Source organism: Rissa tridactyla, chromosome 2, assembly GCF_028500815.1.
Source record: "Rissa tridactyla isolate bRisTri1 chromosome 2, bRisTri1.patW.cur.20221130, whole genome shotgun sequence".
NCBI lineage: Eukaryota > Metazoa > Chordata > Aves > Charadriiformes > Laridae > Rissa > Rissa tridactyla.
Genome location: NC_071467.1, coordinates 63,150,785 through 63,727,500, shown reverse-complemented (window position 1 = coordinate 63,727,500; position 576,716 = coordinate 63,150,785). Strand labels below are relative to the sequence as shown.

The 576,716-nt window shown below is 40.1% G+C and overlaps 8 protein-coding genes and 3 long non-coding RNA genes across 36 annotated transcripts in view; 6 read left to right on the top strand and 5 right to left on the bottom strand.

Annotated features, from left to right (window-relative positions):
• The window catches only part of ZNF407 (zinc finger protein 407), a 350,778-nt gene extending 343,059 nt beyond the window's left edge, over positions 1-7,719 (bottom strand). Inside the window, exon 1 of the mRNA XM_054191717.1 lies at positions 7,586-7,719. The gene's annotated coding sequence lies outside the window, so the exon portion shown is untranslated. The remainder of the gene's footprint in view (positions 1-7,585) is intronic.
• Positions 7,720-11,377: 3,658 nt separating this feature from the next.
• On the bottom strand, positions 11,378-38,559 carry CNDP1 (carnosine dipeptidase 1). The gene is made up of 15 exons (XM_054192412.1): positions 38,134-38,559; positions 37,621-37,820; positions 34,703-34,775; positions 32,647-32,765; positions 32,036-32,179; positions 30,314-30,476; positions 29,070-29,158; positions 26,914-27,111; positions 25,343-25,427; positions 24,618-24,778; positions 22,993-23,157; positions 22,675-22,816; positions 22,132-22,279; positions 19,108-21,271; positions 11,378-12,201 (listed from the first exon to the last, which is right to left on the bottom strand). Exons 4-14 carry the CDS (start codon positions 32,722-32,724, stop codon positions 21,166-21,168), a joined length of 1,479 nt encoding a protein of 492 aa, XP_054048387.1. The 5' UTR covers positions 32,725-32,765; positions 34,703-34,775; positions 37,621-37,820; positions 38,134-38,559; the 3' UTR covers positions 11,378-12,201; positions 19,108-21,165.
• Positions 38,560-53,700: 15,141 nt separating this feature from the next.
• Positions 53,701-69,170, bottom strand: CNDP2 (carnosine dipeptidase 2). 3 transcript variants are annotated; one of them, XM_054192980.1, is made up of 12 exons: positions 69,147-69,162; positions 66,850-66,939; positions 65,748-65,891; positions 63,058-63,220; positions 61,370-61,458; positions 59,970-60,170; positions 59,350-59,434; positions 58,621-58,781; positions 56,481-56,645; positions 55,824-55,965; positions 55,036-55,183; positions 53,701-54,598 (listed from the first exon to the last, which is right to left on the bottom strand). In XM_054192980.1, the coding sequence occupies exons 2-12, from the start codon at positions 66,907-66,909 to the stop codon at positions 54,529-54,531; spliced, it is 1,428 nt and encodes a 475-aa protein (XP_054048955.1). In that variant the 5' UTR covers positions 66,910-66,939; positions 69,147-69,162; the 3' UTR covers positions 53,701-54,528. The 3 variants fall into 3 exon arrangements, with proteins under 3 accessions (XP_054048955.1, XP_054048954.1, XP_054048952.1); XM_054192979.1 differs by having other exon boundaries at positions 69,152-69,162; XM_054192977.1 differs by having other exon boundaries at positions 53,702-54,598; positions 69,137-69,170.
• Positions 69,171-77,179: 8,009 nt separating this feature from the next.
• Positions 77,180-81,460, top strand: LOC128905741 (uncharacterized). The gene is made up of 3 exons (XR_008464959.1): positions 77,180-77,291; positions 77,506-77,633; positions 79,657-81,460. It is a non-coding gene; the product is annotated as an uncharacterized LOC128905741 (long non-coding RNA).
• A 5,579-nt stretch (positions 81,461-87,039) lies between these two features.
• Positions 87,040-100,234, top strand: DIPK1C (divergent protein kinase domain 1C). 2 transcript variants are annotated; one of them, XR_008465108.1, is made up of 5 exons: positions 87,040-87,334; positions 92,664-93,341; positions 97,160-97,324; positions 98,031-98,649; positions 99,305-100,234. XR_008465108.1 is itself a non-coding variant. In XM_054193325.1 (4 exons), the coding sequence occupies exons 1-4, from the start codon at positions 87,152-87,154 to the stop codon at positions 98,244-98,246; spliced, it is 1,242 nt and encodes a 413-aa protein (XP_054049300.1). In that variant the 5' UTR covers positions 87,040-87,151; the 3' UTR covers positions 98,247-100,234. The 2 variants fall into 2 exon arrangements, 1 of the variants encoding a protein (XP_054049300.1); XM_054193325.1 differs by having other exon boundaries at positions 98,031-100,234.
• A 29,079-nt stretch (positions 100,235-129,313) lies between these two features.
• On the bottom strand, positions 129,314-149,916 carry C2H18orf63 (chromosome 2 C18orf63 homolog). The gene is made up of 14 exons (XM_054193324.1): positions 149,783-149,916; positions 149,028-149,106; positions 147,559-147,615; positions 146,036-146,147; positions 143,543-143,584; positions 142,515-142,591; positions 141,015-141,124; positions 140,258-140,354; positions 140,057-140,163; positions 139,345-139,522; positions 137,168-138,232; positions 136,024-136,140; positions 133,562-133,648; positions 129,314-129,665 (listed from the first exon to the last, which is right to left on the bottom strand). The coding sequence occupies exons 1-13, from the start codon at positions 149,914-149,916 to the stop codon at positions 133,592-133,594; spliced, it is 2,232 nt and encodes a 743-aa protein (XP_054049299.1). The 3' UTR covers positions 129,314-129,665; positions 133,562-133,591.
• Positions 149,917-153,291: 3,375 nt separating this feature from the next.
• On the top strand, positions 153,292-167,163 carry LOC128905260 (cytochrome b5). Its single transcript, XM_054191077.1, has 5 exons — positions 153,292-153,492; positions 160,805-160,933; positions 162,589-162,618; positions 165,154-165,188; positions 166,033-167,163. The coding sequence occupies exons 1-5, from the start codon at positions 153,349-153,351 to the stop codon at positions 166,109-166,111; spliced, it is 417 nt and encodes a 138-aa protein (XP_054047052.1). The 5' UTR covers positions 153,292-153,348; the 3' UTR covers positions 166,112-167,163.
• Positions 167,164-184,089: 16,926 nt separating this feature from the next.
• Positions 184,090-191,220, top strand: LOC128906059 (uncharacterized). The gene is made up of 2 exons (XR_008465060.1): positions 184,090-189,726; positions 190,745-191,220. It is a non-coding gene; the product is annotated as an uncharacterized LOC128906059 (long non-coding RNA).
• Positions 191,221-212,518: 21,298 nt separating this feature from the next.
• TIMM21 (translocase of inner mitochondrial membrane 21) lies at positions 212,519-218,574 on the bottom strand. Its single transcript, XM_054190740.1, has 6 exons — positions 218,116-218,574; positions 216,770-216,832; positions 216,573-216,670; positions 215,206-215,279; positions 213,119-213,224; positions 212,519-213,019 (listed from the first exon to the last, which is right to left on the bottom strand). Exons 1-6 carry the CDS (start codon positions 218,363-218,365, stop codon positions 212,927-212,929), a joined length of 684 nt encoding a protein of 227 aa, XP_054046715.1. The 5' UTR covers positions 218,366-218,574; the 3' UTR covers positions 212,519-212,926.
• FBXO15 (F-box protein 15) lies at positions 215,767-400,347 on the top strand. Of its 23 annotated transcripts, XM_054190728.1 has the most exons (27): positions 218,756-219,503; positions 222,465-222,584; positions 224,494-224,598; positions 228,937-229,179; positions 229,455-229,664; positions 231,585-231,714; positions 234,063-234,145; positions 235,320-235,465; positions 239,579-239,644; positions 241,123-241,247; positions 244,630-244,869; positions 247,161-247,270; positions 250,969-251,032; positions 256,515-258,526; positions 279,010-279,043; positions 279,212-279,336; positions 279,419-279,490; positions 281,312-281,430; positions 282,732-282,925; positions 283,156-283,352; positions 330,385-330,478; positions 331,069-331,188; positions 332,164-332,233; positions 386,115-386,170; positions 398,605-398,709; positions 399,744-399,943; positions 400,036-400,347. In XM_054190728.1, the coding sequence occupies exons 1-14, from the start codon at positions 219,355-219,357 to the stop codon at positions 256,563-256,565; spliced, it is 1,842 nt and encodes a 613-aa protein (XP_054046703.1). In that variant the 5' UTR covers positions 218,756-219,354; the 3' UTR covers positions 256,566-258,526; positions 279,010-279,043; positions 279,212-279,336; positions 279,419-279,490; positions 281,312-281,430; positions 282,732-282,925; positions 283,156-283,352; positions 330,385-330,478; positions 331,069-331,188; positions 332,164-332,233; positions 386,115-386,170; positions 398,605-398,709; positions 399,744-399,943; positions 400,036-400,347. The 23 variants fall into 23 exon arrangements, with proteins under 23 accessions (XP_054046711.1, XP_054046691.1, XP_054046701.1 ...); XM_054190716.1 differs by lacking the exon at positions 256,515-258,526 and adding an exon at positions 290,996-291,084 and having other exon boundaries at positions 218,755-219,503; positions 279,010-279,336; XM_054190727.1 differs by lacking the exon at positions 256,515-258,526.
• Positions 400,348-456,298: 55,951 nt separating this feature from the next.
• Positions 456,299-464,765, top strand: LOC128905978 (uncharacterized). The gene is made up of 4 exons (XR_008465037.1): positions 456,299-456,436; positions 457,147-457,254; positions 463,538-463,667; positions 464,283-464,765. It is a non-coding gene; the product is annotated as an uncharacterized LOC128905978 (long non-coding RNA).
• Positions 464,766-576,716: the final 111,951 nt, after the last annotated feature.

Below are 576,716 nucleotides of genomic sequence, written 5' to 3'. Positions count from 1 at the left end.
AACAAGAACAGTTCTTTTCATTTAAGGTAAACAGGAATTATCTTTCCATTGTATAGGTAAAACTTAGAATTTATGAGCTGTCCTATTTACAAGATGAGAGAAACTAGGAAACGATTCATTAAGACTTGGGTTATAAATTCAAAACATGAAGCATAACGTGCTTAAAGAAGAAGGTTTTATTTTTAAAAGCATTCATTAGGCTCTCATCTCCAAGCTTCAGACTGGTAAATAATTTAAAATGAAAATGCAAACAACAGGAAGAAAAAAAACCAAATGCAATTCAAATCATTCCATTGTTGTACCAATAAAACTGAAAACAATAGAAAAGAAGTTGGCAGATTTTGAAGACAACATCCAGAAAACATTTTTATGTACTGTATCTTTGAACTTAGATATTATGCTAGCACTGGATCCCATCCAAAAAAAATTAGCTCTGACTTACAACAATCAGGCTGTGCCCAGTAAAGGATACAGATGCTAAACTAGTAATTTTTAGTATTCATTGCACTTTATTCTCCAGCTGCCAAAACAAACAAACAAGCTGCAGCTTATGGGTGCTTTTAGATTTTTTTATTTTTCCATTTTGACTTTTCAAAAATGTATATCTTATTAACAATTCATATGACATAAGGCGAGAACCCCCTTCCCTTTAAAGAGTAAGATAAATCCAGGTTTGCCTCACATGGGGAGCATGAAAAGAAACAGCCTTTACTTCACTGGCATCGAAAAGGGGAAGTGAAGAAGACAAAAGTAACAAATCCAACAGAAAACAAAACACAAGGATCACTGCTATCCTTGCTGCACATCCAGTGTCCCAAATCCAGTGTCAACACACCCCTGCAGAAGATGTGTTAAAAAGCAAGAAATCAGGAGAGAGCAACATTTTGCCTTTATTGGATTTCTGGAGTTTGCTATCCTTTCCCCAAGTACTGGGAACAATCCAACTTAAAATAACATATGATTTCACTTAAACATTCCATGGAAGACAAGCATGCAGCAGGCATTTCTTTCTCCTTGCTAACAGGCCACGCGGGACTGCAAAATGCAAAAGTGCTCTATTTCTATGCCATGGTTCTCGGGGAGAAAGATGGGCACATATGCTGGGCATCACGTGAACGTCAAGACGTGCTCCTCAGAAGCTGTGAGCTTACCGCCCACACCCCACATGCCAGGAAATCTGACGCTTTTTGGCCACATGGGACTTCCCAGAAGGCCAGCAGGAAACCTGGCGCTTCCAGCGAGCCCTGGGCACACCTTACAGCCAGCGCGGTGCTTCCCAGAGGCACCAAACCCCCTGAGCAGCGAGTCTGATGCTTCCTCACATGAACCGAGACCGCTAGGTCACCCTTGTTCACGCTCTTCCCTCAAGCACGCAAGTGGGGGGTCCCAACATGCTACGTCCCACGGGTACAGGTCAAGTACGCAAGTGTCCTCCTGCTAAGGCTTGTCTTAAAACCAGCTCTGGTTTTAACTATCTCATACATTTATGGCAAATCTGTTCTACTAACTTACCAAAAGCAAACAAACCAACCACTAACCCACCAAATGGAAAAAGGGCGCAGGCCACAGGCTCTCCAAAGCAAGCCCAAGCTTGAAAACCTGCCTTAAGAGAGAACTCACGCATCCAGAAGCATAAAGCCATACCGGAGCTCTTAAGGGCATCCAAATGACACCAGAACAGTTTGTTTCTGTCTTTGCTTAAATTAGAATTGTCAAGATCTCCACACTTTTCAAACTTCTTGCTGGAATGTTTCCTACAGAAATATTTGTATAACACATAACTGTATGGATTCCATACTAAAAATATCACATGAAACAATGATTTATATATAAAATGATGAGTTAATAATACTATTTGGATGAGTTTTGTTACACTTCGTAATTACAGTGATTTTTAACATTGTCCTGGTTTGAGCAACACAGGACTAATTTCTTTTCTAATGCTTGGGGAAACTGCACTTTTAGAAGACTCCAGTGTCTGAATTTGTGAAAATGTTTACTTTATAGCCAGCTGTGGTATGCGGGGTTTCAAGGTCTCAGTGTTTTCGAGCCTTGCCAGGTGCAGGGATGAGGAGGAGCGAGACCTGGGCACTTGACGCAAGCTGGCCAGCAGAATTATTTCATACCATGAACAACACATTCAATATAAATTAGAACACTCTCTCTCTCTCTCTCTCGGTCCAGAGAACTCCTTGCCCTGGTGCCGGACCCCTGATCCCTTCCCTTCCTCCCAAAGCCGTTGCGCTTGCAGTGTCCTGCATTTGCTGTCCTCTCCTGGGAGTGCACAGCTTCCTACTCATAGAATTGACTGAGTATAATCCTGTATATTTTATATTGATATCAAGATCAATACTGCTTCATTAGTACTATTAATGTTAATTATTTAGTCTTATCCTATTAAATCTATTTATATTTGAACCCTCATGTTTCCTTGTTTTTCCCCAATTCCCCTTCCTGGGTGGGAAGGGTTCACTGGGTGATAGAATAATTGTCTAAACTACAATAAGTTGTTGTGGGTTTCTCAAGCCATAACATTTATATGTATTTCTTAAACCTTTGTACCTATATTTTGCAAGAGACTTTTGAAATACCAAAGATGGGGCTAAGGACAGCAAGAAACTTTCTTTTTAACTACAATGAGACAATACCAGACAGGAAAGCATCTATATATATGTTTGTAGCAAACCAGTAAGCTATAGAGATGCGGACATCTAGATCCAGACATTGAAATACTGTATACTCTAACTACTCTGCATGCCTCCTCCTTGGCCATTGCATATGCCACACACACATACAACAGCTTGTATTTTTAGACTCAGAAGGGCAGAGGCAATTAAAATTTATGCCTGTACCACTAAGGACCAAAGGAAAATAAGAACATTCACAGCCCAGTTAAATATAACCCATAATGTTACAGACAGTAGTTCAGCAGCAGGCCAGACTACTCAGAAAAAAGGTCAGCCTGCTGTAGAACAAACAAACAAACCAAAACAAAGCAAAAAAGCAGCAATCAACAACTCTGCTAATGCAGGACTGGAAAGCAGTCATGAGTCACGCAAACAAGCATTTTACTTTTGGAACATCATTACTGCTTGTTTCTAAATGGCACTTGGGTTATTTCTTTGTAAAGAAACGTGAATTGACTAGCACTTCATGCAGTTTTCCTTCTCATATTGAGGAAAGAAGGTAACTAGACTTCTTTCTGCTCTAAAGCTATAAATTGCTGATGTTTGTAAGTTTAGGACACAACCTTTTTTCATCTTCATATGTTGAAGAACTGATATTAAATAAAATAAGAACATTTCCACACTTCTATTTAACATAAACACCTAGAATGGGCTACAGACTCGTCTGTAACTACAGACCCTTTGCTGGCAGAAGGCAGAAACAGGGTAACCAGAATTCACAGTTGCAGAGCAACAAGGCGGGTGCGGTTCCCCTCTTTTAAGCATACAACTTCTTTCTGCGAAGCAAAAGACACCTTTGGAATTTCTGCAGGTGAGAAATTACAGATTACAAGAACAGCATCTTTACACATTTTTGCTTCTTCACTAGTTTTATACATACGGGCTAAAAAGGACTTTGAGCTTATGTCTTAGCATAGGCCAAAATGACAAAAATTTAAAAAGTACCCAGTTTAGAAGACAAGTAGGTGTAGGTATATTTCATTCAAACTTCCATATACTTTCGTGTAACGCTGTAAGAATGTCGAATGCAAAGGCAGGCAGACCAAAGATTAAACCATGCTGATGTTATCAGACAGATCTCATGAGAACTTTTGACATGCTGGGCCAAGCAACATTTCAGTGGTTTGCAATGCCACCTCCCGTGCGGCCCTTCTAATTCATTCTCTCGAAGACATCCACAGTTAATCCTATGCTGCTTATTAGCACTAAGCATCAGCAGCGAGGTGACGTACTGCTCATTTCCTACACGCATCTGCCTCCACCAAGAACCGCTGTTTTTTGTTCTGCTCATTCCACTCCTGTCGGTTCCTGGGGGAGCTCCCACGCCTGCGCTGCCGCTGGCCAGGCACTGTATGCAGCTGTACCTCAGGCGGCTGCGCTACCACGAGCTGGCAAGGCCAACAGAAAACAATACCTTTCTGGGGTAGAAGCATAGCCAAGAGTGCTCTGCTGGCCAGCTGCCGAGTATCCATCTACCAAAATGAAAGTACAGAACAGAGACGGCTATGCCTAGTGGCTATTCTTTCTCCGCCACCACAACCCTCGTAAAAAAAAAAAGTCACTGAAAGAATAGCAGACGCTACATCTGTTGAATCATGTCATCTTGTCTTCCCTCCGCCGCTCCCCAAGCCCTATTTTTGGTGATATGCTCACTTCAAAAGAGTAACTAAACCTATACTCCAGCATGTGCAATCTAAAAAGCGAACGCAGTGATTTTAACATGCACCAGAATACCGCGGCATTAATTTGAATGAATGACTAGACCAGACATATCTTAAACCAACATTTTTATTTGAGTGATGGATCATCCATCCAGTGCAGCCTTTTTGTTTCCCAAGAAAGAGAACATGTAAATTCTAAACCATCTTAGTATAGGAGCCGCTCAATAATTCCAGTTCAAGCCCACTTCATAAGCCAACCTGTCTGTATATTTTAGCACATGCACAAAACCACAAGTGTATACACACACAAAAGATAAAACAACAATTGGGTAAACCAAAGCTACGTTTTTCTTAATGTTGTGCACACTAATACAAAACTGCTGTTCTTCATTACAAAAGGTTGATTTTAATGGACTATTGTGACTGACATCTGCTTCACACACATTCTCTCCAAGTAATGTTTTTCTATAAAAGGAAACAACAGAGCTTAAGTTCTAAAAAAGTTTCTAACAAAGAAAACTTTCATGCAAATAAATTAGAAATTTTTGATGCTGTTACTATACAATAGTTCCCACAGAAGAATGATAGTAAAGGATTGGCTCAATGTTTTTAACTCAGGTCGTTTGAATTACATTTCCCAAAATGCTAATAAAACTGACAAGTTTGAACATACTGAAGAAGTCACAGTCCATCATCATGCTGTCACATCAGTGCATTTGACTTTTTAAAAATGTATGGATTATACAATTACTGCCAGGCTCCATATTTTATATATAAAAGCTACAATCTGATTATATGTCCATGCTGAAATAATTTATGAAATAAGGGTGGAATGACTGTAATGTTACTTCTATGATGAATGTAACTTGCTGTGAATAGTCTAAGAGATTGCAGGAGAGACCAAACCAAAGCCTGTAATTGTCTTCATCTTTCATGAAGAGGTGTGACCTGGGGAAAATATAGATCCCAACATCCAAAGCTCCAGCCTCATGCAAGCATCTTGATTACTCATGTTCTGATATAGGAATGGAAAAAGAAAATTTACAGTCTTCACAGGCCACACCTTTAGATTATTAAGGTAAGGATCACAGCAAATTACACACAATGTTTAAATTATATGTTAGTCTATTATTGTTTTGCACCATCAGCAAATCATTCCTGCCACTATTACCCTTGCACTTGTGGATTTCCATTATTTACTACTCCCTAGGTGTTACCATCATGCTTACTATGATATAGATGAATATGAATACATGACAAACCCAAGGTCTTCCAAGTCTGCATCAGGACGACTACACAAACAAAAGAGGGTACAGGAAAACAAGAATTAAAACTACAACTATACAAATTCTGCGACCACCAACAGCTACAGCATACAGATTGCAAATTAAATGCTTTTTCCTTTTCTTTCTCCTCAGCTAACACTACATTTAAGATTAACATTGCAGTTCACAAGTCACGCTAATTATTTGAAGAAGCAATAGGAAACCTGTCGTAACAAGTAAAATTAAACGAAATTATAACCTATCCCTCAAACGCCACCTAAAACAGTTAGTTTTGGTTTAATGATCTTTTCCACAGAAGATGCACAACTCTTTAGAAACCTATTAGAATCACAGAATCATAGAACAGTTAGAGTTGGAAGGGACCTTAAAGATCACCTAGTTCCAACCCCCCTGCCCTGGGCAGGGACACCTCCCACTAGACCAGGCTGCTCAAAGCCCCATCCAGCCTGGCCTTGAACACCTCCAGGGATGGGGCATCCACAGCTTCCCTGGGCAACCTGTTCCAGTGTCTCACCACCCTCACAGCAAAGAGTTTCTTCCTAATATCTAATCTAAATCTACCCTCTTTCAGTTTAAAACCGTTACCCCTCTTCCTATCACTACACTCCCTGATAAAGACTCCCTCCTCATCTTTCCTGTAGGCCCCCTTGAAGTACTGGAAGAAAACTATAAGGTCTCCCTGGAGCCTTCTCTTCTCCAGGCTGAACAACCCCAACTCTCTCAGCCTGTCTTCATAGCATAGGTGCTCCAGCCCTCTGATCACCTTTGTGGCTATTTATGGGAACTCGCTTTCCTGAGTGCAATCTCGCAGGTCCCCTTCAAGTCCGCTAACACCCTAGCGACAACAAAACCATGCTGAAAATCAGAAGATCATGAGTGCAGGAAGTGATTGTGACTCAGAAACTGCTCTGTTTGGTGAATTAAGCAGAGTAAAGGGAAAACGGCCACAACTGGTCTTTTACCACTAGTAAGAACTGCTTACAAAGCTCTGGCAGTCAGACGCTTTGTCGCTCACTACCAGCTGCACAACTTCTCAAGCTCATCCACACTTAAGCTAACACAACTGTGGGGAAAGGAGAAAGACTAAGGAAAAATGGGGGTTTTGAGCAGCAAAAACGCATTCGAGGCAGAGCTGAACCCAAGCCAAAAGTCACGTCTTCCTGCCCGTGCTGGGGGCCTGACCAAGCCACGGCCCCGGCGGAGTATGGCACCGTGACGCGACGGTACCACAGCTCAGATCGTAACCGGGCCGGGGCTGCAGGAGCCCCGACTCCCCCCCGCCGCGCTGAGGGCGATGGGGCCGTCGGCCGCCCCAACGGGGACGGTACGGTGCGGCCCCGCCGGTATCCCCTCATTTTCCCGCCCGCTAAGGGAGGTGCCGGGACTCGGCGGCCGCCACCGCCCCGCCCGGCCTCACGGCCCGCGCATGCGCGGCGGCCCCAGTGAACGGGAGGGGCAGCCCCCACAGCACCCGCTTGCCGGAGCCGCAACGGAGCCGGCCTGGGTGCGCGCCCCCGCTCCGCCCCGTTCCCCTCCGTTCCCCCCGCCGCCCCCGCCCGCCCCGCTGCTCTCCTCCTCCCCCCCCAGCAGGCCGCCTGAGGCAGAGCGGAAGGGAAGTGCCGCGGACCGGGCCGCTGAGGCAGCCAATAGGGACGCGGGGCGTTCTTCCCGCCCTCGGCAGCCCAGCCACTCGACGTGCGGCGGGGGCGAGACAATGGACGGGATTGGCTGGGCTAAGCGCCGCTGGCCGCCCGCCCACCGGGAACCTGGGAAAAAAAACGACGGTAGCGCAGAGGCCCAAAAAGCCCGAGGGGAGACGCCAGCCCGGCCGCTAGCCCCAACGCCGCCCCGCCACCCCATCTGCCCCCCCCGCCGAGGCCCTCCGCGGAGGCCCGACCCGCCCCGCCGAGCGGGAGGGCGAAGCGGCGGCGGCCCGTCCGGCGGCGCTTACCGGGCGGGGGGAGCCGTCCGCCTCCGCTTGTGAGGATCTTGGTCACAAGTGGCGCGCCGTAGATTCGGCGTCTTGCGTCACCGCCCCGCGCCGGGCGCGCGGCGCGGGGAGGGAGGGGAGGCGGGCGAGGCCCACTCACGTGACCGCGGGCGGGAGGCGGCGTGGGGCCGCGCCGCTCGAGCGCCCAACGGCCGTCTCGCGTGCCGCCGCCGGGCGCGAGGGGCTGCGCACAACGGCCGCCGCGCGGGGCGGGCGCCGCCGCCATCTTCCCCTGCCCGGGCCTGGTGGGGGCGCTGGAGCTCGGGTGCTCAGCGGTGTCCTCCTCCTGCTGCCCCGCTCACTCGCCGGGAAGGGCCCGGGAGCCCCGGAGGGTTGCCCGGGGAGTCTGCGTGCCGAGGAGGCAGCAGGTGCGGCCTTGGGAGTGCTCGAAACTGCGCCTTTCTTCGCGCCTGGCAAAGCCTTGTGTACGTGCGGCCTGTGCCACGGCCGCTCCTGGCGCCGGATTGCACGGTTGTGAACTTGTGCCGTGCAGGGGTGTACGTAGGATAAACTTGTCTCGCTCGGCGTGGGGCGTGCTGTGAGAATTGGTGCTAATCCACGGCACGGGTGTTTGGAAGGAGTGGGAAAGAACTAAGTAGATGAGACAGTGTACAGCAGTTGTTCACTAAGGCTATCATCTGAAGGTCATATAAACTCGTAAGCGGTACTTTATTTTTCAGAGGGTGCAGTTCAGAGGAGAAACTGAATAAGACTGAAGAGAAACTGAATAAGGGAGGGAGGCAATTTGTAAAACATGTTTTGTAAGCTCACGGAGACACCATAATATTGACACGCTTATGTTCTTACTGGCTTTCTTAAGCCAAGTCACATGAGTAGTATAATATCAAAATTAAAGAAGTATGAGCTAAAGAGTCTTTTGACATCTGTGGTGGAATGCAGTTCCTTTTTTTTTTGCAGTCACTTGTGAACATGCAGGCTTACCGTTTATGTTCTTATTGCACGGTATTTTTCAGTAGATAAGAGTATCTTGATTAAACAGCATTTGGCACTCTTCAGGGCCATTGCAGTGGGGTGGCAGGAGGAGAGAACACGCCATTGTGAATATGTTTGGAGTTCACTGACTTTTTCCAGTCATACAGTGTACATAAGGCACAGTCAGGCGTACTAATTAGGCCTAACAACTTACAGTTTCATTAAGCCAATTAGTCATTGGCTAACTTGTTAGCCTTATGACACAGCATTGCCAATTCTAGAGTGGGTTGCAAAGACTGCAAGAATAGTTATAGTACATATTTTAATTGTTCTCTATATAATAACAAATCTACACAGAGGAAGCCTCTTTAATTTGTAGTAAAAATATCTTTGTTTATGCTCACCTTTATGAGGACATTTAAGAACTTCAGTAGCGTATCAAGACACAAAAGAAATCATTGGCAATTTTAAGAATGATCTGATTAAGAACAGTCTAATTGTTCTTGATATTTTTCAGCGTGAGAAGATAGGTAAAACAACCATTTGATGTCCCTCAAGCTCACTTTTTCTGTGGTTTACAAATTTCTTTTACGTGCGTAAGAATTTTTGCAGGTCTGGGCCTCAAGTAAGGCCCATACTTAAATATTTGTAGTATCCAGGTCAGCATGCGTGGTCCATCAGTTATTTCATCATCTCTTTACTGAGGGGGAACATAGTGGAGGAGAAGGCATGATCATGATGATGGATTTTTGTAAATTGAAATATTTCTAACAGAAAGTGAAGAGAGGCAACATTTTTTAGGAATAGCCTGAAGAGGGAGCCATTGGCATAGTGCAAGCAACAATTAAGGCAGAATCGCTATTAATAAAAGAAAAATTCTATCTGTAACCAAAATAACTAATTGTGGTAATTTTAAGCTCTACTTATTAAATGTATACAGACATATCTACATTTAATGTTCTGGTACATAATTTTAAAGTCATGCTGAAAATTTAAATGCTTTTTCTTTGTTCTGAAATCTTTATACTGATTAAAATATATTAAAATGCAACCTAAATAAGTCAATGATGAATTAGCATTACTTACTTAATAGGTTAGTTTATAAATGGATTGTAAACATAGAATGTATTTATTTTCTAACAGGATATGACACTAGGAATGATTCTGCGGTTGCTGTATTTCTTTCACGCCAAAATACTGATTTCACTAGAAATGTTGCTTATTTAAGGCTCAATACCACCTCCTTACTTAGCTGTGTAACTTACAGCTCTGTCTGCCGTTCTTACTTAATATTCCATGTTTGTTCATGTACAGGAAACACACGCAGCTTTGTGATTATTATTACTAGAAATGAGTAATGTAGCGGGATAAAGGCAGTCGCAATAATCATCCGAATTATGGGGTTTTTTTTGCACATCAAATTTGTTTAGCAAAATAACCCTGTGACTTGACGATGCTTGGGTAGTTAACGTCTCTGACAGGCCCTGCGAAGGACACTGCATAGTGTCTGTGGGATAGTCAAATGATCGACAGTATTGTCCATAAGGGTTTCCTAACCACCATTGTTTTTTCCCAGAGCAGCAAGTTTTTAAAGAAAATCTGCATGTATCTTTATTCTGACAATGCAATTATACCCACAAGAAAACATGAAACAGAATAATCAGGATGTAAACACCAGGAGCTTTTTTAATATCAATTACCTACGTATACATATGCATGTATACCTTCCCTTTTTTAATGCAAAACACTTTTCTCCCCCATAGAAAAGACAATATTTGAAAAGCCTTATCAAGCGGTGGCTTTTCCTTCAGTTGAAAAGTGGGACTAAATGTTTTTCTCATTGTTAAAAAACAAAAGTTTTGGTTCGGGGATTTTTTTATTCAGTGCGTGAATTATTGGGTGAAATCTTATTTCGTGTATATTGGTGACTGAAGAAAAGGACCTCGCTGTTCCCTTCTGGTTCTCTTTAAGTGATAAATAAGTTAATGAGATAAACATATGTGCTCTTAGATATTCAAACTGAAAGAAGTGCTAGTCTACTACTGTGTTGCACAAAAAAAATTCACAGATAGGCCTTGAAAAAGAGAACACTGTGCTTAAGATTTTTTAAGGTGCTTGGGCAGCGACTGCTGGAAGTGTCAAAGTATGTTTCAGTTTGACTGGTCTGCTGCCGCATGCTGGTCAAGCGGATGCAATTTGCCATAATTGTGTGATCCTGCTCCCTCGCTTACCACTGGTGCAGCACTGGTGTGACAGATTCCTAGGTGAGCTGGTTCTGGGTGACGCAGCAAAAAGCCGGGTAGCTTTCTGGCTGGCTCGGCAGATTCCCAAAGAGGCCAGTGTTGTGCTTTAGCTGGGGCTGGCTGAGGCGAGATCTGACATGGGTTCATCAGAAACTGCCACGGGGCAAGTGACCTGGTGGTCACGCTGGCTCTGGAAACCAGAGGAGGTGTGGCTGCATCAGGGCATAACCGCACCTCTGCGCTGTGACATGCCAGCGAGGTCACACCGCCTGTGGCACCCACGCTTACCCTTTCATTACAGGTTGCAGCTTCTTACTCACTTCATGTTATCCTGTGGTTTCGCAGCCCGTCTGCTGAGTAACTTGTTTGAAGTACAAATAGTTACCCATTTTCACATAAACAAAATGCTCACCTGCTGTTAGGTACCTTTTGTTATGCGTTTCTGTTTTCATCTAGAGAACCTTATGCAAACAAGTAAAAATGTGATAAAAATGATGTGCTTTCCCAACTTTTCCTGGTGTTATAACTGCAATATAAATGTTCAGGAAAAATCAGAAAGAATGCACGCAGGCTTTAATGAATGCTTAGAAAGTATCTGTTTAAATTTCTTATCATTTCACAAAATCTAGAAAAAGGAAACTTTTAAGCAGCTTCAAAAGAAGAAAACAGGTTTTTTCAATGAAAAATACTGTTCATTGCAGTTTAAGTTTGCATGTAGAAGTTACAAGAATTTGAAAAAAAAGAGGATAATGCGTGCAGTTCTCCCCCTTATCTTAAGGCTAATACTTAGAGTCACAAATTGTGACAAAAGAGAGTAACAGTGCCTGCAAATCCTTTGTTCAGCCCACGAGATACATCATCAGGGGCTGTTGTTGCCAGTAACACTAAAGGCTTTCTGTTCAGCTCTTGAAGACATGAACAACTGGACTTGTTCCACCTTCGTGGATCGTGCCAACCTGTTTTCCAAATGCAAAAAGCAAAATGTGTGCCTTACAAGTGAAGCTGAATTATTACAGGCTTAACATTAATCCTTTCTGCTTTTATATTTGGAGGACTGAAGTCATAACTGTAGCTAAGAAGAACTTTCCTATTGCAAAGGAAAGGCAATATTTAGGTGGACTTTTCAAGATTGTTTTTTTCTAGCAAAATTATGATCTGATGTTACGAAGGTTGGACTGACAGCTTAAGAAGATACCACTAGAGTGTATTTATAGTGCTGATACTGCAAATGGCTGCCCAACAGATCCCTGCAGCCAGCACACAGAAGGGCAGGAGCCATGGATCTTCACGGGTGCGCTGAGAGGTGTCTTCACAGAGGCACTCGAGGAGTCAGACATGTCTCTTTAATCAGATACTGAATAATCTTGAGTTACGTCGCTCTAAGGCCAGGTTACAGTACCCCTGAGAAGTGTGTGACAATTGGGAGATGTAAAGGTCTGGAACAGTAGTCAGCTGGCTATCTGCTCAATATCACAGTAGTCACTATCACAAAAATAAATAGTAATAAATGGTCGTATAAAGCAATTGTATATAAGCAGAAAAAAAAAAATTTCTGCATACACAATATAAAACATGAAAATGTTTTGTAACTTATGTTTCTGTGTATATGGCTTTCTAGATACAAATATCAATATGAGTGTACGAGTAAATCGGATCTTTTTGGTTTTTTCGCTGCTGCCAAACACTGAGGTTACTTGAATAAGGCAACTGGATTTTTGACCCACGGATGCTGCCTTTGAGTCTTCAGGCTGTTCCATTCAGAAAATTTCATTTTAAGATAGCCCACCACCTGGAGAGAATTGCAGGAGAAGATTAATTTCTTTTTTCAGTGGTGACTTGGTAAAGGCACCACAGGCTGTCATTGCTGGCTTGTTCACCAGTAATGAAGCTAGCACATCTTTTCATCATGGTTTTGCTTAAAACATATTTTCTTTCATTCCACTGTTTTTCAATAAAAAGTGGACTATATAGCTAACTTTTGGTATCCAGAACCTCCCAAAAATGGTTTGAGAAAGGCTGTACTTGCCAGGTCTTATTGATCCTTCCACTGTGATTAAATGGCACTGTCATCTGAAGCGGTCACTGGAATGTCAGGGTTGCTGCCAAATTCATGATGTTAGCCCTACCTATGGAATTTGCTGTCTTGTCAGGAAGACAACAATGCCCAGGAAGAGACTGAAGCAGTACTAACTCTTGACTTTCTAAGTGTAAAAAACAAAAAAAAAAAAAGGAGTGGCACAGTGTGGCATAGAGTGCACCCTCAGCAAGTTGCCGATGACACCAAGCCGTGTGGGATGGCTGACACGCTGGAGGGAAGAGATGCCACACAGAGGGACCTTGACAGGCTGGAGAGGTGGGCCCATGTCAACCTTATGAAGTTCGACAAGCCCAAGTACAAGGTCCTCCATCTGGGTCGGGGCAATCCCAAGCACCGATATAGGCTGGGCAGTGACTGGCTTGAGAGCAGCCCTGAAGGAAAGGACTTGGGGGTGCTGGTGGATGAGAGGCTCAACATGAGCCATCAGTGTGCACTAGCAGCCCAGAAAGCCAATCGTATCCTGGGCTGCATCAGGAGAAGCGTGGCCAGCAGGTCAAGGGAGGTGATTCTCCCCCTCTACTCCACTCTCGCGAGACCCCACCTGGAGTACTGCGTCCAATTCTGGAGCCCCTACTACAAGAAAGATATGGCCCAGAGAAGGGCCACGAGGATGATCAGAGGGTGGAGCACCTCTCCTATGAGGACAGGCTGAGAGAGCTGGGGTTGTTCAGTCTGGAGAGGAGAAGGCTCTGAGGAGACCTTATAGTGGCCTACCAGTATCTTAAGGGGGCCTACAAGAAAGCTGGCAAGGGACTTTTTAGGATGTCAGGTAATGGTAGGACTAGAGGGAATGGATTAAAACTAGGGATGGGTCGATTCAGACTGGACGTTAGGAAGAAGTTCTTCACCATGAGGGTGGTGAGACACTGGAACAGGTTGCCCAGAGAGGCGGTGGAAGCCCCATCCCTGGAAGTTTTTAAGGCCAGGCTGGATGGGGCTCTGAGCAACCTGATCTAGTGGGAGGTGTCCCTGCCCATGGCAGGGGGGTTGGAACTAGGTGATCTTTAAGGTCCCTTCCAACTCTAACCATTCTATGATTCTATACAAACTTAAATGAAATTCATATGATGGCTCTGACACCACTTGTTTCTTCACACCAGAAGGCTGCATGTCGGGAGCCTGTCATGTTGAATATTTTCCAGTTTCTATTACAGAGATTACAGTTTCAATTCTGAGTTGAGGAAAAAAAAAAAAGGAAAAAAATCCCTTTCAACTCCACAAAGAAAAAGCATATAATGACTAGCATAATCTTTGAATTATTCTTAGAGATATAAAAAAAAAAAAACCCACAAAATTGTAACTGCATCTAAAGGACAGGGAATGTGCAATTGGCTGGCAGTTCATGTTATTTCACAGTGAGAGATCACTGAAATGATTTTAAGACAGGTAGCAACATCAGTATTATTCACACAAACATACACAATGTCTGGTTTCTTTTAAGTACGGCTATATATAAGTCTGTCTGGAGGCTGACAATGCCAAACCTCCAAGGATTTGTTTTTGTTGTACTGCGGTGTTTTTTTTTTAATAAAAAGGTAATTCATTGCAGTAAAATGAGAGAGATTAATTTATTACCCTGTGTTATCTGTTATGTGTGAAGATGTCCAGCTTGCCAGTATTTACAGCTCTGCCACTGTGTAATTCATCTCCCTCAAACCCATGCAGCAAGTTTGTGAAAGACAAATATCTCAAATATAAACATCAAGTCTGGTACATTATGCGTCAATACATTAAGATTTAATGTGGTATCAGATCAGATCAGAAAAGAATTTGCAGAGATAGTCACGCGACATGAAATACAGATTTAATCCTTATTTTTCATCTTTACGAAGTCGGCATCTTACCCACCTGGCACCTGCATCCAAGCCCTGTTAGAGCTACATCCGCTGAAATTAGAACGTCTGTAAACTGTCAGCTGTATGGGAAGCATTTCCTAGTTACACACTGACGTTCTCAAATGCTCATCAGGCAAGGAACACCACCGTTGTTCTTTGCTGTCAGAGGGCACCTCGTGCAGTGTGTACTTGGAAGCTTAAGCAAGGTTTTGTTGGCTTCTTTCCCTTCCCAAGGGTGAAGTTTCTTAGCAAATGGAACCCAATGCCAAGTTATGTTTTTGCAAGCGCTGCTACACACCTATTTAATTTCAGTCTGTAAAGAAACACAGCCATCATTCCTGCCTTGAGGATTAAGTGAACGTGGCAAGTGTCACACAGAGAGAGGAATTACACAACAAATCGCAAGCCTGCTTTCAGGCAATATTCGCAGTTTTTAAAACCGTGCGAGAGCAAAGTAACTATGAACCTGCTCTGTCACCCTCCATCTCAAACAACTCATCCTGTGTGGGCTGCAGAATCAGCTGAAAAGCTTTGCGGGAGCTGGTGTTCCTCAGGCAGGGCTGGGAAGCCCCGTTACAACACTTGGTGGCTCTTTCACCTACCTCCTTAGAAACCAGTGGAAATGATGTCCCAGTGTCTTGAGTTCAGTTCAAGCTCAGGCTTCAGTTTTAAAAAAACGTCTGCAAAGAACTTGCAAAATTGTATACCGCCATGTTTGCATTGTTAGCAGGTCAGTTTGAATTTCCCAGTCTATTTTCCTGTAACGCAGTGTAGCAGTATCCCAGGAAAACCATTTAGTGCACATTTATCAAAATGCCCTCCAATGTGAAGCTGTTCTTCATACGTGTTTCCAAAGAACACAAGTGAGAGGATCACTAAATATTTGGCAGTAGAGCTAAGTAGACAAAAATGCACTCTGATCACAAGGAACTGATCGTATTTTTCTATTCATATATTTCTCTTAAAAATATTTATATAATGATTTTTCTCTTAAAGGACATGATGTGTCTGCAGCTTAAAATACAGACACGTATGGAGTTGGATTTGATGATCCATATGGGTACCTTCCAACTAGAGATACTCTATGATTCTACAATACAAGGTATAGATTTGAAAATCAATGAAGTTTCACCTTGGGGCAATAAGTATTAGCAAAACACTGCGCTTTCTCCCTGTCAGAGCACAACTTGCACCAAAACTATGGTAGTGTGTGCAGTTCTGACCAATTCCAGAGTCAGCGTCTTTCTAGAGGAGAAGTCTAAGATGTGATGCATTTGAGAAAGCAAGTGAAAAGGAAAAGGGAAAAGAAACTGCAAATGTTTTTAGGATCCTAGAAAATCCCGTGGTAGAAATAGCTGTCAGGAAGTGTTTCTGTGAGCAGACGGGACAGACCCTGGAGGTGGGTGGGAACAAGGGGATCTCATCAATGTTTGCAACTATCTAAAGGATGTGTGTCAGGAGGATGGGGCCAGACCCTTTTCAGTGGTACCCTGCGACAGGACAAGAGGTAACAGGCACAAACTGGGACAGGAAATTCCGTCTCAACATGAGGAAAAACTTCTTTACTTTGAGGGTGGCAGAGCACTGGAACACGCTGCCCAGAAAGGTGGTGGAGTCTCCTTCTCTAGAGACGTTCAAAACCCGCCTGGATGTGTTCCTGTCCAGCCTGCTCTAGGTGAACCTGCTTTGGCACCCTTCACACCCTGGTGATGACCAACATGGAGATGAGCCAGTGAGATTAAATGGGGTATATAAAGCGAGAAGATTGTGTTCAGGAGTTTTTTCATGTATCAGTATTTTAACTTTACCTGTTAACTTGCAGGTGGAAGTTTCCAGCAGGAGCAAGGGGACTGTGGCTCCTTACCGTCACCGGCCACTGTGTCACCAGTAAAGGCACAGTCCGCAATCTTCCCTGTCCAAACATGGACTGTGGACATCCTTAACTAGCAAGGCACTGTATAACGTTTTGTCAAACAAGATAAATGCCGTATTCTGAGAGGAATAACTAGCAGGAGTTAAAGTCAAGCTTCCTGGGAGGGATGTTACTGAAAAGGAAAACCATAACTGCATGGCTAAGCCTAATCTTCCACAGGCTAAGCAGATGGTGACCTGATTAGTTCAGTCCCAGGAGATTGCTCATCTGTCTGCTCCTTCAGCTCCTATTGTCAGCATCTTATTATTTTACTCATTCTCCTTGATTTTAGCTGACTGCTGCATTTTTAGTCTTCTCTTTTGAGACATTACTTAAGGATTAAAAACTGTATTTATCTAATACAAAAAAGCAACTTAAGCCCACTGAGTTTAAATGAAAATTAAAATGTTCCAATTTCTTCTTTCACGTTAATTATCAGCAGGAAAATATGATCCCATCCTTAAGAGTTTGATTCCATACAACAGGGATGTACAGCCTACAGGAAGAAAGACTTAGAATGACATACCAGGGAGACAGACAGACCTTGACCTGCTATGTGTAGCCACCCAATGCTATTAGAGGTGCTCTGGGGTGCTGCATTCAGCCAGCTGCCACTCCACTGGCAGCATTTGTAGAATCATCTAGGTTGGAAGGGACCTTTAAAATCATCAAATCCAACCACCAACCTGACACTGCCAAAGCCACCACTAAGCCATGTCCCTAAGCACCACATCTACCCATCTTTGAAATACCTCCAGGGATGGCAATTCCACCACTTCCCTGGGCAGCCTCTTCCAATGCTTGACAACCCTTTTGATGAAGAAATTTTTTTCCTAATATCCAATCTAAACCTCCCCTGGCACAACTTGAGGCCTTTTCATCTTGTCCTATTGCCTATCACTTGGGAAAAGAGACTGACCCCCACCTTGCTACAGCTTTCTTTCAGGTAGCTGTAGAGAGCGACAAGGTCTCCCCTCAGCCTCCTTTTCCCCCGGCTGAACAACCCCAGCTCCCTCAGCCGCTCTTCATAAGACTTGTTCTCTAGACCTTTCACCAGCTTTGCTACCCTTCTCGGGCCTCACTCCAGAATCTCCATGTCTTTCTCATAGTGAGGGGCCCCAAAACTTGACACAGCACTTGTGGTGGGACTTCACCAGTGCTGAGTGCAGGGGGACAATCACTTCCCTAGTCCTGCTGGCCACACTGTAGCTGTGTCTGCCACCCACGGGGCATATTTCTCAGGTATGGTAGGACATCCCCAGTGGCACTAGGAATCCAAATCTTGAGCTTAATCAGGCTCTCAAAGGTATAGATGCTGCTGTTGGACATCCCTGCAAAGTTGTTTTCTTACTACCTGGGTAGGTTTAATCAGCAAAGCCTCCTCTTATATGATTATACGAATATGATATGTGAAACAAACGGTACTTACGTTTCACTGTGAGGAGGCACCCTGAACTAAACACAAATTAATACTAGACCTTTATCACTGTAAAAAATTAGTCTAGAATAACATCTAACCAGCACAATTTACACTGAAAAGTCACCTCTTCTTGGTGTCCCTTTTCTGTGACTTTGTGTAAACTGTGCTAATAAACATATTGTAGCATTTGTAGTTTTGCACATAAATTGGCCAAAATCAAAAGTCATTATTCAACCCTTAATAAGAAAAACCTGAATCAGTATGAACAAGATTTTTTTTTTAATAACAATGTCAGGGTTAGGTCTTGTGAGTGTATGAATATATACATATACATACACACACCACTACATACATGTGCAAGTATATGTACACACACAAAGTGTACCCGTGATTTCTGTAGTTAGTTGGTCAGGATTTGAGAATATCTAATATGCTCTGAGATGGGATATGGCATATCTAGAGTAAGGCTCACAAATAGAACCAAACTTGAATCCTATTTCTAACACTATCATTTTAGAGTTACCTTTAACTTACTGTGGCAACAAATAGCTGCTAAGGCAACGAAGAAGTAACATTGCTAGCAACGGTGTGTAACAGTACAGACCTTCGAAAAATGCACATCATTTTTTAATCTGTTTTTTCAAAAGACTGATGACATGCTGCACACCAGAAAGAAAAGAAAAAGGCAGGATGACTGGTGGATGCCCTGTCTTGATCTCAGAGGGAAAGAGTAGCTCTGGATAACCCCGTGGGCAGGAGTGGCTTCCCCAGTGCTTTCTTTCATGGTCAGGAGAATCTGAAATTGAAGTTTTCTGCTCTTTCTCTCTTCTGGGACTGAAGGAGGCATGAAGATGCTCTGCATAATTCATTTGTTTCACACACACGGTTTTAACTTGACAGTAAGTGGGTATTTCAGAGCAGAACCTTACTTCAGTGCACTGCTCTGATAGTGCCTGTGCTTATAAAATGGTTCTTTGTTGACTGTTTTTTATTTGGTGTCCCAAAGAGCAATGGAAAAAAAAGGTGTGTAGCATAAGCTTACCTTCAGTTGCACTTCTTCATGTTGTAGAGCCCATAGACAGCATGGATTGTACTGTTTTCCAAAGCAGTTATAGTCCTAGAAACACAACCTTCATACTTCTTTCATACACCACCTCCAACATCTCACCCAGCTTTCTACTCTTCTCTTCTGCCAGAAGGGTCATATTTATGAACAGCCGTTCCTCCAACGGTGGTTGAAGTCACTTTCTGAAGTCACTTTCTGAAGTCACTGTAAAATAAAAGATTACAAATAATGTTTTATTTCAATTGTATGGCCTTAAATACTTCAGCAAATTTCAATCATTTACCTTTATGGAGCAATAGCTTTTAAGCACGGACCCATCTGCCCCGAGTCCTGTGCGGGCACTGGAGTGCTCTCCCCTACAGCGTTGCCTGTTGTGCTGGTTCCTAAATGGTTTCATCAGGCGAAGGGAGCTGAGAGGCTGCAGAGGACCTGTCTGCGAGTTGGTGGTATGCAAACTGGAGTCTTCTGATCTCGGAGGGTCGGTCCTTGCCTTGTCTTGGGGTCCCCTCTCTTGACACAGGCACCAAAAAGAGACTGAGCTGGGTCCTCCTTTTCCTCTTGAATGCTGTCAGCAGCCAGTGTCCTTACTTGGCTCTTACCAGCTGAACTGTGAGCCTCACAGCCCCAGGGACAGCTGAAAATAGGTGTTTATTGAAAACCTGATTTGAAACCTAAGTATCCTGGATTATTATTGCTCCCAGTCCTTTTAAAAGGCCAGCTACCTTTATGTCCAGCTCCCAGGAATTTCAGGGGAGCTACTAAAAATCAGAGGCTTGTTTATTTATGCCTTTTAAATTCAGCTCAGGCTTTTATCCTGATAACTTTCCGCATCAGCTGTTCATACACATAATCTTTGGCACAGTATCCCCTTCTGTGAACTCCACATCCACACCTTATGCCCTTAATCACCTATATTCTTGCAGGCTGTTGCAGAAGAGGGAGCGGGAGAGAAAGGAAAGATAACAGCTACTTTCTGTAATTTAATTAATATAATTTGTTTTAACAGTAGGGATAACACTAGTATTTTTTTTTTTTAAATATGATTCAGTCACTTTGGTTGTGCATGAAATAACTACATGTTATAATAAAAAAAAAACACATTTTGAAAAAAATAGAGAAGTGAATTATGTAATTTATACTAGATGTTTTGTCTAAACAGCAAACAGAACTCTCAACTATTGCTTTAATTTCAAAGTATATCATTTGCCTTTAATTTAATTATTAATGCAAACTGATGCTTTAAAAGTAAGTAAAAATAAATTGGGTGGAAAAATACCCTTCTGATGACAGATTTTGGCTAGAACAGATGTTTACAGAAACTTTTTTCTGTTGTACAAAAAGAAAGTCACATTATGGAAACATATTATGTAGTGATTCTTAATACTTCACTCACAGCACAATAAGAGGAGATTTAGACTAACTGCAGGGGGAAGGCAGAATCCAGACCTGGAAATGTTTATTTACTATTGCAGTTCTGTTCACCTCAGCAATTATTCCTGCAAGTAAATGTTCATAGGCAAGTCTTTGCATCAAATTCAGTAAGCCAATTGTATTGCATTCCCCATATACAGCTTTCAGTGAAGGACAGCGAAGAGACTAACATGATAGTGGATCTTTCTTCAAATAATGAAATAATAGTGAAACTTTGTATAAAGTAGGGAGGAAACGACAGAGTTGAGAATCGCTCATATGCAGAAACTGGCATATGAGCTAGGCAGCAGAAACATAGGCATACTAAAAACCAGAAATAAAGTAGTTTTAATAAAATAAATGTCAAAATTCCTTCTTCTCCTATATTCCCCTCAGCAAGAATGAATTATCCCTAACCCTATTTTATGGCATTAGGGATAAGTTCACTTGATTGACTGGATCACAAACGCATACCATTTAGTAGTATGGCAAGTAATAGCATGGCATTTATTTTTTCCACCAATTCAGACCCACTGAGTATGTGATTTGTATGTTTTTCCGGATCAGGAAGTTGGAAAGCTTAAGACTAAAAAAGTGCTTTTCTGATTTTCTCACAATGGTCTGTCAGTTGTTAGTTTCCATGTTGGAAGTTTGACACAATTGCCGATGTAGCTTTGATATCTCCAGGAAAAAGGCTGCAAACACTTTGGTTCCTTCGATGTAGTTGTGTCTATGAAGAAGGAAAGAAAGAGAATGAAGCCCTGTCAGGCTGTTCTGCTCTTCAAATTCGCAGCATATAGTCCGGTGAAGTTTTCAGTCTTCCGAGGAATTTGCAAGATCTGTCACCCAAAAAAAGGACCAAGTGCACAGAAATTGTGGACATCCTGCAATTGTCATTCCTCTAAAGGATTCACTGAGGAGACTTTTTCAAGTGTTATATCTCCTAATTGCTATTGCCTGTAGCCACAAGGGTTAAAGATATACTGAGGGACAACAAAAACCAAAACTGAGAAATATTGTAGGATTCTCCAGTTGCTCAAGCTTGGTGTGACTTGACTCAGAAGCTGCACAAATGTTCAGGCAACACGCTGAACATCTTACCATGGCTCCTCAAAGAATGAACACAAGTGGCAAGTTTAAGCTAGTTTTGATATAATTACACTAGTTTTTCTCCCTGTAATATAAATAGACCTTTATATCCATTTCTACCGAGAACCATTAAAATCTTTACGTAACTATTAGCCTGAGTATGTCCAACTGTAATATGTTGAAATTAATGCTGTGACGGGAAGGTGCCTGTCTACATCATCGTCTTTCAGACCAGAGCAATTTAACTGGCAGTGAAATGAAAGCTGGCAGTGCAATCTATTTAAAGGCTGAGTAAACATTTCATAAAAAGTATATAGCGGTATGCATTAGATTGGGAATTTTGCTCTACGCTTGGCACAGCAATGAGTTTGCAAGAGACAGTAGTGTGGGACTGTCCAGTGGAGAGCAAAGCTTCCTATCTGGCAAGTGCTCATGCGTGGGTAGGCGGGGACTTTGGCTCTCCCCTCTTTTCTTATAGCGCAAATAGACAATAAAAGAAACCTGCTTATCTTCTCGTTCTGGGAGTGCTCCCCGTCATCGGCTGCTCCAATCGGAAACATCATCACGCTTTTCTGCGTTATAGTCTGAAACATTCTGGCAACAGGAATTGTTGAACCATCCCGAATAAAATCTGGATCTTCTCCAAAAACTGAAATACATGGAAAGAATTAATTCATTAAGTGAAATAAAGGTGCTGTCTTCAGCTACCAACTATTGGCTATGTGCTCAAACACGGAGCTTCTGAGTAGGAATTGTTTTGAGCGTGTAGCCAATTGATTTCATGAATCAGTTGCCCTCTACAAACCTCTGGCTTTGTATCAGTACACAAAAGAACTAAATGAGGTCTTCTGGCTACTCCTATATACCCCAATTCAGCAAGAGTTGGAAGCCTCAGTGGCTGAGTTGCTCTATCAAAATCAATAAGATGCGTACATCCATGAGATGTGACTGTAGCACTGAATCAGGAAATCCCTTTTGCTCGATGGATGAGCATAATTCCCCTGCATACTTGCAGACATATTAAGGGCTGAAAAAAGAACATACCTCTTTTTATCGCCCTTCTTGCTGCTTTATATAGTGGACCATTAATATCAGCGAGCCAGGGCTTCGCACCCAAAGGCATAGACACTTTCAGTTTGTTTGGACTGTTCCTCTTGGAGAAGACACCCTCCAAGTGCTCCACCACCTGCACGGAAAACACTTCGTGGTCAGGACTGTTCAGCTTCTTGCAACTCAAGCTTACACCCACGTTCCCACTTCTGCTCTCAGAAACAAATAAACATTAGAAACATAGAGTTTACTACTTTGGGTGTAAATTTGTGAGGTTCTAAGAAGGACTTAGTTTACACAGTAGAGTCTTACCTGTTGTTTCACAACCGAAAGGTCCATGTGGGGGACCTGACGGATTGAGAATTTGCCAATGACTTTTGCCGGAATGACAGTTTTAATTCCTGGTTCGTGAAAAGCTCCTTCAATCCCATGAATAGAAAGAGAAGGGTAACGCCACAGGTGTAGAAGTATTTCTTCCTTCAAAAAAAAAAACATTGAAAATATAAGGGATAACAGCAGAGCCATTCACAACTGATATAAATTGATGCAAAGAAACAACCTTTTTCCATCCTAAAATTTGTATCTGGAGACCTCTGTATTTTAAAGATATTTGATTTGGAATTTAAACCCACGCTCATGTCTTTTCATTTTTTAAAAAATACTATTTCTTTCAGTAAAAAAATTGTTTACTTTTAGACATATTTGGATGAGAACAGCTTTTCATGGACAGCAAGAAAAGTGGAGCATTATTTTAAAATATCTTGAAAGCAAATTTTTCTTGTACAAAGAGAAATCAGAACAACTTCTGATCTGACCATCTGTTGATCTCAGAACCTCTCTCGGGAGAAACCTGTGACCAGTTTAGCCAGACCCCTCCCAGGTGATACCAGGGAAGAAATTCTACTATTGAGCATTAAATAATACAAGAGGTAAGATGATAATGTTCAGTAACCAAGTTGATCTATTTTTCTGGAGAAGATAAGGGGGAGGAAAAAAAGTAAGAAAAAAAAGAAAATGCTTTTTTCTAAGGAAGAAAGGAGAAATATATAAGTTACAAATTGAACTTCATGCAGAACCCCAGGACATGGCTCCTTTCCTTCTACTCCAGTTTCATGAGACTAGAGCTTTATGTACACATAAAATTTGCACAACTTCATCCTCAGATAGGTAAAGCATCAAAACTTATTTAGTGTAGTTACATGATACTTCCGTATTACTGATTATTACAGTCCAGCTTAGACTAATTCAGAAGCTTTTTCATGGAAACAAAAGCATCCATATTACAGCTTAAATCAGTATAATTAGATTAGTGGTAAAAAAACAAACAAACAAACAAACAAACCAACCACGAGTCACTTCTTCCCTTTCTCCCAGATGCCACTCTTGTGCAGAGACATCTTTCTGAGCCAGCCCTGACCCGCTCTTTTTTTATTTAGAATATAATTTTTAAATGCTGGCAAAGAGAGGCTTATAGCTTTGGGTGCTTTTTTGGCATGCTTGGCAGACATCAAAATCTGAATTAAACACATAAAAACCACCCCAAAACACATCTGCCTAAAACTGCCTCCCCATTTCTTCAGAGCTAAATACAACTTCTTTTCTACTGTGTAACCCATGTGCAGGGGTTTTAACGCTTATTTTCTTTGGCTGGTTACGTGATGGGGAGAGGACCTGCAGTGCAAGAGAGGGGGAGTAACTCTTAAATTTGCATTATTCCTTTTCATCGATTGTTCATATTTTGGGTCATTTGCCCCAGTTGCAGTAGCTTGCAGTTTCAGCAGATTAATTTTATTTACCTTTTAATGCTCTGCACTCCTTTATTTTATTTTGAGTTTGCCATTGACTGAAAACATCTTTCAGTTTGGCTCTATACATAAATGCTATGAATGGGTGATTTAAATTCTTTCTGCTGACCATTTATACAGATTTTATGTTACCTTGGTGCCATAAAGGAATTTTTTCACGCCACCATTATTTTTATGTTCCTCTAGATCAAACTCAATCGATTCATACAATTTCCTCTCTTCCTCTGTCAGGGCAGCAACGCTGTCGTAGATTCCAGGGATCTGAATCCGACCTGTGGGATCCACAAGGCTGTCTACAAAATAAGATAGAGAGATCAGGACAAGCTGGACCTGTTTCTTCCCACTCAGCAATCACACCTTTTCTCTTCTACTTAATTCTTTACTGAATGAGTAAGCCTAACAGCTAACCACTAGCAACTGCTTGCATCCATGAAGTTGTGGCACCTACATTGATGTATTTTCATATTTATTAAGAGAACCACCGAGCTGCTGCTTGTGTGTAGTGGGTCAGCACAGCTGCTGACGTGAAAACATCATCCTACCAAGATACAAATCAGCATTAAAAAGTCAAGTTTCATTACATGTGTATGTATTCGAGTTGCCAGCAATCCTTCAATGTTCTTGATTGACCTACTGACACCAGCGTAACGGGCACATGTCTGAGGTCCTGGCCTTACTGGGGACATTCCCCTCCTCAGCTGCTGCCACCGTAGCTGTGCTGAGACTTAGAAACCTGGGAATCTTGCGTCAATTAGACTTGTCTTACTCAGGTCAATTAAACATGGCACTGATCTTCATTAGGCTGATTGCTAGCCGTTGTTCCCCAGTTACTCCTGAGCAATGGCGCATGTTATTACCCAGCAGAGCTATCAGGTCCGTCAGCGGCTCATGAATGATGCCTCCAAAAGTTCCAGAGTGAAGGTCCTTGTTGCCGCATTCAACCTGCGCCAAAAACACTGGTTACATATAAACACTCCCTACCTTATTCTTCTGCGAGTGTGTTTTTTGGTTTGGTTTGGGTTTTTTGTTTGGTTGGTTGGTTTTTTTTCCCCACAGCAGCTGGTGGCTTTGGTTTTTTAAATGATGCCACAAATGAATAGAAAATTATTATGTGTTTATTTCTAAAACGGAAAACATCATGTTGGGAACAATCTGCTTCTGGTAAAGAGAAGATAGCACTCTTTTGTTAATCACTAGAGAGAGAGAGAGAAATTCAGCTGTCTGTCTTAGCACACATAGGCATTTGAAAGCAAGAGTCCCTCTCCCTTGCCTCCTTTGCTCCAGTAAGACTAAATACACCGTAAGTGAAACACTTGCATATTACTGTTTCTATCATTGCAGAATAAATTCTTCAAGTTCTCTATCTTTTTCTTTTAATGCAAAATCTTCATAACAAAAGCAAGAAAGAACCTTACTTGTTTTGCATTAAGAAAAATATATGTCCAAGCTTAATTCCAGAATGCAACAAATAAGAATTTAGAGGTCTCTTGAATCATATGGCTTTAGAATAGAGAGAGGCATTTGGTTTATTAAATGGGTTCTTTTTCCAGACACATTTTCATATGCAAGTTTATCATAAACTATTTCCCTGCAACAAACTTGTTTATTCTTCTCAAAACCTCATTACAGCCCACTGTCTGGTAGCAGGCAGAGATCATTTTTGATGTTTTAATAGCGTCATTTTTCTCAACCAAGACCTAGAGGAATTGAATCAAGGCTGCTGAGGCTCTTTTGGTTAAAAACAAATTTCATTCTATTTCAGACATAAAGGTTAATGCAGATTTTTCTTCAGTTCTCTAGTTCTTTAATCTTCTGAGTTCCTTTTATGCTTCATCAGGAAGTTTCCAGATGAGAAATTTCTGCTCTTCATTTCACAGTAGCTCATGTTGGCTGCTAAATATACTACAGTGCACTCTTATTTGCTTCTGCCAATGGTTACAAAAATTTTGTGCGTCTTTTAAACCCAGGCATCCAACTAAATTGAGCCCCTTGAGGCAGATACATTGCAGCAAGCAGTATCTGCTGCAAAAAGGGCAGAGCTGCAGAAGAAATGGTTTTGGAGTGAGAATGAGAGTCAGGGGGGGTAGGGATGATGCTGCAAGAGAAGAGAGTTGATGTGCAGCGAGGGTGATGAGAATAGACTGGGAGAGCAGCAGGAGAGTAATGGGATAGGAAAGGGATCAAGGAGAGAGAGCCTAAGTGGAGAAACGATGACTGAAGAAAAGTTAATGGAAGTAAAGAAGGCTAACTGAACTGAAACGAGGGGGGAAATCTCCACAAGCGAAAAAGGGTAGGGAAGAAAGGTCTGTATTGGTAAATATCAAGCTTGCTCTCAGTCTTGCTCTACATGCAGATATAGATGTGGCTACAGGTACACCTCGCTGCTCTCTGGCCAGGGGCCCAGTTCAAATCAACCTGCGTCCTTTACCTCCACGCAGAAGCAGGCATTTCCCCGACTCCCATACGTAAGGGCAGGCTTCCTGTTGCTGAGCCAGAGGTTGTCCGAAATCACAATATAATCAACGTCAGAGAAAAAGCACTGTTTTTCTTCAAGTAATTTTTCTAGCCCCAAGGACCCTGCTTCTTCCATGCCTTCAATTACAAACTTGAAGTTTACTGGCATAGCCTAAATGAACATTAAAGAAGCCTAGGTAAGGAACAAGCATTTTCAAAAGTAAAAAATCTTAAAAAAAAATAAAAAAAATCAAAAGCAGACTGGCTTGCAGTACATGTTGTGTTAGGAAAAGAAGGACATAGGATATATAGCTTGCTTCAGTCAAAAGGGCATTGATAAATATACATGTGTAGTTTCCCAGAAATACTTGTTCATCTTCATGTTTTTCTGTACGTTTCTTTTTTGAAGGAAACCCTAAGTGCTATCTTTTTTCCTTGTGTTTCCAGAAAACTTGCTGGCCTGTCTCATAAAATGGGATTTCTCTCAGTACTATTAAATATTCTAATTGCTTTGGAAAGCCTGCCTAATAACAGTTGCATTTTCACAGAAAATTTCCTGCCTCATATTCCCGCTGTTAGGGGCCATGGGGGAACCACTGGCAGAGGTCTACTGCTGCGGTTTTCCCAACATGTTATCTATCTCCAGAGTTAGTCACACAGCGGTAAAAATGCTGCTGGTGATTCTGCTATAATTGTCCTTTTAGCAGTCACGAATCCATTTGCCTGCTAGTTCATAAGGATGTATTTCCAAGGGTAATTAAGAGAACTTTTATTATGGAATAGTGCAAGTTAGAAATGCTGACACATCCCATAGGAGAAATAAATTTGAGCTTAGTTTCCCATTCCAATTCATTTTCTCATTACAGCTTTTAAGATGTTTTATCTTTTGATTGAATGCTCAGATTAAATGCAGGAACAAATGTGTAGAATTAAATGAACTTGTGTTATGGATGGGCTTACCGATGGTTCATCGAACAACCACAAAAAAAATTTAGAAACAAACTGTTCATGAATATTGTTTGATGGTCTGTGCTGTCTTCTGGGGAAGGGCTTCAAATAACAAATATTTCTTTCTGCTTGCTTGTTAAAATGCTGAAGTAGTTATTAGTGATTTGAAAAACTGAAGAGACACAGAAGGACAGCCCCATAGCCATATCCGCTTGTACCAGCTAATCTGTATGCAAATAAGGTGTAGGTTTGCTAGCACTTAAGAGACGCTGAGGTCAATTCAGTACTATTGATGCAAGGAAAATGATCGGTTTTCCAGAAGGTTGCAAAAGGACTTTAAAAGTCAAGACTTCAACTCAGTTTGTGCCATAATGTCATAACAGAGGAACAAAACTGTTTCTCAACAATCGAACAAATTGTGTCATGCAAATTCACCTTAAAGGATGCTCACTAACCAAGTTTAAGCTTAGACCATATGTTGCTTTAGCTTTGCATTGGGGATACAACTAGCCTCAAATTGTTAAATATGCAGACTGATTTAAAAATAACTGCATTGGTCACTGTAACAATTTAGGCAAAAGTTTGATTCTTAGAGATATGTCACACTACAAATGCATATATTTGTACTTGGTTAATGCACGCGGTCAAAGCTTTTGCTTTGATAACTTTAATACATCATTGAAAGAACAGCCCATTCTGTGTAGCATTTTTTCCATACTTGTTCTCTTCATGCACACACATAAATTGAAAGTGACTTGTAGGTAGACAAAATCAAAGACTGGCAGAATGTGACAGCCGAGATGAGTCTTCATGACCCATCTGTGCTGTACGGTATTTTACCATTTTAAAAGCTTTCAAGAGAATAGGGTATCAAAGCTGTTTAATGTATGTAATATACATATAGAATGCTTCCCCCAGTGTGTTTTCCTCCACAGGGCAATGACAGCAATACCACATTTACACTGCATACAGACTGTTCAAAACAGAAATGCTCAAGGACAGATTCTTACTGGGGTGGGACCGGTGCCCTGGATATAGCATTAGAAATAAGCTAATATTTCAAAACGCGCGTAGTCTGTTGGTACAGAGACATATCATCTAACTCACAGGAAGGTAAATGCATCCCTCCAGAGAGATTTTATAAAGCAACAACAACAATAATAATTCCTCATTAATACCTACTAATTTCAAGGCTCTAAATGTTTCCACTGCATTTATCCAAGCTAAGACAGGTCCTTTATTATCTGTTGCTCCGCGCCCATAAAGATTTCCTTAAAAAGGAAAGAGGAAAGTTTTTAAGCAATCTTTGAAACCTCTCTCATCACTTCAATGTAATCAGCAAATTCCTATTGCCCCAGAAGCTGTAGTGGCGTGTCAAGTGAAGTGTCAAAAGAATCAGGATTTCATTGACCTGTTTTAAATAAGGTGATGGGTGTTTTCCAGAGAACACTTCCCCCTCTCCCTCTCCCATCCCCTTTTATATACATCATACTGTAGTTTCTGCTACATGCCAATTTCTGAGCTTCACTTTTGTTCTTAGAAGCTGTTTCTTCACACCAGACATGCCTGGAGAGTTTCCACAATATGCAGCTTCTGCGCACATCAGCCAGCCCAGGTAACAAGCAGCAAAAACCCCACAGACAAATACCCCAGTACAAGTATAAAGCACAAATCTAGACACATTTTTTTTTTTTTTAAGCATTTGACTGTACAGTTACATGTAGGGACAGATTTCAGTTTCATATACAGATAAATCTTTTTTCATATACAGGTAAATCTGTGGGTTGACACTACCAGATTTATCTGTGGCAGTCCCCACTGGAGGCAGAAGAGTTAACCCAGTAGGCATATTTCAAACTGGTCCCAAGAGATGGGAAAGGGCAATTTAACAGGTATAGGACAGGACTGGGAATCAGTATTCCTGGGTTCTTGGTCTTACTCCCTGCGGACCCTCCATCCTTAATTTTGGTCCTTCAAGTGAATGGAGCTTTTCACGCTCAGCTGGCTGTAGTGGAAGGATGAGTACATTAAGGGGGGGACTCTCATTCTTCTACCACTAGCGCTCCTTAGCTCCAGCATGGCAGGCTTCATAAAGGATTATGAAGCAAGAACAGGAAGTGCTAGGGGGTTTAATAGCTGATCCAACAGCCCAACGAGAATTTTAAAGCAGAACTGGATCCTCTATTCAATATAAAGCGGAATTAACCTCATGTGGCTCTTCCACACCAAATGTTAAGCAACCACTGATGGGTCTCATTATTCACAGCATGGTCATCAAGACTCAAAGCCACTGGATTTGTCTCACAGATGTCCATGGGAGAAGTCCTCATCCTGTGGTTAAACATATAGGGAGCCTCTTTCTACTCAAAAAAATCTGAGAGTCATGTATTCAAATAACAATAGAAAAAATATGACCAGATACATACCATTGATTTCTGTCAGCATGTAAGGGTCAGTTTTCCAGCCATCTTCTTTTCTGGCAGGCTGCACATCTACATGACCATAGAAACATACAGTGGGGTTTTGTGGATCCTTCCCCAGTTCCCCGAGAATCACAGGAGGTAGTGGGAGGTCCTTGCCATCAGGCAACTGCAGAGAAATATTTTTTTTTTTTTTAGAAAAAAAACCCAAATCAAAACACAAAGGAACACCAAACCCTTGAAAACTTGCAAATGTTATGTAAAAACCACCCTGGCATTCTCAGTATTGAAAATACTTCTACATGCTCAGTTGGCTCTGATTTGATCAGGTCCACAAATCTGACTTTGAATTCAGCTCTAACCTACCCAGAGAAATTAAGATTTCTCCCCATCTATTTAGGTTCTGTAGAGACTTTATGGAGCTCTTCTAGCATTTTACTGTCATAAATGCCCTCGTTACTAAACTCTTACTTCCCAGCACCGGAGAAGACAAAGCTGACTGTTCTGGAGTGGCAATAGCATATGTTGTGACACTGAAATAGTCCAAAGCCACACAAACTAATTTGGGGTTTGATTTTGCCATGGGCAGTTCATGGAGGACAGTTACAGGAGGCCTGTAATACAGAAATAAAATAATAAATAAATACAGAAAATAAATACAGAAACAAAATAAAGTTTTGCTGGCAGGAGGCAGCAGCAGCTATTTCAGACTGTTTTCAAAACAGGTGAAGGCTCTGAACTAATCCTGTAACTTACTGCTGTGCAGAACAGATCTCCACATTGGCCAAGAGAGGCTGGGTGTCTCACAGGAGAGAGAAATAAGACGTGAAGGCATGTGTGTAATCCCTTTTATTCACCACTAATATCAGTCTGTTGCAAAGCAAAAGCACAGCTTTGACACGGGCTGTTGCTATATATTTTGGCAATCATAACTGCATGCTAAGGTTTTAATTTTAAAGGCGTTCATTACAACTATTAAATGACATAACCTGAAATATGAAAGTATTGCAGTGCTGCAAGGTCCTTGGGCTAAGACTCTTGGGATCCTCCTCAGAAGCCTCAGAGGAAGGAAAAAAGGAATCGCTATTACTGAACATTTGGATTCCTGTTAGAATAGGAATCTAACAGCCCGGGGCAGGAAAGAGCCCCCAGCTACAGTAAAGGTAAGTGAACTAGAGACAAAGATTTCTCAGATATTGACTCTTGCCTGTTGCTTTCCAACTGTCATTGGGAAAACGGCTTGGAGCATTTGTCAGAAGCTCCCAAAACCAAAGACGATGCTGAAGATAGCCAGTCCTTTCTGTCTGGGAGTTTTACACTCCTCGCAAAAGCTACCTCCTTCACACAGAGACTTCGTTGATGAACTGACGCATTAACTATCATGCTTCGTTACTCAGAAGAAGGTAAAAACAAGCGCTGGTAAAAGACTCAGACCTTTTACATTTGCAAGCTGCTTCCCTCCAGTTAAATGTCAAACTGTCCCTGCTATGCAGGGAACGTCTGTTTGTATTTGGATTGTCTGTGCGGTCTCCCCCAAGTCTGTTCTCAGACAGTCTGAGGAGGGACTGATTTCAGCAGGTATCACGTAGCTATGGGACTATTGAGAAATTGTTATTGAGCTACCAAAAAATATCAGTAAGTCATAACATACTTTCAGTGCCATGTATATGTAATAGGTAAACCACATGTGCAAATATGATGTTTTAAATGCAAGAATCAGACAAGCACCTGATGTGACCCCACGTTTACTGAATTAACAGTGGCTCCCAGCGCTGAAAGTCTGTCTGCTGCCAATGCCATCATTCGTATTACTTCTTTCCTCAGATCTGGTTGAACAGAATCGCTTTCCACAGCCACCCATTCCTTGAGATCCTGCACAGGAAGGAAAGCAGCACAGTTAAATCACCCAGGATGCTGCGGTGTTTGGCCTTTGAAACAAGAAGTGTCACACTGAAGGATGGTTTCATTTCCATCCCATCACAGAAATATCATGGGTGGTTGGTGTTTTTTTGTTTGGTTGGGTTTTTTGTTTGATTTGTTTCACTAGTGAGGATTTGCCAGTTCTCCCGTGTGGGTGCATTTGGCTCAGTGCAGCCTATCTGCGCACGCTCGAAGGATGCCCACAGCCACCTGGTCCATGGAGCTCCATGTAGATCCCTCTTCTGCCCAGAGGGTCCCCAGCACAGACTTGCGACCTTGGTTTTTGGAGATCACGTGACACACCTGACCTGGAGCCCTGCTCGTTACCTTATTGGCAAACACTCATTTTGCACATAGAGCACGGGACTCCGGGATACCAGTTCCGTGCTCCAGTCATTTCACTGCAATGTAGTTCTTACCTCGATGAAATCACTTTGATGTGCATCAATGTACTGGAAAATCTCCATCTCCAACACAGAAGAGGATGAGGAGGACATTCCTGCCTTAAAGAGTGGTGCAAGGCTGAGACAGATGCTATCTGAAAGTTAAGGATAAAATTCCAGATGTTAGAGACATCCTGCAATAGGCCCTTCCTTTCAGTGCTAGAAAGCATAAACTGCAAAGTGCTGAGCCTATTTAAGTCTCATTTAAGTCCTTCAAGCCAGGAGAAAGTATACCTTAATTATTTTAATCGCATAGAACCTGCAGTCAACTCATGGTCAAGTTTCTAGAAGAAACTGGAAAAAATGACCACAGACTCATTGACCAAACATCAAACTGTATGTTCTGGGGAAACAACCCCAGGGGAAGACTTGCAAACACCAACACACAACAGTGGCCCAGGAGATTCATCCTTCTTTTCCTTGGTTTCTAGAAGAAGGGAGAATGGATTCACTGACACACGCTGCGTATTCTACATGAATAAGGAATAACAATCCTGACACTGGAAAGTATTGGACAACAAATAGCTTCTGTTCTTGAATAAAAGCTGTCAATATGGAAACACTTGGTAAGTGTAGAATTCATTTAGTACTTGCAAACCTCTCTGCCGTCTTGTTTTTGACAAGATGAGTGAAGATTTGAAAAACGTAAGATTTTAAAAAGTGTTTTTCTTCCTTCCTGCAGTTTTCCCTTTCTGTTTCCTTGAAGTTTCTCCTGCAGTACCTCGAATCAGTGTTAGCAGAGTACTACTTGGAGAGCTCAGTACTTGGCTGGACTGAATTCAGAATAGCTGCTCTATTGAGTTGTGCAGCGGGATGGACTCCAAGGTCAAACACCAACACTTTGTTTCTAAAAATATTCTATACTGGTAACTAAACGTGCAGTTGCACATCCATCCATAATTCCTTAACTGTGATGTGTTGCTAAGCCGATAGGCTATGGTAATATTAATCATTTCAATTATGTTTCTTTGACAGAGAAGAAAGATTGAAAATCCCAGTGTGATGAACAAGAGGAGGGAAACGTTGTTTGTTTTGGCTGGAGATCCTGGCTGTATGAAGGATGGGCCCCATTTTCCATGTTCCCAAACCAAGTGTCATGGTTTGGGCCGGGTTGGCCAATGACAAGACGACAGATGCTCTCCCTCACCTCTCACTCCAAGAAGAAAAAGAGAGATAAAGAGATTTATGAGTTTAGAGAATCTAAAGAAGAAAATAATGAAATAGATACGATATATACAAATATGTACAAAATATGTACATGTCACCAGCAGGCACTGGGCAAGTTCCAGACTGGACTCAGTGACAAATGGGAACTGGATTCCCGAACACGCTCATGGGGATGAAAGGTAAACAAACTGACAGGGTCCTCTCCTCAGACATCAGTCATTGAAGAAAGAGCTATTGAAGCAGCAGCTAACCTGACCCCCTTGATCCCTCAGCTTTTATACTGAACATGGCAGATGGCATACAACACCCTATTGGTCAGTTCTGAGTCACTTGCCTACTCCTCTCCACAGGTACAACCCCTCCATGGGGCAAACAACCAACTCAACTGACCCTGGTTGCCACAACAACAGGGATAAGCAAGAGCCTCTCTCACTGGACAGAGAGTTGGCTCTGCTCCACCCCAAACCAGGATGGCAAGATGGCACCCACATCGCCTGTGACATAGGTCACTCTCGGAAGTAACTCTTTCAGAAGGTCTGTGACACTAGATGTAATCCCCAGTGTCCAGTTCCTGACATCTGCTGGCACCAGCAACACCGCTATTGAAAGAGACCAAATGCCAATTTTGCAGGACAGCGAAGCTGCAAAGCACTGCTACAGAGATGACTTGTTCGCTGGAGACAAGAAAATCCAGATTTAGGTGGGACTTTTAGGGTGGAGAGATTAAATCTAGGCATACTATTTAAACATACGAATATTATCTAAATGCCAGTACTTGCTGGGAAAAAATAACAAAACCCTGAAGTGTTGATCAAAGTACCATTTTCTTCTCGCATTGTTTTCTCCACAGAAAGCTAAACCCTACCTCCAAAAGGTGGATCTGATCAACCATCCCTTTCAGAGATTCCCATCACCAGTCACAGCAGCAGCAATCTGGCCTAAACCAAAAGGGATTACTACAGGAATTTTTGAAGCAAGCATAAAAAAAAAAAATCATGACATTTCTGAAGAGACAAAGCAGCTCCAGGGATTTAGCAACAAAGATGTGGTGGAGAATGAGGTTTTGGAGTTTGGTAGCTTAGGTTATAGATTAGTTATATATATAGATTAGGTTATATATTGGATAGAGCTTCAGCAGGTAAGGAATAAAAACAGGAACTTTGCAACAAGCACCCCAAACTTAAAATCCCCAGTCTGGCTATTTCTTCCAGCCTCAGACTGTGCAAGTGGCTGCAAATATTTGGCAACCAAAGTCCATTTTAGAGAGGGCAGTAGCAGGTAGGAGTGCAGTCACAGGCATGGTCAGGAGGACTCCCCAGGCTGCACAGGGCAGACAAGACCAGGCGTCCCAGGCTGGGGTGGTGGTAACTGTTCCCTGATGAGCAGAGTTTCCTGACAAAGGCAAGAGGCTGGCGCTTGCTGGGGTGGTGCCCGGGTGGATACAGGAGGGCCTCTGGGCTGAGACACTGCAGGTCATATCTGAAAGGGGCCCCAGGTACAGGGAGATGATCAGTATTAGGCAAAAGGCAAGCATGGAGGCCATTTATGTCATTTGCTTCTCCTTTCGTTGCTGCGTCCTTTTGCAGGACCAGGCAATGGCTCCACGTGAATGATGTTGCTCGGTCTTGCTTTAGCCAGCAGCAGGTCCCAGGAGGGCAAAGTTAACCTTCAGGCCAGTCCTTATTAGAGACATAGTGTCTTCCACCTCCAAGCTGGGTCTCACAGAGGGAAGCTGGTTTTTCCGCAGGCTGAGGAGAGGACAGGACCTCCAACAGGTACATTTGTGAGGGGCTCCAAAAAAGTGGACGGCACTGCAGCCCCAGAAGAGAGTGATAGAACAGGCATTGTGCAGTGTCATCATTCATCCAAAAGCAGGATAAATCCTAGTCTTGACACGGGTATTGCTAACCGATTGGTTGAGAGATCCCAGCACGTGAGGATTTTAATCAGACATTCACCTAGAGAGACTTTAGGGCTGTTACCTTCATTTACCACAAAGCCTGCTAGATGCCTCAGTTTCACACGTATTTCACTCATTCTTTCTACCTTGTTTCCAAACCTTGATTTGGAAAACATTTGTAGAAGCCACTGAATGGGCCCTCATCTAACCTTACCATAGAAAATCAGACAGACTACTTCAGGATCATTTACTTATAAAAAAAAAATACCTTTTGGGTATGCCACACTTGAACAAGGAGGATCATAAACACAGCTCAGATTATGGCTGCTAGAGTAACAAAGCTCATGCAATGGCTAAGTATCAGTGTCTCCATCATATGTGATTTTCCCTCTTTCTGTTCAGATATTCAATGTTGCTGAATTCTGTATAACTTCACTCTAAAAAAGAATGAGTATGTGTATATATATATAGTTGGCACCTTATGGTGACTTGAAGAAACACATATCTTTTAGTACTACATGAAGGACAGAATCACAAAAGGGCTGCTTGTACAGGGGATGTGTGCTGTGGTGGTATCTTCCCCTTTTTACCTGCGTTACATGCAAATGACCTGGAAAGATGCGGACAAGAGACATATGTCTTCTAGTTGTGTTTCATTAGCTTTTAACTGTTTAAGAAAATGAAAGGAGGAAACAAAAATGCTGTGGAGGGAAAAAACCAAACATTCAAACAAGCGAAACATCCCAGGAATATTTGAAATAATTCTGCAATATTTTCAAAGCGGAAACAGGCTTCAGCAAAACCTTATAGATAGTCACAAAAAAAAGCTTAAAGAACACCACAAAAAAAGTTGCTTTCCTAAGCAAAAATAAGCATGAGCAATGGCAAAGTTGAGAAAATGAACATCAGGAGATACTTACGCAGTCCTCCAGAGTAGCAGAGTGCACCAAATACTAATAATTCAAACAAGAAATGAGGTAGCAACTATGTTGTGCTGTGCTTGAGGGAGGGAGGACAGTAGCAGATGGAACTTCACGTTAATGTACTAACACACAGACAGCGCTGCTAGAAAGCATTTGGATCACAACTGGGAAAGCTTGTGTGAAAAGGGGAGCTTGATTAATAAAACAGTAGAAAGATTTCAGGCTAAAATAGCTCAGTGTTACAAGGAAGGGAAAAATGATTTGAAAGGATGATAAAGCCTGGGGGGAAAGAAATATCAAACAAAGAGTTCAGTGTTCAGTTTCAAGTGTATTTTATTTGATCTCATTTAAGAGAGCAGTTGCTGCTTTATAGAAAAATGTAGTATGACTATTTTTAGAAATGATGCATGACAGTCACACAGTTTCTCTTCCTTCGTTCTGTAGTAGTAAGAACATTTTGTGTCTCACTTCCTCCCATCTTGTTAAGTACTGTTAAAAGAAAACTTAGCATTCTTGGGGGGTAATTTAACAAGAAATCCAAGTTGATTCTTTAACTAGGATGAGCCTTTGATGTAATATCAACTAAACTTAAAACAATTTGAGAAGTGGCTCCTGAACGCGCTTTGCTGCCCTCCTCGCTGTCCCTGAAGCACAGGCCTCACGTGTTTTCCTCCTTGCGATGCAGCGTTTGAGGCGTGTGCGTGGCAGGGGACACGCCAACGAAAACTGAATATTTTGCAAACAACCCAGAGAAAAACAAAGTCGGAAGTTTCCTGGTTTGTGAATAATATAAAGAACATTTGACACAAAAGGAGGTAAAGAAGTATATGGTGGAGCTAATTTACCAAACAGTGGGCTCCATCAAAAGGAACATTCCCTCTAAGCAATCAAGGAAGATAAATAATAGCCTCATTATCTCAATTAACTTCCTTTAACAACGTGCACTGATAAATGGCCTACCTTTGGTGGAAGCAGGCAATCAAGCCTCAGTCACCTCTCCGCTGACTAGGTGAGACCCTTGGAGGAGGAGGATGAGGACGGACTCTTCACGTGGCAGTTCTCCAGCAAAGCCCTGACCACGTGCAGCCACTGCCGTCGTAACAACCAGGAGCTGCGGAGATCCAGACACGTGCGAGGGGATGAACGCCTGCTCACAAAGCCTGACAGCGTTTGAAGATGGTTAAAGAAACGGCATTAAATCCAACCAACCATGTAACAGCAATAAGAACTCATTGCTGCAATCACTGCGGCAATCTGGCACTCGTGGGCAGGTGACACTGCAATGCCGGCTGCCGTTTCCAGCAGTCAGCTCTTAAGAAATGTTGCAATACGAGCTGCCTTAAGGCCGTTTCGGTGAATAACAATGGCTGGCCCTGCCCTTCTTGCTCAAGCCTTAGAGGAAAAAAAATGAGACCCTTTCTGCCAGCTCTGCTTTGCTATGTTACAGATGGTACTAGAAAAGGAAATCCTTACCTCTTTGTGCTCTTGTTTTGCAGCTGCCTTTGTAGCCGTAGGTGATGAGAGTTTGAACTGGAGAGATCTCCTCTTCCACCTGCAGAACAGAGACATTTTATCTCAGTTCACTGATACGTTCTGCAGTTATGAAGGGTTACCTTTAAGTTAAAGATTAACTTTTGGTTTAGATGCTTAAGTCTGCTTCTCTATCATATAATAATCCAAGCAGGATGGCCAAATCACTACCACATCAAGCCATGAGAAATTTTGCCATCTCCTTTTCCTCCTCCTTTTCTCCCTGGGAGTCCCAGACCCCAGCAGGAACCCCAGCATTAGAAAACACTTGACAATGGCTGATAAGCATTACTGCTTTACAGTCGTGTTTTGGAGGACTTTGAGGACAGACGTGGCTTTGTTTGTTGCTTTGGTTTGAAAACTGGAAAAGAAAAGATACATTTCTGTTAAGGAGAAGAATTTCTCCCAGGAAGTAGTATTTCAGTGTGCCCACTAAGGAGGAGTGATCCACTATTTATCTAAGAAAATTTTCTGAGCTTGAGTGCTCGTTGGTTTGCAGTCACTGGTATAAAAAGATCCATCTTGGAGAGACAGCTGCTCTGCCTTTTGCTCTTTTCATAGCAAGAAGGTTAACAGGAAAGAACTGTGGGAGGTACAGCTAAGTACCAAATGTAAGCATATGCACTGGTATGTAAGGCTGAGCTACAAACCTGGTTCCTCATGCCCTTAAAATGCAGTAAGCACCAAAAGGAAGACTATTTACTGTGTTCTGACTTTCTGAGATGTGGATGTCAAATGCCATCCAAGTGTGTTGGCCTCGCTTAGAAGTGGATAGCCTCACCATCTTCTTGCTGCCAGTTCTTCCATACCAAAAGGCCTCTGAACTTGTAACAAGTTTCAGGTACTTGTGTTTGCGTACAAGTTTCTACCCTTATGGTCCTCTGTCCATTTTGAAAGAACCGCTATTCATGCGATCAGATTCAGTAATGGGCATCAGTCTTCAAAGGGAAGTCAAGGTCCTGTCTCAGAGTCTTACGAAGACCTTTTCTTTTAAGTACTTGTTCTTCATTCGATTTAATATATAAAAACTCATTTGCAAATGAAATGCAAAAGTTAGAAGGGGAATTAAATGTTTATTTGCATTTATTTAAAATAATTCTATTTTTACATGCATCCTACCTTTCTTTATCCTGACTTTAGAGGTTTCACACTGGAATTACTCCTGAATTATGATAGTACAAGTGAGATTAGAAATAGGTCTACTAAATTTAGTCATTCAACTATTTGCTTATTTATCACTTTATACTACTGAGAAACTATACTACTGTGGGGGGAAAGGAGCAATGATTACTTTGTAGCTTATTATTTCATTGCTAATTGCTCTTTAGTTTTATAACCTATAACTTGGAACAAGGTTTAGAGTCCACAGTGTAAGAGATTTATTTTTTTATGGTCATTATTCCATTTATGGAGTATCATAAACATTACCAACATTGTTTAGAAGTGTTTTTAAATGCAGGCAGCTTTATTTCCTTAATAAAAACACTCTTTGATGGTAGCTTATTAACTATGAGAAATTAAACAATTTTAATAGTTTGTGTGAGTGCTGGCATAGACGACTACTCTTTGGAATACAATAAGTGTTTAAGCAGGAGGAAACAGATTAATTACAGGAAAATAGGAGCAGAACTAAAATAGGATAAAGAACAAGAAAGCCTCAATGTCTTTGTTTCTCTTGTCCTTTGAAAACGTAAACTATCTGGGGCATAGATGGTCTCCTGCTTTGTATTCCTGTTACTACATCATGGCAGCAGCCTCAGCTGGTCACAAAGTGATGGTACAAACATGAGTAACTTAATTTCATTGGCATTTTAGCAGAATTAGCATGCCTTAATTGTTACCTTAATTGAAAAGGTATTTTAAGTAATTAAGATATTAAGTTTGAGTGACCAAATACATAAGAAATATGCTGTTAGGAGCAATTTTCATTGACAGAGAAATGATATGATGGTCTTCAATGCTACCTGTCACTTTATAAGCAACTACCTCTAGCTCAAGCCAGCTATTTTTCATTTCTTCAAGGTGTATTGCAGGAAAATGGGAATGGTATTGCAGTGTCATAACCAGTGGTACCTGGTTACTATTGCAGCTTACTGTCATTTCTCAATATACTGCCTTCATATAACTTCAGTTATCGTTGTCTCCTAGAACTATAAGTGTGGGATGGAGAGGCCCCTTCACACAATTCCCAAAAATCTCTCTCCCCAACAAGGATTTCTACTTCTTCTCCCTGTGCAGCAGCAGCCAGCCCTTCCACGTCCTCACTCCTTCCTGCTTCACACTGCAGCTTGAAGAGTATGTCCCAGCCATCCTCTTTCGAGATAGTCATAACCGATGCCAAAAACTGGGACCACAAGTTACACAGTATTGGCTGCTGCAAGAACTTGTCAGACAGTGGAGCAAGATTGCACTGGTAGAGAGGTAAAGACCCCCAAGACAATGAATTAGTAGTTGTTACCTGAATGTCGATAATCGCATCTGGGTATGTCAGCGGAAGGTGATTAATTTAGAAAAGGCTTACCCAGGCAAGAGGTTGCACAGTCCTTCACGAGGTTTGATGGCCACAGATTGTCCTCTGTATGGAGCAATGGTGCTCAGCACCTTGCAGGAGCAGGGCCGCAAAGATTCAAGATGCTCTGTAAAGGAAGAGCAGTAACACGAAGCCTTTTCACCGCTCTGTGGCTAATTCAGCAGCTCTTTGCACACAGACCTCCAAGCAAGCAGCCTTTAAGCAATATACCCTGGAGAGGAACGAACAAGTTTTTCTTGTCCAGTGCCTTTTCTAGTACACTGCGCTGAACGCTGATAGGAGACTGTCCTATTTTTCCAATAGCAAGACTGTAAATTCATTTTGCTTAACGATTAAGCAACAGTATTTTCAGTTATTAATCATACTGAAGCGACGGCAAGAGGTTATTCCCATCTTGTTATCCTTCAGGCAGCTTTGCTCAGCCAAACAGCAGCAGTGTTCTTAGGGGTGACTAATGCTCTTCACGCAGGTGAGACTTTTTTTATCCAGCCAATAACTCACAGGCATTCCCAAACAGACACCGGAGGCTGGCTTTATGAGTTCATGGCGTGAAGTTGATACTCACCATGCAGCGCTTTGTTTATGCAGCTCTTCACGCTGCCTCCTCCCAGCTTTCTGTGAGGTCCAGGAATTGGCAGAGGCAGGGCACGAGTCACCGAGGTGGTGGTGTGCACGGTGTCCCTCAAGGCACACGTCTGGAGTACACAAAGTTAGCTCAGTTTGACACTTCGCTGACTTCTGCATCTTGGCTGGGTGTCCTAGGAGCAGTAGCCCCTGAAGAACGGCTTATGAGTATTTTTCCATTGCAGCCCTCCTGTCGTTAAAGCGTATTTGGGAGAAGGCCAAAGCAAGCAGAGAGGTTCTTCTCTTGACAACTATAAATCGCTCTTAAATAGCTTAAAAATGAAAGAACCCACTGTTTATACATATATGAATATATATACATGTATAAACTATATATATACACACACAATACTGTTGCATCTCATGGCAACAGACATTACCAGTGCAAGGTCTTTGTGACTGTGACCTCCTTAAGGAGGAGTGTGAGATATTTCGTAGCCCGTCTCTTCTCTCAAAGTGCCACTGACTGTATCAAGGGTGAAGCACGAGCTTCGAGAGCCCAGAGCAGATGCTCATTAAGCAGAGGCTCTGCACCAAGTCACACCATCAGTGGGCTGTTTTGTGAAAGACGCAGTAACATCTCAACAAAAACAGAGAGGCGGGTAATTACAAGACTGGCACCTTTGGTTAGAAAACTAATTCATATCTGGACATCTTATTAAACATCTGCACATGGGCTCTGAGCCTCCTACCAACTGAAGGGGATCCATGACTAGTGGATCAGGCTCTTTGGCTAAGGTGCTATAAACTTAATTATAACTTCTGTGGAAAAGAGTTCCCTACTCATTCCAGGAAGGTTTAGACTTAAAATACTTTCCCTACAGACAAGTATTTTTGCTCTCTTCATTACAGTCTTTCCAAGCAGAGAATTTTCTCATATGTCAAAGACCTTTCAACAAAAGCATAGCATGTGCCTTGACACAGCTTAAAAGGCAATGGCGGCTTTGCATTTTTTGTACTATAGGAACCCAAATGTTTAGAGCTAATATTTTTATATCTCAACTTCTAAGCAAATGACAGATCTGAAAAATCGCTGTTTTGGATATAAGTCATTAATCCCACACTCCAAGTGCCTAAACCCTTCTGTAAATTATGAAATTTTGATTGAAATATTTGAGATAATTCATGAAGATGCATAAAGTTTGTATGTATCCCCTCACTCACTGCATTTCAGAGGGAATTAAGTTTTAGGGTGAACTAAAAAAGAGAAAGAGAGGAAATCCTGTGATGATGATAATATTTAAGAAAGCATTTAAGCCATCAGCTATGAAAGATCAAACGCACAAACAGTTCTATGAGGAACAGCTCCATCCTGTGTTCGTCTCCTCTCGCCTGGAAGCCAATCTTTAAGGGGGACACGGCTTGACCGGGCAGAAAAGTGTCTTCTCCCCATTTGCAATAAACTATATACCCTTTCTTGCAAGCTGGGAAATGGGAAAGGATTCACATCTTGGATACAACTTGCCTGGGCACAGTCTTGAGCCACCAGACTCTTGTGCCCCAGATGAGCTACACTATCACTGGCTTTGCGTTTCATCTGATTTTAATGAAGGTTTTCCTGCTCAGGCCCTTGAGTACAAGGTTTTATGGTCACCTACCTTTGACAGAAGGTGCTGGGCTGTCCCTGCCACCCTGAGTTGAATGTTAGGGCAGCCCTTACTTTGCTCCCCCAGCTTCCAGGGCCACCGGACAGCAAGGATCCATGTCCTATGCATTACTACAGGTACTACTTCCCACCACAGGGCTCCGGACTCCCCTCCAAGGCTCACCCCAAACTGGTCATCATCCAAATCCCTCCCTAGGAGCAGAAGGCTACTGGGCAGCCCCACCAAACAACTCCAGCTCATCAAAATCTGACTCGTAACCACAAACCACACCAGTCTGACACACCGATAACTTTTGGTTTGCATTTATTTGCATGACCATATGGTATTCTTTGGTTTTTTCCTACATGCCAAGACATATCGTTGATGGTGCAGCTGGATATCCTTTAACTCAATCCACGACATGCACTTACATAAACTTCCCATAACAAGACATTGAAAATTTAGAGGTAGCATTTTTCTTCACTTTCTATGTGGAAAACCCACAATACCTGACTTTTGCTACACTTCTGTCAGAATACAAACTTTTTGTTTAGAAGGTTATTTGTATTTCTTATGTCACAGGTCAAGGTCTTAGATTACAGAAAAGCACACACAGATCAAAAAACATGTTCTGATGACCCCTCACTTTCCCATGGTGCTTTCCCTCATTAAGGCTGCAAAGATTAGGATAGTTTGTTTTTGTGTTGATACCTACAGGGAAACTGGCCAGGCAAGTAGATTTCCACAACAAAAACCTACCTGAGGAGTACACATAACTTATGCAGGCAATTTAGCACAAAAAAACCCAAACAACCTCCAGGACTAAAGATAATGGCATAATGAAGTGGACCCAGTTTTCCTATCACATTTGGCATGGTACAAATATATTTGTCAGCCTCAGTTTCTCCACTTGCAACAGGTCTGCTTTCATCTACCTGATCATTCACTATTGGGGTAAAGGAAAAGTGATTATTAAAAATAGTGCTAGAGACAGCACATACCTGTATTTCCAAAACAGTAATTACATGAAGAACTCATATGGAAGAATCTAACTCTGGAACATTATGGACTTAAGGAGTCCAAACTGTCCATTTAGTACCTTGTGAATGATTTCAGCTGAATGTAAAGGTGTCAGATCCTTCATTGGTGTGCAGCCTCCCAGCCATGTATAAACACACCTTTTATCTGCCTAGACTTGCTCTTTCTTAGCTGGGAAGTGAGGAGATTCTCTGTAGAGATATTAGAAAGATTATGCTACTCACACAGCTGAGGCTTTAGGTGAATCCTGCAAGCAAAGGAAAAAATAAAAGTCCTTTTTTTCTCATAAACAGTTTTCACAGCACCACATTTCTAGCAAAAAAAAAAAAAGTGTCAGCCTGAAGTAGTGTGACCGATTCCTTTTGAATTATCTCAGCATGGTGGCACCTTATCTGAAGATTTCATTCGTTCCTGTGACTAGTAATGGGGCTTTAAAGCCGCTAATGGATTCAGCTGGATCAAGCTCTCAAATTCAGAGCACTGTGAAAACATGCAGAGAGGTTTTGGTCTTTAAACTGAAAGATAAGTGGATGTTGTTGATTTGACATGTGCCACTAAGTACTGAAATCAGGGGTTTACAGAGTGGGGGTTTTGTCATGCGGTGTGTTCTTTTGCTAATAGTAAGATATAAGTCACTGTTCCTGCCAATCTTAAAAGTCTCTGAATATTGATAAATCGGTAAAAAATGAGTGACAGACCAAGCTTATATGTTTATGCATCATTTGCCAATATACCTTGGCTTACCCGAAGTAACCAATTCTCCCCAATTGCAGACTACAAAAAACAGGCCTTTATACTATTTTGCCGTTAGTTTTAAGTTGTAGAATAAGTTGGGAGGTTTAAAGGGCTCAGAATGACACATTAGTTTCTATCAACACAAGTAAAATATTTAGAACAGATTAAAATCTGTATTTTTTCATTATACTCTCATGCAAATTGTCTGAAATTAAGATTTACTGTCTTGCTCTGTTATAAAGCAGACAAGCTCCTGAACATCGCACAGTTTGAAATCATATCCTCTACTTCCAATTTAGATCCAAACTAAAAGCAGGCTTTCAGATTCATAGACCACTTTGGCATTTTATCCCCCCAAAATCCTTACATTCAGTAGTGGAAAAAGTCTAATAAACAGTGTGCCAGAACGTTAATTATGTTTGATGGACACAGCCTCTAGTCATTCAAATTCTAAAGCAAACAGGTGCCTATATCGCAGTTTAGGAACAGGTTACCAGGCACTTCTGGATATATTAGCCACACTTCTGTATTGATGCCTACGAATATAAATTGGATGAAAAGACTGTTGTATTGCAGATTGTACGCTATTGAAAATAATAACATTTTCCTATTCCAGCCTCCTTTTTAGTTTTAGCGCTAAGTCTAATTATTTTCAGAATCTCTCTTCTACGTCCTTAAGGACTGCTGGTCTGTTAGTGGCAGGGATTGTGTCATTAAAACTTTTTTTCCTTATAAATCAAATTATTGGAAGGAGCTAGAGGAGCATTTATTACTGAAGCTCTCTCAGCTCCCTCTAATGAGGTCAGAGAAGCTGAACTTGTTTTACATTTGGAACAGATAATGCTAATCAGCCGTTACTGAGCACAGCTTCAAGGTGACTGCTGTGTCCCAGTAAGTCTGTGTCATATTTGCACAGAGATAGATGTGGAACTACAACGCATTAAGAAAATGGAATGTATCATCCTAAATATTAATATTTTATGTTGATGACTCAATTACCTGTCATATCCTATAGGAACACTTTCACAAAGCAGACAATGTGATACAGCATAGTTTTCTATTCACTTCATACTCAGTAGGTCTGGGGCTCCTGTTTTCCATGGAAAAAACACTCAGACATGTTTGATACTTTTTAGTATATTTCTATTTTAAACCTATCAATGCATGACCTTATCTGCAGTTAAAGACAGCATTTTATTCCCCCATTTCTCAATTCCCTTCCACAAACTCTTATTAACTTCAAAAAATAAGGACCTTCTAAACTGGTCTCAAGGTATTTAAATTCCATCTATGACTGTCAGTTGACTGCAAGTAAAGCTTCCAAAAATTATATGCAGCTTTATAAACGTACAGAAGTTCCAAATTCCATTAAACATCATTTCCAGAGCAGTGCAAAGGAATATGATCAGACTAAAGCCTAGAAGCTAAGAGACTCTAGCTGTCCATAACTCTAGCAACATGTATTTATACACTCACATATACCTTTCTCATAGAGCCTTTTACTTGATTTCTGAAACCTGCTCTCTACTTGTCTTTCTCCCCAGTTTCTCCACATTCAATTTACCTTTATTCAGATCTCTATATTGCGATTCTGTTGCCAGACAACAGAATTGGTAACCAACACGTGCCTGAGCTCGTGGTGCAGTCTTCCCCCTTCTTGATTCATACTTCTGAATCCATCCGGTCAGAATTAAAACTGCCTTAAAATAATCAGTGCTGTGCCTCCTTCTGCAAAAGTTTAGGATGTGGCTGACAACGCATTACAGGATATTTCTGGAATACAAACAAGATTCAAAGCTGAGCAGAATTAAATCTTTTGCTTTCTTTCTATTAATTCTCTTTGACAACCAATTCCTGAAAATGATGACATGTGGCCTATACCGTATTTTGAATTTATATTGTATTCTTACAGCTTTGAACTTGAGTCCTCCAGCTAAGCGTTCAACTCACACAATAGAAAAACCTAAAGAGATTTGCCTAGGAGCATTTCTGAGCATCTTTTGTCTGATGCCTTTAACTTCTGGCATTTCCACAAATTTAAAAGTATGTTCCAGTGGACTTGCAGAAACAGCTGCTCTCCTGCCAGAATTTTTATAGGTTGCTATTCACTCAAAGAGTAAAAAGGTTAATGGAGAAGAATTTGGAAACAAAGAAGTTACCTTCTCCCACTCCATTTAGTGTTATTATACTGTTGTGCCAACTTCCAAGAACTGAGGACTATTGCAGTGACAACTACAGAGCAAAGCTGAAGATCGTTGGCTGCTAGCATCATTAGATGAACTACAGTCTTAATATGAGAAGTAGAAGAGACTTTGTCTAGTCAACATATACATATATCACATTATAAAGTGAAAGCCTGGTCATACCCTTAGGAAAGTGGGTCCGCTTTGCAGGATTAGCTCCCCTTGTGTGAATGATTGGGAAAAATAGCAGGAGAAGGGGAGCAGGAAGAGCAGCAGGAGAGAACATGGGAGGCAGCAAAGGCCAGATACTCTGTACTCTACACGTACTACTAAAAACCCAAAAGAAATAGAATTTTTGCACTTAAAAGGCCTCTAATGATGCAGCAGTACACTGCTGATAATGCAAGAAAAATGTTGACCCATTTTTGGGTTGTTGACCCAAAATGTTGACCCATACAGCAAGACAGTCTAAACCAACATCCTATCAAAGGCATTTTCATGAACAAATACTATTCAGTGTTCTAGCTTGAAAAAGTTCTCTGCAGCTGTACTACTACTGTAACACTTCAGCTAGTTCAGTTTTATTGTTGCTTTCCAAGCTGCCGCAAGTCTAAGGAAGAGTTTAATAGGTTCTCTTGAAGTTAAGCAGCAGCATCTCAGAATTCTCCCTACTAGCATTTAAAACAGTCCAAGAAAAGACAGCATTTATTCTCAAGTCTCTAACGTTGACTCCACTATTCACTATATGGACATTAAATCCATTAAGTAGTTCAGAAACATGACATCTAATTTCACCATATATCTTAGCAGCTATCTAGAAATTCAGGAATTGGCTATAATTTTGCCTGTATTAACAGCTCAGCTTCGCAATGCCATTTACTTACTCTGTCTGAAAGAGCTGGAAAACAGTCCTCCAAAGACACCTTTACATCAAATCATTTAGCATTCTTATATATGTTTTTGTTTATATAGAGAGACAGTAATAGCAGCCTTCAAAGGATCCTTCCTTAATTGCTGTAGGCACATGTATTCACAGGCAACAGCTAACAGAGAAATGTCTCTACACAAAGACTTTCTTGGGTGTCTAATAACTGAACATATTTCATTTTCAAATAGTAGTTGACACTTTGTGCTGTGGGTCCAATTTATTGCTATAGTTTGTGACTTTAAGAGTAACTATGTTAGTTTTCTTCTTGGTGGAGTTATCTTTTCCTGTTTGTGAAGAGACCACACATGGTCTGAGGATGCCAAGGGTCTCACAGTCAAAACACACTGCATACAGGGCTGCTGCTTTTCCAAAGCACAGCACAATAACCATGAGAAAAGAAGCTGCTCAGCTGTATTTGTTACCTCATTTTTCAGTCTAAAGGGCAGAAATGCAGGAGGTCCGTGGGCTGTCTCCATGATGAAGAACTTAAGCCTGCCCAGACAGAAGGCGGACGCTGCATACCGATGTGTCGGCATCAGCTGGCATGTTTCACTGACATGCCTTTTAAGCAGTCCTCAAGAAACCTCAGAATCACTTAGGATATGCAAAATTAATAGAAAGATGAATATTTAAAAGGACTGGAAAAACGTGTTTTAGCATTCAGGGTTTGTCATAACCTAACATCATGATGCAGAATGGTATGATGAAGCTAGCAAGGGACTAGAATCAAAATCATCCGCTATTAAGCTTTCCTCCGTAGCCTAAGAAGATTCTCTAAAGAGTGATTTAAATCCCCTGCATAACTTTATTAATTATCAGGAAGGTGATTTATTCAGATTGACTCCTCACTGTAAAAACGTATTTAACACATGAATCTATTCTATTTTAATTGAATGAGTTCGGTTGACACTGAAAAAAAAGGGTAATGTTTTTAAGCTAGTACTTTAACAGAATGAATAAACTCCCATACTCTGTCTAGCTTAGCTCTACCTTATCTCCACTCTTCACATTGCTTCAAGGTCAAGATCACAAAGCTGAAGTTCTTGAAGTCAAGACAGTCTATCACGCAACCTTGTGGAAAAGTAAGTTTTGCTTTAGTTAGTACATCCAAAACTCATTATGCTAAAACCAAAGTCCATTTTGCAAGTTAAAAAGCAGTTTCAAATTAGGAAACATTGTGCTCAATAAGCCTAAAATGGATTGCCACATTGCTGAAAAATCAGGAGCGTGTTTTTAATGTGCATGCTATTGTTTCCCAGTGCAGCAAAAATAAAGAAAAGTGACATTTTTAAAAGGCAGTTAGGGCTTATTCATTTAGGGATAATAGCTTGTAATAACTCCAGCTGCTCTTCTAAGTGCACATTCCATATCAAGATGCACTGTCCTGGATTTTGCTAAAACACAAGAAATCTAGTGAAGAACGAGGTATTATGAGCCAGAATTCTGCATTCTCAATTTTGCAGTAGTTTCACCCTGTGGACAAGTCATTGTAAAATGCATGTTGTAGATCTCCCTCTGTTCTTGGGGTGGGAGAACTGGAAGCATAAGCCATCTAGACTTGGTAACAGCAGCAAGCCACCAACTGAGGTATTTCCCAGTTTCCAGTCAGGAATCAAGCTATTATTCCACAATAGGAAACAGGACAGAAAAACATGTTTTGCTTTTGTGGCATATAGATATTCCTTTTTTTTTCCCAGATGCCTATTTATGAAGTCACCTTTCCTTCTGCAGGTAGTCCTGCCAGGTCCCCAGAATTAGTTTCCAGGAAACTGCTGGTGCTGACTTAAGTTACTTAAGCAAGGGAAAAGATAGCTAAGTCAGGGTATACAAACCTTCTCACCATCTTTAATAAAACTCCAGCTTTCAAATAAAGCTGAGTTGTGCAGTTCCATCGAGTTTGACTGCAAGGGAGTCTGGACAAGAAAAGCAAAATTGTCTTGGGGTTGGGGGGTACAGGGAAGGTATAAAGCTGATCCAACTACTTTTACTTTAGTATTGGAAGGGCTTTAGCATACTTTTGAGATAACTTAGCTAGACAGAAGCTTGCAAAAAAAGAAGTCTCACCAATTTACAACCAGATGCCATTTGGTTCACCTGGCAGTAAGCTGGGCTCCTACCTGGTTTACTCCTAAGAGGCAAGTGGTGGACAAGTGACAGAAAAGAGCACCTTGAAGCAGTAGAATCATAGAATGGCTTGGGTTGGAAGGGACCTTAAAGATCACCCAGTTCCAACCTCCCTGCCCTGGGCAGGGACACCTCCCACTAGACCAGGCTGCTCAAAGCCTCATCCAGCCTGGCCTTGAACACCTCCAGGGATGGGGCATCCACAGCTTTCCTGGGCAACCTGTTCCAGTGCCTCACCACCCTCACAGCAAGGAGTTTCTTCCTAATATCTAATCTAAATCTACCCTCTTTCAGTTTAAAACCGTTACCCCTCTTCCTATCACTACACTCCCTGATAAAGACTCCCTCCTCATCTTTCCTGTAGGCCCCCTTGAAGTACTGGAAGGCTGCTATAAGGTCTCCCTGGAGCCTTCTCTTGTCCAGGCTGAACAACCCCAACTCTCTCAGCTTACCCTCATCACTAAGTAAGTTTAAGGCAAGCAGGCATGTGTTGGTACCTCTGATAGGCCCAGCCAAGATTCAGACACTTCTCAGATTAGAGAGGTTCGGAACCGCATTCCTTTGGATAGCCTTCCTTATGGCTGCTTGTAAATAGAGCTGGCACACCTCTACTCAGGAAGATGGGGAGACTGTAGCTGTTCACGTTTGTAAAGCTGTTCCATGCACAACTTCACCCCAGAGAAACTAAGGTGACTGTAGGCAAAGACCATGAGGAAGAAACTGCAAAACCAGCCGGAATGTTTTTCCGGTGCTTACCATTGCATAGGAGCTACTTAGCACCATAAAAATACACAGCAGCTACCCAGGCTAAGCAAAGCCCTCTGAAACATCTGCAGTCTTGCCCTCCTCCTGGCCTAACCAGAGGTTGGTCTGGCAGCAAAGTCAGTTCACTTAGGAGTCTTTCAATGAGCATCAATTGAGGGATATTAATTATACAAGCTTTCAGGTTCTATGTTAACTGGAGCCAGCCAAGCCTTTCAGCAAACTGTAACAGGTGAGAAGTTCTGTGTGGAAAATGCCAAGCAGCTTTGAACACCCAGCAGATGGTGCTGTGAGGTTCTCCGCTTCACTCATTGCATTTTGGTTTTCATGTTTAGCTCACACTTTACATCATGTCAGACACGTCTGTATCGTGTGATAGCGCTGTTACTCAAACAAATAGGGCTGACCAAACTGTTGGTACAATGCACAAGCATTCAAAGATGCAGCAAAGCCAGATCCCTGCACCAGATAGTAGTTTTCTAGAAGTCTTCATGGAGTTAGGTCTGAAGCAGGCAGGCTACAGAAATAAGCTGTCACCACCGGTCCTTTTGCACTGTTCATCCAGGCTAAGTACTATTGCTTTTGTGGTCACCTTAGGCAGGGACAAAGAAAGGTTACAGCTAGAGCAAGCTCTACTGTAGCAAGGTAACATACGATGATTTCCAACTTTAAAATTATACATCTAAACAAATCTGACATCCCATTAAGTCTCATAAAGGACCCATTACTTTAGCAACTTACTCCTGTGTGCTTAAACAGGCCCCAGCATTTTGCTTAGGCCAAAGTTTCATTTTAGTCTCCTTTTCACAGGGTTCTGGCACGCACCCCCTGCCGAAATATTTCTGCTGTCTGTCCAATAGGACCTGCTTCCCAGCCTCTTCTACAAACCCCTTGACACACTTGCTTCTGTTTTGGGCATCCTTCACAACTCTGCCTACTAAAGAAGTGAAGGATCTGACGCAGTCTCTCAGTGCAGAACTTGGACAATTAAGTGTTTCCCAAGAAATTAGTTACAAATTAAATAGGACAACTACAAACATGCTCACTTTCTGAACATAGTTCATGACATCACTTTCCCCACTGCCCAAATAAGCTTTCTTTACATTGTTAGAAACTACTATTACCTGAGTCCAGGAACCAGGGGTTTTTTTAAGTTTTGACGCTTTTCAAATTGATAAGTAGAAAATAACCAATATGAATTCACCAACAGCCAGGGAATTGTCTTTTTGTGTAAGTTACCCCATTTAGAGAAGCCTGAGGCGTCAATTCAGTAACTGAGGAAGCTGCTTTAAACATGTCAACTGCTAGGACTAGTTATCCTGAATAACTAGTTGATCTCAGCATACAGATTACCCTCAAGTATTCAGGCATGCCAGTCTTGCCCTTTGTACTGTTAAAGGAGAAGCTGCTACCCGAGTGTTTACACACCATTCAAGGAGTTGCACACACACCATCCCAGACCAGCATCCCTCCACAGCAGGTGACCCCAGGGAGCCCATAAGTGCCCCTTCCCACCCCTCACACACATTTACTCTCAGGTGCACTCCCTCCTCCTTCAAGGAGGCTCGAGGTTTCCCACAGTAGAGTCTCAGGCATCAGATTTTATAAAAATAAGTAATTTAACTGAAAGAAAGGTACAGCAACAAGGTCAGCCCAGGCTGAGTGCCTCCGAAAGGGAGAGACCTCGAACAAAGAAATCCCTGGGGAACTATACTCTTGTGATCTATACACCCACCCCTCACACACTGCTCATGTGTCTTTTACTCCAACAGTGATTTTTGGTCTGGGGTCTTCTAACACCTTATTGGATTCCTCTTCTGTGTCCATGCAGACCGTTGACTGCTCTTATCTTGCTGGTTCGCAGTCTCTGATGACAGTTGTAGCCTCCTTATCTTCTGGTTTACAATTCTTGTGCACCTGCATTCACTGGCAGAACATGGGGAACTGAAAAGTCCCAGACTTAGGGAAAACATGACCAAAACATCAGCATTACTGACATTTTCCTCATACTAAAAGATTAAACAGAGAACTGTACCAGCTGCCAGGAAAATTACTACGAAGATTAACTCTATTGCAGCCTAAAGGCTTCAGCAAAAAATCTAGCTACTCATGCTAAGTAAAGCTAAGCAAACAGCATAAATCACACCATATTATAACCCTAAGTAATTTATTCTAATTAAAACTTAAGCTAAACAACTAGTATCTCCCAACAGTACAGACTGCATGTTGTATCAGAGTAGTTCCACTGTGACCAAGAGGTGACAGCCTAGCAGCCTGCTACCCACTGTTTGTAGAGATGCTTGGGGCAGCAAGTACTGACAGAGGAACATGACATGGGTCTCAGCTGCAAGTGCAAAGTTTAATGGTACCAGATTATCTCCAGCCATCAACTCCCACAACAAACCAAACAGAACCAACCAAACAAGGCACAGAAGCTTTAGAAGCTTCACAGCAAGAACAGAAGGTTCCTCCCTGCCCCAAGAGCCATCTGCTATTAAGACTCCAGATCAAGCACAGTGAAAGGCAGAGAGACAAGACATTCCTGCCTTCTGTCACCCAACAGAGGAAACCTCACATGCTGTTCAACTGCTTGTCAGGATACAGGACCACAGTACCTCACCATGCTCTCAGGCAGTGCTCAGAGCAAAGCACCATCACTTGAAATACTTACCCAGCTTAGCCTGCTAGCACTGGTCAGGCAATTCAGAAACAGTGAGCCAAACCCAGTTCAGATTAGCACACATTTAAGAGGGTTTGTTTTTTTGACATAATACCAGAAGTGTTGAATTTCCAAAAGACAGCTGGAAGTCGGATGTCAGTCACCAATTGCAATGAGTGATGCTCTTCTCTCCTCACTTATGCCTACAAATTCCACCTGCTCCCTTGCAGTACCATCATACCCATACCATACCATCATACACAACATACCGTTGTGCTACAGTTGTGATGACCTGGCTTACAGAGCCAAAATGGAACATTTTCTGAGCTTGTTCTCTCTCAGGAGAGCAGGATTTAGCAATATCTGCTTTCAAGTCAACATGCCGACATGGAGCCAGAGCCTAAGGAATAAAAATTTGAATGCCCAGGAAGTACAGCCTGTGTAGCCATGTTGCTCACCTGCCTCTATAGCCATAGAGGCGTTCCTCCCGAGTCCCCTGAAGTTACTTTCCCTCCCACATTATTATTTAATCCTTAGAAACCAAGAGCCAAACTCTAGAGCATCACTATTTATTGTTTTTTAGGGAGTACGAAGGCAGCTTTACAAAAAGATGGCCAGTAGTCATTATCACGGTGAATTTTGTTATAACTTAAATGCAGGCAGGTATAAACTGTAAGAGACAAAATGCTCTTCCAAATCACTCAGCAAGAGATGCCTCACTACAGCTTGAACACATTCCAGTATAGCCCTATAATCTGTCACTTTGACTACTTCCAGGACATATCCAGGAATAAGAACCTTAAGCCTCGTTCAGCAGTTCTGCAACTGATGTGGCTGCTTAAACAGTTGAGAACAAACCTGTTCTTCCTGCTTTACAGGAAAAGTGGATGAATACAGCAAACCACAACTCTGAAGTGATACAGAAGGGACAAAGATGCAGTTGAGGACTGCTGGCCAGATAAAGAATAGTCTGTGTCATTTGAAGTAAGCATTTAAAGTATTTTTGGTATACAGTGTTCTTTGTCAAGTGGAACCGCATGCTTCCCTCTTCCCCACCAAAGGGGTGGAGTGTTGGTGGAAAAGGGGAGCCACGTAAGACTTGGTAATTGGTGACATTTTATAAGAAAATTAGACTTCTGATATGTAAGCCAGAAGGTAAGGTGTCTAAATTAGTCCTTCAGCTGGGAGACTTCATAGAGGTATGCACCAAGCATCTTCACTCCCTGGATGTAGTTGTACCTGGAAAGAAGATAGCTTCCGTTAGCATGGTCTTAGTTTGAGCTGTTATTCCTAGCAGCCCCGCTTTCTGCAGTATCACTCCTATGCACAGAACAGACACTACAGGCATTACTGCTGCAGGCAACAGCCACCACTCCAAAGCTCCCTGCGTCCCCCTGAGCAAGAGAGAAATGCTGCCCTTAGGGTAGGGGGTAGCCAAGCTTGGCTATAAGAAGTATAAAAACTGCTTCTGGTTTCAAGTGTACAAAACCAGCAGCAGTAATGAGATCAAGATCCAGCTACAGACTAGTTACCCAACCAGTCAGTTCTCTGCTAGGGAGAAGTGGCACTTTGCCTTCTAGAGAAAAAAAGAGACCTGAATTCTTCTTGGTCCTTTTCATAATACATGCCAAGACCCACAGTATAGCTCAGCCTGGCACAGGGATAAATATTCTTACCTATTTAGCTTCTCATTTTGAGAGTGGGCGCCATCATCTGCAGCTCCAACAGGAAGCAGCATGACATTCTTGCCTGTTGCTTCTTGAAAAGTAAGGGTAACAGGAATGCTTCCTCCCTCCCTCGTCAGGTCTGGTTCAACTCCAAAAACTAGAACAAAGTGATACTCTGGTCAGTTTGGGACTGCATTTGTTTTCTTTCCAAGACAGATCCCTACTGCTGCTTAAGCAATCAAGTACCAACCACTTCTGTACCCTGTGCTGACCAAGCCTTGCTCTGTTTTAATCAGGCTGACTGCAGAGGTTGTAGAATTGTGGCATTTGCCCCCCAGACAGAGTACCGGAGTACCATCACTTTCAGAGTTCAGTTACACAAATAACACTTCTGAAAGCCTGTTTGTACTCCAACACAGAAGTTCAATTTGCCATAGTTGCCCTGTGCAATCTAGTTGCCCTAGCATAACTGATGAAGTATGCTAGGATGACTAAGCCTTGAGGGCTTTGGCTAAGCAAGTTATTTGAACTGACAGTCTCATCCTTGTGCAAAAGCAACACCATACCAATGAACTTGTTCCAATATAATAGGAATTGAGCTTGACATCAACATTTTCCCTCCTGTACCTCAGACTCAAGTTTAAGGACTGCACTCGACATGCTTCATTACTTAGGCAAATTTATTACATCAGTGCAGAACATTAAATACTCTGCACACTTGACCTCCTCATTATTTCTTGAGGTGCTGGAACAAGAGCTCTTTAGTCCTCCCAAAGCCAAGTGGAAAACTCACTGACCTGTCTTCATGGCCCTCCTACCAGCCAGGTAGTGGGGATGGTTGAAGTCTGACACCCAGGGTTTTCCACCATGGCCTAAGTATACTCTGAATTTGTTGGGGCTCTGCAGCTCTGCAAACTTTTTGCTCACATAGTCTTCAACCTATAAGAAAGATTAAACAGTCTTATCTACTGTTAGCAATTGTATGAACACTGATAAAGACAGTGTACTAAAAGCATCTTAAGGATTTGCAGGTCACTACTACTGTGCAGCAACTTTTCCTATTACTATTATTTCATATTATTTCTATGTAACTCTGCTCCAAAGTCAGAATATCTCCTCTAAGCAAGTTAACAGTATACTGTAGAACTGTTAGCCAATATATCAAACACTTATGCTTTTGAATATGCACTTCTAGTAATCCAAGTGCCCTACAACTAAATTAGCATTTAGAGTTAATTAAGAGAAACTGAATAACCAGGACACAACAGTCCAGTGTGGAACCATACAGCAATTCCCTAAGTTATCTGAGTTGAGGTGCAGAACAGGGAAGATGGTAGCAAAGTAAATAAACAGAACTGCTTTAGAAACCAGATATACTCTTCCCCCAGGCACAGAGAAAAGGAGAAGCTTAGAGACACTGGTTGGTTTAAGACTACCAACCCATCTCAACATACATGCTTTGTGACTTCTTCAGGAATCATGTTTGGCACAAGCCTGATTGAGAACTTGCCAATCACTTTCCTAGGAATCACAGTCTTGGCTCCAGAGGCTGAGAAGGCTCCTTCAATTCCATGGAGAGACAGGGAAGGATATCTCCACCTATGCATAAGGATATCTCTCTGGAGAAGCAAAGGGAAAGATGCAAGATTACATAAAGTTTGACAGAGTTCCCCCAAAGTAATGATTTATTCAATTTAATAAAGAGTTTGCAAGAAACAGTGCTTTCTCCCATGGACAAATGCAGCTCATTCAAGACCATTCAGTTATAAACAGAAGCTTTACTCCCATTAAGCACACGTTTTGATAGAAAAGCTGGGTTTTCAGCACCTTAAGAGATTCAGTAGCTCTACTTTGGGTTTCTCCTAGTCCTAGGGAACTTACAGGACACAAGTCTGCTTCTGACAAGGACACAAATACCACTTATAAGATACTCAAGCACAGTTTGTAGGGAGCGTATTGGAAGCTGTAGTCCCCATTGCCTCAAGTCAGGCAGGTGCCTCCATCACTGAGTCACATACTTATGAAGCTCCCAAGTTTTCTAAAAGCCTCACCGCTGTGCAGACCCAGGCACACAGTGTGCTCCTGCCATTTATATCAGTCACATTAAACTGGCTGAACATTGGGTTCATTAAAGTGAGTCCTATTGCTTACCATTACTAGGGCATTTCAGATACACTTCTACATTTCCTCCTTGCTGCCTTGGACGCAGCTGTTTGCTACACTGGATACTGTGAATTCAACATATTTGTGCCCTGCATAGACAGCTACAGTACCTCAAACCTGAACTTCACCACACAGGTTCAGGAGGCTTAGAAATGTTGTGGGCTTTAGTGTTAAGTTTGTTTTGCTCCAGGTACAACCAATCTTCTCTCAAAGAGTTTAACTGTCCCTGTTCAAAGCTTTCAAGCACATTGTTTCTCACCTGGAGATTACAGCCTTCTTCCCCATATCTCTTTAGTCCTAAGATCCTTCTTGCATACATGCAGCTTAGTTAGAACTCCCTTGGTGAGTTAAGCTAGAATTTCAGTCTATTTCAGTCTATTTCTAGACTGGAAGCTGAGTGAACAGCTTTAGTTCAGTATCATACAAAGAGCATCCTGCCAGCTCCTTCTTGTAAACAAAGTATATTTCATCTATTACTTTACAGGACAAGGCTGAACAAGGAAGCCTGCGTGCCCTCAGTTGATATAAACCTGAGCATGTAAAGACAAGGTTGATGACATAAAATTGTTACTTATGCCTATTTTAGTTGAGTCCGACGCCTTCTCCTGACAGTACTAGGACAGAAGACAGACCTACACATGTAGACTTGTCTTTTACAACACTTGTTTCTGCTTTTTATGATAGATGCATTTACATCTAGGGTGTAATGCTTTAAAATTAGTAGTACCTCTACCTTGTAAGACTCATTGCTGTTAAAAAGCATTTATTTGGAGAGCTCCCAGCATTAAGATCTGAGAAGTTCAGACATGAGTTTATTCAACTTGAGCCTGTTCAAAGATCTGGACTGCTGCCTAGTGCATGGCTACAAAACAGTCCTTGCTTGTCAGGTCTAGGAAGATGTTCAGTATGCCAACATTAAGTTCATCACAGCTAGATCTCAAACTGTTTTCACACCTTAGGAGAAGTGACCTCTGAGTAACTACTTTATTTCTGATAACCCACTGAACTTCCCACAGATGTAGGAGATCTGATGCTTTGTGTAGATGTGGTATCTGACCTCTGGAAAAGTCCTAGCAGTTCTTATCTAGCATTAAGAGAACAGCACTAGAGAAAGTTCTGTACAAGTTTAAAATGCTACTTATAGACTTAGGACCAAATCTGAAGTTGCCTAGACTGCTTGCCTTAAACATAGGATAACCTAGATTAAGCATCTAATGCTTTGCAGAGGAACTGCTAGTGTTAAGTATAAAGTCAATGGTACAGTAGGTGAAATTAGCTTCAAGGCCTTCTCCACGTTTTAAAGATGTCAAATGAATGCCTACTAAATTACTTGGTAACTACACAAGTATGCACAGAAGCTTCTTTCTGTCTTCTACTAATATAGATAGCTTTAACACAGCTAAGCAGGGTAGAGAGAGGAGTATAGCATACCTTTGTATCATGCAATAGTTTTGTTGCTCCTACATCTTTTGCATATTCTTGCAGGTCAAAATCGATCTTCTCATACAGTGCCAGCTCCTCATCAGTAACAGGTGCCACTGCTTCATTAACACCTGGTATGAGGATTTTCCCTTTCTTGTCTACAAGAGAACCTGTAAACAAACACCTAATATCAGAATTCAACCAGAACAAACAAGATGTCATTGCTGAGAGCACTTTCCACCAGAAAGAGAAGTCTTTGCCTTCTGAAAACTCTGTAAAGGTAATGAAATTCCAACCTCCCAGAGGCCATTTCACTAGGCATGGAAGGCACTTATGGAATTTGCAGTAATCTAAAATGCACTTCTTTGCAACTGTATTTAATTCTACTGCTACATGTTTAGCTGGCTGTTTGAAGTCAGGATTCCTAAGGAGTTCAATAGGGCATCCATAGAAGAGATTGCAGAAAAAAGCTGATTTAATTAACATACAAGTTTGCAGCAGGATTTTAAGGGAAGCTTAAGTAGATAGAAAACTTCTTGGCAAGACCTTCATCATGTTTCTGTATCTAGTGCATCAGCCTGTTTTATGCATACCTGGCAAGCACCATTTCACTGGTCATTGCTTTGCTCAGTGTAAGCAGCCCTTAGGAACACCACCACCCCACCCAGCAAACTCACTCGTGCTTTGATGGCTCTTACTCCCATTTAGATGCATTCAGTGAAACCTGCTTTTTCTTACCCATTAGAGTAATGAGATCTGTCATGGCCTCATGTACTGAACCACCATAAACTCCAGAGTGAAGGTCTTTGTCACTACATTCCACCTGGTTTGAAGTGAATTAAGATTCAGGTTAATTTTTAGCATGACCATACTGTCAAATGCACAGACTTTTACCCTAGCTTTCTGCTGCATGTACGTTAAGAATGCATCATTTTTGAAACCAGGCCCCTCAACTGTAGCACATGAAAGCAGATATGCTTTTTATTGCTCTTTTATTGCTCTGTGGCATACAAGCCCCCCCAGTACTGACTGTCCCAGCCTTGGGGACTTCAGTAGTGACATCTCTCCCTGCACTCAAGGAAATATCTGGATGAAGGTATCTGTGCCATAACATAATCCTCCACTGAAGGTGCTGGCTTATTTTGCTTCATACAGCTGAAAGCTATCCCTCCCACCCAAGTACCATACAGCATAGTAAAAGGAAGATATTTACACAATTAGTAGACACTGTTCCACTTAAGTAGTCACTTCCACCTTTTCTGAATAGAAGGTACTGGCATGAAAGACTTTGAGCTACCACTCTTCTCCAGCAGAAAATTCATGTTAATGCTGGTTTTGCAATGTATTTCAGCACTTACCTCTATGAAGTAGTAGCAGATACCCCTCAAGCCATAGGTGATACAAGGCTTCTTCTTGCCTAGCCAGTAGTTGTCAGAAATGCAAACATAATCCACATCTTTGAAGAAGGTGTTTTGCTGAGCAAAAATCAGTTCATCAAGGCCTTCAGATCCTGATTCTTCCATACCCTCTAGGCAGAACTTAACATTTACTGGAAACTCCTTCGAAAGCAGAGAACAAGAACCGATTAAGTATGTGAAAACATTGGACTCCTTCAGCAATCAGTAATTTTCATCTGTCATATGCAAAGCAGAAAAATGGAGATGGGTAAACTAGTTCCGTGACAGCAGAATTTGTTAATTATACACACAGTATTCGAAAGTTTGGACTGCACTTACATTGAGGGCACTTACACCACCCTTCATTTGATGGAATTCAAATTTTTAACTAAGCTCTAGAACAACTTGTTCCCAATCCTCTTAACTGTGGGAAGGCAGCAGAAATTTGTTGCCAATGGTAAGTCACAGGGCTAGGAAAACTAACATTAACCACAGAAATTGCATGCCACAGTACAAGAGTCAGAGCTACCCTGTCTATCCAGTCTACCATACTCTATGCCTAGACAGCACTTGAGAAGTATTAATTCTTCTCACAAGTAATAGCAACTTGTCTTGCAATGTAAAGTGACAATGTTAGTGATAGGACGAGAGGAAACAGGTTCCAGTTACATCAGGGGAGGTTTAGATTGGATGTTAGGAAACATTTTTTCACTGAAAGGGTTATTAAACATTGGAATAGGCTGCCCAGGGAGGTGGTGGATTCACCATCCCTGGAGGTGTTTAAAAAAAGGGTAGATGGGGCACTTAGGGACATGGTTTAGAAGTGGCTTTTGTCAGGGTAGGTTAAAAGTTGGACTTGATGATCTTAAAGGTCCCTTCCAACCTCAGCAATTCCATGATTCTATGATTCTAAAGCAGACATTCTGAGCTATTTCTGATTGGACTTCTTCTTGAAGAAACACTGCAGAGCTCCAAGTTTGGTGTTACTAAGGTAATCTCTTCTTGAGCTCAGTGGCAGTGAGACACTAAGCTTTGTTAAAGGCCAAACCAATTTGACATCCTGACATGAAAGTGATCATACTTGATTATTCCTGCTGCTCGAGATGCCTGTATATGCATTTTCCTTCCTACATATCACATTAAAGCAAAAATGTCTAGGGTGCTATCTAAACATCTACAAGACTAACTTGTCAGCAAGTCAACTCAACCCTACTGGGACAACAGGGAACTTGCAGGACTACTGCATAGTTCCTCCAATCAGCTGAATAAGCAGGCTTGCCTCAAAGGTTTGTGGCTTGGATAACATTTATTGCTATACTCAGCTGTATGTAAAAAAAGAAGGATAGATTTTGGGCACATACCTGGTTAGTTTGTTGATAAGCTTCCAAGGCATTCAGCCAGGCAAGGACTGGACCTTTGTCATCTGTTGATCCTCGCCCATACAGCTTTCCTGTAGAAACAAGATACAAATTAATCACTGTGGAGAAAAATTAGGATGAAGCTTCAGTCATCTCTTGCCTTCAGGAGAAAACATCCTTTTGGATGAGCTTTTTAGCCCTGCTTATATTAACTTTCATCTCTGATTCTTCTGAAGTAGCAGTTTTACATCCCACTTCATACACCCATGCAAGTGGGATAGGTACAGGACTGCAATAGTTCTCCCACTTAGAGCTAAGCCACCTCTTCCCTCACCTGCTCCCTGGATAGGAGTTGAACACAAGCCTGGAAAAGACGTAACTGCCTTGGGCTAAGTTGTTCCTATTCTTTCACAATGACATCACTTTCTACAAACACAGCAGAAGAGGTATAGGAACAAGCTACTTCCTTTTAACAGAAACCTATCCAATATTAGCTTCAATTCAATAATTCTTTGTTTGAAGAGTAAGACTTTAGTAGCTAATGAGCAATCACTTCTCTGGATTCTCCAGATAAATGTGAACGTCCCCAGTAAGGCCTTTAGTCAAAGGCAAGTTTTATAGGCTACAAGGAAGTCCCAGGAAAGGTAGCACATGGGATCACAGTAGAGGCAGATATTGCTGCAACTCAGAGCAGTGGCTACCACCCCATAGCATTAGGTGTAACCACAGTGACAGAACAAAACAGACAGCTTGCAAGGTAAGGAGCCATTGATAAATATGCTTTTTATGCTGCCAGGCTGCAAAGAGATAAGACAGAGTCTAAGGCAAGTCTAGCTCTTGCTATCAGGTGAGATAATCCAACTTAGTAACATGGACTCTGATGCCTATGACCAAATGTCCAAGTCGAAATACTAGTTACCACAGATACTTCTTTTCTTGGCAATGATTAACAGTTATGCAACAAGAATGGTTAATGTCCTTCTATTTGTATGACCTTTGACACTAAACACTGAGCAAATGAAACAAGGAAGAGGCTGTTGGTAGCACCAGCTTTAAATAGAAAAGAAAGTTTTAGTCTCCCCTTGGCTACTGGGAATGTGTTGTTTCAACAGGAGTTACTGCACAATTTCTTCATCCCCATTTATAGGAGAAGGATATTTGTCTGGGCACTAGCTCTGTAAAACACAATTTCTGCAGTACTCATTGTAGCATTGTATGCAAAACCACAGCAGCAATTCAGGGAGGCTGCTGCACCACTCCTGTCTCCAGGCATAAAGAGGCCGTGTTGTGTTTGTCCCTCACAGTGGTTCAGAATCCCTGCAGTCTGACATGACCTTACAGACTGCAAGTTGTGAACAGCACAAGAAACTAGTTTTAGAAAGCTTTCTGGCAACAAACTGCTACCATGGAAGGCAGCAGTTAAGACTTTGCTGTAGCTACACGGAAGATAACATGCAAGTACAGTCTAGACTATCAGACAAGGAAACAAATCCTGACAGCAGCTGAAATTTTGCAGCTCTACTTGTTTACCATTTCCCCTCCTGCATCTTTTATGTCAACAGTATTAAATAAACACCCGTGTCCATTCTTACTGTCCTTCCCCTGTTCAATCAAGGGTACAACTGCAGAGCAGTTGAGAAATACGACACTTAAGGAAGTGCTCATCAGTTTGCGAAGTCCACAGCTCTTACCTTCTCTTTCTACCAGCGTGAAGGGCTCGCTATCCCAGCCATCCTCTAGTGCTGCTGGCTGAACATCCAGGTGACCATATACACACACCGTCTTTTTCTGTGGATCTGAGCCAAGTGTTCCCAACACAATTGGCGGTAGAGGAATCTCTGATCCATCAGACAGCTAGAAATAGGAGGCAAGAAGTTTTATTCAAATGTAGAACATCAGAGTGGGCATTCTTATCAGATGAATTAATTACTTTAACATTACAGAGGTTCTGCAGTTAGGGGCATAGACAGCTAACAAAACTAAGCTACTTAAACTGATTACCAGAAGCAATGTGCCAATGAAGGCATGACAGCACCATGCCAATAAGTTCCCTGACAAGTCCCAGTAATAGTCAAAATGTTCCAAGCCACTCAGAACTATTAGCTTTAAACTGGCAATCCTACATCAGATTTTAGCAGAGCAAGCTGTCTGCATGCCAAACTGCCATATCCAATGCTGACCTAAGCAGAAGTGATAAACTCCATTCAATATTGCATTCTGCATTGCTTGTCACTGCACTTTCATCCTGTCCATAGCATAGTGCTCTAGTCAAGAGTTTCCTGACAGTGGTATCACTGAATATAACACGTGCCTACACCCAAATAAGATCAGCATAACAGCTGTATTTCTCTGTACCAGCCTATGCTGTAAAGCAAAGGGCAGGGTAGTGCTGATGAACCTAGTTCAAGAGTTGAACTTTTCTTAGTCCTTTGGAATACCCCATAAGCAATTATCACACAGTATTCTCTGTCAGCATGTATTCCCCTTCCAGTGAATACATACTCCTAGACACTGATCAGCAGATCAAGATCAGCTTTGATTTTTGCTCATATGGGCTCCAAGCTCCAATTTCTTATCAACAGGTTACATGGTCCTTGGCCAGCTGCAGCTCTAAGCTATTAAAGCATTATTGCAACAATTTACACTTACAGTAATCAGTACACAGTACAAACTGCTGTGCAGCAGTAAACTAAGATCAGACAAGTTTGCCAGTTGCTTTACATTATCTTTCACTGATATAGCAGCAATGTACATAATACAGACTACTTTTGTCTATACTTAATATAAAACTCAATACTAAAATTAATTTCAATCCAGTGCAAGAGTTTCCTAAATAGAAATGTTACTTGTAATAAACTCTGTAAAATGTGTCCTTGCCCCCCAAAAGTTACACTGATGAAAGGAAAATTTTGTCTCTGAATTAACTGAAACACTTCTGATGGAATTTTAGGCTGTAGGTAGTAGCACAACTAGAATTATCCTACAGGTTCCCTCCCAAGAGGGCACACGAAGTCAGCTGCTTCCCTACTGGGACCTCTAGCACTACAAACAAGTGTATTCCAGTTGCCAGAAGCAAGAACAGCTCAGAGGGTCCCAATACACACAGATTTCACTCTGCAATCATTAGCACAAATTACAATGACAATCTTCTAAAGCCAGCAAACAGTCCAGTACAACAGAATTTCAAATCCCACTATCCAAATGCTAGTCTAACTATTTTGGTATGGGCCTTATTCCGTGACATGTGGTGACTAGGCACTTCAAAGGAGAAGCATATCAAGTGGATGCTTCCCTAGGATAGGGTTATTGTCGTAAGGACACTCATTTCTCAGGTGAGGAAAAGCAGTCCAGACAGCTGAAAATAAGGAGGGGACTCATCCTATAAAGGATCCTTCTGTATCTGGTAAGGGAGCAGTGCAATCTTGTGACAAATGTAGCACTTCTGGAAGAGCCTAACAGTCTTTTGGAACACTTATTGAAACTTCAGTAAGTATCTTAACAGTCCATGGGGTCTAAGATCCAACACCAACCTGCTGTTGGAAGTGTCTAACATTTTTATTTGCAGGTGCTCTGTTCATGTTCAGTTAGAAGAGTATTTAAAATACATGTAATATACAGTCCAAAGTGTAATGCAACATGCTTAAAAGATCTGGACCCCAAGGTTTGCTATAAACAAAAGTTTTAACAGGAAGTTCAGACTGTGTGACAGGAAAGACATTATCCTACACCCCAACCGGCTACTGCCTTTCTAAACCACTACCCACAAGACCCTTGTGTGGTGATCCTGACCAGAAGACCATCAGACATCAAGGAATTAGTGGTCCACATAGTTAGCCTGAGTACACCCAAGCCCGTGCTGTGCTATGCTGTGCACACAGCTTTGCCTTCCTGCCTGTATTGTGCTGTACAAATCCTTGGGCTGCAGCATAAACTTAGCCAGTTGACTGTAGTTTGCAGGCAGCTCCCACTTGGTACTGATGATTACACCACCTGCACGTCCTTGTCTTTATCTAAAAAAGTGCAGCAAGAAGTTCTCATGTAAAAAATTCCTTTTGTTTGGCAGCAGAATTGAACAGCTTGAATAAATGAAATGGAATAACATTTCCACGAGTAGGATCTGCACAGCATGCTGCACACTGATTGGATGCCCACTAGATGCCACATAGCTTGGGGTTCCAGCATCTGAAGGGACATAGGATTATCTATACTATCCTCTTCCTTTATAGTGGTAGCTCCAATAAGCAGCATTTTAAAATTATACTTTATGGAATCTAAGTGCCTTTCTTACTAGGATCATAAGAAGCCAACACCTCCTAGTGCAAAACACCTTGTCTTCTAAAGAGACTTTTTCTACTAAGCTGAAACAGAGATGCTCACATACCTTTTGTTTCCCAATATCCATAAGTTGGGTTGTGCCTCCCAGTCGCTCAATATCCTTCGCAGCAACCTCCATCATGCGTCTGATTTCAGCCCTCTTCTCTGGCCACGCTGACACACTCTGGATTGCCACCCATTCAGCCAGCCGCTACAGAAAGACAGAAGTGTTGGAGGTTTTCCTACAAATTAATTATGGCATGGGAGGCCCTATACAAATACAATACCTTGCATTTCAACTAATACCATTTTAGTCAAGCTTAAACTCAAGGCAAATCAGCTCTGTCCTCTGTTCAAAGGTGTACTCTAACCATTAATGTTACACTCAAAAGCTCTCTAAAACCTCACTTTCCTACAGGTGCCCCTGCAGTGTAGCACAAAGTCTAGAGATGCATAAGGTAAGCTCAAGAGTACAACAGCTTGTGCATATTGTGCCTTTCTGATTGCTGTTCTTTAAGTATCCAGAACCAGCTAATGTCCCTCAGGCTTCTCAGAAAGGCCGCCTTAGCTTTTTTCCCCGCATGTGAGATCAGTGAGAGCAACTGGCAGAAGTCAAGCTGAACACTTGGCATAGTTCTTCCCTAGGAGTTTACGGTGCTATACCACTGATTCCTTCACAGGTGAAAGGGACTGGAATACAAGGTGCAATTAAATAGCAGGTTAAACAGCAAAGTATAGAGGTAACTCTCCCTCTGTATCCCAACACGAATAGTTTCATATGAGAAAGCTTTATTCCAGTATTGTTCATACCTTTCTTTTCCAATCTCAGAAGGGGAAAGACAGTATAAACCTAGTCTGGCATTCAGGAAACAGTGTCAAACTTCTTGTGCCTCTAAATAAGGCACTGCTTGCACTATACGGTAATAGAGCTTTTGCTAATAAATCTACCATGAAGATTTACCTCTTTGCCTAAACTTAAGAAACAAAGTTTTCTGACTTGACTCAAAGCAGTCATACCTGATGCCTGCTCCCCTCTCTCCCCAGTTACTTGGCATTACTCTGTTATTGGGCCTGTTATATAGGTGTAACAAGCAGCTTGAAGGGGACCACCTAACTTTTCATATCCCATAGCTGTCTGTGCTGCAGGACAAAACTCAATGAAAACTTACCTGAATATAGAGCTCCTGGTGTTCATCAATGTACTTAAAGAGGGTTTCGAGAGCCGACATTTTCTGACCAGAATGGTGTTGCTGAAGATTCTGTGACAGAAAAATAATTTAGTCCTCACAGGTTTAAGGAGCAATGGTCAGTTGTAGTGTGCTATAGGCCTGAATGATATTAGCTAGGTCCAAGCAAGCAGCACACTTTTGAGTTCTACAAAGCAGGCAGCTTAAAAACCTGTGTTTTCTTCAGCTTTAAGGTCCTAACCTGCCACTCAGCCTTCCCAAAGAAGGTTGGAGTGAAGCCACAGGAACAGACACCAGCCCCAGCAGGCCATGAGCAAGTGGTCAGTGACTAGTTCAGTGCTAACACTTCCTTTTTTTCAGTTTCAACTGAAATTCACATGAGAAAATCTAAGACCTCTCTTCTCCTCAGTTTTCTGTCTTCCTTACCAGTCCAAAGTCCATATTTAAAAGACATACTGTCCATTCAATCAACAATCCCAACCAAGTTTAAACCTAGTTCTCAAGTTAGAACTAAAGAAACAGCACCTCCTCTAAGCCACGAAAATAATGAGCTCTACAAATATACCTCTGAAATCCAACTGCCTGGACCATGAGGAAAAACTCCAGTGTCTGTGTAATAGACTGAACAAGCATGTTCAGCAGCTGCTGTGATTCAGTATTTTGTTCAGTCAGCGTTATGCCAGATCCTTTAAGCCTTTCTTCCCCTTCTATGCAGAAGTCACAAGACAAGTATGATAGTTGTTAAAACATTTGATTATTTGTCTTGGGATTTCTTGAACAGCTGACTACTCCACAGAGCTGAAATTAATACTTCAAAGTTGCAGGTTGTCCCACACAACATACTGCAATATAGGGACATCCTGCCACCCTAAATCTACAAGAGACTTACAGAACGCATTTTCTTTCAAGCACAGTTGTACTTACACAGATCACTGAAGTTTGACTTTCACTCACTGGAGATGGCTTGTATTTAATTTACAGCATCCATCATTTGGATAATGAGTTTTAAGCACCGATTAGAACAACAGGAAATTACCAGACAGTTCAAGTATTCTCCAATAGTCATGAATGGTGAAAAGTTAACATCTTCAAAAGGACTATACAGACATAACCAAGTTAAAGCAATGCTTCTCACTGAAGCCTGGTTTTCCTAGAGAAGCCACCATCCTCACATGCAGTTAGAGCTTAGGCATGATTCATCTGGAGCTTCTCAGAGAAGCCAGCACACAGGGCATCTGACCCTTCCCTTCACTCAACCAGTTCCTACAGCAACATCAGGGCTTTAGCTTCACATCACAGGCACAAAATACAACGTATTACATGGAGGATAATATTCTGTCCAATACAAACAAGATCTGAACTACTTGCTAAGTCAGGGACTACTTTAAGTATTGCCTTAAACATAGTTAAATATTCTTAAAAATTAGAGAGGCATTGAATCACTCAAGTCTCACCATGGAGCTGCAAAAAAAGTGTGCTCCAGAGAGCATCAAACTTGGAAAAGCAAGTGTTGCTTACTGCATAGGGCTGGATAATACTTCCCCTTCCCCCTTAAAAACCAGAGCTAGAACTCCCTGCAGGTACTCCATACTGGAGAACTGAATCGTTCCTAGCCGTGTGGAAAAGGCTCCACGGTTCTAGCTTTTCCCAGCCCTAGAGCAGCTGCACTATGAAATAAAATAACCCAAGGAGCAAAGTACTTTGTGCACTATGACCACTCTGCCCCCCTTACCCGCAGGGAGGACAAGCGCCCCCGAGGACATTTCAGCAGGCCAGGAGAGGTCTGCAGCCACCACAGAGCGCTCACCGCCCCCCCGCAAGCCCCTACAAGCGGCACCACCCAGCCCCCTGCCCGCAGCGCAGGCCCTGCCCTTCGGGCTGAGGCGGACTCAAAGGCCAGATTCGGGACTTTAGAAGGTTTTGCAGCAGAAGGGAACGTTCACCGCGGCTCCCCAGCCCTCAGGCCGGGAGGAGGCTGACAGGGAGAGGCGTGGGTCAGGGGCTGGGGAGCAGCGGCAGGTTCCCTCCGAGGAGGGGCCACGGCTGGAAGAGCCGGCCGGGCCGCCACACGAGCCGCTTCCTACGGCGGGACACCGGGCAAGGCCCGGCACCCTCCGACGCCTTCCCGCAAGGCCGCGCCGCGGAGGCAGCCGCCGGCGAGGGCCAGGGCGGGCCAAGCGCGGCCCTGCGCGACGGGCCACGGCGCCACATCGCGAAGGAGACCCGGCTCGGCGCCCCCCAACCCCTCCGCGCCGGCGCCGCCACTCACCCACACACACCCTACACGTTCCCGGCTCCCAGGCACAGGCAGTGGAGAGGGCCGCCGCTGCGCCTTAAATAGCATCGCGCCGGCCCCGCCCCCTCTGCGCCGCGGTGGCCAATCAGCGGGCAAGGAGAGGGCGGGCCGGCGCGTAGGGGCGTGGCTTACCGCGAGGAGGGGCGGGGCCGTCCTGCCCCGGGGCGGGGCGCGGGGGTGAGCGTGGGTCCGTCGTGCGTGGGGCGTCAGCGCGGGGTGGCCGGGGGGGTAACGGCCTTCCCGCTCTGCAGTGAAACGTGGGGAGTGAGGGGCGTTAAACGGTGTGAGAGAAATATGATAAATAGCAATGATAATGGGGGTGAATGTAATAGGGGAGAATATGATGCGAGAGAAATTCGGGAGATCTTGGACAGAGCCTGTCTGGGCAACTGGTTAGAATCATAGAATCGTCTGGGTTGGAAAAGACCTTTAAGGTCATCGAGTCCAACCATCAACCTGACACTGCCAAAACCACCACTCAACCACGTCCTTCGGCACCACATCTATCTGTCTTTTAAATACCTCCAGGGATGGTGACTCAACCACTTCCCTGGGCAGCCTCTTCCAATGCTTGATAACCCTTTTGGTGAAGAAATTTTTCATAATATCCAATCTAAACCGCCCCTGGTGCAACTTCAGGCCGTTTCCGCTTGGCCTATCACTTGTTACTTGGGAGAAGAGACCAACACCCACCTCGCTACACCCTCCTTTCAGGTAGCTGTAGAGAGCGACAAGGTCTCCCCTCAGCCCCCTTTTCTCCAGGCTGAACAACCCCAGCTCCCTCAGCTGCTCCTCATAAGACTTGCTCTCCAGACCCCTCACCAGCTTCGTTGCCCTTCTCTGGACCCCCTCCAGCACCTCCATGTCCTTCTTGTAGTGAGGGGCCCAAAACTGGACACAGTGCTCGAGGTGGGGCCTCACCAGGGCTGAGTACAGAGGCACAATCACTTCCCTAGTCCTGCTGGCCACACTATTCCTGATACAAGCCAGGATGCTGGGATGCCGTCAGCCTCCTTGGCCACCTGGGCACACTGCTGGCTCATGTTCAGCCAGAATTCAATCAACACCCCCAGGTCCTTTTTTGCCAGGCAGCTCTCCAGCCACTCTTCCCCAATCCTGTAGTGCTGCATGGGGTTGTTGTGACCCAAGTGCAGGACCCGGCACTTGGCCTTGTTGAACCTCACACCATTGGCCTCAACCCATTGATCCGGCCTGTCCAGGTCCCTCCGTAGAGACAAACCAAATTATTCCAACCAAAGATGGGAGTATCCTTTCAACCTTCCTACATTTGTGGTTTAGATAGATTAAATAGATTTGGGTAGATTTTAGATGTGGTTTAGATAGATTAGAAAAGGAAAGTGTAGTATGAGCAGTAAGATGCAAAAGTGAAGAGTTTTCTCAGCTTCTAATAATGGCAGAAAGGCATCAGGTCATTCCACATGCAGAAACATAAAAGTGCAGTTGAGGCTTGCTATTACCCTGAGCCTGACCTAAGTGAAACAAGGCCTTATAAGATGGAAACTGCTGATGCTGCCCCTGATCATGAGTAACTGAATAGCTACGTATAGCTGTTAGCCATGTATGGATATAATAATTTGGAAATTCACATCGTTTCATAGACATTCTTAAAAGAACTGTAGAAATGATGGTTGGCACCCGGCTGTAGTAAAAGTATTTGTTAGCTGAGTTACTGAGGGAGTAACCACTCAGTCACATCTGTTGGGCAGTGTGGTCCTCACTGCCACAAATATTAGGAAATGTGCCAATAAAATCTGCTGAAGGTGTAAAGCCGGGATGTGGAGTCAGGGCAGAGGAGAAAAATGATGACCCTGAGGATTGCAGAAATTTAGTAGCTGGGAACTCCTGATTTGGAAATGAGAGAGAAGGAGCAGGACATACTAACTGGTCACAGGAGGTCCATCAGCTAGCAGGAGTTGCCATGGGAAAGAACAACATAATTTGGGAGTTCAGAGGGTGGTGGCTGGGCGTGAGGTATGTGCTAGGACCTTGAACAGGGCTGTGGTGAGTATTGTCCCACGTGGGCTGCTGGGTACAGCTCCAGCCACCCATGGACGATGAGCTGGAACCACAACAGAAGGTCTCTGGGGGGCTGCTCGGGTGGTCAGAGAAACAAAGAGTCTCTGAGCTTGTGGAACGACGTGGTTGCAAGCGCTCTTTATGCTGGGGTTAATGCACAAGAAGGAGGAAATTAGTTACCGATAGTGGCTGTAAGGGCCTGAGGATGTCTGTTCCCCCTGCAGGTCTGGCTGCCTGGGTCAGGGGCCAGACGGGGATGGGGCAGCGAGGGCTGCCCCGTCCAACTGATGTTGGTGGGGAGTGGCTCCAAGGGCTGCCCCCAGCTCCCACCCGATCATCACAGCCCTGCCTGGCCTGGCCATGGGCCATGTTGAGCTGGGGATTCACGGGCTGACCCAGCCTTAGCCCATCCCCAGGGAGGTGTCCCATGCCCAAGGCTGGAGCTGCTCCGGTGCCCCCCAGCTGCCCTGCTCCTGGCTGGGGTGGTGGGATGGGCCTGACAGACCCCCATGGGGACCCACCACCACTCCTGGGCCTGGCACCAGGACACCCGGCACTGCCCTGTATTGGTGGAAGAGCAGATGGCAATATCAACTGCACATGGACAAATGTAGCTTAGAAACACGAATAAAGTTTCTATCCCCACTTACATTAGGGAAAACCCTGTGCAGGAGCAATAGGAAAGAAAAAGATAAAAAAAGAAGAAGAAACTGCTTCTAAAAAGTAGTTTGTTGCACTTATGAAAGGTATTAGCAACATGACAAGCGATTATTCCTGGTGAGCTCTTTCCATTCCCATGTTCCTACATGGAAGTAATTTTTGGTACTTTTTTCCCACACCCAAAATAAACACCACAAACCGAAAATACAAATCAAGGACACAAGCTAAAAACAAAACCAAAAAAACCCCAACAAAACACATTAGGGAAACATACAGTGAAAATATTGTGTACTGTATTATCAGAGTTTTCTACAAGACTGTATTAATCTAAAATCCACAAAGGATCATGTGAAGAACAAACACGAAAACCACACAGCGGCTTACCAAAGTGAAAACAACAAAAACTTTTTTGAAGGATAACAGGCGCAATTATCAGCTTTGAGGGCCTTGTAAATGGTCTTTAAATTTTGTTTCACAAGGCTGGTAATTTGGAGGTGAAAAGAATATGAGCATACATAAAAGTCGTCTGAGAACTGAGGAGAAAAGAAGGGTAGGAAAAGACATATTTATCAGGAATGATTTAAAGACAGAAGGTGACAAAGCAAGATACTTTATAAAGAAAATATAAGGATTCTCGGCCTTTCCTGGTCTAGGCGAAGCTATCTAAACATCTAAGATGCTCTATTTCGTTTTTTAAATATGTTCTCTATTAAGTAGTTTTGTTTAAAGAAACCATTCGTAGATTGCTTTTGAATGATGGGGGTGTAGCACGTACGAGGCAGCAGAAGCAACAGCAGCTGAGTAGGTGAGGAACCTGAAACCGGAGCAGTGGTCTGAGGAGAGGACAACTGTGTGAATCCTTTTTGTGGGATGGCAGCGGACTGAGAGCCACAGGCTGTGAGAGGCCGACAGAGATACCATTGCCTTTGTACCTATGTCCATCCTTGATGAAAAATTGCATGCGAAATGATGGAACGGACCAGAAAGCTTCTATAGGTGCCACAGTAAACGTGTGAAACGTCACTGTCATTTCTTTTTTCAAGTGGTGGTCGTGTCCCTATATGCAGGTGTATGGCATCTAAAAATCTCACATTGCTCAACTTCTTTGTCCTTTTTTCTAAGTCAGATGAATATGCAACAGTTACTTTACTGCACTTTTGAGGGGAAAAAAATAAAAAACACGAAAAGCTGTAAATTAGTTGTCTTCAGCCTCTTTAATTTATCTTGCTGTTTCCTGCTCTGTCTTCCCCTTTTCCTCTTTATTTGTATGGTTCTGCTTAGGTGAGTCGCAAGCCCAACTTTCTAAACATCAGGCGCTCACACTACGTTAGACTGAAAGGAAAGATCATGTATATGGACTTGCAGAGCAATGCAGCTTTTTTGGGTTTATTCGCTTCCCTGCACACAGCAGTTTTTGGACTAGTGGCAGTAAATTTAAATAGGCAGGTCACAACCGATGTTTAAGGAGTTCCTCACTGATTGCTTTAACCCCTTCTAAACTTAAGCGTGTCCTATTTATATCACCCCCATGTACATCCACCTATACGGACTTTTGACTCCATTAACGTTGCTTATCTTAAATACACTGACATGGGTAATGACTTGAAAACTTCAAGATAGCAATTTTTGCAGGGTCTTCCTTCCTTTCATACTTTCAAATGCACAAGAATTCTTCTTGTGGGCCTTCTCTTAGGCCCATGATCCTTGGGAATACCACATTACCGCTGTGTTAAAAAATGTGCTTCCACTCTTCTGGAGTCTGAAAGTCATTAAGATGCCACCAGATGTTCTTACTGAAAGGACATAACTAGCTTGATGTAGCTATAAGATTTATGTATGTCAACATCTTATACCAGCCCTTCTTGGGTTTTGTACCCTCTCTGCAGATGTGCCTATTAACATAGAGACTCTCTGGGATGAAGTCCATATCCCTCTGAGACACATCAGATTTTCTTCCAAATCAATTTCTGCTCTCAGAGCAGAAGATAAGATACAAGAAAGAGATTAGAGATACTGACAAACTGGAACAAATTAGATATGGACAAACTGGATTGACTGGTAGCAGCAGGCCGCCAAGGTCATTAACTGGGCTGGAGAACATGATATATGGAAATGACTAAGAGAGCTGGGGTTGTTCAACCTGAAGATGGGAAGGCCAAGTGGTATCAAATGGCTCTCTACTGCTAACTAAAGGAAGAGTGTAGAGAAGGAGAGAAATCATGCTCAGAGGTACACAGCAAAATGGCAAGAAGCAACAGTCACAAGTTGCAGCAAGAGAAATGCTGAGTAGATATAAGGAAAAAAAAATTGTCAGGGTGGAAGTGGCTGAGCCCTGGAACAAGTTGTCCAAGGGGCTGTGGAGTTTCCAGCCATGGAGACATTTGCCAGGGAGCAGCAGGGCCTGGCCGAGGTGACCCAGCGAGGGTGACCCAGCACAGGGGAGCAGTCCCACAGCATCTGATCACAGCAGGCGGAGCCAGGGGCTGATGACAGGGTCCATCGATAGCCCTCGACATGGCAAGCGATGAGCCAGGTCCAGGGTCCAGCCAGAGAGTCCCATCAGGAGCAAAAGGAGATGGGGCTGGAGATCAGCCTGGAGGCAAGGGTGCAACATATGTCCCAAGCCCACCCAGGGGACAGGGACAGGACTGGAAACAAACAACAGCTCCCTGAAGCACTGCCAGCCCTGCCTGTCCCTGCCCAGCCCCAGGGGTCCCCTGCCACCCATGGACAGGACCCCATCTCAGACCCCCAGAGCCATCGGCTGCTGCCCCAGCAGGACTGGTCTTCAGCTCCCCAAAGCCCTGCCCTTCCCAGCCATGGGTACCCCAAGCCCAGACCACCCCTGGGGCAGAGGGATGGTGGGACAGGCCTTGACTGGAGAGGACATGCCCTGACAGACCACCTGGGGAGTCGTCACTGCTACTGGCCCCAGGCCCACAGGGAGCCCCTGTCCCACCCTGTGCCCTGGCAGTGGGGTCACCAAGAGACAACCTATCTACAAACAAAAGTCTAGGGTCTGCCCAGGAAGCAGGGCCAGAGCTTTGGGCAGGGTGCTGGACGGGGTGATCTCCAAAAATTCTTTCCAACCAAAACTAATCTGTTATGCCAGGAATCTAGAGTCTGACCAGACTTGAACAGAGTCTTAGAAGTCTTAGAAGAGATATCAGTCAACATTTGTTTCTTCAGCTTGGGTAAAGATAGAATCCCATGTGAAAGCATGAGACTAAATTAATTTTTTTTTTAAATTTAAAGGTAATTCATTTGAAATGTTTAAAGAGCTGCTGCAGTAAAAAAAAAAGAGATCCCCAAACTCCTGGCCCAGTCGTTGATGCATTGAACCTTTCTGCAATTCTGGTAGCCCCTATATCAATAAGGTTGTGATTTTCCTGGTAAAAAAACCACACTTAAAAGCTTGTTGCGACTTCACATCCTCCAGAGTCTTCTCAAAATACCAAAACTTGATTACTCTAAGTCTTCAGTAGTCACTAGCTGCTTAACTAAGCCAATTCAGGACACCATAGACCTTGAAATCTCTCATCTCAGGCACTAGATTTACCTGCAAACCACGAGAGCATAAGTAGAATACAAGGGTCTTGCTGTGCACTCCTGGATAACTCTTCACTCCTTTTTTCCTGGATTTATACGAGGTGGCTTTGCCCATCCCTGTAAGTGCTATTTTGCTGAGTCTGTACACTATATTGCAATCTGTGTTTTCCGTGTACTATTGTCAGGATGCAGCAGTGACCTGTTGGAAATGTCACTGTTAAGAACCCAGATTAAACCTGAAGACTGGCTAACCTGTCTGGAGGGCTGGAGAGACTGTCTCAAATTATAGAGAGTGGCAGAGAGCCAGACAAAAAGAAACTCCTCTAAATTTAATGTGCAGATTGCCCAAATATTAATGCGCTTTTGGCAGCATGCTCCACGTTGCACTGCCCCAACGTTGCCCAGGAACAGGCAGTCTTTCTGTTTTGGGGAACTTAGGCTCAGAGAGGGCAGGTGCTGCTCCCTCTTCTGATTTTGAGGCACAGATGAAAGAACAGTGGCAGAGGCTGTTAGTAAATTGTTCTTCCGCAGCACCTTGGAGGACTGGCTCTGCATATCTTGGAAAGTCATTGAATAGGCCAGATTCCTTTGCTGAAGTGTCAGGCCACCTGTGCCACTGCTCTAAAAAGAGTGAAAAAAGCACCTACGTCCCTTTGCTCAATGTCTGTTCTGCTGCCTAAGCATCACCAATGCCCTCTGTTCTTCTGCCTGCTTGTCCTGATACTCTGCATTAATATCACAGAATCACAGAATGGTCAGGGTTGGAGGGGACCTCTGGAGATCATCTAGTCCAACCCCCCTGCCAGAGCAGGGTCACCTAGAGCAGGTTGCACAGGAACACGTCCAGGTGGGTTTTGAATGTCTCCAGAGACGGAGACTCCACCACCTCTCTGGGCAGCCTCAAAGTAAAGAAGTTCCTCCTCATGTTGAGATGGAACTTCCTATGTTTAAGTTTGTGCCCATTACCTCTTCTCCTGTCACTGGGCACCACTGAAAGGAGCCTGGCCCCATTCTCCTGACACCCACCCTTTAAGTATTTATAAGCGTTGATAAGGTACCCCCCCAGTCTTCTTTTTTCTGGACTAAAAAGACCAAAGTCCCTCAGCCTTTCTTCATAAGAGAGATGCTCTAGTCCCCTGATCACCTTTGTAGCTCTCTGCTGCACCCTCTCCAGCAGTTCCCTGTCCTTCTCGAACCGGGGAGCCCAGAACTGGACACAGTACTCCAGAATATAACAAGTCAGTGGCTCAAATGGGGACGGTGGGACTCATGTCACGCAACAAGCAAGTGTAAGGAACAGGCAAGCAAAGGGTCAATAGCCCGGCTAGGTGCGGCCTGACTGCAAATGAGAACCACAGCCCTTGGAGACTGCTTCAGTCCAGCACTCCTCTTTGGAATGACCACAGAGCCCGAATGCCAAAACATTTACCCTTTTGCAACTTAATCTCCACTACGCTGTATTTCATCCAAACTTTTCATCCCAACACCATGCCCATTGTATCCATGCTGAAAGCGCACGGAATGTGCCGTGTGTGAGAGCAGATGTCATTTTCAATTTCTCTTTGAATGTATTTTGGAGTGTTGGGAGCCTTTATTTCAGTCTTTTATAAGTTGTTGATTTGCCAAAGTGAAAGAGAAATATTAGAGAGACTTGGCCAGCACCACGCTCTCCTCAAGGAAATGGAGCTTAAGTGCTTCCCCAGCTGCAATTTTCCTCCCGGGCTGCAGCTTTGCAGGACTGCTCTTCAGTGTCTGCTGCGGTCTCACCGTGGTTCCTTTCCCCATCCTTTGGTGGATCTCCCCTCTTCCCAGGCTGAGGATCACATCCAGAATAATGCAATCCCTCTTCATCGTTTTGAGAGACTTGCAACGCGTTCTTTTGGTAAGAACACGTGTGTGTGCATCTGTGCAGCATGGCTGAGAGCGCAGTTTACTTACAGTTAGGAAACAGGGAGTCGCGAAAACAAGGCATGTTAAATATTGTTGGGTAATGGGCATCTCTGTGTATTCCTCCTTTTATGTACCTTAGTATAAATCCAAAGTAATTCCACTGATATTGGGTCAGAATTAAGGCCTCATTTTTTTTTTTTTTTCAGAAGAAGCCTCTTGCTAAAGATGTGGAAGAGGGGCTTCCTTCTTCAACACACAATGTCCTCTGAGGAGAGAGATGATGGACAAGTGCTGGTGGTGGTAGATAACTAAAGGGCTAAGAAGGATAGAAAGAGTAAGTCATTGAAAAATAAGAAGAACCGAAAGAATGTAAGTAGAGGAGAAAATGGGATTGTGCTGAAGAAAAATGTCAGAAAACAGAAGACAGGAAAAGGACGACAGCACATCACTGCAGAAAAAAATAAGAAAAGTAATGCCAATTTAATTATAAGAAGTTCTGGAGCAAAAGCTTCATTACAGGAGGGCATTTTCCAAGCTTTTATGAAGTTCTGCTTTTAAGAAAAAGGACAAAACTTTGATAATCCATTGCACAAGTGTAGATAGGGGCAACTGGGTAGCTAACTTAAGCAGAGATTTCTGCAATCACACATCCTAAAAGCTGAAAGATACTTGTACTGCCCAAGCCAACTGAAAACCGTGGGATGACGCCTGCTAACTGCCGTGGCCTGTGGCTCCAACCCATAACAAATTAAGTTTGTTCAAAAGATACCTTATTGCCTTATAAAGTATTTCTCAGTCAATTTAATTTCTCATCAAAAGACAGCTTGTGGCTTGGTAGGAAGAGCTGACTCAATGCCAGATTTTAAAACATCACAGAAAGTGACGGAGAGGAATGTTGCATCTCCTGAAAGACCCATCTAACGAGTAAACCATACACACCAACTTGGCTTTGATGAGAAACAAATTCTCCTCTCTTTCTCTGTTCTTTTTTTGTGTGAGGAGGCGCATTGCAAATAGGGTACAAAGATCGTGCCTGCGGAAGAAGCTATGGAAATTCACTTCTGAGGCTTCTCAGGCACAGACAGCTCTGCTCGAAGTAGGAGGCAGCGCCGTGGCACTCTGTTAGGGTTTGAAGAACTCACGACAATTTATTGTCATTTAGACAATTATTGTATCACCCGATGACCCCTCCCCACCCAGGAAGGGGAATCGGGAAAAAACAAGAAAGCCTGAGGGTTGAAATATAAATAGATTTATTAGAATAATACTAAATAACTAACATTAATAGTATTAAAGAAACAATATTGATCCCGATACCAATATAAAATATACAGGATTATACTCAGCCAAAGCTATCAGCAGGAAGCTGTGCACTCCCAGCAGGGACAGCAAATGTCGGACACTGAGCACTACGGCTTCGGGAGGAAGGGAAGAGATCAGGGGTCTGTCACTGGAGCAAGGAGTTCTCAGGATGGCTGCCATCACAGAAGAGAGAGACTCCTCAGCAAACTTTCTAATTTATATTGAATGTGTTGTTCATGGTATGAAATAATTCTGCTGGCCAGCTTGTGTCAAGTGCCCGGGTCTCGCTCCTCCTCATCCCTGCACCTGGCCAGGCTGGAAAACAGCGAGACTTTGAAACCCTCATACCACAGCTGGCTATAAAGTAAATATTTTCACAAATTCAGACACTTGAGTCTTCTAAAAATGCAATTTTCACAAGCATTAGAACAGACCTCACTGAAAAGTAAAATTACTGAAAGAGAAATTGATCCTGTGTCGCTCAAACCAGGACACGGTCCTTGTTTATTATACAGGGTATTGATGACTTTGTACCAATGACCCCTCCGCCCCCAGAAATAGGCCTGGCCACCAGAACCACTCAGGTTCCTGGAGGATGCTTCTGTGTAACAGGAGGAACATCATACAGCAGTGGCACCGCCGTGGCTCAGGCAGCTGGACGGGGTCCCGCACGCAGATTTCTTGCTCAGGAGTAACACGGGGGAGTCACTCGCGCTAATGGTATTTAACCTTGGTGTAATTATGAGCGATCTGTTGTAAGCAGTACAGCAACTAAATCGTCTACTCTTCCCTAAACAAATGTCATACCACACTGGATGCGCGCAAACTAACAATACATTACCTAAAGAAAACCTCATTACTTGCAAAGACTGATAGAAAATTGAATTTCCCTAATGGATTGTTTTGCAGTTTGCTCCGTGCCCGGCCATCCGTCGTTCACAAAGAAACTGCAAAGTACACCTTCAAGGAAACAGTTGAAAGCAATTTTTTGCAGAACCGATACTGAAAGTCTCCCATGATCTTGCTAAATCTTCATTATTTTTTTTCTATTTCAGATTTGGATTTTTAGAAGAGAAATCAAGAAATCAAGAATACCCACTTGTAAATGAGCTATGATCTATCATACATGATAGCTACATTTAATTTGACTTTTAAACGTAGAATACTATAGTACACAGCCCCTGAGCCAAAGAAAAAAACAAAACAATTAGAAAAATGCTATAAATTCTGATTTGCTTACGTGAATGGAGAAAAGCAACAGAGTTTCTCTCTGGAAGATCTGTTTAGAGTTTACAAAACCTTTCATGTGCAATATCGAAAGTATCCACTTGGTGGTCACTTGTGCCTGCAATGAAGATGCTTTTTTCCATCTCCAGGAATCGGTTATTTGCTTTCCATTTCTCTTCTAGCAACAGGGAGCGTGCAGGCCTCTGGAAACAGCTGGGCTGCATTTTAAAATCTCCGGCGTAACAAGATGCAAGTGTGTGGGCCTTGGCTATCCTAGATTGCTCTTGACAATGAAACAAATTTAAAATCAGCCTGGTGCGAATTCCTAACTTTAACACACTTCAGAGTCTGCAGCCATAAAGCTGGGCTAATCTTATTCTGTATGACAACATGGTAACTTTTCGGACTCTATCAGCTGTAGAAACGTCATCTTAATCAATACACTGCAATGTATAATCTAGTCATTGGACTAAAAAAGATGACACTGAACTCTCTTATTCTTTCGAGCTTCCACATGTCTAAATGATCACAGCCTTTTGAATGCCATACATATATTGTGTAAAATAATCTGCCTGTTTAAATGACTTCAGATCAGTCATGTAAATAACTGCACAATGCAAGAAGCCGCAGGGAATTAGCTTGTTAGATGGTGGGGTTTTTTCCTTTCTACGTAACCCTAGTGCGACTTCAAAATATTTCTGGAATTGCTTCAGGCTTCTCATAAAGGGAAGCTACAAGGAGCCAGATCCAGTATTGGTATAATGAGATCACTTGGCCTGAACTTGGTGCAAAGAATAGAAACTGCGTATAGAAAGACTGGAAAAGGATTGCAGCATTTTGCCGTCTTTGTTTCACACGCTATGGGTAGACATTTCTCCCTTTCACACCCTGTGGACGGGCATACAACGCGCCACACAGTAGCAGATTCCATTGGGGAGCATCCTCTTAGGCTAGAAAAACTGCTCTCAAGGCACTGACTCCAATCCCAGGCAAAGACAATTCCACTTGTAATTCCACTTACAAACTGATTAAGCTTCATCTTACAGCTAATTAAGCTGTTTTTCCTGATGGTGACTGGTAGCATGAACAGACAAAGAATGTAGCAGGGAAGCAATAGGTGATGCTGTGTTTGGCATCATTGTTGATACGTGGACAAAAATTCCTGAATATTTTTACATCTTCATTGTTCCATCTAATCTGAAGAATTACAAGCAAACTGCAGTCTGCCACAGCCACTGCCAAGGCATCTCACTGGCTTCTCCAGGTGATGCTGTTTCCAAATGAGAGGGAAAAGTTGACATGCGGTTAATAAAGAGATTAATTGGAAGGGAATATATGAGAAGTGCAGGTCAATTAAAATTTGCGGTGTAGAATCCAGAAAGTGGTAAAAGGGAAGAAGAAAATAAATATCTTTGGCTTTTGTGGGCAACTCTGCCTAAGGAATATCTGATGGAAGTACAAAGCAAACAAAACATAGAACAAAATACATCATTACAAATTCTTTATTCTATATACACACGGGAAAGCTTTTCCTGTCTAAACACTTCCCCTTGTTTAAGTCGGTGAATTAGTCTAGACTTTTCCCTTGTCCACAAAGCTACACTCTGTATTTTATATTGTGCCATTTTTCTACTTCTGGTGTGCAATGTGACCCAATAAACTCGCTGCACGCTGATGCAGTAAAACTTCTGCGAGTAGTTTGCAACGTATTCTTTTTGATTAATGGCATAAATGCGAAAATACGTTTGGATTCCTCTGGTAGACTCCGTACTCTGCAGGGGAATTTCGCTGCCTAAAGGACGTGTTCAAACGTATGTCAAACCTTGTGATGTTTTTCAGGAACTCAGCTTCGCCACGGGAAATCAGAAAGAAATATTTATACGTTAAAATATATTTTCAAGGTAGATTTGAGCAGCCCTTGAAAGTTTCCTGAGCTTGCAGTGGGAGAATGGGAGATTCATTTGTGCCCTGAAAAAGATTAACAGAAACACCCTGTTCCCATAGACAGCCTAGTGCTAACGACAGAGGGTGATGAAATCAATCAAACAGAACAATGATTCCTAATGAGCCAGTTTTACATTTCATTAACTTGAGTGCCAAGGTAGTCCTTAATGTCTGATTTTTTTTTTTCTTTTAAACTCTCATAAAGAATTAAGTAATTAGGAAAACAAGGACTAACAGCCTAAGGCAGCTTGAGCCTGCGCAACCCAGTTTGTTTCTGAAGGCCATGAGGAACGTGTGGGCTCCGCAGCTCCGCAGGCTGAGGACTCCTCACATCCCAATTTTGGGATGTGCCCAACACAGCGATGAAGAGGAGACCAACTTGATGTCGGCATCGTGCTCTAAGAAGTAATTCAAACGCTTCAGCAATTTAATTGGGTAGGATTATAGTACAGTTAGTCCAGGATTATTTTTACCCCTCTTGACGTCGCTTGCTGTAATTCAACTCCTACTAATTAATTTCCATCAAGCTTAATTCTCAGTTAAAATGAGGACAGGGATATAGCTTCCTTTAGGAATACAGGAATGCGACGTGAAACAGTCGCATTTTAATACATACAGGAAGCAAAGTTTCTCTGAAGCAAAGGGTTTTTTTCAAGGGAAAATTGCTATGGGACAGAGAGACACTTAGATATGTATTTCACAGAGGATGGACTAGAATTAACTTTGTTAGTCTGAAGAACCTTGAAGTTTAGGGAAATCTAAAACTAGCTTTGAATTTTGCAGCTAGCAAAAGATTGTTATTAAAGGCTAAGTCCCCTGATCCTAAAGCAGCCAGGCTTTTGTCTTTTACTGAATCCAGGCTTTCTGGGTCAATTCTTGATCTGTTCTGAAGATGTCTATGTATACATATGTATGGGTACAGGTGTACGTGTACACACATGGGTATGTGTATATGTACACACAGAGTATGTGTACACACACACATATTTTTACCAGAATTGTCCAACTTTTCACTCTCACTAAAGTCAGTGTGATATTTGAAAGTTCAGAGACTGAATAACTCGATACAAACCCTTTCCCCTGTCTGAATGCTGGATCAAAACCTTTTGGGAAGACTGGGCTTTATTCCCTGCAAATGCCTCCTGTGGGATTTACCATAAAATGAAACCTGTGAACAGTCTAGTGCGAGGGACATGGAACTTGCATTTGCTGCATCAGATTCCTTTCACCTTGTACTCTTATTTTTTATTAAAACTATAAAAAACTTTATTAAAGCGATATTAAAAACTTTTTCAGTCTATTCCTTCTTATTCCGTAATTTCAAAGCAGCACACACCTGTATGTTAAAGATAGAATTGCACTTGGTATGTGTTAACAGCTCTTCCTAACCCAAAGATAAGGATGCGGGCTCCTTACCTGCCCCAAAATCCAGCGAATTTTAGCTGGTATCTTGGCAGGAAATGCAAAGCACACTCAGAAACCTACAGGTGCTGCCCGCTGGGCTAACTACCCTCATCCAGCTGCCAAGGAAGCAGTGGAAGCATATGGCTGTGGTGAAAATGGGGACAGGACTGGCCTGTTCAACAACCATTTCCCTTTAGACCCCCTTATCCGTGATACCACATTGCATCCGTAAGATGCAGCCATGTGATACAGCTGAGCCAGCAGGGCAGTTCTGCATCCAGCATCCCAGAGCGCCTGGCCCTGGGATGCACCTTCCTGCAACAGCTCTACCACTGCGTGCCTGGTGGCATCCTCAGGACTTTCATAATCACAGAATCATTTTGGTTGGAAAAGACCTTTAAGATCATCAAGTGCAACTGTTAACCTAGTACTGCCAAGTTACCACTAAACCATGTCCCTCAGCACTGTATCTACACATCTTTAAATACCTCCAGGGATGGTGACTCAACCGCTTCCCTGGGCAGCCTCTTCCAATGCTTGATAACCTTTTTGGTGAAGAAATTTTTCCTAATTTCCAACATAAACCTTCGCTGGTGCAACTTGAGGCCATTTCCTCTTGTCCCATCACTTGTTACTTGGGAGAAAAGAACGACCCCCACCTCACTACACCCTCCTTTCAGGTAGCTGTAGAGAGCGATAAGGTCTCCCCTCAGCCTTCTTTTCTCCAGGCTGAACAACCCCAGCTCCCTCAGCCGCTCTTCATAAGACTTGTTCTCCAGACCCCTCACCAGCTTCATTGCCCTTCTCTGGACCCGCTCCAGCACCTCCATGTCCTTCTTGTAGTGAGGGGCCCAAAACTGGACACAGTGCTCGAGGTGGGGCCTCACCAGTGCCCAGTACAGGGGGACGATCACCTCCCTAGTCCTGCTGGCCACACTATTGCTGATACAGGCCAGGATGCTGTTGGCCTCCTTGGCCACCTGGGCACACTGCTGGCTCATGTTCAGCCAGAATTCAATCAACACCCCCAGGCCCTTTTCTGCCAGGCAGCTCTCCAGCCACTCCTCCCCAAGCCTGTAGTGCTGCATGAGGTTGTTGTGACCCAAGTGTGGGACCCGGCACTTGGCCTTGTTGTTTCTAACCTGTCTGAAAATAATCTCAGCAAAGAACATCTTTTCAGTTTTCTGCTCTGTTAGTGAGTTGAGTAAACTCACCAGGCAGCGAGACACGTCTTTCACTGCAGGAAGGGACGGGACCAGGCAGGCAAGACCAAGAGGAAAACTGGGAGGTGATGGTGGAGGAGGAGGAGAGAACATCCTTGTTTCTTTCAGTAGCAATTAGAGCAGCTCAGTCACGCCACCTAACCAGATCTGAAGTCTCCATACTTTGTTCCTAGCTCAAAGTCAGGAGTAATTAAGATTTTTTTTTCAGAACTATTGTTAAAACACAGATGATACACAGGCAAAATTTCACAGACATGAAATAATAATGCATAATATCCTTTGGGGAATGCTGACACGCAGAGAAGTCAAGATCCACACTTTAAAAAATAAAGTGTAAAGTATATATAGTTTTGGTAGCATCTAAACTATTACACAAGGAGGGAGATATTCTGATGCCTGAGTTTCCCCTACCATCTGTGTCCCTCTTCCATGTGGGACACATCTCCTGCCATCTTGAGATTGTACCAGGCATTGCTATGGCAGATGGGCATTTTTTCCTCCTCGGTGGCCGCGGCAGCTGGTGATGGTTGGCTGTGTTCAAGCCGAGCTGGTTCTCCCTACAGAGGAATGGCTAAGTAGCTCTCCCTCTTGTCCTTCCTCTCTTATTGTCCTTTGAATTTCAAGAAGAACACCCAAAACTGATCAGAGACAGCTTCTGAGAGACAGTCTTTGCGGCTCGCTACATTCCCAAGAAACAGACTGTATCACCAGTGCCTCCAAAGGAAGGTTCCTCTTGGTAAAAGGATCAGGGGGAATAAAAGCAAATATAAAAAGGCTGGCCATAGACAGTCTCTGCAGGTGAAGAAATGAGATAGTGGAGAGAGAGAGAGCAGAACACTGTAACGACAGAAGATGTGGCTAGCGATAACGATTCTGCCTCCGAGACTCTTTGGAGATGAAATTGGTTTTGCTCTTCTTTCAACCCCCTCCCCACTGCCGGTCTCTAGAAAGCTGTAGTATTTTCAGCAATGTTTTTATTTTTCCTTTTTCCTTTCTGCCATACTCTGCCATCTACTCAGAAACTGTATTTCAAGCCCTGCTCCACCATGTAGGGCAGAATTGTCCTGGCCATGCAAAAGGTGTGAATAGCAGCAAGTGTGCTGCACCTGTGCTCACCCCCTCGCTCTTCTGAGAGGTAGAATTCCATCATGTCAATAGGCACATCTTCCTTTTTAACAACTTGGACAGGGAGATATTTTTCATTAAGCTGGACGTGATGGTACAGAACACATATCCCTGCACCCAGCTCTCCAACAGTGAACTCTCCCCTTATCACATTAAATTAATTTACTAACAAAGTGCACACCAAAACAACTTACACAAGAGGCACATTAAAATATGTCTATTGAATTTTTCATCAGTTCTCCATTCGTGGGCCAGATTCTGCTATTCTTACTCATTTGGGTAAATAATTTACCCTCTGAGTGGTTTCATTAACTGCAATTCATCTTCCTGCTATGAGATTGCAAGTAGCCTGAGGTAACCATCCACATAAGGGAAAGAAAATGAATCTGGTCCTTTTTCATCATATCTGACAGTAAAGTTGAATCAGATACCCTTATTACATTGGGCTGTACTTTAGAATATGAATTTTCCCTTTGAAAACTGTGATGGCGAGATGCTATCCAGTGGGAGCCAAGGGACAAAAAAGTGAATGTGGTGGTCTAAACAGAGACAGGGAACATGTGCACCTGGACTGAGGAAAGGATGCCAGGATCTTGTTTGCCTCATTGGAACAAACATCTGGGTCTTTGACCCTTTGGAAATGTTAACAAAAATATATGAGAGACTCGCATGGAGCTGACCCCTCCTCAAAGAGGGATGTAGCCGCTGATATTCTCTCTGACGGAGGGCAGGGAGACAATTTATTGTCCCCAACACCCTCAGATCCAGTAGACCCTGGTTTGACAGGATGTTCAGTGGGGCTGCTCCGCTGGCTTTCTCCCCCGGCGGCCGAGGGATCCCGGCCATGGGGTGCCGGGCAGGAGCCAGCCCCCATCCCCGCGGCCGGCACTGGGGCGAGCAGGGGATGCTGTGGAAGCTGCTGGAGAGTCAAGGGGTGACCCACCATGAGGGGACCTGGGGGGTGTGTTAGTGAATGGGCACCTGAGTTGGTTCTCTCTTCCTCCTTTAGCCCAGGGCGGATAGAACCGGAGAAATTACTCCAGAATAAAAAAAAAAATATTTTTTTTTAATATTTTTTTCCCCCCCATTTGACAGTAGGTGAAGTTTTCACCAGAAGGAACCGTCCGTCTCCAGGCTGCCTGGATGGGGAAGGGCTGGTTCCCAGGGCAGCCTCCATCACCCTTCAAAACCCCTTTTATTCTCGGGTGAGAAACTCAGAGGGGGAAGGACGCGGCGGGGGCGGGGGCGGGGGGGGGGGCGCGGGCAGGAGCCGCTTGGCACCGGGGAGAGCAGACAAAAGCCGGCGGAACTACGTGGCTTAAATTCAAAAAGGGGCGCTCCGGGCTCCGTAAGGGCAGAACCGGCCCGGGGAGGCGCGGGGGGAGCCCTCCGCAAGGGGGAGAGTCCCCACGCCCCGGGGCCCGGAGCGGCGGGGAGGGGGATGAGGGGGGCGGGGGGGGGACACGACAGGACGGCAGCAGCGGGGCGGGGGAAATTGGGCGATGGGCTCCGGCGGGGAGCGGGACAAGCCTGCGAGGGGGGAAACGCGGCGCCCCCGGCCGCCGCCGCCGCTCGCTCGGGGCCGCAGCGGCTGAAGAGTCCGCCCGAACCCGGGCCGGGCGCCACGATGAGGGGCATCCCGGGCTTGAAGCGGCTGCGGCTCAAAATCTGGCGGCGATGCACCCTGGTGCTCCTCCTCCTCTGGGCTGCCTGCTGGATGCTGGTGAGCGCCTTGCTCTTCCTCCTCCACAGGAGCGTCTTCTCCGAGCGCTGCACGGACGAGAAAAGCCGCCGCATCCTGGCGAGGCTGGTACGTGCCCCGGCGGGACAAGGGGCATCCCCCGGCAGGGGGACAGGGGGGAGTGTGTGGGGGGGTGTGCATCCCCGACAGGATAAAGCGCCGGGAGTCCGATGCGATGAGCCGAGCACCCGCTTTCGGCCGCCCCGCCGGGGCGCTCCTGCCCGGCTCCGTCCCGCCGGAGGTGCCGCATCACCGGCGGGGACACGGGGCCACCGGGCGGCGGGGGCGGGGGGGCGGCTGCTTCCCTCCTTCCTTCCTCCCTCCCTTCCCGGGGCAGGTGCAGGCAGCGGGCCGGGGTGCGGGTGCGCTTCCCGGGCGCTTTGAGAAGGGCAGCTCGGCATCCCGCACGCTGCGGAGCGGGACGAAACGTCCGTCCGGGTTTTTGTTTTGTTTTGTTCTGGTTTGTTTGTTTGTTTCGTTTTTGTTGTTGTTGTTGGGGGTTTTTTTTGTTGGTTTTTTTTTTGTTTTTGGTTTTGGTTTTTTTTTTAAGTAGCCGAAAAGGTGTTTGTACAAAAGTCGTTTTTTCAGAAGCCCCACACAGCTCGTAACGCCTCCTTTACGCCTAGCAGGGGCTGGCATTTAAGATGTAGTTACTCGACATTCAAGAAAGGATTTGCGAGTATTCATTAAAATCTCCCTTAAAAAAAAAAAAAAAAAAAAAAGCTGGTTTAGAATTGTGTAGAAAACACTTAGAAAAGAGGAGCAGCGTGGGTTAATGACTTCAGTTCAATTTTGTTTCTTAATTAAGGTATTTGTAGTGCCAAGGGAGGAATCCTAATGGAAATTAGATAATCTGTTACTGCAGCAAGCAAAACCTGATCATAGTTTTTCTGAATTCTGTGTAATGAAGGAAGAGGAACTATAGGCATTGGTCCTGACAGCGTGTTTTTAGTGGCAGTGGGATTCAGTTTCTTTACCCCAGCAGTCAGCTTGAAGTACAGCTGAGCTCGGGATTGCAGCTGAAGGGATGAATCCTGCCCTCTCCTTACGTGGCTGGGAAGAGCAGGGAGGCGAGGAGCTGCAAGGGGCCGCCGAGCTCAGGGAGGTCCAGGCCTTTGCCATCACACTTGCCCGTGAACTGATGGACACAGACTTGTTGCTGTTCTTCAGTTTGGAGAGCGTTAGGCATGTCTTCAAAAGCCCAGGCAGGGATAAGAATTCAGGCGCAAGCTTGGAAAGTTTTCTCCATCGCCGTGTGATAGCTCAGTTTTGGACCCTCCTTCCAGAGGAAGAGCAGCTGAGATTGCTGCGCTCATCTGTTTCCACAGGTGCGTCTTCAGTAGTATCGTTCAGCTGTGTAAGCAACAGTTTTCCCAGATGACGTTAGAAAGGAATTGTCCTTCTAAGTGGAACAATTAGAACATGAGCTCATCTTCCTCAGTCCTGAAACAAGTCTTTATACATCTTCTGAAGATGACATGAGTTTTGCAAGAACAGAAAATGCAACTGATCTATGAAACAAATAATCTGATAGCTTGAGTCTCACGCCTTTTATTAAGCAAAATTCGTCTTCCAAGAAAAACTATTTTACTAGTCACCTGTCGTATTTCCAGTGGGAGATAAGATGAGCTATTTTAAGCAAGTGGGTGAAAATTGCATGGTCATATACCCTTGCAAGTGGTATTTCTGAAGGTTTATTTCCTTCTGTTGAGTAAAATGTACGTCTGTGCAGCTGTGCACTGCACTGGGAAGGCTGAAGGAGCATTGGGGATTTTGCAGATACCAACTCTAACTCTCCAAAAACCCACTTACTCTTTCCTAACACGGGTCTCATCTTCATTTACACTGAACGCACTACATCACAGTGATCAATTTCTGTTTTCTCTGGATAAATTAAATAGGTTTGATGCCTTCCAAAACCTTGCTCAGTATTGCATTTACACGGGAGAAGTACTTGATATAAAGGCAGGACTCAGTCTCAGGCCAGACCTACACAAAAGTGATGGTGGTACTGTAAGTTATGTAAATTTATATAAATCCTGAGTGGGGTTTACATTAATTTAAACATTTACATTAATTTAAACACAGCTTTTTTAATTTCTCTTGAGAAGTGTACGAAGGATATTAAAAATTATGTAGCCAATTTTAAGCAGAAACAGATGAGCGAGTCCAAACCATGCTTGTGTTTGCATTTTTGTGTAGTAGAGCTGCTTTTCTGTAAGGCTTTTGGCTTAGTATCACTTTCATATTTTAGTTTGAAAAATCTGGCACTTGGTGGCATTCAAAGGGCACTCATTAGGTAAATTTAAAACTGTCTTATCGACAGATCTCAAAATGCAGTCATTAGGACAGGGATGGCAGCGTGGAGGACCACTTCTGGAAGATTTCTTTGGGGAATCAATTATTCTCTTTATCAGCAGTCATCATGATGATATAAAATATTGCACGGTAACGTTTGCAATTAGTGCAAAAGTTCCTGGGTTGGTAAATAAGAAAGAGGCCATCTTTTCATTGCAGGGTAATCCGAATCGCCTGGTCAAATGTTTCCACTTCCCCAAAATGTGTTTTAATACAGTAAAATGCAAGCTAGTGCACCGGGGAGCACAAGAGTACGAGCTATGCCTATAGGATGGAAGACTGTGTTGTAAAACCATATGACTTTGGAAAGGACACAGGGGTCAAATAATTGCTTCAACTTGAACTACCAGTGCAGTCTGTGCCTAAATGGCTGATATGATCGCCAAATGTCCCCAGAAAAGGAGCACTGGGGAAGGGCTGTTGGCTGTCTTTGTGGCACTGGACAACAGCATTCAGTTCTGTCTGTGCTGCTAAGGTCGGTGGAGGGAAAAATAGAGAGAGGAAACAGGGAGGGAATAAAAAGCACAAAAGTCATCTGAGGGCTGAAAAAATAACCATTGTAGTGCTGGGGAGCTAAGCTTGCTCAGTGTATTGTGTTTATGGAAAAACATAAAACACCAGAAGTTGTAATAACATGAGTTATGGAGGACGTGAAGGGTGCAGCCAGTCTTTGCTGGCCTTTTGGGTTGTAATGACAGGAAACCGAGGAGATTTTTAAAGCCCTTAAGCAACTCACAACTCCCTACATTCTGTGAGTAGAGCTCTTCCTGCTCCAGTCGTCTTTCACAGATCCTAGTTTGCAACACACTGTGCAAGTTCAGTGTAAGAACAATCCAACTCAGAGAGTGTCAGATACCACGTTAATAGACAAAGATTTATGGGTTCAAATGGAACAGCGGACAAGTCCTAAACAGCAGCCAGGTTCAAAAATGACTCATCTCCTATGTCTGGGAAATGTAAGTGAGACTATTTTTTCCACAACTACTTTTTCTCATTAATGCCATTAAGAATGACGTGATGGCAACACGAGAAAATAAGCTGCACGTTCACATGTTTGACTGCAGGTCTTCTGGGCATGTGTTCTTCTAGAAGCAAGGGCTCCACGTGTATGGACAGGACCCACTAAGAGTGAACTTGAGGGACCACAGTAAAATTGTCCACAGGGGAAGTATTCACCCATGTGGACCCAATTACAGGACTAGGTCCTGTATTCTCTCACTGTAGCAGAAGAAGAGTTAGGTTGTGGTCTTCTCAATAGGAGGGCAGTGATTTTAAATGTGATTATACTTATGCTCCAAACAAAACCCCCCAAATTCCTTCTGTTTGTAATCTTTCTAAAATTGCTCAGAGTTCCAGATGGAAAGAACTGCTAAACCACTTCCGTTGAGAAAAATTACATTTCCTACTTAAAAGGAGAAAATAAATTCGTCTTACATTCATAGGAGCGGATTTGCAAAAGCAAGGAGGTTGGCCTGCGTGCTCTGAAGGCTGTGGACAGCCCAGGGAGTCTGCCTGACCATCCCCTGCTGTGGCTGTGGAGGCAGATGTGTGTGTTTCACACGTGCACACCACCCTGGACTCGGGGGCAGGACATTCATGCCAGAGGTTGCCTACCTGACTCTCCTTGCTGGCACTGCATGTTCTCATTTGGAGTGTGAGAACATCAGGGTATACATAAATTTTATGCCTGTCTGAACTGCCCTCGGTGAGCTGTTTAGTCAATTTATCACCATCCCTGGATTTTGGACTTAATCCTCCACCCATTCCCCAGTGTGTTGTTTAAGGTTGGACTCTGAACGTTGCCTGGCATCCAGAACGTATTCCTCTGGTGCACACCTCAGAGACTGTCCGAAGAAAATACATCACTTGAATTTTATGATCGTATTTTCTGTGTGTGTAACAGCAAGTCATAAATGAGGTGGGGGTCAGGCTGCCGTTGCAAGTACTCCACATGCAGGGGGAGCTGCCAACTGGTTTGAATGAAGGTTCAAATGCCAGAAAGCAATGAAGAAGGCTGACGCTGTCAAGCCGCCTCCCAGGTGTTTGGCTTTCTACACCACCACAGTCTATTCCCCTTTCACCAGAGACCTCTGATCATCCCCTCTACTGATTCACCCAAAGGAGTCCCTGCAGCTGCACTTTTGAATGCCCGTAGGAATATATCGACTGCCTACACTTTTGGAAACGATGGTATGGAAACAATTATGGGTTGAAGGAAGGGCTGGTGAGGGAATCCTTGCAGTTCTTGTACGAATTTGCAGTGACCACGTGACTATCAAACAGTAGTTCCCATGTTTCCATGGGCTGATTTTTTTCCAGTTAAGAAAAAACAAAGTATTTAAGCAATTCATATTAAATATGTCACTTCTGATAATTACATATGAAAACTGGAAAAGTAATCTTGTCCTACAGCATTTACATATTTAAAAATTCCAAAAAGTTCTTGTCCCACGAGGCGTTGGGTGCAAACTCTGTGTTTCCTGGTAGTGCAGAAGGAGGTTCTTGCAGCTTCATTCAGGGCATGTTGAGTGCAAGTTTGAAACACTGTGGGCTGTGGAAGGTCCCAGCAATCCAGCTACCTATGGATTTTCCTGTAAGTTAAGTGGCGATGTCTCAGTTACGCTGCGCTGAACCTTCCAGAGAAGTCCTGAATTACACTGGAAGTTATCTCTTGTGCCTTAAAGTGTTGCAGCCCAGAATGTCACATAGCACAGCCACGTGTGTTCAAAGCTAGTCTCACTGAATTCATACGTGGCAAGAACTTTAGAGTAACAGGTCATCTAATCCATTTCCTTGCCCCAAAAAAGCCTGTCCTTTACCACCTCAAGAATCCCTGTTTTGAAGCAAGATTCCCCCTGGTAAAAGGTCTCTAGAGACTTCTGAAAAACCATTGAATAACGCGATGGCTGTAGGAGGTGTGTACTTGCGGTACAACCACTGCTGCAAGACTCTTGAGCTTAGGACTATTGCTGATTCTTTTTCTTCTAAGTGGTCCACAGGTGTATGGTCCTGCTATGAATATTCTGCTCTTTCACTCCAGTGTCTTGACTACAGCAGTGGAGCCCTGACTGGTGACCTCTGTGAAGACCTGTGTGTGGCACAGAAGCTGGTATACAAACACTGCCTTTACTATGACAGAGGTAAGAAGGTCATCCAGGCTGACTGGAGAGGCCAGCCCATCATCCTGAAATCCAAAAAGGAAATCTTCTCCAGCTACCAGCATCTCAGTATGCTAGAGGAGGTGGAAACACAGGATATTCCTGAAACGGAGCTTCTGCTGATGGTAGCCCTGGAGGTCAAAAATGTCCTGGGGCTAGAACTGTCTAACAATACCATGGGGCCCCTGTGGACAAGGAAAAAGGGACCACGTTGGAAAGCACAGGTGGCCAGCATGTGGTCCTTGCTCCAGCAGGAAGAATATATCTACTTCAGTTTGCTGCAGGACTTCAGCAAACACGTACTACGAATTATTGGCTCTTGTGGACACTTTTATGCTGTGGAGTATCTCACAGCTGGACATGCCTGGCACAAAACTCTTTTTCCCTTGGAAAACGTGGTCGGTCCCTCCCTTGCTGGCCACAGCAGCAGGGTGAGAGCCATCATTGACATTGCACTCAGCTTTCTGGACATGGTGCAGCATTTTGATAATGATTTCTCTCACCGACTTCACCTGTGTGACATCAAACCAGAAAACTTCGCTATCAGGCACGATCTCACGGTAAGCTGGGTCTTAGGGGTGGGGTGGCGTTGCGGCAATTTGAGGTCAAATTCTAGTCTGAAGGTCGCTGTGTAAAATTGACGCTTCCCTCCTTGTACAACTTTTGGCCACGTTTTTGCAAAACAAATGCATTTACGAGCGACAGGGGAGCTTCTCTGCTGCTTTTCCTCTTTGTAATATGTGCAGCCACTTTTCAGAGCGCTAAGTCCATCTACTTGTTTTGAGAATTGCTTTCTCAGTTCTGGTTTGTTTCACCTCCAAAAAGGCACCACCACCGAGAGAGTCCCTCGGATGTTCTGAGGGATGCCTCATGAAAGCAAGGAGATCTCAAAAGATGTAAATGAAGCTGTAATTTGAGTCACTGTAACTATTTCTGGTAGCGATGCTGAAAGGAAAAACTGAATTTGAAAGCTAAGGCTGAATTCTGTAGCCTGACACAAGGGGAACTCCCCCCATCCAAACACATCTTTGTGCTTTAGTCTTCAGCTTATCTGGTCTGGAAGTGATCCAAGGACAGTGACACGAAACTCCCTGGTACTTTTACTGTTTGACTTTTCTTTGTACAGCTGTAACTCAGACCTGAATAGCTGTGTGTGTTTCCTAAGTAGTGATGTAGCTCAGCACCAACTTGCCCAATGTATCTCCCATTCATTCTGCCAGCAGAAATCCCGCTGGATTCGGTGGGAATTGTGTGTAGGGACTGGAGGCACTGCGCAGTAAGTAAGTGTTTGAAGCAGGCTCACAATTTGCAGAGGCATCGGTGGAGTTTCTGCACTGAGTGAACATAAAGCATTTTCAGAGGCTTGAATCAGTGCTCGCTGAGTGCTAATGTAACCCTCACATCTTCAGAGTGCTAGACAAACATTGCCTAAACATATAGCCATTAAGACCAATTAGTGTGCTTCCCCTTCACCCTTCCTTTCCCTCCCACTGTTTATTCAGGTGCAATAGAGCAGCTGAACTGGGAACGGGTGAGGAGCTACAGCGAGATGCTGGAAAGCATACCAGTATTTAGGCGGTGAGGTAGGGCAGGGATTCCTCAAGGCAGGCTTTGCCTGCCTTTTTCAGTCAGTCACACTGACTGTGACTGCCGGTGGCTGGGCACACACCAGAGCATCTGTTTTACAGCCTACTTACAGGAAAAGAGATTTCATTTAGAGAAAGAGAAAGAATATTTCTTGAGTCTTTCCTTACGAGTCCTTTTGATGAGGCTTGCTTGTCTAGGACCCTCTCATGACTTCTGGGGTCCAAAGAGACAGCAATCACCTTCAGGTATAGGAAAGTACTCTAATTTAGTCTTTTCTAGGATAATTAATTTTAAAAAAAAGTGAGTTGCCGCTCACGCATGGCTTTCCCAGTTGTACAATACTGATACAACAGCCTGTTGGTACCATCTGTTACCGCCCCACTGGGCTGGGGGATGAGAGATACACACAGTCAGAAAGCTGCAGCGGGGGAACAGACAGAGCTTCTGATAGTGAAGAAGGAAGGAGAGTGAGAAGTAGAAACTCTAGGTGCTTTTATCAACCAGTTCTAGAACAGGGACACAGCAAGGTGGCCTCTTTTTTGTCCCTCATGTTTGCTTTAAGCAATTTTTTCACTTGCTTGTTTCTTGTCCTCTGCCTAGGATAATAACTAACACCCATAATAGTAGCGCTATTCCTCGTCTCAGACTGCTAATGCCCAAAGAAATGTGCCTGGAGTGCAATAGTTTCACTTTGAGGATTATTTTCAAATGGTGGGGATAAGCTTCCAGCCCTCACTCTGGCCTTGGCAGGCTGTTCCTGCAGCACAGAGAGGAGAGATCCCTGCCTGGTAGATCATCCAGGGGAATTTTAAGCTGCCATGGAGCTGCATAAGGGGCAGAGTTGGAAGGAGGTCTGGCTGAATATACAGTGCTCTGGGAGAGCTTCCTCTTTTACCAGCACCTCAGAGACAATTAGAAAGATTACAGCACCTTAAACATGACTTTAAATCAGGTCAGGAGCCAAGCTGGGTCCTTGCTACATTTCCTTCAGCACCTTCATCATCAATTACAATCATAACAACCCCCACCAAAATGTAGCTGTTTATAGGTGGAGCGTCACCCAGATCTATCTTCCCAGGGTCTGGCTGGATGCCCACACATTTTTGTAACAGATGAACTTCAGTGAAACCACCGAACCCTTTGGCAGCCGCATGTTTGGGATCCAGGGCTGTTTTTTCTTAGCGAGCAATTGATCAGATGATTGTCAAAGGTGCTTGGTGCTGGCAGAGACCCCACCAGGGAGCTGATGCAGTGGCCCTAGGACAGGGGGGAAGCCCTGCACCGCTTCTGCTGTCTCTTCTCCAAAGAAATGAGCAGCAAAACTGCAGAAAGCTTAAGGAAGTAAAGAAGAAAAGGAAAAAAAAAAAGTTGCCTGTCCAAACGTGTGAAATTCCTTAGGCTACGTCATCATTATCAAGCTCTCCAAGAAGCTTAAAAATACTTGAGTTTTTAAGCTATGCCTCATCTCTTTAAGACTTCTTCCCTGGGGAAAAAGGAGTAGAATAAAATGAAGATTAGACCATGTTCTTTCTTTTGCCTGTGGAAGGTTTATTTGGCCTTCTACCAGACCAGACATCTTTAGATCCTGGGGTTGATCCAGCCGCTGCTCCAGCCACACAGCTCAGCTTCCCCTCTTATTTGGGAGGTCAGATCTTAAAAACAGGACTATCCTTTGAGCCCAAGTAACTCTGCTTTGTCCAGTTCCCAGGCATTTCCCTCCATGAAAACGTGTGTCAGCTGCTGCAAGGGAGCGTCCCTGACCCCGACTGTCCAGTGTTAAGCGCAGCTTGGAACGTCCACTGGGTGCTGCATCCATGGCGCTGACGGCAGGCTGCCTTCACTGTGGTCACCCACAGCTTGTCGCACATCAGCCAGCTGCCAGCCCACTAGTGGCATCCTTTCTTTCCCTCTTTATTGCTGTGATTTTTTAGAGTGAGTATTCACGGGTGGAGTGGCGCTGGCAGAAACTGAGACTACAGCCCTCCGGTCCCAGAATGGTCTCAAACCTAGCACGGGCAGCAGCTCCGCAGACATCTTTGTGCTGCTTATTCACTTGTGTCAGGGTGAGAAAATGGATTGATCCCTTCAGTCCTTGCTTTTTCTGCTGAGACCACCTGCTGGCTGGACTCTGTTATGGAGCATATGTCTGGACAAGTGGAACAAGAACCATGCACAGTAAATGAGTCGAACCACGGCGAACAGGACCGGGCAAAGCCAGTCCTGACTTTTCAGCAACCTCAGGGATCTCTTTCTACAGCTGAACAGACGCAAACCCACTGAATGCAACGGCAGGTTTGCAGGGGCTGTAGCAGGTGCGGGTACTTCTGCCCATCCCACTGCTCCTCTCCACAATGATAAAGTCAGGGGTTCACTCTGAATGGTGAATTTGAAATTACACTGTCTGGGCTGTGGATAATTTGGCACCATAATGTAATTAAAAGGTGGAGGTGCTATCTGCATAAGCTGCAATAACAAGTAGATCAATCTTCAAGTTGGATTGTCGCGGTGTAAGGCAAATGAATCCAGTTGACCCCAGGGACACATATTGTCCACAGATAATTTTCCCTTTCCTGGTGTTGTAAGCATTAGCTGGTTTTGTTTAAGAAGTGGTATTCATAAAACTAGCGCAGCTCAGTTAAGCGAAATAAAGCCCTTTCATTGTGATCCCAGTTCCCCACTGGCAGATACTCTCAGCACAGCATTTCCAAAAGCAAGCAGCACAGGAATGCTTCCTCAGCCCTGTCCCACAGGCTGTGCCGTGCCAGATCTGATGGCTTGTTTTGATCTACAGGTGGTGGCCATTGATGTGGATATGGCCTTTTTTGAACCCAAAATGAGGGACATCCTCGAACAGAACTGCACACGAGATGAAGATTGTAATTTTTTTGATTGCTTTTCAAAATGCAACCTGAAAATCAGAAAATGTGGAGCACAGAGAGCCAATAACAACTTGCAAGTGAGTAGACACAGCTGCTTTATGCATCCATTTCTTTTAAAATCCCATCGACTATAAAATGCATGGTATGTACTAGCAGACTGTGAGATGAAGACAGTCGGGTTTTTAAACGTGGCCACGTAAGTGCCAGTTCCATTCGGAAATCCCACCTTAGAGCATGCAAACGGACCGTTGTATTCAGTAGTGTTTATCTGCCACGTTTTCATGTAGCTGTTAGCCCAGTGCCTCAGACAGGAGAGTGGAGGAACCAGGAGCAGGGGACTGTCATTACTGTCTCCACTGATGGCAAAGCTGTGGCTGTCCACCGGTAAGCAGTGGGGGGTTATGGCTGCGATTCTCCACTCTGCAGGTGTAGGATCTGGATGTAGTGGAGAGAGGAGTCTGGGCCCTGGGATGGGTGTCTTATGGCTCACCCTACTTGTGCTGGTGGGTGGTATTAATGCAGCGGAGAGGTGGCCTTTTGGCTGCTTCTCCCTCCCCCTCCCCCTCACCATTTGTTATGCAGAAGTGCAAGAGCAGTCTGAGAAGAAGCGGGGTTCTGCAGCTGGAGTATAGCCTTTGTGGATGCTCCTGTTCCATACCTTCCTCTTGGAATGGCTGGTGGCATTTTGGATTCAGGCGACATTTTGCTACAGCCCCAGAGGAGCAGCAGGGCATTAGTTGTAGCTCCTGAAAGACGAAAATCTGCTCTTTTCCCTTTCCTCAGGTAATTTGTGACAAAATATTCCGTCGCTGGTTTTCCCCACATCTCAGAGGACCGTTGGTTTCCTTCCCCCTGCAGCTGCAGCTGCAGAAGGCAGTGCAGGAGTGTGCCGAGCCGCGGCACGTGGACACTGCCGGGCACCAGAGGACTCTGAAATCTCTCTCCGAGTTATACCACCTGCTTCGGGTCACTCGGCGAGAACTGCAAAGGGCAGAGTAGACACAAAAGGCAGAACTGCAAAGGCCACGTCCCAGACACTGCTAAGGGAGGCTGTATGTGAGGCAGCCTGTGCTCGGCTTTCTCTCTCCCTCTCTCTCCTCCCTCCCACCCATTGTATTACATTCACAGCGCAGAGATTGTTTTTCCCCCATGCAAATGAAATTCATGGCTGCAGGTGCAGCACGTCCTGGTAATATCCTTTCAAGTGTAAAAATTGTTTCACATTTTACCTGGATTCTCTCCTTGCTTATTTTCCTGAGCGGGCGCCAGCCCTCTCCATCAGCATTCAGCACATCGTTTGCTCACCAAGAGCTGTAGTCACTGCTCAGATAGCATCTGTCGGAGTGCTGTGGTCAGGGTGAGGAGGCATTTACGTACGGATGGTGCTCTGAAGAAGAAAAGGGTAAATGCAGTAAAATTAATATCAGTAGTTAAAATAACAGGGGGGGTGGGTGCGGCTAAGTATGTGCATGGTGTTTGTTTTCGTTTCTCCGTAGAATGAGTTTTTTTTAAAAGTAGGGACAGAGTGTTCTGTGTGAAAAAAAAACCAACCTCAAATAGGGAAATGTATTGCCACATGAGCGAAGAGTTGTTTTTGTAGAAAGCAGTCCTTTCTGGTGTCCCCAAATGCATTTTCTTTGGTGTGTTGCATTACCTGTGCCATAGCTAACTTTCTGCAGAGAAATTATATGAAGGTACTTAGGACTTTTCTAGAGCAAAATAATTACACCCTTGTTGAGTTCCCATGTGGGTACTCATATTCTGCAGCTGAGAGGTATGAATAATGCCACTGAATTTTCCCATGTGAACAAGCCCTCAGGCACTTGAACATCAGAGCCCTTGATAAGAAGCACTCCTTTGCCAGAGAGCAGATTTACCCAGGAATGCCAACAATCTGTCCTTTGCACTGAAGAGAACAATATCCAGACACAGAGTTTTCCTACACGGTATTTTTTAATGAACAAAACGAAAATTTTCATAAGAATTCATTATCTTGTAATCAGTTACATGAATAAAGATGCCTAGATTAACTTAAAATCATTAACTTTGCTTTTCAGACGTGTGTAGCTGTGGCTGGAGAATCTTAACACGTGGGTTCAGAAGACATTGCATATATTTAGGCCGAATACTGGGCAATATACCCATCAGCTGGTTTTGAAATGAAGACATTAAAAACTCCACAAACAAAAAATAAACCAACACCCTGTGACAGCCCTCAGCTCAGAAGGACTCTTCAATATTAAGACTAACAATACTGGTTTGTGGAAGTGAGACACATAACAGCACTTAATCTTTTTCGTCTTTATATCCCTCAGCCTTATGACAGCCCTGAAGGCTGTGCGCACTAATTATACTTAAACTTCCAATTTCTGGAGTGATTCTTTAAAGTGATGTTAAAGACTGCCTGTGACTAGAAAAATGTGAGCTGCTTAGGAGACCTTGACAGTTATCCAAAACTAGCTCAAATTTTCAAACTAGTGCTAGTTTTTTTCTGTTTCTTGCCATAAACCACTGTAATTTTAAAAATCACCCAAGCCCTCAAGAAGCTCAAAGGGAGGGAAAGGTCGGCTGCCGTGCCTGAGGCTGTGCCGAAGACAAGCTGCTGCTAAACTAGAGCTACAGCTTAGGAGCTCCTGACTGGTAAAGTTGTGCTCAGTCCCCTCTTCTCCTCTAACCAGGGAGACAGACAATGTTTCAATGCTTTAAGATCATCCTTTGCAAAAGCAGGAAGGAAAATCAGAATAAGAAACCCAAATTCCAGAACAAGACCTGTTACAAAGTCGTGAAATTGATAGAGGAGAAAATAATTAAGGATAGAATCAGATTACGGTAAAGAGTTGGAGGCAGGTAAAGTATCAGAGTGAAGATGAGGAAAAAAGTGATGAAGGAGAAATAGCAAAAATGAAGTAAAAAATATGGCCCACTTTTTGAAAACTTGATTTATGATTGGATAAACTGTCATTTAGTCTGAGGAAGAAGAGACTGAAGAGAGGCACAGTAACATTCTTTAGAAACAGAAAGTGGCTGGTAACAAGAGAGTAGGAGCGAACTGCCCTGTCCAGATTTCCTTGGTGGATGTGACAAGCAATGAGCTTAAATTGTAGCAAGGAAAATTCAGGTTAGACATTTGTTACAGGCTTTCTAATAGTAAGGAACAGTGGAGCTATGGAATAGATCATTTGGGAAAACTTCAGACTTCATAAGTTGTGATTTTTGACTACAGGCAAGAGTGAGTGCCTGTCAGGAATGATGTACATGCAGTTATGTCGATGATCCTGCCTTGAGGTAGCCTTTTATCCCCAAGTCCTGTGATTTTGTTCTTACCAGCTTATGTCTGTGCTCTTGCCGCTCCCTCACAACAAAATCCACCCTTCCGAGACACAGAGATTGGTAACTCTCCTTTACTTTATATGTGCAAATCTGTGGGGTCCCTGGGGAGGGGAAGGCACAGAGATCTCCAATTGCGCAAATGATGCGGCAGATCCTGGTGGTGTGATCAGGGTTTGCGTGTTCCCCACACGGCCTCCCTACTGAAGGCACTCATCTTTGCTAGGTCAGGAGCAACTCAGTATATACCCCAAATGCTCCTGGGGATCCTGGAGATCTTATATATTATCTCTCTCCTGTTTCCCTGCTGCCTTTCATTCTTTCCTCCTTCCCAAGCCCAGAGGGTACCATCAGGGAAAGGCCAGCATCACGTAGACACTCAGTGCTTTGCCACAGTGTCCACCATGTCCATGCTCCACCACGGCAGGATCCCCCCGCCCAGTTTCAGATTTGCATTTCAAAGAGTCAGGTGAAATTTCTGTTGGAAGTGATGTTTCAGTTTTAAAACAGGTGTGAAAAAAGATAGCAAAATGAAGCCCAGTGGCAGCTTAAACGTGGGTGGAATGTCACTCTGCTCAGAATGTCCTTCTCCTTGGCAGGATTTAGGAAGGGAAGCTGCCTTTGACAGATTTCTCCAAACCCCGAGGGCCTGGCTGCAGCCACCTCCACCTGGCAGGGAGCTCCATCCCCCATGCCACACACTTTCCCAGGTCATTAAGTTTCACTTCTTCTTTTCAGAATAGACAATAATCCTCAGAAACCTCTCAAGAGCGGCACAAATGGGTTATTTGTACTTGGCTGGGCTGTGAGATTGCGTATCACTGATGCAGCCAGTTCCGTCTGGCTTTGGTACACCTTCACCGTGGGTGGAAAGACAAGGAGAATCTGACAGGCTGTGTGAACACAGGGCTTGATTCTTCACTGCCCCCCGTGCACCTGGTAAAGTCACTAAAACCTGGGAAATGGGAGAAAAAATACCACCAGTGAAGCAAGTGAAATATTTCAACTTACTTAGCACAGGTACCAATGATCAAACCAGGAACAAAACAGTAGTCATGCCTTTATCTCCCTGGGACAGAAAGAAAAGAAAATGAAGACACTGGTTTAGTCGTCACCTTAAGGAGGCAAGTACACACCACAGTCATTTAAGACTGGTATTATTTTACACCCATGTTTCATGGTGGAAATGTCTATACAGGTGTTTGAGGAGAAGAACTGGGCTCACAGGGCCCGGTGCCCCCTTCCGACAGAGCCCTCTTCATACCGCCTTGGCAGCGCTGCCCACCAAAAATAGCCCTGGCATGAAGAGACACCCAGCTGGCTCCTGCTTCGGAGGCCACGGCCAGGTCAGGATGGTGTTGAATGAGAGTCCTGTGTGCTGCCGAACCCGGGCTGCTGGCACCGTGTGTTGCAATACCACTGCCAGCAGCGGTCGCTGGGAAATTCTGCAGTGAGGCATTCCTGGGCTATGGTCAGAAAATAAAAAGTTGTCCAAGATGATATCATGCACTACAAGAGTCTAATTAAAAGAAACAAGACACTGAAACCCTCAGTTTAAAATGCTTTTGAAGTCAGTTTTGAAAATGTCTAACATATTCAGTTTTGGCAGTTTCTATATTGAAGAGTCTGCAAGTTATTTCCCTAATTTTAGTTAATTCAAACTGAAAAGGTTTGCAAAGTAAAAAGATGAGGATTGAAATTAAAATTTAAAAAACAATGTTTTGTCTGACCTACGCAGTAAAGCTTGTTAGCGCGCTCATCACTTTCTGGTGTTTACTTTTCATCCCAATTAAGACAAGAAATTTTATGAAAGCTCAAAATCTTTTGCAGAGACTTTTTCACCTAGCCCCATTGGTCAGATCCAGAAAAGAGAAGGTCCCCATATAGTTTTTGAAGTCACCTTTGCTTCCCACTTCATTCCTGTGTACTGCTTGTGCTGTGAACTTTGGCCGCAATGGTTTCTGCTTCATTTCTCTCACTATCAGGTATCTTCAAAGCTCCTGCCTACTGGCATCCCTGTTTGGTATCTAGTTCATCACAGCTTTGTGAAATCATAGACTACATAAGATTCTTCACGCTGTTCATCCCCTCCATATAAAAAGATGATGCCTCTCATACAGGTTCATTAACAGCATTTGCCTGCACTGGGAATGGCCACTTAGTCCTAGAAGTCTGTTCCCGTTCAATTGATCTCAGCCCCATTTCTTTGCTCGGTCGGTCTGTTCCTGAATCCTTTTCACCCTATAAAAGTGACACTACCTCTTGATTCATTTCTACCACTTGCTGCGTTAGTGCCTTACTCAGCAACTTGCTCCCCGTATTTATGGCTCTCTGTGAAACAGGAATGGCATTAAGTCATTGTTTATTCCTTCTTTGCATCTTGGTTAGCAGCACGTGCTTCAGCTCTGCAATAATCTAAATACACTGTCTGTTCCCACATTTTACAAGAGGTGAGTCCAGTCGGAGGTCTACTTCATCATCTTTAGGAGAAAGAAATTCAGCCCTTTGCTCAAGATTTTCACAGAACATCTACTTCTTAAATGCAGATTTTTCTCCAATTGGCATTGCGTGCTCTGCAAAAACATCTGCAAGCAATAGTCCTGCACTAGGGCAATGATGTGAGACAGAGCAAAACTCCTTGCCCCACAGGATTTACGTGGTCTCCCTTGTGTTTTGAGGTTGACTTCATGGTGACTAACCCAGAACAGCAGGTCATTGCTATAGACACAGCTTTTCATATAGAGACTACTGCTCCCTAGCGTCGATTCACGGACCACCCCACCACCGAGAGCATTCAGATTCATTGCTGGAGGCAGCACTACAGATAACAACAGATATTTGGGACTGGGGGAGAAGAGAGGGAAGGGTTTGGTGTAGTTTGATTAGAAACATTGTCTGAATGAAATGCTTCCTACAGGTGAAAAATGGGATCATGAACTTGAAGGAGTTAGGGACTCCTCACTGATTTTTTTTCCTTTGTTAAAAAGAGGACCAAGCTGCCCTATTTATTTTTCATGTAGTTTAAAAAAAAAAAAAAGAAAAAAAAGCAATAAAGAAGCCACGTACCATGTTGCCTATCTTTCAGCAGATCATATTGTTGTATGTAATGGGCAGGAAGGTGATAAATTGCAGCTTTTAATGAGTATCAGGCTGTAACATTGGAGCCTTGCGGTTGTAATATCAGTTTACACATCTGGCCAACCAACTGTAAAAAAAGCCTCATAACCAGTATCGGTGGAAGCATACAATCAGATTAGCCATTTTGGCAGATGCTGTCGGAAGCCTAGTAGGACTGAACAGTGAAAACCCTCTGTGGGGGCTGACCTGCAGTGTGTCCAAGCAATAAGCAGAGTCACTCTGCAGGAGCCTCAGTCGCTGCCGCTTTCCTGGATCCTCCTCAGTGAAATCAGGAGAAAGGCTGCTAGGCTTTCAGTAGCAGAAAAAGGCAGCAACATGGAGCAAGGCAAAGAATGAGTTGCTTGGAAGAATGAAAATCCAGGACAACTGAACTCAGAACTGAAGCTAATAAGAGACCCCATACTGAAAAATCAGAGAACCTCAATAAATTGATTGGGAAAAAAATCCCAAACACTCCTACTGTAGTTCTTTAAAATAATAATAATAAAAAGAACAGCAGCACAGGGGAATATAGTGCAGGCATCTCCAAAGCCATTTGTTGTATGTGTCTAAGGATCTGTCAAGTAGACAGTGGAGCTGTATAATGACGCCTGCAGCCTAAAGGCTAGACAGAATAAAATAACTTAGCAAGAGCTTTCAGAACTACTATTTACATAAATGCAGAAAACTGCCCTAATTAGTAACAGCCTGTGTCAGCCAAAAAAGGGAGAAAGCAGGGCTTTCCTCAATAAAAGTGCTATTATGTGTATAAACTGAAGTATGGCAAGATGTTGAAACCCCTGAAAGGCTATGATCTATAATCCTGTGGTTTGTATAAAGTTTTGATCCTGCCGGCTTGGGCCCATAAGCAGCAGAGCGATTGCTTGAGCTCCTCTAAACTCCATGATTATTAGTGCCTTCTGCAATATACTTTGGAGATCCTTTTTTTTTTTCTTTCGTAAACTTGAGGGGCTTTTTCCTGCACTACAAATGTGCCTAAGTGGTGATGGCAGCCAGAAGGACGTGCATACGATCCAGTGCATAATCACTTCCACAAGCATCAGCTGCTCGTGCTTTCAAGATACATGTAATCCAAGCTGGAGACTGTTGTGAATACCTCTCATTTTCCCTTGCTGGTTCCTTAGCGGTTTGCTTGTAGCTAGTTAGAAACAGAATCCCCCCGCCCGTCCTGCTTAAATTGGTTATAATCTCTCCAAGATTCGTGCTACAGCAGGAAAAGACCCAACTATTGAGTTCAGGATGGGTTCATTCTCTTAAAGGTACGACGTTCAAAGCTGCAGGAAAGAGCAGAGGTTCATTTTTGTTTCTAAAGAAGAGGTTCTCTGGCTAAATGTAAGTAGCTGAAAAAACCAGACATTTCAACCGATATCCCATGTACATTTATGAGTTGACATTTGCCTGTATTTGCATAATTTATAGCCCTCTGCTTCTTTCCCATTCAAAAGAAAATTAAAAAAGAAGAACGTGTTTACTACTCCAAATTTCACACGTACGCCAATTACTTCTTTTCCATTTCTGTGTCGGACATTTCAGGTTGTATCACCATCCTTAGGAAATAGATTTTTTTCCATTATCTCAAGTTAGTGAATATCTGGAAAAATACAGTTCTCCATTTTTCTGTCGTTCAAGGGTTATTAAGCAGCATTCTAATCTCACAGAGAGTTATCAGTGGCTAAATATTTATTACAGGAACCAGGGCCTGATTAATGGACTCAATGTCTAACAATGACTAAATAAATATCCATGTAGTTACTCCAGTGAATTTCGCTTTTAATGTAATGATACCAGTATTATAGAATCATAGAATGTGTTGGGTTGGAAGGGATCTTTAAAGGTCATCTAGTCCAACCCCCTTGCAGTAAGCAGGGACATCTTCAACTAGATCAGGTTGCTCAGAGCCTCATCAAGCCTGGCCTTGAATGTCTCCAGGGATGGGGCATCTACCACCTCTCTGGGCAACCTGTGCCAGTGTCTCACCACCCTTGTTGTAAAGAATTCTTTCTAATGTCTCATCTAAACCTACCCTGCTCGAGTTTAAAACCGTTGTCCCTCGTCCTATCGCTACACGCCCTTGCAAACAGCCCCTCCCCAGCTTTTCTGTAGGCCCCCTTCAGGTACTGGAAGGCCACTATAAGGTCTCCCCGGAGCCTTCTCCTCTCCGGGCTGAACAACCCCAACTATCTCAGCCTGTCTTCATAGCAGAGGTGCCCCAGCCCTCTGATCATCTTCGTGGCCCTCCTCTGGACCTGCTCCAACAGGTCCGTGTCCTTCTTGTGCTGACAGTTCCAGAGCTGGATACAGTACTCCAGGTGGGGTCTCACAAGAGCAGAGTAGATGGGCGGAATCATCTCTCTCAAACTGATTCTAGATTACATATGTACAAGTAAGTGCTTTGCCAATGTTTTGTTCAGATATGTTTTCCTGTGGATTGAGACTACAGCTGACTCTTGGCAAAACGGCATATCCAGACTGGAACACAGAGGAACAAAAAATAACCTTTATAAACTTATATCCATGGCCTTTTTTCTAGTCGTCATATTCAATTCTTTGTGGAGTAAAGGCAGGGTGTGTGCACACAGATACTCATGCAGCTATTTGTTGAACTGTAACTTCATGTAACAAATGCCGAGTGAATGGTCTACAAAGGCCCAGTATTTTTATTTTTCCTATTATATTCTGTATAAACTGGGAAAATGCAAAGTAATTAGCAATATGAATGAACACCACGCAGCATACAGAAATAATGAAAAGTTAATGGAATGCTTAATGAAATTCTGCATTTTTACCCGTTGATTTCACTGAGCTTTCTTAAGTGATTAAAGAGTTAAATTTGTTGGATCAGATTCTAGTCTCCAACTCTTAGAAAATATCGGATGAACAGCATTACATTAGCCAAAGCAATATCACCGAAGAGGCATTAGATAATGCAAGCATACTGCATGAATTTCCATTGCCATTTCATTAGATATCTCTCAAAAGCTAAGAAATGAAGCCAAGAACTGGACAGGACAGTGGTAACACCACCGAAATGCCTGCAAATGGACTCTACATTAAATAGCAGGGACACATCTTCGGTCCTACCTCATTCTTTTTGCATTTGTTTTCCCTTGCATATGTTCTCAGATGAATTCACATGTGATACTAGTGTGTTTTAAGGCTCAAGTTGGATTTACACCAGCATAACTCACTGGCATATTGGTGTGTGCTCTTGATTCATGTCAGTGGGAGACCAGGAGCTCCTTGCATTTTAAATGGGCAGAGGTAGGAGTATATGAGCAATAAACTCATTTAATTAATGTAAGAATACAGAATTCTCACTATAGTCCAGTGCTTTTTCTTCTTTCCCCAGCTGAAATCTCTGTGGAAAGGGCGATGCGTGGCTATGCCATCTCAGAAGCGACTCCGGGATGTCCTCAAGGACCATGGCAGAGTCTATCACGATCGCGCCACAGATGCTGGCTCAGCAATGGTGCCTGGCACGCTGGCGATGGGGACATGGCTTAGCTCACATGTCAGCCGCCTCCTCTCGGCTCTAGGGCAGGGCAGGGAGCTCAGGGGCACGGGGTCTTCTGTCCTCCACCTGGATGATGAGCAGATAGATCAAGACAACCTGCTGGTTGAAGGCTGTAGCTCAGCCCCTCTCCTCTGACAGTGCTGATCATTAGGGCAATGAGTTACCAGCATTCGTTCTCCCAGTCCTGGAGTGTGAGCTCACTGGGAAGTAAAAGCCACTTCTCTAATGGGGTGCTGGAGGGCGAGTCTCTAGCACTGTTCCCAGTGCTGTGGTGTCTCCTCTGGGAAAGTCACTCTCATAACTGGGGCCCTTCCTAGTCCCAGGGGCACAACGTGGGGAGCTGACCCCACTGCTCGCCATCCTGCTCCTCCGGCACGGGCTGCAAGAGCCTTTCCCATGCCGAGACTGATGCCTCAGAGAAATGCCGCATTCATGTCAAGAAGGGCGGTGAAAGAAAACAAAACAAATGCGGCACCATGGAAGTTCCTCGTCTATTGATTTCACCCTGTTCCCACAGCTCCAGGGCTTTGACAGCCTCACGCAAACTTTGCTGAGAAAGACCTACTCTCATAATGTAGCCTGCTGCAAAAAGATTGCAGGGCTGAATTTAACACTATCTGCTTTTCCATGTGGGAAACAGATAAGAAGTGTTTGAATAACTGCTGCAAAATAAGGCAGCTTTTCTGGAAAGCGTAAAGGAAGAGAACGAATTTGTTAGGCTCCCTCCTTTCCTATTATTGACAGCAAAGCACAGCAAGGCTGTGTCTAATTTGTAGTCCAGGAGTTCACAAAGCTGTCAGCCAGGTCAGATGCCGCCTCTGGAAGCAACAGGGATTTCAGTGCAGGCACACACACCTGCTAGGGCATTTGAATAAAAGTCTGGTAGCCGGAGCGTGCAACTACACAGCTATAAATATTTAAACTATCTGCTCTGAGTGTGTGTTCTCAAGCTGTGACGATGCTGCAGTGTGCAGAGCAGAGCTGGAGCAACGCCAAAGCAATAGCTAGGGGTTTTTAAAGGGTGTTTGCATGTATCTCTGTGGACACTTCTGCTAATATGAAGGGCTATTAAAAGCAGAAGATAACGGTGTCTTTTTGTTCACAGAAGAAAGCCATACCAAATGAATACAGCGTCTCTCTTGCATAAGAATAGGGAATATTATTATGAGAAGAGGCTGAGAGAACTGGGCTTCTTTGCTTTAAGAAGTGACTGCTGTCTACAGCTAATGGGAGCATGTAAAGATGATGGAGCCAAACTCTTCTCAGGGTGGCAGGATCAGATGCAACAGACACAAGCTGGAACATAGGAAAATCCAACTCAACATTTAAAAAAACCCTTTTATACTGTGAAGAGGGTCAAACGCTAAAACAGGGTCCCAGAGAGGTTGTGGTGTCTCCATCCTTGGAGATACTGAAGCTTGACACGACAAGGTCCTGAGAAATCTGGTGTAACTGGGCCTGTTTTGAGCAGGAGGTTGGACTAGGTGACCTCCATGTCTCAATGCCAGCATGCAGCCTTTCAAAAATGTCAACCACAGTTTAAAAATCAGAGAAACATAATGGTCTTTCTTAACTACTATTACTCAAAATACCCAAATGTTTCTTGTAACTGTGGCTATTCTTTTTGTGAAGGAGCCAAAAGCATATATTTGGTCTCTGTCTAACAAGTGCCCAATGCAGTTGTTTGCAGGCATCTTCTACTCTAAGCTGAAGCACAGATTTCTCACTCTGGCCTAGCCAAAGACAACTCAGGCTCTGAGGAAGCTGAGGAATGGGGAAAACAAGAGTTTCACGAATGACAAGGAACCACAGAGTTGCGTTACCAACAGGATGAATCTTCTGCAAAATTCTTGAATCCCAAGACTTAATCTTCATCTGAACTTCTAGTACAATATGATCATGGTTTAAATATTTTGTTGTCTCTATTAGGCTAAGTGGACAAGGGCCTTATTGTGCCAGGTACTGGACAGGACCAGAGTAACAAACAACACCTCAGTTTGTATTCACATTTGGACCCCTCTGTCCAGGCCTAGAAAAGACCTTCAGGGGCAAGACTGGATGCCAGTAAAATCTATGTCCACTGCAAGACCTCAATATGAAAAAAAAATCGGAATCAAGCCCAATGTTTGGGTGCCCTTTGGTGGGACTCAGATTCTCCCTCCCAAACAGAACCTCAGAGCTGAGAAAATCCCACCGTTCCTCCTTTCCCTTAGACACAATTGCAAGATTACGGACAAAAAGAGACCAGCCAAACCCTGGAGCTACAAAGATTTTAAAAGGTAGCTGTCGTGTAACTAGCAGAGAATTATAAAATAAATTCTGCAGAAATATGAAAATAAATGCCTTTTAGTTCCTCAGATGAATAAGAAAATAGCAAGATTCTAAATAATGTGTCACTATTGGTAGAAGCTTGAATATTATTGCTTTTTCTCCCCAAAGAAGTAGTATATGTGGCAGATACAAAGGCGCTGTTGTTTTGCGTTTTGTTGGGAGGTTTTTTTGTGTATTTTTTTTTTCCTAAAGCATTATGCCAAGTTGCTGTTTTCAAACACATGTTGATGCTGGGAAGAAATGGGCACGTATCCATCTTGCCTTCAGGCAAAGCCATTTAACCAGAACTGGGAATACTGACAAACTTTCTCAACCTCATTCTCTCCAATGGAATTGTACAAAGCAGCCCTTTGCAGATCTCTCTATGAAAATGACCAGTAAAAGCATCATGCTGCGTGCTTCCATTTGTCAAGCAGAAAATTATTTTTAATGTACTTCTGAACAAAGGTAACAGGTAAGCAGCAAACATTCTCACGGTCATTATAAAGGGGCATGTGTCCGTCTATAAATCAATAGCTGGCTCGATGCCATTCGCTTCGGAATGGAAACCGACTATTTCTGCAGAGTTGTGCTTCCAGCAGCTGAGCATCAATGCTAAGCAGTGTGCAGCTATTAGGGAAAAACCGAGCATGACAACACAAATCATGGAGCCCCCGATGAACATCTCTGCACATGGCTGCTTCTTCTAATCACCAGCAAAATTTAATGAGACACCTGCAGTTTATAGACACTTTTGTTCCAACATAAATTCCCCAGAGAGCACAAAGTCTTCTTTTAAAAAATATTCTTCAGTAAGCCATAAACCACAAAGAGTTCATTGTTACTAATAACATACTCCTCATTAATTTATAATTGTATGAAACCATGTTCCCCCCATACATGACCTACAACAGATCTGAAGATTAAGTCAAAGGCCGTTAAGATCTCCTAATTAGCACAGCTTTCAACCATTTTAGTTTTCAGTAATAAAACAGTGCTGGAGATCTTGAAATTGGCCCCTTGCAATGATGCAAAAATAGTAATTCTTCATAAATCTGACCCATATCAGGTGAAGGAGAGAACTGAATGCATCCTGTGAGTCTCTAGGTGGGAAGAAGCTCAGGCAGGTTGGGATTCCTCCTCTGCTTGAAGCTGCAATGGCATCAAGCTGATTGCAGCCACGGATGCTCCTGCCTCACCTTCCCCTTCCACTGCAGTGAGATGGCAGCTTGAACTGCCAAAGAACATAGAGGCCGTTCATTAGAATGCCAGAAAGGATAAAGTTAACATATAACTTGCCATATCTTACTAAATTTGCAGACAGGAGGCAATAAAAGCCTTTATGTTCTAATCAGCAATGTGTTCTTTGCTGTATGGCAGAACAAACAGAGAATGGCATCTGCTAAAAAGAAAACAAAACTGGCTCCTCAGAATCAGTGAGCTTAGGGAGAGAGAAAAGGCTTGGTGCTGAGAATTAGGGATATTGTCACCCACCAAGCAAGCAGCTGGAAATCACTGTCATCAATTGCTGCATCTATGGTGTGCCCCGGGGCTTTGTTGTCTTGGACCAGAACATGGTGTGGCCACAGCAAAGAAGCCTATCAAACTCTCTTCAGTAGGCATGCAGACTTCCCAGGAATTTGGCTACGAGCTGTTTTTTTACCACTGACAACAACATTTTGACTTTTTAACATCTGGGATGAATACTTGAGGATCTTGGGTCTAATTTTGTGGCAACCTGCAAATATCTGGAGAGTTACGTTAAGGCTTTCCTTAGAAGGGTCCTCAAGAAATTGTTAGCGTGTTACAAATTGTGATCTGTGCTAACACAAGCCTGCTGCTCGTAGGAGGAAAAAGACGCTTTGTGGCATTAGTTAGTGGAAGAGCATTGAAAAAAAAAGTAATGGAGATTTCATTCTGCTCCTCTTTTGTTGTCAAATATAATCTATTTGCCAGTGCCTGCCTCTCCGACATTTCATATCCTCTTCCCTCCACAGACAATAGCTGCGTTTCACACTATGCCAGCTGGTGTAAATAGACACATCTCCAGTGGAGTTAATGGAGCCGGTGCTTTTTACACAGTCTGAGGACCTGGCGCTGAACATTTTAAGCTGGCTGTGCAGTCTCATCAGTTATCAAATGGGACATGTCAGAGAGCCACTCCGAGTCAGACAAAATAGTTGTCTAACAGCCCTGCTATCAGGAAAGCCACAAATGCTCTCACAAAAGCAGTTCTGGTGGAGCTGGCAAGTATCTTTTACAATATATTCCTTATGGAAAGAAGAAAAAAAGAGCAGCACATTTTTATTCCTCTCACATTGTTTAGAGATTTTGTCATCATCAGAACAAGAAAATGTCAGAATAAGTTTATTTGAAAAATGATTTTTTAATAAAGAAAATTCTCAGCTAACGGTAGTGAAAGAGAATGACATTAATGGAATTTTCATTAAAGAAAACTTCTTTTCAAAACAGCACAGACCATTGGAAGAGAAAAATTAGCAGTCAGATCCTCACTGGCTGCAATCTGGCGTCCTTCTAGTGACAGACTAACATCTCGCCTAGCGTCGCCAGTGAAATTACAGAGTCAAGTTGTGCTCTGACATATGCATTTGTTAGGCACTACCTGATATTTGTTACTTGTTACCTCAGGGCAGACAAGTAAATTTGTTTTTAATAACGAGGAATAAGCAGGTGACATCTAACAGCAAACTTCTTGAGCTTTTGGCCTTCCTTAAAAAAACAAAACCAAAATAGCTTACAAAAAAACACAGTTCAGGCTTTAATCAAGCTTCAGTGGCTGATAACCTCATTCCTATGGCCTAGGGGAGTTTTTACGTGCTCAGTTCTTACTAAGCACAGGGTCATTTCTGTATCACCTACACCCCAGGGGCCAACCCACGGGATCCCCTTTACCACCACAACTGAGCCAACAGCTGTACAAAGGGTTAGTTGTGTTACAAGCCGGGCTATCTTGATAAACAAGTTCACACTCAACTTCTAAAAGATGCAACAAACATCCTACCTCCAAATTACATAAAGGTAACCTATCGATTTGGATTTTTTCAACATTTTAGTATTTTCCCTTGCTTGAATTGCCTGTCACTGTTGCAGCCCCCAGGACACAGAGGCTGAGAACCCCACAAACATTAACGCATTTATCCTTGAGCAGTACCTCTACAAATCAGAGCTTTGCTACTGGTTTTTTTCCATGTATTTCAAACAGCTCTAATTTATAGTGATTTTTAGAGACAAAAAGGAGTAGTTAGTTAGTTCCTAGTAGTTAGTTTCTCTTATGAGGAAAGGCTGAGAGACCTGGGTCTGTTTAGCCTGGAGAAGAGAAGACTGAGAGGGGATCTCATCAATGCTTATCAATATCTAAGGGGTGGGTGTCAAGAGGATGGGGCCAGGCTCTTCTCAGTGGTGCCTGGTGACAGGAGAAGGGGCAATGGGCACAAGCTGGAGCACAGGAAATTCTGTCTCAACATGAGGAAAAAACTTCTTTCCTTTGAGTGTGGCAGAGCACTGGAACAGGCTGCCCAGAGAGGCTGTGGAGTCTTCTGCTCTGGAGACATTCAAAACCTGCCTGGACGTGTTCCTGTGCAACCTGCTCTAGGTGACCCTGCTCTGGCAGGAGGGTTGGACTAGATGATCTCCAGAGGTCCCTTCCAACCCCTGTCCTTCTGTGATTCTGTGATTCTGTTACACTGTTATTTGTCATGGGGAGTCACAGCGAGGAAGGTACATTGCAGGTGGATACTACAGCTAAGTACTTACATGCCTCTCCCGGCACAAGCATCTTTTAAACCTAGCCTGAACTGACATGCTGAAGAACACAAGATGCTTTGGAGGAAAGGGAAGAGTGAAACCCTGACCTCTGGGCTGGTATTTTCATCCCAAAGCCTCCAGCCCCTCTGCATGCCTTGCATTACCACCCTGGGCTGGCATCCTGCCTGCCCGGCAAAGCACCCTGAAGCCCAACATAGTGCTGGGGTTGGTGGCTCTAAAGCACCAACCATCTCCCTAGTCTGCAGTGCTGTAAAAAAAAAAATAAATCAGGTGGTGGGATCTCCGTGGAGATCTCTGTGCCTCTCTCCTTCTAGTCCTTTCAGAAGGGAGGAGTTGCAGCAGTGCCTGCGCTGCAGCTGCAGAGGCTGGAGGTAAGGTAAACGTGGGAGCTCAGGCACTGAAGTCAGCCTCCCTGGGGTCAGGAGCAAGATTGGTGCAAGTTCATCGACTTTACGGTGCAGGCTATAAAGGTGAGGTGGCATTTGGCAGTGTTTCAGAGGAAAGCAGGTGGTTAAATGTGTTGAAAAGTATATGCAGAGGGCACGAACGGAGAATCAGGTGAATAAACATCAAACGGAGTCCAGGGAACAGAAACCCTTTTTCCTACCAGTTGAATCCCAGCCATGGGGCCCAAGCTAATTCTGTTAGGAAACCCGGAATACCTGTGGGGCACAGGAAAAATCTGAAACTTTGCAGGAAATCTGTTCACGGTTGAAGCCACGGAGTGAGCTAGTGAGATAAATTACTCAAAGGCATGGAGCAGAGCCAGGGAAAACAGACAACAATCGACCACACATTATAGAAGATTCTGAGGATAAATTGCTCTAGATAAGTGCAGAGCTTCTTAGGACTGGATTCAAGGGTCCTGAAGTATTTTTTCTTGTGTAAAGCCACCACAGACAGCTGCTTTTGATTTTTTTTTAAGCAACTTTTTAAAGACTGAGAAATACCAATTAATCAAAGCAAATCTTTTTTGGGGAAAAAAAAAAGTATCTGCTTTGAGAAATACCCACAGGAACACAAAAACGACACTGAACTAGCATAATTTTTTGCCAAGTTACCTACTAGGCTTAATGCCTGTTGTTCTGTGGCTGCTCAGCAAAAGGGGTGGTCCTGCAGATGCCAAAATTTTCAAACCTAGGAGTAGCCCTAATTTGTGTGCTGCCTCAAAGCATACGACCCCACAGTTTGCAGAACCCTTTTGCAACACCAGCATTGTAGAAGCCCCAGCTCAAATGCTGATTTTCAGAGAACACTCACCATTTGGGAACCAGGGACTTTGAGCAAAAGGCGACTTTGAGATGCAGAACTCCCCGTAACAGTCGTGATAGCTCCATTGCTGTGAGTGATGCTCACTATGCTGCATAAAACAAAATTCCAATGTTAGTGTCACTCTTTGTAGTATTTATAAATATGGTTATACCCTCCATTAACAGAGAGTTTAATAGCTTTGAACTATTTTTTAATAAACAAAATCTTCACATTTTTCAGTACTGAGATCAAAGCATAAGCAATTCTTATAAACATTTTATTTGAACCAGCATTAGAAATCAGTTTCACATTTGTTGTATCATTTGGTCCATTCTTATGTAAAAGCTTCCTATTCTGTTTTGTATATAATTTTATTTCAATTACTGTAATTTCAGTTTCTAAACACACACATTAAAAATCAGCTAGCCTGGAATATGTCTCTATAAAAAGCTCGCCGCTCTGTGCTGCTCGTTCTTGTTAATTGATGCATTAATGCACACCTGATTTAAAATGCATAGTACAAACACGAAGTGCAAATTACAGCGAACCAAGCTGCAATCAAGCTTTTCATGGCTCTGCAGTGCGTGGCGTGGTATTCACCAGCTGTAGCCTAGGGACCAGCAGGCTATGTTTAAGCCCTCATGCCTTAATGTATTCCCAATGACCAGCTTCCCTGGGAGCAGTGCAGAAGGCTTAGCATGTTCACTGGAAGCAAGCAGTGCTACAAGACCATATGAACTCAAAAAGACCCAAATCTTCAGGTCTAATTTCTTACTAGCCTGATTCACAAACAGCCCCTCGAGGCAAGTACATCCAAAAACTCATCAGGCCATTTTATTGTTAAATGATGTGGGGTTTTTTTCTAAAATTGAGGCAGCAACAATTTTATTCTTTTTTTTAGCAGTTGCAATTAGATATGGGCCGCATTTGCAGATTCAGAGCCTTTTTATTTCTGTGAGATTTTTGATCCCCAGCATACTAGGGAAGCGCTCTGCAGGCTTCGAATCAAGCCCGCGTGGCTCTGTAAGACTACGTTCAAAAGCAATTGCTAGATCAGATCCTTAATTTGTACTTGACAACGTTCACCTCATACACACAGTAGGTGGGCGGGGGAATTTGATGGCTTTCAGATTGTGTGGCGGAAAGGAAAAAACAGACTTTGTTCTGTACTTGGCGTGAAAATGATTAATCTGTTTTATATTCTTCTAAGTTACAACATGGATGTGGAGCGAGAGAGACTTAGATTTTTAATCTTTTCACTGAAGTAAAATAATTAAAAGGGTTTCACAACCTCATTTATTTCCACATGAAATATTATATTTCAGGCATGTTTGAAAAAGTGTTTCAGAAGCTAGTGATTTAAAGCAAGCAGCTGCATACTGATAGCAGGGGAAATATCTCACTGCGGCTTTAGATCACAGGAATCCACTCAGCAAAGGAACCAATTTTCCTTTCTAATTTAAAAAAAAAAAAACCCACTGGTTAGAGTGCTAGCCTGAAACTAAAACACGTGTCTGGTTATTTTGCAAGAGAAACATTATAAAAATGGGTTGAAAAAGCTGCAGCTCTTTTAATATCTCACAAACAATAATTTACCATGAAGAGAAAAGCTACTAAATTCTTCTTCCTCTAATTACTATTCATTTGTTATGTACGGACAGGAGATGTGCCACTGTTCATGTCGCTATTTTAAATACTAACTGATTATGAACTCTGTGCTTGCTGTTGAAGTTATTGTCACATAGGGGTGATGGCAGTGGGTTACATGTGCTCCCAGTGCTCGCTGCAGCGTGTCTCGAGCAGTGTCTGTCTGCTGGTCTCAGAGCAGAGGCTCTGTCACCACAAACATCTAATGCACTAAGTGCTTGTAATGATTTCTTTCCCATGTAATAGCCTGCTCTTGCACCTTAACCCCTAACAGCTCAGTTTTATCAAATGATAAAATGCTTTATCACACGAGTCAATGCTGAGATAGCAAATGTGTTTTGGGAGAACTGGTGATGACCTGCAACCTGCTCTAGGTGACCCTGCTCTGGCAGGGGGGTTGGACTAGATGATCTCCAGAGGTCCCTTCCAACCCCTACCATTTTGTGATTCTGTGCTTCTGTGATTCTGCGACTTACAAGTTGGTTTGCTCAGTCCGTTTTTCTGTCCTTGGACTTGTCAAGCATGGAGACAATCACATCCCGGCAGCGTTTACATTTGATGTCCATCTAGAATAATTTACTGGGTGAAAGAATTATCTCAGTCTGACACTTGGGGTCCCCAAGGGTGACAAAAGAGTGGGCCAAAGAGTGCCAGTGGTGCAGCAGACCATCTCTCAGTCGGGCTCCTTGATGGCCCATCAGGATAAAAACAGCTTCTCTCCGCTGGGAGAAGTTTTCACCTACAGATGTCTACAGTAACATGTGGGCCCATGATTTTCTTGGCAACTTTTCAAAACTGAGCTTTTTCAAAATTATTTCCATACTCACTCAATAGTTGGACATTTGGAGCTTGGCAGACTTGGAGAAAAAGATCTGCAAGGGAATTCAGGGTTCAGAAAGTCATATTCATGTTATCAGTATTTTAATTTGCCCTGAACTCAGACTTAAGCCCAGAAGGAATCATTACATATTGTAATGTTCTGTAGATCACAGGCTTTCAGACAGTTACCCTTTGTTGAGGCCCCAAAAATGTTTGTTTGATTACTCATTTCTTCCATGTGAGATTTGATTGTTGATTTGAAGACATCCAGACATGGGAAGCCCTCCACTTCTTTTCATGGTTTGTTCCAATGGCTAATCGCTCTCACTTGTTTCTCAATTAACTCTGCCTGATGCTGGCTTCCAGCCGTCTATTCTTACAATGTCTTTCTCATGAAGTAAGGCAGCTTTGGGTAAGTCAGGGTCCGGCACTGGCAAGCTACATCCACTCAAGCAAAATGCTCTGCAACAATAGTTGTTAGCATTTTTAATTATAAACTCTTTATATATTTATCTAAATGAGTTGAGGTAAAAAACCCACAGTGAATTAGTGTTTTATACAGCATTTTAAAAGACTTTGAGCACTATATGAGCATGTGGTTTTATGTGAATATTTCTCTAGGTGGGTATTATTGAGAATTGTCAAAATAAAAAACCCTACGTATTTGTTCTTCTGCTTTGTGTAACAAACATCTGTATTCTTTTCTACCTCAAATGTCTGTTTATGAAGTTAGAGAAATCCACTGTCTAAGGAGTACGCCAGAACAGCACTGGAAACTGAAAAGAAATACCAGCTGATGGTCTGGCTGACTAAAGAGAATGAAATAAAACTCAAAGCTTCACCTGTCTCTAATGGAACCCATAGGGAAAACCCTTAGAAGACCCAACTATGGCATTCAGTAGCTGTATTTTCATTAGAAAGCTGTTTCTTCTCTGCCAACTCTGTCATGAAATCAGGATGGACAGAGAAACTGAGGCCTTAGATGCTCAGAAGAAACAGGAACTACTCAAAAACACAGAAAACAGCAGAGAGAAGACAAAAAAAATCTGTGCCTGCATTCATTGAAACCTATGGAAGTTTTGCTCTCAATGCTAACACATGCTTTACTGCTTTGACTGAAATATTTCTGCTACACAGTCCCCTCAGATTCAAGAACTGTTAATATCATCCCCCCATGTTAATGCCACTGCACTGGGGTGGGTCCATCTGCCATCTGTTTACAGGCTGGGTTCGGAAGGATGGCACCATGAGGACATACTGAAAACCTGAGACAAGCACAAGAATGGTTTGGAAATCCACCGACCTCAAAGCCCACAGAGATGTAAAATCAGGCAGAGAGCCCAGGGGCAAGGGCAAGTAATATAAAAATATTTTTTAAAAACCCCAAACAGCCTGCAAAGTACTACTCTAGAAAGTTACTGTCATCTTTCTAATACAAGTTTCAAAGACCCCTACAAAACAAACTAGCCAAACTTGAGATAATGGTCTAACTTCTTGTTGTTCTCCACCATGGAAGAATGACACTGCACTTAACTAATCATTGTGAATGAATCGATTACACAATTACCATTAGTGCAGTTATCTGATTATGCCCTTTCACACAGCTAAAGGAAATCAAAGGCAATCCACGTACATTAATGTGCTGCACCTTTTCTGCAGGGTATTCTGGCATTGCATTAAGTGCTATTTCTAGAAACTGCCTGCAGCGGATTTAAATTCTGCTCGGGTTGAATAAAGGAAAGATAATGTTACTTCAGTCTCTTCGAGTCATCTGGGTTTTGTTTTGATCATATTTCAGGAATATTCACATGCTTCCCATACATACTGTAAGAGTATTTTTGTAACTTAAAGTTCTCCTTTCCAAGGTCATTTATTTTAGTTTCAACGCATCTCTGCTGATAAACGGGAGATGAAGGGGCATGAGAACTTACTTCCCCATTTAATCACAAACTCTAAGCAATAAAGCGTACTCCCTAAGTACTAAGAATAGTTTTGGGCCAAATCTTACATATGGGAAACTCCCATGGCTTTTAATTAGAGGAGTCAAGAACTACAGGACTCTGCACCCCTTTGCTAGGTTAATCTTGAGGGTAGCTGAGGCTGAAGCACTGCTGTGGTATGGGTATGGTACCTATCCTACATATCCCCTTTGGGGTATCCAAAGGTATCCTATCCCCTTTGGGGCACCTGAGCATGGGGTCTGCCCCCAAGTCCTTGCAGGTCTCTTCCAGCTTTTTTATACTACACACATCCAGGGCCCAAACTATCTGGCGCCACATAAATAGCTCTGCTTGGCTTATGTTACTATTTACCACTGCCACTTAACACAAAAAGGGGAAACCCAGTCCTGAGCTCCTTGCACTGGCCACCCGCGGCCAGAAGCTGGCATTGAATGGAGCCATCAGCATTGGCACCCTCAGGTTTCCCTGAGCACCTGCACACATGTAGACTTTATTCCATTGCAAAGGTCAAAGTCCATTGGTATTGCCTCAGTCAAAAGCACCTTTGCTTTCCTCATTCTCATGCTTTGTTCAGACCTAGGCAAGAGGGCTACAAAGAAGTGCACTCTCATGGCCTCAATGCCCTGTGAAATCTTAGTCCAGTGTGGGATGTCCTGGAAGCCACTATGGACACAGGCCCTCCATGAAGGCTGTGATAGGCCATGAAGGCTGCTTCTCCATGGCAGGAGAAGCACCAACAAGGCTATCTGCTTTTCTAAAAAAGCGAAAGAAACCATGCTGAGCCCAAGGAAACCCATTTTGTGATTGCGTGTATCACTAAGAGTAAGTTTGAAGGATGGGCCCTTTCAGAAGGCAAGGAAGAAAGGAGTAAAAACTTGAAAACAGAGAAACTAGCTGCACAGGGCTACTGATTAGTGTCAGTCATGGATCCACCTCCTCTGTGTTTTCTTAGTCTTCATATTCTCCATACACTACTCATTGGGTAGTTCTGATAGTGCCTAATGGGAACCAAGCTGTGCAGTAGGCACAGCCATCACAAACTTTCTTTTTAATGGCTTCTGTGTCAACACTAGCTCTGGCAGAGATGGGGCACTTTTGCTGGTATATCCATCACCCCAACTTGTGATGCTACAGGATCACTTTCCAGATATCTATATACACACCTGGAGGAATATACTTCTTGGCAATGATCACTGTTCATTTGGCATGAAAGGATGTAGAAGCTAGAAGCAAGATGGTGGTGCAGTCAGGGGAAGAGCATCATCCATCCAAAATCAGCGACATGTTCCCTCACCCTGGCACCCTGGAAAAGCCGCTGCTCTAAAAGATCAGTATCAAGGTCTCTTTCTCAAAGGTCCCTTCAAAGCAAATCTTGGAAGAGTAGACAACTGGCAAACCTCTTGGTCCTCCCTGGAGCTTTGCTTGGGCTGATACAAGTGTGGAAGCCAAGGCAGGGGTAAGAAAACACTGACTAGTGACAGAGATGTCTGGCTGGGAAACAAAGACAACATGGGACTGTGGGAGGGTAAGACTGTGGGAGAGAGCGAGCCTTGTGGGAGAGGCTGGCACTGCCTGGTTTTCTGGGGCATGCCAGGCTGCTCAGAAATAGGTTTCTGGCATGTACTCACAGACAGAATTAGTTTGTGCCTAGCCCAGGAGGGAATCAGCTCCATGAGCCTCACGTATCTCCATCAACCAACCTGGATAAACACTGCAAGCCTGGGATGGGAAAATGGAGAGGTGGACGTTGGGGTGTCAAGGGAGGCAGCCAGCTGGCCAGGGCCTCGGTACTAAGCGGGATCATAACCTTAGAGCAAACAGTTTGCATTCAAAGATCTGTTAAGATCTTTTCTGACATTGTATAGGGTGGCTGTGGGAAGCACCAGCTTACTCAGAAATGACATAGAGGCTGAGAGGATGGGACCATGGCAGGAGCCTTCTGCAGCTGCAGGCGCAGGAGCACTGGGCACAGACAAGCCACATCACCCTGCCACCCACTTCTCCTGCTGCTGCTGACGGGGGAGATCCGGGTTCAGTGGCCATCTCACCACCAGTGCAGGAATGGAGAATCATGAGGGGGTAGGCCGAGGGATAGGCGACAGTGTCCTGCTGTCTGAGCACGGCACCCTGACCAGGGCCACAGCCATATTGTCCCGCCTGGGAGCCCTGCCACTACAAGGACACCTGGCCAGGAAGATGACAGGGACAGAGACACCCTGGGGCATAGATAACCCAAGGGTGTGTCCGTGGGTGACCCACTTGGGAAGACAGCAGGAGGAAAAGCAGTAAGTGGCAAAGAGCAGGAAAACATCGTCACAAACGGGAGCGTGTAGCTTTGTGACAACACACTGTAAGCACAAGCAAGGAGCAATGGAAGCTGATGCAGAAAGGACAAAGGTAAAAAAGACACAAGCGAGTACACGACTAGAATAACTATGCTCACAGTTTTATTCTAAGTCAAAATATTTTTTTCCCCAAGAATGAAAGTTAGAAGGAAGAGGTAAGAGAAACCTAATGTGTACGGCTATGAATGAAATAACTCAATCTCAAAAGAACAAAATGGGAAAAATGAAGCTTATTTCAATTCTAGTTAGATTCCCTTTTCAAAAGACACCTGGCTCTGACACTCTGGTTGCATTTAATCACATCTGTCCTATTAAGCAAGAGTGAATGACCTAAACTGTATGAAAATTGTTGCTGGCCCAAACATGACTCACCAGGAATGAAAGCCAGCCCCATTAATTACTTTCTGTGAAGGATTCCCAAAAGTGCATTATTCACCCTGAAGTTCTAAGCACTTTGTAGTTCATGAGGCAAAGGTGGGAAGACTCTCGTTCGGATGCAGGCAGAGAGCTACGCCTTTGGACTCAGCATGCACAAACTTGTGGGAAAGGGGAGTGACAAAAATGACACAGGATTCAAGATGATTAATTAACTATCTGTAACAGAAGTGCTGCCATAATCATAAAGGGAGACATGATTAAATGTACAAAGAACTTGATGGGAATCAGGTGACCTATAATCAGTTATAAATTTTGATACTTACCAGATCTCTGTTCCTATCCATAGTCTGTGCCCCCAACCAGGTGTCTCTCCTGTCTGGTTGAGTATAAGCTCATCAGAACAGCAAGTGTCATACCCGGTGATGCTTTGCAACTTCCAAGTTTTTACAGACCTTCTGAGCTTACGTGACTCTCATATCTAAAAGTGATAATAAAACATATTATGTCTTAATGAAATAGTGAGTTACTGCATAAATATCCTATCTTCACAAAAATATAAAAAAACTCCACTCTGCATTATATGCTAAACTTTTTTTTTTTTGTAATGAACGTGTTAAAAGGCTGCTGTGTTATTATTCTGAATTATTCTGAAAATACTTGCCCTGATAATGCAGCAATAGGCATGTGCAGTTGATTCGAAGGAGCTAAACTTTGCATCAAATTTCCCCTGGGTACTGTGTGAAACTGCACAATAAATGAGTATTGCTGTAACTTAAACAGATACCGACTCTTCAGAGACATGAAAATAAAAATGTTGTGGTGTTAAAATGTAGTCCTGACAGGTCTATTACACTCTTCACAAAGTCTGTTAGTTTTCTTCTAACAGTAGCTGTCTTAAAAATTAATGACGCATACTTTCAATGTTATCTCATTACTGATGTACAAGTCAGTAGGTTCAGATGAGATTCCATCTAGATGGGTACGTCCTCCATGTATCGGGGAATGGGCTCAGTTCACCAGAAAGCTTTCCTTCTGTGTATCTCCATTTTTCTACTTAATCCACAGCGACTTCCTGTGAGATCTTCCTCTCTCTGCTCTCCTTTCCAGTTACCAATAAGACTGTTTTAGATCTCCGTCTTGGGTTAAAATTTCCATATGATAGCATAAAAATTGAGGGGTTTTTGACTGAAGTTTGTGAAAAAAACCCAAATATTTTAAGCTGTGAAGCAGAAAAAAATCTTCTTCTATAGCACCTGTTAAACTTTCCAGTAATATTTGAAAAGATCCAAGCAGATGAGAACTTTCCTCCATAAAGATGTATACAGCATTCAGAGTATTGAAACTCCCAGCGTAATTGTTATGATAAATTTCCCACTGGCTTATTATCACCAACTAATAATGCAGAAAGTAAGTAGCTTTTAGCCTTTTAATTTGGACTCATTTAAAATTAATTAATCTCTGTAGTCATATGTCAAACATGCAAACCAGCTTTCTAAAGGAGTGTCTCTGTGATTTAACAGAACTTCTTATAGAATCATGGAATTGTCTGGGTTGGAAGGGACCTTTCAGATCATTGAGTCCAACCATCAACCTAACTCTGACAAAAACTACCACTAAACCACGTTGCAAAGCACCACATCTCCCCGTCTTTTAAATACCTCCAGGGATGATGATTCCACCACTTCCCTGGGCAGCCTCTTCCAATGCTTGATAACCCTTTCGGTGATGACATTTTTCCTAATATCTAATCTAAACCTCCGCCGGCACAACTTGAGGCCGTTTCCTCTTGTCCTATCGCCTGTTGCTTGGGAGAAGAAACTGCCCCCCACCTCTCTACACCCTCCTTTCAGGTAGCTGTAGAGAGCGATAAGGTCTCCCCTCAGCCTCCTTTTCTCCAGGCTGAACAACCCAGCTCCCTCAGCTGCTCCTCTTAAGACTTGTGCCCAATCCCACCCAGTTGGCTCCCTCCAGCCCAGAAAAAGCCTGGGAAAGTAGGTAAAATCAGCATTCTGACCCAAAGGCCAGCAGATGTGGCTCTGCCAGGGGTGCACAGGACACGAGGGAGTGCAGTCCAGCATCCCTCACCCAGCTGGGGCCTTAGATTTCACTGGACACGTACATGCTGATAGCCAACAGATATACGCACATCCAATATTCCCAGTACGGGCGAAATCCTGAAACTGATGTTGTTTTTTTCTTTTACATCTGAATGGTGGTTTACACTGCTTGAGCTTATGCTGCTAACATCAATCAATTAATCTCTAAAAGAGAATTAATGAAGATGTATGCTTAATACCAAGCTGGTCTGGCCGGGTGCCCAGGTACTGGGAGCGATGTGTTTTCCATTACTGGAATGCATTTACTCTCACTGCTGTGCAGAACTCTGATTTTATTGTTATTCTTTCCAAATTTAAGACAAAACAAAACAAAACAAAACAAAAACCAAACTGCAGAGGCAGAATATCTAATTAGTACTATAAGACTGAAAAATAATAACCCAAGTGCGGTCAGTAGAACAAAGTGCTCACTTCAGGTCGCATTTTAGTGAGGACATTCTGAAAGGAGCTGTGAGTTTTGGTATGCAATGAAATGCTTTCCTCAGCCTTCAAAGCATCTGATCTCCCAGGAAATAAAAACTTAGGGAATTGAGTCTTACTTAAGTCCTTCTTTCAATAGAAAGAGCACTACGGAAATTTCCTGGTTAATAAATGTTTGAATTTATGTAAATTCCAGTTCCGTAAAATGCTGGTCACATATGTTAAAAGATGCACAGAACGTTGCAGAATGATATTCGCTTTACAGAGGGTTTTTCTATTTTCCATATTATTTTCCACTATGTGAATGGTACAAAAAGGAATGAAGTTAATTTTCTGATAAATTTTTCTTCTGAAGACTGAAAACCACACATTATCATTTGGAATTAGGACTTATCGTCCTTCTTCCCCCATTTCAGCAGAGGTTGAATTTTGTTTCATCTACCCCATCTGCTTTGAAATAACCCAGAGTCACGCAGCTCCGGTCGCAATAAAAATATTTCTGCTGCATAATATAATGAAAAACGTAACATAAAAAGGTAAATAGGTATCTGCAACTATTTTAGATGTGTAGGCATAGGTAGCTTTTGCTAGCACCTCCCAGTGGAATAAACCTCTTCATTTTTATTCTGGAAAGCTCTTCAGCACTGAGCAGTCTTAACTGCTTTCCCCGGTGCTCTTCTCTGGCTGAACCGAGAGTGGTGGCCAGCTGCTTTGTAAGATGAATGTTTATTCTTGCTAAAATCTGTGCTGCGACAGCATGCATAATTAAGGGAAATGCATTTTACGGGACTGTGGAAGCTGAAAAGCACATAATCACTTGCTTTATCTTTATGCTAAGGTTCAACTTTGCATCATCTGCCCAGGTGACCACTTTGACTCCCAGGCAGCCTGCAGTGGGCACACCAACGCACCGCAACAGGTAGGTCCTGGCACATAGAAGATCTGCTTGAGGGTAGGAAGGCTCTACAGAGGGATCTGGACCAGCTGGATTGATGGGCCAAGGCCAATGGTATGAGATTCAACAAGGCCAAGTGCTGGGTCCTGCACCTGGGTCACAATAATCCCACACAGCGTTACAAGCCTGAGGAGGAATGGCTGGAGAGCTGCCTGGCAGAAAAAGACCTGGGGGTGTTGGTCGACTGCTGGCTGAATATGAGCCAGCAGTGTGCCCAGGTGGCCAAGAAGGCCAACAGCATCCTGGCCTGTATCAGCAATAGTGTGGCCAGCAGGACTAGGGAAGTGATCGTCCCCCTGTACTGGGCACTGGTGAGGCCCCACCTCGAGTATTGTGTCCAGTTTTGGGCCCCTCACTACAAGAGAGACACTGAGGTGCTGGAGCGGGTCCAGAGAAGGGCAATGAAGCTGGTGAGGGGTCTGGAGAACAAGTCTTATGAAGAGCTGCTGAGGGAGCTGGAGTTGCTTAGCCTGGAGAAAGGAAGGCTGAGGGGAGACCTTATCACTCTTTACAGCTACCTGAAAGGAGGGTGTAGCAAGATGGGGGTCATTCTTTTCTCCCAAGTAACAGGTGATAGAACAAGAGGAAACGGCCTGAAGTTGCACCAGGGGAGGTTTAGATTGGATATTATGAAAAATTTCTTCACCAAAAGGCTTATCAAGCATTGGAAGAGGCTGCCCAGGGAAGTGGTTGAGTCACCATCCCTGGAGGTATTTAAGAGACAGATAGATGTGGTGCCGAGGGACATGGTTCAATGGTAACTTGGCAGTGTCGGGTTGATGGTTGGACTCAATGATCTGAAAGGTCCCTTCCAACCTAGATGATTCTATGATTCTAAGAGTGAAAGTTTTACCTTCATTACTAAGTTGGCATCTCGCAAGATTTCATACCACAGGCACACTGCAAGCTGCAACTCTTAGCGCTGTTGATTTATTTAAATACGAGTTGATGGTTTAATAGTATTTACCTAAACTCATGTACTGATAGAGACAGCATAGTTGAAACCCGCTAAGCTTTGGCAGTCTCTTCTCATCAATGTAAATGGCGTTTTGTGTCCTGGATGGTGACAAGGGAACCAGGATGACAAAATGAAAATTATCCCTCACACGTCACCCCCTGGTACCTGGCAACAGGGAACGACCAAATGCTCCTGCCCAATCTGAACTGCCTGTACTAGAACATTTCCCACATTACGCATACTTTGTATATTTTCTACACATCTGCAACAAAACACGTGTATATATGTGTGTATACACACACATGCTCTAACACATATACATATGTGTATATCTATTTTTTTATATATATTTATTTACACACATATTGGGCTGCTCTCACACTGGGACAAAGCTGTATCTGTTCCTGAAAGTGATTATTTGATCCCAGCTTCATCCTGCAAGAAGATCAGACATATTAACTCCCAATACTTTTGAACTTTTCTCACTGGAGCAAGCTGAAATCCCTTTTACATATTGGGTTTATTAAGAAATTTGTTTTCACTGCTTCAAACAATATAAAAATCATTGCAAGAAGCTATGTGTGTTCCTGGTGGAATTGTAAGCTCTTTGGGAACAATTTTCACATATTTTCCAGCGAAGTTAGACGGCTTTGTCCCAGATTCTAATGCTACCCTGGGGGGATTAAGCTGTTCAGAGGTTGCATCCAGTTCTGCACAGATCCCAGGAAAAACATACTTGCTCATCCTGGCTGCAAATTTTTAGGTGAGAGGTTGAGCTGGTGCTCTGTGCTGCCCATGGGCCAGCAGAACCACACGGTTTTGCCAAGAGACAGAACACTACATTGTTTTCAGGGCTGGGATGAATAATTTTCCTGAGGTGCCACAGAATTCTTCAATTAACAGTTTTCCATGAAGCTAGGATGAGCATGTTCATGCAAATCAGCATGCAGACCAAAGTCCTTAAATCGCTGTCTTTACTAAATTACTTTGTGATACACTGACATAGTACTTTCAGAGGTCTTAATCTGCCTGTTTTTAAACGAACCATTAACCACAACCTAGTATGGCACTGGCACCAAAAGAACTAAACAGCAAGCTTCCCTGTGATTATAAGCATCTATAAAATAATTTGTAAACTTCTAAATTCAGATTTGACAGAGTGCTTGAGCATATGCCAATTTACGGTATGTAAGTAGTCCCTCCGGCTTACATCTGTGAAGACAAGGGAGGAGAAGAACGCTGTCAATTTATGAAAATATTTGAGAAAAGATCACTCTCCAGAAGTGCATATGTACTAAATAATGTGAACTTATTATGAGTACTTCAACTTAATGAACGCTTTCTGAATCCTCTAATAGAGTGGCCAAAGTAAATCTGGCCAAAGTAAATCTGAATCGATTTAGACATAGAATCAGATGATTTGAAAACTGGTGAAAAAGCTATAAAACGCTATAAAACCCAACAGGTTCAAAGGGCAGGTGGTATCTTCTGCCAGCTGACCTCTTACCAGCTTCTCACACCTGGGGATTGTTTTAACTTTTTACATTTCCACTTGTTCCTGATGTCCATGTATATCTTCCAGGGCAGCTGGCTGGGTCTGTTCCTTTAATCTTGAGAAATCAAGCCTGCAGACATCACATGTGGAGGCTCCAGGTAATCCTAGAGGTCGCGGGCTTCTGTGCTTTGACAGCTTTGTGTACCTGCCAGAAGTGAGGGTATTCTGCCCAATTAGTAAGAACTGATTAAAAGGAGAAACTGAGGCGGCCTCTTACAACCCCTCCATATAAACAGCAAAGAGTAAGGCAGCAGCGAAGGTCCCTTCAGCGTCGCCAAATCCTCCAAAGGCAGCCACAGCACTAATCCTTCTTCCCCGTTAGGGGCATTTCCAGCACTGCTCCTGCACCCAGCATGTTTCCACTCGGTATCAACACCTTCCTACAGATTTACAAGGAGCAGATAGGTGGGGTAGAATAACAGGATCCTCCCCCACAGCATAGACTAGGAAGTATTCAGCAATTTAGCATGAATGAATAACTCAATGGTTTATTTTAAATGGAAGAAATTGGATCTGCAATAATTGCATTTTCGGTATTTTGAGTACTATAATAGACAACACCAAATGATGCAAACATTTTAAAATGCAAGAATAATGCAAAATGACTTCTGCTATAATACAAAGCAAATGTTGGCAACAACAGGAAATAGATCAGATGAAGTACTAATTTATGTAGCACAGGAGAAATGCAACTGCTGTACAGAGTTTTGCATATTGTAAGAAAAGAAAAAGATCAGTTACATGTAGCCAAGCCTATGGAAGAATAACTAATCCACAGCATTTGAAAAGTAGCTTTGTATATAAATTTCCAGGCAAAATGTAAATATGATTTGATTTCTTGCTGAGCATATTGCTCTAATTTTTGTAATACTTGGTTTGTATTTTCTGTATTATGTATGAGAAAATTACATGTTGTTGAAGTGCCCGCTTCCATTTAAACACTGGCACCATTAAATTAGAGCTATGTTAACAGTCACCATTTGAGAAAAAAGCAAATACAAAAGTTATCATTGTAGTAGGGCAAAATCCCACTTTGAAAAATTAGATAAATAAAAATAAAACTATGGGAATATAAACCTAAAAGGGTTTTCATAAAGTGCATAAAGTTCCATTGTATCAATTCCTTTAGGAAAAAGATTTTGCAAACGTATATCCAAAGCAAGTGTTAAACTACAGTCCTATATTGTTTAAGTTTAGGAGCTAGTGTTGTGACATCTGATTCTTATTTTCCAGGTAACACAAAAATATTCACTTAAAAGCAGTAACTATGGGGCGGCAAACATATATATGTATCTTTTTGTAACTATACCTTCAAGTAGGGCATTTAAGATATAATTATTTTGATAAAATTACTCAAAGGGCTACTATACATATTTTGCATGAATTGCTGAAGAACGGCGTTATCAATTAATTACTTAAAAAAATCTTTTACACAGCAGTTCCATTTCTGAAAACGGAAATTCATTAAAAATTGTAATAAGAATTAAAGAAGCTGGAATTAAATCCATCCTTCAGATTATTCCCCTAAGAAAAATTGTACTGCTTATTTTTTAACCATTTGACTCAAAAAGAACTTATTTCGGAATGTTTTGCTGATGAAACAGAGACCCAGACATTGTAGCAAATAATTAAATATATCATAAAAAGACAGACTTGAAACTTCAAAATAACTTGGAAGAGTGGTTAAGCGTGTAAGCAAGTACTAGGACAGACAAAATGTGGCTCAAAAACTCTAAGCAACCAGATAAATTTTTAAATTCATTTGAGGCTTATTAACCTAAACTGTCTGGAGAAGTTGTTGACTCATGAATTCAGTTGACTGTACGTATTCAAACCTCAGTTTTTCATCCAAAACCAGGTACCAATGATGTGAAATAAACGGAGCAAAATTCACAGAGCTCAGAGATCCTCAAGTATGTTAATGCCCTCCTGGGAACCTGAATGGAGGAAAACATGGAAAAAGTTTAGATCATAAAAGAAACCAAAAGACAACTCAGAACTGTATGGTTAATATGCAAACCAAAGTTGCTGTATTTCCACATTTGTATTTGCATTCTGCTTACAAAGTTCGGATTTAGGGATTTCAAGTTAAATGTTTGCATTTTTATACAGAACAAGAAAGAATTCTCTCCTTGATAAATCTATGGTACTATGCAGAGCTTTATCCTTCCTCTTAGGCCTGGCTTTTAAAACTTAAAGCCCTCAAAACATGACAATCAGTTGTGGTGCTGGAAGAAGGAACTTCGATTGCAGAAGTCTATTCACTTGTTCTTAACGAGCTGAGATCAGGTAGCCAAACCACGTTCTTAACTCTACAAGCAAGTAAGAGACAGAATCTTAAGAAACTATTCTTTAGCATTTTTAAATGGTCAACCATGTGGTAAATTAGATTATCCCTAACCTGGAACATTCTTGTACCAATGAAAAATGGACAGGATAATAGAAATGTTACGATAGCATCTATTTTTTGTAGTATGTCTCAAGTATTTAGGTACCAACAACCTACTAATGTACACAGTCCAAAGGTTATTTCTGCTACTAGATTTTATTAGGAAAATAATTTTCCCCCATCATAAAAGAAATTGCTTTTTCATTGAAAGACTAAACATTTTCAGAATCTTTTTTCAATGAAATCCAAAATATTTTCACCACATAAAATTTCCATGCAAATATTTTCAAATTTAAGTTAAAACTGGTTCTTCATAAAACTAGCTCAAGCTATTATATTTATATGATACCTTAAAGGGTACTATTGTAGCCTGATATTTCACATCAAGAATGCATTTGAAAGATGGCTTTCTTGAAATTTCTGTACTTTCTGCCTTCTAATTAGAAGAGGAATTCCTAAATGCTGGCTTGGGGCAATCCACCTTTTAGAATAAACACTCCAATAGATCGCGAGCCCTAATATACAAAACTGCTGAGAATTTTTACTTAATTCCAGTTGTGGGGATCCCCTGCCTTCATCTTGTGTTCATACTATATCCCTACAGTAATGGCAGCAATTACTTTCATGTAAAATAATACTATTATTACTATATGCAATGAATTTGTAGCTTGTCATTTGCTAAATAAAATTTGGCAACTAAAACCAAATGTCAGTATCATATGACAACACAGGAGCAGAGCAACAGGAAGAGTTCTGCAGAACAGTGGAAAAGGCTTGAGAACTTCAGCGCTGCTATTTTAAATATGTCTGTTCTAGTACCAATCTTTGTTCTTTTAACATTTTTCTGTACTAGTATATACTCTCCTTTGGAAGCTCTGCTCTTCTGATTGGTCTTAGAAGGCAAACTTCCCTTTCACGGTAGTTTTTGACCTTTAAAAATGATAGAATGACTTTCATTAATAAAAGATAAAGTGAAATAGTAAACTTCAGACTTATTTTTTACTTCATAGTAAATATAAAATAGCTTAAAAAGAATCTACAGACCTCATCTGAAAACTCTGATCACATAGGTCTTTATTTAAACTATAAGAAGGCTACCTGAATAACTATTCAAGTCTGACTCTTGAGATGGCTTTGAGCTCTAGCTTTAGACCACCTACATTTAGCTGTCTATATATGTGTTACATCTATACATGTGTTATGTCAAAACTCCTATTAAATTCAATGGAAATCTAGTAGACATGCCTAACAGACTCTACAGAGCTCATTCAGCAGCAGATATCGTACCTCCACCCCATGGGCTGGGTACCCCAGCATTCCACTGGCCCAATCTGTATGGCCTTGAAAAAGAACTATGTACCCAGCATAGTCCTGACTTCTAAATATGGGGACAGGAGAGGGTATCTCAAACTCATGCTACTCCTTTTATGCCAAAGAAAGACCTGAGTCCTTCCCAAAAGAGTGGGGGATTGTGTACATATGGGTAAAAACAGAATTAATGAGAATGATTTAAGAATCAAATGTACAACTTCTGCAAATGTTAAATACTTCTCTCACCCTGCTTCATGTCATTGATTTTATTAACATACCCACTGTTTTCATGAGCAAAACAAAGAAGAAAATTAGGATTATGCTGTTATTTCTTGGACAAGTTAAGAGGCTGTGCAACTTGGCACACGTTAGTCATAAAACATGACCTTTTTTGCAAGATAGTTGTAAAAAAAATGTTTTATTGTCATGAATTATAGATCCAAGTCCTTCCTGTTGACTACATCATTGAATTCCATTCTACGACCTTCTCACCCATAAATCTTGCCACACAGTAAATTTGAAAACTTACAAGTAATTCTCAAGTGTTCCAATGAAAACATGCACTCTGAATGCATGTGTAATAATACATAATGAAGAAATTCAGAGCAAAACTTTTCAGAATCAAAATTGTGGGCACTGATCCAATAGCAGAAGTTATTTTAGCTCTAGTTTTCTTTTTAAGTCATCAACATCAATGAAGAACCCAAACCAATGGGATTCTTAGAAATCGTATTATAAGCACTTTATGGAAGACACTATTTCCTGTCCAGGGTTTAAGCATTGCCTACCACGATCAACTCGATCCTGTGGCATCTAACTCATAAATAAGAAAAAAGTTAGATTTTTTTACTTAAGTAAAAAAAGTAAAGTTCTGACCATTCTCAGAGACACCATTTCTATTTATAAGTCCTCAGTGAAAGTTACAGACTTTGGACCTACAGATATCCATGCTGAATCACCAAAACAGACCGCCTCTGAAGAAGGACGATGCCTGACTTGCCTGGCTTGAAGCAGAAGAGATAATGGGAAATTATGGGAAAGCATTCACTTGCTTTTTGAGAGATTTGGGAACAGGATATGCTGAATACTGAAGTATCAAGGTCCTATATGGAAAGGACATCCATTCATACAACAGACTTTCTTCAGGGAAAGTAGACAACCAATATATATATGTTCACCGCAGGAAACTGATCCGTGCAAAGAAAGGAAGGACATAAAGTGCACCTCTGAGATAAAATTCACATTTGGCTACTTGTTAGCACTTATGTTGAAGCCAAAAGTCAGATTAAAAGACACACAGTTTATATTTTGCTTCTTTATTGCTATGGTTTTCTATCTTTTTTTTATAATATAAGTTTTTGTGCTGTTGTGTCTGTGTGACCACCTTGCTTACATCAATACTTTCTTTTGAATAAATATACTTCTATTTCTCTCAGAAACAGTGAACTGTATAGGTTACTCCTTCCTGCCTGTTTTACTTCTGATGACTTGTGATGGGCCAATGGGTCAATAAAACTGGTGGATTTCATATGCTATATGTATCCTTAATATTCAAAGGAATACTCAAAGGAAAAGCTTGTTCTATCCTGCAAGACTATTATCGACAACCATCCATGATGTAGGTTGAAATATCAGGTCACAAAACTAAATTTACTCATTTTGTGTGACCATTTTGTCCTTGAATTAGATCTTAGCACCACAAAAGCATTTAGCCATCCCGTTTCATGTATTATTATTAAATAATATACATAGCTTCACTTTAGTGGTTTATGGTTTTAACTTCAGCTCAGATTCAAATGAAATCTGGCAGCACAAAAACCAGGTTTAAATGAGCCAATGAAAATACAAATTTAAGCCAAATTCTAAGTTCAACTAAGTACAAGATGTCGTTGCATTTAACATTGCTTGTTTCACACACACAAAAAAAACCCCACAGCTTTATTTGCTAGTGTCCAATAAAACCAAGAATCTTAGCTTCTGTTACCTCATTATTTTGCTCTAGAAACTGTTTAGTAAAGTGATTCCTTTGGAGACAGCTGATATCATTATCACAATCCAAAAGAGTAGGAACTATTACAGATATTTGATACTATTTTAATAAAGAAAAATATTTAAAATTTGTAATGACCATACCCAGAGTTTTCTTCAGTACTCCAGAACATCCTAAATAGAAGGGTTACTTCTTTTGGCTCTCTTTAACTTTGAACAACCTTCTTCTTTCTGTTAACAAAAAACAAAAAAAAAGGCAAAAAACAGTAAAGCAAACGAAGCAGTAATACTAAGCTAACAGCTCAACTGAAAAATTGTTTCTGGGTGAAATGCTTAGTTGAATGGTATGAGAAGTAATTAATGAAAGTTTTTATTTTCCAAGGTAAATATAAAGTACGTTTCTATGTATAGTAGGTATATAATTAAAACCAGAGCTATTTTGAAAATACCCTTTTGCATGCTGGCAGCCAAGACTTTCAAACCGAAATGATTATTTTTGGTGTCCAAACTTGAGATAATGACAAAGGCTTACTCTTCAGAGAAGTGTTTAGCTGTGTCCCCAGTCAGCACCATTGTATTTTAATCTGGAGAGAGGAGTCAGACTAACGAGCACTGGAGTCCATCCCTACCCCAGTTAATAGACAAGTCCACCTCCTATTCCTGAGACTCCAGCTGAAGCTTCCCTAGAGCTGTACATCTGCCTCACTTGGCTCCAGCAGTGGCAGTGCTGCACTGTCAGCGTGTCAGGCAGACTGGGAGACTTTGCTGTGTCCTGCCGCTTCCCAAAAGTAGCTTGCAGGGCTCAGGCTGGTACCCGTGCTACTCACAGCCTGCCTGGAGAGAGAGGAATGGCATGGGGCACTTGTGACTCATGACTAGGACAGGACAGTGCCCCTTCCCCATCCCAGCAGTGCTACCAGACCAGCTACAAGCTCTCTACTTGCCCAGTCTGCCCAAACTGCAGAGCTAGCTCCATGCTTACAAGCCCTAGTGTGGCCGAGTCATTCCCAGTGGCAGGCAAAGGACTTCAGCACTTAATTCATATTATGGTGGAAGTCTCCCTCCAGTACTCAGACCCCTGGGGTTTTTATTCATATAACCACAGTTATTTTTAGTTGCTGTTTTTTTTCTTCTTCATGAGACAGACTCCTGACTCTACTGCTGTAGCATCGCAGTGCTGGGCCTGTAACTAGTGACTCAGTTGTGGCCTTGCAGAAGGGCCTTTCCCAGCTGCAGCTGGATGGGGCCAGCTCAGAGCAGCTGGGCTGGCGTTTCCCACACCAACTCCTCTCTTCCCTGCTGCAGCCTGAGCTCCAGGGTATGAGTGCATTCCTGCAGCAGGCCCCTGAGGCTCCTCTACTGGCCCTTTCTGAACTGCACAGATAGCACAGACTGTGCTTTTTTAATTACCATTAAAAACTGCAGAATTGTCTTGCATTTGGCTTTAAAGGCATAACAAAACAAAAAGATTGACACATAAAATTTAATGTTAACAAATGCAAATTAAGTGGAAGAACGTGAATTATGGATACATACTCTTAAGTTCTTAATCAACAGTAAATGAGAATGTTGACAAGGTAAGTTCATATAGCGCAACATGCGAGTAGGCGAAGGCACTTCAGATCAAGTATGGGTAATGAGACCTCAAATGGTCACACTTGAAATGAAATAGAAAACACAAGGGAACCTGGATGAAAAGGGAGTTAAGTGTGCACAACTTTTCCTCCTGGCTTATTTTGTAGAGTTATTGCACAGAGTTTTCAGTTGGCTATTAGCAGAAATAATACACACATTATGAAGTAAGAAAATAAAATTGTACTGAGCAATGGAGACTTGGGACCGGCTCCTTCTAATGGGCCTAATTTGTAGGTAGCAAAACCACAGAGAATGTGGTTGTAAGAAGAAGGATATGGAAGATACAACCAAGTTTTAAAGAACTGATATTTAGAAGCAGAAGTGTATCCCAGTGGTAGGTAAACGCAATATTTAAGAATCACGAAAAAATATTTTGAAGAGGAATTTAAAAGTAAACATTATTATCATTACAGCAGCATCCAAAGGAAAAAGTATTAAAAAATAAATAAATTCATATTGGGAACCTATCTAATTGCTGCTGCTGACCCCATCTAGTAATAGAATAACAACTTAAATATATTTAAGTAATTCAGAGAATACAACTTTTAAAAAACCCAGAATGAATTACAAATGGCCTTTTGGAACTCATCTCTATAGAACATGCTGAATTTAAGCACTTAAGATGGGATGCTTACAGAGGCAGTGAGAATGCTCATATATTGGGCAAACCATATATTGGTTTTCTGTAGAAACAGAAAATCTGCTTCAGAAACATATTTACTTTAAGTAACATCATTAAAGGTTTTTATTTCAGTAGGATCTTTTGCAGGAGACAAAATACATGCTTGAAGTAACAATAATATAACCAACAGTTAAAGTTAATTTTATCCGAAGCAGGCTCGATAAGATTTCTTGGTTTCCGTGTTTTAACTTTAATATGCTAAAATGAAAAAAATAATATTTTCCTTTTTATCTATTAATTCAGGTCCCTGTAGACTGGATCAAGGTGTGTATGTGTGGGGTTTTTTTACCTGTCTTCTTCTGGCACAACCTTTCTTTACAGATGCTTCTGTGTTGCTCTCCTTGACCAAGGAAGTTGGTTTTGAAGTCAGTGTTTCACATGTCAGATACTCATTCCCTGTAATCATCTTAAAATACAGACATTTATACCTTCATTAGCAAAAAAACTCCAGTATTTTTCTACTTGTTAATATGACCTACTTTTTCAAAAGGAGTCCTCATAACACAAAGTTGAAATAACCTACCAAATTACTTTTTATAGGTGAAAAAAATGATAAGCACAACACAGTTCATCTGTGTGCCCGATATGTGAGATATCATCCTCATAAAAATTGCACTGAAATCAGCTCAGCTATTTATCTTATTGAAATGCAGACAGAATCATAGAAAATTTAGCTTGTAAAATACCTGTAGTGTTCATCTAACCATAACTTTTACTCAAAACAGAGATAACTTCAAAGTTCGATCACATTGCTTTGGGCCCCATCCAATCAAGTTTTGAGAATCTGAAAGGATAACAACTCTACAACCTCTCTGCGCAATTTGTTCCAGTACTTAACCACTCTGAAGATTTATTTTTTTTCCCTTATGCCCAGGAGGAATTTTTCCTGTTGCAAATTGTGCTTTTAGTGAAATTGTAATTAAAACTTTTGCCCTGGTTTGAGGCCAGCCCAGCCCAAACCACGACGCTTTTATTTGCAAACCTTCCATGTTTGTCTAACAGCACAATGCCTTACACACACTGCAGTCACCACTGCACAATTGATGAGGTTTGAGTTTCCTTCCAGGAGCTGTTCGTTAATGTGGTTTCATATGAAGACAGACTGCACACTGAAAATTTCACCACGTTAACCTCACACAATTCTTGATAAACTGATAAACTGTCTTAAAGAAAAGAAAACTAATTATCCCACCTTAAAAGTCCCAAATAAAAAGTGTATCTCTGACAACACAGTAAATCATCTTCCCTTTCAGAAAATTCCCTGTCAGCAGCAGCGGCTGAAAACATTAACTTATATTGTAGAGATTTTAGAAAACTACATTGAGAATGATGATAGAAAATTACGAAAGCCATGCTCTTTATTGCTTCCTGTTTTTTTAGAATATACTGAATTTGTGAGAACCAGTGAGAATGAGCCCTGTTATCTACCATACCTGTCCAAAGTTAGATTTGGAAAGATGACTGCTTGTCTTAGCGATAGTGTCCTTAGAATGGCATGCTGCTTTATTGTCTTCATTTTTGGCGATGCACATCATATCATTTAAGACAGATTCATGAATATTTAACCCTGCTCCTTCATTTGATTTCTTTGTTTGCTGCTGTGATAAACCACAATTTGTCATTTCATTGTCTAATTTACAAATCTGTAAAGGTACTTTACTTGACTGGTGATGTTTCTCAAGAACTTGCGTGGTATTTTGACTTGCAAACTTTTTTCCCCTTCTTGCACTAGAAGATGCATATGTATTTGAACTCAGATTGATGTTTGATTTCTGAAGGACTGATCCAACATTCTTAAGAAAGGAAGGAGAATCTGCCTTTTTGTGATTGACTTCACTTGAATTCCCACCTGAGTTACCAGAAAAATCAGAATTAGTCAGTTGTCCACAAGATACTGTTTTCCATCGAAACATAGGTGTACCAGGTTTTGCCTTTGTTTTTGTGTTCATTACCTCAAGTATGCTGCTATGAGTAGGATTTTTGACTGACACATTTTGAACGGGTTTGTAAACATGACTTGTGCTGGATTTGCACATGGTCAACATGGAAGATGAAACAGCCATAATTTTTACTGCTGAATGTCTTTCAGCATTTTCTCTTTTCTTCCCATCCATTTGATTTGTGGTTTTTCCGTTCATTTGCATCAACTTGCCTTTGAAAATTGGTATAATTTTGTTGACTTTTGAGGGAGGGAGTTCAAAGGCTGAATTAACAGGCATTCCCAAAGACTTCACAACTGGTAACTCCAGTACTCCTGGTATTTCTCTATTATTCATTGATTTCTCTCTTGCTTCAATGCTAACCTTTTCTGTCCCCTTACAGCTACTCGAAAAAGTGTGTGTTTCTGGCTCTTTGATCAAACGCTCCATCCAGTGGCTGTTTTCCATACTGCATGGTGAAGAAATTCTAGGCAAAGTCTGTTTTCTTGGAGGAGCCTGCGTTAGAGATACTACACAAACCATCTCACCATCCAATTTCATATGCTTAGATTTTATTTCCTGCAATACAATAAGAGTTGCTAAATTGAATGAGCCGGATTTAAAAATCTGACAGTGACACCTAATGCATCACTATATGATATCTACCTAATATATTCTACTTTATATATAACACAATATACAACCATACATTTTCCTGTTTTGAATTAGAATGAACTTTTTTTTTTAAACAATATTTTGTTGTCACTATAAATGAAGATTTTTTTTCTCATCCACCCACTTCTTTGTTTATAAACTATGCTGGAATATGGTATTTCTCGGAAGGAAAGACTTAAATTACAGTCATTATCTTGGTTTAGTGCTTTCCAACTGGGTAATGCCTACCCCTTTTGTGGGGGTCTGCAGAGACTGCCTGACAGGGCTCCTCATCTCTTAAGACTTCTAAGGGCATCTGTATTCTGAGCAAAAGACAGTTTGGATGTCTATAAAAACTGCAGATGACAAAGAGGAGCCATTCTAGCTTTGATCACTGAAGAGACATAAACAAGAACTGCTTTCTGAAAGAGGATTATAGTATTTTAGGATCTCTGCAATTTCTGTCACCATTCTTTGTTCAGAATTAATTACTTCATTTCTTCTTTCACACACTACTACCAAAGAAATTTGAGTCTCCGCCTTTGTCACAAGCTCAAATTGAAGTTTTGCTTGCTTGCCTCCTTTCCATCACCAGTCGTGGAGTGAAACTTACAGCTTGAGTGTTTTAAAATGTGTAAGTCCACAGAACTTTACATATTTCTCAGCTTGCTTTTTAAAAAATAAATTGTAATAATAATAATAATGTTATTATTGTTGTTATTGTTATTATGGAAGAGGTGTGAGAATGTTCTGGATACCCAACTGTACAATAAGGTGTATAGAACTGCAAATATTGATAGCAACTAATTAACACTAAGTCCAATTTTTTAATGTATTTGTGATGTGAACAACAACATAACAGTGACAAATAGCAATACATTTAATTACACATTTAATTAAAATTTACGATTGATAGTAGTTTGTTGTGAAAAGCATAGTTTTATGCTCTTACTGTGTTCTGAATATAAAAAAGACCACTTTGTACCATGAACAAAGTACATGCCATTACCGTGTTTATAAAAAAACCTTATACGCACCGGAGCTCTGGAGAGTTCCTGTGTAGCATAAAGTGCTTTACTTGTCATCTTTACTGGAAATCCACATAGATGTGAAAAATTATGCTTCATGTCAGAAAGAAAAGATTTCAACACAGTTTCTGAATCTGTTCTAGGGAAATATCGCACTGGCTGACTTCGAATGCAACTTAAAGGGTACCTGAATAAGTGTTCAGGGATACGTAACAAGTTTCTCTACTTTTTCATAATTATGGATCATCTTCATTGAGAAGAGAGCATGAACATCTCTGAAGATTTTTCAAAAGGATGAACAAAAGCACTTACTTTCTTAAGGGACTAAAGCTTATAAAGTTGACTTCAACACGATTATACCACACTAATCTACCATAGTAACGATTACTCAATATAAGTAATCCTTAGTCTAGTCTTTCCTAGCAGGAAAATTCTCTTTAAAAAAAATCGTTGTTGGCCATATTTTTACGGTAACTTCATCGTTCCTTTTACATCACCATTTAAAATGGCATTATGTTTACAGAAGCTGTGAAGCAAACTGATCTATTTGACTTGCTATTATTCAATATTAGGACAAAGAGATTTGACTAAATATTTTGTTCAAATTTGTCTAGTGAAAAAATGCTCCACCGACTTCTATGAAATTATGGAAGAAGAAAATGTGGCACATTCAAAAATAAAAATTAGAACTTCACCAGAAGTGTAGTACAGAAAATGTAACAAAAATATTGTGAAAGGATATGTAAAGAACCTTTCCCCTATTGGTTTGAAGTAAACACTGAAGTATATTTTCTTCTCTTCAAGATCCTCTGGAAGAATATATCCATACTTTAAAAAAAACCACAAATGTGTATTACAAATACAAATTCAATACGTACAAAAAAGGTAGGGAAAAATGAAAACAGTGTATATTGTTTCTTACCAGATTCTTCCAGTGCAGCTGAAATTCTTCATACGAATGGAAGGGAGATCCTGGAGGAATTATGTGGCTGATGTTTATGATTTGACCCATTTTCATGCTATGCACAGGTAAAGAAGGGATGCTTAGAAATGATGTCATAAAACTCGGATGAAAATATACTGGGCTTTTTGGAAAAAAAGGTAAATCTTATTTTTGGCATTGAAAGTATTTATGGATTATTTTTACGTTTTAAGGACTAATACCCTTAGCTCATAAGTTTATGACAGAACAATAGCAATATTTCCTGGAGTATGGAAAACAAGTTGTCACGTACAAGTCAAATTTCTCTTGTCTGTAATACTCACTACCAGTGAATGTAGAACATAAGCATATATATCATTACTTCTCGTATTTTTAGGATGAAAATCATAGGTGAAAATAAAGATGGTTTGTGGCAAAGGTAGAAATATGTTTTTTATTTAAATTGACACTTTCTGCTAAAATTGTATTTGAGAAAAATTAATGCCCTTGCATATCACAGAAGCAGCAGAGAGACTGGTGAAATTGAAATAATACTTAAATGTGTATTTTTTGATTCACTGATTAATTTTTCTCATTTTCTATTACTTTGAGACTATAAAAGTAAAAAAGAAAGATTCCTGAATGGAAAACAGACTGTAAAACAGAAGTGTTCTTACCACTATTGTCAAATTCACAATTTATATGGCAAACATTCCAGGAAATGTTTGTTTCTGCTGAAACGTAAACAGAGTCCTACCTTGGCAAAACATAGCACCAGTTACTTAATATGGAATGTTGGTGAATAACTGCATCTTCATGGCTGTCAAACAGCTTTACGGTGTTTGCTGAAATATCAAAATCTCCCACCTTAAAAGTGGAAAAAAAAAAGTTATTTGCAAATCTTTCTACAGCAATACAAAATTAAAATTTCCAAAAATAGTTGTGTAGCAAAATACACTGAAGCTTATGCATTGTTATTCTTTTATCAGCTCTCACAAACTGATCATTTCAGAAGATATTCCTATTATCAAACTGCACACTATCTTACGTTAGAGCCTACACTTCCAAAAGTTATGCAAGTGCAAGGTTTAAAGGTTATTTAAATCAGTGAGATTCAAACTTTATTTGAAGTGTTTTAATAAATAAGAGTACAGAAGGAATTTCTCAAACTAAGAACTAAAGTCCAAACCAGAGACACACGTTTGACCATCTAGTAATTGTGTATGCCACATTGCCTAATTAAGTGTAAAGATCCAAGCAACAGAACAAATGGGACACACCGTTTCACCCTGTGAGAAGTCAAAAAACACCACACATTTTCACAATGTAAAAATATTTGACTGTAGGGGCTAATCGAACACTTAGAACTGAGAAACATTTTCTTTCTTTATGGTCTACCAGGGTTTGCATTTATTCACTGACAAGAAAATCTGCCCATTTCTGTTTTAGAAACATATTAAAATGATGAAACTGATAATGAAGCCATGTCATGATTGCTTACATTATTGCTTTGTGTCATTTTGGAATTGGATTCCTATAGATAGTTTTAATTTTTAGGCTGTCCAACTAGGTCACGGAAGAAATCCTATTCTTCTATTCTAAGAAAGAAGAGTTTGGATCAGAAATACTTGTTTTGGAAGAAAACAGCAAGCCTGACAAATATGCCCTTGTATGTATGGACATATTCAACAAAAGTGATATGGCTATCAGAAAGGATGGTAACTTTTCAACTTCAATCATGGTTTCTTAATCAGTGTATTAATTACGCTTACAAGCAGCATCATCCAGGCTGCTCCAGTATTTTGGAAGCTGCATAGAAAATGAAGCAAATTCCAGAATAATTATATACAGGAACCTTAAACATAGTGCTGACAACTTACCTGTAGCTTCACTTTTAAGATGTTACTCAAAACTGTCTGTATATTACAGTGAATGCCTTCTATAAAACACTGCTAGTAGTAAATCTAGAATCATAAGGACACTTCACTACTATATTCTGTTAGCAGTTTTTGAAAAGTCTCTTAATTAATCTAGAATCTCAATTTTACAATGCTTGCTAGAATGCATCAATATAGATGCAATACGGATGCTATGCACTTATAACAGATGCAGATAGTCAACGAATATGATTACTGTCTTAATGCTACTAGAAATAAGCACTTCTATCCCCATCATTCTAATTGCAAGTCACCTAATGGAAAATAACATAAAGATTAATAAGACAAACACAGGCATAGAAAGTAAAACTATTTTATACCTCAGGGGGTGGCAACCGAATTGAGAAAGCCTCCACACTGATGCAAAGCTGTCTCTCTGATACATTGAGGTCTAGAACTAGAATAAAAACAAAGCGCGAATCTCTGTTTTTAACTACAGTTCATCTGTTAGAAAGCTAAACCAAATGTTTATTTAAAGTAATTGTTAGTCAAAATGCTGCATTTGAAAATCAAAAGGCTAGACTTCCTCAGCATGAAAATTAAAGTTAACTGCATTTTAACTGAGAAAAATAATAATAATGAATTACTATCCATACAGTACACCTCCTTAGGAGCTCATGGCTGTCCATGCAACCGGATGCTTGAGACTCATGTCCTTGAAACGCAAACACCCGTTTTCAAAGCAAATGTAGTTCTTGTAACCATTGGCTGTTCTGAGTCATCTAGCCCAGTTCCGCATCCAGAAAGACTATATGAGCAAGGCAAGCATTTATTGACACATCTCCAGAACATCCACACTGTTCTGAGCAAGCTCTAGCACACAGACTAAATGTATTATGTTCCTCAACATATGTCCCTGTTACAAATTTAGGCTTCAATATGCACAAATGAAAACTAACTTTTATACTGGGATAAAAACATTACTTTGTAATTTCTGCAATAGCTAAGCAGCATGTTTGTGACTTAACTTTTGTGAACAGCAAACACAGTACGTACAGGACAGTCACTTTACTATGGACAGTCACATGCTATTATGGAACTTTCACATCACTTGCAAGACTCATAATTTGAGGCAAATGCATTTAATTGTAATAATCATAACTTTAAAACGGTAAAATTCAATCTATGGCTGTAAAAAAATTACCTTTTTTGTGGGTAATTTTTCAAAGGTGCAGTTGAGCTGACAACTATTACATAAAGAGCATCATCTGCCATCAAGTGTATTTTGACAGAGGTTATTTCAGAATGAAAAACAAAAAGACATTGTGTTGGCAATACCAAGATCATGGCGATATGAAAGCACATAACTATACCTTGCTCTTACAAGTTAACAGAATATTGTACTTACCAACAGCATTTTGCCTTCCTGAACAAGACAAAAAATCTTTTCCTTAATAAATAAAATAGATAGACATTATTTTCTAAATCATATGCCTAATGTCTATGCAAAAAAAATTAGAAGAAATCACACAGTTTCATTTGTGTGTGTCATGAATGCTGAAAGGTTCATTCCTTTTAAGGACAGAAAAAACCCTCTCTCAATTAACTTTCTATGGATTCATTAACACCTTATATAAAAGATATATGAAAGTATATTAGCGGACAGCCATTTATACATTGTTTTTTCCTCCCAGTAAGGAAATTATACATGGAATTATTTTTAATTGACTAACGGTTAATAAATTTCTCAGGTTCAAAAGCAAATCTGGATACTATTACTACATATTTTACCATATATCATCAGTTTTGCCCAGCTTTAGTAACACATATAGTTAGACAAGCTGCATGTACCAGGTCACATCGCTAGTAGTCAATGTCTTTCGTTGAAGTCAGTTTTATAGCACCTACCATCTAGCCCTCTACTTCTCTCTGCTATTCCTAAATAAGTTGATTTCATTCAGAGAGCTATAAATTTTGAAAATATTGAAAACAAGATACTGTTAATATTGTGGCTGGAAATAAAACAATAACATATACACTTTTTGCATCGTATATTTGGAATGATCTATACAATTGCTCTACTTAATAACAGCACACCACAGTATCTGAAACACATCTGTTTTTCTATACTTTGGTAATTCACATTTATCCTACACGGGAGTTAGTAGGGAGATGTCAGGCAAAGGAACTACCATCTAAAAAGACAGAGCTTGGTAGAAGATGACCTGACAGAAAAACACTCTGTATTAGAAAAGCATGTGCAGAAGTGCCACTGATGAAAGCACGAATCTGAAAAACAAGCCAAATTTTTAGAAGACGTTTGCTGACCAAGAATATTTGGGTCGGAAGTTATTAATCTGGTATGTTGCATTCACTTGAAATATTTTTCTATTGATTATTTGAGCTGAGGAGGGATCTCTGCTAAGGCACATGGAAAATAAGGAGGTGACTGGTGACAGCCAACACGGCTTCAGCAAGGGCAAGTCATGCCTGACAAATCTAGTGGCCTTCTACAATCGTGTTACAGCGTTGGTAGATAAAGGAGAGCAACAGACATCATTTGACCGTTTGACGCTGCCTCGCATGACATCCTGGTCTCTAAATTGGAAAGGCATGGATTTGATGGGTGGACCACTCAGTGGATAAGAAACTGGCTAGATGGCCACGCTCAAAGGGTTGCAGTCAACAGCTCAATGTCCAAGTGGCAACCAGTGATGAGTGGCATTCCTCAGGGATCAGTACTAGGACCAGTGCTATTTAACATCTTTGTCGGCGACACGGACAGTGGGATTGAGTGCATCCTCAGCAAGTTTGCCAATGACACCAAGCTGTGTGGCACAGCTGACACATTGGAAGGAAGGGATGCCATCCAGAGGGACCTGGACAGGCTTGAGACACGGGCCCGTGCAAATCTCATGAAGTTAAACCAGGCCAAGTGCAAGGTCCTGCACCTGGGTCATGGCAATCCCAAGCACAAATACAGGTTGGGCAGAGAATGGCTTGAGAGAAGCCCTGAGGTGAAGGACTTGCAGGTGTTGGTGAGTGAGAAGCTCAACATGAGCTAGCAATGTGTGCTTGCAGCCCAGAAAGCCAACCGCATCCTGGGCTGCATCAAAAGAAGCGTGGCCAGCAGGTCGAGGGAGGTGATTCTCCCCCTCTACTCTGCTCTGGTGAGACACCACCTGGAGTATTGTGTCCAGCTCTGGAGTCCCCAACATGAGGACATGGACCTGTTGGAATGGGTCCAGTGGAGGGCCACAAAGACGATCAGATGGCTGGAGCACTTCTATGAAGACAGGCAGCTGAGAGAGTTTGGCGTTGTTCAGCCTGGAGAAGAGAAGGCTCTGGGAGACCTTATAGCTAAAGGGGGCCTACTGGAGAGATGAGGGAGTGTAGTGATAGGAAGAGGGGTAACGGTTTTAAACTGAAAGAGGGGAGATTTAGATTAGATATTAGGAAGAAATTTTTTACTGTGAGGGTGGTGAGACACTGGAACAGGTTGCCCAGAGAAGTTGTGGATGCCCCATCCCTGGAAGTGTTCAAGACCAGGCTGGATGAGCAACCTGGTCCAGTGGGAGGTGTCCCTGCCCATAGCAGGGGGGTTGGAACTAGACGATCTTTAAGGTCCCTTACTATCCAAACCATTCTATGATAAGATGAAAAAGTGAATGATATGTCCATTCAGATTGTTAACTTGAATCACTGAGCTTGGATAAAGGAACAACAAAAATGCAATCTAAGAAAAAAAAAATCATAGGATAAATGAATGAAATAATTGAACGTAATGAATGAAATAATGATGGAAATGAAATAATTGTGGAAATTAAATTATGGAAAACAAATACAACAATAAAGAACTGAAAATTAAATGCTTGATCCCTGACCCAGGCAAATCAAATACCTTGCACCAAGAGATGACCAGCCTTGTTCCATCTGGGTGCAAGTCTTGCTGTAAGTGTGTAGGAGAGACAGGTCTGGAGAATGCCTGGACTAACTGTTTGTGGTGCTTCCAGCTAATAACATCAGTGAGAAAAGACAAAAACATTATTAATAATTTAACTGATTTTTTTTTAAAGGCTTCAGTCAAAATTTTATCAAAGATACTGCTACTACATCTTGAAACCAAATCTTAGTATATATTACACATCTTTACTTTTCATCTACTTAGCTACAGGAGGGAGTTAACACAATATTTGATGTAGGCATTTAGATTATATGTGTCATCAAAGTAAGTTGCACTACAATTCACTTAATATTTTCACGAAGCTGATAACAGACTTGGGGAAAAGATTAATTGAACTATATGGAGTACTTTACCAGATCCACATCTCTTTCCAGACAATGAGCACAACATCCAAAATTTACATATATTAACCCTGCTGTTAAACTCAAGACCAGAGATATTTTCTTGCAATCTCAAGAACAAGAGAGAAATGTAGCTTTGTTCACCCAGCAGTACTACTTGCCTGACTGCTTGCCTGTCCTGCATAGCTTTCTATTGACAGCATTAGTCAAGAAAAATAAAAAAATTACAATGGGTTAAAAAGAGTTAACTAATACACCTCCAAGAGGATTTTTCTAATGAGATCCTGCAAGGATCTACTTGCAGATCATTGCTATTAAATATGCTTCACACTACTAACCTGCTGGTGTTGGAAAATCTACTGATGACAGGTCAGTAACACATATCAACATAAAGCAGTTTTGTAAGGTAAGCTTATTTGAACAGTATATGTCATACTAATCCAAGAAGTGTAACAAAGACAAATACACCCAACTGCCTGTGCAAATGAATTACGAGCACTACTGGCTTTGATTACAATCAGTCTTTTGACTCAGCAATTTTAGTGCATCCACACATATATTCATAAAACCCACAAACATTGCATACTAGAAGATAGTAAAGCCTACGCATAATGGTCTAAAAATATATCAGCTGTTAAGCTCACAGGTTCCATTTCTTCTCTATGTTTTTCTTTTGTTTCTCTAAGACTGTCCTATACAGTCTGGATAAACCCAAAACATGAATGTGGAGACAGTTCAGCTGTCTGAACACCCCCGCCTGTGGAACCTACAGGGCACACGCAGGGGGGTTACACCAACACGGGAGCTGCAGGTCTTTGGCCTGAAGGGCAGGTCTGTTGTTGCCTCGAGGTCACCCCTGAACAGGATCAGGATCCCATTACAGCAGAGAAATCTAGTGAAATTGCTCAGGAGCTTCTTAAAACTTCTGACCCTGACAAAGTATGCTTACTATCCCCAGATGCATAAGAGACATTTTGTCTATGGGACAGACTTTTTTTAGCCTGAAACTTGGCTTCTGTAGTGCCAGCTGCATGCCCTACAAAAAATAATAATCTCTGGCAACAGCAATTGCAGACAAGCATAACAATCTTAAGAAGTGTGACATCTTTCAGCACTCACAGTAGCTCCTTGTTTCTCTATGTAGGCTTGACATATTCCTGATTTGTAAAATGAAATCTAAAAATAAAAAAAAATAATAATCAAGTGTCTGAAGTTAACGGGTATTTTAGCAAATCATAAATTCTGGTCCATCAGTGACTTTGCCTAGGAAAAACATGCTAAGAAGCAGTTACAGCAAACATCATATCCTATATTTTCAAGGAGAATGATAACCGAAATTAGTTCAGGCATTTGTCATAGTGTAATCTCATTTCCAGGTAAAGATATATTAACAAGCAAGCAAAAGACTGCCCAAAACAAAAATCGCAGAACTCTGCTCCTCCTACTCTCATTGTGAATTGGGTGGCATCTTACCAATTGAGTCCATTCTGTTACACAAAATGTTCACCATTTGAAAAGCCATTTCATCAAAAGAGTAGAAGACATAAGCTGTCACCTACATTACTAATGCACAAAAATAAAAGTTTGCTTTAAATGTCATAATTTTACTTATCCTTGATCCTCAAACAAAACACTTCTTAGAGAAACATGCATGTATGTGTGACAAATACACTTGACTCCTAGCTGTACTTTAGTTCAGGCTGACAAAGAAGCAACAGGCCTCACGTTCTTGGCGTGAACTTGCGAGCTGGAAAGCCCCTGGCTCATGTACAAGGGTGTGAAGGTGTCTTGAAAAATATTTTGAAAGGTGGTTTTGAAACCCAAAAGTACAAGATAACCAAAGCACAGAACAAGGTATCAGAGCTAAACCAAACAAGATATCAGAGCTAAACCGAAGACATCTGTCTTGTCTATACTGTTGAATAGCAGCCAACTACTTCACCCTATAAATATTAAAATCAGGATGGGCCCAGTGTGAGCTCTCCCTGAAGAGCAGCTGGCCTGCACACCAGGCGACTCTACCCTTGAGTAGGGATGCCTCTGAAGGTTAGAGATTCTTTACCTGAGGCTAAGAAATCCTTCCTTGCCCAAGGTGGAGAGATCCCTTACTGCAACAGATCCTATGTAAGTGACTGACAACATGCTGAATTAATACTATGAAATGTTACTAATCCATGCAGCTACTCAGATATTATAAACTTTGTATGGATAATTCCATTAAAGAGGAACCATTGACCAAGTCTGAAACTAAGATTGGATCCAGCCACACCTAGGCTCCAAAATGGAGTTTAGAAAGCAAGGGGGTCCACTCTGAACCTCATGACACAACGGGAGCATCCTCTTTACTCTTTGTGCCTCCTTTGTATGTTTCTTCCAGGCAGTAATTAATAAGGTGAACCTTGCCATCAAACTTCTTGAACCTTGTCAAACCATTAAAAATTCATTAAATTCCATCAAACTTATTAAACTCAATCAAATTATTTTACCTCAGTAAAACATATTGCTGCTTCTCTCTTTTGAGTGAGGTGCATTCTGCTCATCTGCAACAGTATGTAACTACAAATAGTTATTTACACAGTGATACTGACCGCCATTACAACTGAAATTTGATTTAGTGTTCCAATAACAGGTGCAGAAAGGATGTCTTGATACAGGAATAATAACTGTCTGTAAGAAAAAATCAAAAATAATTTTCAGTACTTGATTTTCTGAGCTTAAATTTATCTTCCTGACCTTCTGCAAACATAATACATTTCACTTTTAATCGATTTCCAGTGGTTCAGTATAATATATTAGACTAGTCCAAGTTACTTGCTCTTAACCCACCCACAGTGGTCTAAGACCGCTACAGGCCTTTGGCACATGAACAGAACTCTCCAGAAGTGTTCCTTTTGGCAGAATTTCCCATTTCTTCCCTTTCCTATTAAAGGGAATGATATAATTCTTGGTGAACACTGAGGAGCGTACATATACTTTCTGAGTATTCTTTTTTTTCATTCAGTCTCAACATAAATAAAGCAATACAATAATTCAAAAGATGTACCTAAAACATCCCAACTTTGCATGTGAATACAGACTGATTTTAAATGTTTATTAATTCAAAGCAGGTGGCCTTGTTAGTTTTAGCAATGACATTTAAAACATAATAGAAATGTGGGGTTTTTCCCCCAATAGCCAGCAAGTCCCCTACCAAAAAAAACCCCCTATTTTAAACAATTTTATACTGTTTGCTGCTGATATGAATTTTGATGACTTTATTGCAGGTAATTCTAGTACTGCTAATAAAATCCTTGAATAACAACACCAACAGCTTCTGAAAATAATAACCCTCAGAATTCTTTACCTGCAAATCTTTATCTGTGTATTCCTCGTCTCAGTTTCTGGTATCTGAGAACTCAGTGTTACTGTAGTGGCACAGAGTTTTTGTAGCTCCGGCAGACTGACAAAGAATAGAGACTGGTGCCTGCTGTCATTCATGTTGTATTGTTGATTGCCCCAAAGCAGCACCTGGGTCTTAAAAGAAAAAATTAAATTCATTTTTATAAGGCAGATATTTGTTTACAGAACTTTGTAAGCATGCGGTATCAGGTAAATGAATAATCAATTATCTTCTGATTAAGATTAGGTAGGCAATATAACATAATTTGGCCAACTAACACAGACAGCTCAATATACTTTTGCTATAAATAATGCATTATACTTGAAAAACCAATTATTTACAAAAGTCAAAATATTCAGAGTAAAGACAGCCTTTCAACTTTCTCAGTCTGCGCTGGGGCTGGAATCTATCTGGGATCCGAGAGCTGAGGAATCCCTCTGTGATGTTGGTGCCCTCCTGTCTGGCAAGAAAGTTTAATTCCCAGGAGCTCAAGAGAGATCTCCTAAGTCATACAAGAACCGTGGCCAGCCTGTCAGAGAGAATGTAAACCACAGAAACACGGAGGCACACTGGAAATTCTTTTATTTTTTCCCCACACCAGGCGCCCTTTCTAGTGCTCCCTGCTTAAACCCACCTCTCTTCTCAAGTGGCAGGTGAAGACTGTATCCTAACCTATGCAGAACTGAGTACAGTCTTACACTGGACTGATAGCTGTACTAATCCATAATTGCATTCAGCTATACGAATAATAACGAACACAATTTGTTCTCCCATTCTTGCTCTCAAAGGAGAAATGAAGAACTGCATTTTGTCTTGGAGGGATTTTTTAATAGGTACACTCCTAGGTATTTATCAAAAGATGAAGAAAACAGTTGGTATTTGGAGTGGAATGTGATTAGATATATAGTGGTTCTACCAAAGCTGTCTCTCACATCCTAAGCTTTGCCTTATAACAGAAATTAGTGACTATATTTTGTGTTCAAGAGTATGAGGCAGTTTTGGGCTCAGGCCACAATCATTATCTTGATATTTCACTTAAAATTCGAATACAGAGTACATGTATGTTCACCACCATACTACTGAGCAGATGTGCTGCAACTCCATCACTTTTGGAACTTCCTATAAAGCACCAAAATGAAGAACCAAAAGAACCAGAATTTCAGACTGAGAATGTGATCCTTTGATGCAGTACTAACAAATGTCATGTGAGTGGGAGTAATACGAAGTTACAGCTATTACCTTGCCTGTTGGATGCCTTTCATACCCTATCACGTATTGCAGCACAGATCAGGCTAAGTGTAAAGGAACTAGAATATTTATGGCAAAAAAAAGAACACCTAACATTTCATTAGAAGTGAAAATACACCTTTTAACTATAGCACCTTTCTCAAAGCGTTTCAAAGAAAAAGAGGCAGGGAGAAAGTCTGCTTGTTATGAGAAGCCGGGAACACTGCACTCCAGAAAAAGCTGTTTTAATAGTTCTCTCCCCTTCAAACCCTAAAAACTTTTTGGTAAATGGTCTTACCAGCACAGTGAATATAGCAATAAGTATTGTGTTTCCAAATTTTATGAAGTCACCGGGTATTCACCTGAAAACCAATTTGCAAATCATGATCAAAAAATTATGAACTGGAAACATTTTTCGAGGAACGATGTCAAAGATAACTTTGCTGTTCTGATTTTGCTTTGCCTTGCTTACAGTGTAACACGTTAAAAAGATTAACCTCAGTCATATCCTAGAAAAATCAGAAGATCAATGTTTTACAACTGTAATTTTAAAGAAAACATTTCCTTGGTTTCCTTGAAGGAAAACACATATCAAGTTTTTTCTAGCAATCATGAAAAGCAGATTCTTTTAAAATGCCAGTCAAGACTATCAGTTTATCAGAGAATTCCAAAAGCTTAAGGAAAAGGACATTTTAAACAAATGAGAAAAAAAATCTTGTCTGTTTGCAAACACAGAAAAGAAAGGCTGGGTCCTCGGTTTTCATAATGTTTAAAAGAATCCTAAAAGGCCAACTGGGGATTTTTGTGGCAAAGATGTAAAATCCATGCTGCAACATTCAAGCGATCTGCTTGCTGTTTGAGGCCAACTACCTGCGGGAACCACTCGCTGTATTCAGCGTAAGTTAAATCCTCCCAGTCATCTTAAAAGCTAATGGGACAAAGTGCTTGCAAATGGTTTCTCCCTTCAGGGGAGAAGCTAAAGAGAGAAGTACCAGTTAATAGAACTACCAGCTATAAATCATAGGAAATAAACCCAACTGCCTTCTGTAGAATGTGTGTGGGAGAAATTGCATCTTTAGAGGCTGATAATCACAACACATGAACTTGAAACAACCACAGAGCTCCTGTAGGCTGAACAGGACATCTGTTGGAGAACTGCTACTGCAGGTTTTCTGTCAGAACAGACAGGTAAACCACAGATCTTGGTGTGGATATTTGTTATTTTCAGTAACGACTTGGAAGATGGAATGACGAGCCTCCTTATTAAAGCTGAGAATGACACCAAGCTGTGAGGGACAGTAGCTACTCTTCCCATTAGGCTGACTGCAGTGAACTAGAGACAGGATCTGAAGATTGTGGTGGCATTCAGCGAGGAAGTACGAAGCCGTCCTGCACACTAACAACCAACAGCCCATGCAGGGGGTACAAAACACCTACCTAAGTGCCAGCTTAGAGGAGCAATGCCTCAACAGGTCACACAGGGTAAATTTTTTGTCACTGAAGTTATGCTGTAAACAAAAAAAAAATAACAACACGGCCTGTTATCAAGCTAGAGCACGTACATGGGACTATTGCTGCTGAAGCACCCAAGCAGCATTCAGGTGTGACCCGGAGCAGGGAGCTTCCCTAAGGGGTAAGGCGGGAACCCATTGTGGCCCCGTAAGCAAAGCCACCAAACACATCAGAGGCCAGAGCAAAGGAAACGGGTTTCCTCTTAAACAAAACTGAAGGAAACCAGGGTGATGGCTGAGCGAAAGGGCAAGCGCCGCTCCCCGTGCCCTCAACCCACCCGGCAGCACGGTAGGGGGGGTGTCACAGGGAAGCCTGTGCTCAGAGCCGCCGGCAGAGCGCTCCCAAGGCAGGGCGAGGGGCTCCTGAGCCAAGTTCCGTCTGGGAAGCACCTCTGCCAGCGGCGCTCCTCAGTCCGCCTCCGCCGGCCTTCCTCACGGGCCCCGCGCGCCGCGCGCCTCCCGCCTTCGCCGCGAGCAACGGCCGCGCGCACGGGGCGGGAAGGGCAAAGGAGGGGCGAGCGGCACGTGACCGCCGTGACGGGCTGCGGGGGGGAGGGGCGGCCTCGTGCCCGGCCCTCCCCGCCCACCCAAGCTCCACCCCCGCGGCCACCTCGATGGCCAGCCTAACGCCTTCTTTTGAAAGGCATTTGGCTTCACCAATGAGAAGCCGGCAGGGAGGGGGCGGGCGGGCGCTGATAGGCTGGTGGCTGGGCTCTGATCGGCGTGCGCGTGGGGGAGCGGGGCTATAGCCGGGGGCGGCGGCGGTGGTTGTCGGCAGTGCCGTGAGGGGAGATGGTGGGTTCCAGCGAGGCCGGTAACGAGTCGTGGCGGGGCCGGTACTACCGGTTGGAGGAGGTGCAGAAGCACAACAACAGCCAGAGCACCTGGATCATCCTGCACCACCGTATCTACGATGTCACCAAATTCCTGGACGAGGTGGGTATCCTGGGGAGGGCGAAGTAGAAGCCGGGGACGGAGTGTGGGGGGGAAACCGGGCTGTTTTCGGCCTCCCGCGGAGCGGGGACGGGTGCGGCGCAGGAGAGTGCCGCTTTCGGCCTGTCCCGGTAGCGCCCTGGAGAAACCACCGTGTGGCGGCCCCAGGGCCGTTGGGGTGAGGGCGGCTCTAACGGCGGAGGGGGAGCGGCCGCCCCTCGGGCTGGGAAAAGGACGACTGTACCGAGCCCGGCGGGCTCCGCTGGCCTATGATCCGCTGCTAGGGAGCTGCTTTCGCCCCACACCCCCTTCTCCTGCCTCTAAACTCTCCCGGGCTTTGTAGGAAGGCCGGTTCCCCACGGGCTCTGTGCTCCCGCTGCTGTCCTGAGGCGCTCGGCGCCGGCATGCAGCGAAGCTGCAGAAGTTCAAACTCTAGTAAGAGTCCAGCGGTCAAATTCAACGCCTTTGGCTTGTTTTTTTGCCCCCATCCCCAGTTAACGATTGATGTTCTTGATCACTTGCTGATAGTGAGCAATTGCTGTAATCATTGATGGGCATAGTTAATAAAGAAGCAGTTTAGTTACTGGACTAAACCAATGGAAATGTTTTCTGTGAAAGTGTAGAAACACAAACACTGAGCAATCTTTTTCAGTATTAACTGTAGCTAGGATTTATCAATGATATTTTGAACTTTCTCACTCCTATCATTCCCAATCTGCAAAAACCTGGCATCCAACTAAAAAGTATTATTGCAGATTTAAATTAATTTCTTTGAGAATACAGTTCAGATTGGTAGTGACATGATGGAATTCAAGCCTCAGTAGTTCTGGAGCCCATCTTGATTTTTGTGGTTGTAAACACTGGAAATTCAGGGTATAAACTGAGCATTTTGCAAATAACATGTCGACAAGCGATTTTTTTTTTTTTTTTTTTTTTTTTTTTTTTTCCAAAGGCAGCATTCCCACAAGTAGTATTTGGTTCTTAAGCTGTGTGCCAGCACAAATTGTTTGGCTTTTCAGCAAGGCAGATTGTGAAACTGATCTACTGACTCTTTCTTGATTACTTTTCATCTAGCTCTGTCTCTGGTCTGGTCCATCCTTTAGTTATGGAAATGTTTTTTAGGTTATGCAGGCATGGACGATTTAATTATAGAAGCCCTGGAGGAGAATGCAGTTTTTCATGCAGCCTAAGAAATTGATGTAGCTGTTTTTGGAAACTTGATCAGTTTTGGTTGACGCATAATTGTGTAAGTGCTTCCAGACTGGAGAAGGGAAACCCACGCCAACCACACCAAACTCCCCTTCCCCCTCTCCTAAGCCCTCCCCCCCAAAAAAACCCAAAAACCCCAAACAAACCATCCCCCCAAAAAAAACCCAACCAAAACCTAACACAACACAAGAAAAAAACACACTTGACAGAAAATCCCAGATCTAATGAGCTTTTGGATTTAAGTAGTTGCACAAATAAGCCAACAATCTCTTGCTTCATGACATCATTACCAATGTGATGAAATTGGTAAATATTAAGAGGCACTACCTTGTGCAAATTTCTCCAAAAAAGTCTTCATTTCAGCCTTCAAGACAGCATTGCTAATTCAGCAGCATATCAAAAGAATTCAGTTTGTCTGTAGGCAGTTAAATAGTTGTGTTTCAGACAATTGTGGGATGTCTGATGCTCGTTCTGAAGCTGAAATTGCTGGCTCATATTCTGAGATAATAAATGAATGAGACTGGATAGCTGTTTTCAACAAAGTATCTAAATGAGGAAAGCTCTTGCGTATTGTCATCGTCATTGTGTTGGTGATTTTTGGGGTGGAACCCTTGTATTAAGGTATTTCATAGGACACATTATTTACTGCTTTTGGATACTTTTGATTCCTGGTTAATTTATCAAGTGGTATGTTAATTCTTTTGACACTGTTAGACACCCTGAGGCATTTAGATGTGACAGATGAGAAGTTGGAGCTAGCTTATTGCTGGTGCATTCTGGAGTATGGTAAATGCTTCTCAGTGAAGTGGGGATTATGTTAGCTGTTTCCATAGCATTATTGGTCAAACTCTGGTTTATTTCTTGAAGTTCTTTGCAGGTGTAGAAAAGCTTAAAATATTTCAAGAATTAAATATAGACTACTTAATGAAGTCTGGTAATACTTCAGAGGGAGCACTGCTAAGGCATCACCTCACTCCTGGTCTTCCCAAATAGTAAGTAAGTAAGAGTATCAATTTACTAAGGAGTGAAGAACTAGGAACAGAAGCAGACTTCACCAGTCCTATTTCTTTATTCAACAAACAATCCTTCCAGCCACTGCATTAGCCTGTGGAAGTATTTTCTTATTGATTATGAAGTTGAAAACTCTACAGTCCTTCAGTGTTAAAGATATCCTGGATGCTCTCATGCCTAGTAAGTGAAAGTATGCTGCTGCCCTTCATTACAATACTTAAATGGTGTTTTTCCTCTTTCCAGCTGTTTTTCTCTTCATAAAGCTTGTAGATCTCCAGTGAAACTTGTTTGGTTTTGGGAACCATCAGCCTCTGTGAACACTTGATTGAGGTTAAATAGTAAGTGTACTGGAGGCAGTGATGTATATGTTTTGGGAGTGGTGAGGCTGAATAGGAGCGGAGACCTCACATAGCATGACCATATTAGCTTGGTTTCCTAAGGACAAGGCTTAAAAAAAAAAAATCCTTTGAAATACGGATAAGTGCTGAAGGAGAGAAGGATTGTGCACTTTGACACTTTATCCTAGGGCTTACTGGAGATGAAAATTCCAGCTTTTTAAATTTTTTTTCCTAAATGACAGATCTCAGTAAAACTTTAACTTGAATATATATCTCTGAATTTTCTTTAATTATCAAAGTATATCCTCTAGTAGATGAAATCCAGAGACCTCAGCTCTTGGAGTGCAGTATCTAAAAGCTTTTGGAATGAAAAACTATTCTGGCAACCAGAAACTTCTGTATGTTTGGGAAAGTTTTCTTTCATAGTTTCAGGTCCTACATCATTTAAGGTAAAATAGCTACTAGAAATGCGTGTGTAGTCACAGCAGGATCTTGTGGCAATATCTTTACAGATTATTACATATCTGAATAATATTAAATGTCAATTAATGGATTAAGTATGTTGGTAATGCTTATAGTATTTCTCCATAGTTTAATAAAACAATCCCACTAGTCAGGCTTTGACATCAATCTGATGAGCTAAACAAGAGTAGCTGGGCCTATAAAAATAAGGATTAAACGGTCGGTGTCCTGATCTGCTTCCATTGTGGTGAGGATCGTCCCGATGGCTTTTGTGGGAACTGGGTTAGATTCCTTAAGCTAAGCAGGGAAGCTAACAAGAATAAGAACATCTCTACCTGAGAGAATTTCCTTGTTCTGGAAGCTAACTAGGATATGTATTTAATATTAATCTTGTACGGACTCTATTTAGGTTACTTGAATTGGTGGTGGTCTCAAAATTCAGCGAAAATATTAATGGCCAATGAAAAAGGTTTTTTTTTGTAAGGTGTGAAACTGTGCTTTCAGAGCACTGTTTATAAACAGAATGGACAGCTCCCACAAAATGTGTTTTGGAATGCTGATCGAATAAAGTGCAGAAAAACAAATATTGTTTTATTCTGTCAGAATGAAAAAAGTTTTCTCCACTATGTGGTGACAAGTTATATTCATCCAGTATGATGATATTGTGGAGGAGTAGCGTAATACCTTCCATGTTTAAGGTAATGAATAGCTTACATTGAAAGGTGCCAGTGCTAGTACATTTTGAATGTGAATTTTTATTGCAGAACCTTGCAGTCTAAGGATTAAAACCAATGCTATCATTTCCTTAAGCTCTGAAGATTTGAAAATGCTGTGAGAAATAGCACTTCTTAACACTCTTATGCAAAACACTGCAAACTGTAATTGTTTTCTAAGTGGGGAAATGGGGATCCAGCTACTGGGCATTTCTTTTGCAGTTCATCTAAAACCCTAATGATGGTTTTCAAAAATACACTCTCATAAAGAGATCTACTCTCCTGGGCTCCTAAAATTTTACATATGTACAGAATTTCTGTCCTGCAACTTAAATAGGTGATAGAAATTATTTGGAGGACTTTTCAGACTATGTGAAAGTGCCCTTAAAACAAACAAGTATTAGTCTGTCTGTCTTGCACAATAAAGCTGAAGTTCTCCAAGTCTTTCTGTCTCTGTCACTGCCCCTTTCTGCTTCTCATTCTCTGTAGTGCAGAAAGGAAATCTTGAATATAAGACTGCCGCTGTTGGAGACCTTTGTGAATCTCCCCAAAAGTTAAATTGGAGCCTAGATTTGATTCTCCCAGTATGCAAAGGGGCGGGAGGCAGGAACTGTGAATTAAGACAGCTATGCTTTAATAGAGTCTTGGACTATGATACTGAGAAAGTTGCATGACTGTAGTGAGGGGGGGAGAAAAGGTGATAGGAGTTCAGGATGAAGTAATCACAGGCTTCTGACCCAGATGAGAGCAGCGAGTTTAACTGCTCATTTGCTTTATCTGAAACTTTCTGATGTGCTGCTGTTAGGAATTAGTCTATGCTATGTACTAGTGCTGGCTCTGTACAGATTTCTGTTACACTTGTAACTTTAACATTTATGTTAGTGTATTGGGGATGTCCTAGGAATGGGCTGGACCAGCATAACTTATCAGCAAAAGCTTTTTCATTTCCCTTGAACCATTGCCTGTGAAAACACTTTAGTTATTTGTATCAGCAAGATTTCAGTTTAGGAGTCATTATCTATACAGTCTTGCTGGCTTCCAGTTACAGGGTCTATCCAGAGGCTCTTCATTAAAGTAGAAATTCTGGTAGCAGGCTTTGTTTACCATGCATAAATGTGAACAAAGGCCCTATATAAACAAACTTGGAGAAACACATTGAAACATGCTAAATGCTCAGCTTTTGATAGAAAAGTCACTTGCCCTTAGTGGGACACTGCCCTTTCATTAGAGGAGGCAAAGTCTTTTCATTAGTTGCTTGTATTGTGTGCTAGTTGTTTTCCGAGGGCTTGCAAGTTTGCATCTTTAAGCAGAGGTGCCATCTAAAAAAACAAAAAGTGTTCAGCTTTAAGTACTTTTATGTATGTATAGTAGGTTACTAGTAACATCTGTTAGATGGCTTAAGTTAGGAATTCTGTGTGTGATTCTCTCTGCTTTAATCTTGTTGATGTGAGGAAAAAGTACTATCAGTTGTCCAGCTATGGTAAGAGAGGTCAGGGTGAGTTTGTCCCCTTCAGCTGATGTGTGATAGCCACTGAGGGGTTGGTCATGGTCACTGTGGTGAGGCTAATATTGTGGTTTTGTAGACAGAGGGATCAGTTACTAATTAGACCAAAACCTTCTCCTATAGAGAAAAGCTGGAGTGCCTTAGTGAAACTGCCCAGATAGCTCCATTAAAAAAACAAAACAAACCCCACATTGCTGAAGGAATTATTTGAAGACTTAGTTGTGGCAATATCTGTGAGAACCTGTTAGACCCAAGTTCAGCTTCTTAAATGTACTATACATTTCAAGGCACTGAACTTGAGTGATCTCTCAACTTTTGTCCAGTCCTTTCCCTGAATACTTACCAGAATGGATTCAAGGGCAGGATTTTGGTGAGCATGTCATATTTGCATGTCTGCTTGCGTAATCTTTACTCTGCATGCACTCTTTTAACCTTTTTTGGCTCAGCTGCTGTGCCTAATCTCTCTATCAATTGCTTAATCTTGCTTTTGCTTAGTCATGGTAGGGATCCCTTACCCTTGTAGCTGTGGTATCTTGGCCCATGTAAAAAAAGGTGTTGGGTTGGTTTGTTTTTTTCTAAAGAAAGCAACTTCCTTAATCTAGCAAAATAAGTGCCTGCCTTTAATGCAAAAATTCAAGCTTTGGAGTTCTAGTACTGCTGGAAACTGGTAGTAATAGTGTCTTCTGGATCTGTATTACCAAGTCTTATTTTTGTTGTAAGTGAAGGATTGATAGGAGGTTAATATGGTAGATTTGAAGTAAATGCCAATCTGAATTCCCTAGACTAGCAGAAATGTTAATGCCATCTCTTTTATCTACTGTCTAAGCATAGCCTTTCTGTTCAGCTATACTCCAGGCAAGGTGACCCTAAATAGTAGCAATTTTGCCTGGTTTTGTCATTTTTAGATCCTGTAGTCAGAAGCATAAAAATGGAATTGAGGCTCCAAAGCCTTATTTCCTCTGTCACTGGTAAAGTTATAGAACTTACTTCATGGTTGCCTTAATTCAAGGCAGCAGTAATAAAGTGTTTTCAACTTGCTTACCTAATCACTCCTGGTGTTTACGTGGTAGTTTCCTACTTCAAAGTGGTGAATTTTTATGGCATGTTACTTATCTGTTACATGAATGAGTAACTTGAAGCTGAGAACTTTCACTGAACTAGATATTGTATCTTGCAATATGTACAGAATTATTTGATGGATGGAGATCTAGAACTGCATGCAATCCTAAAAGTGGATCCTGAGAAAGAATAACAGTCAGTGGAGAACAGGGATTTAGAATAAGGAAATGGTGATGGGTTGAGGTATTAGAAGATACTGGCAGATGACTTAAGCATCTCAAGGGTTTTATCAGCAATGTGGGTTTGGGATTCCATAGTCTGCTAAAACTGAATTGCTATTCTAGCATGTTGTATGAGCTTTCCATTGTGGTTGAACAGTTCCAAAGTAGCTGGCTTACTAGATAATCATACCTTATTTTGGAAAGGACCCTTGAGGGTTATTGCATCTGTTCCATCCCCCAGCTCAAACTAGGATTAACTTGAAGGCCAGGTTTCTTGTTGCCTAGACAAGACAAGCCGCTCCCGAAGGATAGAGATTCTGTGCGCTCCCTTGCCAACTTGTTTCTGTGCTTGATTGCTCTTTGAATTAATACCTTTTTGTTATATCTACCTGGAATATTCTTGCTGCAACTTAACACCTTTTGGCTTTTATCCTTTTGCTGTATAAAGCATTGTTTGGATAAAAATATACATTTCCTGCAGAAGTGAGAACATGGAATGTAGCTTTAGATAATAGTTGGGCTATTAAAAGGCTAACTGATTCCTACAACATTCTAAATGCTTTAGTTGCTAGGGGTAATGCCTCTTACTGCTCCATTGCGGATGGAGTAGAAACTTGGCTTCCTTGGTTTTGGCTTCAGAGAGTACATAAAGCTCTCTAGTTATTCAGAGAGGTTTGCTCTAAGTCTAGCAGCTGATTCTGCAAGGACAATATTTTTTATTTTTAGAAATGAAGAATTTCCATTTTTAGAATGTGGAATGGTTTTCAGTAACAAATTCAAACTCATTAAAAATTGCAGCACCCGGGTGGTGAAGAGGTCCTCAGGGAGCAAGCTGGAGGAGATGCTACTGAGAACTTTGAAGATGTTGGCCATTCCACAGATGCAAGGACGCTGTCAGAAAGCTTTATTATTGGGGAACTTCATCCGGTGAGTATGTGAGAGTACCACTACTTGCTGTTTACTGTAGTGTGTTTGTGTCTAGTTATTTCTCTGGTAATTTACTTCAAAATAAAGGAGAGCTGCTAGTTCGCTTGGATGCCAGTGTTGCAGCTGGTTTTAGGTGGACCTGGACTGGAGATAGGTTCCCCCAGCGTGAAGGGATTTGATTAGTGTAGCATAAGGATGGTCACATCTAAAATTTTGCTGCTTTGAAACACTTTACAGCCTAGTTCTTGAATAAACTGAATATGGAGTCATGCCATTTCTGGTGTACCCTGTGAGCTTTTTAATGACACTCTGTAACCCCTGAAGGCGGTATGTCAGAATCTCTAGACCTTTTCTTATGTCAATATGCAGTTTTCATTCACAGCTGCTTTCATTATTCATCATTGTAAATATATATGCCAGGCTTCTGTCTGGATCTAAAAGTACAATCCTGGCTCTTCGTATGTATGTTTAGAAAGCAGCTGCTGTAAGCATCTTCTAGTTTGGTGCTCTGTCTTCTCACTCTCTGGCTTCTCTGTTTTGTGCTGTATCCATGTTCCCTACTTGTAGTTGTCTGGGTTGTTTATGACCAGTTCCCATTGGATCATCTGTCGTGTCTTTTTTATGCTGTTATTACTATTTCCTGTGCTTTTAACAAGCACCGTTCTGCTGCGTCAAGCTTTGAAGGCTTTATTTTTAGCTACAGAGATGCTGCCTTGGCTTCCTTCAGATAGACTTTTTTTTAAGCTCTCCTGCATCTTAACAGTTGAAAACCACTTGTTAGAGACTTAGGCTGCTAGTGTGCCCATCTGCTCTGCTTTTCTGCCCATCCCTGCCTCTTTTCCTGTATCTGTTTTGTCTTGAATTTGGGGTAAATATCACTGTCTTGAGTAGCATACTTCACAGTAAAATTCTTGATCTTATATCTGTCTTAGGTGCTGTGTTGATAAATATTAATAGTGTAGCTTCTCCTAATACAAAACAACTCAGTCTGATGCACACTTGAACCTCGCAGGCTTGCCATCTATTTCAGATGGCAGTTGATGCCAGTGAAGTTGTTCTTAACCTGGCTGCCAGTCCAGTTCTTCCTTGTTTGACAAGTGCCTGTTTTCATTTGATATGAAAGAAACAGCTTGACATTTTAATATACAAATACAGCACTGTCAAGATTATATGCTGTTGGGCTTTTTTGTAATGAACGTGACTATTTCAAGGAAAACTTCATGAGTTTATGAAAGCTTCATGGAGCTTTGGACCTTTGTACAGGATGTTGGACCAAAACTAGTTAGATGATATAGCCTGGTAATATGAGCAGACTAGCTGAAAGTAAACTAATAAGACTGTAAGCAGTGTATAACCAAAGGTTATGTGTACTGTTTAGGGACAAAAGAAATGCAAAAACATGGGCACAAGAAATAATGAAATATGTTGGGAGACCATGTTTTGTTTCTTTATTACATACTAGGAAGTATTATTTAAGGAAGCAATCTTGTTCATGGTAGCTCAAAAGCATACACTGACATCTGCTCTCTTGCAAGTCTGTTTCCTAGGTGAAAACAGATATGTGTCAACAGAATAGAATTGCAAACTGAATTTAGTGATAAATGTTACTTGAATGCTTTGGGTTTTTGTCTAAATGGTTTTTTGTTTTCTTGCAGGATGATAGAGGGAAGCTTCAGAAACCAACAGTAAGTGTGTTTCTTGAAATGCCACATTGTTTCTTTTAGGCTTTAGGAGCAGTGTCTCTAAGTGGCATACCCCCGGAGGCAAAAATAATTCAGCTTGATTTAAGCATAGCGTTTCAGGTCATAAGTATCTTAAACATGTTGATCTGGCTTCAATTTAGCCTTCCTGTTAGCTATTATTTTCTTTAGCTTGTGTGGTTTCGAACCAAGAGGTTACTAAGTGAGGTAGCATTACAACATAGCAAAAAGGTGAGTCTAGGGTCAGTCAAGGGTTTTCTAGTATTCAGTTTAAGAAAGAAAATCAGTTTATGGACAGAATGGATCAAACTAGTATGTGTTTGTGGGGAAAAAATGTGGTGCTTAACAATATACTGGTAACACTAGTAGATCTAAAATATAGAGGCATTTGATTGCTGTATCATGGATCAGTTAATTTGCAATTGTGAAACATTTCCAAGGTGAAAATACTGTTTGCTTCCTGTCTGTTTCAGTAGACTTTGATAAGTGTCCTGTCAATGCAGTATTGCACTTATTTTTCTAGGGGTGTTTTCTATCTTTAGTAAAATAAAGTTGTGTTGCACTAAACTATCAAACTCATAAAGTTCAGATGTCCCTTTAAGGAGCAAGCGCATCAGGGATTAATCTGTACAGTTGCTGCCGCTATGTGTATAGAGGATGTTTGCTCAGGGCTGGCTTAATAGTACAGCAGTGCACTTGGGAAATAGTCAAAGATTATTTTAAATGAAGTGTAGTAGGAATAGGATATTACTCTTGCTGTTCGAGAGATTACTTTTAAGAAACAAATCACTTTTGTAAGGTCTTCCAATAATATGAATAACTTGAAAGAAAGAAAATATAAACGGAAATATTTGCTATAGTGATTATTAAGGACTGGAACTAGTATACTAATAAAAATATGAAATGGAGCGGTGACTGGAATTCGGAGCTTCTTCCCACCAAGAATAACATCTGCTATTCAGACTTCTTTTGAAATTCAGGGCAATTCACACTTCAGCTGTAGGAGCACCAATCATAAACCCAACTGAGAAAAATACTGCCCAGTGCAAGCTGTAGTAATACAATCCTTTGATTAAGCTCACAAACTTACTAAACTGAAGTACTTAAATTATTACTTCAGTCAAAGTGTGGTCAGTTGGGAGTTAAGATGGAGCCAAATTACTTTTCACTACACTCCTGTTTGGTTTATTCAGTTGTTTTAGTGATGGTCATAGTTACCTACGCTACATGTCTATTTTCTGTCATTCCAGAAGGAAGCTGGAGCGCTTTCCTCCAGCAGGATGCATGGGCTTAGCTGATAAGGCAGTTTCACTTTGCACTGTGCTCTCAGTGTGTAATGTGACAGGTTAGGCCTTGTGTGCCCTGGCTCTCTAGGAGCTGTCGGAAGGCCTTGTGCTTTCAAATGTCCTTTTTGTCCTTGCACTGTATTTAAAGTACCCTCAGTGTATACATCCAGTGTCATACTGTTTAAAAACAGGCTTTTGATGAGCTGGGCCATGTTCCTCTTACTGTCTTGATGTGGGGAGGGCTATGCCCCAGCCCTGGAGGAGGCAAAGCAGTTGTAGAAGGTGTTAGTCTTGATAGTGCAGGCACAGGCTGTTCCATACTGTTTGGCTTTGGGATTAGTTTTTCATGGAGGTGTTCACAAAACCAGTATAGATGTAATCACTGAGTATTATTCTTTAAAACATGGTATTTATCACGTATTAACCTGTGATTGTTTGGGTGCTTGAAAAAATAGCCTGTTTGCACCTGTGAGAGGATGTTAAGAATCTTTCACTCTTTAAATGAATTGCAAATATCATGATACTAAAACGATTCATTTTTCAGTGATGGATCTTGTACCACTGAATTTAAGTACAGTTTTAATCCATGGATCTTTTAAACGCACTTAAGGCCATGTACAATTAGTAGTATTCAAATTAGTAAGTCTTCATATAAATTGTGCCCATGTACCCAACTGGGATTTGATCTTGTAGTGCTTCTTTCTTTGGAAACTGAACAAGAAGTCCAAATTAGTATCAGAAACAACTATAACAATTCGATTGATTCTTAGGCAATCTGAAACACCACACTAAAAAATGATGTTTATTAAGCCCTGTGGATGTAAATTAGTAACTTGCTTCATGTAGGTTCCATATAAGAAATACTTGTGTGTTAATTCAGTGTCTTTTCAGTTAGATTTTAGGCAAGTAAGGGATCTTAGTCTTTGAGGTGACTAAAACTCTTCAAATGTAACCTGAGATTGAAGTTGGCTTCATGGAAAACTGGCAGTAAAATTCTTTGTGATAACATTTTTTTAATAACTTTTGATGCAATATTGACTACAGCAACTGCTGCTAGCTAGCTTCTAACACAACGGTCTGTTATAGGAATTCAGAGAAAATGCTTTCCAAATGCAATGCACTGAGTTGTTTTTAAATTAGTTCCACTTAAAGAATTTTGAGAAATTGAGGGGCTAGTTAAGATGGAGTAGGGTGTCTGCCTGAGGTAAATATCTCTCTATGTTTTGCTTTGCAGGAAACTCTTATTACCACCACTCAGTCTAATTCCAGGTATAGTATGACATCTGATGGCAACTGAAATTCCTTATGATTATGTTTCTGAAGCTTAGAAAGTTGAATAGTTTCTGTCTGCTAGAAGCTTAGATGTCAGGATGAAAACAACTGTTCTACATAAAGTCCAGGTTGACATTCCATGTGCCACTGTACAAGCATGTTAGCTTACTGTCTATAATTTTTTTCTCACATTGATATGTATCAGCCTCTACTAAATGGCTTATGTTGCACAAGCCTTCATTTCTGGAGGCTATCAGGTGAACAGAAGACACTTGTTGATATAAGTGACTTTTGCACTGACGTGGATGCCTCACCTTTAAAATTTGCTCCAACTGTTGCATCTAAGGGAAATATGAGGATTGTTCCTATAAGAAGGAAAATCTGTCAGGATTGGGAGCGGGCAAAACCACTTTGGAACACCACTGAAACAAACTTTATAAAGTTATATCCTGCTGACAGTTGCCTACTGCTGAAACCCCAGGGGACTGTTCCATGCCCCTCTGAGTGGTGGGGAGCTTGGGTGCTTGAAACTGTCAAGTGATGCTGCTGCTTCCATGGCTTTTGAATGAATGATATTCTGGGCAGTGTGCCATGACTTTAAATGTGTCTAGAGTCTTACTCTTCTCTAGTAAGCAAACTTCTTGTAAGCTGTAGTACAAAGCCTTAAAAGGACAAGTTTTTTTACTTAGCTAGAGTATTACTGGCCAGCCCAGGTGTTCTGTTGCCCTGACTTTGAAGTATTTGTTGGAGTGGGGAGGAAGGATTTTCTAATTTATTTGTTTTTTTAAAAAACTTGCTGGTTGTCACTTCCTAAACTGCTGTTTCAAAAACTTCCTTCCAGTTCATGGTCCAACTGGGTGATCCCTGCAATAGCAGCAATTATTGTGGCCCTGATGTATCGTTCCTACATGTCAGAGTAAGCGCCTTACTGAGAACTAATGCAAGAAGACACTGATCTGGGAAAGAATATAAGCAATCCTAACCCAATATGTTTCTGGACAAAAGCCTGATGTCTGAAGAAAAATTCAACTTTTTCAGAAAACTGAACAATTCTTTTCTGCTGTGCACTTTTCTTAATGTTGCCTTCTTATTTGCTGCTCTGAAGTGATAAAAAGGCAGGGTTTCTCTTTTTGTATAACAATTTTATTCTGTAATGAATTATTTGATAACTGTATTGGTTTCTATGTTAGAATATTATTTTGTATGTAACAAAGATTCTGGTTATTTCACTTTAACCTGTAATGGGGTCCATAGGGCTCTCTTTACATATAAATTTTACAGCTTTAAATGACTACCAAAACTGTGTACATGTATTGGTCCATGTACACAACTTCACTTAACTTAAAAAATCATGTTGTCTTCTTAAATGTAGTATGTTTGAATGAAATGCTAATAAAATGTAATGGAAAAAGCTGGCTGGAGTAGTGGGCATAGGTGCCTCGAAGCAGTTGGGCCATACCAATCGGGCCACAATGATCTGATTATTTTTTTTTCTCCTTTCCTCTTGGTATTTGCTCATATAATTATTTTAGATACTCCTACTAGCAAACTGTTCTGTTTGGCTCCCATTGAAAAATTCAGGTGAAATATGAAACTCCGTGTTTGGCCCAATTAGGTCTGTCTCAGTTTTGTGAAAAGTAGCTCTTTTTTTGCGAAAAAAAGCAGGAAAAAGTGCTGTGTAAATACCACTACAGGTAATGTAACTGCTACTAAATAATACTGTTCCTGCCAAGCACTCAGGTGACTCTAGAATTTATTCTGGAATTTTTAGACTTTTTATAAAATCTTTGTCATGTACATTGTGAGGGGAAAAGCTGGTGCATGGAATCTGTTTCTGACTCTTCTGTGATGTGCTCCTTGGTGCTTTACTATGAAGAGATGACTCTTTTCACAAGATAACTGAAAGTTTGCATTTTGTGGTGAACATTTTTAGTCATATATAAGTGATCATGAATAAAAGTTCAATTGCTTACTCTTGATGGCTCAAATGCATTAATTTCAAACTTTGCTCTTGCATATTGGGACACTTATCAGAAGTACCTGTTTGATGGTGCATCTTGAAAGTCAAGATACTTCCTTATGCAGGGAGGTTGCATATGAAAAGTGTGTAATGGAGCAGTTATGCTGATGAAAACATTTATCTATCACTTAACAGTGGTTTGGCCCTGCAAGCTCTGCCTCCCTTGACATTCATCAGGACTTGAAATGCTATTCCAAGGGCTGCCTCTTGGCAGCACCAGGGAAGATGCATGCAGTTTACAAAAAAAAAATAAAAGATAGGGGAAGGGAAAGGCTGTGACTTAAGATTGTCTTGTGCATATGTAGGAATATGTCAATACAGGAATCTTTTAAGAATTCCTTATTGTGGGATTCCTGTTGTGGGAATTCCTTTACTTGTTTAGTTATAGTAAATAAGGAAATCTTGTACAGCTTCAACTGTGAAAGTGTTTAGGATCTCTTAATGCTTGTACTCGTGTGTTCTGGCAGACTTGGCTTACAGATAAAGCTATGTGTATGCTCACAGTAGAGCCCATCAACTTCTTTACCTTGGAGATTTTAACCTGCAGTACAAATGGCAGTGTTTAGGATTGTGTCTAGCAAACTTATTTTGTCCAGTTCTTGCCCTAGCTTTTCCTTTGAATGTGGTGGAGCTGAGTTTAAAAATTCAGGCTTTATTGACTCTTTACAGTTAACTTTTAAAAAGTGTATATTAACTGAGTTGGTATTTAGACTCAAATCAAGTTTGAAGTACTGAATTTTCTGTTTGTTTTTAAACTAACATTGAAGTTTGTATGCCTAGGTGAGGCAAAAAAAAAACCAACACAACTTTAGAAAGTGTAACCTTTCGTATCTTTTTTTTTTTTTTTTGCAAGAATTTCAGACTGGGATTATTATGTCCACATCACCAGACAGGGTAGTGCAATCAAAGTGGGTCCACAGAGCAAACCACTTCTTGCAAAAAGCCTTTTTTCCATGCTGTGTATGTTTTGGGAGTTCTAGTATAATACAGCTCTGCTTGGGTCCCGTAAGCTGGCTGGCCATTTATGCAGTCCCCTGGAGAATTTATGCAGGCTCAGTTCCATCTGAGCCACCAAAAGCTGGGTGAGTGGAGACAAGTAGGCAACGCTTCAAAAACTGATACAAGTTCAAATGCTAACGTAGATGCACACAGCTCCTTCCCTGTAGTTGGTCTGTTCATATTCCCTTCTGCCACGGCTGGTGTAAGTTTTTCTTCAGAGGTGGATGTGACTAGTTGAGGTTTTTGAATGTAAACTGATAAATTTGTAAACTCAAAAAATAATCCGGCTTATAATTTTCCTTTTTAATACCCTAAGGTTAGAGCTGCTTTCCACAGGGGGTCATACAGATTTCTTATGTGACTTTAGCTTTTGGTTATGAATATGAGAGGAAGAGAAAAGGTGTATGGGTGTGGTGAGGGCTGAGTGACTATGCTATTGAAAAACTAGTCAAGTGAATTGGGGATAGTCAATGTTTTTATGGTCTGACAGCAAAAAGAAAAGAACGGACAGTCTGCTTTCTTCTCAGAACAAAATCCTTTGTCCCTAGATCTGAACTGAAGGTACTTGGTCTAGTTGTTTGGCAATTAGCTTTAATACTAATTTTTGTTTGGAGAGGCCGTTTTTGGTGGTCGATGCTCTAAATCAGATGCCATCTCATATTGTTTACTTGTACAGCTTCACAATGTTGATACTGCCCTTGTATCCTGAAATAAATTATTTGGGCATTGCATTTTTGGCCTTCGTTTGCCTCTCCTCTCTTGTTCACAAGAATGCGCAGTGGCAGAGAGCTCCTTTAAATGGAGACGGCCTTGGCTTCCTCTCGGTGTCTGTGGAGTAAAGCCAGCACAACTTGTTCGCTTGCTCCCTCTGCTATGACGAGAAAAAAACAGTACACTGGCCCTTTCTCCGACTGACTTGCTTCTGCGACAGTGGTCCAATGCCTTTCTCTAGCGCTGAATGTGGTGCTGCAGTTAGGATTTTGCAAAATGCTGGAGAGGAACTGGCAAGGGGGTAAAAGCTAGGCAAAATGGAAGCTGATCACAAATTTTAAGTCATAATATATCTTTCTTCAGAGGCAAAAAAATTGGAAGGTGCTATTGGTTTTATTTTCTGAATGTTTGACTACTGAGGGTAAATGAATGCTTCTCAGTTCTTGGCCATTTTGAGCAAAACTAGCTGTATTTTCCGCAAGGCTGGCAATGAAGATTATTAACTAAAACTCAGTGAGAATGAATGAGCTGTATTGAAGTATCATACAAAACATATAGAACATTAATAGTATTACAGCGTTTTCTCCTAGATATAGAAAAGGATTTCAGAAACAGTATAGAAAGAACAAGGAAGGGAAGGAAGCTCCTACTCCTGTATGCTTAGCTCTAATACCTGGCAAGATCTTACGTGAAACTAGTAACTGATCATAAATTTGAATTTTACTTTCCTCATTTTACTTTTGTACTACGTTAAATTCCTTCTCGTGATTAATTCATTATGTGTTGAAATATTTAGAGTTTTGAATGACCTGGCTTATAAGTAGGTGGACAGACAAGTGCATAAATTCATGAGAAATGTTGGAACATTGGATCTCGGTAGATTATTAATGCTGGATTTCTCTTCTTTCTGAAAATTAGTTAGACTTGTTCTTAATCTTCTTACATGTACAAGTGTGCATAAAACAATCCCTGACATTTTCTTTGCCAGCTTTCTAAAACCAGGAACATACAATGCAACCACTGCTCTGTCTTTGATAGCTGCTAAAACAGAGCTCAGAAGGGACTCAGTTAAACTGCAGAGTCTCATGTATAAGGAGTAAATTTTGACTTTTATCCTGCGTGGTATAACATCCGTGTCTGCGTCTTACAGTTTACTGCACTTAGCCAGGCAGCGTACTGCCAAGAGCTGTCAGTTCTGTTCACCGAGAGAAAAGTAGCACCGCCAGGCAAGAAGAGTTATGCACAGGAAAACCTTAGGGAAGGATTTTTTGGTATCTTTGGGCAGAACGCCACAGAACTCACATGGACACCCAGCGGCCGGGAACTGTACCCAGTAGCACAATTAACACCTAAATCTTGTCTTTTTCCATAGAGCCTCATCTATGGATAAAGCTGATTGATCCTATTGCAGGGTGAGAGCACTCCATGGTATCTCTCGAGTTCCACCTACTTAGGTCCTGGATAAATGCGGCTTTTAATTTGAAATTGTTTGAAATTACAATGTTTTCACCTGTCAGCTGTGGGAAAATGTCTCTTTAAATAGAATGTGTTCTGGAAACTGCTTCAAGGTCTACGAGGGGCTGGTTAGAGAGAAAAAGGTAAGCCAAGCAAGGGGAGTGCTTTCCTAAATGTCTTCTTGAAAATAAGGAAAGGTCACTCGCTTGTCGCATTCAGTTCTCACAGATTTCTGAAGCCAGTTGGTGCTTTTAGTGTCACTCATCTGGTCTTAATATGGCTTGCAGGGATGTCTATAACGATGGGTGTGTTGTCTACATAGGTGTTGAGGATGGACATGAAAGAAGAGCTTAGCCTGCTGCTTAGAAGCCCGCAGAGTGGTGGGCTGGTGACTGGAAACAAGCGAATCTGTCCTTTCATTTGTAAACTGAATGGATTCCCAGCTTGTATTTATTTGGATCCATTTTCAGAGTAGTGTTGCAGTGGATAACATTCTTTGTGTTGGTCTGAGGAGGACAAGCAATTTATGAATTATAAAGGAAAGTTGGTATTTGAACAGTCGCAGCTTCTGGGATTAGAATGAGAAAACCTTGTTTTATTTTTAGGTGATTCTGTAGAACTACTTCTTGGCCCTATTGAAGTAACAAAGACATTTGAGTAATACAGGTTATTATATACTTTGTTGTCACAGCTTCAGAGCTGAGGGTATGGGTGAACAAGCTAGGGTGTGTGGATTTAAAGCTAACCAGCTACTCCCAGGCAGCTCCTGGTCGTGGGCTGCTCTTAGTCTCAGTTGCATACGCAAGGTAATTTATTGCTCACTTGCTGAAGGATATATGGTCATGTGCTTGAGAAGCTCAACATCTAGTAGATGTGCAAGTCTGACCAAACAAGACCTTCCTGCTTGAGGTCCCACGAGAGTCTTGATCCAGGGTGGTGTCTCAGATCATGTATAACACGCATCAACAGGATCAGACTCTTCACAACACATTATGCTTTTTCCTCCAGTAAGCTGGTGTCTGCAAATAAGTGTCAGCAGGTGAGAAAGAGCAGGAACAGTTGCTAGAGAAAAGAGAAATAGCCTGTGAAGCAAGGACTATCATCTGGGATTTTCTTTTGGAGCTCTGTGCCCTAACTGCTAAGCTACAGAGAGTCTGACTCTCTTCTCTCCACTATGAATCCAGTGTTGTTTTTTCTGCTGCAACAGATGAACTGCTTGAATATTTACCCTGGTTCTTGGACAAAGTTTTACAGCCCGGGCGAACTCTGGCCTAGTTTACAGCGAGCTGGGATGTGTCCGTGTCATTCCTGTAGGCGTGACCTTACTGGTTTCTGCTGGGCCTTGCTTCTGGTTTGCATGAAACATGAAAATACAGCTCCAGACTTGTTGCACACTTCCACGTGGGAACGGTTTGTTCTTGAAATCGGCAGGAGCTCGTTATGAATCCCTTAAAAATAGATGGCCTTCTTACTTCCAACTGCTAATTCAAATTTTATTTTTTTTTTTTAAAGTATAGGGTTAGTATTAATAACAAATCACTAAACTACGTTCTTTTTGTGCTTTAAAAATCCACATATTTTAAATCCATCGGTGCAGGGACTTCACTCTTGTGTGTAAAATACCTAGTACGAATAGACTTTTGGAGTTTGGACTGTTTGGAGTGCTCAGTAGTTCTAATAACGCTGCTGAAAAGGCTATCAGTAACAGGGCTTGCAGCCAAGCCGATGAGTCTAAATTCCCTTGTAAATACAAATTTATACATGTCAGTGTTAGGGGTTTTTTTTTTTTTGTTTACTGTGTAAACTACCAGAACAATTAAAAATCTGAAGTATGCAATGAATTAAGACTGCGAACTTTGTCTTGAAACTGAGCACAAAATGAGACACCGTGCGTTGAATGTTGTGCTGAACTGCGGTTGTGTGACATGTTGTGGAGTGTTATTTGAAAATAAGCAAGGGGAGTACGTATGTCACTCGGCATGCCATTCTTCTGGCATACTGCACTCTAGTCATTCTGTCTTTTGCGTAAACCTTCCCTTAATAATCTCATTTTGAATCCACTCATGCAATCCTATCAGAAGAAGGCTAAATTTACTTTAATGCTTGTTTTAGTAACACAATAAAAAAAAGGACTTAAAGGTTTTTAAAGCCTCATATAAGCGTTACGAGTTCTAGGATTCATTGATCATATCCTGGCCGTGAAATCTTTGGAATTTCCAAAGGTTTCCAAAACCTTTGGAAATCAGTGACCAGGAACGTCATGAAGAAAACAGGATTTCCACAGAAATTAGATTGCTATATCTTAAAAATCCTTTGTTTTTTTAACTTAAAACTTTAAGTAAACTTTAAACTGAGGCAACAGTGTCCCTTTTAGAGGGATCAACCCAGTCTATGCAACAAAGTGCTGTCAAAATGCTCAGGAATAAGGATAGCCTTCTGCCAGAAACATGTTTGCTTAGGTATACGTATTGACGTATTGTTTAGCATCTTGTTGCATAAATTGGCTCTGTGTAGACCACAAATCCATTCAAGCAGCTGCTCAGCATAAGAAAATTTTTGTCTCCTACGAGTATAACAAGATAGGCATTATCTTTATCAATGTGTTGCATTATAAAGACTATAAATAGAAAGTAGTATCAAAACAAGCTTTAGTGGTCTCTTGTTTAAGTGGCTAAGACATTAGCAAAAGAGGTACCGTATACCCTGGTTATCATCCTCCCCCTGATTTCTCCATTTCATGAAATAGTCTGACTCTTCTTATTACAATTTAACGTGTCCAGGCCAGAGTGCAGGCATTTCATCTCTCTCCCCTAGTAATAAGCATTTCATAGGGTACATTCAATGACTTCACAAGGTCAGAACTTGATTTGATTTCCACTCCAACAGACAAATGAGAGGTTCACCAACGTATTACATTACTCTTTCTTTTTAAACTGTAGTATTCCCAATATTGAAGCCTGCATCCAGAAGTTCCTCCAGTATCTAATGATATTGTGAGTTACTACATCACCAAGCAGTTCAGAGATTAGAAGTATGATAGTAAAATAGAAATAGCGTACGGAACTCATCAGGGCTTTTTAAATTAAAAGAATAAGGAAGGTAATTGCAAGTTTAAGAAGTTTTAATTGGTAAAATAAAAGTATGGTTTGCTCCAGGCAGTGAGCATCAAAGACAGAGCACATGGATTTGAAAACTCCAAGAAGCTCTTCTCAATAAGTAAGAGTTGCTTTCTTATGTCACCTTCTGAGTGTCCTGCAACACTTCGCTGGTGCCAATCTTCAAACCCAAAGGATTTCTAGAATTATCTTTGGGTAGTGACAGCCTTCCAGCCCTGCTCCTTGCACGTTGCAGCTCCGGTACTCCACTATGCCACTGCATCCCATCTGCCGAAGCTTCCTCAGGTGTCAGAGGGTATCCATGCTCCAGGGCACTTCAGCTGTGCCTTGTTGCACGGACCAGGCTGATCCAGCTGAAACAGGGACCATTGCCTCAGTTTAAAGATGCTTTGTAGCGGTGAAGCTGCCTTCACGAAAGACCTTGTGCTGATAAAACAAGGCCACCTTCACCCACTTGTTCCATCCACACTCCAAGCCTCTTGCAACCTAGTGCCAAGGTAGCTTCCCTTCTCAGAGGCGCAACCATGATGGAGACACAGTATTTATTAGAAACACTTGAGCAAAGCAAACAGATCTACTGAGCCACAGTAAATCTTAAGGTTGCTTGATGCCAAAAAACTAGTTGGATTATTGTTCTGTGCTGCTGAAATGACCTAGATATCTTCCTAATTGTTTATCTAGCTGCACACATGTAGATATATGTTAACAACTGAAAAAGGGAAAGCTCTCATAAAAAAGAAAAAAATCAATTCTCAGGCTTACCTACTCATCAGTGAGAACCGTAATCCTTTTCTTTTTGAAAACTTCTGTTTGAATTTTTACCTAAGAATGAACAGCTCCCTTCCACCTTCTCCCTGGAGTCCTTAATGCCTTCTTCTGTAAGACAAAACCTGTGTATTGCTTTTGTAATGGTGCCAAAATGTAGCTGAAACACGGGTCTCGGCCCAAACAGAGCTGCAACGTTGCCAGACAACATGACCAGTGAGGAACAAAAGGTCTACTAAAAGGTTGAGGTGATCTATTAATTTTTTTCCTTGTCAAGATAAAATTACAGAAATATGTACCACATGGGGTTGGTTACCTGGGTTTTGTAAGAGCTGCTGCTGTGTTTTGTTCTTTCAAAGCTTTTCCCTTCCCAGCCTGGGTGATGCAGAGCGTGCCACAGGCAGGGGCAGTTGGGGGATCGGTATAAATACCCCGCTCAGTCCCGCTCCCACAGATTTACTATGCCTTTAATTGAAAGTTAGGCAGAGGCAGAAGAAAACTCAGTGCCTTTAAAAAAATGTTGGGCCAAATTCTGCTTGACCGTAAATTCAGGCTAACTCCCACTGGCCTTGTTGAAATAACAGGGCTCTGAGTCGTGGAGGGGCTTTGTCTGTGCCCAGGGGAGGTTTTGGATGATTTCCTCATTCTTAGTGGATTTTCTTTATTTTATTTAAGTACTGAGGGTTCGGAGGGGGAAGAAATGCTGCACATCCACCACGGAAGAGCAGATTTTGTATTCGTGTGTGTTTTCCCAATACTTGCCAGTGCTGGCTTGTTGGCTGAAGGCGCTTGCTGACTCCCTCTGTGGCCAAGGGTTTAATTAGCTACAGCTGAGGGGTTTTAAACAAATGTAGCAGATTGGGTTATAACGGTGATGTTTTAAGCCTGCTTATTGTGTTTCCATAATTCTTTCTTTTCTGATAGTATGGCTTTATTTGCAAGACCCCTTTCACAGGCACCTCTGAAGGCTGCCGAGCTCTCGGAGCAAACACTTCTCAGGGGGGTTGTGAAGGGCACTTGAGGAGTTTCTTCTGAAGGTGTGCCAGGATCAGCTGTGCCACGCAAGGGCACGTTAATGAAAACGAATTCAGTGACCTTAGAAGCGAGGCGTCATAAAGTTGCACTGAGGGAAGAGCATATGCTGGGATCTTGTTAAGTTGATGAACTGTCAAAAAGCTTTTCTACGGTGATGAGGAATATAGTTATGTGAGGCTTAACTGGAGACACGTAATGAAGCTGACATCTTGAATGGTGGTAGTGTTGTGTTTTCTTCTGTAAAAATTGCCATTTACTAAGACATCCAAAAATGAAAGAAGATGGAAAAAAACCCCTGAAATCTTTTTTTTCTTTTCAGTGTAATGATAGGTCAAAATATTTTTTAGCCTTAGTAAATTATCTGTAAATATGAAGTGTATAAACAGAAAAGAATATAAGGTGATTAATTTATTTTTAAAGTAAGCAAGATGTTTATATCTGGTTTTGATTCCTTTTAAAAAAGAGAAGAAATAATAAAAAGCTTTTCCTTCCTACTTATTCAGTAAATTTTTTAATTCAGTGTCTTTGTGTAGAATAATTTTCATATAAATATGAGTGGGAAAGTCTTTGTTCTGATGTTTTTTCTCTTTTGTCCCTGCAAAACTGGATAAACCTCTTATCCTCTCTCTGTTGTCGCCCTACACTAGTAACAACAATCAATCTTTTTATGATCATCCAGGCAGTTTAATTTATCTTTCTTCTTCTTCCCAGTTGCCCAAGCAGACTAATAATCTTTTGTTTACTTGAACTTTAACTGCGTCCTTCTGGACCGTGTGGAGGCAACAGTCCCGGGCCAGAGTCCAAGGCAAAAGAGTTAAATCGACCCTGTTGCATGACAACTCCATTCAGAGGTTCTCTGCTTAATTAACTATTTCTGTCGCCTAAGAGCCATTGTCATGGTCCCGTATCCAAACTGTAAGGAAAAACATGCAGAGTCATGCATTCCCCGAGACCTAAGCCAAGTCCAGAGACACCAGACAGCAGGAAGCCCAAGGGAAAGGTGGGACTGTCTTGGGGACAGTGAAGTGACTGGGGCACTCCCTGGGCAGCCCATCTCCTTCTCCCCTCCTGCTGGCACAGCACAACCCTCTGCCGAGCTTCAGGCCCCCCAGATTTGTCCAGCAGCAGCAGCAGAGGAGGCAGAAAGCTGCTGGAGTGGTGGTGATACCAGCCAGGCTCACCTCCAGCCTACTCCTGCTCACGGGTGTATGCAAATCTGAGCCGTCACCCATCCATGCCCACAAACCTGGCCCCAGCTGGGACTTGGGATACACCAAGGCAACTGGTAGGTTAAAAAAGGTGGTGGCAGGTTAAGCTGTCAGCTGATGCCTGCATGGGTCATTGACCTCTGCCTCTGCTCAGGGTCACTCAACAAGGGTTGATGTGTTAGAGTTAGGGACGCCTGCGAAAATGTAGCTGCAGATGTGAAGGGATCACAGTGAATGGCATTGGTTTAGCTCAGCCACACCTGACAGACCTTTTGGAGCCCAAGCTCTATGCGTTCTGGAAGAGGCCTTCAAACCCGAGCTATGAACCCAACCTTAAACCAAACTCTTGACTCCAGCCTTAGCCACAGTCTAGCAAACCTTGCCACTTTTCGCCTAAATACATTAGTGCTTATACAAGCCTTGTGACATTCAAAATCTTCTTGTTGGGGGGTGGCAGGGGAGACCAAGAATTTACTGTTTGTATAACTGAAGTCTTAGCAGTCTAATTAAAAAATTGTTATTATGCAGATCGACTTTTTTGTTGTTTGTAAATAGGAATATTATTATTTATGGAAAGCCCCAGTAATAATAATGATAATACAGTCAAAACTGTTATGCACGCACTGTCTAGGCGCCCTTTCCCCTGGTGTCCTGCTCACCCTTCCACTGCTCCTCTGGGTCAATGGCTTCAGCCTGGGGGAAGTGGGTATTGCAAGGCAACAGCATCCTGAGTGAGTCCTTCGCTGGGAGGAGTACAGTGGTGGTGGTTTCTTCCTCCTCCTCTTGGATCCACTTGAGTTCATATTAATGTTTCCCAGTGCCTTTTGTGCTTTTTTCTTTCTTCATCGGTCTGCAATTCTGCATTACAGGTGAATTTACTATATATGGTGCATTTCACCTGTGTTATAAACTTATTCTTTATTCTTTTTCTTACTTTTTCTTCCTCCTAAGATGGGTTTTGTTCAGCTCCCAGGTTTGTACTTCTCTAGCTGACCACTGGTGCATGGGTTATAGCCCTGCAGCCCTCAGCATTATCCCACGCTCCGTCTCCCGTCATCCTGTGCCTGTGCTCCTCTACCACCACCTCTTGCAAGCCCATCTTCGGGGCCTCCTTTCTCATACCAGGCCTGCATTGCCTCATTCTGCTAAGGTCATAAATATTTCATGCTACACAGAACAGCTGCGTGTTACTACTACCTGTATAAAAGCTATGGTATTGCTGCATGAAGAAAAGCAAAGCAAGTTAGGTGTAACTGCCTGGTCATTAGAAAAATGGCTGTTACAGCAACAAATCAAACTAAATAAAAGGAGAGCTCTGGGCAGGTCTAGACAAATTCAGGCAAAGCTAACCTGATAAACCCCTGTCCCGAGGCTCTGCAAAGTCAAAGCAAAGCCTGTGCCCTGCTACCTGTAACAGCTGTGCTGTCTTTACAAGGCTGTAGCCTGCCATGTGTCCTGGGGAACCCATTTTTTAAACCAGGGTACTCATGCTCTTCTGAAAATTTATCCCAAACCTAATCCTGGTCTAGGCATCCCGTGTAGCCTCAAGTGCTGAAATGTGGTGCTGAACATGGAGAGTAGCCTTCAGTTCGGCCCAGCAAGACCTTGCCAGTTCAGTGACCTTCCTGCATTGGGCTTCACAGGGTCTGAAACCCCACCTTGATCCCATGGCCCCACATGCATGTGGCCTTGAAATTTGTCCTGGGCCTCCACCTTGTTCTTTGAACGAGCCTGTGACCCAGCATGGCCATCCCCCATGGGACAGGGTGCTGGTGCAGGAGTCCTCACAAGAAAGCAACTTCAGGCTTGTCCAGAGACCCATGTAGGCATCAGCCTGATGGTTGACCCCTGGTTCGACCCCTTCTCAACCCCCTTGGGTTATGGCACTGTACCCTCATCCCTTGGCCTGTTCTTGCTCCTGGGACAGTGGCCTCCCATGGTGGTGGGGACCTTGCCTGAAGCCAGACCTTTGCCTTGGCTTTCCTGCACCAGGAGAAACCAACTCATGGTGGCCTCAAAGAAAGGCATACAGGGCTGGAGGTGTTTGGAAAAAAAATGGTCTCTGCCAGAGGTGGCAAGGTGAATTTTGGTTTGGCAATATCACAGGCAGCTCTTTTTTCTCTGTTTTGGCCTAAGTTCAACAGGGGTCATGTGCTGGGATCCCTTTGCCATGTCAGCTTTGCAAAGAAGCATCAGATCCTTTATGGGTTTGGTGGCTCAGTTTTTGCAGATGCTAATTTTTAATCCTGCTGGGCGGGAGGAGAGGATTAATTTATTTCATAATGAGCATATAACAATCTTGGCTACTGTTTCAGTAACTTGTATTCCCAACTTGATCCCCAGATTCATTCCTTGATCAGCCTGATTTCTAAAGAGGGGCTATTTTGGAGGGAATTTATGTTTCGGAGCTGTTTAGAACAAATAAGACTAATTTGGGGGTTTGTTTTGGATTTTGACAGTTTTGCGGGGGTGGTGGTGGTGATGCAGGTAGAAATAGTTTTTATGTTAGGGCTCTGGGTTGAGGTCTGAGGAAATTTTGAATTTATTGCTGTATTTTTCAGACTCTGGGTTTTCTGAAATTAGGTTTGATAGGGTGCTTCTGACAAACGTTGGTTGCTTTTAAAAAAACGTCTCTCTTGGGCTACAGTGAGTTCAGGCTAACTCATGCGAGTGCTCCTCTGCGTGTATTCTAGAAGGATCACCCTTTTCTCCAGTGGAGCAGGTTGGCGTAAAGGGCGGCTACACCAAGCTATGGATGTGCACTGGCATGGTCTGAGGGCGTTTTTTTAAGTCTCCACCTTCAAAAGGCCCTTCATCCAGGACTCAGGTTAGCATTTGTGCATTTTGGGCTTGCAAAGCACCTTTTTTCCTAGTAATAGGTATAGACTGATTGGGCTTTGCAAGAGTAGGCTTTTTTCAATGGTTTAAGTGTAGAGGTAAGTCTCGCATTCATAAAAAATGCCCAGTTTTGTTGAAGGTGTCCTAGTTTGATTTTCCTCTTGAGCTGATAGGAGGTCCCTTGGATAATTTGTAGTTAGAGTTAATTACAGGTTTCAGTTAAAGAAATGGGGAATTAGGGAAATAAAACAAATATTTAAGACATAATTTTCTAATTTCTGTTGAGCTATATTGGTCATTTATTTTTCACTTGTAAGTCTGGAGTCTCAGAATATCTTGAGTGAAATGTGTCAAGGAAGACAGCTAGACAGGTTTGCCTTTTTAAGCATGTGTAAAGGATTAGGGTTGTGGTTTAGATGCATTTGGTTTGTTGGAAGTTGATGTGAACAGGTAACATTTTGTTTTGGAGGGAACTGCATCTTTCTGCTTTTGGGCTGCAATGATGGGACATTTGATGGGAATAAGGGACAGACAAGGAGCTGATTTGTAAATCAGCATAGGTCATTGTGAAGGGGGGCCAGGGTGTAAGATGTGTGCTTGAGTTCACTGAGCGAGAATAAGGCTTCAGTTAGAAGAAGCCCTGAGGGATCAAATTTGGGCAAGAACATCTTGCCACGTTCTGTCCTACAGCCCACAGGGTATGATTATGGCCAATGCTGCAGCTGGGATTTTAGTTTTTGGAGGCTGGAGACCAAGCACAGGACAAGTGTCCTGGTGGTGGTGACAGCCTTCTGATGTCCAAACAGGCAAATGGCATGCAAACAACTTGGGGACTTGTCACAGGCTGCGCAAAGGCTTGGGTTAGGCTCCCAGTAAAGGCTGCCTTTGCTCAGGCAATGAGAAATGAGGCCTTGTTAAAAGATGGATTTAGGATCACACTTCTCAACCTACTGAAAGGTTGATGTGCTGGTTGCTCTGCCTGGAAGTGAGAACAAGAGGAGCCGATGGCAACACCAATTTACAAGAGTCCCAGAGAGAAGTCAGCTGGGGTTACAGCAAATGACTTTCCTGGTTTGTGGTCATCTCTGCGTGATGCTATCTATCTATCTCACTTGCCTACTGCTACGTGGAGCAATGGCGCTACTTCAGCAAGCAGCGATCAGCCTCCTCGGACATGCTGATCCTCTGCGGTAGTACACTTGCTGCTGTGCATGTTGTGTCACCCACAACCCCTTAGCTGTGGAGGGCTGCCTGGGCGAGGTCTATGCAGTGGGGACCTCTGCCTTGATCCTGTTTTATTTCCTGCTGCTGATGTACTGTAGCTGATGGTGTCAGAAGCCAGATGAATGTATCGCCCAATGTCCAAAACTAAAGGTCCTGAAAACCATGCCTGGGTGTTGCTCAACCCTGGAGTCGCTTAGTATCCAGAGAAAAATCTTTCTGTCTGGCTTAAGTTTCCCCAATGACTACAGTATCATCTGTATGTGTATCCAGAGATGTCCCAGTATTAACCAGTCTGACCAAACTGATGCCTTGATCATGTGAACCATAAAATGGATGTCCTTCTGCTTAAAGTCCCTGAGGGTTTGATCTAGGAGGAATGGCTTTGGTATCCTCTGAGAACATGGACAGGCTGAGGCTTAGCATGCCACACAGGTAGGGCTAAACTTTTCTTCTAAGAGATAAGGGTCAGTTAAAGGGAAAAGGAATCTGGAGTCTCTTCCTCATTTGAGGACAAATGCTCTAATGTTGTGTGCTGCTGAGCCTAATAGCTCTGACAGACATGTACCGGTGGATTTAGCAGAACAGATGTTCTGCTGGAGGTGTCAGCTCTGTGCCAGTGGCAGATGGTGTAAACCCAGTCTACAAATCAGCATATTAGTACAAGTTCGTCTTCATAAATGAGAGGTTTGCAATGGCCATGACTGTGACGGATGAAGAGTGGAGACAGGGATGGGCTCAGCAACCCTCAGCGGTGAAGAGAGACCTTCAGCAAGGTCAAGAACATCTGAAATGACTTTGGCTTAAGCTACAGCAGCCCTTGTTTTCTAGACTGGTCCTGTATTTCACCTGGGTTCTACCTAACTGAAAAATTTCATCTATCTATTCAATGTTTTGTGTATTTAAAACATTGTCTGTGTGAGCTTTTTCCAAAACAATTCATATTTTTAACTAATTGTATTTTATAATGCAAAATATCAACACTTTGCATAGCCTTTCAAAATAATGTGGAACACATCAAATGCCACAACATTTTGAAACTTATCTTGAAACAAACCCATGTTTTTGCCAATTGACTTATTATTTTGCTTACTGACAACTCTGAAATGATGAAAAGGAATTATTTTCCTCCAAGTAATTTATTAAAAAGCCTAACTAATTACTTTTACAGCTCTTTGAAAAGGTTCATCGTCGATAAAGAGCAAAAGAGTTCAGTCCTGCCAGTAAAATTTTGGACTGTTTGATTGCCAGAAGTCTATTAATCAGTAAAGGAAGTTTTTCAGAATCTGTGTGTGAGAGAACCTAAAAGGAAACATCTTGATACAATTTTAATTTTAGCCCTTAAATTGCATGCCTGTATATAATGTAATTAATTTTTTCCCCTAAGGGAAAAAATACCCGTGATTTTTGTCATAGCAGGGTGAGAGTAAAACGCCAGGAACAGAAAAGTAAAATCACAGAGCAGTAGATTATAATCCAAGCCCAGATCTGAGTCTAGTGAATGGGATGAAGTGTCTTTGCTTTCACATGATCCCTTCCATTTTAGTGTTCTTAATTTATTTTGGAGATAAACTCCGAAAGGTTAAGTCCTTGAGCTGCCTGTGCTCTGGATCTAAGCCACTTGTTTATTATGGAAAGAGCATACGTCTCCATCCTTGGAGATGATCAGAACTTGACTAGACATGACCCTGAGCAATCCAATCTAATTTTAACATTGAATCTAACTTCAAGGTTGGTGCCTACTTTGAGCAGGGATCAGACTAGATGAGATCAGGAGGAAGGATCCTTCTGACCGAGATTTTTCTGCAAGTTTCTTTATATGTGCCATAAGGCATTCTGGCTAAAGCAGTGAGTAAAGAAATTGATTGACATTTTTCTTGCTATTCTACAGCATGTCAGTATGGAAAATCAGCTATAGGAAAACCAACCCATGAGAGTAAGGGGTTGCTATTTAGGGATTCTGCAAGTTAAATTTCTTTTTCCCCAATATATTTGTTTCCTGCAGAAAAAAAATTACAGAAACAGGCTTCAATCCTGTGTGTTTTGGCATTTCTAGCTCCAAAACAGGCAAATCTAGAAGTCTTGTCTGTCTGCACAGCAAAAAGTGACCTACAGCAACTGGACGGAGGTGGTGGCCTGAGAGTTTGGTGGAGGCAGGTTGTTGGTGTCTCCAGCAGCCTGTCTTGGTCAGCCTTTGCTGATAACTTGTTTGCAATTTCCCTAGTTTTTTCCTGCCTCCACTCCCGCTCTCCTTCATCTCCTTCTTTTCTCTACCAGTTGCTATTAGCTAGGAATAGCACTTAAATCCCACATAAATCCTTTTTAAATGGCCATAATATGCGTGCTAAAATATATGTTCATAGGAGAAGAAAATACTCTTAGGAAAAAAAGCCTCCTAGAACACAAGATGTATTATCGTGTCTTTGTTCAATATGCAAACACAGAGTTACTCCAGTTTTTGGAACAGAATAAGAAACTTTGAAAGTTAAATGGCTTTTGACAGCTATTCAAATTGAGAATTACAGCAAGTATTTCTTCAGTCTGATCTCTGAGGGCTTGATGATCCCTAGGTTCAGGCATTCATCTGTGAAGCCTGAAAATCTTGTAATCTAATGCTCAGCTGCATTCAAAGAAAGTTGTGTAAGAAGCTGAAAATCGCTTTGCAGGGGGTGAAAGGAATATAATTAGGAAATTATACAGAAGGCTGATCAGAGCTTAGGACATTGCCGGTATAAGTCAGTGTAACCCTCTGTCAATCCAAAGATTTATTCCATCTTCCATCATCTGTATGTAGGACGCAAGAGCAGCAAAGTACTTACTAGTGTATACCACTGCAGTGGAGAGAAAAACAGAAAACCAGAAAGCATGGATGGCAAAGTGAGGATCTGTCTATCTAGAAATCACTCAGAAATCTCTTTATTATTTCCTTCATTCATACCGTGAAGTTCAGGGTTTAGAATGTGCTGAATGTGCTGATATTTAGATGCAATATTTGAATGGTAAGGAGCATAACACTATTTAAAAAGGAAAATAAAAGCAGTCAGAATTGAATTGTGGGAACTATGTTTCATTAAAAATGAGGTTTTGGTTAAAAGGAGCATAATTAATGACAGCCACACACGTAATACCAATTTCTGTAGTGCTTCGCCACAGAAGGTCACTGTACAAACAGCATGAAATGGTACTTCTGGAGACAAATACAATTTATTATCTTGAAATGAAACATTTAAACTAGAAATGGACAAACTGTCATGCAAAATGCCAGTGCTCATGCAATCCTCTTCTGTTCTCTCTTTGACTTGCTTTCACTCCTACTAAATGAGGTCAAAGATAAGATGTACTATAAAATCCCTAAGAGCCATCACGGAAAAGCAGGTTTGCTCCCTCGTTAGCATGTCTCTCTCATCTCTTTCTTTCTCTTAGCGACGCGCATCACCCTCAACGATTTGAGGGCCGGAGCAGCGCCGGGGGCAGGTGCAGGCTGGGAATGTCCCCGTGGGGAGGGGGGTGAGGGTGGGTGCTGCGAGCTGCCCCAGGAAGCCGTGCTGGCAGCCAGCGGGCTCGGGGACAGCGAGGCCAGGACGCACGCATCCAGCCTGCCCATGTCCCAAAAGCTCCCAGTGCGTGGTGCAGGCAGGGAGCGAGTACAGGAATAGGTAAGGTGAGATCAAGGCTACGAGTGCATGAAATGCTCCTTGGCAGCACCCCAGCTCTCCGCTTGTCGTGCTTTTCATTTATGACCGTTACTTTCCAGATTGGCTTTTTGGTCCCAGGCCTTTAAAACGGGACAAAACAGGGCGTCTTCAGTATCTTGTTTGATGGTCAGCAGCAACGTGAACTCTGGTGTAAGATGGAGACTAACTAGGGTAAGAGCAGCTGGAAGTGGTTTTTACAAGTGTCTCAAATGCTGCCATTTCTTCCAAATGTCTGTGGTTTGAGGGCTGGTGATGCAAACAGGCTTCACCGACTCCTTTCCTATGCTATCATAGGAGTGATAGCTTTCTCTTCTATTTTTAGCTTGGAGACACTGCGGCAGGACAATTGGACTGCTAAGGTCGGCCCAGTCTGGGGTTTTCTCTTTCCTGGGAATACTTGTCCTCCAGCCTCTTCCTTCTTATTTTCTGGTGTGATGTGATGAGACTAGGGAAAATTCCCCTGGGCACCCTTCTGAGAAAGTCTTCCCTATGTCATACTCGGTTCCTACAACTTTTGCATCCAAATGCAAGCCTGTTACACAATTTACAGCTCTGGAGGATAGTGTGCCTACCAGCATTGCTGAGAAGAGCACTGTAATGGATTTCCCTCTAGTGATGAAATATATCAACTACAGAGTATTCTACATATCTAAAGTACTGGCACAGTAAGAGTAGGTCTTTTTCCCCCTTCCTTTCAAACAGCCACTTTGAGAGGGGAAGAAAAGAGAATCAGAAGCTTATTGGATCTGGAATACTATGAAATCAAAGTGTAAATAATAGGACTCTTTACGATAAAAAAACCAAACACCAAATCCACAAAAAAAACCCAACCCCAAACAAAAGCAACTTGTTCAAATTAGAAACGAAGTTTTGCACTAAATAAACCTTCGCATCAGGATGTTATTCTGGAAAAAAAGCCACTAGCTTGCAAAGCAAGATGAGTATCATCATGTGTTTTCTGGTGAAACAGGTAACCCTTTCAATAGTTCTTTTCTCAGTGTTTAGAAAATATTTCATCTTCTCCAGGCCTGAGACTGTCACTGTTTTCAGAGCTGTTGTCCTGCGCCAGGATTTAAAAATTATAGCAGAAATAGGTGCTCCAGGGCTGAAAATCATGTTAGATTCAGGTGTGGATTCATCTGATTTTGCTCCGCCGTTAATGCATGGGCATGCCCTGAAGGACAGCAGCGTAGGAGCAGAGTCCGTGTGGACGCGGTGTGCTGGTGGGAGGCTGGTGTGGAGAGCTGCCAGCCACACCTTCACTAGCAGCTCATGCCTGGTTAGGGAGCAGGTAATTTACACCTTGCTCAAGGTGTCTCTTGCGCAGATTTCCTTGGATCCAAGAAGGTGTGAACACAGGGGAACATGATTAGAATTCAAAAGCGTTGAGAAACTGGAGATATGGATTACTTTTATCATGGAGATAAAAGAAAGGTGGGGCAGGAGTCGCTGTGTACTGTCACTGCACAGGGAACAGATGTTTCGCTTCTGCAGGAAAAGATCAAAGGACATTTGGGGATTGCAGGTCCAACAGTGCTGCAATAACATACTATTATGGTTTGAGGAACCCACAAGAATTTATTGATGTTTAGAGAACTATTCTATCACCCGATGACCCCTCCCCACCTGGGAAGGAGAATCAGGAAAAAACAAGAAAGCCTGAGGGTTGAAATATAAATAGATTTATTAGAATAATACTAAATAATTAAAACTAATAGTATTAAAGAAACAATATTGATCCCGATAGCAATATAAAATATACAGGATTATACTCAGCCAAAGCTATCAGCAGGAAGCTGTGCACTCCCAGCAGGGACAGCAAATGTCAGACACCGCAAGAGCTACGGCTTCGGGAGTAAGGGAAGGGATCAGGGGTCTGTCACTGGGGCACGGAGTTCTCAGGATGGCTGCCATCAAGTAAGAGGAGAGAACTCCTCAGTAAACTTTCTAATTTATATTGAGTGTGTCATTCATGGTATGAAATAATCCTGTTGACCAGCCTGGGTCAAGTGCCCAGGTCTCGCTCCTTCTCATCTCTGCACCTGGCAAGGCTCAAAAAGACTGAGACCTTGAAACCCACATACCATAACTGGCTATAAAGTAAATATTCTCACAAATTCAGACACTCGAGTCTTCTAGAAATGCTATTTTCCCAAGCATTAGAACAGACCTCACTGAAAAGTAAAATTACTGAAAGAGAAATTCTGTGTTGCTCAAACCAGGACACATACCAAGGATAGGAAGCAATGGAAGAGGCTGCATGGTATGTTGTGGAGCTGCCACAGCCAGAGCTCTTTAGGTTAGACAGTTTATTTTTCGCTGTAATTTTCCCTTGCCTTGAAGCTGGGCTTAGACTAGCTGAGCTCTTGTTGTCCTTTACTGCCTTATGGCTACATGAATGATGTTTCCTGTGGTTAAATCATAATGTCTGATGCCTGAGGAAGAGGTGCTGGCACCACAGTCCTAGAATGATTCATGTAAAGAGACAATCAAAGATGAAATATAAGGCAATGCGGCAGTTCTAGTCCTGGTTAATTTGATGACTGCAGAGGACTGAGTGATTAAATGATTAGGTACCAAGATTTTTAATGAGTTAAGAATCAAATCACGAGTTACTAAATGTTGAAACACTAGATAGGCAGCCTGGTTTGCATAAATGGCTTGTATCCTGATTAAAAACACTTTTTTGTATACTGTCCTTAGTTCTGTAGAAAAGACTTGATGCAAAGTGCTAAAGCTAAAGCTGTGAACAAATTTTTGGTTGACCCCGACTTGTACATTCTGGCTAAATCCTGCCCTCTGTCTGTGTCCATCTCCAATCACCTCCTCCTCCTCGGACTTTACTGAGGTGGATCCCCAGTCGTTGTTGGCCTTGCAGGGTACAAAATTCCCCCGCTCAACCTTCAGCCGTCACGTCTGGCCCTTTCTCACACACCTCCTCCTTAGACCCCTGTAAAATCCAGCCATCCCTCCTGGCTCTTCTAACTTCTGGCCCCCTAACTTCTGCCAGTTTCTCCCATTGTCATTTGTCACCTCCAGCAATTTCTTATGTCCCTGCCAGCAATACCTCCACGTCCTGCTGAGACAGCATCAGCGCAGGCCAGGGACCAGCTGTCTACCTGCAGCCATGATATCTCATCTCGTTTCTTCCTTACAGCTCGCTCCTTCAGTGATCTGCCTCTCCTCCAGCCCCCATCTCTCTCCACACACACTATACATTATATTATTTAATATGGTTTCATCCACAAAATACTAAGCATGTGCAGAAAAACAGGCTTAACAAATAAAAATCTAAAGAGCTCCCACTGATTTCTTTATGCATTTTGAAAAGCAGTATTTTCTGCAAACCCACCAAGGGGAGGTGGGAGAAGGAGGGCCATTATAGCTGCCAGATGATGCTATGCACGTCCTGTGCACTGTGGTCATTACGATCATAAAAAAAATCCACCAGCCTGATAATTTTAAATTTCAGGCTTAGTGGTCATGAGATATTTGTGCAAACACATAACACTCAGCAAAAACAGCTGTAAGGGTGCAGAATCGGAAAAATAATCAGCATCACTTTAGCAAGACCTGAAATCATTAAATATTTAAACTTCTCTCTCTGAGGATTTTAATTCTATTTAAAGAGCAATGCTTCTCTTGCACATGACAACAAGAATGGTGTTTTCTGTGTCAGTAAATTTACATCCACGCTGTCTGTAAAGTCAATTATGCATATTTTAGAAATTAAAATAAATTATTTCTGTCTTTTAGAGTTGTTAGCATCACAATACCGATGTAAAAAGACCCATCTGTAATTAGAGCTTTTTCATTCCCTCTGATGAGATCACATCTTCAAATGTTAATTTTGGATATATTACCATGCAAAACTTCAGGGCAGCTCGCATTTTTTTGCAGCAGCACATTAAGCGTGTATCTTCTCAGCTTCGCTTGCAGTAACTGGGAATTTTTCTGTAAAAAATTCCTAATGTAGGCAAGACCCATAAGCTAAGAGCTCAGTACAAATTATTTTTCTCCTGCAAGTGCACTCGGGACCAGAATTGTTGTTACATTGCAATCAGGAAGCCAGTCAAAAACTCTCCAGCTGCTTCACAGCATAGTTTAAATAGCTTAATGAAGAGTAGGATGCAATTGCTGCTGCTGGAACACAGAAACTTTCTCTCCCGTGAGACCTTAATTAACGAAGATGCAAAAAAAAAAAAGAAAACGCCCTAATTTGACATCCCTCTGGCAGGCTTTGCAGGACTGACTGTGTAAGAACTGTTTGACCTTGTAAACTCAGCAGATTTAAAATGCATCTAAGAGGCAGCGTAAGTACCCAACCTTATTCCCATACTTGCTTAAAACCTGTTTGTTTAAAAAAAACTTGCATCTTCAGGTATATATAAACCTTCATTAAAAACTCTATCAGAGGTTATATTTGATTTTTATCAAATTAATTGCTTTTCTGAATTGTATCCAAAATAACTGGTTTATGTCTAGACCTTTTTTTTTTTAAGTACTTCTATGCAGTGCTGTATGATTTTGGTTTCTTTAAGACAAGAACTGTTCTCTTGTAACCGTTTTGACTTAAGACACACAGTAGCATTGCTTAAATCAGGAAACTCAAACTTCTAAGTGTTTTACAGCTTTATACTTTAGCAGCAAGATGCCAAGGCAGCTTGTCTTGCTTTGTCGAGAACTCCCATGTTAGGGACCAGCGTAAAGGACAGACCACAAAAGACATAGATACGAGGAGAGGAAAGCTGTTAAACGCATTTCAGTGGATATTCGCGTGTGCCAGAGGGCTATAAGGCAAGGCACACAAAACTGGCTGTAAAAATAAGCAGCTCCCAGAGGTGAGTGCTGTGTCACTGCATGTGTTTTGGAGAAGGGTGTAAAACGCAACCGGGCTGAAATGTCCCAAAAGAATTAATCGTGATTTAGTCAGCTAAAGAATAGGATACAAAATGCTCCTCATCTGAACTCATTCCTGATAAACAAACTGAGAAATGGCTTCAGAAATAAATAAACTGTCTGAGAAACAGACTCTGCTAGGAAAGCAGCTATCGCTGTTTTTTTTTGTAGCAAAGGAAAGGGGCTGTTAACTTGCCCTAGTAACATCCAAAGGAATAACATGTTTCTGTGTCCCCAACTACTGAATCAATCGCATATAAAAACAGGCCAGAAACTCTTTTTCTTTGGGATTTATTCTCTTCTGTTATTTGCAGGTGGCAAACTGCCGTCCCAGGTCTCGGTGGGATCTAGGAGAGAACCAGGGCAACCCATCACCTCCAAGGGACGCGGCCGAGATAAATGCTATCAAACTTTCTTTGCAGTGTGCCAGTAGATAACGGCAGCAGCTCAGCCTCACGAGTGGCCCACCTATAAGCTGTTGATCAATATGAATTAATGGCGAATTTGAGAGAGTGTTTTCTCTCAAACACAGGGAGAAAAAAAGTCCATACCTGCAGCTGAAAAATATTTCAGGTAACAGCAATGTAAATACATGGATTTTGCAGCCGGAATGAGTTACCCTAACTACAGGGACTTGATTTTCATAAATAAGAAGCATTTTTGTAAGCGGTTTTTACTAGATCAGGAGCTGATATCCTCCATGAAACTAAAGCAAGCAAAGTGAGCTTGTTCACGTTTGCACAAGGCGGATTCTGAGATGTCTGTTCCACACTGCGTATGTCCTAGAGAAGGTACTGAACAGCACAGTTGTTGTACGGTTCCCTTCAGGTTTCTGGGCGGACCTCTTTTGTGGCCTTCAAAAGTACTTGTTTTACAACATTACTAGGGGCCTTTGCTATAGCAGTGATTAACTTTAAATTAGTAGCATTTTTAAGCTAGAATGCTCCCTTTTCCTATTCAACATGGCAGTTTAGATTCTTCTGGAAGACAAATTTAGTATAAAATCACGTAACGTTTCTGTAGTATGAACATATATTCATTCCTAGAATTTTATCTTTTGGAAAAAAAAAAAAATTGATGCTTTCTTTTCGTGCAAACATCTTGCCCAGAAGGTCATACAAGAAGCTGTATTTTGCTAGACCTGTGTTTTTTTCTGTTAGGCAATGATTTGGCCGTTATTAATCCAGTCACGTTTGAATATATCCTTTCTGTCACATATGAAATCTAAAAGCTCAGGCACTGGGTACTGTTGGTCTATAGGCTTCAGTGTACATTTTCTCATTAAACAAAAGAAGAAATGGAACAATCCAGGAAAGGAAAGAAGGAATTTCTGGTGTTGTAGCTCCTTAGCGGTATAAAATTGTGGTTGGCGTGACTAGGTTAGAGAGAGACTGACCACCCTCCCTCCCAGTACAGCACTGGGGCTTTGGGTGAAGCTGCCTGGAACCATGTGGGAAGGACATGAACATGGGCAGCTCTTGATGCCCCAGCTGGTGGAAGACCACTGGAGATGAGATCCTGGCCTAGGCAGTTCCTCGGTTTGAATCAGTACAGCTCCTTCTCATATTTTTCTCTTTTCTTTGCTTGGAAGGGGAAAAAAATCCATTGTGGTAAGAAGCGGATGAAGTGGACAAAGCCCTGAGCAACCTGGTCTGACCTGAGAGCTGGCCCAGCTGTGAGCAGGAGGTTGGATGGAGTTTCCCTGAGCTCCCGTCCAGCTGGAATTATCCTGTAATCCCAAAGGGCAATTTTTTTCATGTGAAAGTAGTGGCCGGGTCAGCCATTTATTCAAAGTTATGCTATGTGATGCAAAATGTTGTAAGGGTAACTTACAGTCACCTGTATTCGGTGTTTTTTTAAGAACTTTCCCACTGTTTATGAAAGTTAATTTTTCTTTGTATTTTAATTAAATAACTTTTGGTGACCTTCTAGTGTATCTTGGGTATAAGAATCCCCTAACCTTTATCTGTCCTTGTTTATCAGTTTCTTCGTGGAAAAGATGATCCTGTTTTACATTTCTGGAAAGTCCCTAAGCTGTCGTTGATAAACATGCTGAGAATATTATAACTTAGTTTCTGTTTCATTTATTTCCATTTACCATTTTTTTGGATATTGGCAGTGCTGGCTGTGGGTTTGGGATATGTTAGCTCCAGATTACTTTCATAAGAGTAGTCTGGCTCTTCCGTGACTTCCCAGGTCTAAAACCAGCATGCAATTTTCAGTTGAAGCTGAGACGGCGGGAGTGCGCGTGCACTGGCTTTCTGCAACAAACACTCCGTTGTGCGAGTACAGTGAAAAGTCTTTGGATTTTAAATTCTTGGCAACCTGTGAAGCTAAACACACACTGAGAACAGCTGCTCAGAAGAGCCCGAGTAATTGCCTTAATCAGACTTGAGAGGAGCGGTGGCTGGTGCCTGCAAAGCAGAGGGGAAGCATTAGCGAGAGGGCAGGGGCAAGGCCGTCACTGCTACCTTCCCGAGGCACCGAGCAGTGTATGGCAACCAATGTCCACATGGGTAGGACCCGTGTGTTTCCAAGTCTTGTTGTGGGGCTACGCATCCTGGTGAGTGCGAAGATGCGACAGGTGGTTTTGCATACATTGTTCTGACACAGCTTGGTTGCACTGGCCTTGTGGTGTCCCAGGGGTGCTTTACCCATAACGACGAGTTTAGTACATGGGGGTCTAAGCAGTAAGGTCAAAGACAGTGTGAGCAGCAGAGCCCAGCAAAGGTCTTCGATGAAACAGAGCCAGGTTGTAGCCGTGGGGTATTTGAATGGCGGATGTGCAGGTCGTGTGGCCTGTGGATTCAGAAAACGTTGCCGAGTGTCCTCCCTGCCCCGTGCAAAAGTGACAGATGGCACACAGGGTCTGCACGGGCTTTTGGGCAAAGGTAGAGGAAAGCTGTTGAGCATAGTTTTTGTGGGTGCTGATGACTTCTTAAACTGAAGTCCATTTTGATTTTTTCTGAGCTTTTGTCTACACAGTACTGTTTGTGGTCTGAGAGAACGTGATATCTGGCCTGAGCCACAGTACGATCAACAGCGGCATGGCATGATGCTAACATGCTGTTTCAACCATCTCAGCTATTGCAGGTATCTCACCGGTACTGTGTTGTACAGTGAAGACACATCGTTACTTTCACACGCTGCCACAATACTCCTGGAGGTGTATGCCTTCAGCATATAGGTGCCTCGTGTTCTTTTTAACCCCTTTTGGGTGTACAGAAGTGGGGCTGGCTGGTTTCGGTACTTGCTTGTTGCAACTTTCTGCACAAATCTGTTTCAGTGAAACACCAGTTTAGATTTGTTAAACACTCCACTCCCGTGTTCTAGTAGCAAAGCTAAGCAATTCTTGCAAGCGTTTAATCATAAATGGGTAGGGCGCTGCTTTGGAAGCGTCCAAAGCTACTGCTTTGGAAAACAGGCATAACACATCAGCCACAGCTGTAAATAAAACATCCAACCATGGTATAAAAGTAATCAGATGCCTGTTCAGTAACTGATAGTGCAGAGTTTTTCATTTATTATGACTGCCAGGGTTAGTTCAGCTAAGGCAGGAGGAGTTTTTCTGTTGACTGACTTACTGACTCTAAGGTACTACCTGTGGACTTTGAAAGACATTTCTTCAGTTCTCAGAAACTGTTAGGCACATCCAACCCATAGCTCATTCCTTTGCCCACTACGGCCCCTTCATCGCTATGTTAATCTCAGTCATAACAGAAGATTTGTGCTGAATCTGTTTCCTGTTCACACACAAAAACTTTGAGTTATTTGGCTTTAGCCAGAGTTAATATTATCCTCTTAGGGGCTATGTAAAATTGGTATGAGTCGCAGTTTGTTGACATACAGCATGGAAAGAAAAATAGCCTAGCCAAGTCTGCTGGTCATCAGGAAAAGTTTGTAAACTCGTGAGCCTTGTTTGGAAGCTGTTTTCCCATTTTATAGTATGTCTCCGTAGCTATGTAAGAAGTGATGCATGATGTAGACAAAAGCACTATGAAATCCTATACTTGCCTTTTGTAAAGATCAACTGAAGAAGTTAGGTTAGGAATAGAGAAAAAAATATTGGTTTTATTCAGAAAAACAACAAAGAAACTGCATTTCCAGCTACCTTTCATCTATTTGTCATTCAGGATAAAATGCCTGTCATTGCAACACTGCAATGTAGTGTGAAACATTAGATAACCACAGAACAGTTTAGAAGCAAAGACATAATTCACAAGTCTGATTTTTATGTGGTGATGAATCCCAAAGAAAATGGAGCATCAGCAGATCTGAGGCAGCAGGCTTCACCGTGCAGTCAGTTGATGTGAACCCTCCGGATGTCAATAAACTTCAAGCCGCCTTCTGCACGTCATAAATTCTAAAGAAACCACCAAAGGGAAGATATTTTTCTAGAGAAGAAATGAACTTAGATATTTTCTGTACTTCTGTACTTCTGTAAGAGAGAAGCAGCCTAGCTCCGCTCCAATTCTTAGGAATTGCCATATGATCTCCATTGTTTTGTGCAGCCGTAAAGACACCTGTTCCATGGCCAACATGTGAGTACGCGCTCTCAGTAGAACCAAAACAATGAAGATTAAACAATTTAATTATACTTTAAGTTATAAATAATCCTCATCTTGTCTACCAAGTGTTCTTATATCAAAAAGAAAGACTTAAAGTATCTAATCTACTTTTCCTATTTTATTTTCTTGTCTACTCCTTGAATTTGATTAAACTTGGGTAATAAAAATGAACTTCTCTTTCCCTTTTATTTATCAACTTTTACTTGCAGTGCTACTAGACTTGCAGTGCTACTCTTTTTTTGAAAAGATGTGTATAAATCTTCTGTTTCTGCAGTAGAGTGATTTATCCAAGATTCCCAGTCTACATGGTTATAGGCTCTGTGACTATGATGAAAATCAGAGCATATTAAAATTTAATTCAAAATCTAAGATTCTAAATAAGGAAAATAAAAGGATAAGAAATTTGTGAAGAGGTAGTGTTAGTGTCACAGTTTGTGACAAATTAAAACAATCACTTCATCAAAAAAAAATTTTTTAGGGTTGATAAAACTCCGTTTTCTTAAAAGGGTATTATTTTTTTCAAAGTCTTAAATTCTGGGCTTGCAAAATCTAGAAATGTCCTTTGGAAATTCCTTATGGAAATTCTTCTTTTCCAAAGTTTTCAGTTGTTTGACTGAAACATGTGGATCATGAGGAACCCAAAGAGAGATCAAGACCACCAAGTAAGACAGTCCTACAGAGACACATGGATATTTGGAATAGATGAGGTTGGACCTAAGAATTCTACTGACACTTTCAAAGTCTGAAGATAGCAGATAACAAGAGATCCTGAAACCATTTACCTTTTCAAATAGGCTACTCAATCAATGATATTTCAGAGTAGATAGATGAGAGAAAGGTTTAGAAGTGTTGTGTTTTACAGCTCTTCACTGAGCCCTGGAGTGCTAGCGAGAACTGTAAACATAATAATGTAATGATTAATAACGTTAGTAACTACTAAAATATTATTTACAGAAGTCTGAAAATCAGTTGCTGTAAGCCACAGTAGTTCAGGTAGTAGCAGAGAGACAGACAGCCGTATCACTGAAACAATCAATCAACACACGTGTGAGTACATCAGGTGCTGAATATTGCCATTGACTAGCCAGGCAGGGAAACCTGGCTCCTTCCAGTTCTGCATGGACGCGGTAACAGGGCAAGTCGAAGCAGAAGACAGAGAAGAGCAGGAAAAACAGTTCCTCAGGCTGTGTGATAGTGTATTTCAAATTTACAGTGAAAAACATTCCCTGTTTTCAGCATTGGTAGGTGAAGAAATCAGTAATACGACTGCTGCTGCTCATGAGGGATAAATGCTGAATACGACTGGAGTTTTTTCCAGTAAAGCAATTATTTGTATTTTTTGTTCATCGCTCAAATGCAGACTGGCATCGGGAGGACCAAAAAGACATAGAGGCTGACAGAATATAACATATGGGATAAAAAATCCCGTTCTGGTGCATCTCACCGCTACTGGCTCTTCTCTGATGGATGTCATTTTCTGATGCTTGCTTTATAGCTGTTCAGCACTTTTATTGCCCTGCCATCTGTTCTAAACTGTTAAAGACGCTTTTATTCTCAATCTTTCTTCAGGGATGTAGAAGAGGCATCTGCCTCCAACCGTTTAAAATTTCCTAATACACATTTACAAATTATTTATGCAAAATAACTCAGATAGATAGATACATTTTCAGTAGGTTTTACAGATGTCTGACAAAAATGTAATTTGCTTACACCGTTAAATAAAACATTGTTGAAATCTGGCATGCATGCCAACATGGAAAGCTGCTCATTTTATATATGAAATTAATAAAGTTAGGCTTGAAATTTGTGGAGTTCTTAACCCAAATCATTAATTTTAAACATGCTCTGAAGTATTTTGCTGAATGAGAACCCTTAACTAACTTCATATTGCAATTTTTTGAATCTGTAGTCCTAACAGTTCTAAATATAGAGAACACATTTTACTAAGCCTTTCCATCACAAAGCTCTGTGTAAACACCGGTTAATCCAGTTACCACACTGGGAACTCTGAAGTGGAAAAAGAGACTTGTTAAAGGAATCAGAGTGGATTTAATGAGTCTGAGCTGGGCTTAAAACTCAGGAGTTTTCCAAGAAAGCTATTCCTTGCTGCTTGCCATAAATCCAGTGGGGAAAGGATGTTTGCAAGGCTCCGGGGCATTTCCTGCTGTCCAGTGGGATATCCACATGGATACGACGCAGCAGCCAGGGCAGGGTGGAGTATGGTCACCCTGGGGTGCCTGGGCTTGGATGCCCTAAGGCATTTGATGGTGGCATGACCCAGGAAAGGCTGCCAGTCATTGTTACTGGGGGATAACCCCAGGCACAGGCCATTGGCATTGGTCTGTGGGAAGCAAGCGAGGGTAAGTATCACTTTTTGGTGTATTGGCAAAATTTGCCTGGATTTTTATGGGGCCATGTTTCTGCAGCAGAAGCTGGCTGCAGGCAAATCCGAAATCCCTGCTTCAAAAAGGAGATTGCTGGAGCTGCCAGAAGGGGGTCTTGCTATTTTACTTCGGGCAGAGGAGAAATGGAGACACATATTTTGTTCAGCCTTTGCCCCAGAAATGGGCAAACTATCTTGGCTGAAGCTTTTGGTGACGGAATGTAGGGGAAAATCAACGGATAACAGATGTTCATTGTGTAAAATTTAATTCCAAGTTGTTAAACAACTGTAAGCAGGACTTTTCTAGCTTTTATACTTGGCGCTATCACTTTGTATTCATCAAACAATAATTGTTAATACTGTGTGCCTTCTGTTCTCTCTGTACGCCCTTCGTTCTGTTCAAATGTCTAACAACAGAGCAATGCTGTCAAATTTGAAGTGCAGCAGCTGGAAGACAAAGAGAGTATCCTTAATGGGACAATTTTCATGCAAATACCATGCTTAGGGAGCTAATTGCAAAATTCACCTACCTGAAAGACAGAAAACCGCTTGGCAAACAAATGTCTTCACCAGGCCAGTACATTCGAGGTAGAAATATCTTACTGCCCACAATACTTTACTTACTTATCAGTTGTTCATGAGGGAAGATGGATTACACTGAAGAAAAGCATTAAATCAAATTGACTCAGTCATAGAATCATAGAATCATGTAGGTTGGAAAAGACCTTTAAGACCATCAAGTCCAACCCTTAACCTAACCCTGCCAAGTCCACCACTAAACCATGTCCCTCAGCACTGTATCTACACATCTTTAAATACCTCCAGGGATGGTGACTCAACCACTTCCCTGGGCAGCCTCTTCCAATGCTTGATAACCCTTTTCACTGAAGACATTTTTCCTAATATCCATCCTAAATCTTCCCTGGTGCAACTTGAGGCCATTTCCTCTTGTCCTATTCGCCTGTTACTTGGGAGAAGAGGCCAACACCCACCTCGCTACACCCTCCTTTCAGGTAGCTGTGGAGAGCAATAAGGTCTCCCCTCAGCCTCCTTTTCTCCAGGCTGAACAACCCCAGCTCCCTCAGCCGCTCCTCATGAGACTTGTGCTTTAGACCCTTCACCGGCTTCGTTGCTCTTCTCTGGACCCGCTCCAGCACCTCAATGTCTTTCTTGTAGTGAGGGGCCCAAAACTGGACACAGTACTCGAGGTGCAGCTTTCACCAGTGCCCAGTACAGGGGGACGATCACTTCCCTACTCCTGCTGGCCACACTATTTCTGATACGGGCCAGGATGCTGTTGGCCTCCTTGGCCACCTGGGCCTGCAAGTCCGTAACTCCTCCTTGCAGGCATCCCACAGACCCTTCTCCAGACCCATCTTTCACAAGGACCAAAAGTCCCTGGGTGCTGCTTTCCCCTTTGTGTGGACAGCCAGGCAGTGGCCTCTGCCACCACGAGCAATGCCGAGGGTGATGGAGAGGAAGATGGAGAATTACCACCAGCCCAGGGCAGCCACATGCTCTGCAGGCTGTGCTTTCCAGGACCATGGCTTTTGATGGACTGGAGCTGTAAAGCGCTTGCTATCCAGTGTTTACACCTCTGAGATACCTGCTGGCTCAGCTACAGTGCTAGTGTTTTACAAAGGGAATTCAGAGCCTGGCAAAATTAATTTAATGAACCAGGGTTATAAACATTATGACCTTGAGTCCTCCTCATGGGCTTTCCCTACTGAGCTAACTGTCCCTCACTGTGGCTGGTCTGGATCTGATACTGAGGAATTTGAGAAGGGTTTTAGAGATAACGATTGGTGTCTGAGAAGTTCTGGAGATCCAAAGGAAGTACAGACATCTAAAAATAGTTTTCCTGCTAAGCAGGAGTTGATCTTTTTAAACTGGGCATGTCTGTATGAAAAAGAGCATTTCTGCAAGTGTAAATATCATATACAGTCGAAAGTACTCTCCGGTATAATACATTTTCTATGCAAACTCCAGGTGCAATTAAAGTAAATTCAAATTTTAACAGAAGCATCAAAAGTACGTGCCATGTGAGCATGCAGATCTGTTTATGCAGTTGTCTCTATTGAGGAGCAACGTCTATGAAAATATTTATACACTCCATTAATTGGGACAAGAAAATCATACATATCTGTTGGGCATTGCACACTATCGTGACATTCTTCGAACAGGTATTTGCCTTCTCATGGGCAGGCTGGAAATGCAGTCCAAACGAACTAAAGATGTGAACTGAAAGGGCAAGAACTAAACTGCATTACACAGTATTATGTGAACACTGTTAGCCAGACTTACAGTGTCCTTAACTCAATCTCCTTTGGTTCTCCTTGGAAATTCAGTAAATGAAATTAAGGCCACTTTAGGTTTTTTAATTCTGAATGAGAATATCCACACAAAAGTGTAAAGGAATTAAACTAACCCACCTTAAAAAACTCGTTCACATGAATTTTCTTGACAGTGCCTCCAGAAACCATACCTGATTCACATGTGGAGTTTGGGAAAGAACTTAAAGGCTGATACCTACAGCTGCTCCCTTCTCATTTATCATCTTCTCTCTGTGTTTTTGCCCAGAGTCAGCAGACACCGATGTGTGTCCACTCCTTACCTCACTGCCATAGCTAAAACCACTCTTGGTTGCCACTGGGGTTCTGATTTTGGTAAATTAAGTAAGTGACAGAAGGGTGGAGATCTAGCAGAGAAAGTGTGATGATTGATTGCTTAATATGGAATATCACTGTTTTTTTCTTCCCCCAAAGAGACAAAAATGAGGGGTTGCTTTATATTCACAATCAGATTATGCTTGAGTAACCGCACAGGTAAAGAAACTAAGACAGAAAATGCCTAAGAGGCTTCCCTCATATTAAAAGTGTATTCTAGGTGGAGAATAATTTTACAACCAGAGAGGGAAGCAAAGGCTTCAGAGGGGATGCAGCTTCAGCACCCAACAGGGCAGCGAGCGGCTCAGCCTTCGGGCTGTCCCGAGAAACACAGGCAGGACCGCCATAACGTGCCACCCAGAATTTTGTGACCACACATTGGGGAGCGCCTCCTGTGAGTCTCTGGTAGAGCGCTGAAGTGAAGCACCAAGGCAAGCAAAAGTACGCAGACCTTTCTGGGTCTTTGGAGTATCAACACGTGCAACTTCTGTAAAACAGGTCATGTCATGGAGGGGTATATGCAGCTTCTGGGTCACAAGATAAGGAGCTCAGCCTAGAAGAAGGTTTTGCAGAGGGTGACTGTAAGGTAATTTTGTGATTAAGCTTATTCTTGGTTAGCTGATCCTGGACATGCCCCATGCAAGTGAGAGCATGCTGGGGAACATGTAGAAGGGGAAAACTGAACAGCGCATTAAAAAAAACATCTAGATGTTTCACTTGAATTTTCTTTGAGGTATGGGCTTGTCTTTTACGCTAACGTAGGTCAGTTATCCCTACCTCTGTCACCTTTATTTTTCTTATCGTCTCCTTGCATTATGGAAGAAAATATTTATACTATGGGCTATGAGGCTGCCAACTACCACTGGCAATTCTGTTTCTTTTTCAAGGAATCTTTGAAACTCTTTCCATAACAGCTGTTTATGATGAAGCGTAGAAAACAGGTTGAAACTTATTGCCTAGAATGTTGAGCAAATGTACCGTGTTCAGATCAAGCACTTCCAATCTCCTTTTTAATACTAAAATACGCTATACTCAGCATAAACTATTCAGCATAAACTACAGTTTGCATTAGAAACCTCAGTTTTCATGACTTGGAAACGTAAGCCATGGGCCTTGAAACTAGCTATCGATAGACCTACCGTAACTGAAGCACTACAGAGAGCATTAGTGTGCGGGATAGTTTCTACAAACTGCTGAGGCCTAAAAATTGCTGAGGGCAGGGAACTCCATCTCATTGCTAAAAACGTCTAGTCATTAAAACAGATCAGAAAATAACCACCCTTCATTGTACTTTCCTTTTTTTCTTGTTGTTTTTTGGTTTTGCTTTTGTGTAAAGGCTTCAAGGCAAAAGATCTGGCAGTGCAAAGCTGTCATTCTTCGGTATTGGGGAAGGTGGTGCTAAACTACAAATTATGGCAAAAGCCGAGGGAGTGTGCATTCTTTGCAGATAAATAAGGATTTACTGATGGTAGACACTGTTTCTTGAAATCTGGAAAGAGGTTGTAGAGGGAATGTTGTAGGTAGTCGAAAAGAACGGTGAATGGGCTTAGGGTAATATTATTTATTGGCTCCTAATAAAGTTGCGAGTTCAGTGGTAGGAGCTCAGTCCTTTCTGCAGCATCTGTTACTTTTGTCGTGTGAGAAGAATCAAGATCTGCTCTCAACTTTGGCTTTTTTCCGTATCAGTGAGAATCTATTATGAAAACTCCTAGAAAGCTTAACTAATGTGGATGGGCATGAAATCATGTAAAATTTGGAAGTGTTGACTAAAATGATATTTGAAGTCGTAAGCATTCCCACTTACTTCCACCACCTTTTAAGCAAATGTTCACTGAGAGCCACGTATGATGTGGCTGGACCTCCTATTTACAGTGCAGAGATATTAATCAATTATTGCTGTCCTGCTAGTGAACTGCAGATGGGCACATTATTGTTTTATTGTTCCCATAAATTTGTTCACTTTTACAAATAATTTGCTCATTGCCAAGACATCTGAGTATGTGGACTGTTTCCCAGCTGTTTGTTGCAATGTGCTGGTTAGTTTGGAGGCACGGGCTGTCAGCAGAGGCAGCAGTTCCTCAACAGGGATCATCTGCATCAGCATCATCCTGGCTCCAAAACAGATGTAGATTAAGGTCTGTGAGAAGCACATCCGAGACACAAACCTGCAAATTTCTCTTTGCAAATGTTTCACAATATCCACTAAATGTCAGCTGAGGGAGAAAATTCTTGACCAGTCTACTTGTTAGACCACTTGCAGTGTAAGATGACAGGCTCTGCACCCTGTCCCTGTGCCTGGAGACAAGGAGCTGTGAAAACAACCTTTCTGAGGGGTTACACTATAAAGGGGCAAAAAGAAAACCCCGCAGTACCACGCGATGCTTAGACTGAAAATGATCTTCCAGATCACATTTTGTAAATTGCAGCATTGTCATTTACAGTAGGTGGCAGTTCAATGCCTTCTAATTGCTATTATTCACCCAGCCCGCTATATCGTGGAGCGACGTGTGTGCTCCCACCCACGGCACACAGTGCTGTGGCTCCCGTTCGCATCAGAACAAAGCTGCATCCAGCTCAGAAAAAATGTATCTTATTCTTTATATGCATGAAGAAGTTCACGCTGCCCTTGAGTGATGGGTTTAGTTCTGTTATGCATTTTTTGTTTGCTCTGTTTTTTCTAACCTGAGCTTGAAAGTGAGCTTCTGCTTCTTGTCACATTCTTTTTCAAGTCCAAAGAGCTTTTCACTAAAACCAGCGAAGAATCACAGCACAGGGATGTGGAATATCCAGGAATACCAGGGTTGGGCTACTGGACACTTTGGCCCTTCATTATCAGCACTAATATTATCAGTTTCCTATGAAACTTCCTTCCTAATCATGGGTTTCTTGAGGTACAGCCTGAGAGAAAGGTTGATGTCGTGGGTTTTTTTTCCTATGTCATGACGTATTACGTAATAATTTCTTTACTCAACACTTTCATAGGCAGAAGTGATGAGACCTTCTTCCTGCAAAAATGCTTTTGAGTACCTGACCTGAAATGTGTTTAAGAAATGTGCTCAAGAGTTTCTGTAAACACGTCCCTCTGGGTTTCTCAGGAAACTCATGGTTTTGTTCCGAGGGCTCCTGCCAACCCGCCCAGGCTTTCTGCAGCTTCAGTTCGTTACCTGATTCTCGCAATGCTCATTTGGGACAGGTGATTATTACAGCAGAGAGAAAGACTAAAATACTCACTCCAGGCCCACAGAAGAGACGAATGACAGAATTTAGTTTAGAACCAGTATTTCCTGCAGAAAATACCTGTATCATTACTGACAAGTCCTTGTTTCTACCAAGTAAATTATTTCTGTGTGAAACTGTGCTTCACATGTAATCCTGTACGTTGCAGCAGTGATGTATAGGCAGTTCCAAAAATATCCACAGTATTTCTTGTCTTTAAAATCCCAGTGAGATCTGCACGGAGTCACTGCAGAAAGCATGACCTGAAGAATGTGCATGGTACGCAGAGGTCTGAAAGACCGGCCTGCAGCTGGCCTCCAGCAAACCACCTCTTATTCCCAAGGAAGAGATGAATGACCCTTGAATTACAAACAGGAAACTTCCCTGGGGCTCCAAGACTGAACAGAATATAGTTTTTAGAAAGCCATCAAATGTCAGCCATTTGAAAGACGGAGACTCCCATGAGTATGACAACAGTGGGCACAGCAGCAAAACCCTTTATAAGCCATCAGACTGACCTCATCATGGGTATGCGTATGGTGCTGGTTGCTCCTGAACTCTATCGCAAGGTACAACAATGAAACTGCATCAGATTGAGCATACAGCAAAAGTATATCTCATACAGCAAGATTGCACACTGATTATAGCATTCCCTGACAATGTTTCAAGAAGTGTGTTGAATCTAAAAACACAGCCTTCACTCCATGGCATACACACGCATTTTCTTGACATGATCATGGTTTCATTTTTTAGAATGTTACTTTTTCTTTGATCTGTGCATGTATGTGTTGACATTTACGTTGTGTTTGATAACTATTTTGGAGACGTCACGTGAGAACACTTTGCTTAGGAAGCACAGGGCCAGTCCTCCATGAAAGGGAAGTCACTGTGTCACATCCCTCGTGTGGGTGGTGCAGCACGATGGCTAGCCCGTGCGTAAATGGGGCTGACTGTGACATCGGCAATTGGTTTAGAATTAATACTTACAACATGAAAAATGGATGTCTTTACAAATCCACAAAAACCAAATCCATATACTTTCATTTTGGTATTCCGTCCCAAAGGCTGACAACCACCAGCAAATGCAGCACTATTTGTCCAGCCTTTACCATTACAAAGCAGGATGGAGTAAGGGATTATCAAGGAGAAACTGCCACCATGATTCAGTCAGTGCAGGAGAGATTAGAGTTGACCGGCTCTAATGGTGGCACAATTCACATCCTTGTGCTTATCTGATTTCTTCTTTTTAAGTCCTCTTGAAGTATTTACCGCTGAGAGATGTCTGGAGCTTTTGTAGATGTGAGTCGTTGACGGTCTGGACGGGGTGCTGGACATCAGTTAAAAAATGAAGGGGTTGATCTGACCCACCATCCAGAATTCACCACTTGAGTTGTGCGTGGCTTACGCGATCACAGGGATCTCAGGGACATCACTGGAGACCTGCTCTTCGATATGACTTGTCAGTAATGGTAGGTGTCTGGTTTTGAGTGGCCTCAGAAACTGGTTTACTTTGATGTTACATGAAAAGCTTACCAAGGTGAGGTGAAGAACATATATACGTACATATATGTGGGTAGGTAGGAAGTAGGCAGGTATTTCTATTACATATACATAATATACATTATATAACATATACACTCTACATTATATATTTATATATGTTTATATGTATATGCATATATATGTATTTAAGTACAGACATGGTCCCGCATTAAAATGCAAATAGTTGCAGAACGTAGCAGAGGGCTGGTTTGGATGACATTGTGCTTTGGGGTTAATTGTTCAGTTCTTGATGGGCCAGGGATGAATTCCTTCACTTTTCCTTTGGATATAAATCACCGTGTATCATACGGTATATTGATCTAATCATACCTCTAGATTTTCATAGGCAATACATTGAATGTTATACTGCCGCTGTTTCATGTAGAGATCAGGCACTCAATAAAATTAAAAGGATTTCCCTGAAATAATTTCACTCTATTTACCTTAACATATGGCAAAATATTTGGTAGCTATAGGATTACTTATCATCCAGATGATGCTGAATTGTAGGCTGTAGACATTGATTTCATACCACCTTTTAAGTGAGTCAGCATGATGGAAAAGTTGGAGAAAGCCACGGGAGAAAAGCTGCCAGCTCTAGAAACCTTGGAAACTGAAGGTGTAATATTTCTTCCTCAGCTTTCATTCTGCTAAATTAAATATAGGTAAAGAAGAGAAATGCAGATATGGAAGTTAGGCATAACATTTTGAAAGAAAAAAGAAATATATGTAGAGGCTGGCAGGACTCCCAAAAAAAGTGTTAAAAGAGAAATTCAGGGAAAAGAAGTGGGGAGAATACAAAAAATTAGTAAAGTAGGGCATCTTTCACGGATGTTTTCAGGGAAAAATAGTTGTGGCTTATTATGAGGCTTTTATGCTCAAGACAGTTGATAGAAAGCTTCTTTCTGTTTTAAATCTGGAGATGTCTCAGCTATTTTTCTCCACCACTTTTATCCTTACCAGTGTCACGCACCTGAACACAGTGACTTTGCAGCCACACAGAGGAGGAGAGGGTGCCTGGACCTCACCAGGTATCACGCCAAAAAGTAACTGGTGGCATTCTGCAAATCTGCGCTCTGTCATTGGGACTGGGCTTTGTGTTATTAAACACAGGGTAACTCATGGCCCCAGAGGGCATACAAAATAGCAATTCACTTCCAGCTCCTCTACAGGTGTTGTAGCGCTAATGAAGCAAATCAGATCTTGGGAAACATAGCCATGTATTTAGTATGTGTATAAAAACAGCTGTAATAAGACATAGTTATGGCTGAGACTGTTATGTTTTTAGTGGGAAAAAAAGAATTAGGATTGAAATTGCAAAACAACCCTGTTCCTATAAAAAGTGCAAATGCGCTTGGATAAACGAAGGTTAATAGAGTTAATCACGGGGAATAATACAAGAAGGCAACTCATGCTAGTGAACATAACTGTGATTCAGATAAAGGGGAAGTGTAATTAAATGGAGGTTGGATAAACGAGATTATCATGGAAAGGTTTCCCAGCACAGTACTGGGAGGTTTTAAGATGTGGAGGCAGACGCGTGTACATGATCTGGAAGTCGAGACGGCACCGCCGCTAGATCCCCTGGGTGCTCCACCATTATGGAAGGTTGTCCACGCTGCCATGCCATGTGGCAACACGGGCAACAACAACAGGCAATAAATTGAGTTAATTTTGAAGTCTATTTTGCTGGCAACTGTAATTGGCAAGTGATCTCCCTGTCTGCATCCCAAACCCCAAGATTTCTCATTCCTGCTGTTCCCTATTTTCCCTGCTGTGGCGGGGAGCAGCTGGGGGGGAGCTTGGGTGCTGGCCAAGGCTAACCTGCTGCAGTACAGCTCTGGGATGGAGAAAGTGAGGGCATCCCGCCCCCAGCCAGAGGGACAAGGGTACGTGTGCTCTCCCCACACCGCCACCTCGGGCAAAAGCTTGTATCAAAGCATATACAGCAAACTTTTATATAGATAGGTAAGTATTTGTACTTGCCATATATGACAACTAAACTTGACATTTTCTATTAATTTAAAATCCCTGATACTTTCTTTTAGATGTCCTGTGTCATCTCCTTTATGTAGATAATTATAAGCTTACTTACTAGTTTTTTTCCATAACTGGTATTATTTTTTATGTGGATATTTAAAATGAAATGCAGTAGTTTGATTCTGAACATTGAGAGGAAAACAGAGGCTTCCCAAACTGAACTGCTTTGCTGAAACAGGTGCCTGTGCTTATTTCTTTTATTTGTTGAGTTAAAAATGTCCCTTGATGACCCATGTGAGATGAAAGGAATCAAATGTATTCCTCCTAGGACAACCAAAAGGCTTAGAAACAAGCTTTTCAAATTTCTTTTTCTTTCCTTTACTTGCAAAATATTTTTGCTAGATTTTTAACTTTTAACTATATATCATTATTAAGAACATCTAAATATACTGAATTTGAATACAGGATGGTATTAATTCACATTCTTCTATAATTTGCATAGATTATTTTATATAGAACAAAAACCTGAGAATTTACTAAGAAAAACTATCAAATACTTCTGCTGTTCAATTATTTACAGTAGAGTTTGGAATCATTGTTTCATAATCTTTGGTATAGTATATCATAATGATATATATTCCCAGCTGCCTAAGGAATGTAGTGCATTCCTTAGTGAATGCTACATTCACTACAGTGAATGTACAGTGCACTGTAGTTTTATTATTCTCTATTCTGAGCAAGTGAACATCTCTCTGGGGACTAAGCCTTTTTTTCCCACCCCAAAAAACAGAGAGGAACTTTTTGCTTTCAAATTTCTCTGTTTTTCCACTGCCAACTGTATTCTAGATCTTCAAGCAGACTTCATAACCCCATATATAGAGGCCAATTTTGAGTCTTTACTGTCATCTTTAAACTTGCTCCTTGAAATATTTTATCCTTTAAATTTTCTATATATTTTTTTTAAAAAACTTTGTGCTTTCCTTATGTATTTCCATCAGTTTGCAGGCTATAATGAATCCTAAAAGTGGGCTTTGACTCCAAATGTGCCCCAAATGTTTTTTGGACCTAATCTTAAGTTAGGTTGCTGATAATTTACACATTGGAATAATCCGACGAGTATCAGGATGGATGTCATCCCTTGTGACAGTAAGATGAGGCTGAGTACAAAATGAACTGAAATTAGTTATGGAAACCCCCAGCACATCTCCTTTGTCTTTTCATTTCTGCAGTTGGCATGTGATACAATAATTGCCTTGTTGACATTCCTGTCTTCTCTGCTTGCTAAGTGCGTTTGTTGAAGTTTCTTGTACCAGACATGCATTTATTTGCAACTATTCCCAAGATCATGACTCCATTGCCTAAGTTGGTGGTTGCTGCAACTTGATTTCCATACTGGAATTATTTATGGATCAAGGTCATTTTTAAACTCAATCGGTCATGCACGACAACATTTTTCTTTTCCAGTCTAAAATCCTATTTTCTTTGCATGACCTTCTGTTTACTGAAGCTTAGTAAAAGAGTCATCATTTTTTGATATTTTAAAGTTTTCACAAAATTAATTTCCTGAAGGTATATTTCTTTTTGTCACGATGCAGCAAGCATACACAGGACCTAGACTCAAATAGAGGTCTTACAGATGAAATAGAGGTCTTGTAGATGACAGAGCAACATTATTATTCCCACAAACCAGCTCAAAGGATGCTGGCTGCCTATAGTATAAACACAAGTTTTGGCATCCACAAAAATTAAGGCAGAGATGGGAAAGTTAAGACCAAGTTGCACACCTACCTCAAGTACATTTTGAGTAGCCTGCCATAAAATGTTTCTGGAAAAAACAGCATTTCACTGGTGACTGACATATTTTCATTTCCTAAAGGAGATGGGGTTTTATATATATATGTGTATATATATATATATTTATTAATTCTGCAATGATCAAGACTTAACTCTGGAAAATGTGTTTAATTTCCAGGAAACTGTCATTGTTTTAGCTCTGACTCCCTGGCGGTTATTTTTTTCCACAGGTTTAGTAAAAATAACATGACAGTTTTACATCGGAAAGTAGAGCATACGCTATAATTTTGTGCTTTCCCAGAGAAAAAAAGAGAAAGCAGCTTGAAAAAGGAAACACTAAAATATTTATTGCTTGTATTTACCAAAAAGTGAATCCCAGCAACTTTGTTTTCTCCCCAGATGAGCACCCTCCGGTGAGAGGACGGAGCACTCTGCGCTGCTTGCCATGCAGAAGGAGCTCTGCACGGCTTACTGAGAGCACAATCATCTGGTGAAGCAGGGACAACTTTTTAAGGAACAATCTAGGCTAACAGCCTTCACAATTACAACTGGGCATTCTAAAACACTACGGTTAAACTCCGTGAACGCAGCTGTTCTCCTACAGTGCAAAACTACCACCGGGTAAAGCAGTACTGCAGAAGAGATCGATGTTCTCTAAAAGACATGTCTTGCTGGACTAACCTTCTTCATCTAATTTTGATGGCGTCCCCATATATTTGCTTGCTTTAAACAGGATTTGAGAAAATAATTTTTTAAACATGGATTCCAGCTTGGTCCATAGGGACAAACGGAACCTCAGCCTCATGAGGAATATGGAAAGAAGTAACTAGTTCCCACAAGACTTTTATGTTAGCAAGAGCCATTTAACTTCTTTTTCTGCAGCCAAACTACTTACACATAAAACTAATAGCCTTGAAATCTCATGGGGCTTAAATAATCTGGCTGGTGATAAGCATCTGGCTAGGAGGAGGATGATAAATCAAGCTATGAAGTTCCTTTCTTTTTTTCTTCACTGAAGAGATTTTATTAGAAAAAGGATTCCCAAAAGCTTTCCTCCACTGAGACTGGAAAGCACTTGAGCTTTGTATTTGTCATTTCTCCAAATTAAGAAGACTACTATATCTAAGTCCAGGTAAAGGTGGCTTTCTTCTGCTGCTTCTTTTATTTTGTCTTCATTTTATCAAGCATAGTGCCAGCTTTTTCACAAAGCAGCAAAAGTTATCTCCTTTAGAGTTGTGTCCCCCTGTGCGAAACAGATAAAGAAGCATACTCTTGTATATCTATCTATTTAGCTAGTGAGGTGATGCAGGCAGTAAAAAAAAAATCATGAGGAGCACTTTATGAACTGGGGACACATCCTGATAAATACTACTTCTAGACATGGACAAGATAGGAAGGAGAGAAGTTTAAATGGAATATTGTGTTTTTCAGAACACTGTGAAGGTAATCATATTTAAGGCTAGTTTTCTTAAAGACACACCAGTGAAGATCTCACTGCCATTTGCCTTCCTCAACATTTTGTAGGTGTATGCTCATGCCTCTTACTGCTGCATTTAGCTAGCATTTTGGTAACTTGAAAGCAAGTATATACTGATGGAGTACACTACTTATTGGGCTTTCCATAGAAAATTTGGTTATTCCATAGAAAAGGCGGCTTGAATGAAAATACCAAATGTTCTCCTGAAATTACAGGAGAACATTTCTAGAGCTAAAAATCCCTCCATTAACGTGGCCAACAGGAGAGTAATTAGGACTGGGTGGTAAAAAGACCACCTGTGTTACACAATTCATGCAGGGGCACAATCCTGGAGATAATTAAGAAATTAATATTTCCTGGAGATAATTACAACTTTACATTTATAATGGCAATTTTATTTTCCCCCTTTTTAGAAGCAAAATATTGTCCTGCCTCTCTAGTATTCCGCTATTTACGTAGCCGGATGATATACAAAGATGATTCACACATGGTGTATACTTCCACTGCAGCTTCTTCCCAGCCTGTGAGAAGTTTTGTTTCTTATGAAGGGTACGGAGGGTGCCACTATGGCCGTGTATCCTGCCGCTTTGAGCCAGTGTGCTCACCCACCTGCTGCCTCGCAACTCCACAGGAGAAAGATGAATTGTGAAAACGACAACGGCACATTCCATGTAAGTATAGGATTAGAAAAATTTTATTTATTACCCTGTCATATTGGGCCTACCCTAACCAAAAATAAACTTGAAAGTAATCCCCTGACTTGTTTCTCTGGATTCTCCAGTTTCTTGAAATGCAGTGAATAAACCAGAGGTTCATACTTTGCATTCAGACACTCAGAGCTGCATGGAAAAATCGCGAAGGTCCCTTGCACTGTGGACAACCCCACATCCACCTGTGCCTTTTAAATTATACTCCTGTCTCTTCCTTAGTACTAGTTCTGGTCTGTCTCCATTTTTCTCATACAGGTCTGGACTGGTTGCCAAAGGGCCAGACAGAATCATTATGTTGACTTTGCCAAGACTTCTTCTAACACCAGTAACTGTAGCATTTATTCCCAGCTAGGGAAATGGGAAATGACAAGGGCCCTTAGTGCAAGAACTAGAGTACTGACAGCTTTACAGACAACTTTAAGAACTTCTGTTCTGATGTCTCAAAGGGACCAAAGAACCAGGGATCCGATTTCCAAATAGACAGTTCTTTCACACAATCCTTGAAGTACATTATATTTCTATGTATGCCAGGAAGTCCTTGCTACCTACAAATAAATCTCATCTCAAATAATCAAATTCTTATTCTGTTTTCTCAAGCTGAAGCCAAACACACACATTAACCACAATGGCCAATTCTTGCTGTTTTACCACAAGCCTGATGTAGAATTTCACCTACCTGCACTGTTGGAAAAACATCATTATATGAGGCCAGCATCTTTTCCTTCCCAGAAAGTCTCTGGTCCTGACAGTTTCTTCAGTGCAAACAAGGCTCTAAAACAAGACAAAAGAAAACCTATCGGCTGGCCTATGTTTGCTATAACTGTACCATTTACTATAAATAATGCTTTTTACATCTTGCTTTAGGAAGCAGTCCTTTCTCCAGCAGTGAAGCCCACTGAAAACAAGCCACAGCTGGATTAATAAAAAAGCAAAGCTGGGACGCAGACTTACAGGGAAAAACATAGCCTGTCAGTTCTGTCGTTGATGTGGAGGTTTACAATGGCTTTCAGGCAGCTTGATATGGTAGAAACTCATAAAGGAAGGGCAAAAATAGTATTACATTTTCTAGTTTAAACTGTGTATTTTTATATAGTCTTGCTTTGTAAAAGATGAAGAATGATAACATTTTTATCAAGGTATAGTATGGCCTTAAGGCTAGTAATCTTAGTAACAGATTATAAACTTATATAGCTTGCACTATTTCTGACGTGCTCTGACAAACCTGCCCCATCTCGCATTCATGACAAAACTCTTGCAGAGGTGGTTTTCGGTAACCACCGTGGTACGACACATAGCTACTGGACATAACCCACGGCAGGTAAATGTCACATGTAAATGCTCTCAGTCTGTACGGCAGCGGGTTGCAATGAAACAATGAGAGCCTCAGATACTTTCCTTTTAATGGATTATAAATCAATTAATTAGGTTGGTTTGAAAATTTCTTCTGGAACAGAAGTTTTGGCAAGCGTAATGCTAAGAATTAGGAAGTCCTAAGTCAAAAGGTACTACTGAAGCTGTGGATGCCCCATCCCTGGAGGTTTTCAAGGACAGGCTGGATGAGGCTTTAAACAACCCGGTCTAGTGGGAGGTGTCCCTGCCCAAAGCAGGGGATCTTCAAGGTCCCTTCCAACCCAAATCATTCTATGATTCTATGACTCTACTGCTTTCAAGAAAATAACATGAAGAACAATGGGAGTCAATTGCTTTCATTATTTTATGGCCTTTCCAGATGGCCATTAATGATGTCAATAACTATAGGTAAAAATTGAAGTTTACTTGATGGTGACATATCAAGCACCACAATTTCTCACACTTACAATAGGCAGCCACCAACACAGACTTCCATAGCTTTTGACTATGTGTAAAATTGTGGGATGTCAGTCTTGATAAGCATCCACTGAGGGATGAAAGGAAGCACACAAATTTATAACTCTGCTGAAACTAATGGATACGGTATCACTTTTGTCAGTCTCAACTGATGTTCGAAATTTTATAAGAATCCCTTTGGCCTGCACAGTGTAAGTCGGTTATACTGTATACAGTGTAGAAACTCCAAAATGCCTTGCAGTTTAACGCGGATGGACATTGGTGGCTGCCCTGCTCACAAACTGGGATGAATGCATGATTCCTCTTCATTGAATACTTTCAAACAATACGAGGATCTGACTGAAGTCGAGGTTGTAGGGCTTAATATAAAGCAAAGTTGTCCAGGTTCAATGAAGTATTATGTTTAGTTGTTACGATTATGCAAATGAGATTACTGGGAGACAGATGGACAGGATGGCTAAAATCCAGTAAAGTATTACCAAAGGTCTATATATGATATTTGTGGCACTTTACACTCTATGAGGGAACATTGTATGAACTTTAGAACAGTCCAAATGTACCATTAAAGGAACTTGTAATAAGGACTGATAACTGAACATCAGTGTATGCTTAATGGCAGGATAATTCAATAGTGAACTAAAAAGCTCGTAACATATGATAGGTAGCTACAGAAAAATGCATTAGTTGGTGTTTCAGAAAGTGGTTAAATGTGAGAAGCTAGAGCTTGAAATTTTTTGGTTGGTGCTGCTTGACAAATAGGCACAACTGAGTCTGATTATTAATACACAGGGTCATGCCTGCTATCTGCCACGTCACACTAAGGAAGAAACCCAGGTGAGGTATTTGCTCATAAGTTAAGCTTTTTGGTTTGGGTAAACCTATATGAATCTGGATCTCAGGAGATTTAGATTAGTTAAGTTAATGGAAAAACTGTGGGCAGTGCTGAGCAGTTACAATACTGTCATTAGTTAGCAGAGCAGCATGGGAAACACTGGAAGGAGCAGACAGTACTGCTGTTCTGTATGCTGTTCATCTATTTAGAAGATACCAATATTGAAGTCTTTATCTTCAGTCATTTGCCAAGAATCTGTGTCTCCGCAGTCCATATTCTTACAGTCTTTGGGGCAGATCCCCTTTGCATCACTAACATTCTTATTTTACCTTCTTATCTACACAAAGATATTCAGAATGAAAACAGTGAGTTTGTCTACACTTACAATATCACTTTCTTTATTGCAGTGCTAGTAGGAAATCCAAGCAAAGGAAGACAAAAAGCTCCCCATCCAAACCTAAAATCTAGGAAGACTCAGTTTTTGGGTGTGAAGAAGTATTATCCAGCATTAAACTGTTTATTATGAGCCATTATTTTCCTATGTCAAAAGTATTTGCCGTAAGTGATGGCTTGGCTCTACTATTTTTCATTGGCTTCACTTCAAAACCTGTATCGGTTCTTACAAAAGACCTTAATGGAGGCCCTGAGAGGCTATGTCCTGTAACACAGCCCCAAAGCTGCAAGATACAATTGAGAACACCGAACAATTCACGTGTAGACTGGCTACACCAGTATCATCCAGTACTCAATGAGATGAGGCAGCAACTTTGATTGTTGGCTATCTGTTGTCTTCTACGACAATGGTTCTTCTAGGATAGGTGTCAACATCCACAAATATGTAGCGGACCTCAAATCTCCCTTTCTCAGGATTCTGCAAGGAAAACAATTTAAGGCTTGGTTGGTTTTTTTCCTCTTTGGTAGTTTAAATTCAGGATTAAGCTTATCAGCTATATCAAGCAATTATACATACCTCTTTGACTTCCACATGGACTGTTCCCCGCTTCCCTGATTCAAAGCCCTCAATATAGAACTTCAAACGCATATATTTCAGTCCATCCTTTACGTATTCAATGTGACTAAAAACAGCAAAACAAAACAAAAACCCAACCCACACAGCAAGGATACATATTATATACTAGTTAAACTTCAAATTTAAACTTCTTATTTAGAGAAGCTGCGTAACTATTTTTTGAGAAAGTGTGTTCCGATGCAGTCCTTATGCTACCATGGGTTCCTTCTCTACTGCTCTTCCCAAGCTTTACAGTGAACATGTAAGGACTAGTGCAGTTAGAGGAACTAGTCAGAAGCTGAGGATTAACAGATGAAGTTCTTAAACATCCTCACCCTAGTCCTCCCCTCAAAAATCAACAGCAATCCAATGCCTGAAGATTCTGTAATTTCCTTGTATTTATTCTGAAGAACCCCCAGATTCAGAGCCTAGAAAGGAACACCCATATCACCAAGACTGCAAGGTGTTTTCTTAGGCAATTAAAACTAAGTTACCAAGCCAAATCAGACAGAATGCTTTATCAACTTAATTATCAGGTTGGTTAAATCACATCAAAACAGTTTACTATATGCTTTACTTATTTTGGCAATAATTTTGTTCTACTGAAGTTGCATAACTTTGGCACTGGTATATCTCCAACCTAAATGCTGATATTTAGTCTGGAGTTAGGTTGTGCTCAAATATTAGATAAACAGAAAGGTCACATCATTTTTGAGGCGACCACTTTCAGAAACTAACGGTCAAACTAGAGTTCTGGTGCCAATTCCTGTTTCCTACTGAAATTACTAACTGCTGCATACTACCAAGCTCTTATTTCCATCAATCATGCCCAGATACACACTGTGTGAATTAAACTTCTAATATAGTTTAAAATGACATGATGGGTTACACAGAACAAAGATGAATGAAGGGCCTTACTGCAGTACATTCACATTCAGTGTTCATACACATAACATCTGTACATTTTTGAGACATTTAAGGTCATCCTTACACCGCAGACACAAACGCTATAATCTTACAAAATCCTCAGCTCAACAATTTATTTGAAATACTAGACTTTCAAAATAACAGAAATGAAACAGTACGAAAGCTGACAGTACATTCACTTATTTACCTAGTTTATTTTACAGACAGATATTTAGAACATTTGTGCATATCCTTTTTGTTTAGCAGCTCCACTCTAAACACTTTTTCACAGAGTCTAGTCAAAAGATAAACTTCCACCAGTAAAATTCACCTTCCTCGAGAAAAAAAAATAAATTTCACTTTCATGGTTCAAGTTCTGTACCTGGGCTTATGTGTCATCCTACACGAAACCTCCTTGAATAAACTCAAGTCAAAGAACCCAATAAAGACAAAGCCCCTATTGGGTTATAGTGCAGGGAGGATTTACATTTTGTAATAATCAGTTCTGTTGCTTTCCTCAAAAGAAGAATAACAGACATGCTCATGAATGGTTCAGGTGAGAGATGTTCTGTTAAATACATGGTAGAGATGTGGCCTCAAGTACCAAAAAGCAATATAATAAATAGGCCGCAAATACTGCAGATCAGCTCGGCATAATATAATCACTGCAGTGACTACAACCTGTACAGTCAGACCTGCTCTTTCTGGCCTGATAAGGATTACTGCTTTGAAAGGAGAAAAACTCTCAAAAAACCAATTTTTCACAGAAAAATTTCACTCTATTTGAGGGTTTCAGACTGTACACTTCAGTCAGATCCCTGCTCCACAGATGCACGCCTACGCCTCTGTACTACTCTCTTCAGACTCATCCTATTTTTTTGGAGAGATCAGCTCTATGCTTTCTGTGCTGACCTTTGCTTGTTTTGAGGCACTCAGAATTGCTGTTTTATATTGCATATGCACTGTATTTAGTGGTATGTGCCATGCAAGAGGTTCTACAAAAACCTGCTTTCATTTGCACTCAAAAGTGACAGTACATCACATACAGTTCATTAATCTAGACCTAACTTGCTTTGATGTGACCCAAAATGTTTTTGCTGTGCAAAAACTACTGTCTGTACGGGGCAAACACCAAAGGGTACCTGACAAGCTGTCGTCTTCCTCTTCTTGTTGCCTCCCCATAACCTTTAATAGATTCACCAAAAACACCAATTATCTACAAGAGAGAAGAGGTTTGAGTTGTCAGAAGGTATCACATTCAAACAGATATTCCAGTATCAGCTCACACCCCTGCTGTGAATGTGTTTTCTTTCAACAAAATGCCCCTTGTAAGTCTGATGTGTCAAGAATAGAAGAGTTTATGAAAGAAGATAGTGTAAGGAAAATTCCTGTTTTTCAGTGCTTTTTTTACTGTCACATATTAAATGTCTGAAATAAATCCTACTAGTATCTTCCATTTGTACCGTCCTCTGAGATTATGACATTTTAATCTCCCTTCTTACTGTGTATTTTATACTTTACTGACATTTTGTGTAAAAAGGGAAAAAAGCATTAAATACTTGCTCATATCTCCTCCAAGAGAATATGTTCCAAAGTTTAAAATGCAAATGCGTTCCCCTTCATGTTATCTAAAAACCACTACCACTTAAGAAACTCAATTATTTTTCTGTTTGGGTTTTTTTTTTTTTTTCAGATCTGTAATGCCAGACCAAATTAACCTAGTTTTAAACTGTGTAAATACTGGACAGTTGTTTTAATTCCACAAATTTGCTCCAAAGCAATCTTCGTGACGACTTGTCACTTCATTTCTAGGTTATCCTCAGTGGCATCTGTGGCAATCTTGTTTGAAAGCTATTCCATGCACTTCTTGTTTTGCCTGAAGTAGTAGTTTTTAGAATTTAGTTTTAGATGGATTGTTGTTTACATCTAGCTATCTCATGCGACTGTGTGATCACATGACTGTTCTCTTTCTCTTTTCCCCGTCAGCCACAGAAATGCTAATCGTGTTTCAAAGGAAGAGTTTAAATTCCTGAATACTTATGCAGTGCTTCGCAGAATGACAGAACCTTGACAGAAGAACTGAGTAAAAGCAGCCGGGCTAGACCTACAAAACTTAAGTGAGACCAGTTGTCTCCCTGGACTGCAGAACTCTAAGTACTACATTTAGTAGCCACTCAGGTATGTCTATAAGACTTTCTTTATGCTCCAAAGGGGCAGACACTCTATTTGCATCAGTTGTGCTGTGGTACACTCCTTTAACTTGGTTTTTAGCAGGCTAATTTACTCAGGCTCAGTGCTTGCATTAACTTGTCCTAATTTAGGCTCCAAATTGGAGCTGACCCACCTCTGACCAGCTAAAAGCATCAGCAGATCTGCTGGTGTTTGCCTGCTGAGCACCATGTGCTTCCTTCTGTAGCTTTGCTTGTGAGATTCCTTGTGCAAACTTTTGACTCAAAGAGAGACAGGAACCACTGGGAAACAAACTCATGACTAAGGTTCAAAAACCAACCTCAGGGTGAGATCTGCATTTCTCCAAGGCATCTCCATAGATCTTACTCGGACTAGAAGAAGAGAATAGCTCTTTAAAAATCACATAGAACAAACCACCTGTAACAGAAACAACAGCAAATGGAATGACAACTAATCAAACCAGATGGAATTAATGAAAAGCGCCTTCTGATAAAGAATACAATTTTCAAAAATAACCTGTAACACCAATTCCAACAAGCACCACAATAAAGTAGGTAAAGTCTCTTCCAGCTTCTTTCACTGAAATAGACAGAAAACAATGCAGAAGTTACAACCTTGGATAGTTAAGACTTGCATAGCTTATATTAATGCTCTTATATTAGTCTACAGCTCAAGTAGCATTTTGGCGGAAGAAAAAATTCCAAAAACAGCTTCCATAATGCCTCATCACTAAAAGAAAGAGACCACAGAATGTCTTTTATGTTGTGCGGGGCATATTTATCTCTCTACTAAGCCTTATTACTCTCTATTTTCCTACTAGGTATTTTCAAGACCCAGAAGAGCACTAATTATTACTTTTCATGTAGCATAAGAGCTAGTTTCTTTAAGAAATAATGAGGTATTTAGCACTGCAGTATTCGAGCTACCATATAAACGCTATCATTGCAAGTCTCATGCAAAGAAAGAAAAAGTAAAAATAAAAAAGCGTAAGCTTATAAATTGCACACAGGGAAAATGACTGATTTTATTTATTCTCAATCAAACGAACAATAAAAAGGAGGGACATTAGACCAAAGTATGTACTTGATTTATTGAGACCACCAACTGCAGTTTATCTGATTAGGTTTTATCTATTAGTTTTGACCTAATGTACTAGTAAAAGCGTCAGCACATACTGCAAAAAAAAAGTCATATGAGATTCTCTGTTGCAAAATATTTTTGAGAACTTGGAAAGAGACTACTGACTTGTTTCACTGATAAAGCATGCCTTTCAGTGAAGTACAAGTTACCAAGGAAACGTCAATAACCACTTTTCCTGCCGCCTTCTAATCGGCAAGGATGTTTTTCATAAACCTTTTCAAAGCACTTCGAATTTCTGAGGCTAATTACTTTTCAGTGAAATGAATGAGAGCAACCGAAGCGACAGCCATCCTATGGCGAAACTAGTACCACGTGCAGAGCTTTGACAATTTTGCGGGAAGTAAACTTGTTTTAACAGCATCGAGGCAGGCTGCGTGTGATGGGTTTTCCTTTTGGAAACAGAAATGAGAAATTACTACATCTTACTACATCTTACCCCTGATGTGACCTAAACGCTAGGTCAACGAGCTGTCTGCAAGAAGCCACATAACTTTGTTCTGCTTGTGCAATACATACACTGAAACGCATCGATTGCTGCGAACACCATGGGAAAAGAAAAGGGGTTGTGGTTTTTCTGAGAATTGTGGGTTGGGGTTCTTTTCTTTTTTTTTTGATGTAGAGTATTGGAGATCTAAAAATCTCATAGCAGTAATTTTCCCCGTGCCAGCCCCTTTGAGCAGCGCCCGGTGTTCCCCCTCAGGAGGGACCACAGCCCGCCTTACCTTTCTGAGCCGCCGACAGCACGGTTTCTTCTTTCCGACCCCTTTGCACCGACACGTATTTGCTATTATCGCCAGGTTTTTCACCCCTCAGCCCCCCGCCTTGTGTCCCGATACTCCGCCGGGCGGAGCGGAGCGGCGGGGCGGGCTGGGGCCGCCACCTCAGGCAGGGCCCCGGCCCCAACAGGGCCCAGCCGGGGGTGGCGAGTAGCCACCTCCCCAAGGAGGCCCGCAGCCGCCCGCAGCCCTGCATGCCGGGGCACGGCTCCCCAGCACCCTCGCCGAGCTACGGCGGAGCTCAGCCGAGATACACGCAAAGTTCGGACCCCTCGGGGAAGAGTCAGGGCAGCCGAGCGCGACTCCGCGGCCGGCGCTCCAGGTCAGGGTCCCCCATTACCCTTTGCCCGCCGACGGCCGCCCCTCGTCGTCGCCCCGGCGGAACTCTCGGCGGCGGAGGGGAGGGGAAGAGGCGGTGGCGGCAGCGACGGGCCCTGGGAGCGGTAGTTTGAGCAGGCTCCCTCTTGCGCCCGCCGCTGGGAACGGCTCCCGGCAAGATCACTACAGCGACCGCCATGCCGAGCGCTGCCACCCGCCCTCACAGGGCGGGAGCCTGCAGGCCGTTAAACGGCAGCGGGGAAACGGGGGGGCTGCCCGTGGCACCGTGCGACTGCCATCCCGGTCACTCTTTTTTTTTAAGCTGTTTTTTATTTTTTTCCATTTTTTCTTTTTTTTTTTAACTGAGAAGACCGCGCTCCGTTGCGGAGCGGGAGGCTGGCGGGACGCCTTGTCGCAGCTCCCGACAGCGGCTCACGGCCGGAGTTGCCGCCGTCCCCCGGTGTATTAACGCTCTGCGTGCCCCCCGCACCGGAGCTCTCGGGAAGCCGGCGCCGCGCCGCGGCGGGCAGGGCGAAGTGCGGCGCTCATCCTTCCCCCGCGGGCAACCGGTCACGGCCGTCCCAACCCGGGTTCGCTCCGCCGGTGCGTTCGGCGCTTGCTCCGGCGGCTGTTGCAGCCGCTGAGGGGAGGCGGGGTCCCTTCTCTCCAGTTAAAAATAAACTTCCTCTTAGGGGCGAACGCCAATTCTTGCGGGGAGGCGGGCACCCGCAGGCTCCCCCTGGGCAGCGCTCCCAGACGCCAACCCCTCCCGGGCTGGGCGCTGCCGCGCCAGGTGGGAGGCGGCGCTGCCTCCTTCCTCCCTCCCCGCTCCGGGCGCGAAGTCGGTGTCCCGCCGCGGAGCTGGCCATGGCGACGGGCCGCGGCCGGGCCCTGCGGTTGTACGGCAACCGCCAGGCCCCGGCAGCCGAGGTGGCGGCTCCCTCCGCTGCCGCCGAGGTCGGGCCTTTTACCCCCGCTGCTGCAGCCGTCGCCGCCCCTCGGGCCGGCGGGCCAAGGTAACGGGTCTCCCTGCGCGGCCTGAGGAGAGGCTGCCGGGGGGGACGTCGAGTGGGGAGCGGGGCTGTGCCGCCCCGGAGCGGCCTGCTCGCCTTTTCCACCTTGTCCGTGTGGGGTGCTTTGTTCTTTTTCCTTCACTCCCGTTGCTCCTCTAGGAAACCCCTTCCACCTGCCTCATGGGTCTGGTTTCTAGCTGGGCCCTTCTCCATCATGGCCATTGGCGCTCCTCTCCCTCCCCTGGCCTTGTGGAGGAGAATGGCTTTGTAGAGGTGATGTGCCTTGCGATAGGAAACACAGGTGCTTCCAGGTGTACGGAAGGCCTAGGTTTAATGCACTGGTTACAGTTTGAGTAGTGGGACTTAAACTTGGGTATGTGCTTGAGCTTAGAGGAGGTCATAAGGTCTATTAAGCAGTAGGCTGTCTACAAAGTACTAGTTAGCTTAGTGGCTAATGTGTATATATATATATGTATACATGATCAGGGTAGCTAGGCCTTTGTAATAAATCGGACGATTTCATTGTGGAGGGTGTGATTAGCTTAATTCTTACAGTACAGGTTCGGCTTCCAAAAATGTAAAGCACCAATCTTAGAAGCAAAGTTGAGAAAGCAGGGTTTTTTTCTGCTACCCCATTTGTACAACCCTGGGTTTCATAGCTTTTTCATTTTCCCCCTTTTTTTTAGCCTCTAAATGGAATGGATAATACCTTTTTAAAAGACTTTGGAATTGTTAGCTAAGGAAAAAAAAAAACAGATGTGAAAACAATACTGTCATTTCTGTTTATCCCCAGATGCACTTTAACATTTGGAGAAGCAGACAGGTTTTGTCATTACTTACAACTTTCTATACGTTCTTTGAAATAGATTTGTTCCCTGACCAGCAAAAAACCAATAGTTGCGTTGCAAGTACTACAGGGTATGAAAGTGAAAATACCGGTAAAAAAATGACTCTCACAAATTGAAAGCTAATGAAATAGCAATTGAGGTTGTTGTGCCTCTAAGCCAGTGCATCTCAGACTAGAAGTCTCTAAAGAGGAAGAGTAACAGCTGTCATCAATTTTTAACTTGGGCAGGCAAGCTTTGTCAATGTGGTGTAAAAGCACTTTGTTAATACTAATTTCAAATCTTAGCACACACAATACTTGGAAAATAGTTTTTGCAATAGATTTAGTGTTGTTTCTTCATACCTTGAGAATGTTTTTGTTTTGGAAGATGCAAAAATCCAGTACTGTTTTTGAAGTGAAGCTTACAAAAGTGGTAGATACTATGTCAAAGTTTTCAAGGCATGTGTAGGCAACATTTTTCTTCAGAAATTCCTTCCTGGAGTGAAGAAGAGGGGGGTGCAAGGAGTGGTTAAAAAGAGAGCAAGAAGGACTGAACACAGGCAATGCAGGTTATGCTTGTACCAGGTAAAGTGTGTTGCAAAATGCAGGATCCAGCTCCTGATCTGAATTACTCCTGTACCTGGAGCCCGTGTAGGTATGCCCAAACTAGGTATCTTTGTGTGCTTTTGGCATAGATAGAGCGCATAATAGCCTGGTACATGCTTCCCACAAAGGTACAGAAGTGGTAGTTCTGCTGCTGTTGAACGGGACTTGTATCTCTAAGTCCCTTTAATGGCTTTTGAAAAATGCAGTTTATTACAGGCTCATCTCCTCATCTAAGCGTACTACTTGATAATAATACACGAGTAAAACGTTTGCTTGACCTTCGGGGCGTATTCGATACACAGTTACTTTTTTGTAGTTGTTAATTTTGTTAGTCTATCCTGCGTGTGTTTTTGTGTTATGGTTTTAACAATTCCCGGTTACTTACAGGATTTTTTTTTTTTTCCACGTAACACAGTTGACAATGTAGGGCAGAGTTGTTCTTTTCTTCTGACTTTTAGTTTTCTTTGAGCGTAAACCAATCTTAATCAAGAACAGCGTGCATTAAGTGTATGGCCTACCCGTGTACTTTGAAATCAGATGTTATTTTTTTTTCCCCAACATCGATTGGTTGCTTAGAAACCCAGAGTTGGATTGAAAAGGTGTTAGGAAGTCAGCTGGCAATACAAACCATCACTAACAGAGTGTATGGGGAGCTCTGCCTGCTCTGTGGCATCAGTGGCTATGAAGTGTAAGGTTTTGATTAAGACTGAAATTCCATCTGAATATTTCTATGTGGTTTAATGATAGTATTTGTAATTACAACTTACAAAGCTCTTACTATGAGGAAACTTCGAAAAAAATGCGTGGACAGTTGGATTGGAAGAATTTGAGTTACAAATATGCAAAATTGCTTTTTTTAGGAAGAGAAAGTAATTTGTGTCCAAATTGTTACATGTTAATGAGCAATAAAAACATTTATACCCATCTTGCCTGTTGAACTAACACTGATCTGCAGAGTTGCTAGTATTTTATCAGGGGAAAATCTGAAATGAGACTCCAAGTTGGTTTCAAATATGATTTTGTTGCATAGTCAAGGGAATTCTTTTTGAGCCTTGTCAGTTTTTGACCTTAAAACTGCAAGGTATTGTTTTATTTGCTATTTTTTAATAGCTTAGCAAAGTTGGATGGCTCAAAAATGCCTCTGGAGTAATGTTGCAAAACAGAAGATTAATCAGTGAGTTTGACTTACTACAGGGGCCTATCTGGTGCTGATTATGGTGGCCAAAGTGATGCAGCTGTCTAATATTAATAGATCTCTACTGGATTGAAACTGATTTGGTGGTGTGGCACTATATTCCTTCTGACTATTGTGAGAAATTAATCATAGGAGAGACAGCTGTGAGTTTAAATCTGATATTCTTCCTGGTGTCAGGTATTTTAACTTGACAATAATTGTTCAGATTTGTGAACTGATAATAATGAGTTACCATGTGATATATTCCCTGAAACCTGTCTCAGTTGAGACGTGGTGTCTAGTTGTGCACAATATGCATTTTGTGATGATGTGACTCCTAACAACTTTTCCTTTTTAGGAATAGGTCAAGGAGCTTTGCTGCCAGGCCTGGGGAATGTTCTGAAGCTGTAAATGCTAGAATTAAAAGTCTGTGTTTGACGCCTTCCATGAAACCAAAGCCTAGATTGTGTATTGAGAGGTGAGTATGTCTTCAGTTTAGGAGTAAGAGTGCACACTGTAAGCCATCATTTTACTGTTTACAGTTATGTTCATACCTTGGAGATTTCCACGTCAGGTGTTCTGAGTTGAAAATTTTCCTTTCCTGGCCTACTTTGTGGTCCTATGTTGACCTTCTAATGTTTTCAAGCATGGTTTTCCCTCACCTCCTTTTTGAAGTTCATGTGAAGTGTGTAGGTTTTCCAAATAATATGAAGTGTTCAGCAACTCCTTTGCAAATCACGGTCTGTGATGTTCCTTGAGAATAAAAATTGCTACTCTGTTACTTCAAAAAAAGCCAGTTTGGAATTAAATTTATGATGTTTCTCTTGATGCTTATTGCTTTGTACAGAGAGGCTTAGGATGGTGGGAGTGGGATGGGGGAAGGAATAAAGTCGCTGCTGCGTATTTGTTGCAAGGTAAATGTTTCCCTCCATGTTTGACAATGAAAGGGCCCTTTCAATATAACTGTGAGTTGTTTTCTTTTTGCAAAATCTGTTTTGTTTCTACAAAACACATCTAAGAACATGTTACATGAAAGATTAATTAGGGGTTTTTTTTTATACATTTTGTAACTTCCTGTGTAGTCATTTCTTTGTTTTTCATTGTATGGCCAGTTCAGTCCCATATGCTGTTAGTTTGGTGTGAAAGACAAGAGAAAAAAGAAAAAAACAATTAATTTCTATCATCAGCTTCCTTCAAAGAAAAAATAATATGATTGTAAAAACTACTGTTGAGAATTCTAGATCAAGCATATTATTTTAGCTGATTTGCAGCTTCTTAAAGGATCATTTCTAAATTCTCTCTCGAATAAATGCACTAACTGCTTTTGGCTTAAACTGTGAGTTAGTTCCCATAATAACTGCAAGTTTTGTCATGGTTGCCCCTGTTAGTGCAACTAAGATTCTGAGTTTTAATGCAAAACTTGGAGAATTGGCATTATTATCATTCTATGCTTGAAAGCTGTACGCCTCTGGAATCAAGTATTATAAATCAGCAAGTGTTGTAAATGACACTGTAGTATATCGACAAGAGACACAGCTGAGGTGTTGACTTTCAGAGCAGCTTGTATTTTCAGTGGTGATTTTGATGTTACCATACTATCATGCTCCAAAAAATTAGAGTATAAAATACATCTTTAAAAAAAAACCTCTGCGCAGTTCCAGATACTACTTGAAGGGTATGAGGTTTCTGTCTTTTAATACAAAAATCATGGTGGCTCATCTCCACGTTATGTTGTGCTTGTTGTACTTAGGCTGACACCTGCATTTCAGACAGCCTTACAGATGCACACGAACATTAATGTTCTCAAGATGCCACTCAGCCTTATTTTGAAGTTCACATCTTTCTGTTGACATAAATTAAAACTGTATGAGACCCCTGAGCACACATGGTTTGAAGATTTGCAGAGGTAGAGCATGATCTCACTGTTTCACTCAGACATTTCTGTCATGGTACATCCTGAGACCTGACAGCACGTACAGTCAGGAGTAGAGCAAGTATTCGCAGTTCTGGCAGTTGCTGGTGGTTATGGACTAAGTGTTAAAATCATGGTATAAGCAGCGAAAAACTGAAGTTGAATGAGGTACTTCTATGTCAAACAGGGTTAAAGATAACTACTGAAAATAGAAACCTGTAACTTTTCACGTAATTGTGTAGTGCCACTTGAATAGGTTGTGGTGAATTGTTTTAAGCAAATGTTTTCAATCAGAGAGACAAATGAGAACTCAAACTGCACATTAACTCTTCAGGTGAGTTTTGATTTGTGTATTTACAAGCTTGTAGTTTCCATCTCTTGTTTTGCTCTGGTTTGGGATTAAAATTCTTTGCCATTGTCATTTCTGGAGTTTGCAGGCAAGTCTAATGGTATTTCTCTTTCTCTTGTTTTCCAGCATGCCATCAGAAATGCTGATGAAGATATTTTCTTATTTGGATGCTGTGTCCCTACTGTGTGTTGGTTGTGTGAATAAGCACTTCTATCATCTGGCCAATGACAAGTAAGGAAGAGGGAAGCATAAGTGCTAGTCTTAATTGTGCAGCAGTTGAGTTTATCTGAGTTATGAGTCTTTCTGATTTAGTTTCACTGATGCCAGAGCACTGATGCATGTACCTACTGGCAATTACTCTGCTGAAAATGTACTGCATAGCTCACAGTACAACGTGTTGTATGGAATTCTAGCTGTGCAAGCCCTGTTAAGTTTAATGGAAGTTATGAGGTGAAAGTGAAATACAGTGTTTTGAAATGTTGCTATTAGCATTTATTTTTTTGTAAAATTTGCATGTATTTGTTTGTATTCACATGCACCTGCACAGGCTTTTTGGTTCAGGCAATCCTTAGTGATGTGTAGCCAGTAGCTTTGTAGAATTGTCATAGCTTTCATAGTTTTGAAGTTCTACTTATTTAGCTCTTTCATGAGGTTTTTGCAGAGGGCTTGATTTAGTCAAGTGATTCACTAGTGGGTTTTATCTGTTACTCTTTCTGTCAAATTTTGGTGCCTTCTGAATAAAAACAAAAGGGGCAAAGATAAATATTGACACATTTTTTGTAAGTGGTTGCTTATACAGAGTTCGCAAATTGCTTCTACCAGTATCACGATAATTTTGTGCAAGGATCAAGGGGAGAAGCTGTAGTTGGTACATGATAAATAGGATGTCTGGGTATCATTTTTTTTCTAGGATTCTGCTGCATTAGTGTTGTTTAAATGAGAAAGTTTCTTCCTATATTGGAAGTTGCTGCATCTGGTATTCATAGATTTCTCACTTATTTGCCAAAACTTGTGCAGTGAATTAGTTAACATTGGCATTGACACCTTTAGAACTAATGAATTTAAAGGGAAGGCCATAATCCGGATTTATGTTTTGAGGCTGTTAGCAGGTGTGTGTAGATAAAAATTGCGTAGTTGGCACAAGTTATATATCTTAATATGCATTTTCCACTTCAGGATAGTAAGGTAGGATAGAATCATTGTGACTCTTCAGGGGAAGCTGATTCATCTGTCTTCATCTCAACAATGTGTCTTTCCATTTTCTAATCTTGACAGAGATTACTATGGGCATACAAATGGGATTCGAGGAGGAGTTACTTTCCCCTTATCTAGGAGACTGACTGGTTCAATGGGACTAGGTCACTTCTTCCCACTGGATTTTAATGCACCTTCTTGAGTCCCTGAATCTTTTGGTGAATTAACATAAGTTTTAATTGAAGTCCCTGCATATCTCTGTGACAAATCTGATCTTGGTTTTTAGGCAGAGTATTTTTTTGAGGATATTTCTGCTGTCCCAGTTGTAGAGGATGCTGTCCTTGGTGCAACAGAACCATCAGTCTTTCATTATGATATATCTGTGCTGCCTAATGCTGTGCTTTGTCTTTGGGCTCTTCAGATAATGTCTGCGCTTTAACAGTTCCTTGACACTGATGTCTTCAATGTAACTGCTGAAGGCAGGAAAATGTTTCTGACCCTCCTTTCTGTACCTCCTCCACCCCAGCATGTGGCATTATTCCAGCCTTCCTGTCATGTAGTGTGAGAAGCTTGTATAGATGGTCTGGCTGAAAGCCTGAGGGTTTTGATCACCAGCAGAAAGTGCTTTTATGAGAGGAAGTGAGAAGCAAAAGCACAGGGGAAGATCTTTTTGCCTTGCTGAGATCTTTTTGCTATTGTGGTGAAGTGATGACTGACAATGGCGCGTGTCTGATTCTGGCATTTGAGTTAGCAGTAAGAAGTTGGGTTGGCTTGTAACAACATCCAATAAGAGGCCTTAAGATGAATATTATACTTAATACTTTGAGGCAAAAGTGGCACGTATTCTGCTGTGAAAGAGACGAATTCATACTTCCCTGTTGGATGCCTTTTTGATTTGTCTACCCTGAATTCTTAAGTTGAAGATGAAGGGACAGTGATACTTGCGTAAAAGCTTGTGATTCCAAGTCCCCCTTTTTCTCTCCTCCTCCTCCCTGCACTGACTGAATTTTTGACCTTTTTGAACTGATTTCTCATCTGCTTGCACAATGCTGCTTTGGGAAAGGAAGAAGCAATATGTAACTGAGGAGAAAGGGCGGTAGGTGTTGGTGGCAAGACTGTCTTCATTCAACTTACATTGCCTGAGACTGTACCTTCGGAATGCAGAAAATGCCTACTACTACCCCTGTCTTTTCAGCATTGTGCAACCAGATGCTGACTATCTCTCCCCATAAAAGAAAAGATGTCTGTCTTGGGAAGGGGTTTCTAACTATCAGGAGAGGGTTATAGGAAGATATCTTACTGGACTTTTTCGGTTGATTAAGATCAGTTGGATGAAACATGGCTCAATTTCCCCCAATGATGGTGTGTCAAGGACATCTCTCCTCTGTTTTCATCATCCCACAACTCTGAGCTGCTTTGGAGTTAAATAAGAATTTCCTCCCACCATCAGAAATGTTTTATACTATCTGATAACTGGGTTGTCTTGTCTTTTCTGGTCTCAAAATTAAATCTTAAATCTTTGTTTTACTTATGGGATTGTTCTTCCTGTTGTGCCTCCCCCTACCCCCATCCCATTTTGGTGAAAGGAAAGTTGGAAGCTCATGTTGACTGTGAACCCCCCTTTAACCAGTCATAGAAGCTTATGGGTCTGTGTGTTTTTAACAGCTTTGAGTCAAAAAATGGCTGTGGGAAATTGTACATATATCTGCAGAGCAGCAGGCTGGATGGTTTGTGCAAAATTCCTGAGTATGTTTGCATCAGTAACAAAGAGCCTGGCTCCGGGCGTGTGGGGACTTATTCTCAGCAGGTGATGAAGTGAGAGTGGTTTTCATGGGTAGAAGGCAGCGTGGGATGGATTCAGTCCTTGAATACTTTAGTGCTTTAAGGAGGTAAGAAATGCATTACAAAGCACGTTAGTGTAAGTTTGCCTGGGGATAAGTGAGGAGTGGTAACGGTAATCTTGCTGATAAATGGTAGAGACTTTCTCTTGAGAATTTGTTTCTGTTGCTGTTAATTTTCTTTAGTGCAGTTGTGTAGACTGTCTGGCTAGCACTTTAAAATTAGAAAACTTATTGGAAACCTTTATTCACAATTTGTTGCTTGTATTCTTGTAACTTCTTGTACTCAATATTCCCTGAACTGTCCTAGAGATACTGGGGTGTTGGGGGTGGAAATGTGACCTCATATTTTTCCTAACAGGAAAGAGATGAACCTATCACTCCTGTTTCATGTTTCTTTGATCTCTTCAAAAAGACATGTCTTCTCTGAGCTTTTCAAAAGATAGTGCAGAAGGGATTGATATGACAGTGGTACTACCACCAAACGTAGGTGATTCTAATTCTCCTCTTCCACCCCACTTTCAGCTGGATCTGTGTGAGAAACTTGAGAGGTCCAGATTGTCTTTGCTGAGTAAGAGGTATTAAAACACTTTTTCCACTAGCTGATTTTGTGTGAGGAGGATTCGTCATTGTTTTTGGGGTGGAATCTTCAAAAGTAACTGCTTAACCTTAATCAGTTTTCATTTAAGTCGGTGAGTATGGCTATGCTGTCTCTGAGCTTCATCCTGGATGCTATATTTTCAGGCAGACAGACAAGACTTACCTTTTCTTTGTTTCCTCATGGTAGCTTTCTCTGAGATATGTACTGTTTTGTTTTGTTGTTGGGTTTTGTTTTGTATTTTTTTTTTTTAAATCTGCTTCAGATTTTAAAATCTGTGAAAGAAGTAGCAGCATAAAGGGAAGGGAGGCCTTTAAAAAACACATACTCTAGTGTGCTCTTGAGAGGCGTAAAACAGCATGAGGTTCCCAATATCTGATGATCCTACTTTCTAGAGCACTAGTCAACCATTTTGTGTATATGTAGTTGAGATGTTTATCAACCTTACTGACATATTGTAAGAATTAACTGAATAACTCCCCCCCCGCCTTTTTTTTCCCCCTGTAGTAGAGCAGAAAGTTGTAAGTAGATCTCATTTGGTATGTGTAATCCAGAACAAGAAATGTGTTCAGAGATTCCATATTCCTTGAGATAACCTAGTAAGCCCGTGACAAATGCTGACATCTAGCATCTTTTGGTTCCTGAGCCTTCGTGTTTGCACCAGGGCAACTGACCTCACATGAGCTGTTGGAAGATCAAAATGGGGGAAAGGTGTAAAACTGTGCCTTTGAATTTTCTTGACTAGTATGTAGGAGGCTACAGTTTCTGGTCTTCTGTAAAATTAGATTTAGATTAAACCCAGTTTGATGATAATCTAGGACTTTATGTTTTTCTGCTAACATTATGCTCAGTGGTAGCTGAGACATGTGTATAAGAATAATTAAGTAATTATTCTTGAAATTCATGTGGTTTTCCTGTTTATTCTGTTTTTGTTTTCAGTGGAATCTGGCTGAGAATCTATTCCAGTTGTTTTCGACCAAAAAGGACAATTTGGAAAATGATGTCTGAACAAACAGAGACTGTTTCCTTGGACTGTGCTGCTCTACATGATAGAAAGCCTGGGTACTGGAAGAAAGAATACATCTTCAAACAAATAGCTGCTGTCAAAACTAGAGTAATGCGACTTGTTAAACCCGTAGATCCTTATACAGGTCTTCCATGTAAAAACAAAGAAGCTATCAAGTAAGCAATGCCTTGTCACAAAAAAATGTTTACTTGAGAACAATGTAAGGAATATTAATGGCTTTGGAAATGCTGGGGGGATATGGAAATGGAGCTACAAAATATATATTATAATGGAAATATACAATGATGGCCTCTAAATGACCTAGCCTGAGAAACATAAGTACCGGTTAGTAGAAATTTAAGAATTCTGTTGGAAGCATAGTTTAGGTTTTGTCACTTTGGGAATCTCTTTTTTTTAACACCCCTCTTCCCTCTCAATTCCTAAATAACAGAGCCTCTGGCTTGAGTTGGATAATTGTTCTAAAGGACAAAAATGGAAAGGAGCATATAATGGAGAAGGCAAACCTGTCATTTAAGGACACATCTGTTACTATACTATGGTATAGTACAAATTGGCCATGCTTAGACATCCTGTCAGCCTTAAAACTATTTGGAGTTACGCCATTGCTTCCTGACCAAAGCAGAGATCCCAGCAAGAATGGGTGAGTTTTAACATAGGATTTTTGAGGGGTTTCTGGTGTAGCTGGTTGATAATGTGTCTGTAGGAGTAATCTGACCTTGGTTTGACTTAACTTGTTAATTCTTTCTTAGAAAGCCTCTCTGTAGTATCTTTTTCAAAGCCTATGTCCTTCTTTTCACTGGTAGAGCTTTTTAGCAAGGAACGGATATAATCCAGCAAGCTATGGCATTAATTCATAGGTTAATGTAGCTACTGGCATGCAAGATACAGACTGGTAGGTCCTGCCTTGGAAAGCTGAACTAAGGCATAGATAGAAATGACCATGCAACAAGCATGCAAATCTAGGAAAATTTAATGAGAGACATTTGGATTGGAACAGTTGATAAATGTTTACGTAGCTACAATCAGGTAATCTGTGTTATTAACATTTTACTTTTTTTTTCTGTTTGTTAGATGTGTATGTGAATTTAGGGAACTTGGGGTTTGGCAGCAAGTACAGTATAAGTACATTCATATAAAAAAAGTAGTTTACAGCACAATGTGGGATAGCTGTTATTTTGTAACTTAAGCGTGTACAATATTTTTCTGGCATTATATTCTCAGAAAAGATGTTTAAATTAAATGTGTGTATTTGAGGTATGTATGTATTTGGTTGCTGTCAAGGAGTTTTCAACATGTCTCTCTTATGTGTTGTTTTACTATATGCAGTATAATCTGTATCCTTCTTACACAAAACCCCTAGCAGTAGAGCTCTGAAAAAGAGAGAATTGTTCACCTACAGAAAACATGGTTCCTCAAGCAGAAGCAAAGTACTCACCTAAAAAAAAAATAATAAAGAGAAGCCTTTTGTGTAAAGTCAGCTAAACAATCTTGCAGTCAAATTGTGTGGGAAATGTAGTTGTTTCACCAAGATGATGACTCATATGTAGAAAATAGTAAAAATTTGCAGGCAGTTAGTGTATTTATTTCACAGAATCATAAGTTGTTAGAGCTTGTGAATATACATGAAGGTAATGATTTCACAAATATCAGTATGTTACTCAGAATGTTAAGAATATAAGGACCTAGTGCCAGGGACTTTAGGAAAGTCTCTGTATTTATACCAGCCTGACTGACTTAGAGGGAGAGGGTTGATGTCCCATCCCTGCCCCAAATCTTACAGTTGAAGGTAACGTGACGAAGTTCTTGTCAGTTGCTGCCTCCCTAGCAGTGTGCGGTGGTAGGTGATACTACTGTGATGCTATTGGCAAATCTAGGAACAATTTTGAATATAATAAGAGCCTAAGTCTATGAAGGGTTTTAGAAAGAGTTATTTCTCCATTCTGAATAGGCAACACAGACTCCGCTTTCTGCTCTTTTTTATGCATCGTTAGCCAATAAGAACGCTTACGAAGTATGAACTTTAGTTAAAGGGTATCATGGAGCTAAATTGCTTCAATTACAGGCAAAATCTAGAAATTATTTTCTAAAAAGGGAAAGCTTCCTTTAACAGAAGCTTTTAACTTATTATATGTACAGTTTGATCTTTTTCTTGGAATTTTGTTTCCGTGGAAGAAGAATTTAGCTTTTTAGTAGCTTGCTTCATACTGAAAAATGTTCAGTGATTCCATCTAGTACCAACATAGTATTAAAAACAAATTATAAAGTAATTCTGTAGCTGTTTTGAAATATTGGGTAAACATACATGTTCTTCTTCTTTTTTAAGTAGTATCCTATAGCCATCCTATGGTGGCTTTTGTTTCTTTTCTTGTTGGGTTTTGAGATCCTGCTAGTATGCTGTAGTTGTTCAGAAGTTTATGGCTATGCATGCTGAATGCTTTTAAAACCGTTTTCATCCTGTGCTGTTGGTCAGACTTCAGAGTTAAAAGTGGAATTAGGCTGAACTTTTACACAAATAAGGAGACACAGTCTTGTTGCTACATTGTTTATGTTCTTTTCAAAGACCTCGTCGACGTTCCTTAATTGCTGAATACCATCTTGTTAACCTGACTGAAAGCAGTGTAGCACTTGGTGCCGATAAACTCGTCCAGCTCTTTGGTCTCAATCCAGGACTTTTAGTAGGACTTTGGAAGGTAAGATAACATTTTGTTTCAATGTTTTATTATGACTTGAAGAAACAGATTATTTTGCCTTGTAGTTTGGGATTTTGGGAGTTTTTGGGGTTTCTCTTTTTTTTTTTTTGTCTTCCTTTTTTTTTTTCTTTGGGTTTTGAAAGATCTTGTCTAAACAAACAACAAGAAAATAAAAGTAGGGACAGCTAGTCAATGATTTATTGTATTCTAAAGAGCTGTTGCAGAAGTATCTAATTTTCAAAAAAAATCCACTTCTAATTAAGAGAACAGTTATGTATCGTAGTGTATTAGATACTGTACTGATCTTATTTCTGTGTTTTATTGTATTTATTTTGCAGTCTTCACATGCCAAAGTTTGATATCCTAAAGACATTTTAAATAGAACGTTTTGAGGAGAGATGTGCTTCTTCCCCTGACTTATGCCTTGCCCTGTCCCCATCACTCAAAGTGATGAATTCCCACAAGGCAACTTTGCTAGTTGTTTCCTTTAATCTACATCACCAGGTAGTTGTATCGTGCTCTAGCAGGAGGAACACTGTAAATCGTGCCCTTTTGGGAATATTCAGTTTTTGGTTTTAAGTGTCTAAGTTAAAGGGTTAGTCTCTGTAGGCTGTGTGTGGAGATGGATGTCTTTAGAAGGCAGTACAAAACGTCTGAAGTGGACTTCTCTAAAGGAATTTGCATCCTTGCACTGAATGCGCTGGCACCCAGGTGTCTGCCTGAAGCTGTGTACGGTTGGGTGGTATGGAAGTCTGTCTCAGGTGTTCTGCTCTTGGACTGAATTCAGAGGTGGCAGCCCTCCCCGAGCCATGTTAATGAGTTAGACTTACAGTATTTGGCACTGGCAAAGAACTTGCCTCAGGGAGCCTGTGAACAGTTGCTCTAAGTTGTGTCTCATTTCCAGCTGAAAACTCTTGCTACCTCAAATGCACACAATCACCAGAGGAATTGTTTAAAACTGCAGAAGGAATATTTGTTTCACTCTTCCTTAGAGGCGTCCATTTCTTAGAAAACCTGAGGCTGGCTGACATGCATGAGCCTATTACAGGTTGTCTCTATGAAAAACTCCGATAAGCGAACAGACGTTTCTTTTGTATCTTCAGAAGTTTAGCAGTTTGGTGTCCCTGTGGTGGTGTCCCTGTGGTCTTGCTAGCATGTTACCCCTTCCCGTGCTTGGAAAGAGAACCCTTTCAGCACCTGGAAATGGTTCAACCATAACTAAGTTCCACAAAGTTGTTAAGCATGGAGTGCCTCACTCTAGTATATTTTTCCTGCTTACTTTTCTGAACAGCTGTTATTATTCCCTGTGTGGGCAGAGTAGCATTAGGCAGTTAACTGTAGATGGGTGTAATAATTTTAAATGCCACATGTCTTAGCTTAGCTATGTAACAGAAATTGATGATGCTAGTAGTTTCGACAACTAAGGACAGGTTATGTGGGCTTTCTGGTATTTGGACAGAGAAAGACTGAGAGATTCTATGTGCGTGATAAATCTCTGTCATATCTTTTTTTAGCTGTAATTTTGCATTGTATCTCTTGCAGGAGTATCTAAAAAAAAAAAAAAAAAAAGTTTAAGTAGGGCATGTCACTTTCTGTTTGGTAACCCAGAGATGAAAACAATAGTTGCCCACTTTTCAGGACAGTAATAGGCTGCTGGCTGTGAATAATTTTGCTATTGACTTGTGTGTTTGTGAATGTAGGACTTAGAAATGCATTTTTCTTTAAAAAAAAAAAAAAGAGTTGAAATCCTAGTATTCTGTGTTCTTGAAGTAGATAGATACCTTTGGCTCTGTTTAGTTGTCACATTGAGCTCTGAAGTTTTCTTTGAGCTATAGAGGGCCTGTACAAGGTATGTCTTTTCTCAAGGGTATGTCATCTGGTGAAGACATCTGGGGTTTTATTTGAAAGTCACTGTTTCTATTGAATAGCTCTGTATTCCTCAGTGATGATTCCCTCTTTGCAAATAGTTCCTTACATATGAAAATAAGCTTGATGCTTAGGTATTTAGTAGCTGGGTGTAAGGCCTGTTGGACTCTTTTTAGGTGTCCATTTTTAAAGTGGTAAGTAGAAGCTAGAGAAGTACAATTCATGGAATGCTGTTGATAACTTTTGCCCTTCCCCCATAATACAGAAATGCTGCGATCTTTTACATATATTCTGTATTATTGTGAAAATACAGTAGTAGTTAGAGGAGTCCACGTGTTAAAGCAAGTCATTATCAACATTATTACAGTAACTGGCAGAGTAATAAGCAGCAGCATTTATCTATGAATTTTAATGCTCAGGAAGACCTTGTGAAAAAAAAGTATTTCCATATGAAAATAAATTTACTTTAATTAACTTTTCAGGAGAAAAATGAAATTGCTTTTGTTATGGTGAGTCTTCATTATCATCAACTTCTTGAGAGAAGCACTTTGGGTTCTGCTACTGTGTAAGTTTTGGTTTCTCCTTTGTGGGTAATAAAGATAACCTTTTGAATAAAGCTTTGAGTTTTACAGTTAAAATTGGCTGCTGGTAAGAGGTTTATATGTAGGCAGTAATTAAGTATTCTTGCTTAATATAAACAACAGTTATGGTAACTATATACAAAGCTGTGTAAGTATTTTCATATTAAAATGTTGCCATTGTTATGCTATTAAGGAGATAATTTAGTCATACAAGTGTACTGGTGCTTGCTGTATTGACAAAGTTAGAAATACACTGCCCATATTTTCTCCCTTTTCATAAGCAGTCTTTTTATTCCCTCTTCCTATCTGAAAGACCTAGAAAAGAGGGAGACGTTTTAGGAAGTAGGAAAATAATCTTTATCTGTGTAAGAGGGAAGAAAAAATTCTAGTAAACTGGTAAGGTGCCTGCATTTATCATACAGTCCTGTTGGAAAAAATAGCTGGATTTCCTATGAAGTATTTGTGTATATGTGTATATTGCAGTGTATAATATAGTATCTGTTTATACACTGTAAACCGTTTAAAAAGATGGAGGTTTTTAGCTTTAGAGGATGATTTTTGGGTATTTGTTTTCTCCTCAATGTACCCCCTCAGCTCTCTGCTCCGATACTGTTGTATCTACTGGTAATCTCATGTGTCCGCTGTAACATAGCGTGGCTCTTTTCACACAGAATGTAAAATTTAACACTGTCTCCCTTACTACCAAATAGGATCCTATCTAGGAGCTGCTCAGTTGCCTCTGGGATTTGGGCTCTTCTTGTCATTTATGTACAGTAGTTTCTCTTTTAGGTTAGTACACACAAAATTATTCAATAACTGCTCTTCCAGAGAAACCTGTAGCTAGTTGGCTTTTTTTTTTTTCTTTTTAGCATGCGTAAACAAGTCTGTATTTTGGAGTTTAATGAATGTACCTTTTAAAGTACCTTTGGCTAGGCTGGACAGCTAATTAGAAGTATTAGACAGCTTAAAAGAAGTATGATGAACTAGAGATGCTTGGTTATCAAAAGCATTAATAAAGAAGAAAAGTTGTATCTTCTAATAATTTTTTTTCCCCTCTTATAACCTCTCCTAAGATGATAGGAGAGTGTAGGGCTATTTACTATATCTCTTTCTATTAAGTCATTCCCCCTTTGCTTAATTCTATTATTATTTTTAAAGTCAATATGCACTTCCACCTAATAAACCCGTGTTGGATGATGTTGACCCAGAATATGGACTGCATGATTACAGTCTACATCTTGATATCCACGGTGGAAGCTTCACCTACCTGTGTGGTACATTCAAGAGCCTCTTCTGCAGAAAAGGTAGAGTTGACAGCACAGTAATGTCTGATTTTAAAATGATCTCTGCTGTTATGTTTTCCCTCTTATATCCAATATCTCTGTTTTAAGGGGAGAAATTGAAATGGATATTTAAGAGTAAGCTATCTTTTTGTTTATTGTGTGATTTCTTTATATTTGCATGTTGCATTGTGTGGTGGTGTAAGCTTGCTCTATATGAAGTCTGCCTGCTGTTACATTGACATAGTGACAGGCCCGAGATACAAGTTCTGCAGATTGTCAGGATATTTTCATTTGGTTCGGTGATGAGTTAATAATGCAGTGGCACAGCTTTTGGTGCAGGTTGATGTTCCTTCTACTTGTATACTATAAGGGAGAGTGAGTTTATCCCCATACATTTTGTAGACCTGTTTCCATAGAATTCTTCTCAAGTATACTTAAAGTGTATTGACAGATTGAATATTTAAATATATTTGTAGAAGATAGTGTGAACTTTACAATTTATAGCTTTTGTTTAGGTCAGCTTAAGGTTGCCTATTCTGACATCCTTTCATTGTGTAATAAACAATTTCAGTGATTGTTTTTGACTGTGCTTTTTTCAATTATTAGAATTTCTTTTAATGATACATGATTGGCTATTCTTGTTGTTCCAGTACAGCCCAACTTAATAATTCCAGTAGGGTTTTGCAAAATATATTGGGTGGACTTCAACACAACCCTGCCTGCAGCTACACACCTGACTTTTCATCAGTAGAGACAGATTAAAATATTAAACTTAAAATTAAAAAATTAAACACTGTAAATTAATTCTTGCTCCCCAGTATTTATCTGATAACAGTACTAATGAGCCTTCTGTCGATTTGAGAAAATACTGTTTTTAATGAAGACAGTAGAGGGCACTGTTATCAGGCTTGAGTGCTTTTACGGTGTTAGAACAAACTTCCTCATGACGTTTGTTTTTTTTTTTTTTTTTTTTTTAAAATGTGTATTTGATGACTCCAAGGACTGTCATTTAGACTGTAGTCTTGTGCACAGTGTGGAGTGTTGTAATCCTTTGAATTTGAAACATACGTGTTTTCAGATTCCCAAAAAGCTGTAAGCTTGAAATAAAGGAATACTTAAAAGGGTAAAACTTCAGTGAAATTCTATCCATGTAGCAATAGAAATCTCTCCTGAGGTGCTGTTCAATACAGAAGTCTTCTTTATACCCTCAAAAACCCCACAAAATATTCTTCTGTAAATTGACCAGAGGGTTGGCTTTTTGGTTTAGGGTTTGTTTTTCTTTTTCTAGGTGAATGTCATGTTTTGTTTTCTCAAATGAAAATTTTATGCTCCTAGCAATACAGTTGTACAAGAGAAAGCAGTATGTAGCATGCTTTCTTTGTTGGTATCACTTTTTTGACGCTTAGAAGCTACTTCTGTTAAAGATTAAGCTGATGTTTATGCAAATTTTAGCAAATGTCCAGGAGCTACAGTTGTGATGCCATCTCACTTTGCTAGTTAGAGAATCTGTTTTATGATCACGATTGTTTTCTGAACTGCTTCAGCTTTGTGTCCTTTAGCTGTGTGACAGCCGCCTGATTCTTCCCTCACAGGACACCAGCCAGCTGAAGCTGTGGTTCTGCAGGCAATAAGCTCATTTCTCATTACTCCCTTCCATGTACTTGCACAGTAATTCCTTTTGGAAAATGCTTGCTTTCCTCCATAATGTGTGTTCAAAAATGATATAGTGAGGCAGCTTATGGCTGTCTGCTGTTACATATCTTCACGGTAATTTGTTGTTCACTTTGGTCTTTCTGGTAAACATGGTGTTCCTGAATGTGGCCAGGAGTATAGGTTTGTCCAAGCTGGTTGTATTTGATGGTTTGCAGTTTTTTGTTTAGACTCCATTCTAATGGCACTCTTTGTCCCATTTTCTGGGAGCGCGCTGAAGCATGGAGTTCTCCAACATCATGAGAAGGCTTTCTATTTCTTAAGATTTTCTACTCAATCCAGAATTATTTTAAATCATTGATGTGACATGCCAATGGCAGTTTCCACAACCTGAGACACAGATCAGTTGTCAGCTATTATACTGGGGTTTTACTTATTTATTTGTTTCCATTAGGAAGCGGTAGACACTCCTGGGTTACCAGGGAATGTCCATTTCTTATTCTGCAGAGTAACTGATTTGTTAACATTTAGTTTTGTATTTGTCTGCTTTTTGTTAGTGTTCATTAATGTTGTTCTTCATTTTATTGCTCTATTTTCAATTCTTTCTGCAAAATTCTTAACATTAAATTAAGAAAGTTATATCACACTTCATTGAACCAAGTGGATGGAGAATATATGGCTTCAGATCTTTTTTTTTTTCTGTTGTTAATACTTGCAGTGCAGTAACTAGCTGTTTTGCCACTGTGTTTTGTCTGTCTTTTAGCATTTTATTTTATGCTCCTTCCATTTAAAAAGAATTGGTAATATGGTCTTGTTGACAGATACTCTAGGGTGAATATGCTAAATACTTTCAAATTGAATTGAAGGTACTAGAAAACTTTTCTTGTTTTCAAGAAGCTGTGACAGGCTTTTCATATGACTCATAGAAGCCATGAATACTCCATCTAGCTTTTTAATAAACTTTCTTGAAATGTATTTACCTAGGTTTTCCACTTTTTAAGCATAGCTTTGTAGCCATATGGTAGTCTAAGCTTGGCTTTTCAGAGTTAGTCCGTGTTGATGTAAGTAAATGTGTTCTGCCTGCAAAACGTAATGGGGTGATTTTTGTGTGTTTAGAGAGCTCTTAAGATTTGTTTGTAAAATATCACATCATGTATTTGAAATGTTTTTGCTTGACCTTGAAGGTTGATTTGTAGTTTAAATGACCGTTTCAGCATGATGAGGCTGGTTATTGCCACCAGAACTAGCGTTAAACACAGCCTTCCTGTGAAAATAATGATCAAATTACAACTTGCAACAAAGGCTTGGTTAGCAAAACAAACTCGCTTGCCTTTTAGCTAAAATAAGTGCCTTTGAATTGCAGGGCTATTTGTTTCTTTCCTCTGAGGTTTGTCTACATGATGTATGTTCTCTATATTGGTATTCCCTTTATTTGGAAATATTTGTTCGCTATAACCTACAGTGATTAAAGGGCTTCTTTGCTGTTATACATGTCTTGCATAAACTCTGGACTATAGATATTATAAGGGGGCAAAGAAATAAATTCTAGATTAGGCTGAAGAAAGCTCTGTCCAATTTGTTTCCTCTGTGTTTCCCTTGGTATGTTTAACATAGCTTGCTCTGCTTTTAATTTCCTTTTATCATCTGGCTGGGATGAGGAAGGGGGGATTTCAGTACTTAGCACTTCAGGTTCTTGCTGATTTCTAGGCATACTTTTTCTTTCTTCTGGCTATAAGGACTGCAATGGATCTTTTATATTTTAAAAAAATAATTATAAAGACTGGATTAACTAATGCATGAATAATTAGCCTTCAGGTTCCTGACCTGTGTCTCTTATTTCCATTCTGGCTTAAAGTTAAGATGTAACTGCAACACGGGATTTATAACTTGCACCTGAGCCAGGTGACCTATCTAGCAATGCAGCAGTTTGTGTTATTAATGCCATGCAATAGTAGTGATAGCTTAGGCTTCATTAATTTGTTAGTAGTATGGGTTTTTTAATCTGGTTTTATTCCAATAAAACTTCCATTTGTTTTGAACGAGTGAGAGCAATAGCTGCTTCCATTCAAACCTGAATTGCAGGTAACTGAATAGTCCTTTGGAAAAAGTGGTTGTTGACTGGTGTTGTTTAAAGTGTCTTGTATAAAAGCTCAACTTTAAATGAGGGCTTTCAATGTTAACTCAGTAAAGCTTGACTATTTATCTGAAATATTTTTATCTTGAATGAAATCTTGTCATTGGATTTGATTTACTGAGGTTTGGAACTGAACCATTTGGGTAGGTATCAACCTAATAGCCTTTTTTGCACTTTGAGCTGGATCCTGAAAGTGAATTCTGCTTACGTTTTCTTCACTGAGTTCTCTGGGACTTCACTGCAAGGACAGTGGGTATCACTGTCTGGAGTGACACATTTTCCTTCAACCATACAAAAAAATTCCTGAGCAAAGCCGTGTTGGTTTCACTGTATTCACACTCCTGTTCCAGACAGTGTCTGTCCTGAAACCTGCCGCTTCTGTCCTCTGTCATGCATTGGGCTGCTTCCTCCACACAGTAAGTATTCTTTGAACTCCCTGCTTGTGAGTGATGTCTTCCCAGCGTTGGTTTGTGGCCAAGCATCTCTTGGGAGTTGCTTGGCCCCGCAGTACCAATTCAGAGAAGTTTTCTGGCTTCTGTGGTAAACTGCGGGCTCTCTTTCTCTGTCACTGCGCCTCCAGCTGTCTGCCTTCAGCAGCCACCAAGCAAAGGCTTTTGCTGCTCCTGCACACAGGATTCAGCTTTTTAACTCAAAGCCAGCCTTTCTGATATTGCTGCTTCTGTCTTCAGCCTCATGCTGATACTTGGGCTTGATTGAAGGAGAAGCACAAGCAAAACACTTCTCTCTTTTTTCACTTTTGCCACTTGCGTCTAAAACCTCTACAAGCCCCTTCAGTTATCATCTTACCATCCAGGGCCTGCTGCTGGATCCTGGCAAGCAGTATTTTCCTGGGTATTCCTTCTCTCTCTTCCTCTCTGTCTCTTGCAAGTGCTAGATGCTTAGCTCCATTCCTTTCTTTTTTTTTTAATTTTTTTTTTCTTTGAGGTCTCTAGGGCTTTCACTTGCTCTTTTAAGAGACTATCTTTTGTTCAAGGAAATTTGTTTAAGGAATATCCTACTAAGAAGTCTGCTTGTGTCACAATGTGATGCCTTTTTTTTTTTCTTCTAGTCAGAGATCTTGCTTGTTATGATGTACCCCAAATTATAATTAGACTGTTGGACTCCTTGGTTAACTTTCCTCCTACAATAGCAAGGGAAAAAAGAACAATTTAAAAAAGTTGATCTCTTCTGGGGGGAGAGGAAGACATACCAAAGAAATATGGTTATGTGTAGTAATAAAATAATAAAAAAAAAAAAAAGCCACAAAAAAATCTTAATAATTCTGTCAAAAAATGAAAGTGGGCCTTTGGAAAGCTATTTAAAAAATGAACAAATCCATAATTTAAAACCTTGATATAGGCATACTGCTTGTCAGTTTAAATGATGCAATATCCTTTCCAGGGAGGACTGATAGTTATCCTTATACCCTGTTGTATAGGGTTATTTGAGTTACCAGACAGAGCAGAGAGACTTAAAAAAAAGAAAGGGGGGTAGGTATCTCGTATTTTATTTCATATGTTATGTGTTGAGCTTGTCTCTTGGGGAGTGGGCACTGACGAAGGCACTGGTGGCATGAAATTTAAAATACAGAACATGGAATTTGCTGCTTGCATCTTGCATAAATCATTTAGGTGGCATTCGGATTTTTATACTCAAATATACCAAATATTTTTAGCTGCTGCTTCTACTATGTATCACAGAACTAAAGCCCTGAACTGCAACTTAAATTCCCTATAATGTGCTTGATATCTAGATATTGTTGTATGTCAGGGTTCCTTATTGGTGAGTGGGAGGAAATTAAATACATGGAGAAAAGCAGAAGGAACATTTACAGTGTACTTGGGCTTAGTTTGATTTGTAGTAGTATAATGTTATATATTGTTAATATTTTCAGGTGACATTGCAAATGGATATTTGAGGCTCACAGTTGTAAGCTTAAAGGATAATACGAAGCACTTGCCTCTTATTGGGACACTTGGCTTATCCTGGGAAACAGAGGCGTTTAAAGGCAATGTAAAGGTCAGTCAGAAATATTTTTTGTTTTTGTAAATGCTTATCTCAAAACAGAATTATGTTTATACATCCTAAATATGCCAGTTTAAAAAAAAAAAAGTTTTTATTTGTGGGAGGTGTCTGTAACTAGTGAAAAGTCTCAATTCAAATATTGCAAAAATGATGTGAATTTTGAGGGGGGGGAAAAGTTTTATCCTTTCTGTTTTATAGTCTAGATTGCATGATAGACTCAGTATGCATGTGTGATGACTCCGGTGCTTTCCGCTCAGCAAAGATGCTGTGACTGACCAACACTGCTTGGAACTGATGGATAAAAAAGTGTACTGCAGATGTGCCTTTTGTGGGGGTTTTTGTTTGGTTTGTTGTTTTCCCTTCCCCCCCTCCCCACCCCGACATTAAGTCTTGAACTCCCGGGGAAATGCGCTGCAGTTCTGTTATAGCATGTATGTGCAATGAAAGTTATAAACTGTTGAAAAGTCGATTCTGATGGATACAGGCAGAAACGACAGTCCACATTCATGCAGTCAGCACCTAGCTCTTGAGTCACGTACATGGGTCAGCTGGATTAACTGTTTGTATTTTAGAGGAATTTTCACTTATTCTCCTGTATAAAATTCCTAAAATAGTTATTTTAAATAAAGTTTGAGATGAGTTCTCAAGTAGTGATTACTTGAGATTACTTGAGATTCTCAATTAGTGGTGAAGGCACATATTTTCAACGTATCTCAGCTTCGTGAATATTTCAGAAGTAACAAAAATTCTGATAAATGTAACATAAGCACTACTGAAAAATGATATGGTTCAATACTTGATTTCAATTTTGGCGTGTACTTTGAAAAAAGTAAAAATTAATAAAACTGTCATTTCTGTTAATCCTGCATAACTGTGTTTGATAACCTAATATGTTGCTCATAGACAGTCACATACTTGTTTATAGTTTATACCGTCAGCCAGCTTTCCTATGGAATAAGGACTATAAAATTTATCTTCAAAATTAGTAATCTGCTAGTATCTGTTGGGAACATCAACTACAGTTGACCTTAGATTACAGTTTCCATTCAGTTCTCCCTCTCTAATTGCTCATAGCAATTTTTTTTCCCCTCACATTCCTTGTTTGCATAGTAACAAGTGTGTTCACTTGCATTTTTTTCTCAGTTTGTACTAAACTTTTTTGAGTTGGATGTTTGTTTTCAAAAGAACAATAAATCCTTCCCCTATGTGTGTTAATAAAAATATTGTATGTTGGTAATTACAAGAAATTCAAGCTAACAAGAAAACACTTCTATGGCAATTGTTTGCTGTCTTTCTTTAATTGCCATAAATGTTCATTAAGAACCATAGTGCAGGCTCGAATTAGTTTATTTTAATTTATTTTTTATTTTAATTTATTTTTTTATTTTTACCAAGGCCTGTAGTGACAAGTCAAGGGACAATGGTTTCTAACGGAAAGAGGGTAAATTTGAATTGGACATTAGGAAGAATTTTTTTTTTATGATGAGGGTGGTGAGGCACTGGACTATGTTGCCCAAGGAAGTTGTGGATGTCCCATCCCTGGAAATGTTCAAGGTCAGGTGGGAGGGGGCTTTGAGCAACGTGGTCTAGAAGAAGATGTCCCTGTCCATGGCAGGGGGGTTGGACTAGATGATCTTTAAAGGTCCCTTCCAACCCAAATCATTCTATGATTCTATATGATTTACGGCTGCTTGGCAGAATTTTTTCTTCCATGAAAATAATCATGAGTAGCACATAAAAATCTGGGAAATTAACTGTCAGAGGAAACAGAGAGCTATGGCTGTAGTCTTCACTTTAGCTCTGTCCTTTGTGCTTACAGCATAAGTCATACTGAATATTTGTTTCTAGGAAAAAAAAAACAACAACAAACTGTTTTTTTTTTTTAAACCCCTCTTTTTGTGGTGAGAGATTGTGCATGTCAATATATAGCTGTAGGTAGAATTCAATTTTGCTTTTAACATAAATCTCAAACTCTTAAAACGTGTGAAGGCCAAATCAAATCAGCCATGGCAGCAGAACATGCCACTGCCTTTATTTTATTGGAATTTTTTTTTCTTTTAATTTGAATTTTTTACAATAATCTAAGAAAAAAAAAAAAGCTTTTTTAGGCACTTCTGGGTATTTTTTGTAAAAAAAAAAAAAAAAAAAAATTGCTGAAGTACAGATAGTTGGAAATACATGGGAAGAAAAAAACCCCAACACTCAAGGCCACCCTGCTTTAGTCTTCATAACTGGTATTTGATATGCAAGATGTCAGACCAAGAAATACTAATTCTTTCTTGTTTCAAGTAAATTTGTACTTCATATAAGTTATTAAATGATCATCAGATTTGGTTTGAATTTTGTAGTTTCAGCATAGTCTACAGTAACAAACTTAAGAAAACTATGTTTCACATTAACTCTTATGTATGTGCCATCTGCTCTGTATTGTTTGATTGAAGTACAGTAATAGTGAAAATAAAACGTTAAAGCAATGGAAGCACAACTATGTAGTACAGTGAAATAAAGCATTCCAAATTAATTTTTTGGCATGGAGTATGTGATGTTGGTTTGTTTATGTTCTTGGAGCATATGATACTCTTGTAATTAATGCAGATATACAGCATAATTAAGATAATCTGATTCATTTAGTGATTCAGAACTCATGAGAATAGGTAACAGCTGATATTAACAATGACACACAACCCATATGCTTTTAAGGCACGCGTGAAACCATCAGTTTGCAAGTGCTGAAGAATTGTCATCCTGACTTTAGCATTATAAAATGGTATAGTTGTGTAGTGTTGTGAAGAAATATTTTCAAGAATTTTTAAAAGGAAGAATTATTTGGAAGGTGGAAAGATATATTAATCTTAACTTTTTGGGATCTGAAGCTTGCAGCCATTCAAAAAATGATGTTTACCTTTCATTTATAGCTGGCATGTAAAGGTAATTGTCATATGTGTACACTGACTTGGGAGTGGTCTCCTTGAGTACCTTTTGCAAACATTGCCGCATTCATGCAAGTTTAGCACCTGAGTTTAAACTTAGGTTTATTTCTCATATTGAAAGGACTTATCATTATTTGAATGAAACACAGATGTTAAAGGCTTAAAAAATGTTCAAGAAATAATGTCTGATTTAGGTTGGCAGTGCTACCTTCTGTAGCGCAGTTTTTGATGTCTGTAGATTGCAATCTTGATTTCTGCAGGAAACCTCTAAATAAGTATTTGTTGCTTTGCAACAGTCAGTGGAGCACTGTCAATTATATTTTAAATTTTTAGCCTTCATACCAAAAATTGCTCTTTGAACCCTTGATATTTCTCCTAAAATCATGGACAGATCTACTTACTGTGCCACAGCATAGGGAAATAATGTCTTCTGCTTGTGTTTGTAGGACTGCTGTGTGATGGATGTTACTCTCTTGGATGAAGCTGGAAAACCATTCTGGTGTTTCAGTGCCCCAGTCTACATGGAACTATCTTCCAAGGCATCCAGCTTTTATGACTACATGGGTCATATCTATACCACAGACTATGCAGATTCAGAGGGTAAAGTCTGTGTTGAGTTGGTATGGTTGGAAGAAACCAAGGAGTATTTTATAGTCAACTTGGTGCTTTATATAAGCACCAGAAAGGTAAATAACTGGTATGGAACAAATTACTGACTTAATTCGGTCACTAATTTCCTTGCTTTAAAAAAAACCCACAAAACCAACAACAAAAAAAACCCAACAGAAAACACATTAAACTTTTGATGCTTAAAATTCATACCAATGAGCACATCTGTTCCTGTAAATTTTTCAGTAACAAGTGCAATTGCATAATTTGTTTAATTGGTATTGGAGGGATTGAAGAGACACGTTGATATAAATGAATGTTTTTCTTCTCTGTTGATAGTCTGTTTCTGATACTTGGTATATTGAAATTATTTTTAGGAATATTTTTCTTTATAGATAATTGTTACTATGGTTAAGACATTGGTTCTTGTGAGAGACATACTGTGAAGATGCCTTACCTTATGTAAGCTACACTGTTTTTGAGAATATTGACTTTTATGCCCAGTAGTAAAACAGCATGTGTGCTGTTCCCTTCAGATTCATTAGTGTTGTTGGTAAATAACAGGTTTTGTTAGGTTTTGTTAAATGCATAAATACTTTTTTTCAGAAAATACTTCACTTAAATGTATTCTAGTAGGTAACAGATAGTAGGAAGTCACAGATATGAACAATATGCCAGTTAAGGCATTTGTTAAGAAAATCACATACAATATCTATTATGAAATTTTTTAAATTCCTCATTGTTCTGTTTTCCCATGTTCTAGCCTTCTGATTTGAGCCTAGATACTCATGTCATATCTTGCCTGATGAATAAGTGTCCCAATTATCAGCACAGCTGAGCCGATGTCTGCTCTTACTGAATGCACGTAACATTCAGTTGTTTTGGAAACGATGCATATCTGGTACCGTTTATCTAGCAATAAGTATTCATATAAAAATTAAATGTATGTGCCTGATCTTTCAGGTTCCTTGAAGTAACTTTAGGACCAAATCTACTCCTTGCATAAAAAAAATAAAATGACACGGTACTGGGACTCTAGTGCCATTACATAGCGTGTTACAAACCACAGCAAATTTGTGCAGTTTCACAGTACTCCATTAAGAAAGAAACACAATGTCTGTTTACTTCTGTGACTTTATTATAGTAGCGATTTCCTTAAACAAATAAAGAAAAGAGAGAAATTATTTTTAAGTACATTAACTGGTTCATGCAAGCAATGTTTATGTATAAGCATTTGTGCTCTATATTACAGAGACAGTAGGAGATCTACACTACAGCAATAGGGTTGTTTCTTAATGTAACTTTTAAAGATAATAAAGTTAAGGCTGATTGAGTTCTAGTTTGACTTGTATAACCTTGCCTAAGGAAGAAACATTTCTGTGTTTGGTTGTTTGCCAGTGTAACAAGCATGATCAGTTCTGTCTCTTTTCTTATTGACTGCTGATGGTGACTGTGGTCCCTTGAAGTAATGTAAATGTTTTAACAAGTGGACTGGGTGTGATGAATGCCAGAACAACATACTAAAATTCATGCTTCACAGACAAGTGTCTAGTCAAGATTTTCTTTTGCCTGAAGTTAGACTTTGAGACACTATCTTTAGTAAGGAAATGATAGCTCAGTCCCAAAGTCATCCTGGTTATTGGCTTCACTGCTAAGCCTGTAAACGAAGATGTAGAATTATTCTGGCTACGTTGATCCTTTGAGATGTGCAAGTCTGTTCTCTGACCTGCTGTGAAGCTACCAAAGTCAGTGGGCACTCAGCAGCCATAAAATGGCAAGAATTCTGTCACTGCTCATTCTAGTTGAATTTTTGTTGCATTTTCAATATTTGTGTTTGTGTTTTGTTTTTTTTTTTTTTAAAAAAGTACTTAATTTTCTTTAAAGAGCAATCAATTTCTAAAGCATTTGACTGTTTTGTTCAATCAAATGTTTTAAGTATGGTGTCACTACTGGAAATGAACCAAGAGAGTATGCTGTCCCTTCCCCCAATACTCTAATCTAGTAGCCTGAAAGTTTACTAAGTGAATTAACTGTCAACCTAAAAAGTCGTACAAGGCATAGCAGAGTTTCCTCAGCCTACTTATTGCTAACTTATTTCTGCTGTTCATAAACGAGAATGTGTACATGCAGCAGACCCAAGCAAATGGTGGTTCTGAGATCTTCAAAAATGGACATAACTGTTGCAGAGCTGTTCTTGTGCATCTTCACTGAAGTTACAGGACAATAATCTTGTCCTTTCTGAAGATATGAAGACTAAGAATCCATTTTTACCTCTTCAGATAGGCCTGACATGGAACTAAACCTGCTGTAGTAGTATGCCATGTGCACACTACTTTAATTTCAGCTAACAGTTGCTTTTAACTTGCAGAGCAGAAGCAAATTCCGTAGTTACCACCTGTATGATCAAACCTGGAAAGTTACATGTGGCTTCACTCAAACTTCCATTTCTTCGGCTCCCATCTTCCTTTCTTTGTATAGGTGAGGACACACACTGAACCTCCACAAAGAAACAGGATGACATTAGGTAACTGCACTGGCTCTTTTCATGAAGGAAAACATAATCTGTTCCAAAAACCTGCATGTTTTTATAAAATCTTTGGCTAATCTTCTGCTAAGTCCTTTTTTATATACCTGGTGCAAAAGGTGGTAGGATAAGTCGCAGATATAAGTCGCGATAAAAGATTCTTGCTGTATAAAAGACAATTGTTAGAACAAACATGAAAAATGGAGGCACCAGTTGAAATCTGATCCTCAAAGCACACAGCTGGTCATGACACTAAACCTTGTATCTCTTTTTTTCCCTTAATGCCTCAGGATTCTTGCAGCAGCTTTTAATGATTTTGTTAGTGTTCCATGCTGAAGACAGGACAATGTCTTTGTTGTAATTGCATCATTTATCCAAGTAGTAGGACAATTTCTGTGAGAGAAAGTATAAGCACTTACAAGTAGAAAAACATCAAAAAGCTAAAGATTTTACTTGTATTTGTGTGCTGTTCAGGGACCAACTCATCCAACTAAAAAGAGAGTAACTACCACCAGCTTCTAAATGTGTATGTTTAAGTACTCTGCAACAGATAGAACTGTAATATTTTTAAAAGCGTGATTTACCTGGTAGGCAAGCATAAAAACAGTACTTATGTTTATTTTATTGCAAATATAATAGTGCTCATTTAACATAATGAGTTTAAATTGCATTGAAAAGGAATCAGTTAGTATAAAAGAGTGATTTAATGAAAGGGCTTTTATGAGATTATTCCAACAGTGGAGGAGTTGTCTTTTTAATAGAACTACATCTAAATGTTAATCCTGCCATTTGTCATTGTTTTGCCAGATGTCTGCTGTGTACCTAAATGCTTCCATGTTCTGTGTTCTTGATTTTTTTTTTTTATTTTTTTTTTTGAGAGAGGGGTACTTGTAAATGGAAGATGTCTTCCATGAACCATTCATTAATATTCTTGGGCACTTAATGTGATCTTCCATTGATACAAGCTAGAACTGCGTTGGTTTATATCATCTGAAGAATTGTCCTTAGTTTTAATGCTGCCACTCTGCAATCATTGCTCTTTACTACAGTTGGCTTCCTTTAGTGGGGAACTAATAGCAGCTATGTATTTCTGAAGTCTTTTTAGCGTAAGGTAGTAATCAAACTGTCCTTTCAGTTGTTTTGGGTTTTCTTCCTATCTTTTTGCAATTGCTATTAGAGAACCGTCTCTGCTTTCATAATGCATTTCTGTTCCAATGTGCTTTTGATACGTGTGATTGAATACAGAAAGCAGTTGTATGGTGGATAGCCTCATCACAGATATTTTTTTTTTTCTCTGCCTGGTCTCCATCTCCCTATTTAGTAGGCATGTTTTGATTTGCATTCATCCATTACATATTTAGGTATGGTCTTGATATTGTTGAAACTGTTCTCACTGTCATATGCTTGCCTTTTGAGACAAGCACCGTCCTTTCCACCCTTTCCTCCCCCCCATCATGTACTCAGCTATATGGCTATCTGATGTTAGTGATTGAGTACTTAGCAAAAATATATTTACAGTATAATAAGGTGTCCTGGTTTGAGATAGAACAGAACCAATTTTCTTTTCAGTAATTTTACTTTTCAGTTAAGTCTCTTCTAACTAACTGTACTTTTTGAAATTAATGGCGTATTTTTCAGACAGTGTCTGCTTCTGGCAGTGATAAGGCCTGATGTTTATAGTTAATGCCAAGTACCGGTATGCAGAGAGGCTCTTGCTTGTGCTTTTTGCTGTAACAACCAAGGTCAGCTAAGTTTGTTGCGTGCCCCACTGGAGGGCTGGAGGCAGAAGAGTGTGAAGTGGTCGCACCTGCGGGGAGGAGCAGACAGGACAGGTGACCCAAAACTGATCAACAGGCTGTTCCATCCCATCTTCATTGTGCTCAGCATAAAAGCTGAGGCATTAAAGGGGTTAGCTGTCTTCTTCAGTGGCTGGCATCCGAGGAGGACTCTGTCTGTTCTTCTGCCTTTTGACTTCGATCTGTGTGTTCCTGGATCCAGTTCCTGTTCATTGCTGAGTCCGTCTAGGACTTTACCAGTGCCTGATGGTGACATGATTCTCATCCTGGGAGCTTGATACTGGTTTTATATGTATATCTCTTATATATTTCATTATTTTATTATTGATGTGATTATCTTTTCTTTTATTATTAATCTTTCATTAAAGTAGTTTTAGTTTTCTTTTCAACCCACGAGTCTCTCTCCCTTCTCTTCTGGGAAGGGAGAGAGAGGTTAAAGAGAGCATCTGTCGATTGTTTAGTGGCCAGTCCAGCCTAAACCGCGACATAAGGATACCATGAGCTGAAATGCGTTAATACTGTTTCAGAATCTAGACAAGTGATCAAGTTGTATATCTTTAGTATATCTTAATGAGTTACTGTCTAGCAACAGTCATGTAGTAGTCTACCATGTATTTACCAGGTGTTCCAACACATTGAAATGATTAGGAGGAGATTTAGGTAAAAGCATTTGCTCTGCCTGTCTGGCATATTACTACAGCTCATCAGATATGCAGCGACTCACTAAGTTGTGATAACCAAATCTGAGTTCAAATATAACCTTAGTAGAAACTGCACAGATAAAACAGTGTTTCGAGAAATCAAAATAAGAACAAGTGATGGGTTTTAATTTCTGCTTGTGTGTAGTGGGTTAGAAGGACACTAATATAAAAAGTTAAATTCTGTCATTGTTTCCTGTCTCCTGCTTCTACCTTAAATCGGGATGGGAAATGGTGGCAACGAGGATAACTAGTGAGTTGTGTGCGGTGAGGAAAAAATAATTGTACTGAATATCAAAGCATTGCTTATTCTATTCTTACTTCAAATTTTAAACCATCTAGGAGTCTTTCTCATGCTGTGCCTCTTTTGAAATGTCCATGGGAAAGGACTAATATTGCTATGTATTAATGCTGTTTCAGTTGTAGAAGTGTTTATTATAAAGTTGAAAACTGTAAGGCTTTTAAACACACCAAAGAAAACTGAAATGTGAGTTATTCTTTCTGGGCTTAAGTTGTTTATCTCATTTTGAAGAGAGATGAACCTTTTGGAGCAAAATGCGTTTGAGTCATACTGATCGTATATTAGTAGGTAGGATTACTTTTGTTCTGCACATGGACCCCTTGGAATGCATGTTAATATTTTTTTCTCTCCTGAATCCGTCATGCAAAAAGTTAAATTCAGCTGTCTTGATGAAATCTTATCCAAAAAAATGCAAGGTAGGGAAGACTCTGTAATGGCTAAGTAATGTCCTGTTTATTCACTGAAATGCCAGAAATCAGCTTAGTCTGCAGGGATTAGAAGGCATTTATGATTAAACAAAAAACCACCACCACCGAACCCCTCAAACTAAGGCAAATGCTTAGCTTATCAGAGTTCAGTATCATCAATATTTCCTCCTTACCAAAGATTAAAAACAATTTTTTTACAAATATGCTGAAAAAAAACCCTCTTGATGTTCAGAAAAATCTGGAAATAATGAGTAAAGATAAAAAAATATATGTTTAGAAATACACTGAAAACTTTCAGTATTTGGAAAAATCTGGGAATAACAAATAAAGTCAGTATTCTTATTAATGATTATCAGTGGTTCTTTGTTGATTATCTCATTGGTTTTATAATGCCTTGATTTACAACTTTCCCTTATTTTTTTCCAGTAGAAATATGCAAAGAGGTGTCCATGTGTATCTAGTGAAAACGTTTAACAAAATCCTTAAAAGAGAGGTAAGATACTCTGAAACTAAATCATTCTATTCCAAGTTTGCTACCTGTATGATATGGTAAGTAAAAGAATGTTTTTGAGAAAAGACACCCCCGTCATAGTAATTATACCACATGTTTTGTTCTAATTTTTACACACGTCTATAAGGATCTTAAAATTTCAGTTTTAATTCTGTTGTAGAGTAGATTTGCAAGAGTGGAATATTTGTGCATGAGGAAAGCATGAACTTGGTAACACTAGTGTTATGCTATCCTGAAAAGACATTTAATGAATAAATAATGGAATAATACAATTACTTGGGAATGTTTTTATTTCAAGTTTTGCATCTGCTTTCACATGTTGTAGGACACATGGTGAAGACTAAGTTGGAAATACACTGTCTTTAGCAAGTAGTAGAAGTAATTGACGTCCTGCTCCTTTTTTTTTTTTTTTTTTTTAATCTTAGCATTTCAGCTAAGCATTTTACAGCTTTTATACATTCTTTAGAAAAAATGATGGTACAAATGTGCTTGCATGGAAAAGCCATTAAGTTACGGTACGTGATCTGTGTTTTGCTCTGGGACCAGCAGATTTATGTCTGAATCCTACCTTCTGTTGTGTGTTAAACAGGTGATATTCTAGTGTTAACAGTCCATTTTCTGCTTCACTTCTTCCTCCATGGTATCCTGAAGAAGTCAATTATATGCATATTTTCAAAGTCCCAAACCCAATCAAAGATTTGCAACGTTACTGAATAAAAATTCATCTGATGTGAAATGATTGGGTCAGCTAATTGGAAATGACACATGTGACCATTCTGAAACTGCTAGAAGTGAAGCTCGAAGCCAGGATACTATAACAAATCTAGAAAGGTGTGGAACTGGGGATGAGTGACATAGTAGTAGTTAGTTTCCCACAGATAAATTTATGCAAACAGACTTTGATATGTACAAAGTGTGAGCAGAAGGCAGTTATTTTGGCCTTCAGTTTTCACTAATTTCTTTATCTGTCTAGGAGTTTGTGGAGCACAAGAACTCTTGCCCAATTTACTCGGTATTCCTGAGGGATCAAAACTCAAGTATTGGACTCCAGTTTTATGCAGCTGGAGACCTCTACATGTGCGTTGGTTTAGGATTCTCGTTGGAATTGAAGTGGTAGTTAACCTGTCTGTTGTTGAACTGTATATCAGAAAGTTTGCATTGTTTTATGCAGTTCTATTCCATTAAAAGCCAGGCTGCAACAATGGCTTCTCTCTCAAAAACATGAATTCAAAAATTTATCTGTTACTGATGAGTACATTCATACAGTGCCTTATTCTCATTAACCAGCAAACAAGACTGGAAAAAACCCAGTGCCACAAAGTTTATCACTTCTGAGAGACATGAGGCTTTTTTCATGGCATCTCCCTGCAATGAGTGTTTGCAAGTACAGTGTAATCTCTAATGTACTAGGGGCCTTCCATTTAAGTTACTAGATATGCTTATATGTGGAATTTTAATTTACTGTCGCAGAGCATGCTCTTAGACTCTTCTGCTGTGCCTTGGTCTCTCATTTGACACCTGCAGTAACTCTGTGCAAATTGTGTACAGTAATACTTCGGTGCAAAGAGGAAGATGTCTGCAAATTTTAAAGTCCGAAGAGAGGCCCATCTGCACATCCATATTTGTGTTACATGGGACATTTATTCCAGGATTTATTAAAATTGGAATTTCAGTTGGTGCTTTAGCTCAGCTCTCTGTTTATTCCTACTAATTCAGCAGTAAGGATTTCCAGTGTAGATGTCCTTTATAATCTTATATCTCTATGAGAGCTGAAATAAATTATCTAGCAGTGAAACTGAGCAGAATTACATTCAGTAAGAGGAAGATGATTTACATTTTCTGATTTGTGTTGATAGTTTCACCTTGACTATTAAAAATCTGATTTAAGCAAATTACCTGTTTCCAACTAATACTTGGGTATTAGCATAAACCCAGTCTTGATTCTCGCTTTTTTTGTCAGAAGTTTTATAGAAGCTCCAAATTTACGACTGCTTGATCCAACTGAAAATAATGCACGCCATTTGACTGTTCGAGCAGCTCCTTGTTCCTCTAAGATTCTTCTCTGAAAAAGTAATTTCATCTCTTTTAGATATAAGAATAATGGAAGTTGATTTACCCCCTTTTGTCCGGCATTAGTAATTTTTGCTGAGGAGTTTTCATTACATTTAGGTTCTTACGGTGTAGACATACTTACCTAGGTAGAGAGTATGTGTGTATCTGTGTGTGAAAACTTATTTATAACTCCAGGTAACCATAATACATTTTCTAGCTGTGAATAATTTGCTACCTCCTTTAAATTTGCAATTTGAATCTTTTTCCAAGGACTGAGTTTTTGGAAAGTTGTTTTTCAAGACCCAAAGACGATCTTAAGACACTGGATCTTTTGCCACCTTGCGCCTCTCCCCCTTCCCTCCCCCCCTCCCCCCTTTTTTTTTTTCTCTCTAGAGGCCTATGCCACATCATCGCAGCAAATTTCAGACAGGGCACTTTCTCATTTTACTCCTTTTACTGCTTCCCGCCCCCAGCCCTCTGGAAGCACCCACCGCCTTTGACTAACCTTGTTGTGCATTTGGCATTCCAGGCAGCTTCTATGTAGGGCAATCTCATTCCTTTCATTTCCTTTTCTTGTTTCAATGTGATATATAAAATAACACACACTAACTTGCGCACAAAGTCTTGTTGATAGAGAATGGCCTATGACAGTTCACGCTGTTTTTCACATGTGTAGCAGCTGGCATCTGTGCAAGGTCACCTGCAGTTAAGCGTTCATCTTTTATACTGTTAGGGTGCTTCTTCTCAAGGCACCAAAATAGCTTGTAATCTGGCTGTCCTTGTAATCTATTTTCATTGAATGATCCTGTCTTGTATATGCTTACCCACTCTCTCCTTCCCTCTCCTGCTGTATGTATTTCTTGTAGAGGTGTTTATATGAGGAAGCAAAGAACCTCTTTACTACTAAGAGGGTATAGGATAGGCAACAACCGATAACTTTCAGGCACTGGTCACTACCAGCATTTCCTATGTAGCAGGCAAAGACTTGAGCTGGAGAGCAGCACCAAGTTCTGCTGTCTTAGAGGAAAATGAATACTTCCTCCCTCAGCTTCCCCCATGTACCCCTTTCTTTCCCGTGAAGGTAGTGAAAGACTGTAGTAACAGGGTTCCTACCCTAGGTAACTCACTAAGGTGGATAGAGACAGCTAAATCTAAGGCCTTTGAGTCCACAAACTTTCTTGCACCAAGGAAGAGATAAGAGCTTGTCATGAGATGAGTCCCAAAAGAGAGATGGAGGTTGGGTGGAAGCAGAAAGATGCGTATGGCCCATGGAACCCATTGGTTTGTTGTAATCCTTACAGAGACATGAATTTCTTTTATTTCCAGGACATGTCTCAAAATGCAAAGTTTGCCCGTGAGCTGGGAGATTTACTGAGCAGTAGTTTACTTGAGTTTTGGACTAGGCCTTCTGTGATTTAATTGTGTTACTGACAATACCAGTCTCCTGTGCTATGGGCCCCTCTTGAGGGTTCAGGAAATGCGATGTAAGACTGGTAAAACAAATGTAGCCAACAAATGGTAATATTTACAGCTCCTCCTTAGAAACTACAACAGGAGACTGCAAAAAAAAATGTCAGTGTATGTAACAACACATACAAGGGTTGCAGCTGAAGGTGGAAGAAAGTTCTGTACTCTGACTTCAACCTCTACCTCTTTTTCTTATTTTTTTCCTATTGCTTTTCCTTCTTTACCTGTTTCTTCCCACCCACACTTTTTTACATTAGATACTGCTTCTGTCTTATCTTAATCCAAGTGGTATCCATAGAGGGGATCAGGGAGATGTCCTTTGTTCATTTATCTGCTGAATATTTGGTGGGTTTACTGCTGGGAGCTGCCAGGACCTTTTTTAGATTCATCAGTATCAGAAAAATGGTCTGGCCACATCGTGACTACAAGAAATTTTGTTTGATGTCTTCCCGCGAGTATGGAACTGAATATCTTATAAAGCTGCAAGGCGATTCCTGATGTCCTTGATGAAAACAACAGTAGCTGCCCAGTGGATTAAAGCAACTGAGAGACAGAAGATTCCAGTACAATGTAAACTTGTAAAACAGCAAAGTTCATACAGAACATGTCACACTGGTAGCATCTGCTTACTACTGGCAGAGTTGGACAGTTTATAGAATGGGTTTCAGCCATTAGTAAGGAAAATGTGAACTGAAGCATGAATTAAATATGTATGGTAGCTGCAATCTGGCAACAGGGACTTAGTGAACTTTCTAGCCTTCTATTCTGTAAGGGACATAAATCATAAACAGCACTTTTCCCTGCCACCTTCACTAATGCTTATTTTCACATTACACTCCTACAACTTTGTGACAGACAGCAAGAGAAGTCGCACAGGCATGTGAGATTTGGCTCAGCTGGTAGAATTTTCAGGCTGTAAAATAGGGAGTGGGGGAAAGAAAGGGTCTTTTGTGAAAATGTTTAGCTTAACTTCTGTTGCAACTTACAGATTCTGTAGAAGAAATTGCATTCTAATCATTTAGCCTTAAGAAAGTTAACACGTAAGGAAGTTTAATGAGTTAGGTTAAACTGAAAGGAATTCTGTAATTTGCACTGATGTTGGTTAATCTTATTCACTGGGTTTAAAAAAACTCCTGTTGACATTACTGGTGATGCTTTTCCTAGTTTGCATTTTAAGTAAATTTAAGGCTATGTAAAGTGCTTCCTTCAGGCAGAGATGTTCTAAGTAGTTCAAGAATGGTGCAGCATGGGTGGCATTAAAGTTCATCAGAACTTCACCCTGGGAGTGTCACCTCCGGACATACACAAGTAGCTCAGCAGTCATGTCCTTTCAGCTTCACTACTTCTGGAGATACTAAACGTGATGCAGCAAGTTAGCATCATCATCATAGAGAAATTCTACCCAGCAGTAGCATAAACCTGCAGTTTGGTTACAATCTTTAGATAACTGTGGGAAGAAACAGGTTTTAACATGCAAGCAGTTTATATCTCTGTTACCTGCTTATCATTTATGTGGCTGATCTTATCCTGCTGCCTTGAAGTAACTGTAAGGAAGCATATCTTATCTGATAATGAAAGAAGGCTATGTTGAATTTTTTGACTGGATTTTAATCAGTGACTTGAAAGGTACTATCTACTACAAAATCTCTCTTTGAGTATCTGTGCGTACATCTAGTTTGGCTTTTTGGGAATAAAATCACCACCTGTTTCTCCCATAGTCCCAGATGTTTTTCAGTGAGAATATCGACAGAAGCATATCTGTGGGAAAGGATTTGATCCCAGCAGGATTTATGCGATAAGTGTACTTAAATATGTGAGTGTACATTTGAAAAGTGTAAAGTTCTGTCAATACATAATTTGCTTTTTGTATTCACATTCCCCTCATTGCCTTTGAGAAGGTTTATTTCTGTTCTTATTGGAAAATCTCTTTTCTCTGTCTTTCCAGCATTACGTAGGAGGCACTGTTCTTGTGTTGCAGCACCTGCAGTCATGGTAAATACAGAATGGTAAAATGCATCTCCTGTAATGTTTCTAATAAGGTTACTGAGAGAAAGATAATTTTGTAAGGTCTCTGTGAAAAACCCCTATTTTTTTCTGAGAAGTGAACGTTGACAATTGGAAATGGATGCTTGAAAAGAATTCTAAAAGTAGTTGGGGCCAGTTTTGCTGGGCTGAGAAAAATGAGGTTCATGTCCTTTCCTTTCTCCCGCTTCCAGCCAGCGTATCTTGAAACCGTGGCAGTTAATCTAGGGATAGTCACGCAAATATCCTTTCTTAGTAACTTCTCTCCCCACGTGGTTACACTGATGAGCAATCTTTACTTTGTAGGTTAGGCTTCATTTGATTGTATGTGCCTGTTTATCACTGCCCTAGAGTCACTCATTGAACAGCTAGTTACTGAGCGTGCAGTCCTAGGTTGTGCTCATTGTGACCTTTGGGCTTCTGCACATTTTGTCTTGAATGGCGTCTTCTCAGTAGCATTCTAGCTACCATCCAGCAGTTCCTGTCTCCTCAGTGAATTCTGTTCCAGGCTCCCTGTTTTCATTATGCCTGGGTCAGTCCCAGTGTTTCTGCTACGTTCGTTTCTATAATATATAACAAGTTGCTTTCTTTGGGCTGAAGAGTCAGGATGGTTCCACTGTAAAATGTGCAAGGGGGTCAAAGTTGGACTTTGCTGCTAAGGTTTGCATAAAAAATGGGTTATATTTCACTTCCTCTTAGTTAATTAGTATGGTTGAAACATAATTGTTCGTCTAAGCTGAAGCAAGAGATTGCTTTGAAGTGTTTTTTATACCAGCAGATCTTTGATCAATGAACCAAGAATCAACAGCTTGTATAGATTTTAAAACTTCTCACTGCCCAAGCTCTGCAAATGTCTTCTATATTTGCTTTTGATATAACAATGTCTTTTGTCTAGTGTTTCCTTAGAACTGCTCAGTTTTCTGCACAGCATGAAGTTGGATAGATTAAGAAAATACTCTGTTTTACCTAAAAACTTCAAAAACCAAAATTTTTAGGGAGTAATCCTAAGCATTATTTTTATTATAGGGTTTGGAAGATCTGCTAATTTGTGTTATGCCTTTGGCAGTGCAACCTTTGACAATGCGATTCCTTACTCTTCCCCCCCACCCAGGTGTCTGACTACATGGTGGTGAAAGCAGGCATGAGAGTATGAATCTTGAAGACTTGCAAATCACAGGAAAATTAAGAAGTGTCTGAAATCTATTATTGAAGACCTGTTATATTGAGCTAGTGAGATACATTATTGAGACCTGTTATATTGAGCTAGTGGTTTATGCTGAATTGCCTGTTCCTGGGTGGTAAAAATTTATTTGGAACTAAAGTAGGAAATGGGTCACCAACTACCACCCACCAGACAAGTAACACTATCCCCCATATCCTAAGCTCTCCAATGGAAAGAAGTGACAGTATATATTTGAGGAGACTTTGGACTGCTTATCTTTTAAGTGTGACGAACATAACTAACTCATAAATCTCACTACTGTCAGTGCTGTTAAAACAGATGTATGACCCCATTTGAAAGTGGCTGTTGCATTTTTGTTCTGTTTTACGTTTTTCCCAGGTAATTTCCAAACTCTGTTGTACCTTACTGAAATACTATACCATCACTGTTGGAGAGTCATTTTGTATGGAAGCAATGACATTTTTTCTTTTGTACCTAAATGTTGACCTGGAATTTCTGTTACCTATTGAGAGTCAGAAGGCTGCTAGTACAAATGGCAGCATCTTAGAAAAATTTACCACCATTTCTTACTACTTATGATGAAGTAATGAGTAGAAGCTTCTGAAGTGCCAGGCTTTAGAAACTGAAAAAACAATTCAATGTGTTCTCACTTGACTGCATTTATTTAACCGGCAGTTAGTAAAAGAAACCAAAATACCCCAGAAATGTCTTTGCAAGATGGAACAGTATCTGAAGGAATGCCAGAGTCCAAGGTAAGTACTTCTGTTTATGCAGTTGTTGTTTCCTGCTTGTGCAAAAATGTAAAAATCTTAGGTAACTTTATTTAGATGTTTAACATGAATAACTCTGTTCTGCGTCTTTCACCATAGGTGTACTCTTTATTCACCATTTTTGTGTTGTAACAGTGTGGTGGAGAAAGACATCTGACTTAAGATGTGTTAGCACTGTGCAATGCACTACTGCTGCCAGGATGCAAAAGATGGCTCTGAGATAGATAATGAAACTCCTCTGCTCAAGGACATTTGTAGGTCCTTGTGCGGGTTCAAAGAATAGTATAGCTATGGCAACACAACTGCGTTGATACAGTTCTGGAACTGGAAGCATAGTGTTAGCTTGGGTATCTTTCTGAATTCTTCTGCACCACATGCGAGAAAACGTTGAATGATTTGATTTAAAAAAAAAAAAAAAAAAAAAAAAATAAAAGCAGCCCCAAGGCTGAAAAACTGCAAGCGTTTTCAGTTAAGACAGTCATCCTCCTGATTAAAAAAAAAAAAAAAAAAAAAAATCTACAGGCTACACTGCTTCTGAAATTGATGTGCAGCATCTAAAGGTAGCCAAGAACCAGTCTATTATGTATGTGATGAGGTTAAATGGGACACAACTGTAATGTTACACAACTGTACAATATTTCTAATACCTGATGGACAAGGATAGTTCGGCTTGTGTTGAAGCCCAATAATATGGCAAGTGGATGTTGTTTGCAGTAAGTAAATTGACCTTAAGTAGTATGCAATGCCAGAGTGACGGCTGAAAGATGATTCTAGCAGATAAGCAAGAAATACATACTTTTCTGGGACAAGAAACAAGATGTGCATTGTAATAGCAAACTTGTAATACGATGGAAATGGGATAATTCGTTATGGTGCTGCAGAAAATGCTGTGGTTGCTGAACAGCTTATAAACTTCTATTATTGTTATTAGGAAATTTTTGTAATGCTTTGGCCACAATCCTTCCCACCAAAATGACACATTTGATATTGTAGTGTTAGGGACTTGTTGCATGCTGTACACTACACTCAATGGAGATGGTTTAATTGGTCATTTGCATGACGTGAGTTGTTTCAAATGTTCTGTTGTGCATGTGAGAGTAATTTATTTTAGCAGCTGGAAAATGCACTTTAGCCTGTGGTGTACACTAACATGTAATTTTCCATTTTCTTACATGCTGATGGCATTTAAAGACTTTGAATTGTTCACAGCAGTAGATGCTCCTTCTAGAGGAGGCAGAACAACATTCTCATTGTAGACTCAGTTGGATCTCTTTAGTGCGCTCTACAGGTTTTAGTATGTATTTGAATAAATAGATAGGTATGGACAATGCAGACTCATGCAAACTCACAATTATCTGCACTATGTGGAACGTTTTTAACGTTATTGTCTCAGAATCCCATTGTCAGGCATTGTAGCACATGAGAATAAAGATAAAATTGTAGCACAAAGCAGACTGTCTTTGGCCAACAGGGAAAAGGTGCATTTGCAGTTCGGGGAGAACAAAAAGTTGCATCAGAGGTAGGGGGATGACTCAATGAAAATATAATCATATGTCAATCAAAATGACTGCTATAAAGGGGATAATCTAATAACGTAAGTCCCTTATGCAGTCTTTGTGTTTCTTTATCCTCAGTGTCCTTTGTAGTCTTCTCCCCACCTGACAAAAACTGGAGAGGGGAAAAGGAACTACCTTCTTATTTCAGACTGATAATATCCCATATCCACTTTTTGGAAGACTTTATTTCTGTAAGTAGCTGTGTTTAGTAATGTTTACCTCCAAGAGAGTAGTACATGTGCTGTCACCTCATACATTGAGTACAGGTAATCTCCTGTTTTGCCCCTTGGCTGTGATCCACCTCTGTTCTGGGACCCATGGGAGGAAAAGATCCCTTTGAGAGGAATGATGAAACTGGAGATGACTGGAAATCATTTCATAAAAGCTGATCTGAAGTAAACTCCTAAGAAGGTAGTAATGCATGGTTATGGAAATAAGCTGGTTCAAGGCTCTGATAATGGCAGTGCTTAGAGCCGATCACTGTATCAAGTGGCCAGGCTCTGCTGTAGGCTAACTTTTCCTGTGCTACAGTGCTTTTGATGCTGACGCCTTCAAGATGTTCTGATGACCTCACATAAAACACTGAGTTATCATAAATCTTTCAAATGGGTAGCTTTGTAAAGTGGTTTGGTGGTTGCAACTCTTAAATTTACCTTTTTCTGAAATGTCAAGACAAGTTTATATTAGAGTTTCATTTAACATTTTTCAACCCTACTTTTTTTGTGTGCAATGTGCTTTACAATAAAATGACTAGAATAATTGCTTCTTCACCCATCCAAAAAAAGAAAACCATTGGCAAGCAGGTACTTTTTGACATTTTGAAAATCTGTAGCATATAGAGCCATAAAGTGTGGGTGGCCAGAATAGAAAAATACTATGAAATAAGTAGATCAACTTAATTAAGGCTTTCAAAAAGTTCAGCTGTTAAAAACTGCCCCAGTAAGATGAACTGATTCTAAGACGTCTGACTTGGAGGGGGAAAAAAAAATAATCTAGTACAATGTCCATGACACAATGCATGTAATCTTTTCTTACTGCTTGTATTTGTTACCCTCTATTTGCATTGCCAATATTTCTTTCCAATTAAAATGACTATTTTAGCAGAGGCGGGGAGTGAAGTCTTTGTATTGAGGTAGATTCTCTTAGTGATGAATACCTTGTGGGGTTAGAAACTAATTGCAGGAGTGGTACATTGACAGAGGCAGGCAGCAGATGCATTCTCCTATTTGGCATTCTCATGTCGTAATAGTTGAGGAGAAAGAGTGAACTTGTGGAAATGCTCATTGATAAGAGTTATATGTTTTAGTCCAGTTTTTCATGTGAAGCCTTTTCAAATGCAAATATATTAGAAGCAACTGGAATGATTAAAGATTGTTGTGAAAACCCTCTTCCTCTTTATGGCAATTACTCACCTTTTCAGAATTACTTCCATTACTTTCACCTCAGCATTAATGCTTTAGCTGAGGGATGTTTTGTACTACATTTCCCAGAACACTTACGTAGCTGACATCTGAATATTCTCAAAATAAATCACAATCTGTCATTTTGATGCCAGATTGATGGCTTATGACTTTCTCTTGTGGGAGGATTGATTATGACACTACAAAGTACCTTGTTGTACAAAACTGCATAATAAGGTATGAATCTATGTATTATTTATTATTTCTATCTTAAGGCCTTATTATTTCATTAACTCTCTGACCTTTTCTGTCAGAAATTATTGTTTCAGCAGAATCTTCCTGCAGAATTAGAGTTTTGTTCTCAATATTGAAATGCATTCCAGCGTTATCCTATTATATGCAAATGGAGTTTCCTTCAGTATTTTTAGTAGGGACTGGGTTGTGGGTTTTTTTTGCAGTTCTTTCAATTTCTGATAATAATACCCTGCCCACGTATACCACCAAGAGAGAAGCTTTGATGTTCAACAAACAAAACTTCTTGCTAAATATCAGCAAGAAGTGAAGGTCCACTTGAAGGTACCTGCTTAACAAGGCAAACAAATTAAAATAGAATTGTTATAGTTTAGGACTCAAATTCTTCCACTGCAAAGCAGAATTTTAGTCTCAAAAATGGCTGTTCTATTTCTAGAAGTTACGATTTCTGAGCAGGTTCATTATTTATGCAACATGACTTTTCCTATCAATAATTCTTAGATTATGCTAATTAACAGTATAAGAATTTGCATATAAAAGATATAAGGTGGCGCTGATATATCATTACTTAGGGCAATGTAGATTATACTGATGAAGAGTGCAAAAAAGTTTTATGTCTCAGTGCATCGGAAAAATGAAGTGCTAGATCACTGTATTATTGAGTTCATATACTGCACAAAGGTACTGATGTTGCGTCTGCTAAATTATCCTTCAGATTTAAATAACGGCTATGATCTGCACCGTTCATAGAATGAGCACTTCAAACACCTGCTTGTCTGTGTTGTATTTTCCTCTTTGCAGTCACTTCTGGAAGTATTTGAAGGCTTAAGCTGGACTGGAAGTTCACTGGAGACCCAGCCTGTGAAAAATGAGAAAAATTTTGCTGCTCTTCTCCCTGCTTGATTTCCCTCTCTTTCCTCAGCCTTCTGTGCATCTTTCTCCTGATAGTAGTTTCCCGCAGCCTTGTATCTCTGAGTTATAACAGCTTGTCCTATCTTTCTTGGTTGCTTTCTTGAGTGCAAATAGGGATTTGCATCAGGACCGCTGCAATTTCATTTAAGAAATGTGAAAGCTAAAGGAAAGATTTATTGTATTTTTGTTTCTTTATTTTGAAATAGACGTTGACCTATTAAAACAAGCCCAGCAAAGACCATGAAGATGGCTGTAGGCTGGAGCACATGATACTACAAGGAAGGGTGCTAAGACAATGGGACTTTTTCAGCTGGAAAAAGAGAAGGCTCATGGGGGGATACCTTATTTGCTGTCTTCAGCTATCTAACAGGAGGGTGGAGAGAAGACAGCGCCAGAACCATTTCTTGGTGCGCAGTGCTTGTGAGGGGAAACAACAGCCACAAATTGAGATATAGGAATTCTAAACTTAATATAAGGTTCCCCCCCCGCCCCCCGCCCCCCAATGAGGATTGTCAAACAGTGGAACAGGTTGCCCAGAGTGGTTGTGAAATTGCAGTTCTTCAAGATACTCCAAACTAAACCGAGCAAGTGCCTGACCATCCTGATCTAGTGAGCATGGAGTTGGCTTGGATGATCTCCAGAGATTCTTTCCGACTGAAGTGATTGCATCATTGTGTTAGTTTGTATTAGCTGTTTTACTACTTGTTTGCATAATAACATGAGTTCTTTTGGAACTGCCTCCTATTGGCACTTCCCTTTTCTCGCTCAATTTAAGCTAATATTGCTTGCAAACTTTGCTGCACCACTTCTTGTACCTTTTCTTTTTTTCTTAGATTCTTGTAAATATATGCAACTGCAATGTGTTTTCTGGGGTATTAGAGTAGGCAGACAAATGGCTACTGTTCTGTCTTTTAACATTTCTTGATTATTTATTATTAGCTTTTTAAACCATGGGAAGTTCTTACTGGGGCTGTTTATTTTCTTTAAAAAGTCTTCTGAAGGGCCTTCGGTAATCTGAGTAGACTGTATCAGCTGGATCTTCTTTGTCAACCTGCTTCCCAATTCTTTCCTCAAATGTAGATATCTGAGGTGTGTAACTCCTCTTGACAAAAGCTATGCCAGTTCTTCTTTGGTGGGTCATGCTGATTCATATGTCCCCTAGTGCTGTTCTGAAGAACGGCGTATGTCATGTTTATTTGTCTGTAGTTCCTGAAACTCTCTTGGAAGACTCTTTAAAATTTGGAGCATAATTTCAATCTTCTTTTCTTCTGGTACAGAGGCAGTTTGACAAGGATTGAGAGTTTGAGGATTATACAGTACAATTATTACCTCTCAGGTGTCATTTATGTTGTTGGGTAGCAAAGGGTGGGTGGTACACTGTCAGTGAAACAAGGGACTTAGTGCTTGTATTCCCCTGCTTGCCTAGGGAAAGATAAGAAAACTTTCTGTTCTCGCGAACAAGTAGAAAATTTGGGGTTTTAATCTGATTAATTCATGGTATTGACTCAGTGACTCAGTGAAGCAACACAAAAACACCTCCTGAAATTTCAGGTAAACTTTTTGGGTGTTCACCCACTTCTGGACTATGCAAACTTCTGGTGTTTCTCAGCTACAGACTCAATTAAAACTTTGAATGTTAAAATGATTCCTCTTTCCCAATATCCCCTCCTTCCCTCAGCTCCTTCCCTAATTAAAACACTAGAATAGAAAAGAAGATTTTCACCCTTCCTAATTTGGTGTTCATTACTTCTTCTAATCTGTGGTTATAGCACATTTCAAAGTGTCTCCTATGTGGAGAGCTGCTTGTTCACGTGCTTGCTTTTAATCTTGGTTGTTAATATAACGTATTTGATCTTGTGTGAAGGATATTTTGTAGTTTATGGAAAAGCTGATGTGAAATCTCACAAATAATGCTTATGTGGGATTTAAAAAAAAAATTGTACTGAAACCAGGCTCTGCCATGCCATGATACTTGCAACTTTCCTGCTGAATTAGGTTCTGTAAACAACACGGTTCAGTCATGGCTGATACCATATAAGCTACAGTTGCTCCCTTCGGCATTACGAGGTAAGGTTAATCAACAAAGTGGGGCTGGGAAACACACTGTGATCCCTCAAGAAAATACTAAGCTTTACTCATAAAAAAATGGAAAGAACTTTGATTTTTTTAAATGGGAAAAATATCAGACCTAGGTTTTCTTACAGATTTTCTGTTTTATATGAAGTTTTGTTCAAAACAATATACTGCAGTTGCCATTTAAATATTTATTACTTTGCCATGCTTTCATTAAAAAGTACGAGAGATAAAAGCAAACTTTGGTTATTTTTTTTTTTCTCTGCAGTGATTGGAAGATCCGTGGTTTTAAAGATTAAGAAATGGCAAAACTTTCCAGATCTGTTTGAAAAACTTGATCAGTACAGTAATTCTGTGAAATGTCTGTATTCTGTTATTTTCTGTATCAGGTGAAGGCCTGTGTTACAAGAGTTTATTTGAAACTTCTAAAACTATTAGAAATATTCTACATGTCCAGCAATATGCTGGCTGCTTAGACATGCATATGTTTTTTCTTATGTGAACTCGACCAGTTGAGTTTCTGTTGGCTTGTCTTGCTTTTTTCAGAGTAAAGTGAATTAAAAGTAAAGGCATTCTGAGTGACAACTAATTTGATGCTGGAGATGTAGAGGTGATGGAAATGTACTATTCATATCCTTTGTTAATTTCAAAGTCTCAAAATGCAGATTTGTCACAAGCTCTTATGAGAGGTCAGTCATGCAATTTCTTGGGGAGATATTTTCAAAATTGTCAAAGCTGGATTTAAAAAATGAAAGCCAAAATAATAGCCTACAGGATGTGGGTTTTTTTAATGAACACTGTCCGTATTGATCTAGTAAGGTTTTTTGTGTAGGAATGTAGTATTATGCTTTTTATAAGTTAAAAGAACTTACAAAAATCCTGGCCTGCTGCAATGTCCCCTTACTGAACTGCAGAGAGAAGGGTAAACTTAGACTTATGAGCAAGACCAAGTTTTTTCATAGCACAAAGTATTTGTTTTGTGAATTTGTTATTAGTATTAGAAAGCAGGAAAGCCAGCAGTAAGGTGGAAGGCACCTACAGTGAAGCTGGTAATAGAGAGTTTAAAACATGAATGGAAAGAATATATATGAGAGATATATATATATGAAATTACAATTCCTGTCAAATCCTCACAGTTGGAAGTAATTTTTGAAAGAAGAAACAATTTTCTGCAGGATACATGTGGTTTTTTCTTTTAAAAGATTATTAAAACAAAAGGCAAGGCATTCACTTGAGAAAGTGTTTGCTTGGAAAGTAACTGCCGTGGCTCAGCATGTAGCCAAGGTTGCCTACTGGAGCTAAATATAAAATAATCAGTTAATGGACTTGCGTATCCTGAATCGTTACCTCCTGCAGCCCTCGTGAGGTACTCACTGCGATGGCAGCATTTCTGCTCGGTTTAGAGTCCTTTACCACTGTTCAAGTGCAAGAGAACCATGCGAGTGAAAGGCATGTGGAAGGAGACAGACAGATAGGTCTGAAGTTTGACAGTATGGTAGGACTTCTTCAGAGGTAGAAGAGGATTGCAGAAATGCCAGTTATAAAGCTGTAGGTGAGGCTCTGTCAGCTGCTCTCAGCAATAAAACCTGGCTTTGGAAGTGCAGAACTTGGCTGCAAAACTTTGCGTTGAATTTTAGTCTGAGTCTGACCTGCTCTAAGGAGCCCGTAAATACTTATTGTGCAGCCCATAAATACTTATCTTAGAGCCTGTAACACTTAAAACCCATAAATACTTATTTTCTGCTGGTTTCTGTCAGACCTGCATAAATGGAATTACTGCTTCTGGATTTTATTCCTTTCCTGATCAGTTTGGTTTTTTGTTTCTTTTTTTTCTATCAGCTTGCGTAAACTTGAACTAAAGAGTCTAGCGTGAATTTTGTATTTTTTAAATAGTTTACGGAAAAAATCCTTTATCCAGGATCTAGAATTTCTGATGTTATAATTAATGTCTTGTTCATGCATCACAATGCTGTATTATGCAGTACCTGTGTACCCTGTGCTAATGTAACTTGTTTATTCAGATTTTGCTATAATACCTATTAAATTGTGGTAGCAAACTCTTCAAGCTAGCTTACTGGTCTCTCTCTTAGTAAACTTGTGCCATGATATTTAAGGCACAAGTCAAATGTCTTAGAAGGTGGCAGCAAAAGGCAGAATTTCTATTCCTGCACGGTATTTATTCCAGAAAATAACATGATTTTTGGTAATAAGAAAATGAAAATAATTAGATGTGAATTTAAGGACATTAGGATGGTAGTCAAGGGAGAAATTGTTTGACTACGGTCCAAGTCTTTTTCAGCAGGCTGTCTTTGAGAAGTTTTTTTTCTTTTTTTTTCTTCCTCGACAGTGGCTAAAAGAAAACTTTGGGCAGAGCAGAAGGCTAGAGCAAGCCTGTAACGATTAATTGACAGAATATTCCCCCACCTGCTAACCATCTTCACTCTAGGACTTCTAAAGCTGACTTTGGTTTTTATTAATTTGATTGAGCATCCTATTGTCAGAGAAGTATCTGTGGAGGATCTACTGTCATTGCGCTTTCCGCTGCAGATTTCTCTGAGTCTGTTGCTGCAGTGCAACCTGGGAGTAATTGCTCAAGCAGCAGTTCCCACCACCTCTGCTTTCAGGGTTCTCTGAGGACAAAGACACCGAACTGATTTCCTCTGATACTTAAAGCCTCTCTTGTAACTCCTCTGATAGCAGTGCATACATGAATGGATGAAAAGAAAGAGATAACAATAAACATGCTCAAAAGCATCTTTCCAGTGAATGAACAGCGAAGCAATAAATTGTCGTACGGGCAGCACAGCAGATTATCCTGCTCCTGCTCTGTCGTCCTTTATTGTAGGAGATAATTCTGTGCATGTGCAAGTAGAGCACGGTTGAAATACTAGGTGTACCTTATGCATGCATTTTCAGGGAGAATGAACCCTGTGTTGAGATACGGAACTTAATTCTGTTTCTGGAAAAAAAAGAATTGCAAGAATGCTTTACTTTAAGAGGGTGAACAGGTACATGAATTTTTTTGGTACTAAAGTCCACCTTTTTTTCTAAGTAATACGTTCCATTAATATGTTCACTACTACAGTGGGTTGGTGTGTTTGTTTTTCTCTTTGTCCTGTGAGGATGCTTATAAACTTTTAAATGATAGTAGTAAACTAGCCATCTGATTTTACAACATATGCACACCCATGTCTAAGCACACAGGCTGTCTGTTAATGGTGCTACTCATTTTCTGAAGTTACACGCGTGCTCTTTCCCGGATGGTTGGATGGTAGCTTAAATCTTTCTGCTGAGTGGAACCAGGGAAGTGTTACGGCGTAAAGAGGGACATCCGCAATCTGGCATCTGTGCAGTGCCAAATGCGGGCCCTGTGTATCGTTAGGGTTAAACAACGAAATGGAAATCTTCCTTGCAAAAAGTACTTAGCATCTTTTGAAAGCAGTTGTAGATAACCTCACTTAAAAGTTAGCAGTAATTTACAAGTTTCCTATCTTCTCTGAGCATAGGATTTTCCGAGCCTTAAAAAACAAGCTGTGAGAGATGGAGGAAGGAAGCATGAGAAGTATAGGTACATTGTTTTAAAGACAGTGTTGTGTTTTTAAGCTTAATTAAACTCAGAATTTCATGTTGCCGTTCCGCTAGAAACAATATAAGAACAACTAACATATGTTCCAGTTTAATGGGGTTTCCTTTGAAAACTATTTTGTGTGAGTTCAAGACAACAGTGCATTTGTTAGTCAAGAAATAAATGAAGCCTCTTTCACTTGGGTTCATTGTACTGCAGATCACTGCCAATTGGTAGGGCAGATAAAAGGCACCAATGCGCTTTCCAACTGACAAGAAAAACCTCTAAATGAATTAAATTTTTAGACTAAGCTTTGTTGATTTTCTCATTATCAGTGGCATGCTAGGGCGCTGTGTTTATTTGTTTGAATTAACATGCAAATTTTACTTAAACTAGTTTGAGTTCAGGTAGTTCCAAGAACAACATTCATCGTAGTGCGTTCTGGCCAGTCTTTGTTTAGGTCCCTCTATAAAGAAAACAGCACATGCCCCTGTGTCCTGAAACCTCTAATTTGAGAGGAATTAATGGTTACCAGACCTTTTTTTGTTTAAAACAAATATAAAAACCCCTACCCCAAAGGCTACACAGCTGCTTTCTTGCTTACTGATTTGGGGGAAGAAATGGCAATTGAAGGGGTATTCAAATACTTCTTGAAACTTGCTGTTGTTCACAGAAATATTTCTTTGAGCTATTTTTTTCTCTTTAGAGCACAGTTGGTTTAAATGTTTCAAGTAAGTGTTTTAGTTCAGAAAGATGTGATATTTACCTCAATTGTTTCTTTCTCGGATCACCACTAACAGGATCACACAGCCCTGCTTTTTCCTTGCAATTTTACTGTGATTAAATATGAATTAAAAGGACTTACATTTTTTTTTTTCTACCTGGCTATGCTCTTCATTGGAACTTGAATTGCTAGCTTGCACCTACTTTTTTCCTTGCCTTCTCAAGAAAAATATTTGGTAGTCCTAAAAACTGAATTAACTAATTAGTCCTAGAAACTAATTAATGAAACAGACATTGGTGGCGGTGGCAGTCGTATATTTCTCCACAATGACCCACCTCTACCTTGGCCTTACCGCTGTTTGGAGAAGGTAGTTGTCTCTTTGGCCTTCCCATTCATGGCTTCTTTAGCAAGTTTGCCAGCTGATTTGCCAGTTATTTCCAAGTTTGATGATGATTTTTGTGATGTTAGCACTTGTACATAAGGATTTAATTGTAGTGACTTCAGCAATCTTGTTTCAAACAGGTTTCTGAGCTCTCCTGCTACCTCATACAGATGTTTGGAAACCTATCACATGGACTCAATTTAAACTCTCCATTTATATATCCCCCAAGGCTTGAAAGAAAACAACAAGGATACCTCTCAAAGGAATCAAACGCAGAACCAGCATACCATGCGTGATTGCATTACTGTTTCTAGAACAGCCAGGCACTGCAAACAGCTTTTTCCACTGAGCACAATGTTGGCTGAAACACTGTTTAGGGAACAGGTTAGGGAACTGAACAGGCAATTTGCAATCAATGGAGAAAAAGTAGGATACTAAGCTTCAGTGAGCACTCAGATGATTATGGATCAATTGTGCAGAGAGTTTGAGGAAACTTAAAACAGCTTTTAGGACGCTGGCTGTTTACACAGAGTTTAATGCAGTGGATAAGCTATTGACAACTTTTGCAGATTGTGTTGGGCCTTGTAGCCATCCAAGTCTTCGTTGCCTTACTGCAAGGATCAACACAAAGGTGTTTCCGTCTTCTGTAGCACTAATCTTAAAAGGGGCAGAGTGTGTGTGTAATGAAGGGAGCGGGTCTGCTGCTGCCCTCACGCCGGACGGGGCAAGCCTTAACTGGTAACGCAAGTCTGTCGCAACTGGATGTAGCTAAAGCAGCACTGACAATATTTGTCCTTTGAGCTACCCAGTAGATTCTGGTTCTCTGAGAGATGGGTAAGGAAGGTAAGCAGTATTACTGTTGTAACTGGTTTTGGTTTTTTCATCAGCCTTGGATTTAAGACAGCAATGTATTAGAAATACCTGATCTGTTGCAGTAGGGCTTAATTTACAGTTTATAATTTAATTTGCGCATGATTATAAACTGACTTAAATCGGGAGCTTATTTCTTCACAAAATCTATGAGAAACAACAACCCCTTCCTGGAACCTTATGGAGGATTAATTTCCTAAATTGCATAATATTACTGATCCTTTTCAGTGAAGGTCCTCTAATACCAATAATGATACTGGGTTTCTTGTGAGAATATGCATCATGGTACAGACTGAAGGGGTTTTGGTTGGTTGATTTTTAAGCAGCTGTTGTGTTATTGTCGGTTGCTTTTCCTAGTAGTCTTGTGCTATGAGAACTTTGTTTGAATATGTAATACTTGTGGGGTTTTTTATGTCAAGTAGCAGGATTTTTTTTGATCAAAATGGTAACATGCCAGAATACATCCATACTTCTGTTTGCAGGTTTTATGGCCTATCATAAACCCACAACTCTGTGCTGTTGAAAATGACAGTGCACATAATTGGCAATTAAAACCCTTTGAAAAAGGAGAGATAAAACATCCCCCAAATACTCTTTGTATTAAAAGCCTTTCTTATATGAAACAAAGCATTTTTCATTGCCTTTTTAATATGCGTAGACTCAGTCTAGAATTTGGGCTTTTTCTGCTCGGTTGGACTATAAAGGTCTATGTTTGTATCCTCAGTAACAGCATATAGCTTCGTGTGGGTGATCGCAGTAACGATGGTCAGGGAAGATTGTTTCTGAAGACTAATTTAGTCCTGCTGTGGATATTGTACCTTATGATACACAAATGACTGATATGTTCACCTGCTGTTCTTCCTGTCAGAGTGTCCCCACAGCCCAGCCAATTTTTCCTTCCATTAAAAAGTTCCAGCTTGCATGCCTGACCTTTACCGTTATATGGTAAAACTACATGGGTGAGCCTAGAGAATAGTGAAATACAATAACTGTGGGAGACCCTTATTCAGTACCTCGGGATTTAAGCTGATTTCAACTGTCAGTTTTGGTTTTTTTTTCCCCCCCTGTCAAATTCTCATTGTCCCTGTTCATTTGAGGCTGTTAAATTTGCAAATGTTCTTCAGGCATGTTTGTAACATCTAAGAGCGAGCATCTGAAGAACTGCTTCTGCCTAGATTACAATGGCTAGTGATTTGGGCAAAATACATTTGTGCATACACACACACACACGCACATGTAAATGTATAGTAGTTGATGCTTTTCAGTGAACATTTAATCTTATCTGACTGGAATATAGTGTGAAATATTTTAAGTTCATGGAAATTCATGAATAGGACTCTTTACGTGAGCAAATAGCCCGTGGGATTCACTCTGTATTAAGATACAGTACTCGCTTCTCCACTACCTTGCACCATTCATTGCTGTTTTATGCTTGCGTAGGATGGGTATCGAATGGTATCAGTGCAAAACAGTATGGGCAATGGCAGAAGAATGGATGAAAGCAATATTCAAGACAAGCGTGCCCCTAATTGTTTCTTGCAATAGTGTCATGCTCATAAATAAATGCAATAAATCTATGCCCTCTGCTAAACAAAACAGAGGGATTAATTTATTTCTTGGGATGTAGACATGATGAATCACATCTTGAAGCTTCTGATGCTGCAACAAGCTGGTGATTTATAGTTTGTCACCTATAATTAAGAGTTCCAAGTAGAGGTATTTATTACTCTTACGTAGCACCATGGCAGTAAAGCAACACCTATACACAGGGGTTGCACAAGTATATGCCTGAGATTCTCATTTGGCACAAATGAGCTGAAAATCTAGCTCATAAGTCTGACTCTTTTTTTGCCTTCAGATTGAGCTTGTTTTCTTGACTGTAGCATGCCAAGATCAAATTAGCATCCTTATCTTTCCTTGTTCTCAAAGTTAGACACAAACCCACGTTTTTCTTTTGGTTTTCGTTTTTTTCCCCATATTGAAGGGGTTGCAAAAACTTTCTTTTCTAGTAAATATGGGAAAATGCTTTAAGAATTCAGGTTTCTGTAAGATCAAGTTTTCTGAACTCTTATCTGTAGTCCGTATCTTCAGATATGTGTGTGATTTTTTTATTTGGAGTGACTTTCCACAAGTACACAGGTGAAACAGGTAAAGTTGATTTATATTGGCACACTGCTCCCTGCAACTACAGATCCAAACTTGAGTGTATGAATTTAAAAATCAAAATAGTTTATTGTTTTTCTTTGTCTGGCATCTTTTTTTAAAATACATTAACTCTTGCAGTCTTTTTTTTTTTTTTAACCAAATGTCAGCCTTCTTAAATCCTGTGTGATTAATCATAATAATCTTCTAAAAATTTTTAGTAGTTAGGAAAATGACACTCATCTTTGTTGATCCTTCAATTAAAATCCTTCAGGTACCTCACTAAACAGTTCATACGTTTTCACGTTCTTGATTTTCTTTGTTCTTGGTCTTCTATTCTTTTGTTTCTTAAGGTCACACGAAAGACCAATTTGAGTTAAAATGGAAAACAGTGGGATCACGAAGGAAAAAAGGTGCAAGAAAAATGCTATGTAATGGAAGTGGAAGTGTTTTAAATGAGTGATGGATGTTTGATGGGAGTGAAATTTATTTCCAGATTAGTAGGATAGCACACTGTTACTTTGATTTAATTATGTATTCACGGCTTGCTACTATTCTTTATTCAGAGTAAATATTTAAGAACCCACTGTTTCATAATGTTAACATTTGCCTTTGCATCCAGCATAAAATTAAATGCTTTTCATGCCTAATAAAATGGATTGATATTTTCCTTTGATTACATAATTGTTTGTCAGTGGAATCAGGTGTAGGTATGAATCTATGACTAAGTAAAAATCTAATGTGATTTCTGAAATACCAAATTTTCACTTTCTAGGAAGAATTAGTTATTAGTCTCTCATTTATTGAGTGGTAAATGGATTTGTTGGGACTGTATGTGACATTCATCCATGATTATTCGGATTGGTTCCTACTCTGAGAAACTGCTAGCTTGTTTTCTGGTCTTGGAGAGCAGCCAGAACTGAGGATTTAAGAACAGAATTAAATAATAATTTTAATTTATGGGAGACTTGTTACATTCTGACTACCTTTTTACACTTTTCAAAATGTCATTGTCATAACAAATAGTTGAGACTTCACCCTGAGACTTTGTAAAGGTTTTCTGTGGCCATCAGTAACTAATATTACCGCACAGCACAGGAGAGATCAGTTATGACATCTTGTTGGAGAGGTAAAAGTCAATACTTTTTTTTTCCCCTCTCTTTAAAGGGAGACGTAGGGTAGGTAGAGCTCATGCAGACCATGAGATAGAAAAGCTCAGTATTAATTCTGCTGTTTTAAGTAAGGCAGTAGTGTAAACAAAATGGCAAAAAACAGCTTGCAAACACTGAGCATGCTCTTCCTCTCTATACAGTGCAAAGAGGGTAGTCTCTTTACCTATTTTTTTTGTGTGTGTGTGTGTCTGTCTCCTTCCCCCTTCATGTGCCTCTGGGTTAGGATTTTAAATGATAACAACATGTAAGTACAGAATCACAGAATGGTAGAGGTTAGAAAGCCCTTCTGGAGGTCCTCTGGTCCAACTCCCCATGCTCAAGTAAGGCCACCTAGAACCAGTTGCCCAGGACCATGTCCAGATGGTTTTTGAATATCTTCAAGGACGGAGACCCCACAACTTCTCTGGGCAACCTGTGCCAGTGCTTGGTCACTGTCACAGCAGAGCAGTACTTCTTCATCTTCAGATGGAGCCACCTGTGTTTCGGCTTATGCCCACTGCCACTTGCCGTGTCACTGGGCACCACTGGTATGGAGCCTGGCTCCATCCTCGTTGCATCCCCCCTTCAGGTATTTGTGCACATTGATGACATCCCCGCAAGCCTTCTCCAGACGGAACAGTCCCAGCTCTCAGCCTCTCCCTCCTAGGAGAGATGGTCCCGTCCCTTCATCATCTCTGTGGCCCTTTTCTGGACTCTCTCCAGTATGTCCATATCTCTCTTGTACTGGGGAGCCCAGAAATGGACCCAGCACTCAAGGTGTGGCCTCACCAGTGCTGAGTAGAGGGCAAGGATCACCTCTCTTCATCTGCTAGCAGGACTCTTCAAAGGCCTCTTAATGTTCTTCTTCCTTAGTACAGAAGAGCCCCATCTCTCATAGTCTCTCACCTTAAGCCAAGTATAGCAAACATCTGTAATTCACACATAATTTTGATTAGTTCAGCTCCTGCTTTGAGGACATCTAGGTTCTGGTTTCATATCAAAGCTCGATATAAGCTCAGTTGTACCTTGGTGTTCTTGAGCAGGAAAACTCAAGGATAAATTAAAGCACACAAGTCTCTGTGATCGCAATTACTGGCCTCCAGCCGGGCTCTCCAGCTTCCAGGGGAATACAGAGGGCACCTCAGAGAGCGCTTCTACTTTCCATCATGGAGAGACTCTCCAAAAAGGTTTATCAACCAAAGGATTTACCTGGAAAATAAACTCCTTTGGAGTAAAGCTGCAGCTTGTTTTTGTTTGCACTGAGAACTCCAAAATGCTAACAGTTTTTCTGTTATGAGTGCTGCCCAATACTGATATTTCGAATGGTCTTTGGTAGGGCTTGTGAAAGGTGCAGGAGCGAGAATAAGCAAAATGTCTACAAGTGAGCTGAGCAAAATCAGGGAGCAGAGAACACTGAGTTTGTTATGAGAGAAATTCAATTCGGAGTTGCTTTATAACTCTCAGTAGAGCACTTCTGTGCAGAGAAGTGCTTATTCAAGTTCAATTTGAAGTATTTTGCAGGAGGCTGTTTGTAAAAAGCCTTTTGGTAGCTAACAGTCATTATATTAGCATTGATATATAATAACAGTGTGTCTAAAATACGTATATGAGAGTGTGACTGTTAGATTCAATATATGAGAAAAGCTTTTCAATAGGATTTGGGACAGAACCAAGTGTCAGCATTTTGCAGTGATTAAAAGTGCACTTATATATTTGCCATCTCTTGGGGGCTGTTACAACTCTCACAACAGCACTTACCATCACCACTGGGAGTCAAAAATTTCACTGCCGAAGAAGTCTGGTTTTTTGCTTGATACTCTTGAATAATTTTATGTACTAATTACTCTTAATGGGTACAACAAGTGCAACTGTTGTATGCCTGTGCCCTGCTCATGTCTCTCTGCTCATGGTGATGTTCTGAGCCTCCTGCAAGTTGTTTGGGCTTTTCCTTTTTATTAGTTATTATTAGACTGAAAAGCTATAAAATGATAGGGCTTATGTTATGACTTGGTGCAGAATACAAACTGAATAGTGACGGTTTTTTGAAAAGACAACTGTATAAAGGGATAGGACCTTCCTAATTGATTTGTTAGTCGTCCTATAACCAAAATGGCATTTGGGGATTGCTGTGTTGGATCAGGATGGGCCCCATCTGTTCTAAAGTCTGTTTCTATCAGGGGGACGTATATTGGTCATTCTCGGAGGAAGAATCTGTGTTAGGGAAACTGTGGAAATCTTTAATTAAGGATTGGCCAGACTCTGCTGAAGGTGGTGCAGGTCTGCTCAGTGGCTGCCATTGGACAGTGCTGCTCTTCAGGGCAGGGTCTCTGCTTCAGCAGCTCCCCTGGTACAGCATGGGCCTTCAGCAGAGCCTTGGAGGTTGGGCTGGGGCTGGGGCAGGGGAGGGTGATGTCGTGGCCGGCCTGCAGTAAGAGGGGAGCAATCTGTGTAGCACCAGGAAAGGTGGAAAATAGATTGACGTGTCTATGTAAAGACCCAGCTAGAGCTGGTGTTGTAGACAGACAACTGGCTTTTACAGCTACAGTACCCTCTTTGAAGAATAAGAATTGCCAAGGAGAGGTGGATCTACCTGACCAAATGGAGTGAGAGCGTCTTTGCCGACAGGCTGGCCAGCCTGGTGAGGAGAGCTTAAATAAGGAACAGCATGGGAAGTAAGGATACCGTAGATAAGGATTCAGAGTGACAGGTACAAGAGAAACCTCAGGAAAGATAAAACAGGGCAAAAGACACTTGTAGAATGTATGTACATGAATGCATGCAGCTCGGGAGACAAACAGGAGGAAGAACAACTCTGCTTGTGGTCACAAAACCTACAGGCATGCTGCATTAACTGCAGAACACGGGGAGTGATTATCCCCCTTTACTTGTCACTCGTTAGGCAGTATCTAGACTGCTGCATGCAGCTTTGGACAACCCCTGTCCCCAGTGCAAGACAGACGTTCATAAACTGGAGCGCATTCAGCAGAGGCCCCAGGATGGTCAAGGTGGGAACCCTTGCCCTTTGGGGAGAGGCTGAGGGACCAGGTCTGGTTCAGCCTGGAGCAGGGACAGCTTCAGGGCCACCTAGCAGTAGCCCTGCATGCTTGTGGGGAGGTTATCAAGGAGAACGGCCAGCCACGCATGGGCAGGAGGTGAAAGGCAACTTGCAAAAGTTGAAATAAGAGGTTCAGACTGCGCGTGAGGAACAAATTTTTCCCTATGAGGACTTCCCAGCAGTGGGGCAGGCTGCCCTCGCTTTGGTACATTTTACTCAGCAAAAATTGGAGTGGCAGCAGTTTATCACATTTCTACCTTGGCAATCTAAGGAGAGACAGGCATGATTGAAATGTACCTAGCTGATCCTATCTTCGCGTGTGTGTCAAACGTGCAGTGTCGTCTCGTGGGCTTTGCTTGCTGTTACTTTTTTATTCATATATGGAATTGCCAGGGAACGTAATGCTGGTCTTTCTAAGGCCACATCATTTCCGTTCACAAATCCAGAGGATGTGCTGGCCTCGGTTAATACCTTAGAAGTGTTCCAGTTTTCTGTTTTAGAAGGAGAACTATAGACATGCTGGTGTAGAAATCCATGGAAACTGGTTCAGCATAGGGTTCCCTGCAATTATAATTTGGTTACTAAAGCTGTTCTTTCTTGTTTGTTAACTGTAACTGTGGAATATAGGAACTCATTTGGCTTAAATAATAGCTGAATCTGCATATGCAGAGATTTTTACCTTTCAAAATAAAATAGTGACACCTATATTCCTGTTCTGGAACAGTGCCTTGATCACTCACTTCTCACACTTAGCACGTTGTAAACTATTTACACAATTCCATTTTAATATTAGAAATGTGACAGTTCTAACTAAACCAAAACTTCAATACAGACAGACTCTGTCAGTTTGTAGGCCTCTGCCTAAAGCTCTAATTTAAGAGCTTGCGATGTTTCAGCTCAATTTGTAGAAGCTCCGTAGGGCATTCAAAACAAGAGATTACAGGATGGACATCACAGACTGTAACCATATCCAGACCTTCCATAGTGCTTTTTGGTTCAAGTATAAATTCAAATTCCTTTCCTCCTTTCAGAGGAATAGTGAATTCACCTGGGATATTTTGGGTTACACCAGTCAGTGAGCCAGGGGATGCAATCAATGTTCATCTGTCTCCTTTTTCAGAACGTTTGTGTAAAAGAATGCTGATTCAATTCATGTCCAAAAGATGGTACATTGTTTTGCTGGTGGATAATTTTCTATATATTCCAATGTATTTCTCTGCAGTACAACGTCGGTTGTTGCAGACCTATGCCTTGAAGTCCACACTAGTTTGAATCAGCTTTGGGATGTGGTGTTGGGCTGCATTACTTTTCCTTGATCACTTGCAGAGATTTAGTTGCTAATTGCTGCTTGATTACAGAATTTGGGTATTTGATATTGTGGAAAAATCTGAAGCAGGCTTACGAAATATTTCAGCCCTCTTTTTATATAGCTTGCGCTTGACTGATTTATCGGAATAATTTGTTGTGTATTTTTCCACTCCTTGTGGCTGTCTTTAAGTCACATCTTATACGTGGTAACTGTTTGCTGTACTCTGTCTAGAGTTACCTGTAGGTGAGTATTGTTTTTAAAGGGATTCACATGGGGGTTCACGCATAATTTCTTTTATAAATCTATTTTGGGTTTAGACTGGCTTTATGTTTTTATTTTCGATACAAAAGCTGCCTATCCATGCATGGGCAGTTTGCATACATATACTGTTCTTAGTTTAGGGAAAAGGGCCCAAGGGACCAGATTGTGATACTCGTCTTTTTACTGTGCTGGAACATAGGAAATGTCACACGCAGTAAGGTCACTGATTTACCTGTGAGATGGTCTCTTCATTAAGCTACAACACATGGATAAGGAATTAAAAACTGGAGCGCAGAGGAAGCTGAAGAGCTCCAGTCAACACAGCAGGGCAAAAGGCTGAAGAGCTGTTTTGGACCTCTTTCTTCCACCCTGCACAGACGCCCCTGGAGATGAAAGAGTTTTGTCAGATCTTCAATAATTCTGGCTTCAACATTTCAGGCTTATATCTAGTAAATGTAAGATAAAGGCTTTGAAGGACAAAAAGAGATGATGTTGTAATGAGAATGCTAGAAGATTCAATGAAAAGTAAACCCAACCTTTGTGTGATCAAAGTGCTTTAAAAACTTTATTCCCCAAAAAGAATTTGAAACTATATGAGCATATTTTGGCTTCATGTGTTTAAACGTGTGTACTATTCTTATTTGAACATGCAATCACCTAATAGTGTTATGCATAATAGATTATCTTTTTTTAATAACTAAAGATTGATGCAAATGTAGTTGCAATGTTTGAATCAATATCTAAAATAAGTATTTTGTAGGAGTTTGCCATCTCATTTTAATTGTTCAGCTATCTTGATGTTTTATTTTATAGGCTGAAGATGTTTTTAGTCTGAACATAAACATGGGTATGTACCTTGCTGAATTGGGTGGGCGTATGAGTGTCTTCACTTTGTTAGAACTGCTGACAGGTTAAGCGTGTTCTTGAATAACTTCTGCAGTTGTGGCAAAATGTGAACCAACTTTTGGTCCTTCATCAGTGTTTTGTTTTGTTTTGGTTTTTTTTACCTGCACAGCTGGAAAAAGCAAAGATGATCTTCAGTTTCTAAGATGATAGCAGTTTGCCTGATAAAGAAAGTGAGGAAAATGAAATCTGTCACACTGGGGCATATAAAGACCACTAGATAACCAGCTTTGGATGGTAAGATGCAATATTATTTATGTGGGAATAGCCTGATGGCTTTGCCATAGCTCACCAAACAACCGAACGCTTTGCTTTCCAGACTTGCAGGTGGAGCTCTGGGAGCCTGAGCACCACGCAGACCTCGTCTGCTCCCAAACTCTGTCCTGACAAGGTAAATCTAATGCCGTATTTTAAATCACCTGGCATGTTTATGTATGAGTAAGAATAACTGAGTTAGTTGTATTGATTTGTGACTGAGTCATTTAGCTATTGATTTAATACGTTATTGGCAAGTAACACACCTTGCGTTGCAGAATTATATGCCTGTTAGTCAGCTCTGTTTGTCACTACTGACTGATTCGGTTTTTCCTTTCTAATGGAAACTAAATCCCTAGCTGGCAAAGACTGATGAAAAATTATTTCTATTGCTACCTCTAAGTTTCTGTTAACTCTGATGTGACATTTACCATTGGCTGGTTCTCGCCATGCAGCCGGACGCCAGGGAGCAGTGCAGTTGGTGTCACAAGTTTCACTTGGCCAGTGAAGTTTAGAATAGTTTAGAAACTTCAGAACTTCCTTCTGAGCGAAAGGTCGTACTTCTGACCAGCTGTGTGCTGCACAGCTGCTTTGTCCACCTGGCCCTCATCTGGCGAAGCGTGATGCTTTTGGATATGCCAGGAGATGGAGTATGTGCCTTAGGGCTGCCCGCGGCTTTTCTGTCTCTGGGTAGATGCTTCAGGGACACAGCTCTACTCTACAGCTGGGCTGGAGCGTGCGGCAACTTTTTTTCTGACCTATGCAGTAGCATAATAAAATTCATGCAAAAGACAGAGTGCATGTACTATCTTAAACTAGCACTGTGCTATATTTGCCCGGCTGCTCCCAAAGGACTTGTCCTGTACTTTGTTTCTAAGCAGGGAGCTAAAGGGGCAGCCCCCCGCTGAGCCCGTGTGAGCGGCACGGAGGAAGAGGGTTCAGAGAACTGTGATCCCAGACACAGGCCAGGGATGAAACTTTCCCTTAGTGCTTTTCCATGTCACTTAAGTAGGACCAGAAACTTCAGATAAATGAACTTTTTTTTTTTTTTAAGGCTGGTACGTTTTTCATCTTTTGCAATAATTTGGCTGCTATAAAAATAGTTCCCTGTTCTGTACTATCATGTTCAAAGGCTGACTCAGAGAAGCTGTGAGATACCACACTTCTTCTGGCTCCTGTACCACTGCTTTTCTGAAAGTTCTCTGTATGCTGAAAAAAGTTTAATTGGAGGGAGGGACTTGCCCTCAGTCAGTGTGTTTGACTTTCCCGAAGGCTGTTAAGCAGCTAATACCGCATTGAGAGACCGGGGAACAAATCATGGTACGTTACTGCGGGCACGTTGCTCTTCTTTTGAATATAGGAAGGCTGCTGCATCACCGAAGTACTAAAGTCTTTTAAATAAGATGATGTATTACGGGTGCGATACTAAGCCTGTCCTCGTTTCAGTCCCAATGATTCTGTATTGAGTTACAATTTTAGCAATTGCCCTTACATGTTTCAAATTACCAGAAAATGGGCACATAATAGGGAATTTAAAGAGATTATTAGGCAAGTTATCTATTTTTAAGGAAGCAAGATGTTGTTTAGGAAACTGTAGTGTTTGAGACTAGAGGCATTTTTGTTCCATGAAGGCTTTTCTAAAACCAGATGTGTTTTTTGAAATACAAAGTTCCCGTTTTTAGAAATTTAAGATAGATATTTGATTCAAATAGCTGGACTTCTAGAAATGAAGCAAAGAGGATTTTTATTATGATAACCATAATTTTGAAAGTACAAGGTTGTCATATTTTGAGAATATATGCAAGTACGGGATGTTTGAAAGCTTTAAGTTTAGTTCAAGGTATACGTCCAACGTAAAGTGCAGTTGAATTAGTAACTGCTGGGTATGCAATAGCAATCTAAAGCAGGTTTTGATTGTTTCATGTGAATATTTAATTCTGAATTTGTTCTCCATCAGCTGTGATGAAGATGTGAGGAGCTGAGCGGCAATTACTGCAGTTGACATTAAATTAATCATTAATGTAGGGCAGACGAAGTGAAAATTGCACTTTGAGCACTTTCGCTCTGGACTTACAGGTACTCTTCAATTTCTGCTACTGTCACTAAGCTAAATATGTTCCCCTTTGCAGTCCTGGATTTTTCACTGGCTTGAAACAACAGGCGTGAGCTATAGAGTCGCTGCTCACTGATGAGGGATGCAGAGCTCACAAAGAATTCAGCTTGGCCTTCAGAGCAGGACTGTGAAGTTAACTTTTTTTGCCTCTGGCAGAGAGGCAAAAAGAATGAGTGCAGTTTTCTGCTGCTGAAAATAAAACATATATAGCTATTCTTTATAATAATAACTATCTGAGGGCAGTTGATTTTGACCTTATTGATTTATGGAACTAGGAAGAATGAAATTCTCCAGTGAGAGCATTTCAAACACTTCATTTATGGTGGTGTTTGAGCACACACAGGTAACTTGCCTCTGGGGGAACCCTTACTGCCCGTGTATATGTTAGGAAGTAGGGGAGCTCAATTTCAGCAGATCTCAAAGGCAAAACATTTGGTGCAGAGGATCCAGTACCTGTGCTGCATGCGTAGGGAGTTTACCTGAGACTATTCTAGTCTGATCATCCTGTGGACTGAGCACACGCAAGCAGTTGTTGCACATCTGGTTTGACTTCACTGAAAGGAGTCCAGCTCATGTGCTCTACGACCACTTCAGGAACAGAAACAAAGCATAGAAAGTGGCGATGCCTGGACTGTCTTGTTCAAGAGTGAATTTCTAGTATGAACTCGGTGGTGACATTGAGTCAGTGTAGTGCAGTGTTGTCTAGTGGTATGTAGACCACTGTCTGAAAACTTGGTCTGGAGAGAGAGGTGGAAAGCAAGCAGATATTTCTATGAACTCTTCATCTTCACAGAGTCTTTCCTGTGACACTGCCTGTGTTTAACCTTCTCACCCTCCTTATTTTCATACTTTATTTGAGCACCTCTTAAAAATTGAGTTTGTGCTTATGGAATGGTCAAGGGTTTCCAGAGTTCGTTCAGGCTTTCTTCTTGTGATAGTTAGGATAGCACTGAAGTCCCTAAGGCTGAGTGATCTGGAAAGATCTGCTCTTGTGAGAAATTATTTTTTTTTTTTAAGTTTGAACAATCTCAGCACAACTTGAAACCATTTGTTTTTTTAAATTCATGCTTTTGCATTGCAACATTTTTAGGTTGAGTCATTATTTTTTATTGAAGTCAAGTGCTGACTTCAGAATGAAAAAAGTTACATTAGGGTTGACTTGGTGGGAGGAATGACTGAAAAACTGAAATCTTTGCATGAAAATGAAAATTTTGTCAAATGGCTGATTGGTTGTTTTGATCACAATTTTTTTTTGAAAAAAAAGTGGCTGGGAAGAGGAAGTTGCCAGAAAGAAGTTTCTGCTGATCCTGCTTTTTGAAGTTTCTGCTAATCCTGCTCATCTTGTTCGGATCTTCTTCACTGGACTGTTTCTTCACTGGACTGTTTCTTCACTGGACTGTTTCTTCAATGACTGATGTCTGAGGAGGACCCTGTCAGCTCATCTGCCTTTTGATCCTGGTCAGTGTGTTTCGGTTCCCATTTGTCACTGAGTCCAGTCTGGAACTTTCCCAGTGCCTGCCAGCGACATCTCCCTGGGAGCCTGATACGGTTTTGTGTATATTTGTATATATTGTATCTATTTCATTATATTCTTTTTTAAATTTTATTATTAATTTTTCATTAAAGTAATTTAGTTTTTTTTTTTTTAAACTCAACTCTCTCTCTCTCTCTTCTTCCTCTCTTTAAAGCAAGAGGTTGCGGAGAGCATCTGTTGTCTTGTCATTGGCCAACCCGGCCCAAACCATGACAGTGTTCTAGTGTCTGCCTCAAAGGTGGTGAGAAGTCATTTGATGATCAGCAAGTTGCTTCTGAAGTGCAAGAATCTGGCTGATTAATAGCTAGGACCATTTTCAGTGATGTGTAACTTCACTGAGGTGTAGCAGGGGTAAGTCTTTCATAACTGGGTGATGTCTCAGATTTGTGTTTCCTGGTTTTAAGACTGCTATCCCAGCCACTAAGCGATCTTTTTAATTCATGTTCTTTAAGAATTGCTTGCTGAGAAATCTTTGTGCAGGTGTTTGCTTTTAATCTGTTCTACCTGGAGCAGCCTGGAGGAAGTTGGCAGATGCTAATAGAGTGACTGTGCTCCTTTCCTTTTTGCTTGGTGCTGGGGTTGGGAAGAGAGCTGGCTTAGATGTGGTGCTTTCTAAATGAAAACTTAAAAAATTTATAGAATTCAGTTTGTAGAATTCATGAGAGCTGGGAGAAGAGATACGTGATGAAAAACAAAAGGGAAAATAAGGGGCGATGGTAACTGTGGAACTAGAAATGAATCAATTACTATTATTCATGTTACCTAATCTTAAACCAATAAACTGTTGTCTGTACCAGACTGCATGCTTACCTAGTGATGTTGCAGAAGATTAGTGGTGGCCTTTCACACTACAAAAGGAATTAACAAATTAACTGGAAGTATTGACTCTTTCTGACCTGGCTATCTCCACATCTGATGGAGGAAAACATGTGTCCAATTAGCTAATATTCTGGGGTTTGGGTGTTGTGGGGCTTTTTGGGGGTGGTTTTTTTTGATTGTTTGTTTGTTTGTTGTTTGTGGTTTTTTTAGTTAGTTTGTTTATTTATTTATTTTACTAGATGCTGTTATCACATTGCATGACAGAATTGTCTGCTTTGGATATCCGGAAGATACAAAAGCAACTAAATAGTTAGTCAGGTTCATTTTGCTTGTCTTCAGTTATGCCTTCAGGAGCATTTGACACTTGAAAATGTCTACAGATTATTCAAAATAGTTTTGAGAAAAAGAAATTATAAAAGCTACAACCTTCTGATTAGTAATCACAGTCTATTTAAGATATAACAGAACTGGGAAAATAGCTTTTTTCAGTCCTGCACTTTAGGAAAGGTACAGTAATTGATGAAATTATCATCACAATCCCTCGTAATGCACTTCTTGATTAAAAGCTTCCCATGTAATTCTGCTTGTTTATGAATTAGGAGGTACCAAGAAGATAATGCAATACTCTGATGACCTTGAAGTTTGATCATTGGCCAAACCAATCCTATGCAGTGAAGCCAAATTCTTAAGTGCCAAAATTTTAAATATTTCTGTGTGGTTTTAGAGATGGTTTTGTCCTGCATTCCAGCGCTTTCAGAGGTTTTCAAGAATGTTTCTTTAATTTTCTTGTTGTACAGGATATTTGGGAAGAGGTATTCTTGATTTTTTTCTTTGTGGGGGCAGGGCATGGATTATATGGGTCTATTTGGAACAATGTTTAGATAGTGAGAGAGGGGAGCAGCTGCAGCGTAGAAACATAGCATACAGAAACAAGCATAACATAGAAATATGTTTTTCTCTCTGCTTTACCACCTGGGCTACATTGGTTGACTAGACAGTTCCTTGCTTCACGTTGTGGTTTGGGCAGAGATTTCTGAGAGGTGGAAGAGATGAGGATGAAAGAGAATAAAGCAAATAAATAGAATCTGAAACTATTGCTCACATGTATGTCTAAGTAGAAACAGCCTTGTCTTTTTTAAAGGTGAAGGGTATGTAGTGGGGAAGCCTCCCATATCTCTTTGCTTTTCTTGGCCAGGTAGTGAAGTTTAAGTCCCTGGAACAAGCTACTTCCCAGCACAGGAGCTGTGACACTGTATATATCTTGGAAGCAGTAACAATTTAGCATTATCTTATAAGAACCAAATACATAGAGATATTTAGTCAGTTTTCTTACTGCATGTTATAGCCTTTTGCAAGGCTTCAAAAAGAAAAAAATGAATGCTTTTAATCAGATTGGCAGATTGGTTGTTTTCATTGCTCTTCAGGATATTGATATATTTGCTCTCCTCCACACCCTCAATGTGTCATTTGGAAGCAAAATAAGAAAATCTTCAGGTCATTGTTTCTGTTCCTCCAAATCTCGGCTGCTCAGTCTACAGAAGGTGCTCTGCCGCAATGAACTTGGTGTGTGTGTGCGATTAAAATAGATGCAAAATGCCAACAGACTAATTTAGCAGTGATTAAAAAGAACTTATAAACTTGTGAGCGCTCCCTTGGCAACACTCACTGACATTGCACCTAGGTCAGGTTCTGCGTACTTCATATGGGAGAACTTGGTGCCTGTGTCTCATCTGAGCTTTCAATTTAACTTATATATTTAACTTAAGTAGTCTAAAAGCAGACTAACTTCATTGTTCCATTTATATCTGACCCTTTATTAGCCATTTTTAAAGCAATTTATTCTTTATTCAAACTGTATTTTCTTTTTGTTTTCCAGCAAGTTTCTCAGTTTTCATTCAATTTCTAACTGGCTAAATATGTGTAAGTAAGAGCTTTGGTAGAATGTGTAGCTACAGTAGATCCTTGCATTGCAAATGCTTTTGCAAGATCTGCAGATGCACTTCTAGATTTCTTCTGTCCCTCCTGAACTTGGGAAGTGTGGGAATCAACTTCTCTCCTGCCCCCTTCATCTAGAAGATGGGGTTGTATGATGGCTGATCAGGCCCAGTCAGCATGGATTTATGAAAGGCAGGTCCAGCTTGACTAACCTGATCTCCTTCTATAACAAGGAGACCCACTTAGTGGATGAGGGAAAGGCTGTGGATGTTGTTTACCTGGACCTTTAGTAAAACCTTTACCTTTATCTTTAATAAAGCATTTGACACGGTTTCCCACAGCATTGGCATGGAGAAACTGGCTGCCCATGGCTTGGATGAGCAGGTACTTCCCTGGGTAAAAATTTGGCTGGGCCCAAAGAGTGGTGGTGAATGGAGTTAAATCCAGTTGGTGGCTGGTCACAAGTGGTGGTCCCCAGGGCTCAGTATTGGGGCCAGTTCTGTTTAATATCTTTATCAATGATCTGGACGAGGGGATTGAGTGCACCCTCAGTAATTTTGCAGATGACACTAAGTTGGGCAGGAGTGCTGATCTGCTTGAGGGTAGGAAGGCTCTACAGAGGGACCTGGACAGGCTGGATCGATAGGCTGAGGCCAGTGGCCAGTGGTGTGAGGTTCGACAAGGCCAAGTACCGGGTGCTGCACTTGGGTCACAACAACCCCATGCAATGCTACAGGCTTGGGGAAGAGTGGCTGGAGAGCTGCCTGGCAGAAAAGGACCTGGGGGTGTTGACTGAATTCTGGCTGAACATGAGCCAGCAGTGTGCCCAGGTGGCCAAGAAAGCCAACAGCATCCCGGCCTATATCAGAAATAGTGTGGCCAGCAGGATTAGGGAAATGATCGTCCCCCTGTACTGGGCACTGGTGAGGTCCCACCTTGAGTACTGTGTCCAGTTTTAGGCCCTTCACTACAAGAGAGACACTGAGGTGCTGGAGTGGGTCCAGAGAAGGGCAATGAAGCTGGTGAGGGGTCTAAAGCACAAGTCTTAAGAGGAGCGGCTGAGGGAGCTGGGGTTGTTCAGCCTGGAGAAAAGGAGGCTGAGGGGAGACCTTATGGCTCTCTACAACTACCTGAAAGGAGGGTGTAGCAAGGTGGGTGTTGGCCTCTTCTCCCAAGTAACAGGCGAATAGGACAAGAGGAAATGGCCTCAAGTTGCACCGGGGAAGATTTAGGATGGATATTAGGAAAAATGTCTTCACTGAAAAGGGTTATCAAGCATTGGAAGAGGCTGCCCAGGGAAGCGGTTGAGTCACCATCCCTGGAGGTATTTAAAGATGTGTAGATACAGTGCTGAGGGACATGGTTTAGTGGTGGACTTGGCAGGGTTAGGTTAAGGGTTGGACTTGATGGTCTTAAAGGTCTTTTTCAACCTACATGATTCTATGATTTTGTTAACTGTAAACTGAATGAGAGGTTTCGGCTGTCTTTTGACCAGTCATTCTTTAGGATTGTTGACTTGTTGTTTCTGAGATCAAACTGTGTAGTGTTCTTCTCAATTTATAATACAAAGGGGTGGAGGAAAGAGGAAGCCTTCTACGTAATTAATTGTTTTAAAGATTCCACAATAACTTATAGATTGCTTGAAGTCAGTGGCTCAAGTTTTTTGGTGATCAGTCCTTCATCTTTCTACATGCAGAGGATAAAGGTGAAGCAATTATACATTCCTTGAAATTGTAGTGCTCTTAGAAAAAAAAAAAATGGTGTGTTTTTTGGTGGTGGTGGTTTTTTGGTTTTTTTTGTTTTTTTTTAAACGGAATTGAACATTTTCAAGTCACAGCATTGTTTTTCCTTTTGGGAGGAATAATTCATACATGAGCTTCTATCCAGTTTTCATTCTAAGATATGCAGTACTAAGCAATTAGGTATGCAAAGACCTGTTTCTTTTATTCAGCTCAGCAGCACGTTGGTCTGCAAGCAGCTCTGCTGATTTAAATGGAGTTGTTTCTGAATAATGTTAGAAGAGTTAGAGCATATTTAGAAGGTCATGTTTGATTCTGATGAGGCTACAGCTGCGGGAAAGTGTTCAAAACATGTAAGGGTTGCAGAACATGGCCTTATTACAAATGGGCAGTTATGCAAATGTGAAGTGGTCTTACATGTCTGGAGATGTCTTTCTTCAGTAGTGAAACACTTTAGTGTTATACCACCTTAGATCAAGGTGGTGTGCTGAGCATTTCACCTCTTGTCTGCTTGAGCAATGGTCTATTCTTGCATTTGTTTAGAAATTCTATTCTATGGGTTTGTACATAAAAATCCAGTAGAAATAAGATTGTTTTTCTTGGTTATCATTTATGGGCCTTTTACAAGTATCCCACGAACATCACCCTAGAGCACAAAACCAATGACCTAGGATATAAAAAACTCAGTGCTTGTCACTGAAGTAGAAGTATCTCTAGAGAGGAAGATGATGGGTTTATGCTGAACTGGACCAACACCATATTTTTTTTTTTTTCAAGAGTAAAGTTGTCTTAGACAATTGACGTGGTAGTAGAATGTTAAATGTGCAGAGTCAAATGACTGCATTCTTTGACTGAATAATATCACTGATATTAGTGTATCTTTTTCAAAATAAAAAATGTGATGGGGTCTATGATGACAGTACATTGTGAACCCTGCATCCTTCCAGAGGCCTTGGTGGTTTTTGTGTGTCTGTGTTAAACCATGTATAACAGGGTCACTGGCCTAAGCATGCTTTTGGCCTAATCCAGTCAGACACCCACGCGTGTTATTAATTTTAACCATGAAAGTGGTTTTGTTACCATATTTAGAAGCATTGAAGCTCTGCAGAAAATAAGTGACAGCTATTTAATATGTACTACTGTTTCCCCAACTGAAAAAAATCCCCCGAACGTTTTTTTTTTTTTTTTCCTGAGCTCTTGTTCTTCATTCGTGTGGAGACACTAGCAAGTCGGTCTTGGGAAATTATACAATATCAAATGTAGGTCATCCTGTAGATGGTGACATGAAAGAAGAAGAAATGTAGAAGACATGTAGAAAACTGACTCTGCAACATGACTGCTTGAAATTTGCTGGATAACTGTGGTGTGATATGATGCTTGGGGAGGTGACAGTAAATTCCTATTTTCTTTACACTGTGTTTGTGTCCATTCCTGGAGTAAGCTGAAGGTCTACATATTTTTGGACTATCAGATCACCTACTTCCAACCCCCCTGCCACAGACACCTCCCACTAGATGGAGGGTTGCTCAAAGCCTCATCCAACCTGTCCTTGAAGACCTCCAGGGATGGGGCATCCATAGCTTCTCTGGTAAACCTGTTCCAGTGTCTCACCACCCTCATAGTGAAAAATTTCTTCCTGATAACTAATCTAAATCTACCCTCTTTCAATTTAAAATCATTACCTCTTGTCCTATCACTGTACTCCCTGATAAAGAGTTTGTCTCCATCTTTCCTGTAGGCCCCCTTTAAGTACTGGAAGGCCACAATAAGGTCTCCCTGGAGCCTTCTCCTCTCCAGGCTGAACAATCCCAACTCTCTCAGCCTGTCTTCATAGGAGAGGTGCTCCAGCTCTCTGATAATTTTTGCGGCCCTCCTCTGGAGCACCAGGTCCACGTCCTTCTTATGTTGGGGGCTCCAGAGCTGGACACAGTACTCTGGGTGGGGTCTTATGAGAGCAGAGTAGAGGGGGAGAATCACCTCCCTTGGCCTGCTGGCCACGCTTCTTTTGATGCAGCCAAGGATATATGAAAATAGGATAAGTTTTGCTTATGCTTGTAACAGCTGGTATTGTATGGTATCTGGTGGCCAAGGATACGACTTCAGTTCCTCTCTTTTTTAAAACCAATGTGGCAGGGAAGAGCCTGTGGAAAAAATGAGAATAATAAACAAGGCTCTGTAATATACCGAAGAGCATCCCTGAGCACAGCTGTAATACGACTATGTAAAAAAAACTTGCCTTGCTGTTGAGGGAAAAGGATTAGAAATAGCAGCTAATTACTTCCTAGATCTTAAAACAAAAAACAATCCAAGCCAAAACCAAAAAACCCCCAGAAAACAACAACAACAACCCCCTCCCATCCAAAAAGACACTTGTGTTTTCTGCTCAGAGATTAAAGCAAAGGCTTCTAAGGAAAGCTGGGTAATCTTTCTATTTAAGAATTTGTTTCCTGATTGCAGAATGCCTTACTTGATTAAGAGAATGAACAATAATGAATTGTAGAGAAACCTGGAAGTGCAGTGTTTGGTGGATGTGTGTTTGTTTGGAAATGGGGACTGGAAGTCATTAGGAAAAATGCCTCTGTCTGTTCTCTGCCCTATTACTGGGTAATGAACTGTTTGCTGAACAGCAGCGATAAGCACCTGATGGCCACCAGCAGCTGATGCTCCATGAAAATGATGACACTATCACAGAAATAAGTATTGATTTCATTTTCCTTCTGCCTTAGGGAATCATACAGTGCTTTTTGTTTATTATCTCTTTGGCTAGCGGAACTTGGGAATGGAAGTACTGACACATAAGTTTCTGAGTCTGTCAGGAGCCTGGTGAGATATTCTGTTGGATGAGCCTTCCCAGGACTGAAGGCCTCTGGGTGTGGGAAGCAGTGCTGTGTTTGATGCACTGGCAGTTGATTTTTGTTGTTGTTGTTTGTTTTTTTTTTTTCCTATCGGTGGAAAAACATTGCAAAATTGAATGATGAACTCTCTTAATCCTGACTGGATGAGGAACGTCAGTCTTACCACAATAAACTTTCTCTTGAGGAGTCTTTGCCTCTTATGAAATGATCAGATTGGTCTGTAATATTACTGGTTCTGCAGGGATATATGAAAAAGGGATCAGGTATCCAAATTATGTGGTTTTTTGATGCTTAAGTAGGAAAAAGACAATCCTTTCCTTCACCACCCCTCAAGTATCGAACCCAAAACATTCTGGGCCTGTTGCTTTTCTCTGCATATTGACTTTCTCTGACTTGAACACTGGTTATTTCTAGGAAGTTTACCTTTGTTTTATAACTCTTCATGCCAGGATCTGCACTAAGCTGAAGATTTTGCCTCCCTTTGGTTTGTTCCTCTGGGAGCTCAACAGTAGATCCCGTGCATAGCAGCTTATTTCCACAAAAGCTCAGTCTTATATGATATCTCTTGTACCTGGACAGATTTGGGTTGGTATGTCAAAAATAGTTGAAACAGTTTGTAATACCATTCTTTATTTGCCTCACACAGAACAAGGCATGCTTCCTGTCAACTGCAGAGGAAGTTGAGCATCAATCTTCATCTCTTTAGATGAGTAAATAATGAATTATTGCATAGAGGTGAGGGACAATTGTTTCTTCTTCATTTGGACCTTTTGCATGTGGGCAGGGAGCAAGATAAATGTCGCCTAATTTTTGGTTAGCTGTTGGATATGCAGCAAGGGCCACGGAGTAGGGTGTTTCTGTGTAATAATCAAAATAATAACATCTTGAGAACATGGGCTAGAGCTCTGGCTTCCCTTTTAAAGGTCACTTGATCTTCAGGTTGAAGAACTGGTTTCCAGGTTGTTCATTACTTTCCAGATAATGACATTTCTTTCTACAGAGGACTGGTGAGTCTTTTTTTCTCCCACTAGACTGCTGTCAGAACATTTCTTTAATCAGTCAAAGGACAGGAAGAGATCTGTGACGCAAATCTAAGGGTTCCTGGGGAAGAAGAGGGGTTTCTGTGCCTGCTAGGTGTGTGTTATCTTCTAATGAGACAAGAAATACATTGGAAGATGGAGGCTTTCACAAGAAGTAGCTTGACCTAGTGGGCAGGAAGAGAGAAGGTTACATTTTCATAAATAAATTTCTAACAGTAAATGTGTTTTTCTTCATAGAAGTGAGGAGGAAGTGTGAACCAATACTATGTTAAATAGGATAAATGTTAGTTGGACACAAATGCAAACTGAAAGGTTTTTTTAATACTCCACTGAAACACTGGATAGATGTGTAACCCTGATGACTAAGTCTATTAATACATATATTTCTTGCTGTCCTAGATAAATGAGTTTTTCATAAGTTTTGTTATTTTGTAAACCAGGGTATGGTTCCCACTTGCCTGAGTATTGCTGTAATTAGATGATGACGCAGTATCCCAGTAGCTATTTTTAAGATATGGTATCTCTGTCATTAGACAATGAGCTTAGTTTGGATTCGTTGTTTTTAATTAATGAAAAGGAGGTCTTTTGTTTGAAGGGATCAAATGAGACTCTTTGGGGTTATGAAGTACTTAGTATCATACCAGGCAGGGTAGAACAGATCGGCTGAATTTAGGAGGTACAGAAGATCTTTACTGCAAAAGGCAGTTCCGGCAAGTTCTTCTATCTCCTCCATTTTCATAGCTTTTGAAAAAATTAAATTCTTATTTTACCAAAATAGAAACCACTATAATCTCCAATTGGCTTACAAACAAAAGTTATTGTTTGAAGTTATATTGCACAAATCAAGGGGCTCTGGGGAACTTCAACTTCTCTGTTAAAACAGTTCAGCAGGTGCAGTTAACTGAAACCTATAGAATGGCTGAGTTGGTGGTGCAGGCTGTTCTTCATATTCTGTGATATAGCTCATGATGGGAGTGTGTACTACTAATGCATGGCTGACACTGGAGGACACAGTCTGGCTATAGATAATAAATCTGAAGTTAAAAAAAAAAAATCAAATATTTTTAAATTCAACTACAAAGCTGAGGCTACAATGACTATATGCGTTTTCCAGCAACTGTTTGCATAAAGGTTTTTTGCCTGGCATGAGACATTGCTCCGTTTCTTCAACCTGTTTGTAGCTATCACTACTATCATTTACATTACCCTAGTTCACAAACACACAAGAATGTGAGTCCTTGGGTGGGAAGTACCTTGATTTTCTTCATACCTGCTGGATGCCTGACATGTGTAGAATCATTGACTTGACAACATGAAAGAATAACTTGTCTAGCTTTATCTAAAGTATAATATTGGGCAACTGTATTTAAAAATAAAGACTGGAAATCCTTGAATTATAGAATGATAAGGTTGGAAGGGACCAATGAAGATCATCTAGCCCTGCATGAAAGAGGGGCTGAACTATCTTCGAAGTTAAGTCAGGGTGCTTATGGCCTTGTCTCACCAAATTTTAAATAACTCCAAGAATGTAGATCCCCAGATCTCTCAGGGCAATCTATTCCAGTGCTTATCCATGCTCACTGTGAACCTTTTTTCCCTTTTATATCTAGCAGTAATTTGCAGTGTTGCAACTAGTGGCTGTTGCTCTTGTCCTTTCACTTTGCTCGTCTGAGAAAATTTTGGCTCAATCTTTTCTATAACCACCTGTGAGGTAGAAGACAGGAATTTTGTCCTGTTAGCCTTCTTGTCTTTAGGCTAAAGACAGCCATTTCCCTCCTTGTGTGTATGCCCTGTGCCTGAGTCCCCAGCCATGTTAGCGTCCCTCCACTGAACCATCTCCTGTTTGTCAATGTCTGTCTTACAATGAGAAGCCCCAAACTGGACACGGTTCCAGGTGAGTGTGTGTAGGTGCTGCACAGAGTCAAGTAATCACTAACTACTAACCCACTATTGGGTTAGCCCTTGTTATGGCTGTGTGTTCAGCTGGTCTGTTGATCCTTTTCTGCAATGAGAAATATAAACAGATTTTTCTTTTCCTCTTGCTTCAGATACTTTTAACTTGGTTCTCGGCTGCCTGGGATTTTTTCTCTAAGTCCTTTCTTGGTCATTTAGAGCTTAATAAGGGAGATTCTGGTGATAATTCCCTATGACCAGCTATAAAGAACCTACCTTGGGCTGGGATTTAGCTCTCAGATGTTTGGTCTTTCTTTCAGTAAGATATAATACATGGGATGCAAATACAATTAAAAAGATACTATTTTTTCATGCGTATGATTCTGTTACTGTTCAATTGGAGATGGAGAATGAGCAAACCTTACTTCTCCCCTTGTTATCAAGTTCAGCTTGATTAATACCCCTTTAATGTGCCAGTGGCTGGCTCTCAGCTGTGTTCTCAGTTTTCCATAAGCCACTTCATCAAAGTACAAGGTTTGCAGCCCTTCTCAACCTGCATTCATTTCTTTCATTCTTCATTCTTTTTATTCTTTCTTTTGAAACTGGGGAGGTGGTCTTGAAGGTAATGAGTTCAGCTGCGCACCATGTGAAGAGCTCCTACATGTATTTTTCTTTTCAGTATAATAGTTTGCAGATGTTTAGAGAAATAAAGAATGGCTAAAAACATCAGAGGTGTAAGGCTCACTGTTTTCGTTGAAGGCAAGAGAAAATATTAATGCTCTTAACTGTGTGGAAAAAGAGAGACTGCTTTGAGATTTCTTTAAAATGTTAATTTGTTATGCAGTGTATTTATTAAAAACCAGACATACACTGATTTGAGGCAATTAAGATATTCTGTTCCTTAACTAGTTAATAGATTTTATTGCGACTGCATCCTAAGTTGCTTCTTGGCACAGGTCAGTGTTGCATTAGAAGAAATCCTCATAGTTTTCCTACAGTGGGAAACCATAGTTTCCTAAACCACAGGAAAACCACATTTAGGAAACTGTGGGAGTTGGTGGAGGAAGTATTAAATGGTTGGATTGACTGCAGGGACAACTGAAAGCTTACTTAAAATTTTTCTTCTTTCTGTATCAGCTTATCCCTTTCAAAACTTGACCTCCAAAGTAGATTTCTCCTCTTTAAAAAAACCAAAACAAAACACATAATTTTAAAATATAATTAGTGTTTCCAACAAAAAATTTTCACTACCTCTTGAATGCTAGGTAGTGCTTTTATTCCTCAAAGACCACTGTGTTAATAAATTGGAAAAATACTGTGCAATTGGAACTAAAATGGTGTATCAGAGCTATATGATCACTGTCCTCAGCAAACTGACACTAGGGAAAATTATATTAAAAATTTTTTTTGTGCTTTGCGGGCTGACTGTAATTAGGGCCTGAGGAAAGGACGTGGGGTTTCACAGTTACTGGTGGCTGTTGATTAGACAGAAATTAAACGCTATGCTGTCAGAAAGGCTCTTCAGCGGCATTTCTTTTTTTGCATCAGGATTTGATGTTCTAGTTCTCAGTTTATGTCGCTGCTCATGTAATTTAGTTTTATCTTTTGGGATTATCCTTCTGTGCCTAGCATACATCTGTGTGCTTATATACTGTTACTTTTATACACAGTCCTGTTAAAGGAGCGTTATGCTAACAGATGCTAAGAAATTATATTTACCTTTGAGATCTTGCAGTTAGTCTTGATCTGAGTAGAAATAATAGGTAATATTGGGAAGGCATGAAGAGTAGAGATTTCAATAAACAGAGATGGCAACAGAAGTCGGGTGGTTGTTGGATATTGGGATTTGGATACACAGACTTAAGCTCTTCCTCAGCTTCAGTCAAAGATTTTAGCGTAGATGCTGTTTGAACTTCAGTTTCTCATGGGCCAGGCCAGGATTTCAGCAATTGTGTAAGTTTACAAAATCTCTCCAGTGACAGCGTAGGACAAAACCTGACTTTAAGGACTGCCATGAGACTAAACAGCTTTTAATCAGTTTTCATGAGCAATGGTAGTAAGCATCATATTAAATAACTACTTGCTTTCCTAAAATGTCTGACTTGACAGGAATGTTGACATGAGTTTTTACTTAGTTTGCTGGTTTTGGCTGGGATAGAGTTAATTTTCTTCACAGCAGCTATTATGGGGCTGTGTTTTGGATTTGTGCTGGCGACAGTGTTGATAACAGTGGTTATTGCTGAGCAGGGCTTACATGGAGTCAAGGCCTTTTCGTCTCACCCTGCCCCACCAGGGAGCCGGGCTGGGGGTGCACAAGAAGTTGTGAGGGGACACAGCCGGGACAGCTGACCCCAACTGACCAGAGGGATATTCCATAGCATGTGATGTGTGGCACTTCAGGGCATGCTCTAGTGGCAGAGATTGTAGGTTGTTTGGTTGGACTCGATGATCTTAAAGGTCCTTTCCAACCATGAAGATTCTGTGATTCTATGTCATGCTCAGCATATAAAGCTGGGCGAAGAAGGAGGAAGGGGGGAACATTCAGAGTTATGGTGTTTGTTTTCCCAAGTAACCATTACACATGATGGAGCCCTGCTTTCCTGGAGATGGCTGAACACCTGCCTGCCCATGGGAAGTGGTGGATGAATTCCTTGATTTGCTTTGCTTGTGTGCGTGGCCTTTGCTTTATCTATTAAACTGCCTTTATGTCAACCCATGAATTTTCTCACTTCTACTCTTCTGATTCTTTCCCCCATCCCACTGTGAGAGGGGAGTGAGCGAGCAGCTGTGTGGGGCTTTGTTGCTGGCTGGGACTAAACCATGACACTTAGTCTTATGTGGAAATCATAAGCCAGGAAGTTTAAAAGCAGAAAAATAGTCTTGACGCTTTGAGAATAAGCTCTTTTTCCAACTTTTTTTGTTTTCTTGACTCAGCTGCACTCATTTTTGGTTTAATTCTATTTTCCCTAAATGAAATAACCCTCTTTCAGTCTCATTTTGAAAGAATACAAATAGTGAGTCCAGCAAATGAGGTGTATAAATGTGTGAATTGGACACAAAATGTCAACACGCAGTTGGCCTTTTTCGCATTTGCAGTTGTCATTGCCAAGGGAGTAAGTGACATTCAGCATTGGCTTCGGTTGTATCATAGCATGCCCCTATGAGGCAGACAGAGTTTCAGAGCGAGAAATGCAGCAGCAGAAGCAAATATCTTTTTTTCTTTTCTTGTCACCCCCCCCGCCCCCGGAGTGGTTTCATGATATTTTCCTTTGTGAGAAGATAATACTTTGAAATAGCATAATCTAAGGCAAGTAAATTAACTGCTAATGAAAGACTTTCTTCTATGGCAAGAGTTTTCAGCAGAGGGGAACACAGAAAGGAAGGATGCTTTAGTGGTTGGAGTGTTGGTATGAGTCTTGGAGACTAAGGTTCATCCAGCTCCTTTCACTGAGAGAGACTTCTTATGAAGTTTTTCTTTCCTCACTCCTTCTGCTGTTTGAAGGGCATTGAAAAGAGAAAGCTCAAAGGCTTTTGAAGAGCTCAGGTGGTTAGCTATTGAAAGCCATGTTGATACTTTTAGGACCAAAATTCTGATTTCTAGTCCCAGTGTTCTGGTGGAGCTCAGAACGTGGTGTAGCAAATCATCCAAGGTTCAATGGTGGGCATTTTGGGCAAAAGTCATCCACTAGCCTTTGTACAAGGGAATGGTGCTGCCTGTCACTCTCTAGATACAGAACTAACTTGAAATCAGGATAAAGGAGGAGAGGTGATACCATCTTGGACAAATCTGGCAATTCCAAGGCGCGTAGCCTTGAGCTGTGAGTGGGATTGTCCTATCCCACAGGTCTTTTAGAATCAAAAGTAGGTGCTAAAATTAAATGCTTTCCTGAGCAGAGCTAAATTCCAGCAAACCTGTAAATGCTGCATTGTGTTCAGTCTTATACGAGACCAAGATATACTGCAATGCCTTACCTTGAACTTCACTTTAAAACACTAGAGCAAAAATGAGGTTGTTTTCTGAAAGTGGATCTGTGATTAAAAAGAAAAAAAAAACAACATATGAAGGTTAGGAGGGCTGCTTGTTATGGTTTTGTGCAGAAAATTTGTTTTCATGGTCTCTCAGTTGCAAGACTGATGTGCCTCCTACAAGAAACTGCTTTTCTAGCGGAGCCAGCATGCCGCCACCTTTATTGCCTGGAATACCTGTGATTCCACCTGACATACTTATTGAAAACACGTGCTATTTATTTCTGGGCAAGCAAGGGAGGCATACGTCATATTAGCCATGCTGATGAATGGGCTGGAGGATACTGGAAGAATATGAAATTTACTTCAAGGAACAGTTAGGTAGTGCACTGTCTTTGACCTTGGGGTTTCCCAAGTGTAGTGTTTCTGTCACTCGTATGACCTTCAAATCTGTTTTGCTGAATAAGTTTGTAATTTAACTGCTACTTGGAAAAATAAAAACCTGTCACTCTTCAACAGCATTATTCTTGAATGCTGCTGAGCTCGAGATTGTCTCTACAGCTTAGTTTTTTCAGAATATTTATATATAAAGGCATCAGACATCCTCTTGAGGCTTTTGTCAGGTGTATTTTTGATGTATAATAGTGAATGAATGGTACAGAGGAAGCAAAAGGGTTATTTTTCTGTTGTTGACCTACAGCACAGTGTGGGGTGCCCTGTCATATGTTGCATCATCCAGCCCCTACCATGAGGACATGCATAGTTAGAGTGACTTTCTTAGCATTACCCTCTTACTTTTTTCCAGCACATAATAAAGATATTCAGCTGTTTAGGAAAGAGTATTTTTTTTTTCCCAAGGACATGCTTGATCATTGTTTTTCTTTTTAAAACTCAAAAATCTGCCTTGTATCTGATCTCACTAAATTACAGTAGTTTTGCTTATTTAATGTCAGACTATCTGTTTTTGTGCCTAGATTTATGCCTTAGCTATTTTTGTGTATTTTCAGTCCTTATAAGTGCATAGATTGAGACTTCTGTACACCTTGAACTTGTATTTAAATAAATTTTATGTATTGATTTACAGCAATGAAGGTCTTTATTTTTGCCAGACAGACATTTCTTAAGATTTTTCTTGAAAAACTTAAATGTTTTATTCAGTGTTAGCCTGTCATGAAAGAAAGAGAACAACATAAATGGAATTAAAGTTCAGGGGAACATTTCAGTTGCTACTTTTGGTTTATTCTGACTGCTCAGAGAGCAGAGGTCTGACAACAGATCTTTGATTACGTGTCCTACACTTGATAAATGTTTCCAATCTGTCTATTTGTATTACAGAAAAAGGAAAACTCTATTGGCCCTGGAATGGTAAGATTCCTTGCAAATCTTTTTCTTCCCCTTAGTATGCAGTCACACACCTCTTGATGTTTTGATGTGGACTTACTTCAGGGGAGAGCTTAGTCTTTTATTAACATTGTCGATGATTTCATCCATTAATGCTGGCCTGTAGTAATCTGGTTTTGAAAATGTTTTTTTTCAGTGTCATGTTCACTGACTTCACTTTCAGCATTTCCTCTGGTAGATCCAGTTTTCAAATATCGGAAGTTCTTGGCCAAATATCTAAATATATTCACAAGCTTTTAAAGGCTGAAATAAATAATTTATGGAATAAAAATTAAGTGCTCTGAAACTTGACCTTATCTGACTTGTTCAAAGCCGTGTGGGAGACTTTTGAAGTGTTAAACCACCGCATTTGTGATACTTCTGTGGGGGAAGAATGGAACTGCATCTAATTTAGTAGAAAGAACTGAGAAGACACAAATGTAGCCATGTTCTAGACAGCTAAGGTTAAATTAGACCTTTAGAGCTGAACTAATACAGTAAGTACATGCCTTACTTTGTTGACTTTCATAGCCACCTGTGGCTATTAAGATACCTGTGGCTGGGGTCAGAGAGAATGGTTCTACTCGATGGAACCAGCTCATTTTGGTTTGGTCTGTATCTCCCTGCAGCTGGAATGAATTGAATATGGTAAATACCAGTTAGTATGGCTTCTTGATGCAGATAATGTCTTGGCTAAGACTTGGAAGATACCTAGCCCATCTCTTGCTGAAATGTTTGGGAAATGAGCACAGTGCTATTTTTGGAGCAGAACTGTAACTAGACAGATTCTTTTCTGACTCATCTAAAACCATTTAAACAGCAAGGTGCACGTCCTGCTGAGTGAACGTGGGGTGAATCTGGCAGCTGAAGAAAGTCTGTGAATTTCATATGCAAGTAAAGAGTGTGCCATTAAGTAATTGCTATACTGGTGACTGTTTCAGCAGCTGTAATTTAGTGAAGGGGAGTGTGTGTGTGTGTATGCACATGGTGTAGAGATATGTATTTTGGGTGTATAGTTTGATACAGAGGTGTGGGTTATAGTTTGCCTGTGGCTGACTGAAGATCCTTTGGATGAAAGATGATCTGCTAATGTGCTGGTAAGTTTATTATTACCAGTAGAGCAGCTACTATCCATTTTGTCAACAGATTACAGTGCTTGGTTTATGGCTCCTTTTTTGCCTTCTTACGACTCGTCCAATTCCTTCCAACGGGGTATCGATGTTTCAAATCTACGATAGCTGCAGAAAGCACTGCAAGTATATAAAATTATTTCTTCCTTATTCAGTCATTTTTCCTTTACTGCAAAACCTCAGTGCTTTCTTGGTGGGAGCCATTAATGTCTATCTGTGTTTGTTTTTTTAAGGAACTCACAGTTTTTACTGAAAATCTTCACTGAGCATCACTCTGGCTTAGAGAACTCGCTGTATTGAATGACCCCAGCTGCTGCACTTGTTACCCAGCAATCTAAACAAGTACAGCATGGAGAGTAGAGCAAAACCATACATTGAGTTTTGCTGCTGGAGATACTTTTTTCTTGATGCAGCTTCTGAATTCTAAGTAATTGAATAGGAATGATTGAGCATAGGTAAACTTCCTAAGTATTAATGATTTTGGGACTTGTTTCAAAGCTTATTGAGTTAGTGGGAGAGTCTCTTGGTTTCTTAATAACTTCTGAAACATACTGATGTCTGGCAATTAATTCAATGAACTACATTATCCTAACATCACCGGTATTTCAAATGTGTTATTTGAAATTTGACAGCTTTTAGCAAAAAAGAGCTTTGTGTGTTCTTTGTGCTCTGCTTCTGCTTCTTGGGCATTGCTAATGCATACTGGGGATGTCTGAATTAATATTTCAGTGAGTAAAGAGGAAAGGGTATTGCTCACTGTGCTTAGTTACTGCGCCATGCCCTTATGCTTGCTTTTCTACTTCTCATCTTCATAAATCTCAGGAAAATTTGTGTTGCTTGATGTATGGTGTCTTAGGATTAGCTGGGAGAGGACAGTCACCTGTGGCATAGTGACCAAACAGCATGTGATGCTTACCAAAGCAGGTTTACTGTTATCAGGAAAGCTGCTCCCCGTTCACTTTTTCTCCTGCTGTAGAGGAGTTTGTGCATCCAGTGCTGTGTCATATTCTTCTTCCTTTTTCTGGGATGATATGAAAAGGTATCTGCAGGAAAATGAGATTGCTCCAAAACATAATCCGCAACCAGAGCTCCTGCGATAGACTGCTGTAGTTCTGCATTGGGCCCTGGCATGAATGTCCTGGGGTCACACCAAGAGCACACTGACCCTTACACTAGCTGCTAGCGGTGGCAGTTTGTACTGGCACCCATGATGGATGCTGGTGAGTAGGTCACCTCCCTCTCAAAGCTGTATCTGGTTTTAGCACTACTTCACTGCAACTAGAGCTGTGGGCTGTTTTTACAAAAGCTTCACACTTGACTAGTGGTGCACAAGTAGTAGAAAGTTCCCAGAAATTTTCTGTTCTTAGTTTTCTTGTACAGACGCAAATCCAGGTTATTTTAAGCTGCTGAGATGCCCAGGCAGGACAGTTACTTCCTACAGACAGAATACTTCAACCTCAAAGAAAAACACTGTGCTAAATAAGCTTCTCAGCCTGTAATGTGAATTTTTGAGTGAGAGAGAGACTATTAAAATTACTGCTAACTGCTGTTCCAGTCTGGTTTTACAGGCTGGATATGGATCACTTGTGTTACAACATTTGTGGATCATAACTGAAGTGAGTTACTGCTTTGTTCCTCTGGATTTAAAATAGGCTAAAATGGCAGAGAGCAAGCAGGCTTAGAGATGGGAGGATGAGGACATAAGACTACACGTTAGAAGTGTCACTTCATGTGAGTCGTTCTGTTTCTGCTGCAAAATCACTTAACAGGGCACGGGACACTCTTTGGAGATATTTGAGCTGAAGGCTCTTCACTGGCTATCACTGAAAACATATCAGCTGTTTGAAATTTCTGTACAAACTGAAAATTGAAGCAGCTGTTACTATAATAGTCCCACTGGAAAGTGCTTTTCTGCTAGTGTGCTCACCTAACTGAAGAGGATGGTAGAAATATATGGACAGCTATGAATATGATAGGAACAATGTTAAATGATTGCTAACTTTGAAAGCTTCTTATATAGAAGTATTATTTTTATAATTTTACTATCCACTTGTTTAGGGACTCTAGTTGGGTACCAGGATCTCTGTGGGTGGTAGGTGCTGAATAACACAGAGTCTTCTCTGAAGTGCTCACAAAAAATGGATCCTTACACCTATATGGCATAATTCACACATATAAATATATACATTTATTCAAAGAAAATTAGAGCTGAATGCAAATGACAGTCTAGTACAATTCCTTCCTCCACCTCTGAATCCCCCCAGCCAGGTATGCCTTATTTAAGTTCATTTCTTTCGATTTATTAAGTAGGGAGAGGAAAGAGAGCCAAGGAGGAAGTTTTCAAAACGTAAGTACTCGCTCAAATAACTATAAAGGAAAGATTTTATTTTGTGAACTGGCTCCAGTTTTGCAAAGTAGACCCCATAGTTCAGGAAACATCTAGAGTAAAGCTGTCTCCGCAGCCTTTAGTGCTTTCATGTGCCCTGTAATATATTCGTGCAACTCTTTCCAGTTGGAACCTTGCCTCATTTAGATGGACTGGCGAGCAATGGAGGCAGCTGCTCTTGTTTATTTTCATCCTTGTCCTTAAACAAATGGACTTTCTCATTCTCAATATGCTTGTTTCACAGTGTGTGGTCCATTTGTCTACTGAAGACCCAAACTACTCTCAAACTGGTAGAAATCTGAATCGTGTTCATTACTTTTACTGATTTTTTTTTTTTTTTCAGATTTACATGTCTGTTACCATTAGAATTGTGCTCAAAATAAGGCACAGATGCTGAATAAGACAAAGAAACCACTGATTCATACAATGCGCTGGGCTAATCTCCCTGAACATCAGCTCATTTTGACATACACCAAGTAATTATTTCACACCATGAAATAAAAGTTCTTAAAATTCTTTCTAGTATTGTGAAATAACAATTCTGGGCAGTCTTGTTTCCATATATTTGTTAGGAGGTGCTTGGATTAAATGACGGCTGGGGGTTTGAATTCAGCAAGCTAAATCCTGTGTAGGTATGGAAATGGCTCTTCATGCCCTTGAATTTGCAAGTAATTTTTGCTTTTAGATCCTTATACCACTTGGTCCCCCACTTGGTCAATGAGATGAATATTGGGTAGGTATTGTTTAAACGGGCTTTTATTCAAATTTCTTGGACATTAGGAACTCAAATGTCAGTTCAAAACACAAAGAACTCCCTTATTCCCCCTCCTGATATGTTTTAAATGTTTTGTTGCATTTGCCAGACTGTACTGGCATTGTACACAAAGCGTGTGCATTCATGAATTTGTGTGATTGCACGGTAGTTCCCTACTGGGTGTTCTCATTTAGAAACTCCTCAGTTGAGCTGGGAGGTATCTGAGGCAGCTGCAAACACCTGCTCGCCTTCATCACCTACAAATTCCACTTTAACAAATGGAAAATAGTTGTGCCTAATAGAGTAGAAGTACATCACTGTGCCTTCACAAAGTACTTTTTGATACTGCTATTACGACAGATAGGTGAGGTATTTTCAAAACCCCAATAAAATTGGCTAGTGTAAAGGTATTTTTAACTAGCCCACTGGAAGATGTGTTTCCTTTCCAAGTGTCTTTTATTTATCCTTTGTGTTTCTGGATTCAATATATATGGCATTATTTAAATACAATTTTGTGTTAGATGCTCTGGAGCAGACATTATTTCTTGCTCTAAATATGTATAAATACGAATTTTAAGAAAAAAAAAAAAACAAACCCAAAACCCTTCCTTGTGCTCTTCCTGTACTGTAGAATGGAGATTGCACCATTTCGCTTGATGTTGGTTAAGGTCAAGGCAGTTTTGGGGCTGTCTTTCTGGAACGTGGGAGGGCAGCAATCCCAGCTGGAATAGCTGTCTGGCTGCTGCCCTGTAGCTTTGCAGCTTGGTCAGAGCAGAAGGTGTCAGTGAGATCACAGGGTAGAGAAGAAACTGGAGACTAATTGCAAAGGACCATCACTAATTGTTATGGCTTGAATATTTTGATCAGAGATAAGGCAATGACTATAGCTAAGGAAGAAAAGAGAGTCCTGCAATTGAGGTTGAAATAAGGTGTCCTTGTTTTTCCACATCTTTCTGTGAAGAGCACGAGCTATTTGTTCCAGGAGAAGCAAGCAAATAGTCCTCTGAAGGGTGTTCCTTTCTTGCAGGACAATAGAAAACAGTTTGGGGTAAATAATACCTAGCATGTGTATCTCAGAGTACAGAGACAAGTCTAACTAAGGCACTTGTACTCAGAAAGACAAAGTAAAACCTCAGAAAACAAACCAAAGCCATAAGCTTTGGTTGCTGTCATGGCACCACACCATTGCAAAGAGTGCCTGTTATTATGGCCCAGAGAACACTGGGAGCCTTAGTTGGTTGAGAGCCTTAATTGCCCTGACCAGCCTCACCTGGGACTTTCATCTGTGGCATGGAGCTCCAGTCAGAGCTCAGGCCAGGCAGGTAGCCTGGTCTCAAGCAGTCCTGACTTGCTGCCTGAACACCACAGACTGACCCTGGACCTGACCCTACCTCACCTTGTGTGATGGTCCCCAGCCTTGGCACTGTCCCCACTCAGGTTCTGTGGGGCAATGCCCAGCCATGGCCATGGCCACAGCCTGGCTTCCCTTGTGGAGCAGCCCCCTGCTCCCTGACGCCCGTCTTCAGTCCTTCCTCGGTGTTGCTGAGCTAAGGAGAGCTTTCTGAGCTCTTTCAGGCAGAGAAGGAACAGGAACGCATCCAGGATAAATGTCGCATCCTAATGAAACCATAATGGCAGAGAAATTGGCAAAAGGCTCATTATGCTGTAATAATCTACACATCTATAGGGAATAATGAGTGACTGCTAATGTTTTAGTATAACTTAAGTCTGAATGGGCCTACTATTTTTTTCTTTTCTATAATTTTCCATATTTCTTGATTATTTTTTTATGTGGAGGATGATTGAGTATGTGCTTCCTGAGACCAGTGGAGTTTAGGTGAGAGCATGCAGATGTTAATGTTTCTTGTACTTGGAGATTAACTTTACAAAATGATGTTTTCTTCTTTCAAGACTTTACGGAAAAATGCATTTTTCTGGTTCCTAATTTCCAAATGTGTACGGAGTTGCATGTGGAACTAATTAAAAAAGTTAGAAGGTGTTATCTTCATGGGCAATATTGTGTCAGGGACCATTGAGATAAAAGTTCTTTCTGCCTGCTCGAGCCTAGCAAGCCAAGCCTGTGAATTTCCAGTGAAATCATTCCCTCTCTGTTGCATAATTGCATTGTGAAAACGGTATTTTATTTTAACCATATAATGAAATACTCCTGAATCACAGCAATTGCCAAAAATGTTTCTTTCCTTCTCTTCTCCCATTCCTTCTTTCATTCCACTTATCTTTAATTCTTAAACAATCTTTGATTATTTACTTGTGGCGCAGTGTTTGCTGGATGGTATATTTTCTTTAACAGTATCCAAGGTGTAATATCAATAGAAAGATGGATAAAAGACTTTTTAATTTGTTTGCTTGTTTTCAAAATCCAGCACAATTCCTTGAAAAGCAAGAAGATTAACTATTTTTTTTATCGCCATTTTGCAGGTGCTATATTCACCTGCTTTCCAAATTAGACTGTTTGGTTGTTTGAATATGTCAGAGAGAGAAAATTTCCTCTTCTGTAATCCTTGACTTCTGGTTGACCATCTGATTTTTTCATGTTCCAGTTAGCTTTGATATACTCCAGGCAGGCGCGCTTTGTAGCGGGGGGAGGAGCTCTGGAAATCTAAAAGGCCTGAGAGGCAGGGCCGCGGTTGAAGACCCCAGGCAAAAGAAAGACCACAGATGCTGGTGATGCAAATGTAGTGCTGATAACAGAAAAAAAGACTCATACTTCAGCCTTTAAGATAATGGTTCCCAAATCGTCAGTGTTGAAGAGCATAGTGTTGCTCTGCTCTGAAGATTTGCTACGCCTTACAACAAGGAGAGACTTTTCAGGGCAGTAGGAGCTGCAGGACAGTGACCAGGTTAGAGCAAGCAGCCTCTTTGGTTTCATCCTTCGTTTGATCCATGGTTTGATCCTTGGAAAGTTTGGGAAAGGTGTCAGTGGTCAGCAGCTACGAAGCCAAATACTGAGCTGCACTGTTGGGGCACCTGGAGTCATCTAGCGCACGTGTAGTTGGTCACGTACAATTTCAAGAGTCCTTAAGACAGCGTTACATTTTGCAGGGGGACAAATTACTGAGCTGTGCAGACAGGAGGGGCAAGGACATGTAGCACAAACAGTTGATTTACTCAGTCACTGAGTTTTTCAAACCAGAGAAGCACGAGAAATAATTTCTAATAGAAAGAAGTAAAAATGGAGAGGTACGTAGTGCCTCCTTTCCTTCTCCTCTGGAGCCTTTAAAATTCATGAGGCAGCATCTTTCTGACACTGACTCCTGTCCCTTCATAGGTCAGCAGGGTGTTTTTCTGGAGTGGTGGTGGGCTACAGGCTATACCCATGATTATCTGATGCAATTATCTGCTTTTTAAAACTGTTCAGAACAAAAGATCACCCTTTCACCCTCACAGCAAATGTTTGCAAGCTGCTAAATTTGAGCAAAAGCCACTTGGGGTAGATAGCGTGGCTGACACAGGGGGAGTCTGTTGCAGGTTTTGAGCCCTTTGTATTCCCTGGTGTATTGCTGCAAACTACTAGAAAGACAGAGGTAAAAGGGGGGAGATGGTTCCCCTAGAACACAATAGAACAGCAAAGTGTTCTAATACAGCTGGCAGGTTTGCTTATCTAATGCTATTTTAAGCTAATGAAAGCAGTATTTCATCTTCATATCAAGGTTTCTATGTATTCTTACAGTTGTGAGGGTTGTCAAAGTAATTGATGTACTGCCAAAGCTGCAAGTGAGGATACAAATAGATTCTTGTGCGGGTTGGAATAGATTTCATGGTAATTTAGTGGCAATTGGTGTGTGTAGGAAGACTATTTAGTCCCTTGTTCTGAGGTAAGAACAGTCCACTGGTAATGTAGATCTTGAGGAATATAGATGTTGCCTTTCTGAATAGGCCAGTAATTTGTCTAACCTTGTATTTTGCTTAGATCAATGGCTGAAACTTCAGAGGAAGATGCAATCATTTTTTAATTTGAGGTCTTATGGCTGGCCTGGACTAGCTTCTCTTTACATCTGCATACGATGGTTATGTTTTGGCCCTTTAACATGAGCAAAGTTATGTTCCCTGTGATCAACTGCTGGTACGGATGCTTTGTGGGAGGATGAGGAAAGCATTCCCAGACCTTGCTCTAGGTACCTAGCAAGGATGCGATGCAGCACGCCAGCCTTCAGAAGCCAGCATTTCTTGTATGTCAGCAAATAACTGGGCGATCTTTCTGGGTGGCTTGACCATGTTCTTCTCCCTGTGCATCCTCAATGCAACAGGACAACACCCTTCTCTTGTGGTGTGCTCTGGGATCCCTGACCCAGCCTCCTCCAGATCAGGGGCTTGGCCAGAGCATATGGTAGCTCTTATTACTCCTTCTTATCATAAGGAAATCAAAGCTCAAAGGCGAGGGAGTAGTGAATCCCCCCAGGTCTTGCTCTGTTACAGGCTTACACAGTTATGGTGTGCATCTCTCCTGGAAGCTGAAAAGTGTTCCTGTGTCCCTCATGGCTTTGTGTACTTGACAAAGCCATTTTATGCTAATTTATACATCCCAAAGTTGCTTCTAGTTAGGGATTTCATGAAGGCTACTAGAAGTACTGAATATGACCATGTTTTTCACTGAATCAACAAATCCTTATGTTTCTCTTAATACTAAAAAAAATAAATACTTCTCATGGCAACTATCCAGTTGAACCATGTCTTTTGCGCTCTCAAAATTAGAAGAGAAACTCTTAGCTACGTGCAAAAGAGATGCATGACTGCTTTCTAATAATGCATCTTAGATTGTGTACTGAGGTTTTTTATCTTAAGAAGCTTCACCTTATGTTTCCAAAGGTGTCCCTTTTGGACAAATGTCCCTTCCAAGTAGAAGTGATGACATCTTGTGATGTGTCAGAGAGCAGGCGGCAGAGAACTTTGGTTCCTTCCAGTGTTTTGGTTTCTTTCTTTCCAGTGAAGACTGGCAGGGGCGCTGCAGGAAGACTAGGGAAAGACTTCAAACCTAGTAAAACACAGTCAAGGACAGAAGTGGATGTAAATTACCTGATAACAAATGAAAGGAGAAGCTTACTGTGTTCAGTGACTGTTTCTGAAGGTGAACTGTGAATTTTTTGCTGTTCCTGCTGCTGTACAGCTTAAGACAGATTCAGTCTGCAAACTTATTTTAAATACTGCAAAATACTAGTAAATAAATAGTATTTTGTTTGGGGAAAGCCTACCAGTGATCTGTTACTGCTACGATGCTCCAGTAATCAGCCACTGATGTTATGTACGTGTTGATGTTTATAGTCTAGATGGTACACAGATGTGAGTTATTTGCTTGTTTTCACTTTGCCTTCTTTGGCATGAGTATTACTTTTGAGTGAGCGAGTGAGTGAGATTACTAATGATTTCATGCATTAAATGCATGAAAAAGTGAAAATAAGAATGATAATATTTTCCTTGGCTATTACAGTTACTGTGCAGACCATATATTTTTGTTTTCTCATACAGTGCTTTTTCAAAGTTTAGTTACTGTGGTCCTGCTTTTTTGGCCTGTGCCATGTGTCCATCCAGGATATTACACTAACCAGATCTGTGGAAATATTTCTGTGTCTTCTGTATCTTATGAATTTTTTTTTTCTTTTTTTGAGGGCTTAGAGGGGAGGAAGCATTACTAAAGCTGTTGTAATAGTTGAACTAAGACTGTGACTTCAGTTTTCTTTGATTTAGGTACCCTTTCCCAGTTGAGGTGAAGGCACGCTAATAGCTAATTTAAGTCTGAAAATGGATTTCCTTTTCTTATTGCCTTTTATGAACTTTACAGAAATTGCCTATGATCTTTCAAGGATTGTTAAACGATTGAGAACCACTGAAGTATCAAAATTTGTATGTAGGGGAATCGATTGAAAACAATTGTAAGATTCTGCCAGTAGATGGTGCAGTTAGTAAAAATATGCTGTGGAGACTTCAGCATGAATGAACAAATTTGGAGTTTTGTGACTTCTGACAAGGTCCTTGGCTAGTGAGACAAATGAACTGGTTGGTTTGATTTAATATTTTCTTCTGTTACAGTAAATTTTGCAACCTGGTAATCTCAGCTATAGAATTTAGAGGAAACTATAACTGCCACAGTAGTCAAAATGATGAGTTTGGAAGTAAATTTGCGGTTATTCTGCTCAGTGGTTAAATCCTCTCTACCCTATATAGTGCAGACTAGTACTATGACAAATCTAGTCTCTCATGCTTGGACAAAACATTTTGGAGTTTCCTATGGTAACCTGCAGCTGGGCCTTTTTGAGACAGCAGCATGTTGCAATTTGGTTGTCTTTTAAATTGAAGGTTCCAGTACTTTAAGGACTAAGAGTCTATGGTCAATTTGAATGTTTTGTGAGAAAAGCTGTGTTCCTTGGAAGTACTGTGAAAAATTGCAGTAAAAACATTCTTCACCGTGGCTAAATTGATAAGCTACAGATTTTTAATGCAGCTTCTAGAGGCTGTGCTTGGAAACATTTGGTGTGAAGGATCAGTTTCTGCAATGTATTTCAAAAATAATAGGGGGCACTATGAAGAGCTAAAACTTTGTCAGTATTCCAGAATCTGAGCTTGTTACTGAAGGTAATGATGAACATCATGAAACTGAAGTTGTTGGAAGGATTATCTTTAAAGTTTTAAGTTGACAGAGATACAGGTACAATGTATACCTCTGAGTCTGTATAAAACTGAAAATTTCAAAGTATTTAAGAAATACAAGGAAATGTTTTATGATGACCTACATCAGTCCGTTAGCCTGTGAAGCATGCTATTGTCCATGGAACAATCAAAGTAAAACCCATTTTTTGGTTCTTGAACACGATCTAAAAACTATAAAGATGGGATCAATAGCTGTCTCACTACTGTGGCTTTGTTTGTTTGAATAACTCTGTGGGTAGTGTTGACTACGTGTTTTGGAAGGGCTGCAGACAAGGCAAGAGAAGAAATTGGGAATCAGAGGGAACAGTAGGAGGTAAAATGAGGGGAACCTTTGTAAGTTTGGCTAAAAGAACATGTGCAACTGCCTTATGGGTTGCTTATTTTGCTCAACACTAAGGCCAATATTTTCAAAAGCAATTAGAACAGTTGCATGCATCAATTTTATGCATGAAGTGAGGCACCTGTATTGCATTCTTTGCTCTCTAGAAATTCTGAATTACTGTTTTGCTTTTCAAAAGGACATAAATTCTTTTAAGATGCTGCTAATTGAACACCTAAAAATTAAGCCACTCACTATCACGGGAAGAATATGGCGAATTAAGTCAAGCTTGAGGAATAAACTGATATTGATCATTTTGGCACAAAGCCAATAGGAATAAAGTACTTGTAAAACTACTGATCCGTGTTTTATATTTTAGAAAGCTGAGCTATCTCAGAAGAGTCATCCCGCTTTTTGACCCACTCACACTACTAGAGAGAAGAGCTTCAAAACAGAAAGCTTTTCATGCTTCCTCTGCATGGCATCGACTTACATAGCTCTCCAGTTAATAAACACTGTGTTTAAAGTCCAAGCAGTGCACTAAGTTCTGCTGCCATTTTATATTTGCGAACTAGTCTTGCTTCCAGGATTCTTGGCCCCCGCTGCCTGTTGAGAGCGCTGCCTGCACCCCAAGCCTATCAGCAAATCAAGCCACTCCAAGACTTTCCTGACAGCTGTTTGTAAGCTGCTAAGCGAAAGCTTGCATCTGTATGCTGACTCTGTGAATCGTGATATGTAATACCTAAAATGACAGATGAATTACCTATTTCTCCATGAATTTTTAGCTCCTCTCATCTTACATGGGGATTGTGAACTTTGCGTTGCACTGTACGTGCTGTTTGCTTGGTGTCTTGAGGCTGGGGTTAAGTTCCAGGTGCTCTGTTTGTCAGCAGGTTATGAACTTGGTGTTCTTAGAGAATTTAAGGACTTTTTAACAAAAAGCGTGCTATTTCTTTTGCTAATGTTGCTTCTGTCGTTGTTCCAAAGGTGGCAAGAGACCATGCATTCTTAATCTTCAGTCTTCTGAAGATTTAGCTGAAGATTCAGCTCTCCACAAGAAGTAGATGTGCTGTTAATGTCACACAGCTCCTTTAATTAGGCAATTAGCAGTGGAATGACAATGCTAAGAAATCAGGAGTGGAAAAAATAATAGACCTGCCAGGCCATAACAGTTCATCAGTTACTACAGTAATCTTTTAGTCTCATTCCTTTATGATCTAATATCCTCGGTGGTACTGTCATGTTTATAATTCTGTTCCTACCAATGAAGCTGCACAGCCTAATAGATCTGTCCCAGGTAAGCAGTTTTCACTCTGCAGAACATAGGTGCTTTGCCTACTCAATGGTCCATGTCAGCTATTAAGTACTGACAACGGTCTTCTCTGAATAGCCTTTTAGCAAACAGCTTATTTCAGTTGGCTTGCATAGTGCAACTATGAGGGTTTTAGGGTGAAGGGTTTTTTTTTGGTTGCTGGCTGGAGTTCTTGATTATTTTTATTTTTCAAAAATGCTTTTCAGTACTCAGTATCAATTCAAGCAATAGTGATATCTTTATGCAAGTGTATTGGGTCAAAAATATGTCCTTGCTCAACATAGCTTTTTAAGAAATTGGTGCACAAACTGTGACTTGCCATTAGCAGTTCATCCTTCTACTTACAGAACACATTTATTAATCGTCCAGTATGTTTTGCCAGTTGGGAAACGCTTTGAAGATGCATTGTTTCAGAGTTCATCAATTTGGGTTTTTTTTTAAGCTTTTTTCTTTATTTTCCAAAGAAAGAAACAATAAAATATAGGATTTGCTTTTATGAAGTGCATTCTTTGACTTTTTCCACAGTCTGCTGTTACTAGGATGATTAATTGCTCAGGCTAGAAGACAGGACTTTTCAGAGAGCTTGCTTTATCTGATAGAGGCTAAATTCATTCAGAGCGGGGAGAGGAAAATACATTGGTTTGTGCTTACAAAATGGTTTGTATATTTTAGAAGTAAAGTTTTAAAGAAACACATTGTTTCTGATAGGAGAGAGACATGAGAGAAAATGAAAGGAAGCTCTGATACTGGTACTATGCATAGTTTGGCAAAGACCCAGACTAATTTTAAATGAACTTTAAAGTGCTCGGTTACAGCGAGCAATGTTTTGTTTCGACAAATACTTGTAAAGTAGATTGGCTAGTTTGTAGCTTCAAAGACAAGCAAAGTAAAAAGATGAAGTAAATCCTGTTTGTTGTTAAGGAGTTCTTAGACTGAGCTGCCTCGCAATGGGAAGAGTTAATTCAATGTGTGTGTACAGGAGACCTAATTATGCTTTTATGGTAATGCATTCATGTGCTAACTAAGCCTCTGGACACCCTGTATGACACTTCGTGCAAAGTCATTCACTGTTTCATGAGGTGGTGTCTTCAGGAACAGTCATCTGGGTTTGTCTTACTGGGCAAGCGTACTCAATGTCACCTTACTAGGGGAAAGGTTGGACTGTCGTCCTGTGGATCCAGCTGGCTCCTCGGAGTCTCCTGAGAACGGGGTCACCTCTGCAGGGTTAGAATCATAGAATAGTTTGGGTTGAAAGGGACCTTTGAAGGTCATCTAGCCCAACCTTCCCTGCAATGAGCAGGGACATCTTCAACTAGATCAGGTTGCTCAGAGCCCTGTCTGACCTGATCTCGAATGGTTCCACGGATAACATATCTACCACCTCTCAGGGCAACCTGTTCTAGTGTTTCACCACCCTTATATCTTATTTATTATCTTATATCTATTACTTACTATCTTACATCTTACATCTTATTTATTCCTTCTATATAGTCTAAATCTTCCCTCTTTTAGTCTAAAACCATTACCCCTTGTCAAATCGCAACAGGCCCTGCTATAAAAAGTTTGTCCCCATCTTTCCTGTAGGCCCCCTTTAAGTACTGAAAGGCCACAATAAGGTATCCCTGGAGCTTTCTCTTCTCCAGGCTGAACAACCCCAACTCTCTCAGCCTGTCCTCATGTTTGCTGCACACCTCAGGGGACGTGCTGGATGGTGGCCAGGGCCTGAAGGAAGAGCTGGGGGAGAGGCCGCTCAGGACCCAGAGCTGATGACACAAAGCTGGGGGTGTGGCTGACACACTGGAAGGCTGTGCCGCCACACAGAGAGACCTGGACAGGCTGGAGAGCTGGGCAGAGAGGAACCTTATGAAATTCAATAAGGGCAAGTGTAGGGTGCTGCATCTGGGGAGGAATAACCCCATGCACCAGTACAGGTTGGGGGCTGACCTGCTGGAGAGCAGCTCAGTGGAAAGAGACCTGGGAGTCCTGGGGGACAACAGGATGACCATGAGCCAGCAATGTGCCCTTGTGGCCAAAAAGGCCAATGGCATCCTGGGCTGCATCAAGAAGAGTGTGGCCAGCAGGTCAAGGGAGGTCATCCTCCCCCTCTACTCTGCCTTGGTGAGGTTGCACCTGGAGTACTGTGTCCAGTTCTGGGCTCCCCGGTTCAAGAAGGACAGGGAACTGCTGGAGGGGGTGCAGCAAAGGGCTACCAAGATGATTAGGGGTCTCGAACGCCTTTCTTATGAAGAAAGACTGAGGCATTTGGGTCTCTTCAGTCTGGAAGAAAGATGTCTGAGGGGGGACCTTATCAACACTTATAAATACTTAAAGGGTGGGTGTCAGGAGGATGGGGCCAGGCTCTTTTCAGTGGTGCCCGGGGACAAGACAAGAGGTAACGGGCACAAACTTGAGCATAGGAAGTTCCACCTAAACATGAGGAGGAACTTCTTTCCTTTGAGGGTGGCAGAGCACTGGAACAGGCTGCCCAGAGAGGTGGTGGAGTCTTTGTCTCTAGAGACATTCCAAACCCACCTGGACGTGTTCCTGTGCAGCCTGCTGTAGGTGACCCTGCTGTGGCAGGGGGGTTGGACTAGATGATCTCCAGATGTCCCTTCCAACCCTATGATTCTCTGATGGGTTTCCAGAAGTATTACTGTGAATGAAGGACCCTGCTGATCCTGGTGAGAGGTGGGGATAGTCTTGGGAAAGTGAATGCAGACAAGATGTTTGCATTTGCTGTGCTCTATTCCAAGCTTAGATGCTGTCTGGACCTTGGATAACAAGTGCCATTTGTTGAGGATTTGCTTTAGTCTGGGGATGCACGGACAGCAAAATCTCTCAAAGAACGTAATGACCTGTATGACAACAGTGATAAGTAAAGGATCAGAAGTGAATTCTGACTTGCTTTGTGGTCTAGAGACATAAAAAAAAATAATATTTTTATCTTACCCTCTGTTCATCGAAGGGTGGCCTGTGTGGATCCTGTGTTCTCCCTCTCTGTATTTCACTGTGTATGCCCTTCTGCAGTAAGTGTTGAGCAGACGGGCCGGACTGGTGTAGGTCAAGTTTCAACAGCTGCTTCTTCTGTAAAGCAAAATGAGGAGGGATCCATCTTCTTTAGCAGCTAGGAGAATGCCTCTTTCGCAGATCGGGTTCATCTGCAGGACCCCAGGAATGTTTCTGCTGGTTTAATTCTTCTCCAAAGCCAGTCCCCTTTCCTGTTTGTGTTGCAACGAGCGGTGATAGCTGTATGCTGTGAGGAAAGCTACAGTAGTTTAATGTGTATCTCTAAGCTCGTGTGAACCGAGCCTCTCACGTGGTTGCATGTGGCAGTGTAAAAGCTGATCTAAATCCAGGTGACTTGGCTGGCTGTAGAGTCTTGGTCTTGAATGGGACGGGGAAAAATGAGGGAAAGTCTTGTGAGGAGGGAAAATGTTTTCCCTTCTGCCTCTCTCTTTCTGTCTCTTTCCCCATCAGCTTTATGAGAGAAAACTTGTAGCTTTCAGGTCTGTATATTTTCCAAAAATTATTGCATTCTATATATAGTAGATATTTTCTTGTAAATGAAAAATAAAAGAAGGAATTTGGGGTCAGTCTAGAGTGAACAGATTGTCTGGTTTTCCTCGAGGGTTTTAATTTCTACAAAAATAAAGCAAGTCTTGTGTATAGACTTCTGTATTTTAACAGAACTGTTTTTTATACCCAAACAGCTACCCTTGGTTGTCTTCCTCATCACCATCACAAGTTACTCCCCCTGCTCCAGATAAAACTTAAGAGGGGGTTGCAGTGCCAGAAGTGTCCTTAGTGGTCAGACTGCATCTCTTAATCACCTCAGAATGTTGAGTTCTGTTTTTTAAGGAATAGGTTAGAGAGAAAAAAGGAGCAGCACTGGAGGGGAAAAAAAAGAAGGGGGGTTATTTTGAAATGAAAAATACCTCTCACCTCTATCAGCTCTTTTGTTCAGCCTTCAGAAATGCAAGTGTTAATCCTGTCCCAGAGTTCGAATATCAAGCCCCTATTTCTGTTGGGGCTTTCCTGTCTTCCTCTCAGTGTCTCTTACACTGTATAAGTAAATTCTGAGTTGTGTGAAATGCTCACTTATTATAAGTGGATTGAGTTAGCCATACAATACATACTGCTTTAGATATAAATAATCCATCTTGAAGACAGACTAGATGATCTCTGGAAACTTTTCTGGCACTTTGATTCTGTTATGGGCATGATGAGACGGTGACACGTTTTTGTTTCCCCAATGTTGATTGATAGCTTTTCCCTTTGAAAAAAATGAGAGCTTGTTTTTGACAACAGTTACTTCTGCCCCAAACATCCTTGCTCCTGCTGCCTTACCTTGTCCATGAAAGATGAAAGACCTTCTGTAACTGGCTGAGGGACGATGTGCAGACAAAAGTAAAAATACAGTGGGAAAGGTGGAGGTGAGATTAATGTGAGGGCAATGTATGTCTTTTTTGATAATGGTCTCAAATATATATGAATTTCTTACATGCAGCACTGGTGTGTTTGCAGCAATATCCATATAAAGATGCTATGTTTGCCTCCATCTGACCAGAGTAAGGTAGGAGCTTTCGCAACTGGGCAATTTGTTAGTAATTGAAGCACAGATTTATCAGACTAACAGTTATATCTAGAGGGAAAACAAGAAACAGTAATAGCACAAGAGATCCTTCAATATCAAACTGGGTAACAGAAAGGCTGAAGTCCTCCATCAGCTTTTTTTACTCAGGTTGAGCAATTGGATCAGAGAAGTCAATGGCACCTTGTACACACGACAAAATACAGGAGTATCACTGTCTGTGGAGCCCGGCTGGAAAGTAACGTGATGGTACGTTTCTTCCTGCCAGCGGTGTCTCCTTGTCAGCAGAATTGTCATCATTAATCCTCCTCTTTCAGGTTGCGAAGCAGCTGTGAGAATAGCTTGATTGGCCCCATTGTCGTGGTGGTACAATACTGCTCGTCTGAAGTTTTCTGATGGCAAAGACTCTGATCATGGCATATTGTGACGGTTCTGAAGATAAGATTGTACAAATGCATTCTGTGAGAACTTTGAAACTAGGCATGAGGTTTTGTCTTGCTTACTTACAAAGTGTATCCACCACAGCTTTAGGTGGTGGCTGGAAGAGTTACTTGTTGTTTGTGTTGTGAACAGTAATGTGGTGACATAAACAGCAACAGCTGCTTCTAGGGTGTTAGGAAAACAGAAATGAATCCATAAACATTTTTATCAAATTTATTTTCATTATTTATGTAAATATCTAGTTCTTCAGGATGTACAAAACTGAGGTGGATGTTTCATTCAAACAAACAATCTCAAATTCGTTCTTGTATTTCTTTCTTTCTGTTTGTCCAAAAAGATGAACAGTCTTCTGCATCTGTAACATCAAAATTTTAGAAGGCCTGTAAAAGAGTATTTTGGGGGTTTTTTTTGGTGGGCATTTCTTTTCAATTTTTTTATTTTTAATTATTTCTTTTTTGTTCAGTCTTCAGTACTGGGAAAAGCACTGAAGTACTGCTTGAATCTGTCTGGGACTTCTTCCTACTACAAGATGGTCATTTTTGCTGTTGCTTTTTTTTTTGTGTGCTGTTTTGTTGTTGTTGTTGTTTGGGTTTGGTTTTTTTTTAGTCATGGAGGACTTGATTTTCTTTCTTTCCCTCACTGTAAATTATTTATAGGCAATTTTAATATTTTTAATCTGGAGCCCTCACTAAATATTGCTTGAGGATCTTGAAGCTGGTGCTGAAAACAAAGTTATTTCATGATGGTGAAGATGTAAGTTTTGGGGGCCTTTGCGTTGTGTCTAGAATTGTTTGAGGAAAATCACCCTTTTTATTTGCTGGATTTGAAGGATTCTGAACTTGTAGTGCAGTTGCACTTGGAGAATTCATTAACACTGCTGTAAAAATGAGTTAGGTGGTGCCTAGAGTGTATTCAGGAGTTTAACTGCATAATATTTTAACCTACGCTGAAGGCAGGAAAAGAAGAAAAGTAGGAATATTAAGTTTATAATGGGGGGCAGAATGTGTTAAGTTTTAATGAGTTATCTGGAGCATAAAAGGGAACGAGCACAGAACCAAAGAAGTAAGATTTGACCATTGTAGCAGTTAATAGGAGCAATACTACCTTATTTTTGATCCTAAAGAAGGGTGGCAGGCTGTTGTTGTAAAATTATTGGAAGATGAAACAATGGGGTTCTTGATGGAAGATGTAGTAATGTTTGAGGAGTTAAATGCTGATCTCAAACGTACTTAAGTTGGGAAAGATGAGCCTGCAGGAGCAAATGTGATGAAGGATATATGTGATATACTTGCAAAATACAATCGTGAAGAGAGTACTGGCCTTGGCTAGTTTGTGCTTGCAGCATGTCATTAAGCATATCTTTTACGACTTTTATATATATTGTCTGCCTCTGTGGTTGTGCAAGGTTTGTAACAATTTAATTAACTAGTATTCGTTATTATTTGAAAAATATGGGGGGGGGGAAGAAAAGCTATGGACTTGGAATTGACAGAACACTTGTCTAATCAGCAATGCAGTTACACTATTCTGAGAAGACCTGATTTTTGGGGCAAAGCTTGCATACTTCACAGATTACTCTCTCTGTCTCATATTAACAAGTCAAGAGAAAGGAGGTAGTCAAGATACAGCTTCAAGAATAAGAGAGTAGAGACATCTTGTCTCTTTTTCCATGATATCCCTCAAGTGTGGCACTTGCTCCCTATGTAAGTTAAAGTAGGCCAAACTGCAAATGTGCAAATCGTGCAGCAAAGTCTCTCTTGACAGGAAATTTAAGGGAGGTATATACTGACAGGTAAGGAAATGTTAGTTTTGGCTGCAATGTGCTTGGTAATTACTTGAAAAAGAACATCTTGACTTTTTTTTTTTTCTTCCTAATTTTGATCTCATACCTGCTAATCTGTATGTGACGTCTGTCAGAGTTCTGCCGTTCAGTTGACATGATTAGACATTGTTCTGTCTCTGCTTGAAAAATGTCTTTTTTCTTGTATCCCATGAAAGCTTGAAAAGGAAACTCTTGTGACAAAAAGACTGAACTTGATAACTGATAAAGAGGCCATGCAGATAGAAATGGGTGCCTTTATACAGCCTTTAAACTTGTCCTTTGATTCAGAAATACAAGTTACCTTAAACTAGTTTCTTTGTTTTGATCGTTTTTGCTGTTTGTTGTGTTGGTTTTTTTTTAAATAAATGCAGTGCAAAAAGCCGTCAGAATAATGATGAGTACTTAGGGTTCTTGCAATTCTGGCAGATTTTAATCACTATAATCTAATCACTATAGATTTTAGACCTTATCTGTAACCATATAGGTGGCTTTTCTCCTCATCTGCACAGATCTGATGAGGGGCCTGACAGCAGCAACATAATGAGTTCTTGATTCATCATGTCTCTTAGACCTGGTTAGATTCTTAAGTCTTGTTGGATTACTTAAGGGACCTGAGGGTACTCTTAGGTGTCTTCCTGAGGGATTTTGCTCTGAAGCTAGGCCTGAAACCTTAAAAAGATAAAAAGATTTTTTTTTTTTTTTTTTTTTCATTCCCCCGCCGCACCCTCCCCCGCCACCCTGGCCCCTGCTAACAGGCTGGTGAACCTTGATCTTTCCAGGCTTTATGCTCTAGAGTTTTGGGAAGCTCTCTTACTTCAAGCTTCATTACAAGCGTTGCACATCCAGTCAACAAAAAAACCCTACTTGACCAATCACGAATAAACAATATAGTCCACTTGGCCATGAATAAATATTTCACAGAAAGATCTGTGTGAACAAAGATATGAAAAGGCCATTGTTTAGTTTCCAATTAGATGTGAAAAGAAATCATGAGGAGCACTATCACAGAAAAGAGACTGAGCTGCTTCAGTTCAGTTATTTGTTAAAGTCTGTTTTTGTTCATGTCTTGATATTTGTTTTAGTAATGCTCCTTCCCTGGGAATATATTTGTTTGGCATCTTGTAGAAAGCAGCTTAAATTGTGTGCAGAGAGGTGCAGTCCAAGACTCCTGATGGAGCACTTAAGGATTGGAGAGATTTGTATACTGAATAAGAAGATCCTCATTTGTGTGTATAGACTAATATCATGGTACATTTGGCTACTGTAGAGATAATCAGTGTTTGTGTTTTGTTTTTTTTTCTTGTTTGTTTTGCTGGGGCCAGTGGTAGAATGATATATTTTGGTACCTGTTTTGTTGAGTATATTTAAACTAGTGGATATTTAGTATTAGTAATGATTTTTTCTGACACGACTGACATGCTGGAGGGAAGAGATGCCATCCAGAGGGACCTTGACAGGCTGGAGAGGTGGGCCCATGCCAACCTCATGAAGTTCAACAAGCCCAAGTACAAGGTCCTCCATCTGGGTCGGGGCAATCCCAAGCACCGATATAGGCTGGGCAGTGACTGGCTTGAGAGCAGCCCTGAAGGAAAGGACTTGGGGGTGCTGGTGGATGAGGGGCTCAACATGAGCCGTCAGTGTGCACTAGGAGCCCAGAAAGCCAATTGTATCCTGGGCTGCATCAGGAGAAGCGTGGCCAGCAGGTCGAGGGAGGTGATTCTCCCCCTCTACTCCACGCTCATGAGACCCCCAGCTGGAGTACTGTGTCCAGTTCTGGAGCCCCTACTACAAGAAAGATATGGACATGCTGGAACGTGTCCAGAGAAGGGCCACGAGGATGATCAGAGGGTGGAGCACCTCTCCTATGAGGACAAACTGAGAGAGTTGGGGTTGTTCAGTCTGGAGAGGAGAAGGCTCCGAGGAGACCTTATAGTGGCCTACCAGTATCTTAAGGGGGCCTACAAGAAAGCTGGTAAGGGACTTTTTAGGATGTCAGGTAATGGTAGGACTAGAGGGAATGGATTAAAACTAGAGATGGGTCGATTCAGACTGGACGTTAGGAAGAAGTTCTTCACCATGAGGGTGGTGAGACACTGGAACAGATTGCCCAGAGAGGTGGTGGAAGCCCCATCCCTGGAAGTTTTTAAGGCCAGGCTGGATGGGGCTGTGGGCAACCTGATCTAGTGGGAGGTGTCCCTGCCCATGGCAGGGGGGTTGGAACTAGGTGATCTTTAAGGTCCCTTCCAACCCTAACAATTCTATGGTTCTATGATTTATAAAGCAAAACAGCAGCATTGCAGCACTTTCCCTTGCCTATAATGGACAAAACCCCACAGTTCTTAAGTAAATTTCTTCTGCTAAAAAAAATGTGTATTTATGCAAGCGTTGCATTATTTGATGCAGGAATAGAAACAAAATGCGGTAGTTCATTCCTAGCCTTGTCAGCTGGCCAAGGTAAGTGGCAGGTAGGGTATTGTCATCTGACACTCCCCATGGAAAATAAATTGTAATGAAGTTTGTGGTCGTAGCAGAAAACCACACATCTCTTACGCCAGGTTCAAGAGCAGCTACAGTCTGTCTTCCTTTTTCTGTGTTAGGATGTTGTCTTTGATGCAGAGACTGCAGAATGAAAAGCTGGACCCTTTCCAGAAAGTTATTGAAATCAATCTTCGGTAACTGTATTGGCTTTCACTGTGTACCAAGGTCACAGAGCTGCATGAGCAGACAGCCCTGTTAAAAACAGGTTTTGAGTATTTTAAAAGGTGTCTTTTTACAGTTTGAATAAAAGAGCAGGAGCCTTAGAAAAATATGCTGTAGATATAGTATTTACTACTGTTGTCCTCATCTTCTGCCTTTTTTACTCTCCAGCTGCAATCTGCAGGTCAGTTTTTATATCAGTAACAGCTTTCCAATGTTTGTCAAATCAAAGCTCTGAAGGAAAGAAAGATACTGGTTGACCCACAGTTTCTAGCACTGGTAATTAGAAATACGAGTGCGTGTCTTTTGGGTGGGGTGGTGTTTTGCCTTTATATACAAAGGAGGTGGTAGTTTTGGTTAAAGGTGGTTGGTGTTTTCGTGGTGAAGTGTTGTTCTCACCAGAAAAAAAATCAGCATGTCAAAAACTCCTCTCTGTCTGAAGGTTTGTGATAGTTATGTGTTACGCTGAGCTTTTCCAGCTCTTGAGTAAACTGGAATTTCTGGGTTGAAAAGGAGGTGTAGGTGCTAAAGTGGCTTTTACTAAGCCCACCACAGTACTCGCTCCACTATAGTTTGAGGCCTGGATTCAAGTTTATCTCTACCTGCATCAGACGAGTCACCTGAACAAGGAGAGTGTTAAGATACGAAGATATTAATTGTTTTGGGGTGGATCTCTTATTTCTTCTCCTGAAGCATTTTACTTCATGCTCGCAGTGATGCACACGTTTGGCAATTGAGCCTGGGTGGAGGCAGGGAGGAAGAGGTAGAATTAATTGCCTTATGGCTGTGCTTGCTTCATGTTTTAGGAGTGGGTCTTGGATGTCTGGAGCAATAGTGCCAGGATGGCTTGATGAATCTCAGGTGCCTGTAAGAAAGGCAAATCTTGCAGAGCTGTTTAGGCTGTTCACTGGGATCAGAATATGTCTTTCATTTACTTACACTATGTATCGATTATGGAGAAGGACAATGCCTTACAGGAAATAGCTTTTCACTAAGGTTGTCTGGGATTTAAAAAGAAAAAGAAAGTAGTATTGTTGTGTAAATGCTTGCTGCAGCCTATGGAGAACGTATGGCCTGCAACTTAATTTCTTATGACCAAAGGCCAAATGTTTACTTTTTCAGTTGGCTTTTTATTTTTTTTTCATGTTATTGAGTATTTCTAAGGTCAGAAGAGCTGGCCAAATAAGCTTCAAAGCTGTAGTTATCCCTCAGCAAGGATAAAGGCATCCAACCTTTATTGTGGGATTTCTGTGAACTATATCTGAGTGTATGTGCTCTGTTTTATGCCTAGAAATCGACAGAGCTGACCCCTGCTTCCCCCACAGTAATTTTTTGTAAGGGAAAATTTTCCAGATGTACTTAACTGACCGGGTGCCTTCAGCACAACAGACTTATTAACCACTAAGCCAGCATAAAACTTGTAAGTGCAGCTGCTGCAGAAATGGACAGTGAAGAAACACAAAAACTGTGCCTGAAGACAGAAGAATAAATAACAGTATGGTGATAATTACCTCCTGTAGATACTGCATTGTGGTAGTCATCAGAAACTTATTTACTGTGTCTGCCTTTCCCTCTGTCAGTGATGAGTTTCCTTCATCCCCCCATGCTAGCCTGCCTGCAACCTTTTAGAGAATTTCTCAGTATTATGGTTGAAACGTTAGGAGTAATTAGATAAAACATTGCTGTAAATTCCCGTGGAAAGGAAGACATTTATTAATTACCGTAGTTGAGTTCTGGCCAAACTTAGCTTCTTCCGTATATAAATAACTGGATGAACAGATAAACAGCTGAGTAAAGTAATTTTGCTTTATCTACCTCCAGATAGGACAAAAGGTAACAAACTGAAATGACTAAGGAATCGGAAATCTGTCGCTCCGGCATTGACTTGTTTAATGGTGGTCAAATACCTTATCCTCTGTGCAAACTGCTGAACACTCGCTTCTTGTGTCTGACCTTGTCAGGCTGAGGAGCCCTCCTAGAGAAGGGTCTAGCTTTTAAGCCGGCGGTAGGTTGTTGCTGACATGAGTCAGGGCGGGATGAAGTCCTAATGCATGTATCTTCAGATGTCAGCTGGCATTCCCTGTAGGTGTCCAAGGAGTGGGAGATCAGCAGTTCCAAGTGAAACCAATGTGCGCTGTGGCATATTGGCCTCCCGGGTTTGTTAAGCGACACACCTTGTGTCTGACGCTTGGGATCTGATTTAGGATTAGCGCTGGCTTGCAAAAATTCAGCTTTGAGTCGTATAAGAGTTATACAACTGTATATATATTGCGAGGAAAAATAAGAAATCAGAAATCGAAGGTTTGGATTTGAGTGAATCATAGGAATTACGGCAAACTCAAATGACTAAGCAAAGCTATTGAATTTGATGCTCCATCAAGATGTGAGAGTGTATTTGGTGTTATTGTGACTCAGCACTTGCAGGTGAGTCATTCCTCATCACTGGGACCCCAGTGCTGCTGGTTTTCTGGCTGAAAAAGAAAAGAGGAGGTGGGAAAAGATTTAAACCCACAGAGAAAGTTTAAGCTTCACAAATACAAAAGGGAGGGGGAAGTTTTACCCCTACGTAGGCTGTTTTTCTTGAAAGACTATTTTTAACTTCTGTATATGGTATTTTCACTGAAATAAGATGACTTTTCACAGGAACTTTATTTATAGTGGAGGCTTTTCATATTTTATTTTGCAGAAAATTAATTTGTGAGTATATCGAACTATTAAAAGAAACTTTTAAAGCAATGTAGCTTGCTTTCTCCATGGCTATCTCTCATACAGATGAGTTTAAAATACTTCACACCAATAACTCAGTTGTGAGAAGACAAAAATAGTGAAGGGGGATTGAAATCAATAAGTGCAAACAGGAGAATAAAGGTCTGAGAATATACAAACATTTGATGAAATATGTATGTGTAGTAGAAACTGCGAAACAAGATGGTCTTGCCAGCAGCGGCAATATTCTGAGAAGGTGAGGGATTGAGAAGAAATAAGAGGTGAAAAGCAGTGAAGTCCGTACCTCAACTCTGATGTGTCTGCGTGTTCATCATGTAACAGGGCAGTAATAGAATAAAGATGTCATGGTATGCATCCTAATGCCTGTATCCAGCCCGAGCAAGGGTTCCCCGCCTTCAGGCACAATGATAGTAAGGATGATAGTGTTATTTTTCTTCTGAACCTTTTAACTTGCCTATTAGCAGAGATGGGTTTACTTGTGGGGGCTGGACGGTGTACGTTGGTGTGTAAACCTGTTGTACCAGATCTGGGGATCAGAAGGGAAAATCCTTTTTCCTTCGCTGTTCTATTTGCCAAGTTTGGCAGAGACCACGGAGAAACTGTAGTTTGCGTTGTAATGTGCGGCATGGTTGGCTGCTTGGGAGCACCCGGAGATCCCAAGTAACAAGTTGTTTGCACTCACATGCGGCCAAGGCATTGTCGATGCTAAAGATTTTTTTTTTTTTTTCTGTGTCAAATTGTGGTTGTGTCTTTATTGCAAGTCTCAAGTCTTGCAAGGTCTGATGAGCAAGTTCTTTGCGGCTGTTCTGTGCGAGGATGTGTTGAGTAGATATCAAAGCTATCTGCTGGACTGAGTGGCTGTTGCGCTGTATTGCCTGACTAGAGGGGCTAGATGTTGTGACCCATTCCCAACCCTGTATACGGTACTAGCTACATGTATAGATTATCAAGAAATTCCAGAAGCAGCATCAATTAAAAAAAAAATTACAAAATCTGTGGGGTTTTTCTAAATGCAGCTCTGCAGACTATTTGCTGGATGTGATGTGCTGTAAAATACCTCAGTGTCATATTACACCTTTTTTTTTTTTTTTTAAATCACAGAACATGATAAAGTCACTGTATGTGGCAAAGAGACTGTCATATGTGCTCATTGCTTATTTGGATCTGCAGATGTTGAGTTTGGTAAGCCCCTCCATAGAATTTGCAAATCTCTGATGGGAATGTTGTTTGTTACGTTAGGTACAGAAGCAGTCCAGTGTCCCCACCGTAAGCCGTGAAGGAAGCTTTGACACTCTGGAAATGTTACATTAAGGAACATAAAAAGAGGTGATTAGGGACAGACAAGGTCTGTGAAATACATCTGGAGGATTTAATAAATCAGGGCAGTAATTTTTAAGGAATATATAATGCTTCTTTTATGTATACACTTCCAGCTCTATGGGGAATTATTGCTGGCATTTGGTTTTTGTTTACAGTGGCATAATATTTCTTACGGTTGTGCTTTTACTGCATATAGTTGATACTCTTCTAGATCATTAGGTAATTATGTTTAAGTGGTGACTGAGCTAACATGGAGTTAGGCTTAGAGTCTGAAGAAATAGAAATTTGTCAAAGCCCATAAGACTTGATTCAAAACCTTTCACTTCAAAAAGCCCATAATGAGTTTTATGCAAATTATAAAGGAAGATATCTTAGTAAAGTGGGAAGATACAAAGGGAGATCCCAAGTTAATGCTTCCTTTCATCCTTAAGTTGTTACAGGACGTGAGTCCAGTGATGTCTGTGGCATCATCTGTGTGCTAGTGTGAGCCCATCTCTACTTCTACATCCTCAGAACGTGCTGGTGTCATACTTTCAAATGAAATCATGTAATGCAGGCCTGGAGGTTCTACTTAAAAATACGCTCTAAGCTCTGAGAAGTTAGGAGTATACTTGTAGTGAAAAATAAATTTGTATACTTGTAGTGAATTTGTATACTTGTAGTGAAAAATTGTGCCAAAGCAGTGATTTAGTAGGTTTCTTCATTTTTTTCCTCAAAATTATGATAACAAAGTAGTTCAATGTCATACACCACAGGGTGTTGAGTATCTTAAGTATTTTACTCAAAGTGACCAGCAAGAACAGCTTCTCATCAGTTTTTTGGGATTTCAGGCTTTGGCTTTATTTTATTTTTTTTTCCACATAAAAATTTTCCACATTTTTTTATGATACTGCACAACAAAATTGCACAGAAGTTCCCCATTTTCAATTTTGAAAGGCCAAGATTTTAATTTCGATCTCTTTAGCTGAAACCTGATCCCAGTTGCATCTTGGCTATCTTCCAGGTGAAAACTTTGACCTGTTTCACTGGAGATGTTCTAATTAGTTCTCATTCCAACTGCAGTCTTTTAAAACCATAACAAAGCAGCAAACTGTTAGCAAATCTGAGCCAATAAAGGCATAGTGTGCAAAGAATAAAACTCAAGGACCCTAAGTAGCAAGAGCATAGTCAGGCTTTTAGACCAAAACCAGCTTAGCTTAGAGGTCCTGTTGGTTTGACCAAGGCATTTGTCAGTTCTTCTCAGTTGCTTGTCTAGGAACACCACCAACCCCACAAACTCAAAACATTGCAATATTATTTATTAACAGAGACTTCTCTGTCTACAGCTGTTGGACTAGGTGATCTCTAGAGGTCCCTTCCAACTCTGAAGTTTCTGTGATTCTGTTCTGCATGGCTTCTTCACTTTCTAAGTTTTTCTGCTTATGTGAAGCCAGTGTGAAAATATTTCCACAGCTTAATATGGTTTTATTCAGATTTTAATGGGAGGGAAGCTATTTCAGTATTAGGTACAAAGTGCTAGGGAATGTGAATGAGATGCTGAGTTTTCTTGTCAGATAATGGTTTTGTTCTTCCGAAAGGGACCAGCCTCAAAAGTAACCTTTTCAATGTCTTTGGTTGTCTCTTTTGGTTGCAAAATGATGACTACTCTTTAGTAAGGAGTTCCTATTACTGTTCTGAAGGCAGACATTAGGAAGAAAGCAGAGCCATATTAGTCCTCTCAGCCCCTTACTTTCAAGCAAATACTTTTGTTAGTGTAAGCTTTCAAGTATTCTCCACTTGAAAGATGAGGGAAGGGCGGGGTGATATTTGATAAAAGCACAACTTGGGGTGGTTTTTTTTGTCTATGCTCTCCTAGTCTCTTGCCTTCATCTCTTTGATGCAGTTGTCCTTGTAAGACTAAGACAGAAGACAAGAGATACTATTTAGACTGCAGACATTTCAGTTTGAAACTCTCTTGCCTAAGCAGGAGTAGATATGCTGGAAGAGAGTGGACTACCTTTAGGATGAAGAATCTTTTTCACTGGGAAAAGGCCATATAGGTGTTAATATTCCCTTTCCACCATTCACCAGCTGAATCAGAGTCCAGCTATGCACTTCTGCAATGGCCGAACGGGTGGTGTTTGGAGGCTCTGAGAATAACTGCGCTGTGAACAATATACAGTGAATGAGCTTTCCTATGGCATTATTAATTTTTTTCCTGGAGGAGATCTTGCAGCATTATTTTTGTGTGGCGTCCTCTCTTACATTAATACAGTAATAAATGGATGTAAAAGACAAGTGTGTGTTATTTGTCTCTGTCCCATATGTAGTAGGTTAGGCCACCACTGTCCTCTTTGCTTCTGGGAAGAGTTGAAAATACGGTAAAGGCGGAAGCTGTTGCCATCAAATGTAATATGGTCAAGTTATGGGAAGATCTTTGTGGTTTTAATTTTCTGTGTTCTTTGCTAGTAAAAATACTGAAAACATTTTCATTGGTCTTGAAATGTTAATGTTTGTAGGTTGTTACTTTAGATTATATATGTAGCCAGGCAGTTAGTGTTGCTTTCATTGTTATTAGCCACTAAAAGAAAGGATTCAAAGGATTCATGGAAGCCTTCTGTAATCCTGACTTTGAAGAGTACACTTGTTTCTGTTAGCAGCTAAACCTGTGCATATAATCAGTCAAATAACCATGCTTTTCATTGATTCTTGACCCACCCCCCCATGCAGTTTTCAGTCAGCATAATGAATTGCTTTTTTTTTTCCATGGAAATCGAATTAACTTTATTGTTCATATGTTTTGGATTTAGCGTGGCGTGCTACATACCAATAGGCAACAATAAAGTGCAATGTGATTCACAAGTATTTATGTAGCTGTTCTACAGCCTTTATCCGGTAGGGACACATTGAACAGGTTTCCTTAATCTTTGTTTAGGCCTTGAGACTTGAAGTATAAAGTGGGAAAACTGGGACATGATGGTAAAGACTGACCAAATCAGAATGATCTTGCCTAGACTGATTTTGCACAACTCCTTTTCCGATACCTCACTTCGCTTTCAAAGGAACATTTCTCATGTTGTCAGTTTTCCTCAATAATAGTTGCATGTTTGGTGTTTAAATAGTTTTAAATCCACTTATTTCCTTTCCATGAGAACTTTGCAATAATGCACACCTCTTTCTGTGAGTATTTGTAACTTTGGCTGTTGAACTACAGCTATTGGTTTTTCTCGGGCATTGTTGGTTTGGAGCTGAGAGATAACAAGTTACTTGCAGGTGTGAAGGTGGAAGGCTTGGGATTTCAAAGCATTTTAAGACTTGCTTTCAATTAGTGTTAGCTCAGTATTTGATGCATTCTGCTCAGATATGGGCAGACTGTTCTCTCCCCTCTGTGTTTGCTTGTATACGCATAGGAATTGGCTGCTGCCTATCAAATTTGCAAGGTCATAAGAGTAAGCTGGGCACTGGGACTCAAGGTCTTGCTTAGTTACCTTGGTGCCTTATCAGTAAAGAAAGGTGGTGTCTCTGTGCCACAGGGATGTGGGGCAGAAGCAGACTACTATCATCTGAGAAGGTTTACTTCCTGATATAGTAGGCTCTGATGAAGCTGGGGCCTCACTTATGTAAATGTTTAAACAGAGTTATCACTGCATGGATGTTTCTAGAATATTAAACTGTTGTACTGTGAAAGCCTTGTCTATGTAAAAGAACAGTTTCCTGAAATTGTTCAGTAGTTCTTCATACTATTCTAGTAAATATTGAGCAATTGGCGATCAGCAGAAGTTGATCAGCTTCCAGCAAAATTGGAGGGTGATACTGGTGCCCTCCATAGAAACACAGGGTTTTTCTCATTTATTATATGTTCAAAACCAACAACCCTCAATATTTGCAAAACATTTTATCTATACGTATATATCAAATCAAAATGACTTATTTTTTCAAATGATTTACTTAGTTTTTGTTCTGAGATTTTGAATGACTTTGCTTTGTTACCAAGATCAGCTTGAAATCAGAGGTGGCCTGTTTTCAACTGGAGAAACAGGGAATTGCTCTTGCTAGATCATTTAAGTGGTGATTTAGATGCAGTGAATGAAATGCACAGGAGGCAAGGGAGATTGCTCTTTCTGAATATTTTCTGTAGTTGGCTATGTCGTGCGTTGACCCCAGCCAGCAGCAAAACACCCACCCTACCTCTCTCTCACTCACCTCTCAAATATGTGTAATGATTTCTTTGGGGAGACAAATGCCATAATGAATGTTCCTGCATCCTGCCCATTTCCCTGAGCTTTTATTGCTGAGCACAATGTTGCATGGTATAGAACATCCCTTTTGTCAGTTGGGGTCATCTGTCCCAGCTGTGTCCCCTCCCAGCCTCTTGCCCACCCCCAGCCTACTGCCCTTTCTCTGTGTGTGAGGTTGGAGAGAAAGTCTTGGTTCAGCAGTAGCCAAAACGTTGGTGTGTCACCAACACTGCTTTAGCCACAAATGCAAAGCACAGCACTGTACTGGCTGCTATGAAGAAAGTTAACTCCATCCCAGGCACACTCAGTAAAAAACAGATTTTAGGAAACGGGTTTTTTAATTGCACATATCTGTATTTGCATCTTAACCGTATAAAAGATAACCATCAGAGATTAAGTGAAAAAGACGAAAGAAATCTACTAGATCATCTCCAAATTCCATGCTGACTTTAATTAGTATACTGCTGGCCATAAGTAAATGAAATGCTACATTACAGAATCACAGAATGGTTCGGGTTGGAAGGGACCTTAAAGATCATCTAGTTCCAACCGCCCTGCCCTGGGCAGGGACACCTCCCACTAGACCAGGCTGCTCAAAGCCTCATCCAGCCTGGCCTTGAACACCTCCAGGGATGGGGCATTGGCAACTTCCCTGGGCAACCTTTTCCAGTGCCTCACTACCCTTACTGTAAAGAATTTTTTCCTGATATCCAGTCTATATCTACCCTCTCTCAACTTGAGGCCGTTACCCCGTGTCCTGTCATAACACTCCCTGATAAAGAGTCCCTCCCCATCCTTCCTGTAGGTCCCCTTTAGGTACTGGAAGGCCTCAATAAGGTCTCCCCGGAGCCTTCTCTTCTCCAGGCTGAACAACCCCAACTCTCTCAGCCTGTCATTAGTGACTGAAATATTTCCTAGAATGCATAGGCTCTTTTGCATAATGGAAAGTGTTTGAACTTTAATTCTAAGATTAGAAAATAGGTTGATAGGTTTCTCAAGTTAATATGTGCCTTGAACTATTAATTTCTAATTATTAGTGACTGTAGCTCACACAAAGCATTACCCAAAGTACAGTAGGATACCATCTGGGATCTCAGTTTCATGTAAAAAGCGCTCGGTGAGCCTTCTCACTCAGTGGCATTAAAATATATTATTCAGTAAAGAAAAAGTGGAAGAAAGGTCTGAAATCCAAAAATCTGTTCATGACTCTGGGAAAGCTTTTCATTTCTGTTTCAGGAGTAGCTGATTCTGTTTTGATACAGTTGTAGAATTAAACTCGGATGAAGAATAGCGTGTTTAGTTGGATGTTTACTCATTTGGTTCATTGTGGCTGGTCACAGTTGTACATGCGACTTGTAATAATGTATGTTTTGCCAGAGCTTCACTGCTGACTTCCCTGGTCTTCTGGAGAAGAAGAGGAAGGTGGGAAGTACAGAAGAGATTCAGCATGCTCTCCATGTCCAGTTTGCAGGTATCCATTGCTAAAAACATAAGGCTTTCCTTGGAGATGGAGAGTGTTAGTCCCTTAATCAGCACATGGGCAAGGAGTTTGCTAATTTGCGTTTACTGAAATGAGTCCTACCTCACAGCCAGTAACGCACTCCGAAAAGTGATCCTTTGCAGACTCTGAAGTGCTCTCGGTGCATGTCAGCAGCTGCACGGGAATACATCTCAGAGGTTGCGTGCCCTGGCAGTTGCTGGAATACCACCTTGCTTTATTCTGATCTGTTGCCCTTGTGAGAACGATCCGTAACTCTTGGTTTCATTTAAATCCATGTTGGATTGTGATCACACTTTAATTCCATGCCTTTACTACATCACTCTGACTGAGGTCAGATTTTTATTTAGACATTTGTAAACAGTTAGAAGTGAAGCAAATGTAAGATGCAGTCCTCCTCTTACACTTGAGCAAAAAGATGCCTTCCTATTTGTTTTGATATTTCTTGTCTAGAATTCTTTCTTGAGAGTTTGAGGTACCTGTGGTCCTTATGGAGTGATTTCCCTTAAGCTCTGGATCCCTCTGATAAAGACCTCTCCTTATCTGTCTTTTTTTGGTTTTAGGACTTTTCTACAAATGGAAGTGCCATACATGGCTCTGTTTACAGCCAGATACCTTTGTACCATCGTGAGGATTTCTCATTCAGAAGTCATGCCTAATTACCTAAAGGGCACAGGAATGATGTAAATAGCTCTGAGTGTTTGGGAAATTAAGGCTATTTCCCATTTGTTCCTGGTTAGCAGCTGATAAATGACCCTTTCTCCAGTTTGGGCTGTTGAAGCTGAGGCTGCTAGTATATTCATGTTGAATGTTGGACGAAGTATTTATATGCACACTTTGATAAGCTCTTGACATCTTTTGCATTGTCAGTTCTCTATAGCCGAGAGACACATAATGCAATATTAATGAAGATGTTGCAATTAGTAATAAACCACTTTGCTTGGATACATCCTCTCTCTTTACGTGTCAGTGAATGCCAATGAAGGGAGAAGTGACAGAGGGGTGAAGTGATTGAATGGATTTTGGCTCAGCCATCTCTACATGAGTGCCAGACTAGCTCTTTTTAGGATCTGGAGTTTCATGAATATGGCTTAATAAATAGAAAGTAGCAATAAAATATATTTCTGTATATAAGTAGTTTGTACATTGATCTGTTCCTTTATTTACTGCATACATTTGTTCTGTGTGTATATACACACACACATATGCACAAAACATGCATAGATGTGTAGAGATGTTAGATATCAACTCCTTCGGATTCGAGTAGGATGCTGGGTACTTAAAATCTCCAAGGATTTTTTTCTGGTTTCCTAGGCAGGAAACTAGAGTAGATATTGAATGTTTAATTTTAAACCTGTAGAGTATACTAACTATATATACTAACTGGAGACTAGGAAGACTAATTTAATGTAAGTGCCCCTATATTGATGCTTTGGGTGGAAGTTCAGGATTTTGGAACATAAGCTTTTGCAAAATATGTTAGTGCTTTAAAACTGAGAAGCAGATACCTGCCCAGTCACTCAGAAATTACTGGGAGCTGAAATGCAGAAATAAATTTGATGAAGTTATGAGAGTTAGCAAGAGCAACGTCAGTGCTAGACACACCTTGATCTTTGCATCACATCTCATGAATTCTATTAATTCGTGTTTTATTTCAGATAGAAAATCTTTCTGGCAGTGGCAGTGCCTTCATCAAGTATCTCAGTGCTCCACAGGTATAATGTATAGGTAAGGTGCTAATGGATTTATCAGTGTTATTGTAATTGTTGTTTTGTATCTTTATTTTTATAAAATTTTCCATGGTAACTATCCTGCTGTCAGCAGACACGCAGCCACTCTGTGATCAGCTCATTGTAGACAATTGTTAGAGACATGACCAGCATGGTTCCTCTTGGAGTTCTTATTGTGATTTTGTTTTACTTTCCCAAATCTAAAAAGGTGTGTGTATTTCTGCATTTCACTGTCAAATCTGATGCTTGACACGGAATAAACAACATGCTGTTCAGTGCTGAAAATGCAGATGGATGCAACAAGGCCTTGCGGTCCTTCCCTGTGCCAGAAATAGCAGAAGGCATTTAGATTTCCCTCAACTGGCTTTTTCTTGGCAGCGAATTAGATGGCACTAGAAGTACAGAGAGATGCAGCGTGGGGTTCCCGGGGCCAGCTGTAGCTCGGCTTTGTGGCCCAGCTGTGCCTGTATGGACCAGCAGAGGCGGAGCCAGCACCTTTCTTTTGCAGACCTTGGTAAATGTTGAGCTGATCTGTGGTAGGCAGTGGATCAAAATGTTTAGGATCTAAAATGGATTGGCTGAAGTGCTGTGAAGAACACAAGATGAAATGTGATAATAGGCCACTGATTTTTTTCACAGATCCTAACTCCCGTTTGTGAAGTTCATCCTTGAAAGTAGGTACCGGTGTCTAGTACCTGTAAAAAGAAATTGAGCAAAGTCCTCCACTCTCCAAGGGAAGGATTCTTACTCATTACTGTTGGGCAACGTTCATTTGTGTGCAGAGGGCTTGAATGAGACTTAAGTTGTACAAAATACCCCACTGTATATGGAACCTCAGGAAAGGGATGTACTCTGCACTTATACTGAGGGGAAAAATAAGAAAAGCATTTAACTACTAAGTCTTTGTTGTGGAACAGCACTTTTTTTTTTTTTACTGCATAGAAGATGATCCTGTATTTCAGCAGCATAGAAGTGTTACGTTCTTTTTCACTCAGACTAAAACTTGTAACGTGAATGATTTCAAGAAAAGTGAATGCTGGTTTTAAGTATGGTTCTGTAAAACATATCTCAAAGTAAAACCAAACCCTTCTGTGTGCTATATCTGAATTATAAAACAGCAGGATCTAAGTTGTACTATAAAACAGCAGGATCTAAGTGGAAGCCTTTTAAGGGAAAGCTCACATAGGCGATGTACAGCGGGGCAATCAAGACTAATTCCCACTGAGTCAGCGCTAGGCCATGCCCTTAGGATGGTGCAAGTGCTGGCTGATTGTGAGGATGCATGAGGAGAGAGAGAGTATAAAAATGCTTGTAACAGCACATTAATAAAATGTGTTTGCTCTTGGAAATGTCGACATAGGATTTCCCATCCAGTAAGCGTTCAAAACATCAGTTTGTGAAATCATGTTCCACAACTCAGTCTCCTCATTACTGTGTAGCACGGTGCTTGCTGCAGTGCTGGTGCTCAAGTGATGCTGTTGCCTCCCTGCCGTTTATTGTGGTAGCATCATTAACTTGGGCAGTCTTTTATCTAAATGCTTCAGCCTGAAACTGCCTCGGAGCAAAGAAGCTGAAGGAATGAGGCGAGAGATAGGTCTGCAGGATAAAACACTGGATCGCTTTATGGTAGAGTGGTGTTTTATTGTTTAAAAGGAGAGCGTTGATCAGTGTTTTGAATAGAAATAACTTTCTTTAGAAGGAAATAAAGAGGAATGTTCTGTGAAAATATTTGAAACAAAACAATTGCTCACCATAGTGAAAGGAAGCTGGGGTGCATGTAAGTTTCCAAAAGCTGGAACCACTGCACAGAGTTTAAAGTGTTGGGCATTTTGGCAATACGCCACGTTCTGAACACTTTCACAGGTTTTAAATTTGTTTTCGTTGCACAGTGGAGTTAGAAAGAGCTTTAAAGAGTTCTGTGAATCATGTCAGAAAGTTTAGTTTTTATAATGTGGTTTTTGTTCATATGAGCACAGAGCCAGTGCACAGTGATTCTCTTCCCATAAACTTGGTTGGAATTGGTGTCCCAGTGAAAAAGTCCCAGCTTTGACACGGGTGCATTTCCTAGCATGAACAATGGACTTCATCAGGTCATTGGTACTTTTTCAGCATTCCTAACAAGCCAACTTGTGCTTAATTACAGTGAAGATAAATTTGAATCCTTTTGCCTTGTCAAAACTGGCACTGAATCCTACGCAACCTGTTGTCCTTTCAGTTATTAGGAGAGCGTCAAGAGTGAAAGTGGACTGTACTCTTTGCCCTGACAAAACGTGAAGTGCAATATGACTTAACCAACACAGCTCATCTCTGCTTTCTCTTTTCAGTCCGCATCAAAAATCAGGTTGAGACTGTGCCAACAATTGTGCAGTTTCATGACAACATCCATATTGTAATCCTGCCTGTGCGCTGACGATGTGCAGCTTCTTGGTCTCCCTATGGCTGCTGAGGAGGTCAGGCTGGTTTTCATCCATTTGCCCTCTTTCATGTCTGACCAAAATATTTTGAGCTCAGCGACCACAGGAGAAGACTCTCTGTTGTGTCCTAGCCCTGATCTCCCTTCATACTCAAAGGAGGACAGTGGTTATAATGATGATCAGTTCCCTGGGATGGTGCTCAAGGGTTACAGGGGACCTCATCAGTGCTTATAAATATCTTAAGGGCAGGTGTCAAGAGGATGGAGCCAGACTCTTTTCAGTGGTGCCTGGTGACAGGAGAAGGGGCAACGGGCACAAGCTGGAACACAGGAAATTCCATCTCAACATGAGGAAAAACTTCTTTCCTTTGAGGGCGGCAGAGCACTGGAGCAGGCTGCCCAGAGAGGCTGTGGAGCCTCCTTGTCTGGAGATATTCAAAACCCGCCTGGATGTGATCCTGTGCAGCCTGCTCTAGGTGACCCTGCTCTGGCAGGGGAGTTGGACTAGATGATCTCCAGAGGTCCCTTCCAACCCCTGTCATTCTGTGATTCTGTGGGAGTTACAGTGCAAGCTCAGCCACAACCTCTTTGTAATCCTTCCTGTGTGACAGAGGTGAAGAGCTGCCTCATGTAACTGTATTTCTTAAAATCAAGCAAAATCTAATCTTTCATTTGTGAAGCTGAATAGAGAGAGATGCGCAAAGATGTATTTAAAGAGCCACGCTGTATCTGATTTAATAACACCTTGTTTTTAGTAAAACCAGTTAGTGGAAGAATCACAAGGAAATAGGGGAACAATTTGCGATGAGACCTGTATTTTCAGCTAAGTTTCTTGAACCATAAAGAGTGTTGCTATATAATTCTCCCTTTGGCAAGGTCTATGCATCACCGTGATGCGCCTATAAACAGAATGTGAAGCGGCTGTGCTTTGTTAGATGAAGCCAGTAATTCACCAGGCACTCAGACCCGCGCTGAACTCTCCTTCAGGATGCGGTCCATGCGCTGCCGATGTTCAAGTCAGGGGGAGCAGAGGGCATTTGGTACCCCAATGAAGGCGTGCTGCTATGCAGACCGGCGTCCTACCAAAAAAAAAAAAAAAAAATTTAGCAGTAGTATATTCTAATTCTAATTTGCATAAGTGGACGTGGCTTCCCTCCGAGTGTATTGCACTCTGGTGTATTTTCAGCACGCTTGCTGTAAACTACTTGTACAGCTCAGCAGATGCTCTGTCTTCCTGAAAAGTGTAAACAAATTGCTGTGGTTAATGATTATAGCTGTTAAATGTTTGTTTCTGGTAATTTCTGCAATGTGTTGGGCTCTTGCAAAATATATATCTACGCACTTGAGAAAAAAAAAAAAAAAGAGAGTCCCATTTAAAAGCCTTTTTAATTGGTCAAGATTTTTATCTTAGGTCTAACTTTGCTTCAGGCTAGAGGTTGCTAATAGGGGATAAAACTTTTGCAGGCAGGCCTCTTAACAGTCAGTTTCTATTGAAGTAATCTTCCCAAATTTCGGCACCTTTGAAAAATGATATTTTGATGATTTCAGCCAGGAGAGATCTTTTTAGATAATGTCTTCAAATGAGGTGTGTGTAAATTAAAAAAAAACCAAACAACCACACAATGTTGTGTATATTCATAACTTTAAAATCTTGTTTAATACACAGAAAAAGTATACACTAATACTTTGTAAAGGTAGAATGGGGCCTAATCAAAGCTTTATGTTTTGACGTAGAGGGATTCCTATTACTTCAAAACAGAATGCTGTATTACCCAGATTCATTTAAAAACTCTCTGTGCTAGTGAAAGAATTATTTTTGGAAATCACAGAAAGCTTTTTGGCATAGTCAGCACACATCCTAATTAGCGTATTTCCATACTTAAAAGAGTTATGGTACCATTGTAACAGTTTTTTTCAGAAGAAAAACATCAACCCTATCTTTTATTTGGCAGGCCTGATTCTTCTTAGGAAGAATCCGAAATAATGACATAATGAAAAACTTTGTGTGTTGTTCCTAGTAGTTGTCTCCTTTTCTTTTTTTTTTTTTTTTTTCTTCACTCATTATGTACTTTTAATGTTACTCCTATGCTGTATTCCTCAGTTAACTGAGCTTTTAGGTTGAGCTTACATGCCTGATAATGTCCCATGATCTTCTCTATTTTAAAGCAAGATGTTTATAATCCATTTCCTTATTCATCTTATATGGCATTTCCTATTTTGTATGAAAAAATTAGTCCACAGTTTATTAACTTTTTGGTTGGATAAGTGTGAGAAACTTGAAAACAACTTTAACTGGTGGGATAAGTTATCATCTTGCCTAGACTGTATTGTGTAATTAATCTGTCCTTTATTTAACAGACATCAGTAGTGGTTTGGTGAGACTGTAGGTGAAGTTCACTGTGTGAGTCACTGGCCATCATTTCATTAAGTGCGTCCCGCTCTCTGCTGGTAAACTGCAGTTCACAGCGTGGTATCTTCTGTCTCATGAATTAATGAATTTTTCTAAAAGGGAGCGTGTAAATTTGAATGCAACGTTAAATTTACATTGTGTAAATTGTCAACCCTAGATTAAATTTACATCTATTGAGGATCTTCTCCTTATTTCTGTCAGGCGTAGATGATTAAGCATAGCCATTTAAAAATTGTATTGATCAGAAACCTGCTGTTTTGCATTAGAACATTTGAATACCTTTTGCCTTCAAATGTAAAGAATATTCCTGACATTGTTTAAAAACCATGCCTCATTAGTGAGTACAGGTTTTTAACCTCTAGCTGATTAAAAGACCTTTCTCTTGAAGAGTTTCCAGAGCACTTTCCCAACAGGACACAAACATGACTAGACTCCCTTGAAGTCAAATACAATACTTTTAATTGACATAAATGGAGCCAGATTGACAAATGTATTTACAAGGATTGTTTCTCCCACCAGTGAACTGAAGCCCCTTCAGGGAGTGAGGTCCAGTCTCCGTTTCACCAATTTTCTGGCTGTGTACCTTCATTGATTTCCCTTTCACACTCATGACACGTGAAATGGGGTGGAGAGTCAGGCCCTAGGCATGGTGGCTGCACACTCAGCTCTGCGTCGTGAGAAGTGTAAAGGGAACTACGTGCTCTCCCCACAAACGCCTCTGCACGCTGGGCACTGTCATGACTGGATGTATATTCTCTCCTCCCGTATGCCACATACGGGCATGTGGTATTCACTTTACAAAGGGTACAGCACAGGAGAGAACTGGGCTGTAGGCAGGCAAATGCACCCAAAGACACGTAGGGGGTTGGATCTAGAGAGCAGTATGTAGCTTTCCTGTGCTCAGGAAAGCCAGCTCAGGCTGGCTTCTGTAGTCTGAAAAAAGCAATATCCTTTAATCAAACTTCACTCAGCTAGGAGCATGTCACGTCCCAGAAGGTCTGTGCATCATACCTTATGTCCATAGTCGCATGCCATAAGTAATGAAGAAAAAATGTCTTCATTAGCATATCATAGGGCATACTAATCAAGCACAATTGCAAATTTTTGTCTTGGAGATTTGTAACGAAGTTAAATCATGATAGAATAATCTTGCCTGTTGAAAATATCTCATTCTAGAAAAGAACTATTTATTGTTTCATTACCCATTTAATTTTCTAAATCATGTATTTAATCAATATGCACTATAATACAGACAGCAATTGTTTGCCTAGAAAGATTTGGTTTTACTGATGACATTACACAATGAATGACGGGAACATCCTCAATATATCTTGAAATACATGATAGCGTGTCTCAGGAAATCCTACTTGAAAAATTCAAATTGGCTAGACGAGGAGTGTAGGATCTCACAGGATGCAGGCTCTGTAATGTATTCTATAAAAAGACACTGGAATGCAGGCACAGTTGCTAAGTTTGAGAGGACGAGTCCCTTCTGCAGATGTGTGCCAGAATTAACGTTAACTTCAGTCTTCCTGCTTCTTTTGTTTGGCAAGAGCTGAAAATGAGCGTATTATTTATGGAGTCACAAAACGCTTGTAGGCCTGATCCAGACCGAACTTGCCCAGGGCCAACAAGTGAACAACGGATCTCTGCCATGCTTGCCCATGGCTGGCTGCAGCCATGGTAAGCTACCACTGTAAATAATTGTGTGTCATGGGCTGGGGTGCCTTTCTCCCAAGTGACCTCCTGAGAGCTGGCCGAGCAAGCAGAGGTCAACTGAAGCGCAGAGGTGCGACAACATGCTCTCCTCTTCCTTCCCCTAGGGAGGAGGGCTGTCCCTGCCCGAGTTGGGCTGGTCCCACTCAAGGCTTCCTTATGTGCTACGAAGCACCAGCCAGGCCAGATGTCAGTCTGGCTGAAGTGCCAAAATGCCACTAAAGGAACTGAACTGGGATGAGCATTTGGTCTGCAGCCTGCGCTGACAGCTTCATATCACTGTTGTTAAGCTGTGACTGTTTTCAATTATTTTGTAATCATATAATGATCGTGTAATGTGTTGCAGCTGTAGAGCTACGCTTACCAAGATCTTGGTGTATGTTACAAATAAGTCAGATGTTGGAAGGTGCAGTATTTGCCTCCAACTCTAAATTCTCTCAAAGTTTGGAGATAAGGAGCAATTTTTGTTTTAGGTATTGATTTCGTTCAGAAATAGATCTTTTCTTGTTTTTTCTACCATGATGTTTGGTCTCCCTCTACTTATTCATCTAATGTTTAACTATAGTGCATCTTCTTAAAAACTAACTCTTTGCAGGTATACAGAAAGTGAAGAATTAAGCTCATTTGCCCCCCTTGGGCTGCAGTGGTAGCAGCAGAATAACCCAGGTGTGCTAATATGCCCTCAGCCATTCCACATGTTAATATTTCTCATCTCATGGCATCCCTGTGCTCCCATGGGTACTGGCTGAATGACAATGGTTTTACTAAAAGAAAATTCTGATTTATAGCAGCTACTTGCAGTATCTCAAGTCAGCGCCTGAACATCCAAATGTTCACAAGTGGGGGAGAAAAGTCAGTTTTGTGGGCTGAAGGCCCTGAGGTCATTCTCCTGGTTTATGCATCTAGTTCTGTGAAAGAAGGCAAATGTAGGGGCATGGAAATCAAAAGGGGCGTGAAAGTGGTCTGAGCTGATTCAGCATGTACTGGCTTTGGCTGGGGGCGAAAAATTTGTCTATTTTTCTTCATAGCAGCCCATATGGTGCTGTGTTTCAGACTGGTGACCAAAACAGTGCTGGTAACACAATGACGTTTTAGCTGTTGCTGAACAGGCCTTGCACCAAGGCTTTCTCTGTTTTTTTTTCTTTGCTCCCTCAGTGAGTAGGTTGGAGATAGGCAAGAGGCTGGGGGGGAACGCAGCCAAGACAGCTGACCCCAACTGACCAAAGGGATGTCCCATACCATATAATGTCACAGTCAGCAATAAAAAACTTGGGAAGGAGTTTTTTCTAAGGTAGCTGTTGCTTGGGGACTGACTCTGCATCGCTCTTCTGGTGGTGATCTATTGCTTTATTTTTATTTTTATCACTTCTTAAACTGTCTTTATCTTGACCACATGAGTTTACTCACTTTTTGCCCTTCCAATTCTCTCTCCATCCCGCTGGGGTTGGCCCCCAGCTGGGGTCAACCTACCCTACCACAAGCACTGTGGTTTTTGAATGAGAATGAGACTAGTGAGGCCTCTCTTACATTTAGTGCTCAGTGGGCAGTATCCCCTTATGAATCACTTCCTGCGTTTTTCTTTCTCACAACTGTATTATTAGCTGTACTGTCACAGGCTCAGCTTATGTTTTGGCTGCTATAGTCAAGCTAGCTCTTGGCCTCATAAGGCCTAAGTAAGGTCAAGTATTTCTTGACAGCAGACCGTCATATGTTCATTCAACTGAATGAGATTCTGCAGATAGTCTGGGTGAAGGAGTTGAGGTATTCTCCCAAGGGGATGTCTTTATCCCTAAAGGAGAGGGTCGTACTCATGCAATGAGTCAGTCTTCTTTCTGGGCCACTAAATCATGAATCACAGTTTACTAAGTGGCACAGCTTCAACAGGAAAGTAAATTATCTCAGACCAGATAGCTTCTGTGCGCCTAGGATATTCTTTCTGTGGGGAAATACATAGATTTCAACCTCCTCAGACTGAAGAGGCTACATTGCATAGTGCTTTCCTGAAGAAGTGTTTTGCCCACTTGGATAAAAGAAGTACTCCAGACACTGAGAAGCAGAGATATTTGTGGCTGTAATGTTTTAAAATGCCTAATTCTAGAAGTGTGTGGGCATATGCAGGCCTCTTCGATTAAATCCCTCTAGGGAGCTGTGAAGAACATTTAGTCGTGGCTGAATTCAAACTAGAACTGAACACTGGAACTGTGTCGAGCTACTGAAATCTTCTCCGTACTCTAGAGTTCATGTTTCTAAGTGTCAGCTGAGAAGCATTAAAACCAGGAATGATGTGCATTAAGATATGTGGGAACATAATTTATAAGGTTCTTTAATACATTTCAATAAGATGTGGGAGAAACTCACTTAATGAGTTACTATTTACCTGATTCTTCCTTCACCTGTTAGGAAGTTTACACAGAAGTAAGAATACAGCTCCCCAGTTCTGGGTAGCTGGCATAGGAATATGAACAGAATGTAACCAGTAAGGTCAAGGAAATTGGTTTAAATATGCAGGTAAAATAAATATGGGTGTAAAAAATGAAATAATAAGCTGGGAGAGACAGCTTTGTGCAGAGAATTTGTCTTAAATTGAACTAGAAAATGTGAAACTTTGAAGTCAATCTTTCCCAGGTGCGTGCTTAAATTTTGCTTGTATTTTTCCAGCTGGGGAAACATGAAACAGACCTTATTTTGTCTTGCATTTTTTGCAACAGAATCAATACATTAAAAAAAAATAAATTATTTTTTGATTTTAAGTTTTCCATTTTTATGAGATTTGACTCGATGGAAACACTTTTCTATTTGGAATAAATGATTTTAGGAACAGCGCAGCTTCCTAGGCTTTGTGCAGTACTAAGGGTTTCAAATGCTGGCATTGTTTAGGAAAAAAGGAGTGACCACTATTAGTAATTTTATTCTTTAAGTCAACACACTCTTTCCCCATCAGTATTAGCAGATAAATATATTTACTTGTCCCTTTACATACCTTTCTCTGTAACAAATACTGAATGGCTGCAGAGTAAAAATAAACTTATTATGTCTTTTTTAGCTTGTTAAATCAGTACCTTGTGTTAGTCATAACTTCAGTGTATGAGATACAATTCTATAGTAGTCCTTGTTACTAAGTATGCCATAGTTGAATGTGGTGTGACATGTTTAAATTAGTTGCATGTAAAGAAAGCTCTGAAAAAATGCAGAGATACGTACATACATACATACATAGCTAACTAGAACTCCTGTGCATACCCAAATGTGGAGACTTAAACTTATTTTACACAGGTAGCTGATTTTTTACGTTTCATAGGCTCATCAATGAGGGCTGACTTTTACATGACTCAGGCAAGGCAATTTTGCACATTAGATGACTTTTAACTTTGCTTACTAAACTACATGTTCTTCTTGCTCACCTAAGTATGCTCAAATTTTTTTGTATTGCTGTCACCAGGGGTACGTGTGTGTGTATGGGAGAGAAGGAACATTTGTTCTTAAGATTACATTCACTAGGAATGAGTTAGATGGATTCAGTTTTACATTTTGTGTTGATGGTGGCTAAAAGAGTGAGATATCTTTCTTTACTGACAAGTTTAGGAAAAGCAAAAGGAGATTCAAATACCCATAGAGATTTTCCCTTTGAGAGTCTGCTGGTAAATATCAAATACTGTTTACCAAACAGGCCTTTCCATATCATCACAGGGTCAACAACTACAAGATCAAGCTTGCTTTCTTATAGCAGTGTAGGTAAAAATGAGTTTACCCTTTTTTTCCTCCCCCTCAAACCCTCCTTTTTTGGCTTAACTTTCTGATTTTGGCTTCTGTTCCTTTGTTCTTTATTCCATTCTGTTGCCCTGTTTCAGCAACTTGAAATCGGTCAATGTATTAACTTTTGTCTTGCCAAGCATGTTATTAGTTAATACACAATTTTCTCAATTAGAAATCTTTCTAGACTGCTCACGTGATAACTGGTATATACCATCGTATGACAATTGTAAAAGGTCACAGAAACTGTTGCTTTTACCTAATGCTGAGCAGGAATTTTATTATGCAAACCAACACCTTACACCAATCCTAAACATTTTTATTCTTTTTGGCAGTGCTGCTGCTTTATCTTTCACAGCTTTTCTTGATTGCCTTTTGCAATAGGACTTTAAAGAAATATATCTGTTTCCTTCACCCCCATAAAGCAGGAATAAGCATACCAGTGACGGAAACAGATGTTAGTGTTTTAACCAGTCATCGTACCAAACTAATCATCTGAAGCCTTGAAGATACTTTTGTCTAACTTTTTTATTTTGTCAAATCTAAAAAACACAGATTAAATGGGTGAAAGAGGATCATTCCAAGGACAGTAGGGGCCAGGCAGGAATTAGTCTATCCATAGCAGTTTTAGAAAACTTACTCAGGAATCTGGGTGTGAGTGCAAATGCATATGGATTGTTGAACCAGGTGATTGCTCTGCAGAGTGTTGGTGTCCTTCATGTGAAAGCCCCAAGTAACCAAAGGAAGGATAAATGTTTTAAGAGCAACGGCTGAAAGACTTGGAGCAAAGTTGATGAAGCAAAAACAAAATCCCTGTCTTCAACCCTCCTCAGGAACTGGAAGGGGACTCGTGTCATAAGATCCAGTTTGTTGGTATATATCTGACAGAGAGGAGGAAACACAAAGAAAGGATTAACAAACAGACCAGAAACAGGATTGCGTTACTTGAGATGTGGTGGTATGTTTAATGTGCATTTCTAACAAAAAGGAAAATAAAAATTGTAGGCCGCTCACATAAACGTGTAGAGGAAACAGTATAGAAAAGAGAGAAGAAAGGCACAGGGGACTGCGTCTCTTCTGGACTGTATGAGGCACAAGATGCTGACAAAGTGGCCGGTGAGCTGAGGCACTGTTCCTTTCTCAACACAGTAAGTGTCTTTCTAAGATCTCGAATAGCAAAATAATTGTTGGTGGAGAAAACAGTTAGAGAAGCTTTGGATATAAGGCACGGCTGTTGGAAGCTGCTGATGGGAGCAGCAGCATGAGGCATGGCTTGCAGGCCGATGGGTGCCTGGCTGAAACGATTCGCATCAACAGATCAGCGCAGCCCAAATCAGGCCTTGCTGTCTGGAAGACTTCAGCCTCAAACTGTGAATGGTGGCTGCTGGAGTGAAGGGAAAGCTACCAGCTGGCTGAACAGTTGCTTCCCCAGAGGGAAAGACTCTGAAATGTTATGGCTTTAGTTATACTTTAGGAATTAATTCTTGTTACTCTGTTTACTTGCCTCATTTTCTCCTTTTTAATGAAAATATTAAGTTGTTTTACTTGAATCTGTAGAGGTGCAGAAGAGGTTGCTTTGAAATATAATTAGTGTAATTTCCCCAGGTCTCTGCATAGGTCTTCGAGCAAGTGTTTATCTAGGAAGTCCCTTAAATTTGAATGCAGCTTATCAGTTGTACTTGTCAGTTGAATCATGGCAGGAGGGTTACACTGAGAAGTGGCCTAGATGTTTGGCTGGCCAAAGCAGTGAGATGTTGATTACTGGGAATAGGGAATATAAATGATGCATAAAAATGCATCACATCAAATGCTGAATTAAGGCTTGGTTTCTTCTTGCGATGTTGCAGGAAGGAGAGATAATCTGGATTTTTGAAAATCCATGGAAATAGGCATGCCTATTTCCATGTGCATTTCTAAATGTAAGATGAGCTGGGACTCTTGTATGTTTATATTCTGTTTTAGGTTAAGTTAACCGTATTTATACCTGAAAATAAAGATTATTTTTTTTCTTTTTTTTCCTGGCAAATCTTAGTGATCCTTTCTGCCCTGAGATGACAGGTGATTGCAAGAACCCTTCAATATCAGCAGATATCTGAAGAACCACCTGCTTTCAACATGTACAGCCCTTACCCTTATGTGTAAGCAAGTACTGCCTGTGATAACAAAGCTGTCACGTTAACCAGGAATTTAGGAGATGTCTTCTGCATTGTTGCACTCAAAGAAGCTTCTTTCAGTAGACTGGATTAGAAAACTAGGTCCTGTGGAACCTTGTCTGTGACACATTTTTAGGTGATGGCATTTTGACTGTTATTTTAGCATACATAACTTTGCATTTCTCATCAGCACAGAGCATCAGCTCTGGTTCTGCTGTCATCTCAGTTTTATTATGCCTATAGCCAAAAAGCCATAAGGATGGAGGTTTTTTATTTTTTTATTTATGTTTTTCTCTTTATGATTGCCCTGTGTTTAACTGCTGAGAAGTTGTTGTGAATCTATTGTTTAAAGTTTTACCTCTTAATTTCTTTTTACCTCTCTGATCCTGAGGTGCCACTCATATTGCTCTTACTGTTGCTTGGTCTTGAGGGACTCTGCTCATTTTCTTTTGGAAGGCTTTAGAAATTCTTGTGATTTGGCTGACAAAAGTAGTATTTCTCTGAAAGATTCCTGAAGTTGTCAGATTGGTTCTCTTAGGGCTGTGAATCATTTAGCAGCAGCAGCTACTACAGATCTGTCAAATCTCATGCGTTATACATAGGACTCATTCATTTGGTCCCAGTCTCATGTATTTTCAACAGCTCCACAGCTTCTCTCTACTCTTTGAGCCATGACATTAAGGCAATTGCTGACTGTACAGCGAGTCAGGGGAAAGCTGGGATTCTGCAGAGGTAATGAAAAAAATATTGCTTTCCGTAAAGCCAATGGTGCCATCCATAGCGGGGGAAAGCAATTGTCTTTCCCTTATTGTTTGACTGATCTTCCTTGGGCTTGCAGAGTTATTACTTCTTTCACAACAGAGAGGATCATGCCAAGTAGAGACAGACAAAGGCATACATATGGACACAGGCTACTCTTCAGCATTACTGAACTGGCTTTGTTGCATCCTTCCTTTCCATCCTGTCCCTTCCACTTTGTTGTGCCTGTTACTTGCAGCCTTAACAATCAGTGCAATCTATACCTGGGCTCCTCTGTGGAGGCCGTCTAGGTAGAGCCTAGCCTTCACTATCTCAAACACAATAGCCTTCACTATCTCAAACTTCACTCCGTGGGAGAATTGTTTGATAAGAACCTCTCAATTCTCTGCAGGTGTTATTTTGAGATCAAATGTAATATGCTGCTCTGTAAATATGGTGCTTTGTAACAGGAAAAATCTTTGACCGTTCCTAATTCCCTACAATGGCATCGTGTTCTTCAAGATTTCTTGGTTGGAAATGCATATGCATGCATATTTTTATGATGCACGGTGATGCTGTCGTGTCTCAGATACACCAGATGTCTTGTGAGCATGTGGTATATGAAGTAGAAATGTCCAAGTGGGAAAAGAAGATATGCCCAGGAAAGTCTAAATATGTGACAGCCCATCCTGAAGTGTAACAGGAGGCTTTAACGCTGCTGAATAAAAAAAAAAAAAAAAAAAAAAAAAAAAATAGAGGGCAAAGACAACTCAATTCATAGCTTGCATTTTGTATTGAGTAGGTAGAGGAGGAGGGAATTACTATTTCAGTATCTGAGAAATACAATGTGAACTGGCTTAACCCTGTCTGTTGATGTTACAGAAAATGTAAGGTGTGTGTTGGGAGTGTTATTTTCTGGGGTTTTTATTTTGTGGGCGGTTTGTGGTTTGTGTGGGGTTTTTTGTGTGTGTGTTTTGTGGTTTTTTTTTTTTTTTTGTTGTTGTTCTTAACAGTTTTCGTTTTATAAGAACATTTCCCAGATTGTTAGCTGAAAAACTTAAGGACTTGAGGACTTACATATCTGATGTTCTGAATAAAGGCTAAAATATATGTTATTCCGTTATGTCTTAGGGCTTTAATATAATTTCCATTGCTTTTTTTTCATTGCTAGTGATGTCCATATTCTTACTGCAACCCACTCCTTGATCTACCTCCTTGTTGTCCTGAATAGATGATTATTAGGTTGCATACAAAAGTAAGAAGCTGCTAAAATGGAGTCAAAAAGACATTTTGAGTAATTTGGGGCGTTGCTGGATGGAAAGTTAGTCTGATGTTTTACATATGAGTCATGGATATACTAGGGTTTGTCAGGTGCTTATGTTTTAGTCTTACAGTAATGGTTTTTAAGTGTTATTTGGATTAAAATTACATGCAACAAAATTTGATATGGCATCAGAATTCCATAAATGGGCCTCATCTTTGTTTTTTTCTTGAAACACCTAATTTTGTCGCAGTTGTGACACAATTTCCCCAAACGTTAAAACTGGATTCAACTGCACTATTAGAGCTGTAGTTATAAATCCAGCCAATGCCCATACTATGCAGTGATTAACTAGTTCCTGCAACTGCATAGATCTCTACTGATAGCTATAACCTGAAAGGTGAAGTGATTGCTCATAACAGCAGATATCCCCATACATCACTGCATGAAGACATCAGTCCTTTTCAAGGTTAAAAGGATATTTTTCAGAAGCAGGCATTGCTGCAGTTCACAAAGGCAATAATACAAGCAGATTTTAATTCTTGAGCAGTTTTGTTACTATTAGAACTTCTTAAATTCAGGAGGATAAGCATTTTCAGTGTGCTAGCCAGCAGAAAAAAGTATGTGGCATAGTTGCAGGATACATCGTCTTCTGGGCTCATCTTCTCTTAATTTCCTGAGTTCACAACAGCAAAAGGCTATATTTAATGGGACGTGCAATAATGGCTGCCGCTTCTGTCTACTTCTCTTCTTTTCATTTAATCCTCTATTTCAAATGGAAGTGAAATATCTTTCTTGCTGTATATCCCTCCCTCCCATTTTTCTTTTTTTTTCATGGTCAAATTGTACTGCAAAATGCATAAATGTAGTAATTTTGTAAATGCTTTTCCGATATCATAGATGTAAGTTCAGGGAGTTTGTTTCCAGTTCTACTGGTGATGTGAATGCCTGGCTGGGTGTGGATTAGATACCTTCTGGGGCTATTCCTTTGCGATTACTGAGACTTAATGCACGTAAAGTATTTGTTATTACATGAGCTACTATCACATCCATCCTTACCAGGAAGGAAAAACTGACTTCATAAATGAAATGCGTCCATCTGAATGTGGGTTCAGTTTCCAGTGTTGCCCAAAGTATTTTTGTGTGATTTTGGGTGGATAAAGCATTATTTGTATTCTCTGTAAAGCTGCAGTTTATATTTCTGTCTCAGAGCTATTTGGGGAGGACAAATCCATTAATATATGTAAGAAGCTCAGAAACTGCGTTGACAAGAATCATAAAAATCTAGACAAATAGCAAAAACTTTTCTGGATGAAAGAAATTAGGAAGTTACAGGATTTGGTCCTTCCCATTCTCTCTGCTGCTTTTGTTTCTGTAATTTTCTAGTCTAGATAAAGTCTGTAATTTCAAACCAGAACCTGGCGTTAACATAATATTGAGGAGAAAAGCACATAAAACAAAAATAAACATTTTTTTTATGTTCATTGTTTAACAGTGTACTCCAACCACTTTTAAGCAAGGATTCAGTTTTTTTCACATTCAAAAAATGTACTATATCCTACCCAAGATCACATAATGCACTCTTAGATGCACAAGGAGCTTTCCTAGAATGTACAAGAAAAGCCATTTATTATTTTGACTTAAAATCAATTTAAACACAGTCCCTTTTAGAACATTAGTATTTGTCAGACTGCTTTTATATCCCTAGTGATCTTAATGGAGTATCAGAAACTCTGAAAACTCGCTAGGTCTTTGTTCAGCTTCATTTGCAGATGATTGTTTCTTAGCTAGGAAGAACGCTATCCTTTAAAAATTATTCTCCATAACTCGTGAATTGGTATTGATAGAGGAAGATAGTACCCCTTCATGGAGAATTTCAGAGGCAGGTAGCGTAACGTTGTAGAGACACATTAATAACACATTTTCACAACTAACGTATATAGAATCCAGCAAACTTAGCACTTGTTTACGGAGATGTAATTAATGCTCTAAAATATACCTTATTCTTATGTAATGCGTCCAGTTAATATCAACAATTTGATTTGTAGGTATATTTACATTCACAGTTGCAATAGTGAGTGTGGGTCTGTTCTGGCAATTTTTAATACATCTGTAGGAGGTGTGTGAAAAATGTAATGTAAAATGTGTGCTGTTATCTAATGGCTTAAAGTAAAGCCTTCAGAACTCAAAGGAAGCATTATTCGGAGGGCTGAAGGTCAAGAGTTAAATGACCAAGTTAACTCCAAAGTGTTCAAGACTAACCTTTGTCTTCAATGTTTGTGCATGTATGGATGCTTCGGTAGATGTAGGTCTGTGCGTACCTGAGCCACATGGACAGAATACACCCTGAAGAACGTTGTTTGGTGCCACTGTTCGCATACGGTCAGTGCATGTGAAGAGGGAATGGGATGTTTAACACAATCTGATATTGATATCAGTGTTGCAAGCCTCCCCCACCCCAACATTCAGCTGTCTACAACATTTCAAATTATTCCCATATTACTTGTTCTTTGATGAAATTTTTGGGCATTTTGATATATATACTATAAAGAGCAAATTTGCACTTTTGTGGGCGTTGAGCATTAGGTGTTTACATCTTTCTGGCTCTGTACATTTTGCAGCATACTAATATGTATATTCTAACTTTCTGGAAGTGAAAATATGCTTAAGAATACAATCATAGCTCTGACAGTGCCAACTTATTTTTAATATTTTAACAATTAACTATGGATTTTTATAGTCATAAAGGAGCAAATCTAAAGTTCTTTTCCCCCTTAACAGCCAACTTAAAATATCAATGTAAATAATTTTTTGGCTAATGTAATCTGTATACAACTGTTAACTCTAAGATTGAAGGATTTTGCATGAATTTGTTTGTTTTCTTCTAACAAAATGACTGTGAGAATTGTATGTAAATAATAAATGGAAGAGCCGTCTGTAGCATGAAAGGTAATTGATCTTAAGAGCAGGAAAAAAGAACCCGTATTTTTAATTTGGAGACAAGAAGAGATGGTCGATGCAAAAATATGTTCTGTGTTAATTTTAAACTATACACTTCCGTGTAAGTGAGAGAACATAATGAAAGGGAAGAAATGTCTTATAGTGAAAACAAGTTTCTCTTCAGTGTAGCTTTATAGTCCCTGTTGTGTGTTCCTCTGAGAAGTACACTGTGCTTGTACCTTCTGAGATGTACAATGGCTAACCACCGGCTAAATGCTTTAAAAGTATCTTCAAGCATCTCTTGGTTTTATTGAAACAAGGGCCTGTTTGAACGGGCTGATTTTGGCAGAGCACGGAGTATTGCCCGTAGGGTATGGAAAAAAAAAAAAGGCGGCAGTTGGCACGTCTCAAACCTTTCACCTCTTTACTGGCCTTGGTATTGGTAGAATAATGAGGTAGAGCTGGTGGAATAATAGATTAGAATACCAGCATCCATAAAGAGGCTCCTTCAGTTCACAGGTGTTTCTTATTAATCTCATTCATTTGCATTTTCTTAAAATATTAAAGTATCTGTTGCTTTGATCTAGAAGTAACTATTTTGGTACTCAAGGGTTTACAATTTTTTTTATTAAAATGTCTTAATGTCAGTATATAATATAGGGTGGGGTTTTTTTAATGTAATCTTATGGTGACTTATGTAACTGTGCAAATTGAAATATTTAGTTAGATTGAGTTAACAAAAATATTTTGAATTAAAATCTGCATGTCATTTAAATTATCATCAGTTAAATAATTTATGTTCATCTAGAGCAAGGTGTTGCAATCTCTAATGAAGAAATTTTCTTAGCTTTTAATAATCCGGTAACACATTGGAGAGCCTGGGTAGTTACTGGTGTCACTCACTAAGCTGATTTAGGACTGCTCAAAGAGGCACCATCTTGCTTGTGATCCTCCTTTAGTTTCACTGTCTCTTGGAACACAGACACTTCAACTCTAATCCCAGTGTGACTGTTGACGTTCATTAACATCTAAAATTACTAGGCCTGTGGATGTTCTTGCTGCTCTCCTTTGTCTTTTCAATTTAATAGTCCCACTTTCTCCTCTTTCTTTTCGTGCATTTTTCAAATTGTGTTAAAAATAGCCTTGCACGAGTGTCAACACTAAAAATGTTTCGGTAATTTGTCGCTCCTTTGGTTGACCTTGCCAGATTTCCTTTCATCTTCCTCCTTTCCTCCAGAGCCAGCTGTAGAGCTCTGCCTTGACTGAGTTTTAGAAATGTGGTGTTGAGGCTCTGACAGCTTTAGGCAGAAACACACTGAGGATCTCGTGTGGGATAGCAGATTAAGTAACACCCAGCACGTTACATAAGAGTGGTTATAATTTAAATAACTAAATTAACATAGCCTGTAGGTTAGCTGGCAGCATTTGCCATTCATACTGTATTGACTAGTTTTAGAACTCGCCAGGTGAGGATGAGTGGAACGGGACTGATGCAGTACTGCCCTGGTTTGCCCAAACCACAACAAGTACATTGTGTAGATGCTGAATTTTACTAACAATACTTAAGAAAGATTTGGGAAGAACTTTCTTGAAATATTGGTCTTTGTAAACAAAGAAATACTGCTTTTATGAACATTTATATTAGCAAAGTCAGTGCTAATTTATTGATGGAAACAAAATATGGAAGTTAAAAGCAATATAACTAAAAATATGTGGCTGAATATTCAGGAAATATTTTCCTACTCTATGCAGAGTCCTTAATTTGAATAATACTGCAGAGACTATGGATCAAGGTTAACCCAAAGTGCTTGGCATGCGATTGCATTACAATTTAAGGAGAAACTGAAAGTTCTGACTGAGCTAAAAGTTTTCAATGATGCTTTTGGTTTTGCTCAGTGAAGTGTCTTTTGAAGAGAGGGAGATAGATGGCAGATTAGGAGGAAAAGGTTCCTGTGCTACTTCTACCTAGTAAGGTATGAAGGAACATCTATAGCTTTAATGATACCAGAATTTTACTTTTCTTCTAACTGATTATAACCTGGTATGAGATCCTATACTGAAGACATATGGCAAAATAACTACAGATGAAAACACTTTTCAATATTTTGAAAGTAAAAATTATTTTCAGGATTTATGATTACCTTAAGGAAATCAATTACAAGTACGGAAAACGTAGCATTAACTCTAAAATGGAAAAAGAATAACATTAAGTGTTAAAGGTCTGAGTTTTTTTATAAATAAAACATTCACAGGTTCTTAATTTTGCCATATAATAACAATATGGTTTCAATAAGGCATTTTGGTATAAGTAATCTGAGATTAGGTTAATGTGGTTTCTAAAATTAGTTGCCTTCCTTTTTTAATGATACTTGATGTGGGATGGACAGAGAAGAGTTTTCCTTGGCGACTAACTCTGTCTGGCACATACTCTGGTGAGGAAGTGGTTGAGATTGAGAAAGTCTTTCAAGAAAATCCCAGAAGCGATCAAGCCTGGTCTGTGTCTGTCTTTCACACTTTGATTTTCTAAAAGAGTGTTATTTTCTTGCCAGTGGCTGGAAGTGGAATGTGGACTGGCCCTCTGGCCCATCCTGATGCTCAGAGCATCTTTTCAGTTGATGGTGCAGACTCCCATCTGGAATTTTGGAGGCTCCAGCTCTACACTCTGTTACTGCTCATCACTATTGTCTTCACCAAAATGATTCAGCATTTTTTCCCAAGAAAATTACCAAGATGCAGGTGTGTGTATGGGGTTTTTTGTGGTTTTTTTTTTGTTAATTGAAGTCTGTAATACCCTATGTAACTAGCCATATGCAATAATTATTTGTCACTAATAGAATAACTGTATTATTTGTCACTAGTATAATAACTATAGAGCCTTACATCAGAGAACTAGTATATTATAGATGGGAAGCATGTCGCATTATCTGCACATCACCTGAATATTTTCCACAATAATTCATCTGTTGACTCAACCAAGTAGCTTGTCAAATGCTGCTGTAGTTTCTTTAACACATTGAATTCTGGAGGTTTCAATCTTACAATTTGGCATTTGCCTCTTTGGTTGCTTTTGCCCCACCTTTGTTCCTATTGGGAAGTCATTAAGCATGCTTGTTGCAATGCTCTACGAGAGGCTGTTTTAACTTCTGAACTACACATATGGTTGTAGGCTCATTTGGTTATTAGGTGTGTTGGATGCTAATAGGTTAAAACATAATTCACTATTGACCTGGTTTTGCATTCTGAGGATAGGAGATGTTTGTGAATCAGGTGGCCTGTGTAGAGATTATTTTAGAGACTGGTGCTTGCTTATTTTTTAATCTGTTCTGTACATTGGTAGCTGAAATCTGAAAGGTTTAACCAGGTTATGAAGAGATGTAGCAAAGATGTATCGTTTATTTTCAGTGAAACTTACAACATAGTGTTGATTAAAAAAAACCCAGAACCTCATAGCATAGAAAGTTCATTATGAGGATTTTGTGGGAGGGGTATGGCAGGCAGCTTAAAACACTGGATTTTGTCATTATCTCTTCCTCCTTGTAAGCTCTCTAATACTTCCCAATCCCTGCCACTGAGTGACCTTTGCTTAGATAGTTGGATGACAGCCCTTGACAGAGCCATACAGTCAGAACACAGTACCAGCAGCTGAAAAATCACCCGTGTATATCAGACAAAATAAAAAGGGGGAGGGTGAGGGAAAAGAAATTGTGTATGTCCTTTTTTCTCCTCCCCTTTTGTCTGCTTTCAGGTGCCAACTTGAAAATGAGATTTTAGGTGTGTTAAAATATAAAGGTAGAAAACATGCATCTAATTTTTAGAATTATTAAAGATTTTTTTAAGACCAAATCTGGTCTTGGCATGTTTTCAGATAGACTTTTCCCACTGTTCTCTAAATCTGTGCCAAATACATATGGGCAGCATAGAGGTAGTAACATTTGGGTTAGTCCTAAAATTAGAAAGAATCCCGAATTAGGGCTTGACTTTGTCAATTTTTTTAACTTAAGAACCTTGATTTCAAAAGTAGACAGCAGTTATTTTCCCTTCCGTGATGGCTGCTGCTCAGTTTTTCCGAAAACTGAGTGCCCCTATAGGGAACTACACATTTGTTTTTTTCAAAGGGTGGGAAAGAGGTTCCCAACTTCAGTGAATTTCACTGACAAGTAGGCACTTAATTTACTTTATTATTTTTAAAATTCTTCTTTAAGACTTCAACTTAAAGCATTTTAAACTTATTTCTTGGTCTTCACTTTTAGAAGGCTTTAGATATACTTTTCGTACAATTTTATGTGGTTATTCAAACAAAACTTTTCACAACCAATTGAATCAAAGAGGGTAGATTTAGATTGGATATCAGGAAGAAGCTCTTTCCTGTGAGGGTGGTGAGACACTGGAACAGGTTGCCCAGGGAAGTTGCCAATGCCCCATCCCTGGAAGTGTTCAAGGCCAGGCTGGATGGGGCTTTGAGCAGCCTGGTCTAGTGGGAGGTGTCCCTGCCCATGGCAGGGGGGTTGGAACTAGATGATCTTTAAGGTCCCTTCCAATCCAAACCATTCTGTGAATAGTCCCACTGTAGGTATCTAATAAGCAATAGATCTTGCTGTATAGAACCCGCAAAATGCAGGCAATAGTAAGTATATGTTGGCTGTTGTTGATGGTACATCACATTTTGTATTCAGTTTGCTTAACATTTTAATTTTTGCAGCCACAAAACTGAAAAGCGAAGGTAGAATACATTTGACACCGCTCTTACCAGCGTCAGTTGTATCTACTTTTCAGTATAGTATCTTGCTGTGGATGTAAAGTTCGCTAAGCCTTAGATAAGCTTTTTGGGAGAATTGGATTAAGGAACGCATACAGAAAATATCTATAGTATGTAGACATATATATGCATATGAATGCTAAGAAGCTAGAAACATTTGTTAAATTGCTATACAGCTCCTGAATTTATAAATCTGTGCTGTTAAGTAGGCGGACGTGGATGTATGTTGAAATATACTGTAGTTAAGACTTCGATCTGTGAGTGAAAGCACTTTTTCTTAAAAAATAAGAATATTTAGTGATTTTAACTCTTGCTTCTATTTAATAACAATGGCTTAGAGGAAGAGTAGTATTGAATTATCATTACTTTGAAAATTAGTATGAAGTGATTTAGATGATTATCAGAAGTTTGAAGTGAGATTTAACTCCTTAAAACGTGAGGGAAAACTACATCAAAAGCTGCATGGAACATTCTCAATAATGGATTCTTCTGGGATTGTGGTATGATATAGGAGAGCTCTTTGCTGGTGAGAGAGATTATATCCAATTTTTGCCCCAACGTCAATTCAGGCAAGTAGTATCTTACATGTTCTCACTTGAGGTGGGCCCAGAGAATACGTGATCATTTAATGCTACCCATCTGAGATCTAGTCATCCAGGTTTCCTCTGTAACGACATCCGGCAGCTCTTGTATTAAGTACAAAAGTTATTACAAACAAGGTTATTAGAGTTTGAAGTCTATTTTCTATGAGTAACTGTTGCCCTACTGGGAAAATACTCACTTTTAGATTCTTTTAATGAAGGCTTTCGCCATTTTAGCCAAATAGGTAACTAGTTAGCATTCACAGAAAATATCAATCTAGGAATAAGAGGATGTTTAGAAGCCAGACTTGAGACTAAAGCAACAGGATAATAATTCTGTAGTTCCCCCTCCTGGAACCTGTTACAGGTGCATGGTGACACTCATATACATCCCCAGAATTAAAAAAATGGACTGGAAATAGGTGAAGGACTGTCAAATTTTTTTCTCCTGGAAACTCAATTTAACTTTGAAGGCTTCATTAAACCAGCCATTTTTACCTTTCCAACTTTTTCATTAAAAGGTAAGCAATACTCTAAGTGTGTGGCAGAAGATAGAAAATAGAAATTGAAATGCAGACTTTGGAAAATACCCAGAAAAGTGCTAAACAACTTCAAAAGTAGTATGGCCATGAATCCGGATGTGTATGACACAAATTAAGTAACTTGGTTTTATTATTATTTTTTTTTCATTGTCAAATGATCGCTGTTTTTAACCAGAGCTTTCTACCTGTATTCTTCTGCCAGATTTTCATTCATATGAATAAGACTACAGGGAGTGATTTGATTGCAGACTTCTTTAGTATTCATAGGATAATTTATGTTGGAAGGGACAGAACAGGGTCAAGTTATATCAGGTTGCTTGATGCTCTGTCCAGTTGAATGCTGAATATCTCCAAGGTTGGAAATAGCATCGCTGCTCTGAGCTCCTGTGCAGTTTTTGAGCATCCTCACAGTTCAAAAGTTTTTACCTGAAACCGGATTGGAATGTTCCGTGTTGCAACTTGTATGTGTTGCCTCTCGTTCTGTCACTACGCATTTCTGAGAGGAGTCTGGCTCCATCTGCCTTCATCTATGCTTTCCATTAGGGTGTATTTGAAGAGGGAAGTAAGATAAACACATATACATCACCCCCACATCCGTAGCAGTCTCTTTTTCAGGCTGAACACCCCCAGCTCTGTCAGCCCCTTCTCACAAATAGTATGCTCCAGCCTCCTGATCACGTTGACTGTCCTGTGCTGGACCTGCTACAGTATGCCAATACCTTTCGTGACTGGGAAGCCCAAAAGTGGACACGGTGCTCCAGCTGCAGTCTCACAGCTGCTAAATTGAGGGGAACTCCCTTGACCTGTTGGCTGTGTTCTTGCTAAGGCCGTTCAGCCCTCTTTGCTGCAAAGCCATACTATAGACTCGTGCTAAACGTTTTGTCCACCAAGACACCTAGGTCCTTTTATGCAAAGCTGCTCCCCAGCCAGACATCCTCAGCCTGTTCTGTTGCTTCCAGATGCAGGATTTGGCATTTGCTGTTGCTGAACTTCATGAGGTTTCTGTAGGGTCATTTTTTTCAACACGCAGGGATATTCAGGGTCTCTGAAGGGCAGCCCTGCCTTCCAGTATGTTGTCTGCTCCCTCTCCATTTAGTATCGTTCACAAACTTGCTGAGGGTTCTCTCTTGATCTTGAAAGAGGTAATTTTGTTAAGACCTACTAAGGTTTGGTATCATTCTGGGAAAGTGAAAGTCTCTAGATTTGGATTTGCTCTAGGTATGACAGATTTTAATCTTTGCTTCAAGGCTTCCATCTGGAAAGAATGACATTGATTCTCAGTAGAGTCATATGATTGAAGCAGAACTTACATGATATGACTAATCAGGTGGAAGGGTTATAGACATATGCAATAGAAATATTACTCTTGGTATAGAGAAAGTATAAATGGGAATGTTTGGGTGAGAAAGCACCAGAGGAAACAGTGAAAGATGAGATAAAAGAATTACATGTCTTGATGGCATCTAGGTCAGTATTGTAATAAAATCATAGCACATCTACATGCACTTTCTCAGTAACATTCAATTTAGGGAAACAAAAGGAAGCCGAAACCAAAGGACAGGCTATAGGTAGAAAAGAAGATACAAAAGGTGAATATGTGTTGTTTAATGAGTCAGAGGTGGCACAGGGTTAAGTTTGCATTTACTATCAATTCATAAACTGTATAAAAGTTACATCCAGAAGCCAGCAAGTGGCCAGCCTATGAGGGACCCAGGAGACACACTAAGAATTCAGCAGCTGTTGATGTTCCTTGATCTCCGTGTTCACCACAAGTCATCTTGCAGTCTGCTGCTTGGATACATGCATCTTCTTGCTTGTGAGCATTTGACTATGAAAGAATGAGCGTGCGAGTAAAATAGTTCCTATAATTAAAACATCTCATCTTGTATGGCGTTGCATTGAACAGTGATATGTTAGTTGAACTTTACACATTTCAATGCTGTTCACTGCACACTTAAAGAGAAAGCAAAAGCTACCAATAGTAGCACCTGGAAAACGTTTACACGCATTTTTCTCTTTGAAAGTGGAAGAGGAGGAAGAAGAAGGGTATCCATTGGACAGGTAGCAGTTGCCTCTGCTGGTGCAATGTTGAAAAAGGCTCAGCTATGTAATGACATGTAAAAAGAATACAGTAGCAACACTATGTTGGAACTTGAAAGTTTTAGTTGTAAGCCTTTAGTTTATTTTTAAAACCCTCAACTTCGGCATAATGTCCAGAGGCAATTATAAAAATATACCATACCCACCTATCAGTTTCAAAAATTCTGACCATATCAGAAAGCCAGAATCTATTGTTACAACTAAATGAGGGAAAACACCCACCTACAACTACTTAATTTTGATGCTGCTGTTGTTTTTGTTAAAAATTACTTCAAATGTATGTGTAATGAACTCTTCTTGGCAAGATAATTGGACACATTATTTGTCACAAATTATAAATTTGGCTCTGCTCTTTGGTGATTTTTTTGTCCCTTGAAATAATCATTAGTTCATATCTTGGGAAAAGAGAAACAGGAGAGACTTTATGTATTGTGATGGAGACTCTGTGAAATAAAGATTTCGATGACTTTTTTTTTTTTTTTCCTGGTTCCTGACCATCCCACATTAAATTTTAAAGTACAGGTAGAATATATTGATGCCCTTGGTCTAGACATCTTTAGGTCTAGACATCTTTAACAGATCTAAGGAGCCTGCTGTCCTTCAGCTCCTACATCCAGTATGACATGTGAGTTTTAATAAATAAGTACTTTTGCAGTTCACCTTCATGTAATTCAGTGCTAAGGAGGGAAAGAAGTGATTCACCAAGTATTTTCCCTCAGCTTTTGGTTGTTTGCTGGCTGCTGCTCCATTTACCTTCCTGCTGTTCTGCTTAGCGCTCCATTAATATCCCAGCTGCTCTGCTTCTGCCGGCCTTAAGCTATGCAACAGGAAAAAAGGGACTAACCCTAGGAATCCACAGGATGAGCTTCCTGGCAATGGAAAGGAACAGAAGGTTGTGGAAACCAGAAGTGAAGGCCTCGTGGAAACAATTAGCAGATCTGTAAAACCTGGCTGATCTCTTCAGAAGCAGGCAAGGTATTCTTGTACTTAGTAGAGTGCTTGTTTATTTTGGTCACAAAAAAACATGTTTTGCCACCCTTACCATGTGTTTTGTGTTACTCCATAAGTACCCTAACTGAGATAAGGGGCATTTGTTCTACACAAGAAAATAAGACAACAAAATTTGTCTCTGTGTAGTTTTGAGTACTCCCAGTGGTTCCCAAGCTAACCAAAATACATTGTTGAGGAACTCAGAAGTGTTTGGGGTTTTTTTTTGTTTGTTGGGTTTTATGTTATTGTTTGTAATAAACCTATTTAGAAACTAACAAAACCCAAAGCTTGCACTTGGTCCCCCAAGGGCTGCATGTTCTAGCTTGTTTGGCAGCTCTGTTACTTGTCTGTCTAAAGTAAGCAACATGACAGACCAATTGTCTGAGGTCTTTGTTTTGAAAGGCTATCACCTTAACAAAAACTCCCACTGTGATTCCAGGACATGCAGATGCAATACCTCCAGGGAGGTTTTTGCACCTGGTTAGCTGTCACTCTGTGGATAAAAGAATGGGAGTGAAGGCTGCTCCTATGCATTTCTGTTGCTGCTTATTTTTTCTATTCTTACCACGTAATGACTAACAGCAAACAAAAGAAAACTTACCCCCACAACTTATTTAATAAGATTCTCCTCTTTTTCTGATATGCAATGCTGACTGCTGCTGTGTATCGAGGAGTAATGCCGTTTATCTTAAAATGCTTCTGCATCCCTTGATGTCTACTTTGAAGATCCATTCAAACATTTGATGAGCATTTAATTTCATAACACTTGATTTTTAGGCGTGGGTTAAAAGGGTAATGTTGCGAACCATTTTAAATCAAAGCGTGTAATTTGAAAATCCCTTGACCAGTTTCCTTTAACCTTTCCAGAAGCATGGTTTTATTGTTGAGAGAGTAAATCTGACCATTTCGGCCAAAGTTGTAAATGTGTTCCAACAAAAGGTTCTGTAAAAGAAAGCAGTTGTAAAGTATATCGATGCATCTGTTTCTACATTGTAAAATTGTAGTGAAACAACAGTGGATCCTTGCCCACTCTTCTGGTCAGTTTGGTAAGAATCATGGCCAAATAGAGAATTCTCAGACAGAAACAGGAAAGCTTGAGTTAAATTATATATGACTCACACAATAAGTAATAGGTGATAAAAAAATTTCTAGTATGGTGCAATGAGAGGAGGAAAATAAGCCTGTTCCAAGAATAAGGAAATGTTATTTAAGGTTTCCTAATAAATATAGTTAATAACTATATTTATTGCTTTTACAAGAAAACTGACTTAATTGCATTAAGTCCAGGATGTAATGGTTGTAATATTTCTTTAATAAGAGTTTTCCTTCAAACCGTCTGGTAAGCAAAGTTAGAGAGTTCAAGTTAGTGCACTGGAATCAAGCATCAAGTTGGAGCATCTGAATCTTGTTGCTCATATTGTTTAAAGTATGTTTTGGGTTTTTTTTCCTGACTAAGAAGCCACATTTAGCCATTGATCAGAAGTCTATTTTTCCTTACAATGAGGGTTCTCAAAAAATACCTGTGGTGCTTCCAGCCTGAATTGTATGATTCTAAAAACAACTTTTAGAAAAGGTTTTTTTAGGAGGAAAATTTTAATAGTTAACTTTAAATTAAAAGAATAGGTAAGAAAACCAAAAAGGTTTGCAAATAACTTTTCCTCTGTCCTGTCTCTGGACCTGCCTGCAAGGTTGAATGTCCTTTGTGTTGTGGCAAAGACTGTGTGTTCCTCTGGTGTGTAGTCCACCAGGAAGGATCTGGTTGTGTGGTTCTTTCCTGTTCCTCTCGGAAATGTCTTAGTCTTTACTGTGCTGAGGGCTTTTTCCATCCTCAGTCTCATTCTCTGCCTCTTCCCGTCTCAAACTCTGCGTGCCTCATCCCCATCTAAAAAGCTTTTGTCCCTCAGCATACTCTGTAGAGCAGAAGTAATCTCCTCCTCCTTCCAGAGGATTCTCTGTGATCCTATCAGTCCCATTTTGAGTGGATATTAGTTTCAAGCCGAGAAACAAACCAGATGCTGTCCATTGTACTGATGCCTCACTGGTGTTTCTATACTCTAAAGACAGATGTCTTAATGAAATTTTACACTTTTTCCATATGTAGGAAGCCTTAATTGGCCTTTATAGCATTTGTTAGAACGCACAAGATACAGCTCATTATATATCATAAGTGTATTAAAAGATCTTCAAATGCCACAAGAGATGCAGAGGAAAGCCTTGGTATTAAGTGAAGTATTGCAGTACAGATGGCCTCACTCCTAGAAGTATATGACATGGATTAGGTTGTTTCATCCTGTCTCTTCTCTTTTACCCTATGTATGACTAAGGTTTCTTTTTCATCTGGTTTCAGAATATTCTCCCCGTCTCAGCTGGTATGTGAACATGGTTTTGATTGCAAGGCATGGGGCAGTAGGGAAAAGCATATATTGGCAAAATGTCCTTTCATTTTAACAAATTGTTGTGGCTGCTCCTGACTGGACAGAGGAATCCAGATGATCCTAGTAGACATTTTTGGACTCAGATCAATTTTCTGCACCTGATACTTGCTATAAAACCACAACTTAGTTTTAAATATAGATGCACAAATGAGTGTCTGTAATAGTGATGCATATGTAATAACAATGAAGTTGTTTGAATTGAGATTTAATGCAGTTCAGAGATTTAACCTTGCATTACAGACAGTTTTTAAAGGGTCTAGGGTAATGGTGCTTGTAAAAGCTTCTGGACAATAATGGACACACTGGGCAAGAACATAAGTAGCTGTAGGAAAGTAATGTAATTCCATCTCCTGCCTAGCTGCTGCATTTGCTTAAATGGATAATTTTTGCCAAAGGCTTTAACTGTTGGCAACTGAAATCAAGTAGATTCTGGGGAATCCTGCATCACCATAAAATGAATATTTAAAGTCAGTGACAAGTAGTCTTCCAAGGTCAAAAAAAGCAGAGATTGCTACAGAGACAGCCTCAGATTAAATATTATTTGCTAGGTTTAATATTTTGATTGCTCCTGAATAATCAGTTCTTGAGTAACCATATCATGGTGTTCTGTTTGAAGCCCGTTTTCTTGGCACTGGTTTTCATACCATAATATAATTGATAGGCTCCTGTGTCAGAAATCACTAGGCAGCTAAATAAACAATATGTCCTTCTGTCTGTTCAGGAGTAGTGAAGTGTCCAGAAATATTGATCCCATGTGCGAGCTAAAGTCATAATGAGGATAATAGCAAATGAACCAAAAGCTGCTTCAACATGTCTCATCTATTAGCTGAAAGAATTGTAAAGTTAGTAACATATTGACCTTGTTGTGACACGCTAAAACTTACTGCCACTGGTGCTGCTTAGTATTTTCAAATGACTGTTCTTCATGAGAAAAAGAAAAAAAAAGAAAAAATTTAGCTTGTTTACCACTGACTTACTTTTTGATTTCCCCCTTCTGCCAATTTACGTGCCAACACTCAGCCATAAGGTATCAAAGTTATCGTCAAACAGAGGATGGAAAAAGCACGTTGTTGGCCAAAATTTTGCTATTATGAAGAATTTGGCAGCTTTTGGTTTGTCACTTCTCCTCTTGCTCCCTTTTCCCCCTCTGTTTATTTCCAGAATCAGGTGAACACTTCACTTACGGCAGTGTTCTGCACTATGGCTTAGCGCAGGAGGCTGTCAGAAATAATACAATGCAAATCATCGGAGTTCACTGCTCACTCTTTTAAAATCTCTCCTACTGAAGGAAATCTTCATTTTCATTTAAATTCTATTCAGTTATGGAGTTTATGCCGTGCTAATTATAAATTTTAAAAATTCAAGCTGAAGACCATAATATAGAATGACTGATTAAAAGTGAAAAAGATTAAAAGACTCTCCATGAAATAAGTACATTTAAAAATTAAAATATATCATCATCCGTATTTTTTTTTTGTGCCAAAAGAACGTCTAATAAAACGAGTAAAATATAATCTGATATATTTTTTTTTTTAAACATCAAGTAGCTTCAAGAAAATGAATAAGCTGGTAACGGACGTTATTCTCGACTCATTGCATTGATTGTATTCATGTTATTTGGAGTCTTGCATTAATACTGAATGGTGCAAAGAATCTCTGATTATGCCTTCACTGCTAAAGAAACGAGTGGCCTTTGAGGACCAGCATTTATACTATTCATCAGCACGTCGTTTGGTTCCTGCCAACTAGTACTCCTGCAGCTGCTGCCAGGGCACGGTTCTTGTGAGGGTTGTTTCCAATGGGAATACGGGCTGTGACTATTGTGGGATAGTTTGGGTGGTGAGCAATACAGTCATGTAGGTATAAACTGAGCTGTGCTGTTTGGTTCCTAAGGCAAGAGGAGTCCCTGGCCTGTTATATTTAGTAGTGTAGCAATAACCTTTGTGTGTTACAAGAGTTTCTCTATAAGCCTTTTAAAAACTTCTTGGGATTAATTGGGAAAGTTGAACATCTTTCTTTAGATCTTTTTTATTTAAGGACTTAATAAATTGCATGCAGGAAGATAATGTAGCACCACTAAGACAGTATTCAGATTTTAAAAGCTTTGTTACAAAAAGTTATATTTTTTGCTTTTAAACTTGACTTGGGTTGAAGGTGATATTATACAAATATTCAAAGCCGATTTTATAAAAAAATCCTTATCTGATTCTTTAAGACTCTTGATCCTCTGCTGTCATTAATCGTTTTACCCACATCCTCAATGTATCCCCATCTCTATCAAAAACCATCTCCAGTGCCGGTATACAATAACGCACATGTGCCAGACCCTACAAACTGTGTTCTGATAAGACTAAAACCTGTAAGACAGACAGCATAAATCAAAGTTTGGGCTCAGGCTGCAAAGCTGTTCGTGAAGTTTGTTCCTTTTTAACTTAAAATTTGCACTGAGACATGAGCCATTGCCACTTTCAGAGGTGGCTGACTTCTCCCGTAAACTGCACCTTTTGAACTGGCCAAAGTCATAAACCATCACTAAAATGAAAGTTCAGGAAACTGCCTCTGAAGTTGCACAGCTAGGAAGAGTTTTTCTTGTCAATACTATTAATAAAAAAACGCAGAGCCAAGCTGGCACACAGCATTACCTACAAATTTTAAGTAACTAATCAGTAAATCGGAATATATCTTATCTCCTCTGCAGTTTGCTTGACTTGCAACTAAAGATTGTTCTGTTGCAAATACTGAACTAGCATCTAATAAATGGAACATGTTGAAATCTTCCTACCTTCTTGGCATTTTATTAGGTCTTTTAATTCTGCTTATCCCTTTAGCCCTATCACTTTCTGGCATATTTTCAATGGTGGGTTTTCAGGTGGATGTGTTTGCATGGAACTGAGTCACTAGAACTAGTTCTGAATGATAGAAATATACTGTCTGGTGTCTAGTTTCAAGTACATCTGAAATAACAGCATGAATATGGCCATTATCAATGTCAGTTTTTATCTGAGTTGTTTAATACATTTATACACACAAGTGCATAGTTAGCTCTGAGGTTTAGATTTTTAAAACTTTTTTTTTTTTAACTGAACAATGAAGCTCTGTGTTTAATTTGCATGTGTGATTCTGTTTCTGTAGTGGGATCTCCAAAGAATCCAAATGTGCGATAGCAAAAGTAGTAAAACAGAGAATGATTGTGTGATTGCAGCTTATTTTGAGCTCCAGTTTGAGAAAAGCTAATCTATACTGTGCTTTGTAGGTAAAACCTGGAATAAAAGTTTTTACAGTAGCTTCTTGATAAGATTCTCATTTGTTATTTTCATTCTTTTATTTTTTTCAGAAAGAGCACATGCACCAGACTGAGCCTTGCATATTAAGCTTTTGGGCAGTCTGTTGTGACTGGATATTAGGAACAATTTTTACACTGAAATGGTTATCATAGAATGGAATCATAGAATGGTTTGGGTTGGAAGGGACCTTAAAGATCATCTAGTTCCAGCCCCCCTGCCATGGGCAGGGACACCTCCGACTAGACCAGGCTGCTCAAAGCCCCATCCAGCCTGGCCTTGAACACCTCCAGGGATGGGGCATCTACAGCTTCTCTGGGCAACCTGTTCCAGTGTCTTACCACCCTCATAGTGAAAAATTTCTTCCTTATATCTACCCTTTTCCAGTTTGAAGCCATTACCCCTTGTTCTGTCTCTACATGCCCTTGTAAAAAGTCCCTCTCCATCTTTCTTCTAGGTCCCCTTTAATTGGTCTCCCTGGAGCCTTCTCTTCAGTTGAAAGAGAAAAACACTTCTAGAAAACTTTCTCCTTTATAATAACTCTCCTGTCTTAATCTCTGCAATTCAGTGCTGGTTAGTCTGTTATAACTTCACAAAGAAACATGTAATAGCAGTAGCAAGTGACTTTCCTCTGCCGCACTGATGGACAAACATGTCTTGATATGCCCAAGGCAATTTTATCCCCTGGCTGCTCCCATGGAAACTGTTAAGATTGTAATAGAACAGAGCAGAACCACATAAAAGGGATGACATTGAATGAAATGATTTAGAATATGCTTAAGGCTCTACCAGCATTTTGAGAAAGACAGATCTCAAAGGTGTTGTGGAGGGTAGTGGTCAAATTATTTTTTTGTTGTATTAAATTTTCATTTAAATATCACGTTATTAATATGTAATGCAATTTTGCATAGAAAAGGCATGATCTTCTGACAAAACTTCAGGAATGTAGCAAATGATGAATTAAAACATGGTTTCTTCTTGAGTTGATGTTACCCAATGAGAGCTGTGTATTGATGGTACTGGTAACGCAGGAGTTGGAAGTCATCTTTTCAGAGAATAAAACCATCTTCTCTGCTGAAATCAAAACAATCCTTAAAGAGATGTTATGAGAAAAGAATTGTGGAGCTGTTTTGTTGTTGTTTTTTTTCCCCCCTGCTTTTCTGAACTTTGCTTTAAAGATGGATGATGTGTTTAGTTCACTCTGAAGTGAGAGGAAGCCAAGTTTGATAACTTACTATAAATGGGACACACCACCTCCCACCCCCTGACTACATAAACTGGGATTTTACTTCAGTGATAGTTGTATATTTTTAATAATTCTGAGTACCAGGCCTTCACATTTAGACTTCTAAATTTAAAGACACTTTTGTCCTGATTGCTAGATTAAAAAATAAGCCAACCACTTTTCATGGGATTTAGACCATTCGATTTTCACAGTTCTAAATATAGACAGAGGCAGCTATCTTTGAGTGATCACATCTGAAACACCCGGTTCCTTTTCATAGTCGTAAGAGATGAGATGGTAAGAAGTTCAGAAGGCTTAATTTCCATTCAAGAAAAATGTATTTGTAGAACTTCAAAGCATTTCAGAGTATTGAAAACCTCCTGAAAATAAGGTGCTAGTCCTTCTATCTTACTTAATTTCCAGTGTGAGGCGTTACATTGCTGTTTTGTTAGGTTATTCTGTACTGAATTATTCTTTATCTCAAGCACAGCATTGTGCTTGTGTTTTTAAATGCTTGATCCTCTTTATTTCCATAGAGCATCATTCAACAAAGGTGAGTGTTATAGTCTTGGCATTATATTTGAGTTTCTGTTGATGGTATTAAAGAGTTGGAATTTCTCAGGATCAAAGGTGCTGAGTAGGAAGCATTTCTTTAACCATAGTCCCAGCAGAGTGGTTTAACTTCATGTTAATTCTAATGATATCCAAATAGTTAACTTTTTATTGCCATAAGGGATGTCTACATTTCTTTTGCTAATTGCAGTGGTGTTGATTTTTATCATTCCATGTATATATAAACTTTTTTTGTAGTTGCAGTGGAGTCAATAGATGCTCTCTCCCACCACCCTCAACAGCCTATTTCAAAAACTCATGTTCCAGACTATTAAAAAAAGCAAAAGTGTGTGTGTGCATGAAGAGAATGAAAACTTGTCTCAAAATCAGTAGGTATTTGTCATCCCTTAAATTTTGGCCTTTCACATTGGCAGTGTCACTAAAACTAGGAAAAATATCCTTATTAAACACTGACCTCACTCACACTGAAACCTGTACTCCAACTCATTTTTTCCTATGAGCAGGTGAGGTACTAGTGCAGGGGAATCTGCAGAGGAACATTCCCATCAGCCAGGCATGAGATAAGAGAGGGAGTGCGATAGAGGGAATGGAGATCAGAATATCCCACTGTTGCCTCTTCACATCACCAGAAATCACCTGTGAAACTGGGGTCTCAGAGCTTGTGAGTTGTGGTGATAAAGAAGGGGAAAGGAGGCGGTGACACCTAAGAAGCAAAAGGAGCAAGTAAAAACTGGGGCAACGCGTGAGGACATCAGTAACATGGCGACTCTGGGAAAGCAGATGCAGTTGGGAGCAGGAGAGCTTCAGAAGGTGGCTGGGGTCCCAGACCTCAGCCTCACTGATCAGCCTCTGGGACAGTAGTTGGCCATAGGCACCACTTCACTTACGGCCTAGGAAAGCGTGGGAGGAGAAATAGGCTGCCTGGGAAAAATAGTAAACATCTTCCCAGCTTTGAGATCAAAGGATTTTAAACTCCTGGATGGAGGAAGGGAAAGACTTGGCTTTGCTTGCTAGGAGGTTTGATAGATCAGGCTACCTCTTATCAGCAATAGCAGCTTTTTGACTTGTGTACTGAGGAAAGAGCCTTTCCAAAGGAACTGACCTGACACTTGAGCATTTTCTCTGCATATCCCTTGCAGTTCTGAAAATCCATAGATTATGAAAAACAGCAGGGTTTCAACATGTGATACAAAACCATAAATTTAAAATATTTTAAAAGGCTGTCATGATTTATTTTCTTCTACATTCTTTTGCAATGGAGTGACACAGCCTTAAATCTCATTTTAATGTTCTGGAATTCAAGACGTAGTTGTCAGCATTATTTGTTTCTTTTTACTGTATGTACACCATATGTTTTGGAAATACATTGTCTGGAAATACGGGGAATTTGCAAGTATAAAACCACTTATTTTATTGCTGCTTTTTTTTTTTTAAAGAAAAGTTGTTAGCAACTGAGAGCAACTTCTGAGTATAAGTGTAGCAGAGAAGGAGAGGGGAGGTACTTGCTACAGTAAATTAGTAGAAGGTGAAAGACTCTGCTTATCTGTTCAAAGGTAGTTAAAGTCAAGCTGGAGCAGTATTGTTGTTTGGGCAAGCTCATGTGGCGTGACCTCTAATTATGCAAATAGGCATCTGAATGTAAAATTCAGGTATTTAAGAAACAGTTTCGTTACCATATACATACTCGTTTGTGTGCAAAGACAGAATAATTTTATCGAAAATTGTGTATGCAATTTGGAAAAACTAGGTGAATATACATCTCTATTCCCATGTCCTATGGCTGACTGGTATTTCTCTCCTACAAAATGCTTTTCTTCTGCTGGTTTTATACAGGCTTTTTTTTCCAGACCATCTGCATATAAACTTATTTTTGCAGGATTCCTGTTTTGGTGAAAGTAGTACCTAAAAGTTTAGAAATAATTTTTTGTAATTTTTTGAAAAAGCAAAGTCCAAAATAAGTAGGTAGTAATTATGTGGGTGAAATTGTGTTAACTCTGACTGTGAAATGTATTCAGTCCTTTCCCTGATCAGCAAAAGGCAGTTTCACACAATTGTTGTGGTGAGAGCAATTTTAAAGCTAGTTATGCTTGCACAACATGGAGTGATGATAAGTGCTAATGGGAAGAGGGCCTAACATATTGAGTATTTCTCTCCTGTGAAACTAAACAGAGAAAAAAAAAATGCATTTTTTTGTCTTTGGAGGACATTAAGTATCAGGATAATTGGCAGGTAACATATACTGAAGATATTTAATATGAAATGCAGTCAGCTGCAAGGATTCAGTTCTTGATATTGGTAAGACTGTGTATAGAATTTGATGCAAATATTAACATACGTATACTTGCTTAATCACATGTGTTTATTATGTAAATATGTGGTTTTTTCCTACTAGAAGATCACTTAAGGAACAACAGGAGTGAGCAATGACTCGGGCAACATATGAGGACATAAGCAGCCTGGGGAATCTAGGAGAGCAGATGCGGTTGGCAGCAGGAGAGATTCAGTTTCTGTAGTGGGGAAGTTTGAGGAATTATACAAGCAAATAAGAGTTGCAGGATTGGGTCCATATCTTAGTTCTGTTTGTACAGTGTAATGTGGTAGAGCTGTTTGAAAGATGGCCAAACAGATGCATGAAAAAGCATTAAGAAAAAATATTTTGACATATTTTTGAAAAATTTCTATCACTCCAATTTGGGAGCTGTAAAAATATGACCACGGTGTTGCAGAACCTCATGATATACAACCGCAAGGATGCAAGAGCAGGCTTTTCATCTTTGCAACTGTTCTGCAAAAATAGGTTGTGTTATTCTGTTGTGTATTTAGTAATGACAAGAACAGCCCCCTATTAGAAAGTCACACTGATATCAGAACACCTGTTAGCAAAAACGGTTCCTCTGCAGTGTGGAAATTCAAGCCCTATGTATAGTCAGGGATTTGCTGATGATTCTGGTGAACCGTGCTTTCCTGCAGCCTGTGTGCCCGTATCTGTCTTCTGTTCTGAAGATGGGAAGCTGGTGTGCCTCTACTTCTTGTACATTCAGCAGGTCTCACTATTATATGTTGCAACTTGGTCAAGTGTTCTGTGCCACTTAATAAGAGAGAAATAGATTTGCATAAGGCACTGTGGTGCTGTGCTGTCTTACGGAGTAAGTGATAAAAAATAGTTTTGTCCTAAATTCATAATATTTTAGTTAGTTAGTTATAGACAACAATGTGCATTTTCCTGAGGAGAAGGTTAGTGAGACGAAGATGTGACTTACATGCCTGATTTTGAAGGAGAGTGCTTTGTGATTTGTGTCAGAGGAACAGTTCATTACCACATAAAAATTGCTCCTTTACTGCTCCTGAGGCCAATATTAGCATGTGGAAAACCTTCCTGCAGTTGTAAAGTTTCAAAGTTTTCATTGTTTGTTCTTGTCTATATTACCCATTGAATTCTGACATGCAGGCGTGGTGTGTTGCTTCTGTAGAAAGCTCAGTAATGCTTAGGAGGGAGAGAACAAGAACACTTTGTGTCTGTTGGCTCCGAGGAGCCATGACAAGGACACATGCAAAGATTTGCTTAATTGTGCTCCTGCCGCTGCTTGGCAGAGGAAACGCAGAAGAGTGAGTGTAACAGATCTTTGAACGGCTGCCGTGGCGTTGCTGTATTGTAGCCCTTCAGCTTCTCAGAGATGTTCTCTTGCATTTTCTGCACCTAGGCTCTTTCTTCAGCTGCATCCTTGTCAGCGAATAATACAGGGCAAAGATATATGTGAGGAAAACATGGGCAAATGACACTGCTGTAGAGCTGCTGGACAAATCGTGCTGTCATTCACTTGGATGTGTATGAGCACATAGATGCACTGCCTTCCCATTTGCTTTAAGGTGTGATGCCCTTATCGCAGAGCTGAAGTTGTTCTGCATATACATCAGACCATTATGGTTGTAGTACCCCTGCAGAAGTATTACCATTCTGACTTTGCGGATGGATGTAGTCCCACTTTCCAGAATGATTGTGTTGGTCTAGGGCACGTATGAAGTCTGTGGCTGAATGGGGAGATGAAAACATAGCTATCTGCATCCCACCTGAGTGATGCACCTTTCTACCTCAGCCATTCTAGTATATAAGCTGAATAACTGGAATATTCCTAATAACTATAGCTTATTCATGGTGCTACTGTTTGCTTTCTAAGGATTTTGTGGACAAGAAAGAATAGGTCAATGTAAAAAATAGTAATGAAAATAGATAATGTGTGCACGACTCACTCTGTCAACTGGATCAGACCCAACACCTATATTGCAGCCTTTCACAACACCCTTACAAGCCCTTCAGCACTGAGTTTTGTACCTTGGGCATGTTGTGACCTACCCACCACTGCTTATTGTCCTGCAGGACTTCCATTATTTTATACCAGCAATGTTTAGCAGAAAGCTGTCCCTGAGACAGCCCAAAGGTGTCAGCTGGCAGCCTTCAGCGTGCTTCCCAGGAGCCTTTATTTGCTGTCAAACTCGACAAACTCAAATAGATCACACTGGTCAGCACTTGTTCCTAGCTCCTTGGTTCAGCGGAATGCTTGCACAGAGCAGGACGCCCCTTTTTCAGCGCTTAGGGCTAAGGTGGACTATTATTGCTGCTTAGTCGCTGCCGTCCCAGCAGTTCTTTAAGATGACAGCCTGCATTCCTGCTTTATGAAGAGAGCTTCAAGACTTCTTGACGAAGATCACTAGTTTCTAGTTACATGGCATGAGGTGCCCGGGAGTGAGTATGGACCCATCTCGGAGTTGGTGCGTATGTCTGAAAGCGTGTGGGGTTGGGCTCCTCCTCAGGACACAGGGAGGCGTACGGGTCAGAAGGTACAGTGTGTCATTCAGTGGGGCTTACTTGTCCCCACAACAGGTTGCCTCTGTCTGAACTGAGAGGTTTAGGGAGGAAGATGAGTTTGCCTTGTTCAGAGCCTCAACAAAGCAGACAGGCAAAATCTTTCCATCCAGAGCGGCTGTCAGATAAGGAGAGAGCTCCAACAGATGACTTGGAGGACCAAAAGGGAAGCCCTGAAGAAAAAACACTGTATTCAGACTCTCCCTGAGCCTTCACCTTCCTGATAACTGTTTTCAGGACTCAAGCTCTTAGATCATCTCTGTGGTGGAAGCTGTCTTTGAAGGTGGTCCCAGGCAGGTGTGTGTATACATTGTCCCTGATGTATGTCTCTGCTGAGTACAACAAAAAGTCACTTTGGTCCTCTCCGAACCTGCTGAACTTAATTGCCTTACAGCAAATTTTGTCCAGTATCAAATTTAGCTACTGAGTGACAAATATGTGAGGCACTGGTAGAGTGACAGCTGTTTATATGCGGTGTGGCAGTTGTTGCTGTCTGGCTGGGAGGCACACATAAAGCAGGTTTGGGTCCACTGCTGACGCTGGTCTCCATCACTTGCAATGTCAGATGGAAGTTGAAAGGTGTTGGTGCAGGAATGGTCCACATCTATCCTTACCAAATTCGGTTTTCTTTTCTCAGTGTGGGGTGATGTTTTTTCCAGGTATTCCTGACAGGACTCTGTCAAGGTACCTCAGAGAGCCTCTAAAGGCCGATACTGGGTGAGTAGTTGATGGATGGACAGAGACCTTAGCTTCAAAGAAGATGCTGGGAATACTGTATCAAGGTGCAATAGATACAGGTAGGAGGAGTACTGGTCCGCTTACTTCCAGGATCAAGTTTTTTTAGGAATTTCTCACTTTTTCTACAGTGGTATACAAATTTACATCCATGTGTCACCTTCCTTTTCTTTCCTCAAGTCCAGCAAATACGGTCACTTTCTTTGTGCCTTGAAGATGTTTCAAATCTTTTCACCAAAGCTTCTCCAGTATAAGAATGCAAAACTGAAGTGTTTAAAGTGGAGCCTGATTGTAAGAGACATTTGTTACTTTCTACGTCTCCTTCTGACTATTATTATTCTAGCCCTGTAGTAAGTTCTTCCCCTAACAAATTAAGTATATGTAACATTGAATTGAAACAAAGTTAAGTCCGTTTCCTTAGCGGTTTGGCACTACATGCTTTTTTTTTTTTTTTTTTCCAGTCCCTGGTGTTCTCCATTGGTTTTTTTTTTTCCAGAAATTGGAATGGCATGAAAAGTAAAGTGGTAAGAAAATACGCTGAGAGAGGTGTGCCTTGGCAGGGCAGAATAGGAGGAACTGGCGTGGGTGAACGCAAGTCGTGGTTATCCTCTGACAGCGGCATTTGCTCACTTGGCTGGTTGGACCCCCCTTGGATAGGGTTGTGCCTGTGAACAGCGCGCCATTCGTACTCATACTTGTGGTTGTGGTTTGGTAACTGCACCCTCAATAACTGTAACTAATAATTATGCACAGACATTGCATAGGAGGAAGAGAAACAATGTCATGGTAATGTTAAAAAGAACACAGATAACATGGTTTGTCTTTTTTCTTTTTTTTTTTTTAAGTAAGTAGAGCTGTAGAAATTTGATGATAAATTGACAATCAAGAGCTGTAATAGCATGCACCTGTGAACAACAGCTTGATTAAAGAGGCAAGTAAAGATGTATTGGAATAATTCAGATTGCTCAATGCCATATGACTTTGAAACAGGAGGAGAAGACAAGCCCACATCTTGAAGTGATACAGGAGGGATTTTGAAAAAGATTATGTTCAGTCATAGCGCAGCTGTGGAAGGGAGGAGGTGGGATGTCCAGTAGAAGGAGGCCGATGGATAAAAATGCGTGTAGGCTAGGCTAGCTGATCCTTTGTAAGGAAAAGTCAGAGATGTATAATATATCACCATCCAGGTACTATGTGACAAATGTATTACCAGACTTAAGGCAGATACCTGGTAATCTTAACCTGAAACAGCTGAGCCCAAAGTCATGAATTCTTTCTTATGTGGTCTTACAGACAGAATTATGTCACTACTCTGACTCTTGTCTGTCATTATCTTTTCTAGTTGGGGTCTTGCTAACCTTAAAAGCACACAAAGTAAGGCCTTTGACCAATTACTTCCAATTTTCCCAATTACTTTGGGTTTATAAAGCCCTGTTCCTGAGTGTAGTAAGAAGTGGCTCTCTCAGACTATGCCTATTTCATTCCTAAACTTCGGCAGAAACAAGAAACTAGGCTCCAACCTACCTGTCTGATCTAATGAAAATTTACGACGTGCAGGGATGTGACTGAACTCAGAGCTGCCTCATCTTTGACTTTAATATAACAATGTGAACAAAGTGATAGGGGTTTGGCCCCATATTAATTTTGAAGTAATGAAAGCTGGTATCCGCGTGAAGGTGGCGGATACAGGTAATAACACCGGAAGTCACTCATATTGCACAGCTGTAAATCCACCCAGTTCGGATCTATGTTCAGACTTGTGAACAGCACATTTGTGAACCTACCTTCTGAGTACTCTGAAAACCACAATGTACATATGGAATCTGTAAGCTTCCATTCCTTGATCTGTATTCCATCTTACTTCCAGCGTATTGCTGTGTACTTAAAATGTGGAATTTAAAATGAAGAAATGGTGGCATGCACTTATGTCAATTAACTATGACCTTGTTCTGCTGAAAGTCACACAGCGTAGGTACTGCGGAGCCATGTCATAGATGAAGGCAACAACCTAATACGTTTAGTACTTCAGCACAGAATATTTTGATTGTTAGCTTCTTGGGAGATTGGTTAATTGCTTGTTTATCTTCTGTGTAATTTGTTACTAAATAAGCTTTCAAAAGCATAATTCTGGAATGGAGCCAGTCTGAATCTGATCCATTTTGACAGCATAAAGCCTACTTCAGTTATGCATTAATGCCGAGCCTTGTTTGCTGTGCTTTAATGGAACTGTGTAGAATGGCTTGGATCGAATCCAAATAGGAACACATTTTACCAAGAGTTGTTGAGCCTTTTTCTGGAGTTTCTAACAGCTTATAATGGGGAAAGGGATGGGAAACTGGAGCTTGGCCACAGTTTTACCCATACTGACTAATTAACAGAATTAACATAATTACTCTGCACGCATGTAAATGATACTAAAAGGAGCTTTGTCGATCTGCTAGGAGAGCAGGTTTTCTAAGTTAGACATAGCAAAAACATACTCCTTCCAGTTCCAAGTTTGTTGATTAATGCTTCTTCCAGCCAAGCAGTCTGGCCTGGATCCAAGGAGTTAAGATGTTCATGGTGAGGCCATGGCTTGACCATAAAGTGCATTAATTGGGCTTTAAGGCTCCTCTGATCAGATCAAAAAAACCCATGACTTTATGATGAGAAGTGCCGAAAAACTGATCAGCTTACTGTGATCTTTCACGTTTGTTAAAAATACTTAGATAAACTAACTCTGCGCTGAAGGCTTTACAATGGATCTGCTATCATTTTTCCATGCTGCTCTGTCTTTATGACATATCATATTTTTTTCTGCAGGTGACACACGAAAGGATGAAACTTCCATGAACCATAACATGGGGTATAGCATCCGTATCAGACAGGCAGTTTTATGCCTGTGCCAAACCCAGATGGGATTGATCCTCCTCAGTGCCATTACAGGGCACATGCAGGAGAACAGGGTGATCAGGCCCAGTCAGCATGGGTTCGTGAAGGGCAGGTCATGCCTATCAAACCTAATATCCTTCTATGATAAGGTGACCCACTTAGTGGATGAGGGAAAAGCTGCGGATGTTATCTACTTGGATTTTTGCAAAGCTTTTGACACCGTTTCCCACAGCATTCTCCTGAAGAAACTGGCTGCTCATGGCCTGGACAGGTGTACTCTTCGCTGGGTAAAAAACTGGCTGGACGGCCGTGCCCAGAGAGTGGTGGTAAATGGAGTTAAATCCAGTTGGTGTCCAGTCACAAGTGGTGTCCCCCAGGGCTCGGTGCTGGGGCTGGTTCTCTTTAATATCTTTATCAATGATCTGGATGAAGGGATCGAATGCACCCTCAGTAAGTTCGCAGATGACACTAAGCTGGGCGGGCGTGTTGATCTGCTTGAGGGTAGGTTGGCTCTGCAGAGGGATCTGGACAGGCTGGACCGATGGGCTGAGACCAATGGTATGAGGTTCAACAAGGCCAAGTGCCGGGTCCTGCCCGTGGGTCACAACAACCCCATGCAGCGCTACAGGATTGGGGCAGAGTGGCTCGAAAGCAGCCCGACAGAAAAGGAGCTGGGGGTGTTGGTTGACAGCCGGCTGAATATGAGCCAGCAGTGTGCCCAGGTGGCCAAGAAGGCCAACAGCATCCTAGCCTGTATCAGGAATAGTGTGGTGAGCCGGACTAAGGAAGTGATCATCCCCCTGTACTTGGCACTGGTGAGGCCCCACCTCGAGTACTGCGTTCAGTTTTGGGCCCCTCGCTACAAGAGGGACATTGAGGTGTTGGAGCGTGTCCAGAGAAGGGCTACAAAGCTGGTGAGGGGTCTGGAGGACAAACCTTATGAAGAACGACTGAGGGAGCTGGGGTTGTTTAGCTTGGAGAAGAGGAGGCTGAGGGGAGACCTTATTGCTCTCTACAACTACCTGAAAGGAGGTTGTAGAGAGATGGGGGCTGACCTCTTCTCCCTGGTGACAAGTGATAGGATGAGAGGGGACAGGTTCAAGTTACATCAGGGGAGGTTTAGATTGGATATTAGGAAACATTTTTTCACTGAAAGGGTTATTAAACATTGGAATAGGCTGCCCAGGGAGGTGGTGGATTCACCATCCCTGGAGGTGTTTAGAAAAAGGGTAGATGGGGCACTTAGGGACATGGTTTAGAAGTGGCTTTTGTCAGGGTAGGTTAAAGGTTGGACTCGATGATCTTAAAGGTCCCTTTCAACCTCAGCAATTCTATGATTCTATGATACTTTTGGCTGGTCTGGTGTCAGTGATGATGGGACTGCTGTCTGTGTGCCACCGTACCTGACTTACACGTCATGTGCAAGAAGGGCCAGCAACTAATAGTAGGATTTCAGCTCTAATGCATCTTCATGCTTAGGAGGGTACAGAATTCCTAGGATATAGCTTCAGCCAGTTGACTGTTATGCAAAATGGATGTAGGATTTGTAAAAAGCCCTGCCTGTTGCATGGAGGGATGCTTAAGGCAGCCAAAGAGAAGCTGAACTGGGGGCTTCCCCAGCTGATGCGAGCAGAGATGAGAAACAAAACATTCTCACAAGGCAGCAAACGCAACACCAGGCTCCAGTGTCATGTTCATCCTAGCTTGTTCTTCTTTGCTGCAACATAATTTATAGTTTTGACTTAACTGCAAAGGCACAGGAAAAACAAAGTTGGAGAGATTCTTATAGAATCACAGAATGGTTAGAGTTGGGAGGAACCTTAAAGATCACCTAGTTCCAACCCCCCTGCCATGGGCAGGGACACCTCCGACTAGACCAGGTTGCCTAAAGCCCCATCGAGCCTGGCCTTGAACACTTCCAGGGATGGGGCATCCACAGCTTCTCTGGGCAACCTGTTCCAGTGTCTCACCACCCTCACAGGAAAGAATTTCTTCCTAGTATCTAATCTAGATCTTCCCTTTTTCTGTTTAAAAATATTACCACTCATCCTATTACTATAGTCCCTGATAAAGAGTCCTTCTCCACCTTTTCTGCAGGCCCCCTTTAGGTACTGGAAGGCCGCTGTAAGGTCTCCCTGGAGACTTCTCTTCTCCAGGCTGAACAACCCCAACTCTCTCAGCCTGTCCTCATAGGAGAGGTGCTCCAGCCCTCTGATCATCTTCATGGCACTTTAGTGTTTACTGGCTGGGACTTATGTAATATAGGAAAAAAAAAATATTTTAACTCTAACATGCTGGGTATTTAAAAGGCTGATGGTAACACATGGAAATCGATTAAGCACCTTAAGAGACTTTGTGAACTCTGTAGTGCTCTTGGTGCGATGGCAGTTTGGTAGCAGTACGCAGGATTTCAAAGTAACTTTTCTGACTGATCGTCCTGGTTCCGGTGGGGATAGGGTTAATTTTCCGTGGGGACACAGGTATTCCATGCCATGTGAGCCATGCCCCCCCTGAGCTGCCAGGGGAGGGGGCACGAAGTCGCTGCTTGGGGTGGGCTGGGATGTCCCGGGTCCGGTGGGTGAGCGTTGGTTCCGTAATCGTGTTTGTATATTCCTCTGTCCGTGTTATTGTTGTTTCTTTTTTCCTCCGATTCTTCCCATATTGGGAAGGCCCGAGCGAGCGGCACGTGGTTCTTTGTTGCCATCTGAGGCCAAACCACGACACTGATCCATGTCATGCTGTGGAGCCCGGGGACTGAGATACCCAGGCTCGTTTGGGATGACTTGTATCCATACTGGAGTAGTAGCGCTTGTCTGAAATTTGCTAGCCCGGATGAAGCTGTGCTGCGTACAAGAACTGCTACTGCTGAGGCTGAGCTTATGCCGCTTTCAAGATATGAACCAGTGTTGGGATGCCCTGGGACTGGAGTATACCAGCTTGTGCAGTTCTCTTCTGTGCTTGTGAATGCTCTTTGCACGGGGCAAGTATGATCACAGACAACCTTGGTCTGAGCTGGCTAAGAAATTAGGCAAAACTTTGTAGATTGTTGACTTGGATATACACTTTCGCACATATTAATATTAATAACTTTTGACTAAAAACCATTTACTTAAAATTTCCTGTAATTTGCTGTACTGTGGCCTTCTTGCTGCTTTTATACTAAAGTCCTTACCTTCTTAGCTATCGTGGGACTTTAGTCTGCAAACTGAGATTGATATACATAATTCTAGGAGGTATAAGATGTTGCCTTACAACAGCACCCCGCCACCCCAAACTAAGCAGAATGTAGTGTCACTGTATTTAATTTTTCAGTATGTTTTTTGAAGCCTTGTATTATAGTATATTCTTATTGGAGTACACAGAGTAGAGGCTGCTATGTAATCGAAGTAGAATATGTTTCTTTAACTATGTCTTAATCATTCCAGACTCCAAAAGCTCAATAATTCTTGCAATTTGTTTTTCTATTTTGTAGCTGATGGCTAGATAAGAGTGCTTTTTCCAGCCAGCGCTGGCACAATTCCCAAAAAACAGGTAATTAGAATGATGCTTTTAAAGTACAATGACTTACAAGTATACAGCTGAGTATTTTCTATTTTTACTTCAAAGTATACGGTTTTCTACATTTTTTCCATAGATTTTTCTCTGTCTCCGTAATCACTTTAAAAGCTGTATGTTAGAGAGGCAAAGTGATAATGTTTGGTTTTTTTTTCAAAAAAAATGGAGGTTTTATATACTTTAGGTGGAAAACTGAAAAACAAAGAATATATATTCCTTGTCATTTCTCTGAGTGCATGCTGTCTCACAAAACGGTGAAATCTGGCAGGTAGGGGAATTGAGAAAGCAACAATAGTAATCTTAAAACATCATGTGACCAACTTTTTTTTTTTTTTTCAATTGTTTTAAAAAAACCCCAAACCTCCCAGTCAGCTGGCAACCCTTACAGTTTGGTGAATTTTCTAGAGTGTGCAGCTATGTGTGAGGAGTGAAGCTGGATAAATTTTATTTCCGTTGGAGCTCTGTATCTAACCCCTGCTCCATTTTCTGCCTTCTCACATTTACCAGCTTCACAAGCTGGTAAGCATGAAGATACCTGCAAAAGGGTATAAACAGCTTCCCTTTTCCAATGAGACCAGCTTCTTCCAGCTTCACACCATGGCAAGTTCCACTCCATTTGACTCTCTTTGCACCAGGTGACTGTACAAAATATTGATGAGTATCTTCCGTGGAAGTATCCTATTAGTGGTATAAGGAAGGAAATATGGATATGGAAATATGAAATATGGAGCGTTCTGTAGTCAAAGTTTACCGTGACCTGTGTGAAATCACCTGTTGGTCTCATTCGGTGCGTTTCTGGGTTTGTTATGATGGTCCATAGAGTGGCCACAGAAGGCGCAGGAGCAGCGCAGAGAACTGAGTGATCCGTTCATGGCAAGAGGTGAATATTTACAGAACAGGGCTATGACACACTGGTACAGTCCTACAGAATACAGCTTACACCGCCGCTTATTAATGCTATTTATTACTCTGTTGAGGTAGTGGCTTGAGATCTGAGTTGGCTATTGCTAGAAAGCACACAAATGTTACAGACAATTTTGTTTTGTTTACACTGCCCAGTTTAGAACTGCAATTTTTTTCACTGTAATAAGATTATTAAAATAATTTTTTCCTTTATTATCCAGTGTCTGTAATGCACGGCTGGGACGAAGAAACTGGGACATGGGCAAAAACGTTCCCAGATGTGTCAGGTTGTTTGCAGACACACCAAAATTATCTGTTGTCGTGGTTTAACCCCATCTGACAACTAAGCACCACACAACTGCTCGTTCACTCCTCCCCCCTTCCCCGTAGGATCGTGGAGAGAATTGGAAGAATGAAAGTGAGAAAACTCGTGGGTTGAGACAGTTTAATAGGTAAAGCAAAAGCTGTGCACACAAGCAAAGCAAAATAAGGGGTGATGTGAGAAGCAGGCTGTGTAAGCACTGCTCCACAATAACAAAAACATCCCTGTATTATCAACACTCTTTCCAGCACAAATCCAAAACATAGCCCCGTAATAGCTAATATGAAGAAAATTAACGCTACCCCAGGCAAAACCAGCACGTCTGTTTAGGTGGAGAATCAAGTTACCAGTCTGGTTACCAGTGATCTGTGAAATTGTGTGGTATTTGGTGCCTGTCACAGTTGGACAGACTCTCAAGCACTTCATTGCAAAGTTATTATTGCTTTCCTGTTTCTTTACAACATTTTCCAATTTTCCGTTCCAGCGTTCCAGCCTGTAGTCTAGATTTTGGCGTCTTTTTTTGTTTGAGAGTTTTTTGAATTGGAGGCACAGGTATCTGTCTAATTTCAAGCATTTCATAAACAGGCCTTAGTAATAAATACCAGTCTTTACTGAAAAGATTTACTTGGTCGTTACATAACGACCCTTGCATAAAACCCCTCCATATGAGTAGCTTTTCCACAATAAGAGTTCAGGTATAATAGTGTAACAAACAGAGAAATACAGTTTAATGTTTAGATGCTTTGTAAACTACCCATATTTTACTTCTGTTGTTAAAATCTATTTTTTTGTCTAAGTGTTGCTTTTGGTAAGCCTCTGTTATGGTAGAATTTTTCAAGCACTTTCACTGCACTACCAATTTACTTTGAGCTGAGGTGACTGAGAAGTCTAAAGTCTTTTTGAACCTTCTGGTTAATCGAGTTTTCCCCTTTATTAGCATAATGAGATGTGGAACAAAATTGCTGCTGAAATTGAGAGGCAGAAGAATGAGGTTAGTGGATTTTATGATAATAGAGAGGACGTTTGATTTAAGTGAATCTACTGGGTCCTGTATACTTTAAATATAAAGAAATGACTACAAAGAGATGACTGAAGAAATCTGTGACTTGATTTTTCCCAGTGCAGTTGAGAATAAGACCTATCCTGAAGAACATCTGCAGGGCAAATGTTAAAATTTTAGTTAATTCATACATACTCCAAGGATTAAATCTGATAATACGATTTTTTTAAACAAAGCAGGGGATATGTTTTACTGGATTGTGTTTCTTGTTGCATAGTGGTAAACATTCTCACTTATACATAGCAAAGCACTGGAACACACCTTTAACTTCAAGCATGTGCCTGGTCTTGTCAGATTAATTGGTCAGCTCAAGAAACTGAAGTTATGTGTGTGCTGAAGTGCTTTTCTGGACCAAGACTTGTATGATACAGTCTTGTTAATCACTGACAGTGTACAGAAAAAATATTAAAATCACTGTAAAAATGCTGCAAAAACCTCTATATAGTTAATCTATGACCTTGAAGGGTTTAGCAGAGGAGCATAGGAGCAGAGATGTGGGGTGCCTTGAAAAGCTCAGGAAAGGAAATACCTAAGTTCATTAGCTAAAATTGATGCTGATAATTCTAATGCAATGAAAGTGAGTTGAATTGTTTCAATAATGCTAAATCCAGGCTAAAGCCCCCGGGCACGCTCTACTCCCTGCTTGTGTGCGTTCCTCAGCTGCGTAGCTCTTGTAGCAGCTGCAGCCATATTAACGTGGGGAACGGTTTCAGCCTGAGGTAGTTTCTGAGGAGAGAGACACTGCGGAGGTGTCTTGCTGGGCTGCTGGTGCACCTGAATAGGGAACACATTGTGGAAATGTAGCCGGGAACATGCACCTTCAAGCTGTAGACAGTTTATACTGAGAAACTTTCCAAAGCTGTCCGTGTCTTTCCCTTGCATTGAGATTGGAAGAGCTGTTTCTTCTGCTTCTAAAATAGGAGTAAACATGGAACTGTTTACTACTTTCAGGTAACTCTGAACCAGAGTTAGAGCTGTATGCTACTTAGAGCTTTAAATTGGATGTAAAAATGTGTTTTCCTGCCCCTGGGTTGCTTAACATTATTCAGGTTTCCTGTTAAAAAAGGAGCACAGCAGGGAGCTGAAGAGTCACTTAGGGAGAGAAGCTCAAGTGCATAAATGGGCTTATGCAAATAGTGTTTTTCAGTAGAACAAAATTGGCTTGGTACTATTTGATAGGAGATCTGCATTACTTGACTTGCTCAAATGTGAAGAAAAAAAAACCCAAAACACAAAAACCGAGATGTGGGATGTGAGAAAAATCTAAAACCCTAAACAACTCCGTTATGGTAATCTTCACCAAATTATTTTGATATAGGGCCTCCTCCCACACAGACTTCGCTATTTATGTTACAGGAAATACTGCAATCTCAAGTTCTCTTGAGAATTCTTTTTATTCTAAACAAAGTAGATACATTCTGGGCCATCTATTTATCTAATTTCTAAATCTGATTACAATAAAGCTAATTAAAGCTGCTCTCTTTTGGGGTTTTCTGCTTACTTCATCGAAAAGAAAATATTGAAACAAGAGTTTGGGCATCAAAGCTTCCCCCTTGTACTGTATTTAAATTTCATTAAATTATGTAAAGCCTTTTAAAAAGCTGGCAAGGAATGTGCTGAATCATTTTATGTGTGCACATTTTTCTGCAGACTCCTAACAGACTAAGGACTGTTTATATACAATCATTTATTTTGTTGTCTTTATGACCCATGGTTTATCAAACTAACATGACATCTGCTAAAAGGCTGCAGTTTAATTTTTGCACAAATACATTTCCTTCTTTGGAAAACAAAACCTCACGATTCTCTTTGGTAAACAGTGAAAAGCTCAAACACAGCAAATAAATGAAGTCATGTGCTGACCAATGGTATTTTTCTTTAGAATTACTGCTTCTTTTCTCTTAATTTTCTTTGACGACCTTTAGGTCTAAAACTTCCCACGTCTCCTGGTGTGTTAGAGGATTATAATGAAATAATTGCAATCTGTATTGCAAACGTATTTTTCCTTGCCGTGAAATTTACTGATCAGTGCAAGAAGGGATAGAGCAAAGAGATTGCTATTAGATGGAATTTAAAAATATTATGCAGTACATGAGCTAAACACAGATCTTGGGCAAGATTTGTTCCTTTTAGAGATGGATCTGACACCACGAGCCTTTACCAAGTTGAACTTCTGGGGTGTTTGATACGAGTTTAGTTGCTAAGTTTTTAAGTGGGGTACAAATCCCTTTGAGAAGAAGGTGAATGGAGCACTGAGACTGGAAAGCTTTCTGCCTTTCCCTCTCTCTTCCATTTTTTTCTTTCTGTCTTTTCTCCCCTTCCTTTCTATAATCAAGGCCTGGCAATTTCCCTCTGACCTTTTCTTTTGTAAAGCTGTCCATGGAGTCCAAATTCCCCTTTCCTCTCGTTTTTTTCTGCAGTAGGGGAAAGGGAGAGTCTGTTTTCCCTGTTGAAAGACCCATTTCCTGCTGATTTGCAAATCATTCTGTCTAATTTTAGTGTTAATCAATAGCAAAAAACATATGCCATACACTACAAAACTCCCTAGCTGTGGACCTAAAATGTGATAAAATTTAGCTTTTGTCTCTTCAGTAACAATTGTTGAGCTGGTTTTGATTATCTGGGCAAGGTCTTTGTTCTTAAAAGGATATTTAGAACAGCTCTATAATTTAAAAAAAAATAAAATTTTTCATACATGCCAAAGCGATTTTCATGTGGATCAAGCAGAAACTTAGAATTTTTGGAAATGTGTTTTACAACCTTAAAGAGAATTGATGAACATTACAGCTATTAGACCAACACTAGAAAGTGTCTTCTGAGGATACTCTGAATCCGTCACTGAATCTGTCATTTGCTTGTCCTAGAATTATGGTGTTTTTCATAATTTTAAAAATTACTGATGGATCTGAAAAGCAATTTTGCACCAGAGTGCAAAACGCTCACGTGCAGTCAGAAAAGAACAGGAACAGTAACTAGAGGGCGAATGTTTCACAGAACAGGTCTGCGGTCTCTTCCTCTTGATCTTTGAACACCATCCAAAAAGAAGCCTGGGACCTGAAGTTCATGATTCTGCTGAACCCTAAATTTTGTGGCACCGTGTAAGCTTCTTCACCCTACTGCCTTTTGTCTGTCCCGTGGAGTATGCCTGTTAGGAGTTAAGTAACCATGACATGACCTGTCTATGCTAACATTCCCCTTATCCAGTGTGTCCAACTTGCTTTTCTCCAACGTCATTTAACTGTGACTCAAGTGAAACTAAGAGGAATTATGCCCAAATTGTATTCGGGTTTGGACTTTGCTGCTTCTGTTTTGGAATTAGAGAGCTTCTGTGCCCAAAAGCTTGTCTGCCCTATCCAAATATGCTACCTAACTTAAACAAACAGTGAAGAAACAAATAAAACCCAAACTCATAGTACCACTTCTGCTTGCAAATCTAGCCCTGCAGAAACAACAAACATTTAGGTGGATTAATTTGTAATACTTCTTTTACTTTGTGTCTTTGTGGGTTTGGGAGGAAGTGAGTGAACGCTTTTGTTCCATGTGTCGAAACAGGTATGTCAGGACGCTGGACCAGTGAATGAATTGTGTGTTAAATTTAGAAACAGCATTCATTCTCTGTGTTGTCACTGCTGGGTATCCTTAAGAAGAAAAACATGTCTGGTGTTTAATAGTGTTTGCAACAAATATACCTGAAGTGTTATTAATATGCTGTCATACATGCCAGATTTCAAAAGTTCTCCCGTGTTTTGGGGGATACTTAAGATATTAGGCACTCGGAAAAAAAACTTTGGAATATAAGTACTGAATGACTTTCTCGAGTAACGTTAAAGGTCTTTTAAAATCTAATCCTTACATATCAGTTGTGAAGGCAACTGAAAGCTGGGTTACTAAATGAAGTTTTACAAATCTTTCAGCTAAATCAGGGATTGAAATGTAAAATCTGAGGAAAGCTGGGTGATCATCACACACTTTTCGTAGATAAAAGGAATTTCCAGCCTGTGAAACAATTAATAACTTGTGTAGATTTTAAATACATAATTCACCTGCAAATACTCGCTTTGTTTTTTCGCTTTTGTGTTACCTTCAGAATAATTCCATGCAAATGACTATTTTGCATATATTATCTGTATAGTAGTTGGCATATGTTATTCTGAAAATAAATTGAAAGGGACAGGAACATGAGGATTTAGTGTAAATCATTTTTGAAGAAGTTGATATCAACACAGAATGTTACAGGTGGTATAATCCATGGTGTGCCTGTGATTCTGATATTTGGGTGGGCATTTTGGATCCCTTCTGATTCCTGGGACAAAACCCATGCAAGGATTATTACTGTGCATCACCTTTTAGAAAAAAAAACAAACAGTATGTTCAAATAAGGAAAGAGCTTTTGGGTTTCTGCAGGGTTTTGCTTTTATTTTTCTGTTGTTTTGGGGGGTTTATTTTTGTGGCAATTAAAAGACTTTTTAGTTGTCTGATATAGAGAAGAAAATCAAAATTATGTGACTCTGAGTAAGCTCCTCTGTTGCTTGAGGTTCTAATGTCCTGATGCCAGCTCATTATTCATCAAATCGAGCCAACACTTAGCAGTGTGTGTGTTGGCGTGACTTGTTTTGTGCAACTAAGCATGCATATTCTGATGTTCAAAGTTTATATATGTGACAGATTTAGATGCCTGTATGCACCATTATGTGAATCCAAAAGACTGGGGGAATCTCAGAATGCAACTCGTATGTTATAGAAAAGACAGTAAAAGAAAAATTTATTGTTATTTTAAATCAATATTTTATCATAAAGGTTAAGTGATAGCTGGGCTATTTTACTTGCATTTGTATTGTTTTTACCTCTCTTATTTTAGAAACATTATTTGTTAGTGACATTCATGGTAAGCTAATAAATTTAGAGCCTATATATAATAAAACTGTAGTTTTCACAAGGGAGTTATTTGAAACTGCTGATGATAACAGGTGATGGCACTTAACATATGAAAGAGAATGCAGCAGTACAATGAGAGTGGCAGAAGTTGAATATACAATGTTGTGCGGAGGAAAATGGTTCCTTTGGAGAACAGCTCACAAAACAGAATGGCTTAAATGATGGTAATAAACAAAAGACAAATGGGATAAATATTATTCCCTGAAAGCGCTGCTGTGCGATCAGAGCTTTTGTTGCTGACCTTGCATTCAGTCTGTAAACTGTTCTCCTGGGTCTTCCTGTGCCTTGCTTGGAGGTGAATTGCTGTGAACAGAAGAAACGTGTGGAGTATAAGTAGTTCTGTGACTGAGAAAGAAAGAAAAGCACACAGCAAACGCTGTTGCAGTCAAATGTCTGTTTTCTTCACTGGTGGGTATGGAAAAAAATAAAATCCAAGTGAACCTGGCTGTATTTTCTGCAGAGACTTGTTGTGTAGTTCATAGTTGCATGATCTGTAGTTCTCATGAGCTGCTTTGGACCCAAAGATTCTGAGAGCCTGTCCTTGGATGTCCAGACTCGGTGTATTCGATCTGTAGCAAAGATGCTCTGAGAATTTCTCTCGGGAAAAGAAAATACTTGATCAGGCCTGCGCGAATCAAAAAATACAAAACAAAGGCTAGGTGTCTGACTAGGAGAAAAGGATGGTAACAGTACTGGAATAACAGCAGTATTGAATATAATAATAAATAAATAAGTTGAAAAGCTTTCATGACCTTGACGCTCTGTCATTTCAGGGTGTGTCAGCACAGCTTCCTGAGAGCTACCCCTGCCCAGGTCTGCCCGCAAGCAGGTATGCAACCCGGCGTCTACACTGAAGGATTTGTAGAAAAGCAAATCCTGCTTGGTTTTCTTCTGGAGAAAAACCGAAGGCATATGATGCAGTTCTCTTTACATCAGCTGAAATGTGTAGCCAGAGAGAAGGACTGCATGGGAGGCTGTGGTACATCATCCCGTAACGTATGCCCTGTGATGTGTCTCTCTAACGCAGGCACAGGTGTGGGGGTCAGGGGTGGATTCTACTTTTGGGATCTGAATCTAGGAAGTCTTTCTTTTGTTTTCTTCTCCAGCACTAGAAGATACAGCCTACTCTATTTATTACCTTCTTATTCTCAAAAGCGTAGTTTGCGCTTTATACACAGACCTAGGGTGTTGGAAGAAGTAACCCAAGGACAAATTCAGGAAAGGTTTCCACAAAGAAATGGAGATTCTTTCCTTTAAGCACTCCACAGCAAATTCTTTAGGCACTTTGTTAGCCCATACATTTGCTTACTCTACAGTAGTGCTTATGATTTTAGTAATACTTATTTCAACAGTGGGAAGGATGTTTTAGCAGCTATATCTGCTTGTAAATAGTGGCTCTGGCAGGGTGTGTGCGTGGTGGGGTGGGTAGGGACTGGGGACGGAGAGAGATTCAAACAACCAAAAAGCAATGGTGTGCCAAATGCTTTACAAGTATGGTAGAACTGAGATGATGTCCACTTTCAGAAACAGAGTATTTGATATTAGTGTTCCTTCTGCTTACTCAGTCCAGGCATTTGGATGAGGATGTTATTCAGTGTTTTTGGTTTTAGGAAAATAAAAGACCATCTCTGAAATGCTCTGAGTTGCTAGATAGTAACAGGTCCTCCTCTAGGGTAAATGCCACCATTGCAGAGCTCATATTTTTACCACATAAATTTAATTTGAAATATTTGCTGCCCGATTTCTTAACTTTGTACTGCAAACCTCGATTTGGCTTCTTCATTAGAGGGCAGCATTAGAATAAAAGTGAATACAGGCTTGACAGCTACTGGCCTGTAAGAAATTAGCCTTGACATTGTAACAGCATCAACAATAAATACACGCAATGTAACAGCCACGCAATAAATACATAGTGATATAATGCTATTTAAAAATTTTTGCTTTACCTTTTTTTTTTACTGAGTAGAAGCAGTATGTTAGCACAGTCCTGAATAAATTTATGGTTTGTGGTGACTGCAAGAGAATCCTTTATGTTACTGTAAAGGTGTCTACAAAACATGTCATGTTTTCTGAGTTAAGCCTTTGTTGGAAAACAGAAAAGAATCATGCAGATAAACTTGCAATTTGCCTAATTGACCTCAGACTTCACTTGATATATTCTGTTTGTGTGTTGGGGAAAGCACCTATGTAATGCTTGTTCAAAGAGTGACAGACGACTATTACTAGAGCCTTAGACAGTGAAAATTATAATAAGATTCCTTTAGATTGATCATTACAGGCACTGTTTTTACTTGAGATGCAAATGCTTTGTGTGTCAAGTCAGTCGGGAGATCCGAAGAGTCAGGGATCCATTAAACTCGCTGGTATATCCTAGTCTGGGACTGCAGTATTGCTTTGAGGCGGAAAGAAATCTGGGATTACTGTTACAGATAACGAATAGAGGACAGCTGTAAGGTTTAAAGATAAACACTGTAGAAACTTGTATGGCATGTGGGTTAAAAGGCTGGGAAAGCAGAATGGGCAGATAAGTCATTATGCTCCTATTAACATAAACCTCTTGCAGTTAAAATATTAATTTCTGTGCACTTGGAGTGTGATTAAAAAGCATATTTCCACCCATCTGAGCTTTAGACTACCACTTTAGTCAGTATGGGCATCACCGGGAGCACACACTGAGTTGCTCTGTGTGCAGATCTGAGAGTAATTGCTTATTAGTGAGGAAAGGGTATGGGAGGTGGAGACAGGGTTAGGGACAGGGTACAAACAAAGTGGAGGGTAAATTATTGTGTTAAGAGTGGGTCAGTCACTAAAATGCAGCCTAGTCTGTAGTCCTGAGTCTTTCTCAAAAATGCAACTAAATAAAACTTCTTTTAAGTTGGGGGGCGGGGGGTGGAAATCAAACATATTTACCAGTCAAGGAACAGAAGCTCAAATGGAGGAAGAAACTCTGATTGGAATATTTATGGTCCAAACAAAGCGAAGAATGTGGAAGAAATCTCAGGTGATACCAAGTTTTTCTTAGATATCCAATTCAGTTTTTGTCTACCCATGAGGCTTTGTAGGTTACAGTTTTTTTATGTTCAAGTTGTCTTGGCCATGCCATCTCACTGTGACCAATCATAACTTTTAATATTAAGGGTTTTTTACCTGTCTCTGCGACATCAGCTTAACAAACTTGAATAAATGAAATGACTCAGCAACCGGGTATTTATGTACTTGATGTAGGTTAATGCACAGAGACTGAGGCACAGGTGGTTTGTCTGACTTGAACAAGATTAACAGCCGGTGGGTTACACAGAAAGAGAACTCAAGATTTCCAGTTTTATGGGTGCATTGTTTAAATCGGTCATGGGATTACTAAGAATTCATGCGTTTATGATAGACGGTTTTATTTTGTTATTGCTGCAGTTATTCACTGAAAAGGACAGTTTTCTTCACAGAACTATATATCTCTGCTTGAAATGCAGAATTAATATTTTCAACAGCTGACCTTCACTGTGTTTTTCAGGCAGGAAAAGCATTAATCTGTAAAAACCTTTATAATAATAGGCCTGGATCCTTAAAAGAAAGCATCACTTTAAGTTAAAAACATTGGTCAAGCCTTCGCATCCCAGATGACGCTCTGCGTTCAGTTCCCATGGTTACGGTGAAGGAAGTGCTTGTGTAGCATCCATCTCAGAGCAAGATTAACCCCAGGAAGAGGCAAAAAGGGAATCACAGTGTTGGAAAGAGTCAGGCTGTAACAAGCACGGTTGCTCTTACATTTGTAATGCCTGGAGATCTTCCAATAATAGTGCTGTTTCTTAATGGTACTGAACCAATTAATAGGTGGTGTGGTAATGATAAAGATTAAGATGCCTCTCAGGACAGAGGAGAGCTGATTTAAGAACTGTTGCAAACACCATGTCATTTGCTATGATTCAGGAGACGTGAAATAGTTTTCACCCATTACTCATTGTATAACTTCACTATTTTACTTAACATACCAGACTGATGCCACTGCAAGTAAAAGGAGAATTTGACTGCAAAGCACCACTAGGGCTTCTTACTCCCTTCCTATTTCTTTCCTGGGACAAAATTTATAGAACAAAATGACTAAAGGCAGTGAGTTAAACTGCTAAAACTGCAAAATAGATGGATGAATATTAAGTCAAATGGCCAGTGGCCTTTTTTTGTTAACAGCTGAGCACTGGTATGAAAGGGCATCAGAAGAAGAGGTCGAGTTCACCAAAACAGTGATGACTGGACTGTCCTGAGAATACAGCTGATGTAGCTGAGCTTGACCCAATGAAACATGAGAGTAACCTTACCTTAAACAAACACAGACACTCCTCCCCTGACTTCAGTAAGTGAAGAAAAGCTTCCCCCAGCTCAGAAGTAGTGGAAGCATATACCTGAGAGGATAGACACCTGATAGCTCCACTCATAGAAAAATCTAGGCTTTCTCTTTGCCTTTACCCATGTTCGAAAAATAACCCTAAAAATTAGGGCTATGCCCTAGAGGCATGGCCCTGAAGCAAACTTTCTCCCAGGACAGCTTTTTCTTGCTTCCTATTGTAACCCTAGCCCTAATATTTATAGTAAACCTTCAAAAGGCACCAAAACATTCCCCTGATGCAAAATTTTTCCCAGTCCACGTTTAAAATGTTTCTCTTAAAAACGTAAGTATCTTTCACTTTTTAAAAAAGCTTTATTTTTACAATTTGATCTTCTGATTGTAATAGTCAGTCTTAAATAAAATGACACAGAGTTACTTTTATAGTTGAAGTCACCAGGGTAGTCCTTTAAAACGTTCAGCTAACTGTTACCTTATGAATTCAATTTTCAAAGCCTATTTTTTAATCACTGAATTTTTTTAGAAGCTATAGTGAAAAGCCTAATTTTTTTAATTAAATAGAGAGCAACTCTGGCAAGGAAATAATGAGGTATGATGTGGGTAAAAATATATTTAAAGTTAAGTCAGCTGTAACACTGAACATCAGTATTGTGGGGAATGAAAACTGAAGTTTTCATTTTTTCAAATGCAACAGTATTATCTTCATGGCTTTTGAATCTGGCACTAAATTTAGCTAGTATCAAAGTATTTTGCCTCCCCCTCCCCTCCTGCCTATGCCAAATGTAATAGAATCATCATTTCTGCATCCAAGATGAAAAGACTCCAATTTTTACAGTTCTGCGTTTCCATTACAAATTCTTCATCTGCCCTGGCCTGTTATTTTAACTTTGCTTCTGAATTTTACCTAGCATATGATTTGTGTTTTTGATATAATTAAGATTTCTTAGACTATATATGCTGTAGTCTTAAATACTTTCTAAAGGGTTGCGAGGAGGAGGGGGGTGAGAGAATGGATTACATTTGGTTTTTTTAAAGCAAGTAGACAAAATCCCACTTGTATATTAGTGACTTTAACTCACTTTTAGTAAATATTTTTCATGTAGAATTAATTCATTAACAGAGACCCTCACACATGTGAGAGAGCTTTCATAATCACTATGTGACATGTCAAAATGGTTTTTTTTATGAATTTGTCTCGAGTACCAACATGGGAGAGGAAGGACCTGATTCTAAAATGAAAGTAAACCCAATAATGAACCTTTGGGAATGACACAGGCTTCATCCAAATGCAGGTCTCATACCTAATAGTTGCAAACTTTTATGCTGAATTTGATCACGTTCCCAGTGGCTCAGGGGGGTTTCTGAGTACTCACCACATGACTGTACTTCTCATAGTAAACAGATCTTGACCAGATGCTGAACTTTTAGGAGGCAGAATAAGGTGAATCCCACCCTGGGTGGAATTCTCCAGTGAATGCAGTCATGAGATGAATATGCAGTACCTGTCTTCCTAACAGGCATATGGTTAGGGTATGTTTAGTATGGAAAGTGGATGAAGTTCCTCTAAAATTGTGGTTTTCCTTCATGTCAGATCTTACCAGTTCCCAAGAGCTTGTGCCTAGGTCAGGTCCACAAAGGCCATGGGTAGCCGGGTATTGTTTCAGTTACAAGTATTTTTAGGCTGACAGCAAAATGTACGTGCAAAAAATGTGCAGCTGCACTACAGAGTCCCCTTAAATCCCTAATGATCGCTGTGCTAGTAAATTATGTAAGTTGATTTCTGAACCCAAAATTATATATGACAGAAAAATAAAACAGGTTTTCATTCTTACTGACAGTTAAACCTATAGTGCTTTCAAGTTTCAGCTCTTTTAATTGTTTTCGTATTATGGTTACAATCTCATATTTCTAGACCTAAATACATGACAAAAATCTAAGCCCAGTAAAGCAAGCGAAAATGCAATTTCTGAGGGGTGTGATGATGTATTTTGTTTCATATAGTTCTCTGAGAGTTGGCTTGTTATTGTCTGTATGTTGGCATTCTAATATATTTCAAACAAATGAGCATTCACACTTAAACTCATAAGATTTTAAAAAGAAAAAAAATCATCAAGACTGTGGTACTAGTGACTTGAGGATTGTGTGAAACTCTCCTTATCCCAAAATACTGATGAAGTAAGATTGACAGCTTCTTTCCCACATAGAATTTGTATGTACTGCTTTAGTTCTGTATTCATTGGCAAAATAGCATGTTAGAAGTGGCAGGTTATCGTTTGTATCCATCTTCAGATTTTTGAGGTGACTTTCTTTTCCCTACACAGTCAGGTGACAGAAGCCATAATTTAAGAGATCTCGAATAGCAAGGAGAATGGCAGGGCAGAAGATCAGATGGAGCTCTTTTTGGCAACCTGACCACACCAGGACAGGAAAACCCCTGCTCTTTACAGCTGGCTCTTTATGCCTAGCCTGAATTCAGTACTTCAGGTTCTTTATCATTTGAGCGGAATGTGAGCAGAAGTCAGGTGCCTCTCAGTTGAGAATGGTAGTCACAGGAAATGGGCGTGAAATGCAATGAAAACTTGCCTCAAACTCTAAAAGTCAGACAGGATTGGTATCTACCTGATAGGTAGGTATAGGCAGGGTATCTATGTCACCCACTGTTGCAGGCAAAAGTAGCTCAGCTTAGAATTTTACTTGATTTTGCTAATTATTAGTAATGAACAAAAAGTTTTCATGACTGATTCAGGTTATAAGAGACAGAAAATAAACGATCAAACACCTTGGGAAAGAACACACACACCCACACACAGAGACACCCACACCCCCCTCCTCAGCTCGGTTTCATTCCAACGTCTCTCCTCCCCCATGGTGGTCTTGCCTCCCCTTTTGCTGGGTGTTACACTCGGTGCCTCCTGGTGAGGTGGTGCAGGATGCTGGGGACCGTGTCTAACCCTTTCTCTCTGTTATTCCTCTGCCCTTCTTACTGGTTTTCCTCTGCCCCGGCACGCGGCGCCCATGGCCGCAGTCCCTCTATCCCTGTGTCCCTGCCCCAGTGTGGGTTGCCCATGGCCACAGTCCCTCAGAGGTGGGCAAAAAAATTTCTTATTTGATATCTAATATCTGACAGCATTGTTCAATATCCTGCACTTTTTTATTCTTGAATGATAAGTTTTATTAAAAACAAAACAAACCAAACAAAAAAAACCCCACAAAACAGAGCTCCTCTGCACTGCTGAGACAATGATTTAAGCTGAGTTTGCTGCAGAATTTGGTCTGATTTTGGTAGCCAATACCTTTGCAAAAATTTCTTATTCTGGATGCTTCCCTCTCTGTCTAGCTATATATGGTGGACATAGACGTAACATTCCCCAGAGAGGCAACATTTGCACCGAAGGTGTGCAGGCGAATTGCTGATTCTTCCATTCTGTCTCCAGCAGAAGTTCAGTTGTTGAAAAGCTGGTTATTCAGGTGCAGGCAGCAATGGCTGAAATGGCTACCTGTTACTGAGAGACTGGATGGTGAAATCAACACCTTTTTCCAGCAAGGCCAATGGCAAACGTGAGACTCTACGAACACCTTGGCATTTAAATATAATTTTTATTAATATGCCTATGATTAATATTTCTTATCATTGCCTAAAGTGATGTTGATCATAAGGAAGTCTAGCAGCTAATTATAGTTGTGTTATAAATATGTGAATGTAACTCTCTAAATATAAGATGATAACAGGTGATAATGACAGGAACCTCTATTGGTTTTGATGCAAAGCCCATTAGCATTACTAAAAGACTTCCCACTGACTGATGGGAGCTTGTTTAATGTTTAGTTGGTGCTAAAGTATTTGAAGTCTAGAGAAGGAATAGCATTTTATTTTAGTTTATTGCAAAAAAGATAAATCTTTTGTACGCATGTTTTTAATAAGTTGTCTCTAAGGCTACTGGGAGGAAATGATACAAAACTCTGAGCCCGGTGTCAGGTTATAGTCTCATGGTGAGCTGCTTTTCATCTGTAAAATTTTCCTCTTTTCCCAGAGGCTTGTTCTCTTACTGGGGTTTGTTATATTTTGAGCTGTGCAGATGCAGCTGTACGTGGACTCCACCGGTAAACAACATCACTGATACGATCCTGGCTTAAAGAAAACGTCACACTTCTCCCTAGAGCAAACCTGTGTGCTACACAGAATCATAGAATAGTTTGGGTTGGAAGGGTCCTTTATAGGTCATCCAGTCCAACTTCCCATGCAGTAAGCAACGACATGTTCAACTACATCAGGTTGCTCAGAGCCCCGTCCAACCTGACCTTGAACGTTTCTAGGGACCAGGCATCTACCACCTCTCTGGGCAACCTGGCCCAGTGTTTCATCCTCCTCATTCTAAAACATTTCTTCCTTCCATCTAGTCTAAATCTTCCCTCTTTTAGCTTAAAGCTATTATTCCTTGTCCTATCACAACAGGTCCTGATAAAAAATTGTCCCCATCTTTCCTGTAGGCCCCTTTTAAGTACTAAAAGGCCACAATAAGGTCCCCCCAGAGCCTTCTCCTCTCCAGACTGAACAACCCCAACTCTCCCAGCCTGTCCTCATAGGAGAGGTGCTCCAGCCCTCTGATCATTTTTGCGGCCCTCCTCTGGACCCACTCCAAACAGCTCCATGTCTTTCCTGTGCTGAGGACTCCAGAGCTGGATGCAGTACTCCAGGTGGGGTCTCACCAGAGCGAAGTAAAGGGGCAGAATCGCCTCCCTCGACCTGCTGGCCACACTTCTTTTGTTGCAGCCCAGGATATGATTGTCCTGAGTTCGTTCCATACTCTGGTGGTATCTAATTTATGTTCCATAATGAAGAATTTTATTTAATTTGTTGCGGCTTAAGTGAAAGCCTATGGGTAGGGTAAGTATTTTGTCAATGATGACTTCATCCAAGATGCATATCTTTACAATAGTAGAATAATTTGATACTTGGCTGAATATCACTTGGTGGAATTTTTTTAAAAGGAAGTACTTTCATGCTTCAAAATATTAAAGCTACCCCCCCCACACTTAGTGCTGGAAATTCAAATACTGTGTGTTCGTGGTGGTGGAGGCATTAATGGGAAAGAAGAAATAAAAATATTCCTTGTATCATCACACTTCAATATGGATGTTGGAAAGTATGTCTTCCTGAGCCTTCTCTTTGATAGAGATCCCTGGTTGGAGTGGGCTAAAGCAGGATGACAATTTCTTTTCCATGGGTATAGATATAGATACATAAAGGAAACAAGTTACATCATGGAAAAATTCCCAGACTTTTTCCTGCAAAATGAAGTTACCCTGCTAGACTCATTCTTTGGAGTGGGGAGAATAGTGTTAGTATCACAAAACTTCTGAACACCCTTTTGGTACCAAAAAGAAGGAAGGTTACCAAAGTTTTCTTCTGTTATGTGGGAAAGGAAAAAGTAAATACCACGTGAAAAAAAAAAAACCCACAACAGCAGTTGCCCTCTATCCAATATAGGATATTTTGCTATACTTGAGGTACAAAAAGCATGTGTGAAAAATGAAATGTAGAAACATTATACATTGTACCCTGTTAAGTATCTTGATTAACACACACGGGGGTATGTTAATGTGAGTGCAACAGTGCAATGCATCGTGCTACAGAGCACCTACAAAAAAAAACCCCAGCCTTTGTGGGGCAAGATTTCTGTGTCTTCTCTAGAAAAGCCCAGTTATGATAGAATAAAGGAATGCTTATTTTGTGGACAGAATTATTAAAACTTCAGTGTAATCTATATGTAACTAAGATAGGGTTTATGTTAGCAAACATAGAGACTGCCATCAATCTATATCCAGCAACCAGGAGCTCACCACTGTTTGTGAAACTTGTTTGGGAACTAGGAAAAACCAGCACACTCAGCCCATGCTGAAGTAACTCCATGCTGCTCTGCCTGAGCTCCTCCAAACCTGGAGTCTTCTTGTGCTCTGTGCTCTGGAGATCAGCTAAGGCATTTTTTAGTACTAGTTCTTCCCTGTCAGGTTTCTGAATTGTTGTATTTTTATTTTCAGTTTCCAGAAATTGCATTGGAGCATCTGGCTCAGCTGTTTGGCTGCCAAAGCTGGCTGTCATTTTGGCGATGTTGGCATAAATACAGGTGATTTTCAGTAAGCTGTTCACAAGCTGAAGAGTGGAAAAAGTACAGGCACAGTGCACCAGCTTCAGAGACTCATTCTAGCTGGGGATCAAAATGTAATTTGGAAAAACAAACAAAAAAACCCCTGTAGTCAATTTAGAAAACTCATGAACATGTCCCTCTGGAAATGTCCAGTATCTCTTGGTTTTGTTTGTGGGATTTTCAGCCCTTCTTTGATTAAATTCCAGGAAGAGTCCTGTGACACCAGGTGGTTATATTTTACTATCTCTCCACTGAGGGGAAAATAGTATTAGTCCTTCGACCTGGTTTTGGTTTACCCGATTTGTTTGCTTTACCTGATTTGTTTGCTTTATATGCCACTTGATCCAAGTATTTTTAAAAATATAAATAAACCTGAGCTAGGGAAAAAAGTGTGCGTAAGGAAAGTCTGACATTTTGTAGTGTCAGTCTTAAGAGTAAACAAACTAAGACTCACCATTTAGGGTGTTGAATGAAAATTTGATATTATTTTATGGCTCTGATGCTTGGTCTTGCAAGTTTAAGAATGAAAAGGACCAAAATGTATGATCGTATGATACATTCAAATATCCTATCCAAAAAGATAGGATGTTGATATATTATTACATAAAGAACTGGCAGAAATGTCTTGCACCTCAACACCTTAAAGGTATGAGGAAAAGAAAATGGCACTCCCCACCTAGCACAGCCTGAACACCAACCCATGCATCTGTAAGATGGGTTTTGACAATACCTAAAAGGATTCTGTATCTACATCTGTGCATGTAATTTATTCCCTAGGAAGGTGGCCAGGCACTGGAGTACATCACTCTGAAACAGTACCTGGGCATGAATAATGTTAGAAATGCATCAGGTTGAACTCCCAACAATATAAGAGGCTAAAAGATTTTACCACCATAAATGCAGGCTGATCCTTGTCAGCTGGCTTCAAGGATTGGCAGTTTTAATTTAGTAGGCCAGATATAGCTTGGAAGTTCGGTTATGATTCTGCCTGAAATCCTTTAGGAAACAGCTGCAGTGGTTTAAGACTTCATTGTCCCCACCAATGGATGGTTACCATCTTCCTGCTTGAAGTTATTGCTATCACTGCAAAGTCAACAAAACAAAACATATTGGTACCTCAGCTGCTTCTGGATAAAGACCAGTACTGAGTCAGTGCTGCTGGTAAAAGTAGTCTTAAGCAAGGTGCTAAACTTTATATTGAAAGAGGTGCACTCCTTTCACTCCGTAATTTGTGCCGCAAGACCTGTACGTGGCAGAAAGGTGGGGAAGATGGTCATAGACAGAGGTGTGAGATTACAGCTGTCAGAGGCGTTGGGGAGGAGCACTGCAAGTTTATACAAGTCTTCCTCTTCCAGATTTATCTCCAAGTGCAGCTGCAGAACTGTTTCTCCATCTCCACAACAGTGAGTGCTTGGTACCAGTGAATTCCAATCGCTGTGGGACAGCAGCAGAGATTTTAGGGACTGGAAATTTGGAGGGTTACAAAAGCATATCAAATTTGATGGCTTTAATTGATAGAAAGCAGGGGTTAACTGTACTGAGGCTCTGATTACTCTCTTCTCACTAAAGCTGCTTTTGCTGGGGCTGTCGTGCATCACAAATCATCACCATTTATGACAGCATGTGGTGGAAGACCCAATTCTTCAGGTTATGTGAGGGCTGTGAGGCTATTGACTGCTGGAGAGTCTTTTGTGTACTTTTTGGTTTGCTCTAAAAGTCCATCGACTTAAACTCGCTGAAGCTTATTAATTTGTGGGAACACGAGGCTGAGTATTAACCTCTTGGCTTTATAAAACATAGACTTCTTTTCTCAAAATAGATGTTTGTGCATGTCCACGTGCGACAGCCTAGGCTTAGGGTGGGGGCTGTTGCTGGGATTGCATGCAAACAGGAATGTTTCGTAATATATGTGCTTCTGAGTGCCGTAGGAAAGACATGATGCTCTCTGTTGGAATGCCTGCCTACATATTAGCAAAAAAGTAGTATCTTGATTCAGCAAAACATTGCTTTGAGCTGTTAAACTAATAGCAATGGTTAATTAATAAGTTCAACTCTACTTCCCACAGCCACTCTGCATTCCTGTGAACGATTGCATCTGCAGTGGTTGTCTTCGCTCTGGATTTCACATTTTAACCTTCTTTACATCTAGTGCTCTTCATTATGTATTTTAGAGATTAGCTTGGAAAATATAACTGTCGTACCAAGTCAAAACAATTTCAGTAAAGGTGAAGATTATTGCCTTTTCCATTAAATTACTATTAATCATTCCTAGTTTTAATTAGTTCAGGGTGTGAGAAATGCAAGGAGGAGGAAGATAGAGCTAGTTACTATGAAGTGTTTAGACTATCAATAGCTTTTAACAGAATGCACCTTGCAAAACATCTGTGCTCACTGAGGTCAATACAAAGCCATTAATTAACATCAGATGATGACAAAGTGTTTCACCGGTTTTGACTCTAAGGAAAAACTCTTCAGATTTTGAAAGAAAACTGGAACATTTGGCTGTATTTTAAATGTAATTAGAGTAAGAGTTGCAGGTTTTTATTTTTGTGTGTTGTTCTCACTGTTGAACAGAAACCTGATTAAACTAGATTTTTTTTTTAACATTTAGCTGATCTTTTCTGTTATATTTTGTGGATAAATACTTTTAAGCAACCATTACAATTGTTTTTTCTCCTCTTGTTCATAAAATACAAGAGACTGTTGGGTTTTAGGTCTGCTTTGCATTTAGCAAGTGGTGGACTTTTCTATTGCATACAATCAAAACTATTTTTCTTACAGAAATGTGACCTTACTACAGCAGAAGAGTGCATAATTGTAGAGTAGGATGGGAAGAATCCCAATGTAGAACATCTTTTCAGTCATCAGGAGACAGTTTAAGCAAAGGTAGGAAAGGAATAAGATTTTGTATATTTGTGGAAATATCTTAAAATATGCAGATATAGTCTACTTTGGAAAACAGGTATTATTATGTCCTTGCTTGAATGAGTCTGGGATGGATATTAAATTACATAATTGGTTTTAAAGCTGATCGTTGTTAGTGAGTAAATACTTTGACAAGTTTATACTATGATTTATACTACAAGTTTAAACTACAAAAGATTTTCTTGATATAAAGTTCTGTGATAATATAGAGTTGTTCATACCAGTTTGCCTGTTTTACTTATGCCACGTTCATATGTAGTATGGTCCTAGATTCCATTTGAAATAGCATGTAAAGTGATTAATTTAGGAACAATGATTTTTCACCTCCAAATTGCATAAACCAGAGGTGCATCCTGTCTCTTTTATGGGGTGGAGGGAGGGGGAATCATGTTTCTTGAGGTAAAAAATAAAATCATGACTATTCTTACAAGGAGTGGTATTCTGCAGTAGTGCTAATGAACAAGTAAATATTTTTCAATGTTTTGTTTTAACTTTCATATTTACATGAATGTTGAAAATTTGTTTTATATAAGTAATAATTAAAAAATCTGTTGTATGCTTCCATTTTCTTTTGTGTTCTTCCCTTTCTTCCATTTGAAAACAAGTCATAGAATTAAAGAAACGAGAAAAATAAGATCTGATGGGCCTTTCAGAGATCACCTAGGTAATCTCTTTTCATGGTGGAACAAGCACATATAAATAAATGAAAATTTTGATAGGTGCTTGTTTATTGTATCCTTAAAGGTCTCCAGTTATAGAAGACATCTACTCAGGGGATATGTTTTGATGTTCCACCTTCTTCACAGCTAGAAAATTTTCCTAAATGTCTAATTGCTGCAATTTCACCCCATTACTTCTACTTAATATTTTTCCTCTTTGTAACATCCATTTATTCATTTGAAGAGAGTTTTCATATTTCTCCTCAGCCTTCCTAGTGGCCTTTTCTCATAGAATATGTTTCTGAGATCTCTGATCATTCTCTGAATTGTTTGCAGTTGACTGTGCTCTTTCTGAACTGTGGAACCCCAAACTGGGCAAGATTTTATGATTGAAGACTTAAAAGTGCAGACTGAAGAAGATGCATTACCGGTCTGTTATGTCCCCGTTTATGCATTCTGCATGGTGTTCTGCAGTTTTTTTAAAGCACTACATTGATTGTTTTCAGGTCGTGATTCACTATGGACTAAATTTTAAGGTTGGTTTTACCATTCTCTGTTTGTGCAAGTTGGATTATTCCCATAAACATGTATCTTTAATGATTTTTCTTTTCCTGTTTTTTTTTTTTAGGTCATTTTTCTAATTTGTTTGGAGTTATAATCTTTCCCTCAGTGTATTTGCAGTCTGTTCCAGCTTCATATCTTCCTCCAATCTCATAAGCCTGTTATCTTTACCATAGTCTGCTGACAGTAGTGAAGAGTACCAGATCCTGGAGAGACCCCTGTAACCTAATTCATCCTTCATCACAGTTTTGCTGTGAACCACTGATACCCTATAAGTTGTTTTTTTCTTTATTTTGCACCCATATAACAGCAATTTCAGCTAGACTTATTTGCTCTAGCTAGTTTGGAAAATGCCATGTGAAACAGTGCCAGAGGTTGAACTGTGTAACACCTACAGCATCCCCTCTGTTCGTAAGGCCTCTTACCTTGCCATAAAGGCATTTAGATGGGTTTAACAAGCTTTGTTCTTGACAAAGCCATGTTACTTGATGCTCCTGTCTTTTCAAATTTTAGAAAATGGTTTTGCATTTGTTCTCATGTGTTCTTATCAAGGTCAGACTATGAATTGTCCTAGGAAAAATAGTACCTTCTGCCTCTAAAAGTATAAAGAAATTAAAAAAACAAAACAACCCTCCCACCTCCTAGTAACTTCTAATCGAGATTTAAAAAGAGAGAATCAACATTTTAAGAGTCAAACGGAACCTCAAATTCAGTCTCACGCATTGGAACATAAGCTATATCCAAATATATATTATTTTTCTAGATATGTTTAAAATTTATAATTACAAGATGTGGATTTAAATTAAAAAAATGTTTTTGATTGGTAATGTAATAATCCTCAGGTAGATTAAAAGTTACCATGATCATCAATAGCTGTTTCAGAAGGCACATGTTTACCTCCCAAGAAAACTCCCATGAATATTTGCTTAAACATTTTTCTAAATAGAGCTGCCCTTATAAATCATGATACCACTCTGTGGAGATGTAGCTACAGTAGCTGGAAGTTCACTGATCAATTTCTAAGCAAATATTGCTTAGAATAGCAATAGAATAATTATATATGTATTATAGAATAATTATATATATATAGAATAATATATTGCTTAGAATAGCAATAGAATAATTACAATTAGAAAAAATACTAGAAATAGAGTGTTTTCTAACATTTCTTTTAAAAAAGGAAAGCCAAAGTAAACCAAATGAAACCAAAGCTGGTGTTATCTCTTGGGTCCTACTGTGCAAAACTCAAGGACACTGTCATCTAGCTCTCTTAATAGCTTTACAAATGTTCTCACATCCTTCTCATCTTCTGGTTTCCATTATTTGAAAAGTTGTCAGAAGGCAGAACATAGCTAGAATTTGCCATATATGTAAGAAAAAAAAAAAGGTTGTATCCTCCAATCACATGGGACTTCAAGCAAGTGCCCTTCTGAAAAGGGATCTGGAGGTAATCTGCAGAGTGTAAGTTAGAATGGACACTGGGAGAAAAAGCTGGAGCTTTTCAGTGGCTTCATATGTATAGTCTCTGTGGAAATGAGAGGCTTTAAGTACATTAGGAAACTGGAGGAGAAGAATCACAGCTGCATGTTTCCTGCCTTTTAGTATTACATTATGTAATATGTTTTCTGTCTTCCCACTTTAAAATCCTTCCTACGAAGGCTTTCAATTTAAGCATATTGGTGGGTTTTTTTGTCTTCAGCCTTTACATCAGACTTTGGTGATTTTTTTTTTTTTTGCAGGTATTTACTCTTTTGTCATCTTCTTTCACTGTGTTTTTCTGATTTTTATTTTCTCTCTATCTGCAGAACAGAGTGGCTCATTTAGAGCTATATTTAACGATACTTTTCCCCAGCTCTGTCGTCATTCCTGGAAATAAGGTAGCATTTATATAATCAAGTCATGCTCTAGCCACTGCTTTCCGGTACTTGCAAGGTAAAATGAAAATTCTATTTGTGATTCATCGAGGTAATTATAGCATTCGCCAGAGTACGTGTGGGCAGGTAAGTACACACACAAGTTAGATAATTGGGTCAATAGTGAACAATTTGTGCTTAACAGGACTTGATTTAATAAAGGTAGGTTTAGTACAAAGGGAGATGCCATTTGATGGAGAAGTTTCCACAGATCTTAGAGGTTCAAAAGCATCATCTTCATATTATAAAACCAAAAAACCCAAAACCCCAAACCGGTATATACGCCCTGTATCTTGGACCTATGCATATAAATGCCATTTTTTATGATCAAGTCAGATGTTTGAACATCTGTCTAACTAGTAAGTGCTGTTAATAGTTTGGGATTCTACTTTGAATATGCAAAATCGCATCTTCTAATTTGTAAGCTTTTGGATATTTGACTGTGAATAGCACATATTTTGTCATTCCACTTTTTCCTTTGGTGTAAACCTCCTATCAAGGTGAAGAATAAAAAAGGAAAAGTGGAAGTACATGTATATTTTTTAAATTCCTCCCCCCCCCCCCCCCCCCCCCCCCCCAAAAAAAAAAAAGAAAGGCCTTCTGCTTCTCTGCTTGACGATCGTAATAACAAGCCTGGTATGTTGGGGAACTGGCACAGACTGACAAGACAGAGTAGTCATGGTTCTCTTGCTGCCTTCTGCAGTGTCCTGCCTTAGGCAGCTACTGACTTCGTCTGTGTCTAGAGCTGTCCTTGACAAGGTTCAAACACTCAGAGCAAGGCAGCGTAAAAGATGTCTACGCATTTCCAGAACAACTTGCAGTGTTTCTCTAAGCTTTGGTCTGCAGTGCTTTTTTTTTTTTTTGCTGCACGCGCCCCGCCCCCCCCCCCCCCCTGCCCCCAGTTCCAAGCTTTCAGACTTTTTACCCAAATCAGAGCTTGAGAGAGAAAAAAAGGGAGCCTTGATAGCTAGAGTCACAGTGAGCAGTGGGAAACCTCTGCTCAGATCTCTTATCCGTGTAACTCCAAGCACAACTTTTTTTCTCAGGCTGCTCTGATGCAAAGCCAAATCTCTAATATCACAAGGTGGTTCTCTGGACTGTCATGAAAAATAAAAGACTACTACACTGCTTTGCACCTCAAGGTAATGATCACGTCCTCAGAATTAAAATGTTCTAGCTTGTGTAAACATGATCTTTCATTATCTGCAATATGCAATCGTTGCGTGATGGTTCAAGGCAAGTTGTTATCATCTACCGAACTGGAATTAAAAATCATAATTACTTGCTATATTCCTTGCATTACTACTAGTGGTACTGGTCACGGCTCAATGTCCAGATTGAGATCCAGGTGACAAGTGGTGGCCCTCAGGGGTCTGTATTGGGACCAGTACTGTTTAATATCTTCACCAATGATATAGTGGGATCGAGTGATTCCTCAGCAAGTTTGCAGATGACACTAAGCTGTGTGGTGCTCAGGTTTACACACCTGATAGACAGGATGCCATCCAGAGGGAGCTGGAAAGGCTTGACAGGTAGGCTGATGCCAACCTCATGAAGTTCAACAAGGCCAAGTGCAGGGCCCTGCACCATGGGTTGGGGCAAACTCTGTTATCTAACACAGGCTGGAGGGTGAAGGGATTGAGAGCAGCCCTGCTGAGAAGGACTTGGGGGTACTGGTGGATGAAAAGCTGGACATGAGCTGACAAAGTGCGCTTGCAGCCCAGAAGGCCAACCATATCCTGGGCTGCATCAAAAGAAGCGTGGCCTGGTGAGCTCCCACCTGGAGTACTGCATCCAGCTCTGGAGCCCTCAGCACAGGAAGGACTTAGATCTGGTGGAGTGGGTCCAGAGGAGGGCCACAAAAATGATCAGAGGGCTGAAGCACCTCTCCTGTGAGGGCAGGCTGAGAGAGTTGGGGTTGTTCAGCCTGGAGAGGAGAAGGCTCTGGGGAGACCTTATAGTGGCCTTCCTTAAGGGGGGCTTATAAGATGGGGACAAACTTTTTAGCAGGGCCTGTTGCAACAGGACAGGCAGTAATGGTTTTAAACTAAAAGAGGGAAGATTTAGACTAGATAGAAGGAAGAAATTTTTTACAATGAGAGGGATGAAACACTGGCACAGGTTGCCCAGAGAGGTGGTAGATGCGCCATCCCTGGAACCATTCAAGGTCACGTCGGACAGGGCTCTGAGCAACCTGCCATCTTCAACTAGATCTTGTTGCTCAGAGCCCCGTGTTTTAAGCTAAGTTTCAGTGAGGGACTTAACAGAAGTACAGAGACCACAGACCAAGATAAATTCAGAGAAATAAAGCTATCAAATAGTTTGTAGCCTAAGACTTCTGGTTGCAGTGCTTATTATTACCAATTTTATATAGAATGTAAAATTATTTTACTATAAAATATAAAATTATAAGAGCTGTGTGGTTTAAGTAGGATTCCACTGTACTGTTACTTTTCAAATGAATAAAAACGATGCACCAAAATCACTGTCAAGGTGCTGCATGGGCTGTGGGCTCCCTAGGGGCTGGGAGGAGCGGGGACTGCCCATGGTCCGTCAGGGCAGTGTACTGGAAGTGGGGTTTTTAGTAACAGGAGTGCCATAATCCCAAGTCATGGATCAGGACTCTCTTTGTTGTAGACGGTGTAAAAACACATGACAAAGAGACGATATCCACTCCTAAAGGCACAGGGAAATTGAGGAGAGTAAAGGAGAGTAAAACAAAACATGACGTGATACTGGTGGGCGTAACACTGGTTTCTGGGCACACCACAGCTGCAGTTGAGTTTATTTGTAGGCATCTGAAGGAAGGTAGGTTTTGGGAGAAGGATGATCAGTTTGCTTTGCAGATGTTCACTGGGGCTTCTCTCAGGCATGAGTGATGGGGCAAGCACAAAGATCATACAACCTCATTATTCATTTTTCAGGTGTAAATGGCCATTGCAAGGCCCTGTGAGCTGGGGGCAGCATTCATACACATAAAACCCCTGCTTCTTTCCCCAGGCTATTCAGTTCATAGCCTGAATAAAGTGTAGACAAAAGAGATTTATGGAGAGATTCAATTTGATGGTTTTAAAATTACACAAAAAAGTCTGCAGTTAACTTAGCTGAACTGTATGTCCTGAATTTCAGACTAGCGACTTAAATACTAAATCAAGTTTTCTAACTTCTAAAGTTACACACACACACACACACACACACAGAATTTCTCCTAAATTAAACTTTTTAAATTAAGGAACTGGCAACATAGAGGATATTTATGTTTTGACTATACATAGCAAAGTAATAATTCTATTGCGAGTTTCTAATGGTGTCAATATGATTTTTTCAAGCCTGTCTTGAGATTTTACTTTGCATATATATTAACGTTTATCCAGGCAGCCTCACTGAACTGTTCCCTGCTTGGGTGCGTAACCATACCTTGCCTCCACACCACTCACTCTTTTTTGGTGGCACAGGTGGGAAAAGGATAGAAGGAGAAAACACAGCTATACCAACGTACATTAATTAAAAGCATGTCTGTTTGTGAGAGAGCTAATGGTATGTGCATTTGAGGACAACCTCTCAACCTGTAAAATCTTCATTACCTGCCTGATTTGGGGCACAGAGAGCTAGCTATGCAATAGAACTCCAAGGTCATTTGTTTACACGCTCTTGGAGTCACATGTGTGATACACCGATTTGTGGTTGCAGTTTTGATGGGCACATCCATTTGTAAACGCAGGGAAGAGGCATACAATTCAAAACAGGTTCTCCCTTTTAGTCCATTCTTTTTTTGCTGTGTGTCAGGAGAGGAATTTGATTTTGGTCTTCCAATCATGCCGCCTTTGATAGTCTAAAATGTCAAATGACATATGAACAGCTACCTGATATTTTTATTGTGTACTTTTAATGATCGTTAACGTAACATAAAACTGAAAAGTGCTATAATGTAAACCATTTTTTATATCTACAGGCTTTCACATATCTCATAATACTATATATAAATGTTCTGTGATGAACCAATTTCATTTTAAAAATATGCAAATTATAGCAGCAGGCTTTTTTAACATTTTAAATGGCCTTTGTCTAATAAAATGAGTCATTTTTCACTTATCAAATTCAGAAATAAAATTGCATACAGCTATTCTTGTTCTTCTAAATGAGAAGAGGAACAATATTTCTTTTATTGCCTGTCAGTTCTGAATTACTTTAAGTGCACTGTGGGAGGACTGTGCTCCTATACTTTCTTTTCAGCATAGCATCCAGAAATCAGTCAGGGTCTAAAACGCACCATCCTGACTGATGATTCAAAAGGGTCATGCAACTATGACCTATGGTTTTTCTTCAAGCAAAGTGATATTTTCTTCCAATTAGTGCCTCATTTCTACTTAAAGTAGAGCATGCCACCTTGTTTCCAAGCTGGTGCTTGCAAACTTGTTGCTAACGAGGAACAGCTATGCTCCTATTAGCAAACTAGAGTGTGAGGTTGCCCAAGATGATTTTCTTTCTTCTCTGTGATCTTGTGTTTTTTAAAAATTTTAAAGTGTAGAGATGAACTTCGGCCTTCTAAATGTAGCGTGTTTCTTAAGTGAAAATAAGTAAAACCAAATTTCTAAGATATTGTATGTCCACAGTATTCGGATCACTGTTTTCACTGGAGGCAAATTCAGCTCCAAGATGTTATTTATTAGTACAGTTTCTTGTGAGCTATACTCTACAAAAAAAAAAAATGCATAGGATATGATTCTGAAAAACATACGCCTTGTTGTCTGCCTTTAGGTATACTACCATTGATGTTGGAAGGTGAGTAAAGCTGGCATGAGCTCTTTTAAAAATCTGGTTTGTGAACTGTTGTGAGACATCTTTCTGTTTTCTACTTAGTGCCATGTAGACCTGTAGTAGGTGGACCTTTTTTTTTTTGCTTGTTTGTTTTTTTGTTTTTTTTAAATATTGACTGAATGTAAACAATAGCAATGGAACCTGTGTAGTATGTGCTGAGCGTTTCGGTGTTAGAAATTGCTGCGTGTGTTAATCTAACAAAATAAAAAGGGTAATGCTTTTCGTTATTTGAGATGTACTGTCATTGTCTTGCTAGATCTTTCTTATACTTAAAATAGAACACTTTTTGAAAGATCCTGATAGAAATATCTCTCTAATACCTGGGTGTAAAGCCCATACTTCAGAGATCATACAAAGAAATGTTCAAATGTTATGTTATGTTCTTATTTCAAAGTACTCCCTAGGTGAAACTATGGTGTATAGAAGTTAATGTAATAGTACACAAAATAAAGGCACTCCTGAGAGTTATTTTGAGGATGAACAACCCATCGCTGCTCAAGTTCCAAAGTGTGGCTGGTTCTCATATAGGTATGTATACCTTGGTTGGCTTTAAATGAGATAATTTGGTACACTAGTGCTGTGGAGCATTGTGGTCTGTGGGAGCCTTTTTTACTAAGGCCTCTTCACAAATTTTGCTGGCTTTGTGAAACCCAGGCTGATCATTCAAACAGATGTCAATATATGCCCATATTAACTGGAATTACACCTCTGGAATAAAGTAGAGATGTACCATGAGGATAGTCAAACAGAGCTCCAGTGCCAAAATCAGTCAGACCTAACAGGCTTGTGGAATCAAAGGATGTTATTCATTATGGAAAAAGACACAATACTGAGAAATTCAGTGAGATTTAAGTAATTCCTGCTATAGGGATACATTTCAACTTATCGATAAGTGGTTCATTAAACTGGGTCTTCATTAGAAGATGTTAATGTACATGACAGAAGATTATAAACTGTTCCTTGCCTTTGCTGTTTCTCAGGAGTAACTGGTTCACTAGGTGGAAAATAATTTTGAAGGGTTGTATTGATGATATAGCAATAGGGAATGTCTGTTGCCATATCTTGAGTACTGGCTGTGAACCTGGCAATATGGCTAATGCTCGGCAATTTTGCTGCTCTTAGACTTGGGTACTATTTTCCAACAGCAGATTCTTGTATAAGAGCTTGGTGCGTTATCTCTTCAGTCAACAAAAGCCCTATCTTTTAGAGTTAGAATGGTAAGTACTGAAGAATTATCCAGAGGTAAATGTAAAAATCATTAGAGAGATTTCATTCCTGCTTATGCTTTCTGAGAAGAAATTCAGTTTTCAACAAGAGGTGAAGACCCTGAATGCCTCTTGGTATGCTTTAAGAGTGAACCTGTCCCAGGATCCTGCTACCAGTGTCTCATATTGTAGCCTCTTGCTTGCATCCTCCCTGGTCAATATGATGTATTTTAAACAGATTTTCTCCATCTTTGTTCTGTTCCATTTCATCTATTCATCTGTGAAACACATGGGGAAGAATTAAAGGAATTTTATTTGTTTGCTTATGACAGAAGATGAAGGAAAAAAAGCGAAACGTTGAAATTGTTTTCCAATTCTGCCTATTCTTCAAAAAACGTAAGCTTCAGTTCCCTCATTACAGATAGCTAACTTACTAGCCTGGCCCTGTCTGAAACCTTTAAATGCAATGAATTAATCTTCTGTCTCTCCATTTGCAAGTGAATGTATATCCTCTAATTTATGCAGGTTGCTCTTATATAGTGGCAGCTGAAATGTCAGCAATGAGTACTATGATTTTTGTTTTTTGAATAAAAGAAACAGCATTCTGTCCAACTAAATACCGAGCCATGTGCAGTCACAAGAGTATCCTTGTTATGTGGCTTTTCTCACAGAAAACACAAAATGTTTTGCTTTCTTTGAGTTTGTGTATATGGTCAACGCTTTATATAGTCATCATTCAGGGCGCTTGCATTGGTACCTTCATTCTCTGTTGAGTGGTTGCTGATGCAGTTTGCTGAATTTTAATGGTCAGTGATATTGAAACAACCCGGGGCATAGTTAGCATGCCTACAGGCATCCTTATGCTGGAATATGAGTGTGGTTGTGGTATAACAATCTAAGCATATAGATAAGGCAAAATCTTGGTTTGCACACTTGGAAGTTTCTCTGTTGTTGGTTGGGTTTGGTTGTTTTTGTGGATTCCCCCCACCCCCCGCTAGTTGACTTTATGGGGGATATTATCTCATGTCTTGCTTATAGTGGAAACGGGAGTATATTATAGAAATACGTGCTCTCATTGTGGTGGTATTATCAGTGGCAGTGTGGCAAATAGTTCAGGCTAATTTATCCTGCAGAGTGTATTTCTGAATATTGGGGCAGGTGTCATAAGTTTATAGTTTGATTCTTTTCTGTACTGAGGTTATGTGCAACAACATGGTTTTTGTAGACAGCTCCTAGTGATTAAGCTGGTATAATGGTGTGTGTGATATTACACTAGGGTAGTTTGCTTGGTATATTTAAGGAGAAATTTGATGTTCGGGTGTTTTGCTGAATCCGTTCCCAAAACCCCCATCAGCTTGCAGAGTTAAGTCGCTGACAAAGTGGGGTACCACAGCAATCCTGGGAAGATAATCCACTTCAGAGCGCTATCATATCTGGTATCATCATGTCGGTCTAACTGTCACTCTCAAACAAAACCAAAAAATGTCATTGTGTTTTCAAAACCGAAAAAGAAGTACTGAATTTTATCAGTTCTCATGTAATGTGGGGATCTCTTTCTTAAAAACGAGAGCAAATAAAGGCCTTTAACACACCATACCCCACACCCGACCCTTATTTTTATACTGTCTGATATTGCTGTGAAATGTATGGTGTTTTCTACACTCATTAGGAATACTTAGAATATCGCAAAAAAAATGTAGTGTTTTTTATAATTTATAAAGACAAATATAAAGATAACTAACTGATACTGTACCCTCTCCCTCTCCAAGTTACGGAGCTGAGGCAAAACAATAAACAACCTCAGCCCCAAAGGAGTCTATTTCAGAAAAAAACCCCATAAATTGCTAAAATTGGTGCTTTAATCAGAACAGGTCTTGCAACCGTTATTCTCAAGACACTCTAATTAGATCAATTTAGAACATACTCACTATAACTATAGCAAATTATTATCTCTGAAATAGGTTTAGCAGACAGCTCAGTTTTAAAGTAAGGAGAATTAAGCTGATTTCAGTGTGTTTTGTAGGTGCAGTAAGGATAAAAACTAAAATAGGATCTAATGAAAAAAGTTAACTTTTATCATGGCAAAACAGGTAGTATACGACTAAATTCTTGCTGATTAAATTCTGAGAAGCTGGTTATAAAATATTCTGCAGGCATTTTAATACAAAATAATCTGTTGAACCTGTTCAGGACGGAACTCAATAGAAGAATATAGGTAGAACTGAATTTCTCAGAAGGAATTCAACCTCTAGTGGAAGTTAGGCAGAACTTAAAACAAGAAGATTGCTGCTGATGGATGCCTTCTATTTATCCTGTTTTATCTCAGCTTTCAGAACCTATTGTCTTTTATTGACTTTGGGATGTTGCAGCAATGGAAAAGTAATTATACTTCCTGTGTTAGTTAGAAAAGAACGTATTATGTGTTCAGTTTATGTTCCTCATGTAGTGTTAGCTGACTAATTATCACCTCCAAAAGTGATAATGGTTGACATTAAAAACATTTGACAATGGAAATTTTCTCTTCTAAGCCTAGTGAAGAACAGTAATCATACAGTACTAGAAGTTAGCTTTTGGCAGATACAATTCTTAATGTTGATCTCTCTTCTGCTATTTTAAGTCTTTCTCAACAAGAACACAACTGATCTCTTGAGGGGTATTACCATCTGCTTTTCTGCTAAAGTCATGAAGTGATGGTGGTAATCCAAAAAGAAAATGAACTTTTTCTTCCAAAACAGTATTTCTAGCATTAACATTTAGGTACTGAACAGTTGAACTGCTGATACTGAGTTCTCATTTTCACAAGCATTAACTTCGGTTGTTCTTGTTGTTGATCTGTAGCAACTATCTCCATCAGCAACCTTTTGATGTACTTCCTATTCTGCTCGTAACCAGGGACAAAACATGATAATCTTTCTTTTTTAAAAAAAAAAAAAAAAGAAAAAAATTCCATTTCTAAGATGTGAAAATAAAAATGTGGGAAATCCAATGGTAATTCTGAGTTCTGTATAAGAATGTCCAATGACATTGAACTTTTTCATTGCTATCTGAGTACATAAGGTGGTTTTACTCTTTGATTATCAAATAATTTCTTGGTGGTAGATTCTTATGGCTTTTCTGATTTTATTCTGTAAAAAGCCAAGTAAAAAAATGCAGGGCAAAAGTGGTTTTGATTATCTAAGTATCAAATAGCTTAATCAGAAAATAGCTTAATCCAGAAAATTAATACTTGTGGAAATGAGATACCACCACCACCAATTCAGAAGCTCATTATATGAACTTAAGTACTAGAAATACTATTTTGGAATATGGTAATTTTTTTTTTTGTGATAAGCATTGCATAAATAGTATATATACTGTATAAATTAAGACTTGTAAGGTGAATTATTTTTCAGAGTGAAGAATGACGAAACAGAAAAAAATAAAAGCACTTCAAGTTCTCTTAAAGCTGAGAGTTTTCTCCTATGCATGTTTTGTTGTGCTTGTTTGTCACCAGTTCACTCTGAGACCTTTTTGTGCCTGTCTTCTATTTCAATACGCAGTTATTTGTATATCTGGAGATTGACTTGGGGATTTTTTCTTATCCAGACTTTATGATTGATCAGGGCCAGTTCCATACTTAAGACCAGGTCCTTTGGTCACATTTTCCTAGTGTAGCTTTTGCTGCCATTTCAATTAGGCATGCAATCCTTGGAGAAAAAGAGGCATCTTCAGGCAAGAGTCTGGAATAAGCAGAATAATCCATCCTCAAGGTGTATGTTTCAATGTCGTTACAGGGGTGAACTGTGGCATGTTCTGGTGTTATGTTGTCAAAAAAATATTAAGGAGACAGTACCACTTTCTGATACTGACACCTTCTTGAGCAGAGGTTGAGATGTTCATTCTTCATCTTTGAAGGAACTGTAAATTTAACTTCTCAAAAACAGATGTGTTCTTCCAGCATTTTCAAGGGACCTGAGCCTATAGGCTTCTCTCAATAATGATGATGAGCACTACCCTCCTGCTTCTTCCAAGAGCAAAGTTATAACTACCTTGAGTAAACACGAATCACATGAGGATTCTGGCCTTCCTGTCTTTGTAGAATGTCTCTCTCGTCCATTCAGGAGTGGTAATGCCCTGAAAGAAATACACAAAGAGGAAGCTGGGTACATAATCTGGTGCATGGGGTAAAGTGTGGCTGGAAAGCTGATGAGTTTAGGGAGGAAAGGGTGGAGCTTCTTGATATCTGGTAGCTGCAAGAGGGAGAAATTAAGCTTGTGTCTAGGGAGGAAAATAAAGGCTTTATTTGTAAACTTGCAACTTTTGGGCATTTGAAAATGTTGAATCACCAAGTCACAAGATCATTCTAAAAATCTTTTGACTAATATGCATTGTGACTTTCACCTCTTAAGCTATACTCCTGTAGTAATTTGACGTGGTTTTTCAGCTATGAAGGCAGAGACTGCAGAAATTAATGAAGTTTGATGTTCTCATATAGTTAACTCCTGGTAGACTGTGTCTCGGAGGAAGAAATATGAAAGCATGCAGAGGAATGATTACACTACAAGGTAGTGACACTGTCAAGCTTTTTGCATTTTCATTGCCTTGATTTCATGACTTTATACAAGAGTCTTGTGTATGTAGCAACTTTAACTTTTAATTCTTTCCTTTTGTTTCTGTTTCTGGGGGAGTGAGCTCGTTGTCTTGCAGGTGACTACATTTAGATGTTGTGGGAGGAATGCAATGAAGCCTTGCTGAAGATCAGTTGAATTCAGGAAACGCATAGCCCAAAGGCTGACCCAGTCCAGTTCTGTTAAATGCACACTATTCGCATTCTTGCCGCTCTTTGTATATTGCAGAAATTTTAATTGTAGATTCTGCTCCTGTGAATGATTTCTGGCACAGCAGACAAGTGACAAAATTAAAAACGGATGCTGTAGTATCTAAAATCATACAGCAATTAGCCAGCTGCAATAAGGAACTTTGGCATATGTCCAAATAATGCCATGCACACCAAGTCTCAATGTTTTATTTATACATAGGAAGCGATAGCTTTGTTAAGAAATATGATACTTAATTACTTGTGCAAACTTAGTAAAACATTCAAGCCGAGTTTCAAAGATGTATTCAATTTTGTATCAGGGAAGGATATGTCTGCCTGGAAAGCCTGCAGTTCTGGGGTTGCACCAGATAATTAGATACCTCATCTGTTCCTAACTGTAGAGTGTTTTCTATTAATGGTGGATTCTTGGAGGAAAATAAGGAGAAAACATGTTTTAATGCATTGTTTTGTTTGCTTAGCCTAGGTCAAGTGCACCTAAAAGTACATTTTTCTCCGCTGAATTAAAGAAATGATAAATAAAGCAACCAATTATTACAATGGGTATGCAATTCTGTTGGGGTCCTGTTTTACGTGAACATGAGATATTGACATCTAGGAGCTTACATGTCTGATTGTAAAAATGGTTAGAGAATGTACAATATAGATGGTACATTGACCTTTACATTTTGTTACCCGGCAACACAGTTACTAATTCTGGGGACCACCAACTGTGACAATTCAGTTTCTTTTGTACCTTTCTTTTAGAAGGAAATAGGGTACACTATCTCACTGGGTAGAATCTGATTTTCCACAGAAATTCCTTCTGCAGTCAAGGGCTGGGAGAATATTCGGGAAATGTATTGCTATATTGCTCAGTTTTTGTACTTACGTGCTTACTGTTGATAATCATCAGAGACAGGAAAAAGTCGGCAAGACAGAGCTTGTTCTGTCCGAGCATTGCTTGTCCGATATAGTGATATTCTGTGCAAGCCCAGGTGTTGAACAGTGTGGGGCTTGTGTGCATGAGCAGAGGATATCACCTGTTTTTTTTCCCAGGGTGTAAGGACCTTTTGTGTTCACAACGGATTCACACCCTTTGCAACATGACTAAGAAGTAGATTTAGCTGAGAGAGTAAAGGGAAATATACCTCAGCCTCCCACTCCCCTGCCACACCAGTGCCACCAACTTGAAGCCTGTCTCCATCTCCTGGGGCAAACTGCATTGGGGACAGTGCAAGAAAGGGAGAGACAAGTTTGGCAGACCCAATGTGGCAGCGTGCTTGGAGAAATGACCGAGGAGAAAAGATGGTGTTCAGCTGTTGCTATTTTAATGGTTGAGGAGGGGACTGTATTGTTCTTTGCTTCATAAAAATGGGTGAAGTCCTATCCCTTTAACTGATAGCAAAACTCTTTTTGAATGTGGGTTAGCAGGAGACAGCTATCTTGTTCTCTCAGTTTTTGAAATTTGTAAGATTTAGGGTAGAAAAGAACAGAATAGTTCCAATTGGAAGGGACCTATAACAATCAGCTAGTCCAACTGCCTGACCACTTCAGGACTGACCAAAAATGGAAGCATATTAAAGGTATTATACAAGTGTCCTTGTCCATGCCTGCCTGGGCATGCCTTCCAGCCTTTCACCAGCTTTATTGCCCTCGCCTGGGTGCATTTTAATTGTGGCGCCCAGAACTGCACACAATACCCAGGGTGAGGCTGGATCAACATTAAATAAATTCCTGCCTTACTGAGGGTAAAGCATCTGTCTTTCAGGACAAAAAAACATCCCAGCCATATACATCGTTTTGACAGTATCATGCTAGACCTTTTTTGTTTTAATACTTGTATTGTAATTTTAATATTCTGTAGGGGGAAAAAATCATGTGATACCTGTTAACGTGATACAGTTTGTGTGACCATAGCCTACTTGTTAGTTCATTGAAATACTAAATGTGTTGTGGACTATTTGATTTTGATTTTATAGGATTATCTACTTGTCTCTTCCAATTCAAGCAGACTGGCATGGTTCATTTTTGACATTTCGAAAAATACTATTTTTCTGCTCTTGGTATTATATTTGACGTGAAATTTGCAAAAGTTTAGTTATTTCTATGTCCCTGAAACTAGAGCAACCTCCCAGCCTTCTTAGAGACAAGTTAAGATGTGGATAAAGAACCTTCAGACCATAAAATATTCTAATACAATTGGAATAGCTCCTGACATCTGTATTCAGAGGTCAAAAAGATTGAGCAACTCAAAGCAAAATGAAAGGGAATGGAAAAAGATGTTATGCTTGAGAGAAAAGTAAGAATAATTGATTTAACATCTGACAAAGTAACATTTGTAATCTTTTCTGTGTTCTAGAAACTATGGGTATGTAACCGAAGAGAAACCTTACTTAAGGACCGGAGACCCAGACCTATTATCAGTTTATTAAATCCACTCAGAATATCTTTGCTGTGACCTTTTCATTTCGGGTACTTGAAAGATAATTGTGTCTTGAAAAGTTCAGAAGCTATTGTATGCTTTAGATTAGACTAATATTACAGATAAAATAATCCTTCCTTGAAATAGTACACAGTGGTACCTAAAATGTTTCATGAGAATTTTTTTGAAACAAGAAGTCATTCTTTGGATTGCCTTCAAGAAATACTGAGGAGTTCAACTTGAAAGACTGTGATCTGAGTTCACCCTTGATGCAAATGAGTTGGCTTCAAAGGAATTATGGCAGGGAACAACCTGTTCCAGAATGCATTTTTACCGTCATAGGGTGACGTAGCACCATGGCTGCAGAGGACAGCCACTGCGTTGACAATAGGAATGAAATTGGTTATTAAACAGAAGTTACGCCCCTGGGGGTAGAATTATCAAGGATGTTGCAGGCATGTCAGTAGTGAGTAGCCCCATCACATAACTTGGAAATCACACAGGCTGACACTTTGCAAAGACCTAAAATTATCATTCAAGGAAAATGTACATTAAGAAGGGTTGTACTAAAAAACTTACATGTGTGTTTGAACAGACTGATGCCATCAGCTTTGCTTATTTTAAAAACCTCATCTGTGACTGAATTTCAAGGCTGCATATAGCAAATTAGTGACATCTCTGCCTATCTTGTATTATGTTCGTGTTGAGACCAAAGCAAAACTTAGGTACCATGCCATGACTTATGGAAAATAATCTTTGTTGACAAGGTTTGTTATCTAAGAATAATAATGCAGATTTAGCGTGATTCAGTAGCCTGAACAAGCAAATTTCAAGTAAAACAATACTGAAGAAGAGCTCACATTTTGCCAAAGATGTGATATTGTTAAGATAGAATGTCAGACTGTTTCTTCAGTTTTGGTTAAAATGTTTGGGGGAAAAATGACAACAAAATTGGAAACCATGTTTAACCAACCAGCTGCATAAAAACCTTTGCATTTTGTGTTTCAGACTCGAGGTACCATTAAATTGTGTTTCTTTAACTTCATTGTCTGTTGCTCCACTCCCCCCCTCCCACCCCCGACTTCCCCCCACCCCCGACTTCCCCCCACTCTATTTATTATGTCTGATTTTGCTTAGGAAAATATAAAGAAATATTGAAACAACAGGGGAGGCTGTTGTCATATTTCAATTCTTGTTAAAAACAAGTTACTGGAAATGTCAACAGAGGCCTGATTCCTATGAGTTATTCAGCTCATTACGTTTGAAGGGATATAAGGCCCTTCAGATGTTTCTCTGAATTAAACCCTGAAATCTCTTGAGATTCACTGGTTATTACTTACCCTGGGCTTCGATACAGCAAACTGTTAAGTAAAAAAGCCTTGAATTATGTGGAACTGTGAGGGAAAGGAGTGCTTGTCAGCCCCAGGTGTGACTCAGGACTGAGATGCCAGGGCAGGCAATGTGCCTCAGACTTCTGTAAGGTGAGAGACTATCAGGATTTGATCCCACTCTTTGGCTTCATTCCTCTTTCAGGTCAACTTTTTAAGTATTTAAAGTAGTTATGCTCTTTCTCTGCTCTGAGTTAGTTGCTGGGATTCAAGAGGGATGAAGTTGGATTTAAACAAAAAAGGTCATTTGCATGTAGAAATGGAAGTACATCCAATGATCTCTCTCACTGACTGATGAAAAAATTGATCTTTTCCTCCCCTTTTCTGCAGAAATATGAACACCCTCAGGAATGATCACCCTGAATGATTTCAGGCAGGAAATACCAGCCTTCAAGCTTTTAAGAGTCTGTTTTACATTGATGCTTTTCTTGGAACTGAGGGAAGATACAGACTTCTCTTCATCCATGCAACGTGCTTGATCTCACTGCCCTATGTTGCAACCGCGTTTGCTATGAGAGCGTTAGAGCCACTTCACTACAGCTCCAGCTCCCCTTTCCTTTCCCTCTCTCCAGGCCCTCTTACCACTGCCAGCGATTGTCACTGCGTGCTCTGCCTGGCACGGTGAGGAGGGCTGCTACTGTCAAGGGGGATGCAACGGAGGAGCCGGTGGCGGCAGCCATCGCTTCCAAATCCCTGCTGTGCCACTGGCTGGGGGTCCGGGCTGTGGTGGCAGCCCATTTCTCCCGGCTCGGCTTCTCATGCAGTGTCCTCTAGGGAACTGGCAGCCAGGGAGCATCCTGTGGGCTTTGGTCCAGCTCCCATGTCGCCAGCTGGCCAGTGCTGTGCCAGTCTAGCAAATGATTCGGCGCCAACAATAGGGGAATTCATTCCCTGGAGCTACAGTTGTGGCGTTTTGCAGGAATCAGTTGCATTAAGATGTCAGACCGCAATAGTCTGCGTGTGACTTGTGTTTTACTAATGTAACGAAGGTTGAGCTGTCATTTTGGATAGCATAGGGGACCATTCTGAATCAGAGAGAGATGCTTTATTAAAAACCTTTTTTTGTCTGATGTACACAACTCCATCGATGAATAAAACCGCCTGGCTTTTTAGTACTCGCATGTTGATGGTAATCAGCATCTTGGGATGGCTTTAAGCGATAGTTTTCTGATTAGCTAGGTGTAAATGCACTTTGTCAAATGTATCTATAATAAACTTCCTAAATCATTCCTTCACAGGTTGTTAATTGTTCATTTCTGAAGCACGTGAATGTATTTCAGAATTGGTTTTTGTTGTATACCTCTTCATGCAGCTAAAATACCTGTTGCATTTCCTTAATTTTTCTTCAATAATATTTCATGACACAGTTCTGGTGCATCAGTGTTATATATAACTATTAATTAATGAAAAAATTAAAGCAATTTTTAGATGAAACAAACAAACAAAAAAATTGTTCTTAATAGACAACAATAAAACCTCTCATCCTGCTAAGCCAAGTTATGTGATTAATATATGCTCTTCAGAAGTTCACTATTTTCAAAACAGATTTTCAGGCATGTGATTTTGACTTTATGGTTTCTAATATACATCGGTAAGCAGTTTGAGTGGGGGTAGTGTTTTCACTCTGAATGATGGGATTTATGCATAGAAACTGAGGATAAAAAAGGCTCACTCAATTATTCATGTCATGTATTAAGTAATACAAAACAAATCTGTCCTTGGCTTTTTCTTCCTTTGAATGTGTAGTTACGTTTTCTTTTTTGCTGATGTTTATGCTGGATTGACAGGAAAAGAGCCCTCTTCCAGGGCAAAAAGTAGCAACATAACTTTTACCTTTCTGCTACAGCAGGGAAAGGGGAAAATATATTTCCTAGTTTGCTACAATACGCTTGACCCAAATATTTTCAGATAACCTGACAGAAATGGCCATTTTACAACCTAATACATATATTAGGGTCAGAGGCAGTCTATATTTATTTTGTGAGTATTTTTGTCACATTCTGGCCTTAAAGATAAAATATTTCTATGTCCAGTAGTGCTAATCATAAGATAGGGCATTTTGCATTACCATGAGAAGGACAATAATATTCAGGAGGTGGAACAAAAAGGTCATCTCAAATGCATGCCAAAAATAGTTGAAAGCCTTGTTTTCCAGTTCCAGTGTGCATTTAAAGTAACCCGTTATATCTAGTTTAAGACCTTATGTGGCTATAGCATTTTTTATTGTCACGATTCAGTGTCAATAAACCTTCAACAGAATTTCACTGACTGAAAAATCATGCTTTTAACTGAATGTTGTAATCTAATGTGTCACAAAAAGTAAATATGTTTTGATTCTTACACATTATTCTGGTTGAGAATTTTGTGGAAGCTTTAATTCCAATATATTTTAGCTACTCAGTAGATTGGGATACTCAGGTTTCAAGCAAGTGACTGGAGTTTTCATTTAGATTCTGGTGCTTTTTCCCTCTAGGCCTCTGAGGGCTCATCTCAGCTGTCATCCCTAGGTAAAAGACACATGGTAAAATAGCAACAGAATTTCTAATGCGCAGGCTTAATATGAAATTTCTTATTTGGTTATCAGTCGAAAAGAAAAAAAAATAGACATCAATTCTGGTATCTGTTTTTAGAGGTGGGGAGTTAGAAGTGTAAAAGTTTGCAATCTGATATTAAAACTTGTTTATTTTAATATTTTAATCTAGAAATTCAATCGCGTGTTTTAAAGATTTGTGCTTTTTCTTTTTTTTTTTTTTTTTTTTTTTTTTTTTTGCACATTACAACCAGGTGTTTGGGCAGAGAGGGTCAAACCAGTCGATGCTCCAAAGGAACTGGATGTTTTGACTCAGAAACTAAGAAGTTGCGTTATAGACAGGTATGATCCAGTGAGTGTGTTCTCCATTTCTTTTATAGCTTTAGCAATGTGGTACTCTGCTACTAGAGTATGGATTCTAAAGCAGAGTTGGGTTCTGCTTCACCCATAGGATGAGGCAGATGTGGGCCTCAGTGCAAACATTCTCCTGAACATACCCTAAAGCTTAGCTCTAGTGATTCAAAATTGTTTCTGGGGGGATCTGCAAATAGATTTTAAGATTTTGTAAAATTTGCAGGAAAATCTTAAAATCTATGGCTTTGATACAGTCCCAACTCTGTTTGGTTTCTGTTATTTTCTCATAAAGATTTGAGCATCTGGGGACTGATATGAAAGTGGTTAGGGATAAAACCAATGCACTTTGAAATTGATCCAGTTTTTCTTGCGTCTTGTAATCTTGTGAGGGTTTGGTGGAAGGGCAAGGGTGGCTATGTGCTGGGAACAATTTTTAGGGGAAATTGTTCGAGGTGATACTTAAAAACAAATTTGCAGTTAATGATAATGCATAGCTTTCTGTTGTGTTTGGAAATGTGGGGTTTTTTTGAAAATTAAATTACTGGCAGTTATACCAACGTCCTTGTGGAATAATTTCTCAATGGGAAATAACAAAGACAGAACAAAAGGGTCTGGTAAGGAGAGAGACTACAGGACAGATTTCCTCAATCAGTGATGAAAGCTTCCATTTTTTGGTGTTCCCTCGATTTTTAAGCAGGTAAAAAATTGATAAATATGGCAGAGATCATGTAGAGGTAGTTCTGATGTCCCTCTTGGGGACTGTACTTTTGGGTTTGGTTTTAAAGAAAGAGCGAGGAGAAAAAAAATGTGATGGGGCTACAGTAACTCTTTCAATTTTTGAGATCAAAACACAGTGCCAACTGTCAAACTGAATAGCAAAAGAGAACTGTTTTCTAGATTAGCCTTTTTGCTCTATACAGGCTAATAATACGCACAGCATTTTAATGACTAATCTTGAATTCTGAAGGCAGAGAATAGCTGTCTTTTAAAGATCTATTTAAGCAGATATAAAATGGATGCAGGTATAATGAAATGTGTAAGCCAACAATAACTCAGTTGGATGAAATACTGCATTATTATTTTTGAAAGTTTGTCACTATAATTTCTAAGGTGAGACTGAAAGACATAAAAAGGTACGTTTCCCATATTTTGATGTCTTCAGAGTAATATACTGTAAATCGAGGCATGCAGAAGAACTCTTTCTATTTGAAAAGGAAGAGCTCTTAAAAGAGGTCTTAAAAAGGAAGAGCCTCAGCAAAGCATGGTCATAAACTGCCAGATCTGTCTGCAGTAAAGAAGTTATTGTTCAGTCGTGATTTTTCAGGCAGTAATAAGAAGATAGGAATGCAGCAATGTTTTATAATTAGACTGTGTTTAAGGACAGTGTATATGTTGCTGATCGGAATTAGCGTAAGCTGTTGAAATACAAGCCAAAATGTTCACCTAAATATGTAACATTTAGTTGATTATTATTAGGGGGATTGCGTTTTTTTGTGTGTTTGTTTTGTTTTGTTTTTCTCCATAATTTGAAGGAATATAAAGAAGCTGCTTACTGATTTTTTGTGGAGGCTTTAGCTTAACTTTACTGGGTATATGCATGTGGATACTTTTTTTCTTTTTCTGTTTGACTGGCAACAAGGATGTTATCTGAATGGAATTCATATTAAGTGTCACCTAGGAGATAGATAAAAGGAGCTTTCACACACTGGCACTGTTTAGATATTTCAGGAGATAAGCAAGCACCTTTTTGAGCTGTCAGCTATTAAAGGGAGTAAAAGCGGCTATTTTCTATTAAAACCACACACAATATTTAAGCAGCTACAAGATTTAGGATTAGCCCTAGGGCAAGACTATAGATATGCAAAATCCCATTCTAACCTCCAGTTTATTCATTTACTAAGGCACTAGTTTAGAGTGCACAAACACATATTTGCAAGATTTACTAGCTCACTGTAAGAAATTTGCTACTGTAATATCATAAAGGACTTTTTTCACCTTTTTTAAAAAGTCAGTTAATAGGCAATGCCTGTTCCTCACCTCTGTTTTCAGATCATATTCAATTTAAGGGTGAGGTTACGTTTAAAAACAATTCAATATTACCCTAATTTTACCTCAATACAAATATATTTGAATAGGAGTTACATATATATAATGGTTCAATCTGGGAGAAGCACATCTTGATGACATTGTTCGGTGACTTTTACTGCACATAATGCAACGCAAAGCACACTGCAAAATTTTGCATATGCTTAGTACTTTACCAGAGCCTTCTTATCGTTCCACAATTCTCTTGAACTTTTTTAGTTCAAATACTAAATATATTTTGTACAATAAGGTAATGATCCCTTGTAGTCGTATTCCTTGCATTGTGTACGTTATGATACTTCCTTACTTCTTTGTCTGTATTATAAATTCTAATTTATAATATAGATTACATGCATCACATCATATACTATAATAATACAACACAAACAGGCTAGAAATGGAATGGTAATACTAACTTAAGTAAAATCATTGTCCTTATAGTTGTCCTTTGTTAGAGATATATGATTAAGTACAAAACAGGGTTGCAAAATATGCTTCATATACGAAAATATTCCTGTAACTGATATGGTACTAAAGTTTTATGTATCTGTGTTGTTAGCTGTGAATCTCAAAATTTTCCTTACCTTTACTGCTTAGTTTCCTTCTGTGTTTTATGCTGTCTTTCTGCAATAATATTCATTATATTGTATTGATGGTGCTGGTGAAAAATGATTTTACAATTATGATGCCTGAATGACAGGCATTAAGAGCACAGATTTTGTCAATTAGAAGTGCTTGGATTACTGACAAAATATTGCTTTCCACTGATGGATGAAGTGAAAGGCACTGAAATTCAATATCAGTATTTGCAAGGAAGAAGCTTCGCTGGTGACATTTAGGCCTTTGAAAGTATGTTCATAACAGAGTGAAATGATTATTCAAGCTGTGAGTGGGAAATAAATGTGGAATGGCAACGATTTCTTGCAGTGAGATTTATCATAGCTGTTCTGAGGGACATAATATGCACGCAGGGTACATGGACTAAGGCCACAGTGCAAATGTGGGACTGAGAAGTCCATATCCTGAACCGGCTGTGGTGGGCTGACCTTGGCTTGTTGTCAGTTGCCCACCCAGCCTCTCTCTCACTCCCCCCCTCCTCAACACCACAGAGGGAGAAAATAAGATGGAAAAGCTCCTGGGTTGAGCTGAAGACAGTAAGATCACTCACCAGTTACTGTCATAGGCAAAACAGGCTCGACTTGGGGATACTAAATTTATTACCAATTAAAACAGAGTTGTACCAAATACAAATTAAAACAACACCTCCAGCCCCCTACCCTTTTTCCCAGGCTCAACTTCACTCCTTCATTGCCACCCTCCTCGAGCGGTGCAGGGTGATGGGGAATGGGGGTTGTGGTCAGTCCATAACAGCTCCTCTCTGCTGCTCCTCACACTTTTCCCCTGCTCCAGGATGGGGTCCCTCCCAGGGAATACAGTCCTTCACCAGCTGCTCCAGTGTGGCTCCTTCCCACAGGCTGCAGTCCTTCAGGATAAATCTGTATGGCCTCACCACGGGCTGCAGGGCAGCCTCTGCTCGGGTGCCTTGAGCACCTCCTCCCCCTCCTCCTTCCCTCACTTTGGTGTCTGCAGGATTGTTTCTCTCATGTTTTTCCTCACTCCTCTCTCCCACAACTGCTGTGCAGCATTAAATAAGTATTTTTAGAGGTGCTGCCACCTTGGCTGTGGGGCTGGGCTGTGCCCTGAGGTGGGTCCTCTGCAGCCCCCCACCAGCACCTGGGCACCCGCACCTGGTACATTCCACCCTACTCCTCTTTGAAATACATATTTATGAATCGTCATTAAAATGTAAACTCATTATGCGCTTTTCACAAACTTTGCTTGCGTCGGCAACAGAAATTCCCCACACCAAAGCCAAAGTAACATCATCACAACACTGACAAACGTGGATGATACAGACATGCTCCCAGCCTACTGGCTCTTGGTGGTGCGGAGCTGAAGGGATGGCCCCGATGGAGTGTGAGGACTGTTCAGCAATAGCCAAAACACTGGTCTGGCACCGACACTGCTGTAGCCACAAATGCAAAGCCCAGCACCGTACAGGCTGCTGGGAAGAAAGTTAACTCCATCCCAGGCAGAGCCAGTACGATATCATTCTTGTGTCGCCAGATAGATGAACTTGTGAATTCATGGTGTACCTTGTTTGTTGATGGCCAGTTTAAGCTAATGCCTAAGTAAGAAATACAGTTGGAAAGGCTATGAAAAGTAACAAATGGGGCCATGTAAATGCACTGACAGAAACAGTCATTTTATCTGTACTCTGATGTACTTTATGAAGCCGATAACTAAGTCAAATTTTATTTTCCCTGTAGTATTCTTGCTGCCTTGTTAGTGTGTTAATGATTTCTTATGTCTGAGCATAATGGCATGCTCTTTGGGAGTTGTGAATTTAAAGTATGGGTATGCTGTAATATTTTAATAGTTTCATATCAACAAATATCAAGCATTTGTCTACCAAGAGCAAAGTGCTGATAGCTATAAATTAGTCTCCAGATGCTGTTCAGAGAGTCTTATTTGCTTCTTAGCCCAAGTGAAAGACACAGTTGATACGAGTGCTATTTAGCTTTTATTCAGTGCTGGTATCTTACTCTTATTTTTCCACTTTGGGATCACATGCCAGACAGAATGCCGCAGAGCTCCTGCAGGCAAAGAAGGAGTTTTGTGATGCTTCAAAGAGTATTAGGGCTTGTTCTTGTTGGGAACTGCTTAATGTGTATAAAAAAATTATCGATATTTTTGAGATATTCATCAGAAAAATGAAAATGTGATAGATGATCTGTAAAGCAGTATTTTTAGTACAAACAAACCTGGAATAATGTTTTATTTTGAAATGCATTTAACTGGGCTCTTTGTTTCATGCAGCCTTCACCATCCCTTCATTGGAGAGCTGCAAACCCCATCTCTCTCTTGGCCAGTTTGGCATTTTTCCTTCACAATGGAATTTCTGTGAGTTTTGTATTCTCTTGAAGTCTTTGGAATCTCAAGGTTAAAGGGGGTAAAAAGATTGCAGGTAGAATTAGCTACCTGATAGAAGTATATTTTTTTTAGCCCAGGTAATTTAAGAAATCAATGAAATCAAGTAGGTGGCCAAACAGGAAGGATTGTAATCACAAGTAGGTAAGACAGATCATGCTGAGATTAAAGTTGATAGAGATTACTAGACATTTCCAATCTTTTTATTATTTGAATTTCACTTGCTCGGCAGCTTAGAGTAAGCAGTCATGTAAAATAAAAAAATACATCTCTTATTTGAATAGAGAATTAGAAATAGTAATGGTTCTATATAGAAATGTAGTCAAATATGGCTTTTGTATGCTGTAAGAAACCCTTAGAGCTATGAGACAATCATAAGTATTTATTGCATAAAAAATTTGGCAGAGCAAAGGAATAGTCAAGAGACTTTATAGCAGCGAAGGTTTCAAAGACTGTGGGTCACCTTCATTAACAGACCTTCATGGAGCTGCCGTGTGGATTCTCTTCCTAAGAGCTTTCCACTTCAGAAGGCATGAAACCTTGCACTGGGTGATCCTTTTATTCGTGAGTGCTTCAGCTTTCTTCACAGGTACTGGCATTTCTTTATATGATTTAGGAAGATGGTAACTGTTTGCTGGCTCAAGTCTTACATCCTTTATTATAGTGTGTTAATACTTCCAATTGATTCAAGGCTCATATTCCTTATCTAGAAGAAATAAAAATAATCTCATTTTCTCATCTTACAAATCAGATGAAAAACTAAATACAAAATCACACTTATTGAAGCCAGGTATAAGAACAAATATATAAAACTTAATTTCTTTGTTACTCACATGATTGATAACCTTGAGAGTATATTTTCCTTTCAGGGGCTGGAACAGACCATGGGACAGGGATTCAAAGTGTTCTCTTCAATTTTTTTATTTTTTATTTTTCATATTAACGGTATTTGTAGTTCCTTGTACTGGCTGTACTGGCTGCATAGAATATTATATTTAGAAATATAAGATCTACAGGAAATGTATGTTAAGGTATTAAGATTAGGTATAGTTTTTAGTTTGTATCATTAAGGACTGTGCAGGACATCAGATAGGACTCCAAATGATCTGATTTGGGTAGCAGGAGACATAAAGAGTTTTTAAGAAATATGAATGTGTCGAGAGGAATAAAATTTACTAGTGCACAGGCCCTAAACTGTCCTCTTACAGAAATCTTTTCCTTTTGGCATTGCACTGAAAACTCCTTTGTGGACTTATTTTGTACGCAACCACAATAGATTGGTGTATTTATAGTCAAGAGGATTTAGGGGCTTAAGGGACATGAAATCATTCCTATTAATACTGATATCTGGTGAGCATACTAGGAGGTTGGTACAAGAGTGGTAAGGAGATTAAGTATGGTGAACCAGAAGTGGAAATATTAATCTTGAGGGAAATCAGTTATGGGAAAAAATGTTTTGTTGGTGTCAAAGTGATTTACAAAACATTAGCATTTGAAGCCTCACTGCTACAGGACACGAATGTCTTGATGATTTCAGATTTAAGTACTTTTCTAAGAGTAAAAAACCAAAACTTTAAGTAAAAAGAAACAAAAATTAAAACCATGCCATTTTTTTTAAAGGGTATGCATGCATGTGAAATTTTTGGCTAAAAGTCTTGTCGTTTGATATTATTTCCATTCCTTTGAGAAATTTTAAAATTCTTGGCCTAACACTGATGGTAGTCAAAAGCTATATAAGAGATATAAGAGGGGCCCAGCTTGTTTCAGAATTGCTGAGGTTGTAGAGCTCAAATGAAGATATTTTAAACTCAGCAACTCTTATTTCTCTAGATGCACACAGCTAAGCACTTTTACTTCTGAGGCATTAGCAGCTTGGGCAAAACCTGACATTTTATGTTTTAAATACGTTGACTTGTAATACAAGTCAGCTATAACATGGATCAGTGGTTATTGCAATTGAACTTACACTGATCAGTAAATGTGGTTTGCCTAAACATGATTTGGTATCTATCACATTTGTTTCTAACAATCTATAGTAACTAATTATAAGGATTCTTTGTCTGAAAGAGTAGCACCTCTTGAGATTTTGAATTGCAGGCAAAAACTTTCTCCACAGCCATCATAAAGCTGTGTAAAAAAAAGAGCTGTGATGTGATTCTGATAAAGCAGAAAATAAGATAAATGCTCAATTTGAAACCTATTCATGAAAAATAAATAGTAGAAAAATATTTGTTAGCCTGATCAGTGTTAAGATGAAGAGATTTCTTTATCAGTTCAGATTAAAAAGACATAAATGTATGTGACTTGACCAAACTAGGATGATTTAAAATTCCATTTGTGCATATAGATCTGTTGGTTCACCTCTCCCTTGAAACTAAGATTGCCAATTTGGATGTCCTTTTTTCCATATGATCTCAAAATTTGTCTTTTCTTGCAGTAATCATCCCTCTTAACCCAGGCCTGTCCTTTTTCTTTTGAAACTCTTGGATCTGCTTTTTTTTGTGATGGGTTCTCCATGTGTATGCATTTCATAAATGTCCTCTTTGATTTGTCCAGACATTACCTAATTACATCTCTTCTCTGCTGTCTCGATCTGTGTGGCACACTTTACGCAACTTTGCTGAAGGGGCGATGACAGCAAAATGTACCAGACCTGTTTTTTTGCCAAGTTTGTGGCAGAACATCAGAAGAGGAGAAAATCTGGGGATACAGCTCATCAGCAGCTGGTCCCCATCAGCACATTGTTTGGATGGTCAGACACACATGATCGTATGTTCTTGTCAGTTACCTGAGCTTTTCAAGACGTTTGTGGGCAGTGCAGGGGCGAAAATCATCAGTCCTTCAGCAAATGAGCTTGTGTTGAGCACAGATGAAGCGGCCACTGCAGTAAGCAATCCATGGGTTTAACATCATTTACCCCAGTTCTGTTTGAATTACTTACTACTGTAGTGGTACTGCTTCTAGCAGTGGGAAGCATGTGTTTCACTTAGAGGCTGTAAAGTGATTTTTTAGGTACTCTGTTTCCTTCTGGGGTGTCCTCTAACCAAAACAAGTCCTTGTCTAATTAAGTGAGGTCCTGTTTGCTTCCATGGTAACATGATCAGCCCAAATTGAAGCATCTGTTTGTGTTCCAGCTCATTCTCTGTTCTCAGAGTTTGATTTTACACTGGAGCAGAGCAGCACAGAAAACAAAGATTTAATATAAATCTCACACATACTACTGTTTTAAAGGAGAATCTGACCACCATCTGATAACAGCTGAGGAAAAAGCCAGTCATAGATGTAATTTGGATGAGACAGCAGTGGCTTACAAATTTTGCTGGAATGAAGCCTGGAGTTCAAGCATTAGTCCTACGTTTAGTTTAGAAACATTTTCAAGAACAGTTTAAAACCTATTAGTAGTGATACTGACAATAGTTTTGCCCTAATAATAAGGGAAGTAATCTGATAATTTTGCATTATGAAGGTAATTCACTTGATTAAAGTGAACTGCTTATCTCTTCACTTCCCCTGTGCCCGAAAGAAACCAAATAAGCAATTAAATAAAGTAGAATAGGCCTTCATTCTTCTTCTGCCCATTGCTGAACTTGAAAGGACCTAGTTCTGTGGAAAGCTGCTACAAGAGGAAGAAAATCTCAGATTCAGAATAAATACACACCAAAACCAGGAAAAAAAAATGTGACTTTTTAATACCAGTGTTAGCCATCATGATTTCTGTCAGGAATCTTCTGGTGTTGCAGGAAAAGGAGCAAGACATCAGAGAACTTTGTCATCCTGAGACTTTTTCTCAGACTTTTCTAGATACTGCTATTCCTTGAATAAAGGTCTAGAGATCAGTTTTCAGACAGTGGCTACAACTCCCCAACAGTGCTGGGGGGATTAAGTAGGCTGGTTTAAACAGATATGGACCCCTTTTACGTCTCATAACTTGGTATCTTCTTTTTCAAGTTGTATACTTGTCCTCTTGTAATGGGAATGGTGGGAGGAGAGAGATCCCTTCCCCTTTCTTTTCATAGCTCTGTAAGATCCAAAAGGGGAAATACCTTTGGAAAGGTATGTGAAGATACCAGCTATTCGCTTATGCTGGCTGCCTGTATCCTACGTTATGAAGAGCAGGGGGATAAGTTGTATGGGATAAGCTGTATGTTATTCATTAATAGGAAGATACCCTCAGTGGGGTTTTTTGTTCCTGCAGCATTAGTGGAGTCAATAGAATTTTCAGTGGGATCCTTAAATACCAGTGCTTCAGCCAGTTGCCAGATAGGAAAACAAACTCTTATGCTAAGCTGATTTTGGCGTAGGTTAAATTTGAAGCTTTGGACAATACAATGTCAGATATTCTTGGTAGAAGAAAAATGCCATCTACTTTGACAAATAGCTTGAAGAGAGGAGAGCAGAATAAGAATAAATGGTAAATTGTTGATTTGTGAGTTGATGATAGAGACAGGGTGGAAATCACTTTCATGTCAGTTGATGCTCTGGATCATGTCAGGCTTCCTTCTCTCTTTTACAAGCATATGGATATTGGAAGGGAGTTTACCACTGCCTGTTTGCACCCAGTTTGGGTGTAAGAGAGATCTTACTACCCTGAGTTCAGCAAGTGAGGAGCATCTAAGCTGGTCAACTCTATACCATGAGACATGCAAACGTGTAACTGAAGTGAACTGGACCATCCTATGGCAATCTTCAGAAACATCTGTGTTTGACTTTGCAAAACTTTGCTAGCAATTCCCAAAGCTGTAAAAGGTCTTTTTGGTAGAATATCTGTTGAATATTAATTTGGTAGTTCCATTTAGATAAATTCTCTAATACCACCTCTTTAACTAGCAGATGAGTGCTATGATGTTGGCAAGAAGCAAGGTATCATGTATGTTACAGCAATGTGACCTGAAAAAAATTGAAACTTAAATATGTCACCATTTCATTTTTTTTTTTCTGCCAGCTCATTAATCCTATAGTGAGCTCCTTAAAAAAAAAAATAATAAAAAAAAGACATAGATGATTTAGATGATCTTTGGTCAGAACAAAAAATATGCAGGTTCCTTGGTAAGATACATGACAATGCTCCAGGTGTCATTGTTATTTTACATATAAGATGTGAACATCCATAGGAAGAGAAACAACAGTTGAAACATTCCAAGCAGAAATCTCACAGCTGTTATGTTTGCAGTAACTTGCTGTCTACTCCCAGAGATTTCTTTTGTATTGTAAAAATAGTAAAAGCAAACATTTATTTCAATTTTAGTACAATTCTGTATGCAAAAATGTACTCTGTCAAGCCCTAAATGTGTCTTCTTTTTACACAGATTTTCGCCCTTTTCTCTCAAGTATGCTTTTCCTGTGATGCTGTTACAGCTATTTGCCTTGCTAATGAAACTAATTTCTAAAAGTAATGCTCTGTGAGAGAAAGGAAGGAGCTAATTTTTAGAATGATATTTGACTGAACTGAAGTTAAAGGAGGAGTTTCTAATGGTTTCTGTAGGGTTTGAATTTTACTGAAAGTATTATTTTAATACAAGGTATGTAATATTGCATTTTTGAAACATTTATATTGTGAAAAGTTAATTTCAAAAAGGGAAAGCCAAGTAATTAATTTGCATATTCTATTTCTTTTATCACTCCAGAATTCATATTAAAGATAATGAAGATAATCAGAATTCTTTAATAAGGGGGAAATATCTGGATTTGCACTGCTATATTTATTCATTAGAATAATTCAATTATGCAGTGTTTGTGGCAAACTCATTCTGATGGAATGATTAAGAATGGAGCAGCTTTTTCGTTATAATGCTATTTTGATTCTCTTGAGCAGGATCAAAAGAAAGAGATATCTTCCTTTGATAAATATGTTCCTCTATAAATAATTGCAATATAGCAGACATAGCTCAGTTCTACGAGATCCTCCTGACTCAAGGGACCTTTTCCCCATGCCAGCTTGCTGCTCCATCTGACCAAAGGGGGAGAAGACAGAGCCCCAGTGGCTGTTCCTCTACACCTACTACTTGGGAGATTTTACACAAAATCATAGAACGGTTGAGGCTGGAAGGGACCTCTGGAGGTCATCTGATCCAGTCCTGTTGCTCAAGCAGGGCCACCTGGAGCTGGTACCCAGGGCTATACCCGAATGTCTTTTGAATGTCACCAAGAATTGGAGACTCCACAACCACGCTGGGTAACCTGTGCCAGTGCTCAGTCATCCTCACAGTGAAGAAGAGTTTCCTAATGTGCAGATGGAACCTCTTGTGTTCCAGATTGTGCCCACTGCTTCTTGTCCCATCACTGGGCTCCACCAGAAAGAGCTTGGCTCCATCTTCTTTGTACCCTCTATTCAGGTATCTATACACATTAAGACAACTCCTTCTGAGCCTTGTTTTCTTCAGGCAAAACAATCCCAATTCTCTCAGCCTTCCCTCCTATGTAAGGTGCTTCAATCCCTTAGTCATCTTTGTGGCCCTGCATTCTCTCCAGTATGTCTATGTCTCTCTGGTAGTGGCGAACCCAGAACTGGACACAGAACTCCAGGTGTGTCCCCAACAGTATTGAGTAGAGGCGAAGGATAACCTTCCTCAGCCTCCTGGCAACACTGCTCTTAATGCAGCCTAGGATACCATTAGACTTCCTTGCTGCAAAGGCACATTGCTGGCTCATGTTCAACTTGGTGTTCGCCAGGACCCCTAGGTTCTTTTTTGCAAAGCTGCTTTTCAGCTGGGTGGACACCAGCATACAGTGGTGTGTGGCGTTGGTCCTCCCCAGGTGCAGGACTTTGCACTTTTGTTGAACTTCATGATGCTCCTGTCAGCCCATTCCTGCAGCCTGTCGAGGTCCCTCTGGATGGCAGCACAACCTTCTGGTGTATCAGCCACTCCTCCCAGTTTTGTAATATGAGCAAAATTGCTGAGAGTACACTCTGCCCAATCATCCAGATCATTAATGAAGATGCTCAAAAGGACTGCACTCAGTATTGACCCCTGGGGTATGCTGTTAGTTACTGACCTTCAACAAGACTTCATGCCGCTGATTAGCACCCTCTGGGCCTGGCCATTCAGCCAGTTTTCAGTCCACCTCACTGTCTGCTCATGCAGCCTATACATCAGCAGCTTGTCTATGAGGCTTTTATGGGAGACAGTGTCAAAGGCCTTTCTGAAGTCCAAGTAAACAATATCCACTGCTCTCTCCTCATCTACCAGGCCAGTCATTTCATCATAGAAGTTAACCAAATTCACCAAGCATGACTTCTCCTTGGTGAAGTCATGCTGTCTACTCCTGATGACCTTTTTGTTCTTCATGTGTCTGGAAATGGTTTCCAGCCAGAGGTGGCTCCATCATCTTTCCAGAGACTTAGGTGAAGTTGACCAGCCTGTAGTTTTCTGGATCCTCCTTCTTGCCCTTCTTAAAGACAGGAGTGCCATCAGCTTTCCTCCGGACTTTGGGCACTTATCCCAGTCACTATGATCATTCAGATTATTGAGAACGGCCTTGCAATGACATCTGCCAGCTCCCTCAGCACACACGGGCACATCCTGTCAGGGCCTACGGATTTATGTATGTCCAGTTTGCTTAAGCATTCCCTGATCTGATCCTCTTCCAGCACAAGAGTGGTTAGGCTTGTGCCAGAAGAAATGAAGTTAACACCTACTATTTATTAAGCATATATCATCCTTATCAGGATACCTTAAAAAGAGCTGTACAGATTATATTGTTTTCCTAACCTCCTCTGGACCACTTCCTGAGGCCTGTGGGTGTAGTTTGGAAAGCAAATTTGGGAAGAACTCTTAACCCTCTGTTCTCACTGTCCCCCTCTTGGCAGCCTCTGTACCCAGTCAGGGACACAATGCTGTTACTTATTACCCCTTTATTTGTCATAAGCACTGTGTGAGCTTTTATACTTCTTTGCTTCAAGGCATTGATAGTCATCCTCAAAACGTGCACTTTTGTAAACATACTAGAGAGATTGGGTAGTCCATGTTGGATATTAAGTGTAGGTGTATACATGTTTTGAAATGAGGTGATATGCAGAGTTTCACTGGGGTGGGAATCCAGAAACAGAGGAAAGCTGACAGCTGTACCTGTATTACAATTTTTTTTTAAGAGTTCAACAATGGAAATGCTTGCAGTTAAAAATAAATCTGGAGTTTCTCTGAGAATTTAAATCTTAGGCAATCCATATCTTTAATAGAAGGTACAAGCTGCAAGAATCAAAACAACACAAAATAATCCTGTGAAAGGGAATATTAGCCTGAAACTTCACTCCAGTATTACATATAAAATCTCTTGATGATTTAAAAGTTTCTTATCTGAAATAGAAATTCAGGGAGCACCACAGCAGCAACCAGAGACTTTATCTCTTAAGTTTAGGGATATTTGTTGTAAGGAAAAGTGCTATTGGCAGGAATGACACAGTGTGGGATCAGTTTAGCATGAAGCAGAACTAAAGGCAGTGAGGCAAGAATTTTAACATATCCCCCTGGATCTGCGAGAATTCACTCAGGAGAACCGAATGACACTCTCATGGAAATGCTATTATCAACTAAACAATAGCTCTATGTCTGACCTTACAAAGCCTGTGTGCTGGAAACACCTGAACCAAAAATAACTGCTTGTTAATAACTTGCAACTAACCCTTTCTAGGTGCTGCTGCTTTTTTCAGTCATCTGCCGCAAAACGTGCTGAAAGCATTCTTGAAAAATACTACACAGAAACTTTGAAAATTACCTTATTTATAAATAGTATGGTAGGCAACAGATAGGCTTTGAAATCTTTAATTTATGTATTTTGTGGGAAAAGGGGAGAGATTTTGACGTAAATCAATTTATTCTTATTGAACTTCACAAGACAATTAAAATCCTGTTGCTTTAAGATGACAAGCCACAAACTGTGTGATTTTATAGTGGAAAATTTGTGTTATGCAATCTGACAGGTGCTGAGAGCTAAAAATATCTCAGTAAGACACTTTGGAAGCTGGGACACTTGGGCACTCTTCCTGCTGCCACTGAACTTGTAGCTTTTACAAGATGGAGTGGCTTTCACAGCAAGAGATAGAGCTCATTCCCCCTTAGCCAATGGTCAAAACTTGGGTAGTGAAAAGTATAAACTTTGGATCCTTCATCCCTCAGGCTGAGCAGTAAATAGGATCTTGGGTTCCCATAGCCCTGATGTAGAGCTATGATTTCTGAGCCACTAGTTGCTACTTCATTTGGCAAAACAATGCTAAAAGGTACTTTCTCTCTTTTTTTTTTTTTTTTTTTTCCCCCCCTAGCCTGAACCTTGTGGTGTATCTGGGCTAAGATAATAGGCTGTTTCAAGTCGACTGTACTTTTGACACATTCACATTTTTTGTGAGGGGAGGAGGGAGTGGTTTGGGGTTTTTTTTGCCAGCCTTTGGTATCAGTATTTTTCTGTAGATACTGAAGGGCAAAAAATGACATAACACTTTTTTTAAGGGAATGGCAGAGGTCCAGACCCATGAGTGGTACAGCTAGTGAGTCTTGCGCTGAACAATTTCTGTTGTTCCTTACCAAATACCTGTATCTTCTGTGGATCCGTATGTGAGGAAGAGGCCATTGACATTATTTTGCTCTATTAAAATAAGATGAGGAGTTAAAGACATTTCGCATAGTTGGGTATTAGTCTTTGTACAACGTCTGATGCAATAAGCCAGCATAGAAGCTCTATTTATGGCAAAGTTACTACACTTTTCACTGGCATGGCTGTGAGTGTGGGGGGGCCCGTAGGCTATGAAGACCTCAGCCTCTGACCACCCGGCTGATCTGCTGCCCATCATGGACTGTATCTGTCTCTCCCTTGCTCTTCACAAAAAATTTGTGCATCTTCAGACATTTAATTAAATGTTCTGAAGAGATGTTTTCAGACTGGTAAAAAAAAAAAAATTAAAATAATTACAGTATCTGGTTTAGTTGAATGTTCATCCGTTTTAAAAAAAACACGTTTGTAAAGAAAAGTTTTCTATTTTCCATATTCATGGAAATTAGATGCAGAGCTCCTGTCATACTGATGAAAATTCAGCTTCAATATTTTTCCTAGCTCACCTCTGAAAATGTATCTCTCTGTCTCTCTCTGTTACTGATCCTCCCTCCTTCTCCCGCAAATAGATCCAATTAGAAAAGCTATCACATTGATATAGTATGGGCAGACATAGATTTGCAATGACAACAAAAGTGTAAAAGAGATGCCACTATTTTCAGCGTTCTTAAGAGGGAAAAACTGAAATCGGTGGATGCTATTTGTAAGACTAAAAATGTAGCCCTCTGACAATAATTGGTATCATTGGGATTCTACAAGAAGATAGGGGGATTATCTGCTACTTTAGTTATTGCGGGTGTGCTGCTGAGTACATCACTGAAAAACAGAAAAAAAAGCATTATCATTAGTTCACAGCTCTCAGCAATCACCTGTTATCTGGCTTCTGCCTAATGCTCTCCTTATTTATTTGACTGTGTGCCGTGTTTGCAACAAACAAATGACTGCAACAGATATTTAAAAGAAAATGCAAGGCTACAGTAAAAGTTTGACCTTGCTCTGCCCCATGATGGAAAATTCTAGTCATGTATACAGAATATTCCTGTAATTGGTGAATACAGGATGTGATTTACCAGACTTGACCAAAATTACCTCTAGTACATATTAGTATTCTTGCTAGAATGCAGTGCCGGCTTTAGTGCTGACTACATGTCTGCAGGATAGGATATTAGGTAGAGGATGATGTGTGGTGGTTTTGGTTGAAGTAGATGTTTTGTGCCTACCAGTTTTATTTAACACCTATCTCATGACTTCCTGTGATTTTGGAGGAATGCAAAAGCATGCCTTTTGTCTGGTATAGAAATTAATCACTAAAAAGGGATACTGCCTTCGGTAAGTGATTTTTAATTTTAGAGGTATTATTATTTTATGGAATGTATTTAATGTATAGAGTTAAGTCATTAGAAATAAAAAAAAATAAATTACAAGTTTGGTTGAGGGCGGGAGAAAGAATAGTGGAGAGTTCTAAAAGATTTTTATCTGACATTATTTTTGGAATCCACACTAAAATGAGGTGTACAGAAAGATTTTTGACTCCTTAAGTATAAATTGCTGTAGAGATTATGAAACTTTTGCAAGCTGAACTGTTTAGTAACATAGTTGTAGAATCACAGAATGGTTTGGGTTGGAAGGGACCTTAAAGATCACCTAGTTCCAACCCCCCTGCCCTGGGCAGGGACACCTCCGACTAGACCAGGCTGCTCCAAGCCCCATCCAGCCTGGCCTTGAACACCTCCAGGGATGGGGCACCCACAGCTTCTCTGGGAAACCTGTTCCAGTGTCTCACCACCCTCACAGGAAAGAATTTCTTCCTAATATCTGATCTAAATCTCCCCTCTTTCAGTTTAAAACCATTACCCTTTGTGCCATCACTCCACTCCCTAATAAAAAGTCCCTCCCCATCTTTCCTGTAAGGCCCCCTTTTGGTACTGGAAGGCTGCTATAAGGTCTCCCCAAGTTATATGTCTTCACTGCAAAAGGATATGTTCCCTTTGAGAGACCCAATTGAACATAGTTATCCAAGTATAAAATCCTACTGAAGAAAACATGGAGGTGAATTTTCATCTTAGTCTTGTTTGTTCAGATTAGCATATGTCTCCTGCTTATTTTACCTTTACGAGTTGCACTGAAATAATAATGTTCCTTTGGTCCAATGAATGGGATTAAACAGGATAATTTGTATTATCCAAATGTAAGTACACGTTTTGGAACATGGGTTGGAAATGATAAATTTGAAACCTTCCAGAAGTTATCTGAGTAGTTATGCAAGCCCGTAATGTTATCTAAATGAAAAAGAAAACACAACATGCCAAACCTTGTGATACTCTTTATGCTAAAAAATTGGGGAAAATTCATCTGAATTTCTGTAAATGTATTTTGAACTTTGAACCATATTCCAACAATTAATGGTCTCATGTCATTTACAAATAAGGGGTTTCATCAGGCTTTCTATTTAGGAGCTAAGTCTAAGATCAAATAGCTTGTCTTTCAGGGTTTCACCTTTGTAGAGAAAAGTTACTTATAAAAATCCTGTGCTGGTTTTGGCTGGGAAAGAGTTATTTTTCTTTATAGTAGCTAGTATGGGGCTATGCTTTGGATTTGTGCCGGAAACAGTGTCAGTAACACAGGAACATTTCCATTATTGCTGAGCGGTGCTTACAAGTCAAGGCCTTTTCTGCTCCTCACACCACCCCACCAGCAGATAGGCTGAGAGTGCACAAGAAGCTGGAAGGAGACACAGCTGGGACAGCTGACCCCAGCTGACCAAGGGCATACCATATGACATCGTGCTCAGCAATAAAACTAGGGGAAGGTTGGCGGGGGAGGGGCCTGCTGCTCAGGGTCAGGCTGGGCATCAGTCGGTTGGGGGCGAGCAATTGTTTTCATTTGCATCACTTATCTTTCTTGGATTTTCTTTCTCTCTCTTTGTTATTTTCCTTTTCATTACAATTTATTATTATTAATAATATATTTTAAAATTTAAATTATTAAACTCTTTTTATCTCAATGCACGAGTTTTGTCACTTTTACCCTTCTGATTCTCTTCTCCCATCCCACTGCAGGGAGTGAGCAAGTGACTGTGTGGTGCTTAGTTGCTGGCTGGGGTTAAATCGTGACGCATCCTTAAGTAGAACCTGTTTAAGAAACAAAATCAATTAAAGCTTATGGAGATGTAACTCCTGTGTATAATACTTTTCACAGCTTGGCTTGATTATCTATGCATGTTCTTATGAAAAGCTTGGATTTGTAGCATACGCTCTCCGTGAGGGTTCATAGGAAGGCTACTCAGGGATGGAAAGAGCACTGAATGAAGTAATTTTGTTTTACCATTTCCCCATATGGTTCTCCATATGGGGGGAATAATAACAGGAAAAAGGGTGAGAATACGTTTTTTTCTGTGTGATTGTGGCTGGAATATAAAGGACAACTATTGTCTTGGTAAAGTTCAGAATGGCCTGAGATATAGAAATTAATGCTTTCCTTAACATGGTGTAGTATTGAGATGTTCTTGCTTTAAAATAGTTTCATATTGCTATTGCCTTTGAAACTCCCTTTTCTGTGTTCCCCAATTTTTTTTCTCTTGGTTCATCTTTGACTTTATGACCTTAATGGCAAAATCCTTGCTTGCTAATTTGAAATATTATTTTCTGAGAAAAAGGGATTGATTTCTGGAAGAGGAATGATGAGGGGGAGCAAGGTGGAGATTCAAGATCTTTATGTTTAAATATTAATATGCTTTTGACTTGTATACACCTATATTTGCTTGTGTCTAGCTCAGTTACTGAATTAACATATCCAATATTTAATCTAAATAAATTAACACAATTTGTTACTGAAATAAAAATAGCTCATGTCAATATGTCCTAGGTTGAGCTATTATTTTGTTTACATTGCCCTTCCTTTAACCCAGTTGATGCTTCTTAGCCACAATAGGCCAGTTCATTTTACCTATTTAATCCCCTTTTTTCTCCAACTCCCTTTGTGGATTTTTTTAATCTCAATTTTCTGGCAATTTTTTTTTTCAGTCCAGTTCAAGGATTAAGGGATCTTTTATTATTATTACACCATCCACATTATTGCTAAAATTATGCACATTTTGCATAGCGGATAGTGCTAATGAGGAGTAAGAGGAAGCAGATGATGATGTTATTCCTGATCTTCAATAGTGTGTGCTTCTCATTTATGCTGCTAAAATCCCCATTATTCCACATCCTTGGTAGACTATCCAGACATGCTGAATCTGGTCTGGAAGTTTTCCTGCATTATTCATAGCATCAAGTGGTTAGTTGTTCAGATTGTAATTTACTATAATCAATTTTCTGGGTCCTACAGATCAAAGAGATTTTTAATTATGAAATACAAGGTTATACATGGACTCAGCTCTCAGAGGAACGTCAAACCTCACTAACTTATTTAAATTCCCTTAGAAGCTATTAAACCTATGAACAGGATTAAGCAGTAGCTCTTCAATTACCAGCATATATTACAAACATTTTTTTTTTTTATTGCTTTCTCCTGAGTAGGAATCCCTTCTCTAGCTATGCTTTTCCAAAAAGGTGAGAGGTTCTCTGTTCCCCTTGCCTTTCTCCATTAGGTTTGTGAAATGCCAGAGTGGACATTTACTTGCACTGCCACTGCCCTTACATCACTGCCGGTCCAAAGCTGTGTGATAATCCCTGTATTTCCTTTACAGCTTTAACTGCACAGCGTGTTTCTTGTAAGCATTTAAGTCTGACTGTCAGACTCCTGACCTCAAGACAGGCACCACTTTTCCTCTGTTGTGAAAGGAGGTGGCTGGAATATGAATGCAATGCTTAGCCTGAGGGTGAGTTTGCTTCTCTACTGTAGCACTGGTCTGGATTTCTGAATTTAACGAGGCGCCAATATCTGAGAGGGAACCATTCTTGCTTACCATTCATGATGCTAGTGGAAATGACAGTATTCACAAGCAAAAAAATCATCCTTTGACATCTGGTTGTTCTTCCTTGCTGACTTATGCTTATTCCCATTGATGCTTTCTCATTTCTTCCCCAGTCACTTGCTTTTTCCTTCACAGACTACACCTGACATCCACTGCTCCTTCAGTTCCTCTCCAGCTTCTCTCAGCCAGCCCCAGCTTCATCTCTGACAGCTGCATGCGAGACTCTGCTCAGCTCTGCTGAAGGGTAGTGTGCACAGGAGAGGGACATGCAAAGCTTTTCAGAAAGGGATGATCCTATTCAACCCCTGAGCTCTTCTGGCAGAGGAGAGTTCTCCATGTTTGATTTCAAAAGGGAAAGTATCCTCAAATTACAGCATAGTTGTCGTATATGTTGTCATTAAAATCTTTTGTGGAATCCACTGATATTCTAAACTGAAAGCCTGCATTTGCTAGACCTATCACCAGTAATCCACTGTAAAGTAACCACCAAAAAAATGCAGTCAATTTTCCTGCAGTTGGAGAAGTCTAGCTGTGATCGTTTAAGACAAATTGCCCTCAGCTAAAACCTACCATCTCTCCGGCAGGAGCAGCTGAAGTAATATGTACCCAGTTTTCAGCTGCTCCAATTTAGAGCCTGCAGTGGTAAGCATGGTTGCGCTGACCTCGTATCAGGTGGCAATATGCTCTAGATGCTGGAGGCGACTGAGGCACCGATGTGATCCCTTCTGCAACTTCTGCAAGGGACTGGTGGTAATTTCAAGAGAAGGAGCCATACGTTTTAAAACAGCTGCAGCTGGAGCCTCCAGAATTTACAGTGCGCAGTTTATAATTGGGACCTATAAAGTAAGAGTCAGAGGTGAGTGCAGTATCTACCCAGGTCACTACTGTAATTCTTATCGTGTGCTTTTAGTATTATTACAGATCAATGTATGTGACATGCTGAATAAAGTGTGAATACACTCAACTCAAATTTGACCTTCCCATTATACGCTATTGGATGCCTTGGCTATTTTAATATTCTTTGGATAAGCTTCTGAAGCTGGCACCATAGTCTATTAACTGAGTTGTGCTTTCAGTTCATATGCACATACAAACATATATGTACGCATACATATGCCCATGTAGATAAAGGTAGGTGCAAATACTTGTTTAGAATATTAATGACATTGTAACTTGATTGTAGAAGCAGAGTAACAGGCAGAATACTTGTAATTCCTTTTGCCCAGTGAAGATTATGTAAAATGGTTTTTCAGGGACTGATGGTGGAGTGATTAGCGGCAAAGTGGAGTTCAGTGGGAGGTCACAGAGGTTGAGTCCCCTCCCAGAAATCACTCAGTCTTGAAGGAAGTCTAAATGAGTTGAGCACTAATGCTGTAAAATCTCTTGGCTGGCCACCTGTCTGGGAAAGGGTAAGAACTGGTACTTGTCTGAGATTGGCTTGAAAATGGAATTTAGAGCCCAGTGTTACGCTCTTAAAAGAAGGGGAAAATAAATGTTGAATCAGGGGCACGGCAGAACTAAATTTATTTGCCTAAAATTCCATTTCCTTTAAAAAATGTTTTGGTTACGGAAGAAGGAAGATGGTAGTGGGAATTTATTGAAACAACAGCAACAACAACCCACCAAACACCCACACATCTTTAAAGCAAAAGAAACCCTCACAGAAGACAGTGAAGTTCTGTGGTTTCAAGTGTTGTAGCACCTACTTTGGCTTCACACCCAGTGAAATCCCTTATGGTTTGGCTACATCAGAAGCACAACACCAGGGCAAATACCTTGAAGCGCCACTACTGGGGTCACTCAAAGAGCAGTGAGGTTAGATGTAAAAATGTGTACTAGAGGAAAATAACCTCAAGAATCCTACAACAGGGTTTTTGAAAATACCTATTAGATTTAGGGGGACAAATCTCATGGATCTTTAATCCCTCATTTGCAGTCCTCTTGGCAGGCTGAGAAGTTTCCCTAGCCAGACAAGAGCTCCTAAGGCAAAGCGGAATAAAAATGCTCCTGAAAGCATACTTTCAGACAGAGACATAATGCACTACCTCCCTGCACCTACTCAGCTAGTTTACTGGTAATAAAAAAAAAAAAAATCTAAGATGAAAAATAATGCAGCGATATTCCATAAGGCATGGAGTAGAGAAGATGGGATGACTGTGTGTGCAAGCTGAACTCAAGGAACGGCTTGCTGCCTTCAGATGGAGGAGTCTTGCTCCTGTTTCTTCTCTCCCAGTCGTGGGGTCACACTCTTACACAAGATTTGACCTCAGTGGTCCCTTTTGGGACCTGATCTGACTCATTAATACAGTAACAAATAGTTCAGGGGTTTTTTTAGTGCTTTTTAGACATTCTGGTAAGTCAAATTGGCTCAGAGGAAGGAGGGGAGGGAGGTTTAGGAGTTGGAGCAGATGACCTCCAGAGGTCCCTTCCAACCATTCTGTGATTCTGGGAGGGAGAGGAGAATTTGATGCAGGAGATGTGTTTGGGTGTAAGGATGGGAGGCGAAAACTGTGGTGAGGGGGTAGACAAGGATTTTTTTTTCTCTCAGCAGCAGTGAGCTGATATTTGGGCTTCTCCTGTTTCTTGAAATGGTACTTGATGAGAATGTGTATCCTCACACCTCCTTGTTATTCCACTTCCTTGTGCATGTTTGTATAACTGTCAGCTGAGACTGGAGGCTCTTCACAGCACAGATCTTGTTATTTTGTCTGTCTGTAAACTGCCTACCGCAGTGCTGAGGCTACAGAACTATTTACAAACGGTAATAATATACCTGTCACACACTCCAGTAAGTGCTCGCTTTATCTCCTGGCATGATTTTCCGGGGCTTTTTTTTGTAGGGTGTTATTCAAACTTGCCTTTTTTGGCCAGGGGTTGCACTTTGAAATAGTTGAAATTTTGATACAATATTATTTTAATCCTCATTTATTTTATAAGTATTAAATATTTGCTCATCACTTCTGCATCTCGGCATACAAAGACAATGATATGATTTCTGAGCCTTTTCCGGTTTGCAGTGGTTGGCAGAAAGCTGACCTCTGTACACTGACCATGTTCTCCTGGGTATTTGAATTCGATAACATTGAATTTCAAAGGGAATTTGTTCACTTCCTTCCCTTGCCCACCTTCAAAATTGTGCTGCCAAGTGTTTTACCATAAACGCCTTCGGATAGGCAAGGTGACCTGCCTCACTTTCATCTCGTCGCTTGAACCCAGTGACCCTCAGCTTACCCTTCGCTAGATCTGGCAATTGGAAGGTACTTGAGGAAAAGGCACGCTGCATAATGCATAGCACACCTTTATGATCCGTTATGCCTCACATGCCCTAGAAACTTTGCTGAACTTGAGAGACTCTCTCGGCTGTCTTTATTGCAGCGAGGTTCTCTCTTTGTTTTCTGCCTTCAGTCATGTCGAAAAGAGAGTTCACATTGCATTTTCCTGCCTCATAGTGAGAGATTTTAGGTACAGAATTAATAACTACCCTAAAAGCATGCCTGGCCAGTATTTGCCCAGCACTGCCTTAAGTAGTGAAAACTACTGTAGTGCAAATCAAGGCACATTCCTCTTGCCACCCATCCCCAACCCCGCCAAGTTAGAATGAAGTAATAGCTTCATCCTCTCCTTACATCCTTAAGGAATAAGGACTAAAGGGTATGAAAGGAAACATCAGCCGAGGTTGGCATCGTATCTGTGAACTCGGGGCATGTGCCTTACACTTTGGGTATGTCCTTTTTCTACAAATGTACATTTCCTATATTTGTAGTGGTGAGAGCAAAGCAACAGTAGTCCACCAAGTCTTCCCTGCAGGTAATACTAGTGGTGACGAGTTGCTGTATCCCATCCTCTTGCCTTTCTTTATGTCTCTTCTTTGGTGCTAGTATCTTAAAATCAGAGCCAAGGTGATTTTAACTGCTGGTTCTTATAGAAAGAAAAAAACAAGAGAAATCACCCCTGCAGTATGAGTGGGTACAAGTTAGGTAACTGGTGACCGGAGGCAGCATGCACAGCATGAAATACTTTTTTGAGTGTATACACAACCATTACACAACAACTCTTTGTATAACAGTAATGACTGTAAAGACTTATGAAAACATTAAAAGCTGACTAGAAGAAAAAGCGTAGCAAGTTCTCCTTTCTCCTCCCTTCTCAGTAGTCGTAGGACTGCATGAGTAGTGCCTAGGTTGAAGCCCTTATGTCATTGACAAAATGGGACCAATCTGTACAACTAAATGCACTTAATGCTGAAAACGTATTTTCTTTAACAAAAGGGCATCTATTTGTACAGTTACTTGCATACCAGCACCCAGTAGTGTTGTACATGTCATTAACATGACTTTTTGTACAAATATTCCATGCAAAGCCATGATCACATTACTAACTTGAGGGTTGAACTATGTATTGAGGTAGGAAAGGCTAATACGGAGCTGATGGAATCTCAGGTATTCCCTGAGCCAGAAGTCCTCAGCAAGAGGTGTAAATATGTTTGTTGCAGATGTGCCTGGCTGAGTGCATGTACGAAAGAGCTCATTAGAAGTAGACGCTAGGCGTAAGATGCCAGGGTTACATGAGAGGAAAGTGAAACATCTAGTGAAGAGAGTGGCAGAAAAAGCACTCCCCATAAAAAATATCCTGTTTAAATATTTATACTACCTAAAGGTGAATCTATACTACAGTGGAGAAGTGACTGCTGTACACGTAGCTTTGCAGCTGATAGCTTTTTCTGGTTAAAGGAGCTGATGATTGCAGTGGTAGGAGTGTGGGCTTCTAAATATAAGCCTATGGAAATGTTTGGATATATGAGGGAAGAGGCAGGAGAAAGCCCATGGGGCTGAATCCTCACTGAAGTTGTTGTCTGAACAAACCACTTCAAAATGGGCCTGGGTATAGCCCCAGGTTGCAGTCACACCTTCCAGCAGCTGCAACGTCTGGTGGTACAAAACTCTTAAATGTGAGTGGCTAGTGATACTGGCCACAGGAGTTCAGCCCTTAGTTAAGGGGAAAAATCAGATTCAAAAGTACAAATCAAGTTTAAACAAGAGAAGATTACTAAAGGAGGATTATTAAAGGGAAAACAATCCACCTACAAAATGGAACGAAACCCACCGATGTGTACAAGAGCAGCAATAGCTCTTTTATGTCCTCATTTGTTGAAATGAAAAGGGCTGTGCATCAGAACATGCTAGTAGTAGACAGGTAATTGTCTCCTGCCATAAGCTAATGCATATGCAATAAGCAAAACTTGGAGGTTTTGTAGTTGTTTGTTTTTAAATGACTTTGCTGTGTTCCAGTCAGTCTATGAATAATGTGTATTGTTTGAGTGAAGATATACTGAATACGGTGGAATAACGGCAAGCCGCAAATTATTTTTATAAAAGCAACAGCTCAGATTCCCAGTGTAAATTCCACCGCTTTCCCTAGGGCTGGGAATTTTGTTGGCTAGGCATGCCCAAACACCTCCTACCTACCCATAGGAACCCCAAGGATGGGGCCACAAGGGGAATGGACTATGCGGCTCTTAACCAGTTCCAGCAGATACCATACTTCCAGTCTATTACACAGTTTCAGTTATGTTATGCTCTCTTAAAACTTTGTATTGATCATGAATATTTAGATGCAAAGTAATTTATGCTGCTAACAAGCATATTTCTGTAATGCAAAATAACAACTGAAAGTATTTTTTTAATCTGGTGTAAATGCTAATTTGATTTTACACCTAATTTTTAGGTGTAAATGCTAATTTGATTTAGAAAAAAGCTAGCTGGTAACAGGATAAAGGTGTCTTGAGCAGCTCAGAGCACTTCCTAGAAATGTTTGTAAACGCATCTTTGGGAGGTATGCAGCCTTCTTAGAAATGACATCAGAGCTCTGATGAATTAACGTTGTCTTTTGCTCTGACAGAAAGACTCTTGTAAATGGTTTTCAGAAGAACGATAAGTGTGATAGAAGTAGGTCAGCTTGGCAAATAAATAGCCTGACTTACCCACAGGCCTTGATTTGCTGGCATTTTGAGATTCTGGGCCGGCTTTGTACCAAATCTGCTCATCCCATATCATATTTAATCCATACCCTTTTTTATAGCTTGTCAAAGATTTATTTGATATACTGTGAGTATAAAAACTAATATTCCAGTGCTGAATTTTTTTAGTGCTAGTTGAACTTGATTCACTGTGACATTCCCGTGTGTAATGACATCTTAGCTACCAGTTTCACATCATTAATTATGATATCGCTCTGTACTGTGACAACAGGCCTAAATTAAAACCTGTTTTAAAATGTTTAAACTGGTATTTCTCAGGGTCATTTATTTCATGAAGTAATAGATATTGCAGGCATGAATGAAATATCACTTCAACTTCTGTGTTTTGCTAACAATCTTTTTGGAGCAATAGCTATTGGATAAACAGAACCAAAATTGATGTGAGGACCTCTTTTTCTTTTTCCTGTCCACCCCAAACCAACGTTTCAAAAGCCCCAAGAATTGTGAAAAGATTTTATCTTTCATTGAAGAATTCTACTGAATGTGACCTTACATCATCCACTTAAGCAGATGGCTATAAAATGTGTTCCAAAAGTCTTTCCACAGGAATTTAAGCAGACGCAGGCTTAGGAATTTAATCTAAATTGTTTAGGATTAACTACAAAAAATAATCATGATCATTTTATCCAGTGAATAATGGATTTCCTTAATCTGATTTGAAAACTGGAAGCAACAGCGGTACTTGCTGTATTTTTACATACAGCAAAAACGGACTGTAAGAAAAAGTGCTCTGATTGTGTGATTTCACCTTTGCTATGTTGCTTTCACAGTTTACCTTATTATTTTGGGTGCAATTTGTTTGAGAGAAACAACAGCTTCCTGCTCCCTTTATATTTCAGCAGTGCAGGTATCTAACAGCTCTTTGCTCCTTTTTTTTTTTTTGCAATGGGACATGCATTTGGTTTGTTAGCAGATGGTCTTTTTTCTCTACAGTGCTAATCAAACTTTGATACGTTTGGATTTGCACAAGGGAGAAGCTGACAAGGCTGACTGAGCGCATCTGCTTAGCTGCTTCTTGCAGTTCCTGAGAAATGACTCAATACTCACTTAAGGCTGAAATGCTGGAACTGGAGAGTCAATACGGTGGCAAAAACGTCAACTTCTGTAATCAACTAAAGCAGAGCGGCTGCTCATGCATCTCAAAATAACACTCGGGTTGACGGCACCAGCTCCTTTTAATTGATGAATTGCATCATTACTGCTTAGCAGCACCTGAGCAACATCCTGTTTGTGAAAAACCCACGCAACCAAGGAATTCCTCTTGGCTTTTCTGAAGTGGGTCGTTTTACAAACAAAGCAGTCTCAAGTCTTGTTCTTCAAACCTTGTGTGTCTCTTCAAACCGTGTTTTGATCGATGGGGAGGTTCTGCATATAGAGAGGGCTTTCAGAATTGAAGGTCAAATCCAACTCTTGGTACTGGAGTTGATTCCACAAGAATGTACAGGAAGGCTGCTCCAGTAGTCTTTCCACGTGAATAAATGGTGGCTTTTTTTTTTTTAAACTTCACCCTGGAAGGGGAAAAAAGTCATCTTAGTCTTCTGCTAGTGTCTGCTTGGTGCTTGTGTCAGTAACATGTATATCTGAGCTGCTACTAGCAGCTCTCTCTTTTGCTGGCTAGACTCCTCACTGCATCCTGATATTGTGCTTTCTGGTTACTTATACTGAGGAAAACAAACCGTTTATCTCTTCGCTTTTTTTCCTTTTTACCCTGTGTATCAACATGTGAGACACAATGAGTTCCAAGTATTTATCCTAAGTCTATAGAACAGCGTCACGCAGCTCTAGCTTTACATTTGCGGAAGCAGAAATTCAGGCTCATCTGTGGTAAAATGGCATGAAGGATCTCCTCAGTGGCCATGCTCTTACCTCGCACTACTTGATATAGGGGATATAGCACTACTTCCAAGGGGGAAGGTCAACACTGCGATAGGGAAGTTCAGTTCAGTTTAGCATTGAAAAATAGTTTGAGAACACAATGCTGAAAACTGTTCCCTTAGCCATAGAATCATAGAATCATTCAGGTTGGAAAAGACCCTTGGGATCACCAAGTCCAACCACCAACCCCACTCTACAAAGTTCTCCCCTACACCGTATCCCCCAACACCATGTCTAAACGACTCTTAAACACATCCAGGGATGGTGACTCCACCACCTCCCTGGGCAGCCTATACCAGTGTCTGACCACTCTTTCATCATCCGGGGCTTCCTTGGCTTATCTTTTCTGACTGTTCCAGAAAAGAGGCTTGTAGGAGGACATATGTTAATAAAGAATACCTATTCTTTTGTTAACTAAAGACTCTCATATGATTTCCAAGAGCATTTCTGGCTCATTTTCATCTCTAGATTCTGCCCTACAAGTGAGTAACTCTGATTATGAAGTTATCTATGACCAGGGAATGTTTTAATAATCTAAAGATTAGAGAGAACATACAAAGAATCTGAGCAGAAGAGACCAAACGTGAAAAGAACGAAGGAGATGATTACAAGAAAAGACAGCATCTGAGAGTATGATGGATGTAAAGGTTTGCTTCTTTCCAGTGAAAGGAGCTCAAACTCATTCATGTGCTTTGGATTGGGCTCATCCTATGTAAATATTTCAGTGTGTTCAGACTGATCTCTCTAAATTAGTAATTTAAAAATAAATTTATATGGGCAACACTGGATAATAAAAGTTTTATTTTTAGATCAGGGAAGTTAGTTGGCTAGCTGTATAATGCTGGAGTGTACAGTTTGTTGGATTTAGGAATTTGGCTAGTTTACTTGATGCTCTTTATTCCTTCTTAATTTATGTTCCCTACGAATGGATAACTTTAATCAACTACATGAAAAAGGCTATGTACTTTGCAAGACAGAAAAGAATTCAATGAGCGTCATCAACATATTGCAAAGCATTCTTGAAATAACAATACTAAAGAAGGACAGTAACAGGACTGGCTTGCTGTTTCTCTGTATTACTATGTAGACCATACAACAGTCTCAAAACCTAAAGTTTCTAGAATATGAGAGAAGGCAAGGAAGGCTGACTTTTGAGACAATTCTTGCTTTCCTTGCGTAACTAGTTTTTCAGAGCAAGATGTGAGGAACATTTAGTTATTTTGAGTTGCAGTTAAAAAAGTCAACATTGGCGGGACTTGCCCACTGCCATTGGCTTGGGCAGCTAGCTGTTTTCTGGGGTTAGTATCTCAAGTGAGCTGTGCCACAATGTTTCCCTTTATCCTAGAAAATTAGACATATCCAAGATACTAAGAGTATGGTTAGGGTTTTTTTGGTTGTTTGTTTGTTTTGGTTTGTTTTTAATTTCAGTGCAGGCTTCGTAACTGCAATTGTTATTTGGATGATTTTGGTCGACTTTTAGTCATTGTAGTTCTGATTTCAGTGCAGTAGTATCACAGGTAAGTATTATTGGAATATTCTCTATATCATTTCACCAAGATGGCTATATTTATACTGATAAGTGAAAATAAAGCATGATAAATTTTTAGTAAAGCGTTTTCTTTCCCTTTCAATATCAAGTCCTGCTAATATCCTAAAATTCATTTAATATACTGTATTCTTTGGTAAAGACTGATTCTTCAATACCTTAAAATAAATATGTTTTTCACTACTTAGTTTATGCACATTTCAATAATATATTTTTATTGGACCGATACAGTTTACCTAATACTCCAATATTTATTTTTTACTTCAAGCGATATAGAGAAAATCAGTTAAATGGGGAAACTCTTACTGTTTCAGGCAATGTATTTTCTTTATTGCACAGTGGTACCATTACTTAAGGTGGCATTTTTTGGAAGATAGTGTACTTTAATCCCTCACCACTAATCAGAGATTCAGGAGTTCTGTATCTGCAGGGGAGAATAATCCTTTCTGTACATTGTATTTGTGATGTTTCTCTTTTATCACTTATGACATATCGCTTTGTGTCTTATATAATGTCATGATAAAATCCAACTTTCCTCATAGTGATTGTACACACTGCTGGATATAAAGCTTCAGGATATGGGTTATGGAATAGCTCAACAGTATCAGTGGAAAAATAAAATAAAGAATTTTGCTTTTTTGGTAGCATGAAATACAAAAAATGAAGTTAAAGGACAGAGGTGAAGCAGCTGTGTTATCTAGAACCTATGGCAAACCAGCATTCCTTGCTGCTTGAATTGAAGCATTTCATCATTTGGCTTTTATACATCATTTTCCAGGATATACTGTTGTTTCTTTTAATATAAGCCATAATATCTATGTCGGGCTGTCAGATATGAACTAATTTTATGGTGCATGTATACCTCTCCTTCCTTATAAATGTCCAGGATGATCTGTATCTCCACAGTAGAGAAAACTGGGAAGTTCACAGATCAAAAACAATTAAACTTTGAGTAAAGTGGACTTTTTTACTTGAAGTAGGGCAGACAATGGCAAGTTTTGTCACATCGCTGTAGAATTGTGCTATACACTGAGAGTCCCTTAGATGATGTAAACCTGATGTTGTTCCCTTCTCTGTACATTGTTTATGGATAATGATGTCATGCATAACTGGTTCTGTCTGCAATTGCAGTTTGTTCTAGAGATTTTCTTTAGCTCAGATTAAATTCACGTGCAGATGTGTACTGTGTGTTGTCTAAACAGCTATTGTTTGACCTCAGACGTGGCCGCACATCAGGGCCTGAGAAATGATTTAGCTTGTTTTTAGTCTTTTGCATACAAAAGTGTAGGAAGAACAATGAGAGTACAAAACCTGCAGGTGGATTTCTTATGAGTAGTAGCACAATAAGCAGGAAGTTCAATCAAATATTGAAAGAAAGATGTCCAGCATCTAAGCAAAGTGGTCTTTAAATAGTAAAGGAGAAAGGGGGTGGGAAGGAAGAGCCTCCTCCTTTATTGCAGCTTAACATGGATGCTCTGTAACGTACCAGCTTATGCAGCAAGTACTGCATGTGAGTGATGCCTTTCTTTAGCAAAGCAAATCCTGTTGTAAGACGTGATTAATCTTACTATGGGTTAGTGGAGTTTTCTGTGGTTAACTGCAGATTTGGACAGTGTTAACTTCATTTTTGGACCATGCTTGTTCTACTGCAGGGTTGGAATACACAACAGTGCCTGTGATCTTTCCTGGCATATTCCTGTAGCAAATGTCTGTGGTCTATTATAAATTTTATGTTTGGTTTTTGGTGATGGAAAGTGTTATGGAGATGAAACAGGTTCTTCATAACCTCTCAGTACTAAAAATCAGTTCCATGCATGTAATTTTGGAGGACTGAGCTTGATGGCCCAGGTCATTCTTCTCTGATGTTCCTTTGCTTTGGATTAATGGACACCATAAAAAATAGAAGTAAAAAATACATGTATCTGTATTGCAAACTTGTATTGGTAGATGTGGTAAACGTGCTAGTCCAAATGCAGTCCAGATTCATACCTGTTGCAAGAACATGTCACAACCAAGCATTTCAGTGCTAAAATTCTCCTGCTGAGTCTACTAGGATTTCAAGAACTTTAGAGGATACTCTCAGATAGCATGAGAAGAACAAGTGAGCCTTAAAAGAGCACCTACTCAGAGCTTTTCAAAAGGCATTGGCCTAATAGTCTGAAGACTCATGTTCCTTCTTGGAAATGGAGACCATATGCTTTGGTTTATGAAGAAATTATAAGCCCATTTTTGTTAGAATTCAGTTCTCTCTACAACAATAACGTTCTGAATGCAAGTGGGGTATATCAGTCTCTAAAGGGCACGGAAATAACCCGTATACCCTCAGCTTTGCTAAAGAAACAGGAAATGACTATATAAACAAGAAATAGCCTGAAAAAAATTCCCCTTGTAACTCTCTGTAAAGAAATTATGTCGCTTTCATTTAACAGATGAGGGGAACTGATATGAAGCCTCATGCAGAAAAATGCTAAAGCAAGTACCTATCTTTAAGCAGCTTTCTGAGCTTATCTTTCAAGAGCTTAGACTGTAATTGACTGAAAATCTATAGCATTGTTGCCTGTTGAAGTGCATTTCCTGATCACATTCATACACCATAATCATAGGACTTTCCTATCTTAGTAGAAAGTCAGTTGTCTGCATATCTGCAATTACTTAACATAGCCTGACTAATCCTGAGGCATATGGAGCCAAAAGTGAAGTGGGTATGAAGATCAACAAATAAAACATTTAGGAAGTGTAATTCAGCAGCGTGTGCCATTGTATTTGTAACACCTCTGGTATTTGAATAGAACCTCAGATCAGAATTTTGGAGATTGTGTAAGAAAAGTTCAGGAGGATAAAGACAAGATGTGTGGTCTATTTAGTTCTGTATCAAATATCTTTTTAGCCCAGCGTGGAGAAAAAAAATCTTTTTCATTGAAACATCAACCTATCAAGCAAATTGTGACTTTAAGGGGCAGGAAAACATTGCCTTATCTGGACTATGACAGCTGCATATATATTTTATTTCTTCTAATATTAAATTAGAAGCTATGTGGAAGGATAAAAGTGGTCTTACGTAAAAGGATCAGGGCCAGTCGTCTGCTCGATAAGCTTGCTTTTCTCAGTAACGCCTCTCATAAATTTGCAAAAAGGCCAATTTGCAAAAAGGTGTAGATTATCTATAGTATAGCGTTAAGTGGATTTATAACAAAACATTTTAAAACTTTGAGGAACATGCTACAACTAAAACCACAATGAATATATTTATGATCATGAATATGCAATCAGCAGCTGAAATGGGACTTCAGGAGTACTGTTGTGAATGTTTAAAAGCATTGGTGTCACATAAAAATATATGTATCTTTCTATATTAATCTTCCGTTCCAATATGCGGCTTTGAAGTGCTTGGGGCTGGGGAGAAGGCAGCAATTGTGCATGACTGGCAACGGAGTCTGCTATTGCCCAGAGGCATAGTGTGAAGAAAGAGTGGATCTGAAATGCAACAACTAAGAGCTCACTAGCAATAAGGATCAGCTTTCTTACTTCTCTTCACATAAGTGACTGGGGCAGTGGGATGGCTTTCCTCTGTTAACTGGAAGTTATCAAGACCCTGTGTCTTAGAAACTTCACGGTTTTTAAAGCAGTGAAGCTGGAATGCAAACCAAGGCTCTCATCTAGGCTTATGCACGCAAACCCACAGTGAAGACAGTTCTGCTTAACAAGGAGCACCCGAAGCTTAGCTCAGATGTATACCACTTTTAATTTCTTACCCTGATTTTGTTCAGTTCATACTTTGGGGTATTAAACAGTTACTCACATCTTAACACCTCAAGCTGGACATTCATAAAATAACGTGCTGTTCCTGATCATGTGGGAAAACCCCAGAATAAGTGACCTCCCTATTTGCTCCGTCATAAATGCGAGGATGGAATCCAGTCCTTCCCTGCACTGTCTCACCTTACGATTGCCACCTTTACCTGCAACATCTTTCCTTACCATCTCCATACCTCTACGCAACAATAGGATAAAAGTCCTATAGTTGAAAGCCATCAACAGCTTGTGGTACTGATTAATTTCTAAAAATGATCAGGAAAAGCACTCCTTCATCACATGGTTAAAGACTGTTAAGTTAGTACAGAGTGGATTTTTCAGCCAGTCAAATATAGGAGAAAGCATAGCTGGGGGACGTGTTAGCTTAGTGTGGGAGAGGAATCCAGGAGCACTTCTAAACTCCGCTTTTGGAGGGTGGTTCAACCACAGTAAACTTCATGAGGCCTGAAGTGCTCCAGAATGTGTTTTTCTCTATCCACTGGTAAAACTTTTATTTTGTCCTTAAATGTATGTCTTTCTTTTATCACTTGATCTGACCTTGGCACTGATAGCGCTGCGTGAGGAGGAATAGTGGGGAGCTATATTTGAATACTGCAGGATCTAAATTCCCTGCCACCTGGGCCATTTCCCTCACAGTAATGTGTAACCCTGCTTGTACTTTCCAAGGCCATTCTGCGTTTTATGTCCCATTCCCATACACACTTTTCTCATAGAAAGAGTTTCTTACACAAAGAGTTTTCTCACTGTAGCAGGAGCAACTTATTTTAGATTGAGTAATTTGATTACCTCCCTACAGCCGTCACCGGCCATTTGGGGCACAACTTTTAAGAGGAGCAATGGCAGGATAATTTTTATGGCAGCTTTCTTAGGTGATTCTACTCCCTTGTCCAGTGGTTTGAGTTTGTGCGTTCTCCACTTGGCTGCATGCGTTTATGGCTTTGAGTATCCATAGGTGTTACTTCAATGAGAAGTGGCTATTCTTAAACATAGGAAGTGTTTATGTATGTATATTTTGTGCCGAAATCCTGCTTAAATCTCTGTAATGATTTTAACAGAATGACAGGAAAGTGCTTCCGGCTTTCAATTCAAGAGAACATTTTAGCATTTGATAAACTCTGTGTACATGCTTAAGGGCTGGCATGAATAGGAATGAAAGCAAACAGTTTCACGAAATAGAAACGTGCAAGAAAATGGCAACGGTGTGACTGGCGCTGCAGTCATTGCAGTGCTCTTTGCTATTGGTACAGAATGAAATACTGCCCCACTGATATATGTGAAAATGTAGATGTGTGAGGGGCTGTGCTTTGATTCATTCAGGTGAGTTACTTTGAATGAAGTTTTTTGTCTTCAAACTCTACAGGTATGTGTTTCTTTATATTTTTGTTCAGCAGGTGTTCAGGTTGTGTTCCTTTGTACTTCTTGATAATATTTGCTTATAAGTATCTCTCTGATCTGTGAATTAATTTGTATTATAACATTTATATTCCTACAGGTCCAGATTCCTTGCACTGTTCTTAGGAAACATCTTTTCTTGGTTACAAGACTTTTACATAGTAACGACACTGAATATCTACATTTTAAACATTCTTATTGATGAGATCTTATGTAAAAGATTTTAGGATTTACATGTCTTTTTTTCTAAAAAAAAAAGGCGGGGCGGGGGAAGGTATTGTGTTTTAGAAAGGATCCTTAAATTGAACTAAAAGAAATATCTTAAAGAGCCTCTAAACTTTAATGGTATTTGTACTACTACATTTTAATGTTTTAAAATTTTCAGCTTTTCTTCACTTATTTTTTTTCAATCACTGTTACATTCTCTATTACGCAAATCATTGTGTATCTTCTACATTTGGTTCATTTTGTTTTACTCCTAAAATTAGTTTTATTTCAAAATCTCATCTCTACTGTATTTTTGGTTGTTGTTGCTAATGTGCGAGGAAAGAACTTGCGGTATAAAGTTGTAAAATAGCCCCCTGTAATTAGCTCCGTGAACAACAATTCATCCTTGACTGTGTCTGTTGAGAGTGCTTATCTTGAATGAGAGCTTTGAGGAACGATTAGCGTTTGTTTTATAAAGTATCATTTCTCCGGTTCTGAACCTGAACTGTTTTCAGGAATTTTACTTAAAAGTATCTAGAGCTTAATACATAGGAAACACCTGTCTCACTTTGGGTATTGCAGAGCTTACTAAATGTAGAGGGGGAGACACAGAGCTGATGTTCCAGTTCATTATAAAGAGGGAGCTTAAGGGTATAGGGTACTTTCAGTCCTTATTTCAGTAGCTGTGCTCCCCCAAGCTCCTAGTGTGTTCTTCTGAGCTAAATGCAAAGTAGCAGCCAGTGCATTTTCCTGTTTTACAAACCCAGGACAAGGGCTTGAGCTGCAAGCTCTTGCCTATTTGGGGGCAGCAGCAATGATTGCCTTTGCAACTGCATTTTGATTAGAGCTTCTAAAAGCTTTTTGAACTTGATTTGATTTATTGCTTTTTCTTTGTTTCTGTATGTAAAGGTCCTTTAAGATAAATGAAAAGGCCCTTAGAAAACACATTCTCTGTAAAGGATATTGCTGGTTAGTTCACTCCTAGCTTGAAGGTGTGTTCAGCTGAGCTAAGCTAATGGCTCTTTGCTGCCAAAAGGGGCAACCACACTCCCTCCCCAGTGACAACTCATTGACAACTCTTCTCTGAACCAGTTCAGCTTGCTGTCCCAGTAGGATATGGTTTCCTTTTCCTCTGGGCAAATGAGTTTGTCTCTGCTTTAGTTAATTGAATCAACTTGGCAATGGGCAATGAGTGCCTGAAATATTGCAAGAAAAGTGGCAGCAGCACATGATTCTGGGAGGGGCAGGTGTCAGGTAATGAAGGAAATTGGGAAATCACTGCATGGAAAGCTGTCTAGGAAGCCATTGGTGTATAGTAGGAGCATACTGAGTCCTGAACAGGCCTGCCAAATGTAGCACAGAGCTGACTTAAAGGTCTTTCACACTTTTCTTTACTCGGCCTCCTCTGTAGTGATTGAGTATAAGAGAATCAATTGTATGAAGATATTTTGCGATCTTAGTCAGGGCTGATTCAGAAAAACACATCTGCTTCTTTAAACCTCCTCTTTTCCATAGGAGGGTGCAACCTTGCTTCAAACTCTCATAAAAAAGCCCCTCTTTTAACCCCTTCTGTGTTTTAAAGCTTTGGCCACAGGGGTGTGATAGGGATTGCAGTTTGCATATCACTTGGGTCACAGAAGCAGCAGTAGGTATTTTTACAGATGGAATTCACAGTGTCTGGGTTTGGTTTGTTTGTTTGTTTGGGTTTTTTTAATCTCATTCAGCTTTATTTTGTGTTTTTCTTTCCTGTTTTCCAGTGCACATTATTGGGCTTTACTGGCAGGACTTCCTTTCACATCAATGGGAATTACAAAACTCAACCTGAAACCCTGAAAGTGCCCCCAGAAATTACTTTTCTTATTGCATCCTATATGAAATATAGCAATATTTCCTTTTAAAGAAGAATTCTGTGACCTAGGGACTAGCTCTTGGCAAAGAAATAACATCGTCTTATTTTTCTTTTCTGCTTCCCCTTTTTCTTGCAGATATTTGAGAGAAACCAGGAGTTTGAAAGAACTAGATAAATTTGAACTCTCCAGGTCAGTCATTTTGTGCTTGGCTTCAGTGCACTTGACTGAACAAGTAAAGAATGTAAAATCAAACCAAGGAATCCAGTTTTATCTATATATCCTATTATATTTTTCATCATAGCAAAATCTGTCATGACTAGCGGAAGTTGATGGGAACATACACTGCTGCCTGTGTTTCTCCTCTTTGTTGTTAGTATCTATCTGCTTTCTCAGTGGTACACAAACATCCTGATAGAAATTGCACAAAACATAATTTGCCAAAATAAAAGCTTTAAAAGTGGAGTCCTTTATTTTCCTCAGAATCAGAAGGTCACTGTCCTGGTTTCAGCTGGGAAAGAGTTAATTTTCTTTCTAGTGTTTGCTGTGACAGGACTGTCAATAATGCATATTGTTTTAGTTGTTGCTATGCAATGTTTATACTTTTCAAGGACTCTTTTTGGCTTCCCATAGAAGGTGAGAAAGAGCACAGACAGAACAAGGGAATGGCCAATGGAATATTCCATACCATAGACATCATGCTCAGTATATAAATGGGGGTTGGCCAGGGGCAGCGATGGGAATCCACGATCACTGCGCAGGAAGGTACCAATTCACTGGGTGATGAGAGTGAGTTGTGCATTATTATTGTAACTATTATTTTCCTCTTCTTTTCTATTAAACTGTCTTCATCTCAACCCGTGAGGTTTTTTCCTTTCCCTTTCCCCTCTTCTCCTTCTTCTCCCTGCCCTTTCTGGGAGGAAGGGGGAGAACTGTGCAAGAAGCTGTGTGGTCCTAGCTGCTGGCTGGAGTTAAACCATGACAGTCACAGAACCGTTCTTAGTATCATAGAAAAGGATCTAATTAGAGAAGTTGTCTGTTGTCTATTTTATGGTGCACAGTACTCGTATCTCCTCTAAAGATAATCAGAAATGTCTGCCTTTATACTCCAAGATATCAGAGAAAGGATGTTGTTAAAGCAGGGTTTGTATAATTGTGAACCATACGATTTAGAAACAGAAAAGCTGTTTGGACTACACCTAGATCTTGACAAGATTTAATTTTTCAATTGGATTGTTTTCCTCAGGGAACATACTCTGAATGTTTCCAAAATTTATACTGTGTGACTATAAGGCACGTATTGTATTCATTTTATTCTCTAATCAAACTACTTTTAATTACCTGTGATCTAGGAAATGTATTTGATTCTCCAATTTATGTTCCTATAATTGTTAGACAGTGATTTTCTCCTTGATCATTACACCTTAAAAACAAGCAGTTATCTTAATGTTCTCTGTTGATCTTGATCTTTTTTGTTCTTTCTTTTTGTTTGCCTCTAGTCCAGAGTCTTTACATTATGCATGGTAATAAATATCTAAGGACTTTGCTTACTGCAGGAATATTAACTGGCCAATCTGGGTCTCCCTGGCTGGTGCATCCCGGATGAGGTAAGAAAACAGGATCTTTTCAAAACCAGGCTAGAACCCTGTTTCAAGAAATCATATTGAACACAAGTTCAACGGGGTGTCAACAGGCTTGCTGGTTGACGGAGGAAGGAAAATTTACATAAGTTAACAGCAGAAGACCTTCCTCTACCAGTAATAATGTGTTACTCTTTTCTTAACTGGCTTGATTGCATTATCTTCTTGGGCAGTATTTATTGCTAGGTGTCAGAAGGCTCCTCTTCTTTTTGATTCTGATGTTCAATGTATTTTAGAGAACAGTCTACACCTGCATTTCCTTCCTCTAGCTTCCTCATTATGTTGAGTTCTGAATGTGTATAAACTGCTGTCAATGCTATTTCTTGCCAGCATTTCTTCTCCTTTCACTATACAAATAATTTTGCATTGACTTTCATTTCCCAGTGACATTTCACTTGACTGTCTCCTCAGTACGTTTTTGACATTCTAACTTTTCCAGTTTCCTTCATATTAATATCTCTATTCTCTCACGTTTACGTCAGTGTTCTATCTAGCACCAACTAAATGCATGCAATTAAGGTGGCAGTTTCACACCTGTCAGATAATTGAATTAGCTCTGCTTAGAAACAGAAATTGACTGGATTCTGATTTCATAAAGTAATATGTTTTGATTGCAGTTTGTCAGCCAGTTTCTGAGGCTTATATGTCAACCAGGTTAAAATGCATTTATTTTTTTTCCTTTAAACGAAATGAATAGTAATGTTTTTCTCTTTTCTAGTGCATTCTCTTACCTCTTGTCCATTCCTTTTCATGAAAAGAAAGTGATTTGTAACCTACTGATGTAATTACTTTTTATATACCTAGAAGCTGTTTGTATCTGTAAAAATAGCAATATTGGTTTGGGAACGAACTCTGACGTTTAAGGGATATTGTGAGACTGGGCCAGAACTATGTGCTGTGCCAGTTTGCTTTTCACATGCAGTGAGAGAGAGCTCAAAAATAACCACCCCACTGGCATGTGAAGGCCCCCAGGCGTTTCCCAGCAGACAGGCAACTGGACTGTCTCAGTTTCACGGGCATCCTGGGGGCTGCTTAGCACATCAGAGAAGATACAGCTGGTGTGACCTGTGACAGAGGGAGGCGATAGTAGTGTCACAAACTAGAATCTGTTTCTTCATATTCGGTGTTCATGTGTCTCAATGCTGGCAAAGCTTCCCTTGCCGGTAGTGTGATGGCACTGTGGGTGATGTGAGCTGTGATGGTTTTAGTAGTTGCAAATCTGGCTAATTTTATAAACACATGAAGGAAGGAATGGATATAGATGAAGGTCTAATGATAAGCTATACAAGCAATAGTTCAATTTGTATGCTAAACTAAATTAAATTAGATTTATTATTCCCCTCTAAGTTATGTTTGTCATGGAAATAAAAACACAATTTTCTTGATGTCTCTAGTTATCTTACAAATAAGACATTAGAGCTAAAATGGAAGGGAGAAGGGGAAAGTGGAAAACATTGTTTACAAATATGCGAACAGCTGTTTTGCAAGCAGAGAATGCTGCAAATTCCCATCATTAGCTCTGTATTTTCTTGCAGAGTGAATGCTTGACAATTGTCTTATCCTAACAATATAATCATCAATATGATTCTCCTGCTGATCAGTTTATAGCTCAACTTATTGATACTGCAGACTGTTTTGGCAGGATAACTTGTCTCAGGCAGGACAGATTTGATAATATTTGAAAAGCTGGATTTAGTTAGGTATCATCAGCTGTTTACAAACTGAAATTTAAAGAAAGTAGAACAGTTCTTTTGCTTCGCTGTTTAGCTGGATATTGCATGATGAATACTGTATATATGCTGAATAGTCCATTCAGATGTTTTAGTAAATTCACTTTGCCTTTTTTTCCTAGAAAAAGGCATCAGAATCCCCAGAGAGGCAAAATTATCATGGATATTATTTGCAGTTCATGGGTTGTCCAGTTCTATTAGTTTTTACTTTCATTTTACCACTGATGAACCTTTAAATCCTTTGCATAGTGAAGAGGCTAATATACTTCATTACGCCAGAATATGTGACTTTCATCTACGGATAGCCTTAATGCCTTGCTAAAGCTGGTGGGAATACAAAGTAAAGGAGGAATGAGAGACTTGGAGACAACTGAAGCTACTCTTTACTATGCTAGGACCTAGAATTTTAAAAATGGCCTAAAATGCCCATGAGTTAGACATTGCCCACGCTTAAGACACTGTTTCCTGAAAGGCAAAAGAACACAATCTAAAGTCAGGAATGCAGACTCACAAACAGCACTGTGGCATTTGAATGGCTCAGAAAAGCAAGTTAGAAAACCCTGAATGTTGGTCAAAATGCCAGAGAAAATGCAGAGCATGAGACTATGTCTTAAATCTTCTCTCCAGATATCAGAAACTTATCTGTTTCCAAGTATGAAGACTAAAAGCCTTCCCAACACAGATACACATTGGCATTTGTTTTGAAAGACTGAGCAGATCTTCTTTCTTTCCATCAAGGCAGATGTTGGCAATACAACAGTTCTGCCAATTAACATGTTTTATCTAACGATTTGCAGTAAGGGAAGAACAGAGGAGAGTAAGAAAGCCTCTTCAGTCCAGCAATTAGGACCTTTACCTTGGGGGGGGGTGGGAGCATGGGGTGAGGGAGGGGAATCTTGTCTTCCAGTCCTGTTTTCACAACCGTTTATGGATTTGAGGTGGCCATTGAGAAGAATCTAGATAGTCCTGTAAGCATGAACCAGGGTCTGGATTTCCTTATCCTACATTGGTGTCCCAACCATGAGAACATGGACTGAGGTTACTCCTTCAATTTTCTTTCTCTTAGGCTTCTGTTGTGGTGGGTTTTTTTTTGTTTCGTTTGTTTGGTTTTTTTCCCATGAGAGGCACAGTTGAAAATGCAAAGTGAATTCACCTAGTTTAAACTGATGACCTGGTGACTGGTGACTTTTTTTGAAGAGATGGAAGATGGGCAGGACATGAAAACCAAATTTTACCATTCCTGGCTAAGTATTTGAATGGTGAAGGTATTATCTACAAGGCAGGCATTGTTTAAAATAAATAAACAAATAAAGCATTTTCTGAAGTGCTTGTTTTTTGTCCTGATAAGGGACATGTCAGATCAGTCACCGTGCCCGACCCTGCCCAGATATCAGAAAATGGCCACGTGTCAGCCCTCCTGCCCATTTCTCTGGCCTCCTGGGCGCTGCCTGGCAGCCCCCTCCTGCAGGTCCCCGACGGGACCCTTCACACATATGTCACCAGAGGGGGTTCACCTGCTGGGGCAGCTGATGCATGTCTGAGCAGAAATCCCACCTACAATGTAGCAGGCCAGAAAGAAGCAATTGTGGGTGAGGCAGGGAGCTACGCTGGCTGAAAGGCATCTTTAAAACTGCATATTAGGGTTATTTCCTAGGTCAGGGAAATAATAGAGTTATTTCATTGCTCAGGGAAACAAAGCTTTCTCTATGTTCTTTCAAGATCATATTTTTGGTACGATCCCATTTACACCATCAGGTTACCTTACTGGCATCAGGAGGGTAAGGTATCAGGCCAGGAGACAAAAGGGTCTCAGTGAGTGCCGTTCCTGTAACGTACAAGGTGTGATTTAATTTTATAACTGAAAACTGTTTGTTTCATGTATAGGTATTTTACATATATGTATTATGTCGTGCATTACATTTATATAGAGACAGCAGCAGAAATTCTATGTCAGACTATGAAAATGCGGGTGTGCTGGTGTGCTTCTGCTCACTCTGTTTCCAGAGAAGGTGTGTGTGTTTGAAAATGCGTCTATGGTTTACTGGGGTCTGTGCCATTCTATGTGCAACACGTTTCTCTATGTACTGTCACCTTGTTAGACACAGTGTCTTTATTTGCTTCAGTTTGTCCAATCACTTGCTCTACTTGCATCATTTAACTCACTCTGATTTCCCTAGAGCTTCTAAAGACTTCTTGGTGATGGGATGACACTTAGGACACCTTGTAAGATATATTTTAATACTTTGCTGAATCTAGACCCATTTATTAGTATGTACACTAGATTAACCATTTCTCCTTAGTCTTCTTACATAATAATACTACTGGTAACCATGCTGCTCTGATTGTCTGTGTTCCTCAAGAGTTTCAATAAGCTGTTAATTTGGCTTATTTTTTAAAATTTGTGCTTTTGCCATGAAAGAAAAAATTAACAGTGAGCAAGATGCTTTAAGCTGATACAGTCGTTACTGTTAGAACTTTTCTCAGGGCTTAATACTTCAAATAAAAGCTGTAAAAAGTGACAAATAAGATGTGGGTCAGCACATAACCAGCAAACACACATCTCAAAATAAGATTTTGTCAGTTCAATCAGGCTCAGATGGATTCAAAGAGTGAAACATCCAACTCAAATGTTTCTTCTGTTTCTGAAACACACAGATTCTAAATGGCAAAACGCGTCTTTTTCTCATTCCTTTGACAGATAATTTTCTCCATAGCTGCAATGTCTCTGAGTGGGAAATTTAGTCCAGGTCAACATTCTTACCTGCTGACTGTTTGTCTTCTGCACCAAAAAAAATACAAATTGCCTGCCTTCAAAACAATAATTTCTAACATAGTATTGGTATTGAGTTTTAATGGATTGAAGGTTTGTTGATTTTTTTTTTTTTTTTTGTCAACTGAGCTAGTTTAGCTTATTAAAGGGTTGTTACACCTTGCCAACCTTTACTTTACTGTGACAATCTAAATCTTCTTAGCATTTGATATGAGGTTAATTTTTTTCTAATTGTGTCAACCATTTTTTCTCTGGTTCTCCATCCTTTTTAAATGAATAACTTATCTGTCTTGCGTTCCTCTGGGGTGAAATTCATCCTCGATTTGTCTTTGTTTGATACATTTGGAACCAAAGTACATAATGTGCTCCTAATGGCATGTGTTAGAGATTTCAATAGTGGGATATATTTTTATCTTTGAATGCCCAAAATGTAAGTGAAAGAAGTCTTTCTGATTCCTGTGCAAGTAAGTGTAGACTTGCACAAATTAATGTTATCTAAGTTTTGGTAAACAAGAAAAATAAGGAAATATCAGTGAGATTTTCCAGGGAAAAAAAGATAAAGCCCAAACAGTACATTATGAGAAATATGCATCCTGAAACACAGAGATTTCCAAGCCCTAAAAATTAAAAAATTCAGAGTGTGTGAGAAATTCTTCAGCTACCTCTTTGCCTGCACACTTTCCTATTATCTGTCATTGCTGATTTACTTTTTCTAGAACCTGTCAGGTTCTAACATCCGTGTTGCAGTGGTACACATGGCAGAATGTATTTACATCTGAAGGTCAGTACTGTAATCAGCGCTTTCCAAATGTTTTTGAGTTTCACAACTGACTTTCTCTGTTTATACATACTAATTTTTTTTTCCTGACAACCGGCTAATCAAACTCAACCTTGCAGATGTAGCAAGCAAAACACCAATGGTAACTAATGAGGCTTCTGTTCTGATTGTGCTCGCTGCTGATAAGCAGGAACTTTATCCTTGGGAGCACCAGTTTCTGTCAGAGGGCTTGGCTGCAGAAGCTTATAAAATCTCTTGACCCGTGAAATTTACTACTTATTGCTGAATTTCAGGGAGAGCGAAGCACCAACTCAGTAATACGGTAATGCTATGCAGTGTCATCTCCTTGCTTTATGTTACATTCCCCTCATTTGTACACCAAAACCTCATATTTAATGTCTTAGCTACAGCCTCATACTGGCTTTTTTTCCCCTTGTTTTTGTAGCATTATGCTCAATCTGATCTCATTAGCTGCCTCTCCTTTGTATTGCATCTGTACTGTAGATCTGTACAACTGTACTGTATAACTGTAGCTTGTTCATTTCATGGTGCCTAGCTTTGTATTTTGGGAGTTCTGAAGGGCATGTTGTTCAGGTGAGCCTGTCTTACAGGGTATCCAGGCTGGCCAGATGGGACATCACCAGCTATAGTGTTCTCAACATTATTAGTTTTACAGTGAGCTTTGGCACCATTTGCAGAATTTATCTACCGTTGCCTTTTCATATTTTCTTCAGAAAAACAGAAAATACAATTGTGTTTTAATATAAGTTTTAATTAAATGGTCATATCTGGGTTTTGGAGTTTGGTTTTTTTTTTTTGGTTGGTTGGTTTGTTGTTTGTTTAGTAGGACCAGTGAGTTGTTTAGCATACAGGAAGAATGGTGTTCACCATTCATGACCAGCTATTTAATTTTTCACTTTTATCTTCTTCATTCAGTATTTGGCCTTATATTTTATTTATTTCAAATTACAGGAATACGCACTGAAGCTGGAATTATTAATTTCCTCATGGACTTTACTGCAGTACTCAGTATAGTGCGTCATGGTTTTCTCGGTGCTTCTGAGGCATTTATTTGAATACATTTCCGACAAACTCCTCTGAGGTACAATGTTATGAATATTCCTGTTTTACTGAGAAGGAACTGAGATATATGAAACTGAGACTGCAGTTTCACAAGAAGCTGAGATGATGCACTGTTTGGTTTTTTTTTTCTTTCTTTTCACTTGTTAGGCCCTTTCATGAGTCAATTCAGTTTGTTATATAGAAAACTATATTTTTTTTCTCGCCACCTGGGTAAACTTCCTGCTATATTAGAGTGTTTTACAGGCTCATGGAGAGGTTTCAGGAGGAGAAGTGATGGTGGGAGTGGGGTTCTCTACCTGTCAAGCAAGGTGGGCAGTTAGTTAGACTTGTTTACCTGTATCTCTTCCAACCTGATCACAAGATTAAATGCAGCATGGAAGGAGCTGTGTTCAGAGCCATCACTGAGCTTAAGGGCCAGTTGTTTCCACAAGCTGTTGCTGCATGTTTCAACAATTAAGAGTGCATATAGGCATATGGTGCTGTTTAAATATCTAGGTACGTTATGTAACCTTATTTAGTCTGCAAGTTGTTATGTACCTGTCTGCGTTGTTGTGTTTTGAATTAGATTTTCTTTTTTCACATTTCAAACTTTGGAATGATGCTTTTTAATTCAGTGGGGTTTTTTTCTTCATAGGTTTCTGCCGCAGTTGAGGATAACAAGATGAAGAGGGAGCAGTACATGTTCCAAATCTGGTTTCAGCTACCTCATCCAAAAGTCCCAAGAACAGAAGTTTTTAACATGAGAGGTGCTTATTGATAGAAAGCGAATCAGACAATGTTTGGACTGAGATACTGCCAAGACAGAAAATGCTGATAAGAGAGATGAACCCCAAATACTCATCTCTCCCTGCAATATATTCGGGTTATAGGTTGCTCTTGTATCATCTGAAGGTATTTGACTTTTTTACCTAGTGGTAAACAAGTGAGTAAAAGATTAGTTCTTTTCTATCAGTAACTTAGTGCCTTTGTTTCCTGATAACCTATTCGCTAAAACACAGAAAAATCTCTTACTGTCTTTTTGACTCCTGATTTCCATCAGAACTGAAGGTTCATGCCTGATCTGGTGCTGGTGTTGCCTTGGCCCGTGGTGACATATGTACCTGTAGGCAGACGGTGGCTTCAGGCCCCACAACCTCTGTGACAAACACAGAAGAATCTTGAGTGTTTCTAGACATTTAGTCATAACTTTTTACTTTTGGCTGATGTTGCTGATGAAGAGGTGAAGCTGAGTCTCCTGTGACAGCAAGATTGCTTTGAGGACCACAGGTTACTTCTGTTCCCACCAGGTGGGTGAACTAGTTCAGCTGTCTCTTGTGTGAGACTGAGCACAGTAACATGGCTAATGACATTTTCAAAGCTCTCTAAGGAGCCACGCTGTGCTGTTGAAAGTGCCCAACTAGAACAGACTGATCTGTCTTCCGAAGCATAGCAACTCTTCACAGTGAGTTCACACAATCAGTCAACAGCATGCACTATCTGGGGATGACTCCTTTGAGATAGGTCAGCTGTCAATATCACAATTGTGTGAAGAATGCATGGTTAATTACCACTACTGAAGAGTGAAATTGCCACTAATGAGAGCTGAAATCGGCTTCGGGGATTTGCTCAGTACCACCCTGGATCGTTTTGGCAGATGCTAGGATGGGATCTATTTCTCCAGAGGGCACAAAGTTACAGGAACTGTATGTTAATTCTTCTGGTTTCTCCTTGTTCACTTTTACACATTCTAACTCTTACAAAGCTCTACAGATAGAAGCTTTTTCTGTGATCCTTACTTATTTTTACAATGTACTTATCTTATGCTCTGAGTGAGAGAGGATCCTTCAGAGAAAAATAGCCTACAGTCATAATGAAAGCTGTATTTGTTATTGTCCCTATCCTGCTGAGGTAGGTAGATGTTATCTTGAGTGCTAGGTTTATTGCATCTCATTTTACGCAGTGAAAGAGGACAGTTTCTAAGGGGGCTGCCAGCCAACCAGAAAATCCTGGACAGCCCAATGGATTTCTATACATTGAAAGTCTGGTTATTTCTTTCCTACATGAATAAAACTTAATGAAAGTGAAAATGTTTTAGATAATATCTGTCATTTTTGAATGTTTGTAAGGTCTAGCTTTATATGAAAAATACTTGCACTGCTTCAAAAAAGCTGGGGATAGCTGCTCTCAGATGGAAAAGAGGAACGTTTTAGCTTTGTGCAAATGGTAAATAAAATTTCTGGCAGCATCTGTTTCTTTAGTCTTCAGGAACCAAAGGGAGTGTAGCAAGTCTTCCAAAGGATGTAACAGGCAAGTCTGTTTAGTCCATGGCACAAAAATTGCATAAACATGGCTGCTCCCCTCGAGTCCTTCCTCTTCCTGCTGTATCCTTTTTTAGGCCGAGTTTCCCAGCACAGTGTTTGGGAATACTGACAAAGTTACCTCTGTTGTGCTCAACACAAGCAGTCATGTCTAAGAAATTACTTTTCCTCTGTTAAGTGCAATTTGACTAACTAATGACGGGAAACAAAGCGGAGATCTTTTGTTAAGTCCCTGTAGCCCTACATCCTCCCTAGTCATGAAGGATCCTTTTAACCAGTGGTGTCTGTAATGCTTTTTTGCTGGTGGGGATATCAACAGGACATTTCATAGTAGTCACATGCAATAGAGTTTTAAGAGGACAACATCATATAGGATAAGAACAGTATAGGTTATTCACCATCAAATTAATACGGAAAAGATGGAAATATTTATTTGGTACTTATTGGAAGCAGAAAAGTTGTCAGTTATCTTGTGAAGAACCTTTTCAATTTGTCTAAAGTTCCCCGATTTGCGCTGTTCCGGAGCTGTCACATTCTTGTCCCTGTGAACTCATGGACAGCCGAAGGACTTGCTTTTGAGGGCCACTGGGCAGGCATAAGATGCTTCTTGTACCTGTGTCTTGGGTTGCCAGGCTTGCCTGCACATGTGCCATGCTTGCCTAATGTGAGAGGAAAAAAAATTCAAAGATTTTACCAAGGGTCATTAACCAAGGGTCTCCCTGTCTCCAAGATAAGACCTGCCTACTGGTTTTACTTAGCTGCAGAGAGAGGAGAAATTAAGTGCTTAAATAAGTAAAAACAAAGACAACCCTCTCTGCAAGCCTTATAGAGTTTGGGTTTTGTGGTTGTTTTGTTTCTTTTGCCTTTTGTTAAGGAAAAGCGTAACAATCTGAACTTGATACAACCATTTCTGGTAAAATAATTTAAATTCTCCTTAATATTCTCTAATATTCTCTGGGGTGCATGTTTAGTAATAGTATTTTTTTTAATGTCTACATTTTACATCTAGTGTTAGTGATACATCTGCTTTCATAGAGGAGAACTTAATGTTGTAAATGGTCGTCTCCACTAAAGGAGAACCTGGGAAGTTATGTCTTTTTCAGTAGTATGCAAATCTGATATAATCTCTTTCTCTTTTAACTTAGGTTTTATTGATTTTTTTTTTTCCCCACGCCATTATAATAATGTGCTGTCTAAATAAAGATGAGCCTTTGTTGTTTTTTTTCTTCACAGTTTATGTTAGCACTAGAAATGGCTTAAATTCTTTCCACAGGAGGTGAACAAGATAATTCTAATGACAGTTTACACAGGGCTCACCCTCTGTCCTTTTAACTTAAAATAGTTCACATGCACTATATATATATACATGCATTTGCTACTGTAAAACCTTACATTGATATTATCACCACTAAAAGTCATCACAGCCAACACCGAGTAAATACATGATGACTGGAAGGGACATGTGAGTCTTATTTATTTATTGTGTGTATATACATATACACCAAGTTTACCTGCACACAGGGTTGTCACCTGCTCCCCACCCCCCCAATATATATCGTTATATGTTCCTCTGGAGTATGAAAAAGTCTTCTAGTAGTATATTACTAATGCAACTCCAATCTGTCATGTTGTTTACTCTTTTCTTATCTTCTTCATGGAAGGAGAATTTTATTTGTGGTAGGTTTCATTTTGATACAAGTCCTTTAGAAAACAAATACCCTGCTGTGTCTGTCAGGGAGGACACATCAAAGAAGACACTTTGCACTTAAAAGACAGTGAAGTTTGCAATAGTTCTTAGTTCTTTTCAGATTTAATTCCAGAAGTTTGAATCTGCTGAAAGCTCAAAAATGCAAAAATTATTTAGCTTTTGTGGGAGAAAGTGCCCTTTACCTGGAGAGCGCAATTACATAAATAAGCCCACAAAACTGGTTGTATTTTAAATGGTCTTCTTTCTCTTCTGGTTACTGATGGAATTTCATAGCATCATAGAATAACAGGTTGGAAGGGACCTCAAGGATCATCTGATCCAACCTTTCTTGGCAAAAGCACGGTCTAGACAAGATGCCCCAGCACCCTGTCCAGCCGAATCTTAAAAGCGTCCAATGTTGGAGAATCCACCGCTTCCCTGGGGAGATTATTCCAATGGCTGACTGTTCTCATTTTGAAAATTTTTCCTCTTGTGTCCAATTGGAAACTCCCCAGGAGTAACTTGTGCCTATTACCCCTCCTCTTTTCCATGTGACTTCTTGTAAAATGGGAGTCTCCATCTTCTTTGTCACCACTCTTTAAATACTAGAACATGGTGATAAGGTCTCCCCTAAGCTTTCTTTTCTCAAGGCTGAACAAACCCAGTTCTCTCAGCCTTTCCTCATATGGCAGGCTTCCCATTCCTTTCATCATCTTTGTGGCCCTTCTCTGGACCCTCTCCAGCCTGTCCACATCTTTTCTGTATAGCAGGTACCAAAACTGAGCATAGTATCCCAGGTGTGGCCTGACAAACACTGAGTAGAGTGGGATAATGACTTCGTTATCTCTGCTGGTGGTGCCCTTGTTGATGCAACCCAGCATCCTGTTGGCTTTCTTTGCCACAGCAGCACACTGTTCACTCATATGGAGCTTGTTGTCCACCAGGACCCCCGGGTCCCTTTCCACAGAGCTGCTCCCCAGCCGGGTAGATCCCAACCTGTGCTGCACTCCTGGATTATATTTTCCCAGGTGCAAGACCTTGCACTTGTCCTTGTTGGACTTCATAAGGTTCTTGTTAGCCCACTGTTCCAGCCTATCCAGGTCGTCCTGCAGGGTGGATCTCCCTTCCAAAGTCTCCATTTTCCCACTAAGTTTGGTGTCATCAGCAAACTTTATCAGGGTACACTTTGATACCATCATCCAGATCACTTATGAAGCTATTAAACAGTGTTGGTCCCAGTATCAGTCCCCAGGGGACCCCACTTGTGACAGGTTGCCAGTTTGAAAAGGAACTATTTACCACCACCCTCTGGGTGCAGCCTGACAGCCAGTTCCCCACCCACTGCACAGACCACTTGTCTAGATCGTAATGCATTAGTTTCTCTAGGAGGAGGCTATGGGAAACCATATCAAAAGCCTTGGAGAAATCCAGGTAAACCATGTGAACTGCTTGCTCCACATCAACCAAGCAGGTTACTTTGTCATAGACGACGATCATGTTTGTCAAGCACAATTTGCCCTTGGTGAATCCCTGCTGGCTTTTCCCAATCACGTGCTTTATTTGACTTGTGAAAGCCCCCAAGAGGATTTGTTTCATAACTTTTGCAAGGACTGAAGTAAGACTGATGGCCCTATAATTTCCTGGATCCACCTTTAAACCCTTCTTGTAGATGGGGCTGACATTAGCACTCTTTCAGCCTTCTGGGATGTCCTCTGATCTCCATGACTTCTCAGAGATTGTGAAGACTAAGCTCGCAATGATGTCAGCCAGCTCTCTTAGCACCCTCGGGTAGATATTGTCAGAGTCCATTGATGTGAAGGCATCAAGATCCTGTAGTCATTTGCATACCAACTCTTTCTTCACTGATGGTGGGTCTGTGTTTGCATCAACCTGGATTTTTGTTCCTGAGGCCTAGGGCCCAACAATGCTGGTAAAGGCAGCGGTGGAGAAAGTGTTGAGAACCTCTGCCTTTTCAGTGTTGTTGGTGACTAATTCACCTCTTCTGTTTAACAGTGAGCCAGTATTTTCCTTCTGTTTGTTCTTGTTGTTTACGAGCCTGAAGAACCTTTTCTTGTAGTTTTTGACATCTCTGGTGAATTTAAATTTGAGTTTTGCTTTTGCTTTTTTTACTGCATCTCTGCACACCCTGGCAATGCCCTTGTAGTTCTCAATGAGAATTCATCTGCTTTTCCGTCGCTGGTACACTTCTCTTTTGGGTTTGAGCAAACTCAGAAGCTTTCAGTTAAGCCAAGAAGGTCTCTTGCTCTGCCTATTTCCCTTACCTTTAAAGGAGATGAACAGTTTTTGTGTTTCCAGTAGACCATTCTTGAAAAATTCCTAGCACTTGCTAGCTCCTTCATCCTCCATGCTTCCCATGGAATCCCTCCCAACTAAGCTCTAAGCGAGCTGGAATTTGCTGAAATTTGCTGTTCTGAAATCTAAAACCTGTGTCTTTGTTCTTTTGGTCTGTCTGGCCATTAAAATAGTGCACGTGTTGATTTTTCTGCTAATTAGTTTAGTGTGATTGTGACAAAGAGGAAATGTGTATTATCGCACATTTATCCCATTGCAAGTATTTTTTTTTATTGCAAAGGACTTGATGTGCTACCACTAAATTTTATTCCAAGAAGTAATGACATGACTTTCTTGCTATGGTGAATAGACTTGCTCTCTGTTAGAAGACTCTAGTGATTAATGCTAATCTTTAGCCACTCCAGTTTTCTCAAAGCTGCAAATACAGGAACAGTATCTGCTTAAATTCTGAACTGGTAAATTAATCTCTTCTTTATAACTTTCAGTGTTGGTGATCATGTTTGTACTTTAACTTTATTGCTCTATTTACTGTCTTAATTTCCTCTCTATGACTCTCTTTCTACATCTTTCTGTTTCTATGTCTCCTCCCTTACACCACCCTCCTAAAGTCAAGTGCCTATTCTTGGTACAGATTCTTTGATCGTCATAGTGTATGGAAATTTAACCTGTGAATTATGAGTCAAATTTTTGTGTGGCTCATTAAATGACCAGTTCAGAGTGCTCCTGTTCATTCACCTAGTTCTCATACGCAGTGCATCATGCTATTCAGTGTCTGCCAAATGGACTGGATTAAATCCTTAGGTTTTCGTTTAATTTGCCACTATCAGTAGGCATTCTCTATAGCCATTAGGCATATTTTTGTTTCTCAGTTCCAGTTAAAAAGTGTGTGTATTCTGCTCTTTCTGGTTAGTTTGTGAGCCAGCAAAATACTAATGGATAAGAAACTCTTCTGAAAATTAATTTTTGCAATTATTACAAAAGAAAGCACTGCTAGCCTTGTGTATCAAACTTAAACTTTGTTAGACATACAGGGTGGATCTGAAAAGTAGTAATAAAACTCTCATATTCATAAGTCATTCAACAGATATGCATACTGGTAGATAATGATCTAAAAATGCACTTGACTCTACTTAACCTCCTTTACTATAGGATATGGGTTTTAGTTCTGCTGCTTTTAGCAGAGCACGTGCTCAGAATTAAACATATGTTTGGGTTCCTAGTTCAGTGAACATCAATTTTGGTATGCATTTAAGTATAATGAGAGGCAAAATATGGTCAGTTCAGTCATAACTGGGCTATACTTCAGTACTGTCAGTGGTCATTGCAAGTTCAGAAACATTTATTTCATAGGGCTATGACTTACCAGCTTTTGATTTCTATCTGTTTACTACTTCCTTTTAAACCAGCGATCTGTGTTGGAGCATTAATGTTATTGTTAGTAAAGTATTAGTATGACTATTTGAAAACTCCTGTTTCTAGGCTATTTACTAAACAAAATAATGGCATTAATTTATTTTGTGCTGTTTTACAGAGAGAAGACTTGTCTTTTCAGGAGCTGCACAGGTCCAAGGGGGTAGTGGTGGAGAGTTGTTGGTATTTTTATTTCTTCTAGCTATTCCTGAGGAATGGATGCTATTTTTTTCTGCAGTGGAAACCTCTAGAGGAACTTTCACTAGGGTAATGCAGCTATGTAACCTAAACATTAATTAAGGCCTGGTATAGAAATACAAGTTAAGTATTCTCCATAATACTGCTTTTAAGAATTTCTTTGAATTTTTTTCCACGTTCCCTCTGTTTTTCCCAATTGTACATTTCGTGTTTCAGTTTTGTATTTTCCCCTCTATTTTGACTTTCATTTAGGCTTAAGTTTCCCCATTCTTCCTTGTTTCCAAACTTATGGGGTTTTGGTTGTTGGTTTTTTGTAGTTGTTGTTGTTTTTTTTTTTTTTTAAATGAAAGCAAAGGTTGTTGGAACATAATCAGAAAAGCATTTCCTTTGCCACCTCCTTTGCCAAGTAGGAAGAAAAACCTACTGAATGTCCATGGCATGTAAAATGCTGTAGCCTAGAATGAATCATTTTTAGCAGCCTTGATGAAGTGGGAGATGTTCTGCTTCAAACTGGAACCATCCACCTACTTTTGTTCATTACGTCAACACTACTCCGTTCTCTACTCTGAACTCTGAGAGCTACTTATTCACTCACATGGTTCATCTACAGAAACCACTCTGAAAGGTTTGTTCCTTACCCTATAATCTTTGATACTTTTTACCCATTTTGTGTCTTCAGCTAATTTATATATCTTTTTTAATGAAGTAAGTTATGTTAAATCATGTCAATATATGATTTGGCTTGAAGCGGCAAAATTCTAAAAATTCAGTTTTGAGTAAATCCCCACTTCAAAATAAGGATTTTGTATAATTTCATGTCAGATATTACAAATAGGCTTTAAATAGCGTATTTCATATTTCAATTATTTGACAAATTGCCATCTTACTATATTTTTGTTGTGAAAATGGTGTAATTCAGTTTAGAAACAAAGAGTTAATAGTCTTTAATCTTCTTTTCTCAGGGGTCTTTCTTCCCGTTTTGTAAAGGCAATGAAATGAGACGTTATTAACAATTGCAGAAAAGAATAACATGAAGTGTGCTTTTGAGAAACAAGTGTGAAATCTCCTGTATGTGACCTTTTTTGTATTGAATTTTTGTTGAGTATCCATAGATCTCTCCCATATCATTTTTCCCTGCTCTTTCTTCATTTTTAAAACAGCTTGCCACTTAGAAAGGACTGCAGCCTGTAACATGTTCGCACACTCTCGCTTGCAACAAATCTGGTAGCTGCAGTCTTCACAGCTGACAGTTGCTGGGAATTACACGTGTTGCCCATCTCTGCCATCCTCTGAGGCTGTGTCTGTGCTGCTGTCCCTGCTGTCCATCCAGCTAGTGCATCCATTCCCAGGGGCCAGCTCGTTCTACTTGGAGCTGGTTCATCACAGCAGGCAGTCCAATGTGTTGGAAACCCAAACCCTCCACCCCCAAAAACACTAGGTAAAGCAAGCCTGCCCTAACAGTAAAAGAGGAATCTTATCCTGAACTACATGCTGTGATGGCTATACTGCTCATATTCCTTATTTAGCAAATAGGGTGTTTCTGCACGAACACAGTCAGAGCAGCTGCTGAAGCGCAGTCAGTTCTCAACACAGGTTAAAAGCCTCTGGCACAATTCAGCCACTGATGTCCCAAGTACGATTCTCGAAAAGGGCCCCTTGAACATCAGCTGTCCCAGGTGCCTGGGCTGAAGGACATATTTCACTCAGATGGACACAGCTCTTTTAGGGCACTGTCATACTATTTCATCCCTTTCGTGTGGTGTAAAAGGGTGAGAGTACGGATGACTATGTACTCTCTGCTTTCTAATTCACTGGCTTTTCAGAGAGAAAACGTACCTAGATGAGTTCCCCCCAGGCACCTAAATAAGCAGTTTGACAGTAAAAGTTGTGGACTGCTGAGCACATCTGGAAGATAAATGCATAAATTGTAAAACCAATCCTACCACCGCATTTAATCTGTCCTACATATGTGCCAAAGTCTTCCCTCTTCCCATGCTAATGCTTTCATAATTCAGGGCTGTAATTCACCTGGGGGTCGCTGGTGCTTTGTCAACGTTTAATTGTTCTAATTACTTAATTATCTGCTCTGGTGAAGTGGTAAAGCCTTGACATTTCACATTTTCCCTAGGAATATGCATCTGTGGGATATATCAATCTCTGTATTTGGTAAATACAGGGAAAAATAATTCAGTTAATCCAGTCTTTCAGCGGCAATGTCTATATTGTTACTGATTCCTTATATTGGGCCATGGGGTCACTTAGTTTTCTTAGCCTGTAGATCTTTGTGAGAGGTTTCCTCTTTAAAATGAATCTACTTAGTTTCGAATTTGCTGGTGAAACAGGAAGACTGAAAAGGATGTGTTGAGCGATATTTTTGCAGGCTAATCCAATTAAACTGGAAAGTCACTTTACAGTGGGTTCCTTTGAATGACAAGTGAGAAGCACAGCCTCATCAAGCAAGAAAGCTATCGTGTAGACAGACTATTAATTTGATGTTCAGAGATCATAGCAGTCACTGGTGAATGACATTTTAGGAAGAACTGTAATAGATGATGTGATTAAATCTTTGTATTTCAAAAGTTGGCAAAAAATGTATTTTTCTGCAATAAGTAAGCTTTTGTTTGCACGTTATGGATTTTCATTGCAGAAACAGGGAAAGTAAGTTTCAGTCAGGTTAAGCTTTTGTGTAGTAAACGCTTTTGTGGTAAAGAAAAATGGAAGAGATGAGGACAGTAAATGCTACTTACTATTAAGAATGATTTCTTAAATGTTTCTTTTGTTTTTCTTCTCTGAGACTGGGAAACAAAACGTTCAATGTTTGCTTAAATGTTTTTCATAGCTGGGGGATGCCAGTTGTTAAATGGAAGGTACTAGAGAAAAATGCTTTATGAGGTAGTTTTTGCTTCAGTTTTTGAAATTAAAATTACTCTTGAGAAGCTGCAGAAGACTTTGTGTTATATTTGACTGTAGAAACAAAAAGACATGTAGAAGATAGTACAGTTCTACTAATAGCAGTAAAGTAACGCCTGTGCGCTTACCATAATGCGGACAAGTACCGCTTATTTTCTGTTTTCTTTCACTGAAGGCAGACGATCATTTTATTTCATCAAGAAGATTTACTTGGATGACAGCATTAAAAGGAGGGAGTGCAAAAAGCATTGCTTTATAAGAAGAAAAATATTGTACAAGTTCTGTTCAGTTCCTTGGAGAATTTCAGTAGTTGTAGTTGTAATTACCAGTACTCATGAAACCAAGTCAATAAGCTCCTGAAGATCTGTGTCCCTCACTCCCTCTCTTTCTCCCTCCCTCCTTGACTCTCTCTGTATGTAAATAGGCAGTGTACCTGTTGTAATGGTAATCATGTACTTTTGCCTCATGTTAGCACCCTGTGTCGTCAGAGAGAGAGAAGTAATTCTTTTACTGATGACCAGTGTACAGTAATAAAGCTACAGGGGCAGTAAGAAAGCTTCTTATTGTGAGGGCTTCGTGTAGAAAATCTGTTGATTATTTGGACAAGAGAAATCAAATACAAAGAGAACAGGTAATGCCAGAGAAGAAGCTGGAAAACGTGAAATACCTCAGCTTTCACCAATACTGTTGTGATTTAGGCCTAAGGAACATGTTTCCTGATGACAATCTTAATTTTCTAAGTCTCAGTATAAGCAAGTGAGATAAAGGTCTGGAACGGGATTGGTAAATGTGCGTCTGAAGCTTATTTAAGCCACTGAGAGATTTCCTGAGGGGTCTTCAGAAAGCCACTTGTCCAGTCTATGCCATATTTTTTTTCAGTTTATTAGGACGTTATGTATTAGTGTGTAAATTACCTCCTGAAGATAGTATTTACAGATGAAAAGTTTATATTAAAGTGTAGATACTGCTATTTACATAATTTATTACATTTTAAAGAGTACTTTTTTTTTTTTTTTTTAAATTAAGCTATTGCAAGTTCTATAGGCTAGCTATGTTCCTGATGTAAAAGTGGGATTTGTTGTGAGACACAGAAAGGGTGAAGAGTTACTTTTGCTGTTAATACTTCTAGGCTGGTGAAGCTAGAAATGCTTTTTGAGCTCTCAGGTCTGACTACAGCTTGATTAGGGCAAATTTTACTGGACACCAGCTCCCATCTTTTTGGCACTTTTATTTGTGTGGGGAAATGGCTCATGTGCTTCCTTCCCACCTTCCATACCCTACTTAGCGTATATGTGTCTGAACGTTGCAGTTTTGTGACAGATTCAAGCTGATAAGACTCCCTGTGACTTCAGAAGGAAGTAGGTGGTCTTAACTTACTGCCCTCCTACTACAGCCAATGTACAAATACAGATTCTTGTCTGGTCCCGAAATAAGTCAGTTCAGGGAGTTACACCAGCATAAAACTATTCATGTTTTCTTGCACAGTTATTTTTTCTCCTGGTTTATCTTCTCAAATGGGCTTATCTTGGAATCCATTACAAACTGTGTCCTTCCAAGAAAAAAATGCAGAGAAAAGCAGTAAACTCTATTTCTACATTCATTTTATAGCAAGATCTGTAAAGGAAAATAATAAAAAAAGGAACTAAGAAGATATTGAGTAATGTTCACTTTAAAAAAAAAAAAAAGAAAAAGAAAAGCTTGCACAATTTTATTTGTTATGTGTGTGTGCTTGCCCTTTACAGTGAAACCTTTGTAAGAATATCTTTTTAAATAACCTAGAGTGAAATTGTAGCTTAGGAAAAACGCTATTGAGAGTGTAGTAGGCCTTGCACAAGCTTTAGAAGGCATTTTTCTAATAAAAGTTATTTAGTAAGCACTTTCCCCCTTTGAGCTGCCTTAATTTAGTCTTCTCATTTCACTGTCTAGAAATGGCTTACAAGGATCCAAAGCTGTTGGTTCTTCCTGATGCTGTGTGGCAGCAGGTAAACTGAGTAATGTGAACACACGTATCTGCATCTGATGAAGCATTGGCATTAATGACACTAACAAAAGCATTGTGTTCTTTGCATCCTTCCCATCTGCCAGGTGTGGAAGAGGAGGAGGCGGCGGCGGCGGAGGAGGAGATGGCCTGTCACAGGTGGGTTTTTGCAAAAGAAGAGTCTGAGGGGAAAACGGTAGGCTTCCTCCACGACCTGATCCATTTTCTCAGGGTTCCTACTCCCACACCTCCTGGTGTGTTCTCATTAGGAGCCGTCTGATTATTTCCATTGTCTGTCTAATTCCTTAGGGGGCCCTATTAAGATGCATGGATAATGCAAGGGCAAAATTTAGTAATACTCTAAAAATAGGATGAGTGCTAGAGGGAAAGATCCTTCTTATATACTGTATCCCGGGGAAACTCAAACTACTGCATATCAAAATACTTTTTTGAAAAAACCAGAAATATTTTTCTCTGAGCTTAGTAACACTATACTCCCTGAGAGGATGTCAGCAAAATCCACAAATTTTATTTATTTTTTTTTTAGGAAAAAAAATAAAGTCCTTGATCATTACTTCCTACCAAAATTTAATAGACTCCATCTTCTCCCTTGCCCCAGCTTTCTTTTAGTGTGTGCTTTACATTACAAATAATTCCATGAGTTTTCTTGCAATATTTTGCACTAATAGACTGGCTAACCAAAAAATGTTACTTGATAATAGGATTAACTTTAGAAAAAAGATGAATATTTAAATGTGCTATGACTTTTGGAGCTGTGTGAACGATTGTTAATGGGTATAATTTTTTCTCTTGTGCTGAGTGCAGTAATAATTCATTTCACCGTTGGTTAAAAGTCCGTCTTATACATCTCTATAAGACATTTATATATAAGCTTCCGGGATTCAATGTAACATCTTGCATATGGTTGTGATTTGAGAGTTTGTTTTACAAATTATGAAGTGTATCACCCTGCAGTTGCGTTTACTCAGCAAGGCCACCCTAGCAAATGGGTCAAAGGAAAATCCCGGTTTAGGGTACCCCTTATATGTGCCTTCTCTCTCTGCTGTACAAATTCTGAACGTGAGCACTGCAAGTGGACTCTGGTTTGAAAACAAGGAAGAAAAACAAACTGAAGCCCCAAATCAGTTGTATGCTCTTATACCACAGCTTTTAACTTTCGTGATTAAAAATATTTGAATTAATGCTACAAGGCTAGCTTGTTGATAAAAAAGTTATTATATTTAGAAGGTGGGGTTATTGTATTTAGGTGTGCTTAAGCACAGTCCACACTGGCCTTTGCAGCTAGCAGTGCTGTCATTTACGTTGTGCTGACTTTTGTAACAGCGCTGATTTTTATTATGTATGTAGTTGAAGCTTCATAGACTTAGAAGAAAATTATTTCAATAAACAGGCTGGTTTTGTTATCTGTTTTCCTGCTTTCCCTTGACATGCCTAGTTATTGTTGTTTTGTTTTTTTGTTTTTTTTTTTTGAGAAAGGACAATCATTTTGTTAGTTTGCATCCAAATTGGTTATCTTCCCAATTCCTTTGACTATGCCAAAAAAAAAAAAAAAAAAGAAAGTGCTGGATTTTCATTATAGATGCAAACAAATCTGTGAGAAAGCAAATGCTTTGGAATAAAGCCTAATTGTTATGGCTTCATCTTGCAAATGAAAGATGTGATTTAAACTCTTCTTTCAAAACCGAGATTGGCACAGAAGCTGCACTCTGAGCAACTGCTTAGAAATCTGGGCTTTTGGGAAAACAGCTCCCCTTCCTTTTGGTCTTGTGGATAAAAATGGTTGATGCTGCCAAGTGCAGAGCTGCTGAGCCCCCTATTAGCATGTGTGCAGATAGGGAATTTTGCAGTGCCGTCGCAAAGTTTATGAATTGCCCAAGGCAGTGGCTGGGGAGCAAACAGTGAGATGTGTGTCCCTCTGGCAAGGTGGCAGCACTTCCAGGAAGAGACACTAGTGGCTCTTTGAGTGATCCTTTGTCAGGAAAGAAAGCAGCTTTGGAAGATCTCTTAGACACGCGGGGCCAAGAGGGAACATAATTTTCTCAGATTTATCCAGGCAAACTCTGGTTAGGCTTCATTTTTAGGTACTTTGTGTGCTTTTCTTGTGCTCTGGTGTGGTAGTTTATGATTTGCGACTATAGATCAGTTCCTGGTTAGAAAGCATGAAAGAGCTGTTATAAGGCAGAAGGAGGTTTTTTGGTATTGTTAAAAGAATCTAACAGCTTCTTCTTCTGCTTCAGATACTTGGCCATACTAATTAAATCACTTCACAGCTTCTGATAATGTTTAGAAGGATTTCATTAGCTTCTATTCTCACCACTGTATACTTCTTGCATTGGTTTCAGTTATAGAACTTAATATTTAGAGAAGATCTTGAATATGTGGTGAAGATCTTAATGAATAATTATACTTTTCAAACCCCCATTTTAAAGAATCTCTTTGTTTTGAGAATCATTCATTTTCTTTATAAAGAAAAGCAAGGCAGATTCCTGCTTTTCCTTTAGCTAGATGTCCTTCTCTGCCATATTAATAGATCGCCTCTGCTGAATTTCTTTAACTGACCCAAATGAAAGATCGTGATATAGTATTGAAAGCAAGGAGTTGTGAGAGGGAATTAAGGGATTGTTAGCATACAGCAAGTCACTGGAACTGAAGATACTTTGCAATCATTTCCTCGATTGTCCCTTTGGGAAAGAATTGTATCTGTTTGTTTACCTAGCATGCTCTTAGCTCAGACCTCTTAGGATTTAGTGAATATTGAAAGCAGCAATGTGTGGAGGCCAGATATATGCTAGGAGGATAAGAATGCCTGCATTTTGCTATGGGAAGTGGAATTATATCTCAATCCTGTGCACAACAAGCTATTTATCATGCTCAGAAAACAGCGGTAGGTAACAAACTTGAAACCTTTGCGGCTAGGAGACTGTTTATATCTTTCCAAACATTGTTTTCGTGAAGAAATAATTCTTACCGTCATGTCATGTTGTCTTGCGGTTTACTGTGGAGTGCTTCAGTCATTTCGTATTATATCTTGTTGCATTTGATCTAGGGTAGCTGGTGTGTAATAATTTGGTGTGCCAAATAAAATGATACAGGTCTGAACTCTCAAGTTTCTGTTTCCTTTAGCTGTTTTAAGATGGTTTCATGTTTGTTATGAAATTGGTGGCCGTTTTAAGGGAAAGAGATCCAGCCTGATTGGGGATCCCGTGATTATTTTTTTTTAAAAGCTCAGAAACAGATCAGCTATATGGAGTGTAAGAAGCGGGGAGAAGGGCTGGGGGCTTCTGGCCAGCCAGGTATGAGGCAGTTACTGGAAGCTGTTCTGACTCAAAGTGAAGGGATTCTGATGTAAAATACCCGTGAGAAACTCTGAAACAAGGTATGTCTTTCAGGCAAAAGGTCTCTAGAGTGGAATCCTACTGTGGGAATATGTGGGCTCTTGAAGAAGATCCCAGGTTAGGCATGCACTACTTCTCTCTAGCATGACAGAATTAAGTGCAAAGTTTTGTGGAAAGGGCTTGAATCCAACTTTGTGTATGATGCCATGTAACTTCGGGGCTGCTAAAAAAGGCCAGGTATTACAAGGTCACTTAATGTTGCCAATATGTATAAAAAGCAAAGTAGTTTCTTTCACAGAAGGGGTTATTTCTAAATTAGAGAAAAAAAAAATCCTTGCTAATAATTTAGAAGATGGCATGAAGTAAGTAATTAAATATGCCATTTATATTAAACAGAGAATGCCAAGATAAACAGGAATGGGAACAGAACTAATGGGAGTCTTGAGAGATCTGAAGTATAGGCAGGAAAGCAATGAGATTCAACATGGAAAAACGTAGTCTATTGCACCTATAGCATAATAACCATATTATGTCCACCTTATCTGGTGGACAGCCAGCTCAACATGACCCAGCAGTGTGCCCAGGTGGCCAAGAAGGCCAAGAGCATTCTGGCTTGTATCAGGAATAGTGTGGCCAGCAGGAGCAGGGAAGTGATGGTGCCTCTGTACTTGGCACTGGTGAGGCCTCACCTCAGGTGCTGTGTTCAGTTCTGGGCCCCTCTGTACAAGAGGGACATTGATGTGCTGGAGTGTGTCCAGAGGAGAGCTACCAGGCTGGTGAGGGGTCTGGAGACCAGGTCATATGAGGAGAGGCTGAGGGAGTTGGGCACGTTTAGCTTGGAGAAGAGAAGGCTGAGGGGAGACCTCATTGCCCTCTACAACTACCTGAAAGGAGGTTGGAGAGAGGTGGGTGTTGGCCTCTTCTGCCAAGTGAATAATGACAGGACCAGAGGAAATGGTCTGAAGTTGCGTCAGGGAAGGTTTAGGTTAGATATTAGGAGGAATTACTTTACTGAAAGAGTGGTCAGGCACTGGAACAGCCTGCCCAGGGAGGTGGTTGAGTCACCATCCCTAGAGGTATTTAAGAAACGTCTAGATGTGGCACTTCAGGGCATGCTCTAGTGGCAGAGATTGTAGGGGTTTTTTTTGTGTGTGTATGGTTGGACTCGATGATCTCAAAGGTCCTTTCCAACCATGAAGCTTCTATGATTCTATTATAATTCATAATCCAACAAACAGATCTGAAAAAAAAAAAGATGGGGAAAAAAGTCCCAAGAATTTTGGCGTAAATGTGATAGTATTGAATGAAAAAGGAAAACAGCATTATGTATGAAATTATGCCAGTGTCTTTCTTGTCATGAGGAAACATTAAGATTTTCATCACTGATCCAATTGTAGCACATGGGCACAGAAAAAGAATATGTCTTTAGATTATGAAGGTTTTATTGCCTGAATGAAGTATTAAAGACACTAGATTTGCTAAATGATAGCTCAGGGATCAATACATTTCTAAAAATATTGAAATATTAGTATCTTTTCTTTTGTCTGGATTCTATAGAGGATGTTAAAGTTGTATTTAGGCTGACCATTAAGAAACGGTTCCTAACTATAGATTTTATTCGTGTGTGGAATGATCTACAGAAGCAAGTCTGTTATTTAAAAACAACCTGATGGTAGCGGGGACAAAACTGTGGACAACAGAACATATACAACTATATTTTATTTACAGAATTAGGAAATACATGTCTCGCATTTTACAGAGTCACAGAATAACTTAGATAGGAAGGGGTATCTGAAGGTCTAGTTCAACTTTCATTTAAAAACAGGACAACTTCAGAAAAAGAATGACTTCTCCCTCAGCCCCTTCAGAAAATCTCCAAGGATGACATTTCTATAACCTTTCTGGGAATGTTCTGTTACATAAGCATGCACTGTGAAAATGCCCCTAATACCATGCTTTAGCTTTTGCTCATCCTTGAAGTGGTCAGGCAGTTGGACTAGATAATCATTGTAAGTCCCTTCCAACCGAAATGTTCTAGCATATTCTAAATTTTTTTTGCCTTGCACCTAGTTGAAAATTTTCCTTTTTGTAATGTGTGTTCATCACATCTTGTCCTATTGTGTGTATCTGATCATGACTTATTAGAGAGTCAGCTTTTTATAACATATTAAGTAGCTGAAGGCCACAACTGTTTCCCCACTCAGTCTTTTCTCCTTGAGGGTAGGAAACCCAGCTCCCTAATCTCACCATATAGTTGTATGCACCAGCCTCGTAAGCATCTGCCAGACTACTCCAGATGTGGCCTCAGAATTGCTATGAGAAGGAAAATAGTAATTTCCTTTGACCAACTGGCTACTTTCTTGCTAATGTAGCCCATTATGCAGTTAGTCTTCATTGCCTGAAGGCTGGAGATGTGTTGTCCACTGAAACCCTTGCACTTTTTTTCTGTCCTTTTTTTTTTTTTTCCCCTCCTCAGAGATGCTGCCTAGTCACCACACACATTGTACTGTTGCTTGGAGTTATTCCATCCCAGGTGGAGGGTTTTGTTTAACTTTATGACGTTTTCATGGGCCTGTACTTCCAGCTTATCGTTGGCCATCTGAATAATGACCCTGACCTCCAGTGTATCAACTGCTTCCCCCAGTTTGGTGTCATCCACAGACTTGACAAAGCATATTTGTGTTTTGACAATGAGGTATTACAGTTTTTAAACATAGCTGGTGGAGCTTACCTTCCAGCCTCTCATACAGATTCCATACTAAGATAGTATTCAATTTCTGTTCCTGAACTACAAAGGCTTATTCAAGTGTCATCCTTTATTTGGACTCTTATTAATCAGTGCTGCTAGATTTTAGAACAGAATAGAAAAGAATAGTTCAGTTGGAAGGGACCTACAATGTTCATCTAGTCCAAATGCCTGACCACTTCAGGGCTGATGAAAATTTAAAGCATGTTTTTAAGGGCATTGTCCAAATGCCCCTTAAACACTGACAGGCTTGGGGCGTTGGCCACCTCTAGGAAGCCTGTTCTTCCAGTGTTTGACCACCTCTTCGGCAGAGAAATATTTCCTAATATCAAGTCTGAACCTCCTCTGACGAAGCTTTGAACCGTTCCCGCACATCCTCAGGAAGCTGTAGAGAACAATGAGGTTGCCCCTCAGCCTCCTTTTCTCTAAACTTGACAAACCCGAAGTCCTTAGCTACTCCTCATAGGACATTCCTTCTAGCCCTTTCACCACCTTTGTTGCCCTACTCGGTATGCCTTCAAGTCACTTAACATCCTTCTTAAATTGTGGGGCCCAGAACAGCACACAGCATTCAAGGTGAGGCTGCACCAATGCTAAATACAGTGGGATAATCACCTCTTCTCTCTGGCTGGTTATACTGTGTTTGGTGCAGCCCAGGATGTGGTTTGCCCTCTTGGCTGCCAGGGCACACTGCTGACTCATATTTAGCCTTCTGCCAACCAGACACCAGAATACTTTCTTCCAAACATCCAGTCACTTCTTTTGAAGTTCTGTTTTGCTTCTTATTTATTCTGTAGACTATTGCTATGTGTCTAAAATACGGGATTTCACTTCTGATATTTCATAATAATGCTGTGACCAATGTATACGGGAACTTAAAGGAAGTGTTTGGCATAAACATGAGTCATACAAATTATTTAGAATTTGTGTAGCAAGTGTCAACATTATTTTTGGTAATTGCTCTCTACAGAATTATCTTCATATTCTTATCACTGTTTTTCATATCATAAAATTTTGGATGTTTCTATCTCTAAGTTGTACAGCTGTACAGAGAAGTTGTATAGTAGTACAGAGAAGAAACAGCATATCTTAGATGTGTTTCAAAGCAGCACTGTCAATGGGCAGAGGAATTTTAAAGAAGTCCAAAGGACTTTCTTGGTTTACGTCAGTCAGAAGCACAAGGCTTGTGGAATTAGTGTATATTTAATGAAAACTATATTTCATTATTTTTAACTATTTTTGAAAACAATCTATTTAACAGTAATGAAGAAGTCCTCTTTTCCTGTATGTATTTACAGTGGCTACTGTGTTCTGAATAAATGGGGCCTACAGGAAAGATGGGGAGGGACTCTTATATCAGGGAGTGTAATGATAGGACACGGGGTAACGGTTTCAAACTGAAAGAGGGGAGATTTAGATTAGGTATTAGGAAGACATTCTTTCCTGTGAGGGTGGTGAGGCACTGGAACAGGTTGCCCAGGGAAGTTGTGGATGCCCCATCCCTGGAGGTGTTCAAGGCCAGGCTGGATGGTGCTTGGAGCAGCCTGGTCTAGTGGGAGGTGTCCCTGCCCAGGGCAGGGGGGCTGGAACTAGATGATCTTTAAGATCCCTTCTAACCCAAACCATTCTGTGATTCTATAATAAGTGCTTATGGAAGCTGCTGAAGGATCTTCTCATACAAACTGAAAATAGTTTCCATTATCCTAGGTCTTTTGTGCTATCAAAGAGCTGTTTTTGTGTACGGCAAGTTTTTAGCTATTTTTAGTAGTGCACATTCAATAACAACACACTCAGTGCATGTTTTTATGAATAATTTGCCTGCAGGAGATTCCAGTTACATGTCAGTTGTTAGGATTAAATCTTACTGTGCCTGCATCCACAGAATTGGCTACAGCTGTGCTAATAGAGTATTATCTTCTAGCAACGTTTTAATGATGGCACTGCTAGGTCCATTTGAAGTGAGTAAAAGAAAGAACAAATGGGTCCATTTTTTTCCTGACATAGTTTTCTTGGCCAACTCAAGAGACAGAAAGATTTATTAGGCAATACAAAATCTGGTTCTGGCAAGTCAAGAAAATTCCCATTGGTTTTGATTCATTATTATTTTAATTATTCTTTTAATCATTGATTTATTTTAGTAGAGATTTCAGTCAAAACTCCTAGTTGGTTTTCTTGAAGACAATTACTGTTTACAGTGTTATGTTTACTTTTTGTGAACGTCTAAAAGTTTAAATTTCTGTGTGTGTGTATGTTCTTGGTTTTTTTTCTTTTTAAAGGTATGCTTTGTACTCCAGTAGCCTCATTCTTTCTATCCAGCTCTATCTTTGCTTGACAACTGGAGGAATGATGTTCCAAGAATGAAGAAAAATGGAAAGTTAGTTGGATTTTGACAAGAATGGACCAACCAATAGCAAAAATAATTTACTTTCTTTTGACATAAATGTGTCAAATTTTGAAAAGTATTTGACTGCTGCCAAAGCTAGACGGGTATTAAAAACTTTATATTAACTTGCACTTTCAGAAAAAAGTTCAACTGAACTTTTATTCTAGGTTTTGTCCAAACAATGCTTTCTTTCTAGGTTAGTTTACACTATTTTTACAGTTATTTGTAATATTTAATTCAAAACCAGTTTTCTGTTAAATCTAAGAAGATGTTTCCCTACTTGAGTTCTATTGTTATGGTTTTTCTTTTAACATTTCCCTCTCCATTTCTTTCTTAGGGAATTTTTCACAAGCACAAAAAAAATATTAAATATTGTTTTTCATGTCAAGATTTGATTATTTTACTTTAATGTGGTCCATTCCCTTTTAGCTCTGCTTCTGTAATCTAAGATTGAAAAAATAAAAAAGGCGCCTGAGCTTTTCCAGATTCATTTCATAAACGCATTGGAAGATCATGATCTGTGGTGTGTCTGCCATTTATTCTGCTTCCACTTAAAGTGTTCAGAGAGAGGGTACTGCTGCAGATTCCCTACAGAAACATTTACCCAGATGGATATCTCACTGTCTAAAATATTTCAGCTGTATATTTCTCTGTTTTCCTTCCCACTATTTTTAGCTGTAGTTTCACATATAATTATAAAGAACGTCAATTAAACTCATCATGGGTCAAATTATATTTTATTTACCTGAACTAACGTAAATAGGTAGATTTGTAAATAGGTAGATGGTCGCACAATCTCTTGAAATATGTCTGCAATGTATGTTTTACCATAGTCTCAGTATGCATACACAAACAAGTTTTAAATGAATTCGTATGGAAAAAAACCACCAACATCTAATCTAAGATTTAAGTTGTAAGGCTGAATTCTTCTGATTTCTTAAAGTAGGTCTAAGTTTGGTCAGGATCCAAAAAGGTAGTTCTGCCATTTCTGTCACTTTTCTTTTTCATGAGTTTCCATACAGAATTAGATCAGGGAATACAAGAGTTTGACCAGAACAGAAAAAGATGTTGTGTTTTGGTCAGCTGAATGTGCTATTTTACCTGGCCTACCAGCTGTATAAGGCACAGAGGGAGGAGAAGAAAGCTGGGGAAAAAACAGAGGTGGGTGATCCTGAAACCGAAATGATCCTGAAGCTACAGCCTTATCCTGGGATGCTTTTTACAACATATGTTACCCATATGTTACCCAATTACCCTTTTATTTGCTTGCCAATGTTGGAATGACGCTTCTATAGGGAACGTAGCTTCATTTTCCTTTCCTTGTTTGTGTTTCTTGAAAAGTAAAAGTATATTTCTATAGTAGCAGCAGAGAGGTTACTGGAAACTCATTTGGAGTGATACGGATAATGGTGGCATAGCCTTCCATGGCAAACGAAATAGCACTGCATTTGGGGAATTCTATGGCTCAAGGAAAGATTATCAGGTGTTATTTAGGCAACAGGAATTCTTTGTTTGTGTTAAAATTAGGTTAACATTGGAACATGATTCCATAAAATGTGAGAGACATAGTAACGTGTCAAAATAAAATATTCTGCAGAACAACACTGTGATTACTGAAGCAGTCTTTTGGTACTTTTGCTTCCTGCTTTTAAAGGAGAGTTTTATGTGGTTTGTTTGTTTATACAACAATAATAAATATATAGACAAGCATTTATTTTGCTGCCTTAGACAGAAATGTAACAATCCGTAATAATCCCGAAAATACTCAACAAAAACATACCAGAAGTTATCGTGCTGAAAGAGTACCTTACAGAATAGTCACTTTTTGTCTGAGGTACCTTACCACTTACTGAAAGACATCCAGGAATCCCTGCAGTCACAACAGACTATCAGTGATAGAAGCGAAGTGCTGGCAATATCCATCAGTGAGAGGGAAGCTGTTGATACTGCTGCCCGGCATAGTTCATACAACACTACTGAGTTTGATTACCTTTCACTCTCCTTTCCCATTCTGCAATCAGCTCCAAATTTTTTCTTCGCCTTCTTTTCTTTATTTTTTCCCCCCATGAATTGTAATTTATATTAAAATTTCCCCCTTACTAAATGCACAGAATGCCTTTGTAGAATCTTTCAGTCTTTCCTGAAGTAGGACCGGATCCCTAACACGTTGTAAGGCCAGGAGAGTACAGAGGAGCTACTCAAAGGCACGCAAGGCTGGTGCACCAGCTGGCAAGGTACAACTCTAACTTCCAAGTTTAAGCTGCATCCTGCACTATGTCCCTATTTGCAGTCCCTCTTTTCAACACTTCATTCTTGTCGGGCAGACTTGCTAACTTTCCCAGAAGGGCATGATCAGTGGATTTTGACAGCTGCTTCTTTAACACCTGCTATGAAGCTGACCACTGAGCCTCTGGCTTCCTGTGCACCCATTGTTGGTCAACAAGGTCAAGCTAAGCATATGGAGAACCTTGCTTAATGTACTTTAATAACTGGCATTAATTAGCTCCTTCCAGTACAGCTGATCAAATACACACATGCACACACTCTCAGTTATTCCTAGTTTTAATTAACGTTTTTATGTGTGATAGGTCAGTGAATTTCTATTATTAATTAGTTGAAGAGCATCTGTTGTGAATACTGCTATGTGTTTGGCAAAAGGAGGGAAACGTGCAAAGAGAGAGGGACGTTCATGAGAGGAATCTACGTAAACCATGCATCAAGATACCAAACCAAGTGTTTTTCAAGTTTAATCTTTGATTAATTTACCTGAGATATAGAAAAATGTCAGGGTGATTATGGACTTATTGACTATATGCAATAGTACAAGTTATATATTGGATGAAGCTATAGCTGAAAGAAAAGTTTTCATAAACATAAATGGATTTATGGGTCTTGATTCTTCTCATGTAGGCAGAATACCTTTTTGTTTGATAGCCTAATGTTGCTGGTGTTTTTCAGGATGTCTGAAATCACAGTGGCTGAGCTGAAGGGAAAAAGGACGGGGGAGTTCTTGGTGAATAAGACCCTTCCCCAAACTGTTCCCCTGTTCTTGGCTTTCTGCTGCTGATATCCTCTTTCTTTTGACGTTTAAAAAAAATTTGAGAAGCTGGTATATAAGGATGTCTTGCCACATTTTGTATTGAGGAGAACGGTAAAATGTGATAAGAAGCAAATTGTCTTCTGTAGAATTACTAAATTCCCCTGAGCAGTTTGTGCCATTTTCTGTGACTAGCAATTGCAATGTATTGTGATGGAGCACAGTTGTGATGGTGCCTTGAGTAGTTTGCTCGTGTTCCTGTGCTATGAAATCTGTATTCAAGTAATTGTTTTATCCCTAGGGGAAAAGGGGAGAGGGTGGGTGAGAAGCCTTGCCCTGCAAGCAACTTGTTCCCAAAGTACAGGAAAATGACCGTACATGTAGCAAACAATATTGCTCCTACTTGCAGTTTGCTAGAGTTTTTCTGTTTCGTTTATTTTTTTGTTTTTTAATGAACTGATCTACCCTTAATCCTAAAAAGACTATAAGAATGGATTTCACAAGTCATAATTTGGGTACATAACCTACCTTCTTTTTAAATCACTTACTTAATCTTTTATCTAACTCTTTTTTAGAAATCTTTCTGTGTAAACGTAAGGATTTGAGACTTAATGAAACTATGCTTGTATGTTTCATTTGTTTTTGTTTTCTTTTTTAATAATCTTGAAAACAGTGTCCTTTGTGTTTCTGATTGATTCTCATATGAAAAGGTTAAATATTCAGAAGATGATGTCGAAAATGTGGCCATAAGTTTTGTTTTGTTTTTTTTTTTTTCCCCAGGGATTGATTTTTATTGAGAAATAATCCTTCTGTTTTTCCTCCATATATATCAGGGCTTACTTCTAATCTCAGAATCCAAAGCCTCTAAAATTGCTTTAGATTTATTTTTTAATTTTCTTTTGCAGATTGTCATGGCTTTCTAACATCCAATTCAATATTACTTAAACTGTAGTTTTAACATGAAACATCTGAGAAAGATGAGTTGAGATGTTCAGAGTAATATTTATTCCTAAAAAAAAAGTTAGTGACGTTATTTTCCTTCCCTGAATTGATTCCTTTGTCCTTATTTGGAGATTTTATTAGTATTACTTAGTAATGAGGAGGGAACAAAGAGAAGCTGTATTAGGTGAAAAGGTGGATAACTGACTTTTTTTGCAATGTTTATTGTGTGTTGTATTAATCTGGGAATGTGCCTAGTTAAAACCACAGAATTGTAATGCATACAAATTAAGAAGGGATCACTGAATGAAATCCAAGTTTGTGATTGTTAAAACCATAACAGCAAACTTGGCCATGGGCTTCCTGCTGTCTTAGCAAACTCCTCTTACTCCTTTGCATTTCCTTCCTTGTTCTGTCGTAGCTGAAACAGTAACACATCTAGGATGTGAGGATGTGCACTAACTTATGTGTCCAAACTGAAGGATTTTCTCTTGTTCTTTTACTTCGGTGTGTTTTTTTCCTTCTCTCCCCTGAAATACATGAGCCTCCCTGAATACTGAGTGGTGACCCAGAGCTGCGGTTTACATCACGTAATTCTTTTACAGCTCCCAAATAGAGCTGCAACAACACTCTACCCAAAGCTGTCTGGGTATGTAGGGTCTGAGTGTATTTAGGGTTGAACAGAATCTTCCTTATTGAGCAAGATGATATATTGTCTACCCAGCTTTTATAGAGAAGTGTTAATACTACTGAACTGCAGTGTATGTGCATCATGTGTGCTTGGTATTCATGGAGAATTTTTCCTTTCCTCTCCTCTCCTTTCTCCTCTCCTTTCTCCTCTCCTTTCTCCTCTCCTTTCTCCTCTCCTTTCTCCTCTCCTTTCTCCTCTCCTTTCTCCTCTCCTTTCTCCTCTCCTTTCTCCTCTCCTCTCCTTTTTTTTGACAGGAGGGTTTAGAGACACAGTCCTGGTGATGTAAAATGCTTGTCAACAGAAGAGCTGACTAGATCCTCAATGGCCCTAAATTCAAACACAAGGAAGCCTGTTTAGAAAAAATACTAAAGAAAATGAAGACTTTTGATTCTTTAATTCAGCTTAATTGTAGCCAGTGCATTTTGTAAAACAATCTCAGAAGTTTCTTAGTAGTCTCCTAAATAATCTCAAACTTTTCTTGGTTTCTGGAATTACTAACAAAAAATATGTTTCTTCCTCTTGAAGTCCAAGTTCATGTATCTCCTTTTCCCGGCATCATGAAAGAACAAGATAGAGCAGACAAACAAAAATATGTAATATTTTGTGTCCCACTTTGTGCTCCATTTCCTGAGTCAGTTCATAAATTAGCTACCTCTTTTCCATGGCCATAAAGCTAGGAAACAAAGATTAAATTATACTCTTGTAGGGTATTACACTAAATAATATTTGAGTAACAAAGCTTTACAAAGAAATCATTAAGTTTTTTTAAGGATTGTCTCTTCCATTCTTTCTATATTCTTGCTACATTCATGTTTGTGTTTTTAAATTTCCTGTAACTATGTAGACTTTAAGTCTAGAAGAGATTATAAAGATCATCTAATCAATAATACTATCAATATGCTTTACTTCCTTTAGAAGAAGGAAGAGACAACCAACTTATCTAGTAAAAGTCAGTGGCCAGTGTTAGCCAATATCTGTTCCTATTTGAAAAATGCTCTTTTTGTGGGTCTTGGCACAGGGATATAATTAGGTTGTACACATTTTTATTCCTTTTAAAAAAATCTCTGTTAATGTTTGACTTTCTTTCCAGACAGTTTCTGGTAGGTAACAGATTCTATAACTTCTTGTCAGCATTTCCTTGGCTATATGCAGTCATACGTCAGAGAGAGATAAAAGTGCTTCCCTTGAAAACCTGGGGTCAATAGGTGGTTTCAGAGCTGATTAGGTGAATCTACCAGCCTGATAAATTCACTTATGAGATTTGGCTTATAGAAAATATATGAGTGCTAATGATAGGGAAGGTATCTTCCTAGCTTTGGCTACAAACAATTGATAGAAAAATTTTTCATGCTTTCTTAGAAGTCTGTTACCTGAATTTTGGCAAATAGCTTCCATCCTCTCCGGCTCTTCTTGCCAGCCCTTTTGCTGGCTCATGTGGTCAAACCTATCAGCTCAGGCAGGGGATGCTCTCTTTCCCTTTTAATCGTTCTGCTTTGAAACTCTCTGTCTAAAGAATTATTGTTATGCTTGTTCTTGTGCCATGAGGAAAATAAGTGTGAAGCTGTGAACGTGCTGTCCTTGGATGTTGTCCAATAACTTCCTTAAAATAGGTCTAGCCCTTGCAAAATGGATTTTTTTCACCTTGTCACACATGCTTTTGCTGTTGTGTTACTTAGGCTAAACAGATGCTATGTCTACATGGCTTTGGCGTGCAGCTTTCAGACTTGCTTGTTGTTTTTTGAATCGCTAAATGAATATCGATCCTATTCAGCTTTTCAATGTTTATGACTCTACAAAAGGCAGTTTTTTCTAGCTAGTGATAATTAGATACCTGGTTAATGTGCTCTGTGTATTTGCGCGTTATTAGGATTTAATCCCAAAGCAACAATACTGTCTCCGCTGATAAGCAGGATGAAATCCCCATACATATTCTACTCCATTAGCTTTCCTAATCATTTTAAGACAATTGCTCTGAAGACATCTGGGTGTAATTCCCATAAAATGCACTATTCCCTGCCCTCTTCCCCACTTTGAAATGTGTGGCCGTTTTCTTTCTTTTGCAATCTTGGGCATTGCTGACTTGTCCACTCTGTATCTAGCTTCCACTGTGGGAGGCTAGCTGGAAAGTTTCCAGTTTCCTTGGTCAACCACAGGGGATATGCATGCCAGAGTAAAGAGAGTGAATGTGCTGCTGGTCCCCAGAGACAGTGTAGCACCATCTGTGAAGAAATGTTATGGAAGAGGCTAGAGTTTGCATTTTCAAGTTCTGCTTTGGTTGGATGGATATGAGGAAAAAACCCTGTCAATATCTATAAAGCTAGAGAAGACCAAAGACCATCATCAGGCCTCTGGAAATACTTTAGAAGCAAAGGTAAGAGTTTGGGTTAGTTTCAGGTCAGAGAAAGTACCCAAAGAATTCTGGAAATACTTTGTTAATGTATACGTGGCTTCACCATTGACTAGCATGTGAATACAACATGATCAGGAGACGCTTTTATTCACATCTTTAGTTATCACTTTTAAATATCTATCTGTGTGCTAGTAAATGGTGTGCCAAGACACTGATGTTTTGAATTGGCTCGGTATTTGTAGAGAGTTCAAAAAAGGACTTAGAGACATTTCAGTGGGAAACTAGAATATTTCTGAGTAAGCTTCGGAGAAGATGACACATTAGTCATATAGATATTGTCCGAATTGCTTTGATGTCCTTGTAAGGTTTACACTTTAAATACTTACAAAATGCACGCTCTTGGGATGCTAATATGCTTGTTCCTTTCAAAACTTTATTCCATTTTATTTCTAGCCACATGCAGTTGTTGGTTTCACCTCTAAATGGTGGATTTTTACTAAATGGATTTTTACTAAAAAGTTTAAAGTTAAGTTTGAAGTAAATTAAATTGAAATTAAATAAAACATATTAAAAGTAAAATAAAAAAGTTAAAGCTGCAATCTGCCAACTGGCAAATCTATCTCAAATTTGCTACACAGATGTTTTCAGGCCTTAAAGAAGCAATAAGCACTTATTCATCAGAGTCCCTTATATGTGAAAGCTTTCACTCCATTCATTATTTTGCCTTCTGAATGAGTCCTGTTAGCCTTCTGTAAACACAGCCTTGTGATGAGATGTTTGCCCTCTATTGTTAGCATCTCATATCCTGAATTTGGTTCAGTTTTGTGATAAAAAGTAATAACATGAAGTGACAATTTTTGTGACAAAGCCAGTCTGGAAATGAGTGCTTAGTTTAGAAATACCTCTAACTTCATAAAATGCTGTGAGATGTATTTTATATTCTGCATTGCTTATGCTCAAGAGCCTTTTGTAAAAAGGGTTTATCAGAAAATTGTTGCTCCATAGAGGAAGTACGCTGTGTGAATGCATTTTTACTATGAAGTTTACGAAAGTCCCATTAGGTGCCGTAAATGTAGCTTTTTTTTCTTTTTTTATGATTCATGACAAATATACCAAGCATTTTAGTATGAAAAATTCTGTGGTATTTCTAGTGAAAGTGAGGCATTTTTTACCCAAAGCACTTCAACATTAACTAACTGATGTACGTCATTAACATGGTGGTGGTTGTATGTAAGAGCTTTTTCTTCCTCTTTTTTAGCTTTGATTGAGTACCCTGAGGGAGACATACAAGCAGAATTGTCTCATTAAAATATGAATTTTGCAGTTATGAAGAGTGTAATAATTTTTAAACCTTTTATCACAAATGTTAAAATAGTGCAAAGGCTTGTACTCACGGGCAGAATATTAGCCATCTGGAAAGAACATTTGATGTAGAGAAATTTACAATTACAAAGTATCAAGGTTTAAGAAACTTTAATAGACATTTTCTCTAAATGTTTTTAAGCTCTTAAACAAGGTTCATCACAGCAAAATTAGAAAGGAAAAACTGAAAATTTGAGAGTCACCAGTAAAAAATGACTTTTTTAGTTAATGTATTGATTTAAGTAAAAAGGTATAATAGTGCAGAGAAAGACTTTCCTTCATCCAAGAATCAAGTCTGATTCTGTCCCTAGTACTGTCAGAAAGAAAGATTTTTTTAATAGATTTTTTTCTATAGCAATGCTTTCTCTTCCCATATTTTTTTTACAGTTAATGTTCGGCCAGCGCAGAATCCTCAGCACTTCTGAGAGGTAATTGCATAGGAAAGGGAGATGATAAAAGTAATCTGGGATAGTAAAGCCACACTCTCTCAGGAATTTTCCAATAGGTCTTCCTAGGCAAAATGGCTGTTTTCGAGTTGGCTCATTGAGCATTAGAGCCTTTAGACTTGAGTTTGTAGTGTATAAGCTAGGAAATTTACTGCTTAGTTTATTTGATATCAATTATTCCTCCGTCTAATGTAGATAAACACTTTTTGAATGAAAGAATGAACCAATAGAAGCGTATAATACAGAGAATGTAATTCACTGGGAAATTGTTCTTCCTGACAGAATGTTGTTTATGGCAGGTTTCTTCTGCCTGAAAGCTGGAGTTCTTCGGTTTGACCTGTTTTCTTCAAATGTTTGAAAAGCTAATGGCCAAGCCTATTTAAAACATTTTCTCATTATTGGCAGTAAACCAACACTGAACCAATGGTTGCAAGCTGGAATGCACTTCTGTTTTACTTTGTGGTTTTAATTTTTTTTCTTTTTTAAATATTACAATTTAATTTTTTTTTGTTTGCCAGGATAGCAGAAGAGGTAGCAAATATGTGAAATTCAGCCCCTAATTCACACTCTGAGGTTACTCAAAGAATGATAAACAACCATCTGCCTTCTTGTCTTGCAATGCAGTTCAAGTTCATGGTCAAGATGTGCTGATATTACACTTTCTAGGGAACTTTGAGAACTAGAAAGTCGTGAGCAATTAATGACTTTGAGAAGATGGAAGAACTGCAGATATGGCTGGAAATTCTTCCAACAGAAGCTCTTACTAGGATATTTAGAGTGACATGTAATATATCATTTTTAGTAAAAGAACATTCTGGCCTGGCTGTTTGAGGAAGCCATGAGAAAGAAGTTCTGAAAAGAAACATGCTGATGAGACAGAAGTCAACCACTAATCTATGATCTGAAGATCTGCATAGTTTTCAACCCAAAACATTTAGTTTGAGTCCCAAATAACAAATCTATCCCTCATCTCATTTCCAGTGTTTCTAAGGTTGCATAGAGTTTCATGTAGTTTCTCCAGATGAAAACGTCAAAGTAAAATTGTCCCTACAGATTAACTCTTTTGGTGCTGGATGGTTCTGCAGAAGGTGACTATTGCCATGATTTTCAAATATTCTGTGTTAAATTACAGGAATGACAGATAAAATATCTTGCTCTATAAGAACCTTGTGCTACTGATAAAAAGCAATATTTTGGCAAGGTAGTTGAGCTTCCTGTGACATTGTTTTGGAGAAAGTGGAAGGGTTTGTTGGTATGGGTGTTGTCACTATGTCTGGCTGAACTCTGACCGTGGTCTTTTGTTGTCTATTCAGTCAGTAAAATGGTTTCTCTGCAATATTCGAGAACAGAATATCTTCCAACTGTGCAGCAAAAATATACAATGCATAGTCTTGAAAAAAGTTATGGAAAATCTGATTTTTATTTTTTTTTTTAGATGGCTTCGTTGTTATGTATTTCCTGTTAAAAATTGGCTGGGTATCTTTAACTTGTGCAAAAAGCTTGCTTCTGTTCTTGGAGATTCACTGGTAGATTAATAGTGTTTATTTTCTTCTTTCATGACTTTCTCCAATTTACAACGAGTAAAGGAAAAAAGTGAAGAAGAGAGGAGAAGTTAAAAAGAAGCACTCAGCAGAAAGAAATAATTTCTTCCCTCAGACATTCACTTAATTGTTTGCTAAGCAACAATGAGCAAAGATTAATACTGTCAGTGTTTAGTTCCAAAATATTGACCATTTTGAAATAGGATATGTGCTGTCTCTCAGTGAAACTATGAACCTTTGGGCTGGTGGACAGCCAAAACCTCTATTTTCACTTCTACTTGTGGTTTGTATCCATTTGCGGGTTTTAAGCTCAGCAAAGCAGCATGTGCTTATGTTCAGTTTCCAGAAATAGTGTTGCGCTTCAGAGATCTTGCTGAACTGGGCCTGGGTTAGAGATGACGGTGCAAGTTCTAAGATGACTGTACAGGTAGTGAAATACAACGTGGAGCCTCGCAGGCTGTCATAAATTTATTGGTAAACTGAAGATGCTTCTTTCTTCTAAGACCTGTATTTAAATATAATAAAGATAGGATATTTAAGGTGTAGTCTAAAAAGAGAGAGGGAGTTAAAAGTTCCTACTGCTTTAATACAGGAACAGGTAGGTTTCGATCAACATTGCCTATTGCAAGGCCAATGAATTTCAAGGGTAAGGCACTTTGAATTTCAGCAGTAATGCTTACCCTGACGCATATCCCATGAGAAGACACAAAACTTGTGACAAAAATATTCTACTGAGAACTAAGGTAAAAACTTTAAAATACTTTTTCTCAGTTTTGAAACCACAATAACTTTGATTCTAGTCAAATGATTTTTCTTTTTCAGTTATTTCGAAACATTTATTTTTCATTTCTTTACTTCTTTAACTTTTTTTACTTCTGCCCTTCTGCCAGTGCTCTGATATAATCATTAGAAATCAGACTTTTCAAGTAATTTGAAACATACCTTGTACACTATAGTTCTGTTACATTTCCTGTATGGTCAAGGAATAATTTTTTACTTTTTTTACTTCTTTAACTCCTTTCCTTTGAGGGTGGCAGAGCACTGGAACAGGCTTCCCAGAGAGGTGGTGGAGTCTCCAACTCTGGAGACATTCAAAACCCGCCTGGATGCGTTCCTGTGCAACCTGCTCTGGATGAACCTGCTCTGGCAGGGGAGTTGGACTTGGTGATCTCCAGAGGTCCCTTCCAACCCTACGATTCTGTGATTCTGTGATTTTGTCCTCTTTTAAGCCATTATATAACTGAAAACACCTGACAATGTTGCTTTTTAATATATCTAGCAGATTAAGTGATGTAGTTTTAGTTTTATCTTCCTCTTTATTCTCCAAGCCCAGTTCTAAAAAGACTTTCAAAGTCTCATGAAACTGAAAGTAACTGTTCTGTGGAGGAGTGACACTGAAGGAAGGAACGAAGCAGGATTGCTAACTGCCACTTAAATTGGTTTTTGTTCTGTTTGTCTGTCTGTGGCTTTTCTGTTTAGACCTCAGATACTTTAGGAATTCAACTGTTTCCATTGTAGCACCCAACATTTCTTCCAAGCATCTGGAAATTGTGCTTTTCTGGTGTCTTGTGTTTTAAAAAGCATAAGTTTCAGAAAATCAAGTCCATTTAAACCATTTCAAGTTTGAAAAGACTCAACTAAGGCTAGGTATTTTCTTCATATTATGCCTTTTTTGTTTACTAGCTACAGATTTAATAGATCAGGCAATGTAGGAAGCTCAGAAAAATGGTAAACGTTCATGCAGATGTTGCCTCTGTTAGAGACCTGAAAATAAGAAATTACTGGAGGTAGGAAAACCTATCAAAAACACTACCTGCAACTGCTATAGCCAATGCCCTAATTGCAAACTGTTAATGAACCACTTTTTTTTTTCATTGTAATCTTCCTCTGCTTTTTTTGTTTTGTTTTCATTCACTTTTTGCATACACTTGTCTTCTGCTAAAATGTTCTTCATCCCTAAATCTTCTGGGGAAAATTTGGAATGCAAAGAAATCAATGGCACAGCCCCACCTGACCTTCTGTCCAGTCTTGCTTGCAATTTCCTAGTACTTTTTTTGGTTCAGCTTATTTGTATCTATATCAAAAAAACTTTTTTCTCATGCTGTCTATATCATGATGATCATCTTATGTTTGGGCTTGCATTCCAGTCTCGCGGTCACTTACCGTATAATGGAAACTGTTCCATCTTATTTAATAGCTCTTCAAAGTAACTGTGCATATTTATTTATCAACCATTGAGATACTTCCTGTAATTTTATGAAAAATCAGATGTATATAAATATTTATTTAAAGTGATTCTGAGATTTTATTGGTAGCATCCTTACACAAATCTGATACTGAGAACTTCAGGAAGATCATACGGGACATTGTTGGTTTTCCCTCCACATTGCAATGTTGCAATCCTTTTTCTGCACCAAAGCTCTGGTATTGGGGATTTACTGGGTGGAAGGGTAGTCGAGAGAGGCTGGTGTTTTCAAATATCACTTACCTGACTTTAGCTGAAAATAAAGGTCGTAACTGAGAAATAGTTTTTCTGATGTTTGAGTGACCTGGCTATTGTCTAACTGTGCCTAGTGTCTTACGGGTCTAGAGAGAGGTGTATTTGCCCTTGAAAAAGTCTTTAATGTTGAAAGCCCTTCTGCCAGTGCTCTGATATAATCATTAGAAACTAGACTTTTCAAGTCATTTGAAACATACCTTGTACACTAGAGTTCTGTTACATTTCCTGTATGGTCAAGGAATCGTTTTTAGTAGTCAATGATACTACAGTGTTCGTAAGTGATCTGATAAACATATTTTGTGTAACAGGTTTACAAACTAATGGTGAGAATATACAGCAGCCAAAGGCAGGGGTACATAATCTTGCTTTTAAACTAGATAACCCAAGCCCAAGTGGGTGAGCATAGCTGCGCAGCTACCAAACTCAAGTGCTGAAATACTCTATCTCCTGGCCTAAGTGCATGAAACTTCATCAGACAATCAGACTATTTATATCAAAGCTTCACGTGCATATATAGCATGGGCACACACCCTTTATTAGTCCCTTCTAATCCAGCTGCAGCATATTGTCATATTAAGTATGAGGTGGTGTAGGTCATATTACGTCCTGTAGAGGAAGGAGCAAAACCGGTGACAGCAACAGCAGTGACTGACTGTCCTTCACATTTCTGTCACTCTGCAGAAGTGGACCGCTGACCACAGCAGCTGAGTCATGAGGACTCGCTGTATGCAGAGCACTGCGTCATGCTGGAGCTTGTAGCATCCCAATGCATGAGATGTCTCAGAGGGTATGAGGGTTGGAGATGTTCATCAGACCACGGGTCGAAACTTCCCTCCTTTTCTGTTTGCATAGAAGATGATCTCTATATCCACTTTTCTCTGTTTAAAGCAGCCACCCAAGGTTTTACTCTACCCTGGGGCACTAGTAGGAAGAGAAAGGGGAAACTGATGCAGGAGAAGGTTATCTGTATAAAATATTTGGCTTCCAATCAGCTGTCACCTTTATACCTAGAATGTTGCTCATGGCTCCTGACTACATTCAGGATCACAAAAATGAAAGCAAAGATGATTAGCCTTCTGGGCTTTTGTGCCCCCACGCTACTTACAAGCCAGTCACGATTTGGCCCGTAAGTTGCTCAGTGCTTTGCACTTTTAGAGGAATGATTAAGGACACTCTGTCAACGAATAAGCTATTTGTACTCCACAGTCATCAGCAAAACATTGTTAATAGATGCTGTAGTGTTTGGCTTTGACTTGCCCTTTACAAAGTTCATATAGTCTGCCATCTGAATCATAGACAGCAGATGCACTGAGATCTGATCTCCCTGCTATTTGCCAAAACTGAAAAGATATTAAACATAGGGCGACAGCATAGACATACCTGACACTGCTGAGGGTGGGCCATGTCGTTTAGATTGGCCTCTCAAAGATTATCTTTTTGCACATGACATTGTGAGGGTGAGATATATATGACTATGTTTTTAAGAACAAAACATATCAAGCCATGAGTGTTCATGAGCCGCCTCTGCACACTCTATCAAATGCTTTTTGTCAAACTGATAAATATCAAATATTGATTTGTGTTGTTTCCTTGGCACTCCTCTTGAATTTGTCAAGTTTAATGGATCTTCCCCACGATGTTTCATTTATCATGGAATCCATAGTCATTTTCAAGTGAAATGACAGCTCTTATGATTGAATCGCAACTTCAGCATTAGTCTGGATAAAATTTGCCTGCTATTGATTAAAGTCAGGTGTCTCTATAATTATGGAAGAGTCATCTATCATCCTTCATTTTTAAATGATGTGTCAATAGTAATCTCAAAGAATAGTTTGTTCATCCTGTATATAAGAAAAGGCTTTATAACTAAGCACTGGGAATTGAATGTACCCAGCTTGATATTGGTGTATGTAACCACTTACCTCTTGAATACTGGTACCTCTTGGCACAAGGTTAATAAATACTTTTAAGGAAATTATGTGAAAGGACTTTGTAGTTTCATTCAATGGAAGTCCTTAAGGAGAAAGACTGCATCTGGCACTGCTTAACACCCAGATCATAGCCTTCACGGTTAGACTGAATGTGCAGGAGGACCTCCTTGACATACTGAGAAGTCAACCCCAGTCACTGTCAGCTTATAATTTCTGGTATCAGGAGTGAAATATTTCTCTAAAGATTCACTTTTTTAAATGAAGGTCTGTTTTTCTGACAGTCTTCAGTGCAGTACACTTTAATGAACTCCAACTTCAAGGCAAACACCTTAAGCGTACTTATCTAGTCGCATTCCAAAATGAAACAGAAATGTCAGAATAGTGATATTTTTTACCAGACTTGCAAGGAATGATCTGTTTCTTGTAAGGAAATGTTATGTATTTTAGGAGTGCATGCTGGAAAATGCTTCCCCCTCCCCAGTGCCCCCACCACCCCCGGCTTTCTTTAATTGTCAGGAATATTTAACATAACTTAGTGTGTTTGAATTCTGAGGGTCTGTATTTGTAGAGGTTTTCTTTTTAGAGTGAGCTCTATCGCTGTTCCTTACACTGAAATAGATACCTGAAGTAAACAATGGGGTTATATAAAATCTCAGTAATTTTTTATTTTGAGTATTTCATATACTTTGATAACTCTGAAAGAGCCAACATTAATGCAGCTCTGTTAAGGTAATGGAGTGTAATGATAAATGTGTTATGTAAATGCTTATGAGGAGCCGATTAACTTTCAGAATTGTTTATTATCTTTTTTATTCTAGTCATCACTACAATGCACTTACATTTCTTGTTTTGAGTCTTCAGCTGGTGATTTAGGGTTTTGTTTTCTTGGTTGTTTTGTTGGTTTGGATCAAAACAGGGAGGATGTTTATTGGTTTTAGAGTTTGTTTTTCAGGGGTTTAAAAACGCTGTATTAGGATCTGCCCAAGGATACCCTGGCTTTGACGAGTTTTATCTTTGCTAAAATGTGGCTTCTCTCCTTTAGACTTACTCAAGTCCTGTCACGGAGGTGTGACAGTCATTTTATTGTCAGACAGAATATTACGGCAGAGTGGGTGGAACTAAAAGAGAACTGAATTCTGTGCTTTCATGTGAATAAAGTGTTTGCAGTTCAATCTTTCAAAGTTCTTACAAAGTTAACTTCTTTTCTCTCCCCTTATGTGTCTTTCCACCATGCTACTTCTCGCTTGCCTTCCTGACTGCCCTCTTCCCCTCCACCCTCTTGCTGCCCTCCCGTTCTATCCAAAGTGGCACAGGATTAATCTCTCTGTTAAACAGTGTGTCTCCTGGGAGGTTCCCACTTCAGGCTCCAGCAGCGGTCAAACTGATTACTACAGCACTTAGCCCTAAAAGTGTCTTTAACAGTGGTTTGTCCAAGAGCAAGCACCATAAAGTGGCAACCAACCACTTGATGCAAGGCTGCTGAGAGCAAGAAGTGGCTGTCACATTAAGCCCAACTGTTTATCTTTGTGATTGCGGTCTCTCTGTATGGATGGCTTTTAGTGGTACAGAAACCAATCTTTCTAAAAGAGGTGAGAATATTTAGATTCGCCTCTGCTGCATTTAAGTTTTAATTGAAGATGAAGTTAGTTCTGCCCTATGATTAAGTTATATGCTATAACCGTAAACCCAACCAATTTAGAATTTGACACATATGTTCCATTCATATAAAAACTTCTGAAAAATATCCATGATTGTAATGAAGAAAAAAACCAAAATGAATTATGTAACCATATGGACTTTCAGTCTTTTATTTCGCTGTCACTAAGATGACTGCTAGATGGGTTAAAATGGAAGCTTTCAGTTACTGCCAGAAACATACTAGTCAATTTAATAGAAAATGGTTTCACAGAGGAACTAAGGTCCTTGTGAAAAAGGCTGAAAACTAAATGCAGTCAGGCACCAGTGATATCCTTCCAGATGCCACAGGTCTTCACAAGATACCCTCAGAAAAGCTTGCTCAGGTACATATTACCCTAAAATGACACACTTTTTTGATTGCTCCGTGGTTGAAAATGCCTTTTAAAACATCCATGTTGTAGTTGTCTTGTGAGCACTCAGAACCATCACCTGATTCTTTGCGGCAGCCAGTGGAAAAGTAAATTTCCAGCAAAGCATTTTCAGTTAAAAGGTTCATTTCAGCGACTTGCACTGACTTCACAATAGCAATGACAATTGAGCACCAGAGACAGGAAGGTTTTTGATACACATTGACTAGTTCAGTGCTTTCTTCTTACTATGTGAAATGCTGACAGCAGAATGATTTATGATCTCCCGTAAATGAGAATCAGTATTGCTATATTTCTTTTTTTTTTTAAATTTATTTTTATTTTTTAAATAAATAAATCTTGTGGGTAAGAAACCTGCCCTGTCTAGAAACATGAGAGAAGCACACAATTCAGGAACTACTGACATTTCATTTTACAGTCACGCTTCCTCTTTGGTCTTTGAATGCCTTTTGCATGCACTCAGACCATGACTGGGTACAGAGTTGTTAAAATGTGGGCTCATTAATGTTGGCTAATGTGCTGATAAATCTGGCTTAAGATTTGAGCTAGTAATGAAGCTTGAATTGAGGTATTGCTTGGTGCAGCAGTGAGAACCATGCCTTCCTGTTTCACATGGAGGTACAAGGTCAATAGAGGAATGAGAATGATATTAAGTAATCCTCTAGTGAGAGAGATGAAGGGAAAGAAAATGGGAATATGGAGAGAATAGCAGTGGGAATCCATGGAGGAAACCTTAACAGCTCATCCCCGTAAGTGTCTTTTCTAGTCTCTGAGGAAACCTATTGATTCCTGTCTTCTTGTTAAACTTTCCCAATATTTGAAGTGTTTTACTATAGGGTTGAGACTGCTTGCTAAATGTGTATTTAACTCTTTCACAGGCTTTACCTGTGCTGCGCTCTCAGCTTACTTGTATGTTATAAATATGTTATAAAATAAATATTGTTTTGGTTTCCTGCTCTCTCAGGTAGTCTAATATTCATTTCTGTTTTGGGGTTTATTTTTTTTTTTTTTTGGTGGGGGGAAGAAAAAATGTGACTGTGTATCTGTGTATATCAATGTATACACAGTGATTTACAGAAACAATAGATTAGGTGTCCTCTACCTAGTTATGGATGTTCAGAGCAGGAAAGAAAATGAGTTATATGTGTGTGTTTTTTTTTTTTGCCAGACGCATCATTCTTTATAGCTATATCTTGGGATCTCATAAACCTGTATATTATGCTGCAGCGATCTTACAGAGATTTCAGCCTAATTTTAAACCAGGGTTTACAGTTTCCTTTCCAGTGGACTTTTTGGAGTATAAAATATATTTCTGCATGACAAACGTGGCTGCTTTCCCCTTGTAAGTTACAAGAAACACCTCAAAGTATCTTTAAAAATATTTTTCTAGGCTTTTTGTTTGGTGCTGAATATGCCCTAAAACCAAAATTGGTCAGTTGCAGCCTAAACATTAATGACTTCTTAAAAACAGTAGTGATGTCCTTACGCATATCAACAGCACAGAAACATTCAGACGCATACACATTTTCAGTGCCTTTTTGAGCCCTTCTAATAAGCCATGAATGCTGCAGGGGCCACAATGCCAGACTTGGTGGACAAGATTCAAAAGTTAATAACTAGAAGTACTGGAAAATAAGGAAACTCTTAAGGGATACCAAAGGATGCACATTTAGCTAAAAGATTAATCTTTTCTGAAGAGGGTAAAAGATTCTTTGAAAACTTTCATCTAGGTAATAAAGTAATAGAGGGTTTATCATACTGAGAGAGCAGTCTTAACTCCTTGTAAGTGGAAGAGTGGCAGAGAAACAATTCTCCATCCAGTTCCACTCTTTATTCGAACAAGTGTGGGAAGAAACAGTTTAGGGACACAGACACTGATGAATGGCTTCACTATTAAACTTCTGGTAACTTTTGCCAGTATTTAGACACTGTCGAGCTTTATTTCTAGAAATGTCTTTTACACTAACATTTTAAAAACTTAAGTCAGAATGTTATTATAATATTTCATATTTCAATTAATATTCAGCATATTTACATTAATATTTCCTATTTCGTTTGAATGATATTCTATTTCAGCAGGAAGCACAAAATGTTAAATGTATTCGTATCCATTAGAGATGATTTAACTGAGCAGTTTATCTTTCAAATATCTTCATTGGCACTTTGGGAGAGGAGGGCAGATTACTGAAAATCTCGTCTTGCTATCACTAAATGATTGTTCTGGGATAATTTAGGTTAATGGGGATGGGGACAGATCTTGAACACGGAATGAAGACATGAAGGAGGTAGAGTCACAAAAGGTAGGAATATACACTTTGGTATCTAAAAATTTCTGTCTAAAAGACAGTCTAAGCAAGCTAGCTGAGAAGTCTCCAGGGAGACCTTATAGTGGTCTTCCAGTACCTAAAGGGGGCCTACAGAAAAGACGAGGAGGGACTCTTTATCAGGGAGTGTAGAGATAGGATGAAGGATAGTGGTTTTAAACTGAAAGAGAGTAGATTTAGATTAGATATTAGGAAGAAACTCTTTACTGTGAGGGTGGTGAGGCACTGGAACAGGTTGCCCAGAGAAGTTGTGGATGCCCCATCCCTGGAAGTGTTCAAGGCCAGGCTGGATGGGGCTTTGAGCAGCCTGGTCTAGTGGGAGGTGTCCCTGCCCATGGCAGGGGGTTGGAACTAGAAGATCTGTATGGTCCCTTCCAACCCGAACCATTCTATGATTCTGTGAAAAGAAGGGCACTGCTGTGGGTTCTATCCATCATCTTTTAGACACAGAATTACCCCTGGAGATACCCGTCTTTCTCCACTGGGAAAGGGAACACAACCAACTAGCTTTGCCTAGATAGCTTAGCTTTTTCCTCCCAAGGGTGTTAAATAGACTTTCGTCATACACTTGTGGCCAGTCTTTCCATTGTGAAAGTTTTTTTGATGTAGTATTATGCCAGGAAAGGATTTATAAAATACAACATGAGCTATTTGAAATGAGTAAAGTTTTTGCCCTATTCAGTTTTTCTCATGCCTTGGAATTTTGTGGAGAGAAAAGGATGGATGGGGAAAGGAGTGATGGATAGAGCAGTGTGTGAGACAAGTGGTTTCCTACAGAAAAGTACTGAAAAGTGACAGTGCAGCTGATAAAGACTTGATGAGCTTAAAGGCCTACTTTTTACCCTTTTTACCCTGTTGTTTTTAGTTGGTTAATGAATACATTGTGACAAATATTATCAAGGCACAGGGTAAGAATACTTGTTGATACACTGGATAAAACAAAAGTGTTATAAGTGTTTTGTTCTAGTGGTATTTTGGAAAATTTGTCATTTGTGAAAACTGTTGTGCTGCGTTCTGTACAAATCTAGGTTAAAAATAGATCATATACCAAAGTACAGTTTAAGACTAATAGAAGGGTGGGTGGTTTTGATCCTATGGGAGTATTGTGCTTGGAAACCATGGCCCTAAGGCAGTATGGTACATGGTTATTGGTGTGGCTGATAGGTTATTGATATAGAAATAACAAGTAATATTGCATATTTTATTTAAGTAATTCGCCAAACGTGTTCCAAGCTAATAGTTATTTTATTATTATTTACTTAGGTTTGTTTAGTGTGCAAATGTCTCCCTTGCTTTTTCCTGTTATTAACATGTAATATACAAACTGGCCTATTCAGGTTTAATACATTAAACTGCTGTTATATTTCTGGAACACATGCAAACTGCTCCAAAAGATACACAAACACGTACGTTAGATGTGAATCAGAGTATTGTCCACAACTTCCTTGTGTCTTGGCAAATTTTGTATCAGGAACCTGGTGACAAAGTTGGTCCATGTTTTATCAAGTTTCATGGAACCATGCCATTTTCTGCCATTTGATGGTGTGAATTCAGCTGTGAATTTGTCGGAGAGAAATGAATTGCTTTCAGAACAAGAACAAAACAAAATGTATTTCCGTTGTTGCTTTGTGCCAGTGGGCAAAAATAAGTACTATTGCTACCGTGATTGTCTCTCTAGAATGCCAGGCAATTTATGAAGAGTGGATCACAGATGAAGAAAACAAACAAACTGTATTACCACATTTCAAAGCTTGTTGTAGATTTTGTAACATCTAAGGCTTTTAACTGCAACTAAGGCTTTGAAGTACGTTTTTTCTTAGGGAAGTGTGCTGTCTGCTCAAAACTCAGAAAGTTTATTAATGTTGTTTGGTAGGTAGCCATTTTGCTAGTGAATATATACCCCCATTAAACTCTGACATGCCCAGCAGCAAAGGACAATGCTGGAGGATGCCATGTAAGCAATTTGATGGATGAATGTTTTCATAAAGAGCAAACTAGGAAAAATATAAACCTTTGTGTTGACTTATATCCTGCCATCCAAAATCTGGTTTAAGAATAGCGTGGTCTGTGTGTGAGCATTCAAAGGCACCAAACCTTTGTAGGTAAAAGGGGAATGATGACTGTTTTCTGCACAGAGGCTGGTAGTTTCATACGCACTGGTGGAAACGTTAAAAGGGCAGGGACACAGAGAATCACTGACCCCAATGGGGCCATTACCTAAGTCACTGTAGTATCCTGATCTAGAGCGTTGAAGTGATGTTTCAGAGGCAACTGAAAGCATATGGAGCTTGTCTTCATTTGGCTATTGAAGTAGCGTAAGCACCAACGTGTGCATTTCAGCTTCCTTGTACTTGCTGCCAAGCCTCAAAAAAGTTTCAAAAGACCTTGTGGGGAGTAGGAGAAAAAATTTAATGGAGGTTAACATGGAGGTTATCTGTGGTTCACCTATCTTGCTTCTTGCCCTTAGGTAGGAGGCATTTCTAGGTAAGGCAGACAAAGAAAATAAGCAGGGTGGAAGATCAGGCAAGTAGCTTTCCATTAGAAATAACCACACAACCCCCCCCCCCAAAATAAATACCTGTTCTTCTGTCATTCCTCACCATTCTACCTATTTAGCTTTGCAAATTGGCATCCAGAACTTGTAAGTGTCCTCTGCTGTCTTCTCCTTAAATCCTTAAGACCTACCTTATTTCTGAAGTGTTAGAACCTGATGATGCAGCAGCTGGTAATGCCAGCTGTTGGGTTTGCTCATTCAGTCTTGTTAGGAAGACTGATGATAATGAAAAAAAGATTCAATATGCTGTTATGTGTGGGTTTTAGGAGGTCTTTATGACGTTTTCTCCTAGCAACATGCATCTATTCAGATGATGATCTGTTGAACTGCATTCCAACCAAACTTTAAGGATGAAACTTGAGTCAAATAATTTTATTTATTGATGAGCTTCCCTGCACTCATCTACCTGCAGGCGAGAGGGACAGGAGAATGGAAAGAAAGGAAACAATACAGCTTTTGGGCTGCATTATATTCTCTGGCCACTGGGTGCCTTTGAAAGAAGCTGGATGTAGTTGACTTTGTTCTAAACCTAGCAATAGAGGCCCATGCTTCTAACCACAGAAAGAGAAGAAATGGAAGAGGCTGGATCATTTACAAAATACACCAACTCATGCTCATCTCTGGATCAGTATGGTAGAACCACGTATCTCTTGTGGGAGAAAAGCTATGGAGAGCAATCAGTTTTCAGAATTTGAGACTTGGGCAAAGGCCAACAATTAGGATGTTAACTATTACCAGAATATAGAAACACAGAATAGTTTGGGTTGGAAGGGACTTTTAAAGGTCATCTAGTCCAATCCCCCTGCAATGATCAGGGACGTCTTCAACTAGATTGGGTTGCTCAGAGCCCTGTCCGACCTGACCTTGAATGTTTCCAGGGATGGGGCATCTCCTACCTCTGTGGGCAACCTGTTCCAGTGTTTCACCTCCCTCACTGTAAAAAAATTTCCTCCTTATATCTAGTCTAAATCTACCCTCTTCTAGTTTAAAACAATTACCCCTGGTCTCATTGCAACAGGTCCTGCTAAAAAGTTTGTCCCAGTCTTTCTTATAAGCCCCCTTTAGGTATTGAAACTCCACTATAAGGTCTCCACAGAGCCTGCTCTTCTCCAGGATGAACAATAGCATCTCTCTCAGCCTGTTCTGATGGAAGAGGTGCTCCATCCCTCTGATCAATTTTGTTGCCCTTCTCTGGACTTGCTCCAACAGGTCCATGTCTTTCCTGTGCTGAGGGCTCCAGAGCTGGACACAGTACTCCAGGTGGGGTCTCACCAGAACAGAGCAGAGGGGCAGAATCACCTCCCTCGACCTGCTGGCCACGCTTCTTTTGATGCAGCCCAAGATATGGTTGGCCTTATGGGCTGCAATCGCACATTGCCAGCTCATGCTCTTTTTTTCATCCGTCAGTACCCTCAAGTCATTCTCAGCAGGGCTGCTCTCAATCCCTTCATCCTCTAGCCTGTATTGATACCAGGGGTTGCCCCAGCCTGGGTTTGCTTATTCAATAATTTCCTTATTTTTTAGTAAATTTGAAAGAGTGCATTTATGTGTGCTCAATGTGTATGCAAGAGTACTACAGTAATGTCCGTTATGTGATCTTGTTATCCTTTTTTCTTCTTACTCTGAAAAACCTGTCAGCAATTTGAATTTGTAGGATTCTACATTTCTACTATTTAAATTCGCTTGAAAGTGGAGTGTTTTATTCTGGCAAGTCTCTTAATATACCTCTTACTATAAGGTGGAATTTATCTGAGGCTGAAAAAGCAGTCTGCACTTGAAGCATGCTTTGAATTTAGCAGAAAGTAGCAGGCAAAAGGTGTTTAAGCTTCTTGTTTTCTGTGAATCTTCTAATATTGCCCATTCAAGTCTTCCATGTCATGGGTGTTGAGGATGCTTGGTTCCAGGTTTACTCCAAAACAGGTTGCAGAAATATGCACCCTAGAATCGTGCTATTGCCTCTTAAAGGGATAATTAGCTTGAGTACAAGTTGTTATAAATGTCTCTCTCAATCACTAATATCACAGTGCTGTTGACTCTCTGCTAAGTCAGGGATCTCTGCACTATACTGGATCATGCAGTGTAAATATGATGCCATAACGTAATATGGGCTAAGTTATTTTTCTTATGTTGAAATCCAATTTTAACTGTTTGATTGTATCAGTGAAAGTTGATGGTCGTCATAAATATCAGTCTATCAGATTAGTTCATGAATGTGTTCTTCCTTCATGTATTATGCACAACTCAAAGTCTGTGTATATGAATCTGAGGGAAACATTTACTTAAATAGACCTATTATTGTTCAAACGACTGTGAATGTTAATGTTCCCTACTTCTAAGACCTTAAAAAAGAAAAAGGGTTTGCCTTGGCCTTTGTTTCTGCTATATGCAACAAGTTTCAATAGCTTCATTAACCTGTGGAAGATGTTTATAAATTTCCATGCAATTGCTTTGCTCCCTTGCCCTTCATTTGAGTGTACTCTTAATGAGGATTAGCTCACTACTTTGTGCTCTGAATGTCATCTGTTCTAAATTCTGCTGCCCAGGACTGAAAATAAGAAAAGATTATTTACTTTTGATAGATAGTTCAAACAGTCCCCTACCCAACATTTACTCAATGCTGCTAAAGGTTCCTCTGAACTACTATTGAATATAACCCTATTTGACCTTGCTGGGCTCTCAGGGATTTTTTCTTCTCCCCTCACCCCAACTCTTAGAAAAAGGTAATCTATGCTATTCTTGTCCTGCGCAGTAGCTTTTTCCAAGTCCCAAGTGCTATATAGCCCAGTGAAGTTTTCGTCACATTTGGCTCTCTGTGGTGTTGTTGATGTATTTTCTTTTTTTTTTTTAAATATATATATATATGTATATGTTCTGACTTTGATCTCCATTTAGTTTATGTCACTGCTTTCTTTTCTTATAGTAGTTTGGAAACTATGTCATGTCTGTCATGTCGGACAATTGTTACTCTTCCGTAATCATCTACCCGGTCTATCTGACACTGACCATACAGTGGCTTTTTCATTGACTAATTTATGGTCTTTTAGTAGCCTATATCTAATCTTGATGGTTTAGTTGTTTTTATCCTAGACCCCAATAACAGTCATATCTTGCTAAGGTTGTGATTATTTCCTTTTTCCCCTTCGAAATTGGGGGACCGGGTCATCAACCTTGCATTGATCATGGATTTATTTTTTTTATTCTGTGATCTTGTGTTTCGTATGCTTTACTGAAAAAACATAGGATCTATTTATTACATTTTATGTAAAATTCAGCACTCCTCCAATTATTGAGATAAAATAGGTTCAGAGACAGCTTCTTGTTCTGAATATACCAGGAACTGCTAAGAAGACACAAAGTACAAAAGAAATAACTATCCCATTCTGCAAACCCTCTCTATTTCTAGTGCCATATGCAAGTGTAGTTTAAGCCTCTGAAGTTATCCCTTACTATATTTGGCAATTTTGACTCTGATAGGGCTTTTCTTAACTTCTTGCTTTCGCTTGGGCTACTTCCTTGACTGTGGATGCAACAGCTATTACAGTTGATCAGAACTGAGGATTTTGACAGAAGTATGATTATTCAGTTACAATTTACTTCCCTATACCTGCTTGACTCTGAGTAATAATCTCTGATATTAGCAAATCTGCACATATTATATATATAAGGCAGCCCAGTTTCAGGTTCTGATCTACTAAATCTATTGACATGGTTGTTTTCTGTCTGAATCAACCACCTTTCATTTTTTGTGGTCAGACTGACAAGGCAGTGGAAAATCCATCCTAGGTATTTAGCAGGTGATTTATAAGCACTCAGTAAATGATGTAGGGCCTGGCTTTGAAGTATATGTGTTTGCCAAACCTGTTGTTCACAAAGAAATTTAAAAGTTTACAGAAAAGAGGAGGCAGACAGAAAACTAGGAAGCTTCAAGAAAGTAAGTATCATTGGATGGGAAAAAAACAGGCATATGTTGCTTGACTTGGCATTACATTACTTTTTAAATGATTATGGAGAACCCTCTGTTCAGTGTTCTCAGCCTGTTTTATTATCTATTAGTAAAACATCAATTTGCGTTCTCCATAGCTTAACCAGGTTCACAAAAAGGTAGAACTCCTCAGAGACTTTGTAGTGTTCTTTCCTTTAACATTTACACTAACTCCTGGAAAGTGCCCTTGTGAATTACTCTGTAATTATAGTTTGAAGGAGCCGAAATATCAGACTGAGGTTACTTTTGTTAAGCTGTTAGCTGCATATAAGAACTAGGAACCTAAATGTTGTGGGTTTGGGGTTTTTCTTTTGGTGTTTTTTTTTTTGTTTGTTTGTTTAAAGTTCTCCATTTCAGTGCTTAATGAAGAAAACAGCTAAAACCATCTCAACAAGGTGACAAGAATTGAAGATGAACTTGAGGAGTCACCAAAATGCTGTTGCTGATTAATTAGATTTGCCATAAAAGCATCCTGATATTATTCTCTGCCCTAGCTAAAAGCACTAATAAAATATGAAGACTGACAATTTCCAAGATAATATGTTTGAAATGCAATCACAAGGCCTTCATTCTCTGATCTGTTCATGTACAGAATTTCTCTCTGCTGACATGTCTGTTTAATCCTTTATTCACATAGCTTTGACCCTACTAATCTCTGGGATCCAATTAACATCTTGTAGTAGGTGTTTGCTATGTGTCGGGGATACCTTGAAGAGATAGCTCATTAAAGTTGCTTTAAGATGTTACTGCATAGAGAGAACAGGGAGGACCAGCCATCAGCCCATGGGCTATTTCTGTCCCAAAATGTTTGACTCTGCTTGCTTCTGCTGCTTTTCCATGTTCCTTCAGATAAGCCTCCGGAGCAGGCTGTCAAGATAGCTACCAACTTCCCCAGTGTACCTGTGGTTGCTCTTGATGATAAGATGCATGCATTTATTGCCTTGGGACTAGGGGTTTTGCCCTGCCAATGGTGCCGTACAGAGGTGAGTTGTCATTGCCAGCACTGTTCACCAGGATGCATCCTAACCTTTTCCTGTGTCATCTGGGCTCTCAGACAAGCGGACAACTGGGAGGTGACTGTTGTCATGTCCTGACAGCAGAGAAGATCTGCTGTCTGCGAGAAAAAGCTTCCGATGCAAGCATGGTGCAGTTGGATCCTCACACATGCAGTTTGGTGATATACTGAATTTACACTGTATGGAGATTGAATTGTCCTATTGTTGTGGTTTAGGCTGGGCTGGCCACTTATTTATGCACTTAAATGTCTCTTTGTGGCAGAAACCTTGGCTTCGTAGCCACTGTATCAGAGGCTGGGGCCCAGTGGTGCATTCTAACAGTGAGGGTACTTTAACGGAGTTCTTGGCGTCTCTGTTACAGGGTGACACTTGCTGATGTGGAGTCTAGGGTGATTACCGTGAAATGTAGAATAGGAAAAAGGACACAGGCTGAAGGTGTATCATCTTTGTACCCTGAAGGGTGGCACAGCCTCTTTGGTTGTGGTAACAAACACTGCAGTAAACTGCAGGCTGTCCTAGTTAGACTTGATGCATAGGTATGGCTTCACAGCATGTGCTCTTTGCATGAATCTCTGTTTGTGTTCCCTGCGTGGATAACCTTCTTCCTGTTCTTTTCTCTTGCTCAACCAGTTGCCATTATTGATACCTCCAGCTCAGCATTTCACTTCAGATGTCAGTGCTGCTTACCCGCAGGGAGTCTTTATCCTCTAGGATTACACAGATTTCTACTTAATCAGGTGTTGTTTTATGTCAAGTCTTCAATTGAATTTATTCTTTTGCAGTGAAATGATTATCCCAGTTATGTATGAGCTTTGAGGAGGGCACCCATAGAGCCGGTACTTTGTAGAGGGTTAATTTCATCATAATTTAGAGGACTTTCATGTAGATGTCTGCACTAAAACAAGTTTAGATTTCTTTTATAGTGAGTGGGGAGAAATGAGCACTTCAAAATTCATTTGCTATTTTAGATGAACATTCTTGAGAATGTTCTATTTCTTGTCTATTTGGTATAAAAAAAATCTGGTAGGAGTTGGATAGTGAAGGACATAAATGTCTGCAATATATCTGATTATATATGTCACTTCTGCCCTTGGCTGCTCTCTGTTATCTTACATTTTAAATTTATGAGAGTCATCACACTGAAGAAAAACCTACCTTTGAATTTTCTAGTTTACGTTGGTATTCCCAATTAAATTGTCAATTAAACATTGTATGTTCACATGTTTATTAAGTGTGTTGCTGCATACTTTTATGTAAATAGTAGTAGTTATCCAACTTAGTTTGCTTTATCTGCTTGTGTTTGCATCCTATATCTGTATTTTATTAAAAATACTTAATCTAACCAGTTTAAATTTCTTATTGGGCATGAGTAAATCATTAACATGGTTTTCCAGTCTTTAACTGTAAGTTGCAGCTAGTGAGAGAACTGTTTGCTTAAGATATGTGAAGTCAAGTGCCATGTCACTGTTTCCCCCTGTGCCAGCGTCCCCCTCCCCCCCCCCCCATTATTTCAGCCAAAGTTTTCTTTCCGGCATTATTTATACTTAAACCTGGAGTAATGAACTAAATCAACGTAATTACTTATGGAGTAAAGTACTATCAACATGAGTAAAGATGGACAAATCCATCTATTCTGGAACTGCAAGTTTCTCCACTTGATGTATTCAATGGCTCATCAAGATCTTGCCCTGCTTTTCCAGCTTTTTCAAATACACAATGTCACTGATTATGCATGAGAAGAACAAGAAGTTCACCTATTTGTCATATGTCTCTTTCTGAGAAATTTAAATAGCTATCCAAAGAACAGAAGTTCATGATAATGGTAGACTTCAGTTGTTGAGGAATAACAGCGTGACAGGTCATAGCAAGCCTGAATGGCATTGCAAAGCCACACTGACAGCTTTGCTTTTGTTTCAGAAGGTGGAGGAGGTACAGAATGTCACTATTTTAGGTTATATTCTCACTCCATAGGTAAAATGCATGGAGACGTTTAAGTGACCTATTAACGTGTTGGAAGTGTTTCTGAAACGATAGTGCTCACAAACCCACAGAAAGGAATAGACTAGCAGAGTAAAGTTAATAAACTTTGGAAAAATCCATCTTTTCGAAATGACAGACAGTGTCTCTTGCGAAAATCATCTAAGTAATAGACCTCTCTCTTCATATCTTCCCTAAATATGTTATGAGAAAATGGAATATGTTAAAGAACCAGTAGCCAGCTATCCTAGTGCAGAAGAAGGGATATGAAGCATATGGAGAGAGGTTGGGTTGGTTTTTTTTGTTGTTTTGGGTTGGGTTTGTTTTTGTGTTTTTTTGGTTGGGTGTGTTTTTTTTCGATTTGAGTTTTTTCAATATTTCCACAGTGCTGCCTGTGGAATAAATTTTGCCTCAATATATTTTGTGTGCTCTTTTTGAGTTCCTGGCAGTTCACCTTTCCTCCATCATTTCTCAAGTGTAATCACTAATGATTGAGAAGGTACTTCCATTACTTCTTATGTGCTTAAGAAAAATTTTTCTGCATCAGGATTGTATTTGAGGGGCAGAAGAAGGGCTAAGGGCAACAATAAACAGATAGATGAACAAACAAACAAACAATATAGGAAGGCTAACTATCATGTAAAATGCCTAATTGGCAAGGAAGATGAAAAGATTCTAATACATTAATGGAAAACGGGGAGAAATAAAGGAAACTATCCATCACTTCAAACTGGAAGAGCAAATGATAGCAAACCTTTGTTTTGGCTTTCAGAATAAAGATACATTGTAATTAGATTTCTAAAGTTTTAATTTTTAATACAGGCAGAGAAAGAATACATTTAAGAAGCTTTAAAGAAAGAATAATTTTAAGAGTCTTTCATTAACTTGGATGTTTTTAATTGGCAAACTCTATAAAGTATTTTTTTTCTCAAGGGCTTGAAAAAGTGAGAGGCACTTTTTGAATCATTAATTACTTTTGAGAAATGATGGAGGACAGGTTAGATCCTAGGGGACTGAAGAACAAACAGTATATAGCAAATGTAGTTCAAGGGTGAGGAAAAAATGAGCACAATATGCAGTACTAGGGAAGAAAAAAACCTCCAAATGAATTATGAATCATTTTATTGGACCTAGAGGATAATTAAATAAAAAGAAAGCAACCAGATGAATTTGACAAGAACAAATTGCGTCAAAGAAATCTGTTTACTTTCTTCAACAGAAAATCATCATCTAATGGATAAAGAAAGGGAGAGCAGTCTGTGATAGTTTACCCAGGTAAGAATTTTGATGTCATATTAGGTGACGTGAGCAAACAAACTAATGATATATTGACCAGGTGAAACTGTTATGCACTATATGTGCAACTGGCTGATCCCCTGCCCACCACCCCACTATCTGTGGGGTTTTTTTCAAACGGAAAGGGCATTCAGTAGGATCCTGCAAAGGGTTCTTTGGTGCAGCTCTAGCTAACGTTTTCAAGTTCAGTTTTGTTGATAGAATAGAGCATATACTTAAAACGTCTCTGAATTTCACTGTGTTAAGAATATTTTAAATGTTATAGGAAAATACCAGAATAAGCTTTGAGAAATAATGAGCTGACAAATCACGGCTACTGCAGTGGAAGATCCCAGGACTTGCAGCAGATAGCTAGCCACATGTCTAGAACAACAAAAAAAGTCAAATAAACTTCTCTTGTTGTAGGAGGGAAATCACAGATCTTAAACTGAAATGAAGTAGCAGGAGTTTTGCTTGTAACACATGGGAATTATTATTCTCTGATGTGGGTGAAACCCTCAACTTGAATAGTATTTTAAGTTTTAAGCATCAGCCTTGAAGGGCTGTATAGGCAAAGTGAAGGATGTCCAGAAGAAAAGAAATGCAGCAGGTTTGGAAAACATTGAAACCCTGAAGGAATTCAGCTCTGGTAAATTTAAAAAGAGGAGTATGATCTCTTTTGCAAGATACACAAACCCCTAATAAAAAGATGAGAATTACTTCCCCACACCCCAGTAGTACCAGAAGTAAACAGGAATAATTTGTAGGTGTTGTTAACGAATAAGGAAACCGCTTTTAAACGGTGAGGCTCATCAAACACTGGAATAGCCTACCAAGAAAGATTGTGGAACCTCCTTCAGTTCATGCTGGATGGAGTTAAATTTAATATTGGTCAGAGATGGTCTATGTGAGCTTCCTTTCCTGCTGGTGGGCAGACTCATGGATCTTGAGACTTCTTCTAGCCCTACCTTACTGTGTTCTTTCTTATTCATAGCTCTAAATGTGCGTCTTCCCTTTCAGGAAAAGCTCAGTTTAGTTGAAACTACTGACAGGACTTTTGTAATGAGAACAGTATGTTCAATAATTCAGAACACAGAATGAGATGTGTGGGATGACTGCAGGTACATTGCCATTGCAGTCAGCATTTATGCAGGAAAATAACTCATGTTATCAAAGACTCCATGGAGATTTAGTAAGAAGTTGATAACCAACTATGTAATTTTACCTAAATATTAAAGATAGGTAAATTTCAATGGAACAGACAATGGAAAAATATTTATTAGATTTGGATTTGACCTTTTACCTCTGTAATTTTTTCTATGCAAAAGAATAGCATGAAAACTTGGTAAAATTTTTTAACTTATATTTTGCTATCTATTGCTGATATTGAATATTTCTACCTGAATTTAGGTCAGGTAAGTATACAGAAAGAAATAGAACTTAAGCTTATTAAACAATGTTACTAGTATGTTTTGCATAATTTGTTTTGGGTTTACATTTCAGCTATAGCAGTCTTTAATGAAAATGAAAATTTCAGGGATATCTTAATCTGTTATACTAGCCAGCTAGAAATAAATCCTGAAATATTGGGCTAAATGCATTAATCTTTCTTTTCCCCTTGATATTTCAATTGATTTGGAGTGTGTTGACTTCAAACAGAAAAAAACCAAACCAAAATAAAAAAGTGCCTTTGTGAAGATTCTAATGATATTTCTGAGAGCTACTGGTTTTAAAAAAAAGCTAGGGAAATACCAGAGAACTACACAGAGGATAAAAAATGTACATAAGTACATATTAAAATTTCAAACACATCTACAATTCCTGAAATAAATTGAAGAAATGCCTTTTCTGTCAATCTGGTGGTTTTATACTGGAGATAATGTTCCAGGCACCTATTGGAAATGCTAATACTAAGTATTTCTCTTACAGGAAGAAACTATAAGGTACTGAGCAGTTTTCATACTAATGATACAGGCTCTGGCTGCTTACATATTTGGATTTTATATTACTTCACCATCTGGACTTGTAAATAATGTCTGTGTCTCTGCGGAGACAGAGAATAAGAAAACTCCCTTTGAAGGTGATTTCTTGTTAACCAATATTTTTCAAAACGCTCCTTCCAAATTAATTCAGTCAGTTCATACCATTTCACCCCAAGGCTGCGAAATCCACCTGGAGATATCCACATTTTAGGGTCAGTTGTGAGGTATAAATCAATAAGGACTCGGTCCAGTTCATTTATCTTCTACTTCCCTTTGACTCATCAGCTTCAGGAGGAAAAAGAAAAAAAAAGAAAAAAATTCACTACTTCTATGCAATCTCCACAAGCAGTACCCTCTTCAAATTACCACAAGTGCCTAAAATTTGGCCCACCAGTCTATCGTTACTTCAATGATAAAATGTCTTTTGGGAACGCTTTATTGCAAATGGGATTAAGGACATTTTTCTCTTTAAAAATGTATACCTAGTGAGCCAGAGTATATATTTCAGTTTCAGAAAAGTCTGAAGAACCCATGTATGCAATTCCGTGGCTGCAACTTGCTCACCAGTAGATTGATGTAAGGAGATTAACGGTGTAACTATACTCCTGTGTAAAATAGCTAATGGAATCCCTTTTCCAATTGTGTTGTAAATGTTGTCTTCAGAAGTGCCAGGCTCTGTTATTATAGAAAGGGAGAGAACCCAATGGGATGTAACACTTACTAGTACTGAATGTTGGGAGGGAGTGGATCCCATTTAGCAACTTTTCTTTGTGCTATGCAGCACTCTCCTCTCCCAGCATCTCAACAGATTGTCAAGGTGCTGTCAAAAGTGCAGAGTAGCAGGCTTCTTACACTTGGACAATACATATGTAAGGAAGTTTTCTCTACAGACTTGTTGCATTGGTACTAACACCACTGGAAACTGAGGATTGTGTGTGTAGGGTTATTTTTTAATAGGTGTTTCTAAGTGACAAAAACTGCAGAAAAGGCAAATGAGTTTTAACCTGGAGAGACGCAAGGTGCACCATCTTCTCAATCTTTCTATTTTGGGGAGAGTTGTATTGTTACTGTACATATATAAGTGGACTGCTTGACTGCTAGTCTGTTTCATCTCTTTTGTGATTTTTTTTTTTAAACTTGTCTCAGAGAATAGTTTAAGAAGATTAATTCTTGTCTCCCAAATCCAATTATAAGATCACAATACTTTGAAATTTTCCTTCATTTTAGATAGTTCTGTTACTGTTGTCTGTATGTCCATTTCAGACTTAATTTCTCTATAACCGCGTCTTTAGAGGATTGATAAATACTAAACTCTTTAAGATCTTCTTCATCTGTTACTGTTCTGCATATTGGGACCTACAGGAAAGATGGGGAGGGACTCTTGTATCAGGGAGTGTAGAGATAGGATAAGGGGTAACAGTTTTAAATTGAAAGAGGGTAGATTTAGATTAGATATTAGGAAGAAATTCGTTACTGTGAGGGTGGTGAGGCACTGGAACAGGCTGCCTGGAGAAGTTGTGCATGCCCCATCCCTGGAGGTGTTCAAGGCCAGGCTGGATGGTGCTTGGAGCAGCCTGGTCTAGTGGGAGGTGTCCCTGCCAATGGCAGGGGGGCTGGAACTAGAAGATCTGTATGGTCCCTTCCAACCTAAACCGTTCTATGATTTCACTACAATGCTATCTTTATATTTTATTTTATACTTTATACTTTTAATTTATTTTTGATTGGTTACAAGCTTCTGGTGTTAATTTTTGGTCTTGGTTCTAATCCCGAAAGCAGCTAGTGACTCAGCTAATGTATATGAGAGAATTAATTTTGATTCTGTAGTTGCAGAATAATTGGTCTTTGGGGGAATGTAAGCTTACAGGCATTTTTCAAGAGGCTACTCTGGTTCCCAGGCATTCTCACAGTACTTGTGATACAATTTTCTTTTAGTCCCATCAACGCTTTGCACTGTACTAGCAATTATGTGCCAACTGAGCAGTTTACATAATTGCATATTCAAAAAGACACCCACCCCCCTACTTCCCCACACACCCCCTACCCCGTCTCTCCAACTTCACGTAGGAATTGGTGTTATTTGCAACCCAGTCCCGTTCAGAACCCTGCCACCAGGCATCCACTTAACATCAGTTCATCACATAACAAACAGGTTTTTCCTAAAGTGAAATGAAGAGGAGTTAATTACTAAACAGATTTGACATTTGATAGGTTGACCATTAGTTTAGAACACTCGCTGTAAAGTTTTTAAAAATATTGCATTCAAGCCTTTTCTGGAGACACTTTGAACCTGTCTTTCAGTCTAATATAAATTGTTGAGATCAGCCACAGAGGCTAATTGGAAAAAAAGCTTCTGGAAAATCTTTGCATGGTGGAGTGATATCTACCATGTAAATAACTGTTTGAAAAAGTTTTTCATTGCAGGATAAGAGCTGTTCCAGAAGTTAGTGGCCAACCATATTTGTTTTGGTTGATATGGTGGCATATTGGTGTAAATGACTGCATGCTGACTTCTACGAAAACTCTATGCATGCATTACAGGAGTCTCTTCAAATTGTCTAAGATTTCATAATTGAGACTGTTTCTTTTAGTTATGTTCAGAGTTGGACTTAATTTCTCATTGTGCTGTTCCAATTAATGTTAAAACCTTATGATTTGAAACACACAGTTTTAGTTAATTTTCTTTTCAGATAGTGATATTCAAAAGAAGCATGGCCAGCTGGTCAAGGGAGGTGATTCTGCCTCTCTACCCTGCTCTGGTGAGACCCCACCTGGAGTACTGCACCCAGCTCTGGAGCCCTCAGCACAGGAAAGACGTGGACCTGTTGGAGCGGGTCCAGAGGAGGGTCACAAAGCTGATCAGAGGGATGGAACACATCTCCTATGAGGACAGTGTGAGTTGGGGTTGTTCAGCCTGGAGAGGAGAAGGCTCTGGGGAGACTTTATAGCAGCCTTCCAGTACTTAAAGGGGGCTTATAAGAAAGATGGGGACAAATTTTTTTAGCATGCCTGTTGTGATAAGACCAGGGGTAATGTTTTTAAGTGAAATGAGGGTAGATTTAGACCAGATACAAGGAAGACATTTTTTATGATGAAGGTGGTGAAACACAGGAACAGGTTACCCAGAGAGGTGGTAGATGCCCCATCCCTGCAAACATTCAAGGTCAGGTTGGACGGGGCTCTGAACAACCTGATCTAGTTGAAGATGTCCCTGCTCATTGCAGAGGGGTTGGACTAGATGATCTTTAAAGGTTCCTTCCAACCCAAACCATTCTATGATTCTGTCTTTGGTATTTGCTACAAGGGGACTAAGATTTGGTAAGTAGCAGTTGTAGATCTGGACATGCTTTGGTTTAAATTACTGTCTCTGGATTTGTGCCTTGATAGATTGTTTTCCTTAAAATACCTTTTTAATGTCTTTAAGATGGCTGAACACTGTGGACCATATAGTGTCTACAGAGGATGACTGCCCTCCTTGTATGTGAAGTGGGTTGGAGAAAGAGGAAGAGAGGAAGAAACATTTGCTTAGCATGGTTGGCAGTCATGGGCTGGTTTCTGGATGTCCATTGTGATCTGATGGTGGTTGTGGTCTTGTGCATCTCCATCCTGCTTAACCTCTGAGAGCATTTATGCAGCACTGCTGACTTACTGCTTTTTATTCCTGTGTTGGGATGACTGGGGGCTTCAGATCAGTTCTTTGTCTCCCTGCGCTCATTACCAAATGGCTTTGGTCTGTCCTTTGTTTTAGACTCTCCTTTGTTTTCCTGCTCTGGGTGTTACTGAGAAACTATGTGTAGATATATGTGCTGGGATCTTTGTGATGGTCTGTGTAATCAAAACGTACCATCCTTTTATCCCTTTCTCGTTCCTTCCGGTGCTTCTACACTCATGCACTCTCCATTCCTAAAAACTTCAGCATTTCTGTTACAAATCTCTGCAGAGTCAGAAGAAATTGTCCATTTCCCATGTATTTGGCTTATTTTGCAGTGAAAACTTGGTATGGGTAGCTTAGCAAAAGTAGAATGGAAATTGCCAGGATAGATTAGCGTTCTTTGAATTTCTTAGTTCAACAGCCATAAAAGGAGCCGCAAACAGTCCTTTAGCTATTGGATATATAAGGCCCTAGGAGACAGCTTGCTTTGCTGTGCTTTTTGGCAGTGTTCTTCCATCACCAGAGAGCGTGTGGAGAGTGATACATGCAACTAACACCCCGTGGGAGCAGAGGACTGCCAAGAGCTGGTGCAAACACAGGAAGCAGCTGCTGGCAGCCACCTATTTCTCTCTGTGAAAAAGAGATACCATGAGGTACCAGAAAATAGAAATCTTTGTCTTCTCAGCCTAAAAATACTTCAAATGCTGGAAGGTGGCAGGTCTAGCATTAGGACTTCCTCTCTCCTGCTATTGCCTTAAGACTCACTTTCTAGGAAACCAGGAAGAAAGCTCCATAAATAGAAAATGAGAAAGAAAACTGTAGCTGTCAACTCATCTGTGTTGCAGTGGTTAATGGCACTATGGATCTCAAGTGCTGGCTTCCTCTTGAAAAACTGCTAATTTTGTGTGATCATGCTCCCGCACTCTGCCTCCCCCTCAGGAAGGCCAGAGTGTAGAGAAGCTTAAAAATAGTAATAATAAAATAATTAATTTAGAAAAAGCTGAAAGAAGAACAGAACAGTGAGGTGTCAACAGAACAGAGATACCAAAACAAGAGAGGTACAAGCCATAAAAGAGAAGACAATATAACGGTGAACTCGGAAAAGATAGGAAGACTCATATTACAAAAAAGGTCAAAACAATTAAGCGGGAAAGGAATTAATCCATGGAAGCATTATAAATTATAATGCAAGGACATTTGTATGATGAAGAGTAACAGTCAGAACAGCTATACCTACGCAGCACAACACAGATACTTCTCAGGCTCTGAAAGCATTATAGCCACATCAGCATGTGCCTGTGTTCATTAATGCAAGTGTGGCATGGTGCTGAGGTGGCTGCCACGCTTCCAGGCCTGGAGCTGGCTAACTGGCAGGCAGCGCGTCTGCACAGCGCCTTGAGCTGCATCTGATGAGAGCAGAGGCCAAGGTTGCCTGACCCAATCTAATACAAATATAAAGAAGACGACTAGGAAATTACCTTTCTGCAGAGTTTCAGGGGATAAGGAAGAAGAAAGGAAGGAACAGAAAGAAAAGGAAGGGGGAGGAAGAGAACAGTAGAGATAGCTAGGGGGGGTTGGGTCCCTGGAGTAAAAAGCAACCAAAGCATGTGGTGCCTCCCACACATTAACCCCAAAAACTCACATCCTCCTGCCATTTCTTCCAGTTTACACTACTCTTTTGAAGCTGCCTACTTGTGAAGGGCTTTGCAGTAAATGTAAAAAGCAGTGCAAAGGGGATGGCAAATATTTATCCTGGAACAACTCGCAGTGGCACCGCTCTTCCTTCTGTGCGATATAAAGAACTGTTGCTATTTTCAAGCTGAATCTCACTCTCATTGCTGTTAGAAAGAACTATGACTATGGTGTTTGATATTTTTAAAATCCTTATAATATTGAGTGTTACTATAGCACACTTATCCTGTCTTTTAGAGTGGAATCAAGACAAAGAGAAATAGATAGTTTGTTCAGAACAGAAGTCTGCCACAGAAAATATTTCATTCCACAACTCCATGGTCTTAGTCTGCTGTCTCCTCAGCAGAGATCCATATGGGCAGTCCTCCTCTCATCAATCCCCCAACCTAGTAATAAAAAATCCCAGACAACTCCAGCTCTTGTGTCACAAACTCAATATCCCACCTAGCACGGGGATTCTGTGACTTTCTGCTGCACTTGGATGGGTGCTGTGGAGGAATGAAGTACGGCCCAAGCAAAATGCCACAGTGAATTGAAATTCACGTGGCAGAATGAACTAAGTTAGCAACATAGTTTGGTGCTGAATTAAAAATTAGGGTGAGTGAAACTGCTGCATACAGTTTGGACTGTCATGCATTTTAATATTTAATTCAGAAAGCCTTCTTTTTAAAGTTTCTTCAGTTAATCTTGGAGAAATAAAGGACAAAATCAAATGCTGGCCTGCTACAGAAATTTAGGTAATAGCTTGTTTCAGAGTTTCTTTCAGTTCTGTTGTGAAGAATTTGGCTTCTGAGCTGCAATTAAAAAAGACTTTTTTCCCCTGAGGCCTCAATCTGTGTGAACTGATAAAAAATAAGGGTTTTTCTTATTACTTTCTTATTTTTCACTTTTAATTCACAGTTAGCTTATTTTTCCAATGATAGCTATCTCCAGAAGTTTCTGTAAATCACTCCAAAGGGTCCTTTTTAAAAAATGAACAGAGAGTTCCAATATTGTATGTGAAATATGCAGTATTAGAATTGTAATAATTCAACGGCTGATGAAAAGTAAAAAGGATTTCATCTGTAAATGTGGAGAAAGTGAAGTAGAATTTTCATGAACAAAATGGAAAAATTCCATTTATTTCAAGATGAATATTTATCAGAAAATGAAAATTGCGATACCTGTGTACATACATAAGTCATTTGAAAGAATGCTGCTTTGGTTACAGAATCAAACAGACAAAGTTTAGACATACTAAATATACAACTGTAATCTTAGTGTTACTGTTTTTTAATCCATCCCCTGTATACTGAGTGAGGTGGGGATGCAGAGGAAATTGTATGTGATTTTGTATCTGAAGATCATGTGTCAGTGTGTCTGTGCAAGGGGTAAAACACCCAGGGAAGCGTGAGAAATTCTGAAAAAAAGAATAAGCTCAGTAAGCAGTATTTATCTGAAGTCTTAAGAGCCTATCATGAGACCAAAGCTAAAGTTTTCAACTAAAACTATTCTTTTTCTGGTTCTGAATTTTGTGAGACAGAATGGCAACCAATTACAGCCAAGAAAAATAATACAAAAAGCCTTTTCAGTGGGAGCTTTACTGTATTTTCTCAATCACTGTTCTTAGCATTAATCTGTCCCTGACTTCTAGTTCTGTCTCGTTGTTCCACTTTAGAGAATGGTGCCTTATCTATAAACTGCTTGTGGGAAACAACTGTCTACAGCAATGTGTGTATTGGATGCTGTTGTAATAGCTTTTACTTGGTAGGGTTAGAAGTATTTCGATTAGCCACTGTCTTGGTGTATGAAATACATTTTTTCCTCTTAAGCTTTTATCGTATTTACAAAGCAAAATGTTAGAAGGAAAATAATTTGTATTAATGTCATCCTTATGCTTCTGGTTCCTGATCCCTTTATTCTCAGTATGAAAGGAGTATAGTCAGAGGATCGACGATTTGACAAATCTAATGTAATATAAAATCATGTATTGAAAGCTACACCCTGAATGGAATCCTTGTAACATTTTGCATGCACACCGATGCCACCTATATTTAATTCTTTTTTTATCGTATAATCACGCAGTCTAGCTTCATTTGAAACTGTATCCTTGAGCAAAAACATTGGTGATTACCCCAGCTTGGAATGTGTGAAGAGGTGAATCCCCATGTATCTGAAAAATCAAATTCAGCTTTCCTCTTTCAACCTTGAGAAACTACATTAAACACATTGGAGATGTAAAAAAATCTGCAACAAAGCAAATGAAGGCGCAGTTGGCCCACAGAAAACTGGACAGGAAGAAAGTAAACAGGACTTTTCAAGCAAGGCAAGAAGAATGGTGAATACTAGACTTAAAGGCAGTTTGTAGTGCCCTTAGGTTTGCAATACACAACAGGAAGTTATGAACTACAGAGGGCAATTCACATCTTTTTTGCTAATGAGCAGCAGTTGAAACTAAGGACTTCCACCTATATCAGGTAGAATTTAAGGACTTGAATCTTAAACTGTGCTCTGAAAGGCCCACTGCCCAATTGAGAGAGCACTTCAAACTCAGGGAATTTCTCCTGGAAAGTCCCTCCCTCTGATTCTGCTCTACATGTGCCAAAATGTCCTGGTTTCCGGTTTGCGGATCACCTAGGTTATGCCGGTCAAAATTGTCTAAGAGGTCTGGCCTGAGTAGAGGACTTAGCGCTGATATAATACACGAAGAAGTTATAAGTTACTGTTTAAAAAAAAAACCACACAAACAAACAAACAAAAACAAAACCCAAAAGACGTTGTTTGTGACGCTTGATACCAACTGTCTTTTATGTAACGGTAGTTAAGTCTTTTGCCCAGCAAGTAAAAGCCCTAGGTTGAATGTCTTCCTCTGCTTATAGTTGTTTGGATCCATATTTTTAAAATCTCATTGAGCAGTCAGTGTCTTAACCATAAGGCCGTTGACTAATAGTCTCTTGTTCTACCTAGGTAGTACCTTCCAGTCCCCGCATTGAACATGAAGATGGGTTGTTGTGCAGGGGAGAGTGCTAAATTCTTGGGTTAAGAGGGACACTGAGCAAGAAGCAGATCAATCTTGAGTAAGCTGAGTGGTTAATGCAGTTACCTAGGAGATGGGCATGTTCCTGCTTGCTCTCCCACTTCTTGCTCTGTTGTCTGACAGAATGGAGGTAGATGCTGACAGACAATATTGGTCTGTGACTACAGACTTAAGTCAAGGTTCCTGGAAGAAAAGGGGTCTGGGTTTCTCATACACTAGTGCGTTAGCCCTTTCTTGCCATTGAGATACTGATAACAGTCTTTTTGAAGCAATCAGCTTCAGTACTATGAATTTTGTACTCCCAGGGATGAGCTTATTCCAGCTCTCCTATGCCTCAGGATGCTCAAATATATAAAAATCTGTAATTTTAAAGCCAATGTTGTTCCAAAGCTTAAGTTATCCAAACTGCCACTTCTGGACAAGACAGAGGTGTCTAAGAATTCTGGGGTTGCAGTCATCTGATTTGTAAACATCTTATTATTAAATCTAGTCTTGTTGACAGGAAAGATATTATTTATCTATATGGGTTTGATTAAACAGAAGATTGATTTTCAAGCAAGACATTGAGGAATCCTTTTAACTCTCCCATTTTTTGCAAAAGAACTTTCCTTCTGTGATTTGTTGTGTCTGTGTGTCTCATTAAGAAGAGAAATCCTTGTTTATCACTGTTTTTTCTCCATGTGCCCAGAGGGTTTGGGCTGAAAAATAAATTAAAAAATATGTTCTCTATATGTTTTACTTACAGGAGTGATGATGCATTGGTTCTTGAGCTACAGAAGAGATGAACAAAATATTTGTCTAATTTGTTCTCTTTTCAAATCTGCCTATATGACTCTACATAGTTTATAGTGTTCTTAAACTGTAGTCTATGGGGACGTGGAAAGTAATCTATGATTGAAATACATGTCTGTCCATCTGTCTATCTATCTATATGAAGTAGCAGTATCATGACAGTGTTTCCAATTAAATGGTAATGATACTCAGGAGTCTCAATCATTGTCTAGGGTCTTTAAAAACTTAGGAATATGTCTATAGTATTTCATAGATTAAAGAGTTTCAGACATCCTCATGAAACTGATGGTTAAACCTATGGGAAATTAAGGTTGGCCATCCCATCAGAAAGAGAGGGAAAGGCGGCCCACTGGAACTGGTAATGAAGTGTTGTCCCCCTTGAGGGTCCGTCAGTCCATGTTCTTGCTCACATGCGGCCTTCCAACTGTCTTCCAAATATGACGTATAACTGAAGTGCTCCACTGTTTGGAGTATTTTCCCAGTCTTCTCCAGGTAGCATCTCTAAGCCATTTATATTTTTTTTCCAGGACTCTCCTTTTCCAGCCATTTCCTACCTTTCATGCCCTCCTAAATGCTCTTCCTTCATGGACTGTTGACTAAGCTCCCCCACTAGTGCAATTAATTCATGACTAAAGTAAACGCTGCAACTTTCCTCCAATACCGCAGGTCTTAATCTGGCCTTTTTCTGCCAACCCCACCCTGCCTCAGGACACACATGGAAGTCAGAATTCCTTCCCTCTTCCAACAGGAACAACTTTGCTTCCTGCCACAAATGGTGGGAAAGGGAAATGATAAATGCATTACATGTACAGGTACTCAACTCAAAGCAAGGATCTACAGCAGAAAATCAATGGTTTGGCTACAGCAGCTATCGTAGATCTTGGTGATGTTCATCACATCAGATCGACATTTGTAACCAAGTATGGGTTTCGGCATTAATGGTGACTGACAGTCTGTTTATCTGCAGTTATAAATTTAAGGCTCAGTTTGTGAACTTTTTATGTGTCTGTTAAAAACTTGGTAATCTGATAGGATTCAATAAAAGATAGAGAGGTACAGTCATTTCCCTGATTCATCCTGCCAGCCAGACTGATATAATCCCCTGGATCTACACCAGGAGTGTAAAAATGACTGAGTTTCTCTCTGGCAAAGAAGACTCCATATGCTTTACGGACAGTAAAGTTCAGGGAGAAGATTATGTCAAGATTTATGTCTGCTGTTATTTAAGTTAATGAGGGAAATCTGTCTGGGGGGAATGTATGCATGAGATCCAGTTGAATTAACTGTTTTAAGAGCAGGATGGAAGCCTACCAAGTTGCATATGTTACTAGACTTTTTCTTCTACTGCTTGCAGTGAAAAGCAAAGTGACATTTCCTTTTCATCTTCTTAATCATACTTCTACTGAAGAAAAGAGAATTTCGGATGTTATAGGATTATGAAGAATTCCTTTTGCTTTAAGATTTTAAAAGTTAAGAGCCTAAAGAACCCACTCATTACAAATGGGAATGTAAAAGTCAGCTGAAGATGCCAATATGCTAGGAAAAATCAGATTAAAAAATGGAGCTACAAAGTCAGTGTACTTTTATAATGATGATGAATTAATTATATTAGTGCAGTCCATTAAACATTCCATTTATACATCAAAACCTTGGCAGGTGGAAGAGTTCTTAATCTGATGGTCTAATATATTTATTATTTATTTATTTATTGATATCAGTTTACATTCAACAGTGCATCTGTTCTCGGACTCTGTACAGATGCTTTCCTGCTGTCTCTTTGCCAAACTGGAAGTGGTCCCACCTCAACAGTGTGCGTACTGGAAGAGAAAACAATCAGGAAAAACTTCTGTTCTCCCAGTCCTGGGCAGGTACAAAGGCAGTCACTAAGCTAGCCTGAGGTCTTGTCAAATGCAAAATAACATTTAATATCTTGGGAGGAAAGAGAAGAATTAAATTTTAATCATTTACTGTATTCAAGCAGTGCATGGTTTCTTATCTTCGATAATTCAATAATTAAATGTGTGTGACATTTCAGAATAACTGAATCTACCAAAATGATAATATTGCAACAGCAGTACAGAGTTACATGCGGATATTGTGCCAGAAAGTCTCATGTTAGATTTTTTATGGTAACTGATTTTGTTAGTAGAGATACAGCGCTGGAAGCACCAACCAAGTTCAGGAATTCTCTGTATTGGGCACTGTTTGTTCCTTTTTTGAGATGTTGCACTTCTGGTTAACTGGTAACTGCTTATCAGTTATAATAATAGTGAGGTTAAGCATGTATCTCTTTGCAAGGTTGGAGACTTCTATAGTAAGGCATTTGTTATTCCAGAGTATCGCTAGCATAAATCGATGGGATGGACAAAAGAGGTTTTAATGTTCTGATTCAATGGGTAGAGTAGGAGGATATGCATATAGTCCAACTGTGGGCATCTAGGGGTAGTCTCCCTAGCCTACGTTTATTAGGCTCTCTACAGCGAACAGAGAAAGAAAGGGATATGTTCTCAATCATCATCTGAAACAGTCTATTTCTGTGCAAGTTCAGCAGACGGATTAAGTGGATTTCACAAGTCACGTGTTATGTCAGTCCCAGGGCTAATGACTAAAATTAGAGCTCTTGGATAAAAGTGGATACATTCTGTGTAATGACTTCCAACTGAGAAACGGAGGGGGTTTTACCCAGGAATTTGTTGCTTTTTCTAATGAAGTTGTCAAAAAATAACCCAAAAGAAAACAAACCCCAAATAAGCCAGCATCATTGAAATGGTGTATATTTCTGAAAACATAGAGATGACAGCACTCCAATTTTGTCTGAATGTGTTGTATATTGTGAAGGTTTGGGGTGAGGGCATAAAGATCACTAGATTGCTCTTTGATTTAAGATACTTATATTAAGGCAAAAAAAAAGAAAAAGGAAATGCTTCAGCATTTCCAACACATTTCCAAAAACATTTCAGCTGCCCCCAGAAACATGGTTTAGGTAAATTTTTATTTAAGCTGGATTTTAAAATTTTGGAATTTTACTGTGATGAGACTTAAAAAAATAATCTTTGTTTTATTGATTTTTCTCTATTCTCATGTTCTAGTCCCACACTCAAAAATGACCCCACTCCCTTGAGCATCCCACATGAAAAAGCAAAAGCAAAAACCTCATGCCTTTCATTGTTTTTTCTTGAACTGAATCACACAGATATTTTGTCAGGCGTGGTCATCGTAGCTTAATTATTCTGCTGAGAAGTTAGCATAAAAAGCAATAATCACAACTCAGTGAACTGGGTTTTGTTTTCAGCGTGTTTCCATCTAATGTTATCTTCATTAGGTTTCCATTTAATTGGAGAAGTAAACTTCTCAATTAATTGGTAATATGTCTGTGTTCTGAGCCCCTTTTAAATCTAATACTACATAAACCTCTGCTCCCTGTGGTCCAATAAGGGTCTGATTCTTGCTGTTGTCACAAATGTGTGTGCGCATTGCAAGGTAAGTTAATAATACTAGCTAGAAGCAGGATGTGTGAGACCTAGGAGCACTGGAATAAACATGGGAAGATGAAGAAAAGGAAGAGAAGAAGGAGGGGGCTGAGAGGAAGCAGAAGTAAAAGGAGCCAGAGGGAAAGAAAACATTGAAAAGTTGCTCAGAAAATTACTGTCTTGAGAGAAATTGAGAAATTGAAACTTGCAGGTGCTGAGGACAAGACAGATGTAAGAAACCCTCAGAGTGACGTGCTTTCTTAGCAATTGTGGTACTACATTTACATTGATTTGCTGAAGGCTTTTCTAGTAGCAGTAAGATTAGGGAGCAAAGCTCATTTCCTTCAGCTCCTGGTTAAGGAAGAATGCATGTGGCAGGAGAAGGGCCAGGCTGATCACGCCTTCCCTTCTCAGCATCCCCAATGGTACTGGCAGGTAGCTGTGTTCCTTACTGTTCCTGCCATGATCCTGTTAAGTTGCTTACTATTTATTTTTCCTGGCTGTTTTCTATTTTATGTCACTTTATATTGTTTATTTTTTAATTTTTTTTTTACTTTTTGGTCATCTGACAAGTTTCCTTTCTTCTCTGCAGTTTGATTTCCCTTTTTTGTCCAACAGAAAACTGTGTTAATTGGGGTAGAGGCACCTATTGATCAATGTTTTCTTCTGTAGTTTGACTTACTATAGTAATGACAACAGGATAGGCCAGTACAAACGCTTCTGTGCAGAAGGGTGATCTCATTTGGGATGGCAATAGTGCTTTATAGAGTAATACCTAATATGTGAGAGGAGGAGATGGCTCTGAGCTGGCTTCTCTCATTTTCCCTGAATATGCCAAGCCTCTGTGCTTTTTGCCACTTCAGCTGTATACTGTGTGTCCTTCAGGACTCCCACGTTGAACAACATTCGACGTTCCCCTACAATAGTCCTTGAAGGAACTAAGTAATTTGCCTCTTAAAGCCGGTACATGAAGAGTGATCTACATATCCAGATGACCATTTATTCTGCAGATTTCTGAATATGAAAAACAAATTGGAAGCTGTAGGAATGAGGGGTAGCATTTGTTGTTGTTTCACATTTCTCGCTATGGTTCTTTTCAGATTTGTTTCCAGTTTACCTGATGAAAGAGAAAATCCTATGATAAACAGTGACTAGTCTGTTGTAGCTCATTATATACATACGTATATCTCCTCTCGTTGAAAAGGGTTACCCCGACAGTCAAGAAGACCAGCTGCTAGTGAAAAAATATTTACTCGCAGTTATTTTTCAGAAAGGGATTCTTTTTACACAGTGTAGAGAGGTTTTAGAGCTGTGAGTTGAAAACCTGCTTCTACTTTAAAAAAATTGGCATCTGTCATTTTAGGGGCTGTGAGTTGACAGCTTGTTGACTGCCACAAACCAGAACATTTAAGCTTTAAATTGTTTGGTCACAAATGAAGTACAGGACAAGAGAGAAAAAGAAAAACAAAACTAAATTGGGCAAAACCAAGGAGAATGAAGAACAGGCTAGCAGCAGGCTCATGGCCCTAGGCAATATGCGGCTGATGAATGGTGACAGATGAAGTTTTATTCCCATTCTGAATTCAATGTATGTGTTAAATAAATTAGTAATCTCATCAATATCCTCTTGACTTAATTTACTTTGTACGGCAGGAGCACTCATGATTCTTTCTCTTTTTAGCTCTGTTTGCACAGTGCTCTGACGGGGAACCTCTTGCTGGCAGAGAGGAGGCGTGCAGGGAAGCACCTCCAGGGACTTCAGAAAAATGTTGACCTCTGGACAACAATTAGAGGACATCCAACATACAGTGTTGCTGTTTTGGTGTTCCTGCTTCTTAAACTGAAAATTTGGTATGTAACAAACAGTAGTAAGTCGTTTCCCTCGGTCCTTGGCTGCTCCTTTTCTGCCTCATTGAGGTCTGGTAGTGAAATTTCTGATGCATTGTCTTCACGGCGCAATGGAAAAGGTGGGCACTAAGCTGGTTTGATTACTCATTCAAAACAGTTGGCAGAAGCAGTTTTAACTCAGTATCTGTGAGGGTGTAGCCACATTGGTTTGTGTTTTCATCCATCAGATAGAAAGAAAATAAATAAAAATAGCTTATTTTTGCAGGGATCTGAGCCCTGAGAATTCTCTAACAAATCTTTGTGAGGACCTGGGAGCTTAAAGAGTCAAGAATAGAAAATACGGCTTGCTCAGCTGCATTATAAGACAAATGGCATGTCTAGAGGGAGCCACAGTCCAATATGCTTTGGTGCTGTGGTATCCTTCTGTAGTCCTTTTTATAAAGAATCCTCAATATAATAAATAGAAGTTTGAGGATAAACAGTACTCCTTAAAACAAAAAAAAACTTAATCAGATGTTATGGATGGCTAGAATAAACTGATAGAAACTTTGCAGTCAGGACGATGATTGCAAGCATTTTGGATTAACATTTGAATTTTCCTGAAAAAAACCTAGAATTTCTTTTCAGGAACTTTAATGGTAATGGTCCTTATTCACTAGAAAGATAATTGTTTAAGGAGACTCTAATGAAATAGCATGCTACCTTTTAAATATGGATAATCATAACTACCTTATTAAAAAAAAATAATAAACAAAGCCCTCTGTAGAAGAAGGAGAAAAAAATTAGACTAAGGAACCAAAAAAATAGTATCTCTAATCTTAAATATGATTGTAGTAAAATAGCCCAGAGTCACTGAACAGAACAAGTAATTCCAAACCATTTTTGGCCCTGTTCAGATAACAGTAGGGAGCAGCTGGTCCGTTTAGCCAAAAAAGTAATCTTAATGTATTCATTGGTGACCACGAGAAAAATCTGTTGGAATGGAAAAGGGCAGAAACAGTTGGATGGACTTAGGACATGTATATCTTGAAAAAGAGGTGGGGAAGGAGGAGGTAAAACAGTCCAGTGCGGGCACCAGTAAGTAGAAGAAACGTTCATTTTAACACACAGCTTTATATGACATCTGTGTGAAATTGGCAATATTTAATACAGAAAAGGCACAGATGGAGGGTGAAGTGTTCAGTAATAGGTCTGGTATAATAAGTCTTACTAAAATTAAAGTGACAGAATGATTTGTCAACTCTCCCCCCAACAAGCTTCTGTTTATAGCATGAATTACAACACCAATGGAACAGAAAAGTACCAAAGTTACTCTTTATCTTTCTAAAGACATGTTCAGCAAGTAGCAGTTTCTTGGAACAAAAACTGGAAGTCTGACCTGAGCAAAAGTAACAGTAGTTCAGAGTAGCCAGTTGTACTAAAACAGAGACTACATCAGCTGGAGCAGCACCTTAAAATCCTAACCAATTTGCAGCTAACCCGGGTTTATGCAGAGTACATAGAAATAAAGGCATGAATTATCTGCCCTAAAGTTTGCAAGGCTGTATAGTCAACTGCGAGGATACTCCCCAGGAACCCAAAGACTCTGCAGTACTTACTTTGGTCTCTTCGCTTTGTGGCAGTACTAAAACCTTTCTTTAGGTTTCTTGTGAATTATGCCACACACTGCCTCCACGTGTTCCTCCCTTCCTACTGAGTTGTCTGCTCCTTTTCCTGTAGAACTATTTTTTTCCTGGCTGTATGTTTTTGGACTCTAACTGCAGTTGCCTAAGGTGCTTTCATCTCCCAGATACCCATCTACCCCCGGTAAACACCCTTCTTGTTTTAGATGTGCTGGTACTGGCATTTCCATTCTGAGCATGAGTATAATCCTGACAGGATACTTTCGATTTTGTAGGATTCACCTCTTGTTAAGGAATTTAGCAAGGCATCTCTTACCCTATCCTCCATTTTGTATTACAGCTGCTTCCCACCTTGTATCAAATCCATTAGTACCATCTGCTGCAGTTCAAATTGACGAACATGGACTTCAGTCCACTCTGCTGAGTGTTCCATTATTTGTCGTGTTGAACTCCACGGGATAAAGCCTGGTCCAACCCATCTCTTAGCCTTTAATTTCCAGCTTGATTGTTAGTCTGTCAGATGCTGCTTTTGCCGCTGAGTGGCTGAGTAGGCTGAGCAGCTGCAGTGTGTTTGCTTCTGCTGTGCAAGGGTAGTGGAAACATTAGGTCTGAGGACAGAAAGCTGAAAGCAGTAACATCGTACAATGCTGTAACAAAATCTCACCATCTGGTAGTGTCCTGGCATTAGATATTAATTGTGCTTTATGAAAGATAGATTATCAATTTATTCATTATTACATGAATGAAGAATAACATGCTTTCAACTGCAGTGCATAACAAAAGTAGAATTTTGTGGTACAGGTACTGAACATTAGCTAGTAATGGGAGGTGTTAGTGTCAATACAGCAATGCAAACACCTGGCTTAGGGTGGCTTGTAGCAGCATTCGGTGTGCTGAGCCCAGCTCATGTATGTAAGCTGTTCAGCAGACTGCATTGTAAATGGATTTCATTACTAGTGAAACTCTTCAGCCATCTTTTTAATGAGTTGACTTAATGTGAATAACCACATTTACAGAAAGAAGTTTAATTCAATTTGCTAAGGAGTTGACATGAAGAACTCATTATTTGCTCAGAGAATTGCTTCTGTATAATAAAGTAACAAAATACCATAATGACTTTTTGAGGAAAAACATACTTCTCTCTTGTCTTTTCATGGAATCACAGAATTGTTTAGGTTGGAAAAGACCTTTAAGATCACCAAGTCCAACTGTTAACCTAGCGCGGCCAAGTCCACCACTAAATCATGTCCCTCAACATCACATCTACATGTCTTTTAAACAGGCAGCCTGTTCCAGTGCTTGATAACCCTTTCAGTGAAGAAATTTTTCCTAATATCCAATCTAAACCTCCCCTGGCACAACTTTAGGCCGTTTCCTCTTGTTCTGTCACTTGTTGCTTAAGAAAAGAGACCAACACCCACCTCGCTACAACTTCCTTTTAGGTAGTTGTAGAGAGCTGAGATCCCCTCAGCTTCCTTTTCTCCAGGTTAAACAACCCCAGTTCCCACAGCTGCTCCTCATAAGGCTTGTGCTCTAGACCCCTCACCAGCTTCATTGCCCTTCTCTGGGTGCGGTCCAGCACCTCGATGTCTTTCTTGTAGTGAGGGACCCAAAACGGGACACAGTATTCAAGGTGGGGCCTCACCAGTGCCCAGTACAGGGTTGTATCACTTTCCTAGTCCTGTTGGCCACACTATTCCTGATACAGGCCAGGATGCTGTTGGCCTTCTTGGCCACCTGGGCACACTGCTGGCTCATATTCAGCCAACAGTTCACCAAAACACCCAGGTCCTTTTCTGCCAGGCAGCTCTCCCATACTGGTAGTGCTGCATGGGGTTGTTGTGACCCAGGTGCAGGACTCAGCTCTTGGCCTTGTTGAACCTCATACCATTGCCCTCAGCCCATCAATCCAGCCTGTCCAGATCTCTCTGTAAAGCCTTCCTACCATCAAGCAGATCAACGCTCCCACCCAACTTGGTGTCATCTGCAGATTTACTGGAGGTGCACTAGATCCCCTCATCCAGACTGCTGATAAAGATATTAAACAGAACTGGCCCCAATACTGAGCCCTGGGGAAGATCGCTTGTGACCGGGCGTTAACTGGATTTAACTCCATTCACCACCGCTCTTTGGGCCCAGCCATCCAGCCAGAATTTTACCTAGCGAACAGTACTCCTGTCTAAGCCATGAGCAGCCAGCTTCTCCAGGAGAATGCTATGGGAAGCAGTGTCAAAGGCTTTGCTAAAGTCTAGCTAGAAAACATCCACAGCCTTTTCGTCATCCACTAAGTGGGTCACCTTGTCATAGAAAGAGATCAGGTTAGTCAAGTTCTTTCCTGGTGTTACTTCTTTCAGTGATGAAAATGATCTGTTAGATCCATAACAGATTCAGTGAGATGCTAGCCTCCTTCATGCTCGTCCTCAGCAGTTCTGGCTCTGCCGCTCCTGCTTTATCACAGAAACGAATGAAACATTAGAAACAACATTACAACCTGATGTCGTCTGCTAGGGTTCCCCTGCAGGCTTCCCTTTCCCATGGTTTATCACAGCAGCATCGTGATGCAAATGGTGCCTATCAGCCTTTCTCCGTCACTGGTTCCCGCTGCTGCCTAAACTGGTAGCTGTCTTCTTAGATCCCCTCCAGGCCTTTTACAGCTTCACCAGTTAACTTGAGGTTTGCATTTCTCTTTCTACTCCTGACATCATTGTGCTGTAGTACTTCAGTTTTTTGGTTCACATGTTCACTTTCCTCTAGATGATCTCCTATGCCCTGGGGCTTTCATCTTCTGCCTTTTCTTCTTGGGATCATCCAGCTATATTTTGCCTATGTGTACTATTCTTTTGGCTGCTAATATCTAGTGTCTTACTCAGCCTTCTCTCTCATCCAAATCCTACTCTGTTGTTCCTTGTCACATGTCTAAATACCATCTCTTTTGTGATGTTTCAGTGATTCCTGAAGTCTTTTCAGCCTACCCCCTTAACCTGCAGTAATTTTCAGGTAGCTGGAATTACAGAGGTGCAAGGGGCACTGATGACTTCAAAGAGATTTTCTAGTTTTACAGATTTGTCTCTATAAAGCTAACTGCAGGGTTAGCATCTTTAATTGCATGCTTCCAGGAACAGGGTCTGTGTTCTTTTTGTCTCTGCTCTAGAAAATGCGTAGTATACCAAGGCTGTGCAACTGTTGCTACTTTTACTACCAGTAATAACCCAGAGCATGTGTGTTTCCTGCACGTACCTAGAAATACTGAATGAAAATCACAGGTTACATTAGTACACAAAAGGAAATGAGGTAATTATTTCTATGAGCCAGTTTTGTGAGACAAGTTCCGTCTTTCCTGTCCTCTGACACCTCTTGTGTAACAACAAGCTTTGTCTGCCTTAAGACACCACGTGGTGTCTGAGTGCAGTGTCAGGAGATACAAATCTGACATGGTTCACAACTCTGTCTTTCCTCCATGTCTGAGGCTGGATCTCTGTTGAAACAACACAAGATCTCTGCAGAAGGGGGAACGCACTCTCTCCCCTGCATGCAGATTGGAAGCCCAGGCCAGACTCGGCGTGATTCATCACTGGCACTTGAAGTGAAAGCTTTTATATTGCTTCAAGCTTAGTAGCTCAGAATCAATCATGCACTATTCTGCCTGTGTTTTTACACAAGCACCCCTTTCATTTTTTGTAACTCCACGGAACTGTCTTTGGTTTTTTTTTGCAATGCATCCAATCTCGGCTCCAGCGGCAAGGTCTGCATGTGAGGTTGCCAGTTAGTTCTATGTTCCACTGCTCAGTTATCAGAAAACCTGATTCCTCATTGACTTGCATCACAAGAAATTATTTATAGCACGTAGGTGTGAAAAATAACTAAGTCAGCACTGGCAGCCATAAGAGCATTTCCATTGCAAGTGTTTGAGGTGGTTGTGCTGCCGTTGGTGAACTGGCTTGCTTATTGACTGTAGGCTTTGCTAAACAAAAGAGGAGCAGCCATCAGGTTTGACTTACCCTTTTTTATAGTTTTTCATTACTCATTCAGCTACTTCTGTCATCTCTTGTCCTGGAGGAAAGTAGAGATTTATCCAATGAAAAAGAATGGATTATCTGTAACAGAAAAGATTCTACTTATCAATGTGTTTTTTGCCTCCCAGGCAGCTCTGTTTTTCCTGTGTTTGAACAACATGGATGTGGATGAACAGCAAATGATGGATTACATTCAAATTTTGTATATTTTTTGTCTGTGTGCACATGCCATTGGCTACTCTTTTTATTCTAAACATAAAGCATCAATAGTTTAATGAAATACAGGATATCAAACAAAATGTATAAAGCTAGAGTAATGTCTTCTAGGGCACTCATATTTAAACCTGGTTTATTTTGATTTAGTTCGTGCTCTCCAGTACAAACGTAAAAGAAATTGCTGAATTCCTATCTAAAATGTAAATTACTTTAACACTTTATAAGTATATATGCATATGTATATCTATGTATATCTATACATATATTATATGCAGCTTCTTTCTTTTTCCTTGGTTAACCACTTTGTAAATAAGAAAAAAAAAATAGCCCATAGCTAGCTCATGTGGTTTTATATACCCCCTGAGAGTAATTAAAAATCTTTCCTGCTTAACTCTACTTATGACCAGCATGGCCTTTCTCAGCATAGATATTATAACACCATATGTAGTTGTGGGATTTTGGATGGACTGCATGCCAAATTCTGAGAGGGTGCTGAACCTTGCTAATCTCAAGGCCTTAGATTCAAATTCATCTCTATTTTGTATGCTTCGTAAAAGAGTTTGTAATATTGGAAACTGTGTAATCATGTAATGTATTAAACCTTCACATGATAATTGAGTTTGATTAACAGAAAACTTGTGAAAAGACTGTGTTAATTGGGGAAGTTTGAGATTAAACTAGAAAAACGTGTGATTATTAGTAAAAACATGCTGTCAGATTGAGAGTACAATTTATCTTAACGTTCATGTTTCTCGTGATTTTCTGTACAATTGGTGATGTGATTGTGATGACAAATACCTAAAGGCCTGAATCCTGAATTTTTTTGCCACAAGATACATCTTGTTATTTTTGATTCTTACTAGTTTCTGTAATGGTAAGAGTAACATGTACATATGAGTATCCTTTCTGTCCCTTTGCCGAGAGGGTAGTCAAACACTGAAACAGGCTTCCTAGAGAGGTGGTCGATGCCCCAAGACTGTTAGTGTTTAAGAGTCATTTAGACAATCCCCTTAATAACATACATTAACTTGGTCAGCCCTGAAGTTGACTAGTTGAACTAGATGATCATTGTAGGTCCTTTCCAATTGAAATATATTCCATTGTGTTCTGTTCTATTCTATTCTATTCTGTTCCGTTCCGTTCCGTTCCGTTCTATTTATAAGCAGGCAAATACATCATTGTTCTGAAGTGACGTAGTAGGAGTAGTGAGGCTCAGAGACAGACTAATACTGAAGAGCATTTGGTAGGTGTTTGAGCAACCTAGCACTCTGTCTACTACTGAAATTCACTAGCTTTAGATATATTGGGATGATGTCTTAACTTCTCCATGTGCCTATAACTTATAGGAGTTTTAAACTACTTTCAATTTTCACCACTATCTTTATTTTAATAGTTTTTTGTAGGTAACATGGTTCAGGTTCATCTCTGGTATAAACATCAAAATTTCAGCAGGTATATGGCCAGCTCAGAGAAGAAGATCCTGTGAACAGTGGTTTCTGCTTGTGCTCTTCTCTATCCTTTTCTTCACGTTGTTGGTAATATCCACTTGTGCAGTTAAAAAGGACAATATTCAACATCTCTGCAGGATAATTTTTTTTTCCTTTCCTTTTTTATTAGAATCAACTTTGCTTTTTACTTTTCAATTCTGAGACGCAACAGTTTATAGTTGAATTCTTCTCCCAACTTTTAATTCTGCATGTACTGAAGCTGCTTAGAAGCAAAAACAAATAGAGAAGATCAATTTTTATGGCACTGATGCAAAATGCACGTGTCGTGTTTGATAAATGTGTCACTCCACACAAGGAAACAAAATGCATTGAAAGTCTGCCAAATACATTATATGAAGTCTGGACCATCAGATCGTTTGAGATCTTTGCCAGGCTTTTCAATTAAGGTTTATGCGTCCAGTGCAAAATTCATTTTATATCAGTAAAGATACTTAAGCAGCGATAAAATAGTCCCATGAATGCTTTCCTAGGTAGTCAATTCGATTTTCCAAATGACAGATCACAGATATGATATGAAATAATATTTAAAGTAGATTACTCCAGATGTAACTAATTTCTTATACTTTTGTTAGGACTTCTGCAATTTATTATATCGTCCTGCAGTGAAATAATTTACACATTCACTTAAATGCTCAAATTCAAGGGTTTATTTCCTCCTCCTCCTATTAATTTTTCTCATGCGTATGGTATATGAAGGAAACGTGGCTGAACTGTAAACTCTTACAGATTGTCCATGCAAACTGGTCTGTATAAAGCCCTTTTAAAGCTGGAGATTCTTCTAGTATCCTGGGATTGGGGAACGGTTTCACTGTTTATGCCATGTAAAACATCCTTTGATATCTCTTTAGCCACGTTTAATAATAATGCAGCTTGTGATTTCATTGGCATTTTAGTGTGTAGAACTGATTACTTAAATCACTTAGGAATTATGTAAAACAATGAAAAATGGTATGTTGTATGAACATCTTAAAACGTTTTATAAGTAGCCTGAGCTTTCCCTTCTGACCTGATGTATTTGAGACTAGATACCTATTAAGTTTAATAAGATTGGTTATGACAGGCTGTTCTTTGCATTTTGATATGTGCAAAGGCTGTCTTATAAAAGTCTTGTACGTAAAATTATATTGGGTTTTGTGAAATCACAGACTCCAGTTTGGCAATTACAGGTAATTTTTGTCTCTGTAAGAAAATTCTGTGGATTTATGTCGAGTTCTGTTTTGTCTGAGGGTTGTTTCCTGAGTTTGTATCTATGAATTAGGTTTATATTGTGGATGCAACACCTTTGTTCTCGCAGTTTCAGGAAAAGCAGGGTTCTGGGAGCAGAATTTCACTATTACTGGGTAATCGAGACCTTAGCCTTTAGCTGCAATGTGGAAGTAGCATGGCTACTACTGCTATTTGTGCAAATCACCCTGCTTATCAATAGAGAAAGGAAGGGGACCGGACTGGGTAATAAGCTCTGAGGCAGCACAAAACACTGAAGTCATATGCGTTACTGTACAAGTGCTACCATATTACTATAAAATAATTAGAATATTGCATTGTTGAGCTCTAACTAAGCTTCCTGGACATGTCATTCCCTTTGATCTTTCACCTGAATAATGGAAGAGGGGGGTCGGTTGTTTGGTGGAAGATTAGCTCTAGCACCAGCACCCATGCTTTTTTACAGTAATTCTTATTTTGTTGGTTATTTATTTTCACTGACTCGAGTTTTTATCCCTTTTTTTTTCCTGCTATAATATTATTTTCCTTTAAGACTAAGAAATATTAAAATGAAACCCAGCCTTAATTATGTCCATGTTAATATTAAATATTGACATGTATTTTTTCAGCAATGTAACTTGTATTGGCTTTCTCGTGACAGTCTAGTAAGATTCAGTCTTTTATCTTTTATTTTTTGAACTACTTAAGTAGACCCAGAGAAATAAATTCCATTAGTCGCATGCTTAAAGCAAAGCAAGTATGAGTACACTTGCAGAGACGGGATATAAATGGGGATACCAAATAGCATGCTGTGAGGAAAATTAATATTTTTTTAAAAAGGCCATGGATGATGGTGTTTAAAATGAAGCATATAAACAAGAACTTATTCCTTCTATCTTCTTCTCCATCCTCCAATAAAAATGAAGCAGATTCCTTGAAAATGAGGGTGTCACATACAAAGAGATGTATTTAAGTCTTTAAATATAATTATCCGTATTTTTACTAACACTTTAATTTATTTTTGTTTGTCAGTCCTAGCAATGCAAATTTGGACCATAACTCTCTTTTTCTCGTGTTACTTGTATTTTAAGTTTTTCTGTAATGAGAGTAAAAATGACGTATAAGAACTAAAAACAAAGAAAAAAGGAGTAAGATTATCTGCAACGTATTGTACTTTGCAATGTACCTTGGGTAGATAAAGCATATATAATAGATCCATAACTGAGCACACCTGAGCCAGCAAATTATGAATGACACACACTGATAGCAACTGATTTTTTGGAATGAATCATAAACTTTTGTCTTATATTACTCTGTTTCTGCTTCATGGTTGCAAGTACCAGAAGTGTTGTATAAATCTATAAATCAAATCAATATGGACAGGTGGTGTTATATCAAGTTTCCCAAGCAGATATTTATGATATATGTAACAAATCATTTTCTTGCAATTAATAAGGATCTATTTGATAACAATTAGTGAATATTTTCACATCTCTGTGATCATGTAAATAGTATAAAATGCTCAGCATTGTTATGCAATAATTAGCTCATAAATATTTGCTAAATATATGCAAATTATAATGGAATGTGAATATGCATAATTCTAAACACATTCTTGAACAGTCATGTATATTTAATTTAAAATATATTTTCTTTGCAGTGAAGTTTTGGCATCCACATTGTAAAATGTACCTTCACACTTACCGGATGACATAAATATATATGCCCTTTAGGAAAGAGATGCCTACAACTGTATCTTGGAATTACAGCCTGATGAAGAAAGCTTATTCTTTAAGATCTTATTCTTTCGTGTTAGTAGAAAGCCTGTTCCATGTTATCCTGCCTTCCAGGCATTGTACGTTTCATGTCCACTAGCTAGCCATGTTCTCCCAAATATATTACCATGTGTATAATACATTATTCATGTCTTTCAAGTCAAACTTGTGCTATAGGATATAAATGACTAAAGTAAAACTTTTATTGGATGTAGATGTCTATGTCCAAAACCAGATTTCAGAGTTTTCTCAGCTGGCATTTAATGCTGGATACAAGTAGTTTCCCAGATGCCAAGTGCTGTTTCTGTAAACATTTGCAGAACAACTCTAATCTTAGCAGTGATGCGTAGTTAAGTTGCTGGCTTATGCCTTAGTCTAACTGGGATCCAGAAACTGTGGTTTTTTTCTAAGTTCTTCATGGGATGCAAAACATGACCAACACACCATGAACAGCAGGACCAGATACAGTGATTGTAGTCGCTTGAGGGAGAAGAAGATGGCAATGTATTCCTATTGAGTAACAGTTTACTCCATAGAGTAGAAGCGAGATCTATCATGGCTTTTGTCTGAAAAGTTTCAGCTTTGCTACCTCGATATACAAACCAGCCTGGACATGGAGGAGGCGGAGGTCATTCAACTTTAATATATCTGGGGCTATTCAGGAGTCGCGTTTGGTCACTCTGTTGGTCTTGTATCTGAAATTAAGAGGGTATTTAGAGAGGATTTTCCAGTGAGGTGTAGAAGAGGTTTTGGTACTGGGTGACCAGTGTTACTTGGAACTTGTTTCAATTTTTTGGGAACACAGAGGGGTTGAACTTGGAGAAAGGTATGTGCATTTTGGTGGCTGAGACTGATCTTGCTAAGAGATATGAGCAGCAACTGTCTGTGTGTTAAAGAAGCACAAAATGTATAAAGCTATGGCTAACTCCGAGCCCTCCAAGGCAGTTAGAGAGCATTATATTCTTTATAATGACAATTCAGGGCACTAATTTCTTAAAAATTAATTTCTTGAAAGAGACAGTAAATACAGTAAGGAAGATATGATATCAAATATCTACTTTGAGGGGGGGAGTTTAATTAAAATAAAATATTTTCTAATATTAAGTAGATTATGCCCCAACAAACCTAACAAGATATTACATGTGTTCACAGAATAATTCAGAGGGTTAACATTTGGAACACTGCATTACGCAATGTCCCTTCAACATAGGGCCATTAAATTTAAGTTATTCAAAAAAAGGTCCAGGTTATTTTCTTACATTTAGTCATACTGGCTCCAAATTTCTACTTTTTTTTTCTGCATTTATGCTGTTGTATTATTTGTGGGAAAGATACTTATGAAGCATGAAAGCCTGGAAAAATCTTGTGGATGAAAGGACGATGGTGAGAACGGGCAAGTTTCAAGTCTTTAGAAGGGTATGGGAAGATGTCATGGATGACATGATGGCCAAGAAACACTTAACTCTTTGAGTAGGAATTATTTTTTCAGAATGTTACCAGGAGGCAGGATGGCTGTATTTCTTTTCCATTTTGTCAACAGCTTCTGGAAATAACTACTTTTTGTTTTCACCACAGATAGCTCTGTGCTGCAGTTGGCTGGGCAATTTAAATTGAGTTTTAATCCAGCTACTTTGCTTATAGTAGACAGGAAAGACATGGAACACAATTCAGCATAGCCTGCACGTCTGAATATAAATTGCGTGTTTCATTACTATTTTATTATACTGTTGACCTCCCAGGAATAGGGTCAACTTGGACAGTTATGTAATTACACCTCTGATTTCAGAGCAGGTATGCACTGTTGGCAAAAATCAGGAATAGGCATGTAAGGAAAGGTAGACAAGAAAACAACATCAGCAAAGTGCAGGAGTTCTGAAGGGTTAATCAGAGCAGAGAGCAAGATAAACCATGAGGTATTGATGTATGCTTTTGATGACAGTTTTAAAAGCTCTTCATGTTGGTCTAATGCTACTTCAACTGAAATTAACACTGGCAAAGTTGGAGCAACTTGCAAAATCCCAGCACTCCTCTGCAATGTGCAGCAGGATTCTGCAAGAATTGTTGTTCTAGAGCAAGGTACGTGACCTGTAATAATTTTATAGCAGGGCCCTTGACTTGGTCATTGACAAAAACAGAGAGGTGTCGCTCTTGGTTTTCTTTGGCAGTAATTTCAGAGACGGAATCCTCTTGGTAGGTGAGCTCTCTTGGTTCTTTCTCAATCACGTGACAGAAAGCACGATTTTTGTGCTGATGGCTTGAGAATTTAAATCTCTGGATTCTAGGCCTGTACTCCTCTTTTTTTTTTTTCTTTTTTTAATTTCTAAATCTGTCTATTTTCATGCAGTATTTTATTACTGATCAGACTTCTACTCTTTCTATAGTGCCTTTAACTGATTTTTAGCCCATTAGCTGATCCGCAGGATATAATCCTGCTTTCATATTGTTGCAAGATAAACAAATAAAGGCAATTATAGATCTCAGTTATTGTCTGGTTATTTTTGATCAGGATTATTTGAAGTCATCGCTGTGTTCTACATTTTGTGGGAAACATGGCACATCCAGTGCTCTTTTGCACTTTATGTTATTTCAGCAGTCCCCATGTCTGAATGGACAGAAGCATTATGAATCTTTCTGTGAACAGCCCTTCTACTAGTGTCGGTTTATTCCTGTGTGGATAATACTGTTTTTCAGAGCTCTCCGTCCCTGATGCAGTGACTCTGAAAGCTTTGTATTAGGTAAATTTGCATGAACTTCCTTTTTCCTTCTTTCAACCCTCTCTCTTTCCTTCAATTTTTCCTTCCATATTAACAAGTAATTTGACTGGAAGGAGTATATTAGAAACCTCTAGTCTTTGGCCTGTGTCTATGGGCTGTGACAGATATTTTCTATCCTTAGAAGTGAGATTCCACCTCAAATGCCACTACTAACTAACTGGTGATTTGCCTTGCAACCAAAATAATTTGTCAAATGCAGTGAAATATTCATGTTGTAATTCACTCCTCCCTGTTGTAGCAGTAATGTTGTAGATTAGAAATGAGGACAGATGACTGGGAGGAGAGGGAAGAGAGGACCAGCTATGAGCAAAATAAAAGCAACTTTTTTTCCCCAAAATCAAATTAATCCATTCCTTCTAGGAGTCCAACTACCTATAGTCTTCATTGTTTTTGCCCTACTCTTAGTATTTATAGTTGTGGCTAGGTCTGAAGTCAGAAGGAGAAAAATAACGTGTAAATTCATGCTTCTTGTTCTAACAAACCAGACAGAACCACAGGTTGCAGAGGTAGCTATGGAAATACAGTGATCATAGTGACTAGATGAAAGGCAAATTCTACAAAAAGTCATATTGGTTAGAACCTGTGGGTTTCTGCTAACGCAGAGCCCTGTGTCATGGTGCCTGTGGATTTATTTTAGATTTTTTTTGGCATTTCAGTAATCTTAAAAGAAGGCATGTTCATTTGAACAACAGACCTGCTCGTTTTTCTTAAAGGGAAAAAGGTATTACAGTAAAGCGGTGATTTTTTGCTATCATTTCTTGCAAGTAGCATATATCAAAATCATATTACTAAGGCCTACAGTTTGATTTGATCTTCAAGGAAGGGACATGAGGGAAGCTTTGTAGCAGCTTTCCATCTGTATAATGTCATTATCTTTTGAAGTCAAAAAGACGGCAAAAGCATAGATGTAAGGTATTAGAGTCAATGGCACTACAAAGAACCTGATCAACAAGGTTTGGTTTCCCACCTTTGAACAGCCAGCAAAGAGAAAATCAGAGAATTATCAAAGGTATCAAAGGAGATACTCACTCATCTCAGACAGGTACTATATGTACTCGGAATGAGAAGCCACTATTTGGCTACTGTGACTGCCACGTGTTCCAATTAACTTTCAGGGGTAGAGACTTAAATTCACCTTGTGTTAGGCTAAGCCTTCCTGGAGGTTAAGGATAAATAGTGGAAACAAATGACAAAAAGGTACGATCCAAAATTAGGCTTTGAGGAAGTAAAAGTTGAGCTTTGTGACGGGATCGATTGTGAGGGTGACATCATGCATCAGAGGAAGGATCTGTAATTGGTCATAAAAAAGATCTAGATAAGAACACCCAGCATAGTGAAACACAAACAGTGGACTACAACAGGTTGTGTAAACAACTGTAAAATGTCCTGAATATAAAATCAAGCTCTAGGAAGTTTGCACAATAAATAAAGAGTACAATTTTGCTGCTGAGTAGGAACTATGTATTTCAGCTGTTATTTTCTCTTGCTCAATAAAATTATTGTTCTGCATATGTTTATACTATCAGAACAATAGTATTTCTGCTCTCAGTTGTTTTTACTGTCTTATTCTACTCTTTTCTCTTTTGCATATCCTTTTCCATACTCTTCTCTATTTTCTCTATTACAGCAGTTTATTTCCAGCTGCCACAGGCTTCACACTATACTCTTGTCTATCCCACTAAAATAATAAGCACCAAAATATCTGTGCTAAAGTAGACGCTGTTTGAATGCCATTATTAGATTTGAGAAAGTATGCCCAAAATTAGCTGAATGGTCCATACCTTTAATTTTCAATGAGACTTGTTAAGCACTAGAACAATTTCTGTAGAAAGGTTGTAGCATCTCTATGTTTAGAGATCTTCAGGATTTGACAGGACAAGGCTTCGAGCAACCTGATCCAACTTTGAAGTTAGGCTGACTTTGAGCAGGAAATTGAACATCCAGGTGTCCCTCCAACTTAAAATATCGTATGAGTCCAGTGTCTTGATGTTCTAGTTTGGCTAAAAAATCAGAAAGATAACAGTTGTATTGTCTGCAATCAGATGGAAATGGAAAGGTTTGCTTACCAGAGTATATGTAAATGGAAGCTAATAGACTGAAGAACTTGGAGGAATTGTGTGGCTTTTTTGATATATCTAACACATCAGCCATTCATCATCATGCTTTAGCTTACCTTTTCTTCTTGTTTTACATCTCTGAAAGTGGAGAACGGCCTCATATTCTAAAACGTATTTGCCATACTTTCAATTAATTTAAAGGAGGTGTTTATTCCATTGGTATTATTTTAATTGACTGAACTATTATTAGTTTGTTTTTAAAACAATAATATAGCAAAAGAGAGGGTGGGGGAGGGGAGAGAGTGGGTGAGACATCCAGAACAACTTTTCCTTGGAGATGAATATGCATGGGAAAAAAACCTACCAAATTACGTTAGTGAATCAGAGCAAAGATCAATAGCAAAATAGAAGGGCGTTCTGTTTGTCCTTACATGTCACGCGGGCATAATAAGCAAGGTTATCCTAGCAAAGCAGTTGTCCATGAAGAATTTTCCTGTCCAGAATAAAGGATGTTGTGAGAAATCTTACCTAGAGGAATAAATTTATGGTAGCTTTCTGAAGCCAATTAAAGCTTTTTGATGATGTTCAAGGGGAGACAGTTATTCCCGTACAGAAGGCATATGGAACTGGCAGATTCATTAAAAGAGCTTATGCTAATGGATACAACTTGGACACATTCTGGATTACTAGTGAAGAAGGCACTATGACAAGCTTTTTTGTAATACTACAGCCTCTGTTGTGGTAATGAACAATTCACAATAAAACAACGTAAAGTGATTAAGGGCCTAAATAGTTCAGATATTTAAATTGCTTTAACTTTCCATCTGTTCACTCAGGTTTTTTTGCAGCAAATAGCAAATAGCTTGAGTAAGATTTTAGGTTTGGGCATAAGTATGTTACTGAGAGAGAGTTTTGTCACCACTGTATGATACAATGCTAACTCATTCTCTCTCTCAGATGTGTCTTTGGATAAATAAGTAAAATGTGATCTTTTCTTTTTTTAGTCACCGTGGTGAAGTTTTGCTATGAATAGACTTTGTGTCCGGGTTTCAAAACAAGGCTACAAACGGCGTTATCTCTTAGCAAGAAACTTGCTGACAGTTCCTTGGTGCCAGGCCCAGGTGTGCCTGGCCCCATCATCACAGATGTGATGATGAAGAGGATGTGCATATAGAAGAGAGAGGGACCTGACAGAAGGGGAGTGCAGGGGAAAAAGTGCTGACCTGCAATGCTCTGTGCTTTCTTATTTGCATGTGGAAACAGGGGCATGGGGAGTATGTGACAAAATAGTGAGGCTTTATTGAATAACAAGAACACATGCCCACATCAGAGGGGAGACAGGAGTGACAGCTTGAATGAAAAGTACTGAAAGGTTGATCATGACACTTTTCCTTGATTTCTTCTAGATGATGTTCTACGTTCTGCTCTTCTCTCGCTTAATGAAAGTAAAGAAGATTTAATTGAAATTACCCTGTATTTGTCTATAGAGTCCTATATTTTTAACATGCCTATAAAAATGCAGTTGATATCCTTCAGATTTAAGATGACTCATTTTTACTGGGTTGATGCCAGTAACTGAGGTTATTAGTGGCATAGGCTGGAAAAAAAGCAGTAGTTTGGATAAATTGTTCTTGGGATACAGTTGTCTCCATCACCCATAGATATGCAGCAAACTCACTTTCTGCTAGTCTATCACAGAGGTTGCAAAAGTGGTAGGAAATACTTTTATTAGGTCATTGTTTTTAAAAGATATTAGCTGTGTATCTTGCAACTTGTCTTTATACTAATTAATTGATAGCCAGATAGTACACTGCAGTTTTTAAAATGTTCCCATTATTTTATAACATTAAACTGGTGATTAGTCATTCAAATAAATTGTAATTAAATGGGAACATTATGATTATGTTATGCTAATGATAGAAGTGTGTATTAAATGTTTGCAAGTTATTCAAGAGAATGTATTAGGCAATTAGAAAAAAAATTTGTGTTTGTTCACTCTGAAGCTATCAAATGATTTGATTTGCATTAACAATTTTAAAGCTCTGTAGTCTCATTCATAATAAATTGCTGCTAAGTAGAAGATATTCCACCAAATGGAGGTACAGGAAAGAAGAAGGAAAGGGCAGAATATCACTGTTTTAAGATTAAGCATAACATAATTACTAAAGCAGGCTTTAGAAACTGAGGGATTTTGATTTTTATGGTACGTTATTCATTAATGATACAACATCATTTCATAGCTGTCATGCAGTTCTGTATGATCTCCTGTGAGAGCTGCTGGAGGGCCATAATAAACATGAACTATTAATGTTTTCCGGTTTGAAATGTATGGGAAATTTTATGTGGAAATGGCTCAGTTCTGATTCTTGTGGATGTATTACAAAGAACAGATTTTAAAATACAAGACAGTGGTATATATAAAAAAAGTATAAAAATATCAATGGTTGATTTTTAATATGAAAGACAAATGACCATAAAGTAGTGAAATTCTGTATAAAGGTTTTGAAACAAGAAAAATAGTAGAAGAGAAAAGGAATAAAATGCATAGTGAAAACAAATTTTTAATCTTTTGGAGTAAACAGCAGTAAAGAGCAAAGCAAGCGATACCAATATAGATGTGTTTTGAATGTTATTCAAAGTGAGAATCTGACTGTCAAACGTGCATGGGAGTTCTTTAGTTCGAACAAAATTTGATTTTAAGCCCTCTGTGTTTATTTCTGAACAATTCTTTCTAATACATGATATTCTGTATATATTCTGAAATTCCCATGGGCTACACCTGATGTAATTATTGGTGTCTCTGCAGAAATTATTTTGAAATTGGCTACTTAATGAATTACCTATTATTAATGTTACACAGATATGAAGAAATAGAAATCACTTTTGATTTTCAGGGTGTAATATGCAGTACACATAGAGTAGGAGGGTTCCTGCCAGACTTTCCTCAGTCCATGAACTTCTATGTCAGTCTAAAATACAGTTCATTATTTGCATACATCCCTTACTTTCATGTGTGCAAAAGCTCTGATGAGTGATAGCACCTGGGAGAAAAGTGCTAAACTGTTGGCATGCATGTGAAAAGAGTGAGCCTAAATTTGCAGAATTACCTAAGAGAACTGAATTTTCATGTGATATGGAAACTTTACTTCCCCTTCCCCCCACCGCGCCCTTTCTAAAACTCTACAAACTATATTTCAGAATTTTTTGCTCTCTTCTTCCTTCTTTCCTAGTTTTCACTCTCTGGGAATTTTATGTTGCTAAGAGTTAGTGGAAATAATGGTATATCATATTCTAGATTAAATCCTGCAAGAAATGTATAGGATAATGTCTGAGGAAGTGAAATGGCAGTGTTAAACATTGTTTTTTAAAAGTTTAAAAACTTATTAATGGAATTCTACTGAAGTACGTCATTGATGACAATGGTTTTAGGAATATGGGATTAAACACAAAGTTAGTGTTACTATCAAATGCAAGAACTTTGTGGTTGCCTGCCTGAAAACCATTCAAGTCAACAGAAATTTGGTTATTCTACTTAAGAAGCCTTGAATGTACTATCTTGCAGACCAGAAAATAATATAGGATTAAGTCCATAGTATCGTAGTGCTATGGTTTTCTGTGGTAACTTTATTTGAGCGGATTGAATTCTTTATTGTGTTGGCTTTGAACTAATGTGAAACTGATATATTTAATGAGCCAAATTAGGCCTAACTGTTTGCTTGGGAATAATAATTAAAATTGTTAACACGTTAATTTATGTCTTGAGGTATTTTTGTTCTACAAATAGAGCTAAGTAGGAAACACTTTGTGTTAATCATATTGAGGGGAAATAAAGTAATTTCAAAATCTTTATCAAATGTGGGAGACCCAGACTGAATTTCCTGTACTACCTAAATAAGATCATGTGTAAGGATGAGTTCTGTTACTCTCCCATTAACTGTTGTGCTAACCAGCTATGAGATTCCTGTTGGACTTGGACACTGTGTATATTAATCTGAGCAATGTCTTATATCTGAATCTTTTCTGTCTATCTCATGTGGGTTGCCATGCCACTAGCCTAGTATGTCAAACTTTCTTCACATAACCTAGATATTTAAATACTTATTAAAAAGAAAAGATTTAAATATAAGAAACTAATCAACAGTGTAAAATACTCTGTGATAGATATCTCAATCTACTCTCAGTTAAACCAGGACAGATACCTGTTTTGCTGATTTCACTTAGAACCTTTATTGTAGATCTGGAAACTTTGTGATACAAGTTGACTGGAAACTAGAGTGCTTTGCAGCCTACCCATGATCCAGCATGTGATTATTTCCAATTACATATTTATTCAATGATGTAACCTACAGCTTGAAAGAGACCAAAAAATAGTGAAACTGGGTGAAATATCAGAGTTCAGATCCTAATGTGTAGAACTGACTAACAACAAAGTTGTCTCACATTAAACATTTACAGTGAGGTGTTAATTCATGAAAGACTATGTATCTGTAGCCATATTCTCAAAAAAATGTAATTGGTCTATATCAACAATTCCAGACTACAAAAATTACTAATAAAAATTGTAAAAAGCTTTGTGAAGGAGCCGATTTAATGCTGAAAAGTTAATTTTCTCATTTACAGAATAAAGTACATTACTCTCAGGGGTGATGCAAACTCCTTGTCTGGGTTCTACATTTGATTGCTGTATTTTTCTCTTATACTCCATGCTATACACTGATGGACTGGTAGAAACAGGGAGTACTTAGACTAAAGTTTCATGCAATGGGACATATTTGAAAAAGGACAACAGTCTAATTTTAATCTTGTTATCATGTGTATAAATACATAAACAACTTCTAAGCAATGCTGCAGGCAGATGCTGTACGCAGATTCCTCAGGCTTCTCTTGCACCGACAGCTGTGATTCACTTCTGTGATTGCAGAGCAGCTGACATAATGGCAAGAGAAACTATAAACTGAAGAACCATAGAATCTAGGCTGATTGTATATCTTTCTGTAGCATTCTTTGGTCATGAACACAACCAGTATTTATTAGATGTGAGGCTTTATCTTTCATGGTAGGCAGATTTTAGTAACTTCTAAATTCATTCGCAATGTTAATGACCCAGGGCATTTGACCGAAGCTGTAAGAGATGGCTGTTCAGTTGCATTGTATTTTGTGACATACATGATTTATTAAGGCCAGTATTATAAATAATGTAGTATCTGAAAATGAAATACACCATGCAGTTACAAGGGTAAAGTGACTTGGTTTTTTTGTAAACCTTTCAGCGTCCCAAAAAGACATGTCCAGAATAAGTCAATAGAATATGAGCTAGACACCCCACAGTGCAGTGGGTTGTCAGTGAAAGGGACTGACTTTCAATGACATTTATGTTTCTGAGCCCTTCATGATGTCTTGAAAATTTTTAATTTGAGACCCACTTCTAGCCTCGCTACTGATGTTGTCCCCATTATATCTCTGTTCAGTGTTTATAAAATAATGATTAAAATGCCCGAAGAATTTGAGGAGGTAACTGTGAAGATTAATTAGTTCATGGTGTGTGGTGGTCTGAAAATGCAAATGATGCAATAAAAAGCTGTATGTATCTTATTCAATGTTTAATACAGCTGCTTCTCCCCAGATAACTGTTTTTTTTTTTTTCCCCCAGGTAAAGAGTCCGTCACCTCTTTCTCCACCTGTTCTTTGTTAATGGAAAACATAGGTGGAAAAACATTGCGTGGAAAACATAGGTCATTAAATTGCAAATTCTTGGTTTTGTTTGTGCTATAACTAGCCTACCACATATTACTTGAGATTTATCATTCAGAACAAAGAATACCGAAGTATCTTGTAGTTTGCCAAACAACCTCAGAGACTGTATACCTATTACTGTGTTTGCTATCATTGTTCAAGCATGGCAGGTTTTTGGTTGAGTGGCTTAGAGGCTTTTTAATGCTTGAAGAATTCTAATAGCACATTTGAGAGTTTCTCTGTTAACTTCCGCAGAATTTGTCTGATTGACATCTCTACAGAGCTCCCATACAATTATGCTATGGCTTTATGGGCTATTTCATGGTTCATACACATATTCTCTACATCTGATATTTAATATTGTATCATCAAAATTTAGAATGCATTTGAGGTTTTAGATTTTTCTGTTTTTATATTAGAATGTTAATTTTGTAGGGGGAAAAATTTATTCTATATATATATTAAAGATTAACTGTCTCTTGCTCTGAAAGAAGGTTTTAATTCCTTTTGTTGTTCCTAAATTGCTCTTCTGGGACAGTTATGAATTGTCATTGCATATTTATTTATTTTGGGTTTAGAGGTTTTAAATTCTCTGGACTGTATTATGTGCATCCTCCTGTGTAGATCTGATGAACTGCTTTCTCTTCTGTGGTGCTAAAATGAGATGTTCTCCAGGATAAGCTGTTACAGTATGCTGCTCTATGCCACTGGTGAAGGGTGGAAATTTCCATTGCAAGTGTTTGGTTAAATCTGATTTGGTTGTGAAAGAGAATCTGGGATAATTTATTTCTTAGGCGGTCTCTTACCTTGGTATGTTATATACGTCGGATTGATTTCAGGTACCAAGAATTAGTTTGGCTTATTACTGCTATCAGCTGTCCAGGAGCTGAAGACAGAGATCACCCTGTAGGATTTTGGGTCTTGCCATGCCTTTCACCACTGTGGCACCTTCTGCTTAGCTCATGTTGCCTCTATGTGCAGCACCTCCTGCAAAGCTGGACACGTGATTGCTATAGTGCATGCAAAATACACACCATTTAATATTGTTTGCAGACCACTAAAAAAAAATAAGATCACTTTCAAACATGATACTGCTCCTTCAGAATTTAGCCCTTTGAAACTAGGTACTCTTGTGTGTAAATTCAGGCACAGGCAGGTGAATAATTTTCTCTGAATACTACTTGGACTAAACTACCATGAACTGAAGACCATATGAATTGTAAACTTAAAAGAAAGGTCAGTTTTGCATTTCGATAAAGAGAGAAAAAACAGTAGTATTTTGGTGCATGACTGTGGACTCATGCTGAATGGCATTACCTACCGTAATGGCTGTATGTCCCAAAGTGACAGCTGTAGCACAGCCCCCATGATAGCTTTTGTAATGAAACAGCTGTGTTTTTCTTAATTTTTGAAGGAAGTTTGCTAAGCAAACTTTTTTGCCCATTTTATGCTTTGTCCTTTTTGCCTATTTTTATTGGTTAGCAGTCTTAAAGTAATTTTAATAAGATATTTTGCTTCAGGCAAAACTTGTGGCTGTATCATTTTTTTCACCAGAATCGTGTGAATTCACACCCCTGTTGCACTAGAGCAGAAGGGAAAAAGTAGCATATGTGTGATCTAATTACAATAGCTGTGAGCTAAATGCTAGGTCCCGTGTATTCAAAATGCTTTGTTCCCTGCATGCACTATGCAACAAATCATTAACCTAACAATGGTATTCTGGAATCCAATTTGAATTTTGCTATCTATATCACAGTTACTAATTTTCTTCATTAGTCTTTTCCTGTGTTTTTCTGCTAAAAAGCTTTTGAAATCCTTGTAGATTTAACCATTCTACTCACTCCTCTGGTCCCCTGTTGTCATCTCCTTGAAGCTAATTAGATTTATCTTGTATTATATCCCCTTCTGAAATCCCTAATGAAAATTTGAGCATTTTGTGTATGTCTGAGTGTCCTTTTCTTGGAAGATTTTTAGATCTAATTCTGCACCCCCAGAAATCCTATTTCTTATTTCCTTTTCATATAATGGTGCTATGTTAAGTTCCTCTGGTTACGTTAGGGAAAAAACCCATACAAAAAAACCCCCAAACATTACGTAATTCCATCATTATATGGAATTCACCACAAGAGTATTGTCAGGTGCTACTAAGTCAGTGCATATCACACAGTACCTTGGAGATCTTTCACTAAAGAAACCCAACACCTGTATTGTGTTGCTTGTTTGTTTTTGTAGTCACTGGTGGTTGGTTTTTGTTGCAGAGGGTAAGCAGCCTATCGCCAACCTGGGAAAAACTCCTGCTGTGTACGTGCATCTTCTAGTACCCAAGATGATGCATGAGACAGAGGAAAGAATAAGTCAGTAAGTACAGAGAAATCAGGACTGGGCGGGAATTAGTTTTGCTATTCTATAAACACCTACGTGTTTGTGGAAATACCAGCGTGAGATTCTAAGTGTATTATGTGTCTATATACTTAATATCATCCCTTATTCACTTGATGTGATCACTGCTCTTTGTGCTTGTTAAATACAACTTCTTAGAGAGTAAAGTTTTGGGACATCTACAGTTGACGTCAGGGGCAGATGAATTAACAGTATAGGAAGACTGAGCAAAGTTGTGCAGGCACAGAAGTGTGACATGCAGGCCCAGACACGTGAGCCACAGAAGTGTGAGAGCAGTGGACATTGTCTACGTTGACTTCATCAGGGCTTTTGACACTGTCTCCCATAACATCCTCATAGGTAAGCTTAGGAAATGTGGGTTAGACGAGTGGTCTTAGTGAGGTGGATTGAGAACTGGCTGAATGGCAGAGCTCAGAGGGTTGTGATCAGTGGCACAGAGTCCAGTTGGAGGCCTGTAACTAGTGGTGTTTCTCAGGGGTCAGTACCGGGCCCAGTCCTGTTCAATATATTCATCAATGACCTGGATGAGGGAACAGAGTGTACCCCCAGCAAGTTTGATGATATAAAACTGGGAGGAGTGGCTGACACACCAGAAGGCTGTGCTGCTGTACAGCGAGACCTGGACAGGCTGGAGAGTTGGGCGGAGAGAAACGTTATGAAGTTCAACAAGGGCAAGTGTAGGGTGCTGCACCTGGGGAGGAGTAACCCCGTGCACCAGTACAGGTTAGGAGCTGACCTGCTGGAGAGCAGATCTGCAGAGAGAGACCTGGGAGTCCTGGTGGACAACAAGATAACCATGAGGCAGCAGGATGCGCTTGTGGCCAAAAAGGCGATGGTCTCCTGGGGTGCATTAAAAAGAGTGTGTCAAGCAGGTCAAGGGAGGTCATCCTCCCCCTCTACTCTACCCTCGTGAGGCCACATCTGGAGTACTGTGTCCAGTTCTGGGCCCCCCAGTTCAAGAAGGACACGGAACTACTGGAGGGAGTCCAGTGGAGGGCTACAAAGATGATCAAGGGAATGGAGCACCTCTCTTATGAGGAAAAGCTGAGAGACGTGGGTCTGTTTGGCCTGTGGAAGAGAAGACCAAGAGGGGATTTTATCAATGCTTATAAATACTTAAAGGGTGGGTGTCAAGACAATGGGGTCAGACTCTTCTCAGTGGTGCCTGGTGGCAGGACAAGGGGCAATGGACACAAGCTAGAACACAGGGAGTTCCATCTAAACTTGAGGGGGAACTTATTTCCTTTGAGGGTGACAGAGCGCTGGAACAGGCTGCCCAGAGAGGCTGTGGAGTCTTCTTCTCTGGAGATATTCAAAACCCGCCTGGATGTGTTCCTGTCCAGCCTGCTCTAGGTGAACCTTCTTTGGCAGGGGGGTTGGACTAGATGATCTCCGAAGGTCCCTTCCAGCCCCTACCATTCTGTGATTCTGTGTGCTGTTTAGATTAAAGAAGGATCTCGGTTTGCCCTAGAAAGCAGTGGGAGATATCTTGCGGGACACTTTTTTATTAGTTTGCTTGCAGACAGCCTCTTTCTATCTGTGTGGCTATTCTGGGTCCTGTCTGTGAAAGGCGTTGAGGGAGCTGCTACCTTGCAATGAGAAAGAGCATTTGTGTAGCTACTCCTAAATGAGGCAGGTATTCAAATCAGGCCTTGGTTTCCTCTGTCCTCTCAGTGCTGAGGATTTAAAACCAATATTCAAATGAATTTTCTGCATATCTTCTCAGCCTCAGGTTCAGAGCTGAGCGATCACATCTCTTGAATTGCAAGATTCAATAATATACTTTTCCATTCAGTCCTTATTTTGTTACTGAATCAGACTTTTAATGACAGATACACTCCTTATTAAACAAATATTGATTTTTGTTCAAAACTAAAGCTCTTGTATCATGTTTTCCATGCAGCCTAATGGTATTTTTTTGCATTTAAATCCTGATTCTGGAAAAACTTAATTGATATCTGATATTATTGTCTGACTGTAAACAAATGGAAACTGTTGATCAGTGAAAAATTCACTTTATTTTCTGAAGTTCCTGCTTGTATTATTGCTAGGAAGAGGACTTTCTTTTGCAATGTAAAATCTATCATCTCTAACTGATGTATGATTCTTTTTCTATAAACATCTTCTTTTCTAAAATCTCTTCACTGCAGGCTTCCTGTAAATTTTGTGCAGTGATTTTAAAGTTCTTGTCCTTATTTTCAAGGCCCTGAGTGGCTGTGGTATTTGACTAATTTTCTCTTCTGCATTTTCTAAGCTGCTAATTACGGTCTGAATCATAAGGTTATTTTTTTTCTATACTGTAATTTGGTGAGTTGTGAGTCACAAAGTTTTTGTAGCTCTGCCCTTTTAAAGATATTGCAGAATCCTTCCCTGCTGCCCACTTGGTGTCCTTATTTAAAAATAAGATTGAATAAGGAAGTCATTGCTGCTACTTTTAAATCGGTAGTTAGTTGTACTTTTTCAGTGCTTCATAACCTTTTTTTTTTTTGAAGGATGATGTGCTTTTTTATTTTTAGCAAGTAAGGTACTATATGAAATATAAAATGTATAGAGTAATATCATGTATGCAGTGATACAGGCAAAGTGGTTCAGTAAAATATTTTTTTTTTGTTTTCAGGTAGAATATTGTGCAGTAAAATAACAATTCCTTTATTTCCTGTCATTACCACAATTTTGCCAGTATGTTTCTACATAATTAACACAAAGAAAAAGGTGAGTGTATGTGAAAGACATGAGTTCCTCATAACCCGTGTAACTGTCTCTCTTAGACTGCAAGATCTGTTATGATTATCATGTTGAAGCTAAACAAATGGTTGTCTTCAAAAAAGTAGTATCTTTTATTGGCATATCCAAATATTTGAGGTCCTGTAATTACTTCTTACTCAGAAAAATATTGGGATGTATTTGCCATTGTAAGAGAGTCATTCAGATAAAAGTTTGACAGTTTTGAGAAGTAATTGCCATAGAAAGTTGAATTTCATATATTTGATTTTTTTCCCACTGAAAGAGGAAATAAGTTTAAATGTTGCTAGAGAATAGAGGGTCCAACTTATTTATGTGAAAGACTGTTGATTAATAATGCGCATAAACCTAAAACCCAACAAAAAATAGCTTTCATAAATCATAATTCAAACTATTCTTCCATAATGCACATAAACCTAAAACCCAACAAAAAATAGCTTTCATAAATCATAATTCAAACTATTCTTCCCTTCCAAGATTGACTTAAAAATATTTTATTTTAAACATCCGGGAGAAGAGTTGAAGTTGTTTGCTGGTGTTTTCCACTTGTTATAAACTTAAAGTTGTTTTACTTCTCTTATGAGAATGTTCTCAAGCATTATCTTGGTTTTAGGAATGGGAGACTTCAAAATAATCATAATCGTGTGAGGCTTGCCAGAAATGTCGACACTACAACATAAAACAACAGGATGCATACATTTTTATCTTGCCATAATAGTCTCCTCTACTCTTTTCCCACTATTCTAAGCCTCCTAATAGCCATGTATTTAACTTGCCTAGCATTTTCTTCTATGAAAGATGTCTGTTCCTCTTGAGTAGCTTTGAGGTTTCCATTATTAGCTGCAGGCCTCTGTAACTTGGTAGCATGAGATGCTGAGGGCTAGAGGTGGACTGTACTCTCTTCCCAGGAAGTTCTGCTGGGCTTCATTGAGGGTTGGGGCATGTAAACAATTCATTACAGGTTAACAAGGTTACATGAGTCAGCTAACCCGCTTTAAGTGTACATGTGAAAGATCTTAGCCCAGGGTAAACATAAAATGTTATGAGCTTTCTTATGGAAAACAACTTGATAAATTCTGGTGTGGATAAACCATATACTAGCCAACAGTTTCATATGGACTATTGTACATGGTTAACTCGTTTAGCTGTGCAAAGTCATTTGTCTGGGTTTGATTTTCAGTTTTGTATTCTTCTCCCAAAAGGACCAAATGTAGATAATCTCTGAGGATGGCTTTTTTTGGGTTTTGTTTTTGTTTTTCTTTTTTTTTTTTTTTTGCACTGCGATTTAAATTGCAGCAGTATATGCAGTGTTAGGAATATTTGATGGCTGCTCTGTTGAAGAACAGTTCTGTTGCTGAAGCTCTGATGAAGTGGTCTGGCTACATCAGCGTCCCTCCAGACAGCCATGTCTCCTGGTGACTCTTGCAGTTCTCTGGCGGCCACTCAGTCCCAGTTAGAGGCTTCTTTTGCTGCCAGCTGATGCGAGTGGTCTCTTCTGTTTTGGTACTGAACATTTAGCACTCACATCCTGCAGATACACATGCTAGATTTTGTAGTTAAAATGTGGGGAGATGCTATTTTTCCATTTTAAGATAACCAGTATGAGAGATAAGAAGCAATGCAATCTATTTTTGGAGGGATTTTAAATACCAAAAGTAGATTCTCAATAAGTGCATTGATATTTGAATTTAAATAATGAGTCAAAGAGCAAAAAGTGAAAAAGAGAAAATATTTATCAAACAGAAAACTAGTATGGCATTCTGGTAGAGGGACAGATAAATAAATGCCCACAAACTTTTAGTCTGTGTAGCTGTATTATGGAAAAAAAACATAATGCAAGTAGTGTGGCTAGAGGAAGGCAAGCTCGTCCAGTAGCATGTTGCCTTATTCCACCTATAAGAGTTATGGTGCTGCTGGTGTGAAGCTTTGCTGTTTCAAATTCTAATCCAAGTCAGTGATTCATAAGACATGTTGCACATTTGATGACTATAAAATATTGAGAATGCCAAGTATTTTTTGACATCACTGAGAAATAAGACTTCCCTTCGTTCATCCCATGTAAGATAGAAGCAAAAGCATTAGAATTTACATACTTCCTTAAACAGGCCACCAAAAAAGAGGGAAAACTACTTCTTTAGCCAGGAGGCTAACCAGTGGAGGCTGATTTGTATTACACGGCACATGTAAGTACAGGTTGACATAAAGTCCAAATTTCCTTCATATAGTTAATGCCTAGGAATGAATAGCTATGTGAAACCTTTTACCTAAGTCATCTCTGGAAGATGTTGTCTAGAAGGTGGCAAATATAATGCTAATTTGGGAACACCAGGCCTGTAAACCTGTACTGGGCAAACTGTTAGAAGCTATAGTAAAAGACAATTAGTACACATCTTGGTAAACATAAGCTACTTGGAAAATGATTCTGAAAAGTGAAATCCTTCCTTACAGCCTTTGGTAATTTTCAACAAGCTTGTGGCTAGGGATGATCCAATTAATATAGTCTTGGCTTTCCAAAAAATTTTGATAAAATCCTCCACCCAAAAGCTTGTCAGGCAATTAAGTGGTCATGGTGTAAGAGGGAATGAATTATTTGGATAAGAAATAAATTGAAAAATGGGGAACAGAGATTATGAGCAAATAGTCATTTTTTTTGCATTGGAGAAAGGTCACTGGCAGTGGGAGGACTCCGTGCTAGGATATGTGTGTTCACAGATTGCTTGTAAAAGTAGGTTAGCAGTGAGACAACAAGATCTGATGATGGTAAAAAAAATTTCAGGGTAGATAGAATGAAGACTGAAACCAAAGTATTGCAGAGAACATTAGGAAATAGCATGAATAAGCAAAAAATGGCAGATTAAATTTAATGTAGATCTATATAAAGTAAGGCACACCCAGAGAAAGAACGCTGTCTTCAGAAAGACTCTGCTAGTCACTGTCATTACAGGGTGATATCCAAAATGTGTCGAGTGGCTCTTCCCACAATGATTGTTTACCTGTTCAACACCTTCCCAAAAGATGTAGGAGAGGTTTGAAACTTTATGTGGGCTCACAGGAGTGACTGTACAAACACTTGGAATGAGAGATCACTGTGGGTTACTCAATAGACAAACTACAGCATGCTCAGTAAATTTGAACCAAAACTGGTCAGGGAACAGGAAGAAATAACAGGGTAAAGCATTACATAGTTTTGCTCTGTTCTTTCCCTAGATACCTGCTTATGATTACTATTGGAAGCAGAATAGGCTAGATAAATCCCTTGGTCTGATCCAGAAGGGCTGTTCTTTTGATATTATTTTGACTTTCGGGAGATACTTAGAATACTTCAGCAGAATAATTCAAGACAGCTCTCGTGCTGCTCTTTTGGCTCAGGAATATATGAACAGAATATAACATACTTCAGTGCCGTGCTCTCCCATGCCTACCGTAATAATAGATATTTGCACAGACATAGGTGGCTGGCACAGAATTTCCTCTGTCAGATCTATGCCGCTTGGGATGCCTCAGTCTTCAAAAATGCTTGTGGGCAGCTCTTTGTTCCAAACAGCACTGGCATTACATGAGGGAACAGATGTGTGGTCTTATTTATAAGCTTCTTATGTTAAAATTCCTTTTCTTTCCTCCTACCAACTTTCAGAAAAAAAAGTCTTGTTGGCAATAGCTGGAATATCTGAAAATTAGGAAAACCAAGAAATAGCAGTGGTTTGTTTTCTGTGGAAGTATGGGATTCCCTGTTAAGCCTTCTTTGTAACAGGAGCTGTTTCGTATCTTAATTCTGGAGTATCTATTACACTTTACAAAGTAGAAGCAAGTATATTATTTTTCATTGTGCTTACTTAAGCTTGAAAACTAGAATCTAGATTACCTTTTCTATACCACTTGAGCTAGAAAAGCACTCTGTAGTTGATTATTATTCAGGTCTAATGGGCATCTTTCAGATTAGTTGCACATTTTCGCTCTTTATAAATTATTTCACAAGGAGAATGAGATCAAGTTTGAAACAGAATTTCTTATAACCACATAATAATTTATCAATCTTATTGACATGCATTTTGCAAAACAATAGTGTTGTACGCAGCTTCTGTATGAGCAAATAGAATTACTGCTAACATCTTTTTTTAAGGTTCTTGTCGCACACTCTCCCCTCAGTCAAACAATGTTAGCTCACTAATCAATCTACTTGTCAAAAATGCTCTTCTTTGGCAGAAGAGACTGAGAAGTTTGACAAAGCACATTAAGTTGGTGATGTTGATTAATGCTTTTCAGTTAGTAGCATTTTGTTGAACACTATAAATTAAGAATTTTGATGACAGTTGGCTTTTCATAAATTACGTACGTACGAGATGGGCTTATCATTGCAATGAAGCAATTTATTTTTCCTCTCTAAGATTTCTCATGACTCTCTGCTTCATGAGAGTTTCTCTCTCTCTTTTTTTTTTTTTTTTTTTTTTTAAAGTGTAAATGGCAGAGTTTGAAGTCCGTAAATCTCTTTGGCCAAAAAGGAAATGAAAGAAAGAAAGAGGGCAAAGAAGCTTGATTTTCAAGGTTTCTGGGTATTCCTGAATTTCATCAATGTCAAAGAACTGTAGGGAGAAAACTGAAGTTCCAAGAGGTGTAGGCCTTTTTGCTATTTTTGCATATCCCAGATCTTTGTCACCTTCCCTGAGCTATTTGGAAATATGAAGAATTAACATACAGGCAATGATCCACAGGAGTTTCTGTAATGATTATTCCATTAAACTTAGGAGATTTTCTTGCCTCTGACTGCATTCCCTTCAGTGTGCTTTTCAGCATTCTTGATAGAAATGACATCCCCAGGGTTCATAAAAATAATTTGTCTCTAGAAATGCCTTACGTCCAAAAAGCACAAAACTTCCAGGATATTTTCAGTACACATTCACAAAGACCTTGTCTAGGATGTACTTTATAAAGCATTTAGGCATTGATAATCCTTGAGATAGTTCTTTTGCAGCAGGAGCAAAGAACAACGTATTTATGGTTATTCCTGACAAACATGATAGCTTAACATAAATGCTACCCAGAAATTGGGAAATCTTGAACACTGCTTCTCCTAATTTTTCCCGATAAGACTGTTTAGGGATGAAGAAAAATACTTAAATACTTAAAGGGTAGGTGTCAGGAGGATGGGTCCAGTCTTTTTTCGGTGGTGCCCAGTGACAGAACAAGGGGTAAAAGGCACAAACTTGAACATAGGAAGTTCCATCTCAACATGAAGAAGCACTTCTTTCCTTTGAGGGTGGCAGAGCACTGGAACAGGCTGCCCAGAGAGGTGGTGGAGTCTCCAACTCTGGAGACATTCAAAACTCGCCTGGATGCGTTCCTGTGCAACCTGCTCTAGGTGAATCTGGAGTCGCTGCCAGCAAGGGCTGTCTCTCCTGTGCCAGGAACCACCCCTTTTTCGTTGGACTTCTCAAAGAACGGGGGACAAAGTCACGCCTGTTCCTGCCTCCGTGGTTTCAGCAGCACTTTCTGACACTGTCCTTGGAGGTGCCGATTTACTTTTGCTGCTTGGATTCTCTGGAGGAGCTCTGACACGTGGACTTTGGGAGCCCTGCATTGTGCAGCCCCATCAGCACCTTGGCGGAGGCGAGGAGAGAGGCACCCGTGCCCTTCTGCTCTGGCCGTCAGATTTCACCTGTGCACCACCGTTGTGGTTTGGGCTGGGCTGGCCACTAAACCAAATGACAGATGTCCTCTTTAACCTCTCTCCCCTTCCGAGAAGGAGGGATAGAAAAGAAGAGAGAGAAAGAAAGAGACTGATGAGTTGTAAAGAAGCTCAATGACTTTTATTATTTTATTATTACTGGTTCATTAATATAAAGAACTATACTATTTCTGATGAAACATATGTAATATATACGACCCATATCGAGCTCCCAGGGTGACGAGGAGGTCGCCACCGGCACTGGGAAAGTCCCAGACTGGTCTCAGCAATGGAGGGGCACTGGATTGCGCATCTGGATTCAGGAAGGCACAGCATTAAAAGCGGGCGAACAGCCAGAGTCCTACTCGGACGCCAGCCATTAAAGAAAGGGGCTGATGCCTTTGATCCCTCAGCTTTTCTACTGAGCGGGATGCAGGTGGGATGGAATACCCTGTTGGTCAGTTTTGGGTCACCTGTCCTGTTTGCTCCTCCCCACGGGTGTGACCCCGCTATGCTTTTCTGTTTCTGACCCTCCAACCCCCTTTGTGCGTAACAAAGTGAGCTGGCCTTGGTTTTTCTAGCCTTAAGTAGAAGCAGGAGCCTCTCAGCAGACCGTTCCTTGGTGTCCACTGGAAACATCAGACCCTCTCTGCTAGAAGCACACCCTGTGTGAAAAACATGCTGTTCTTTACAGAGAGGGAGTTACTTAGAAGAGCCTTAGCTGAAAAGTGAAATTTTGGGGAAAAAAATTGGTCCTGTTTTAGCGCAAACCAGGAGAACTGCTAAGTCGGAGCAGCCCTGTACTGCCCTCAGACCCATGCCAGGCCTCGCAGGAGGCCCTTGCTGGCTCACTCGCCAGCTCTGTGAGCAAATGCCCACCAGCCGTCACGTCTCCCCAGCTGGGGAGCTGGCAGGTGAACTTCCTATGGAGCGTGTTGCTCCAGAGTTGCTGTCACAGTATGCAGGGATGAAAGGAGGAAAGCCAATGCCTCCTTGGAATTAAACCTGGCAAGGGACGTGAAGGTCACCGGGAAGGGTTTCTTCAAGTATGTCGGAGGCAAAAGGGAAACAAGAGAAAACGTGGGCCTGCTGTTGAAGGAGACGGGTGCCATGGTGACAGAGGATGCAGAGAAGGCGGAGTTACTGAATGCCTTCTTTGCTTTGGTCTTTACTGCTTGGGCCAGCCCTCAGGAGTCCCAGGCTTTGAAGAAAGTAACAGGGAAAGTCTGGACGAAGGAAGACTTCCCCTTGGTTGAGGAGGATCAAGTTAGAGACCAATTAAGTCAGCTGGAGATCCACAGGTCCATGGGTCCCCATGGGGTGCACCCGCGAGTGCTGAGGGAGCCAGCGGAAGTCATTGCTGGGCCACTCTCCATGATCTTTGAAAGGTCCTGGAGAAGAGGTGAGGTGCCTGAGGACGGGAGGAAAGCCAATGTCACTCCAGTCTTCAAAAAGGGCAAGAAGGAAGACCCAGGAAGGAAACTACAGGCCGGTCTGCCTCACCTCCATGCCTGGAAAGATGATGGAACAGCTCGTTCTGGGCGTCATCTCAAAGCACGTGGAGGAACAGAAAGCTATCGGAAGTAGTCAGCACGGATTCACCAAGGGGAAATCATGTCTGGCTAACCCGATAGCTGCCTATGCTGGCGTGACTGGATGGCTAGATGAGGGGAGGGCAGTGGATGTTGTCTACCTTGACTTCGGCAAGGCCTTTGGCAGCGTCTCCCACAGCATCCTCATAGGGAAGCTGAGGAAGTGTGGGTTCGATGAATGGACAGGGGGGTGGATTGAAAACAGGTTGAAAGAAAGAGCTCAGAGGGTGGTGGATTAGGGGCAGAGAGTCTAGTTGGAGGTGAGTGACAAGTGGTGTTCCCCAGGGGTCAGTACTGGGCTCAGTCCAGTTCAATATATTCATCAATGACCAGGAGGAAGGGATAGAGTACACCCTCAGCAAGTTTGCTGATGCTACAAAAGCGGGAGGGGTGGCTGACACGCCAGAAAGCTGTGCCGCTGTACAGTGAGACCTGGACAGGCTGGAGAGCTGGGCGGAGAGAAACCTTGTGAAATTCAGCAAGGGGCAAGTGTAGGGTGTTGCACCTGGGGAGGACTAAGCCCATGCACCGATACAGGTTAGGGGCTGACCAGCTGGGGAGCAGCTCTGTGGAAAAAGACCTTGGAGTCCTGGTGGACAGCAGGATGAGCACGAGCCAGCAATGTGCCCTTGTGGCCAAGAAGGCTAATGGCATCCTGGGGTGTATCGAGAAGAGCATGGCAAGCAGGTCGAGGGAGGTTATCTGCCCCCTCTACTCTGCCCTGGTGAGGCCGCATCTGGAGTACAGTGTCCAGTTCTGGGCTCCCGGTTCGAGAAGGACAGGGAACTGCTGGAGAGGGTACAGCAAAGGGCTACAAAGATGATTAGGGGAGTAGAACATCTCTCTTGTGAAGAAAAGCTGAGGCACTTGGGTCTTTTTAGTGTGGAAAAAAGACGACTCGGGGGCGACCTTACCAATGCTTGTAAGTACTTCAAGGGTGGGTGTCAGGAGGCTGGGGCCAGTCTTTTTTCAGTGGTGCCCAGTGACAGAACAAGGCGTAACGGGCACAAACTTGAAGGTAGGAAGTTCCATCTAAACCTGAAGAAGCACTTCTTTCCTTTGAGGGTGGCAGAGCACTGGAACAGGCTGCCCAGAGAGGTGGTGGAGTCTCCAACTCTGGAGGCATTCAAAACCTGCCTGGGCGCGTTCCTGTGCAACCTGCTCTAGATGAACTTGCTCTGGCAGGGGGGAGTTGGACTAGATGATCTCCAGAGGTCCCTTCCAACCCCTACCATTCTGTGATTCTGTGTGATTCTGTGAAAATTTGGAAAAATACAGGCATAGACTGTTTACAATAAGGAGTTTTCTGTAAGTGAAGAACGTAATACCTTTTCCCACTTCTAACAAAAATTATTATAGTGGTAACCATCAGTTCCTTGACTCGCTACACCTCACCCATCCAACATCACCACTTGCAGTTAAATCCCTCAAAATAATCCACCTAGTGCAGACCTACATCTGTTACTAGCAGTTTCTTCCCTCATGTCACTTGAAGACACTGCCTTCTAGCTATCTTTTTTAGTGGGGTCTTTTTTCGTTGTTTTGTTTTGTTTCCCTCCCCTACCCTTTGAAGTGCTTCTTTCCAAAGTCCTGGTTTGTGCATACTTATGGTGACTCCAAGAGAATTAGGTAGGTAGCCTGTGCATTAAGCCATGTGGAAGCTTTATTTTCCTTTTAACCAAGTAGAGGAGGTAAATTATGCTTTCCTTGAATTTCTGGAAATTTTAAGTTATGGTTGTTGAACATTCTGCTAAATTATCAATATACACATAATAACACATAATATTTTTTTGCAAATAAAGTATAAAGATTTTCTGCACATGGACTTATCATGAATTTGTTTGCAAAATTGTGTTGCTTTTGTTCTCATTTAAGTCAACAAATACATTAATCTTTTACACTTTGAGTCAGAGTATGTGTCTGTTTACCTACCAAGAAGATATTTTGGAATCTAAAATGATAAAACTTCTGTGAGTAGCACTTGTCCCACTGAAAGCACAACCATGGCCTGAAAATCATGGAAAGAAAAAAAATAATTAAAGACATTGCTAACAATCTCAACTCCAAACAGAATGGTTCATAGAAATAAACCTAGTCTGGCAGATCTTATTCCATGAATAAAACTGGTATTCAGGGTGAAAGTACACGTGAATGGAAGTGTTATTTAGTAGAAGTGTAATTTAATATAAAGATGATCTTTGAATCACTAATGATTTTACAGAGAAAATTTTAAGGTTGTGAAGGGTTGACCTTGGCCAGCTGCCAGATGCCCACTCAGCCCTTCTATGCCCACTCAGCCCTCTCCTCAACAGGACAGGGGGAGAAATTGAGGAGGAACAGCTGTTGGGTGAAGAAGAAGACAAGGAGATTACCTACCAACTACCATCACAGGTAACTGTGATGAGAGTGATGTGAAGAGTCAGCTTGGGGAAAATGTCCTTAGTTTGTTGCCAATTAAAATAGATTCAGATGGTGAGAAACAAAGGCAAAAATTAAACCAATTTCCCTCCTTTCCCACTTCTTCCCAGGCTCAAATTCACACCTTCATTCCTGATTCTTCTACCACCTTGTCCTTGATGAACTGTGCAGGGGGAGGTGTGGAACAGGGGCATTGTGGTGAGTATTTAGCAGTTCCTCTCTGCTGCTGCTTTCTCCTCACGCTGTCCCCCTGCTCTGGCATGGACTATCATGGGCCACAGTCCTTGAGGATAAACCTGAAGTGTGAGTCCTTCCCACAAGCTGCAGTCTTTCAGGATTAACCTACTCTAATGTGGCCTCTTCACGGGCCACAGTTCCTTCAAGGAATATCCACCTGGTCTGGCATGGGGTTCTCGTTGGGCTGCATGATGGATACCTGCTCCAGCGTGGGTCTTCTCCACCAGCTGCTGGGAAATGCCACCTTCATCATGGTCTCCTTCATGGGCTGCAGGTAAATATCTACTCTGGTGCCTGGAGTACTTCCTCCCCTTTCTTCCCCAACCTTGGTGTTTTCAGAGTTGTTTCTCACACTTTTTTTCCCTCTCATTCTCCTCTCTGCTCTCTGACAATTTTTTTTGTCTTAAACATGTTGTCCTGGAGGTGGCATGAGCTTCATCAATAGCCTTGCCTGTGTCCTGCAGTGGGTTTGTTGTGGAACTGGTAATGTCTGGCACAGGGCAACCCCAGGCCTCTTTTCACACAGACGGTCCTGCAGCCCCCCACTGCTAAAGATAAATCAGCTCCTATGAATTTCAACTTTGAATATGACTACCTAAATAAGAGAATTCTGAGATTTTAAATTGCTTTTATATTGATCAAGTTAGGCAAAAATATGGCTATCTTATTTACAGGTCACAAAAACAATGGCTTCTGTATGACTTCATCTATGGTCATTGCTACAAGCTCTGCTTTGGAACAGAAAACAAGGAACAGCTTATCTAACTGAAACTACTACAGGAACTTAATTAAGCAGAATGAAATGAATTGAACTGCAATTTTAAAAGAAAATTGGGGCTACCACTCCTAACTAAGCTTTCATTTTGACAAATGGCAAGAGCTTCATTTTTCTAACTCATCTAGATTTTAAGGTATTTTATTCATAAAAGGAGAAAGGAGACAATGGAGAAAAAATTACAGTCAGTTTCCAGTGCTTCCTTAGTTTTATTGAACCCACCCATATAATGATTTTCCATCTAAGTACTAACGAAGCCAGATAATACTTTACTTCCAAATGGAGCAGTAGAGTTAAAAAACACGTTTGTAATAATGTCTAAAAACTATTATGGTAATCAGACATTTCTCCTGTAGAGCAAGTGTGGTACATCCACTGAAAAACCACCACCAGTGTGTCTCCAGCAATGTTTTTAATTTCAGTGTTCAGGCTCCCAAAAAGCCTGCAGGTAATTTAGCATTTTTCATGAAAGAAAACTTGTTGTATTGATGTTTGTCACTACTTCTTTCTTTTTATTATTATTGTTTGCTTTACTAGTTGTATCATTTGGGATTTATATTCTTTTATGTAGAATTGAAAGATCATTCTTTGCTGTACCTTTTTCAGAAGTAAATTGAACGTACGGTTGAGAATAATGCAGTGCTTTTGCCCCACGCACTTTGTCACCCTAACATTTGAATTTGTTTTCATTCCCAGGCTGTAGTATGTCTGGATCCCCCAAACAAAATCTCTCATTTGGTAGCATGCTGACCTTCACTCTGGCTGCAGGCACAAATATTAATAGAAGAAGAAGAGTAATTTTCTTTTTTTTCCTCACTCTCAATCTATACTTTTTCAACAGCTTAGCATTTATAGAAATGAAAATAAATAGTACTTGAGGCTGAAGCTTCTCTGATTCTGCGGCATGGAAACAGCACGTATGAGGGTAGTGCAAGCTTCTTTCTGCTCACTATCTGTGTAGGTAAACCATGATGCTGGAGATACTGTTCTATTGATAAGCCAGTTAAGTAACTGATTTTCCTGTTGTGTCTGTCATCCAGGCTGCTAACTTTCTAAAAATTCTTTCTCAGAGGAACTGGACAGATACTATTTTCTTACTTCACATTGAGTACCTTACAGTAATTATTATGAAACTAGATTAAGCTCAGCTTTTTAGAGGTAAAAATCCGATTTACTGCCATTGGTTGAATTATCTCCAGTTCCCTGGAATTCTGTAAAACACTTTAACTCTCTTTAAAATGCAGGGTAAAATGAAAGGGAATTAAGAGCAAGTGATAGATGTAATTAAGGCCCTATTGTGAGTACATCTCCCATTACAGAATTAAAATACTAATGTAGATGTCCAAGTCTGAAAATTAGGTTATTAAGCTTTCTGTTTATTTTTTTAATTTACAAAAATGGCTTTGTTCTGGGTTGTTTGGTTTTTGTTTGTTTTTGTTGTTTTAACTTTCTTTCTAAATTAATTGTTGTTTTTCCAATCTGTCCTAAGGGAACAGCATTCTTGGTTTTTATATCCTGAAAACTACAAATTTCTGTAATTTTCTTTGCAGTGCTATATATTACCATAGTGAAGTAATCCTAGCGGGGTGCATTCCTGTAAAGGGTTTTCTTTGATTTTATTTTGTTCTTTTTAGATACCTAGCATTGAAGTGGGGACCCATCCTGAAAGGGGAACTTGTGATGATACCAAGAATGTTATTAATATTTACGCACATATAACTGGGAAAGTAGGCTCTCTGGGTGCTCTCTGCCTTGGAATAGTGTTACAAACTGTAAGATCTGTCCAAGAGGCTGTTTTGTGGTGACAGCTGGAAAACTAACATTTATGTTATTCCTCAGCTTGACACCTTGGGATCACTGGATCCCGCATAACTACTCATGAATCAGATGTTCTCTACATCAAAATGCATTGGATACAAATCTAGTTATGGTTTAGCGTTTTCCAGCAGGCTGTCCACTGCACTCTTTTATGAGATCATTTGAAAGCAAGATGAACAGAGCCAGACAATACTCTGTGTTCAGAGAGAGGTAAGTAGTGTGCGCCAATATACCAGAATTTTATTTGGAATAGAGTAAAAAAAGGAAACCTAGGTGCAGACCAGGAAAGAAGAGACTAGTTGAGCTCTAGTTATGGGGATGACTAAAAAGCTTTGACATGGGTATTGCAGAAGACCTGTATAATTTTGAAAGAGCGTTGACACTGGTACAATGGACGGGGTAGCTCAGGGGAACAGAGTGGGGCATCTGAAAATCACCTGTGATGAAGATAACCCTGAAAATATCAGTGTTTGAGAGTCTGAACTTGAGAGGTTACCCTTTAGAGCCACTGGCTTTTAACCCTTTTAGTCTATGTCAGTCTTTACGATATCCCTGAGGTTGGCAGAATGTCTTTCATCTTTCATCAGCTCCTCATGATGTCTATGAAATATTTAAGCAAAGTATTTACGCAGAAGTAGTGGATATGCTCATGTTGCAGTACGGTAAACTTCATATTAGTGAATGTAAAGGCTTCTACCCTGGAAATTTAGGTCTAAACATGGAAATTATAGAAAGAAGGCCCAGAGGAACACAGTGCCACTAATTCTGAAGTGTGTTAGATATTTAAAATATGTGCTTCAGCTCCTGCCAGGTGGTCTTTGCACACTGTATGCACTGAATAACCCAGCAGCTATCCCTGCAGAACTTAATTTATAATTATAATACTGTTGATTATTTTTGAATCTGCTATGTAATTTCTCTGTAGACCCAGACTCAATAAAAGAAATCCATGCATTTAATTAGTAGTCCAAAAATATGTATCAGATACTTTTATGATGTACTAAACCCAAGTTTAGTTCACATACATTTAAAACCAATATTGTGAAAACATGCATTTTGCTGAGAGAATATCTGTATAATTCTTTGACTGGACACATTCTTTGTGTAGAGTTTTTTTCCTTTCATTTAAACTGAATTTGCAACAGGATAAAAAAATTTCATCAGTAATAAAAATAGTTGTTCAAAATTTGATGCATATTAAGACATCTTATTAGGTAGTGTTCTTATGGTATCTTGATATGCAAGATGAGATTAGTGGCTCCATTTGCACTGGAATTTTTAATTGTTTAGGTCAATATTGTCCTATTTATAGATTTAGTTCCTTTTCATGTTTTTAAGCATGGGAAGAAATAATTTTCCCATAGCTTAAAAATTACCCTTGGTAATAGAAGGTAGCCTGTAGGTTTAAGAAAATTTTAGATATAACACCCATTGTCTTTCCTTCTCCCTTTTTATAAAACATTTACTCTTCTAGAAATATTTAATATCATTTATTTCATAGTAACAAAGTTGCGAGCTCTGAAGATGTGAGTTATGAATCATTCTTTTGCATGGGGGTTGAACTACACCTGTGATCATGTGCCAATAGAGATTATTGACTAAGCGAATGTCTCATAGTAGTTTCCCAAATGAATCTCATGAAAAAGTGACCTCCAAGACCAAGGGAGGGTGGAGGGGGAAATGACTCTAAGAAACAGCTGAGAATCTGCCCCAGGGAACAGATTCCAGAGAACGCCACAGTCTTTAATTTACCGCGACATCAATCCAGATACTATAAGTAATTTAATGAGGCCAAAGGGGTTAGGTAACAGAGCTTATTTTAATATGACCATCCACTGTAACTACAGGCTTCCCTAGAAAAGCTTTATTGCATAGGAAAAGGACAACAAATACATTATAATCCTCTGAAGAAATTATAGTAATAGGAGAAGGAGAAAGAAGAGAGGATTTGGTTTAACAACCATAATGACTCATGATGAATCTGAATGCACACAAAATAGACATATCTATATTCTCAATGTTTGTTTACGACCTTATTAAATATTAACGTTATAATAAAGCTACAACTATGATTTAAAAAATGATAAAGTTTTTCCTTTTCATCCTTCCATCTCACTTGAACATATTTGGAGATGGATTCAGATATTTCATGTATTATCTCTGCCCTGTTGTCTCTGAGAGTTCATGCTCTCTTGCATGTTTTAAAAATACAGTTAGTAATGACAGACCACTTCTAATTCCTACGGGCTCTGATTTAATTTAGGCTAATTTTGTTTGCAAACACCTGTAAATGCAACACTTTATTAAACTCATTCAGGTTAAATTTCTATCCATCTGTGCAAATCTGCCTATCTGTCTGGCTTATTTGTATGCCTACTTTTTCCTCTGTTTCTGAGCAACATGCTGCAAGAGTTGTTATGTTATTTCATTTGGGAATTGGAGGTATGGAGAGGATATGAAACTTGCCCAAAATTACACAGAAAGGCTATGTTGGAGGAGGGTATAGAATCTGTTTTCTCACGCTTGTTTTCTCTGATGCAACTTTTTAATTTTAAAATATGCATGAATAAACCTTTTTTTCCCCCTTTTCCCCCCTCTTTGCATATGTTTTTGTCTATCTGTGTAATTAGAACTAGTACATTTTAGAGCATTTTTCTAAAGGTTTCTCTTGAAGAAATCTTATAGAGGAGACAATAGCTTACACAAGAAACATCTTAAATTTTTTACCAGGTAATGGGAAATTATTTTATGTTCTGTATGGTGATACAGATGTGGAATGGGTGTTCTGTGTTACTTTCTGAACCGAACAGCAGTTAGATAACTAGCTGTGATGGAGTGTAAAGTCTTAGCAGAGCAGTACAGTATTTATTATCTACATATGAGGGAGGCACAGAGCTTTATCCTCTCTCAGGCAATTACTGCTCTTACTATGTTAAGCAGAGCTATGTGAAAATAATGAGTACTTTTAAAGACACTGTCTACTTATTTTTATTATAGAATTCCATTATGAGAATGGAAAAGCTGATTCAGAGTAGCTTAGATTTAGATGTCAGCTTGAGTGTGTATCTTACTGCATGGCTGTAACAACAGCAGCAAAGTTCTTCTTCTTCACACTTCCCAGCTGATTTCCTATTTTTTTATATTTGGTTGGAGTGTAAAGCTAGATGAGTGTATTGGGATTGTGTGGCAAGGTTTTGGTAGTGGAGGGGCTACAGGGGCGGCTTCTGTGAGAAGATGCCATAAGCTTCCCCCATGTCCGATAGAGCCAATGTCAGCTGGCTCCAAGATGGACCCACTGCTGGCCAAGGTGAAGCCTATCAGCAACAGTGGTAGCACCTCTGGGATAACATATTTAAGAAGGAAAAGAGAGGAGTGAGAACATGTGAGAGAAACAGCTCTGCAGACAACAAGGTCAGTGAAGAAGTAGGGGGAGGAGGTACTTCAGGCACCAGAGCAGAGATTCCCCTGCAGCCCATGGTGAAGACCATGGCAGGCTGTCCCCTTGCAGCCCATGGAGATCCACAGTGGAGCAGATATCCTACAGCCCATGGAGGTGGATGCACCTGAAAAGGTCTGTGACCCAGTGGGAAGCCCACATTGGAGCAGGCTGCTGGCAGGACCTGTGGGCACTGGAGCACGTTTGCTGGAAGGACTTGTGACCCTCGTGGGCGATCCACACTGAAGCAGTCTGTTCCTGAAGAAATATACCCTGTGGAATGGACACACGTAAAGGACCCAACCAGAGCAGTTCATGAAGAACTGCAGCCCATGGGAAGGCCCCACATTGGAGAAGTTCATGGAGGACTGTCTCTCGTGGGAGGGATCCCAGGCTGCAGCTGGGAATACAGCTAGGAGCAAGGAGCGGCAGAGACAACGTGTGATGAACTGACCGCAACCGCCATTCCCCATCCCTCTGTGCTGCTCAGGGCGAGGAAGTAGAGAAAATCTGGAATAAAAGTTGAGCCCGGGAAGAAGGGAGGAGTGGGGGGAAGGTGTTTTGAGATTTGGTTTAATTTCTCATTATCCTACTCTCATTTGATTGGTAATAAGTTAAATTAATTTCCTTGAGTCGAGTCTGTTTTGTCTGTGATGGTAGTTGGTGAGCAATCTCCCTGTCCTTATCTTCACTCACGAAGCTTTCATCATATTTTTATCCCCCTGTCCAGCTCAGGAGAGGGAGTGATAGAATGTCTTAGTGGGCAGCTAGTGTCCAGCCAAGGTCAACTCACCACAATGAGGATGTCCCTTTTCCCCTTTTCCCCATGTAGCTGGATAATGCATCATCCAGATGGTGGTATACATCCTTATCTTCCCACTTGCTGGGAGAGACAGAAGCTTCTGGCTCTACGCTTGCTGTTTCTGTATGAAGCCATTGAGCTCTTGGCACAGCATTTCCTCTTTGAACTTGACATTTCCTTGTCCTCCAGGGAAATGCTTTTGGGCTGACCTGGTTCAGCCAATGTACCCAACTGCTGTCTCAGTGCATCCCACTCAGCATCTTTTACATCATTATTTGGTGAACCGTTAATTCCCCTTGCACCACCAGGTCTACTGCAGGATTCTCACATTGATTTATAAACCTTTCAGTTTGTTAGGCCATGTTATCTCCCTGATGAATCTCTTTCCAGTGTAGCATTGATTATCTGACACTCTGTATTTCAAGTTTTCTCAAAAGTAAGTTGTATTCTCTGGAAACTTTTCTCAAAGCAAGCTGGATAAAATTTTGCTTCAGCCCCTCACATATCCACTACAAAAGAAATTTCTTCCACAGCAGTAAATGTGGAGAAGCGTTTCACTGTTTTGTCAAAAATAACACCTCTCAGATAAAGCTAGAGTTGTATATAAAAGAGACATACTGGCCAAAATTGAGACCGTTATCTTAAATTTTTATGTAAACTTACATAATTCATTAAAGTAGATATGTTTATTTTGTTCTCCTTATTGTTTGCTGGTTTCTTTGTTTTAGTTTGCAAGGAATGCTCAGGGATTAAGAAATGGGCATTTCAGAAATACAAATAAAGGTAGTCAGACTGATATCCATTAGAACCTTCTCAAACTGGCATGTGTTATGGACTCAGGAATGTGGAGTTTGACATGGAAAATACCTTCAGTTACTAGCAAACAGCCAAAGTTGTTCATTGTGGGCAAATCTCCAAGTAAGAATGACTGTAAAAATAGACATCCACAGCATCTGTGTAAGCAGAAATAAGGAGTGATGAGCGTTTATTGAGGCATCACGATAATTATAAAATGATACAGAGGTGACAGCAGGGCTAAGAAAACAGCACACGAAATCAGTTTTTCTGTGTATTTTAAGTCCTTAATGGCCACATCAAGGAATAAATAGATTTCTTAGTGATAATCTTTGTTCAACACTAAATTTGGGCAAGGAGGAGGAGGGGCATTGTAAAATACTAGTGGGCCATAATTCAGGATGAAATATTAAAGTTTATAAAACCAGAGCCGAAATTCAGTTCTATTATGCAGAAAGAGAAAAGCTGAGTTTTATGCTGCTGCACTTTACCTTCATTGACATTTCATTATACAAACTATTATAGGGCTTTTACCAACTTCAGACATCACGGTTATTTACAGAAGTAAGAATCCCCTAAGAATCCTTTGTTGTGAATTAGGACATTGTTACTATGTAACAATACCAAACAGGAAGTTTATAATTTCTGTTGGCTAGGAACTCTTTGAGTGTAATACTTCTTTTCCACAAATAACTACAAGGAGCCACAGATAAACATAGACAGACTCATAAACTCATAGAATGGTTTATGTTGGAAGGCACCTTTAAAGATCATTTGGTCCAACCCCCCCTGCCATGGCAAGGACATCTTTCACTAGATAAGATTGTCAAAGCCCCATCCAGCCTGACCTTGAACAATTCCAATCGTGGGGCATCCACAACTTCTCTAGGCAACCCGAGTTGTTGTACATGAAGAGGACAACAAATAGTTCCATGTCGTTATTGCAGGTTCCAGTTGTTGTATACTAGAAGAAAATTTTGCGTAGGGAAAATTCTTTCAGGTAATTTAGAATTACTTTTACAAAGGAAAATCAGATTTTTCTTGCTGTTCTTGGTGTTGGCTACAAAATATATGGTGAGAATCATGAAATTCCTTTTTCATTGCATATAACTTTGCTGTCTTTTACACTTGGACAAGGATTTTCCAAAACAAGTTTCTTCATCTGCCTTTGGTTATTCCTTTCCCTATTATTTTCACTGCTTCAAAATTTTTTATCTGTGTCAGAGGATAAGATTAAAGGAAGAATATACTTTTCCAGACATCTCTAAGACAAACAAGCAACATCCCCCCCAACTTCAAACCCCATTCTATTTTTGAGTTATGAATTTTGCATGCTTACATGCTCTTTGAATGTTTCCTAACTTTGTTCGCTTTTAAAGCCTTTTTGCATTTTCATTTATTAGTTTTCATCTGCAGGTGTATTAAAAATATGTAAGTGCATGCACACAACTGCACATTCATATATACTGAAAAAAATAAAGCATAAAAAATGTTCCAAACTGGTTAATAGTATCTACTGATACATAGGACCGAAAAGCATAAAATGGCACTGATGTTTATAAATGGTGCTGGGAAAATAAGCTGCCACCTAGCAATAGCCATTTCCTCCAAGATAACAACCTCCAGTTTCCACGTTGTGATAAAAATAGGATAGCTCATGCTTATTCTCTGTGTGTGTGCTCTTATTTTTGTCATGTCAGTACCATCTTGTTTGTAATTAATGTAATCATAGAAAAAAGGCAGATAAATGAAATTATTTTAAAATATTA

Excerpts from the sequence above, each read along its gene's own strand:
- CNDP1 (XM_054192412.1), bottom strand. The coding sequence starts at position 32,724 with ATGTCCTCCTCATCCTCTTCTGTGTTGGAGATGGAGATTTTCCAGTAC. Across the intron at positions 24,779-25,342 it reads GGACCTGATAGCTCTGCTGG|ACAGCCTTGTGGATCCCACA; the intron begins GTAATAACATGC and ends CTTATTTTGTAG. Across the intron at positions 22,817-22,992 it reads TTTCGGTTGTGAAACAACAG|GTGGTGGAGCACTTGGAGGG; the intron begins GTAAGACTCTAC and ends TTTTCCGTGCAG.
- CNDP2 (XM_054192977.1), bottom strand. The coding sequence starts at position 66,909 with ATGTCGGCTCTCGAAACCCTCTTTAAGTACATTGATGAACACCAGGAG. Across the intron at positions 56,646-58,620 it reads AACTATTGCATGATACAAAG|AGAGATATCCTTATGCATAG; the intron begins GTATGCTATACT and ends TTGCTTCTCCAG. Across the intron at positions 54,599-55,035 it reads CAAAATGAGAAGCTAAATAG|GTACAACTACATCCAGGGAG; the intron begins GTAAGAATATTT and ends TCTTCTTTCCAG.
- DIPK1C (XM_054193325.1), top strand. The coding sequence starts at position 87,152 with ATGAGGGGCATCCCGGGCTTGAAGCGGCTGCGGCTCAAAATCTGGCGG. Across the intron at positions 93,342-97,159 it reads CTATCAGGCACGATCTCACG|GTGGTGGCCATTGATGTGGA; the intron begins GTAAGCTGGGTC and ends TTTGATCTACAG. Across the intron at positions 97,325-98,030 it reads GAGCCAATAACAACTTGCAA|GTAATTTGTGACAAAATATT; the intron begins GTGAGTAGACAC and ends CCCTTTCCTCAG.
- C2H18orf63 (XM_054193324.1), bottom strand. The coding sequence starts at position 149,916 with ATGAATGACAGCAGGCACCAGTCTCTATTCTTTGTCAGTCTGCCGGAG. Across the intron at positions 142,592-143,542 it reads AGGAAGGCAAAATGCTGTTG|TTCTAGACCTCAATGTATCA; the intron begins GTAAGTACAATA and ends TTTTTATTCTAG. Across the intron at positions 140,355-141,014 it reads TGGTGCTATGTTTTGCCAAG|CATGAAAATGGGTCAAATCA; the intron begins GTAGGACTCTGT and ends ACCTGTGCATAG.
- LOC128905260 (XM_054191077.1), top strand. The coding sequence starts at position 153,349 with ATGGTGGGTTCCAGCGAGGCCGGTAACGAGTCGTGGCGGGGCCGGTAC. Across the intron at positions 160,934-162,588 it reads TTATTGGGGAACTTCATCCG|GATGATAGAGGGAAGCTTCA; the intron begins GTGAGTATGTGA and ends GTTTTCTTGCAG. Across the intron at positions 162,619-165,153 it reads GGAAGCTTCAGAAACCAACA|GAAACTCTTATTACCACCAC; the intron begins GTAAGTGTGTTT and ends TTTGCTTTGCAG.
- TIMM21 (XM_054190740.1), bottom strand. The coding sequence starts at position 218,365 with ATGCAGGGCTGCGGGCGGCTGCGGGCCTCCTTGGGGAGGTGGCTACTC. Across the intron at positions 216,833-218,115 it reads GCTGTCGGCGGCTCAGAAAG|TGAAAGAAGCTGGAAGAGAC; the intron begins GTAAGGCGGGCT and ends TGTCTATTTCAG. Across the intron at positions 213,020-213,118 it reads TCCATGTGGAAGTCAAAGAG|AATCCTGAGAAAGGGAGATT; the intron begins GTATGTATAATT and ends TTTTCCTTGCAG.
- FBXO15 (XM_054190718.1), top strand. The coding sequence starts at position 219,355 with ATGGCGACGGGCCGCGGCCGGGCCCTGCGGTTGTACGGCAACCGCCAG. Across the intron at positions 229,665-231,584 it reads AGAGATCCCAGCAAGAATGG|ACCTCGTCGACGTTCCTTAA; the intron begins GTGAGTTTTAAC and ends TTCTTTTCAAAG. Across the intron at positions 239,645-241,122 it reads TGGGCTGCTTCCTCCACACA|GTGACATTGCAAATGGATAT; the intron begins GTAAGTATTCTT and ends TAATATTTTCAG.